The sequence below is a fragment of the Paramormyrops kingsleyae genome, chromosome 23 (assembly GCF_048594095.1).
Source record: "Paramormyrops kingsleyae isolate MSU_618 chromosome 23, PKINGS_0.4, whole genome shotgun sequence".
Classification (NCBI taxonomy): domain Eukaryota; kingdom Metazoa; phylum Chordata; class Actinopteri; order Osteoglossiformes; family Mormyridae; genus Paramormyrops; species Paramormyrops kingsleyae.
Window position 1 is genome coordinate 6,670,063 of NC_132819.1, and position 567,049 is coordinate 7,237,111.

General features: G+C 44.8%; 1 protein-coding gene and 3 long non-coding RNA genes across 7 annotated transcripts; 3 read left to right on the forward strand and 1 right to left on the reverse strand.

Annotated features, from left to right (window-relative positions):
* The first annotated feature begins 149,550 nt into the window (after positions 1-149,550).
* Positions 149,551-411,537, forward strand: csmd2 (CUB and Sushi multiple domains 2). Of its 3 annotated transcripts, XM_072705512.1 has the most exons (72): positions 149,551-149,704; positions 150,010-150,333; positions 175,475-175,691; positions 201,058-201,170; positions 236,309-236,503; positions 242,773-242,980; positions 279,176-279,288; positions 285,627-285,704; positions 287,380-287,467; positions 288,893-289,017; positions 296,267-296,388; positions 299,866-299,969; positions 300,455-300,567; positions 305,559-305,741; positions 309,843-310,169; positions 311,619-311,813; positions 315,203-315,341; positions 316,136-316,323; positions 319,065-319,253; positions 319,564-319,680; positions 320,204-320,419; positions 321,898-322,086; positions 323,424-323,593; positions 323,829-323,985; positions 325,327-325,518; positions 327,201-327,327; positions 334,048-334,250; positions 336,019-336,210; positions 337,481-337,619; positions 337,989-338,176; positions 340,013-340,207; positions 340,601-340,717; positions 341,322-341,435; positions 343,984-344,079; positions 344,559-344,762; positions 344,977-345,101; positions 348,276-348,372; positions 349,955-350,059; positions 350,819-350,937; positions 352,329-352,398; positions 353,610-353,726; positions 354,770-354,979; positions 355,190-355,378; positions 360,264-360,441; positions 361,690-361,835; positions 362,429-362,509; positions 364,098-364,211; positions 371,631-371,819; positions 373,285-373,431; positions 376,694-376,882; positions 377,888-378,073; positions 378,635-378,829; positions 379,062-379,235; positions 379,528-379,701; positions 380,008-380,181; positions 383,551-383,739; positions 384,167-384,340; positions 386,478-386,660; positions 388,626-388,802; positions 390,997-391,176; positions 392,056-392,229; positions 393,694-393,867; positions 394,617-394,690; positions 394,875-394,986; positions 396,543-396,722; positions 398,155-398,220; positions 398,810-398,971; positions 399,101-399,204; positions 399,953-400,040; positions 404,148-404,286; positions 404,931-405,148; positions 406,328-411,537. In XM_072705512.1, exons 2-71 carry the CDS (start codon positions 150,156-150,158, stop codon positions 405,115-405,117), a joined length of 10,833 nt encoding a protein of 3,610 aa, XP_072561613.1. In that variant the 5' UTR covers positions 149,551-149,704; positions 150,010-150,155; the 3' UTR covers positions 405,118-405,148; positions 406,328-411,537. The 3 variants fall into 3 exon arrangements, with proteins under 3 accessions (XP_072561613.1, XP_023687916.2, XP_023687917.2); XM_023832148.2 differs by having other exon boundaries at positions 149,551-150,333; XM_023832149.2 differs by having other exon boundaries at positions 149,551-150,333; positions 404,958-405,148.
* Positions 411,538-509,616: 98,079 nt separating this feature from the next.
* LOC140582003 (uncharacterized) lies at positions 509,617-512,493 on the forward strand. The gene is made up of 2 exons (XR_011985046.1): positions 509,617-510,647; positions 510,743-512,493. It is a non-coding gene; the product is annotated as an uncharacterized lncRNA (long non-coding RNA).
* A 7,214-nt stretch (positions 512,494-519,707) lies between these two features.
* On the reverse strand, positions 519,708-521,664 carry LOC140582000 (uncharacterized). The gene is made up of 2 exons (XR_011985043.1): positions 521,554-521,664; positions 519,708-521,458 (listed from the first exon to the last, which is right to left on the reverse strand). It is a non-coding gene; the product is annotated as an uncharacterized lncRNA (long non-coding RNA).
* Positions 521,665-527,160: 5,496 nt separating this feature from the next.
* On the forward strand, positions 527,161-529,950 carry LOC140581998 (uncharacterized). 2 transcript variants are annotated; one of them, XR_011985040.1, is made up of 4 exons: positions 527,161-527,257; positions 528,027-528,092; positions 528,596-528,731; positions 529,028-529,950. It is a non-coding gene; the product is annotated as an uncharacterized lncRNA (long non-coding RNA). The 2 variants fall into 2 exon arrangements; XR_011985041.1 differs by having other exon boundaries at positions 528,596-528,692.
* Positions 529,951-567,049: the final 37,099 nt, after the last annotated feature.

Genomic DNA, 567,049 nt, shown 5'->3' on the forward strand with positions numbered 1-567,049 from the left:
GTCCCAGAGGAGCAAATGAACCTTCACCCTGACTTTCGTGTGAATCCAGCAGAAGGAGCACGGAGTGCATCTGAACAAAGGTAGTGGGGGGTAAAGTCATTTACACTGGTCTGCTAGCTTTTTAAAAACTCAGGTATAATTTGGACTTTTATTATCAAAGTTCCATCAGTGTGCATTAAATTATTTGCAGGTCATTTTCTTGTGATTGTTCATCACTTCATTCTTAATGATGCTCCAAAGGTTACTTAGGGATGGGCACTGGTAGTCACTCTAGTTCCACAGTCCACGCACTGGGCCAATGTGCAGCTCCAGATGAGCTAAGGGGGGGAAGACATGGTGGTTAGGGGCAGCACACAGCCCAAACGGCAGCAGGTGGGTGCCACACTGCATCCTGAGTTTCCCTGAGAGGACAGGGCCTGACAAATCGCTTGTTTTTCATAGAAACTGCAGCAGGGAGCAGCTGGGCTGATTGAGTTCAGTGCGACAGAGCAACACACTTTCCACTACAGAGCAAAGGGATCAAGTGCTCACATTAGGTGCGGTACTTAGGAGAGGGGAATCAAAACATTCATAGAAAATAAATCCAATAATACCTAAATAGATTCTGGGATTCAATGTGTGGATGTGCTGCAGTGTTTACACATATTTTTTTTTTAGAAAACCCTTCTTTATGGTACCTTTCCGTCCATCCATCCCTCTTGTACCTGTCTGTCCCAGGCAGCACAGGGCATGGAGCTGTGGATCACTCTGGATTGGGTTCCAGTCCACCAAGGGGCACGGGGCTGGGGAACACCCTGGATTTGGTTCCAGTCCACCACGGGGCACGGGGCTGGGGAACACCCTGGATTGGGTTCCAGCCCACCACGGGGCACGGGGCTGGGGAACACCCTGGATTTGGTTCCAGTCCACCACGGGGCACGGGGCTGGGGAACACCCTGGATTGGGTTCCAGCCCACCACGGGGCACGGGGCTGGGGAACACCCTGGATTTGGTTCCAGTCCACCACGGGGCACGGGGCTGGGGAACACCCTGGATTGGGTTCCAGTCCATCACGGGGCACGGGGCTGGGGAACACCCTGGATTGGGTTCCAGTCCATCACGGGGCACGGAGCTGGGGTACACCCTGGATTGGGTTCCAATCAGCTACATAAACCCTGCATCACCATCTCAGTCTTATCAAGACTCCAGTGTGGCACAGACCCCAAAATGGTGCATGTTCTCTAACAGAAATGGAGGAAGGAGGTTTTGCATATGACCAGAACTTCCCAAACCATTTATCTGCTGGCATGAAAAAAAATACAAAACACTTCTGCTCCATTTTAATAGTTCAGAGCATCCTTACTTTATCTCATCTCCGCCTCTCTTCTGTTTTGATGTCCCAATCAGAGGGTCACCAACCCTGTCCATGCAGAGTGATACCTCCATCAGTCTTGGGGCCAAAGATAAATGTAGTCATGTTTGCAGCCATCCACAATATTCCCCAAGAAACCCTTTTGTAGTGAACACACCGCCAGACCCCATGGGTGCACCATCCCTGCCAATGACTGTAATAAATACGAGGGCTGTGGAAAAAGATATAAAGGTTAAAACGCTTTTGTGTGTCTGTCTATTTGCTCAAGTGCATGTAAGTTGTGCTGTTATGTTTTCGGTTTTCACCACAAAACTAATTTTTTCTTCACCTTTTCTGAAAAATAACTGCAGATTTATTATTTGAGTCATGATGCCCAGTTATTAATGTAATTAAAAATCATAATTTTAGGATTTTTTTTAGGGTGGCTGAGAATTACGATGAGTTATCCGAAATAATTAATGGTTTTCATTAGATTCACAGAAGGGGATAGCAGGCATTACTGCCATTGCACTGCAATACGATGAGATTAATGTGCATTTTCCTGATCAGTGCTAATAAACATGAGAATAAAAGTACTAAAAAATAAGTACAAAATATAAAAGTGCAGCGTATGCAGAAATTAAAAATATAAAAGAAACATGAAAGTTATGTAAAGGTGGGGTATTATTGTCATCAGCCTATAAGTATTTGTTAAATTAAATTATACTCTTATCGATGGTAGAAAAATACACACGGCATGTCATGTGACCTACGGAGGCGCTGTGTGGCATGCAGAGGGGAATAGTTCCGTCACCAGTACGGTTCAGCCTCTCCGTCACCTCGCAGGCTACTCTTTCTGCACCACTGAAGTCAAGTGCAGAGGTCCGAGCCCTGACTCAATTATTTATCTCTGAACGGCCCTCTCAGCTAGGGAAGCTAAAGAGTTTGACCCCGGCCTCAGCATGAAGCACGCAGGCAGTGGTGCTTCAGGTTTTAGAGATGGAAGAGGAACCGGCCAGGGCTGATGTCAGCTGTAAGTGATCGGTTGCCAAACAAGGGCAGGGAACAGCGATGCCTCACACGTGTTAATGATCTGCGTCTCCAGAGGCTCTTTAAAGATGTGACAGACAAAAGCAGGGCATGTGCTGGTGTGTGCGCTACGTTGCTAATTAGCATTCGCTAACTGACATTCGTAACCCTAATACCATATCATACTGTACGTCTCCTTAGCAGGTTTTCAGAAAGGTGCAGACCATCGATAAAGCTAATTAATAGGTATTCAGAGCTGGATGCTTCACAGAGGACATGTCAATCTGTCATGTTGAATACCGAACTCAAGCATACAGAGGAGATTTGAACATATACCATACGGTGCAAAAGTCTTAGACAGTCCAAGGAAATGTTTAAAGCTGTTTATCTGGGTAGGAAGCGTCCTGTATATGTGCTCAAAACAAAAAATACAATTTTACATTACAGTGCATGCAAATTCAGAGTAACACAATAAAAACGAACAGGAATTTCTCCTGTCCTCCAAAGTGTTACTCATATCTTGTTAGAAGGCTGGAGTAGCACCGTTTCAGTTCCCAGACGTCCCCTAAGGGCCACTCAGCCATCAATGTATTCATTACATTTCACAGCAATATCACATTGGGCCCCAACCGAGACCAATCCAATTATGTTTCAATTTTTTTAGGGCCCCCGTCACTCAGGGTCCTTTCGAATCATCCTAATCCCCCCACCCCAATAGCACCTCTGCAACCAAGTCACTAGTACCTAGTTTAAATTGTCAATGAGGTATTGATTAACCACATGAAGAGCGGATGGTTGGTGAAAATCGTGGGGTGACGTTAGGAGAGGTTTTGAGATGGCTAAGCTGGCACGCTTTGACGGACAAAACATAGTGTTACTGTACACCAACAAGAAGAGCATATAAATATCATTGCCTGTCTAAGATGTGTATGCAATATAGTTAAAACATCAATCACATTGTTCATTGTCCAAAGCCTCCTTGATAACATCTTTCTCCATGTAATTCACCTGACGGATGTCCTAGCAGCACTGTTGGAAAGACTGAAAATTACACCGCTCAGTCAGAAAGCTGTTGTCATCAATAAAGTTTTGAATGTTGCATCACAGGGAAGTTCTGATCTGATGAGTGAAACCTGAAAGCACCTCGACCTCAACTCTCTAACTTCAGCATGTAGGGATGGAATCTGCAAACTTGTAAAGGATGTCTGGCGAGTCTGGTATCAAGTGCTGTCTGTCTTTTGAAGATGAAGACAGTGCTGTCATATTTGACGGCAGTCTACAGTACAGCCAGACTGTTCATTTAAATTGTAGAAGTTGTCTTTTTCCTCAAATATGAGGAAATGTGATATACAAGAAGCAGCAGAATATTCAGGGTAATTACTGAAGCTTTGTCAATTACCGTAAGTGTACTTATTTCTTTGTACTAGTCTGCTTTTAATCATGTTAGTTAATTCAAATGAGTTTTATCTGAGGAGTGATGTAATTCTACACATACCCTATACACCAGTATATTTTTACAAACACCATTTAAGATTTGTATATCGAGAGTCTAACCTTTCTTCGACTAGTAACAGTAATCATTTAAAGTCTACTTAACACAATACTCTCTCTCTCTCTCTCTCTCTCTCACACACACACACACACACACACACACACACACACAGGCAATATAGATACCAATGATACACTCTTAATTGTAAGATGTTTTTTTTAATTCAGCCAGATTTTTCAAATTCTGTCAGATTATACTGTTGATTCTGTTCTATTATTGCCATGACGTGCATTAGGAATAACTGGATTAATAACATAGTTCAGTCGATTTCATTTCCTTCAGAATCCACTTTCGTATGCGATACGTGGCAAAACAATGATGCGGTAATAGCGTCTGCGGTATTAAATACAAATAAAGCCTAGATTATTTAAATTTGTACATCGCTGCTGGGAAATTAAAGAGACAACGCTGCTTTGCTGCCACAATTAATCGCATTTACTCGGTCGCCAACTCTCACGCATCTGGCGTGACACTCACAGGAAATCTTCCAGCAAATCTATATTATTACATTATAAATACCACAGACAATTTACAAGGTAAAAAAAACTATGACATGCGTGTAAATGCGTGTGCAGGTGAACTGAAAATCTTATTCGAGCAAACTGACCCAAGCTGGCAACCCTGTATCTAAAACACACTGGAAAGATGATTTTTTATGGGTTTTTTTTTTCTTTATTGGGCACAAACCACAGAAAGAAAAGAGGGCTCAGTCTTATGTTTTTCTTTTTAACCCTGAAACCTGGATCTGACGCATTGCCAATGCTCTTATCAGATAATGCGGGTTAATTAGAAACTCTGCGGCGTATTAAATCAGGCGGATTATAAATGCCGGCGCGTGCCGCACACCGCTTCCCTCTCCGCTTTCCCAGCCAGGACTCCGCGTTCACGATCCACGCCGAAACGCAAACGGGCTCCAACTGTTCATATTAACCGAGCATTGTTCCCGCATTATTTGCGTAGCAGCAGGGAAACTCTGGGTTCAGCGTCTGTAAAGAGCCGCAGACAGATTCTGTGCGGCGAAACAAACGGCCGCCTTAGTAAAGCGGAGTTAGTGCTGGGAGCTGCACTGGAGAATTCAATCGATTAAGTTACAAAAATACTTTTTGGGTGTATAATATTGTTTGATTATTATATAACTTTATGGGATGTAAGTCATACGGTATTGTTGTATATTTTACAGACTACAATTCACTTCATGCTGCATTCAGAGTATCCGAACAACCGTAGTTCCTTTTACCAGTAGGCCTAATAGTGCCTAATGACAGTACAGTGTAATTACCGGAAAGCACTGTTAATAGTTGTTATAATAAGGTAGTCTTTTAAAGGGAAAGAAAACATGGCAAATACATAAGCCTGATGTTAATGGAATAGGTGGTGAACTCAGTGGTTGCAATCCGCTAAAATCATTTGTGTGCATATTCTGTATATCCCACCCATCTACTATATAGCCAGGTATCCTGATCAGGGTTGCGGGGTTTCCTTCTATCATTTTCCGGGCAGTTGTACACCCTGGGCGGGGTCCCAGACCACAGCAGGACACCAACACACTCCTGGGGGTGTGATGTGAGCGTGCATGTGAGCCACTCTGCCTCACTAAAGACTTTTCACTAGTATTATTATTATCCTTAATTTCATCACATTTTGCATAATTTGATTAAATCTAACATGAATTTAGTAGTCGGTTATTTCTATAGTTGGAAGTTGTCTCCTGCTTATCATAATGATCAGACTTCACTGAATGGTACTTTGAAAGCCCTGATAACAGCCTCCTTTGCTGTATGAGAACTTTACTTTGAAATGTAGGATAGGTGGGGTGCTGGGGGTGGTGGCAAATACCTACAGAAAGAGTCATTGTAAGCCCCCCCACAAAAGAGCGTAAGTGTGTCAAACGACTGACTCGTGAGTTTCAGGTTTGTCTCGTTAAGCGGGTAATTCCTTCAGTACATCTCCGGTGGTGATGGTAACGCCGTTTTGATAGCTCACCAAGTGCCCGGTGGCAAGATCTTGATATCCCTTCGGAATGTGCCACCCCAGGGCATGGGAAGATTCATCGGAAATGAGCGCCCGTTATCTTTTCTGGAAATCATATCACCTCCGTCTTGTACTCTCCCTCCCTCCCACTCTTCCTTCTGCTCCTGATTTGCTCCTTTGTTCTGGAGACTGTCTCCCGGTCCAAATATCAGAAGAAATGGGCAGATTGGGTTTCATCTGTGGGCACTTGGGTTTAATTGGTGAAGGCGTGGCCTTGGCAAGTGGCTATGATCACTTCTACCCGCTGACCCAGCTATAAACAGCAGGACCAGGGCCTCGATAAGCATTGATAAGCAGTGGTGGCACTTAAACGGGCAACACTGACGTCCTCATGCCCTCGGATTTACTGTCCGCTTCTGTTCCCTCTACTTTAAAGGACGGCCTTCGAGAAGGGCGACTTTTCCTTAACGGCAGTCAGGAACTGCGGATATTCTAGTCTTGCCAACATGTTCATTGATACACACCTCAAGTACATTCTTAAAATTGCCTTACCTATCCATCTAGAAGAAACAACTAAAGTAATCCAAATTTATGGTGAACCTGGAGCCTGTTCTAGAAAACATAGGTTACAAAGCAGAGGGCACCCTGGATGGGATGCCAGTCCATCACAGGGCACATACTGTGCAATTCAGGGACCACTGATTGCAGGAGGGAGCTGCAATACACAGAGGAAGCCCACACAAAACAGACGATGTGAAAACAAAGATCTGAACCCTGACCCCAGTGGCGTGTGGCTGTAGGGATACCCACTGTGCCAGTGTGCTACCCATGTTGCTGAATATATTCCATGTATATGTTGTACACATTGAAGTTCCTTTGCCGAGGATTGTGACCATAATGTAATGTTTTGGCTTGTTGCTTCAATGATGCACAGACCAGTCTTCCTTAGGGAACAGGTCTGTGGTGGAAGGCCGTGGAAGACTCTCCTAAAGGGTAGCAAGAAAAATCAGAGTCTCTGGATGTGAAAGGCCTGGCCTGATTTGGACTGTGTAAATTACGATTTTGAAATCTTTGTTCATTTGACTTCCTCTGCCGGCCCCTGGAGGATGGGCCCCCCCTTTGAGTCTGGTTCCTCCCAAGGTTTCATCTGTCTAGGGAGTTTTTTCTTGCCACTGTCCCCTCTGGCTTGCTCGTTGGGGGCTTTGGGCAGGGATAATATAAAGCGTTTTGAGACAATGTAGTGTTGTGTAAATGCGCTAGATAAATAAAATTGCTTTTCTGGTCTGAAAATCTTAGAATGCTTCCACCACAGCCCTCACCAAGAGAAGCGAATTGATGGTGATGATGATGATGATGATGACATCGATGACAATGGTGATGATGATGATAAAATTCTACAATTTGTTGTCCCTTTTCAGAACAATTTTCTTTGGTTCAAATTTGCACCAAAAGTGATGGGATTACTGGGTAATTGTCATGTCCCACTGACTGCAGACTGGGCACTGAGAAGAGGGCAGGCAGTTGATTAGGTCACAAAAGACCAACAGACCAATTGTAGTTCATGTCAAGAAAACCCAATTTCTCATGATGCTGGTTCTTGGCTTTTCATGCATGATATGGTAGCCCTGACATAGATATTAACTGAAACGTGTTTTTTCACCACAGAGATAATTATGGAGTCAGTATGGACATCTGTATCCTCCCTGTTAGGCCTTGGCAGCAAACAGCATGTCACCCAAAGGAGACCCATCCACAGGACATTGGGAGGTTTTGCGTCCAACCCATCAGAAAATTGACTAATGCATTAATAAAGGGTGGCACATCGAAGCCAAGGGTAGCTGATCGCTCTGACAGCAGCGGGCTGCAGGGTCCCGGTCTGTGTGGATTGTCTGGGGAGTGTCTGATTCACAGCTGTACATTAGCAGCTCTTTTGTGATGGTGTCGTTGAGTGCCCTTCAGTGGAAGGGCATTCTGCTTCAGGTGAGGCTCTTCTGACAGTGTGTGAGGTTCTGCTGCTGTCACCTCTGGATTATGAGGATCTTATTCCAATGAGAGAATACATTCAGAAGTCGATGCCCGAGAGAGGAAACCCCTAAAATAGTCGATTCGTTATCCTTTATGGTAAATAGTGGAATTGCACAGGTATCAACCAGTTTGCTGCACCCCCTGGTAACAGAGAACCCCCCCCTCAATCTGGGAAATGCTAATGAACTGCTTTGATTCACATTGTCGCATAAACAGACCCGGCCAGCCATTTGTTACAGCTCAATAATAATTGGTCACAGGTTCAGTACCTTAATCACTTAGAGTACACAAGTAATTGGGCTGTAATAACTATATGTCACATGTAGTGTTATAAATGAGGTCATTTCCTAGGTAACACATGGCCTTTATGGGAGCAGGTTTAAAACTCTTTTTTACTTCTTCCATTTGGCACTTAATAACAGCCACTGATATTATGGTAACACAATCCTTACTGGTTTGGTCCAATCATGGGCAGTTTATTGCTCAGGTTCTTTGGATTATTTCTTCTGACCGATCCCATCTTGCTCTTTGAGACCTACACACATGTACAGAGGATCAGGGTCTGACACACAGTTGGGCCATTTTTCCTGAACCGCTGGACCATTGTGGGAGATGATTAAGTGCCTCATTCAAGGGTCTAATGAAGAAGTGGCTGTTCTGCCAAGGCTCGAACCAATAACCTTCCGAACACAGGTACAGAGGCCTTACCTGTTGAGCCCCACACCAACCTGTTTCCTCGACTTCTATGTTTGTGTCTGTAGCAATTAGGTGTGTGTGTGCGTGAGCGGGTATACCTTACCTTATGGGCACACAATGTCCCCACAACATGATGAATACCTGTTTTTTTCCCTTATGGGGACCAAATCTTTCCTGGTCCCCATAAGGGAAAACTCAATTTAATAAAAAAAATCTGACTGCAATGAAAAAACTAAAAATGCAAAAACTCTTGTATTTTGCTTGGTTACTTATGGTTATGGTTAGGGCTGGGTAGGGGTTAAGATTGTCATAGTTAGCATTAGCATTTTTCCCATAGCAATGAATGAGTAGTCCCCATAAGGATATATTTACCCGACATGTGCATGCGTGCGTGTGTGTGTGTGTACTAGGTACTATCTAGGTTGCCTTTAGGGTTCTCCGCCCACGTCAAAACTTTGGCGAGATCTCCTTCCAATTATTCAGGGAAAATGCATCTGCAAAAAAGCTCTCACCTCCGTATTAAGAGTGGCCGTGTGGCTTCTTGGCTGTGTGCATGTGCTTATGTTTATCACGATTTTCATGATGTCAGAAAAACACTTAAAGCAGCATTGCCGAATTGGCTCATTTGACACATTGGCACATTTGTATAATTATATGATACACGTTACAGGGAATTAGTATCTTATAGCAGCTGCTACCCTGCTGACATTTGTACGCAGCATAGCTTGAAGCTAATCTTACATAAAGTGCTGAATATGGGTAATTCAGTTATTCGTGTGTTAATATACATTGTTGTCTAATAATAGTATCCTGTTTAGTTTAATTGGGTTAACATGACAGAAAAGCCACAGCAAAATCCCTCTGACTGCCGTTAGCTGTAGCTATAAGCGTAGCCGGTAACATAAATAAGATGTGTGACCCGAGGGTAATAAGGCTCTGGGTCTGCCGCAGGTCCCAGCTGTGAGAGTGACTGACAGCCTTGATGGGAAATATCACCGGGCCGCCCAATGCTGGGCACCGCACACTGGCTCTCCCGTGGATGCTGAGAGCTGCTTCTCCCTTACCACTCAGTTACCATTCTGGCCATTCTGTCCTTAAAAACCCGGCGTCACTTCCCACTAGCCGCATGTGCGGTAAGATCGTCGCTCCACTTTGCCCGCGTTATTTTTCTTTTCCGTATTCAGGTTTCTCTCTCTCTCCAGCTATGGTTAACCATCAGTATGATCAGCATGATGTTTCACTGTGCCATGCAACCAGCAGAAACCAACAAGATGAGTTCTAGAATCTATCAAGAATCTAGATTCCATGTACAATCAATCAAACCAAACCATTGTTTTTAAGCTCTGTATCAATTATAGTGAATCTTTATGTAAGACGTTGAAGTTAATGTGTATTTTTTTCTGTTTCTTTCCACGAGGAGATATTAGTTTGTGTTGTTTAATAGTCTAGGCACATCTTTCTGCTGATAGCATCTGCTGTATCCTTCAGGTGTAACCTGTAGGTCATGTCATCTGCATCAACCAAGCGCTATAGCTGGAATCTCACAGCTGCGTTGGATGTGAATAGATTGATGAGCCGTGCAGGCTGCGGACAGAATGGACATGCTGCTATACCATACCACAGCACTCCTTCATGTGGGTACAGCGCTTGGCCATCAGCACACCCAGGGTTTAGGGGCTCAGAATTCAATTATAAAAAAAAGATAATGCCAACACACATTTTTGCCTTTATATGTTTGCCACCGAAATGCAAAACAAACAAACAAAAAAAGTCTTAAAATTGTACTGAACAAAGCCATGATCAAACTCTCACACTTGCACAAATATACAAACCCACAGCAATGCATAATGGACTAAAAATAGCAATGAAACAGAAATTACATAAAATAAAATTACAGAACCTCATAGTACGAAAAGCTTCCTTAAAAAACTGCATGCATATTCCGAACCATCTTCCCTTCCAATATTTTTTTAAATGGGTGGAATTCATGCCCAGCGCATAAGACCAGGAGAAGCATATCTAACGGGCGTTCAGGTCCTCCACATACAGGCTGGGTAGGTGCCTGGATTCTTTAGGAGCTATTGGGCTGCCGCATCACAATGTCTGCTTATGCTGCCCACAAGTAAATCTACATATATAAACTCCCGCCTGTCTGTGTGACTGTGTGATACGGCAGAGAACAGGCATCTCATCCATGGTTCTTACCGTGACACTATAGATAAGCAGCTATGGAAAATGAAATGAACTAATAACTGATTATTCATTACTTTATTATTCATCTTCTTCTTGTTAATGTTTTTGTCATTATTGCCGTGTTGATAGAATGTACATTATACTCCAAATCAATCAGATTATACATCTGATGGCTGGATGATTAGAATGTTCACTGAATATTACTGGAAAGTGCCCTTTTCATTACTCATTGTTGCAAATGGGCCTTTATTACATTACCGTTCCCCTTTTACCGCTCAGCATTAAAGACAGAACACGTGTTGGTCTGTGCGGCACCTGCTCCAGTCCTTCCACCAGGCCGCTGTTCTTCTCTGTGTGCATCTTCTCCTTTTTGTACTTGAGATTTGTGGAAGTATATCTGAAAAAGGCATCCGACATATATAGTTATACATCTCGTCACGGGCATTTTATTACAACATATTATATTTGTATGTCCGTTTTGTTGGTTGTTAACCTCACAAAACTGTGATAAAACACTCCTTGGTTATCTATTGGAATCCACTGCTAAGCCACATATTGTGTCTTGAAATAAAATTCAGAAAAAAATGAATCCAGCTTTTGTTTCATTGGTTGGTTTGTTTAGTCATCTGAGTAGCTTCATGCTATAAAATATTCCTCTGTTCAAACTGGTGCACACTTTTTTTACATTTAAATACTTCTATGTCTTATCGCTGTTTCAGTCATTTTATCTTGAAATCATAGTACTTAGCATTTTAAAAAGGGAACAGGCCTTGGCTTGTGGAAATATTTTTTCTTTCTTATATCTGAGAAAAAAGCTCCATAAATCTACTACTGGCTGCTAGTTGCTGGCTACTACCCTTGCTCCTGTTGTGCCCGGCTTATAGAAACGTCCGTCAGACCATAGGTGGCACTGAGAATGGCACGACCTTTGTCTTGCTATGGGGTATACCCCTTCACGCTCTTATCATTGTGGATCATAGATGTGCGCAGCTTGTTTTCCGATGCTAATTGTTTGCTTGCAGCCTTCTGCGGGGTGCGGGGAACATGGGGGGGGGGGGGGGGGCATATAGGAACCGGAGGTGTGGTTAGGCAGCAGAAAGACAGCCCACATTGCATGAAAGACCTCATAAGCTGAGCGAGAGGGAGAGGATGATGAAGATGATGATGATGGAGCAGAAAGCAATGCGTCATGCTGGCAGAGGTCGAAAAGAGCAAAGCTTGTAATTAGCCGTTGAGTAGGCTGGTAATCAAGCAACTAATACAATGTTTCAGCAGATAATTAGTTGCTGTGCGTGTGGGGGCAAAGAGCATCTCATTCACAGGACCATGCAGATGCGAGCCGCCAGTGCAGGTTGTTCTAACAGCACGGAGCGCGAGCAGAAATTACGTTCATTACGTTCAAGAACTGATTTGTATGCGTACGTGTGTCCACCGTCTGGATGTGCACGTTCATTGTCTGTCCTTATCACTGCCATCATGCTGCCGTCAACTAACAATTCAAATACCCAGAATTCTTCACTCCAATGTCAGTGTCTCCAAGAACAGGATTAAGTAGATGCGAAGAGCTCCAGCCTAAATGTTCTCCGTGGCTGCCCCACTTTGGTGGCATGTATCCCATGAGGCAGTGGGACATTTCTGTTGATGTAGTGGTCTAAGGTATGCTTTCATCCTTTATGCATGGGAAATCTCAGGAAAGACCCAAACAGGTTGGCAAATAGCAAGCTAGGTGGGGGAAAGGGGTCATCTTTCTTGTGAGGCTCTCGATAAATACCACAACACAGTGGGACACATGCAGCATCACGGTGCCTTCCGTTTGCCATGACAGGAGATGTTCCTGTTTGTTCTCTGTCTTAATTAATTAGCTAACTCAAAGTATATATATTTTTGTCTTCAAATAATATAAGCAACTATTATAGCAATCTCTTTTGTATTCTGTCATTTATGTTTTAAGGTATAGTCCCTCATTAGAAAATACGGCAAACAGTGAGTTAGAGTTTGGGCAAAGCTCACAAAGGAGAGTTTATGTATGATTTTCCATCCATCCATTGTCAGTGTCCACTTCTCCCATTCAGGGTTGCAGTGGGTCCAGAGCCTATGGGCACAAGGTAGGGAGCAACCCAGGATAGGGTGCCAACCCATTGCTGGGCACAGTCACACACCATTCACATCTACAGGCAATGTGGAAATCCCAATTAACCTCAGCAGGTTTTTGGACTGACAGGACAACACAGGCAGAACATACACACTCCACACAGAGCCATGGTGGGGACATAAGCCCTGGTCCACAGGTGTGACGCAACAGTGCTAAGCAGTGCACCACCATGACGCCCCCTGAGCGACATTGCGCTTTGTGGAACTACTGCATGGCGAATCCTTTAACTGCTTCATTGAGGGGCCTGGATGCTGCTTGATGGACAGAAGTTGAGGAGAAAAGAGAAAAGCGGGGTCTGTCTGCGGCTTGTCACCGGGAGTTTAATGTCACAGCCAGAGTGAGGGCCGCGGGATGCTGTCCTGCTCCCTGCATCGCCAGTAACAGGCCGGATATGAATTCATTGTACGAATATATGATACATTTGGTACAAACAATTTCAATGTGAATCCTTTTTGAGTTCGAGGGCAGTACAGAGACTGTGTGCAGAGCAAATCTATCCCAGGAAGGGGTCAAATGGATGCTGTACTTGGCGGCCACTTTTCAATCTCAGCAAATCAAAATGGTTATAATTTAACAAAGCAATTCTCCCACCGCTGAGCTGCTCTCAGCTTGAATTCCCCCCCCCCAAGTTATATATTATTAGACTCTTATAAAATAACTGCATCAAGTGTTGGCCAAATGAGTCAAAGATACTGAACTAATTAGACCTTATAAATCCTATCGACGCAAAAATCGAATAATAAAATAAGATTGCTGAGTACTGCAGGACATGGCAGACCAGCATGAAATCACACGCTGCCAGGAAGAAAGCATCCACCCTCAGAAACTGAGAGTGAATGGAAGGACCAGCTGGGCACAGATTCACACTTAAGTTCCTGGAAGCAGGTACAGTAATTTATTGGCCATTAGCACAAGCACAGGTACAAAGGAATGCTTATTTTTGCATATGCGATTGTGCTTTGCTTTGAGACATGCACACTCAAATATATAACTCAGAGTGAAGCTTGGGATCCAACCACTAGGTCAACCACTTGTATGAGATTCAAACCAGCAACCTTCCGGAACCTAACCCACTGAGCCATACACTAGTGTTTAGTCTTTGTGAGACCAAAAGTATTGAAGACAAAGGATTAATCTAACGTGGTAAGAATGGAAGAACAGGATGAGAAGACTTAATTAGTGCACACAAATCAGAACAGATCCTGTTAATAGATTTCTGTTTTGTGTTGATGTTGACACGACATTTATTTATAATTGCATTAAACTGGATCCCTGGACATTCTTCTCTCTGAAAAGACCAGTGGTTACAGAACCTCATTTAATCTGAGGAAATATATGCACTTTCCTGTGCTTTTTGCTGTTATTGAGCAAAAAAATTGCATATCTTTCCTAAGAAGCACTTTTTTTAGTAAAACGTCAAAATAAAATAGGAGTCCTGTGGTGACTTTTTTAATAGCAGGAACTCAGGAGTCCACTGACCTCTGCAGCGGCAGCGTGCTGCTCTGTCGGTCTCTGCCATGTCCCCTGTCATTCACATATAGATATATTTTGTCTCCCAGCTCCTTGACGTCAACCACCTATATGGGTGATGACTTGAATGCAATTGAGGGAATTTGCCTCAGCAGCTGATCCGGGACCTCGTTGAGACGCCGTCAGATGTTTTATTCGAAGCTGATGAATCCTAAAGTGGAGGCTGTCGTCTGTCCACCCGGCATCTCGGAGCCCAAGGCGTGAGCAGTTGTTGATTAGACACCTGAGAAGACATCGCAGATGCTAATGGCAGCAAACAGTCCCTCGACCGGCCTCACTGTGCCCTGCTTTTCCTACAGCTCTGCAGAGTAAACAGAATGGATTTTCCCCCTTGGTCTGGATCAATTTTAAAAGCTAATTTAAATTGAAACAAGTAGCCAGCATATTTTCCTATTCTATTTTTACGCTCACAGTGTAAAACAATATGTATTTTTTTAGTCTTTATTCACAGAACATAAAATGTTTCTCCTGTGCGCAATCCTAACCAACAAGTTTAATGAGGCATTATTACATATAGCAAAGAGACCAGCGACTGAAGGACCAAGGGGTCAGAGGTCAACTCAGGTTCAGCTACTCATGTTTAAATAAAGCTTTGCGAAGGACTCAGCTACATGGACCTACGGCGCCAGTGAAGAGGGTAATCAGCATTCATGTCCTTCTCTTTCCCAACTGTGTAGATACTGGGCTTCCTGCCCACATAATTACACTGCTACCCGGGTAGACAGTTTGTCCATCAACTGAGCAGAGGACATTTACGTCTTTTGGAGACCATCAGCTCATCCACTGAAAAAATGGTACCTTCCCCCAAACATACATGTGCCTTACAGTTCAGGCTGCAGCGGTTGAACCAGTGCAGATAGGTTCTGACTCTGTAGTTGTTTTCAAATAATGGATCACTGATAATTTTGCCCCAATATTGACAATGTAGATACCACTCAGGTGATGATCCTTGTTATGTCTTTGAAATGGTCACGGGCTGTCACTTAGGGCCCGATCTATTGAGGGGGTGCTGGCTTAGCCTCCCCCCCCCCCCCCCCCCCAGCGCAAGGAGACAAAGAGAAATTGGGCAGTGATGTTTGCTGGGGGGGGGGGGGGCAGGCAGTCCCTTGCTGCGGTGCCACATGGCCACTGAGAATGGGATGGTTATTGTCCCTTGATCAAATGTTTTTATGCAGATCATAACCTTTATATACAGTATAATTTCAATTAACAAGTAGCTTTGTTAATGTTAATAAGACAGTATATTTAATGGGAATTTGGAAATAAATAAAGGAAAAAAATAGCTACAACAGTTCCACTTCTGACTTACATACTGGTAATTATGATGGAATGTCCTAAGTAATGATTTCTAATGTGCTTATCATATCGGGAGACTGTTTACGATCACATAAAAATCACACATAATATATACAGATTTTGTGAGCACCACTGGAGAGGTGGTTAGGAGATGGATGCATGGATATCCAGAAAAATTTCAGCGAGATGGAAGGCAGAACATTTTCAGTTTAGCTGCCACTGTACTGTATTATCAAATTTGTGACACAAATCTAATTATACCTCTACAGCAGGAACAAACACTAAAATCCTGAACCTAGCAGAAGCGCAAACAATTACATTAGAGCGTGTTGATGGTAGGCCCACAGAAAGACAGCGCCCACAGCAGAGCGGCTGTGATGAGGTCTGGCGTTTCCACCCTTTAGGACAGGAAATTCGGTTCCCCTCGTGATTATAGCATCTCCTGGCTTGCCAAGGAAGCTGCAGCTCAAAACGAGTTGATTTCACAACGAAGACACTTCAGACCCCGGGGGCAGAGACGCGTGTGTAACAACCCCAGCCCACTCTAATATTTGAGAGCAATTTTGTCTTTCTGATAACTCCTGTTTATCTCGCTCCCTGACAGAGACTCCGCAGTGATTTCACTGGAATCCACAGCCTCACTGTCAGGTTCCTCTCAAAGATGTTCATTTGCACCCTCCTCATGATACTCCCCTTTTCTCTCATTTATTTTTTTTAAGATGTCAGCAGGCTTCACTTATGGATCCTTCAAGCGTCTGCAGCCCTTTTAGTTAATTACCTCCCCCTCCTTTTCTCTTTAGAACAATGTGCTATTGCAGTTCTGGCTCCCACTGTCTGTTTGGATAAGAGGTTTGAGACTGACATCCTGTCTGATACCATGAGGTGACCCCCACCATTGAAGGAGCAGGATGAGGTCAGTTGGAAAGAAGCACTTCTGGCACGGCATCTAACAAAGGGACCGTCCAGCACCACGGACAGCAGACGGCTTCCCCTGGCATCAAGGAGCACGTCTGAGAGAACTCGACGCTACTCTCCATCTCCGCGGCAGCACCGGAGCCTCCAGAGAAGACTTGCTGGAGGCTGAGATTCTCAAGCACAGCTCAGGTGTATGAGCTCTCCAACCTTCTCCACAGAAGAAAAACAAAACAGTGTCCCCCAAAGCTTTGTGCTACGGCTAAGGTAGAAGATCAAATTCCTTGCAGTTATAGGGAGAGACATTGCAGCCAGTCCATCTCTATAAAGGAGCATCAGTCCTGATGGCATTGCCATAAAACAATGGGGCATTAAGCTCCACAGTTCCTGGGCACCTAATAATAGGTACCTTCTAATAAGACCCCACTCAATCAGCCCTTATTTTCTGCAACAAAAAAAAAACAACAAAATAACTCATCCTCCTCTGAGATGCTTCACGGACATTTACTTCCCCCTTTATACGCGGATTCAGGTGCCACTTAATGAGTCTCCACTCAGGAGTCCTGGCAGACACGCCCTCTTGAGATAAGACGACGGCATGGTTCACTCCACTCAAAAGGCATTAAGCTGCACGAACCATGAATCAAAAAACAAACAACAAAAAGCAAGCAGCACTGATAACACTTTCTGTGGGGGCCCACCGGCGACCTTCAGCCCACACTGAACTCACAGTTCTAAGAACAAAGGGTCAAGAATCATTTCAGCTGTGGTTCAGGAACTTTCTGCATCTCTCTGCTGTGCATACAAATAAATGCAGTACACCCACCATGTGAGAATGCTTAATGCTTTTGTACTTAACCGAGACATATTTACTGCATAAATGCTGTAATCAAGTTTCAGGCCGGTATGGATATGCTGATATAGGTGTAATGTCCTGTCTTGGAACCGTCTTTCCTGGTTAGATGCACAAAACAACACGCATCACATTTGGAGCAGTTGTGGACAATTTAAAGCAACAGAACGAAGTCTGGATCCCTTTGGAAGATAAAATAAGATAAGTATCTTGTAATCACCATAGCAATTATCTGTCATAGACTCAGCAATTTCAAGCAGCTGCTATCTCCATGTAGTGAGATGCGCTTCTTAAATCTACAGGATGATCCGTAAACTGCAGAAGTTTCCAGAATGCGCCGGCTTCCGAGATTCTTCTCCGTTTCTCCATTGACATCCAGGCCACTGTAAGATCCCAGTGCCTGTCATTAAGGCACAGTGTAAATATCAGCTGAATTCATCTCTCTCCCGCAAAACTTTAATAAATGGGATATAACTTCCTGTACAGTTAAGCCAGTAACTCACGCAGTCCTCTGCTTTCGTATTCTGTCTGTACTCTTTAATACTGACTGCCTTCCTCTAGTGATTCCTCATTTCCATGATTCAACATTATCCAGCATCATTATCTCTGTTATTATGGTAGCTCTTGCAGAGTCCCTGCATGTTAGTCAGCCTTTTTGTTAGCTGTTGTTTAGCTCTCGTCATTTATACGTCCTTTGTCTGTCATTCACCACAAACCCATGAACCTTAAATCCCTAAAAATTTTCAGTTCCCTGAAAATTCGATTCCCTGAGCTAAATCTTGTGATAGTGAAATTCCTTGAGAAGTGCCCTTAGGCTGAGAGGGTTAAGCAATCCAGTGTAACTTAATTTGTAAAATTTAATTATGAGCAACTAGGAGGAATTTCTTCTACATTCTGACATCATCCATGTATTTAAATCTTGCAGATACTGTATTGGCAACTTAATCCAGACATATATGTCTTTTAACCAGCTACATCCTTAAGTATGATCTTCAGGCATTTTTCAAAAAGAAAGAAATATATATGGAAATATTTGTGTGCATAAGCATCATATTTCGGTGTTGTGGGATATACATCAGCAAGTCCAAGCAATACAGGACAACAGTGGTGCGATACAAGACAACAGCAGTGCGATACAAGACAACAGCAGTGCGATACAAGACAACAGCAGTGCGATACAGGACAACAGCAGTGCGATACAGGACAACAGCAGTGCGATACAAGACAACAGCAGTGCGATACAGGACAACAGCAGTGCGATACAAGACAACAGCAGTGCGATACAAGACAACAGAGGTGCAATATAGGACAACAGCAGTGCGATACAGGACAACAGCAGTGCGATACAAGACAACAGCAGTGCGATACAGGACAACAGCAGTGCGATACAGGACAACAGCAGTGCGATACAAGACAACAGCAGTGCGATACAAGACAACAGCAGTGCGATACAAGACAACAGCAGTGTGATACAGGACAACAGCAGTGCGATACAGGACAACAGCAGTGCGATACAAGACAACAGCAGTGCGATACAGGACAACAGCAGTGCGATACAGGACAACAGCAGTGCGATACAGGACAACAGCAGTGCGATACAGGACAACAGCAGTGCGATACAAGACAACAGCAGTGCGATACAGGACAACAGCAGTGCGATACAGGACAACAGCAGTGCAATACAGGACAACAGTGGTGCAATATAGGACAACAGCAGTGCGATACAGGACAACAGCAGTGCGATACAGGACAACAGCAGTGCGATACAGGACAACTGCAGTGCGATACAGGACAACAGCAGTGCAATACAGGGCAACTGCAGTTCAATACAGAACAAGCAGCAGTGCAATGCAGGACAACAACAATGCAACATAAGACAAATTGCAGTGCAATACAGGAAACACAACAGTGCAATACAGAAGAAACAGCTGTGCGATAGAAAAATAGTAGTGCAAAACAGGACAACAGCAGTGTAATACAGGACAAAGCAGCAGTGCAATAGAGGAAAAACAATAGAGAAATACAGGATAAACAGCAGTGCAATATAAGAAAAATAGCAGTGCAATACAGGACATGACAACAAACATGCAATAAATAGGTGGTGCATTGGAGAAGGATGTGCAAATAGCATCAGATCTAGCACTGTATCAAAAAAAGTGCAGAAGTGGAATATTAACAACAGTGTGCAGTACAATTCAGTGCAGGCAGATGTAGGTCACTGGCTATTTAGCGACTTTGTAGCTTGGGGAATGAATGTGCCTCACGCTCTGTCACCTGACAAAACCACTTCCACTGGGCAAATCAGCTGGCTTTGTATCATGTTAAAAGTGTTGGTCAGCATGGGGCCAACCGCAGACGTAAGGCACTCCAGAGGGGTTCCACGTGGCTCTGCATCCTCCTGGTTTCTTGTGAGCCCTAAAGTGTCGTGTCTTCTGCTGACTAGGCCTCACCGATTGCTCCTGAGCACGCAGGAATGCTGGCTTGGCAGCGAGGTCAACGCTGGTTTAGCGAGCTTTGGGCAATAATGGAAATTATGAGTCACAGGCGTGGTTCAGAAGGAAACCTGAAGCGAAAGAGGTTACATGGAGATAAAGACGGGAATCTGAGAAACGCAGGCAGTCTTTCATCACTCCCTAACTTCACTTACTTGGCAAATAGGTATATTAAAAATCCAGCAATGCTGAAACTCAGCGAGACATAAACGGACAGGCGAATCATTGAAAATGCACTTTGGTTTTTCATAATTAATCATAAGACTTTACAAAGTCTAGGCAACAAATTAAACCCAAATACCCGCCTGTAACTGCATTCATTTCAGTTATTAAAAACTCGTAAAGGGTGCTGTGATAGTCCTCATTTCCTGAGACTGATTTCCAAGTGCTCCCAGCAAATAAATGACATTGTGTGGCCAGGAGCTTTGGCTATTCGTGAATAAAACAATAGACTTGACACAGCAGTCTGGTGACACTTTCTTCGAAGACGTCTGGATGTTGCTGGCGGTATAATTGAAATGTACATTCAATATTCAACCGCGGTGAGACAATTCCTCTGGAGTAATGCTCATAAAGCTGTCTTTTATTAGAAATGTGTCTCCGGTAAGTGAGGAGACTTGGAAAACAAGAATGCAATACAAAAAAAAAATGTTTGGTGTGGGTAAGATGGCTCTTCAGCATCCTGAAATAGCTTCGCTACATTTATTCAGCAGACGCTTTTAACCAAAGCGACCATCATTTTCTCTTTTTTTTTTTTGGAGACAGCTTGGTTTGACAGCCCTTGGAGCACTTAAGGGTTAAGGATCTCGCTTAATGGTCCAACAGCGAAATGCCAACATGGCGATATCAGTCGGCAACTCTCCCCACGGTTACCTCAGAGGTGAGCTCCACTAGGGTATTTTGCCTACTTAGACAACTTCCATCATTCTCTGCCAATAGGAGAAAGTGAACAGGGCCTGCCCCAGTACTACTCAATTTGGGACGTTGTTGTAGAAGCAGGCTTCAGGAAGGTGATGTCTGTTTCACCCTAGAGTGCTCCTTCTGTGGACAGGATTAATTTAGCTATATTATTCAAATCTTTGAGTTTGAAAACACAATAGGGAAGGAAATTGTGATTAGAGCCTGCAAAACAAAGGTGTTGAGTACGGTTTTAAAATCTGTCTCCAGCAATACAAAGGGAGCCCATGGATGCCAATAAAACTCTTATCATTGACTTTGAATAGACACAATGAGTCTCCACAAACGCATGCAGCTATGAAGCGATTCTAGCCCTCCTGCATTTTGATGCTAATTGTAATTATCCTTCCATTAAAAATATATGCAAATGTGAATTTGCAAGAGAACAAATGTACAGCGTTAAGCGTGGAAAATGACAAGTGTTCTTAAAAGAGTGGAGGGAAAAATCGTTTTCACTTCAGGTAAAAAAAAAAAATATGTAGACAACCAATGTATTTTAAGATTTTAAATGGTTTTCCACAGTGGACATGTGATTGTGAATAGAATCATGATTATGCAGTCACCTGTCTGCATTTAAAGGGTAGAAAGAATGAAATGCACTGCAGCCCCTACAGTATGAGCAATAAGGTGGGAAAGGGTTCCACATAATTCACTATTCACAAAAACAGCTAGATGTACCAACATTTATATACAGTAGATCGGTGTGTGACTTGGTGGCTTTTTCATCTGCATACGAAAATTATCCAGTAGAGTGTGAACCTTGTGAATAATTGTGTTTTGTTTTTGTGTGTTTGTTTGTTTGTTTTTTGTTTGGGATAATCTGTGAAATTTCTGTAATAGAAAGGCTTTGACTGTTAGCATGTGGTGTCTGAGCAAATCAGGCCTGACTTTGCATTAATTACAATATCGCTTAGATTGTGGGCCAAACCCACAATATAACATCCATCCATCCATCCATCCATTGTCCAAACCGCTTCTCCTACTATGTCATGGGGGGCCCAGAGCCTATCCTGGAAGCTATGGGCACAAGGCGGGGAACAACTCAGGATCGCAGGACACTACACAATATAACAAACAACATTAAATGTGACCTATTCCAGTCATTTGTACGATAAGCAGGCAGAACAGTCCGGATCAATTTCAGATATCATATCTGAAATGTTTTTTATGCTTACTGAAATAACAAAGATGATATCAGATCATATAAAATTATTTGCTGACAGTATGGACTTGAAATACAATGATCTGCTTGGTTCTGTTATGAGCTGTTATTACTGAAATATATCACTATATTCTTTGTGTAGACGATATATAAATCAAGTTACATATGATGGCTGACATTTATCAGATCTAACTATAAATTAAACATATTTTTATTAAAATTAAATGTATTTTTATCACTGGCTTTGAGAATCAAGCAAAACCCAAGTTTGCCAGTTTCACCAGAGTGATATTCGCATCAACTCCAAAATGTTACCACTCCTATAAACAATATGAACATAAAGCCTGGTGTTTTCTTATAGACAAATGACTTTGAGTTTTGTGTGATTGCCTTTTTTTCCCTGCCCCCACCACGAAACTTGGGAAACCACATTGGGCGTCCCACAGTGGAGCATTGTGTCTCAGAAATGACTCATTTGTATTCCGGCGGTTTCCAACTCTGGAATTAAGATTGTCTATATTACAGCATTCACTTTGTCATACTTTCTTTAATCAAAACACAGGTCCATCGTGACTTAGGTGGCAGGCTGGCTGATTTGCATGCTGACGCTGCCTTTATGCCCATTTGGCCCTGTAGCGCACAGCGGGATGCCAAGCTGGGTCCAAATGAGATCGCTCATTACAGAATCTCTATCATTTCCATCCCTGCCTCTTTTGTCCTCTCCTTGGGATTACCCAAATACAAGTTATGTCAAAATTAGTTTTTCTGCTTTTACTTCATTCTGGCGGCTCTCTATGCTGCTCTTGGGCCTGTAATGAACTTGTTTGGAATATAAATTGGATTTAAATTGTAGCAATATCTTTAAGGCCAGTTTTAATATCTGTATTTCGCCTGAACACTGACCGGATGCGAAGCAGGATCTCTGAGGGGTGATCAGGACTTTTTGCTCTCTAAATCCTTTAGAAAACCCTTGTGTTTATTAAAAAAATAAAGTGCATTTAAAATTAAAATATGTGTAAATACAGGATATCTAAGCAGGCCCAGTTGAGATGCCTTGTGCTTCAGTTAAAAGAGAATGAATTGAGTTAAGCAAAGGAGAAATGGCCCCATTGTTTGTTTGCTCAATCAAAGAGCAATTTCGGCATGGAGAGGCGAGAGTGTCAAACGTCGTTGTCGGCAATGACACATGATGCCCTGTTTATTAAAACTCAGCGTATGATCTGCCATCTGACTTGACTGCCCAATGATGGCTTGATAAAATGCTCCTGTGGACTTTCATCCTACTTTCTGCGGGTGAAGGCTGTTTACCTCTCATGTGTTTAATGACTCTTCCCTCTGTTCCATTAACCACAATCTCATTCTTGTCAGCGAGGAAATGAATGAATTCCTCCTCTCAAAATATCATATATCAAAAATCCCCCCTAGTGGGCTCTCCTGCTTAAATTCCAGCTTCCGACTGGGCTCAAGTTTCCTCATATGACATTGATCGGTTCATTCAGAAACTGTGAAACTGACGCATATTAATTCATATAATTTATGATCATATCTGAAAATGTATGGCTACTGATTTTGATCTCAAGAAAATATATTAAAGGACTTTGAAAAGACCTTTAATTTCACTTCAGTATGTTTTGCACATCCCTTTGTCAAAGGTCTGTACTTTTTTCTTCAAAATATTATGTTTTTTTGGACTTAAAAAACACTATCCTGGCAGAGTGTTTAAGGATTGTATAGCTTCACTTTTCAGTTGTTAATGATATCTCAGAACTGGGTATTATAATAAATACATATAGCACATAAACATCCAACTGCTATCTCTCAGGCTGGCAGCCTGAATGATTGTGTGATTTTATTTTGGGGGAATTTTTGCTCTGATTAGAAGCTAGCAGAAGTGCTGAACTGCTGCAGCCCTACAAAAAATACCAAAACACCCTCAAATGTAATGAACTCAGAGGCACTTAGACCATATCATAGTTCTGAGGGAGTTCTTTGAACTTATTCCAAACTTTGCTATCTTCCTACGTTTTGAGCTCCTTCCATCTTTTAAAAAGGAAAGTTTAAGAAACAAAAACTATATCTGTTTCAAACTTTTTGGTTGCCACTTTTTCATGTCCTTGCCATGAATTACTTTAAAGAGCCTACTCACAGCTCTTAGGCTCTTCCTCAAGGCTTCCCCCAATTGGATTAGATCATCAAGTAACCAATTAAATCAGGCAATCAAAAAGCCTCAAAGTAACCATAGAGGTTTGTTTTAAGCAGTTAAAACAAGCTGAGAATTGAGGATACAGCACATGCTCAGTCCTGTCAATCTGTCTTCTCCTGGCTGTCACCTTGTAATCTATTTCTGGCTTGGAGAGTGTGGTGAAACATGCCTGCCATTGTCGGCCACAAATGGCCCAACAGAAAATGTCCTTGTTTGTTCATTTATCCTGTTCTATTTTCTTTAGCTTTCAATAAATCCCTTATAAGACAAATCAATAATGCTTTCAGCAAAAGTTCAAGTAGTGAGTGAGAAGGCGGTAATTTCATAATGAGATACTATGGAAGACATTTGTTTTTTTCAACTCATTTTCTCATTATTTCGGTACGTTCTGGCCCCGCCCCCCCCTGTCCCCTTAATGGAGGGAGGTCACTCTAGCAGGCAGCTCCTCTTTCTTATTCACTTTTAAAGCTAATTTAAACCTGCAGTCACCATTCCTTGCCTTTGTAATTCTCAATAGCATCACTGTCATCCACCCTGTATTTAAATGGTGCCAGGTTTTCCTGAGTGTATAGAGGTGTGTGTGTGGGTGTGTGAGCATGTGTGTGTATTTGTGGGTCTGTGTGTGTTTTTGTAATTATTACATTATAGGGACCAGATAAAAACCTGTAACATTTTTTGGTCTCCACAAGGATAACCTCAATTTTTTGAAAATCTGTGACTGCAATCAAAAAACTAAAAATGCCAAAAGTCTTCTGTCTTGTTTGGTTACTTATGGTTAAAGTTAGGGCCGGGTAAGGCTTAAGGTTGTAATGTTGTTGGGATTAGGGTTTTTAAGATAGAAATGAATGGAGAGTCCCCACAAAGATAGGAATACAAATATACACTCACCTAAAGGATTATTAGGAACACCTGTTCAATTTCTCATTAATGCAATTATCTAATCAACCAATCACATGGCAGTTGCTTCAATGCATTTAGGGGTGTGGTCCTGGTCAAGACAATCTCCTGAACTCCAAACTGAATGTCAGAATGGGAAAGTAAGGTGATTTAAGCAATTTTGAGCGTGGCATGGTTGTTGGTGCCAGACGGGCCGGTCTGAGTATTTCACAATCTGCTCAGTTACTGGGATTTTCACGCACAACCATTTCTAGGGTTTACAAAGAATGGTGTGCAAAGGGAAAAACATCCAGTATGCGGCAGTCCTGTGGCCGAAAATGCCTTGTTGATGCTAGAGGTCAGAGGAGAATGGGCCGACTGATTCAAGCTGATAGAAGAGCAACTTTGACTGAAATAACCACTCGTTACAACCGAGGTATGCAGCAAAACATTTGTGAAGCCACAACACGCACAACCTTGAGGCGGATGGGCTACAACAGCAGAAGACCCCACCAGGTACCACTCATCTCCACTACAAATAGGAAAAAGAGGCTACAATTTGCACGAGCTCACCAAAATTGGACAGTTGAAGACTGGAAAAATGTTAGCTGGTCTGATGAGTCTCGATTTCTGTTGAGACATTCAAATGGTAGAGTCAGAATTTGGCGTAAACAGAATGAGAACATGGATCCATCATGCCTTATTACCACTGTGCAGGCTGGTGGTGGTGGTGTAATGGTGTGGGGGATGTTTTCTTGGCACACTTTAGGCCCCTTAGTGCCAATTGGGCATCGTTTAAATGCCACGGCCTACCTGAGCATTGTTTCTGACCATGTCCATCCCTTTATGACCACCATGTACCCATCCTCTGATGGCTACTTCCAGCAGGATAATGCACCATGTCACAAAGCTCGAATCATTTTAAATTGGTTTCTTGAACATGACAATGAGTTCACTGTACTAAAATGGCCCCCACAGTCACCAGATCTCAACCCAATAGAGCATCTTTGGGATGTGGTGGAACGGGAGCTTCGTGCCCTGGATGTGCATCCCACAAATCTCCATCAACTGCAAGATGCTATCCTATCAATATGGGCCAAGATTTCTAAAGAATGCTTTCAGCACCTTGTTGAATCAATGCCACGTAGAATTAAGGCAGTTCTGAAGGCGAAAGGGGGTCAAACACCATATTAGTATGGTGTTCCTAATAATCCTTTAGGTGAGTGTATATATATGTGTGTGTGTGTGTGTGTGTGTGAGTGGGGACACAATGTCCTGATAACGTGATAAATATCTCTTTTTTTTCCCTTATGGGGACCGGTTTTATGGTTCCAGTAAAGGAAAACTCTATTTTATAAAAATCGGTGACTGCTATGAAAAAACTAAAAACGCAAAAACTCTTGTGTTTTGATTGGTTACTTATGGTTATGGTTAGGGCATGGTGGGGGTTAAGGTTGTCATAGTTAACATTAGCATTTTTCACATAGAAGTGAATGAGTGGGCCCCATAAGGATAGGTATACCTGACATGTGTGTGTGTGTGTGTGTGTGTGTGTGTGTTTGGGTACTTTCCAGTTAATATTAGGCTTTTAATAAAATCCTTGGTTGTCCTGTAAACTCCTCTGTTGCATGGATCTTTATGTAAAGGACTTCCTCAGGCTGCCATACTAAGCTCCAGTAAAATGTGCCTGTATGTCTGATAGTGTATCATAGCAGGTACCTATGTACAGTATATACTGCAATCAATGTAATATCAGGTCCACAGTTTGGATTATGATGTATCACTTCACAAGTAAATTTTTGGGGATTTTTCAGGCCACAATAAGGAAGTTTTCCAGTTTTTGATTAATGGATTAATTAATGAGTGTATGGCAGAATGTGTAATAAGCATGCAAATGTGTGATTCATGAAGTCCTTAGTGAGTATTTATGGGAACAATGATCTATTATTTGTGTGAATTGGGAGAGAATCTCAGGCCCATCACTTGAAATATCTGTTTATGGCCACGCAGGTCAGGATTCCAGGTTTCCGTAACTTCAGGTACCACCTCTTCTGCCAGTCCGTATGGGCACTGAAAGACTACAATGTCAGTCACAGCCGACAATGTGGTTCAGATTGTATTTTCAAATGGCAATTGTACTCTATACACTGCAATACTGATCAGAATCAATGTTTCCCAATCCAGTCCTCGGGAACCCACAGACAGTACACATTTTTGCTCACTCACAGCTAGGAGGGAGCAAAAATGTGGACTGTCTGGCAGGTAGCTGGGAGAGAGCAAAAACGAGGACCATCTGTGGGTCCCCAAGGACCGGGTTGGGAAATACCAATCTAAATCAAAGCCTTAAAGGAAGTCACCATACATGATGGGTGACAGCTGTAAAACCCTGAAGATGAAGAAATAACTGTCATGTTTTATTCCCAATAGTCCAAGTGTTTTAATGTTTGACTGATGTGTTTATTTCCCCATTTTAATAACTGGCCATCAAGTCCGGGGTGTGGAGCCCGGAATCCGGACTGGGGAAGAACGGGGCATGAAGGGGGCAGAGTGTTGCCATCAATCCCCATGAAATGCATGTTCCTGGACAGCTGAAGAGCACCAGACAACGTTGAGGAGATGCATGCAAACACGAGGAAAACCTACAGCCCATGAGCAACCATGGGGGATTTTAGAGCCAACACTACTGACTGGACTTCCAGTAAACAAGGCAAGTTTCATTCATCTTACACTCAGTCAAGGTCGTCTTGATGGAGTCCTTCCGGCCTGCCCACGCTCCTGCCCAGGACATGGACGGGAATTGGACAGTGTAAATTAGAATATTGCCATCTTGATCATTTGACTTCCTCTGCCGGCCACTGGAGGATGGGCTCCCCCTTTGAGTCTGGTTCATCCCAAGGTTTCTTCCTTCTAGGGAGTTTTTCCTTTCCAGTCTCCCTTCTGGCTTGCTCACTCGGGGCTTTGGGCAGGGATAATGTAAAGCGCTTTGAGACAATGCCCTATACAAATGAAATTGAATTGAATTGAACTGAACTGAACTGAACTGAATTGAATTGAAATCAGAATACTTTTATTTGCCAAGTGCAGAGTGGAAGGACAAAGAGTATGAGGAATTTGCTTTGGCTCATGAGGTATACAACGTACAACCAAGACAGAAATATAAAAGAAAATCATTAATCGAATAAAAATCAAGTAGAAATAGAAATGTGCAAGAAATAAACACGTAAACATGTACATAAAGGTGAGAAGCCAAGATGTTGGGTGTGAACATCATTGGGGTCCATGTCCCATAAGTGTCAGTGTGTTACTCGTGGCTCCTCATTCAGGGGGCCAGTGCCAATCTCCCATTAATTGTCATATTAATAGGCATCACTTACTCGATCAGCGTAGTTTGGCAGCATCTTGCACCCTTCCTATCACAGTCAAAGACTGTCATTAGCTTAGTCTAAAAGGGACCCATTTCATGCTTCCCTGGAACATACATGCTCAGATGCGGTTTCAATGATGCATCTCGCTGCAGGATGCTACATGGCATAAGACTAAATGTCTTCTTCCTCGCATGTCACGCCAAGTGAGTAATGTTTATGCGAGCCTTGCCATAAGCATTTCAATGTATGGCTGCATCCGTTCATCACGCACATGACAAGTAAAGGACTTTGACTTTGAAGGACAATGCAGCAGTTCAGGATCTCCTGTCTGTTCCTCTCTGCATTACACTTATCCAGGGGTATGCTGACTAATGGAGGGAATGAAGGGAACGGCAAAAGTTATGGCAGGTTTAAGTAGTTGCCATGGTAGCCCACCCCAGTGCTGGCATTCTGAACACTTTATCCCCTATGGAAGCATATTTCGGGGGTTTCCAGTGTGTACATCTTGCTTGGCGCCACAATGGCGGCACAGTATTTCATCACTACCCACAATGCATCTTGGGTGTGATTGCCTCTGAAGTGGTCACACAAGGAATCCCACAAGGAAAGTATTTCCGAGCTTTAACTGGCACATTAATTAGTGTTAAACGGTGATGAGCTCGAAATGTATATATTCTTTGCCTGAGGTTCACTGTCATTCTATGGAGCTGCTCCTAGCAATCCATTGGAGGTCACTGGTAAATATAAAATAAATCCCCTGGGCTTGTTGATCTACAGTAGGATTACTTTACAACTTCCAGCTATTTGGCCCTCATGAAATGCATTGCTCTCCCAATAAAATTCCAGATAATGAAAGCTCTCGTAATTCTGTAAAAAAATAGCCTAACTTTAGCCTAGCAATGCTACTGGTGATTGCCTAAGCTTTCAGATACATCACAATCAGTCATCCTGGACAAACAATGGGATGATGTTTCTGTGCGAACAAAGCTCCACAACTCCAAAAAGTTGTTATGTGAAATTATGTGAAGATGATATTTAATGGTTTCCCTTTACTATCCATCTTCCCAACACTTACCCTGCTCAGGCACGCAGAGGAGCCTAGATCACTATCCCAGGCAGCACCAGGCAGGAGTACAGCCTGTACACACCATCTTTTTATCACAGGGCACTTACATGCGCACACTCACACATTAAAGCCAATTTACAAACACCAAGAAGCCAAACTACACGTCCATGGTATACAGCCAGGATGCAAGATTAATTGGGAGAAACTCAACTTACACAGGGGAGACATGCTCCCCACACATGCACAAAGCAAAGATGGGATTCGAACTCTCAATCGTGCCACCATGCCGCACTTTCCATGTACCCTACCAGTCAAAAGTTTGGACACACCGGCTGCTAATGCACCTGTCTCTGTTTTAGCTGTTATTCACCCTGCAGTAAAAGGCCTCCAAAAAATGAAGTAATACATATCAAGTAACACAACAACTAAGAGAAGTGCTCAACATCTTAAAATTTTAGACTCTTCAAAATAGCCCCCTTTTGCTTCATTGGCAGACTCTTGGCATTCTTCCAACCAGCTTCCAGATGTAGCCTCCTGGAATGCTTGTCCAACAATCCTGAAGGAGTTTTCACAAATTCTGGGCACCAGTTGGCTACCTTGCTCTTACTCTTCAACCCAGCTCATCCCAACCAGCTCTATAGGGTTTAGGTGGGGGGGGGGGGGGGGGGGGGATTGTGGGGGCCGGGTCATCTGTCAAAGCACTCAATCTCTCTCCTTGTTCACATGATAATCCTTAATTCATCACCCCCAGATGTGTAGGTGTAATCCTGGGTGTAATTTGGGGTGTAATCCTGATGAAAAGCAAATGTACTGTATCTTTAAATTACAAATTAGGCAAGATACCATTTACTACATCATCATTACTCAGAAGATTTTTTCCAAGGCATCGAATGAAGACCACACCAAACACCCTTCGCTGTGTTTATCGGGGCTGTTCAGCAAAACTATAAGATAGAGTTCAATGACAGCAACATGACAGTGTGACAAAGAAACCCATATTTTTCCTTGTAGGCCCTTGGGGTGCTCCCTAACCTTACACAGCACCAGAAGGCAAAACGCAAAGGCGCTTTATTCATAAACTGCTTTCCCCATTAGCCTCTGTTTATCACTGAATAATTTAACAGCGCTTTAATGCTGAGAAAGCCTTTTTCATCGTTTTGTATTTTCGCTACGCCTGAAATTTATCTACATTCAAACATATAACTGTGTCGGTGTTTAAGGCTGACAGATACCCGCTAATCTCGCTTTAGTGACAAAAATGACAGAAATGGCGATCGCAGATATGGTCGAAAGTGATGTATGGACCAGCTGCAGTAAGGAATACTGAGGCTGCGCGTGTTTATAATGTCGATGCTAATTGCGACATTAACTGGTGAGGCTATTTGCTTCTTTACCATGTCTGTGTTCCTTGGCTCCATGGCAACAGACAAATAAGTCACTGTGTTAAAAATCAAAGACAAAACCTAGCATGCTGTACCCAAGCATTTTAGCTTCATTATTGGTTTATCATGGATTTAATTCCTGCTTTATTGAGCAGCTTGTTTTTGAAGCGAATGCAATAAATAAGAAAAACATGCGAATGACTGTTTTTACCTTCTGCTAGTTCAGTCCGCTTCTTTAAGCATTATATTTGATTGATTTAGCAAACGGCTTCATCCAAGGCAATGTACACATTCTTGAGAACACAGGGTCAAATAGGCTCTGGAGTGATTTGGGGTTAAGGGATGCAACAGTGACATCACTGTGCCAGACCCAGGATTTGAACCAGCGATCTTCAAGTCACAGACTGCCCCCCCCCCTCATAAGCAATACAGTATCATATATCCATCCATCCAATTTCAAGAACAGCTCATCTGGTGGATGGTTATGATGGATCTGGAGTCAGAGCCCCAAGCCCAGACAGGCAAGTGAATACCCTGGACGTGATGCCAGTCCATCAAAGAACAAATAATATGGTGCCTTCTTACCTCATTATAATCACAATGTGCTCCCAGACTCTACCGATCCACTTTATTATAAGACATCAGTAAGATCAAAGTCCCCCAGTCCCTCCCCCTTCCTTTCAACTCTGGCCTGTCAGGGAATTAGTTTATTTACCATAATGTTTCTCTGGAGTTTCCTAAATTATGTACAAGTCAGATGGAAAACCAGTAGGACTCAAGGAATCCCCATGTTCAGGACCTGGACCAGCAACTTCTACAGCTAGCCAGATGGGCAAGAGAAGACATCAGAGGTCAGGAAGGGGTTAACAGCACGTCAATTCTTTATAATCGTCACTGTATACATCAGCATAATGAGACTGAGTTACAGAGCAGGTCTAGAAAATACAAATCCAGAGCAAGATTTTGTTTCAACCAACCAGTTGAGTACTCTGTCACTGTGATTCTTTATACTCAACTGGTTGGTTGAAACAAAATCTTGCTCTGGATTTGTACTTTCCAGACCTGAAATTTCCACCTCTGTGGAGTTATTAACTCTCTGAGCAGTGCATGCCAAAACACAAGACAGGTAATATGCAAACAAAATGCAGAAAATATGTGCAAAAGTACTAATTTGATGAAGAGTACAGTATGTGGTGAGAGTGCTTCAGTTCAACCCGGTTCCCGCACTGGTGTAAAACACTGGAACCCTGGACAGTCCGCGTTTTTGCTTCCTTTCAGCACCCAGCGCACCTGTACCAGTTATACGGTGTTCCTGATTGGTTGGGAGCTGGGAGGGAGCAAAAACGTGGACTGTCCGGGGTTCCCCGAGGACTGGGTTGGGAAACACTGGTGTAAAAACTGTTCTTAAGCCTGGTATTGTGGCTCTGACCGCCCTTACTTATGCTGGATGGCAGCAGTTCAAACAGATGGTGTCCAGGCCGAATATATATATATATTCCACCCGTGTGTGTGTGTGTGTGTGTGCTGTGTGTGAGCGGGTTTACCTATCCTTATGGGGACATAATGTCCCCATAACGTGATAAATATCCGTTTTTTTTCCCTTATGTGGACTGGTTTCCTAGTCCCCATAAGGGAAAACTCTATTTTATAAAAATCAGTGACTGCTATGAAAAAACTAAAAATGCAAAAACTGTTGTATTTTGTTAGGTTACTTATGGTTATGGTTAGGGCAGGGTAGGGGTTAAGGTTGTCACAGTTAGCGTTAGCATTTTTTCCATTGAAATGAATGAGCGGTCCCTATAAGGATATGTTTACCCTACATGGGTGTGTGTGTGTGTGTGTGTGCTGTGTGTGTGTGTGTGTGTGTGTGTGCTGTGGTTTGAGCTTTTCTATTCACACCCCATGTGTAAGATCCAGACCCAAATACATCAGTCCAGCAAGGTGCCCAGGCCTGCTTGCAGCCCCCTCCACCCTGCGTCTGATATCTGATCTCTCACCCCACAGCTCAGGGTGGGCCGTCCTTCCAGGGGTACATGTGGCTGCTCAGCGTCACCGAGGGCCCCAGGCCACTTGCTTGGTGTTGTTAGTGTTGGCCGGGCCACAAAAACACTTGTTCACTCATTAGAACTAATTTAAAAATTCATGATTGTTAGCCCTTTCTATTAACATCGGCCGTGCACTTTGAGGTAATTATGTTTCATGTGCTTAGGGGCATTCAAAAAAAAGAGTGAAATGAAAGTGAAATGAAAGGTTGGAGCCCACCCTGTTGCAATGTATAAATCACTTTTTTTAAATGTAATATCTCAAACTAGCCAATAAGAGGGCTTTGATTCTTGGTGGGCCACACCGCCTTTGGAAAGGGTCACCATTTTTGTGAGGGTCTGAAAAATGAATTTAAATTACAGTAGAACCCCGGGCAATGGCGGCTTGGGGTGTGCAGTGATCTCTCTCTCTCTCTCATCCTGGTAGTTGTCGCATTAAAAGGAAGGACCAGTCTCCTCTGAGTCTGATAACTGCCAAACTGTGGCAGAGGGACGCTGGGCCCTCATCCAGATTTTATTAAGGTTGTATACCAAAGTCAGTTTATTACACAGACAGTATCATCACAGTATTTCTCCCTCCCCCTATTCAGCTACAGCATTCTGGTTTGAGATACAGTACTAATCTTTAAATTACTCGACATAGCTAATAACGCCTATCTGTTCCAGATGCAGCAATTGTTCCAAGATGGGAAGTGATGCATTATGGGTACAGCTTTATGGGCTGGTTTTATAGGAGGGCTGGGTCAACCAAAGGAGTCATAAAACTAATGTCCTGAACTCATGAGTCCGCCCAGTGGCTGGGAGGACCAGAAACTCCTGCTGAAGCTTTGATCGTCACAGTAGCTTTTGTACAACAGAAAAGCGTGTCGAAAAATTACCTTTGGGATTTCTGTGGGCTATTTTATCAACAGCAATGTCCAAGTTCTTTCAGCTGCTCCCTTTTGAGATGTGATAAAACTGAAAGGTAACTGAAAGTAAATCACAGCTTTCTAAACTCTTCAGTCGATTCTTTGGCTACTTTCCTGTCTGTATACATCTTCAGGGAAAGCAGGGCCAATGAAGAGGACGGCGGCTGAACAATGCAGGGCTTACCCACAATTTCAACAGATATCACAAATTGTCTGAGTCATTAGCAGGAAATTGTCTGCCTTACAGTGATGTTCGTGGCACAGAGCTGTTGTTCCTGATGCCAAATTTGACGCAAATCGGTGCTCAATGGCACATGTATTCAGACAATATTAGAACTATTAGCAGGCCTTTGACTGAGACCTTTTATACATTTTTAAAGCATGCTGATAAATCGCAGCTGTTATCAGATCTTCTAATTCCTGTGTGGATTAAGTGGCGTTTGCATATGTCATTGGCGCTATGTCACTATATTCCTTACAAAATGTTTGTAATTTGTGTAATTGGGTAAACAGTATGCAGTGTGCTTTCTTCACTAGTAGTGGCTGTTTGTTCCAGGTGCATTATATAATTAAAATGATTCATTTACCCGGCGAATCTGTCTGACCAAAAGTGTCCGATTGCACACACTTGCTATGGTGTAAACAGCTCAATGTTTACTAACGCAGCTACAGTTGAGCATGACCCACATTTCGGCTGCTTAGCTGTCTTTTAGCTAAAAGCCAGAGCCATTATGCAACCTGTTGTCTGCTTCATAGATGAAGGATCATCTCATTCCAATGAACGATATCGGAATCCAGCGCTGCAGAGCAAGCAGACCTATTGCATTGTTTTTTACAGTGGCTCTCATGTGATTCATTGGCATGGATGGAAAATGTGAAGAGTACAAAAGCATTCTAGATAGATAGATAGATAGATAGATAGATAGATAGATAGATAGTACTTTCAGAGTACTATTTTACGACAGGCTTGATTTATGTATTGGCATCACAGAGAGTCGGGTCTTGTAGGGTGTTGTAGGACTTGTGTGATAGGGTTAAGATTTAGTCTCAACTTTTCTGGGGATTCTTTGAATGAAATCAGGTGGAGCAACCTGCAACATTCATTAATTCATTCATGACTTCATATGAAAACTAACAAACATACAAAACAAACAAATAATTATAATGAAATCATTGTACTGTACGCGTGATCAGAAGGTCACTAGATCCAGTACTTGGGCAACCTGAGTGGCCTGATTGCCCTTAAGCGATTCCCCAGCCCATAGTCACTCCAGGGACGGACTGACCTGTTTTCTCAAAAATGGACGATGCTTTGATTAAAGTCTCTGCTAAATAAAACATGAAAACAACAGCAGTTATTGAGTAAGACTGTGGGTCCCAGAGCTGGGTGAATACCAGTGACCAGCCCATCGCCCACCTACACACACTCCCATTTTCACATTAAACAGTCTGATGTTTTCTCTCTCGGCCCAGACCGACCAGACCACACATTCCAGGCTTATGTCTGGACTTGTACACCTGACTCCTGCGTTTTATTTGCCTGTCTGTCCGAAATCATACAGGTATGTCTGTCCTGTGTTCTCTTCTCTCCTGAACCTCACCTTCATCCCCACGCCATGTGGCTCTTTTTCCCATCCCAGAAAAAGCAAATCTCACTATATATTTTATTTTCTGTCTTTGCTATTCTTAGCTATTATTTATCCGTTATTCTCCTCCAGTCATTTATTAAGCTGCTTTCGCATTTACCCAGGAAGAGCAGTTATAAGTACAGTTGGGGAGTCACACTGGGGGTTGCAGACTGGCAATACTAATAATCGACTGTGATTTATGCGCTATCTGCAAATTGTAACATGCTGGAGGTGATTTAGCAGTGGTATGCAGTACTATCCAATTAGTATCTCATGTTCTAGTGGAATTTATTGGCAATGTAATTGTGCTGATTCTTGTCTAGGGCTGACAAATGGCAGATCGTATGCGGGGCCGCGTTGCCCAGTGAAGGCTGGTTTACGCCAAAGGTTATGTTTGTAAAAAGCATTGTAAAAAGTAATGAGCCCAGAGGTCCTTTTCGATACAGTAACGACGCTCGTGTTACCGTGACTTCCCCTAACGCAGCAGTTATCGCCAAAGCACCTGCTGTTTCTTTTGCACAATCCTAACCCTGGCTTTGCAGCTTTATCCATTACCGGAAATATAGTTTTATGATCATTTAATTTTAATGTAACGGCATATCTGGAAGTACTGTTTCTCTATTGACTATAAAGCAGTTCTATAGAAAGTATAACATCTTTGCAATTGTTAGCGTGACCAATTAGTTAATCAGTTGTAGTGTAAACATATCCAGCTCTGCGTCTTATCGGCTGGCTGGAGGAATCCGACATTGGTGGGCCGTTAAGCCGCAGAGAACTTCAGGTGGATCCGCTCTTTGTCCCCTGTAACATTCATCAAAAATGACACCCTGCCCTGTAAGTTTCAGAAACCCTGGTTGCTTTGAGTACGCCGCATTTACACCGTGAATAAAGACAGATGGGAATCAGCAAAGACCCCTGACATGTAAAGGACAGCCTGACAAAGGATTTGTGGGTATATGAAAGAGAGCGAGCGGCGTTGCGGTACGGCTGAGGGGATATAATAACAGTAAGCCCAAGGAGTCCACCTGGTAAGCTTAGTGGGACCACTGGGAACAATGGGGATAAATATATCAGTCACTGATACTGGTGCTGCTCTGCGACAGCCCTGCAAGGTACAGACTGGTTCTTGAGGTGTCACGTACGCTGTTTGTTCATTTGGGTCAGCGGCGGAATTGAATTCCATCTCACGCCGTGAAGCCGCGGCGATTTGCATAAGGATGGTGAAGCGGGTCCACGTCTGCCGTAATGTGTACCGGAACTTTCTTTTAGACGATTGGAAAGTAAATGGTTTGGGAAGCTGATGAACAAAAATGGAAATTACAGATGCCAGGCCAAAGCCGTGTCCTCCTGTGTCCTCCACTACATCTCCAGAGTCTTAATGGAGCCACCATTTTGCATCGACGCAATTCCATCTCAGTCTTCATTACGGAGCAGACAAAGCAAGTCCTGGCAGGAGGGATGAGGCATGCTATTTAAAATATTAAAATTGTGTAATTATGGTCTTTGAGGAAGAAGAGAGCTTCCATTGCGATGTTGATTTGGATCGACAAAGTATCCCAGTGCATTAACTGCAAGATATGAGGAAAAATTAAGTGAGAGATCAGCCACTTGGATGGGAGGGTCTCTGATTCCGGGTCTCTGTGATTTTTAATGGGTTCAAATAATAGAGAGGAAGTGATTGAACAAAAAATGACCCGTCAATTGAATCTAATTAGCCTGCAGAATTTCACTTCAGAAAAGAATGACATGCTAATTTATCAGCACAAATGAATTTCTGGGGATGTATCAGTGATGAAACTCTCTATTTGAAAGCATGATCCAATATCTCTTTCTTACCTCCTGTCCAGAAACAGACCTTCCTTCATAATGAGTTCAGTATTTTTTTTTTTTGTTAAACATAATAGACACGACCATTAACATGTTTGATTATTTTTTTAGGCCACTTATGAATTGTCGACTTTAAGCTTATAAGTCATTCAATGTGGGTGACATTTAAGATAGATTTACACCGCACCCCCATAACCAACAGGGAGCCTTAACAAATCGATGCGCGGCTGCATGTTCTCGCCACGGAATGCACATTTCCTCAGGGTGTCCCAGAATCCTCCTGCTATGCAGAGGCACATAGCTAATTGGCGTCACTTAATTGCCCAGAGCGTATGATTATGCGTGTGCCCTGTGACCGACTGCCTGGGATTGGCTAAAGGCCTTTATGACCCTGACCAGGATCAGGAACAGCTGGGAGATGGATGGATAGTAATATTTAGAACTAAAACCCAGGTATGAGCTTTGATTTATGTTACTTAGCTTCAGTTTTCTCTACATACAATATATGGACTTTAGTGTTGAGTTAATGCACAAAATATTATTAAATGCCTCATAAAACACCGTTCAGATTCATTGGTGTTTTAATTGCTTAATAAGCTGTTTGTATGAGATATATCCTAGTTTATATAAATCTGTGGAAATCTCTGTGTACACTGAACAAATATCTTAAATTTTTACATCCATTTACAGTAAGATACTTAAGAATTAGTTACAGTGCAAAACTAATCACGTTTCTTTTCTCTTAATTTTTTTTCCATAAAAGATGAAAGTTTCATATTACTTTAACCATGCATTAAAATTTTATTGCTCAGAAAATGTTCAGATGATGTAAAGCTTGGTAAATCAGGTCCCTTTGTGGGAATATTATGATTACATTTCAGCTGCTAGTGGAACAGAAACAACAGGCGGCGATGTTTGAAATGGGGGCGCGTGCATCTCAGAGATCAAGATAAGTTTGAATTTCAAGGACGGCCTTTTTTCTTCAATTACGTTTGTGTCATCAGCGCATCGTAAGCATGGCTCGCCGTTCTGGAAGACTCAGCCTCTGCTGTGTCTGTGGGAGAAATTAGTCAAAACGTATTTTGAAATGTACGCTTGAGAGCTGATCAGCTCAGACTCTCGCGTTTGGTTGCAGTCAGAGCAAATGAAAACTTCCACTGTATGTATTTCTGTACACTTTCATCATGTCTGTTGTGTGATATAGAGATTCTTTCCACTCTGAAACGGCTACACATGTGCAAACCTGCCCCTCCTTCCCGGGAAAACACTTTACACTCTTTTGAACTTTGTTTAAAGTTTTGTTCTCCTCCAGTTCTTTAAACTTCCTTTACAAGGGTCAGAGAATTTGCGGTAAATCCGAGAAGGTGACCTCGGGGTAAAATTAGCAAAGAAATAAGTCATGTCAGTGGTACCGCGGAGCGATTAGATCCCCCGGTGTAATTTAGCAGGTACGTTGTTACTGTTGTTAGGGTCTAAGAAAGCAGGAAGCTGACTGCTTAACCTATAGCTGTCAAATGTAAGTGTACGTGCTGACAGCAGGTGCCGGGGGAAAGCCTTTTGCAATGGTAAGTGTGAGAAACAAGGAATGGACTTCTGTCCTCAGGACCGACTCCGATAGTGATGGGAGTCAGACAGGCAGTGTGTGATAGAGACCAGGGCTCTGTGCAAAGTGACGCCTACACCCAGATCATATTCCTGGGAAGTGCAACGGGGATTGAGCGGGTTGATATTCACCGATGTCTTTCCGGCTTCAGAAAATCCCACAGGAAATCCCAGACGACCGAGGAAGGGATGAAAGTAGGATCTGATCATACAGTGATGAAGAAAGGATATTTCCAGGGAATTTTCCAGAGGCACAGTACATATCCCTGTGGCTGCGATGACTTACTGGGATGTCTCCGGTCTCATTAAATGCCCCCGATGAGCGATGGCTTCCGCGGGCTTGTAAGTGAGTTCACTCATAAGATTATGAGTTTGATCAAAGCACCCGTGGATGAACACAACACGGTAATGGAATATAGGGGAAAAATCATTCGAAACAAATCGCCCAATATATCATACGGGCCAGGGTAATTAGATGCTATTATGTAAACTGGCCATGTGGAAAGGAAACCATTACACTTTCATCAGGCAGAACCCTTTATCTGGATTTCTTGGGTGCTCCCTGAGTTTTGCACGGCTGTCAGCAGATCCATCAGAGATTCCCCAGCAAACTTCTCCAGGACGTCTTGAAGTTCGCTCGCTGACTTGTGGGGATTGGTCTGCCGCTGCTGTGAGACGTCCTGCCCTGCATTCTCCTCCCCTGCTTTGCTTTAAAGCCTCGCTGTTTGTTTACAATTACATTTAAAGATGCGCAGGTTCCACGAGGACCATCGCGAGAGGAAATATTTTACCTTGCAAATCAGAGCGGTGTTTGTTTCTAAGAAAGTTTGAAAAACAGAGCAAGCAAGAAACAAACAAAAAAAAAAACTTCAAGAACGGGGATGTTTATTTTTCTACAAAAATACTGAACTCAAATAAAGGACCCAATTAGCTTTATAGTGGCAAATTATGAGAAGTAAATAGTTTAAATAAATAAAATATTGAGCAAGAATTTTCTGCGCTCATAGATGAGTACATTTATGGTCTATTAAATGTCTTTCAGATGATTAAATTACTGATATTATGAGTCATGTAATTATTCACAAGGTATAAATCATGATAAAATCATTAATCGATATGCAGGAAAGAGCTACAATGTATTGTAACAAAAAATCGCAATAATCTCAGTCTAGTATCACATAGTGTAGGATCTATTATAGAACCTTATAAATATTAAATTTTTTCATTTTATGTCCGGTACCTAAAAATGTAATTGCTTTATATTTTATTGATGAAAGTATATTGATGTGTAGTTTACATTTAATTTGAAATATCATACTAAGCAGTTGACTATCTTCACCAATATAACTCGACACGATTTAAATTGCGTAACTAAAACAATGCATGCATGCATTCTTAGGAGTGTATTCTAATTAAAATAATAAAAATCCAACTGTATGATCAATTGCAACGACATAAAAAGTGGGGAATACAATGAAAACCATGAAAAAAATATTAGGAAATAAACTGAATTGTAGGAATTGTGTAAATCTGGGATATTATAATGATTGATCAAATAGAGGCTTTTTTCTCACTTACGTAAGAGACACTGGTAAAGCTGATTAATACATTGTTACCCTGTGCAGTGCGTTTGCATTCATTGCTGTTCCATTTACCAAATGAAATGTCTCTCTTTTGCATTTATTAACAATGTGTGTAATGTCATATAAGGATTATATTGTTATTAGAGGAAGGGAGATTGAATGTTATTATCTTAAGGCAGTCTAAGGGAACAATGCTAAGCCTAATTATATCTCCCAGATGTCATCTCACTGTTAAAGTCGGTTTGCTTTGCTCACATTCCCTGTTCTGTGCTATGAAGCTCAAAAGAAAAGGACACAAGGACACACTGCGAAGTACATTTACGAGAGAATCATCATCATCATCGTCATCACCACCATCGTCATCGTCATTGTTCTTGTTTTGTCTATAACTTCCTCCGATCTGAGTTTTGTTAACGTGACATCGTTTTATCTCACTGCAGTGTCCCAGCCTTTTATACGCACCTTAATCTGCACCTGATGACGGATTGTACTGTTTCATAATGCAGTCACCAGGTCCAGCTCTTGCTGTGTGTCTGGACAAACTGATCTGGGATCTGAAAGACCTCGGTGGGCTGATCATGGCCCAGCAGAGGCTGGTCTGTCTGCAGGGACATCTCTCTTTATCCAGTTTGCTAAACCGATTTAAGACAATATAATAATAATAATAATAATAATAATAATAATAATAATAATAATAATAATAATTCTGTTTTCACCTCCATGACACACAGATACGTACACTATATGGACAAAAGTCTTAGGACACCTGGTCATTATGCCTACAGGAACTTTTATGACATTCCATTGTAAATCCACAGACAACAATATGGAGTTCATTCCCTCTCTGCAGCAATAACAACTGCCAGTCTTCTGGGAAGGCTTTCCACAAGATTTTGGAGTGTGTTTGTAGGAATTTTGGTCAGGCACTGATGTTGGACATGAAGGTCTGGCTCACAATCTCCATTCTACTTCATCCCAAAGGTGTTCGATGGGATTGAGGTCAGGGATCTGTGTGGGTCAGTCAAGTTCTTCCACATCAAACTCACCCAACCATGCCTTTATGGACCTTGCTTTATGCACTGGGGCACAGTCATGCTGGATCAGAGAAAGACCTTCCCCTAACTGTTCCCACAACATTGGAAGCATAGAATTATCCAAAACTTCTTGGTATGCTGAAGCATTAAGAGCTCCCTTCACTGGAAGTAAGGGGCCCAACCCCTGAAAAACAACCCCATACCATTATCTAAACTTTACAGTTGGCACAATGCAGTCAGGCAGGTAGCGTTCTCCTGGCATCCACCAAACCCTGGCTCATCCATTAGACTGAGTTCTGTGGTGCCGTGCTTTACCCAACTCTATCCAATGCTTGGCATTGCGCTTGGTGGTGTGAGGCTTGCATGCAGCTGCTCAGACATGGAAGCCCATTGCATGAAGCTCCCGGCACACGATCTTTGTACTGGGGTTACTGCCAGAGGAAGCTTGGAATCTTGCAGTTACTGAGTCAGCTGGTCATTGGCGACTTTTACACAATATGTGCCTCAGGACTCAGCGACCCCACTCTGTTACTTTATGTGGCCTGTCATATTGTGGCTTTGGAGTTTCTGTTGGTCCTAAACAGTTCCACTTTTGCAATAATACCACTTGACCACAGTTGACCGTGGAATACCTAGCAGGGAAGAAATTTCATGAACTGACTTATTGCACAAGCAGTGCCACGCTTGAATTCACTGAGCTCTTCAGAATGACCCATTCTTTCACAAATGTTTGTAAACTTCACTGCATGGCTAGGTGCTTGATTTTATACGCCTGCAATGAATGATTTAGAGGTGTATCCCAGTACTGTTGTCCACATAGTATACGTAGGTAACAACAAGCTTGGTGGCCACCTACAGTAGTGCCAGTGGAGCTGACCAATAGGAGTCTCGCTGAAGAGCCCACAGACGTGACTCTTCTACTGAAGGCAGGCTTGAAGCAGCAACCTTCTGATCAAAGGCATGGCAGCTTGGACCCCTGAGACACCCCTCAAATTATATCAAAATATACAATTAAAATATGTAACATGAGTATGGCGTGACTACTCATTATTTATTTTAATGAGTTTCTTATACCAAAAATTATTATTTATTTATTTATTTGAAGCGATACAGGTTAAGCGGCACCTTTAGGGGAATGAATGGAGCACGGAGGTGGGTTTGTATGCTCCCTCGCACCAGCAAAGCACTTGATCATTAAGCACGCAGACACCTTACCTGACCTGGCTGCGTGTATAAGCCTGTGGAGGTCGGCGGGACTCGGCGGAGGGGCTCGCGGGAGCTGTGGAGAAGGCGGGGTGTGCTCTTGCCGTGATTAACCTGCTGGAAAGGTTAATGTTGTTTTCTTTGGGTTTTTCTGTGGTTTCATATTAGGGTTTTTTTGGATCTTTCGGCTTTTGTTAGTTAAAGGAACCTCAACCACAATGTCAGAACATGTATTAATCTGGAACGATACAAAGAAGATTAGCATGGCCAAGATGCAAGGATGACGAAATTTCTGTGTTCTATATTTTGCAGGGTGGAAGGCAGCTCTGCAGGTTTGGCTTCTGTGCTTGTGCTTACAAGGTTGCCGGTTTGAATCCCATCCTTGGCAAAAAATTACTGCATCTGCAGTGGGACCTTGAGCAAGGCCTTAACTCACTTGCCTACATAAACGCTTGATCCTGCACTCGCGCCTCAAGATTAACTCTCCTCTGTTTGTCTCAAAGGAAGGCAAGATGTGGTATTGTGCATTCCAATGTATTTGTGCAACTGGAAAATAAAGCCCCATTCCATATCACATACCAAGGCAAACCTTCTGAACCCTGATCCTTAACCCGTTGCCCAGCGTGAAAACCAGCTGCCATGAGAATATTGGGATGCATGGAACGGTGACACCCCCGCATGTCGGCATTAACCCCGGAGCAAACAGAACGCCGGTGACGCCCCCCAACGTCGGCATTAACCCCGTAGCAAACGGAATGCCTGTGACGCCCCCGCACGTCGGCATTAACCCTGGAGCAAACGGAACGCCGGTGACGCCCCCGCATGTGGGCATTAATCCCAGAGAAAACAGAACGCTGGTGACGTCCCCAAATGTCAGCATTAACCCAGTAGCAAATGGAACGCCTGTGACGCCCCCGCGCGTCGGCATTATCTCTGAAGCAAACACAACGCCGGTGATGCCCCTGCACGTCGGCATTAACCCCGTAGCAAACGGAACGCCTGTGACGCCCCAGCACGTCGGCATTAACCCTGGAGAAAACGGGATGCCGGTGACGCCCCCGCATGTCGGCATTAATCCCAGAGAAAACGGAACGCCGGTGACATCGCCATTACCCCGGAGCAAACGGAACGCCTGTGACGCCCCCGCGCGTCGGCATTATCTCTGAAGCAAACACAACGCCGGTGATGCCCCTGCACGTCGGCATTAACCCCGTAGCAAACGGAACGCCTGTGACGCCCCAGCACGTCGGCATTAACCCTGGAGAAAACGGGATGCCGGTGACGCCCCCGCATGTCGGCATTAATCCCAGAGAAAACGGAACGCCGGTGACATCGCCATTACCCCGGAGCAAACGGAACGCCTGTGACGCCCCCGCGCGTCGGCATTATCTCTGAAGCAAACACAACGCCGGTGATGCCCCTGCACGTCGGCATTAACCCCGGAGCAAACAGAACGCCGGTGACACCCCCGCACGTCGGCATTAACCCTGGAGCAAACGGAACGTCGGTGACGCCCCCGCATGTCGGCATTAATCCCAGAGAAAACAGAACGCTGGTGACGTCCCCAAATGTCAGCATTAACCCAGTAGCAAATGGAACGCCTGTGACGCCCCAGCACGTCGGCATTAACCCTGGAGCAAACGGAACGCCGGTGACGCCCCCGCATGTCGGCATTAATCCCAGAGAAAACGGAACGCCGGTGACATCGCCATTACCCCGGAGCAAACGGAACGCCGGTGATGCCCCAGCACGTCAGCATTACCTCTGGAGCAAACACAACGCCGGTGACGCCCCCGCACGTCGGCATTAACCCCGGAGCAAACGGAACGCCGGTGACGCCCCCGCACGTCGGCATTAACCCCGGAGCAAACGGAACGCCGGTGACGCCCTCGCACGTCGGCATTATCTCTGGAGCAAACGGAACGCCGGTGACGCCCCCGCACGTCGGCATTATCTCTGGAGCAAACGGAACGCCGGTGACGCCCCCGCACGTCGGCATTATCTCTGGAGCAAACGGAACGCCGGTGACGCCCCCGCACGTCGGCATTATCTCTGGAGCAAACGGAACGCCGGTGACGCCCCCGCACGTCGGCATTAAGCCCGGAGCAAACGGAACGCCTGTGACGCCCCCGCACGTCGGCATTATCTCTGGAGCAAACGGAACGCCGGTGACGCCCCCGCACGTCGGCATTATCTCTGGAGCAAACGGAACGCCGGTGACGCCCCCGCACGTCGGCATTAACCCAGGAGCAAACGGAACGGCGGTGATGCCCCCGCACGTCGGCATTATCTCTGGAGCAAACGGAACGCCGGTGACGCCCCCGCACGTCGGCATTATCTCTGGAGCAAACAGAATCATGTTTTCAGCAGTTTTATTCCCCCCAGCTTAATTGACTCCCATCCCTGTAATTACACTTCACTGCACAGCCCTATTCATTTTTTTCATGTTACCTGTTTATCTCACATTTTTTACTGAGGACATTCTCCCTGATGACACCTCAAACTAGGGCCTGGTTTTATCAAACCTATAAAATTCCTGTACAAACTCACTCATGTGCAGCGTCAATTAATATAACCTAAAGTTAACATGAGTGACAGGCAAGGGCAGCATGACATCAACATCACTATTCCACTGCCGACCCTCCCCATCATAAGCTGCTCAGATCTCCATATTCCTACCTTAAAACTGAAATTTCGACTGACACACAGAAAGATATACAGACAGATGATTAGATAGATAGATAGATAGATAGATAGATAGGCAGGCAGATAGATAGATAGGTATTTACATAGATAGACAGACAGACCGACAGACAGACAAGCCCCCCCCCCCCTCCAGTTGTCAGGTTTTACCGAGTTGGACCAAAATTGCCAGTGACTCAAAATTGAAGCACCTTCACATTAAAAAGCAATAACCGCTGAGATGGCGGATTGCAAACATCCAATGAAGTGTTGGAAAAGGGATCATTGAATTTTATACCGTCTGCGGTGCTGTTTTCATCACTTTGAAAATAAGTACGGAGGGGTGAACTGCTAAAATCATTCCTTTTCTCCTTTTAGCTCCTCTATTTGGCTGATTTCTTTTTACTGTTAACTATCACCTCTGCCACAGCTGGTCAATTGAAATATATCTCACTGTTTCTGGCCTTTACTGCTGAGAAGAAAGGAGAATTAGTTTCTCTGCGTCACCACCTAGGAGGGGTTGGACCTCTACACACGCAAAAATAAACAAAAAGAGCAGCCGCACAGCAGTTATGCACAAAAGCCAATATGTGTTTTGATTTGTGTTTGTGTTTATGCAGTGATTTCCCAGAAAACATCAGGACAGATGAATCACTTTGAAAGTCAAGCAGGCAGAGGGGGGGGGGGGGGCGGGGGCAACAACAGCAGCGTGGCTCCAGGAACAAAGTTGCGTGTGAGGGAGATAAAAGTCTTGTTAGTCTTCCTTTCTGTGCCCTCAGACTGAGCTTCTTGTCTCTCATCTTTTCACCCTCCACATCAGAGGAACTGAGTCCATGCCCTGGGACGATAGCAGCAGATGCAGGTGTCTGCAAGGCCGTAGCCGCGAGCCACGTTGTGAGAAAACACCTTTGAACCCCCCACCCCCCCCAAAAAAAAATTAAAAACTTGCTCCCACCCCCCAACCTGCTGACCCCCCCCCCCCCCACCACCTCTCTCCAAAGGAGGATCTATCCAAAATTCATTCCTGGCTGCAGCCCTGAGTATGTGTCATAGCTTATAAATTACCAGAACAAATCCTTTAATTAAATGGTGGAAGGACTTTTCTTGCTTGAGTTGTCCCAACACAGTGTGTGATGTACTGGAGGCAGAGTGGGCCTCTCTCACACATGGGGGGCCTCTCTCACACATGCTGTACACCCCCACACACTCTTACCCAGATGACTGACTCATTTTATCTTGTATCTTAAATGACGGACAAGTGCAATGTTAATGTCTGGCGAAATCTCTAGACGTTCGGCCTACCTGGGTTTGACTTATCATGCCTTATTAATATCGCTGTCACTTTGCAGAGATTATAAGGGCAATTAACCTTTGCAGAAGGATGTTTGCTATGACATTAACTATTTACAGTCTCCCTCCAGCCACATCAACTAGCCCTCAGTCTCCCCCTTGTAAATAAAGGCATCCTGAACACAGCATGGTGCACCAACATAAGCACTACAGACTAGCTTCAAAGCTCTGGGGTACGAGTGAGACGTATGACTGGAGGATATATGGCCAAGATGTTCCTGTACATTCCTTCTGGGGATTTGAACCAGCAATCATTGACTACTTCAACACCGCAAACCTGTAAGTACACAGAATTATGTCCACAGCATAAACCTCCATGTAGATATGAACATAATCCCACACCACATCCTGTTAGCATTAGCACTCAGGCTCCATTCCCTTGGTTCCCGCATGTCAAGTCAAACTCTACTGTCATTTCAAAACACGCAGGCAATACCCTCAAACAACTTTAAAAACAGCTTTACACATAACATAAAACACACAAGACGATAATGAAAAATAAATATGCTTACAAAAAGTAGAATTTTGAATTAGGGTTTGACTAAAAACAACTTACAGTGGAAGAAGAGTAGTTTTTAAAAATGATACGGTGCAGAGTGAGGCAGCTCTACTACCGCTTATGTAGAACTAATGCATAAAGTTACCTGAGCATATGGTTGGTAAACAGTTTGATGAAACAACCCACGTTACATTCATATAGTGCTTTTACAAGAAACCCAAAGCACTTTACAGAACCAATGGGGAGCCACTTCAGCCTCCACTGCTGTGTAGCCCCCACCTGGATGATGCGACGGCAGCCATTCTGCACCAGTACGCTCACCACACAGTAGCTAAGGTGGTGAATGGGCAGGAGGGAATTCACCACTTGGGGAGTAGGGGGATATAGGGGATGATTAGGAGGCCACATTTGATAGGGCCACAGTGGGCAATTTTAGCCAGGACATTGGGGTATCACCCCTACTCTTTCAAAGGATGCTCAGGGATCTTTTATTACCCCAGAGAGTCAGGACCTCGGTTTTATGTATCATCCAAAGGACGGCAGCATTTTCACAGCTTAGTGTCCCCTTCTCTGCACTGGAGCATTGGGACCCACACAGACCTCAGGATGGGCTAACCTGTTGGCCACAGTGTCCCCATCACTTCACTGGGGCACTGGGATCCACACAGACCACAAGATGCGCTAACCTGTTGGCTACACCAACACCTTTTCTAGCAGCAGCCCAGCTTTCCTAGATGGTCTCCCAGCCAAGTCCTGGCCAGGCCCAAACCTGCTTAGCTTCAGGTGGATTACTGGGTCTGACCTGCTGGTGGTTTGGCTGCTGGAATCCCAGACTGGGGTACTGAGGCGATGTGGTAAGGGTTTGCGTATATGTTATGGATTTTTGTCTATAGTTACATCTTTTTATTATGTTATTTTTATTATTTATTATTGGCTGCTGTACTTACAGTATAGTATTTAATGTACTTTTTTGACAGTATGATTCGCAAGAAGCATGCAAGTAGGAATGTTATTGTATTATGTGAGTCTGACAATAAAAATCCTTACAACTTGAAATATATCAAAGCCACCTTGATTACTGTCTCTTTTTCCTTTGCAGGACTCATTATTCTAGCATGACACTGAGGACACCAGTAACGTAGAGCCGGAAATCCAGGATAACTACATTTCTAATTATTGTTCTGTAAATGCATTTGGTTTTTTGGGAAGGCTGGGTCAGACAGCCCCTGGAGCAGCTGGGGCTTAGGAACCCTGCTCTAGGGCCCAACAGTGACATCATCCTGCCCACTATGGGATTTGAAACGGTGACTTTCTCATCACAGACACAGCATCCCAACCTGCTGAGGCAGAAAGTGAGAAGGGATCCAGGCTCGAACCCACAGCATACTGCAGGATAATGGAGCTCTTCAGGTTAAGTCACCGCTCTTACAGTACAACAGCAGTAGCTCTTCCAGGAAGTGATCCATCATCTTCCCAGTCGGGGATCGAGTTTCCCATCCAGGCAGACCGTGAGGGATAGTTTCAGGAAATATGGTGACATGCTCTGCTTGCCAGCACATCCCCTCCCCTCTAAGCCTGCCAGTGGGGTATGATCACTGGGATGAAGCCCTCTATCATTTCCTGGAGAGTTAATGGCAAAGATAGAGGCTTCCCAACATGACTTGATGAATTGGTTCTTCATTGGGAATGTGCTGTGCTCCTGGGGTCTGTGTAGGATCTCCTGGGAGCTGTAGTATCATCTGGGTGCTGTAGTATCTCCTGGGGACTGAGGAGACTCCTGGGGGCTGTAGTATCTCCTGGGGACTGAGGAGACTCCTGGGGACTGTGGAGGGTCCTGAGGGCTGTGGAGGCTATTGGGGGCTGTAGCATCTGAGGTTACAGTTATGACTGTAGTGGTTCCTGGATCTCGCCATAAAGACATGTGGTCACGGTTCTCACCAAGAAAATATATAGAGCTCTGAAAAAAAAAATTTATAAACCGCTCTATATTTTTAAATAAATCTGCATTTTAAATCCTAGTTTAATCCTGGTTCTGCTGGCAGAAGGCTACGCTAAGCAGCAAGTTGCTTCCAGGTTCAAAATTTCTAAGACAGCAGTACACAAGAATAAGGTGAAGCAGGAGACACTGGGAACGACCAGAAACCAGCCAGGTAGAGAGTGGAAGCGACTTTCTAATGGTAGAGATGACCGTCAACTTATCTGACAGTTTCTCATGATTTGGAGGATGACATCAAGTGAATTCAAAAGGAATGGGACACATTAAGTGCAGGTGTGAAGTGCACTGCTAGGACAGTGTGTATCAAGCTCTTGGAAGCAGGACTGAAGTCCTATATAGCAAGGAAGAAGCCCTTCATTAATGAGAAGCAGGGAAGAACCAGGCTGCAGTTTGCAAAAAAACAGAAGCACATGCATGAATTAAGAAATGAGTGAAACAAAAAAATTGTGCTGTGGTATCTTCATTTTTTCCAGTGCTGTGTGTGTGTGCGAGCGAGTGTGTGTGTGTGTGTGTGTGTGTGTGTGTATTCAGCCCCCCGCCCAGCCATGAAAGTGGTCCTTCCTTCATCTGGAGCATAAAAAAAACACCCTTGACCTATGCCTCAGTACAGATCTCCTGAAGTGTGACCTTTAGCCCTGGACCTATTAATTACACGCCCACTTAGCCATCCCGATCCATTGCACTTCACGTCAGACATTATTCCTTAATTACAATGATAAGTTAATTAACGTCAACACTGGTAAGGTCGCGACCTGCTGGACGCAGGATGGGCAGTTAACAAGAGTGAGGCGATATAAAAAGTCAGTCAGAAATAATGTGTGTCTGATCTCCCCCCCCACCACCACCCTGCCTGAATGTCGGTACGTCCTTGTTGGGTAATTATATAAGGTTGGGTGATGTGGAGATGGAGCTGGGGGTGGTGTCATAAAACACGGAGTAGTATAATACCTGGGAAATGACTTTCGTTGCGCCCACCCCCCCCCCCCCCCGCCCTGTCCAGCAGGGCCCTACGGGGGCTCCCCATCCGAGTGCCTCGTAAATATCACCATCATGCAAAACAAAATAGAAGCGCAAAGCAAATGACCCTAAATCACAGCCCTTAGCGGCAGAAGTGAAAGAATTGCCAGCCCATTTACTGTGGCTGCAGGCCGGTGTGGTCGCGCTTGATAATAAGCCCCCCAACACCAATGGCTGCATAGAAACCCCCCCCCCCGTCAATCTGAACGGAATCAATAGCCACCTGAATCGACCCTCAAATCTAACCGGCTCACCGCTCCTCGGGATCGATATGCCTTCTCGTCCGGCCGCTGCCCGTATCGTGGTGCATGAATAATTAATGAGCGAATAAATACACAATTTTTCCTCATAATCGCAGTGCTCATCGCCCATTGCGCGTCGGGGGCCTTTTCATCAAGTTTCGCATTCAAAGGTGAAATCCATAAAGGTTAAAATCTATTAAAATAACATCTCCTTAACGACGGTCTTGTGGCATTATTAATACGAGACGAGCTTCCACCAAATACCTCTGCCATCGATGTTTTTGTATTGGGATGTTAAGGTCAGCGCCAGTGTAACCTCCATTTAAAAAGAAAATTAATAAAGATGTATTATATTTTCAAACCGTAATATTCATTTGACTTCACATACATGATATATGATTGTTGCTATTTTTATGATTTTTCCATTTATCCAGTAGAACAGTGCAAGTCTGCAGCTGATCCAGCAAGTCTAGGGTACAAGGGTACATTGCAATTTGAGTTTTGTTAATGTAACATTGTTTTACCTCACTGCAGTGTCCCAGCCTTTTATACGCACCTTAATAAGCACCTGAAGACGGACTATACCATTCCATAATGCAGTCACCATGTCCAGCAGGAGGACAAACTGATCTGGGATCTGAAAGACCTCAGTTGACTGATCATGGCCCAGCAGGGGCTGGTCTTTCTGCAGGAACATCTCTCTTCCTCCAGTTTGCTAAACCGATATAGGGCATGGAATGGCCAGCTGGGGGGCAGCATTGCCCATAGATGTGCATGTGTGAGTGACTGGTGTGTGAGTGACTGTTGTGTGAGTGACTGGTGTGTGAGTGTGCCCTGTGACGGGTCAGCACCCCATCCTGGGCTGTTCCCTGCCTTGCACCTGTAGCCTCTGGGATAAGCTTCAGACCCCCCTAGGACCCTGAATAGGACAACAAGTTACAGATAATGGATGGATGGATGGATGGAGTGCCTACCCATTATCCAATTTAATTAGTTTGATATAGAAAAAATAGGAACTTGCATCAATCCATTTTTTGTTCCCTTATCAAGCACTAGGTCCTGGAAGTTGTGCTATGCCCAAAAATTCCCATGCCCTGTAGCTTCCTATAGTACTGCCAGGTGAGTCTGTGCCATGCCTATAAATTCCTGTGCCCTGTAGCTTCCTACAGTACTTCCAGGCAAGTCTGTGCCATATCCAAAACTTCCTGTGCCCTGTAGCTTCTGATAGCTCTGCTAGATAAGTCTGTGCCATATCCAAAACTTCCTGTGCCCTGTAGCTTCTGATAGCTCTGCTAGATAAGTCTGTGCCATATGCAGGGCTGGACTCGCCATCTGGCATACTGATCGTTTCCAGGTGGGCCAAAGGTTATGTGGGCCGGGAAAATTTATCGTGGGGCTGCAGGGGACCCCAAAGTCCGGGGCTGAATTTAAATCCATGTCCAGCCCTGGTTATGCGGAAAAAAAAATCCTGTATCCTATAGCGTGATGCGGCTGTCAGGTGAGCCTTCACCATGGCCAAAAATTCAAGTATCCTCTTGCTCAGCAGAGCTGTGCCAGGTGAGTTCTGTGTAACCAGTGGAGATTTGAATCCTCAGCTCATGGCTCCTTCACACTGCTTCAGACCCTCACGCTCCACAAGTCGACACCCCCGGGAATTGCTGTAATCTCACCTGGCCCTTGGCCGGTTTTTGCTGGCATGCGTCGCCAGTCCCCCGCGGCCTTGCCTCTCTGCCGCCCCGCAGGAATGTCTCTGCCACTTTCCCGTTTGCCATCAACTGCATTCCGGTGCCGACGGCCCTGTGGAATTGCGGGGTCTGCAAGGCAAAGGAGCCGCATGGCTCAGAACCCAGTGGAACAGGTGCGCTGTGATACGCATTATGGTGGGTGAACCACAGTGCAGGAATAGAATAGAATAGAATAGAATAGAATAGAATAGAATAGAATAGATACTTTATTCATCCTCATGGGGAAATTAGACAGTTTGCCACCTCCCATGTTGCTCTCCATGATATCCCCACAGATACTCAGGTATAGCCAGGTGTTTGGTAAAGGGGGACAATTCCAAAGGCCCCGTGCAAAAGGGGCCCTAAAAAATATCATAACATAATTCTGTTAGTCTGGATCTGGGGCAGACTATGATGTGCTTTCATTGGGCCTAAAATCTCTAGCGGTTCTCCTGGGTTTAAGCATCCAAGTAGGGACTGTTGTTGAACCAGTGATATACAGTATTATGCTTATCCTGTGGATAAGATCCATAAAATGAAATAAATAATTTAAAACTAACAACATTAAATTATGGCTTTAAACATTCATAAAAGAATAAAGTTGTCAAAGTGATTAGGAGCTGCAGGCTTGTATTGATTCTACAAATATTTTATTCGATATTTGCTTTGTTAAATGATGGCACAATGGCTCAGTGGTAGGGCTGTAGCCTCATGCTGCCGTGGTTGTGGGTTTGAGTCCCATCTGTTGTCCTGAGATTTTATGTGGTTTATGAAGGTTTGCTATAGATACATCTGTTTCTTCCCGAAATGTGATTCAATAAGTTTTAATGATCCTGAATTGTTTGAGCGTCCAATGGACCAACACAGTGATAGACTGGCATCCTGCCCTGGGTGTCTCCTGCCCTGTGTCCTGTGATGGACTGGCATCCTGCCCTAAGTGTCCCCTGCCCGGTGTCCTGTAATAGTCTGGCATCCTGTCCTGGGTTTCCCCTGCCCTGTGTCCTGTGAGGGACTGGCATCCTGCCCTGAGTGTCCCATGCCCGGTGTCCTGTGATGGTCTGGCATCCTGCCCTGGGTGTCCCCTGCCCTGTGTCCTGTGATGGTCTGGCATCCTGCCCTGGGTGTCCCCTGCCCTGTATCCTGTGATGGACTGGCATCCTGCCCTGGGTGTCCCCTGCCCGGTGTCCTGTAATGGACTGGCATCCTGCCCTGAGTGTCCCCTGCCCTGTGTCCTGTGATGGACTGGCATCCTGCCCTGGGTGTCTCCTGGCCTGTGTCCTGTGACGGTCTGGCATCCTGTCCTGAGTGTCCCCTGCCCTGTGTCCTGTGATGGACTGGCATCCTGCCCTCGGTGTCCCCTGCCCTGTGTCCTGTGATGGTCTGTTATGTTGCCCTGGGTGTCCCCTGCCCGGTGTCCTGTGAGGGTCTGGCATCCTGCCCTGAGTGTCCCATGCCCGGTGTCCTGTGATGGTCTGGCATCCTGCCCTGGGTGACCCCTGCCCTGTGTCCTGTGATGGTCTTGCATCCTGCCCTGGGTGACCCCTGCCCTGTGTCCTGTGATGGTCTTGCATCCTGCCCTGGGTGTCCCCTGCCCTGTGTCCTGTGATGGTCTGGCATCCTGCCCTGGGTGTCCCCTGCCCTGTGTCCGGTGATGGACTGGCATCCTGCTAGTGTTAATTTCGTCAGACGAGACGAGACGAAATATGTTCGTCAACGACCTTTTTTTTCATGACTAAGACGAGACGATGACAAGACTGCACCACTGTCCAAAAACGCTGACTAAGACTAAATTAACATGGATTATTGTTGACGAAAAAAGACGAGACGAAAATGTTTTGCATAAAATAAAAACTAAGATAAAATCTCTCCATTTTCGTCTACAATCGTCTCTGCTTTTTCATCAGCTGTTACGGCTTTAAAATATTCAGAACGATTTCGCGGCTTCGCGCTGTTGCTCAAGTTACAGGTCTCATACTCCTGCTGAACACACAACACACAAAGCGAACACGAGTGACGAGCGACGACGACATGCTAGGTCGAAGGAAGAGGCTCGATATTTGGTCGCATTTTAAGTACAATGATACTGACAAAAAGTCAGAATGTGTCATCATAACTGACGGGAAACACTGCGGACAAAGAATTTCGGGGAAAAACACCACCAACCTTAAACGACATCTTTGTAACTTAAGTTGTCAGTCGGAGTCTGTTGGGACCCAGCTTTTGAATTGTGTTGGTTAAAATAAAATGCTCTTCAGAACAGGTTAATCATTTGTGAATGTGTCTCCTAAATCATAAATTGAAAACCAGACACGTTTAACATTTGCATTCAACAAAAATCATTCAACAAGTGTATTTTGTCAGGTAATTATGACATTTAACCAATGTTTGAGATATGTGAAACACTTTTTTTTACTGAAATGTGTATCAGTAATAATCTCAGTAATAATGTGTTATTTTAAAAAAGACTACAATTTTTTGACTAAAGCTAGACTAAAATATATTGAGTTCTTTTTTGACTAAAACTAGACTAAAATTAAAAGACTTTTAGTCGACTAAAACTTGACCAAGATACCTTGAGTTTTCTTTTGACTAAAACTAGACTAAAATGACGAGACTTTTAGTCGACTAAAACTTGACTAACAAAAAAAGACATGTGAATGACTAAATATGACTAAAACTAACAAGGACATTTGGCACAAGACTAAGACAAAGACTAAATTAAAAATAGGTGACGAAATTAACACTACATCCTGCCCTGGCTGTCCCCTGCCCTGTGTCCTGTGATGGACTGGCATCCTGCCCTGGGTGTCCCCTGCCCGGTGTCCTGTGATGGACTGGCATCCTGCCCTGGGTGTCCCCTGCCCTGTATCCTGTGATGGCCTGGCATCCTGCCCTGGGTGTCCCCTGCCCGGTGTCCTGTGATGGACTGGCATCCAGCCCTGGATGTCCCCTGCCCAGTGTCCTGTGATGGACTGGCATCCTGCGCTGGGTGTCTCCTGCCCTGTGTCCTGTGACGGTCTGGCATCCTGTCCTGAGTGTCCCCTGCCCTGTGTCCTGTGATGGACTGGCATCCTGCCCTCGGTGTCCCCTGCCCGGTGTCCTGTGATGGTCTGTTATGTTGCCCTGGGTGTCCCCTGCCCGGTGTCCTGTGATGGACTGGCATCCTGCCCTAAGTGTCCCATGCCTGGTGTCCTGTGATAGTCTGGCATCCTGCCCTGGGTTTCCCCTGCCCTGTGTCCTGTGAGGGTCTGGCATCCTGCCCTGAGTGTCCCATGCCCGGTGTCCTGTGATGGTCTGGCATCATGCCCTGGGTGTCCCCTGCCCTGTGTCCTGTGATGGTCTGGCATCCTGCCCTGGGTGTCCCCTGCCCTGTATCCTGTGATGGACTGGCATCCTGTCCTCAGTGTCCCCTGCCCGGTGTCCAGTGATGGACTGGCATCCTGCCCTGAGTGTCCACAGCCCTGTATCCTGTGATGGACTGGCATCCTGTCCTGAGTGTCCCCCGCCCTGTGTCCGGTGATGGTCTGGCATCCTGCCCTGAGTGTCCCCTGCCCGGTGTCTTGTGATGGTCTGGCATCCTGACCTGAGTGTCCCCTGCCTTGTATCCTGTGATGGACTGGCATCCTGTCCTGAGTGTCCCCTGCCCTGTGACGGTCTGGCATCCTGCCCTGTGTGTCCCCTGCACTGTGAGCTGTGACGGTCTGGCATCCTGTCCTGAGTGTCCCCAGCCCTGTGTCCTGTGATGGACTTGCATCCTGCCCTGGGCGTCCACTTCCCTGTATCCTGTGATGGACTGGCATCCTGTCCTTAGTGTCCCCTGCCCGGTGTCCTGCGATGGTCTGGCATCCTGCCCTGGGTGTCCCCTGCCCAGTGTCCTGTGATGGACTGGCATCCTGCCCTGAGTGTCCCCTGCCCTGAATTCTGTGATGGACTGGCATCCTGCCCTGGGTGTCCCCTGCCCTGTGCCTGTGATGGACTGGCATCCTGCCCTGGGTGTCCCCTGCCCTGTGTCCAGTGATGGTCAGGCATCCTGCCCTGGGTGTCCCCTGCCCTGTGTCCTGTGATGGACTGGCATCCTGTCCTGAGTGTCCACTGCCCTGTATCCTGTGATAGAATGGCATCCTGCCCTGGGTGTCCCCTGCCCTGTGTCATGTGATGGTCTGGCATCCTGTCCTGAGTGTCCCCTGCCCTGTGTCCTGTGAGGGTCTGGCATCCTGCCCTGTGTGTCCCCTGCCCGGTGTCCTGTGACGGTCTGGCATCCTGTCCTGAGTGTCCCCTGCCCTGTGTCCTGTGACGGTCTGGCATCCTGTCCTGAGTGTCCCCTGCCCGGTGTCCTGTGATGGACTGGCATCTGTCTTGAGTGTCCCCTGCCCGGTGTCCTGTGATGGACTGGCATCCTGCCCTGAGTGTCCCCTGCCCGGTGTCCTGTGATGGACTGGCATCCTGCCCTGGGTGTCCCCTGCCCGGTGTCCTGTGATGGACTGGCATCCTGCCTTGAGTGTCCCCTGCCCGGTGTCCTGTGATGGACTGGCATCCTGCCCTGGGTGTCCCCTGCCCGGTATCCTGTGATGGACTGGCATCCTGCCCTGGGTGTCCCCTGCCCGGTGTCCTGTGATGGACTAGCATCCTGTCCTGAGTGTCCCCTGCCCGGTGTCCTGTGATGGACTGGCATCCTGTCCTGGTTGTTCCCTGCCCGGTGTCCTGTGATGGACTGGCATGCTGTCCTGGGTGTCCCCTGCCCGGTGTCCTGTGATGGACTGGCATGCTGTCCTGGGTGTCCCCTGCCCGGTGTCCTGTGATGGACTGGCATGCTGTCCTGGGTGTCCCCTGCCCGGTGTCCTGTGATGGACTGGCATGCTGTCCTGGGTGTCCCCTGCCCGGTGTCCTGTGATGGACTGGCATCCTGTCCTGGTTGTTCCCTGCCCGGTGTCCTGTGATGGACTGGCATCCTGTCCTGGGTGTTCCCTGCCCGGTGTCCTGTGATGGACTGGCATCCTGTCCTGGTTGTTCCCTGCCCTGTGTCCTGTGATGGACTGGCACGCTGTCCTGGGTGTGCCCTACAGGGCTTCAGTATCACTAACAAAATGTGCTGGCTAAGCATTTATGGACGGCCAAAATCATAAAAGCCACTAAAGATGTCCCATTACCTCTCTCAAAGTCCCAAATTCCTGACATGCCACAGGAAACATAGAGATAAACATTATTAATTCCCACAGGGAAATTAAGGTGCATCCAGTAGCAACATCAAACATCCCTTAGTGCTGTTACTAGACAAACAGTGATATTACCATAACAAAGGCAAGCATCACCGGGTCATAAGAGAGCTCAGTTTGGTTTAGAACTTTTCAGAAGCGCATAACAGTGTGTGATCACACTTTAATGCATTCGGCGTGTGCAGTGAGCTGCTCAGACGAGCAGGAGTGGTCTTCTGAAGAACGGGCTCCGTGCTCACGCAAACTTCTACACGGCGAGATGCCGCACTTTCAATAATTTTACCCCCAATGAATCTGAACAAGAATAATGAAATAATTACAGCGAACACAGCAGGGTTCGGTTAACGAAACCACACAAAAGGCCAGAACAAAACAAAGCTGGCCCTGTCCTCCAGCTTCACGGGAATGGACACATAAATCTCCCATGCTTGGGTGCTGGCCCACCACCAACACAACTGGCTGCGGCATTCTGTACATCCAATAATGCTTAATTTCATTCCTGAACTTTCATAGCTTGAGAGCCCAAGACATATTATTCGTCTTCAACAAAAACGGACACGTTTGGGGGCATTCATTTAGCGCTTGTGTCCCTGAGTATCTCGACCACGCGAGGAGCACAACTTTGTCATGATGCAGATGGGCGACTTTCAGGTGTGGAAGGTCGCCAGAGGATGCATGAGAAACGGAGACGAGGCTGCGATCTGTCTCATGACGGGGAATCATTTGACAACAGCTGTTGGGGTCAGTCCTTCTTACAGGTGCATGTATTATTTCAGTATTCTCTCTATTTTGTCTTCAGTACTGAAACCAGGGTACACAGGTAGGCACCTTTTACTGCAGTTTTTCTTTATCAATAGAAAATAGGCTTTAGTGTGTTTTCCTCAGTGAACCAGTGACTCCATTTAAAGTCCCAGCCCTGCCCTACTCCCGTCAATATCTAAAAGAGAAAATGGCCAGATCCCCATGTCATGCCGTCAGGGGTGGATTAACTTTTCTGGCGAGGGGGTCCTAGACTAACATGGCTCCGGGGGGGGGGGGGGGGGGGGGGGGGGAAGGGGGGGGATGGTGGGCACCTGATGCCGAAGGATGAATGAGCGAGAATTAAAAATAATATGACACCAAGGCCAGCGGGGGTGGTTTCGGTCAGTAATATTTGCTGATATAGCTGAATGGGGGTGGGGTTAGCAGGTGGATTGGTCATATTCTATAAACCTGTTTTGCTGGTGACCTCCTCAATTATACTCTGCAACAGGCCTCAATCCATCTCTCTCTCTCAAACACTATACCGCGATCCTCCTTAGCAAAGACCCTGTGTTGAGTATGGCCCATTTAAAGCCTTAGGAACCTGGACTTCAGAGAGGCAGGTGAGACCGTGCGCTCTTCTCACACTGCTCTTTGACCTTTAGATGCACAAACCACTGACAGCTCAATACTTTGCCTCATTTGCTGCATCCTATTCAGATTCACAATCTGGGCCTCCTGATGTATATCTGTAGACTAAACAGAGTCTGTTGTGGTTAAAACCATCACTGAACTGCCTGCTACAATCTCCTTGCTGCCTGACATTACAGAAAATAGGCAGATCTGTATAAAGACATTTGAAGGATATGAGAGTCTGACTTTATCTCGCGGCCAAGAAATGGATGTCCTGTAGTTTATCTTTCATAGTAAAATGTTTAATAATTAATCCTGACAGCTTCCATCAGTTACCATCTCAGTTCTGCATCGGGGGTTGATGTCATAGTATTTAACTCACACAGGGTATGGAAAAGCTTTCCGGACCACCTTTGACGTCTTTACAACGTCCCGAGATATGTCCATATGTGCCTTTAAAATTTTATGTGGAATTTTACAGCCGAGAGTTTTAGCTGAGATCTTTCAAAGCTCCCTGTGACCCACCAGTCCTCCTTCCCTGCCTCTTCCAAGGCTGCTGGACCCCTGCCAATCAGAAAACAGTCCTCTGATCGGTCCAACCAGAAAACAGTCCTCTGATCAGTCCAATCAGAAAACAGTCCTCCGATCGGTCCAATCAGAAAACAGTCCTTCGATCGGTCCAATCAGAAAACAGTCCTCCGATCGGTCCAATCAGAAAACAGTCCTTCGATCGGTCCAATCAGAAAACAGTCCTCTGCATCTTTCCGGATCAAACGGTTCACCTTGGGAGCCTCCATAACAAAACCGAAAAAAAAAAAAATGCAATTAGAATGTTTCATTTTCACGCACTCAGGTTATTAAAATAATGATCTTTTTTTATACTTGCCAATTTTTCCTGCGGTCAAATACAGAAAAAAGGCACCAGCTCTGTGATATTTCTGCATAATCTTCACAGTCATTTTAATACCTACCAGCAGGTTACTTCTGCTTGAAATTCAGTGATAATACATTTCTCAACTCTAGGGACAATGGCCATCACAGAATTGTTAACTATTCTAATATTTCTTTCATTTTTCATGGCAGTTGTGCAGGTTGTATTTTTGGCTCCGTGCCTAAAACTATGTGTATTTCCTGGTCCGTTAATGGCCACTCTACCCTCTCCTGAGCGGACGTAGAGTCTCACTAATGGCATCAGAAGCCGCCTGTTCTCTGCTTGCATGGAAACATCAGCGGTGGTTGTTGCGCCAAGCAGCAGAAGCCTGCGTCTCCCCTCCCGCTACAGCTAATATGTGACGGAAAGATTAACTTTTTTCCGGGTTACACACGCACCCTGGCCCCCTTTTCCCTGACTGTTACTCGGGGGGGATTAATGAACCGCACACAAGTATATTCAAAGCACAGAAGAGGTTAAAGGACACGCATATCAATTTCTCGGTTTCCATAAGTAATTATGCTGGTGACTTTGCTGACTGAACCAGGCAGGCAGGCGGCAATTTGACACCCGTCCAAGGGGACCGTGGAACATTCTAGAACGCCAGCTCCGGCCACACGTTAAGGATTAATTTTACCGTTTATAATGGCCCGGGGGACAAAAGGTAGTAAAGGATATTTGACGGGGACGGAGAACGCGGCGAGGAAAACGATTTCTGCCTAACAGCACGGCCTGGATACAGTGTTACAAGGTTAAACTCACCTTAATAAAAGTTTTAAGAGGCAGCAGTGTTTAAATATGAGTTTTATGGGGCTGGCTTTTTGTAATCGAAGGTAAGCATTACAGCATAAACAGTGATTTGTCAGACTGGGAATGCAGGTACACTGGACAATGAGCGATGCTGCTTACGAGGCAGTATGTGTGGTTTAATCACGAGGTTGTAACCTCCGCCGCATTTTGTTTATTTTAGTTTTCTTTTGACTGATTGATACTATAAAAACTGGATGCTTCATGTCAAGGTGAGAAAGCAAGAATCTCTATTGGCATCTGCCGTTGCAATCTGCTGGCAGTGCAAAGCAAAGCAACAGAGCCACAGAGCATGTAGTGCAGAGGTCGTGGGGTCAGGGGTCAATGTTTTATTGCTGCGAAAAATGGTGCGCATTGTGAAGTATTACCCAGAAATGTTCCATTCAAATATTCTCAACTAAACTGTCAAATGTGAAAAGTATTTTAGTGTGGCTTTGGAGAGAGAGGCACAGAAGGATATGGGTTCTAATTTACACTTCGCTTTAGCACTTTTATCTCAGTAAACTCTTCTCACCCTGTGCTATAATATACTGTGATATGACTGGATATATTTAGAACATTTTTATACCTAGCTAGGAAATTACCACTGGTTTCATCCTACAATATAACGAGTAAATATCTGTAAAAACAGACTGATATGGGAATCAACAGATAAAAGCTTGTGCACACCACACGGACACAAGTGCTAGTATATTTACAGAAGTAAAATATTTATTTGTCATAATCTAAAGATTCTTGATAAATTTATTATCCATGCAAAGTGATGAAATATTTATCTTCTCTGCTCACGGACAGCTTTGAATCAATCTTTCCCTGTCACGTGTCCACTTGATCAAGGCCCTCTCGTAACTGTGGACATTATTATTGATGATAAACTGCTCCTTTAGAGCTGTTTACACCCATTAAAATGAGACACTTATAAATGATTGCCTGGCTACTCTTGGGGCAAGGACGGTGACAATGTTTTGGGGTATGGAGCCCACTCAGGGACTTGCACCCTCGACTTTCTGTCTCAGGGTGAATCCATCCCCACTGCATGACGGACACCTGATCTGATAACCTTTCCAGACCTTCCCAGTCTCATGCTCATTTCCAGTTCTTCACTTATACTGACATGCCTCATACTAGAAGGTTGCTGGTTCAAATCCCAGGGTCAGCAGAGTGATCCCACCACGGGGCCCATGAGCAAGGTCATTAGTGCTAATTGCTCCAGAGACTGGCTGACCCTACTGTCTCCTCTACGCCAGGTTCATGAGGGGCCTCCTGGGATGCTTTCCCAGCCGTCCCGAAGGAGGTCCCACATACGTATTGCTGAGTGCTCATTGGCTGGGTTTCCTTCACTCTCTGGTCAAACCGTTTCTACTGTATTTAGGTCAGGCGGTTACATCATGTGATGTGACACCCCATCACTGTCCTTTGTAAGTGGTGTGGCGTGGCCAATCTTTTGACTGGTACTGTATACTAAAATGTGTCATCTCTCTCTGCTCTAAATAAATAAATAATAAATTAAAATCTAATGACTGCGATGTTTTCTTCAATGCGACAACATGAGAGACACAAGTTAATAATTTAATTAACAAATTAACAAAGGTCTATTTATTTCAGAGGATAGGGTGACAGTCCTTCACAGGGCACATTAGGCAGGGGACACCCTGGATGGGGTGACAGTCCTTCACAGGGCACATTAGGCAGGGGACACCCTGGATGGGGTGACAGTCCTTCACAGGGCACATTAGTCAGGGGACACCCTGGATGGGCTGACAGTCCTTCACAGGGCACATTAGTCAGGGGACACCCTGGATGGGCTGACAGTCCTTCACAGGGCACATTAGGCAGGGGACACCCTGGATGGGGTGACAGTCCTTCACAGGGCACATTAGTCAGGGGACACCCTGCATGGGGTGACAGTCCTTCACAGGGCACATTAGGCAGGGGACACCCTGGATGGGGTGACAGTCCTTCACAGGGCACATTAGTCAGGGGACACCCTGGATGGGGTGACAGTCCTTCACAGGGCACATTAGGCAGGGGACACCCTGGATGGGGTGACAGTCCTTCACAGGGCACATTAGGCAGGGGACACCCTGGATGGGGTGACAGTCCTTCACAGGGCACATTAGTCAGGGGACACCCTGCATGGGGTGACAGTCCTTCACAGGGCACATTAGGCAGGGGACACCCTGCATGGGGTGGCAGTCCTTCACAGGGCACATTAGGCAGGGGACACCCTGCATGGGGTGGCAGTCCTTCACAGGGCACATTGGGCAGAGGATACCCTGGGTGGGATGCCAGTCCTTCACAGGGCAAATTAGGCAGGGGACCCCCTGCATGGTGTGACAGTCCTTCACAGGGCACATTAGTCAGGGGACACCCTGGATGGGCTGACAGTCCTTCACAGGGCACATTAGTCACGGGACACCCTGGATGGGGTGACAGTCCATCACAGGGCACATTAGGCAGGGGACACCCTGGATGGGGTGACAGTCCTTCACAGGGCACATTGGGCAGGGGACACCCTGGGTGGGATGCCAGTCCTTCACAGGGCACATTAGGCAGGGGACACCCTGGGCGGGATGCCAGTCCATCGCAGGGCACATTAGGCAGGGGACACTTTGGACTGGATGCCAGTCCTTCACAGGGCACATTAGGCAGGGGACACCCTGGGCGGGATGCCAGTCTTTCACAGGGCACATTAGGCAGGGGACACCCTGGGCGGGATGCCAGTCCTTCACAGGGCACATTAGGCAGGGGACACCCTGGGCGGGATGCCAGTCCTTCACAGGGCACATTAGTCAGGGGACACCCTGGGTGGGATGCCAGTCCTTCATAGGGCACATTAGGCAGGGGACACCCTGGGCGGGATGCCAGTCCTTCACAGGGCACATTAGGCAGGGGACACCCTGGGCGGGATGCCAGTCCTTCACAGGGCACACACTCACTATACACCACAGGTAATTTAGTGATGCAAACTGGCATAAATGCATGGTGTTGGATAGCAGGTGAAGCATTTGAATCTCCAGCCTCGGAGATGCGAGGCCACGCTGCTACCCATTGTGTTACTCTGCCCCCCCTCAAGCAGGCATCAGGCTTCAGGGGAGGGTCCGGATCCTAAACCCCCCCTCCCAGGCGCCAAGCGCTGGCATGGGTGAGGCAGCCTGAGTCCCTAGTAGGACACCCCCAGAGTGAGAATGAATGGCCTGAGTGAAGCTAGTCAGCGGAGCAAGAAGCACACCTCACCACAGCGTGCGAGGGAAACGAGCTGGGGGCCATCACCATGGAGATGCACGAGCAGGGGGGTGAATGAAGTCGCACGGTAAATGCCACCTGTTGCACACACCATCATGTGTGAAAATACACAACACGTCACTACTGCCGTTACAATAATTGCGATAATTACAACATGAGAGTCTTTGTGTATATTGTTGCCAGTATTATTATTAAACGGGGACTTGATTGCAAATGTCTTAATAAGTGACAGTAGAATAATTCTGCTTTCAGAGTCTTGAAAATGGGGGGAAATGCGCTGTTTCAGATGCAACAAAGCCACTGAAGGGAGGGGGGGCGTCTCTTTTTTATTCCTTTTTGGCTCGGGACTGCCAGCTGAGGACACCCAGATGGTGCGTGATAAATAATGACTCGTTACTGTACACTCTGTTCCTCAGGGTAGTGGGGGAGTGGTGGGGGGGTTGGGGCTAACCGCTAAGCCGCTCTTTACTCTCCCCGCTCTTCCTCTTAGTGCTGATGGGGCAGGCTGCACAGCCGCATCCCCTGCGATCACAGGGCGGCCGTGTGCCGAGCATATGCGGGATTGTGTTCCTGTGCCCGCGCTTAACCAGCCCGCGGGGCAACTAAATGCGACGGGCTCGTTCTGCTGGGGGGGGGACTGTAAACCAGCTCTCTGCTTCCAGGTGGCTTCTTCAGGTCTGTGAGCAAGAAGCACAAGTAGTTCTGTTCAATTGCAGGTCCTCAGGACCCAAATGAGCTGGTGAGAATTAGCGTCCTGTCGTGTTACATAAAGGAGACGCGGGACCGGAGGTGTAGTGTGCACGAACTGCGACTAGTTATTCCCCTGCAACATATTAGTCACATGACCAACGGCAGCCAATCGTTAAACAAAGACTCTTTTCACTGCGGCGTTTCATTAACGACGTGTCCGGACTGAGGTGTCCGTGCTCTACAAACGCATTGAGTGAAACATCTGCCATCTGCCATCCTTTCTGGTTTAAAAAGACCACCAAAATCATTTTCTTTCTAAATATTTACATTTAAATTTTTAAATTGATGAATTAACAAGCGTCGGATTGGACTTTTCTCCTCTATTTGTTTACTCTCTGAAATTGAAATCAGAATTGGGCCTGTTCTACTCGTTCATATTCTATTATTAATTGGCGCAGTTGGTAGAGAACAACATTATTGCCAATGTCACCATTTCTGCATATTGAGTGCTGCCTCCTCACTCACTAATATTGCTATTAACAATAAATTTCAGGGGTTCTCTTATCAAGACTGACTAATAATGTGGTTTTAATTATTAACTTTGAAATAAATTATGCATTAAAAGAGGATGCATATTTATGATCCTCTGTTTCAATAAATCATAAATACTTCAGAGAGTGTGAAGATTCTTTATTATCACTAATGGGAAGTCAGTGTCTTTATCAGGCCTTAATAATGTTCCTCCTGTGATCCAGAAGTTAAGTGACTTTCTTTGCCTAATGAAACCATGTCACCACAGACACAGAGTTTATTTTGAGGATGAAACAGTGTTTATTTTGTTGGTTTGTCCACATCAAATGGTGTTATATCAAATGTTGTTTGTATATGCTTGTCAGGTTATAAATTTGCGATATGCATGCCACCACTTATTACATAACAGTAATACTGAAGCTCTGGACGTCTCCGGAAATCCATGTAAATAGCTCTTCTCTTTTGCGAAACATTCAACTCAAGGTTGTTAGATTTTAAAAAGCGTTTTTTTGCTATAAAAAAAAATAGATATAACAGACAACAATATTGTTATTCCTGTCTGATCATTTAACATATAGTTACCCCACCCTTCAAATAATTGTACCACGAAGACAATTTGCACTCCAATAGTTTTCATGGATACAATTCAGTAAGAGGCTCATAAGAGGTCAGACGTGTCGTTACAGTGCTTTCGTATTTCTTACATCCGGATTCTTTTCAACAGAAGCACATTATTCTAGTCAGAGGTCCCAGTGCTATTTGCACTGGTGGAAGGGGTGGCTACTATTTGCTTACTATGATGGTGTTGTGGGGTGGGGTGGGAGGCGACAATAAAAAGTTGCTGACAAGGGTTTAAAGCATTGTTAATTATGGGATTCCATGTTCCATGTTCCATGAGGCCCTTGCATTTTAGCCCAAGTGAACCTGTGCAAGAAAGCGTCCCTGATTTTCACACAAGGAGAGTTTCATGAAAGCTGAGTCACAGCGGGCTGAACAGGGGGCCTTCAGATGTCATCGGGGGGGCGGGGGGGTGGAGACAGAAAGGCCTCTCCTGCATAGCCTTCAGATGAAGGTATTTCTAAGGCCAGAGCCACAAAAGCTGAAATCTCATTGGCCCCGGCGTGTCCCTTCCCCTCTAAATTGCCAATTCAAAACAAATTGGCTAATAATAAGGTTGACCCCTTTTATGCCCCCCCACCTAAAAAAAAAATCCTAGAATTGCCCCTACTTGGTTGTTGCTCTGGGCGTGTGTCCTCAGACCCTGCGTGGCCTTGGCGCTCATTGGCCTCCAGGGGTCAGCGGCGCGCCTGCATCTCTGGGCCGCCTGAGGGCTGCGGGAGATACGCGGCTGGTGGCCTGGGTGGACAGGTGACGGCTCGGAGAGTGCAATTTCACACTCGGAAGTTAACCATGTGACCTGCACACGATCCGGTCTCCGCTTATCGGAAGGTCTAGGAGTAAGTGGTCTGTTGGACTGGAAAATAAGGAAAACTGTCAGCTACATAACGGCCTGGCCAGGCATTAACCCCCTGGCCAGGATCCACTTTTTGTCCCTGAAATGCAGCCTCTTGTCTTCCAGCCAGATGTCAGCTGTCCCTGAGACGGTTAGGAAGTGGCTTCGTTCACGACGCCTAAAGATACAGTATTTATTAATTTCATGAGCTCTCCAGACATAAATATGACAAAACACCAACATAAGAGTCATAGAAACTCACATACATACATACATTCATTTCTGTCTATCTATAGATACACACTCATATACATACATACATTCATATATACATACATATATACAATTTATTTCTTTTAATTGTCCTGAGGGTCCTTATTTCTACTCGGTGATGTGCAGATTGCTCATATCTAAGCCGACTTGCCTACCTGACATTACATACGCAGCTATAAATAAAACACAGAATGAGTACACATCACACAATAATGCACGTACCTTGGAAGCAATTCATTTAAGCACCTCGTTAAAAGCTACACAAGCAGGCTTTTTTTTTTTTCCAGAGGTTAACATATCAAATCAAAGTCAACTTTATTGTCATTGTGCATGCGACAACGAAACGAGATTGTTGGCCCTCCTAGTGCAGGTATCATATGAAGTATATATATATACACAAACAGATGCATTTTTTTATATATTAAATATGGTTTATTCTCCAGGACGCCAGTGTAGGGTCTTTATCCATAGTGTCACCTTGCTCTGAAATGATCTAAGGCCCCCCAGTGGTGATGTTTGTGTATGGGGGTATGTGCCGGGGGGTGTGAAACATCTGCTGGTGCTTTGTGGCACTCTGCTGAGTCTGCAGGTCTCAGGGGGTGCTGCTGTTTACGGCCACGCTTGTGCACCCATGCATGCTGCAGGTCGCCGGGGTGCCAGGATTGCGACATCGCGGGTCTATAAATGCGACGGGGGGTGGGGGGGATGAGGTGATTTTCCATACAGCGTAATGAAATCCTGTGAGAGGAAATGACCTTGAACAGAACCCCTACCCAGGGAGCCGCGGGAGGTATAACCTTATTTAGTCTGTCTCCATTTAATTAATAAAACAAAAATACGACACAGGCAACATTGCTCTGCAAAAACACTGCAGAAATCTGGGTTACATCTATGACACGTAAGCAGAATTAAGAGAATTCACTGAAACTACAAATGAGAAAAAAGGAGAATAAAAGTGGGGGCGTATACAAAGGTGGGGCCACAGGGCTATTGGCCCCAGCTGAAAGATGATTGGCCCCCAGAGTGCCCCCTCCCTGTCACTTGCCAATTCACAACATTTCATTGGCTAATGATAAGGTTGACCCCTCTGGGTGAATTGTGCCCCCTCTTATGCCCCCCTCATGAAAAAATCCTAGAATTGCCCCTGCATGAAAGACAGACTCTAAAAAAAGACAGACATATAACAAAAACAAATATAGGGTGCATTTGAGAGACCTAATACTCTTAATGAACGAATAGAGTGTCAGAAAAAAAGTGGATCAAAAAACCATGAAAGCCTCTTTTTCTATAGATGAGTCAGACGCTGGTAATTAACCCCGGAAGACTCTAACGGGAGTGAGAAGGCAGCAGTTCCTGCATCTGCCCGTGGGTCAGACGTGGTCCACCTGTTACAGGTGCCACATGGCTGTGACAAACAGCAGTCATCGAGGGCTGTCACCCATCTTTTCACCTCATCATTTATATAGGACGCCAACATCCTCCGTGAGACAGACTCCGGGAACTGAATAATGCAAAATAAAACCGTTCAAAATTGTTTGTGCTACAGCAGTATTTCCCAGATGCAGAGCAGATCATGCACTGCATGCTTGAATACTACACTAGGGTAAATGCCAGCGGCAACTGATATACAGCGAGGCATTTTGCGAAATACAAACAGCATCAAAACCATGGTATCTTCTGCTGATAGGAAAGATGCTATAAAAATATAGGCTCCTTGAATCCAAAAAATATAAATCATATTGGTAGATATACTTTCCACCTATTATTTTATATATGAGAACCATAACTATTACCACTGCATTGCTTCTGAAAGCCACTGTACAGAGTGAGATCTTGCCGAGTTCATCAGTTATACGTAACTGTTTAATTCCACTTCTTTCGGAGATCAGACACATCGAAGTGAAGCCGATTTCGCCGCATACGACACATGAGGTATATGAGTTCCCATAGACCTCCAGCTTGCCGAGATATTTGTCTGCTTTGAACGGCATCTGAGAACACGCTGCTCATCAAATGAGGTGAAGTTTCCAACCTGAGAAAGAGTCATTCTGATTTACCCTGCATGCATTTAGTTCAGCGAGAGGGATTTCACCTGCAGAAAATTTCTGTATTGTGCCAATGCAGTTTCCAAACCTTTTCACCCTCCATAAAACCTTAAATACATCCCCTACAGCAGTTCGCAAAACCATTCAAGATGCAAGATTTGAGATCTTTATTGTCCACGTGTAAAAGGTGAATTGGAATTCGGACTCGTTCAGCCACACTTGGTTACCAAAAGATTAAAGACAGCACAAGACAGGGTAAAAAAGTACAGATAGTCCAAATTGCTGCAAAACTAGACAATATTCTTAGAATGTGACTGTAAAGGTTCAACAGCAGTGCCATGGAGATGTTGGAAATGCAAATGGCTCAGGAAAGACGCTGTACTGGAATCACCTCGATCCTGACTCATCATTTGCATGCCTCCATCTTTAATAACAATTTGAGCTTGTGGGATTTTTCTCTTGAGGCCGGGTGTGTTCATTAACAAGCATGCCTCTGCGAGTCCTAATGAACCACGGCCCTCACACTCCCCCTTCTGCCATCTCCTGCTTTGAGCATTAATCCACATTACTTAGAGTCAAGCGTCTTATTGGCTGGAAGATGTGCACATGTGCAAAAGAGCGCCCCCTGTGGCCATTTAAAAAAAAAAGAAAAGAACACACACGCACACACACACACTGAAACCCCAAAATCCTGCTGGGCCCAAACCTGCCACACTTTCAGAATCCCACTTTGGTAATTGCCTCTGGAAGGACATGCACTTCAAAGAGCGGTTTTTTATCAGGAACCTGAAGTATTAGAGAACTCAGGTATTTATTCACTAAGATCACCTCACCGACACACTCAGTTTGTTCTGCCAGCACTTACATTACGGTTTGGTTTTGCGATCATTTTTTTCTCTTCAGTAAAAGTTTCCCCAACCTGAGAATTTTTAGCATAGCGGTATGGTAAATGGAAAATCGAGAGGAAAAAAAAAGTATGTCGTCTTCTATTCATGTTTCTGTCTGTCTGGGCAGTAGGTGGGTTTAAAATTCCAGCTGTAATAACAGATAAAACTGTAAGCTATGTAACTTGTTTAGGATAAAGGAAATTTCCGGGAAATAAATGGGAAATGAATGGAGTGTGTTTAGGGATACGTGTTCAAAGGAATTGTGAACAGGTTAACAAGGGCACTGGTTATTACAAAGGTTTTTATTTCCCCGAAGGGAATACCAGTGTTCAGTGTACAGTCATAAGTTGAGACGTAGACCAGCAGTGAGACGTAGACCAGCAGTTTGCTTATGGTGTTTGTAGCCATGGACAAGCTGTCATTCAATCCACCTTACCAAGAGTCAATAAAGAAATCAGAATGATGCTCATTCATCACTGCACAGGGATCATCAAGATACAAATCATCTCTCATCACCATTATCCATCAATCCATCCATCCATCCATCCTTCCATCAAACTTCTCACCGCTTTTCCTGGTCAGCGTCACGGTGTGGCCTGCAGTCTCACCTCCAGTAGAGACCATAAGATTGTGTGTTTTGATCATCAATAGCTGCCTCAGCAATAGATGCTAACAGATGCCAGCAGAAACTTTCAAAAAGTCATGTTTGTATACACCAAGGATTTAACAGCAAGAAAACGCCGCATAGCAGTAACCTGTCAAAGACACAGGATTTTATAACCCTGACAATGTACCACATTTCAGCTGTGAAATTCACAGGCTCTGATTAAAACGTCTGACATGAGGCTTCTTGTGTTATTGATGATTTTATATAGCTCATTTTCGTTATTTGCTGGAAGTGGAAGGAAAATTCATAAGGCTTCAACTTTAGAGCATTTATGTAAATTACATCTGCAATATAGGTTTTTTTTCTGTTTGTGTCCTATTTTTCCTTATGCTACATTAATCTGTTAAACTCATAGCAGAGACTTTTTACCCAAAGTGACTTCTGTATTAAATCAAATTTACTGTTTAACCTATTTATGAAGCTAGATATTTATTAAAGGAGATCAGGTTAAACATCTGGCCAAAGGGCGAAACTGCAGGTGCCTGGCTTGGATTTAATGCAGGATGTAGGTCTGTAGGGGTCTTAACCCCAAACCACCAGCATGGCCATCGGTCTTACCCAGCAGAGAGAGCCACCACACAAGAGTCACCTGGGCACACATCAGCCTCAAGGAAGCTATTAGCCTTTTAAAGTTTTACTACCTTTCGTACGTCTAATGAAGCCCTGCTTACATTCAGCACAAGTGCACTTTGCAACCACGTCCAGTTCCGCTGTTCCTTCCTCCTTTGATTCTCTCCCTCATCTAGCTTTCTCTGTCTACTCTGTTGTTCCTTCTCGTCTTCTTCTCCTCTTCCCTCCATTAAGCCTCTTTGCTATCCCATTATAACGATGAAGCGTCGCCTCTGTTGCTGGATCAGGACACAGCAGATCCCCGATTCTTTATTGCCACCTCGCTACAGAGGGTACATGTGCGCGAGCATCTCAGTACCGGGCCCACATGGCCGCTGTGGAATGTCGTTCCCTGGGGCCTCCGTGCAATTTCTGATGAGGCGAAGACAAGCTAACAATATATATAAAGCTAACATCCACTCAACATTCACACCTATGACAAATGGCCATATATCCGACATATAAACAATACATATTTAGAATGAACAAACAACAGAATAAATAAACAAACAGTAACTTGAGATAACGGGTCAGGTCAGACCCTGCTCTCCCAGAGGGCTATTTTATGCATTTCTGCATGATACGGCTACAACGAAGTCAAACAGAATAGGAAAATAGGAACACATTTGTCCTCTCAGTTATCTTCATGGGCATCCATCTGTCATCCATAACCACATACCCAGTACAGCAGTGTTTCCCATCCCGATTCTTGGGACCCATGAATGGTCCAAGTTTTTGCTCCCTCCGAGCTCCCTGCCAGACAGTCCACCTTTTTGCTCCCTCCCAGCTCTCTGTCATTTCTGCAGACAGTCATGGGAGGGAGCAATAATGTTGACCCTCTATGGGTCCCCGAGGACAGAGTTGGGAGAAACTGTATACAGAATCTAGGGGAGCCTGGAGTTTACTCCGGGAAGCACAGGGCACACAGGCGAACACAACCTGGATGGGATTCCAGTCTATCACAGGGCACACAGGCGAACACAACCTGGATGGGATTCCAGTCTATCACAGGGCACACAGGCGAACACAACCTGGATGGGATTCCAGTCTATCTCAGGGCACACAGGCAAACACAACCTGGATGGGATTCCAGTCTATCACAGGGCACACAGGCGAACACAACCTGGATGGGATTCCAGTCTATCAAAGGGCACACAGGCGAACACAACCTGGATGGAATTCCAATCTATCACAGGGCACACAGGCGAACACAACCTGGATGGGATTCCAGTCTATCACAGGGCACACAGGCGAACACAACCTGGATGGGATTCCAGTCTATCACAGGGCACACAGGCGAACACAACCTGGATGGGATTCCAGTCTATCACAGGGCACACAGGGGAACACAACCTGGATGGGATTCCAGTCTATCACAGGGCACACAGGCGAACACAACCTGGATGGGATTCCAGTCTATCACAGGGCACACAGGGGAACACAACCTGGATGGGATTCCAGTCTATCACAGGGCACACAGGCGAACACAACCTGGATGGGATTCCAGTCTATCACAGGGCACACAGGCGAACACAACCTGGATGGGATACCAGTCTATCACAGGGCACACACTCACACTAAGTGCAATTCAGAAGCCCCAATTTAGCGAGAATCATGTCTTTGGACTGCAAGGGGAGACACAGGGGAGAAAACGGAGACGGAGGCAACATGGTGACGCCATTCAAACAGTGGCCTAGCCAGAATGCTATCCTGAGGCGAGCATTTCAACACGTTGACTGTGCACCAGTCTCTGAATTGTGTCAGAGGACTTGGGGGGTCCCCTGCTGAGCAGCTGTCAACTGGGGAGGGGGACTGAGGTAAGGACAACACCCCCTGCCAACCTACAGCTATGCCCCTCAATGTATCAGGTTTGTGACTTCGAAATATCTGTTCTCCTTTTTGACTTTATCTCCTTTCTCCCTCCTGGATGGGGGCGTCCCAGAATGTGCTGACAGGGATGGCTGACAGACGCCAGAGTACCATCAGGACCCCCCGCCAGACCCCCCCTGCTAAACCGGTCCTAAGAAGGCCAAGGCAGAAGCAGCGTCACAGCACACTGACAAAGAGCAGCCAAGGAGAGCGATGCCATGTCATCTCCACGCTCCCGGCGATTTTAATGCAGCTTTTATTTACCCTATTAGATACACAGTTGCATCTATTTTACAGCGCAAGTGGATGCATGAATTTTAATAACAGTCGTGAAATAAATTCCCTCGTGAGAAAGACAGTACAACCGCTTCCTCGATCCGTCACAACTGACGCACCGTGCAACAGTCTGTGTCGTCTGGCAAATGGGTCTTTTCCATCTCTCTCATCTAAGCCCACCCTCCCCGCTGCCGGCTTCCCCTCCCCTCGTTTGCCCGCCGTTTGGCATGCGGCATCGAGGTCGGTCTTTGGCCCACCTGTCACCAGGGGGCATTGCAGCTAATCCATCTTAAAAAGCAGCCTAGCGTTGAATGCGTCTTCACGACAGAGCGGCCCCGGGTTCCAGGGACAGGCGGTTAATGAAAAAGGCCTGCCTGGATCTTGCCTGAAAGATTGATAGGGAATTGTTGGTAAGAAATTATAGGGTTGGGAGACATGAAAAGTCTCATTTGTTTAACGAGGAAAACTGCAGCGGGTGTCTTAATTAACTCAGCTAATGTCTGTACGATAAGGCCTCCAATGTCTTTTTCTTAAACACTGCTCCACCCCCCAGGCTTCATCATTAAGCAGAGGGCATCATATTTCGGGGGTTTTTTGGTATCTTATTAGGTGAGGGTCCAGTCCCTCACCAATAGGCCTGGTCCGCCCACTGATCGCCACGGCGACGGCTCACCACATCTTCGCTTCGCGAGCTTTCCTGAAGGCGTCTTCCCCTCACATCTGGAGCGGCGTGTGCAGTACAGAAGCAACATCTGCCTCCTCCGCAGGTGCCCCTACCTCAAACAAACTCGATGTGCCTGCAAGCAAAACCTAAATGCTGCAACAAGCTGTCAGGAGAGGGGCGCCCGCCTGACGGCCGCTATGTCAGGCGAACGTGCTGGCGAGAGACCTCGCGTGCCTCGGACCACTGCGCCTCCTTTGTAATAAAACTCCCTCACTAAACAGAGAGAGTATCTCTGCCCAGAAAGTATATCATAGCATAGATCAAGTAGCTACATCACCAGGGGAACGCATCGCTATCTGAATTGTGATCTTCACTGAAGTAACACTCTAATCCATCCAGCTTTCATAATCACTTATCCAGTACAGGGCTGTAGGCAGTCTGGAGTGAATGCCGGGGAGAAGATGGCGGGAAACACCCTGGGTAGGATATACGCTCCTGCCTGTTTCTGTAGGCGGGATTCGAAAGCCCAATCCCTGGAGCTGTTAGCCTACGCCGCTAATCAATTTCCCCCGTTCCATAAACACTGAAAACTCCTCCCTTCGGGGTAAAAGTATGGACCAGATTACCATGACATCCACGAACCTTCTGAGATGCCGGGACCAGGGTCAACGGTCAAAGCTTAGAAGACACGGAAACCATTTTGGACCTTCTGGCACCATCCAGAGATCAGCAGGGCTCTCCGTCCGCAAGAAACCCAGCCTCTGCCAGCCGGTGAGATGAAAGGCTGTGATCTGAGGTGTATCGCATGCATATCTGCGTATACGGAATTATTTATTATTTATAAAAGGCGAGGTCCCAGCGAGCTTCATGGCTGCTTAAACTAATCCTTACGGGCCCAATCATAGCAGAAACACTGCTTTTGACAAGGCAGTCCTGAGATGCTGCCAGACTGTTTTAATGTGGCTCCCAAAGGCAGCAGTGACTGGAGGGGATCAGCATCAGGGATCAATCGCGACGATGAGATACAGACCTTAAAGGCAGCACTTCTTAAAAAAAACCTATTGGAGGAATTGTTTGTGCATTTTAATGGCTTATAAAACACATGCACACACAAAATCATGGAGTTACTCCACTGCATTCCCATACAGGCTCTAGATCCTTTCATTATGCTTTATTGCCCCTTGAAATAGGGAAATACACACAACACAGAAGTGTGAGACTGTAAATACTGCAAAAAAAAAAGTAATCGGATGAGAAGCTTAACTGAAAATAGAAAAGCTCAATAACCAGTGTTGATAACATTTACATAAAACGTGAAAGTGTTCAAAGTGTTTGCACACTGCGACACCGTGATGAATGTGTTTGATTTTAATAGCAATACATGAATAAATCAGTCCACTGATTTAAATGAATAAATCAGTCCACAGTCCAATGCAGAACTCTAACCTCAAACTCTGCAGGTCGTCACCTGTTTGAAACAGCCCCAGTCTATTAAAGACTCTCCCCATTCAGCCCTGTTTGCTACACTGCAGACCTTTGCCGGAATCTCTCTGATGATTTTCTGTGTCTTCCTCACTTGCGTTTTGCTTCCATCGTGGCTCTCTGGTCACATTAACGTCACTGTCTCCCACAACGCCGGAACATGGCCTCCTGAACGAGGGGGCTAATCGCCAGATTTGGGTGCCGAACCCCCTCCGCACGACCGCTCTCCAGAAGATGGAGAAGCAAAACTGCAGTCTTCCCCTCTTCGTATTGTACCCTTATGTCCGTCGGAGGAGATTAAAGGCACGTTGCTTTTGCGCTCACTGTTCCCTCCGCCCACTTCCTCCCTCCCTCTCTCGCTCTCTCTCCTCCACGTTCTCTCTCTCGCCCTCTTCCTTTGCTCTCCACTTCCTGTCTCCGCTGCATCCGGGAGACGCCGCGCGTTTGTGAATAATGTATGGGCTTCCAGACGGAACCAGACAAAAGCACTCAGATGCCGCCGCCAGTGTGAGCCATGTTCTCTACCCCCCAACGTGGATAGATTCCCAGCCCCCCCCCACATCCCCCGAACGTGCTGCCGTTCCCAATTCGACTTCTTCCTGCTTGTTCACAGTCGGTGTCCACGTTGATGCAAATGACGTACTACTATTTCGTCTCCATTTATATTTCTTCATTTGGCATCTTATTAATGCTGACATTCTTCTACCAAGCTACATACAGGTCAGAGCATGCGATAAGTGTATCGGCAGCGTGGTTTTGTCAGCCAGCACGACTACCTGTGTGAAATACTAAAATATAAATCAAAGCGTACAGCACAGTATAAAACACAGAAAATATAAAGTCAAATACAGAAAATTTCCATACGTGATACATAAATAATAACGTTACAATAAAGTCAACACCAATAGCTAATGACGTGCATGAAGGCAAAGGCTTCAGGTGTTGGTGTGGTGAAGGTGAGAGGATTATGTCTACAGATATAAATGCATGCAGAGGGGAACAAGCTCCTTAGAGAATAACTGATCTACAATCAGTATCCTGCTGGCTGAAATCCCAGAAGGGCCTCGCTCTTGTACCCTTGAACATCATATGCCACATGTCAAATAAGCATCTGGTAGGAAAATAATGAGTCGCATAAATTTCTTCCATCCAACCATCCATAGATCCATCCGTCTTCCAGATATTTACCCGGTAGAGGCTTGAGACTGGAGATGATGCCAGGAAGAATGGGGCACAGAGCAGAGGACATCCTAAATGGGATGCCTGTCCATCACGAGGAACATGATGTATCACTGAAATTCTTAATCGTTGAAGCGTAGCACATAATTATCGTAGCGACTTAAAACAGCCCTCCAGTTACTAAGCAGTCCATAATGCCCAGCCTGTTCATAGTGAACAGACCACAAAAATATGGGGTCGAGAAGGTTCTGCCCATCATGGCATGGTAACTGGGGCGTGTATATAAGGGCGGGGCTACAGGGACACTCAGCCCAGCTGAAATGTAATTGGCCCCTGGAGTGCCTCTACTCCTGTCAATCACCAGTTCCAAACATGTCATTGGTGAATCCTAGAATCACCCTTAAGTGATGAATGAAAAACTGGAAGCTGAAGATAATGACGCGTCCCTGGACTTGGCCTTGAAGGTTCCTGCCGATCTCTGCTCCGCGACAAAGAAAGTTTCCTGAGACTTTTTGGCCGCGTCCCTGCAGAGTGAGATAGATGCTCCCCTTGCCTGTGTTTAATGGGAAAAGGTCAATATGTGAATCGCTTTCTCTGGAATTAGTGGGGGTCAGAAATGTCCCCTCCGCAGCATCACTGGGGTCTCCGGCTTGCAGGTATCATCCATTTCATTTTATTGCTCATGAACAAAATGGAAAATGGATTTTTTCATTAGCTTTCACTCCTTGCTTGCTGTCCTATCAGTGCCCCTTTCTCTTTTTTTATAAGGGGGGGGGGGGGGGGGGGCGGGGGTCATCAAAGACCAGCTTGTTGAGACAGGATTACCTCAAGTCTCTCCCAGAACCCCCCCCTCCGCCGACCCCGATTTCCCAGCCTCTTGAATCCTGGACAGAAATCAATGCCATTTGCTCTCCTTTGCATACCGAGTTCCTTGCATGCCATCATTCTTTACAGGAGGGGGCCGACCTGCCCACCCCCAACCCGATTTCCGTCCTTATATCACCTGCCATAAACAAAATTCTTCCAGCCAGCTGCACCCCCCCCCCCCCCCCCCCAACCACAATACTGCTGTTGCTGTTCCCTGCCACCAATCTCCTTCATCTCTTCTGAATGCTGCTGAACTATTAGTATTAAATATGAAGGATTTAGATGCTGCCGGGCCTGATTCTGTCTTGGCTTTTCTCTTCTGCAGCCTGCATTCAAAGGAATATCTGTCTATAAGGAGGAGGGACATCACCTGGGGGGGGGGCACTTTAGTTATATTTCTATTTATAAGGATACTTATACTAATATGACTAAAGCTCAGCACCTTGCTCTAAGGTACAACATAAGTGCCAGTCCAAATCCACCTCCTTACCGTTACCTGCCCCCCCATTGTTCTTCAGTGGTTTCATGGGTAGAAATGAGGCCAGGATGGGACCGGAGAGCCTTAAAACAGATCAGGTGTGACACCGCAGGAACTAAAGAGCGCCGCCTCCGTGATCCCATACCGATGTGTGTGGTTGAAAAGAGGTCAGCCAGGGGTGCAGCCTCCTGCTCTCCCTTTTCCATCTCGTTCTCCTTTTCCTCTCACTGCCAGTGCCCTCTCTCTGCTGCAGGGGATACACCATAAACTTTGCTGCAGAACTTTTTTAGCGTACTCTCATTTCCAGCGGAAAAAAAAAAGTAATTAGTTAGAAATGCGCTGGCTGGGTCACTCCGGTATAAGTCTGCAATTGGTAATGGGTGCATTACTCACCTTTTCCGCTATCGCTTGCGTCCTTGAAGATGGCAAGGGTTTCGATGTGAAGTATGAAGAGACGCGGTGTGTTCTTATTCGACATCTTTAAACCAGCTAAGAATTCAGACTCGTGGCCGTCCATGATAACCACCCCCCCACACACACATACACACACACTCTCTCTTTTGAGATTTGTGGTTAATGAGAACGACTTTCACCTTGAAAGGGGATGACTGTGTTTAATTATATAAATTAAATTTTTTTATATCGTGGCACAGAAGGGTAGCAGAGGCACAGAAATGGCACAAAAAGCCGTCAACGTGAAGGATTTCAGGGGGAAGCTCATACCAGCTGCCATCTGCACGGTGCCGCGGCACCACCGGTCGCGCCGATTGTCTCCCCCCCCCCGTCCTTCAAGGACGTGAACGGAGCACCTTTCAGCATCGACGAGCGCCCGTCTCCAGTGGGAGTGTGTCAAAAAAAAGCTGCGGTATTCCGTCAGGGGGGCCCGTCGCTGTTGGCTTGGCAGACTCGCGACACCTTACCGGTTAAGCGCGGGCGAGACACCATTACGGATTCAGCGGCTCGGAGAGAGAGCGTGTTCCTCTTTGACATGCTCACGTAGTACGCTGGAGGTAGGACGGAAATGAGGTCCTTGGAGAGAGCAGGCAGGGGGCTGGCGTGGGCGATCTTGAATGGGCTTCCACACTAGCAGGAAACAGCTCAGCTATCCTGGTTTAAAGATTTAGAAGACGTTGTCAAGCTAATCCCGATAACAGCCATCTGAACTTTACCCAACTTCAGACAGGAAGTCTTGGCAAACTGGTACAAGAAAGCGACCACTGAAGTTCAAAGGATGTAGATTAATAATCTCGCATGTCTTCAACCTGGAGGAATTAAGGCCGAAAATGAACAGGACGGGAAATGTCTCCCCAAGACGCCTACAGATCGAACACGGCCTCGGCTCTCGCTGCAAATGCCGCTTGATTTCCCCCCCAGGTGCTTATTTGCATTGGTGATTTTTTTTTCTCTTGCGTTCATTTTTCTTCCTGTCAGCGGAGTCACATTAGACGTGGAGAGTGCATTCCGGGCGACAGATTTTCAGACAGTTGGCCGCTGAAGGTTAGGCTAATACATTAACTCGGCCCTAATGGAGGGACCGTGCACCGCGCTGAGAAGATAGAGGCTGTACGAGGGCTGGAGGCCGAGGCGGCGAGGCCGAGGCGGCCACAAGGGTCGTCTAAAATCGCCTCTGGATTACGCAATAAAACAAGAACAAAAAAACAAAGCAAAGTACAACAACTATTCCTCAACTTCCTACCCAAACTGCAAGGCATCACTGTTTACTGCAGCGGTAAACAAGCCCAGGTTAGCTCTGCTTATTAAGAATCACTCCACTGCGCTCGCTGAAGTTCATCCTGCTCCTTCAGCCCCCTGTGACCAGGTCCAACATCCTATCCCCCCCACCCCTCACCGTGATGTATATCTGACCTTTGCTGCTTCTATTAGGCATTCTGTTGCTCAAGACCTCATTAAAATTAACAGCCCCTGCTGCCCCCCCCCCCCAAACACTCTAAATGTATACATATTCGTGCTTTTACTTACCAGCGCGTTCCAGGTTCTATCCTTGGTATAGAACCTGCCGCTGCAGATTTTTTCAGGAAAACAGCTCCGTAACCATGTCTTTTCTTTTTTTAAGTTTACCTTTGTAGTTTCATCCCTCTGGGTTCCTTTGAGGCCTTTTGCGTTGACGTCAGCCCTGCGGACAGGATTACACATTAGCCACCAATCATCGCGCAACCCCGGTGCCCAGCGCTTTAAGAAACAATGCTTGCTTTGTTTCCTAATTGCTCGCTTTATTCATGATCCCCCCCCCCCCCCCAAGTCCTGGAATTGTCTTTGTTCATTATCCCACAGAACTGCAGGTCTGCTAAATGCTCACGTGCAATGGGCCGTGTCTCCACTAGAGGGAGTCTGCAGGTCTCAGAAAACACCACGTTGCTCAAAGATCGACGTTAAAAGAGCGGTGACCTCAAAAGAACGGAAACATCCTCAGTCGCGAATGATAATCGTTACCAAAGGATTAGCTCTAGTTACATAGCAAATCAAAATGCATTTCAAAGAAGAGCGAGTTCAAAAATGGCAACAGTGTCTTTTTGATATGTTGAATTTCTCTTCTAAAGACTATCTAAACCAAAACACACTCTGAATGAAAATAAGCTTCAGCTTATATGTGACTGAGTGTAATTTAAGAAAATGCAGAAAAATCTGTGAAGGCATGAAATAAGAATAAAAATTTTCAAAATCCCGCTGACGTAATAGTGACGCATATAATTCCGCGAGGGTTTTAATGTTCTGTATTTTTCTTACCTGCAAGTTTCTTTCACATTCCTCGGCCTGTTCTACAGCACCACACAGTCGCAGTTTACTTACGAAAGGATCTGACCTTTTGGACACATGGCACAGAAGCGATGAGAAAGACCTTTTCCCTGCACATCCATCTTTGGAAAGCTTTGTGGAAATGGTGCAGACGTACAAATTGACTGCTTACATTTTGGGCTGCGGCAAAAGGGATTTCAAAATAAACTCTTTAAAGGCGTGAAAGCAATAAGTTTTACTGTGGCATCTTTGGGGGATGTTGACGTGTTCACTTTTCCAGCTGTTCAGAGGCGAGGGAGTGCTAATTGTCACATGTGGGGATGCTACGTAATGGGTTTCTGAGGACACACCTGCAGAGGGCGCCGATTAGCACAGGGCGTCAGCATGGTGTGCTGCTGTAGGGTGTAAGAACGCAGGGAGCGTGATCATCACTCAAGCTTTCATGTTTCTTTGGATATTTAACAGCTGATGTTGGCTGAACTTTGTTCTGAGGTCAGTGTCTCTTGCTATGTACACAGTGATGGTTAAGATCTGGGGGGTCATGGCGGTTATTGTGGGGGGTTTCGGGGGGGGGCACTCCCCGTTCTCTGTGACAGGTCATCATATATCTCGCTGCGGCGCCCCCACTCCGCATGGTAGACAGCGGGATGTGTGCTGCAGTGATTTATGGCATCGCTCGTTGGGGGTGGCATTCGGGAGCTGTGACAATCTGCTCCTCTGGGAACGCGTCGCCCACGAAGACCCGGACCTGCTCAGGGAGGGCGCTGGGCCAAGCCCGCTGGCATGGCGCCCTGGCTGCTCCGCCTCCCGTCCGCCCGTCCTGGATCGGGGCAGGAAAAGAGGCCTTCGCTTCGGAGCTGAGCCACATCTCTGGTGGCCTGGACTGCATGGTATTCATCGTGGAAGATCTCCGAAGCTTCAGTACAGCCACAACTCTACCCTGCTTCATCTGTGCTGCGGTGACTGGGGGGCAGGTGGGGGTGGGGGGGGCGCAGTTGGGGGGGCTGAATCTCAATGCATAGGCATGGAAGCCAATGTCAGATCAGACAAAGGTGTCTTCAGTGCAATTAGCGGAACTGAACGCTTGGGAGAACTTCCACCACTGAAAGTCAGATTCCTCCATCTGGAGCTCCAAAAGCCTCTAAGCCCCCCCCCCCCACACACACACACACACAAGTATGCGTGACCACGCTCCCATGTTCCTCGCTCTCTAACCCCTGCCAGCAGATAGTCTCGAACCCTTCATTCATATTCCGAGGCAGCTATCAGGGGACAGTGCAGGACCTGCCTCGCCGGACAGCCAAGGCAGTGCCTCGTCGAGATCCAGTTGGCATTCGTCGTATCAGAACACCAGAACCACTTACTGCCATTTGCAATGCAGATGGGATAAGATGGATTAATCGAAGAGCATCGAAACTCACAGATAAACGGTATGTGTATGTTGCGCTGGGGGCAGTATAATCTCCTAAAGAGGAGGTGGACGTCATTTACTAATAAAGCAGAATTAGACTGGAAAGAGCAGGAAGTTAAACTGTGGTGACATTGAGCGGCAGGTAAAGTCGCGGTGGCACAGTCAACGGAACGGCCCCCGTTTCACTTTGTCGAATGGGTTAGGTTACGACTTTGCTGAGGAAAGCAGGCGACGTGAGCACTTAGCCAATACACCGGACCTTTTTACAATCACTTAATATGCATCTTCATTTGCCGTGGACATAAACACTCACTCTCCTCTACCGGTCTTAATGTAATGCACAATTTTCCGCCTTGATTTATATATTACAGTACAGCTTGGCCCACGCATTAAAGGTAGGATTCTGTTAAGCATTCTTTCATTGCGTTTGCCTTTGATTAAAAGAAAAATTGAGGCTTGACATATTTATGGCCTGATTAGGCTAATCTGTGCTGAAGCGCTATCTGCCAGCCGTCACTGAAATTTAGGGTGTGGGGATTTTAAAGAAGGAACCAGCAATCTAATGAAAGTTGCGCTTTTTTTCCATCAGTCGAGTATCAAACATAAGGAGCAGCTAGAAACTACCTCGCTATTGACAGATCACTTTTCTGTTCCTGTCAGAAGTCAATAGATCTGAACAATAACCATGATATTACATATTTATGATTCTGACATTATGAGCAGTAGGCCAACTTAAAAGCATCTCGTAACTTCAGTTGTATTAAAATGAATGGATCCACGATATTCATTTTTTTAGACGACCATCAATCGCTTGACAAAGATGACACTCACCACTCATCAACGCAGGCCAAGGTTACGGATATTATCCTCCATTATAACGCACGAGCATAAAGCAAAGACATCGCTAACGAGACGTTACATCCTGCATGGGCCGCTTGACGACTTCCTTCCACTTTCTGAGGATCAATTATTTAAGCAAAGTGAAAAAATAACATATCCACTCATTATTTCATCACACGGACTCCCTGAAAGGTTACGCTTTACGTTTGTAATAGGAAATCACAGCATCGCAGATAACGGGATATGCGGGTGATCTTTGTTTTGGGTTCAGTGCCCCCCACTGCGCCGCTCATTCTCTAGTTGGCGTGTGGTGTCGGCTCGTCATGGCCAGCATTCGGTGCCGGGAGGGCGTTGGGTCGAGACACGTGTCAGTAGCCAACACGCGTAACATCTACACTTAAGACAAGCGGCTGCAGCGGGCCTCGGCACCACCGTGCCGCTTTTAAGTGGGCGTCGCCATCTCCGAGAGAGTCGGCGCGGTCAAAGCCATTCATTCTGGGGCCGCTCCCCAGGCTCCGGCGGCGCCGTGAGGTTCACTGGTGTCACCGAAAGCCAAATGGAGACGCTTCACAGCCGATAAACCAGAGGAGGCTTTTATTTAGCGAAATGGACTTTCTGCAGTAATACGCCCACCCAGGGGCGTAGCTAGACATTCTGGCCTCCCTGACAAAATGTCACCTCGTGCCCCTCGCTCCAACCACCCCTCCCCCCACCCCGCCACCCCACCACCTCCCTTGTACAATAATTTTACGTATTCAAGGCTCCCTACAAAGTGCTAGCCTCCCTGAATCATGCCCCTACCGCGCCCCTCTGCCTACGGATTTGCCCATGCCATACATATGAAAACCAACACGCCAACAGATCGCCAGACACACGAAACCGCAGACAACGCACTCTCGCCTGCTCACACTCGATGGTCACACCTGCGCATGTGTGAATTTGCATCTAAATCTGTGTGTTCATTTCATGCCGTTTAACGAAAAAGGACACTCGATGTAACATACTGTTCATAATTACTTGAAGGTCATTGATTGCCTTATTTGTCTTTGAAGTATCATAATGTAACATCAAAGGTACTTGCGTGCTTCCCGTTTCAAAGCAGATCTGGGGTGATTTTAAGTGGAAAATGAAGAAAACCTAAACCAAAAAACCTTCGGATAGGAGAATGACAGTGAAAGGAATATTTGATTAGCTGCTGGACAACAAGGTCCAATTTACAGTTGTGGGGGGGGGGGGGGGGGTGGTTATAATGATTCCAAGACAGGGGCCCTAAAAAATTTGGAACACAGTTAGCTTGGTCTGGGTTGGGGGTCCCCATATGACAGGCCTTTATGGGTGTCCAAATCAGGTTTGGTGGGTCCAATTAAATATTTCAGCGTCTGGCTAGGAGATTTTTCTGGACTTCTGTTGATGTGCAAAACTGGACCTTTTAGAAGACGTCATAAAGCCTTTCATTCTGGCTCCTCAGGACACGTCATGAAACAAAAGAAGTTTAAATTATGTCTGAAGGAAAAAAAATAGATGCATATTGAAGCTGAATTTGTGAATGACAAAAAGGTTAGCTGTAAAAGAACACGACACAGGTACAAATCAGGGCTTTGACAAAACTTCAAAGGAGCTGAACTGTACCTTGTCCACCCCCACGACATCCATGCTGCATCTACAGTAACAGCTAAGGAAGAACGAGACAGCCAGCAAAATGAATACAGTCATTTGGATCTATAAAAACTACAGTTGACTGACACTGTTACTCAAAGAACAAGTAGCGCAGTATCTTGTGAAAACGGTGTAATAACTAGCGAACACAACAAGGACACCCAGTGATCATGAGACACCTGTTAATTATGTCTATATTGTGCCGGTCAGTTCAGGACCATATCATGTCTGCACAATGTGCAAATCAAGTACAGTAGGTCCAGTTAAATATGCAAACGTCTAGCTAGAAGATTTTTTTTGTTCTCTGTGGATGTGCAAGACAGGTGCAGGCGGTCATATCATATTAGCCCCCCAGTCCAGACCAATACAGTTATGTTCCACATTTTGTAGGACCCCTGAGAGAAGCCCCATTTTACAGGACGCCTGGGTGCAGGACCCAATACTGGACGTTCATGATACATCATGAAAAGAAGTTATGAAAACTCACATTCTCTTCTTCTCAGGGGATGTCTTTGTCTGACACGATGTTCGATAGACGTGTTTTGGGCCTATACCTTTGCTCAATGGGCCCCGTATTGGACACAGTAAAATAAAAGAGTTTAATAACTACATAAAAATAATTCAAGTCTTATTCAGTTATGAAACAGTCCATTTGGAGATATTTAGGAATTCGTGTTTTCCTTGTCGTCCACCAAATATAGTGAAACAACTTGCCAAAATAAAACTAAACCCGAGTCAGAACTGCTGCTTACAGTATGAAGTAAACCTTGTTGGATGTTATGCTGAATTGTCAGCTGCGAACACTGCAAGGACTCGGCGAAAATGTAATCCCGCGTACAGAGGCCCGGGTATTAGGGATCCATTCATTCATCATGAATGGCTGGCAGCTGCGGATTCTGACGTGAAGGTTGTGAGGTCGGCGCTTCTGCCCGCAGGCACTTTGAACAACCTGGCTACGTCTTTTAGAACTTGGAACGCTCTGAATGGATTAAAAAATAATAATACAAATAATAATAAATCATATTTTTGAACCAAATATTATCCAATTTAGATAAAACCACCAAAATAAAAAAAAAAAAGTAATAAAAGTAATAGCATAGCAGCTCGATTAAGCAAATACTTATTGAATTTATGCAACTACATATTGACTACGAAGGTTAAATATCTGTATGGTACGACATAATTCTCCCAAAAGACTCGAGCATCCTTCTACCTATTTTCTCTAGTTTCTTTATCACTAAATGCGAATACGTTCATTTCCATGGGACAAATTTATTTATTTATTTTTATTATATGGTTTAATACCTTAAGGCTCAAAATCACTGCATGTCTGTTTATATTTTTGCTACTTTAATGAATGTTAATTCCATCCATCAAGTTCTGGAAAGAATGGATTAAATAATTAGGGCCCTTAAAAGAAGTTCACTTCAGTTCAGTTCGCATTAGCTCATGTGCAGCTTGTCATTAACGTTAAAGTCAGACGCTGTTATTCCATTTGTTTGCTTCCATATCCCCAAGAATCCTACTGTTGGTTTTCAATTTCATATGCAAATTTTAAAGGTACGTCTGGAGTCAGCAATGTCTCCGTGTGGTTATATAATTGTTCTTTGTTTAAAGCGCATTAATTTCTATTTGGCTGGAGGCAGCACCGTCCACAGCAATAAGCGTTTTGTCGGAGGCACTCGGGCGTCAGCGCACTGATTCAAACTCATTAATCCTTAATTAATACATATCTAGGTTTAAGGAAACTCTGTCCAATTTCTTAGCTGTTTTGTACTGTTAGCACATGAGTTGCACTGTGGCTTAAGCCTATATATATATATATATATATATATACTGTATATATAGTCTAACCCTATATTTCGGTCACATTTCTTTCAGCTATAACAGGAAGAATCTACCTGCACTGCTGCAAATGTGTTTCTTTTTTATAGAAAAACATTTTGGATTTTATTTGTTTATTTGTTTGCCTCCTTCCGTAGTGCCGCGGCAGTGCTCCTTTTCTGGGGGGGGGGGTTTATGTGGGTATGGATTGCCCTCCCCTACATCTCTCTGTCTTTGTGCATGCGCGTCGCGTTTTTTCTCTCTGCCTCTCTCATGTTCCCTGGAAGCGTCCTGGCCAGCATCCCCGCGATTTGTCTGTGACTAAAACAACCAAACGCTCCGAGTTTTTTTTTTTTGATGTTATTTTTATTATGTAAACTACAGAGATGTTGTTATTGTTACTACCGGTCCCCTTAGGATGTTGAATTATTATTACATCTGCTGAGGATGAATTCAGTCAGGGCAAGTGATCAGTACAGGGGTGGGATCTGAACCTGCTTCCGGCCGGCGCGCCTCAGAGCTTTTAAAACTTTAGCTTAGGGCTGCCTCGCGCGTCAGGTACATTTTGAGGCGCTGGTAGCCCCATCTGGGCCCAACAAAGTACATGAATCGGGACGACTTCAAAGCTCACGCTAGTGTTTGCCTACTGACGTGCCATGTGGGGTCACGACAAACAGCAGACTGCTGTAGGGTATAAAGCAGGATGGGAAACTACACCCACATCAGCGCGTAACAGAAAACGCGCACAGTGCCGTTTTAGTGCCCCCAGAAGCTGCGATTTTAATGGTTTTTAATTTACCGGAATGATTTTGTTTAGCACATCAAACATGGAAACGGGCTTAAGCAATCAGCATAAAATTGAGATGTTTCTTCATACAGTAGAAATACTAAATTCTGTTTCATATCATGAAACCAGCTTAATTCTAAACTTAATCTCCGACTTGGCCGTGGGGTTAGTTTGTAGCGTCATTCAGTATGAGTGCAGTGCCGCTCTCCTTACATACTTTGTGAATTAGTTTGATGTTGCAAATAACGGTATAAAACGCTTCATTTATAGATGCCTATGTGACATTACCAAACAAAATCAGGCATTTAATTCGCAAAAAAGTTTTCTTTGAGTAATGCTCGTGGCTGCAATGATTGAAAACTTTCAAATGATTGTAAGAAGTAGTATTAGTTGAAATCGTCTCAGAAAATTAATTATAAGCAGGTTATGTTACTTTAAAAAACGTGTTTAGGTAAACCCCTACCGTCAATACTCCTAAACCTTATGACTGTTATACAGATCATCTTTCTCCATCTGGTGACACTCAGGGTCCTTAAGATCCACCAGGATATAGCTGCAGAAGACGGCAACCTTGGAAGGAAAGCAAGGATTGTGTGGCAGCGTGGAGACTTGGACGGTCTAACAAGCACATCGGGGCAAAGGTTCTGAAGGTGTGGGTGAGGGGGCAGGCGGGCAGGCGAGGGATTCAGACGCAGCGGTGAGGGGCAAGCAGACACGAGCAGCAAATAAAAACCCAGGCAGGCTGTAGGCGGTGGAGCGGCGGGCCGGGAGCAGGCCAAGAATTAAAATCAGGTGACCGGTAAACTGGTAAGCACTGGGAACCATTTACAATCCACTGGAGACAGAAATGCTCCGTGTTGAGAGGGTAGAAATCAAGACTGACCACAGTGATGTGATTCCAGTGCCTTTGGAAGCCGCGAGGAGCTTTTGGCGATCCCAGGAAACAAGAGTCAGCCTGCGACAGGCTCATCTGCTGACCAAACACCTCGGAAACACTTCTGACATCATCTTGTTTTGCGAGGCATATTAAGAGGTTTTTGATGTCTAAGAATATCTTCACATCCAGAAATCAGGCCCTTGTCTGTCATCAGGTATAGCTTCATCTGTAGTGTAAAGATATCAGTGATTGCGAAATAACACACATTTGTATTTTTTATTTATATGGCATATTTTAACAATCTTTAATGTTTCATATTTATTTTTTGGCTTACTCATCTATCTTTAAGTGAGGGACGGTCATTTAGAAACCAGGTATTGATGTCATTCGTCATAATTTTATATTTAGTACAATGATCACATAATGAGGGTCATAAAAAGGATATTTTATTGGTGTTTTTTCTATCACACAAACAAAATATCCATCTCCTAAACGATAGATTTTTCAGTGAAAATGTCCGGTCTTAACAAACATGAAATGGGATCTGTCAGCACTTTGGATTATCAGATTATTGTTATTTACTACCTCGGCCTGTCAATAGGCCCAAGGTGCCTCATTCCTCTTTAGCGCTTTGCACATGCATGCAGACCATGTTGTAGAAGCTATTCAGCTCGAATACCCAAGGTTACACTATCACTGCAGAGCATGGCCTGGTTTATATTTGAGCTACAAAAATGAGCTACAGGCAAAAATTCTGCTTTTGTACCTTGAAGCAAATTAGCATCAATTTCTCCAGTAAGAAAGCACAGATGCTATGAGTAAAACTGCAGCACAGTGCTTTTGCTGACCAGGTATGTGATGAAAGGCTACATTTGTTGTGAATACCAGTTGCAGTGGCCTAAATTTAGTTGGTATGGTGTCCTTTGCTAACTCGCCAAAGATACTGCCTGTCATTCTTAAAACAAGCAACCATGAAAAAGTTCATATAGCTGGTTGCTTTCTATACCTGATTGGAAAAGTGATTTGCTTTTCCGTGTTTAACGATACTCTCCGGGTGCAGCCTGCAAGGCCGGGTCTGGAAAATGGTGCGCTGAACCTCAAGGAACAATCTCAATGAAGCACATTCTGTGTCTTTAAATGCTATTCTGCGGGGAATAGGATGCAAACCTCTCTGTGTCAGAAGACGATAAAGAGGCATCGTCTGCCCAAACAATACACATGTAGCTGACAGATGAAGGAAACATGGATCTGCCTGACTCACACACGCATGAGTAAACACATAGAATTGGGTGTTTAAATGATGAAGAGGTTCTTTTAGCTAATACTTTTAAAGGTCAAAGGTTGCAATTTCAGCAGGATATGTGTCGCCGTATTCTTTAGATGTAGAGGTTGCTTATGCTGAATCACACTGAAGAACATCTCACCTCAAATAACAGAACATAGAAAGTCTATGACTTTGGATAAAAGTGTGTACTAAGATTGAGAACAATATAAAGCATCGCCTAACGCTTCCACAAATGGTAATTAGCCAACCTCGTCTCACGCACCACCTTCTCAGGCTAAAATTAAAACTGTTGCAAATGAGAACTTCTCTTTTGCCAGAGGCCTCATGCATCTTCTAAGTGGTCACTGCGTATTCCCAGTACGCTTCAGCACGACGCTGTGTGGTGCCATTATAACTCTGATGTCTAAATTATCCTCGGCAGCCGTAGAGATGCATGCTGCCGTGATACTGGGCGTTCCGTTTGTCCGGGGGTCAGGAATAGGTGGGGGATGTCATTGGACTCAGCTCAGTAGACTAGTGCTGGTAATTACAACTGAAATACCTCCAATTACAGAACCGATCCCAATAATTACAACTGAAAAACCTCTAACCAGACTATCCCTCAGCGGCTTCACTTCATTACGACGACAGTCCCTCGCCACGCTGTTGAGTTTGAAATAGACGCTGTTTTGCGGTTAATAGTGTTTCGCTCTGCTTTTCGATCTTATTTAAGACAAAATTAAACAGGCACACAAAAGTTCCTCATTAAAAAACAGAACCGAGTGATAGTTACAAGATATGGCAACCCTCTGGAGTGTAAAATGAATATTCAGAAATGAAAGCAGTTTATTATGATAATAAACATCGCTATTACATATACATAATTCAGATGCTTTTGTCAAACTTAAGTTAGCATGTCTATAATCTTGTAAAAATATTTGTAAATATAAACAACTCATATATCCCTCTTCATAATTATGAGCAATAATTAAATATTGCACTTGAGTCATAATTGGAAATGGTGGAAAAGAAACCAGAATAATATTTTAAAAAATCACTGGAACATTCTTCCCTTCATGATTCTGAAACATGTTAAATAAAACTTACTGTAAGCTTTTTGGAATATTTAAACGTATTGGAAAGAAGCGATGAATCGGAACAGATTTTAGCTCATCTGCCTGGAGAGAGACAAAAAGAATGTGTGTAAGTTTGACTTCGTTTTACAGTCAGACACAAATGTTATTACAAAATGTGAAGTACCAGGTATGACAAGGAGGGCTGGCTGGTCAAAGGAGCTGTGATTTTGAGGTCTCAGCTGAATACCTATGATGATTCAAGTGTCTTTAAAGGCATTACCGATACATTACACGATTTATGGTCATTCTGGGAGGCAGTGTCACACGGCATGAACTTCAGAAACATTAAGAGGATATAAAATAAGTCGCTGAGGAATTATAAGAAGGACGGTGACAAATGTGCAGCAAATATGTATCTTGGGCACAAACTATTAGTCGGTCTGGATATGGAGGTTCATTTGTTGCGCGGCGTAGGTGGTACTGAAGGTCATACCGACTGACTGCTCTAAAACCGTAGCCTTGGTCACGGAGAGATAAGCAGCTCAAATATGACTTATTTGGTTTTAGCACATGACACAGTAATTACAAGGCTGGCAGGCTTTATTTTTTAAGAATCCCAGCTCAATGTAGGGTGCAGATATTACGCTCTCCTACTGAAATAGATCCTTATCAATGTTGCCTCTCTTTTTAGCGGAGACATTAATCCTCCTTGAGTCTTGGCCTGATCACTTGCCCCGTGTCGCTCCCAGCGGCTGAGTCAAGTTTTGTAAATATCTGATTAAGGGAACTTGACTTTTGCAGTGACCTGTCAACTCCAACCAAGAAGGGTATTGTGCCCTTGTCCATTGATGGAACTTCTGGAAGAACACTTTCGAAGTGGAAGACATTACACAAATTTCTGGAACATCAATAAAGGAAAATGTCTACAGAACAGTGATACTTTATTCATCTCCATGGGGGAAATTGTCTTTTCACCTCCCCCACCTTGCTCTCTATGAGACACAAAGGCTGGTGGGCGTAAGCTTGGGAGCCTCAGTGCAGGGTCAGCCGGTGTGTCAAGCCTGGAACATTAAGGGCCTTGCTTAGGGCCCCAGTGATGGCATCTGTGTGCCAACCTTGGGATTTGAGCCAGCGACCTTCCGGTCACTGCCACAGAATCCAAACGGAGAGGGCCACGCACCAGCCCCCCACAACTGTCACCCGATTTGAGGAGAGGTGAAACCACCAGTGAGAATAAGAGGTGCAGACCAAAACAAGATGGTGTCAGCTGAGACGTGGGGGGGGGGGCAGCCTCAGCATCCCTACAGCATCTCAAGGGAGCAGCCAGAGCCCAGAGCTGTTACCGGAGAGACAGGAGTTCAAGATGTGCAAATATTAATAGCTGAAATTGAGTGGCCAAAACTGTCTAGGCAAGGTCACCTCCTGCGTGGAAAAATAATATAGTATAATATTTTAGTTTTTTGTTATAACAAAGACTTTTTCTAGGTCATTTTGGGCACATTTCATCAAATCCTTCTTAATTGCTTTAAAGCATATCGACCTTCATTTAAGTTTAAGGCTTAAGTGAGGCTTGACTGATTTTATCTGATCTGTGTTTTAGTTTTATTGTTTTTTTTTTTGCCCGGCTGAAAAGCACCCTGGAAGATTGAGGAGAAACATTCACCGGTTAATGTTTCATGAACCATGACAGGGAAGGGAATTTAGTCAGTGCAGAAAAAGGAGAATGTGGAAAAAGTATTTTTGAAAAAAAAAAATGGAACCGTACCCACCAATTGAAGTGATAGGTGATGAAGAGAAGCATGCAGTCACTATTTTATATAACTTTAGACACCCTCTCCTTTTGATTCGCAATCATTTTTCTGCCATTCTTCCGCATGCATTTAAAAAAATGAGGCCAGGCAGAAATGACTCACAGTCTTCCCTATATGATGTGGAATTTACAAAGTCTTTAAAGGGAATTACTGATGCTAGGACTCCATGTAACTGCTGAACAATGCATGTTTCTACCAGCCAGTCCCCGGCTGAATTTGACAGCCTCAGATTGTGATATTAAATATATTCTGTATTATACAATAATTATTATTGAAACAACATATTCAAAGATTATTTTCTGGTATTAGATCAAAGATGACAGTGGCAAAATATTCTTGTGAAACCCTGTAACTTAGGAACTAGCTCATGAAAACATGCTTCTCCACTTCTCCAATCTTCAAACTCTGTCCTGATGGGGGTGTTCGGGGGCCTGGAGAGAATCCCAGGCAGCATTGGGCACAGGCAGGAGGCCAGTCCATTACAAGGCATGCACATTCACACATTGGGAAACCTTGCAATACCAGTAGACCCAACTGTGTGCCTATGGACTTTTAGATGGGTGATGCTACTGATTTTCCTTGTGATGCTTTTGCGATTCGAGCCAATGCTGGTATCGTTGATACTGATTCTGATGCCGATGTTTCCAATCTTCATTGCTGGCCCAACCCTGTCAACCTTGTTGAGCAGGGGCTGCTGTGGGGGTGGGGTGCCAATTGCTCTCATTACCTAGTGTCTGGGCCCCTCTCCCATTCTTCCTCCATGGGCGGTCCAACAACAACAGGACGACGCAAAGTATTGTTGACATTTCTTAATGAAACATACCGAGTGCTTGATCCTTCCCCTGTCTCTCCGTTATCTTCCTTCCAGTCATCACCCTGCTTGTACTTACCCTGCCTGTTCCTGTTCCCTCCTCAGTCCAACTCCTCTTCCTGAGACCTCGACCCGAAGACTTCCCGCCGCCCACCTCCTTCGAACCTTCTGCCTCCTGTCCCAGCGTCGTCCCCTCGGATTGACTACCCCGACTTACCGCTACGGATCCCGACCTCGTCTTCTGCTTGTCGATTCCAGTTCAGGTCGCCAGCCTCCCCCTGGGATCGTATCCCATTTGGGATCGGGTTTCGCGGCGACCCGGCTCCCGCACCTGTCATCCCTGTTCTCCCTGTATCTAATAAAGACCACTTCACCCCGCACTACTGGATCCTCGCCTCTTACCTGGTCTCAGCATTACAGAATACTTCGCCTGTATGGATCCAGCGGGAAACCTGGAGACACGAGTCAAGGCCATGGAACAACTGTTGCAATCTCATGCATCACAGGTACCCCTACCTGATTTGCCACCTCGGTCCACCACCACTCTGCCGAACGCTATGCCAGAGAGGTACGATGGGAACCCTGATAAATGTAAAGGATTTATGATGCAATATGGGCTTTATGTTGAGGAGCACCCAGAGCAGTTCCGTCATCCTGGAGCGGAGGTACGATTCACCATCTCCCTACTAACGGGACAAGCTCGAGAATGGGCAACTGCCCTGTGGGTCGAAAACAGCCCCCTGCTATCTTCGGCACGGGATTTCCATCGTGCTCTACGGGAAGTCTTCGACCACCCAGCAGTGGGTCGAAGACCAGGTTTTCACCTTCTAGACTGTCGTCAAGGCAATCGGAGCGTCGCCGCATTTTCACTGGAGTTTCGGACCATCGCTGCAAATCTCCAGTGCCCAGATGATTGCTTACAGGTACTCTTCCTGCGTGCTCTCCACCCCGAGGTGCAGAATGAATTGGCTCATCACGGAGAGACTCCCACCTTTGATGAGTTGGTGCGGCAAGCGGTCTGACGGGACAACACCTTTAGTGATCGACGCAAGCAACGCGAATCAACCTTCATGCCTCGGTCGCAGTACCAGCCCTCCAGAGAGAGTTCCGAACCCATGCAACTCGGGCGGTCGCCTCTCACCCCTGCCGAACGCCGGAGAAGACTGCAAGGGGGACTCTGTCTTTACTGCGGAGAGGCTGGGCACACGCTAAGCTCCTGCCCCAACCGAACCCGAAGCTCAGGAAACTCGCTCCCGGTAGGTGTATCGTCCATACCCTTGGCCACGGCCACACAATTGATGATGCCGGTGTGTTTGGAGTGGGGTGGGGTACGATTCCAAGTACAGGCTTTAGTTGACAGCGGTGCTGCCGGGAACTTTATGGACATTCACTTGGCCACCCGGATGAAGTTACCACTACATGAACTAACACGTCCCCTTTCAGTACTTGGAGTAACCGGAGAGCGCATGGAGAAAAGCCGGGTCTCCCATCGTACCGATCCCTTTCGAATGCAGGTGGGGGCCTTACACCACGAAACACTGGAGGTGTTGGTGCTGACCCAATCTAAAGACCCCCTCATCCTCGGACTCCCCTGGTTACAACGACATAACCCGTATTTCGATTGGACAACAGGTTACGTGCGCGCGTGGTCGAAAAGGTGTAAGACAGATTGCTTACATCTTGCCTGTAAAGCCACTTCCATAGAAAGTCCAACTCCGGGTAAGCTAAACAACCTTCCAGGGGAATACACTGAATACAAGGACGTGTTTAGCGAAAAGAAAGCATTTGGTTTACCCCCACACCGTGATTGTGACTGTGTGATTGACTTACTCGAAGGAGCCCCGTTGCCCCACGGTCGGCTATACCCTCTCTCTCTCCAGGAGGAAGAAGCCATCGAAAACAATATACGGGAAGGCCTGACTCAGGGAATCATCCAACCATCCACATAACCCTCTACTGCAGGATTCTTCTTCATAAAAAAGAAAGACGGAGGACTGCGGCCGGTAGTGGATTACCAGGCATTAAACGCCATCACCATAAAGCGGAGAGAACCCTTACCTCTAATCCCTTCAGCTCTGGAAAATTTGTGAGAGGCGGTGGTCTTCACTAAGCTGGACCTTCACAGTGCCTACAACCTGGTAAGGGTGAGGAAGGGAGATGAATGGAAAACCTGTTTTATCACCAGTAGGGGGCAGTATGAATATTGCGTGATGCCGTACGGGCTAGCAAATAGTCCTTCAATATTCCAATCCTTCATGAACCGTGTCTTCTACGACATGTTGTATAAGTTTGTGATCATGTATATCGACGATATTCTGATCTATTCCCCCATGAAGCAGGTGCATAGAGAGCATGTGCGACAAGTATTACAGCGATTGAGGGAACACCGACTCTACGCCAAACTGGAGAAGTGCGAGTTTCACCAGGAGGTGATTCGTCCCGGGGCGGTAGCCATGGACGAGGATAAGGTCACGGCAGTACAGGAGTGGCCACGCCCCAAGACGTTAAAGGAGCTACAACGGTTCCTGGGCTTTGCAAATTTCTACCGTCGCTTTATTCGTAATTTCAGTCAGGTAGCCGGGCCTCTCACCTCCTTAACCAGGGACAAGCCCGTTCGCATCTCTTGGACTTCCGATGCCGAGCAAGCCTTCCAGAAGTTGAAGGAGGCGTTCTGTTCCGCTCCAATCTTGAAACAACCCTGTCCAGCCCTACCTTTCGAGGTGGAAATAGACACATTGGAGGCAGGCGTGGGGGCGGTCCTGATACAACGTCAGCGAAACACAGGTAAACAACACCCTTGTGCCTATTTCTCCAAGAAGTTATCCGCAGCAGAGAGGAACTACGGAGTAGGAGAACGAGAACTGTTAGCTATCAAGCTCGCCCTGGAAGAATGCCGCCATTGGCTTGAAGGAGCCCAGCACCCCTTTCTTGTATTAACCGACCACTGCAACTTGGAACACCTGCAGACGGCCAGGCGTCTCTCCTCTCGACAAGCACGATGGGCGGAATGGTTCGCTCGCTTTTCTTTTCGGGTGAGTTACCTACCGGGCAGTAAGAATGTGAAGGCTGATGCTCTCTCTAGGCAATTCGCATCATCTGAAAGAGAAGGACAGAATGAGCCAGTGCTGGACCCAGGGTGTTTCGTCTCATCAATTATCTGGGACCTGGATGGGAAGATCCAAGCAGAAAATGAGGGGCACTCCATACCCTCGGGTTGTCCTCCCGGTCTGACATAAGTGGCCAAGAAGTATCGACAAGAACTGCTGCACTGGGTACATTCCCAGCCTGGTACCGGTCATCCTGGGGTAACCGGTACACAGTGCCGCACACACACGTCGATACTGGTGGCCGAAGTGGATAGAGCAGGTTAACTCGTATGTCGACAGCTGTTCTGAGTGTGCCAGGTGCAAGTCCTCATCTCAAGGTCCAGCAGGACTACTCCAACCCCTACCTACACCCGCCAGACCCTGGTCTCACATCGTAATGGACTTCATCACGGACCTGCACCGTTCGTCCGGTAAGACCGTCATACTCACCATAGTGGACCGATTCTCTAAAATGTGTAGGCTCGTTGCTCTCCCAAAGCTTCCGTCAGCAATGGAACTAGCTGAAAAACTAGTGCAGGTCCTGTTCCGATACACTGGGATGCCCAAAGATATAGTGTCAGACCGAGGACCCCAATTCACATCCCAAGTGTTCAGGGCATTCTGTAATAAGCTAAAGATCTCCCTCAGTCCAACCACCGCCTACCATCCGCAAGCTAATGGGTTAGCGGAGTGCACTAATCATGAAATCTCCAAAGCGCTTCGCCTATTGTGTCGTAGAGACCCTACTAGTTGGGCAAGTCATCTCGTATGGGTGGAATATGCGATCAACTCCAGGGTAAGTCCGATAACCAAACTATCCCCCTTCCAGTGTGTGTTAGGTTTCCAACCACCGCTGTTCCCGTGGGACTCCCCACAAGGTGAGGTGCCCCATGTAAAAACATGGTATCGCGACTGCCAACAGGCTTGGCGCAGCACGCAATCTGCCCTGCGCGCCCAGTCGGAACGGCAGAAGGCTCAGGCGGATCGGCACCGCCGACCCGGATTCCCCTATCGGGCAGGACAGTTGGTCTGGCTATCGACCAAAAATCTCCGCATTCCAGGGTGTTGTAAGTTGACAGCCCGGTACATCGGGCCGTTTCGCATCGTGCGCAGGGTGGGGCCTGTGACAGAGCGTCTCCAATTGCCCCGGATTTACCGAATCTGCCCCACCTTTCATGTGTCCTTATTGAAACCCGTGAAGCACTGTCATCTACGTTCAGAGCCGCACGAGGACGAGCTACCTCTGCCGGTCACAGATGACGACCCTCCCGCTCGTGTGAGAGCATCGCTGGACTCCCGGAGACGAGGCGGTAAACTCCAATACCTGGTTGACTGGATCGACAGCGCTCCTGAAGAACGTCGTTGGGTCTCGTCCTCCCCGGCTCTGGATCCCCGACTAGTGCGGGAATACCACCAGACCTATCCCGACAAACCGGCGCCCCGACCCCAAGGTAGACCCCGGAAACATCGTCGGCCTCCCGGTGGCGGCCGTCAGGGGGGGGTAATGTCACGCCCACTAGGGCAGATTCCCCCAGCTGCGATGAATGACACGGAAATCGAGATCGCTAAAAAACCAGATCAACAACAACAGGACAACGCAAAGTATTGTTGACATTTCTTAATGAAACATACCGAGCGCTTGATCCTTCCCCTGTCTCTCCGTTATCTTCCGGTCATCACCCTGCTTGTACTCACCCTGCCTGTTCCTGTTCCCTCCTCAGTTCAGCTTCTTTTCCTGAGACCTCGACCCAAAGACTTCCCGCCGCCCACTTCCTTCGAACCTTCTGTCTCCTGTCCCAGCATCGTCCCTTCGGATTGACTACCCCGACTTCGACTTACTGCTACGGATCCCGACCTCGTCTTCTGCTTGTCGATTCCAGTTCAGGTCACCAGCCTCCCCCTGGGAGCGTATCCCATTTGGGATCGGGTTTCGCAGCGACCCGGCTCCCGCACCTGTCATCCCTGTTCTCCCTGTATCTAATAAAGACCACTTCACCCCGCACTACTGGATCCTCGCCTCTTACCTGGTCTCAGTGTTACAGTCTCCATATTCAGCCCCAGTTACCATGTTTCCCCCCACCAAAAAAATAAAACAGATCAGATGCACAAGCACAGTGCTTCCCAATCCAGGGACCTGAAGACAGCCCATGTTTTTGCTCCCTTCCATCTCCCAGTAGAGCGAAAATGTGGACTGTGGGTCCCCGAGGACTGAACTGGGAAACACTGCATTAGTGGGTCTGAATCTCCCTCAGCATGTGACAGCGTGTGTGATCCACCCGGCTTTACACTCCCAGTTACCCGCACTGCATCCTGAACTGCATCTACACATTAGAAAAGGATTTATAACTCTGTACATAAATTTTCATATATACATATTACAACAAGGGGAAACTAGTGTCACTGTTACTGATATCCTTTTGACAGAGAAGTTCAGATATATCAAAAAGTAGGCTATGACAATTAGAATTTTAATTTATGTCACTGGATATTTGGGTAAAATTATCATAAACATGAGGGTCTGTGAAGTGACAGAAACCCTGGACAGCAGAGTTCAACAAAATAAAGCTTTTTTTAAAGGAACCTGCAGTTCTTTATAGGGCAAACAAGTACTGGCAAAAAAAATACCTTACGCTAGAGAAAATGCAGTGTGAGTTATTTATTTTTGTTTTATTTTAGACCCTCCTAATCCATGAGCATATCCCACTAAACCTGTGACCAGGTCACTCAGCTGACCTTGTTTAACTAAACTAGGTAATTAGCCTAATCAGGGTCAGTTTTGTTTTACCTGAGAAGTCGACTCAGCTGGTGATTAATCACCATGGTAATAAAAGGGGTCACAAGAGATCACCTCTGCTACCCTTTGTAGTTGTTTTACCTTATTTTTTTCACTTGCATTACACTGCATCCTGATTGACTCAAAGCAGAAATGCTGTTGGACAAAATTTCTTAAAAAAAATAAATAAATCAATCCTGGAAGTTGCTGTGTCAGAGCAGTGATGGATCTTGGGTGCCTCTGCTGCAACATGTGTTGCATTTATGGATAAATAAAGTTCCCTGCAGCTCCTCCAGTGGTTTGCTCGTTCATGGAGATAAATGGGAGGATGGTGCTATTAGTGTGACTTACCGTTTGCCTTTTCCCATGACAAAATCAGTGACCGCGTGACCCCTGGCTAAGGAGCCTCGTGACATTTACCGTGGGCATTGTAAGACCAAGGACTCTGCGATATTTTCTTGCAATTTGCAATACCTTTTGAAGAAGTACATTTTTCATTGAAAGAATCATATGTGGAGAACAGTCTTCATTAAGAAAAGCAATTTTGGCTTCCTCTTTTCTTTTCTTTTATTTTTGTATCTAAGGAAACACTTTTCCAGTGCTAAATCAGAGCTTACATTTTTGTCACATAAATTTGACCGAGCCAAGATGGTGTATTTAAAAATCAAGAATGTTTTCACAATGATGACACTGTAAATTATATCCTAATGTTTGCATTTAACTGCAAATTTCAAATAAGAAGAGTTTTGGTTCCTACAAGCACACACACATTTTCAGCCTGATGTAAAATTTGGGACAGCAATTCATTTGAACTCCCTGCTGAATTTGTACATAATTCTCAACAGAGGTGTATTGGAAATTAAAGTCACTTAATGTACATGGTGCAGTTAAAGTCTTTATTTTTATATAGACACATACATATATTACAGCTGTTTTCTCAGGTGAAAGTAATGGCTGGTGAATTAAAGGCACACAAAGACAAAACTATTGCACTTTGATCAGAGCTGAATCACATTTCTGTTATTTGCACGCGATTGACTGATCTGATATGGCTAATTTTGTTTAGACCTTGTGGAGTAGTATCACATGATGCACCCGCCACAGAAACATCGAATGTCATTTTCTTAAATGGCCAAAACACGTATTTTGGAACTGTCATGCTCAGCTCCTGGTGAGTCACACAGCTATGGATTTTACAGTCCATTCTTCCCATAATTAACTAATTAGCTGTATCATTTTGATGACATTGTTGGCTCATTGGGCTGTATTGTTGGCTTGCACCCCCATAACATGTTCCCAGCCCAACTCTGTGGAGTTTGCGTGTGTCAGACATGGGGGGTGGGGGAGAACGGAGAGGACTTTCAGGGCTCCAGACACTAGGGGGCGCTGCTTGGGGCCCTTGCAAAATCAGGGGCCCCACCTTGGGAAAATGGAATGATCGATCCCCTGTCAACTTGGACAGATTTGGCAGATTTGATCCTCAGGACCAATCAGATTTGATCCTCAGGGCTTCTGGGGCCCAGCTATGTCTACTGTGTGATCTTGCACCAGACAAACACAAAGACACAAAGACATCTGATTGGTGACTAATTTGCATGTATGTGTGCATGTGTGTGTGTGTGTGTGTGTGTGTGTGCCCTGCAATAGACTGGCATCCAGGCTTGTGCCCGGTGCTTCCTGGGATAGGCTCCAGCTGCCCCCCAACCTGAGACATAGAAGATGGATGGTTGAAACACAACTTACTTCAATTTTCTCTTCCACTTATCAGAAAAACAACATGAGAACAGTATGAAGAATGCGACTTATTTTCCACCAAATGGGCCAGCTACAGATGCAGTCGCTTGAAATTTCCCCTGTTTCCTTGATGGGGCCATGGCTGGTCCCTGACAGGTCCCTGCTGGGATCTGGGTGGGACCTTGACTGTAATGAGATCCCCCTTGGTGATGTCATGAACAAGGGGGCCGGCATGATCCGCCCCTAAACCTTTTCTGTGTATAACACTTGCAGTGATTTACCTATCCACCAGGAGGAGCAGTGATAAATTAAGCTGCAGTGAGTTTCCCTGTTATCAGGTAACTGTAACTGATTAGTATATTTAATTTTAGAGTTTTTTAAATTTAATTCACTTCTTTTTTTTGGTGAGACTGACCCAGGATGTGTGCAACACACTAATTACAGGCCTAAATAAAGTAATAAGATGGACAGGATGTTGAACAAAGAGGGACAGAATGTATATTTGAATAGAATATAATCTATTTTGTACTGGTTTTGTATTTTCATATTGCACTGTTTAATATAAATATAACAGTAGATGTTGTCTCTGTTAACACTAAAATTACTGAGCTTTTTATATTCTGGTGAAAAATACCTAGAACTACTAAGCCTGAGCAGATTTGAGCAGGCCTTCAGCTCCATTGCCCTTCTGCTTTCGTTGTGCAAACGCACTACTTACCTGTGGACCCTGGCACATTTGCATTTATTTACTCAGACTGCTAACTCAAATCTAAGGCAGCCCAAACCTATGTGTGTGACAGATGCTTGCCATATCTATACGAAAATAGCGTTTATAGAATAAAAAGTTGCTAATAGAATGAAATTAATAGAATGAAAACCCGCTAACACATCAGTCCCCAACGTATGTTTGTTCATATATGTCATAAACTGAGTGAAGTCATGGTCCATGGTCTGCAAACCTACTCATTGCTACTCATTTCATTCTATTGGCAACTTTTTATTCTATATTCACTCTTTTCTATAAATAAAACAGGCTTGTCTCTCCATATATTCTGTGAGTCTGTGTCTTCGTATTTGCAGGTCAGTCAGTGTGTGTGATATTTTGTATAGATATCACACACATAGGTTTGGGCTGCCTTGGAATTGAGCTAGCAGTCTGAGTAAATAAATGCAAATATGCCAGGCCTCACAGGTAATGGGTGTGTTTACACAGCAAAAGCAGGACAATGGAGCTAAAGGCCTGCGAAAATCTGTGCAGCATTGATCTTTGTTCACGGCTAATGGGCCACCAACATTTTTTATCACAAATACAACAAATTCTCTGTAGTAGTCTTATCATTATATCTTGATACGAGATCAATAGGAGATGCATTTTTATTGCAAATACTGCACTGTATAGTACAGTACTCAATAGTGGCAAAAACAAAAGGTAACGAGGCTCAATTTTATTGCTTTCATGTGTTTTGTTTATTCAGGCATGTGTCATTAACATTCAGTGGGGGGAGAAACCAAGGCGAGGCGTCTCTGGATCAATCTTTCGGGGGCTCCTCAGTCTCTCATTGATTCTGTTTCTTATTCTATGCCACTGCTCCCCTGTCAGCTCTGGGAACCTCTTGACCAGATAACATTGTATTTTTTCCTTTAAGTTATGAGGCAACTCCCTCTTGCCATTTGTGCCGCACCAGTTCGCATGCTTCACCCAGCCCGTATAGGTCTCAAAAGGTGTAAGAGCCATAAATAAATTGGCTGCATACACCTCTGGCCTATACTGGCCTCGCACAAAGCAGTCCCAGTAGAAGACTTCCTCCCGTTCAATAGATACAGTCCTGGTGGAGATCTCTGGCAAAGGACCTGGCAGTGGCGTGCAGGGGGTGCAGGAAGGGGTGGCACTGGCTGGCTGAGCGGCGGGGGTGGTGGATCCAAATGTCTGTTGATCATCTTCATCATTTGGAGTTTGAAAAAGTTGCCTCCTCACAACTGGACTGCAACCCGGTTGGTGTCCTGTATTCTCTGGTCTGTCCTGTTCCAGCAGGATGAGTCTCTGTGTCACAGCCTCCAGTGCAGACCTTGTGCTTGTGAGCTGGGACTCTGTGGCGCTCAGTGCTTCCGTCAGGGCTGCAACCTTTGTTTCCGTGGCACTCAGACGCTTCTTCAGTTCAGCAAAAATTTTCACAGGTCTTCAGCTCCATTGTCCTCCTGCTTTTGTTGTGCAGACACACCCATTACCTGTGAGGCCCGGCATTTGCTTACTCAGAGTGGCTCAAATCCAAGGCAGGCCAAACCTCTGTGTGTGACATGCAAACTTGTGTGTCCATATATTTTGTGAATGTGTGTCTTTCATATTTGCAGGTCAGTCAGTGTGTGGGATAATTTGCATAGATACGGCAGGCTTTTCTGAAGGTTTCCATGTCACACAGAGGTTTGGCCTGACTTGGATCTGAGCTACTCTGAGTAAACAAATGCAAATGTACCAGGCCTCACAGGGTGGTTTGCACAACAAAAGCAGGAGGAGAATCGAGCTGAAGACCTGTGAAAATCTCAGCAGGGGTGAAGAACACCTCGGGACTTGCACCAGAAAATAAAAACTCAGTGATTCTAGTGTTAAAAATATTTCACCCTTGACCTAAAACACATTTATCCCAAAGTGAATCAAATGCTTTTATTCAGCACAAACTTAGCATCAATTATCTGAGACCATTTGGAGTGTGATTATTCTATTTTTGTTCAAATCAAACATACACTTTTCAAAAATCTATTTGGTGCTGAGAAAATGTAAAAATCACATCATGAATTTTTTTGCCAAGACTTTTGAGCTTTTCTATATTACAGGAATAGTACAAAACAATAAATAAATAAATAAATATTGGAATAATAAATTTTCACTCCTGATAAGTATGCCAAGCTTCAGAACTGTTCCTGCTTTATGGAACAGTTCACCTATATGTTCTCAAACATATTGAAAATTTGTAGGTTATTCTTTAAAGCCATACTAGGAAACCAACTACCAATTCTGCCAAGAACAGTGGTCAAATATCCAGTCAGAATTAAGCCAGAAGCTTGCTGATGGCTACCAAAAGCTTCAGGTTGATACCTGTTGGACTTCTGACCACAGCTGAAATTTGTTTTTGTTAAGGAAGCGCCATCTAATGGTAACACCCTGCAAGTGGATAAATGGGCGGGTTTAGAGGATTACTGAGGCACACCTCCAGAAGAAGGGGGGTCAACTCCTTCGGCTGGTTTTTGGCTGGGAACTGGCTGGCTTTCGGCTGTCAGCCGAATGGCCTCCGGCAGGGCTGGGAAAATTGAAGCGACTTCATCTGTAAAGCAGAGCAAGAGACTAGAATGAATAAAACTGTACTGTACGCAGCAGGCTTGCCTCCTGTGTTTTACTAATTTTCCTCTGTGTAACTAAATAAATTGCAATATTAACAGCGAGTTAAGAGTGTGTGATTGCACCGTTTCTCCAAAAAGAATCCAATATAAAGCTTATATTCAGGAAAATGTCCATTACACCAGACACATTTTCAGTGGTGCACTGCAAGGCATGGACGTCCCACTGATAGGAACGATAGGTGGGGGGTTATCTTGCCTAAACAACAACAGTGACCAATTTGCCAAATGAGAAATCTGCAGGGAAGAGAGTTTATCATTCTCATTTTAATCAAATGACGTGTGATGCCGGTAAAAAAAACAACAGAAGATTTAGACAACCGAGGTCCGTCTAAATCTTGAAGCCCGGAACAGTGCAGGAAATGGTTTCCCCCTGAGAATCACAATTTGGTTTAGTCCAGTCCCCCCCCCCCCGATAGCTGTTGCATGCGTGTGTTTATGTGCATGCCGGGGTGAAGTGTGTTTGCACAAAAAACGGCTGATGCATCATGTGCTGTGATTTTCAGCATCAGCTTCTACTCGCGGCGATGAAAAGTCAGTGTTAGAGATTCCCAGAGCAAACGGAAAATGAAACAGCAATCTTAAATCGGGAAAGGAGAATCACTAATTATATGTTCATCTGGGTAATACATCATTAATCAGGCTTGACAAATTAGCGACTGATGCCAACAAGCTGTTATATAATTCAGCACGTATCGAACAATAGTATGAAAGGGCCTGTTCTGCTATGTCTTGTCCAGTCTTTAGCTGCAATGCTTCTCTGGAAATGTTCCACGTTGTTGCATGAGGAGCAGCAGAGTCCAGACTGAGGTTTTACAGCCTCCAGTCCTTGGTGTGTTGTGTCGTATTTGGTGAAGAGAGTCAGAAATGCATGTGGGATTGGGGGTTTGCAGGTGGGTATTTGTTTTATTGGGTCTGTGGAAAGGTGGTGACAGAAGGGATACCTTAGAACCCCACCTCCCCCACCACCAGCTCACCACCACCAAAAAAAAGACAAATAAGAAACACAGATATACAGTATACAGTTTCTCAGTGGTTTTGAAGTATGTATTGGATTTATTATAACCTTGGCACTTTTTTTAAGGACTAAGGGAAGTACTGTGCAAAGGCAGCTGCATTATTGTACGCAGCAAGTCCTCCGCAGAGTGCAATGGCCATGATCAGGCCGCGGATGCGGGAACTATAGAGACTCACAAGTCACTGGCTGAGCAGCGAGCGAATCAGCGAAAGGAGCCCAGCCTTTAAAAGGCTCCGTGGAACAAAAAGCCAGGCGCGGAGAACAGGGAGGTGAAGGTGATGATGCCAAATGGCGGGAGCCGTGTGGAGGGGTCGCTCTGTGAGTCAAACTCCTCTTTTGTGCTCCCCTCTGTCTGAGCTTCTGTTATTGTTTTTGCGTGCCACGCTCTGACTGGGTGATTAGCGGGGTGCCGTGAATGCCGAAGGAGCAGCGGGAGAAAACGAGCTGCATCGGCAGATATAAAAGCCATTATCCAAACGCTGACCTTGTCCAAATCGAGGAATAAATTGCTGCTTTGAAGGCACAGCCATTAACATCTGGGGTCACGTGAAGGGAGGATCCCACCGTTTACTGGTCCTAAGGGCCTGGGCCATTCTCCAAGCTGCTCCTCTGCTCCTCTGTTCTTTGTTCTACCTTATGATGTTCAGAAATGGCATCTGTCGCCTGGATAGTGTCGCATCGTGGACTATTCACCTCTCTGCCGATGTGTGTCTCTCTCTCTCCAGCACAGTCGGAATTGCAGTGGAGTGCATCATGGGAAGCGTGTCAGACGTACGGCGAAAGGGGGGGAGGGCATTCCACCGCGGGGCCTCGCCGCACGTGCATGTTCATGCACGTTTCACCATCATGTCTTACGAGGCGTCCCGTGGCTGCCCTTGGAATGTCGGAGGGAAAACGAGAAAAAGCAGTGGAATGTGTAGAAACAGGTGAGCCAAGGACCACGGGGTAACTTCTGGAGCATCATTTAGAATGCAGTGATGAACAATCATGAAAACAATTACCGACCCTTTTTTAAAACAAAAGATTATGCCTGAGTTTTTAAAAAGCAAAACAGATAAGTGGATATGACCTAACCACCCCCCCCCCCCAGTTCAGATGCATTCCGCAGCCCATGACATTAGTGACGATTAGAACGTGACACACTGTAGTGTACTCACACATCGCACACATGTCGTCGTCAGACAGGAAATCCGCTCTGGATCAGGGCTCCTGAGTACCCGGACCCCAGCGCTGGCACGGCAAACCGTTGTGTTGTTATTGTAATGAGAAAAACAGAGATGGCAGGACTCCAGGCCATTCTACAAACTTGTATCAAAGTCATCGCATTAATTAGACCAACCCTGTCAAACCCCCACCCACTCCACCCCCCCGCCACCAGCTTGAGAACTTTGATTCCTGATCGGGTCTCAAAGGGGCTCTCTTCCTCTCCTCGAGGCTGTGTGCTAACTACTTTAACTCTACAAACACACCAGAAGTGGGGGCTCAATGGCAGTGAGCTTAGACTGGGGTCGGGGGACTAGGGCAGTCTCTGCTACAAACACAAAAAAGGAACAAATATTGTTTTTTAAATCCTGGGTCACGATGATTCAGTTCTTGATCTCCGTAACAGAGAGAGGTAATACTTGAAAACGCAATACTTTCATTGTTGGACAGGGGGCAATAGAGAGCTCCCTGAAGACAAACGTGCTGCAATGTTTTGCGCTGAGATGTCTGCCACTGTTTCACCAGACTTCGATACACTCGTTTTCTCCATTGCAGAGAGGCTTGTCACAGATGATTCATGTCTGAGCCTTTTTTGATGGCCTTCCACTCATACCAACACTTATCCATTAACTATCATAGCAGTTTCTAAATGCCCAAATTCTGCATCAATTTACAGAGTAAATAGAAGCGCAATAACCTGGATTATCTAAGATCTGTTTCTTTATTATAACCGATCATATCAGAAACACTTGAATCACATACTAAAAGTAGTGTGTTAGTATTATGTCAAGACAAAAAGAGAACTAAAAATGCCACTTTAAAATGAGATTTACCACTTTCCTTCCTGCTGTGTCAGCCAACCTCCCTGCAATAACTAATAACTCCACATGGAAATTCTGTTGGAGGCAGTAATACAGCTACCATGACAGTGTCTGTCTCATCGTTCCCAAAGACAAATAGACATTGTCTAAATGATAAATGGAAAGATGAACCAAAAAATCGCAACTCACATTGCTTCTGTGTGTGTCTCCTTTTCTTCTGTGCGTTTAGGTTTTCATTCTCCCGTGAACTCTCCACTACAAATGTGCCATTTGCGAGGGAGAGCAGAGCTGAGCTCAGGCAGGCTGCCGTCAGTCTCCAGATCATTTGGGGAGCTCAGTTGAGCTGAGCAGACAGGCTGCTGGCTGAGCCGACCAATCAGAACTCACAGAGGTGTGGAATTGATTCAACACCCCCGCCATTAGTAATAGTATGAGCTATGTTTCTGGATGAGGAACCAGGCCCATCTTGGTGACACTGCCTCCAGAGATGTAAAGATGGTATACAGTCTTGAAGATCATCTGAGCCATCGTCGACATACCGAAGTGTGGTGTAACTTCTCTTTCTCAGAAAACCTTCTTCAATACAGACAGTCTTTACAACAAGACGCCATAATGGGAGGCCACTTGTTAAAGGCAAGTCGACGGCACTTCAGCATTAAATAGTTGAAGCAGTTCCAACTTTTATTAAAGTCAACAGTCATGAAATTCGAGTCGAAATCAACTAACGGCTGATGCCGTCTTTGATGAAACCACAGGAGAAGGGAATGCTTTGTGACAAGCGACAATCTATATTCGCAAACTTTTACGCATATGCTGACAACAGACGGCTCATACACTTGTCTTTTAACAGAAACCAGTAGAAACGACAACAGGTTGAAACTCGGCATCAACAATTTATGCGACAATGACACTTGTGTCTTGCGACTTCCATTTAAGTGCAGTAGAACAAAGACTGAAATGTTGGCATAACACTTGGGGAGGAAAACAAAACTCCTGCAGGATCCGGCCTGTAAACCTGCTCACCATCGAGCCTTTGCGGTTCCTGGGCGGCTGGGAACTTTTGTAAGTCTTGGCCATTTTAAGCTTGGGAGATGCAAAACACTCATAGGTAAATCTTCACAGGAGTAATTTCATACGAAACTACACTGCCATCCCAAAACAATGGAGGATGAACAAGTTAAATTATTTGTTAGTTATGCAGGGGATCGATCATGATGAAAACAGGACACAGCCTTTTATTTATATTTTGTTTATACGATCTACACATATTTATAATTCATTATTAAGTTTGGCCAGCAGATTGATCTTTCGTTATTCCACTAATAAGCCCCGACAAGTTTCGGCTCCAGCGATATTAGGCAAAAGTATGCTAGTTATCGATCGAATTTTCCAGGGCAGAAATACGCTGATGCGAGTCAGAAGGTATTCATTAATCACAGGTAACTGAGGTACAAAAATAATTCCATCTGCTCAATTTTTGCTCTTTTCCCTGCACTTCTGTACAACTGCTTTTCTTTGAGGCATTCATGTTGTTAGTGTCATAATCACGTGATCAGCGACTAATCGACGTCAAGCTTAAAGCGTTATGGTAAAGGCGACTAATCGACGTCAAGCTTAAAGCGTTATGGTAAAGGCGACTAATCGACGTCAAGCTTAAAGCGTTATGGTAAAGGCGACTAGTCGACGTCAAGCTTAAAGCATTATGGTAAAGGCGACTAGTCGACGTCAAGCTTAAAGCGTTATGGTAAAGGCGACTAGTCGACGTCAAGCTTAAAGCGTTATGGTAAAGGCGACTAGTCGACGTCAAGCTTAAAGCGTTATGGTAAAGGCGACTAATCGACGTCAAGCTTAAAGCGTTATGGTAAAGGCGACTAGTCGACGTCAAGCTTAAAGCGTTATGGTAAAGGCGACTAGTCGACGTCAAGCTTAAAGCGTTATGGTAAAGGCGACTAGTCGACGACAAGCTTAAAGAGTTATGGTAAAGGCGACTAGTCGACGTCAAGCTTAAAGCATTATGGTAAAGGCGACTAGTCGACGTCAAGCTTAAAGCGTTATGGTAAAGGCGACTAGTCGACGTCAAGCTTAAAGCGTTATGGTAAAGGCGACTAGTCGACGTCAAGCTTAAAGCGTTATGGTAAAGGCGACTAGTCGACGACAAGCTTAAAGAGTTATGGTAAAGGCGACTAGTCGACGTCAAGCTTAAAGCATTATGGTAAAGGCGACTAGTCGACGTCAAGCTTAAAGCGTTATGGTAAAGGCGACTAGTCGACTAGTCTGCGTAAGCAAGCGGCAACATTTTTAGCCATTACCATTATGTTCATCATACACCTAGGAAGAGCCACCAGTCTTCTAATGGCACCAGTGTCAGCTGCGTCATGTGATCGCCGATAATCCAGCGTGATCCAGCAGAGCCCTTTACAGTCCCTTCCTCAAACAGCAGGAAAACTTGACCTCACTCCCTTTCACATGCTCTGAATCACAGTTAATGTCAGAACAAAAAAGCGAAGTGAAAATTCCATTTATTGCTTTTTTCCCTCACAGTTTCACCTTCAGTTTCCTGGGCACATGGGTCCTTCATTTCACTGGGAGACGGAGAAAAGGGATCAAACGGCTTTAGCCGGACGGGGTGACAAAGCGCGTGCTGTGAATCGGGACTGATGTTTCAGAGTCACGCCGTGCCTTCAGCGCACGACTGTCAGTGATTCGCTCATTTCCGGAGACGGTGTTCAGGAGCGGAGGTGAAGTTGTGCGGGAGAAGAGGAAGGCCTCGCGCAGGGAGGAAGAGGAAGGTGGAGAGTGAATAACAGAAGAACATGATGGAGGGAGAGGGTCGGTATGAGGAAAATGCAGCGGCCAGAGGGCACACTGTCTTCCTCCGTGCCTGAAAAGGAAGTGAGTGGCACCAGAGGGGCACCATAGCCCCCACCAGGACTGGACACGGGTGGTGGATCTCAGAGATTGATGGGCTCAGCCTGTGCTTATGTCATCAGGAGCTGGATCCTCTGAGTGCTAGACTATATGTTAGATTGTGTGTCGGTTCATACTAGGCTGAGTGCTGAACCGTACTCCGTAGCATGTTCTCCTGCCTTTCAGGCTCTCCAGTGCAACAGACTGTAACTCATAAGTCTGTGGACCTGTGATGGACATATAGAGGTTCCTGTATTTCTTATTGGTCTCTGTGGTGAATACAATAGGCTGTGTTAGGTTTTGTATTAAACTGTGTTCTAGATTTTTTTTGGCAGACTGTGTGCTGTGCTGTGCTGTGCTGTGCTCATGGGCATCGCCGCCATTAAATCTGAGGGGGACGTGTCCCCCTCATATTTTATAATTATTCATTTGGACCCCCCCACATTTAACATAAAGTATCAGTTCACCCAGCGCTGTTTCTATTGCTTCGCGAAATAATCCATTCCACTTGATGGATATGAGAATACACATAACACTGAAAGACCACTCCAGGTTTTGCAGGAAATGGCATCTAATTCATTAAAAAAATTCTGGGGGATGGTCCCCAGACCCCCCGCCAGTGTGTCCCCCCCACATTAAAAATGCTTCTGCGACCCCTGGCTGTGCTGGACTATTTTCATTTGTAATAGTCCTTGTTTAGTCGGTTTTACGATTCTTAAGGTCTTAACTTCTTTTTGAGTGTAGGACATATTTTATGTAGGTGTGTTAAACAAGTAGCTATTATTACTGGGTAAATTTGAATAAAAATATATATGCACAGCATTTACTGTGGCCAGAACATAAATATTAATAAGCAGATCGACTTTTGAACATACTGCAATGGGTACCAGCTCTGAATCTGATCTAATCTAGCGTGAAACTTTGTAGTGTTATGGAATTTCACAAGCTTTGCCCATTAAATAATACAGCATATTAATCATTTTAGGAATCAGTGAGCGAGGGGAGAAAAGGGTAGGATGATGTTGAGGGAATTTCTGCTCTCGCATGGGCTTTTCCATTTAAATTAGGCCCTGGGACACAACTGAGGGGCACCTGGAAGCCATGACACACTCTTTTCTATAGGGAGCAGGAGTGCATATTGGGGCGTGGCCACAGGGGAACTGGGTCCAACTGCAATCTGATTGGCCCCAGGAGTGCCCTCTCCCTTGTCACTCACCGATTCAAAACATATCATTGGCAAATGATAAGGTTGGTTCCTCAGCATGAATTATGGCCCCTCTTATGTCCCCATCTTAAAAAATCCTATAATTGCCCATATAACAGAATGATTATAATTTAAGAAAAAAAAAGAAAATAATGAAACCCCAGGCAAGCAAGTAAACTGCGCATCATTCATTCGTCCATGAAATTCATCCTAGTTTCGACTCTAATCAATTCTTTACAAAAGGGGTATTTCATGTAGTCACCAATGATCATTTCATTGCATGGCGTGACACTGGTTCCAGAAAGGACTAGGAGGCGCTGGGCACTGGGACAGGTGGTGGCAGGCAGCCCGTTAATTCTCTTCAGCGAAACCTGGGAAGCAGATGGATGATAGCAGTAATGAAATTCACAGCTCCATCAGCAAACCCTCTCCCACCAACACACAGACTGGCGGTCAGGACTCTGTTTTTGAGGTCAAATTGCACTAATTGGGTGTTTATGGCTCAGATAGCTTTGCACGCATCTCCTCATATAAACCATGAGTTGACAGGGCAATCTGCCACAACTGGTTGGTGGCTTCAAACCAAGAACAGGTGTTTTGGGCTTCCTGTTAGCAAGTGCAGCTCTGTAGGAAGACCCTGCCCCCACCCCACCCCCTGCATTATGGGGGCGGCGTGTGTCTCAGGGATCAGAAGGTGGCTGGTTCAAATCCCAGAGTCAGCAGAGTGATTTCACCATTGGGCCACTGTGAGAAGCACATAACCCCAATCGGCCTGAGGACTGAGTGACCCTTCGCTCAGCTTTTGGATAAAAGCAGCTGCTATATAAAGAAACTGCAACTGCTTAAGTTGGCCGCTGCTGCTCACGGTGCCACGGATGGCAAAGCTTAACAGCACGTGGGCTCCACAATAATGTTTATTAACTGGCCTATAAGCTTGTTACATTAAGCATAGTTCCTAATGAAAATGGGAAATTTCTGTTGTTTTCATTTTATCAGGGGGCTCTGAACAGATCCAGCTCTACAGCACTCTGCTGCAAAAAAACGAAACTAAATAATGCATGAGAGCATAATTGCAAGAGGGCTAATTTATGAAAAAAAAATAAGTACATAATAACCAATATAGTATTCATATGATTATGAATACAGGAAAGAGTGCTGATGCAATACTAATATTGCATATCTATAAATGTCCCTAGTTGTCCCCTAATTGTTACCTTGGTACTTAAAATTATTTGAAGCAATTAGCCTGATTCACAATTTTGGTGAAAATTCCGTTTAGGATCGAGGTTGTTTATTGTTATGCTATTAATACCTTGGAAAATAACAGCAAACCCACACATGCTTAAACCCAGGATCATGTGACAGATGATGAGGATAAAATTTGCTGTTCCCGAAGCGTTGCGTTTTTGACAATGCCTACAGGAAGGCATTTGGTAATGGCAGAGGAAGGCCATTAAATGCCAATTTATTACAGCTTAGTGTTTCCACCAAAAGTGAGTCAGCGAAGCCCATTGAGAAGTGTGTCAGAGATTAACAGAGCTTCCTGTCAAACCGCACACCTCTGAAGCGGGGATGGTCCTCCAGTGAAGAGAAGGAATTCAAGGAAAAAAAATCTCTCCAGGAAACAGCAGAGAATCAGTTCTGGCTTCCTGAGAAGATTCTTTCACAGGGGCATATACAAGGAGACTGGGCCCAACTGAAAGCTAATTGGCCCTCTTCCCTGTCACTCATCATTTTAAAACATATTATTGGCTAATGATAAGATTGGCCCCTCTTATGCCCCTCCTCCACCCATCTTATACAATCCTAGGATCCTTCCCATCCTTTTGCCATAAGGTTTAAGGTTTTCCTTGGTAAAGACTGGAAGGACCTTATTTGGGATGATGGACACAGAGGGAGGCAGCAACCCATGGGGAACACAGGGCTGACTTTGGGCTTTCGGGCGTAAGGAAGGGCGATGAGATCCGAGCCGGCAGGACACAAATCCCGAGTTCGGCACCCCCAATGGTGAGAAGACACACCAGTGTTTTATAAAATGTAAAATGTAGCAGTGATTACAAAGTGAAATTGAGCTTGTCACATTAACGCCCCCCTCCCCCAACTCCATCCTTGCCAGGAATTCACACCACCCTCATTTTACAGAGGATATTGCGCTTTTCCATACAAGCAAACCTATCCTGCAGGTAACACACGTTCATATAAACACAGAAAAGCACTCATCACAAAAGACGACACAACAAGAACATCCACAGGCAGAATCAGGAATCTCCTTACACTCAGAGACGAAAAACGACCTCAAAATGAACACACATTACAATTAATTAGCAGATACTTTTGTTCATAGTACAAGCTGAGTCAGCGTTCCTGGAGCAGCTGGGTTTTAAGGGCCTTGCTCGAGGGCCCAGTTGTGACATCACTCTGCTCTCCATGAGTTTGAACCACCAACCTTGTTGTCACAGGCAGAGGTAATAACTCACTGACATGCGATACCATCAACAAACGCTGCTATGCTTGTGCACTTCCGCTCGATTTGCTGAAATGTACTCGAGGTGATGGTGACTCGCATGAACTCCTCTGCGCCACTTAAGCTGGTGAAGTGAGTTTGTGGGTCATTAGCTAATTGACCTTTACTTTCACTGAGAGAAATTTTGAACATTAAGAACAAACAGAGACGGAGGAAAAACGCCTTCACATACAAAGCAGTGTTCTGCATATGTTGGAGGTCACATGGATTCACCTAATAATGTCGTTTCGGATTCATAATTCATAATAATAAAAAATACTAATATCATTAAACATTCCTCATGATTCATGAACTGCACAGTTTTAAGCACATTACGGGCCGGAAATTAAATATAAATGACAATAAAATAACCTTGTTAATTTTCCGCTAGTGTCAGGTGTGGGGGGCGGCATGGTTGGGCCCTGTGATGGGTTGGCGCCCCGTCCTATTGTACCCTGCCTCGTGCCCATAGCCTCTGTGCCTCCCCCCTACCCCAATCCTGAATAGGAGAAGCGGTTTCAGAAAATGGATGGAAGTGTCAAGTGAATATATACAAAGGAAATAATCCATCCATTTCCATGCCCTTTGCAGGACATGCGGATTTGGAGCCTGTCCTAAAAGCAATGGGTGCAAGGTGGGACTAACCCAGAATGGGACACCAACCCACCGCAGGGCACACTCACCTATATTTTTGGGCTGTGGGGTGGGACTAGAAAACCCTGGGAAAACCCCATCATGACATGGGGTGAACATGCACACTCACAGATCCAGGGTCCCAGAGACAAGATGCAACAGCAGCAACCGATGCACCACCGCCACACCCAGAACAACCACTGAAAATGGCAAAACAAGAAACAAACATAGACATAATACACAAAACGTAGGCTTAATGGAAACCGGAAAGTGTTCCTCTGTCACGTGTCCTTCACATGGAAAAATGGTTTTTGAGACGGCAAAGACATCCATAAGAAATGGGGGCCAAAAGACAGACAGAGGTGATTCCCGTCTGCAGCCTTGGGTTGTGGGCAGGGAGGTGAGCCGTGCAAACATGCAAATAGGAAAAATGAAGAAAGGAATCCCTGGAGCTGGACCGTAGCTCTCAGTATCTCTCACAAAGAAAACGAATTCTATATCTGTACCGACTGATTACCTGCGAGTATTGGGGCAGGTCTTCTGGCCTCCCCCCTCCCCTGAAACGTCCACACACTCCCTGCATCTCATAGGGAGCTAGATAATACTTAGGCACAAATTAGGTCTACAAATCATTTGTTTAACTTATACCGTTTGTGTAAGTCGTGAGTTGACCTAAAAGGTGAATGGAGCGTTTTCTAAATAATCCACAATGGATGGAGGTATATTCCAGTCTTGAACATATAACTCAGAATCCACATGCGTTTTTCAAAACATACCAACCAAGAACACCAATCATATCACTGCAGAGATTGAACTGCAGAGAACTGCAGAGATCATCCTGGCATCTTCTGCGCAATGATATGATTGGTGTGTAGAGTTCACTAGAAGGAAATACAGACGCTCCTCTACTCATGAACGAGATACATTCCGAACGGCCGTTCGAAACTTCAAATGTTCGTAAGTCGTTATCCAACATCATTTTAAGGGTTTACGCAAGTACAAAGAACTAGAATGCTGGTAGTACGCACGCTGCGCTGCTGCGCGGCGGGAGTAGTGGCCTGAATTCGTACTAGCTGGAATTGGCGCACAGAAAAAAAAATTGATGTTGCGGACAGGAAACGGGAGCCTAATGAACACAATTTGGACTTACAGTCCTCTTCGTTCATATGTCTGAAAGTTCATAAGTTGAACGTTCATAAGTGGAGGAGCATCTGTAGTTTCTACATTAAACTACTCACTACAAAGTCTATGGATTGAGTAAGAGATGTTGGTGTTGAAATGCTTTTTTTTGGCTCTTTAATCACCAGAGAAAGAACAACATTCAGTCCCATTATGTACAGTATGAGGGATCTCCTAAACTAGGCATCTCCCAGCCGAACAGCCCAGATTTGTAGATAGCAATACAACCCCTCTAAAACACATCCTTTTCAGTTTTGGGGCAAACTACCCCTTTAATATTTCAGTAAAAAGATATGAGTAATAAATTGAATAATGTCTAGGAAAAATAATTTACATTTGTTTATTTTACTTTGAAAGGTGTTATGCATCACAGCACCTTTTCTCTATAGGAAAATCTTGCATGATCTTACAGATAAGATGGAAACATTTTGGAAGCTGTGACTAAGATGGGCCATTAAAAGGGGAGATAACCTCTCCCAAAAAGCCACAGCAGTATCCTCCCAAAAATAGCCCACCACCACATTTGTCTACCATAAGTCCCCATTCCTGTACAATTGGATTTTGTTCCTTTCAGCCCTTTTTAAGACAAAGTAACAGAACATAAACACTTATGTCCATCAGTGCTAGTCTAAGTAAAATTCCTCAGCGACCCATATATTAACAAGACATAATAATTTATGCTACAGCAGTTAAAATTGAAATGAGAGCCGCATTCTGCATATATAGCTCGAAATCTATAATTGAAATCTGTAATTTGATGTGCTTCGTAAAATAATAAAACCTATATATAACCTATGATGTCAGAACTGTCATCATGAATCCCGGTAGCGCTGGCAATAATTATTTGCAAAGCGCAATAATTATTTATAATTATTATAGAAATCCTTAAGAAAAACACATTGATATCTAATACACATGTTGCCCGGCTGCAAAGCCATAGAGGGAATAACATTTTCAGAATTCCATCTTGTGAGTGACATTTCAGGCAAACGTTTGCTTTCTGTTTTGTTATTCCACACCTCCCCTGTTTATCACACTGCAGAATACTAACAAGCATGGCGTCACCCGCCCCGGGTAGGTTGACTACACAAGAACCTTGGTCTTTTCTCAGCTTCCACGGCCGACAGATGATGGTCTCCGGTGATAGAGCTTGGCGGCATCAGGACGACGTCGACGAGCCAATCAGACACGGAGCCCCGGGTCCTGACTGAGTCTGAGTCCTATTATTTATACCCTGAACGCCCCCTGTGCACGACCCACCATAGACATCGCTCTAAATTGGCAGGCAGATCTCTCTTGAATGACTTCTCGATGTCTGCAGGATCCTCTCGCACTTCTGAGGCGTGCTTAATGCTCTTTCCTGTACAGTTGGCATTTGGCTTGTCTGCTTTGGCAGGACTGGCATCACAGAGGCTTTCAGAGGACTCAGATTTCAGAGACAGGGAGACGTGAAGCACAAAAGTACGTTTAGTCATTATCCGAAAGCCACTTCCCGCAATCGACGTGACAGGCATGTTTGTTGGAATGCTATTCTATCACATGGGAACTAATTGGCAGCTGGTGAATATACAAAGGCAAGGAGAAAATTCCAGCAATGTAAACTGCAGTCCCTGAGCAGCATTGCTATTAAGATGTGATGCAATTTTGGATGTCAAAAGTAGTTTACCTGCCTGAGTGAAAAATGCCTGGATTGTCTGGTCCAGCCCTGAGCTCGCTCTGATGCGAGGCGCCGCGAGGCCCTGTAAGATTCTTCTGTGCCCCTGTGTGTTCATGCAGCTTTGCTCTGTGCTGCCACACCTGAGGCCCTCGACACGATGGGCGTCAAAGGGTCCGAAACCAGAGGAACACTAGAATTTCGTGAAGCGTGCAAAAATCACTGTGCTTTGGAGCCCCTTAGGTGTCATGGTAGGGAAAAATATTATTTTGTAATAATTGTCTAAAAGTTAGCAATTTGTATGCTCAAATTATTGATTTGTGCTCTTGAGTTAGTATTTTGGGCTAGTATTTTAGTGAGTCATACATTTGAGTAATTTGTGCTCACGAATTAATAATTTGTGCATTGGAGTTAATTCATGGCAGGCCATTGGCACATTTGAAATGTCTTAACGTGAGGTTATTAATTCAAGAGCACGAATTTCAAACTCGAGAGCAGGAATTACTAACTCGGTAGCATGAATTACTAACTCGAGAGCACGAATTACAAACTCGAGAGCACGAATTACAAACTCGAGAGCACTAATTATTAATTGGAGAGCATAAAATACTAACTCGAGAGCACAAACTATTAATTCAAGAGCATGCATTTCTAACTTGAATGCATAAATGACTAACTTGAGAGCACAAACTATTAATTCAAGAGCACGCATTACTAACTTGAATATATAAATTAATAACTTGAGTGCATAGATTATTCATTCTAGAGCAGGTATTACTAACTCAAGTGCACAAATCACTAACTTGAGAGCATGACATTAATTTGAGAGCATGAATTACTACAAGGTAATATTTTTCTCTACCATGACACCTAAGGCGCTCCATACTGTCCCATTATGGACAGAGATGTTTTGAGTGATGGGTTTGCCCATTAGCTCATAGAAACCCATTGAAATCTTACTGCTAATGTATGTGTTAGTGTTAGTGTTAGTGTAAGTCTTAGTGTTAGTGTAAGTTGGGAGTGATGCAACTCTCTCTGACCTTATTAGGGTTAGGCCCTCTAAAACTCTGCTTAAAGGGGATGACATATGCTCTTATAATTGAAGTATTTAGTAGTATGTCAAGAGAAAATAGAGGCTTGGAAGTGAGAGCAGAGCCCATTGACTTAGCAACAAAAATAGCAGGATGTTGCAGCGTGTGAAACGGAGAGACTTACACATCAGCTGATTCCTTCCCAGCATAACAACCTGAAGTCTGCCTTCAGGTAAGGTGACTTGGCAGCATGTCTGCTTAAAATGAGGAATTTCAAAGTGAAATAGCTGCAAGTAGGCTTACAAGAGAATGAGCCGGTGGAAAATCAGCCGGAAATATACCTTTAACTGAAACGTGTACCTCTTATCTCCGAGATACATGCACAACACAAAATGAGCAAACTTAGTAGAAGTTTGAAGTGCATACAGCCCTCCACAGCGGTCTCACCGATGCTGGAAATAATGCTACAACGAACAAAATATCACTAAATGCTTTTGTTTCCTGGGGGGCTCTCAGACTCTCAGACGCACCCAGCCTTCAGACTGACAGTAAAGCACGCTGATTTCCAGTTAACCACCTATCCAACTAGTTTAGGATTCAACTGGTCCTCAAGAACACTTAACTAATGAAATGAAAGTATTGCTAGTTCAGGGTCATTGGTTGCTATTCTAGTTGACAAAGTTTGCCTCATTATTACTGGAAAATGAGGATCCCTAAAACAAAGAAAACCGAGTTCAAGGTTATAAATCACTTAACGATTTTAAAAAAAGGATTTTTGTTTTGTAAAAAGCCCCCTGGACCCACAGCGCTATGTATCTATACCACACTCTGATGGTTATGGGGAAAAAAGTCTGAGCCATTTCAGCCCATTACAAATTTTTCATAGATTTCACATCATTTTCTTGACAAAGCGTGGTAATGCATCTCTATTCTAACAGCTTTTCCTGGTCAGGGTCACACAGACATACAAACTCACCACATGCAAGTCTGGAATTCAAGAAATGTCATGGAAAAAAACAGATATTTATCAAGACAAATGGCGATCGAAAAATTGCACCTGCCTCAGATTCAGATAACAGCCTTTAGGAATGAAGGCAACGTATAGTGTCTTGGTGTAACTCTGTTGGCGCTATATGAAAATAAACTGAACTGAATATACAGTGAAACCTCCAAACATTCCTGTTAACAAGCTGGTTAAATGTCCGCCATTTGCCACAGTTCCCTTTCAGCTGCCGCAGATAGTTTCCTGTTGGTTTACTTCTACATGCCTACTCAACACGCATGAAAGTGAGACAGGAAGTGACAGATACAGTCCCAGGCCCACCTTCCATATCCATTCAGGCTGCTTTCAGTAGATACTGGACTAGTCGCCCAAAGGTGACACTAAAACCGCCGGAGATTCCCTAAGAGCGTTAACTCAGCTGCCGCTGCAAAAAACATCCAGCTGTATTAATCTCTAATCAGCGTAAAATTGTTAGCAATGCTGCTATAGGCTGGTATAAATAAATGTCTTCTGTGCAACCCAGTAAACATTGTTATTAATATTTCAGGATTCAAAAACTCCGAAAAGGCTTGCGTCCTCTTTCCCAAATCCCCAAACCACGGGGTTCTATCTTCGGTTTTTCCACCCACAATGATGAGGAAAATCCTTTGCCTTCAGCCATGGTCTCACAACAGGGGGTATAGCGTAGCTTGCATTGATCTATGGGGAATACATTGCCGATTTAGGGGGGCTAACTCTCTATGAACGATAGCTGGCCTGTTGTAGCTGCTGCCACTGCATTTCTTAGAGTTTTATTCCCCAGGATATTCTCGTCTACAGCATTTGAAACGCACCTGGATGAGTTCTACGACAAACAGTTTAATCTAGTTCGATCACGCCAGCATTCTCTGGTACAGCGGTCAACGTGAAAAGCAAACGCTTGCCTGTGGCAGAGTGTCAACGAGAACAGACAAAGTCGAACGCACAAAAGCACCGGAGACGCGGCCGATTGCCTCTCGCCACTCCAAGCTACAACGCCAAGGCACGTAGAGGAGAGTGCCAAGAATCAGCTCCAGCTAGCAAGATGAATCGCAGTGAGAACCTCGACGCGGCGCTCTGGGGCAGATCATGACGTGGAAGTTCTCGCTCGGTGTGCCGTTCTCACGCCTGCCTGTGAAGAAACCCTCGATTAGATTAGCGATGTGAGGATGGCTCACTCGGGCCTGGCAACGAGGACGTGTATATTTACACATCGCATCAGCATTTGCGTTAAGGGAAACATCACTATGACGATTGCTGCGCTAATATATTATCCCCCATTTAGATTTTGAGCACCCGGCGCTTCTCTGATGAAAGAAAGACATTTGGGATTAAAGAAAGGAGGGGAAAACAAGTGAGTTCCTATTTTCCTAATTATTCCTACAGCACTCAAAGGGCCAGTGCTTATAACAAACAGCACTTAACTCACCGCCTAGGGAGGCTTTTAAGAGACCCCCCCCCCCAGCCCCCTGGGGCCTATCAGCGTGAACGTTTTCACAGCAGAACATGCTGTCACATTTCCCCGGCCGATTTCTCCCAGTCTCTTTATTACCTAAATGCCATGGAATAGGCGCTCCATCGCCCACCTCTCCTCTCCTCTCCTCTCCTCTTCTCCTCGCCGTGTCGGTAACCTCACCCACTCACCCCGCTCAGCTCCATAAACACGTCTTGCCATGTGACATCGACCGGGACTCTTACAGTGACGGTGAGGGGGATCAAGATTTTTGTGTTTTTTTTTTTGTTTTTTTTTTGTCGTTATTTTTTTTCCATGGCTGTAGCAAAAGAAAAAATACTGGGTGCTTCTTGGCCAATCAGGAAGGCCCAGGGCAGCTATAAACTATTAAGAAGCACCTGTGTCACCGCGGTCTGCCGTTTCCGGGGAGACCTGTACTCACACACTTGAGGCTCCTTCAAACTGCAGATCCACCATCTCTGGCCTATCTGGCTGCTTGTCACACACACACAATGTCCAACCATATCCTGTTTCTTTTTTTTCCACATTTTCCATTCATTATCGCTGCTGTCCTGCCTCTTCCCAGGGCAGGTAGGAGAGCTCTTCCGCTTAAGGAAGCATGTTTGGGGGAGGATGGGGGCAGGGGGAGCCAAGCTAGAGTGACTGGATGTTCAGAGTGTGGCTGCAGCCCCCACTGGATCTTGGGGAGGGCTCTGAGCGGCAGGATCCGGAGGCCGCGTTGGCAGGACCGCTGTGTGGCGGCGACAGTAACTCAGCCCATGCTTTTCCACAGGCTGATCGGGACGGATTAACGCAATGACACGCATCCTTTACTAAGATGCGGAAACGGCTACACTTACAGAGGGTGGACCATGAAACTGGAACACCACGATAATGTATTAGTGTGGCGTAGGGTCTCCTTTTGTGGCCAAGACAGCATCAGTTCGTCTTGGGAATGACAGATACAAGTCCTGCACGGTGGCCAGAGGGTTTTTGAGCCGTTCCTCTTGAACAGTTGCCAGGTCACTACGTGATGCTGGTGGAGGAAAACATTTCCTGATTCATTCCTCTAAAACACCCCAAAGTGGCTCAATAATATTCAGATCTGGTGGCTGTGCAGGCCTAAGGAGATGTTCAACTTTACTTTCATGTTCGTCAAACCACTCTGTCACCAGTCTTGCTCTGTGTATTGGTGCATTATCTTCTTGGTTGGTAAACTGCTTTGGGGCATCTCCACACAGTAAGTCTCCCGGATGTGGGAAAGACAGTGAAGGTGGACTCAACAGAGAACAAAATATGTTTCACAAGATTTGCACTGCTTGCACCATTGAAATCGATGTTTGGCATGGGCACAGATGACCAAAAGTTTGGCTAGAGCAGCCTGACCATGAATTCTGACCATGTGGAGCTTCCAACGAGCAGTTTTGGTGGAAACAGAAGAGTCGAGGTGGACAGCCGTGGTTTTATGTTTTTTTGGATACAATCCAGGTTAACATCCCTGTCAGACAGCTTCCTCTTGCATCCACAGTTACTCCTGTTGCATGTGGTCCATTGTTCATGGTGGTATGCAGACATTACCCTGGATACCGTGGCTCTCGACACCACAAAGACTTGCTGTCCTGGTCACAGATGTGCCAGTGAGACACACCAACAATTTGTCCTATTTTGAATTTTTTTTTTTTTTTTTTTTTTTTTTTTTATTATTTTGAACTCTGATATGTCTCCCATTATGTTGTGTGGATTGTAATATTTTATGTACAGCTGCGCTATTGCTCTGCTAATTCAACCTTCACTCCCTGCTCTTATGATGGAATGCATGGGCAATGAAGATTGGCCACTAAACCGCACGTATGTAGGTATCAAACCTCAAACACTATTGGTCAGTGTTTCAGTTTCATTGTCCAACCCCTGTACATCAACTGAGCCCAGATGGGAGACCATCCATCATTAAATCCCTCATATACTGCTTAAAAAAAAATAATAATTTAATCATGCTGGCCTGTTGCAATTCTCACTTAAAAACTGACAGCTTAAAATGCGATGATCCGGCCGTCTGTCTGCTTTTATGTGTCTAAATGAGCTGAAAGTCATTCTTTCAGAGGAAAACCAACCAGCCATAAGGGATCAAAATCGCCACGAAGATAGAGGAGTTGTTATGGCATAGAAAAAGATAATCCTTGCAACGCATGTAATCGAGCAATAACGTGGCATAATTGAATCTACAGAGTGACTGCGCCTGTTGCCATTTATGCATTTATCTGTAATTGAATATTTTGAGTAGATGTGGCAGACATAGTGCTTGGCAGATGTTGTATAAATTAGCGCTGTCTCGTAGAGGGCATGGTGTTCAGCGAGCACTAGCATGACACAAGCGCTGACCATGATGACCTGTAGCGTGTTAGCATTTCACCGGCTTGGAGACTTCTGTCTAACTGCTGTTAGATAGCACCTCCGTGGGCCGGTATTTCATAAAGCATTTTGGGACATGATTGGATAGATCTGAGCTTTGGCCGGATTTGGGTTATTTGGGTTACTTGTAGTTTTATCTCATTTTCATTTACAGTCACAGCAGAATGTGAAGTTTCTGCACTTGTTTCTGTTTTTCACAATTTCCTCAGGCTGTGTCCACTTGACTTGTTTATTTGTATCTGCCTTGTGATTTTCATAGTTGCCATGCTTATTTTTCTCATTTTAAGGCTCTGTACCATTTCAGCATATTTTTCTGCATCTGAAGGCATTATGTAACCATTTCTGACTTCCTGTAAGTGGGTTTAATTCTGCATGTGACTGTGCCTTTTTAAGTTCACCCGCATTCCGTGTGCGTTCACTAAGTGAGCTTTCGCTCCTGCAAAACTACAGATTTTTGCCTGGGGTAAAATTTAATTCCCAGTGACGAAATAACCGCAGGAACAGGAATAGCAGTAACCTCATTTAATTGGCTCCCCTTGATTAAAAAAGAACATGCGCAGTAGTTGAATTACGTGAATGAAAGAACAATATATTAATATGGAATCTGACTTTAGACAGTTATTTGAGATGCGTAAATGTCCCTAACGAGACCTGAATGAGGGAAAGTTAGTAAGAAATAAAGAAAGGAAACAAGAGCAGTTGCCAGCTCCCAGCATGGCTGTACCGTGAATTTTCATTTTACAGGGTGGTTTGGGAAAACCCATTAATTTTCATGAAATAAGCACCTGATTGGCCAGAGAACATGCTCCCACCGGTATGTGTTACCTGATTGGCTGGCGAAGGTGCTCCCATTAGCATGTGCTATCTGATTGGCTGGTGTACAGTATGTGCTCCCATTGGCATATGCTACCTGTATTCATGAATTAAAGTGTGGAAACATTATTCAAAAAGGAATCCATCTTATGTAAGATGCTTATCCAAAGTATGACTGTAAGTTTTAAGCATTTGAACCCAGTCGCAGTAAAATCTGTTTTCCTTAACATAGGGTAGCAGTATTTTGACTTATGGATTCCGGCAGTTAGTGATTAGCATGGATTCTTAAGTATTCTGTCAAAGGCATTCACTGGCCAATCAGGTAGCACTTCTCTCATTCATATTAATGAGTTTTCCCGAGCCACCCTGTAAAACAAAAATATGCAGATATACCAACATTCTCGGTTGCTTGATTGTTTGATTCTGGTGTGCTGGAAATTGGGAGGGAGCAAAAACATGGCCGGTCTGCTGGTCCCCTAGGACTGGGCTGAGAAACACAGCCCTAACCATTTCAGTCAATGAGTGGTGCTTTATGCAGAAAATAAACAGCTTGTAATATTCGCCGAGCCATCTGTGAGCTACCTCGCTGGATGCGGTAAACCCAGGAAACAGGAGAGCTGGGCTGCCTTTAATTTGATTCTTGTCAGGCTGCTTGGCATTTGTGTATTTTATTGCATTAAGATTGTCACTTTTTATCAGGAGATATTTGCATGTCGTACCATAGGATTAATGCTATAGCAGCTAAACATTTCAGATACATAAACCCCGTGACCTTCACCTTCTATAACCACCAACCTGGTTGAGGTTCCTGACCGTGATGAAAAAACAAACTAATTCAGCCTGGTGTGACCTCATTTAGTCTCAGTTTTAATTGGCAAATGTGCTGGAGAAAGGACATTTGTGGATTCACCTGGATAGCTGATAATCAGCCCTCGTGTGAACTTGGGCGTTATCTCGCTTAACACCTGAGTCTTGCCGATGGTGCTTTATTGAGCTGGCAACCTGAATTAAAAATGCCTTTAATCAGGATGAGATATGGTGGGGGCATCAGTCCATGCATTAACACATGGGGGGTTGTCAGAATTATGCATTTAGGAGTCAACGAAATGTCAAAAGGATCTTGGGTTTAACTCCTTAGACTTGATTTTCCCATGAGCCTTTGCAGACCTTGTTCTTCATGCTTACAAAATGACACAAATGTACATTGACTCGCATTACTGTTGCCCAACATTGGTTTCATAAACAGGCCCTTCTTAGGAGCTCTTTTTGAATCACAAACACCCTCACAGTCACCAAAATAAAACATGCCAGACTCATCCAACTGGGAAGGTGAAATTCCTGAAATCCTCCAAAAGGAGGTTGGACAAAATAATGGAAATGCCACATGAAAAAGGACTTTAAGTTTGAAGGAGCAATTATAAAACGCAGCTGCAAAGGGGAGTCACTTATGGCTGAATGCCAATTAGCAGTGTCAGCTGAAAAAAAAAGAAGCTTGACAATCTACACTTTGATATACGAGCTTTCAAAGCAACGCAAGTTCCAAAGAGGGAAGAAAGGTCGGTGCCTGAATAACAGGTACATCACAGAAATGGCGAAATAATTTATAATGACTGCATATGCCAAACATGGACAAAGTGCATTGGCGAAGAGGAAGAGAGGCTGCGGATTTAAACTCACCAACAGGAATGGATGGACACTTAACAAGACAGCTGCTCAGTACAGTACAGCCTGAAAAATTACTGCAGAACTGAATCAGCACCTCTGTGACCAAGGCTCCACTAAAGCTGTACGATGTGAGCTTCGCAAACCTGGGATCGGTGTCAGGGCTGCTGATCAGGAATTTCTTGTGTCCAAGCATAGGCTGGTGCGAGGAGCAGAAGACCTAGACGCCTGAGCATTGGGGAAAAAAAGTCAGATGGTCAGATGAGTCACCTTTTGTCCTACAGCCAGGCGGATGGGACTCATTAGGTCCAATGATTGTCTGCATGGTCATATAAACTCCGAGGTCCGAGTTGCCATTTTACACGACCGGCTGAAATCGATTTCCTTATGATGTTCACCTATTCCAAAATAATAATGTTTCCCCAAACTGATCCCACAAAGTTGGAAGCATAGAATTGTCTCGGTATGCTGAAGCATTAAGAGTTCCCTTCACTGGAAGTAAGGGGCCCAACCCCTGAAAAACAACCCCATACCATTATCTAAACTTTACAGTTGGCACAATGCAGTCAGGCAGGTAGCGTTCTCCTGGCATCCCCCAAACCCAGACTCACCCATCAGACTGCCAGACAGAGAAGCGTGGTTCATCACTCCGCAGAACACGTTTCCACTGCTCCAGAGTCCAGTGGCTGCGAGCTTTACACCACTCCCCCTGGAACTTGGCATTGCGCTTGGTGGTGTAACGCTTGCATGCAGCTGTTCAGCCGTGGAGGCCCGTTTCATGAAGCTCCCCATGCACAGATTTTGTGCCGTGGTTCATGCCAGAGGAAGTTTGGAACTCTGCAGTTTTTGATTCAACAGAGCTCTACCAACTTTTATGCACTAGTCGCCTCAGCACTCGGTGACCCTACTCTGTTATTTTACATGGTCTGAACATAAGAACATAAGAAATTTACAAACCATAGGAGGCCATTTGGCCCATGAAGTTTGTTTGGGGAGAACTTACCTAATAGCTCAGAGTTGTTAAAATATTATCTAGCTCTGATTTAAAGGAACCCAGGGTTTTAGCTTGCACTACACTAACAGGAAGACTATTCCATACTCTAATGAAGTCTGTCACTTCATGGCTGAGTTTCTGTTGTTCGTGAACACTTCCACTTTGCAATAATACCACTTATTGGTGACCATGGAATATCTAGTGGGGAAGAAATTTAGATAATGGACTTATTGCTGAGGTGGCATCCTATGACAGTACCCTGCCTCTATTTACTGAGCTCTTCAGAACGACCCATTCTGTCACAAATGTCTGTACACCTGAATGCAAGGTTAAGTGCTTCATTTTATACCCCTGTGGCAATGGCTCTGAATGATACACCTGAATTCAGTGATTGAGAGGTGTGTCCCAATGCTTTTGCCCATATATTGCAGCTCTTCCAATGGACTCTTAGCTAGGGCCAAAAACTTCCTTTTACTGGCCAGCAGGGGTGCCAATGGGCATGGATACCCTGGCAGATTCAAGGGGTCAGCACATTATAGGGGCCCTTGAACACCCAAAACTATTAATAATACAGTCAGGGAAAGATTCTTAAATACGTAATTTAAGTACAAAACTTTTGTGGGCATTTTTTCACTGTAGAGCACAAGAATATGTATCATTTTATTTTTTATATTGCAGTTTTCTGTATTTCCCTAATAATTGGGTATTAGTGTAATTGTGCATACGTCGTTATATTTTGCAGATTTGCATAGTATTTTCTGCAGGAGCCACACGGCCTGCATTGCTCTATGTCCAGTGGAGTGTGTCCTATTTAGAAAAATCTAACACTTCAGAGCCACGCAGGCCAGTGGGCTGAATGAATGATTTTAACCATACAGTTATGTGTAGTTGATTGGGTCATTTTTCTGTTTGGAATGAACCCCCTCCAACCTCCTTCAACCTCCCCCCCCCCCAACCACGCTGAGCCATGATTATTTCTACATTTTCAGCATTTTCTGCAGGAGGATTCGGATCGATTCGCTGTGAATGTGTGTGAAACACTGAATAAGCACAGAAACGACCCATGGACATTGCCGGCATGTAACACAGATTACTTATCAAGCAATTCCCATTCTAATACACCTTCATGACATTTTTAAGTGTATGAATAATTAATTTTCATTATTTTTGTGTCATATTGCTAATTGTAAATGTAGCAGGCTCACTTCCTGTTTCTAAAATGTAAAGGTTTGCTGTAGGGAAGATGGTGGACAATTTCATAACCAAGAGAAGAAAATACCAACCAGCATCTCGATCGCAGACTAATCATTTAAATGGGTCAATGAGCAGGTCGAAAATCAATACGATGGCTCTTCAGTGTTGGAATTTTAACTGCAGACTGATGAGTACAATGAATAGAAACTGATTTAAATAATGTGAAACTATAGCAACAAGGATACAGTTACTTTGGATGCCTTGGTGAGGCACCTGTATGACCAGCCAGTGTATAAATACGAACTACTGCTATTTATACCCACCTGTCACGGTGATTCCTGCTTTTTTATTTAGTAACAGAGAATTGAGACTTCAGAGAACAAGTTCAACCCCTGAAGAAAGATTGACTATTGTTATTGACTTGTAGAAGAGTGAGTTACACATAATTGTGACCATCTTCCATTTATGATGTGACAGTGTCATGTAATTGGGGAAAACAGTAGACAGTAGACTGAGGAAGCAAATATTACAGTGGCTGTAAGATTAATCCTCAAACATGTTTCTCCAATAAAGAATGCCATCTCATCAGCAAAATATGCCACATTTTCTCTCAGACTACAAGAGATTGTCTACTGTACACTTTCTGTGTGACGCGTCCTAATTTTGCCTGGGTCCCTGGGTTAACAAGGGAGGGGTTTGCGTATAACTACTTCAACCAATCACAGTCTTCAACGTATGACATCACTGCATTAATTAAAGCCATTGTTTTCTGTTAAGCAGCAAGGAACACAGATTTCTCAAGTACCTGTTTTATTGCATATGCCTTTTGGACATGTCATAGATAAACAGGCAAAACAGGAATAAGCAGGCAAAAGAGCAAAGGCTGTTTGGAACCATCTAAGGATGTGTCTTTATTTCGTGATGATGATGATGATGATGATGATGATGATGATAATGATGACAACAATAATAATAATAGCAAGGCTTCAACCAACTGATGACTTGAAGCCTTGAGTTTGAAAATGAGAAAAAACAGACCAATGTGATGATGTCATGCAATGAAAACTGTGATTGGTTAAAGAAGCAAAATGCAAGCCCCTCCCTTGTTGACACAGGCACACATTAAACTCAGCAAAATCAGGATGTCCTTTCTGTGCGGCCTCAGTGCTGTCACCCCCCCCCCCCCCCCACCGGACCTGTAGGTGTCTCTGCACGATCTGCATTTATGCGATCTTGCCGTGATTCTCCCAGAGCGCGTGCCGCTTTACAGCGTGTGAAGGGCACGGCTTTGAGTGAAATTTGATTGAGGGCCCGATCGAGTGAGAAGCCCGATATAGTACAGAGACAGTCCCAATAGCTCTTGTGTTTTTTTGGTATAAACTTACAGAGGCACTGAAGGGTACTTGCCGAGTCAGGAATCAGTGTCTCGGTCAGAAAGGCACATCATGAAAATTTACTGGCATCACGTGAAGGAAACTGCAGAGCTACTTCAACATATTTCATTTACATCTTGCAAAAAGCCCACAGCAACACGGTGGAGCTAAACCAAAATATTTTTTGTTAACAATGAAAGTATCAACAAAATGATGCTTTATTCACCGTTTGCACCAGTATATCGGAATGCTTCTATTCACATATGCCAACATATAAACCAAAACATATAGTTAAGAGCAAAGGTTAGGGTCCGAGCTAATTACCCAGCAACACTGGAGCATTTCTGGGAGTTAAGGGCCTAATGAAGATGTGACTGTTCTGCCAAAGACGAGGCTTGAACTGGCAACCTTCCGATCGCAGGCACAGCTGAGCCTGTTTCTAGTTGATGTCCGGGGCGTGAATTTACATGTGTTTTCCTCGAGCTGTATCCATTGGCAGGAATCCAAAAACGCCTGGATAAAGGGACAGAGTCTTTTAGAACAACGAACAGCCAATCACAGAGCTCTCATACTGTGCTAATGAACAAACTCAACAAACAAATTATGATCGATTCAACTCATTAGCAAGGCAGGTAGGACAGCCCACAGCATCCGGATGCAGTTTATATAACATGGTTGGATTTAATCCTTTTCTTTATTCCTCTCTGCCTTTAGGGTGTGTGAAGGACTCAGCTCTGAGTAAAATTTGACTGATGACCTGATGCAGTTTTTTTTTTTTTTACATTCCCCCACGCACTGTAATTGTAAAATCAATAAACAAAGCATTAACAACCAAAATAGACCTTCTTTGCAAACTATCTGCTTCATTGATATTCTCAGGGGAGCAAAATGTTTGACGAGTGAAGGGGATCGAGGGCGACAGCGTGCATTCCCTGCTGTAAACAAATGCATATTTTAGCGTGAGCCTTTCCAGACACTCCGACCCTGTGACTTTAAATGGAGCTCATACTCGAAGAGAACATCTCGACGCTCCCCGATGTTCGTCACGCTCGTCCTGAACTGATCTTTGTGGCTGAAGAGACCGATGTCCCAGGCAGGGTGACATCACCTCTTTGGCGGATCTCCAGGTTGCCGTCATGCTTTCAGTCTGTGTCACTCTAGCATCAAGATGTTTTCAGAGATGTGGGTGTGATTCAGCAGTTAAATATTTATACATTGGGCTCATGCTCAGCTGACTAAATATTTTAGCCCCTCCAAGGGGGTGCTGGGGATGGGGGCTCATTTGAATGACAATTGAATCGTGGTGCTTCATTGAGTATGTCGGCGCTGGGCTTTTCACTGCTGTGAATTTCTGCGTGCCAACCTTGGTTATCCACCCCCAGGGATCTGTGTGTGCATCAAAGCAGACTTCATGTGGATATTATAGGGAATGGGGGGGGGGGGGCATTTGCACTCTGCCCTCTGACTGCCTCACATGCACTCTCTGGGGTGATTTTGTGTGTCGTTCTATGTGTATGTGTCCCAATTCACCCTTAAACACTCTTTAAATGCTGCCTGCTCCTCCTGTCCCCGTACGCACCGGCATGAAATCACACTTCCACGCACAGGTAACCCCCCCCCCAAGCTGCTCATGTGCACCTGTGAGCATTTTCCATTATCTCCAGTTTTGCCGTAATAAGCTGTAAGTCAGAAGCAAATGAAAAGCTAGTGAAAACAAAAGAAGGGTATTTATCTTGTGAACGTGTGGCTGCAATATCTATTATTTATTTGGGGTTTTGTGGGGAAACGTGCGAGTCTTACGCCTCACGCAGATGCAGTCCGTAACTGGCGTGGGGGCCCACTGCAGACATTATCTTTCTTACCCTCCCTGTGCAGTCGTGGAATGCTCTCTGCCAGGGAGGGGGGGGGGTCTCATGCTGCTCGGGGAATCATCCCTGGGGAGATTAATAAAAGAGGGAAAGGGAAAATAATAATATAAGGGCCCCAGAAAATGTGATTAGGACCTTGTGAATGGGGAGAATGGAGGGGGGTGCGGGTGACAGTAAGAGTGGGAGGAGGCGGGAGGAGCCTGAGTGTGTGGGGGAGTCCCACGGCATCACGCTGTCGTACTGGAACGGGAGTCGAGGCTTGGGGCGGACCATCCTCTCCCTCCAGCGTGGCCGTGCCACAGGGTGACTTGCGTGGCACTATGCATTGTACGGGAAGCGGGGGCATAGCCAAAAGCTCTGCCCCCCCCCCCCCCCCCGAAAACCTCACCTTGACCTCCCACTTGGGTTGACACTTTCAATCTGAAGAAGTAAGTATATAAATACATAAACATATAAGACAAGTATATAATTACATAAATGTATAATTTGCACAGTGGGTGTAAGGGTTCCCCCTCAGTAGGGTTTGGGGTGTCAAGGCTGCTGGCCCCCCAGCCTGCCCCACCCCACCCCGACATCTCTGACAGGAAGGTATCTAAGCCAGATTTCCACATTTCGGAATCTATTCAGCAGGTAGTCCCATTAATTCTCATTAAAAAGAAAAGAATTTATTTTTTTTTAATCATTACCAATCTGATAGCTAATTATGGACATTTCCAGACAAAAAGTTTGTGAATCACTGTTGTCCCAAGTGTGTGGGCTGGGTCGGGTCAATCCTCAGGGCCCAGGGGGCGTCCCCCTGGACGTGCAAGCAAGCTGTACAGAAGGAGACGTGGGCCCTTGGATACAAGCCATTGCATTCTTGTTTTAGCATTTACTTACCCACGCTCTGAGCTTGGCCAGCTTTTCTTGCATTGTTTGTTATCTTTTAAGACTTTACAGTGCTGTGACATCTGGTTTTAGCAGAATTTTGGTGGTGGTGGGGGTGGGTGGGCATGGTGGAGGTTTGTGGGAAGATGGTGGCTCTGCTGAATGATTATACATTTGGAAGAAAAGATCTGCATGCATAACTCAGGCAGCACTAAATAAAACATCAGGAAATCTCGTATGATAGGCATGTGAAGAGACGGAGATAATGAATATATAATAGTTTTAACTGTGAGCTCCGGGAAATCGGGCGGGGGGGCAATAAAGAGAGTCACATGACATGATTTTGTTTCTGAGACAAGACAGTGACATGGAAGAAAAAACTTCCAGCGGCGTCCACACAGGGGGCGCTGCGGGCATTACAAATTATATAGCAATACTGCAGTATAATATTAACATAATTAATATTTATTCTATTTTCCACATTTTAATACTGGTTTTAGAAATTAAAAAATAAAATAAGAGCAGGAGCTAGACAGTAAGCAAGGAGAACCATAAATGTAGGTCTTATTTAATTATGCAAGCTGCAGTTTATGTTTTTAAGTGCATACTTGTTCTACAGCTGCATATATAAGAAATTGTTCAGATGAAACATTTGATGACCCATACGACTACCAAGCTACAGAGTGTGAGGAACGTCAGGTAGACACCTTACCATATTAAGGAGAATCAAAATTTACATTTTCACAGTTAAGCTTGCTTTCGTATTAAGGGTCCCACTCTGACATTTGTTACCATACTTTTGGGGTCGAAATATTTTGCTTTTTACTTTTTAACTGTCACTCTAAAATGGGGTCACATGTTAGTATTCAGAATAATTGAAATATTATCTGAAATGACAGAGAAAAAAACTAGGAAAGCTGAGAGGCGCTTTGGTAATTCCAATGCATATAAAGACAACCGCAAAGCAAAATGATATACGGACTCCAAACAAATCCATCCCATCCTAGTGTTATTCTGATTGTCACACCATCCCTATGATCGCCACGACATTGACTCCCTTCATTGTAATAAATGATAATAATCACAGAGAGGGAACTTGCCCCGCGCCTCACCCTTATGTGGGTGATAATCTGGCGCTGTACCCGCTTCTTACCCAGATGCATGGACACAAAGCACTGCGGGTAGAGCGCTCTGCACAGGAGCGCCACCCCAGAGCCCTTGCTGGGACATTAGGCCCAACAGCCCATAATAATCATTTACCACAGTTTGCCAGCACAGCCGCTCTGCTGGTGTCTGTCAGGCCTCCAGAGGCGTGCTTTTGCCCGGAATCGTCAGGCCGGATAATGAAATGTACGCGAGAATGCTAAGAACACCCAAAGTGGATTTTCCACCCCACAGTATTCAATGTTTTATAGTTTTATACAGATGCATATTTTAACAGGAACGCCTGTGGTTACGTGTCTCGCTTGGGGGAAGACAACACCAGGACACCTCTGTGGGGGGGGGTGTGTGGCTCAGTGGGTTAGGATGCTGGGCTTATGACTGGGGGGGGTCACCAGTTCAAATCCTATGCTTGGCAGAATGACTTCATCGCTGGGACCTTGAACAAGGCCCTTAACGTCCAAATGGGTCTTTCTGACCCCTGCTTCATCAAATGTACATTGCTTTGGATAAAAGCTTCTGACACATAAATAAAATATACACCTCCGGAGAAAAGAACACACAAACCATTTAGCTTGCTTCCATGCATCAAATCCAGCTTCTTAAGGAGGGTGTTACTGGGTGTTTGTCAACTAGTTTCTGCAGTTTGGACTCCAGTAGGGCAGCAATGGGCGGGCTGTCTGCATGTCACACGGGGGGGGTCCCCTTATTCTCTGTGTAGTGAAGCGGTTCCCATGGTGAGCCATCGCCATGTGACTCAGCAGATAAGACCACTGGAGTCGCAGAGTGGAGGCATCCCAAAGCAGGGAGCTCGCTATTCATCTTTAATGAATGTCTGATGTATCATCAAGTAACACACATACACATCAAAGGTGTGACTCACCACATCACGTCATTACACATTCACTCCCAGTGTTTTTACCATATCAGCATTTTAGTTAATGCCAAACAAACAATTTTACCTGGCAAAGAGGTAAACTATAAATTTAAACAATCAAATAAACGATAGCAGATTGTACTTTAGATTGGGACGGGCAGAGCTTTTTTTGTTTGTCAAATGTAACATTGGTTTAGCACATTTATTATGTTTGCTTGCTCTACATTCAGCTGGAAATCAAGCTGAAAGTGGCTTTTATGCTGTTCCACCCTGGAAGCCCATAGAGCACCCGCCACGTCCTGGTGTTAAATAACACGGCGCTGGGAAAAAATGGATCACGGAATTGCTGATGCAGACATAGTCTTAGAGTCCAAATATGCAATCTCAGAAACGGTCCAGGCTGGCCAAGAGAGGAACTCACTCAAATATACACCAGCAAGCACTTCAGCCCTCCTGGACACTCACAGTCCAGAAGGCGCCATGTTGTCAAAAAATAAAGTCACTGCATAAATGTGCAGCAGGTGTACTGTATAAGCTACTGGCTCTTAAAGTCAACAATCAACAGATGGATAAGATCATTTTCATGCAGGCGCAGTTCCTTCAGTGCTCCTGGTAATCGGAGTTTCAGCCAGTTTTTCCCTCTCACTCAGTGTGTTTCCCCGTTGCCCCCCCCCCAAATCACTCCTTATATGGTCCACCTACAGTATGTAGCTCCCAATTCAAGTTAGAACCTTCCCTTAGCCTTTATTTTGCCTTTGGTTTCCTTTGATAGACCCCGTCACTCCTCACTCCCATCCGTTGCCTCCTTACTCCTGTACGTCACTTCGTCATGTGTCCGTCATCTCCACTCTCTTGTTCAATGCCTCCTCCCTCTTGCCCATCACCTCCTCCCCCTTGCCCATCGCCTCCTCACTCATGTCCATCGCCTCCTATCTCTTGCCCATTGCCTCCTCCCTCTTGCCCATCACCTCCTCCCCCTTGCCCATCGCCTCCTCACTCATGTCCATCGCCTCCTATCTCTTGCCCATCGCCTCCTATCTCTTGCCCATTGCCTCCTCCCTCTTGCCTATCACCTCCTCCCTCTTGCCCATCGCCTCCATACTTATGTCCGTCGCCTCCTTGCTCATGTCCATCAGATCCTCCCTTATGCACGTTGCCTCCTTACTTACCCTTTGGGTTCTGTGTGTTTGTGCTGAGTTCTCCGTTCCGTGCAGTTCCCTCAGGGCTGGTTTGTTTCTGGTGTTATTTCATCAAACTGCACATTCACACTTGCATCCTGTCACCTGTGAAGATTCCTACTTGCTGCACCCGTGCATATTGTGACTATAATACATCGACTGCCAGTGAAAGTCAGAAATTTCCCAGCAACACTTGATCAATCGGGGGTCCTGGCAAGGTCAACATTCTTTATTTAATTATTATTATTATTATTTACACCAAGAATTGAAGAATGGGCGGAGACGGACCAGAGGAATGAGCGACGAATGAAAAATGACTGGAAAGCGAGGTGCTGTTATGAAGGCTATCCATCAGAAGGGGCTCATATCAGAGACGCCTCACGCATTCGATTAGGCCTCCAGCGGGACGCGTCCACATGCGTCACACACAGACACTGAGAGAAGGAGCCGACCATCGATTCGGCCCATGTTCATCTCTGCCTCTGGCTCCTATCTATCTCCTTTGTTGTGGATTGATCTAGAATTAAATGAGGGACAGCTCCATTTCTCTTTGTGGGAAATCATATTTTTAGTATGGTAGCTGGCATGAATTTAAATATTCCGTAAATATATAATGAGGGCAGAGGCAGGACACAGGACTATCGCAGCCTGTCATCGTGGCAAGTCAATTGTATATTAATGCTTATTAAACTCTTAATAGCTTATTCTATCCCCCTTAATCTTCCTCTTAAAGCTGAGAAAATGACCTTTTTAAGGCTTAATGGTCTTCATTCAGTTTCGCATGCATAGTTTCAGAGGATGCACGCATTTGCTTGATGTTGTTTGATAACTCTAAAAAGTTTTATTTTTTTCCTGAAAACATTTCTGCAGGAGGCCTAGAAAATGACTTATCGGTTACGCATAATCACCTCCGACCGCAAAACGGAATGGGCAGATTTTTGAGCAACACAGCCATCACCCTTAACCACATCTGTTCCACAGTGAAACACAATGGTAGCTCATAGCCTGTACACTGGTACACAATGTCTGCTGCTCCACACTGGCACACCAACTGACCACAGACACAAACAGCCAGTAAGAGTCGAAGCGCACGTGGTGCCCTAGGCAAGCTCACCACAGGTACCCCCCACCTGAGACAAAATGAAATTGGTTTGCTAAGTCACCACCCCTCCACAAGAGGGCGCTCTAGGAGCCCACCTATGTTGCCTAATGGGTTGACGGGCACCGCATACAGCCCAGTGATACACACTGACACACCCTGATAATATTCACCAACAATTGAATGACCCTGACTTTTGATAGGTATTGTCCACTGATACACGTCGATGACTGATACACACTGATGACTGATACAGTGAAACACTGACCATCAATACACGATAACTGCACTACACACTGCTCTCTTTGGCTACACTGCTTGACACTGACCTGTCATGCCAGGGCTTCCCCAGTACACAAGCAGGTAAATGGTTCCCCCAGGATGCTTTAACGATGGTGACACAGCACTAAAGGGTAACTTACAAGCTGAGACATGGAGATGTTCATAAGTTTCTACTCGTCATGTTTTTTTTAAAAAGGGAGAAAATCAATGTTTTACAACCAGAGCCAAAGAAATGGCAATAAAATACAGAATTGAGATATTCACAAGTCAACAAGATGGCATTTCTCCTAGAGGCCTGCTGGCTCGGCAACATAAATAAAAAAAAAAGTTAACAATGAATCATAGAGGTGGGCTGTTAATTAGCCATTCGCCAAAGCAGACTTTCTGCAGAAGTAGCCAATGAACACAGAGGTACAAATCACAGAGCCCTGATTGGCGTGGCTGTCTGCCAGGCAGCCCCAGTTCATCCGGCTGCATCTGGGGAGCAGAGCCGCCCCAGTCCAGTCTGAGAAGCCGGCTGGTCACCCTGCTTTTTCTTACAGCTTAACTCCTTTTTACTCCTTACTCTACTGCAGCAGTTGCCTGGTGCTTTGGGTGTAAATCCATCCAGCCATCATTTTCCATGTCTGTTTATTGTATTTGGGGTCGTGGGGGATCCAGACCCAATGCTGGAGACCAGGCAGGGAACATCGCAGGATGGGGCACCGACAGCCATGGATCAGCCACCATTCACTCACACATGGCACACTCACCCACCATTCACTCACACGTGCACACTCACCCACCATTCACTCACAAGTGCACACTCACCCACCATTCACTCACACATGGCACACTCAGCCACCATTCACTCACACGTGCACACTCAGCCACCATTCACTCACACATGGCACACTCAGCCACCATTCACTCACACATGGCACACTCACCCACCATTCACTCACACGTGCACACTCACCCACCATTCACTCACACGTGCACACTCACCCACCATTCACTCGCACGTGCACACTCACCCACCATTCACTCGCACGTGCACACTCACCTACCGTTCACTCACACGTGCACACTCACCCACCTTTCACTCACACGTGCACACTCACCCCCCATTCACTCACACGTGCACACCAGTGGGCAATTTGGCAACTCTAATTAACCTCAGCATGTTCATGGGCAGTAAAGGGGAAACCGGTGTCCCCAGAGGAAACCTCACGACAATATGGGTAGAACATGCAAACTCGGTTTTCATTTGTTTCTTCCATTCAATTCACTCTTTTGTTTCTCCCCTGCTTCAGCGTGCTTCCGGTACAAAGCGCCGTGCGCCGAGTGGCAGGGGATTTAGTGATCCAGTTGTTTACACAACTTCTCCTTGGCCCCCGACAAAAAGCAGAAGCCCGGTCAATACCAAGCTGCCCTACCTGTGGTTCGCTACCTGCCCCCTGTCACCACTCATGCATAATTAACCACAACAGTCTCAGAGACGGAAGTATCGGTGCCCCGAGACACTTCGCTTGCCTTTCAGCCTTTGCCATCTATTTTTCTCAGCACACGTTTGTTTATTTTAGCACGACCTGTTTAGATAAATTTGACATAAAGTACAAAATATATGAGGACTGTGCTCCATTAGCAAATAGGTATCCATTTAAATGTAACATCACACCCTTTGTAATCCTGTTACAGTCTGATTGTTCGCTCTCTTGTAATCAATGCGTAATGTGTCGTGAGCAGGATCAAATATTGGCTTCTGCCGGATGATTTCTCGCAGAGCGACGTGGCACCAGCCTGGATCAGGTTTTCTGGGACAGAGTTGATGGGACCCAGGTGCTCAGACAACCTCTATACCCCCCCTCCCCCAACCACCACCAGAAAATAATATCAAATTGATATAATTAATCAACAGCTGTCACACTGCAAGCCACATAGCCACTGACAAGCCTGTCCTCTCTTTCACTACCTACTGACACACACACACATACACACAGATTTGTAAGTATATCTTTGTGAGGACTCTCCGTTCATTTCTATAGGGAAAACTATAATCCCAATATGATGACCTTAACCCCTACCCAGCCCTAACCTTAACCATAAGTAACCAAACTAAATATGAATCTTTTGACATTCTTAGTATTTTGATTGCAGTCACAGATCTGTGAGGGGATCTAAAACACTTTAGCCCTTACAATGTAATATAAACCTAATCCACACACACACACACACACACATACCCACACACACACACACACACAGAAAACGGCTCACAGAAAATACCTTCACAGGAGACTTTCTGTAATGATTTAAATGGCTCAACTTGCTGTAAAATGGTATGATGTTTCTCCTCCTGTTGATCATCGCTCTTGATTGTAGTATAAACATAGCCGGTTAATGGCAAATAAACCCAAAGTTAACGAACGGGAAATTAATAGTAAAAGAGGACAGGGCAAGAGAACCCTATTATGAAGGGCAAACAAATTGATTTGCCCATAAAGCGGCAAATGCACGCCTACATCCAAACTGATATATGGATCATGCGTCCGGATCGTTATGTGTTTTTAGCTCGTGCTGTTCAGCTGCCAGAAACCGTGAAGTCAGTTTGATTTTCCAGAATCCTCTGAGGTCTGAAGTATCCCCCCCCCCCCCGCCCCCCCCTCAAAGCATAGACAGCAACCCTTTGTTGCTTAGTTACAGAATTTCAGCCCTGGCCTCACACTTTACGGTTATCCCGTTATTTCTGCCTTTGGAATGCTCCTCCTCCCATAAAGCGCCGGACGGCAGATCCCTCGCATCCCGAGTTCCTAATTGTACCCCGACCAGGTGGCCGCCGAGGCGGACAGTGCTTCTGACAATAACCTCCTCGAGTAAAACTGTGTAAACCGCCAAGGGCACTTCGTAAATCTGTCCAGCCGGTCTGTGTCTTCCGGTTTTAATAATAAACTTGGGACTCTCATTTTATTTTCTCACCCTCCTACCACTATGAGCATACCCCCCACCCTTACAGATACACACACACACACACACACACACACACACCAAATATTCCTGTAGTAAACGCTGATGAGAAAATAGACTTTGGCTCAGACCCCATTTTTACATTTCATGAAGTGCCAGAAAAGCATTTGTCACCCTTTCAGATACATAAGCACACATGTCTGTGTGTGTGTGCGTGAGTGTGTGTGCACGCTTCACATGCACACTAATATTACGAAGCAAAAGGGTTCCCTGATAGCCACTAATGAAAAAGCTAATTGCTTCGGAACCAAGGACCCATGTTGCCTAGCAACAGCACACAGCCAGGCTTATTGGCTGACCGTCCATGCAAATGCGTTCGGGGGGCCGATCACGAGAGGGAAGTTTGATCAAAGGTGTCACTGTCATTCCCCCCACTGTGCTGAGAACGACCAATCAATCATCCCCGCTAAACGGAGCGCTCCGCGCCACACACCCCTCTCCGGTCCCCTCCTGGACTGCCAGCCTTTTAATTGCATACTTATTTCATTTTGCATATTTATTCATTTATTTATTTATTTCATCCCCTTTTTAAAATCCTGGGCGATGGCATCGGAATAGAACGTCAAGCTAGCACTGCTAACAATTAAAGTGCTTCGTCTAATTGCTCTCCACGTAGGGGGGTGAAATTGCTCTGCCGCGATTAGATGCTAAAGACATTAAACTGACGCGCGTCAGATGATGCCAGAACGGAGGCGTCCTCCCCGGCCGAGGGGATGGGGGGCGGGGGAGGGGGGGGGGGGTGTCCTGGCTGCATCTGATTCTGAATGCCACCGCCACTGGGCTAACGAGCGGGTCCCACGTGAGGGTTGCCAGACAGTGGAGGCAGATTTACTGGGATGTTTCAGGGGGATGCCTCTACAAAGCGGCTCAATCAATGCGACACTAAAATTTCCCAGTGCGAATAACGGGTGCGACCTTCAGCGGATCTCACCCTTTGTACTTTTCCCTACACTTAGCATCAGCTCCTCACACCAAAAAAAAAAAAATCGGTTTTATATGAAATATTTAAAGGGCCGTCATACTTGAGAAAGAACTTCAAAGGGGTCTTCGCATCTATTGGAAAACAGAGTGCAGCTCCTGGTGATGCTTGCAGACTCCCTACAAGCACTGAAAGTGTCCGATTCCCACAGCCCAGCCGATGTTCTTCACTCACCTGGAGGTTCAAGGTGCTGCAAGGGCCCAGTTCTGAAAAACCTCCATCCATCTGGTGATAAAAACCGGAAGTGTGTGATGCTGAATGTTCCCGGCACTCTGTGTTCACTTTGACGAGTTCCAACCACTCTGGATATCCCGCTCATCTTCCTGTCCGCTTATAACTGGGAGTTTGGTTAAGCACCTTCATTAAATTATCAACTCACAGTCCCTGGCTAATACCTTTAGGATCAAATGAGTTAATGATGCATTTTCTTCCAGAGTATCACTTTAACCCGGCAGCTCAGATGTGAATTCCTGGAGGACCATCAGTAAGATGCCTTTTGATCCAGCCTCCTTCAGTAATTTATGAATTAGATTAATCATTTAAATTAATCTTTAATTTCATGCATTTTTCAATGATACAATTGAAATGAACAGGTCAACTAGTTTGCCCTGTTTTTAATAAATGCTGAATATTACAGTAGTATTAAAAAAAAGAAAAACTACATGGGTAAATGGAGTACAGATAATTAATTGCTAATTGCACTACTTAGGTATAAGGCAATGGGTTGGAATAAAGAGCGATGAAGAGGCGTGTCTACAGGAAGTGCTGTAAGTCTTTCAGAGTCATCATCATTATCATAATCATAATCTCAGACAGATAGGCTGCGCAGGAACTGTCTGACTAAGAAAGCCCAATTGCCTCACAGTCTGGGAGTAACAAATCTTCTATTTTTTGCTACTCATTGTGTCGCCTTGTAGCAGAGGGCAGATGGACAGATGGAGCAGACGCTCCAAGATATTGCCTCAGAATGTTTACCATTAGCAAAGCGTTTCGTCAGACCCCTCTCAACCACATATTAAACTTTGATAAGTGCTTCTCCTCATCTTCCTCGCCCACTCCTTCCCAGTATGGAAGAATGACTGTTTTCACCCGCACAGTCTGTCCCAGCAAAGGCATTTTTTTTGGCACTTAATGTTTAGCTCTTCACTGCCTTAAAGGCAGAAGAATGACTGAATGGGATAAACTAGTCAGGCCTGGAGAAAAAACGCAGTGGCGGAAAAACCGATTCAGCAAGATAATCCCATGCGAAGAAACACGCCATCCTTGAACTGCCATGTAAGACACACGTGTACGTTATGTATGACAAAATGTTGATGAAGACATATATTAAACTGGCGGAACCCATAAATTACGTCAAAAACGTGCATCATCACATATATCAAGACAGCCATTACCATTATCTTAATAAATAAATAATGTTGCAAAATGCTCACAAGAAATATGATTGTTATAGATCTTTTCTGTATGGGATTATATATATATTAAGAGAAAGATTCTAGAAACCTTAATAGAGATGACAACCGTGTCGTATTAAATGTGCAACACTTGTCAAGTAGGTGAAATAGCATGTACCTTCCATTGAATATCTCTGCCAAATAGATGAATCTGCAAGTCACCATATTTTTCATCGTCCATCCATCCATCTAGTAGAAGGCTGGTGTGAACCTGGAACCCATCCCAGGAAATGCGGGGCATGAAGCAGGGAGCACCCTGGAGTGGACACCCACGTGGGACAGGAAAAATTTGCCACATGTGACTCTAGGAGAGAACCAGAGAAACCAGAAGCAACCAACACTGACACATTGATCATGTGCCAATTCCACACACTGAGACAGGGATGGGATTCAAACCCAAACCCGGGAGGTGTGAGACAACAGAGAGACCCACTGTGCTTGCATGCTGCTTATCTCACAACATCTCATGTGGTTCTTTAGTACCCTTTGCGGTGACGAGTTAAGGCTGGTTTTAGGTGGAAGACAACCTGCAGGTGCACTGTCATCAGCTGAACTGGGGCAGAGCGACATCTCGCCGTCCTGAGAACGCCATAAATGTTACTCGGGAAAATTCACAAACGTATACTGTAAATGAGCATTCCTTGTTGCTCAGTATTTGATCAGACCACAATGCTTCAGGGACAGTGGGCGGAGGGGTCTGCTTTTTATTTTTAGACTGATGACTAACGAGAGCAGAGCAGCCTAACATCCTGAACCCATGAGATGCCCATGAACACCACCTTGAATCACGCAGCCACCCTTTAAATCTGCTGAATGCCAGCAAACCGATCACTGATTGCTGCACAGGCTTTTACTCTCTACTTTCAAACTTTTGCAAACTTATTTTCCTGGAGCTCTAATTGACCACTTCCAGTTGCATGGTTTCTCCCTTTTTTGTGCCAGGCTTTTTATGTTTCATTTTTATTTCATTGTCAGTTTCATTGTTTACGATCTTGAGCTGTGACCAGCCGCCTGGAAGCCTGCAGCCCGCGGTTTGATTTATTTTGATTTTGACTGATGAGTCCTGGACCGGCGCTGTAAGGCAAGTTCTACTAAGGCGTCTCAATGACCCAAAGGGCAAAAATATTGACGTTGTTAATGTTTTTTAAGCCGAACGCAGAAAAGCTGTAGACATATTCAATATGATAAAAACCTTGGAATATTCCGACTGAACAAATGCATTCAGGAACATTGCTAGCCATCCACTCTACAGAGGGTCCAGAGCCTATCCCAGAAGCTATGGGTGCAAGGCTGGGAATAATCAAGGACGGGGAGCCTCCCCATTGGAGACTGCAAGCACCATTCACATAGACACCAAAAGACTTGAAGCATGGTCTCCAGAGGTGAAAGACAGGAGCAATAAGCTGCACCACTCTCAGAATGCTACTCTATTCGTGCAATATTCGAATGACAACAACCACGCAGTATTTGAGATGGTTGCCATTTAAGGAGTCTTGAGCAAGACTTGATTTTCTCCATAATCTTATGTAGTGCGGATCACAACCTCCCAAGAACAATCAGGAGGGTTAATGATGCCAGAATAATCAACGTCAGCCATGATCCTTTACCTGGCGGGAAGCTTCCAGTCGCACCTCCCAGGTTGAGCGCCCTCTTGTGGCTGATATCTGCTAAAGACTTCAGTCCTATATTCCTCAGAAGTTTTTGTTGAGACAAACAGATGGATAGTGAATAGACGGTATCCTGAATAGCAGAACATGCTTTATTAAGGGAAAAGAGGACATCCATTTTTTATAAGGCAAGTGGGTTAGTGTCTACCATAGTCCATAATGCTGACATCCTACATTTGGGGCAATGGCGTTGACGCCATAGTCATTCATTTAAAAAAGTAGGAAAACAACCCCGGTCTGGATGCCATTCTCCATCTCTCAACCCCCCCCCCCCCCCCCCCCATCATTCCATCAGTGAAAGACCCTGCCAAGAGCAGGACAGCCCTCCTCACCATTACAGTTGGGCGAGCTTGTCGTCTTCCTCTCTGGCGTGGCACTGCCCTCCTGCAAAGGGCAAGGCTGGAGTGGTTGTGGGGACCGGCTGCGCCCCGCACGCCACTGCCCGCCTTGCCAGTGGGGACTGGGGCCACACTTGGGCCATCTGCGTCCTGTCCTGTGCACGTTGGATTCCCCCTTGGAAAAATAAATAACTAAGAGTACAGATGCCAACAAAGCAGAGTTGGGGAAAATCAGAATGCTAACCGCTCGCTATCTTCACCGGGGACGACCAATCTTCGGGCTTCTTTTAACACTGTCGCTCTTCTGGCCAGCTGAATTACTCCTGACTTGGAAGCTCTTTACGGAGCATGGGGGCAGAAGGGAGGGAGAAACTCAGAACACGGAGAGGGAGACAACCAAGGATTGAAGATGCTGTTGCCACGACGATGACCAGCTCCCACGGTGTCGTCTGTCCCCGCTTTTGTGCTTCCTATTGGTCAGCATCCTGAGCTGCTGGAGCGGCCTGTGCCCTGGGACTCCGGCCACTGGTCGCACTAAGCAGTGAGATGTAATAAACCCAGATCGGCAATCGATCGTGCGCTCGGAGATGGTGTCATTGTGAATAATCCCCTAGTATTTATGAAGGGAAAAAACACTATTTTTTCATCATGCTTTGTTGTCGATTAAATAATTATAGAGACGGCCAGTAAAAGAGGGCTCATTTATATCCAGAAGTAGATGCCAAATGGATTTGCGTGGCCAGACTAAAAGGCGACGTGAGATGGCTAATCCCCACTTACTCCACCTACACTGCCGTCCCATGCCATCACATCTCATAGGCCTGTTGTCTCGGAGACATGGCGCCACGGTTGATTCAAGCGAACATGAGCAAAAAACGCTTGGCTGAGCATAGCTGGTAACCCATTCTGTAATGTTTGGCATCCACTCTGCCAAAGCAGGCAGTGCGATTCATTTTTTTAAAGGAAGCTGAGGCTGAATTTGCCCCTACAGGAATGGAGAAGCAGGTGCACCTTCTGAGTCATCAGTGACTGGCTTCCAGCTCTTTCTCTTGTGTTTCACTTTCAGATTACACTCATAATTTGGCTCATGACATTTATTGGTATTGGGATAAAAAGTGGCTTGACAGTGACCAAATGATTACCTTTCCCAGAAGTGCCATCGTGCTCATCCAGAACTGGTCTGCTTACATCCAGTATAAAGTTGCATAGATAGATATGTGAAAAATAAAAGTGAATTGCATATCAATCAATAATATTAAACCTGCTTTAGTGCCATATAATTCATGTCCAGGAAATTTTGAACTTCATTACATAAATTCCAGACATCATTGATTTTTGTGGGGTTTTTTTTCGAGTGACAATCACGTGATGCTAGTTTTCCCTTCCTTTTGTGGCATCCTCCATCCCAATCACTATGGCCAAGAAGCCAAGCCTGCAAACAGATTCAGATTCAGCACTGATCCATTGTGTGGGCCGCTCTGGATGGTGAGGGAGTAATTAGGAAGATGAGTGAGTGCACTGCTGTGCTCCCGGCTTGCCACGGGGGCCGTGTCGGGGACCCTCTGGTTCTAATCACCTGCGTGCTGCAGCGTTATTAATAACCATCATTGAACTAGAGGGGGTGACAGAAGACCTTCACCCAGGGGTGTCACTGAGTCACACTGTCTGCCTGGGGGTGTTAGCCCCCTGCTACGACCCCAAGACCTGCCGATCACTGGACTGGAGAGACGGTCACTCTAAGTGAGGCTAACTATCAGCGGCTAAAAAAAAATCATGCATCCTGAAGCACTCAGTTACGAACACATTGGTAAGAGGCATGAAATAATAAAATATATATATAATAGTACAGCGGGGAAACCTGGCTGTCAATCAAAGCCATCAATTGTGAACTAATGAACAGTTGCTCAAACATGATGATTTCTCAATGACACCCTGCTTCTACCAGTTCCTTGGTCCCATTTTGGTGGGATTAATCATCAGTAGCCTCCTGGTTCTTGCGACTAATGGGCAAACATGAGTATGTTTGACAGGAGAAGGATTTAAAGGGGTCAACAGCACATCACCCATGTGACCTACCCAATATGTCGTTATAAAAATATAAATGACATTTTACCCATGTTTACACAGCCAATACCGTGTTTTCAATCTTAGGATGAGACTTTTTGTCTAACTGTTCAGTTCAGAGGCTCAAATCATGTATGGTGGCTATGGCATGATGGAGAGTACAGCCCCAAGGTCCACGATGTGAGATGGGGGTACCTGTATTTCAGAGGTGGGGGGCATATGGTGCTGTGGACCCAGGTAAACACTGGCAGTGTAGCATGTGTGGCTTTTTCTTAGTCCTCCTCTGCTTGCTGCTGTTGCCACAACTCTGCACCATGAGTTGTTGCCAACTCTGGAGACCAGCAGCCTTGATGATCAGTGGGAGTTTAGATGGCTGGTGACCATGGAGCAGCCAGTGCTGTGGAGTATTGGGCTGATATCTCGGCAGGAAAGAGTGGGGTCTACATTTCTGATCTCCCCGTTTGCTACTAGTCCCTTCAAGACCTGTTTGACGCTCCTCTAGTTCTCCTCCCTTTCACTGACACCCTCCTACTCAAGCCGATCACCACAGGATCTGCACCAGTGCTGGGAGATGGGATTATGTGAGCGGGTCTGCTCCTCCTGATGTACTTCTTGGAATTCTTTCTGGTCCACAAGGGTCATCTCACATTGTTCCTCAGCTCTGCATCAAAAACAAACACGTCGAACATTCTCGTGCAAAATCCATTATTGACATTGCGATTAATGTCTTTTTCATCAAGACCATCATCATTATCAACATGAAAACACTGCTGCAGTGCTTAACTGACAAATAAGCCCACTGCAATAATTAAACATGAGTGTTTAGTTGAATCAGGTCTGTTTGCCCTGTTTTATTTCCCAAGCGTGGGGCAGATGCTATCCCCTGGTATGAATATTTAACAAGGTACTTGTTAGGCACCAACTCTGCGGAGAAGCTCCGATGGGGAACAGACGGCACACCTGAATGAGGTGGCACTTCCTCAGACGTAGGCGGACAGATGGCTGCCCATTTGTGTGGGCAATGTGGGGGACTCTCCAGCTCCGGCCACACATAAGGCAACGTGTGGATGCCGCAAGATGGCGACGGGTGGACAAGGCCCACCCATGCGAAAACACAAACACTTTTTTCATCACAGCTCTAATAATACCTACATGATGAAAATGTAATTACAACAAAAATAAACCATGCGTTAAAAAATGCAACTTCTACTTCAACGTGAACTGACCAGTCTTGCAGGTCAGGGACTCAACGTTGTCATTCACCATTCAGAACATAAGAACATACTACAAATTTGTAGCTGAAACGGATTGTTTATGCCAAAGGACCATACAGCTCTTTTAAAGCTCTCAATTATCTACTGCAGCTCTTGCATTGCCTGTTTTCAGCAGCTAGAGCTGTGCTCAGGATGACCTCACTCTTGCAGGGTTGCCAACTCTCGCACATCTGGCATGACACTCACGTTTTCAGACTCTCACACTCATGCAAGAAATCTTATGTCAAATCTATATCATTCCATTATAAACCTAAAATTACCTACATCAAAAACGTAGGGGCAGACTATTTACAAAGTAATAAACCTGTTACATACATGTAAATGTGTGTGCGTGTGTGTGCAGACTTGTCTTAAATTGAAAATCTCACTCTAACCAAAGTTGACAACCCAGCTCATTCCATCCTCTGATGCACTGTGTGATTGTGTAATAACTGGAAGATCCGCAGCCATATTCGTTCATTCCAATGAGTCCAAACACAGGCTACTTTTGGTCCAATGAACCCTCTAACATATATAAAAGAAAACTCTTTCACACCTGCTTTAGGGTCGGTCCAACCAGATCGGAGTAGAGTTTCAGAACAGCAGGAGCGTCAAAGGGGCTTGGAAACTCTAGTATATTCCGGGGCCTTGCATTACACAAGTCCCCCGGAATAGGAAAACACAAATGTATACGTTTGGGAAGCATTATACATCCCCTCAGTAAATTCCACCATTGGGGACACGCCCCCAACCTCTGACCCAAGGTGACATTTTGTGAAGGGGCCCAGAATTTCCAGCTATGCCCCTCCAGAACATTCCCAGCTCCAGTAAGCATACAGTGATTTATTTCTGCTAATACGATCGGTTTTGTTTCGCTTTCATTGCATAATCAATAATACCATTTATCCAAATGTTTGATTCTGTTGGTTTATATGGTAACTAAGACAAAGACAACCACATGAACCTCATATAGATCTTTCAGCACATATGAGCTGGCTTAAAGTAAAATAATGAACTATGGATATCTTGGTTAAATGTATACTTTAATCAACATGCCTTGTATGTATCCATTCATAAGGGCTGAGCAGTCAGCACAGTAGGGTGTGGGTTCTAATCCCACTGCAGCCCTGTCAATGTGAAGTTTTCATGTTCACCCTGCAGGTTTTCGCTGCCTCATGTAGTTTCTTCCTGCAGTCCAAAAGCATGTGGTTAGATGAACTGGTTCTCCTAAATTGCCCATAGCCTGTGATTCTGCGTCTGTGCCCTGCGATGGATGCATGTCCAGGAAGCTCCCCGCCTCTTTCCTTGTGCTTACTGGGACAGGCTCCAATTGCACTATGATCCAGTATTCGATAAGCAGTCTGGAAGATAGATTTTTTTTTTTAATTTCTCAGATAATTTAAAAAAATGTACATAGTGCAAAATACATTATAGATCCGAAAGGGAATCCAGAGACCATGTGACTTTCAATGAAAATTCAATCACAAATCCAACACATTAAACAAAGTAGGGTAGAATCATAAACTTATACACAGTAATGTGAAGTGTCACACATAGAATCAAGAAGATAATACACCAAGCATTGAGTTCTTAGATGCCGGACTAATTTGGCTGCATGGAAAATCGCGTACTTGGCAGTTATTTGACTTTATATTGTATTGATTGCACGATGGGTGGTTATCGCCAACCCACATGGCATTCGTTCTCATAAATCGCTTTGCAACAGATGATCCAGAAAAACGAAACACCGCGGGACGCAGATAATTTCATTTGGGAGTGTGGGTGAATCGATGGCTGTTTTGTTTACAAGGATTTGTATATGACTTTTGAAGAGTGTTTCGTTTCATTACGCAGTTGTTTTTTCATCAGGGGTATGAGGACCTAATAACGAGTTACTCGTGAAGCACAAGAAAATAGCATTAGGATTTTGTCGACATGGCGTTAGGGATAAAATAAACATGTAGTTGGAGACAAAATTACTTTATGTGAGAACGCGAATTTCTACTGTATTTCTTTTTTATATGACACGCACTTTCCCTCGACGACCAATTCGATTTTTTCAGTTTTGCTTTTTAAATAAACAAATAAATAATAATAATAATAATAATAATCAAAATAATCATCATCGTCATCATCATTTTAACTAGTACTGACTTTAATTAATACGAAAATGAAAATATGACATACACATACATGAGTTCATTGCTCGGAAATGTATTTAATTTAGAATCCCTTTGGTTGACCATACTTAACGCACCACAACGTTGGAGACGCCGCGAGAGTGAGCGCGCGCGAGAAAGAGAGAGAGAGAGAGAGAGAGAGAGAGAGAGAGAGAGAGCGTGAGTGAGAGAGAGAGAGAGAGAGAGACGGCCGGAGAGATACCGAGAGGCTGTCCGCGCTCTGCAGTCTGACTGCTCGCGGGGCTGAGACAAGAAATACTGTAGCGTATGATTTTTGGAAAAAAAAATATCCATTAAAACTCACAAAACAAGCCCAACTGTCAAGAAGACAGTGAACTTGAACAGGTAACTGACGCAGAACGCTTCCAATCTGAGGCGATAGCTGCTTTTTGACAGCCCTGCCATTCGTTTATTGTAGGGACGGCTAAATTTATGGATTAACAATAACGATAAAGCAATTACTGGAAACAATTATAAATAAAAACTCAAGTGAAAAAGAAGAAGAGGTTTTTCTCCGGGTCCTAGTCAAATTGTAATTACCGAAATGAGAGGGATTTATGTCAACAACGGTTGAGGGCAGATAAGTAACCGCTATCCTCCTTTCCCCTCTTTCTTTTTTTTCGGTATGAAATCTTTCCCCCGAAATTTAGCGAACCCCGCGGTCTACATGAGATGGTTCAGTCCGGCTGCAGAAGCGGAGTCTCAATGCATTGGGATTTTTCTCAGCTCCGGCACAAAGTGAATCTTCCTTTTAAAACCATCTGATAACGTGCCTGCCACAAAAAAAGAGGCTGCCATGAGCCCCGCTCTGAATCCGGACGGAGTGGAAAGGACAACATGCAGATGCGCATATAACGGCACCAGAAAAGTGGTCGGACTAAGGATTTTTGCGCTAATGAAGGTGGGAATACAAGCGCACTATTGGAGCCGGGTTCTCATCCTCTATATGGGCTTGCTGACTGCATCTGTTAAGGGTAAGTTTCCGCTTTCCTTGTCGTCCCCCTTAAGCGAAAAGCGCAGTGCTTGTTGACACCTTATTTTCCCTCGTTTGCTTTGCCTAAAGTTCGTCCGAGATGTACGGTTTGCATTTCCAGTTGCTAGAAATCTTGCGGTAACCCCCCTTTTTTCCCACCCGTCTTTGAGGCAACACTGTTTTCTGACTAAATGGGTGTTCTCACTTAACGGTGCGAAAAACTCCATCTATATGGCGGTTTTGTAATTTTATTTTCTATCGCCGCTTGTTCACAGTGCGGTAGCTCTTCGTGTTACAATGGGGATGTGTCAGCCATGAAAGTTGGATATGCTGTTTGCATGTATCCGTATGTATTTACCGGTGATGCCCGTTCTTGAGTCGTTTCGCCCCCTCCCCTTTCGCTCTTATTTTAAACATCGTGCTTTGGTTACGTTCAGCACCGTATTTCCCCGGTTTGTTTTCTGATGCGTCCCTGTTGTGCCGACACGTTGATATTGCATTCCCACATCCCTCATCTTGCTTTTACTTACGTGTTGTGTTGTACCGATCGTCGGCAATATATAAATTATTTATGCGGTGACTTACAAGCTTAGGAAAGTGACCGATTTATTTGGATTCGACAGAAACACGTAACTTGACATTTCAGCCGTAAAACGAAGTTGAAAATTTACAGAACATCATGTCAAAAAGTCACCAGTTCCCGATGTGAAAAACTAGCTCTATGTACCTGGTGTATGTTTTTTCTGTTAAAATAATATGATAGCTTTTAAATACCTAATCATGATGCAGAAGAAAAAAATTAAACATCTTTTAAAAAAAAAAAAAAAAACAAAAAAAAACAAAAAAACGTGGATATGTTGGGGTATATTTGGGTGAACACATCTTTAGTTCTTAAGGTGAATACATTCCTTTATAAACTGTGGCGTTACCGTGATTTACCTGGGGGGCTATTGAGACACGATAGAGGGTTTGAGAGCGAATTGAATTAGAAGAAAAAAACTTTTTTGCTTGTATGTTATGCAATACAAAGTTTGAGTAGCTTAAATGTTTTTCTGTCAATATTAAATATAAATTCTCTCACCCCGCCGACAACCTGTAACCTTCTTTCTGTAAAACGGGTTCACTTTAAAGGATGTTTCAATGTTTTTTATTTTTAATGCCTCAAACTATGCGCACATCGACATATATAGATATCATTTCCAGCATCGTATGCAGTTTGTAGGGTACTTATTTGAATTAAGTTCGAATGACAATGGTGAAGCGTTTGATCAAACAGCACTACATTTTCTGACACCTTATTCGTATTTATATAGCGTCTGCTTTCTTTCCACCGAAATTAAAAGGAGCTGGGGAAGCTTAACCTTGAAAGAAATCAGTTACATGCTGGGATTTCTTAATAAGAATATTTTTAGACACATGAAAAACCTGCCCGGATAGAATATGGGATACATAAAAGCCTTTTTGGACATCGCAACAGTGCCGGTATTGTGTGAGTGTATTAATGAGATTTTGGATTGGAAACCGAGTACGTACACTGGTATAACTGTTTGAATATTGTACAGATTTGACAAAATTCACGATGTGAAATATGCGCGAGGTTTCCTCGCGTTTCCATTTGCAAGAACAGTACTGTGAACCTTTTAATATGCTGCGCCCGTTGCTTCTGCCGTTCCCAAGCAGTTGCCGTATCCTCCCATTGAGCGGCACCAAAGCTTCACCGTAGGTCTGCGAGGAAAGCCGAGGTTTTCTGCGTGGGTTTTACCTAAAATCTTCGGCGTTGGCGGCACCGCGAAGCACATCTCGCCAATCTTCGGCGTCTTCTGAGACGGACGAAGCCCAGTAATTCCCATAAATTCTGCAAGCACACGACGTAGAAGAAACGCCGGCAACAGCTTGGCGCGATTACGTTTGTTTTGCCGCTTCAGTAGTACACCGAATTAAATCTGACGATTTTTGTGCCCACAAATGTATCAAAGACTCTCGTTGTAGAAGATACCTTATATCAAATAGGTTTCTTTGACAACGAGATTATAGTAACCCGTGTACTCAGTTCTAAGACCTTTCTTGCATTACTGAGAAGACATCTTTCAGATTATATATTTCAGATGAATGAACGTGTTTCGTTAGATAGAACTAGGCATTATTATAGCAACCGCTATTATTATTATTATTACTTGTTTTGTTCTGTTTGTTGATCATGATATTGTTAACAACAACAACAACAATAATAATAATAATAATAATAATAATAATAACCTCTACTACTATTACTCCTTAAAGTGCTCCATAAATAATGTCTAGTGAGTAAACAAGATCAGTATTGCTATAACACTCAATTAAGTTTACAGAAAAGGTTTGGGTGAATCATGGTCAAACCACTCCACATGTAATTAGCTGCTTTGTCACCTGTGCTGAAGAGTGGCATCTAGAGTGATACTGGATGCTCATTGACTGCCATACCATCTGGTAGCTTATGCTTATTTTTGTTGTTTTGTTCCCTCAGTAAGGCAGCATATCCCCTGCATATATCTGTTGAGTCAATTCTTTGGCTCATAGCTCAGGATACATATCTGCTTAATGTTAGAAAATTACAGATGCTTCGTCTGAGTATTTATGATGCAACACGGTGAAACATCTTTAGGAACATCCAAACTGACAGAAAGGCAGTCGCAGTTCCTTTAAACCAGACATGGGGAGCGTCTGTTGACATATTCAAATTGGTCCCTGCTCCCAAGTGGTCTGCATCAGTACGTCGTCCTTTCAGACTGTATTTGAGAGCATTATTATGCCGACTTTGATGGCACCATGAGATCTGTGAAGACCTTATGCTTAGCAAGGTCCTCTTGTACTTTATGTTCATGTATGTTCAGTTAACTTTAGGGTTAGGAGCCATACCACAACACATACCAATGTGCATGTGCTGTAGTAGGAGGTGTATAATATTACAATGTTTCATGACTGTTATCTAGTTGTGTCCCTAAAATCTTTGATCATTCTAAAGACATGCTTCGGTTCTTTTTTTATGGCTCTTTCAGTGAGGTTGCGTCCCTTCACCTTATTGATTTGCGGCCTTCCCCCTTGATTAAATTGAAGCTTTAAAAGTTTTTGAGGCCAAACAAGAGAAATGCTTTCACTCAAGTCTAGGCGATTTGGCACATCTTTACTTTGTTTGACAAATTATGAAATGCCAGGGCTTTTGTTTGAAGATGTGTTTGATTTTTTGCTGTCTGTATTACTCTTAAATGCAAAAGAGAGATTTAACTTGTTAAATCACAGGTTGGAGGGATTACACTGTTGTTGTGCGGTATTAGCTACAGTTAATCCCAGAGGAGCCCATTTATGACCTTGCTCATGCTCATGGTGTCGTGCTTAATCCAGCTGGGTATTTTATATATAAGTTTGCAATTTTTTATGGAGGAGGTGGCTAATTGCCAGTAACTAAGCTCATTCCCTTCTTTATTGCCAATAATAGGAAATAAGCTCTCCATATTCCCAAAGGATGTAAGTCAACCCAATGGTTAGCGCCTTTCACATAAAACCAGTTAAGAGCTAACAGGGCCAACATAAGACAGCATTAGTGTAAATGATGCTCCTAGATTAAATGTCGCACAACACAGTGCTGTACTTAAATAGCTGCTCTCAGTGACTCACACACTGCAGAATAATTGAATAGTTGACTTTGCATTAAAATTAATAAAACTATGGAATAACAGCGTAATGAATGGGTGAGTGAAACAATTAGCCAGGGTAAATCCTTTATAAGCCTCATTGTAATTAGCATTATGTGAACAGTTCCATGTAGACAGGCATCTTTTTTTGAAAATAAACTGAATAACATTTCTAAGGAGTAATGGTGCAATGCACAAGCGGAGTGTGGGTTTTTCAGCGCAGCGGGAATGTCAGAATCCGCGTAAGTGTGGCACATTTCATTGGTCACCAAAAACGTGAACTTTCTGGGGGTCCCCGAGTACTGGGTTATGAAACACTGCTGTATGGTGAGTGACATTGGAGGAGTCAAATGCTTTCAGAACCTTGGACAGCGGCAGGCTAGCCGCAACTAGATTCAGGACTATGGACAACTCCGTGATCGGATGACCCCTTGAACAGGGCCTTTTCTGGAGTGTTTAATAAAGAGAGCTTTGGGGCAATGTCCTGTAGCATCACAGGCAGTGAGGGTGCATCATGGCATACCCCAGGCACAGTTTACCATTTCAGTTACCCTATAGTTTTTTGTGTTAGTCCAGTTGGCCCATGAATCCTGCCACTACCTGCTGCCCAAACACAAACCACGCTAACCATTAAGAGGGCCTAAGACTTTTTCTGGAGCACCAGCATGGGTCTCAGTCTGGTGGATGCCTCCCCCTTCCCCGAAGGCACCCCAATACTATGTAGTACTTCCTGGCGTATTTGTTCATTCTTGTCCCAGTGGTAGGAATGCTAACGAGGAACATACTGCAGATGGGGGGGGGGGGGGGGGGGGGTTCCATGCTGTGTCTGCTCCACCTGTATCTCCCTGTGGCATATTAGAGGCCACTAGCAGTGGGAGAGCAGCAAAGGCACAATTGCACGTGTGTATAATTTACCGGTATAGGTCACCAATACCAGTGCTGGTGTGTTGTTCACACAGCCAAAGACTGAAACTGGCTGGCATTCCTGACAGCAGGACTGCTCAAAGTCCATCCTGAACATGTGGGCGGCTTATTTTATTTCTGCTGTCACATTACCCAAGCAGACTGTCAGAAGGGCGAGAAACCTGGTGTCTGGGCTGACGTCCCGGGTGTTTTAGAGTGTTGACAATCCGGTTATCGTCGACTCTCCCAGCGGCAGGAAGAGCAGAACATGCTGGGGACCGTGGAAAATGGGGATGCAAGTGGCATTCGGCTGCTCCCAGTGGCGTTACTCCTCACAGGGTTTTCCCAGTAGCCCCCTCATCACTCCAGGGGTTCTTTCCTGGTTTGTGCCAGGCTTCGCATCATCTTACTGTCAATGGACTGGAGGTCCCAGGGGGCCTTGGCTAATGCTCATGTTTGCAGCTAATGCTAATTGTTAGTGCTAATACTAAAGGTTAGCACTAGAACCATTACACCAGTGACGGTGCAAAGCTGCCAATATGGAAATGGAGGTAAATTCTGCACCCTGCATGTGGGGGACCTTTTTCCTTTCCTAATGCTGGAAACATAGGCATCGACATCAGTGCTACAAAATCATGTATCTGAATGTCAGCCATTTATTATCTAATTGATTCATGGTCCCCTTGTGAGTATTCTGATGAAAATTCCCAGAAGGAGGAATCCTGGCTGGCGGAGGTAAGCATGAGGCTGTGTGAATCTCTGAACAATTCCTTACCTGCCTGCGTGACAGGGAACTGTAATTCAGTTCAATTCTGTCAGCAAAGATTAAAAATGGTGTTTTCTGCGAATGGCTACAGTGTCTCTCTTTCAGGGGTGCTATCTCTTCAAGATCAGTGGGAGAGCAACCCCCCCCCCCCCAAAAAAAAAAACCTTGTCAGTTCTCTGTCTGCTTAAGACTTTGATTTAGTGTTCTCTTATCTCAGATCCCCTGTGATTAGATTATGGAGTTAATCCATTTACGATTCCCTCTGACTCAGATGTGTTTCTCACTGCTCTCTCACTGATCTCACTTCTTCACGCTTGTGACCCCTGTGCACACCCTTTCCTCATAAATACAGACGCATACCAAAGCAGACAGGCTGTCTCATCTCCTTGCCTTCTCTGGCTAACGATACTTAGCTTACCCAGGACAGAGGTAACTTGGCAAGTTCAATGACCTATTGTAGCCTGCTCAGACATGTTGAGAAAATTTAAATCTGTGTCATTTTAGACAGTGTAAATTTGCAGAAGGACCATATGTGTTTCCACTATGGTGGCAGTTAAATGAATGAGTCTGTTTATGGGGTGCGGTGGTCTGTGTCTTTTTTAAGCACCAGCCTACTTGAGAATAGGGATCCATGGGGTTTGGATCAGTTTTTTTTTTTCGTTTTGAAGGATTAAGTTTTTGTTTAGGGAGTGATACATTTTTTTTCTGCTTTTGTTTTATTTTTAGAAGAGTGAGTTTTCATGGGGAGGAGGGTGTATGGGGTTAATGCTTTGGGGAGGTTTGTATGTGCCTTTGTTTGGTGTATGTGCCCTTATTTGGTGTTCTCCTTTAATTAGGAGTGAACTTGGTTTCCATATAAAAGGTGAAAAAGTTGGTGAGGCAGCAAAAGAGGTTGAGGTGTGGAGGATGGCTTCCAGGCCCTTATCCCTTGTAATCCCCCTCAGTGCCAGGCAGCTGTCACAGCAGCCAGATCTGTCAGGCTTTGGGAGGCTGGCTGATGGGAAGATGGGTAGGGAGTGCAGCTGGGTGCCTCTCAGAGTTATGCAACCTGTGGAAGTAGTGGAGGGATCTGAGGGGGGCACTCCCTTCAGAAATCTACCTGCTGGAGCAGTTGAGAGAGGCGTGTGGAGCCCCGCAGTAGGCAGGCTTGGATAGTCTAGGAGAAAATTCTTCAGAAAAGGATGCTAATACCAGACTTTTTTTTTTTTTTTTTTTGCTTTTTTCTTGCAACAGATCTATAGGATGAGTCACCCTGATCAATAAGTTGCTTGTGGACAATTATTTCAGATGCCTACCTGTTCAATTATTCCATTACTGGAGGAAAATCGACTTTTGTAAAGCAAGCGACCAAAGGTATCTGATAGCTAATTATCATTCCTTAAGACAAAGGTCTAAGCGGTTGTAGCGCCTGAAGAGGGCTTGCACTGATAAGGACAGTTTAAGTATCAACAGGGGTTAATTTGCTGCTCCGATTGGTTACACAATCCACATCAGGACCCAACTGTGCATGCACTGAGGAAATGCAGACGTTTGATTAATGTAACGTGATTGTCAGTGTTGGCACGCTTGCAACACTAAGCAGATGGCAGAAAAACGCTGTCGTTACGCAGGGCGTCTGTTTGGAGTTGGAAGTCCAAGGAAAGCGTCTTTCCAGTTTTGGGCAGCCTTGGGTGGGTGGGGTGGTTTTGGAGTCTCTTCCTCTCCTGCCTCATCCTTCCCTTCTCTGTGAATGCTGCATTGTCATGGCAACGGCACGCAGGCTAGAAGCCCCAGTGTTGAACAATGAACAAATAGGGCCTGCTCTCTCCCCCTCCAGCCCCCAATGTATCTTATCCCTCAACCCTCCCTCTTCTTTCCTCCATCCCAAATGCAGGGATGATTGCTTTCAGCAAACAGGGCAAATTCAAGAAGCAGAGTTAAAAAAAGAAAAGCGAAAGCCATAAAAGTATCATGACTGCACAGCAAATGCTATCAGCTGCTTTGAATTTAAATGTGTTGTTTTTATTGATTGCTCCTGTACTTCTATGTCTGTGAATTCAGCTAGATATTATCAGATAACAAAATTTCAGCTGGAGTATCCAAGATCGAAAGAGGCTGGCAGTAAATGGCTTATTTCCAGCAAAAAACAGGCAGTTTTTCTGGAACACAGTATCCCATTGTTATGGCTTAGTGCGGCTGACAGTTTGCTAATCCTGTCAGAGATGGGATTTCAGTCTGTGTCCAGTTGTGGTTCCATCTTTCCATTTCTGTCTTCAGCAGTTAACAAAGGATGTTTGTGTTTATGATCTCAGACATTGAAATAAAATGTATTTAGGCCTTGCCATCTTTTACAGCCTGCTTAAGATAATGCTGAACATCAGGCAGTAGAAGGGTAATAATCTCTTTTTCATGTATGAATCACTCTGTAATCTATACTCTATACTATAATATCTACATCATTAGCATAGTATATCCAGTAATCTATTCGTCCATCTATCCATGCATCCATCTTACATAGCTTACTAAGTATAGGGTCATTGTGAGCTTGGAGCCTATCCCAGGAAGCACAGGGCACAAGGCAAGGAGATTCTGGATGGGACTCCAGTCTATTGTAGGGCATATACTTGCACAGTATAGGCAGTTTAGAGGAACCATTTCACCAAACTAAATGAGCAGTATTTTACCCCCCCCCCCTCCTTTGCAGTTTGACATATAACCACTTGCCCCCCCACCACCACCATGATATGATGAATATAAATTAACTTTTAACTAGCTTTTGCTATTTGATACATAAACATTTAGCATACATTGAGGGTTTTTGTAGCCATGCTAATGTTTGCTCAGGTGTAATGGTAAGCTGTAGGCTTTCTTTAAAGTTAGAGTGGCGTCGGTGCACAGCCGTCAGACTTGGCTGTGGGTGAGATCCGTGCACAAACAACAGGTCAGATGGGAGGCAGACTATTTTAGGGTGAGTGATTAATTGCTCAGAAATCAGAAGATAGAGAGCATGCAGAAGGGGTGGGGGGGGGGGGGGGATGAGACCAGAGGGAAAAAGCAGAGCACAAGCAAATAGACTAACAAAGTATAAACCAGGCATGGATAGACAGTCTTGCTGGTACCATTTAGGATGAAATAGTCATGAAAATTGCAAGAAGGGGATTATTGTTTAAAATGTGTTTCATCCAGCTCCTTTTGATATTTTATACCTCAATTGGGAACAGACATATCCACAGACATATCCACTGTGATATAACCCCAGCCACATTACAAGAAGAAATCTGCAGAGCTAAAGAGTCCTTTGTACGAAATATGAAGCACCACACAGACACTCAACCTATATCGACACATCCTGACAGTGAAGACCAACTTGGCATCCTTGTTGCGCTGACACTTAAGGGGGGGCGCTCCCAAACACTATAGTCCTCTTCTCAGCATGCATTAAAACGTGTAGTGTTCTTCCGGAGAAAAACAGTGGCCTCCATCGATCGGAAGAGACTGGCGGTACTCCTGGGAAAGCAGCTAAACAGGCCAAGCAGTAAGATTTTTACCACACTGTTTACTGTGCCAACATACACAAGCCTCTTATTATTTGTTGGCTTAGTAGTTTTTTGACTCCAAATAGCCTTATCAGTTAAACATTAGCCCATTTTGCAGCTGAATATTTTACCTAAACACAGTTTTTAAAGGCGCTACATCAGGGTAACTGCTGCAGTACACTGCAGTAAGTTGTATATGTTTGGCAGAGGTTGGAGCCTTGTCCGAATACGGAACCTGGCTAATTTTAGTTTGCCGGCTGTAGTGAAAGCGATGGGGGAAGTGCTGGTTTAGCTCTCTGCTGCCGCACCCCTCCTTTCTGCCGGCACAGCTTCTCATCTCAGTAATGGCAGCGGCCTGCAGGAGAGGGCCAGCTGTGCTGTTTACACGCGAGCAACGAAGGGGAAGGAGGAGAGCCGCTCTGGGACCAGCTATGGCCTTTTTTTGTCTAATTTGCAGCCGCGCTTCGCTGAGGGGACACAGATTAATTCTAGCACCACACTTGCGACACACAGCCTTTCTTTCCATTTTTATAGTAATATGCTTATTCTTACACATTAACATCTCTTGAAAAAACATTCAATGAAATGCATGGTGCCAATAAAGGCTTGGGCTTGAATTTGTATTCTGTGTTTAATGGAATGAAGTCCCAAGTCCTCAAATTTTCTAAGATCTCACTGCCCCCAATCATCTGCTCCATTTGTTTGCTTTACCATGAAATGTGCTCTACTGAGGTATTTTTGCTGCTTGTTTAAAGACGGCTGGTTTTTCGTAATTGTGTTTACCAAGTTTATTTTGGCATTCTGCACCCACAATGCCCTGGGGTTGCCGGGCCCGTGCCGTGATCCGTGGCTGTGCGTCAGTCTGTCTACAGGCATACGAGGGATGATCCTTGAGCCCAGTGGTTTGTTGTTTTGATCTCTTGTTGCTCTATTACCTGCTAAATTCAGCGGAAACAATATAGATATCTGCTCCAAGAAAAGAGGGCTGCCCTCACACTGTTTGTTTTGATATTAATGCATGCTTGCTCTGCAATTGTGCGTGTGGAAATTTGCTTGGCAGATGCATTTACTTGGCAAAAGCATGTCCGATGACTTCCACTTTAATGGCACCTCTGCTCAAGTTTATTGCTACGTAGCTTGGATGGGCAAGTAGTCTATATACATTTAATATGAAAAAAAGGTTTTACAATGTGAATGGGTAGCAGTTTTTTTTGTTCTGGGCCATAATTATTTGTGTGCTTTTCACCCATTTTTGCTGTTAGGTTTTCACCTTAAGTGTGAAATCAACCGCACCGTCTGTAAAACATATAAGAGCAGATCAAGTTCAAGTTTCTGTTCAGCCAGAAAGCAGGTGGGTATTTTGAGGTTTTGAAATGCTGTAATTTTATTTATCTGGAGCACTTGCAGCAGTTTGACCAATCAGGATTGCTCTAACTCTTTCATAACTATTAAGGGAAATCCACCTGTGCTCGGTGGTTGCCGTGGACAGGCACCAAGATCGGCCCAGTGCTGAGTGCTGCCTTGAGCCGGGCTTTCCCCAACCAATCCAAATGCCTGCCTCATACTGGGTTTTTTCAGCAGATGGGTCAATATCTGATGCTGTGACAGCCAACGCTTGGGAAAGAAATAATAAAATGATAAACATAGGCAAAAAAGTTTTTTTTTTGCTTAAATTACAACTGTTTCAGTGATGGAACTATTAAAAAGATTAGCGGTGTCAGTTCTGGAGCCATGGGCCGTATTTCTAAGGCACCGCTTCCCCCAGGTGATCTACAGTCTGATGACACTTTGCTTAGCAAAAAAATCATTTTTGCTAAGCAATGCATTCAGAAGTGCACATTCCAAGTCATCCATAAATGTACAAACAGGAGTATGTATATGCCAGTCAGGAGTATTGGTGTAGCTCCAAAAGCATATCTTTCTCTTGCAATTCTAGAAATAGTGTGACTATTATGGGAAGCAATGGACACAGGTGGTCAGTTGAACTATGCCTAGGTGTCTGACATTTATTGGGCTACAGGTGGCCTAGAGTCAGGGTTCCCAACCTTTTGATTTCAGTACGGCATAAAAACATTTCACAGACTAGTAATGTCCAGGGGCCTCATGTATAAACGGTGCATACGCACGAAAATGGGACGGCATAATCCGCTTGTCATCCAGATATATAAAATTTCCTTCCACTGTGGTTGAACAGGCAAAGATTAAAGCGCAATTTGCAGCGATGTCCGGTTTTCCCAATGTAATCGGAGCTATCGTCTGCACGCATATTGCTATAAAGGCACCTTCAGAGAACGAATTTGCTTATGTAAATAGAAAGCACTTTCACTCTATTAATGTACAAATTATGTGCGATTCGAACATGCATCTCATTAATGCATGGGTGTCGCCGCCATTAAATCTGAGGGGGACGTGTCCCCCTCACATTTCATAAGTATACGTTTGGATCCCCCCACATATAACATAAAACATTAGTTTTATGCCAGTGTGTCCCCCCCCATTCAAAATGCTTCTGACGCCCCTGCATTAATGTTGTGGCTAGATGGCCTGGCTCAGCCCATGATTCGTTCATTCTCAGAAACAGTAGTGTTGGAAACAAACTTGAAAATGGGGTGGTACGTGATGGCTGGCTGCTCGGTAAGAAGATTTTTCCAATACTGTAAGCTTTGTTTGATTTAACCATTTGACAACTCTTTAGGCGACATTGGATACCCACTGAAGTCGTGGCTTCTCATAGTGCTCGCAAACCCACAGAATGAACAGGAGCAGCGTTATAATGCTGCCCCCCATTCTCGGGATCGGGCAGTGGTAGTGCGCACTGTAGGGCAGCTTAAAGGCTGTTGGCGCTGCCTGGACAAGACCGGTGGGGTGCTGCTATACATGCAGTCCGCAAAAAGTGTGTTGCATTGTACACGCATGTAGCGCGTTGCATAATCTGGCACAAAATCGTGGCTTGCCGGTATCTGAAGAGCTTGAGCCACCAAATTTTCGCCAAATGGAACAGCGTTACAACTTCAGTATCACACAGCGTATCATTTAAATGTTTGAATTCATTGGCAACATCTTACAGCGTTCACAATTTCTTTTTGTGACTTCAGCACAGCTTCAGTCAGCACACGGCCGGATGGTCGTCTCCCGGTTTCTGAGGCATGGGAATGTGTGCAGCTCGGCGCAGCAGCACCATCATCGCCTGTGTCCTCGGCACTGGGGGCACCTCTTGTACTATTGTCTATAAGAATAAACGAAAGTAACACCGCATCTGCGCCCTACGTGTTATTCATAAACATGCAAGTAATTCAAACAAGTATGGTACGAGAAAAACTCACCCGCGCTGACATCGGCGTCCCCCTCCCCCGATAAAAGTGTCCCCTATCATTGCAGCCACTCGTTGCTCATAGGGTGTGAGACTGGGAATTCCGCTACCTGTTAAGACTCTTACAGTGAGCGGCCGCTCGTTTTTTCACGTCGATTTTAATGTCCGACCACTTCTTTTTAATTTTGTCCACCATACGAATTTCTGAACCAACACTTTTAACTGACTCCGCCAGGCTGTGCCACTCCGTCAACTTTTGTGTATGGCTGATGCCACTACTTAAACCACCAAATAATATCACTTTTCTTTTCTCGATTTCTGTTAACATGACCTCCACTTCACACTCACTGAAATACTTCTTTTTCCCACGTGGTTTATCCATTGTTGTTTAAGAAAAACATAAAACAAAGTGGGTGTTTATTCAGATTTACATATGCAAATATACATAATTATGGGCGGGTCGGGGGGTGGCTGTGGGCTTGTTCACGTACGTAAAATTTCACGCTCGTTGGAATTTATAAAGGGAATGTGCGTAGATCTGTGCTTACGCACAGTTTTATGCATCTGGATTTTTTCTTGCTTTCCTAGTTTTGTCCGTACGCCATGTTTTAGTGTGAATTCTACGCACGTCGTTATACATGAGGCCCCAGGTATTCATATCTTTATGGGCACTCTATATTAATTTCTATGGGCATGACCCTAATCCCAACTATGACAACCATAACCACTACCTAGCTCTAACCTTGTAATTGTATCAATTAGGACAGAACAGTCTTCTCAGTAACTTTATAATATTGGAGGCATGTGGCCATTTGTTCTGAAGTAAAAGAGGAGACTCAGCGAATAAATTCATTTGGAGAAACTGAAGTGGCCTGAGAGGATGGGAGCTGATATGGGAATTGACTTCAAAGGATGTACTTTTTCTGTCTCATGTCTGTTATTAGCATCTGTTGTAGGACCTTCTTGTGGTGTGCGCGGAGCTGGCATGTCATCTTGTTTGCGACTGGGGTTGAAAAGGATTTCAGTGCAGGTAGAAAGTCTGGTTTTGAATTTATTTCTAGCATTAATGGAAAAAAACAGAAGAGCTCCACACTATGCTGTTTTATGCATTTTTTGTGCTGGTTGTTAACAGTGTGAGACACTGAGTGACTGGCTGCTCAGTTATACCAAGAGACACCGAGAGACTGGCTGCTCAGTAATACCAAGAGACACCGAGAGACTGGCTGCTCAGTAATACCAAGAGACACCGAGAGACTGGCTGCTCAGTAATACCAAGAGACACCGAGAGACTGGCTGCTCAGTAATACCAAGAGACACCGAGAGACTGGCTGCTCAGTAATACCAAGAGACACCGAGAGACTGGCTGCTCAGTAGTACCGATAGACACAGAGAGACTGGCTGCTCAGTTATACCAAGAGACACCGAGAGACTGGCTGCTCAGTAATACCAAGAGACACCGAGAGACTGGCTGCTCAGTAATACCAAGAGACACCGAGAGACTGGCTGCTCAGTAATACCAAGAGACACCGAGAGACTGGCTGCTCAGTAATACCAAGAGACACCGAGAGACTGGCTGCTCAGTAATACCAAGAGACACCGAGAGACTGGCTGCTCAGTAATACCAAGAGACACCGAGAGACTGGCTGCTCAGTAATACCATAAGACACCGAGAGACTGGCTGCTCAGTTATACCAAGAGACACCGAGAGACTGGCTGCTCAGTAATACCAAGAGACACTGAGAGACTGGCTGCTCAGTAATACCAAGAGACACCGAGAGACTGGCTGCTCAGTTATACCAAGAGACACCGAGAGACTGGCTGCTCAGTTATACCAAGAGACAACGAGAGACTGGCTGCTCAGTCAGCGGTAACACCTAGAGACACTGAGAGACACAAAGAGATAATGGGAGACACTTCAGCGCCTGGCTGATCGGTAACACTAAGAAAACCTGAGAGACACAAAGAGGTACTGAGAGACACAAAGAAACACTGAGAGACACAGAAACACTGAGAGAGACAAAGAGACACTGAGAGACACTGAGTGACTGGTAACACTAAGACACAGTGAGAGACACTGAAAGACTCAGGGAGACACCAAGAGACAGTGTGTCATGGATAGCACTGAGGAAACCCCATCGTCATCTCAGCCACGCCCCTCCGGGGGTTCCGATCGATAGGGCTTCCCCCGAGGTTTTCGCATCCTGTCAACCAGTTGTTCTGTTCGTACCGGTTGCTCCCGTTCCAGACACTCATCTCCCAGCTGTGTCTTGTTTACCCCGGTTTCGGTGTCACTATATCAGGCAACTCGGTTCTCTGATCAGTGCGAGATCTTCATGGTTTGGCCTGAGTTCGAGCGTTTTTTCCGGTGTGTGTTTCCCTGTGTTCTGACCACCGCTACGTTTTCTAGACTCCGAGTTTCTGCCTGCCCCCTTTCTGGACCGACGCCGATCGCCCGACCTTAGCCTGGACCCTTGACTGTGTTTTTTGCCTCTGCCTCTTTCTGGACCGACGCCGATCGCCCGACCCCTGCCTGGATTCCCGACCTTGTTTTTCGCCTCTTCCTCATCTGTACCGAAGCCGATCTTCCTGTCTCCCCGCCTGAGTGTCAGCCACGCTCTCGGGCTCTGCCCTGGGTACTTCTGACCTTCCCAAGGAAAGAAGTAAATAAACAATCAGGAATTACAGCTTGCCGCGTCAGTGTCCATCTTCTTGCCTTCACAACACAGTGATAGATGCTGAAAGACACTGAGCGATTGGCTACTCAGTAGAGGTGCAATGATGAATCAAATACGTCAACTAAAATCTACGACCAAATTAGGTGCTAACTAATAAATCTTCAATTAGCTGGTGACGTCATCCTATGTGTTTCTTGTGCTAACTCAGAATGTTTTGGTATTACTGCTCAACAGAGAGAAGTTAGCCATTGTGCGATGTCAGCTTCAAAAATTAAAACCTCCAAAGTGTGGGAGCATTTCACATTAAACACCAAAAAAAAAGTTGTCAGTTTTGAAATCAATATTCTCTTGGATTGTTAATGGAGTTGGATGATGCCTGCCTTACACCTAATGACTTTTCAAGTGATGTCACTGTCACAGAAAAATTTCCATTGTCGGACTAAAATCATGAGAGTTTTGCTGGAGTTGTAGCACGCTCCCATCATTGCTATCGTTAGGTGTAAGGTGGTCAAAATAGCTGTCATAAGTCTTTCTATGGTCTTTCTATAGTCTTGATTTGATAAAATTAAATGTGTTTAATATTATCGTACATTTTAGGTTTTGGTTCCTTCAAATAGTGACATGGAAACTGTCAACAAGACATTGTACCTCTCCTGGAAGTTCCAGGAGTCTCCCACATATTGATAACAACTCCTTGAGTCCCACAAATGCTCTACAATATCCTGGAAATTTGATGAGCACAAATGAGAGAGAGGGAGAGGGAGAGGGAGAGGGAGAGAGAGACTGCCTGCTCGGTAACACTGAGACACCCGGAGAAAGACCGAGGGACACAATGAGACACAGGGAGACACATCGAAACTCTGGGAAACACGGAGCTACTGGCTGCTCATTAACACCAAGAGGCACTGAGAGATGTTGAGAGACACTGTGCGACTGGCTGCTCAGTAGGGCTGGGTATTGGCACAGATGCCCTAATTTTTGAAAGCAATGTAATTGTTGAAGCTACCATTACATGACGAAAATAAGATAACAAAAAACAATATACAGCGGTACCTCAGTTCTGGAACTCATTAGAACTCAAATTTCTTAAAAGTCGAACCAACCAGTTCGAAACAAAAATTACCTACAGCTCGATCTGAATCTCAGAAGTCAAAATGTGAACGCCGACCGAAGATGACTTGTATGCGTGGGGAAATGAGTCACGCGGCACGTCTCTCAGCGGAAACAAAGGGTAAAACTTCAGTCTCAGCTTCGCATTTGCTGTGATAGCATCGTGTATGTTTACACTAGCTGAATACATATATTTAGACAGTAAAAATACATTTAGACAATGATAGACAGTAATAGTAATTATTATTATATAATAAAATACATTTAAAAATAAAGATTTCTTATTAATTATTTTAATATTAATAATAAACCATTAATATGTTTAATTATAATAATATTGTTGTGCCGAGCAGGGACGGAACAGAGACAAAGGCGCAGACATCAGGGTATCGGGGAATACGGGGTTTAATTACAGGTGAGGCAGGCAAAAAGCAGACGGACAATACAATGACTGGACTGGGGAAACAAACTGATACGCGGACTGAATACAGAGGACTAATGACAACAACCAGAAACAGCTGATCACACGGGGATTCCACACGGGGTTAATGAGGGGGCGTGTCACACGGAAGGAGCGGACGATCGGGGCAGGACACATTGTTTGGATATATTTTAGGGCTGTCGAAATTAACGGGTTAATGCAGATTAATCCATCATCATGATTAATCTGATAAAAATTTTTAACGCAATTAACCCATCTGCAGCACAGAATGACTCAAAATCCCTGAAATGTCTCTGCCAACCCATTTCGGGCAGTTTTGGTGCGTTCCATTTCCCTGGGAACTCGTATTCCGAGTCGGATTCCAAGTTTTGAAGCCGGAAATGACGGCATGCGCGCTCCCGTTTCTCGGAGATCCAAGAAATATCTCGGAGTAGCTCAGAGGATCCCGAGTTCAGAATCCAAGATGGCTGCACCTTTTATCAACAGAAGGGAAAGTTGTAGTTTTATACTCTTTAAGCACTACTTGTTGCTACGGAGAATTTATACGTAAAGCACCGCGCGTAATGTGTTATCAACTGATATTGCTAACAATGGCAATTAACCGGGCTAGAATTGGATTTCATGATTAGTCGGATTATTTGTCGGATTTACGGTAGTTCGGGCTAATTGTAAGTGAACAAAGATAGAGATCATTTAAACTGAGGTACCTTAAATCCGACAAGATGTCCGGCTAAGCAAAACAACTTTTGTTATGCGTCCATGGTATTGTACTTATTTGGCAGATGGAATGCATCCGACTCGTGTTCAAGATGTTCAATAAACATGTTAAGTGCATATATATTTCCTTTTTTCTTGAGTCTGTTTGCTCATGCAAAATGAAATGTGATTAATATAGATTAAAAATGTATGATATTTAATCATGATTAATCTAAATTTATCCACAGCAACCCTGTGATTAATCTGATTTAAAAAAATTATCGTTTGACAGCACTAATATACACTCACCTAAAGGATTATTAGGAACACCTGTTCAATTTCTCATTAATGCAATTATCTAATCAACCAATCACATGGCAGTTGCTTCAATGCATTTAGAGGTGTGGTCCTGGTCAAGACAATCTCCTGAACTCCAAACTGAATGTCAGAATGGGAAAGAAAAGTGATTTAAGCAATTTTGACCGTGGCATGGTTGTTGGTGCCAGACGGGCCAGTCTGAGTATTTCACAATCTGCTCAGTTACTGGGATTTTCACGCACGACCATTTCTAGGGTTTACAAAGAATGGTGTGCAAAGGGAAAAACATCCAGTCCTGTGGGCGAAAATGCCTTGTTGATGCTAGAGGTCAGAGGAGAATGGGCCGACTGATTCAAGCTGATAGAAGAGCAACTTTGACTGAAATAACCACTCGTTACAACCGAGGTATGCAGCAAAGCATTTGTGAAGCCACAACACGCACAACCTTGAGGCGGATGGGCTACAACAGCAGAAGACCCCACCGGGTACCACTCATCTCCACTACAAATAGGAAAAAGAGGCTACAATTTGCACAAGCTCACCAAAATTGGACAGTTGAAGACTGGAAAAATGTTGCCTGGTCTGATGAGTCTCGATTTCTGTTGAGACATTCAAATGGTAGAGTCAGAATTTGGCGTAAACAGAATGAGAACATGGATCCATCATGCCTTGTTACCACTGTGCAGGCTGGTGGTGGTGGTGTAATGGTGTGGGGGATGTTTTCTTGGCACACTTTAGGCCCCTTAGTGCCAATTGGGCATCGTTTAAATGCCACGGCCTACCTGAGCATTGTTTCTGACCATGTCCATCCCTTTATGACCACCATGTACCCATCCTCTGATGGCTACTTCCAGCAGGATAATGCACCATGTCACAAAACTTGAATCATTTCAAATTGGTTTCTTGAACATGACAATGAGTTCACTGTACTACAATGGCCCCCACAGTCACCAGATCTCAACCCAATAGAGCATCTTTGGGATGTGGTGGAACAGGAGCTTCGTGCCCTGGATGTGCATCCCACAAATCTCCATCAACTGCAAGATGCTATCCTATCAATATGGGCCAACATTTCCAAAGAATGCTTTCAGCACCTTGTTGAATCAATGCCACGTAGAATTAAGGCAGTTCTGAAGGCGAAAGGGGGTCAAACATTGTATTAGTATGGTGTTCCTAATAATCCTTTAGGTGAGTGTATTTATTTTCTTACTTTACAAATTACTCTTTTGATAAATGTGCTTAGATGTGTTTAGTACAGTATATGCTCTTCTTGTTTTATCCGGTTCATTTTCTGTTTAAATGTTAAAAAAAACCCAACATATTTAGGTGTAATTTTTGGGGACCGGGAACCAATTAATTGGTTTTCCATTATTTCTAATGGGGAAAATTCGATCACAACTAGAAACTTTTTAGGATTCGATCCGAAGTTCTGAACAGATTAAATTCGAGTTCTGAGGTACCACTGTATAGGCCTAATAATAAGCATGCAATTTATTCTTGTACTTACCCGTGAATACACTGAAATATTTTGTCCACACATTTCTTTCTGAATTCTTGTACCCAGCCATAAATAAATAAATAATACCTGTTGACTTTTAGTCGCTGCCATTTGCTTCAGTGTTACAACTTTTGGAAAAAAAAAACCAAAACAGATAATTAACAATATTCTCATAACTCACAGCAGGTCACGTCCATCCAGTCTATTGTGTGTGCAGGTGGTGGCTGTGGTGTTCTTGTGGACAATGTTTTCAGCACTTCAGAAGCGGTTTGAGAAGCCTCATGCTGGTTGGTACATCGGTGTCACGGAATCGGGGCTGTGATGGAAGGAAGCCGCTTCAGACAATGTGATTGCAAATGGGTTTTATGTCCACTCTAAAGGCCAAACCCCAATGACAACACTGCCCCACGCACCTACAACCATTCTTTCCCTCACACACTCATTAATAACCATAGGAACCCACACTAGACATCAACATGTACCGAGCCATACATACCCCCACAGCCATTCACCCACGCAGACAGACACATACTGTTAACACATGCATGCCCCAGCACCAGATCTCAGATCTCAGGCACTCTGAAGGATTGTCCTGTTGCTGTGCTTGCAGAGTCGAGATCGATTCATCAAAGTGTCACACCGAGTGATGCAGCCCTCTATCAGTGCAACAGCAAATCTGGCAAAACAAACACACTGAAAATGCTCCCGCCAGAGGCTAAACTGCCCCCATTTCTAGCCGGAGAATAATAATAATCTGTGGCAAAACAATAACCCTCCAGTGTAACATCAGACTGTCTAATCGCAGGCTTTGCCGCTCTCCCACTCTTTCAGGTGTTGGAGTGCTTTGGTATTGTGCTGTGACCAGCACGTTTGAAAGCTTGTGCAATTGGCGAATCTCACAGATACTTGTCCTGTTGGCTTGTGGAGTTTATTGACAAAACCATGGTGAGCAACTCCCACTTGCCAGCGTGGCCCCTTGCTGTGCTGCTGGTGCGTTTACATAAAATTCTCTGGCATTCCACGGTTCACTTAATAATGGAGCAGTGAGTAATGAGTGTTTATAGGAAGGTATTGGAACACAGTTGGATGAAAAAAGAAAACTCATTAGCAATGGCAACTAGATAAATTAACTTAAATCTTAAATAAACTCCAGAAGGACGAGAAGTAGCCTCTCAATGTTATTTGCGGGGACTAGTGTAGGAATGGGCAGACTAGTTAGTCATGTAAGAAATAACTGTCAGCTACGTCTTCCTGCTTTGGAATGAAAGCTAAATGGGTGGCCATTGCAGCGTGTTGTCCTACTTCTGGAAGCCAGATGACTGGCTGTTGTTTCCTGCGCAATCCTAATGAACCGTGGGACTTCAGTTTTTTTTATGCAGCTGTGCATGGATGTGAAAAGTAGATCGCTTAAAAACGACAAATCTTAATTAGGCCAGAAAGACGACAGGGGATTTAGCACTTCCTTAGCTGCCACTGTAAGTGCTACAGGTGACAGCACTTGGTAGGTAAGGAACACCCCCCATCTCAGGTTCTTAGAATGCTGTGGAACATGATTATCGCCGCTGCCCTTAACATATCATGTGGTGCAAAATTTGAACAGCCAATGAGCCATTGAGGTGTCCTATGGAGATTAGCCCAGCAGCTAATCACACCCAGCACGCAATGCATGCCCTGCTTTTGCATCCCATGGTCCTCCAACTTGCCCTGGTCTTCAGTCTGCTGCAGCTTTCTGTCATCATGATGCATAAATTAATGCAGCACCTTCATCCCAGTACTTCAAGGCCAGAAGGATTAAGGCATTAAGGGAATTTTGCCACCTTATCCCAACTCACATCTGGAAGAAATGATCTGTCCATTGTGATGAATTGCTCTTAGTCTGGGAAGATCTTCAGTAGTAATGGTCCAGGCATGTTGAGGACCTTCACTACTAGGGGCTTCTCTCCCAGCCCTCATGAATATGATTAATATTGACCTTTCTCCTGCAGTATGGGATTTATTCTGTGCTGTAAGACACCAGTGCCAAAGGATAAGTAACATGAAGGTCTAATGCAGTCTAATGGCTCTCTAGGATTGTCGTCAGACTCTATTGATTCTCTACAAGTGTCAGTTTTCCCATCCTAATATCTTGCCACTTTGTCTGCTTGAGCCCTCCTTTCTGACTGGGTGTTAGCATGGCAAGGTTTTGTAGTTTAGCTGCTGAATACAGATGGTCTTCTACGTACGAAAGAGATGCGTTCCGAATGGTCGTTCGAAACTTGAAATGTTCGTAAGTCGTTATTCAACATCATTTTAAGGGTATACGCAAGTACAAAGAACTAGGATGCTACATGCAGTACATTCCACATCAATATTAATGTCACTGAACAGAGCTTCTACTCTCTTTTTGAGGAATGAAGGTATTGCCGGTCTTTGTGAACCTTTTTAGAAAGTTTTGAAAATGATTATGGAGACAGATTCATCTCACTCCTAGCTAGTGTCAACCGTTCACAAATTAATTTCGCCTCCCAGGGGGTAGGGTGTCTGAAGGAATTGTATGTTAGTTTTGTTGTTTGTTGCTGAGTTCAATCTCAGTTGATTACTGAATTCCCAATGGGTGGCTGATGTTTAAACCCTTGGGAGCTGTAATTTCGGGAAAGTGAAGAGTTCTTACCGTCCGGAGTACTGTACCTGACAGAGGCTGAGCTTTAAACATAAAGGAGCCTAAAGCAACTTTGTAGACCCCGTACAGGCCTGATTGGATTGCTTTCAGGAAACCAGTCTCAGATCATGTGACGCTGGCCGGGGTGCCCTGAAAGATCTAGGGCAGCTGTAAAAAAAAAAAGAAAAATAAACGTAATGTTACTTGACTGAAAAGTCTGCATCTAGCAGCTTTAAATTCTCTAGTTTTGTATTTACCCTGGAAAAGTGTCTCAGGATCTGTTTCTCCCAAGTGCATACGCATTTCAGAACGACTTATGCTGTGACGCTCCACAGATGATTTCAACATTTCAGTTTGATGAGGTGCTAGAGGAGGAATCGTCAAGGGAAACTGGCTTCTTGAACTTCTCCCGACCCCTCTGAACTGTTTTCACATTTTACTTTGCAGCTTGTTTAGCTGCAAATTACAACTTGATTTATTGTCTGTGAACTCGGTAGTCTTCATAACATCAGGAAAATATCATTTTATTATTATTTATAGGACTTCATGAAACAGGTACGACATTACATTTGTGATTTTGCACTTTTCTGTGCAAAACCTTGGAAAGTGAATGGGTTTGCATCGTGCTTTGTCAGTCCTATGAAAAAGTGTCACCTAAAAATGCATATTCATCAAAGCACAAGATGTCTGTGTGTGTCTTTATGTGCTGCGCCGTAATAGAGTGCAAACAACCTCCTGCTGCTAATTCAATTACAGTATTGCATGAGGAAATATTTATTCATAATATTCACAATGCAAGAATGACAAAATGCAATTTTCCTGCTTGTTTGTTTTTTTTGTGAGTGTTTTTTATATGGGTTATGCTGATAGCAGATGTCCTCCAATTATGTATCCCTAATTATATTTTAATCACCCAGCATTGAAATTCAGGAAGACAACAGAGCCTTACAAAGAGGCTGTCATTGTGTAGGAGGGCACTTAATGTTCTGGCAGGTTCTCCACCAGGGACCCATGTGCCGCAGCCCATTACCAGAACAGAGCAGCAAACACGGCCCAGGGAGGCCAGGGGGGTCCCACTCGAGGAACTGTGGTGCTGCTGGACACAAAGTTCTCCACTATGTTCCAGCTAAACCACAAAACCTCCCAACCCTGCTTTTGAAGATCAAAGATCTATTGTTTTTGATGAACTGGTGTCCTGCATCTTCCGGAAGCACTTATCACCTGTTTCAGATCTACATCTGAAGAAGGCTTGCCACCCTACCTGGGTGTGGCCTATCTGTAGGTTACCGACTGTCATCCATGACCAGCTGTAAATCGCTGTTTCCAGTAGAATAGGGATTCCTGTGTTGGAGGACCTCACCTGACTGTGCCGTGTGTGCCTTTCTATGGTTGTCCTTCCACACTTGCGTGTGTGAGCTCAGTGATGGTGCGCTCTGCATTAAACTTGGCGTTAGCCTGTCTGGGCTTTAGAGCCCATCGATTGGGGGAGATCTGCAGAATTGTCTTGATGCCTCCAGCGACAATGACTCGACGGATTGATCTGCCATTTAGGGGCTGCTTGTTCGCAATTAAACGGCTACAAGGCACAGCCACAGCTGAGAAGAAAAAAATCCATACTTTATAAATAAAAATATGTAAACATATATTGTTAATGCAGTACTGGGGATGACAATTAGCTGAAGCCTTAAATGGCAAACACCACGGCATACAGCTCCAAAGTTATGCATTTATAGATGTAGAATAGGATGTTTTACAGAAGCAATTCAACTTAATTGCCTCCGGTGCAGCTATTTTGGGTCAGAACCAGGAAACCTCTGGCTGTCAGACCTTTAACTGCTGCACTACATGCTGTAATCTATAAATTACGTCTAAATTTTGGCTGCATGTTGCATATTGAAGTCGGAACAATTAAGCTTGATAAATAACTTAAAATAACACTACCCACCATGTGACTCATGAAATTATGATTTTTAAATTTTACCGTGAGTGATCATAGCACTGAAATTGCATCTTGCAGTTCTAGAAGGTTTTCAGAAGGAGTTGATTAGCTATTTTCAGCAGCTCTGTGCGGGCTGATTTTCTGCTGTATGGGTTCAGAGAGGAGCTGTTGTCAGTCGGATGTTATAACGACAGCCGGCAGGCCCACGCCTGAACAGGTATAGCGTGTCCTCTCTGCTTGCTCCCCAGGAAGATTCTTGCTGCAGCGGTTTGCGCCAGTTGGAGTGCAAACACCATGAAGCAGTGTTTAATTTGTTGTCACTGGCGTATAATTAAGGCTTTACTTCATTAACATTTGCACATCTCCTTTGTTTATGCATTAAGATTATTATCGAGCTTCCCCCTTGAACAAGGCCGTGTGCAGAGCCCACCTCTGCCAGTGGGGTTCACACATTTGTCTAGGCCCAGGGCTAAACTGTGTAACCTGCCTTGTTTTCTGATTTAATGTGGGAGTAAAAGAAGACTGGAGTGATGTGGAGAGGTGAGGGGAGAGGGCGGGGGGTGGGGGGGCAGAAGGACTAGAATTAGAGCTGTTATTATTTAACCGTAAACAGTCTGGGCTGTAAGTCTGCTCAGGTTTCCTGTGCCAGAGAGAGAGGGAAATATATTGCAGTGGCGCGGTATCTGGGGTGGGGGTGGGCGAGAAAACGAGCAATTAATTAAAAGTCCTCGCGGAAATCCAGCCAGATAAGTAATTTAACTTCCTTCTGATGGATTGTGCCACGCAGTTATTAAAATTTCAGATTGAATGCAGTGTTTTATGAGTGGCCACCGACAAGTATGCGAAAGAGAAGTGCAATTAAGGTGGCAAGGAACGGGGCTGTGGGGACGCAGGAACCGCGGCCGTTAATAACCGCGGCAACTCCCCCCAGGGGCCGTGCCGCAGAGCACAATGTGGATTTAAAGTAACCTAGTGGCAAAAGGACAAAGTGTGTTTCTGATTTTTAAACCAACTGCGTTGTAACTGTTAAAATTCCCTACTACCTGTAGAAGTGACACCCCTAGGATACATGTAAGGTAACGCTCATCAGGATCAAGGCGGGAAAATCTAATAAATTAATTGCTAATGGTTTGCTGATATGTAAATTTTGAGAGATATTTTTGTTTAATATTGCCGTTAGCCAGCTATTCTCTGAGCCACTTGCTGAGGGGGGGATGCCGGCAGTGAAGCTTTTCTGTGGAAAACTAAAGATCGATCTGCTGGCCTGATTTAATAATCCCGGCGCAGGCCATATAAAACCATCTCATGGGCCGGCACTTAGGGACCTCTTCTAAGTAGAGTTGCTACTGGTCCCATATGTTTCAGGATCGTCCCGTATTGTAAAATAATAATCCCATTTTGAACCAATACGAGACTCGATTTATCCTGTATGTTCAGACCGCATCAACAATCCTTCAATTCCCCCTCCCCCACTCAGCAAACTTTATTGTTGTGGATGGGAGGGAGGATGGTTAGGAGGGGTTTCCCATGTTTCTTCAGATTGAAGGTGACATCCCTACTTCTAAATGGTGAATATGCTAAGGGCCATGCGACCTTAATCCCTGTGCACGATCGGTATCTGGTACCTTCTGACCCCCGCAAACCCTGTTCTTTCTCTCTTCCAGCTCAGAACTGCAGCTACACGTTACACAGTCCGAACGGGACGATAGAGAGCCCCGGTTACCCGTACGGCTACCCCAACTATGCCAACTGCACGTGGGTGGTTCTGGCACAAGACCACAATCGGATACAGCTGGTGTTCCAGGGCTTCGCTCTGGAGGAGGACTTCGACATCCTCTCCGTCTACGATGGGCAGCCCAGCCCCAGCAACCTCAGAACACGGTAATACCCCCTCTGACTGTCTTTTCACTTGTGTCGTCTTCCTGTTACTGTATTGCACTGCTGACCATGTCACATTTAGGAACTCTGCATGAATTTATTGTTATAGGATTTACTTGCATAGACCAGCTCAGGTCTATAAATTTTCTGCAGTGTAATCTTGTGGCCTTTGATGGACTGGTGTCCTGTCTGTCGTGTTCCCCTGCCATGTATCTCGCAATGTCTGGAATAGGCTACACCTTTTCTGAATACGCGGTTGCAGGCTTATTCGGATGGGTTTGCACTGCTTACTTAATGTTGTAGCATTCCAGGAAAGAATTCTGGCTAATCCAGCAGGCATTAAGGTGCTGTAGTTGTCTATTCCCTGCACAGTGTATGTAAATGCATTGGACAAACACATTTGAGATGTTGTGGTCTATCCTGGGGGTTCTGGTGCTGCTGGTAGGTTTGGCTCCTTATTTGGTGCCTCGAAGGCGATTCCCATCTCAGGAGCTGGTCTCACTGGAGGACCCAGGGGCCTTTTCTGCTGAAGATGCTTTGGGAAATAAACTGGTGTAGAAGAGCATGGGTCCTCTGCAGCACGCATGATGCAGTCCCGGGTGTCCCTCTGAGGTTTGCCGGCATTTACTTTCCTCCCCTTTAGAGGGAGACCCAGATCTTACTGGTTTAAAGTTTTATCTACTCTCTTGCATTCTGGGTCTGTGATGGGGGGCCTTAATAGACATGTTCAAGCATGAATGTTTAATATCAGAGTGGCTGCATTCTGCTGAAGGCAGTAAATGATGATCTTTGTGTAGAAAAATGATGGGAGAGGTTGACATCCACTCACATGTTTAGGGCCACATGTCATATGTCATTTGCAGAAATCTTACAGATAGGAGACCTCTGCGGCATTTTAAAATCTTTGTGGCTGTTTTAAATATTTTGTTTTTCCTCACACGTGGTTTTTGTGATGTTACCCATCACCGGCACAGTCCCAGCTTTGCCCCTGCTGCTCTGTTTAGACCGATGTCTCCTGGATGACCTCACGGAAACGAGTTGCCACCTCGGAGTAGCCAGTTGTTAACTTGAAATCACAGCAGGCCGCCAGCGAGCGTTTTCACTCGGCTGGGGTGTCCGTCGAGGGCCTGCATAGTTTGTCCGGCTTTATTCATCTTCAAAGTGACAGCTAAACAATTAAATTGCTTTATAAAACATCACATCAGCAAAGTTGTTACTTTCAGGGAGAGTTTTTCTTTTTTTATCTCCCTGCTCCACACGCTAGGTGACGTCCCAAATGATATATGGGGAAGCGGGTGTGACGCAGGCTGCAGACTCAGGCCTTGGGGCCTTTTCATAGCTGCCGTTTTGCTGGCTATCTGTGTCTTATCACCTTGCAGAAAGCTGCACTGGTGTATATGGGCTTGTGTCAGCTCTGCTCTGCGCTGCAGGGCCGCGTTGTTGAGATATGTCTTTACACTTGTGTTAACTGCTACACATCTGCAAGATGGAGGACAGGAAAACTTGAAGATTCTGTTTCTTTGGCTTCCCAGTTCCCTTCTAACTCCAAGGGGACTGAGATTTACTTGACTTTTGCCCTACCAGGGTAGCTCTAGCCTAGACCCAGACAGAGAGTCAGTCCCACTGGTAGCCTCCCTTGTGTGTGCCTTCTGTCCTGCCCCGCACACAGCCACTATACTAAATTGCTTGTGAGTGACTGTTAGCAGAAGGAGCGACTTATGAAAAAAACAGAAATAGAACTCAGTCCAAACCATTGTCTCCCCCAGAAGTCAAAAGTGCTGCTGGTTTTTGGCTTTTGAAGCCAGATCACAGTGAGTATGCCGTGGCCCAGTCCAGGTGGTGTGGGGGTGTCCAGACTGGCAAGGGGCTTTGAAAATAGCTTTCCTTCATAAGTCCTTTCTAATGATCTTCTCAGTGGCTGCAGGCCCCATTCTGTGCTTCCAGGACAGTGAGGCCTGATTTGTATATCTGATTTGGTTGTATTGGTTGGATGGGAGAAGGAATGGGATGATCCAGGCCTTATTCATAAAGGGAGATGTGCTCCTGTGGTTGGTGGTGATCTCACGCTTAATAATGAGGGCAGAAAGGAAAGGCAGATTAGATCCTTAGCATAAAAGAACCTGAACCAGTGTATGTGTGTGTGTATGTGTGGTGGGTGGGGTTGAAGAAGATAGCTAAGCTATGTTTCTGAGTCATGTGCATCTTTCTGAGCTCTCCTGACCTGGTTGTGACTGTGAGCTCTCTTGACCTGACTGTGACTGTCTCTGAGCTCTCCTGACCTGACAGTGTCTGTCTCTGAGCACTCCTCACCTGACTGTCTGTCTCTGAGCACTTCTCACCTGACTGTCTGTCTCTGGGCACTTCTCACCTGACTGTCTGTCTTTGAGCACTCCTCACCTGACTGTCTGTCTCTGGGCACTTCTCACCTGACTGTCTGTCTTTGAGCACTCCTCACCTGACTGTGACTGTCTCTGAGCACTCCTCACCTGACTGTGACTGTCTCTGAGCACTCCTCACCTGACTGTCTGTCTCTGGGCACTCCTCATCTGACTGTGACTGTCTCTGAGCTCTCCTGACCTGACAGTGTCTGTCTCTGAGCATGCCTCACCTGACTGTGACTGTCTCTGAGCACTCCTCACCTGACTGTCTGTCTCTGAGCACTCCTCATCTGACTGTGACTGTCTCTGAGCTCTCCTCATCTGACTGTGACTGTCTCTAAGCACTTCTCACCTGACTGTCTGTCTCTGAGCACTCCTCATCTGACTGTAACTGTCTCTGAGCACTCCTCACCTGACTGTCTGTCTCTGAGTACTCCTCACCTGACTGTCAGTCTCTAAGCACTCCTCATCTGACTGTGACTGTCTCTAAGCACTCCTCACCTGACTGTCTGTCTCTGGGCACTCCTCATCTGACTGTGACTGTCTCTGAGCTCTCCTGTCCTGACAGTGTCTGTCTCTGAGCATGCCTCACCTGACTGTGACTGTCTCTGAGCACTCCTCATCTGACTGTGACTGTCTCTGAGCTCTCCTCATCTGACTGTGACTGTCTCTAAGCACTTCTCACCTGACTGTCTGTCTCTGAGCACTCCTCATCTGACTGTGACTGTCTCTGAGCTCTCCTGACATGACAGTGTCTGTCTCTGAGTACTCCTCACCTGACTGTCTGTCTCTAAGCACTCCTCATCTGACTGTGACTGTCTCTAAGCACTTCTCACCTGACTGTCTGTCTCTGAGCACTCCTCATCTGACTGTAACTGTCTCTGAGCACTCCTCATCTGACTGTAACTGTCTCTGAGCACTCCTCACCTGACTGTAACTGTCTCTGAGCACTCCTCACCTGACTGTGACTGTTCCCCATAGAAATGAATGGAGAGTCACGACAAAGATATAATTACAAACCTGTGTTTGTGTGTGTGTGTGTGTGTGTGTATGTGGGTCAGATACACATTACAATGTAGGGAACAAATGTGAACCTGGTATTTTGACATTATGGGGACCATTTTTGGTTACCCCCCAAAGAACATTTTTATAAAAATCTGCGATCATACAACTAAAATGCCTTGTATTTTGTTTGGTTACTTGTGGTTAAGGTTAGGGCTGGGTAGAGGTTAAGGTCATTATATCGTGATTAGAGTTTTACCCATAGAATTGAATGGACAGTACCCACAAAGATATAAGTACAGGTCTGTGTGTGTGTGTGTGTGTGTGTGTGTGTGTGCGAGCGGGTTTACCTATCCTTATGGGGATACAATGTCCCCATAATGTGATAAATATCAGTTTTTTTCCCTTATGGGGACCGGTTTCCTGGTCCCCATAAAGGAAAACTCTGTTTTATAAAAATCGGTGACTGCTATGAAAAAACTAAAATAGCAAAAAAACTCTTGTATTTTGTTAGGTTAGCGTTAGCATTTTTCCCATTGAAATGAATGAGCGGTCCCCGTAAGGATATGTTTACCCTACATGTGCGAGTGTGTGTGTGTGTGTGTGTGTGAGTGAGTGTATGTTTGTATGCATATGCGTGCATGAGCGAGCGCACTATCAGTGCCGGACAGTGCATAGTTATCCCATCCTTTTGTACATCTGACTGCCACGCAGCATATGGTCCAGCTACCGCTGAGTGCAGCGCCCAGATGCGCGTGAGCGTCTGTGGCCCAAACGTGCGCGCAGGGAGGGGCCTCATCTGCTCCTTCATCCTCAGAGAAGCACCGAGGTCCCTCCAGGATGGCACTAAAAGCCGCTGGTGTTTTTATGGGTTGCGGAATAGTGGAAAAACTCAGAGGTAAAACGTGATGCCTGTCCGTGTTCCTCTACCTCCGGTCTGCACATACATACAGTAATTACCAGCTGAGGGTGACACAGTGGCTGTGTGGGTGGCACTGTGGCCTCGCACCTCCAGGGTTACAGGCTCCATTCCCACCCTGTGGCTATGTGTTTGTGGAGCTGAAAATGCTGTGTCCATGTTTGCCCGGTTACTGCTGTTCCCTCTCTAAATTTTCATTAGTGCATATCTGCCTGTGTGTTTGATCAAAAGCCGATAGTTTTGGATAAGGCCAATAGATAAGCAGATAATACTTAGATAAGCCAGAACCAAGTACAATTAGAGAGACAGTGAAACGAAAGACATCAAGGACTGCGGCAGTTGATAAGGGCAGGGAGACTTTATAGTCTGCATAGTGAAGCACTGGAGATGAAAAGCTGGAGATAAAATGCAGGACAAATAAAGGAACTAGTAGGGGCCCACCCCGCCCAACGAGATGAAGAAACATTAACATATCCGCATCTGTTTATTCCATATTTGGACTATTTTTAGATCAGTTCTATTCCATAGCTTTTGCAAGTTCATGTGGCATGAAGGAGTCCAGTGACAACATTATGGATATATATTACTAACAGGAATAATAAGCTGGCCTATTTTGTCAGGTTTGTGGTGATAATGTGTTTGCTGAAGTAGTTTAGGATAAATATGTTATTCTGTGGTATAGCATCTATCTCTCGACCATCTTCCCAGGTTTACAGGATGGGGGGTGGAACCTGTCCTAGGCAGCTTGTGGCACACAGCTAGCATATATAGTGGCTGGGATGCTGGTCCATTGCAGATACATTAACGCGCACATGCTCACACACACAGTCATACTCCCCTGGCAGGTTAGGGATGCAATTAGCCTGACTGCGTGGAGAAAACCAGAATACCCAAAGGAAACGGGTGAGAGAAAATAGGGGGAGAACATGCAAACTCCACACTCTCAGAGAGGTGGTGTGGTACAGCAGCAAGGTCTAATTTAAAGCATAAATCACATGCTAAGGTTGTAACTCGCCGAACTGCTGCTTGCTACGTGTTCCTGTTTTCCGGTTTTCCCTTATCATTGCTTATGCTTGCTTATTTGATCTGGGGGAACAGGATGTGTGAAACTGGGGCTGTGTTTCATCGATCTGTTTCCCCGCATTGCTCCAGAGCAGACGGCTTTGTTGATACAGACGAGATGGATGGCTTGGAACGGTGGTGCAAGCCTAAACGCAGCTTCACTTTCACCATGTGTCTGTGAGGTGGGGCTTGCCAAAACACCCTGTGTGTTTTATTGTCCCTTGGCGGCCCCTCAATTGCCCCAGTTTTCTCTTTAGGAGGAGATGCTGTAACTTGTTAAGCTCTTTGGTGCTGGGATGTAACACCATATTGCCATGCATTGATCAGCATGGCCGTTACGGACCGGCTCATAAATTAAACCAGCTACAGTGCCTAATTTGGTAAGGAAAGGACATTTTTTTCTTAAGCTTTTGGAATAAGATCCCTTGGCTGAAGCCCCAGAGGCTGTGAGTGCCTTGGTGGGCTGATCGGCTGTCTCCGACTCGGCCGAGTGTGGTCTGTGATGGGGCGGGATCATTAATCTGGGCTGTTCTGCTCATTCCACACACTGTTCCGTTCGCCTTGGTGGGCCTGTGCCCTGCTGTTCAAGCCCGACAGCTTGGAAAAGAGAGGGCGGAAAAAAATACCCCCAACTGCAGATCTCTGATGGGGGGAGACTGTGCTTTGGGCCCGAACGTGCTTCTGAGGGGTCAGAAAGATGTGGGAGAGAGAGGTAGGAGGCAACGGCTGTCTTTGCCGAGGTGACGGCTGCGCGGTCGGTGGCAGTATGGGAAGGCCTCCCGTGTGCACGGATATTGGCATGCTGTGACATTATGGATCTAATAGCCAGCGGATGCCTCTATTCCAGGGCTGGCCGACAGCGCATGCCGAAATCATGGTGTGCCCGTGAAAACCGGAATGATGATGAGGACGCTCCGAATCCCTCCACACGCGTGGTGTTACCTTGGGTAGGGGGGAGAGCCAGCAGAATAGCATGGCGAGTCGTTAGTGGCTCCGCTCCTGCCTGCCCAGTGGTCCATCCCTCCCGGCGCAGTCATCTGTGTCTCTGGATGGCTGGAAGATGAACTGTGGTACCTGGCTCTCTGTTTAATTGCTCTTATTTATTTGTTTAACCCGCAGCAGGAACCCACAGAGATATATGGGCTCTCAGCTGGGCCAGGGTTGAATGTGCCTGTTTTTGGGCTGCTTGCCGGGGCCCCTCCTCCGGCACGGAGCTGACCAGGTTCCCTTAAATCAGCTGCCGTCATCCTAAAGCTCTGCATTTGGGCTGCAGCTCTGCAGGCTCCTGGGCTGTACATATGCATAAACATGAGTGTACAGCTATTATGTTGCCTAGCAAACACGTATTGTTTAGCATACATTTTTAGTTTCATATTAAAGCAGAATTTCAGCATTTCAGGTTAGCCACCGAGCTCAGCGGTACAGCCGAAATGTCTTGTTTCTAAGTCACTAGCCTACCTCTTTCTCCTCAAAGATAGCATTATCACTTAATTAGAGATGTCGGCAGCTTCTGGGGGCTTATAATGATGTCATTTCGACGTCCTTGTGACTGACCCCAGGATTGGTGCTCATTTCCCTGTTTTCAAACAATCTTGAAAAACTGAAGCAAAAGTGCCAATAGGTGTGGGCTGGCACGGTGAATAACGGGTCCGTTCCGCCGCTTCCCTAGCCTCCTGCCCCCCCCACCAGTAGTAACAGATCGGCGTCACACTTATAAATAAACACGCTTCACGGCGAGGCCCACGCCGGTCCGACTGTGGCTTGCTCGGCGCCATACCTTGCCCGATGGTGTGGGTGCGTGTCGACAGGCCCCCGTCACCGGAGCTGCCTTTCTGAGCCCCGTCCTCAGCCCCGTCCTCAGCCCCGTTCTCAGCCCCGTCCTCAGCCCCCATCTCTGATGCCATTGGGAAAAAAACAAAAAAAAACAGAAAGCGCTACAGTTTAATTATGGCAGCATTGAAATAACCTGCCGCCTCTGTCTCATCTGAGCTGTGAATAGTAACAACTCGTACAGCCCCTGCGCTCCCCCCACACCTCCTTATTCACGTTTAGCGTCTCGCAGCATTCAGTTTCAGTCTTCCTCTCACCCCCCCCCCCCCCATTTATTTTTTTCCCTTCTCTGCTGTTGTGACTGTCATTCCTGTGTTTCTCCTAGAATAGGAATGAGGGCTTTTTTTTGTTGTTGTTGTCGGTGTGAACCATGCAAAGGAGCAGACAGAACCCACAGCTGTTGCTTAGCTCAGTTGAACCTGTGCACAGAGATGATGGCGCTCATGGAGAGAGGAGGTGGGGGGTTTTTTTGGAGCGAAGTTTTGCCCGGAGGCCGGTGCGCCTCGATGCGTGCGGGGCCGCTGTGATAATGCAGTGGGAGCGATTGGCGCCTGTTAGAGGAGGTTGTGACTTTGCTGCCGGAGTGGCGACCTCGTGCCTGAGGGGCCGATGCCTTCCCTCACCAGGCAGTGACTCAGAGCTCTCGACATTGGCATGCCCACCTTTGCTTAACCCTGTTATGCCCTGGACAGTGCTGAAGGGAAGTGAGGTAACTAAAAGGGCCACACCATTAAAGACATTTCTGCGAAGCTGGGAGGATGTGTCTGTGTGTGAGTGTATATGTGTGTGTATGTTTGTGTGTGCGCCCATGTGAGTGTGTCTGTGTGTATGATTGTGTGTGCATGTGTGTGTCTGTGTATGACTGTGTGTGTGTGAATGTATGACTGTGTGTGTGTGAATGTATGAGTGTGTGGGTGTGTGCATGTTTGTGCTCAGCTCTGTGTGTCGCTTCACTTCCTGCTTCTCCTCGGATCGCTACGGCCTTTGCTCCCCTGTCTTGTTGCGTAATGAGAGGCCATTGATATTCATGAGGGCAGATGTTCAGGAATGCAGCTCTCCCCCTGCAGCTCCCGCACCCTCACCGTTTGCATGCTCTTGGATGCTTGCAGCTCTCAGCGGGCCAGGGCATGCTCCCAAACCAAAGGATCGTAGAGGGAAGCAGGGAAGCAGAGGAGCCCCGCAGAAATGGCCACAACTGGGGGGGGAGGGGGGGGGGGTTAGGCTGCGTTCTATAGCAGAGTGCGAGCTGGTGCTGGCAGGCAGGCCTCTCTTTACACTTTCCACCTCAAAGCCAACCTTGAGAAAGCCTTTCTGCTCTTTGCCAGACTCATGAATCTCTTGCTTCTGTGTTACTTAGGATAATTGGGAGGTGGAGGGGCATTTATGGAATATGGAAGGAGGGAAAAGGAAATCCATAGGCGGAGGGGTTGTGCACGGGTCAGCAGTACATCATTTGTGTCCACCTCGGAACCAGGCCCCTGTCTGTCTCTGTGTGATTTATCAGCCCGAGTCATGTGATGGTCTGCGCCCAGCTCTTGTAAGGCAGGGGGAGGGGCATTCCGCTGGCCACCATCCCCTGGAGTGGTGGGGTGCAATCCTTCCATTTCTGGAGGTGTGGCAGCAATCGTGATTTAAACAGGTCGAACCGGAGAAGGTTATAAGTTTTAGGGGGATTATCGAGTGTCGAGGCGGATAAAGGCAATGTAAATAACTCGGGTTATAATAAAAACGCCAGCAGACAGCTCGGGAGTCCAGCTGTGTTGTATTAATGGGTATTGATGCAGTTTGTTATGTTGCTGCTGTTTTTGCTGGTAAGGCAAAATATGACACAGTGATTAGATTATACTACTTACAGTAATGACGGCGTAAACAATCCAGAAATTGAGCCTGTGAAGGCTGCCGGGAGAGCGGTCACGCACACGGGTCACTGCTGTCCAGTTCCGCGACCATTCGGATCAGGTTTTCCTTGATCAAATATGTGTATGTGCTCCCAGATGTATGTGATTGTGCTCCCCGACTTTGCTACTAGGCTGTTAATAATGTGATCTTCTGCCTTTGGCTAAAGTGATCTTTATCATGAATGACACTCACTTCCTAGGATATGTTCAAAAATGTGTACTGCATGGTTCCGGGTGAGGACGGCCGCATTTGGGGGGGAAGAGACATTTTGGTGTGTGATGGCAGCAGGCAGAAAAGAACCAGTGTTTAGCAGACCATGGTTGAATGATCTGCTAGCTAAATATAAGAGAGGGAGAGTGCCCTAAGAAGGGAATGAGCAGAATTTCAATTCAATTCAATTCAATTAAGTTCAATTCAATTAAATTTTTTTGTATATCACCTTTCACAGAGTCACTGCTCTCCTGTAAGAGTGTGTATGACCATTAAACCATGGGGAATGTCTTAGTTTTGACAACTTTATTTTTCAAAGGCACCATTTCATCCAAAACCTGACTAACCACTGTCAACATCATGTGTGACTAAATTGACATCTGTACTAGACATGAACTTCACTTACTGTATTGCATTGATAAATCATAGGGAATTTCTATGATTTAGGTGACGTGTCGTAATAATCTTTTCCTCCAAAGAGGGTGACTGAATCACAAAGCTGATTAGAAAATGCTCAGAGAAGGACTTATTCAGTGGACACACAGATATATGGTGAACATAAACTCTATCAGTGATAATCCAATCTAGTGTATGGTTATGTTTGTTCCATTACATGCTGATAACATTAAACAGAGTCCAGGAGGGACAGGAACCTTTTGCTGAAAGCATCAGTCTCTATGTCCACATGAACATTGCCATCTCCAAGAATGTTGGAGAAAGTTCCCTAAATTCAGTCAGAAACAAAGTGTACGGTCCCGATGGTCTGTATACTGTAAGAATATAGATGGGTGGGTCAGACATCATTTGAAGTAACGATCCTTCAAATGTTATAAAAATGTTTATAATTTTGGGTTCCATTTTTAACTTTGAGTTAAAAATAGCTGCCAGGCCACCTCCACGCCCAGAGCCATGTAGTTGCTGTATGACTAACTAACTAAACCCATCAGGTGAGGCTTCGACAGGAGGAATAGTGTCTGTGGGTCTGAGCCAGGTTTTTGTTAAACACAGGTATACACCAGTGTCAAGCACCATGTCGTTGACAAGAAGTGATTTGTTTTCTGAAGAGTGAACGTTCAGTAATGAGCATTTTATGATGGGTTTATGATGTGGCTCATTTAATATTTTAATTGGGAGTGATATTAAATTATCTGCACAGGAGCCCCCAGTGGAACGTTTAGGTCTAAGTCTTGGTCTAATAGTAGTTCCTATAGTCTTTCTAGGCTCACTGAACTCTATTTCTAAATAGTTGTTAGATTTAGGGGATGCCGCGTTATGGAGCACCTGGGCCATAGCCAGACATGAGCTAAAGGTAAGATAATAATCAGCCTTCGATTTAAGGTCGCGTGGCTGAGGCCTGCGTGGTGCTCTGAGTCAGGAAGGTACAATATTTGCCATGTTTTGGGATAACATAAATAATCCCCTCCAATTAGGATGGAGACCATCCTGTTTATAAAAGCCAGGTCATTCCCAAAAAAGGTTATTAATAGGCAATGTTTTGAAATGCACACCAAAGTCTCTAACCAGAGGTTTAGGGAGAGTAGTCTGCTATAGTTATCATTAGTTCCAGCATAAACAACCAAGATGGAGACTTCGCTGTTGGAGAGTAAGTCCAATTTTGCTTTGGTGCCAGAAACTCTGGCCCCGGGGAGGCATTTTACAGAAACCACTGCTTTATGATTGTTGAAAAATCTAACAAACTGTCTGTACTAGAGTCTTCAATCACAAGCACCTATTCTGCTTTGGCAGACAAAGTGCTGAGAGCAGGGAACCTGTTGCTAAGCGCAACAGCTGACTGGCGTGCAGGGGCTCTCGGCTTAGAGCTCCTAGGACCACGTCTGACCGTGACTCAGGGCTCGCGTGTGCTGACTGCTGGTGCAGGACTGGAAACAGTTACGGCAGGAGGGACAACTACCAGATCAAAACTGGCTGAGTGCTCCTATTGAGCCGTATCTAAAAATCCCTCAGTCTGTTTAATCTCCACTAAGTTAATAATGCGCTCCTGCTATGCACAAATCCTGTCCTCCAACTCCACTATTACCAAACACTTCTGGGATATGATACAATCAGGAACTTTGGAAGGACAGTCTCCGCTGTACGTGCCAAAAGAGCTACAAAACACAGGCGCATAAGATATCATCTTGACTCACCCTTTTAATTCAAAGCAGTTGTCAGAGGCTGTCGGTCCCCAGGGAAGGCGGTTCATCTGTCTGAGGTTCATCTGTCTGAGTTTGGAGATGAACTTCCAAAAGTTTATATAATATGGAGTTTTCCTTTATTCTAATTATTATCTTGACAGCATCTATAGTTTGAAAGTTTGCACGCTATTAACCAGTCTGACTGTCGCAGAAAACACCAGAACAGCAGAATTCTCCACTTTTACTGCCATCCTCCTCTCTATAACAGCCTCCAGGGGGTCTAGTGTCAGTCCTGTGATGGAGCTGGCTATCCTGATGAGTTTGTTCATGCACTTGGTATCAGTGTTATTGCTTTCCCATCAGACCAAAGAGACGTACGCTGGGTACTGTAGACTGGTAAAACATCTCCAGCAGTTTGCTGCAAACATCTGAAGACCTGACTCTCCTCAGAAAGTAGAGCTGATGTTGCAGTGAATCCCCAGGTTCTTGTAACACTGTATCACCTCCACTTCCTCTCTTGGATGGTGACTAGTCTCAGTGGCTTCTTGGCATGCCAGGAATCCACCACCAACTCCTTTATCTGGCTGGTGTTGAAATACAGATGGTTCCTTAGTCATAGATGCTGGATGGTGTTGAAGGCACCAGAGAAGTTTAAGAAAAATGAAAAGCTGTGACTACAGTGTCAGCTATATATGGTGGGGGTTAGCTCTGTGGAGCATGTAGTTCACAGCTTTGTCTCCATCTACAAACAGCAGAAGGTCTTCTTCATGTGTAGTGAGAGCAACTGGTCTGAAGTCCTTGCAGGAGCTGGAGTTTTTGGCACCAGGACCGCATAGAATGTCTTCCAGAGCAGAGGCTTTGGGAGGCTTTGGGAGAAGGAGAATAAGTACTGACGGACCCCAGAGAGTGGCTGGCACACGTCTTCAGAACCCCGGGGCTGATTCCAACCGGCCCAGCAGCCTATTCCTCTGCAGAATTTCCCCAGCTCTCTCCTTACCTGACTGGCAATAACAGGCAATGGGAAGTAATGCTGGGGTGGAGACCTTGAGTGCACTGTCTTCACTGAAAAGTTGTAGGGAGAAGGTGTGAAGGTGGTACAGAGGGCAGAGAGGAACCTGAAACCCCATCAGCCAGCATGCTGAGTTTAGTGGTGTCAGGTGGGGGCTGCAATAGTCAAGCATGCAGGCAAACGCAGGCATGCATGCCCATACTTTGCCTACAGGTGTGACTTTTTTGATTTTGCCAGTTCCTACAGTTTAACCCTTAAGGACCCACAGTGACACTGGTGTCACCGCCCCTTTACAACTTACAACCCCCGTAATTTTCATGAAAGTAGAAATAGGTCTGGGTTCTTAAGGGTTAAATACGCCCACCTTACTTCCATAAAGATATTAACCCTTAAGAACCCAGACCTATTTCTACTTTCATGAAAATTACGGGGGTTGTAAGTTGTAAAGGGGCGGTGACACCAGTGTCACTGTGGGTCCTTAAGGGTTAATGTTTCCCAGCAGGTGCTTATGTGAAATACAGTGGTACCTCAGTTCTCAAACTCATTAGAACTCGAATTTCTTAAAAGTCGAACCAACCAATTCGAAAAAAAAATTCCCTAGAACTCGATATGAATTTCAGAAGTCAAACCGTGAATGCCGACCTAAGATAACTTGTACGCGCAGGGAAATAACTCACGCGGCACGTCTCTCAGCAGAAACGAAGGGTAACGCTTCCGTCTCAGCCTCGCATTTGCTGTGATAGCGTCATGCATGTTTACACTAGCTGAGTACATATATTTAGACAGTAAAAATACATTTAGACAATGATAGACAGTAACAGTAATTATTATTATATAATAAAATAAAGATTTCTTATTAATTATTTTAATATTACTAATACACCATTTATACATTTAATTATAATAATAATGTTGTGCTGAGCGGGGATGGAACGGAGACAAAGGCGCAGACGTCAGGTTTTCGGGGAATACGGGGTTTAATTACAGGTAAGGCAGGAAAAAGGCAGACGGACAATACAATGACCGGACTGGGGAAACAAACTGAAACGCAGACTAAATACAGAGGACTAATGACAACAACCAGAAACAGCTGATCACACGGGGATTCCACACGGGGTTAATGAGGGGGCGTGTCACACGGAAGGAGAGGATGATCGGTGCAGGGCACATTGTTTGGATACATTTACTTTCTTACTTAAAAAATTACTGTTTTGATAAATGTGCTTAGATGTGTTTAGTACAGTATATGCTTCTCTTGTTTTGTCCAGTTCATTTTGCGTTTAAATGCTAAAAAAACATATTTCAGTGTAATTTTTTGGGGCTGGGAACCAATTAATTGGTTTTCCATTATTTCTAATGGGGGAAATTCGATCAGAACTTGAACTTTTTAGGATTCGGTCTGCAGTTCTGAACGGATTCATTTCGAGTTCTGAGGTACCACTGTATATGTCTTATATATGAGTTCTGAGAAATGAATTTTGAATTGCCTGAATTTCTTCAATCTAAAAGGATCCTTATCTAAATCATAATAATAAATAAAGTCTAGTTTTGCAAACTGCATGCAACATTCTGCATTGTTCTATCTTTATTGGGGGAGTACAGGAAGCTTCTTTTCCATATCATACGGCTGGTGTCATGACTGCCATGCTGTTGGCTGTCACTAAAGCATAAAGGGAAATGGAAAAAAAAGCTAAGAAGCAAACATACACACCACATACCTGTACACAGGGACACGCATAGACACATGCAGGGCGTGCCCAGCTTATGTCAATTTGCAGGCTGAGTAACCGTCCATGGGGCAGATGACCAGATGTCAAAGCCTCTGGACATAGCGGACAGACTTCCCGTGATCTGGGAGAACTTCAGCCAGCTTTGTGTAACTATGTCTCCCCTGCAGATTACAACAGGGGGTAGCAAGCAAGAACAGTGTGTGTTTGTCTTTTTGTGGATTAGGTTTATATTACATTGTGGGGACCAAATGTCCATCCATCCATCCATCCATTATCTATACCGCTTCATCCATCTGGGTCGCGGGGAAGCTGGAGCCAATCCCAGCATCATCGGGCGAGAGGCAGGGTACACCCTGGGCAGGCCGCCAGTCCACCACAGACAAACAGCCACTCACACTCGCATTCACACCTATGGGCAATTTAGAGTAGCCAGTTGACATAATCTGCATGTCTTTGGACTGTGGGAGGAGGGGCCAAATGTACACAATGTAATGAAAACCTGTTTTTTGATGTTGTGGGGACCATTTCTCAGGTCCCCACAAAGATCTGTGAATGCAATCAAAAAATAAAAATGCCAAAAATCTCGTATTTTGTTTGGTTACTTATGGCAAAGGTTAGGGCTGGGTAAGGGTCAAGGTCGTCATGTTGGGATTAGAATTTTGCCCAGCGAAATGAAAGTCCCCGCAATGATATAATTACAAACCTGTGTGTGTGTGGGTGTTTGTTTGTGCATTTTAAAAAGCAAGGGCAATGATAGTCTCATGAAACAGCCCCATGTTGGGAATACCCATACACACGGAATAGTTTTACATGTCTTGTCAACTAATGCGAATCCTTTGCAAGTCCGCCTCCCTGGCCTGAATTTCCATACCCTTACCTTCCTCTCGCCCCAGGGGACTCCCTGCAGCAAAACGCATTTCCCACTCCCACACTTTCTAGATCGAGATCTCTTCTATCTGCTTAGAAAATGAAAATATGTCTAATTGATTTGGGCTCCTTGTAATTAGAAGCTTTATGAAAGAAACGCCCGGATCTGCGGGTGTGTTTACAGCGCCGCAGATAGGGCATCTCCAATGGGGAGATGATGTAGTGCGCGTGAGTGGGAGACGGTGTGCGCTGGCATCCGGCCGCCGGTGTTTACCGCCTCTCTGGGTGTTTCGTAATAAGAGTAGCACAGTGCACACTCCCGCTGACCTTTACAGATACCTTTTCATTAATGTCATGCAGTGAGTTACAGTTCTTCTCCTTGAAAATGAGCAATGTACTCGTTAATAACGGTTGCCAGTTTTAGTCCCAGTTGGAGCCCTGCTACTGTAGACTCCAGCAAAATACATTGCCAGAATCACTTTGTTAACATATCAACTGTATCAAGTCTTCATTTGTAACACATAAGCCAATTTTGAGGAAGAATCTATTAAGCGATTAAAATAAGAATAAATGGGTTACTCCAGTGACTCATGCTGTAAGTGTGACCAGGAAAATTTTCCCTCAGCTGAATGGCATCACATTACGCCTTGAGTTCAGTCCCTCAGACCTTTGCGTGGCAGTGGTGGTGTTCTGGTTTAGTCTCTGTCCATGGTCCTGAAAGTGCACTTAAAGCCCCACCCCTCGAGTGAGCTGATTGGCTGTGATCTAGAAAAGGTAATATTCTTAACCTTGGAGTGTATCTGTGGTTTCTAAGAAGTTATGTAATTTACTCAGCAGATTTTTGAGATGCAACAGCAGAGATTATATTGAACCACATACCCAGCTGATGAACAGTTGACCTGAGTAGTAGGTTAAGAGTTCCAGTGAAGCGCACTGCAGACGATGACCCCAACGTATGGCCGTACTGTCGCAGAAATCCATTGTCAACGTCATATCTTCAGAAAAAGGATTAAAAGAAAGACAAATTGTTAAGCTTTTGCTTGGATCACGGGAAGATGGGATTTATAACGCTGTTAAAAAGGCTTAATTAGCTGCTGGGCAGGGATTCCAGGAATGGCTGGTAAGAAACAATGGGTGGACCGACAGGAGGGAATGTGGAGAGAATCCGGTTTCTGGGAAAACAGGAAACAGAAACTCTGCGAAGACCTTTGCACTACAGGAAATGGAGGAATTAATGGCAACTCTAATTGTAATAAATGACATTTGTGTAACTCAGTGTAACTTTTCCCGTTTGGTGGCGACAAGATTTTGCTGCCACAGCATTGATTATTAAATAATGACTGATGTGTCCGCAGAAAAATATTAGCCTCATCTCCCTGTCAATACTTCAGCAAAATTTGTGCGACGTCAGTGGAAATTTAGCCTATGCCAATAAAATTATCACAGAGCTGGACCGGGAGGACGAAACGGAGGCGTGCTTGAAGAGGAAGAGCGATGCGTTTTCTCCTTCGCCTCATTAGGGGCTGGGAATGCAGAGCCACCATTAACTTCTTTAATTAAACCACTTGTCATATCTGGCTGCAAGACACTGTGCTGTGGACTGGTCGCTGGCTGACTGATGAGCTTAGAGGGTAACAGCCTGATGCCCCACAGCAGAAAAAGACCCTTTTTCCTCATTGTTTCTAACTGGACCTTTCGGTATTGCATTACTGGTTCACAGTTCAAATTGTGTGTCTGTGTCATAAGGCCCATAAGGTCATAATCACGTTATGTTGGTCCTTTCTCATTAGATCACATTATTTCCTTTGGCTTCCGTACTTTTTGGTAACATTTTCACATGTATTATACTGGCTTCCTAAGTGCTTCTATAGAACAGAAAGGACCCTGGGATCAATAAAGTTTGTCCTATCTTATCTTTAAAACCATACAGATAATTGCTTTTTATTTCTTTAACAGTACATATGCTAGCTAAGTGGTGCTATGCTTTTGCTGTGTTTGCTGCGTTTTTTCCAAGCTTATACCACAATGTAAACAGCTGATTGGACAAACCTAAAGTCCATAATGGACTATCGCACAGCTGACTGGACTAGCATATAGCTCATAACAATGTGCAACACAGCTGATTGGACAAGCACAAAGCTCATAGCATAGTGGCGCACAGCTCATTGGACAGGCATTAAGTACTTACTGCTGACCTCACCATTGAGCTCCCTCTCTTTCTTGTTCTGTGGGGGAGGTCCAAAGACACACAGCCTCGGCACGCTCCATTTGCCCCCCCCTTTCTGTTCCTGGAGCTTATTGGCTGGGGGGGGGGGGCATTTGGCTGAAATGTCAGGCTGCCCATGAGCCTTAGTTCTTCACATGGGCACCATAGCTGCCTGCCGGCAGTCACATTGAGACAGTAATGGAATGGGGGTCCAACTGGAGAGGAAATGGAGGAGGAAAGAATGGGAGGAAAAAAGTAACAAACAAACCGCAGGGCTTTTGCACTCAGCTGGTCAGCGTGTCCCCTTCGCCCTCTGCATCCAATCAAATCTGTCTCCGGCCCCCTTTCGGAGTTTAATAGAGAGCCAGTGTGGGTGCCCAACACCGGATGGATAAATGAGTACGGCTGATGAAATTGGGGCCCTTTGCCTTCAGAGGCTGAGTAACTCTGAAAGACTTCCGGAAGGGTCTTAGACCGAGCACAGCTTCCGCCAGTGGAATAAAGTCAACATTTAAATAATTAATCTCCAAAAGCACTGGAAGCTTCTTGGGGGCCTGGGAAGGATGTGAGGAGCTTGTTGGGTGGGGGGGAGGGGTGTTTTTTGCCAACCACCACCTTACGGGGGTACCCAGGCAAATTACCTATCGCCGGCTCATGTGAGCAGAGGAATTGGTGCTCTCCAGCTTGGCAGAGTACCGCCCGCCTGCCGTCCTGCCTCTTCCCATCATGACCACAGGAAAAGCGTTTCCCTTCTCAGCCTGCAACTCCATCAGGCTAAGAGCAAATGTTGTACAACGCAATTCTCGTCCGGTTGGGGGCAGCGTTCCAGTCTCATAGAGGTGATTATTTTTATGAATTTCATATATGCTTTAGTCGTCACAGATCCCTTGTGACAGACTCATTTGACGTTTGGGAAAGAATTGACACTTATATGTTTGAGCAGGAGGCACTATGAGCCAATAGCCAGCAAGCTGTGGCACGTAAGGTGTTAAATACTAAGGCAGTGCCCTGTGAAGAGTTGGGGTCATTTTTACATTATTGTAAGAACTGCATCATGGTTTTCACCAAGCCACCATTTTGTGTCTTTCTCTTTCTGCGCTGGTCAAATACTGGAAAGACAGCGCAAGGTCATCTCCTTTTACCAGAGTTATGTAACAACGACGCGTAAATGGCGGCCACACCATCTGGACGGGGAGGGGACAGCTAAAGTTGGCCACTGTATGCTGGCCGCCCCAAGCATAAGCACATCCCAGGGACTTGCTGGGGGTGGGGGGCGTGGGCTGGCTTTTGGTTGTATTTACAGGTGGGCTGTTCCTCTGGTTAGCGCTGTAATGGCAAGGCAAGATGGACATGTTAAACCCACCCCCCCCCCCCACACACACACACATACACCCTCTTTGTTTTCCGGCTATTTTCTAGCAGCATCTCATGCTGATAATAAGAGGCAGACAACAGGAAACTTAAAAAAGCAAACACTAATTCTTGTTATCAGCTTGGCACCTTCACCAGCGTATAATGGCTATTTAGAGGGTTTTCGGTAAAATGACCTTTCGTAATTGAACTAGTTGGTTGGGGACCCGCAGAATGCCCAATCCTGTATTGTATTCTAGTCCTGTACCTTTTGTTGGGTCATAAATACACTGCACAGTTATTTCTGGCCAATTTGTGGATAGCAGGGAGTCTGTAGCTTAATGGTGTGAAGGCACAAGTGCTAGCAGCCTCTAGCTGGCCAAAGAAAATTCCAGGCCATTTAGGACCATTTATTTCAAAGTGATGAGTTTTGCCAGCGCGCCAGGCAAATGACAGCCAATCATTCCAGCCCCCCAACACCCGACTTTATGCGGCTCAGAAAATCACTCTGATGAGTTATGCATTCTATCACGACTTCCTGGCTCTAAATTATTTAACTGTGCGTGGCTATTCTTCATTTTTTTTCAATACTAATCATGGGACGCTAAAGTATTAATGAACCTAGCTGAGATTCTTCCTTTGGCTGTTAAAGGTTGATAATTACAATATTTGCATTCTGCTCCTCCTGCTTTGAGTTAATCTCTTTGGATTGAGGAGATCCGCTGTGATTAGTTTGTGTAAATTCTCTGTATGGTTTTAAGCAAGGGCAGATGTAAGGGGCATGACATTTGAGTCACTTGGCCATCTTTACCCACAATGCACCAGTTTTGGCAGGCCAAGCCCCCCATTAAAATTGGCCCCTGGAAGAGGATGATTTAATGCATTAAAAAAAAAAAATAAGTGGATATCATTGCTTAATTATTCGTGTGGTATATTATTGCTGTTGAATTAGACTCCTGCAAAAAGATTAAGGGCTTTCTATTTGAACAGTTTTCTCCATTTGGTCATGATTCCTAAATAAGTCCCATGCTAATTACGTGGCATCCCAAAGCTGCAGGAGCCGCTGAATGTATGGCAGGGCTGAGTGGTGCCCGTTTGTTTCCAGGTTTTTCCCCGAGCGTGTTGTGTTAGAAAGCGGTGAGGCCCCATGAGGATGAGCCGCGGTAGCCTGTCGCACTGCCAGCTCCCACGCCGCTTATCGCGCGGGACGAGGCGCTGCCCTGGCGCGGCTCTGTCTCTGCAGCTCCTCCCTTCGCGCCGTCGCTGCCTCTACTGCGTCTTTCCTGTTCTCCAAAGTCAAGTCGACTGCGGGTTTTTTGCACACTGAAGGTCATTCTACTTCTGAGCATGGATTTGTTGTACATATTGTTGCAGGACAGCAAACCCTTATTGTGAATCCTGCTGCCATAGAGCAATGTACTGAAACTTGGGTCTTGGGTCAGTTGATGATGTAGCCCATTGTGGGTTCAGTATGATTGTTACAGTATGTGATGCCATTGCAGTTTACCCAGAATAGTGCCACCAATATAGGAAGTAACAAACTGACATACAGTACAGGTAGGCTTGACTGATATTATAGTAATACACTATAGCACAGGATTTTGGGTTTACTTCATTATTTGTTACTCTGCAAATTTTATTACTTATTGTTTGTGCCCCCCCGTACCCACCCCCGCACCCACCCCTGCATTTGATTTATTTTATCACCAAGATTTCAAAATACAGGATTAGGGTTGCTTTTGAAAGTACTGTCAGAATACCGCATACTGTGGTATAATGTGTGGACTGTATGACGGTATGAAAAATGACATACTGCCCAAGCAAACACACAGTACTCTTCTGTATTGCCTTCTGCATGTTGCGGTTTCATCCACCCATTCTTAAGGCTATTATGGCCCTGGTTAAACCTCATTTTGTTCTTCTAATACCTGGTAATCTGAGAACCCCCTGGTGTTTCCATGCCTAACAGTGTTAATTTAGGCTAACCACTTTGTTACACAGCATGTGACTGAAGCCTTTTTGAAATGTTTTTTTTTCCCCCTGTGACAGTTTTCTTCAGATGGATGATTTAAATGGGAGTATGGCAACAAGGAATATAAAGCTGTTTGTTTCTTAATGTTTTTTCCTGGTCTCTTTCATTGCATTTACAGTGGGGAGATCCTCTACTCTATAGCTCTGCCAAAAATGACATAGCATAGAAATACTGAAATAAACATACAAAAAACACATAGAAATGATAGTAATTAGCAATTGGTGTGCTTTGGAATGCAGGCATTTTTAACATTCTGCCCGCATGTGCTGGGGGATCTGGGCGACACCTGGGATACACAAAGAGTATACTGGGTATCATTAGGGGTATTTTTTTTTTGGGGGGGGGGGGGGTTAGGACATGATTAGCACAACACAACAGCAAAGTCAATAACTAATCACAAGCTCATGTTTTTTTTTTATTGCCCACCACCACCCCACACCACAAGCTCATGCTGAGGGGGTTGGGCACCTGTGTAGAGCATTCAGGACCATGGATTTGAATACTGTCACTGGCATTACTAAGAGTGCAACAACAGAGGCATCGCACAGAAGCAAAAAAGAGGTTTACCCAATGAAATGAAGAATGGCTTGATCATCTGAATATTCCCTTCTGTGATCCCCCAATCTTTCCCAGAGAATCAAAAACAGAAGCAGCCTTGGAAACCAATTTCCTGTCAGCTATTAGCAGTTTGGCAAGTCTTAAAAGCTGTAGGAAAATTTTGGTGTAATAATAAAAATGAGAAGAGTAGAAACATTAGAAGAGGAAGTTGGGTTTTAGGGGGAATTTAATAGCAGAGTGCACAGTTTGACTGTTTCTGACATATTATCACACGGGATGCCTCCAGAGCAAGGCACACGCTGTACGAGACTCTAGGTGAATAATGTCAAGCCTGTGTCTGCAATTAGCAGCCGATGGAGGACTTTTGCTGGATATCTCTGAGATAAAATACGCGGTTCCCTTTGCTCTGCTGGTTCTGGTTGCCATACTCTCTTGCCCCGCTGTGACGCCTTGCTGAATGGTGAAACGTCTTCAGTTCTTCTTGTGCTTGGTATACTTTTGCTTCATTAGTGAGTGTCCATCTTGCAGCTCTCTTTGAGAAGTGGATTTATCAGCAACATGAAAAGTAGCTTTGAAAGGAAAAAAATAGTCAAAGCTCACAGTTACTTCCTTCTTCTGCTCTGCTCTGCTGTGTCATGTTGCTTTTTGGGTGGAAATGCCTTTATTTGTAACATTTATTGGTTGGTACCCTTAAAAATCTGTAGTATATGGATGAACACACTGGAACTCGGGAGCTTGTGGGAGCTCGGAAGTGGGAAGACAGCCTGTGGTTTCACCTTTGTATGATGGGTTTTGTCTTTGAAACATGGGATTAGGTCCAGGCACCGGACCCCCTCCCATCAGGATCATCAGCTGCAGATGTAGGGTTCTCCTGCCCCAGCTAATAACTAGCAGGACAGCTGTGGGGTGTGTAGTGTGTGAGCAGATGAAACCTCAAACCGCTTCAGACTGAGAATAACAGGGCAGCGGGCGGAAATAGCTGCCAGGATCACCTGGCAGAACTGAGCATGGGGTGTAAAATCAGGTACAGCACACAGCACACGTGGTGTTTTGTGTAATCGTGGAAGGCTGACTGTCAGAGTTTAAAAAATAAGCTTTTTTTTCCCGTCTGACAACTATTGATGGGAATGTACAGCACATTCACCAGCATGGCAGGGTGGTTAGGTGTGTTACACTGTTACCTCGCACTTCCAGGGCTGGGGTTTTAAATCCTGTGTGTGTGTCGTCTGCATGGTCTTCTTGTATGTGTGTAGGTTTCCTCCTTCAGTGTAAGACACACGGGTAAGTGAGTTGGCACCACTAAATTGCCCATATTGTTTGAGTGATTTGTGATGGACTGGCATCCTGTCTGGAAACTAGCATGGGGCACGCCGGTCCCTCATAAGGCAAACACTATGGGCAATTTAGACGCATTTATTGCAGTACTGTGCTAGTATGTTACTCTCACACACACACTTGGCTACACTGCCAAGATGGTTATATGTGAGTCTTGGTCAGATGATGAGATAATCCCGATAAAATGTTTATTGTGTGGATGGATGTCAGCTCTACACGTCTATGGGGTTAGTGGGGTTAGATAAGCATGGGTTGGGCACTCAGACCTTGGAAAAAACAAGTTGCAGGCAGAATCTGTCCAATGTACCAGTGCGGCTTGATGGGCAGACAAATCAAAAGCTCACTGATGTAAATTGAGAGGCAGGCAGATGAGGTCCTGGGTAGGATTGGGGTGGGGTGGTCGTGCAATCTAAAAGGTTACACTGACAGGGAGAACCTGTTGGCCAATGAATATCAAGCGCGCAGAGACGTACATATTCACTTGTGTACACTGGTAGTTGTGATTTCAGTTTCCCTGACAACTTCCCTTTTGCTCATTCACATGAAATCATGCCACATCTGCTCTGGCTTGTCCTTGTGGGAATCCGGCTGCTTCAGCAGAACCTGCAGATAACCAGGGAAAACACGACCAGCGGATCGAGAAATGCTTCTGATTTGCTTCCAAAACGTCTGGGACGTTGCGTGGAAGTTGGCCGGGCCACATTTATAGACCGGCAACATTTTTTTCTCTTCTACATCAACGACTTTTTCTTCAGTGCTGTTTTGCTCTGAAACAGGCATTGGGGAATGATTAGCATACTGAAAAACCCATTTTGCAGTTTTGTTTGGAGGAGTTCTGAATATCTAAAGCTGTCCCTGCACTTAGGATTTATTTCTTTGAATTGGACACCCAACATTCATAGTGAGGCTGTGCCTCCGAAACAAAGGTTGGAAACTGGTTATGTTTTTAAATGCAGTGTTTCCCCTACCATTATTTTAGGGGGGCACCCCGCTCCCCCCAACGGCACCTCCCGCCCCCTCTTGAAGGTCAAGTTAATTTTTTTTTCTATATAGCGCCAGATCACAACAGAAGTAATTTAAGGTTACCTTTTTTATTGAACAGGTCTATACATTGTCCTTTTATTAAACAAACTAAATATGTTATTTATCTTGTTATCTATGTTAGTTATCTATGTTAAATATCTTGTTTACACAACAGCTTGACTTTTTTGTCTCTACACGGTCGCGCATTTACAATTCTCCTCTGCTCTCTGTATGGCGCATGGCGGAGTTCCGCCCCGATGCGCGCGCACAGACACATGCACGCACACACAGGTGAGCACACTCCCACCAGGGGACAGAGAGCGCGCGTCGGAAAATATGTTGCATCAACCACCTGAATTGCAGGATAATAAATACGTGTCACAATGGGATTTTCTGCTTTAAACTACCACTATTTTAAGCTATCAGCTATCACTTTTAAAGTCTAACAGTTAATGTATTTGCCGGTCAAGACAAACATTCGCAATCGGACTTTGTCAGTTGACGTCACACTCGCTATAACCGCAGTGCATTGTGGGTCAAATTGCCACAGCTGTCATTAAAAGAAACACATGAACACCATGAATCCTGTCGGTGTCCGTCTAAAAAAGCTGTAAACCTGGGGGAAACACTGAAATGTATGTAATGCATTAACATTTGAGGTGCGAGTCTCCCACAGTGCCGTCTTCAGGAATGATGGTGAACCTGACGAGAGACATTACACATACTCTAATGTTCCATTCAATCACATTTTATTATGAAGCTTCCCTGGGGTCTAGTAAATCAAAGCTCATGTGGTGTGTATGTGGGGGGGGGGGACTTTGTGTACATAGTGCTTTAATCAGTAGATTTTCTATGCTAGTTTTGTGCTCTTCTCCCCCCCCCCCCCAATCCACTCAGCATCTCACCCCATCAACTCCATACCAATAGTGGAATGCAGGACACCCACGGAGACATAAGATTTTGATTCTTCTGAGTGTCTGTCATCGTCATGGGGATAAATTCAGGGCTGACTGCCTTGAGGGCGGGGGTCACTCTGAGGGAGGGGTTTCCATGCCAGCCTTTCCGTGAGCTCTGGGGGAGCCATGGGTAGCTGATGTGTTTGTCTGTTACTTCTGAAAGAAGATATTTCCAAATATTACTATGTACATTTTAATTGCAAAAGGATTCGAAGGGGCCATATATAAGAGTGATGATTTTTTTTGGCACTTTGAGATTTATTTTAAATGTAAAGTGCGTTATAAATTAAATCTATTATTATTATTATTATTATTATTATTATGATTTTTTAGTTGATTTTAGCCTTTGCATTGATTATTGGACAAGGTAATTAGCAAATCTCAATATTTGAATTTGTTTATTTCTTATTGTAATTATTTAATAAGGTGCAAATTCTAGAATTTTAGTTCTGTTTTCCACTTCTGGGGTGCTCTAGCATTTCATATTGTATTATGCTGGGGGGCAGTTTGGTGGCGCCGTTTCCTCTGGGTGCCCTGGTTTCCCCCCCACAGTCGAAAAACATGCTAAGGTGAATTGTAGTTGCCAGATTGTCCGTAGGTGTAAACTGTGTGTGAATTTTGTGTGTGCCCTGCCACGGGCTGGAGCCCGCTCCTGGGTTATTCCGTGCCTTGTTACTCTTCTTACTGAGACCGTATAGAATAAGCCATATGAAAGATGAATGAATGAATGTGCTGTGCTGCTTTGTGAGTAATTTGTGTTCCTGCTCTTTGTACATGATCTTCCACTGGATCAGTGTGATGTGATGTCACCCTATAGGGCAGTACTCGCGTGGCCTTCATTCACACCTCTGTTTTCCTCTCCCTGCAGGCTGACGGGCTTCCAGCTGCCTCCGCCCATTGTCAGCTCTGGGCCTCGGCTTACTCTGTGGCTGCTCTCAGACTACGCCGTCAGTGGGCAGGGATTCAAGGCCTACTATGAAGGTAAGCCCCGCCCCTCAGGGGTCAGAGTTCATCGCATTATGGAAAACGCATATGCGTGAGTCTGGCATGTCTTAGTAAGGCAGACAGACAGCCAGAATGGCAGATGACATTGTATGCTTAGACTTGACTTCATGGCTTCAGGAATAAGTGATGCATGCTTGATTATGAGTTATGCTCAATCACAGAAGTTTGAGTGCATGCTTATTTAAAAGTATCGTAAGGTCATTGTATGTGTGAGTGAGAGCCGACGACCCCACTGGCTTTATAGCGTCTTTGCAGGTGGTATTGTTCAGCTTGACACCTCTGAACCGCGAAGCTCTTTGAGGTGCCACGATGGGTTTATCAGCCTGCTTTTGATCAACGTGCTGCATGATACGTCAAATCATTAACTGGGATTTTTATCAGAACCTGCGACAAGTGAAAGTGACCTAAGTGGGGCTCCTTATGCGTTGAGAGTGCGTTTCGGCGGCAGATGGCCCTGCCCCTTCTGTGTAACTTTCTGCTCACCATCAATAGCTGCTCCACAGAACCACTGGAGTATCTGGAAATCATAGGGATTTTCTGCTTCTGTCGCCTTTCATCAGATGCCTAGTCTACCCTGACTCCCACTATAAGGCCCATTATGTTTGAATGAGCACAGGCCCTGTGAATTAAGCACAATGGCTTATTTTAATGGTGTGCTTGTCTCAACACTTCTGAGGATGTGAGCAGCATGAGTCTGGGTGCAAACGTCTCTGCTAATAACTTTGCCCTGGTCCCTGATGAAGAGTGTAAAGTAAGCAGAAAGGTAGCCACCCGTGGGGCAGCAGGGCACCTTCCAGCAGGGCAGCTTGGAGATGCCGCGGTACAGCAAAGGATCCTCTGTCAGTAGGGGGCGACCTTACGGATGCTTCCTCCATTCTGCTGCAGCAGGTGTAATCAATTAAATGCCTTCCGGATCGTCACCCCTCCCTGTAATGTGCCACTTAATCCCTCCTCCGTCGGCAGGACCGAGGAGCCCTAAATGAGGGCCGGCGACCTCCCTTTACGAATTTTCAGGCCGGCTGAAATCGGGAGGGCCTGTGGAGATAATGGGAGATCAGAAGGGCGCCTGAAGTGGGACGAATCTGAGGTCGGCATGGCTCTCTGGCAGCCTCCCCGCCCCACACCTCACAAGGCCTTTGTGCCCGCATGAGTGAAGCTGAACGGAGGTAGAGGAATGGCCCTTTGATGTCCCCACCCTCCCCCGCTGGCCTGCTTGAAGCAGCGCCGTCTGAGGCTCCCGCCGGAATCCTTGTTTTTCTGTCACTGTGCTCAGGCTCCGGCGATCTCTCCTTACTTAAATCGGAAGTGGAAGTCCGCTGGGTGAAAATGTAGCATCCAGGATGTTTGCGGCTCTGACTCCGCTGGGCAAATTGAGTATAAGCAGTTCCCAGTATTTATTATAATTTTTTTTAAGTTAATGGAATTATATTTCATATATTTTTTGCCTGAGTGGCAGTACAATTGTAGCATCAGTGTCAGGGTAGGTCATCCCCAAGCCCCCAGTGTGTCATATCCAACCTTGTACTGCGCCGAGTACAGAAATAATGGAGTCAACAGACTCCCCACCCCAGCAGTACCTCCAGCTCCTGGTCCGCTGTCTCCCCGCCGTTTGCTGGCATCATGCAGTCATATTTCACAGCAGCTGGCAAGAAATACAGTGCCGTCTGTGCGGAGGTGAGGTGCCTGGTGTAAATCAGGCAGCTTTTACTTAAGGCAGAGATCTCGTTTATGCTCCTTCGTTAGCCCAGAGCGTAGCTTCGCGTGTCATTTCCCTTTCGCTGTGTGATGGCACGCCCGCATATCAGATCGGCCAGCCTCGATCGCGTCCTTGCTTTATGAATGAATGAAGCAGTCGGCTGGGGATTGAAGCTCATGGCACGCCAAGAGTCCCACCTTTAAGATAAGAGCAACTAGCTTGGTTACCAACTTGGTATGGTGTCAGGTCCCTAACCAGTTAAAAGAGCTTGTGCTGTTAAAGCTTGGGCTGTTGGTGTGTGATCGTGTGCCTGTGATCGTAAGGTTACTGGCAGGTTCGTGCCACCGCCGGGCCCCTGAGCGAGGCCCTTAACCTCCAGCGGCCCCAGGGCCCGTCTGATCCTGCCTTCTCAAAATCTACATCACTTTAGATAAAAGTGCCTGTGAAATAGATATCATGTTGGTGTGTGCAAATGTTTCTGTGTGCACATTTACTCACCTGTTTATTTGAACTGAACAGGCCTTTATTTTTCTCACCCTGGGGGGTTGGCCGATTAATCGCCAAGCGGGGAGGGGGCCATCAGCTGTTCTTATTATATTGGTGTCCATGCGACGCTCCGTCTGCATCCCGCATACATGGGTTCCGGTGCCAGGAAGACACGGGGAACTGGGGGGGTGGGGGGTGGTCTGACTCTCCCACCCAGGCCTAGATGTAACAGAAACTTATGCGAATTCCAGCGGCTGTATAGTAGAAGACTGGCGGGGGGGGGGGGGGCACTTCAGTGTCAAGCTGCCTATTTGATTTGGAGCCGGGTTTGAATTGTTATTGATACAGCGTAATTGGGAAAGGTGAGATATCGAGCGCTCCCTTGTTCTACCAGCTAAGTGAAAATTTAATTGGAAACCTTCGTCACATCACTAAGGTCGCTGCGTGTGTGTGTGTGCACGTGTGTGTGTGTGTGCATGCATGTATGTGTGTGCATGCGTGTGTTTGAGTGTGTATGCGGGCACGCATATGTGTATGTGCACATGTATGCATGCACTGCGCGTGTGTGCGTGTCTGTGGGGTGGGGGTTTGGGAGAACAGGCTGCATTAGAAACATGCTGCCATTGCACATTGCTGCACTGCTGGCAATGCGGGTGCTGCCTTGCATCCAGGCCGTTTATACGCAGGGGTACAAGCTACTCTCAGCACAGCCATCTCGTTAACGGTACTCTGTCCCCTCTTCTGCGGCACCCCCGTCCCTTGCTGTTATCTCACGGCAACAGTAAGGGACTTTCCCCTGTGAGGAGAATGTTCTAGATTTGCCCGCTGTCCCCTGGCAGGGCACAGAAGGCCATCCTTATTCATCCATCAGGACCGACAGATACAGCCTATATATTCTCCACACGTTATGCAGATTAGTGTAACACCATCTGTGCTGTGCGTTTGGTCAGCACAATCGTGATAAATCTCTGTTGCTGCTCTTTATCACCTTGGACAACTTCGGACAATTGAGTAGCTATATTTGAAGTTCTTTTTTAAAAGCATGAAGTAGAAAAAGTAAGAATACACTGTGATCTTGTTTGTTAAACAGTACTGCGATAAATTAATCAATCGATACAGAGTGTCATAGTATTGATGAAAAATCATGACAACTGCAATATTGATGCAGCTGTAGTGTGCTTGTGTTTATTCTGTCTGTCATGGCTGAATAGTGGGATGAGCTAGCAGTCCATCCAGAGTGGCCCCAGCCGTGTGCCCTTTGCTTTCTGGGGTAGGTTCCAGGCTCATATCCACCCAGTACTGGATAAGCGCTTATAGAAGATGGATGTCGGCTGAGTAATAGAGGTGCTCTTCTGATGCAGTAATTCCTCTGACTGTTTGCAGGGCTCAGTTTATTAGTGCACCTGTGCCCTGCTTTGGTTTTCACTGCTTGATTGCGCCTTATGCTTTAACCCTACAATAGCAGAGCAGAATCTCTGTGGGTCAAACTTCCCTAATCAGATTCAAATAAGTAATTTCATTTGCGGTTTTAATGTGGCACAAATAGAATTAAGCCAATTTGATTCTGTAAATACAATCATCCTTTCCTATTTGGGTAATTTCAAATCCGTCTTATGATCGTCTGATATTGACTCTGGATCTGACTCATTCATTTCAGTCAATTACTTTTTTTTTGAATGATTCTTTGGTTCCCCCTGTGCAATCAGCTTAGCAGAGATGACGAGAGAGGTGTAATCAGTGTGAAAACGGCATGTGCGTGCCTGCATGTCTGTGCGTGATCACGCCCTCTTCAAGGGGACCTCGCCGTGCGCTGTTTGACCGCCAAGAGAGAAAAACAGGAAGATGCCGTTTGAGAACGTGGATAATGGAGGCAAATTATTGCTGCTGTTGTCCACCTGGAGGCACCGTCCTACACGAAGCAAGAGCGGGAACATGATCTGTATTCCCCCAAAGGTGTGCCATGGCATTGGTTAAGCTGGCCAGTCGGGTTTAATGGGAGTTCTGGTGCTCACTGGACATAGAGATGCCAATGCGAGAGGGAAAACTCAGTCAATGACTCGCTCCCGGCATGGAGCCAAACCCATTTCTTGCCCATCTAACTGCACTGGTCACCTTTGCTGGGTTTGTGTCCTTGTGCTATGGTTGTCCTTCGGGTGGCTCCCTGCTGCACAAATACACACCTAATGTTCCGCCCTTATAAAATCTCCTGCTTTGGCGTGATTAATCTAGCCTGGGTCACTGACACTTTCCTTGAAGGGGGTTAAGCAGAGATGTGGGTACCTCGTCCTCAGGGACCAGTCCATGCCTTTTTAGATGGGACTGGCACTGTGGAACACAGTCCACCCCTGTGGTGCCCCCTCACCCCCCACATACACACCCCATAGCCATCTCACTTCACACAAGGGGGACGCAGAACATGAAGACACACACACACACATACACACCTTGTGACACCACTGCTACATTGGTGCACTGACCATCTTGGTAGAATCTCAGCACGGGACGGATGACCAGCACAGAACGCCGTCTCCGTTCTCTCCCTTCTGGCCTCAGCGGCATGCATGATGCAGCATGGAGGGCATTCCCGCGTCACGGAACAGAGAGGAGCTGCCGGACCTAACGCACGTACTACTCACCATGGCGAGACGGCAACGGTGCACGGCGCAAAGCTGGAACTGAAACCCCAAAATGCGCTTAATCCCTTTAAACCGCAAAAAAACACGGTCAAATCAGACATGAAAGGAAGTGCTACCCAAGACTGCAGTCCCCAGGCTGTTGTGGACAGTAATCTGACCGAAGCTTGAACGCGTATATAATCCCTCGTCGACTTTTTCTCTGCTCCATCCTTACAATCCTTCACTTTTATGCAGAAAGAGGGAGGAGGGGTTGCTGCAATCCACCTCCGACTTTTAGCCCCCACCCCAAACGAGAGGGGTACTGGGTAACTCTTCAAAGGGAGCGACAAAGCCGCAGAGAGGCGCGGAGAGAGATAATGAGAGCCGGTTCGGGGATTGGGCTGGATTTGAAGACCCAGATCAAACCGGGTCTCGGAGCCTTCTGCCCAAGACGCCCACTCTGTCCCCAGGCAGGACAGGAGGATGCCCCTTCCGCAGGCTTTAAAGGCCCTCATTAAAGCACTTATAGGCAGGCGCTGGGCAGGTTCTTCCTGAGGATGGAGCCGGTCTGCAACTCGCCAAGTGACACCCTGGCTGTCGCACCAGCTCTGGTTCCACTCCGACTGACTCACGACGCCTCCTGTCTCTGCTCTTCTTACATCCCTCTGCATCCCGTGAAGTTCATTAATGTCACGTCAGCTCGAGATCCTGCTTTATGTATGTTTTTCCATTAATATTTTAATAGCATGTTCTGCATGATTTAAACTTGAGATGGCCCCAAACAAATTGTGTTATCCTTGAATAATTGCATTGTTATATTATTTAAAAAATATATTCTTATCAAATGAAATCACCTAAATCATGGCTTAAACCAGACTGTCTTATCTGCTCTACAGACCTCCTTTCACTAAGCAGACCATTTCTCCTGTTCTTTAACAATTCAGGTGTTTGGCCCCCAAGAGCCAAACGCTCATGGGAGAGACATATTTACAGCAGACAGCAAGGCAGTGCTGAGCCACTGAAGCCTTGTCTGCAAACCATAAAGTGGAAAACGGGAAACGTAATAAAGATGTTGAAGGCATTGATTGGTGGAAGGCAGATGTCTCTGAATCACTGAGCTGAAGAAGAGGCGATCGTAAACACATCTCGGGCGGTTCCCGCGTGAAAGGCGTTTGGCGTGGATGGGCGAACGTGAAGCCCACGTGCGAGTGCATTGCTGCCACGGAGCGTGACTGTACCAGATGCGTATTTTCTGTGGATTGAATTTTCCAGTTTGCACAGTGGTCTTCTGCCATATTGTTTATAGCATTTGGATGAGGGTAGTATTTTGGGCATTTATTATGATGCAGAGTTATGGCTGAGCTGCATTTATGAGTCTGCTGGACAGTTTTATCAGGGATGTAATGGATACAGGTGGAGACATTTCTTCTACAGCTTCTCATTGCAAATTAATTACAATGCATCAAGTATAAATATGGCCATCCATGCTCCAAAAATTACAAAATACCTAAGAAAAAACAACTGCTGGCCCTGGCTCAACTCAAAAATATATAGACCAAGAGGTTTGGCAAGATTGAAAACATTGACTCAAAAACATTTACCAATCCCTGGTCTGACCTGGCTAGATGGACCCAAAGGAAGTCACCTCGAGCCTCCCACTCTGGCCTAAGCGGCCCTCTCTCGTCTGTTGGGAGAAAGCCGTCATATGTCTTGGAAACACATGGCTTTGTCGTTCCAGGGAAAGGGCCATTTTCTGCTCACTTGATTCAGACTTTGAAATAAATTATAGCTTAATGACAGCTATGGCCTGTGAACAAGCAGGCCTTTCAGCGGGAACGTCAGAAAATAGCAAGCCCTCCTAGGAGCATCAGGAGCGAAGACTGTAGCAGCATAATAAGGGGTCAACCTATTTTGTGCATGTCATGCTAATCCTTTCAGATCCTTTAAAAGCAAAATACAAATTTTTAAGACGATTTTTGTGAAACAATACAAATAAGGTATTCAACCCCATTTTTGAAATCAAACAAATTATAAGAATGTATTCTGCTGTTGGTTGGCCTCATTGTCCCCCTTTTTTGGTATCTTGGCTGTGCTGATATGACATGGTATTTGCTTTGTAACTTATTGGGTTGACAGACCACGTACTTTTACTATAGAGAGAGACTGATTATTAAGGAGAGACCTCTTTCTGCAATGTCCTTATCAGACCACCTAGCTGTATTATAGAGACAGACTGAGCATTAGGGAGAGACCTCTTTCAGCAATGTCCTTATCAGACCACTTAGCTGTATTATAGAGACAGACTGAGCATTAGGGAGAGACCTCTTTCTGCAATGTCCTTATCAGACCACCTAGCTGTATTATAGAGACAGACTGAGCATTAGGGAGAGACCTCTTTCTGCAATGTCCTTATCAGACCACCTAGCTGTATTATAGAGACAGACTGAGCATTAGGGAGAGACCTCTTTCAGCAATGTCCTTATCAGACCACTTTACTGTATTATAGAGACAGACTGAGCATTAGGGAGAGACCTCTTTCTGCAATGTCCTTATCAGACCACCTAGCTGTATTATAGAGACAGACTGAGCATTAGGGAGAGACCTCTTTCAGCAATGTCCTTATCAGACCACTTAGCTGTATTATAGAGACAGACTGAGCATTAGGGAGAGACCTCTTTCTGCAATGTCCTTATCAGACCACTTTACTGTATTATAGAGACAGACTGAGCATTAGGGAGAGACCTCTTTCAGCAATGTCCTTATCAGACCACTTTACTGTATTATAGAGACAGACTGAGCATTAGGGAGAGACCTCTTTCAGCAATGTCCTTATCAGACCACTTTACTGTATTATAGAGACAGACAGCATTAGGGAGAGACCTCTTTCAGCAATGTCCTTATCAGACCACTTTACTGTATTATAGAGACAGACTGAGCATTAGGGAGAGACCTCTTTCAGCAGTGTCCTTATCAGACCACCTAGCTGTATTTTAGAGACAGACTGAGCATTAGGGAGAGACCTCTTTCAGCAGTGTCCTTATCAGACCACCTAGCTGTATTTTAGAGACAGACTGAGCATTAGGGAGAGACCTCTTTCAGCAGTGTCCTTATCAGACCACCTAGCTGTATTTTAGAGACAGACTGAGCATTAGGGAGAGACCTCTTTCAGCAGTGTCCTTATCAGACGACTTTACTGTATTATAGAGAGTTACTGAGCATTGGGGAGAGACGCCTTTCTGCATAATCCTTATTAGACCACTTTGCTGTACTATAGAGAGAGACTCATCACTGGGGAGAGACCTTTTTCTGCAATGTCCTTATCAGACCACCTAGCTCTACTATAGATGGAGACTGAGCACCTCTTTCTGCAGTGTCCTTAGCTGTACTACGGGGAGAGACCTCTTTCTGCAATGTCCTTGTCTGATCATCTGACACGCTTTCTTACTGCAGGAGAATGTGCGAGAGATTCTCCTCATGTTGAACTTTTCTTGAGGCTATAATTTTCTTAAAAGGACCCTAAAGTGCTGCCAAGGTGCCCCGCTGTGTGTACATCACCCCTGCCAATGCTAGATGGTGGCTGTATCATCATCTCCCTTGCTGATTCTGTGTTTAGCAGCCCATAGTGTTTGGCACATAAGGCCCATAATCTGACCCCTCGGGTCTCAGCTTATCACTCCTACAGTCATCCAGGGTGGTTGGGTTGCCCTGCAGTCGTTGACTGTATGCCTTTTGGATCCATCGTGAGCCTGAAGCTGAACTGAGCTCCCTGGAACTTACCTACCCCAATGTCTTTTTATTGGAACCTCCCCACCCTCTGTCTTTGCTCATCCCCACACTCTGCTTGGTAAAACCCACCCCATATCTATTCAGTATACATATATGTTCTGCCCTGAACTACTAGTTTTGCTTCCAAGTCAAGTTATTAGTATTTTCTTTTTGAGTAATATGTACTTTTACCCAGAGGTTAGCATTTTCACAGATGGGCTTTTGCTGTTGAATCAACTTTCTCAAGGAGGATGCAAACAAAGCCCTTCCTTGGTTAAAGAATAAGTGAATGTAAAACTGGACAGCCCGTTAGCTGCATTTTCAAGTTGTTTTGGTTTTTATTACTTTGCATTAACTCTTCTTGAATGGCTATTGCTCAGCTCACTGAGGTTAAACTTCATTTTTACTGAAGCTGATCAGCTTCTGGCCCAGGTGCGTGTGAGCAGGGTCCCTCCTGTGATGTTGTTTGCTGTCTCTGTTCTTGTCCCAGTCTCACTATGCCATCAGTCAGCAGGTATTGGGCATCTTTCCCCCTGTTCTTTTCCCCATAGCTATTTCGGTTGTGTTGTTTTTGCCGTGGCTCCTTCTGAAGGCCTTTACGCAAGACAAGAGAAGTCACTTCCTGTTTGCGGAGACATACTTCAGCCAGAGTTGTGCAGGCAGAGGCTAGACGGGCGGTGTGACATCCGCCCCATCGTAGTCACATGTGTGCCTCACTGCACTCTCAGGAGACCCGCTCTGCATGATCTGATGGATCTTGACTAGTCTCCAGACTTTATTTCTTTACTTGTTTAATCACCTGCTTAGTTTGCATTTTGAATGCTTGTTTTCACCCATTTTCTGACCTCTTTTGGCCTGGTTCTGCCTTCCACCTGCTAAGGATAGCTTTATAGTCCCCACTGCACTCAATTTCAGTACCGGTGACCCGGTGGGTGTGAAGACACGGCGGAATTTACAATTCTCCTGTAGTCTGCCACTAACTTAGGCTCTGTTGTAACAAGTACTGATTTGTGGATACAGCAACTTGGCACTTGTTGCAGCTGACAGGACGAAGTGGATCCGTTGTATTTTCGGAGGACCTTTACAGAGGACCAGATCATCCCACAGGCCAGCATGGGATGTGCAGCCTACCTTCCTGGAACAGCATGGAAATGCACCCACCAGTGCAAAATAAACAAGGCAACACTTTTTTATATTTTTCATTCTCTATACTTGATAAGGTCCAACAGCATATAAAATACTTCTGCAAGAGAATCATTCCAAAGAGAAATGGCTTCTTTTATAAATATAAAAATAAACATGAAATTAATTGTTTTAATAATAATTAATAATTAATAATAATAATATTAATTATTATTATTATTATTATTATTATTTTCACTGTCCTCAGAACATGTTTGTTTACGTATACCTCCCACAAGCTCAAATAAATAAAAGGTAAATAAATATTTGTATCATCCAAAAGGAGGCAGTGCTGACCATAACAGATATACATTCTTAAATATGTGCCTCATTTTACTCACAGTACATTTTTTTGTTTATTGGGTTTATAATTGTGAAATGCCGTAATACTGCAGGCCAGCTCACATACATTTAATACTTAGTCACCCTCAGTCAGCTTCAGTCAGATCTCTTGGGAAGGAGAGGATTTCGCTGTGCATGTCGAGCGTGATGCTGACGCACAGACATCTACAGTATATATGAAAGGATCAAATGTAAGACATGTGCAGATCAGTTTGTATATTACCCAGGAGTATTATCACTGTGTTCATTGTTCGCTTATATAAATCCAAGGAGTTGCCGTTCAGAAAAACATGTTGACAGGTTTCAATAGGATATGGAAATTTAAAAAAATGCAGTGTTAGCAATATGACAGCTTTATAAGCAAAGATGACTTTATGGCAGTTTATAGTCGTCCATATACGGCCCTGCCACTGTTTTGCACAGCACTACCCAGTACGCAAGTGTTATGGCCAAATGGTTATAGTAATATAAATACCTTAATAGCAGGATACTGATACTGTATGTTTATCCATCCCTGTCCACCGTCTGATGGTGTGGCATTTTTCGACGAATCGGCAACAGATGGGAGAGCTGAGTTAATATGTGAGGCAAACAGGGACTTGCTGTCTGTGGAACCACAGGTATCTGCAAGGTTATATCAGCTTACAGTGTATATGTAGATGTTTACATATAGATAATATCATAAGTTATACTTGTCCTTCCATTTTTTTGTTTTTGTTTTATCCTATGGCTCATTTAATACTGCAACCTGATCCTGAAACCTAAAGTGTAATGCTGGTCCCATTGTCACCCTAGAATTTATAACTCCTTTGTGAGGGTATCCGTGTTATTGTGTCATATTATTTATTCATCCATCAAGGATCAGTCATCCTCACTCATCAGTCCACATCCCGTCTTCCTGCCCAATCACTTGTCTCCAACCATCACCTAATGCCTTAACTACAAAATACCTCAAACTTCTGCAGAGAATCTATTTAGCAGCATGTGCTTGGCTGGGCTCTGGAAAAGAGAGGCAGTTCTGAAATGGCTATACATTTCACCAGTGGGAGGGGCGGGATGAAGAAAGAGGGCAGCCATCAGTGGGCGATAAGGCAAAACAGGTGTGAAAGCGTCCCCTTTGGGTTGAGCCGGATTTGGCAGTAGCTGCTGACTCCTGTGGTTTCCCGGCAACAGGTCTCAGTCTCCGGCTCAACCCCAGGGGCTGTCCGTCCAATAGCCGGGCCAGATTTGTCACCGCCCTAGCAACCCCCCCCTGCCACCCGACCCACCTGCCACCAGTCAGTGCCCAGTGAGGACCTTGGCTGCTTAAGCCGTTCGGCGCTGTGGAGGTTTGGGCATTAGGGGAATCATGCAAATTCACGTCACATTCACATCACGACACGCTGGTGAGCAGACGACTAGATTGCATTCACGCGGCTTGAGCTCTCACCTCAGCACCGTCAGGAAATCCACTTATTATTCATATGGTGCCCTGTTGTCGATAGTGTAAGTATTGTAATTCGGTGCAATCAATCAGTCTATCAAATGAATGAATGAATGAACGAATGAATGAATAAATGATTGAAACAAATAGTTGACACAATAATTTAGCCAGCAATAGCACAAAAAAAAAAAACAATTAATGTGGTGAGTAGAAAACATTATTGGACATGTTGTTGGAGTTTGACGTGGAGTTGGAGTTCACAGTGCTCCCACCCTGTTTAGAATTGATGTATGAGAGTAATCACCATTAGGGTCTGCTGGTTGGAGCAGAGAGCCAAACTAATGGCTTTTATTCTGCATTTGGCAGTGCTTGGTCCCTGCTCAACTGCCCATGCTTGAGGGCGGGCTTTTCCTCTAATCCGTCCTTGTCATACGTCCTTTCAAATCCGAAGCCTCTTTGGTCCTTCATGCTCCTGTCTATTTGAATAATAGCCAATGAAAACATTTGAATTTTGGAGCATGGGAAGACCTGACTGTGCTGCCTGTGTCTGCAGGGGTCACATCCTAAGAAGAGTGGCTTCATGTAAAAGGGAACACTTTACAAATTCTTTTTCCTCAGAACTAGCCTTTGTGATGCCGATTAAAAGCACCTCCTGTCATTGTCCATCGACGGTCTGTTGCCACAGTAATTTTCTCTGAATTACACACTAGAGTGAAGTGTCGGCAGCACCTGGTGATTTGTGTGTCCGTCCCCACTGTCTGTTGCAGAGGACACTGAGGCCATGCGGGCGACACAGTCTCCGCTGCCCCTGCACTTCCCCGAAACCCCATTAGACAGGTGCGAAATGAAAGGGCTTCTCTGACATCTTTGTAGAGCCAGGATGTTCTTGGTGAATAAGCTGTGTGGAAGAGTGGACACATAAAGCCATAGTGAAGGCCGCTCTTTTAGGGCTGCAATAATAATAATAATAATAATAATAATAATAATAATAATGAGGTGGGTGGCACTCTTGCCTCATACCTCTGGATTGTAGGTTTGATTCTTCACACTGGGTCCTTATGTGTGGAGTTTGCCTAGGCTTCTTGTTTTTATGGAGATGGTCAGTTTATGTTTCTCAGTTGACTCTTGTGTCCTCTGCCTACTGTGAGAGGCTCCATGCCCCCCGCAGCCCTGTACTGGATAAGCAGTTATGGAAGATGGATGGTTAATGCTAATAATTTCACCCATCGACACCTTCGAACTGCTTGTCCTGGGGGGGGGGGGGGATGCCAGTCCATTGCAGCATAATAATCTTTCATGTCTTTAATAAAGCAGCCTGGTTTCTAGTGATTTCACCATTATATTAATTTGAAGTGGGTGGGTTAGTGGCTTAGATGTTTTTTTCTTAAAATTAGACATGGAAAATAATTTCAGCAGCTTCCTGCCAGGAATTGGCTGGAAGTCATCTGTGATGCATTGGAGCACAATGAAGGCCAAAGGTAGGCCAGCACACTGTCAATTTCCTAGAATGAAGATGTTTTATTCATAGGAATATGCCTACTTCTCCCATGACTTGTCAATAGCATACAGTTTGAATGTGTGAGTGTGTGTGTCCTTTTGTAAATGCCACAGAGATCCTTAATTGCATTGAAATATGTTGTAATTTTATTCTAATTGCTATTAAGGTATTTAATCGCCTTTGCAGCTATAGCAGTTTCAAAGTGCTTGGCATTGAGTTTTTCATCAGAAGAGGATAATAAAGCAGTTGATTGTTCATAGTTTTTCTTCCAACCTTGTTTGTTTTCAAATGCTTTTGCTGTCTGAGAGAATAAAAGTTTTATTTATGAAATGCTTGTGTGCTGAGAAGCTCGGTATCCTCCCTGCTTAGTAGGTTTGTCGTCCAAACCAACTGTCTCTGACAATTCAGTTTCCATGAAACAAATTAGCTTGCAGCATCCGGGCTGCACCACATGTTTTCTGTGGCTGACTCGTGGTGCCTGGGGGTGCCCATTCGGAGATATATGTGCTGTGTTCAAATGGCAAGGCTTCTGTTGACTTTGTAAAGACTTCTGTGGATTGATCCTGGCCTCGGTTTATATCCTGGATCGAATGTGAGATTAGACATTTTGTCTATTCAATATTCTGGGACTGGTGATTTCTTTCTAACTATGTAAACGGAATTTGCATTAATTTTATAACAACAACAACAACAACAAATACTATTATTATTATTATTGTTATTAAAATTCTTAATTTATGTTGTGATGGATACCCCACAGTTCTGCGAGTACATACCTTTAATGAAATATGCAGTAAGTCAGTTGGATAAATAAACAACAAAATGTCACTGCTCATGCTAATGTCATCAATCTGCAAATGGCTGATTGTCAAAAGAAGCATTTCCATATTTGATTTTTGAACAGGTATTGCTTATGTTGACATTTCGCAGTCTGAACCGTAGTAGAAGGTCTCTGGTGTGTGTGTGTTGTCCAGTATACATTACATTGTGGGGTCCAAATGTCCCCACAATGTGATAGAAACCTGTTATTTTCATGTTGTGGGGATAATTTTTTGGTTCCCACAAGGGGAAATTCAATTTTATAAAAATCTTTGACTGCAATCAAAAAACTAAAAATGCCTTAAGACTTGTATTTTGTTTGGTTACTTATGGCTGCGTAGGGGTTAAGATATTGGGAGAGTCCCTCCCATGTGTGTGTGTGTGTATGTGTGTTTAGAGGAGCTGCATATTGTGGCTGGGTCCTTCAGAAAGCTGAGAGCTGGGTACCCACAGTTGATTTCAGCGGGAATAATGCATTTTAAAATTCTGTTTATTGAATCCTGAGTTGTGCCGCCGCCATAAGGGCTGCGGTTTGTGCTAGAGGCAGTGCACTGGTGAGCAGTGTAGACAGCAGTGTAAGCTGCACTGACTTGGTAAATACTGGCCATGGCGTTTTTTCGTGGTACATTCGATCAGAAGGCTTATACCACTCAGGGGGTTCGGGTCCAACTAGGAAACACTCTTCCTGTATGACGGCCCCTGCTGCCCCCAGTCATTCCTTTGCCGTATCCTCCTCTTTGCACCTCCCCAAAGACATTTTAGTGAAATACCATGAATGGAAAGTCTACACCTACAGTTTGCTTCTGCCACTGTAAATATACACTGATCTCAGGTATTGTGATAATAAATTAAAAGAATTCTCTTATGTACTGTTCATTTTTGCATTCCTGAAACAAATTTTGATATATATCTCACTTTTATAAGGCTGCGGTTTTTTCCGCTGTGCTTTGCACCCATAAAATATGAAATGAAAAATGCTGATTTCCCTGCTCAAATCCCATTTTCTTCACGGTGTGGGCGTTAAACCTGCAGTAGCTGCCTGGCGCCGATCCTAACAAGTCATAACTTTCATCTCCCCATTTGCAGCCGTGCTACAAATTCAACGTGCAGCGTCAATAAATACAGAAAATCTGCCCATCTAACAGGCTTGACTTCTTTTTTCTAGGCTTGTCGTGAAATGCCGCTGTTTCCCACTGCTTGTCGACATCTTTGTTAAAGCTTGCCTCTTTCCTGAAAAAAAGAAGAAAAAAAAAAACCATTTCAGACCTGAGTCATCGCTCCATTGGGTCTCAGTGGTGTTCGGTCGTACTCCACAGGACAGGGGTTAGCATTCCAGTGCTGCGGATGTAATCGAACTTCAGTGTTTGAACATCTTTTCTTTTCTCAAAATAAGAAAACCCTAAAATGGGAGTCCTCAGTCAGAGTTTGCCATATTCTGTCAAACTGGATCACAGAGTGCCAGCCCAGACCTTTCACAGACTGTTGATCCCCAGTGATTACACTCTTTCCATGTTTACTTTTTGTCGAGACCCATTATTATTATTATTATTGTTATTATTATGTTGTTGTTGTTGTTGATGATGATGATGATGATGATGAAGATGGTGATAATGTTGTTGTCGTTGTTTCCTCTGTGATGGATTGACAGATGTTTCCCTGCCTTTTGCCCTGCCCCATTCTAGGCCCCTATGTGAACCTGTATAGGATAGTGACAGTAAAGACGAATAATTTTAACAGTGTCTTTTGCTTTGTTGTAGCTTGTCAGAGCAGAAGTTTTTTTTATGCATGTAAAACAAGAAGAGTGAGCACTGCTTCTGGTATCGGGATATAGTAGCTAAATCATTGCAAAAAAGTCACATAGCCAGCTAGCTACTATGGATGTTGAGTTCCTAATCTAAATCATTGTATAGATACCGACAAGTTAGCATGTGCTAGCATACTTTTTTACAAAGGTGTAAAATAGATATCAGCTTTGTGGTTTTACTGAGGCAGGTCTTTCCAGCATCTTTTGCATCAGTTATATGCTATGGGATCACGGCTGTTCTGCCAGGCATATCTCATTTGGAGAAAAGTTGTAATTTGCTTATGATTTGTAACCTACCTATCCAATATTGAGGCGGTAGCTAGTACTATTTGTCCTTAGCATGGCATTGAAAAGGACTGAGTGTATAAGTTTTCTTTTTGGTTTGCAACGAAGTGGAATTTTATGCAATGAAAATGTATGTCTCTCTACCACAAGTGATGCGTTTATCTTAATATGAAGCTTCTGATGTAAAATGTAATTCGAGGTTGTTTGTCAATGTTTGATATACTTAACACGAAACAAGCTGCATGTTATATATACTTGTTGCTGGTGGGACAGGCAACAGGACTGTGTAACATGTAGGTAGGAGCAAAGAATTATGGACTTTTGTGCTGAAAGGTAGATGGGTTTCATGAAGATGACTGAAAAAAGCAAACTTTTTAGCTTAAGGATGAGAGCAACACACAAGAACACCGAACAAGAAGCTCAGTGTGTTCCCCTGTTTAATCACCCCTCCACGTTGTAGGATCTAATCCTGCATGTGTGGATTTCGCATGTTCTCCCACATTTCAAAAACTAGCAGAGAGGTGATCTGATGCTGCATAGTGTGTGAGGGTGTCTCCTTTGATGTTTTGACATCCCATCTAGAAAATCTCCACCCTGTGCTTCTTGGAATAGCATCCAGGCTTAGCACAACCCTGCACTAGATAAGTGGTTGTGGAAGGTGGGTGGATCAGTTTGGGAATCGTCATGGACGTGGAAGCCAGACTCTAGAGAGCTTCGGTTTGGCCTAAGAAGCAACGGCATGAACTAACAGTGGGATGAGTTCCTCCTGCCTTGAAAGACATCTGGTCCAGGCACTCATGGTGTGGGCCTCTTTAAATCAATGGGGGGCAACACCAAAGCACATTAGCTGTCATTGCTGACTGAGCTCCTACTAAGGGCTTTCATTAGGAAGTTCCATTACTGATCCATTCAGCTATCATTTAATGCGCAGAAATGTGAAAAACAAAGCATTGTAATTACAGCTTGTATTTTTTAAACTGGGGAGACTATATTTAATTAAGGCCAGTAACAACTGATCATTAAAAAACAAATTATGGAATTGTAAAAATATATACATCATACACAACACTCCCAAAAGCTGCATTAGAGATACTTAACTGAACTTTAGAATAATAATCAGCACAAAGTTTTTTTTTTTTAAATTGTACACAGGAATGGTATTTCTTAACTAATAACTCTTCATTTCTAAGAGTAATTACATCATTTTCATTGTGCATAAGGGAAAAAAAGGAGAGATGGAAGATAATACTATTCCTCCAAGTGATGAGAATAATTTCCAAACTGTATACAGTTAGTGGATTGGAATCTGGACTGTGACAAACATCTTTAAATATAAAGCATATCAGTGATAAATTTTTAATTTTGGGCAGATAGGCATGTGGATTCCATAACAGCAACCCTGCGTAGCTCAAATTTAATGTTGCCCAGATAACTAAAGATAATCCAGTCCACCACTACATGAATGTTTGAACTAAATTTAAATAAATCTCTCTTTTTTAAAATTTCTGTTGCACTGTATACTGCAAATGCATTTGTCAAAAAAGATGTAGTAAAATCACCCAGTTCCATTTAGAAATACATGTAGGTTGGTGTTGGAGGCTCTTTGATTGAGTGTGTGTTTTCTGCAGCATGTGCTTTCCCATTTCTCATACACTTTAATTGGAAAATGATCAACACAAGGGCTAAAGCTATCTGGATCTTTGTATTGATGGTAATGAGTCAAGCGCTGCCCCATCAGTGAACTTTTAAACTAGAACAAGCGTGTCCTGCTTCAGAAGATGAGTGCCAAATGTGATCTTGTTAACTTGATTTTTCTTGTCTCCTTGGGGGGTGGGGGGGTTGGCTGTTGTTGTTTACTGTGCCGCGACTGTTTGTGGGACCCATAGCCTTGCGGAACACGCCTGTCTCACAGTTAAATGTCTCTGACAGCTAATTACCATGGGGTTAGGGGGAGCTTCCTGGCTATGGTAATGGATTGGGCATGAAGAGGACTCCGCCTCAAAGTCCCTGGTAGCCCACCGGCCAGAATAATTTTATTATACTATAGTTTTTATTATGCACCTGTTAATTATATTTATGCACTGCAATTGGAAAACTGTCAACCATGTGAATCTTTCTATGGCATAATATCGTAATTACATTTTTTTTATTATGTTAAATGATAGGCATTGTTCAGGGTAACACTGGCTCAATGGGCAGCGCTCGAGAGACATTCATACAGTGTTGATGTAGAAAAGTACTAAAGAGATTTGTTGAAAATAGTAATTAATGATACTAATTGTAATAATTTTACTCTCCATGGGCACAAATAGGAACAATATGTCTTCAGGAAAACAAAGTATGAGTTCTCTGTGTATTTAGTACAAATGATTTTGCACAGGGCACTGTTAATCACCAAAAAAAAATTTAAAAATCTTGTTGTATTACTTCTGGAGAGGGGCTTTAAAATGGGTGAAGGCATGAGGTAATGGATCCCCTCGATATTGGGGTGGGGGGCTTATGCACACCATGGCACTCATATTAATTAGCCCCCAGGGCAGCTGCTTTATGTCCACAGCCCCCTGTCAGTCCCAGCCCTGCGCTGCTTATTCTGTGCATCTCCCATTAGCTGGTACACGCAATGGCACTGGCCAGATGACCTCATTAAATCAGGGCAATTGGGTCCTTTTGCGACCCTCTAGCTGGATGCATTTTTGGTCTAATGTGATCATGGTATATAAATAGTAACCCGGACTGATGTTTTGTACCTGAAAGTGCGTGTGGGTCCATATGGGGTTCTGCATGGGTGCCTGTGATTATGTTCAGTGGATAGATCTCCAGGCTGCCCCCCTCCCACGGTACAGCCTTGCCTTTGTCAGGAAACGGAAATTGACAACATAGCCGCTGCCTATGAATTTGAAAAAGGAAAACAAACATGTCCATGACTATTGAAATGTACTAGAGTCACTAATTAACCCTTAGTCTCCCAATTCTGAGAGGACTTTTATATTCCATACAGAATGTTGATTGCAGTGCATATTGAGGTGTGTGTGTGTATGTGTTTGTTTGTTTGTTTATGTGTGAGTGTGTTTCTTTTGTCCCCCTGTGTTTTTTTTTTAGTGATTTGTGCTTTTGCCTAGGGAGAAAGGTCTCCCTAATCAGCCCTAACCTCTGCTGTAGAGTAAGTCAGAATGTCACGTTGTTTGCCTTTATTTCTGTGGCGAAAGTTTGTTGATAAGTGGTACAAACTGATCTTACAGAGAAATTCTCATTAGAGGTGACCAGACATCAAAAGCCTCTCACCTTCCATGTCATGTGATGCGGATGTTTGGAAGCCATGGGCGCCGCGCTCACGCTGCCAGCACACGGCGGCTGGACCAAAGCCTGTTTCTGCCATTCTGTGGGTTGTTTCAATGACAGCAGCAAAAGCATAACAAGGTCTGTGAGTCGCTGCATGCCTTCGTCCTGAAGGACAAATCTGCGAATGGTTTGGTTCAGCTTCCAGAAGCGAATGGCCTGGTAACCTTGCAAATAGGATGGGAATACAGTTTGAGAGTGTCTTGGGAGCGGGAGGAGTAACAGAGCAGGGAGATGGAGTTTCGCAAGGCGATTCTTGTAAGTGGAAAGCAGTAGGCTCTCCAGAAGACCTACCGGGGTTAGAAGCCTGCTGTGGCTACAATTTTCAGGTCTGCACTGGGGTTCGTTCCTAAGAAGCCCTGTCTCAGAACAAATTAACTACAACTTGGCCTTGGTCTGATGCAGTTTCGTTTGAGCACAGTGAGGGGGAGACAGCTGTAATCTGGAAACTGGGTTCGAGAAGATAAGATGTGTTGGGATAAGATGGAACTTTGTCAATCCTCTAGGGTGTGGGGAGTTCTTATGCAGCAGTATTACAAAATAACTATCAGCACAATAGTCCCTCCCCCAAAATAAACAAATACACAAATGAATAAATAAATAATACATGGATGGATATATGAATTAATGAATTGTACTAAAAGTGGTTGTTCATGCAGTGAATTAGGTGATGGAATAAAGGAGCACAGTTGGCTTTAAGGGAACTGACAAACCCACCTGTCACTGTCTCACTGAAATTCTCACGTCCAGCTCAGGTGAAGTCTGACCTGGACATTCAGAGCCTGCGAAATGATGGCACTGCATCAGACAAGCAATTCACAAACTCATGTGTCGTAAGTCAGCGTAGTTGTGACAAACCCTAATGTTAGACCAGCTGTTTTATTACATTGGTACAATAATCCGCGATATTCGGCACAGCGAGACTGATGGTGTATGAGAATGTCGGAGCAGTTCAGGAAAGACAATTGTCAAATATTTAAGCTACCTTCGTGCCGCAGTGACAGACTCATAGCAGATGTGATACCAGAGACAGGAAGTGCTTTGGATTAAGGGCCACACTTCCTGGCCCCATTTAATCACAGATGTTTATTGCTTGGAGGCTTTTTATTGGTTTTGTGGACTTCTGGGATTGACAACATGCAGTCAAGGGGGCCCTAATGAACAAAGCAGATTAATTAGGAGGCTTTAATTGACTGATGTCAGTCTCTGTGCCTGTTTTAGTGCCACAGAATGTGAGAGAGAAGATTCAAGGGCAAAATATGTGGATCTCTTTTCTGACATGTTAGCTTTTTTCTTCTAATAGTTGGATTTATTTCAGTGGAGTAAACAGTGACAACAATCCAGTGAAAATCTAAAGTAAAGGATACATACTTTGACATTTGACTCTCCCTTTTCTTTGTTGTATCGATGTTATTAGATCCGGTTGTTTATCAGCGCAATGCTATATTCTGTACCCAGATTACCGCTGCCTTTTACGAGCCTCTCCATCTCTGTTTTCCTTGCATTTCTCTGCTTCTGCTATTGTGTCTTGTGTAGATTACAGGCACATTGTGTTTGGATTAGGGTGTGATTGCCTTGAGTCTGCCACAGACACGTATATGCATTGATTCCCTGAAGGACTCTTGCCTCACTGCCGTTTGCCTCTCTGCGGTCACCTATTGCCAAAAGTAGCAATTTAGATTTCAAGGTTGAGACACGGGCAACAAAATAAGCACTGTATAATGTGGTTCCTTTGAAGAATTCTAGTGCAGGCATGCCTGTTGTCCTGCCTCTGCCCCAGTCGTGCTGGGTGGGGGTGAGCTTGCAATGGTATCCCGTAGCTGTGTTCACCAGCACACTCTGTACATTTGGCTGATAATACTTGACAGGTGAATTAAGGGCTGGTGGGGGGAGTGAGAACAAACCTCCCCTTTATGCTTCTATAGCTCGGGCTCATTTGCTAGAGAACATTACAGAGAAGTGAAGGCAGTCAGCCTTTGGTGGCCTTTCAGCGGACGCATGTCACTGTCGGTGGGGCCACCGCCCCCAGAGATAAAGTGCTGGTGGTGTGAGGAGAGGGATATGGGTGTGAATGAAGCGAATGGAAAAAAATAAAAGATCAGTGGCCCATGAGGGGGGTGGGCGATGGTTCCTGGCTGAAGAACCTTGCAGCAGACACACCGAGCCGGCAGACACACCGAGCCGGCAGACACACCGAGCCGGCAGACACACTGAGCCAGTGGATACACTGAGCCGGCAGAGCCAGCAGACACACCGAGCCGGCGGACACACCGAGCCGGCGGACACACCGAGCCGGCAGAGCCAGTGGACACACTGAGCCGGCAGAGCTGGCGGGATGCTGCAGGCCCCGCTGTGAAGGCGGCCGTCCTGTCTGCAGCATCCTGTCGTCAGACTCTTGTCTCGAAGTGCTCGCTAATCAGCACTCGCTCCCCTTGTAGCACGCAGGACTTTCACTTGTAGAGCAAAGGAGCTCAGCACTGAAGAGGCACGGGAAGGCTATTCATTCTCTGCCTCAATACTTTTTAATATCTTGATACCATATTTTAAAGGAAGTAATAATTTCCTGTTTGTTTCACTGAAAAACGGCCCTCTTTTATTGGGGTTGTATTCTGTGAGGGGTCCTTTCTCAGTGCAACAGGAACGGCAAGTTATTTTTAAGTCACCTCAGGCCCAAATATCCAGGGATGATTGAGCGGCTGGTTTGCGGTGCTCACTTCCATTGTGCCGTCTAGGATCCCAACCTGATAATAAGAGTTTGCATGGATTTATGCAGCAAGGTTCCACTGTGGTGTGCTAGCATACCTGACCTATTCTAATTATCATTAATGTGACTCAGGGCTGCATTAGCAATGTGTTAAGTGTATTTACTAGGGTGTCATCTCATGCTGCTGTTGGTCACGTGCCGCCTCTGTATCTCCACCCGCCCTCGCCCCAACAAACCCATCACTCAGATTCACACCGCTCACCGCTGCAGTAAACACAGCTACGGGCAGGAAAGGTCCCTGTCGCTCCGCACCCCTGCCATCTCTGCTCGTAGAGTCTGATAGATAATGGCAGGAGGCAGCAGAGTGTTACAGGACCCCGGCTCACGACTAAAAGGTCGAAGGCGCAAGGCTGGAGGGGAGCGCCACTGCTGAATCCCTGCACAAGGTACTGAGTCAGGTGCCTGGGAAAGTAGGCAAATAAAGGAATAAAAAGTTGCCTTTGGGTGGAGTGATAAATAGCAGAAGAATAATGATAAAAAATAATAAATCTGAGTTTGAGCTGCTGTGATTCATCCACATTTTGTCGTATGCCCCCCCCCCCCCCGGCATGCTATTATAGTCTTGTCTTAGGCTCCATTTGTCCGACCAGGACAGCAGTAGCTGTTTTACTCAGCAAAAAAGCCGTGCCACAGATCAGCACTCGTCCTTCTGGTTATGCGTCCATGAATAATTTATTACGCCGCATTCAGCTACACAGCTATCACGGGTCTCTTTTTGACTTGGCCTTGACTGCTCTGTTGTACCTTGAAACATGTACTCTGGTCTTGGCTGGTCCAGGATCAGAGGGAGACTGTAAAGTAAGCAGCACTATCAGCCCTGCCCAGCAGTAATGAAGAAGGGTGGGTGAGTGCGTGTTTGTTTGTGTGTGTCGCTCAGAGTGGTCAGGGTCCTTGCAACTCATTCACACTCATTCCAGGTTGCAGAAGCAATCTGCCGTCTCAGGTGATTTAATTTCGTAATTGCATTCCCTCAAGTACAGAGAATGGTACTGAGGGAGGCGGAGCCTCGGGTCTCCCATCAAAGCAAGCCAGATTAGTCAAGGAAACCGGAGGAAAAAAGGCAGATAAATCACACACATAAATTTTGGCTCTGTTCCTTCAGCCTTTTCCTTGACAAGCGAGTGAAAAGCTTGAAAGAGAATTTTTTTTTTGCACTGTGATCTTTGCCAGAACTGATTAACTGAATCTGTATTCCGAAACACTTTGGCTTAAAATTCAATTATAATATTTTGAATTCAAGTTTTATTTACAGATTAAATCTGAAATCCACGCCAAGCAATTTAAATTGTACAATATAAGATGAAAACTCTAATTCATTCAAGCTTTTAAATTTAGTTTTATGTTTGACTCCCGGGAGTGCAGGTTCACTCTGTTCTCACAGGCTAATGTTCGGTTCTGACATTCTCGCGTTCTTTACTCCGCATCCTCACTATTGCTGTAAAATGTTGCCGTTAGCAGAAGGGGAGGAAGAACCGCCTTCCCGGGAGAGTTAGGTACCTGTGTGCACTTTCAGCTCACCTGCGCCATCTCCCTTTGTAGCTGTTCTGTTTTGTTTCACCCAGAGTAACCTGGACTAATGTTCAAAGACCTCGCATGTCCTGATTAAGATAATGATAAACTTTATTGATCCCAGGGGGTGATGCTTGTGCAAACAGCAGGGAGTATGTAGAACACAGAGGAACATACGTAAAGAGCGAAATACAGTGTAAATACAGGATGGGTAGTGCAAGTAAACCTGGTGCTAACACACTAAGAAGTACATGGTGCACAAAATAGAATGGATTATGAAATATATCACTCAAACAAACAAAGATGGCATTAATAATAATAACAATAATAATAATAGCAAATATAATTATAGATCATGGATATTAATAATCACAGTGAAATATTATTATTATTATTATTATTATTAATAATAATAATATTTGGTGGAATGAGTCGGTGGCTACATTTTTTTTTTTTACTTTTACTTGTGCTTTATGCTAGTCCCCTTTTTCCCTCCCAGAATTTAGTCTGTTGCTGAATAGGTAATTATCCTGCGGTGTCACATGGTTTCGTATTGTCTACAACATAAACATGATAGCCTTTTGACGGTTCACTTTTATGGGCCTTATTGCGAGATAAGCAGTGTAATAATAGTAGGATTGTTGTCATTGAGATGTGACTGGTTATTTTTTATTACAAAAGTTGGAGATGATAAGTCTGTTTTCAGAAACTGTTTCTGAAAGCAAAATTAAATCTATTGTGTGTAGTTAACACTTTACTTGTGAGGCATTTTAAACACCCTGTTAACTGTGTTAGCTGTCCAAAAATATCCTGCATACTGTTACCGCCATTGTAGAGATTATTATAATACATGCTGTAACCTCCTGAGACCCGACCTATTCATTTATGTCCATTGTAGTGGACATTGTATTTTTGCATTCATTTTTTCACTGATTTTGGGAAACGTATTTATTCTTGTTGTGCACTAAAGAGGACATGCTGTGAAATTAAAATAAGAGTAAATTTGAAAAAATCTAAATTGTAAGATGTCTTATTTCCTCCAAAAACAAATAACCTACAATTGAAGGACACTTTTTTCCTTGGGTCTCAGGAGGATATGCAAGCATACATAATGCCCTGCTGGATGACTGACACGTGTGGCTTGGTGGGAATATAGTAGGAAGAAGAACTGATGGACTCAACATGAACATTGGACTTGCTTTGCTTCCACTCATCAGTTCTGCAAAGATCAAAGTTCTGATGTAATTCTTGGAGCAGCCATTAAGTTTATCCATATCTGCTCATTCACCTCTCTGATGTTTATTTTTAAACTAAATTTTGATGCTTTTAAATATGGATCCATAAATTAGCATTTGATGTGCAAAACCTGAACCGCAGGTTGTGGATTTGTGTTTCCCTGTATTTTTTTTTTTAAAGAAAAAATCTATGAGAACTGACTCTTCTGCATGAAATGGAAGTAATAATAATCCCACTCTGCTGGGAATTGGGTTTCACCATGTGGGTGAAGTGCAGTGGCTGATGAAGAGGGTGATTCTGCTGTTAAGATGGATGGTGGTCCGCATGTGCAAAATTACACACAGAACAATTGCTTAGTGTTGGTGCTCCAGCAGTATTTGCTTTGGAAAATAGCTGCTCTGTCAATAGTCTCCTCCATAATTTTAATTGTAACATTTTGTGAGAAGCTTCTAAATAATTGCATGCATACTGTCAGCTATATAGATTTGGCCCCTGATGCATAAGAAGTATGCAAATCAATTTATCTCAGTTTAACATTTTTTTCAGGTAATTTACACTTCTGGAATCTACTGGATTAAAATTATTTCTGCTTTTTTAGCTCGAAGATGCAGCATATTGGTTAGGCTCACTGTAAAAATGGAAATGGATGCTGTCATTTATAGCCCATAAATCACTTCAGATGAGAAATGCATGCTGGGTTTTTAGTTGGATGAAGAGCCCGATTTGGGTTTGAATGTTTATTGCAGGTGGGAGTCCCACATGGGCAACTAAACAATATTTACCTTTGGTAAATTCAGGACAATAGGTGAGAGCATAGACCATATAGATATTGTGGTTGCTGGACACTAGAGTGACTACTCTGCAAACTAAAACAGAATTACGTGGGAGCATGTGCTGGTCTTTTTCAGCAGTGGAACCCTCTAACCTTTTAAAGGAACAGCAGAGAACAATACTGCCAGCTTTTGTCTAAAAAGACAACTCTGTAATTAAATGAAGCAGTCCCAAAGGCCAAAGGTGAGGAAATATCTTGTTAATTTCTATTCCAAACTACACATGTCCCGTGACATTTTGTGTGCTAGTGTGTGCCGTCTGCTTCACCATAAATTACCTTCAGTGAACTTTTCGGACAGATGCTTTTTTTTCCCAGCCTGCATGTTGGAGGAAGGGATGAGGAAGTGGAGATGAGTGGGGAAGCGTGTAGATCACAGAATGAGGGGGAAAGAGGGAGAGAGAGAAAGAGAGTGGAGTGCACGCGACAGATAGAGGAGAAGCAGAAGAGACGGTGAGTTATTTCCAAGGCTGGTCGCCGGAGGAAGAGGACAAATGAGGTGTCAGAGCTTGGAAGGGAGCAGAGATAGAGAGTGTGGAGGCATGGGGGTGGGGTGGGCAGCCACAGGGATCCAGAAGGAGGCCCTGGTGACATACAGAACGCCGTTCACTGGGGAGGCTGGGCCACCTGATCTGGTATGTGCTGCCCTTCACCAGACGCCCAGAAGCGTGTAAATACTGTACAATGACTGACAACAGAATGAGGACAGAGACGGCGCTTGGAAGAAATAATAAAACCGATAAATTAATAGACTAATGAATCAGTTAACGAAAAGATGAATGAAAAATAAATACATTATCAAACTAATAAATAAAGAAACTGATAAGTATAACAAAGGAAAAGAAAACAGGATGGTGCATTCATTCCCAAGCTGCCTTCCATGCTGGCATTTCTGCTCATGTGAAGTGGCCTTGGTCCCCCCCCCCACGACCACATGCTCGAGGAGGCCCACTTCATCCGTGCTGCCGTCACTTCGGCGCCATTCTGCTGTCTCCGCAGTCACAGGTGCTCCTGGCCGTTGCTGTGGCAACCTCGGCGATCGGCACAGAGCGGGCCGCAATCACAAAGCCGTTCCATAGAGAAATGAAGAGAAAGGAAGGAGCACCAAAATCAGCGACTCGCTTTTAGAGGTGGTGGCTCTCCCCCACTGCTTGTGTTGGAAGTCCAGCTGTGTGTAGGAACATGAAAAGCCATAGGTACAGTGTTTGCCACAGTAGAGGGGCAGGTCATGTCTTGGTGGGTGGAAAACAATGGGGAAATTCATGAGTGCATCCTGCCTGAGATAGTGCCTTTAGGGTGAGCCTACCTTTAGAGCAAGGGTGTGGGCAGAGACCTCAGGCTGGGCTCTCTGCTGTGCTTCTCCCTGTAGTGCACCTTCCGCCAATATTGCATTCTGGGAAGTGTTGCGTACGGCTCTGGGTGTGAGGAAGGAATTTGCACATGGGTGGCAGGCTGGGTGATCACAGCGGGGCCGCGATGAAGGACACGGAGCGGGGGGGGGGGGGGGGGGGTAACGGTGAGTGTCTGAGGAGAATACTTCAGAAGGTGTCAGGCCTTCCTTGAGAGAAGCTGTGTTACTCCCACTGAGGATGTTTGTGATATATGGAGGAGAGGAACTGCTCTCTCCCTGCCTTTGCCTTGGCCTCCGCTGCTGTTTCATCACCCCACATTTCAGATGCGCTAATGGGCAATGAATTGCACATTATTGCAATCCTGGGAGTTTGCTGATGCCCATCAATTTTATATGGAGTTTTGTTTTGCCCATTGACATCTGAAGTGTCATGGAGGCTGCTGGCACAAAATGAAGGGGACTTGATTTGTGTGTGTGTGTGTGTGTGTGTGTGTGTGTGGGCGGGCCTGTGTCTATGTGTGGTTGCATATTACACAGGACATGGCATATTATATAAGCAGTGTTTAGTGATTTCTTTTATTGCCAAAATTTGCACTTTAAAGTGAAAAATTTCATTTGAAAAAATTTGATGAAATATTTCATATGATCAAAAAAAATAAAATATGTGCATATAAAGTTATCCATATGATTATTCTTTATATATAATAATGTAAGGATATAAAGGAAGCATTTTAATATTTAATCTGATTATGCATGGCGTCAAGCCATGCTTATCAGTAATTATTTGCCCTTCATCGTCATACCAGGCTAGATTCCAGATATAGATTATAACTAGTTAAAACCTTCCTGCAGATATTTATAAAGGTATAAAAATGTATGATGCAGGAGTGAAAAGAACAGTGGTAGTAAGCAGGTTACTTAGGGAGGCTCTTACTTATGCCCAGTGAGGCAGTCCTGGTTACCAATCCCCTCGCAGTGATGGGAGATTGGAGTTAGTCCGATGGGATTTGGGGTTTCAAGCCACCAGTATGTTTTTGTTAAAGCCCACATTGCTCCTCTATCTGTTCTGTGTAACATGCAGGAAGGGGCAAGAGCAGTTAACGATGACATCTTAGGGCGAGTAAAAGGCAGTGGCAGTCTTGTGAAGGGGGTGGGGGTTATAATGAAAACTTCTTGGGAGTAAGGAGTCGTCCCTTGAAGTCACGTCTCATTGCTCCACACCTTTTGGATGAAGACGGGGTAGCAGCTGGGACGTGACAGGTCGCCCCAGCCTCACAGCCACAGAGCGATTCGGTGCAGTGTGGATTGCAGCACAGCTAATTGTGTCTCCCATGTCTAGGGGGGATTTGTGCAGACTGAGGTCCAGCTGGGGGGAGGACATAGTGGTGTGGGGTTTGGGAACTCCCTACGTGCTGAGTGCTCTGCGTCTGGCTGTTTATGCCGCGCAGAGTCAATGACTGACGCAGCTGCGATTATGAGTCGACTACTTTGGCAATTAATTGGCTGTCAGACTGCAGCTTGGCCTGAAAATTACACTTTAGCCAGACAGAATTAATTAAATAATAGATAAATGGGTAAAGGAGTGGAGTGAGAGAGGGCCGGGCAGCCTTTCAACCAATTACAGGCTCCAAATGTCACTGCTGCGCTCTGTGTAGGAATGTTCGCGGTCAAAGACAGTACTAGCAAGGGCTTCCTGGTGGCATGTTTGCTGAAATATTGCCTTGTATTGACATCTGTTCTTTGCTGACATTGAGATTTGACAAGTATGAGGACTGAATGAGACCATTTAAAAAGAACACATTGGGTTTTCAGCTTATTTTATGTATTTATTTGTTCAAATTATTCCTATAAGATTTTGTTGGTTTAGTTGGTTGCTGAGGCAATATGGCAAAATATTCTATCATGATAGCCTGTTTCATAACAAGCAATATCCATAATTATCACAATATAAATCAAGTCATTATTTCTTTTAGGCTGCCACTAACAACTATTTTTCTATAAGTTAATTTATTGACTATTTTACCGATTGGTCGGTTAATCTAAATGATTAATTTTCCTTCGTTTTCATTTCAGTCTTTAAGGTAATGCCACTGGTCCCAGTAAGCCCCATGCACATGAACACACACACGGGCACCATCAGTGAATGCAGAATAAGCCCAGATTCTACGATAAACATTTTCTCAAACCCTTATTTAATGCCATTTGAGTAACCAATATTGCCATAAGAGTCATATGAGTAGTAGAGCTGTTCAGAAAATTTAGTGCTCTAATTTTGGATCTGAAGGTATGGGATAGAGAACAGAATGCCAAGAAAATGGCAGATAGCCAAAAAAAAATAATCTCAGGCTTGAAATTCTCATCAAGACACAACAAACGGAAATCGATAGCTTTAGAGCTTACCGTTTTTAACACATTGCCCTTAGAAATGACAAGTGTAACTGGAGGCTCCATCTTATACTTTTCACTCATTAAAAAGTTGGAAGAGGCTTTTCACAGACAACAGGCTCAGGAGTTAACAGTGTATAAGGACACAGGTGTGAAGTAGGACACTGGAGAATTAAGGTCAGATCATGCACAGGTTACTGTGGCAACCATACACACACTGGACACTTCATTTAATACTGTACCTGAAGGTGAACTGCACATAGTGAGCTAGAGTCCTACAGAGGTAGGAGAACCCAGGAAATCAAGCGAGAGGTGCTGTTCCTCATAAGCGGGAGGAAACACAGACACGTGGAGACCCAGGAATCAGCGTGGAATCACATTTATACAAACACCATTAAGCAAGCCAGATTATGGATGGCACTTTAGCAGCACATTGGGTGTGCAAACAGGAGGGAACAGGAGGCCCCTTGGGGGGAGTGGCTTGCAGGGTTGGTGCAGTCTGCTGGGCCCCAAGGAGGGTGTCCTGATTGGACGGCTATTCGACAAGAAGAAACTGCCCATTAGACTAATGCAGCCATGTGCTGGGATCAATTTCACAATGTCATGCCCAGTGTGGGGACAAAGAAAGTGGCATTTATCCAGAGATCACACCCTCCTTTTGGTTCACCAACCAGTTGTAGATTCATATCCCTAAATATGTTCATCCTTCTGTAGAATCAGAATCAGGCTTATTGGTCAGATGTGTGTCTGGTTTTCGATGGCTCTCGTGTACAGTAGGTACAAACACTTTTAAGGCAGGTAAGACAATAGTCACACATAGTTTGGTTAATATACAGTACATGTGCAGGTGTGGTTGAAGGGATATATAAAAAGTGCAGGAGTACATGTCAGTGCAAGACATTTTGGAGTAAATCAAATATGTGCAAAACAGTACAATATGTACACTGCAGTAAAAGAATATAGAGTATACTGTTTGTAGAAATACAGGGGAAAAAATGTAGCGGCAGTATATAATATAATGGAAATGTCTATATAAACATGTCAATATAAACATTATTATGGTAGAATGTCTGGTTTACCTTGCAGAGCCTGATCATGTCTCAGCTGGTGATACTGGTTTGTGTGCTGGCTCCCACCACCCACTGTCACCGTCTCTTGCAGCACCTCAGATTCGGCCGCCATTCACGGCCCCCTCAAGCTGCCGTGAAGGGCCCCGCGGGGGAACGGCAGATCGCTGGCGGCCTCGTTAGGCCTCGCGTTTTACGGGGGAGGGGGGCACACCACCTGATGCTCTCCCTACATCCCCCCGCGAGATGCTTATAGAAGAGCCCGTGAAACAGCGTAGCGCGGCAGTGCGAGGCGGCAGACAGATATAAACAGCGAGGCGCAGGAAAGGAGGCAGAGCGATGCATAGGCGGTGACATTCCGCCGCTGCATCGTTACCTGGGGAAACCGGCCCGTCCGACTGCAGCTATTTTTAGGGTAGGGCGGTCGCTTGGGATGAATGTGCGTGTTCAATGTAAAGGACATACGAGGATGAACTATTAATATATACATGCAAAGGCACCAGTTTCCATTACTGCTGTGAAAATATCTGGGATTTTGGGTAGTTCTGGGCTTCGAATGAGGGTTATTGTTACAGTTTTTAGTTGTCTGGCTTCAGGCTGTTGTTCAAACAGACTTTACCCTGTTTAACCACTCGCCCTAGCACTGAAGCTTAACTCCTCTTATGTACCTCATGAAATGGTAAAGAGGGGACACAGACAGCGGTGTGGAAACATCATTTGTCTGATATCAAAGAAAATACAAATATTATGGTGCCAGGGAGGCCGTTTTGAAAGCAGTAACATTAACATGAGCTCACCTTGCCGTGGTATTTCAGTTATTTCTCTAGTGTGTCGGACAAGGCGTTTTGAAGAGGGGAAGCGGTTCTAATAGAAATCATACCCCGTTAGCTTAGCTGAAAACTGAAATTTGCAGCCCTTTTTCTTCCAGGGGCTTAGACTCGCAGCCTTACTCCCAGTGCTCTGGTTTGGGAAAAGGCAGATAAAGTTGTGACGCTGAACCACAGAGAGAATTAGAGTGATGTCAGTCCGGGGATCTCTCCGACCCGAATGGTCTTGGGGGCACCGCGGATGGACAGTGGGTCTGGCATTTCAGCAGGAAATAGCATCCCTGAAGGTATCAGAAGCAGCTAAGTTGCTTTGGCCAGCGTGACAAGCCTGAAGCTGCGTGTGAAAAGTGGATGCCGAATGAATGAAGTGTCAGGGGCATGAATGCGTGTGACGGCTCCGGACCTCCCCACAGGTGTGGATAACATTAGACTGAGGAGACAGAGATGCTTAGTCAACCGTGAGATGCAGACCAGGTGACGAATAAACCTGAAGCTCAAGTTATTCTTGGTGTGTTGTAAGCACTCTGCACCCTGATCTTAAGGAACAGTTATAGCTATAGTTTGTGCTATAGCTGTAGTTTGTGATAGAACAGCAGGGGACTTCTGCTGGGGATAGATGTTCACCCCTGCTTTCAAATATAATGGCACATCCTTCTGTAAAATCAGAGTTCAGAGTGACTGTATCAAACAGTTAATGACCCGGACACAAGCACATTAAAACGGGGACTATAATGAGTTAAAAAATACCTTGAAGTGTATAGAGTGACATATCATAGTCCTTGACATGGGTTTGTTTGAGGTTATCTACAGTGAATGTCGGTCCACTTTAAAGAGCCTTGAACGTGATTTGAGTTGAAAATGGGTAATAGATGTTGTTTTGGGGGCATTTTCACTTAGACGCTTGCTCAGTTTTTTTCTCCTTCACATACTGATGGATATGGGCATCCAGCGTGGAAAACAGTGAAATGCAGCATTGATAACAACAGTAATGTTAATGCTACTGTGGTTGTACACTGCATGCTGCATTCTAATTGAAGTAGGTAAATAAGCTACAATATATAGAGCTGTGTAATGTGCTCTAAACATTCAGTTAAATTCAGTTAGAGTGATTTTTACCTTTCAAACACTGGACAATATAGCAAAATATGTTTTTGCATGTCTGTATGTGTTATTATATTTGGCCACATATTTAAAAAAAAAAAAAAACCCTGCTGTCTTCATTCACCATGGCAGTGCCTTCTTCCAGCTTCCATTTTCTCAACGTTTCTGTCACAGATACAGATGAATCAAACTTTAAGGGTTTTTTATTTGCAGTATTTGCATCGTCAGGCTAGCTTTCAGTATCTGTTAACTATGGTAGTGAGTTTGCCTTGTGTTAAAAGAAAACAATGTTGTGCATATTGATGTGGCCAGTTGGTCAATGGCCATGTGCTCCGATATGATGACAAAATCGCACTCGTCATTGCTAACACCATGCTATAGCCTATTTATCTCAGTAAACCTCGTTCTTCAGACATGTTCTGGAAGGAGAGAGTGATGTGCCATTATTTTTGACCTGTAGCTGTGCTTCTCGCCTCACTCTTAACGTGGCAACGTGGCTTTCAGGGTTAGGACAAATGTTATGAAGGATGAAATAAACAGTGTGTGACTCTTTCTGATGTTGTGGAAAATTCCGCGGCAGATGTGCTTTGTACTGGAAAAGGAGATGGTTCTGCTGGTGCTATTCAGGCCATTGATTCCTGACCTGTGCTTCTGTCGGTTTGGGTAGGTGGGTCAGGAACACAAAAATGTCATTTTGGGTTAATTTTAAAGTAGACATGCACAAGAAGATGGGAAGCTAGGATTCTAAAACTGGCTAGACTGTTATTTGTAGATTTTAAAAATTATTGTGCTTGTCATGCCCTGCATCCCTGCCCCTCTTGTTCTCTCCCTAGTGTGGCTCCAACAAGCCACACCTGATGATCATTTTGTCAGGGTCAGCCCCTGCTGTGGTCCTTCCGTGTCCCTTCCCCGTTTGACCAGCAGGTGTTGCTGGTCATCCCGTTCTCATGTTAGTCTTTGTTCTCCCTTGTTGCCTGTCTGGTCTTGTGGCTCTATGTGTTGAGCATGTGGTTGTCTGTGTACCCTTCTGTCCTGAGTACCCTTCTGTCCTATGCTTGAATCCCACCTCCTGTTTTTGTATTTTGCTCCCTAGTGTTTCATTTGAGTTTCTTGTGTCTGATTTTGTATTTGGTTATTGGTTTTGTTCCTGGTGCCCTTGCTTGTGTCTTTACCTGTTCTGTAATTCCCCAGTGTTAGTTTGTTTCCTTGGTTAGTTCTTAGTTTCCCTGTTTTTAGTTCCTTTGAGTTATTAGTTTCACCTGTGCCCTGTTTCCCTGGTCTTTGTTAATTAGTCTCACCTGCCCTGTGTTAGTCTCGTTACCCCTTTAGTATTTTAGTTCCTGCCTGTGTTCAGTTCCCCAGTGGTTCATTGTCTTCAGTATGTCTAGAATGTGTTCTGTCTAAGATTGTCTATGAAGTGTTCTGGTGTGTTGTTGATTTTTGTTTGCGGTGTTCTTGCTTGGTTAGTTGGTCAGATCTGTCTTATGTTTTACCTGCCCAGTTTGTTTATTTGTGATCTGTAGTCTTAGTTTATTCCCTTTAGTTTTGACCCCTCGTGGTCCTTTTTTTTGGTTTAGTTCTGTTTGTAGTGTTTTCTGTTTGATTTAATAAACCCCTTTCTGTTCCTGGAGCCGCCAGTGGGTCGTCCACCCTTCTTTTCGTGCACCATGCCTCGTTCCCGTTCCCGAGCCACCCAGAAACATGACACATTTGTCTTGCCTCTCGTATCAGCCCTTGTGCGAATCACTCCAGCTGCCCCTTGTCTGCTGCCTTGTTAGTCGTGTATGAGAATGCCTTCCTGTCCTGTGCTCCCCAGTCCGGTCATTGACATCACCCTAGTGTGTGTTCCAGCGGTTTCCCATATTGTCAGTGTTGCCTTTTGTCTGACCCTATGTGGTCTATGTTTGTTCACCCTGTTCCCGTTCCTTTGATGAACCCCACATTGTTTTGCCTTCCCGCCTGCATCTGCCTCTTTTGTGTTTGGAATGTGACAGTACTTCACAGTGGTAGATGGCACTGGTCTTATTATTATCACTCCGAAGTTTAAAATGAAAGTAGTCTGACATTCTAATAAAATGGCTGTCTTTAAAAATTTGTTTCAGTTCTTCATTAAACCTGCCCTTCTGGATAACACATTTGTTATTGCTGCAGTACTGTTGCTTCTCTTTGATTGGTGGTCTGTCTGCAAGTTATCCAACAATAGCAATGCCCTTTTTAACCTGCACTTTTCTGATAATGCTGAAGTACTTGTGTGACTGTATAAATAGTTTTCCTGTTCAAGAGCATTGTCTTGACCAGTGAGGTATTTGAAGTGTCATCCTCCTTGTTCAGAAGGAGCCAGGTCTGGGGTCACAGGGTTTTGGGGACGGGTGCACACTTATCAGCATGTGTAATGGGGGCCTGTGCAAGTCGAAGGCAATTTTGCAATCCCATTACAACCTGTCAGCATCTGTTTACTGTTTTGTGCAGGGTGAAAATAGAATGACTAGCTCTGGTTTTTCACATACTCTCAACCACAGTCCTAAAAATACTTAGCAGATGGCTGAAGCCACAGTGTGTTCTTCCCGGTATCAGAATTGGATAAAGCTGAAGGGGATTGTGGAGTTCAGCGTCATCACATTACACACTGTGGTTGAGGAATGGGAGGCTCAAACGTCCAGCAGTGTGCTCCTCACTGAACGACCACCTGTTGCTCTAGAACATAGAGATGCTTATGAATCATCTGATTTACTTCTGTATGAACATATGGGAATGTTTCAATCTACCATTAAAATAGAGGTGTGTCCTTCTCTAGCCCTGCCCAGCTACACCTGTGGGAACCCAGGACAGCTTCAGAACGGCTTCCAGCAGGGATCCACCTTCAACATCGGGGACAAAATCCGCTACAGCTGCAGTGCTGGCTATGTCCTGGAGGGGCACACTGTGCTATCCTGCCTGGCCACCTCTTCTGGGACGGCCTCCTGGGATTTCCCGCTGCCTTACTGTAGAGGTGAGAGCCCGCTAGCACGAACAATTGCAGAATGGACGATTTTGTATTGCTTGTTTTAGTATGTTACTTACCCTAGTGTTCCAGTCTAATATTTGGAATCTTTAACTATGTACTAATTAAGTCTAATGAAAGTAATGAGGACTGATGTCTTTGTAAAACATACACAAGCACCGAACGGTTATTATTTTGGTGTTTCTTTATATTTTTAACTCTGCTATGTTCTGTTACTGTGCTTAATGTCACATTGGCCACTGAGCGGTCCAGTTTGCGAGGGAGCCATCTGGACCCTGGCTGCCTGTCAGGATGCCCTCCAATGAACACACATGGCAGGGTACGGGTCGCCAGGAAGGGCCCTCCCCCTACTGCCAGTGCCCACCTGAGGCTGCTCAATGAATGGACACAGTAGCGTCACTGTTCTGTCCATCCAACTGCAACCCCCACCCCCCCACAAACCCAAACTTAGCCTGAACTGCAAACTCTGCACTTCCTCCTTCCTGCTCATCAATGTTAGTAACCCCTGGTTACCACCCAGGGTTCAGTAAAACCCAGGATCTGCTTTTGTAAATATCCCTTATTTACACCTTTACTTCTGCCATGCATTGAGCTTTTTAATTGATTAATGCATATTATCACAGTAGTTTTCTGCTGATATCTGCAGGTCATTTACATTTATCCATTACTTCAATGACCCCCGCACCTCCACTTCAGCAATAGCTGTCTCTTGATTTACATCACCTCTCCAGTATAAGTTTTAAAAGCACATCTTGTCCTGAATTGCCAAAAAGTAGCATTTCCCCTGTTCCCAGTCCATTAAGCATCCCCGACATACACGTCATAGACAGACAGGAAAAGACAGAACAAGAGGGTCCATATAAATCAAGTAATGAATGCAGACAGTGGGATTAATTAGGTTATTTTTGTGTTACGTGACATTCTCCTCTCTGGTCCATGCCTTGAGAGCTATTACCTTCTATCACGGCCAGAGACGGCAAGCCTGCGTTTTGGCTGCTTAAAAGCCCACACAGATTCAGGAGGCTGCTGGCAGAGAGCGGCTCCGTCTCCACATGTGTGCGTCCGCTTGGCCAGGAGGAGCCCTCTTAGACGTGTCCCTGGAGCCACTGAGGCAGAGAATTTGACCCCGAGGGCAGCCGGCCAGCTCTGTCCCTTGTTAGCGCAATACTGTTAGCAAGATAAGTCCAAGGCTAAGCTTCTTCCATATGTGGAGGATGACAGGCGGCCCTTTGCTCCCGTCTCACTCTCTCGCTGCATTGGTTATACAAATTCAAATCATGCCATGATTCTCCATGTATGCATATATAATTTATACGCGATCAATATACAATTCATACTTTGATCTATATGAAATTCCTTATAGACACACCGTTTCTGTGCCACACGCTCAGTGTCCGTGGCTTGGTGGTTGGTTGACTCGCAAAGGCCAGGTTATAATTCGATTTCGATTTCCGTTTCACAGGAGTGCAGTCGCTGAGTGGCGGGTCCATGAATTTCGATCTGTAGATGGTGGTTGAACGGTCATCTAACCCTCTAATGTACTTGTTGCCCTGAAAAGGGGGAATGGTATGTGGTGAGCGGCATGTTGAAATGTCACAATAAGTAAAACAGAACAGCGTCTCGTCTCTGAAGCTCTCAAGCCCTGATTACAAGATATGTGGGCTAAAAATGTGTTTAACCGAAGGAAGTCAGCGGGAACAGACAGTAATGGGTTCTTACTACAAGAATTCTTCCTGCTTCTCCTGCACCACCCATAGAGCGTGCTATTTAACTGTCTTTTATACAGTGTATTTTTAAAACGCACAGATTTCTTGTGATTTTTTTCTAGGCTCTTTTGGGTCTATATTACTTTATACTTTTCTGCAAAATGCACTTTTGCTGTTTTGTTCCTAAAACCCGTGTTTTCTAAAACATGCTCCTGAATTTACAGGCTATTCCTAAGTGGTTTCTAAATGTCACGGGTAGTTTAGTGACTGCCTGACATTCTGCAAAAGCCTGGATCACTGCAATCTGTGTTTCTGTGGCAGTATTAGTATTAGTTGGATTAAATTCATTGAGTTGGCTGGATCTTTACCAAGACAATTTATTTACTGTATGCTGCTGCTGGCTTAGAGGTGGACCTCTCTCAGCCTTGTAACTATGACAACCAGAGAACTGAGCAAGAAGATTGATTAAAATAAAAGAACACAAAAATGCCTTTACTTGTGTTTTCAAAATATGTTTTATATATATATAAAAAACATATTTTGTTTAGTTACTTATGGTTAAGGTTAAGGGCTGGGTAGGGGTTCAGGTTGTCATGTGGGGAGTTTTCCCCATAGAAATAGAGAGCCCCCCACAAAGATATAATTACAAACCTGTGTGAGTGTGTGTGTGTGTCTGTGTGTGTGTAAAAACTAAGAGTGTGACATTGAACGAAAATATATGTATTCCATAAGTCATTCTTTTTAGGAACCATTAATAACAGAATTTAACACAAAGTATAATTAACATTTTTTCTTGCGAAACTTATATAATATTATAAGCTTATACCTCTGGGTGTTTTGTCTGCGATGCAGAAGAGGTCTAATATTCCAGAATTAGTTCTGTTTTATCTCATGGCTTGTTCTTTGCCTGCAATGGAAACTGTTACCTGAAATTGCAATAACATGAATAAAACCACCATTATGTCTCTTTTTGATTTTTGATGGAAGCCTGTCACAGGTCTTCCTGTTGAAGACTGTCCTAAATCAGACATCTCATCACCTCGAAAATGAGCAGGTACACGCAGGAATCGTATCAAAATCGAGAGGATGCTGGAAAATGGGCAGGTGCAAGTGAAAATCAGATCCAAATTGGGTGGAACAGAAGATGGGAGTTTCCCTTATGAAAGCTTCCTTTGATCTGAATTTACTGTGACCACCCCTATCGCCAGCAGCCCTCCCCCATCACTCCTCTGGCTTGCTTCTCAGTGGTGGCAGCTGATTGACAGGATCCATGGCATGCAGAAGATGAGCTCCTCTTCCTGGAATCAATCATCCATTTACTAAGCCGCTCTCTACGGAATTTCTCCACCTGTGACATGAAATCTGCCTCTTGGGCAACTCAGGATGAGCGCTTTCTAAAAAACCCGGCCTTGGGATAAACTGAAGCATTCAGTGGACTGGAGAGTTGCGTCGTGATGCGTACCAAGGACAGTGAGATTCTTCCTTGCATGATAACCCACAGACTCATGGTGGCAGATATGCAGAGAGCAATAAATAACACAGTGGATAGTAGACAATATGTGCGGCCGTACAAGATGAGGAGAGATAAAGTGGCAAGCTGCTGCCACACTTATATAAGACTGTATCACCCTGGCAGCCCAGCAGTATTACTGTTAAAGTGAAATACAAATCTGTGACTTTTCAGTTTTCTTATGCCCTTTGGATAAAAACTTGTCCTTGATCTCCCTTTGGAATACCTGCACTAGCAGACATCACAATAGTTACTAAAGGTCTTGAATTGCAACCAGGAGGAGAGTCTCCTGTTGGACATTTCTGTAAGTTACCTGAATGGCTCTGTAAAAATACAACAGACAGCATAAATGAATAAATGGAATGAATACAAGCGGCTATAGATAATGGACTAGCATCTAGGGTGTCCCATCCCTTGTGCCCTGTGATGGACTGGCATCCTGTCTATGGTGTGCCCTGCACTGTGATGTGTGATGGACTGGCATCCTGTCTATGGTGCGCCCTGCACTGTGATGTGTGAGGCACTGGCATCCTGTCTATGGTGTGCCCTGCACTGTGATGCGTGAGGGACTGGCATACTGTCTATGGTGTGCCCTGCACTGTGATGTGTGAGGGACTGGCATCCTGTCTATGGTGTGCCCTGCACTGTGATGCGTGAGGGACTGGCATACTGTCTATGGTGTGCCCTGCACTGTGATGTGTGAGGGACTGGCATACTGTCTATGGTGTGCCCTGCACTGTGATGTGTGAGGGACTGGCATACTGTCTATGGTGTGCCCTGCACTGTGATGTGTGAGGGACTGGCATACTGTCTATGGTGTGCCCTGCACTGTGATGTGTGAGGGACTGGCATCCTGTCTATGGTGTGCCCTGCACTGTGATGTGTGAGGGACTGGCATCCTGTCTATGGTGTGCCCTGCACTGTGATGTGTGAGGGACTGGCATCCTGTCTATGGTGTGCCCTGCACTGTGATGTGTGATGGACTGGCATCCTGTCTATGGTGCGCCCTGCACTGTGATGTGTGAGGCACTGGCATCCTGTCTATGGTGCGCCCTGCACTGAGATGTGTGATGGACTGGCATCCTGTCTATGGTGTGCCCTGCACTGTGATGTGTGAGGGACTGGCATCCTGTCTATGGTGTGCCCTGCACTGTGATGTGTGAGGCACTGGCATCCTGTCTATGGTGTGCCCTGCACTGTGATGTGTGATGGACTGGCATCCTGTCTATGGTGTGCCCTGCACAGTGATGTGTGAGGGACTGGCATACTGTCTATGGTGTGCCCTGCACTGTGATGTGTGATGGACTGGCATCCTGTCTATGGTGTGCCCTGCACTGTGATGTGTGAGGCACTGGCATCCTGTCTATGGTGTGCCCTGCACTGTGATGTGTGAGGGACTGGCATCCTGTCTACAGTGTGCCCTGCACTGTGATGTGTGATGGACTGGCATCCTGTCTATGGTGTGCCCTGCACTGTGATGTGTGATGGACTGGCATCCTGTCTATGGTGTGCCCTGCACTGTGATGTGTGAGGGACTGGCATCCTGTCTACAGTGTGCCCTGCACTGTGATGTGTGAGGCACTGGCATCCTGTCTATGGTGTGCCCTGCACTGTGATGTGTGAGGGACTGGCATCCTGTCTATGGTGTGCCCTGCACTGTGATGTGTGAGGCACTGGCATCCTGTCTATGGTGTGCCCTGCACTGTGATGTGTGAGGCACTGGCATACTGTCTATGGTGTGCCCTGCACTGTGATGTGTGAGGCACTGGCATCCTGTCTATGGTGTGCCCTGCACTGTGATGTGTGATGGACTGGCATCCTGTCTATGGTGTGCCCTGCACTGTGATGTGTGAGGCACTGGCATCCTGTCTATGGTGTGCCCTGCACTGTGATGTGTGATGGACTGGCATCCTGTCTATGGTGTGCCCTGCACTGTGATGTGTGATGGACTGGCATCCTGTCTATGGTGTGCCCTGCACTGTGATGTGTGAGGCACTGGCATCCTGTCTATGGTGTGCCCTGCACTGTGATGTGTGAGGGACTGGCATCCTGTCTATGGTGTGCCCTGCACTGTGATGTGTGAGGGACTGGCATCCTGTCTATGGTGTGCCCTGCACTGTGATGTGTGATGGACTGGCATCCTGTCTATGGTGTGCCCTGCACTGTGATGTGTGAGGGACTGGCATCCTGTCTACGGTGTGCCCTGCACTGTGATGTGTGAGGGACTGGCATCCTGTCTATGGTGTGCCCTGCACTGTGATGTGTGAGGGACTGGCATCCTGTCTATGGTGTGCCCTGCACTGTGATGTGTGAGGGACTGGCATCCTGTCTATGGTGTGCCCTGCACTGTGATGTGTGAGGGACTGGCATACTGTATATGGTGTGCCTTGCCCTGTGCCCTGTCCTGCTTAGGATAGGTTCCAAGCTCACAGCGACCATGTCCTGAAAGAGCGGTTATAGAAGATGGATTGATTGAAAGATGGATCAGTTCCGGTCAATAAACTGAACTACCTGAAATCCTCTGTTAACTTACAGGACCTTTTCCTGCTGTGTATTTCTGTCTCTAAGCTACATAGAGATTGCTATGGGAATCTCACCTACCACAGGCACTGAAACAGTAACAGGCTAATGTTTGCAATTTTTTTTTCTGCTAACCTGGCAGCACTTTGGTCTTTTTTCCTTACAGCTGTCAAGTTGCTGTGGACAGGAGCCTCCCTCTTACTGAAACAGCCAGGGGGCGCAATTATCAACACAACGCTTATTTCTAGTATTAAGTTTTATTTCAGGTCAGCACAAATGACTAGCAAAATGCTGTTTTTCGCACCTACATTACAGATCGTTACATCACCCATTGTGACAAGTCCCCCAAGCTGTTTTTGAGTTCTTTATCAGAGTTAATGATTTTTTTTTTCTTGCAAATGTCCTTATTTTTTACTTTTTAAAGAAAGGCACAGAAGTCATTAAAGGATTATTTCACAGGGTTTGCGTGTGTAAATCCTGTGACTTTTGTGTGTATCCATCTTTGTGTGTCCGTCCCACAGCGGATGATGGATGCGGAGGCACCCTGCGGGGCCAGAGCGGGGTCATTACCAGCCCCAGTTACCCCCAGGATTACAACAACAACGCCGACTGCACGTGGACGGTGCTGGCCGAGCCCGGAGACACCATCGCCCTGGTTTTCACCGACTTCCAGCTGGAGGATGACTATGACGTCTTGGAGGTCAGCGGAACTGAGGGCTCCTCACAATGGTAAGTGTCCTCCTCATCACGTTTATTATTCAAGTGAAGTAAAGCTTTACTGTCATCTCAGGCATGTTCAGTTCATAGTGAAATGAAAATGTCATTCCTCCTGAAGCCACAGCGCAACATTCATGACAGGACATACATTACAGTGCTAAAGGCACTTTTATTAAGGGTTTGCATTGAAAAAGTTCAGTGTGATTGTCGACGCCTTTTGATGTCACTCCTGTGTCGTTTGTGATTGGCCGGCTGCTGGAGGCAACCTCTTTGCTTATAAGTCTGCCTGGCTAGACTGGCAAGTGATGATTAGCGGCCTGGTAGCTGACCCCATTAGGCTGATTGATAGCTGCTACATTAGCTACCATTTGCTACGGTTATCAACATTTTTTTGGCAGTCTGGAGAAGTTTAAGGGAATTAGCATAAACTGCCTCATGTCAAAACCTATAGTACTTCATTATTATACAACACCAACGCATTTTCACATTGTTATAAGTGTAATGTGCAGAATATACTGGTAAGCTTGTGTGTCAAAAGTCATGCCATGATGGATGGATAGTAGATGGGGTAGTGTGCTCACAGGCCCTGGGACGGGGGGGACGGGGGGGGACGGGGGGGGTAGTGTGCTCACAGGCCCTGGTACGGATGTTACCTTTGTTGTTTGGATTTATCTGCATGCACATTCTTATTGTTCTGGCTGAAGGTACTTTGGAAAAGGCAGCTAAATGTCAGCTGCCGCTGATCCATTTTTTTCTCATTAACCTGCAGTGCAAGAGCTATTGTTTTGTCTTGGGAACAATTCTTGTCGCTGAAAAACACAAAGCGGCATGTGTGCATAGCACAATGTTACAATTCTGCAGTGCACAATGTGAGAAATGCCGAAGATCAATGGGAATCCACAGCATTACATTTACTGCTGCAGAGCTGAAGAGTGAGTCATTCCTAATAGTGAGTCATGTGGCTTAAGCGTCACCAAGATTTGTGATGGGAATCAGTTATTTTCATCAAATTAGAGTCTTGTGAATGTTAGTGGATTGACATCAGAAATGTCTGTTATGGCAGGACGTTAGATAATGAGGTATGCTGCGCACCATTTGGGCTGTACTGTGCAGCATTTGGGGTGTAATATTCAGCGTTTGGGGTATAATATTCAGCGTTTGGGGTGTACTGTGCAGCGTTTGGGGTATAATATTCAGTGTTTGGGGTGTACTGCGCAGCATTTGGGGTGTAATATTCAGCGTTTGGGGTGTACTGTGCAGCATTTGGGGTGTAATATTCAGCGTTTGGGGTGTACTGCGCAGCGTTTGGGGTGTACTGCGCAGCGTTTGGGGTGTAATATTCAGTGTTTGGGGTGTACTGTGCAGCGTTTGGGGTGTAATATTCAGCGTTTGGGGTGTACTGTGCAGCGTTTGGGGTGTAATATTCAGTGTTTGGGATGTACTGCGCAGCGTTTGGGGTGTAATATTCAGTGTTTGGGGTGTACTGTGCAGCGTTTGGGGTATAATATTCAGCGTTTGGGCAAATTGACAGCATAGCACAGTGCAGGGAAAAGTAGTCTTGTGTCCTTGGGTGTGCTCTGGTATGGAGTAAATAAACAGCGTAAAAGTATTCACACGCACTGTGGCCTGTTACCTTCATGGACAATTAACCTGTGACACTGAATTTGCTTACGGAGGGAGAGGAGCGTCTGTGAGCTAATCAGCGCTAACAGAGGGGAAGATGTGTCTGGAGCCATGGATTCAGGTGTGCTTGTTACAGTTCGATCACGGAAAGTAAGAACTCCTTTTTCCCATAAGTCTATTGATGCATGCATGTAGCTCTGAGATGGTCTGTGATGATAGTATTGACCAGCGGGATCAGATAATCAACCGCGGACTTCAGGGTTAACTGCCTCGGTTTTAAATGCTTGGTTTTAAATGCTTGGATTACTGCTGGGTTTTCATAGAAGTCACACAATGGTGCCTGACGGGTCCAAAATTACGACTGTGGTCAGCTTCCAGAGACTGGGGTATTTGGACCAGTCAGGTACAGGCTTCTTGGATGGCGTCCCAAGAGGGACAGCTGGGCAGATCTTCATTCCCAAAAAGAAATTTTTGAGGGGAGGAACAGTGCTTGAAGACATTTTCAGAAGTGCCATATTTGGACATGTCTAAGTACTCTTGTTTGCGACAGATGCATGTATATACAGTTGTTACATGCAATTGAAGTAAAAGGGAATTACATCACCCACCTAAGAGTAAGATGTTTGTAAAGAGAAAATAGAGAAAAAAAGAAATTCTTTAGGATCCAGTATAAGTAATGATCTCCTGACATATTGAAAAACCCCTGAGAAGCAGAATTGCCAGCAGTAGTTTGGACAAATATGACTCAAGTTAATTGTTGGAAATTGTTGCATGTAATTGCTCAATTTAGCTGACAGAAGCTTAGTTTTACTGGCAAATGTGACGTTAAAAGTGCTTTAAAGTTACATAAAGATAATTGGCTTGAGTTTGAAGACACAGGGGGGTCATACTGCTTCTTTTTTTACTTGCTAAAGTTTCTCGAGAATACAACTTATGTAGTGAAATTTCTGAGAGCTTGGCAAACGTGTCTTGCTACGCTTCTGAAATTTGATTAAACTAAAATTAAAAGTTAATTGTAATCAAGTATCGGTCATGTGACTTATCTATTGTCATATTATGAAAGATAATTATGATGATGTATTACAGTCTCATAATTGCCGCTCGCATGCACAGAAATTCCCCTGGGGATCTCATTTGAATGCGAAAAAAAAAAAAAAAACGGAAAACTGAAGCAAACATGGCGAGGTCAGAGATTAAGGGCATCCCTTCCCTGCTGGAGAGCTTCACTGAAACCAAACCACTTCTAATGTCTATGAAAGAGAATTACAAGCAGGCAGATGGATATGTGGCTGCTGAAATTGCATGGCACAGATTGGCTTTTCGTTTCTCCTCCCTCTTTCTTGGCTACAAGGATTAAGGGAAAATTACATCAAGAGCTTTCTTTAAGGTCAAGCCAGTCACACTTAAAAGATCTTCTCACATTGGGTCCATTGGAGGTTGTGAGCTGAAGCCTGTATTATATAAGGTGGCATTTGGTCAATTCAAAGTTTTGACTGAGAACAGCCTCACACACACACACACACACACACACACGCACCTGTAGGGTAAACATATCCTTATGGGGACCGCTCATTCATTTCAATGGGAAAAATGCTGACGTTAACTATGACAACCTTAACCCCTAACCATCCCTAACCATAACCATAAGTAACCAAGCAAAATACAAGAGTTTTTGCATAAGGGGGAAAAAAAACAGGTATTCATCACGTTGTGGGGACATTGTGTCACCCGCTCACTCGCACACGCACATGCACACACACACACACACACGCTTTTTATGATTAAGAAAGCGAATTAAGGTGAAGGTACACAGACATAATGTGGAGTTTTCACCCCTCTAACTACCTTCCGTCCACCATTACTAGCATTCGCTGCTTTTCATTCGCACCTCCGCTTTCGCTGAGTCTGCAGAATGCATGACCCAGTGTTTTATTAGCCTGTCAGAGCAGTGTGAATCAATAGCTGTCCTCTCCCATTATTCCACAGACTCTTTATCCAGTGTCTTTCCCTGAGTCACACTTTATTTTAGCCTGATTTTACTTAACGTCTCAATGTGCAGCGTCTGTTAAACATCAACATAAAAAAATGAATAAATAAATGCCTGGCGTATGGATGGATATATACAAAACTAATTTTATATTCCCCTCTATGCCTTACTATCAGCTTCTTTCTGTTGCTTAATTTCTCAGGAAAACTTAAATTTCTCAACAACTGATTATGCAGCATGCATACACCTTGTGGGTTTGCAGCAAATCCCCTTGATTTTGTCTTGGTGACTCATTTAATCTGAGCAGATGGGCTGGAATCGGTTTTATTATCTCTTATCTTCCTAATGGCGTCTTCCGGAGATCACCGGCGGAGGATTTTCAAACACGCTGTATAAAACGTGACTGCCATACGTGGTCTCGCTTCCGTGCAGGCTTAGGGAATTGGTAATCAATGTGAGGCTCTGACTTCCTCATATGGCTCGCCCTCGATCTGGGGACACACATGCATACTGTTCTTTATGGAGAGGTAATGAGCAGAGCGTGCCGTGGACACTTGGAGACGCAGTGCATAAACGGCTCCAGCCTCATTGTCGGCAGAGCAATTTGATCCCCTTGGATGCACTTAATTGTTGCCCAAGTCAACTGTTTTGTTTCCTGCAGTTGGCCGGGAGCAGCGACGGCAGGCGATGCGGAGACACGCTGGCGGGAGGGGGGGGGCTGGGGGGCCTGCATGACGGTCGGTGGACAGTCCCCGCCTGGCCTCACGAGGAGAGAGAGAATCGCCCACAGCAAAACCCGGCAGGCGCTGAGAAGAGCACTGTCGCCGAGCACGGCGGAGGGATATTTAAGGCACTGGGATATATTCTGCCATTATATAGATAGAAATCGAGCCCCGCTTGTTCAATGAAGCCTGGCAGTGTAAATTTCAGGCCTGGAGGATCGCCATGGCCACGATGCACTGCTGCTATGCTGTACAGCTATAGCGCTCTGCCCTGCCGCGTTCCCTAGGGAACAGTGTGCTGCCGCATAATGATTGGCCTGTCCGAGTGACTCCTGCATCGACATTGATGACTATGGCTGTATTCAAGGTCCCTAAAGGTACAATTTAGCAGCCAGATATATATGAAAAAATATATTACAGAGATTAAATGGACACAGTTAGGAACTACCAATGTGCAGGCACATTTAAAACTCAGGATTATTATAATAATAATAATAATTATTATTATTATTATTATTGTAAAACTTTACTTGACAGGGTACAAATAATATTGTATTATGTTGTTACTTATGTTAACTAATCACAAACTAAGTCTTCATTACATACTGATCTCATGTTAATTCATCATTAATGATTCGTGATGCATCTTTTATCTCAAATAGCGACTATATTTGTTCATGATTTGTACTTGAGCAGTAACTGAGTTATTACTATCTGTGCCCCATCAAGTAAAGTGTTATCGTTATTATTATGATCATCATCATCATTATTATTATTACAATTATTATTATTATTAGTAGTAGTAGTATTGTTACTTCCAATCAGAAACAAATGAGTCAAATTCTCCTATCATTATATATTCCACCTATATTCCAGGCATAAATATCATTGCACAATCTAGTTTGTTGATTTACAAGGCCTACGTAATCAAATGTAATTCGAAATTAGCTAGTAACTGAGAGATGAATTATTGTAATTCATTTTGTTCATTTATAGACATGTTAAAGGTTAAAGGAATGCACCTTATCTTTGTACAGTGGTCACTGTTATATTTCATTCGGTGAGCATTATCAGTGATCACATCCACATTTGCTTTTTAGCACTTTATGAGGCTCGGGTGTATTAGCAGTAGTGTCCTGTTTTTTTATACTGTAGCTGTCATTTCACTAATGGTAGTATAGTTGCCTGTTTGAACTAATCCCCCACTGTTGTTTTCCCTGATTAAATCCCAGTAGGCAGGCACTGGTGTCCGGGGTCACTGTTCTTAATTAGTGTGACATGCTAGGAAGTGATGTAGCCCATCTTCGTTTGTGCTTCCGTTAGTTTGTCCAGCACTGCCATATTTACCCAGGGTTGACCTGACCTTGGGCTTTTCAAGTCATTGTTTCTTTATTTTTTTGGCCATCGGTGCCGTCGACACCAAGTCCTGCCAGTTAGCGGCATAGAAGCAAGCCCTGAATCGGTAAACGGCCCAGTGACACCGTGCCCGTGTGCAAGGTCATCCTGGCCAGCATCTAGCAGCGACACGGAGGCATAGGATATTTCGGGGATGTCTCACACAGGGCCCGGCAGACTGAAAGAAGAATAAACGGGGGAAGAAGAGGGAGGACAAAAGGAGAACGAGAAAGTGGCATTCTCTGCTGCTTCCTGCTGAGGGCAGTTCCGGTTCATGCCCTGTGCCAGCGTGTCGATTAGCAGTCCAGGCTACACACTATCAGTAACAGGACTGCTAGTGGAATTTGTCATGGCCCATCCCTGGCTGTGTCGCAAGAGGGATCCTCCAGCATGCCAAGGTGAAAGAGTGAAGCCTCAGGTACTTAGAAAATAGTGCCGGTCCCGGGGACTCCCAGAACGCTTCAGCACGGCCCTGTGCCGCGTCTCCGCTGTAATTAGAGCGCCGCTGCCTGGACCTCGTCATTGGTGCCGAAACGCTGCGGATTATGCTGAGCGGATCCCGCCTAATGAATCCTCAGAAAATGCCACTGTCGCACTGTGTCACCTGCTATTAATTGCTATTTTTTAAATTCTCTACTTAATGTGCACCGCCTAGGCCTAGTGCATAGTGCCTAGTGCCTACTGCCTAGTGCCTAGTGCCTAGTGCTTAGTGCCTAGTGCTTTCTGCTGTGATCTTTGTGCCGCATCCACCTGCTCACATCACTGCATCTGCATACGTACATAGCAGGGGGATGCAAAAACAACTCTTAATGCCATCTTCTCCAGCGTTGTCAAATTAGGCCACATCTAATCTCAGTTCCTCCTACCTCAGCACCGGCCGCGTTCCAGAGAGAAGCAGCAATAAAAACACACTCTTTGCCTCCTCTGTGCGTTGCTGTCCTCTGCTGATCTTACATGCTTCCTTCCACCCACACAAAAAGAAACCCATATATGTGGACAAACAATGTAATTACTGGACGAGGAATTTAACCATCTTCGTAACGAAACCACAAACCAATGAAGAAAAGTGGCTGATCTGATCCCAGGCGGATCGACCTCGCCGACCGCAGAGAAGCTGTCCAGAAGGCACCTCGGTGTCTATTTTTAGTTTGGCCAGGCTGTCCCGTCGGAGCGAAGTGGGTGCCCGAGCCATCATTCAGCCATTCAGCCTTAGCTTCTGTGGTGAGGGGCCCAGGGCAGACTGGATTTTGACTTCTTTCAGGCGTGAACGGCGCTCTGCCGCTCTAGGGCGATGATTACTGGGTCTGTTCACGCAAGGGCACTAGGTAGCAGCTTAGGGGTGGCTGCACTGTGTGACTCCCTAGATACGGCACTCAGTTCCCGTCATAGCTTCCTGCTTTAGGTGCTTTCTGCAGCATCGCTACTGCTAGTGCTGTTTTTCTCTCTAAAAAATACCAGTTTTATTTGTACTTGCTTACCAGCCTTCTTTCAGCTTATGAAACTCACAATCTAGCTACAGGGATTGCAAAGAGATTCCAAGTAGTTGGGGGTGGTTCCATGAGTTAGGATGCTGTGTCTGTGATCAGAAGGTCATTGGTTCCAGTCCCAGGGTCAGTGAGTTTCCAGGGACTATCTGACCCCGCTTTCTGAATTGTACGTTGGTTCGAATAAAAACATCTGCTAATTAATTAATTAGTGTGTGAATGTGAGTGTGGATGGGTGAATGTGAGGCATAACTGTAAAGCGCTTTGGTACTCGTAAGAGTAGTAAAAAGCGCTATATAAATGCAGTCCATTTACCATTTACCATTTAATTTAACTTGTTTTTTTCTTTCCTTTGCTTTTCTTAATATCTCAGCAGCTTTAATTTTGCTAAGACTTAGACCACTGACATGACAGCCATACTACCTGTTCATATTAAGGGCAGCTGTTGCCACGTATGATGGGCCACAGTGATAAACACTGCTCAGAGCCACAGCGCTGGGGGCAGATTGACGGCCATGCTGCATGTATCGGAGACGGACGGGGCCTTGAACAGCCCCTGCTGACGTCGCTCCCGGGGGCAACGCTGGCTTTCACGTTACTGCCTGCACATGCTGGAACAGGAAACAGCAGCACCGCACTTTGCAGAAGAAGTCTGCACCCCAGGAAAATAGATGGATATATATATATATATATATATATATGCAAATTATAAAGTAGGGCGCCGCATTAGGGTCACGGAGCAGCTGGCAGTGTTGTGGTTAAAAGCCTGTATTTATCAAGTAGTTGCTGTCTCAAGTCCCAGAAGGGGCTCGGCTCTCGTACCCTTGAGAAAGGAAGGGGCTTGAGTTGCTTCGGTAAGTGGAAATTTGTAAGCTCCGTACAATAACTCGCTTTGGATAGAATTGGCCGCTTAAGCACTGTAAATAAACATTAAAAAGTTCCCCTTTAATTGTTTTTGTTTGTTCTCACAATCGAGTCTCCCGGCTTCAAACTTCCAGCAGCGGTGAAGTGCAGGCGCGTCAGATACGATGGCCAGTGACCTCGGCCTTGTTTTCCCCTGTTAAAAGTGGCACTGGAGTCCGACGGGTACCTGCTGCACTTGTTCCTGTAGATGTGAAGAATATTATAGCTGTGCATTAGAGTGTAACCGCCGGCGGGGGAGGATAATGCCAACGACAGCGGCTGCGTGGGCTTGCGTGCGTGTGGCTGGGGGAGGCGCGATCACCTTGGCCGGCTGCGGTTCACCCTGTCCTGCGGCTCCGGTCTTCCTCACCATCTTCTAGCTGGAGGCTTGCTTAGATAACCTTGTCAAAAGGCAGGTTAAGCACACATCTGCTCGCTGGATGGGTCATCCTGAAAAAAAAAATAGATAAAGGTCTCTCCTCGGGCACAACTGAAAAACGTAGATGCTCATATGAAGACAAATTAAATGAATTAATTTAATTAATTCGGGAGGGGGCATTTTCAAAATGGTTTCAGGAAGGTCCATCGTGTCTCCTGCTCCTTCTGTGAAGGTGGAATAAGTGCAGTAGAGCCAAATCCCCCTCCCCACTGGACAGACACTCACTGCACGATCCTCCCAGGTTCCCATGCATTTTCACCACAAGGCAACTCTACCTACTGTGATATTGTGTCTTCAAGGTCCTGGCCCAGGATGGAAGAGAAGTAGAGGTGGAATGTGGGAAAGCAGAGCCTTCGGCTATTAATATCCCCACAGGGAATTCAGGCAGATGCACCACCCTGCTCATACCCATGCATACATGCACATCTTCCTTCTGTTACACATTCTGTTTATTTACTGAAATAGATTAAGCAAGAGAGGAGAAAAGGGGATGAGAGTGTACTCCGGTGGGTTCATACAGAAACATTTAACCCAACGAACATTTAAGGTCCCCCACATGGGTACATTGTTCGTGAATCTCCATGAATTTTAATGAGCCATAAGCAGTGAAGTTACTGAACTGAGCGATGAGCCTCTATAGTTATTCGATCACTGCGGCTGAATCATTCTGTGGTCCCCTGCTTGGTGTCATGTGGCTTCAGAGCGGTCAGACCTCAGCCCTACACTCTCATAGGAATGGCACTTTGGGGATCTGGGTCTTTGGGATATTTTGGCCTATATTGTGTGAAACCCATCGCAATTTGACCATTTGCATTTATATATATTTACCTTGTGGTTTTTATAATAGCACATTTAAACATATGTACTGTCAAGGAGTCAAGTAGGTGTAAATACGGCTAGGCTGAGCTTCCAATGGATGCCAAGGTACAAGTGTAAGCAGTATTGGAGCAAGATCTACACAACATCTTCCAAACAAAGCAAAACCAACTTCCTTCTGCTATTCTGTAAAAGAAGCTTAACTGATTGTGACGATAGTCTGAGGCTGCACAGACACAAGGAGATTTTGCATGCGATATATTCCAATGGAGTTTTCTGTCGTGGGGTTGAGATGTGAAGGAGCAGACGTACCTCCGTCATAACAGGGACTACTTTGATTTTGTACCACCGAGTCCCCCTGAATATATTTGCTGCAAGACCTTGAGAAGCTGGTGAATGGAAAGGCCATGAAGCTTTGTCAGGAATAGCTCTCAGGTATTCATAAGGGAAAGCTGGACCCAAAATGGTGACAACATTGGGTAGAAACGGCGGGGAATCAGTAAATGAGCAATGGCAGAAGAAAACTCGACTGTGGATTGGTATTGTTGGCTCAACAAGTTGATGTATCATCACAAAAACCAGCTGTATGGTAAAACTCCCACATTTGTCTCTTGCATAACACGTGCCATCTCAGCCCCTGTGCTTGGTGAGCCTGCTGAAAACTAGTCAATTTTAATTTAGATGGGGTTATGAGAAGAAATGGGACCAAAAAATTATAATGAAGATTTGAAAGGATTAGTGTGGGTTTAGCGGCCTGAAGATAAACCTGAAAGACAGCTATGGTGCAGCGTCAGTTCAACACTGAGGTCGTGACTTTATTTGCTTTGCTCCCTGAATTCGGAACAGAGGAGTTTGGTCAGAGAGCTGTAAATGGATCGATTGGATCAATCGCCTTGATTAGTCCTCCCTCCTCAAAGGGGGGTGGAGATTAGCTGAACCGTTTGAAATGATGAACCAAGGTGACTGTTGTTGTAGGCAGCAGAGTCTATCTAATGCAAGCGTGGAGCAGAGCTTGCAGTGCTATTTCTCACCTAAACACTGGGGTGTCAGACCCATTGAAGAAGCAGACCTGTGGTCATCCTTTGGATGTTTAGGAGGCGCTTGCTGGGAATGCGCTTGCTGGGAATGCGCTTGCTCATGTCTGTCACAGACTGGTGTGAAGAATGGAAGGGGAGAGGAGCAGAAAATGTCACTGTATTGTTATCACTTCATTTGCACCAAAACCATCTCAGATGCACAAGTTAATATAAACTTCATCTCTCTTTCTCTGTCATTCGCTTATGATGCACTTTTGTTGGAGTTCCCAAACTAAGAAGAAAGTTCTGTCCTGCACCGTTGTGTCCTGCATTGCACTCCTGTTTGTCCTATTACCTGATGCCCCACCCTGCATCCTTAGCAAAAGAATTTCACTTTAAATCCTGGAAACAGAAGATGTGACAATACAATTTAAAACCGAAAGGTGTTCCACAGTATATCTGATTGGTTTATGGGCAGCAGTAATGGAAGTTTTGGACGTGTGTTGATTGGTCTTGGTCTGTGTCTCACTGCCTGATGCCAGGATGAGACTTTTCATGGGATTTCCCTGATTTAGAGACCTCAGGCTTTTGCGGGATAGCTTAATGAAGTTCAGATATTTTGGATGATATTTTTTACAATCATCATGACATAAATGGAGAAAGTATCGATTGGTTTCTCACTGAACACAAATAATGCAAAAACTTGGACTGAGTTGGACCGAATGCATTTAACTCAATACTTCAAACTGTATCCTGATAAATTGTGGGGTCTCATGCACTTCCAGGCATAAGAGTTGGCATGTGCTTCATCGTTATAGAAATTAAAGATGTTTTATAGGGAGAATCAGATTTTTTACTCATGTCCCTTCTGCTTTTTTTTGTCATCTCACACATGGAGATCAGCATTCAGGAATGTAGTATGAGTTATGCTAACAGATGGGAGGTACAGAGGTGACCACTGTGGACTTACCTCTTCCGGGTTGGTGGTGCGACTCTCAGCCCCAACACTGCATGTTTTGAGGTTGCCTGCTCTCCCTGTAAGCAGGGGTCCTTCCGTAGTCCAAAGGCATGTGGTTAGGTGGATTGTCATTGCTAAATTAGCCTGTTGTGTGTTACTGTGTGAGAATGTGACTCACGATGAACTGGCATACTATTGTGGTCTGTGTTTTCTGGCTTCCTAAGACTCTGTTATGGAGGATGGATGGACAGATGGGTAGATGGATCAATGGATATACTAACAGGTTCAGCCCAGAACCTACCCTTGTTTACACTCATTATAATTTTTACAGTAATTAAATGTGAGGAGATTTTGAAGATGCCAACTAAAATGATCAGCAGTACTGAATGATATTCCATTAAGACAAAAAAGGACAGAGGCTTGTGGCATACACAACAGCTCCATCATGAAGCTAATTAATCAACAGAACATACAAGTAACAATAAATTCGATGAGACATACTCATTCTGACTGTTAAGGCTGTTAAGTCTTGATCATTATGATGATACAGTAGATTCTCTGAAGGTCATATTTCAATAATCCAATTTGTAGTTGTGCTGCAGCTAATCGCATCACCAACCAATCGTCCTCCAGTTCATTTTGATGCTTTGACTCAGCTCATCCAAATTGGCAAAACGTCATTGCCAATATGGCACCCTTACGGAGTTTGTGTTTCCCTCTTTAATGTAGAGAATGGATTTTAACAACACAAACAAGCGGTGGCTTGTGGATCGATGTGCCTTCTCAGACTCTACCTTTCCGTCTGTGCCCCTGTTCAGATTTATTCATTTTATTAATTATGCCCTTGTTAGTGCCAGTGATCCATGAGCGTATTCGATATGTTTGAGCCTTCTGCAGGCCAGGATAGGAGATGGGCCTTTCCCTAGCTTTGCTAAAAATAAATTGAGGAGGGGGATAATAAATCGAGAAGATCGCAGAGGGATTATTCTGGCTCCATATCAAGGATTGGCTAAATTCACTCTATGGCCAGAAGAATGCAGTGATCCACGCCAAGCTAGATCCCTCCCTCCAGACCTCTCCCTTACCCCTCACTTTGTCTTCTCCCTTCACAAGTTGACTTTTTTCCATGTCCTTTGCCTCTCTTCTTAACTCTTACAAATTCAAGTCTGGTGACAAAAGTGTTGTTATTTGTTTGTTTACTGCTATAAGATTCTGCTTAGCAATTGGAGAGAGGAACTCATAACGATACAAATAATCCAGCGCATCTATTTATGGAAGAGATCAAATACTCAGGGTTTTTTTTCTTGTTCTTTGCATCTATATATGTGAACTGACAGTTTCCCTTGAGGACGTATTGCGGTCGTTAACCGTTAGTGTGCAGTAACGAGTACTGGTTTATGTTGCTGGATTCAGTGCTGTTGTAGGCCTCACCCACACACCAAACATGTGCAAAACTTCAGCCCTGAAGACATCGATGACCCATAAAGCTTGTGACAGTTCACCTGGAGCAATACACTGAAATCAAAGGTAAGGGGGTGTGGCGTTTGCACGGCACCCACCTGTGGTACTTCTGACAGGCCTGAAGAAGCACATGGTAGCTTTCAAGCTGGGAACCTGTGTCTTCGTGCCTCAGTGATTGGGCTAGATTTGGTATAGCCTGCCACGACCCGGAACGTTCACACAGAAATCCTGCTGACAATTAGCCACACAGCTCTCTAATCATTAAATCCAGCTTCTGGTACTGACAGCTCCTTCGACTCGACTACAGGATCGGCTCTGAGGAGGGGAAGAGGCTAGAGGAGGAATAGGAAGGAAGTCCTTGTTAAGGCATTGAAGTCTCACCAGTTGTTTAACATGAGCTAATTGAGTCCGATGGGACGCGGTGATTGATTCCCTGTTTCAGGCGGGAAGCGGGAGGCTGTGCCGCCCAGGCCTCTAATCCCCTGTGAGTGGCACGGTGGCGACGTGCCCTCATCCTTGGGTTGGCAATGGAATGAAAGGAGTCGCTCGGAGCTGGTTTCACAGAGCGTTTGGTAGGCAACGCCCACACAGAAGATGGAGGCCGCTGTACGTGTACAGGCCGCACATAATGAGGCACAAAGGCTGCTTTCTGAGTAAGGTGACCACGTGTCATGTCCTTTTATAGGGATACGTGAGGAAATCGAAGAAAAAGACACAATAAAAAATCAAGGTTGTGGAGTTGGTGGAGAAAATGGAGTGTTGGTGGTGGCCATGGGCAAATGGGTGTGCTGATATGAGTGTCTGCACTTCGCTTGACCCCGATAAGCAGCCCAGCGATGCCGCAGCAGGTCTCGATTTGAAGAAGCAAAGACTGGCCTTTAGGGAGACCCAAAACATTCATTTTGAGTTTCTCACATGGCCCTCCCCTGAAAACGTGGTCAAAAGTTTTGCACTCGCAGCCAGTTTTCGGCGCAGAAGGTGCAAGAGGCCAGGAGATGCAGGCAGGCAGATGGGTGAAGAGAGAGCTAACCCACTCATCTGGGCTCTCTATTGACAGCAGCTTACCGCCAACGCGCAGATGCACACACACACACACACACACACACACACAGCCCCAATGACATGCGTGCACACGCATGCACACACCCACACATCCCTGAGCTGAGAGGTCGCTGTGGTTCACTGGGGGGGTGGCGTGGGAGACCGGAGTGACAGCTGGTGATGGCCTGCTTATTTAATTGTTGGTGCACCTCGTGGTGACTTTTATCAGCCGTCCTCCCGGGGGGGGGGGGGTGGTGGTGGGTAAGCGGGGATTACTTTGAGTGACAGGTGGCATCAAATCTCCATCAGACCTGTGCCTGTGACACCCTCTCTCTGGAGTATCTGATTCTCAGCTGCGTTGATGGCGCTCGCTGCAATTCATCTCCGTCCACAGAATCGACACAGGGCTGTATTTCAAAGGGGCTTTCAGCCCGCGTAATGCTCCTTTGACTCGCTCCATTCTGTTCTGTTCAGCTTAATCCAGGTTTTGAGTAATGCACTGCCAGCACCTTAATGTACAGGCATTTAATCAATCAGTAAATAAGCAATTCCGCGCGTGAAGTTTAATTCCAGGTGATTCGATCAATGTGCAAAGTCCAGGGGCAAAAAGTAAATAAATAAGCGTGCAGCGTTAACCCGAGATGGTGCCGTAGTGTGTCACTGTCTAATGAAGGCAGCCGCGCCTGCCATTGTTTTCAGCTCGTTAAGCAAAGCAATGCTTCCTAAGAAAATGCCCATTTAAATAACATAACACATGTAGCATTTCCATAAGCATGAATTATTTAAAAAGGGTGCAAGAATATATCAGGATGTCCAAGGAAAAAAGTAAAGTCAGGATGTTTTAGTAAAGCTGTGAATGACAGACACTCTGAGAAGGCCTGGGCAAGTCTGTGAAGCAAACGGGCATCTTGGACGTGGAGATTTACCTTGGAATGAGGGCACGGTGCTCCCAGACGGCCGCGCTCCCGGACGACCGCGCTCCCGGACAGCGGCAGCACCGAGCTGCCAGGATCCCGCCACCGACGGCTCGTAAAGCCCGAGTCGAGGTCTCCGCTTGCTCCCCTGTCACCGTGGTGCCATGACTGTTGTCAGTCTGCCGTGGCCAACAGGTGTCAGCAGGTGCCAGTGAGGCCCCAAAGGATTTTGGGAAAAGAGGGAAGGAAGCTTTCTTTGGCTGTTACATTTAGAAGGGCAACTGAAGCAGAATCAACAGGAAAATGAAAAAAAAAAATTATAATATTCAGCTTTCAGATGAATTTATTCTTTTTTTGGGAGGGGGGGTATTTATTCCTGAAACCTTTAATTAACAGCCCTGATGTAGGGCTTCAGAGATCAGCGATTTGTCAGTGTGCCAAGCATGCACTTCCACAGGGCTGCCCCGGGCACTGAAGCGAGCTGTTCGGTCCGGCGATGGCCATTTCTCACCCCCACCACCCTGCCGTTAATGTTCCCGCTTTCACCTTCTCCTGGTGTTATGCTGGACAAGTAGCGGCACTCGTGAAGACAGAGTCAGACTCAGAGACAGGGTATGCTTTGAGTGGGATTTACATTGTTATGAGAGCTGCCGTGTTCTTTGTTTGCTTTTGTCCTCTTGGTTTTTAATGCAGTATATATATTTTTTGATGGAACAGATAATGTTTACCTGACGAGCTATAGATATGGTGTCCTACAGGTCTGTATTATTGGTTGACCACTGGTGTTCAATCCAGGTCTTAGAGTCTTTACCAGACAGTTGTCAAAGGTATTAAAAAAGTTTTTTTTTCTTCCCCAGGAAATAGTAAATTTAAAGGCTCACAGTGGAGAGCCTCCCGTGATTGGATGCAGACTGACATGCGGCCGCGTTTCCCGCCTCTTTTAAAGGCACAAAAGGAGCCGTCTCTGCGATAAGCTTAACGCCTGAGCCGCGTCGTACCCAATGCAGCAGGGGTGTTTGTGGATGACAAAGCTGTCAGTGAGTTTTAATGGGGCAGTGCCTTCGGGGAAATCTCAATGGCGCACGCTAAAGGGCCTGAGCGATCGCTTTTGGCAAACTCATTTTGCTCAGGCATCATCCAGCTGCCATGCTGAGCTCGTAATATATGTATGTATTTTATTTGCGGTAATAACACTTTGTGATCTATAACAACGGTCAACAGTACCCACCTGGAATGATTTGGTGATGCCCCGTGCCAGAGTCTGAGTTTAACTGGAAATCATTGATAATGAAGCGGATGAGCCAACCATCGGCTCACTATATATTAGATTGCTGTCACCCCACATTAAACAGGCTGCATGTACACTGTATGCTGTAGTAATTTATAATATAGTCCTTCCTGTCCATGTTGCACTCATTATACTGGTGTTACTCACAATCACTCTCCTGAGTTAGATGTATAACATTATTTATGTTGTCATTAATTCCTTTTTACATTTTTACATCTGTTCATAGGTTCACACAGATGATTTATCTTCTCAAGATCCATTGCAGCTACGAGATTCCTTAAAACAACACTGCCCACACTTACTATAGGTTTTAACACAAAGCAGAGAGTTAAAGGAACTCAACTCAACGAGAATTGTAGGCTTTAGTCCGGAGGGCAGGGTTCCTCTTGGCAAAAAGCTGTAGCTCTCTTCAGCAATGCTAGCCAGGAAAATCAAGAAAATTGGATTTTTTTTGTCTTTTTTTCCCTGCTAAATGTTCCAGCTTGGAGGAGCAGCGGTATGATTAACCTGAGAATTTGAGATTAATAAAAGTCATTTTAGAGTTTATTTGCAATGGTGAGAGCTGCTTTTGGAGCAATAAATGTGGAGGGCTCTAAGTTATTAGGTGAACATCTCACAGAGCTGTTATACAATGAGAAATCTGTCTAGGAATGAGGGTAAAATTCTTGTTGCTGTTGTACCTGGCACTTTACACGGAGTTACTTTCTAAAAAGAATGTCACATTGTAGCCTGAACAGTCAGGATGATGATAACGGCACAGTAGGACAGCTATCAAGGAAGTGCAGTGAGACAGATGGGGATTTGGGTTTGTTAAACAAACAAGCAAGCACACAAAAAGGTGATGGTCAAGAAAATTACCTGTGGCGAAAAGTCTCAGGTGGATCCTTGTTGATTTACCCTTAAGAAAGGCACTTAACCTGAATTACTCAGTGAAAAATCACCAGACTATTCAGATTAGGAATAAATAAACAGACAGACACACCCCGCCCCCAGCCACCTTCTGGCGCTTCATTGGCGCTCAAAACCCTGACAGTAAACAGGCCATTATTTCGCTCCACCAGTTGCTTGGGCCTGGGCGTTGGTGGCTCGGTTAACTCTCAGTATAGGCAGAGCACGAGGTAGATGGTCCTCAATACAAAATGAACGGAAGCTAGCCTGCTTTTTACACAAAGAAGCTTTTCCAGAAATAGAACAGCCTTCAATATTAACATTTTACCCTTTTTAATGTTTCAAATATTGCACGTCACTAAATCTTTCATTGATTGTGGCCAAAGCAATCCATCAACAAAACGTTTCTAGTGAGACATTGAGATTCTGTGACTGCACAGCTTGCTTCTTTTAGCTTTTCACTGGCTCACACCTCTCTGCAGTGTAAAGCACTGGGCTCCTTCTGCTGGATCCCAGCGGCAGAGATTCTGTGAAACCTGTTCTGTGGCTCTGGCCTTTCCGGAGTGACAAAGATGTAAGCAAGGATCCCTTAGGTTTAGTGGATTTTCCGTGTTGCTGTGTCCTCCTCAGACAGGCTTCCATGTGGATTCCAGAGCACATGCCCACTGCTTGTGGAAGCCAAACTGTGTCGAGAGGAAGCCCGCTCGTGTTCGCAGATACATCCGCGTCATCATGGCTTCTCCCATCTCTACGAAGGTAGCATAGGGTGATAAAGAGAGTTGTGGAGATGATGGTCACAGACATGTTGGGTATTGATCCCATGTTCAACCCATGAGGCTTGGGTGACATAGGCAGCCTCCTGGGGCAACTTCTGCTGATGGTGCGCCACCTTAGCAAACTGCTGGCAGTCCCCCCACTCTCCTGCACACCAGGAACGTGCAGAGCACCATGTCTGGCCCTGATGTTCGCCAGGGTGCCGAAGTCGACGACCACCGCATGGGCTTTAACCAGCACCGGTACTGAGAGACTCATTTTTTGTGTTAGGGAGGGGTTTGTAAAGGATTTTGGGATAGTTTTTTTTCCATAAAATGTAAACAGGTGTTTTTGGTGCCCTCTCTGTTCACAAATGTGTATTGCAAAACCCCGCTCACTGTCCCTTCCTTCACTCCATCGCTCTGCCACGCCTCCTCCCTCGTTCTCTCATCTCATCATGCTCATCTTCAACAGCGGCCCCCTGGAAGCGCTGCATGATTGATCGCTTTAATATTTACCATCGTTTATGCTCATTCTGTGCAGGAAGCCAGCGGATGTGTGCTTGTGTGTGTCTGTGCGCGCGCGCGTGTGTGTGTGTGTGTGTGCGCGCACACTAAATTGTTGAATATATGAAAAAAAGTGTTCGGAATATTGGGTGCAGGGAGTTGGGAGAGCAGCCTGCACTGGGGGAAATTCAGAAACGCACCAAAATATAGACAAAAGCGCAAATTGTAATGGATTGACACCCCCCCCCCCCCCCACCCTGGTTTATAAATGTATTTTGTCCCTCAAGATATTATAAAATAGCCACTGAAAGCACCACAGAATATATTGGTTTGTATATTGTGCTAACGGCACATGAGAATGACTCTGACTTTGCAAGACTTTTCAGACTTTCTGAGTCTTAGATTTCAAATTGTGTAATATTCTTCTTATAAGGGTATTTATATATGGGAACCGGGTTCGAAGCACCTGCCTAAGCATAAATAATTAGGAAGTGCTGGCGAGGCCAGCCTAGCTGGCTGATAACCTGTGACGTGTGATATTCATCATGTAATGGGGGAGTGCTGCTGTTCTTTTTGCTGGAACGTGCACTTGACAGAGATGATAAATGCAGTAAGCTCAATGTGCATATTTAGCTATGGCGAGGCGGAGTTCCTCTGGACAGGGTGGACCAATGGCTGGGGGCCTACTGTGGGAGCAGTGGGAATCAGGATTGACCCAGACATTATGTGAGGGCCCCGGGCAGGCTGTTGCCCTTAGCAAGCCACGTTGCCGTAGGACTGCTTTCTCTCCCGCCCTGATTATCCAACAGATTTTGCATGGAAGAATGAATCGTCTTTCACGTTCGATCGAGCGTGTCAAGCCTGTTAGCATTGTGTTAATATGTCATATTTGGGGGGGGGGGGGGGAGGTAAACAAAGCCTCCAGGTGGTTCTAGCTTAGATTGTGGGCGTGGTGTGTTTGTAAACATCTGCCGTGTGCATGTCATGCCTGACGGTGATGGGAGCCAGCTCCGTGCCCGTCTCAGTGAGCGGTAACGATCATCCGGCATCCACCGCTGACATTAACCACCCATCTGCACTCGCGTTTCTAGGATAATGATGCCATTAAACCTGCAGGGGTCAGTGTGGCGTTCTAGGGACTCTGCCCTTCCAGTGTATTCAAAATAACACTGTGCAGAAGTTCAGAAGAAAAGAAAAAGGAAGAGGATCCAAGAAGCAAATTGGTGAGCAGGATTGATGGCTCTCTAATGTGCCTTGGGTTGGGGGCAGTGAATGGGCCGGCGATACAGAAATAGAATGACTAAGAGATTACTTACTTTCTTCAGCCATTTTTATCTAGGAAACGTTATGAATGGTGGCACAATGGAACTGCCCTGTCAGCAGGCGGCTGGTTAATGAGCAGAATATATCGCACAGCGACTCCTTAAAAAGGCGACGTGAGCGCACTGTGAGGGTCCGATAAGTGGCCTGGCCCAGCCCCCCGCATGGCCCCAAACTGTCGTCCCCTGTTGTTCACGGCCCATGGAGGAAAGGGGCCACACTGACTTTGATGCACCTTCTTGGTTAAACTGGAAACCGTCTCTTTTTCTTTTTCTTAATCAGTTCAGTTTAGTTGTTCCTAAGAAAAAAAGAAGAAAAAAAAAACTGAAAACAAACACATTTTTCAAATTCATCAGTACAACAGCATCTCTAATTTATTGCAAGCATAAGCTAAGTGGTACTTCAGTCTGGTTTTTAAAAATAAAAATAATAGTGCAAGCCTTGTGGATTAAGATAAAAAGCACAGATGTGTGCGTGCGTGCCAGTTAAAGCTCAGTGGTGGGGAAGCTTCTGCAGGCCACACGCTTCGGTCACATCGATGTGGAGAATTAAAACATGGACTCCTGATGTAACGACTTCATTTCTCCTGGGGACCTGACTGTAGTGTCCTTACAATGACGTGAAATTGCCAAGACATCAGAATGTATGAATGGGTGAAGGTGCAAGGAGACTGAATAGCGAACCGTCAATGGGGCTATAAAATGATGGTAATATGCATGAGACACGGCTGGCACCTGGTGAATCACGGTCAGGGCCTTGATGGTGTCTCTCAGCATGTTGGCTGTAGAACAAGGTCCTCGTGAGGCTCCATGTCCTGGTAGGCATTCCATCTAATGTTTGTGTGTGTGTGTGTGTGTGTTACATTGTGGGGACCAAATGTTCCCACAATGTGATAAAAACCTATTATTCTGACTTTGTGGGAACCATTTTTTCAATTCCATTTCATAAAAATCATTGCACGCAATCAAAAAAGTAAAAGTGCCAAAGACTTGCATTTTGTTTGGTTACTTATGGTTAAGGTTCGGGCTGGGTGGGGGATCGCCATGTTGGGATTAGAGTTTAATGTCCCCACCAAGATACTGGCTTCTGATTGCAGTCAAGGAACCACATTTTATTCAAAAGAAAATATGTGCAGCAATTCTGATGATAACAGTGTTCCAAAAATGTGTGTGTGACTTTCCTTGAGAAAGTTCAGATGCTATGAAGCAAAAGGTGTCTGGATGTATTTATTCATGTGTTGGTGTATATGACTGACTGGGTGAGATTTTGTTTAAAAAGCTCCTTGGAGGCACTGAGGTTATATGCAGAATGGTGTGGGGGTTAGGCCAAAAATGAAGATTTCATTAAAAAGATTGATTAAAGTAGAGGGAGTAAGAGATGGGTTTGCCCTTAAGAATGAAAAGAGCATAAATTTGTTCTGCCTTTTAACTCTGTTCTTGTGTTCAGGAAGAAAAGTGGTCGATGGTAAACAAGGAAATGTACAGGGATTGGTGGGGCTTTTTGGGTCCTGTGGTCCTCATGGATCGTCTCATCTTTTCTGGGTTTGCCGAAAAGGCACCGCAGGTGAAATGGCTTTAGCATCACTTAAATCTCTTTATTATCAGATTCATAATTGGAAGTAATGTAGGAATATAATTAAAATAACCATGACTGAGAGGATCCATTTTGAAAGAGGGTTATTAAGCTTTAATATAAAGTCTTAAATTGCTGTAAATTGTATGTTACGCAGAGGCCCGTCTAGCTGCACACCCATCACGCTTGTGACGTTTTGACAGGTGGGAGATGCGGTCAGGGGCTATGATGAGAGATGTTACATTTTTCTATATTTGCTTCTTTACGGGAGTTAGAAATTCCATGCTTGTCACTTGTCTCGGGGGTGGGGGGGGGGACCTGTCACAACTAGCTTGTGCAAGGCAAAGGGGTCTTTATGGTTCCCCCCCCCCCCCCATTAAATCAAGTTGTACTTAATATTGTTTAATTTGTCACAGCCAGTGGATAAATACAGATCGACCATGGCCTGTGATTTCATGTCATGGCTGTCTGTAACAGAAAGTGCCTAATATCATGGCTATGAATTGCCAGAAATACAAAAGAAAAAAAACTCATTGGAGATTAATAAAAGCAGGTGCATGTTTACTTAGATCAGATCGCCACGCACACACATCACGCACACACATCACTCACACGCATCATGCACACACATCACTCACACGCATCACGCACACACATCACGCACACACATCACTCACACACATCACTCACACGCATCACGCACACACATCACTCACACGCATCACACACACACATCACTCACACACATCACTCACACGCATCACACACACACATCACTCACACGCATAACGCACACACATCACTCACACGCATCACGCACACACATCACTCACACGCATCACGCATCACTCACACGCATCACACACACGCATCACACACGCACATCACTCACACGCATCACTCACACATCACTCACACGCATATAACGCACACACATCACTCACACGCATCACGCACACACATCACTCACACGCATCACGCACACACATCACGCACACACATGAGTATTCGCGCATGTATCCTCACAGGTGTGAATCAGAATAATCCACCACAGCTCTGTTACTTTGTAAACATTCTGGCACCCTTGTGGTCACATCCATGTTTGTTTGAGATTCCTGAACCCCCTCACTGGTGGACTGGTGGACCTTCTCTGAACAAGCAACATGGATGCAGTGAAACTCTGTGGATTTTTGGGATGAAATACAGGAGCAGAGGTTTGTTTTTCCTGTCTTGTCCCCCCCTCCATGCCCCCCACCCCATCTTCTCCAGATAAAATCATGACTGCCAACATGGCTGTTTGTTCAGCACCAGCAGGAGGCCTGCTGGATTTGTATAGCCTCTCCTTTCCAGCTCAGTCCCTGTTTGTTCTTGTCTGTGCAGTGGTTGAACGGGGAGGAACCTGACAGGCTAACGGGGTTTGGTACCGGGCTGCCTGTCAGCTTTCACGGTGTCGCCTGTCATGTCGACAGCCCCCCCGAAAATCTGCAATTAGCCGACAGGTGCCGGGACGTGTCAAAATGCGGGATCAGCAAAACGGTCTTGTCGGTGGGCGAAAAGAGAGTTAAAAAAGTGAAGGCTGAAAAGCAAACACAGGAGTGGCCCAGACATAAATCTCAGAGCTAGATACTTAAAAAGTTAAAAAGTACAACACAGACACACACACGTGTGTGTGTGTACGCGTGGGTGTGTGCTTGTGTGTGTGCGTGTGCGTGTGTACACAAACACACAGATATACAGACTAATACAAAAAAAAATCAGATGCAAGTCACAATATGGCTGCAATGGTAGTATACATCATAGTGTTTCCGCAAACATCGTCAGAACCGAGTAGCATTCATTAAAATTAATTAACGACGACAACAAAATGATAATAATAACGGAAAAACAGTGCTCTGAATGACTAAACACAATACAAAACAATGCAATGCTCATTCTGAAATCAACTTTTTGCCTTGCAGAATAAATTTATTTGGCAAATCCATCATGCTGCCACTCCTGAAAACATTTGAAACATTTTCTCCACAAATGGCAAATGCTAATGCTAATGGTTTTGTCGCGCTACGGGGCTCGGGGCGTTTGGTGCAACTCATTTTATTTACTTCCACAATTGACGAAATACAAAGAACGGCCAGAAATAGACCACGCCACCTGCAGTGCCAGCTTTTCTGCTTGACAGTCCCTGAATCCACTGGGCACCTTGTTGCCAGGAACGCCAAAATCAGTAGGCCGCTGACGGGATGGGCTGCCTTAGGGCGAAGAGGCCTAAAACACAGACTTAGATGCGGAGAACTCTAGTAACCAGGATATCATAGGAGATCACAGACTGGGGCTGAAATGGATGAACAAGTCAACCAAACATCACTAGTAACCTATTTACGAATCCCGTACGGCAGCTGCAGACTAGGCGAAACCTCGATTCCAGAAACATAGAGAGGGCAAACACCACGGACTTTACTGAAGCAGAGCTGCCATGCTAACTTGCTACCTGGGACCTATGCAAACCCAGACTGAGTCGACTCAAAGCAACGCTCACTGATCATTCTAAAAGGATTCCTTCCAGCTCAGTCCCGTAATCAAGATAGTGGTTCAGCTTTGATGGCTTGCTTTGTTGTGTGACTCTCAGCTGAGTCCATATGCCGAGCTGTGAACTTCACCAGGTCAGCCTGGTCAATCCTAATGTTGGTGACTGAGGTCCTGTCATTAGTTATTTGGTTTCATGGCTGCCAGTTATTTGAACGAGATTTCCGTGATATTACAAAGTCTGTTTTTCAATGTAAGTGAATCGCCAGGTTTTCATTCATGTTCATTGCCAGTGTACCTTACAGTATGTGTGGCTCCAGCAAACGATATCTGATGTGAGGGCATAGCGATTTTCAACGTCTCACAGTTATTCCTACTCATTTATAACACAAGGGCTTTATATGCTTCAGATAGACTTAGCGGACAATTCGTAATAGCTTTAGTCTTGTAGTGGATTCCAGATGTATTGTTAACAGGCCAAGTAGGATTTAATTATCTGTTTTATCAGTCGGTCCCTCTTCTAGTGCTCGGCCTCTTCTCACTGAATTATCAGGAACCCAATTTTCCGTGCTGTTCTTGGGTCAAGGATGAGTGGCTCCCTCTCAGTGAGAACTAAAAGCTCGTCTTGTTCTAATAGACCGTTGTGGATTATTATTTGATTCTTTCTCCAGCCACCTCTCTTAGACACACCATGACGGCTTGTTCGCGGGGAAACACACTAATTTGCTCTGCCCTTGGTCAACATCCATAACGACGGCAAAGTTGATTGACGTGGGCTTGTTAGGTGTGCATGCGCCTGTTTATTTGACCTGTTCCTTTTGCTGCGAGTGCCATGATAACAAATATGCACTGACTAAATCCTGACTGGGGTGGAAGGAAAGCCCGGTGGTCACTGGTTCAATCTCTCTGCTCTGTTAGGAATTGACTTCTCTAGAGTTATTCTGAATATCCTCGAGTTATTCAAAAGGTCCAGACGTAATATTTTATAATATTGTGAATTTTCCATCATATATTATCTTTTGTTATTCTCTGTTTTATGTTTACTGCCATTGTTAACATTACAATTGTGCTGTAGTGTGGTACGTTTGCCTGTAATACCTAAAGAGTTAGCTCCGGAGACATCCTGACGGCTTCATAAAGCTAAGTACTGGGGGGGGTAGGGGCAAGCTTTTCGCTTTGGACGGTTTCATTAAATGGCTCATTTGGAATCAGACTCTTATGGAATGCACATGTGAATTTTGAACATTGTTCTTTATCTATTCATCATTTATATATTATTGCCCCAGCTAACTGTGTGTCTCTGTGTAAAATTAAATTAAACACCTAGCTTCAAAAGCAGTTAGTGATTGATTGTTTGCAGGCAGTGTATGAAAGACGGTAGCTGGAAAGACAACATTGAGAGGATAAGGATGAAATGACAGATGGGAAGAAACAGCTGATCTTTTTTCTCATTGGGTTGTTTATTTATATTATTTATTTATTATTTGTTCACCTGTTTTTTATGCCAATAGCAGCATCCTTGGTGTGTGTTATTTGTCTCCATTGTGCAGAGTGGAAGTTGTTGGAGAAGGAACCATAAGATTACTGTGACCTACTATTTACAGGCAATCGCAGGGCATGGGAAGTCGTTCTCCATCACTTCCCCGTGCGTTTGCGTCGGCGTGTGCATGTGCAGACGTGCAGAAGGCAAGCAAAATAGAGACATATTATACAGAAAAAAAGTCAGCAGGAAAATATGAAGGGCCTCCACCCTCATTGTAAAAGGCAGCTCATTTCAATCAGAATCTTTGGTGTATTTTTTTAAAAGAAAATGAAAACATGGAAAAAAAAATAATGCAAGATCTTGCAATCCGCTATTGTGCAGCCAAAGGGTGCTTCATGAAATATGCATGATGGCACAGTAGAAAACAGTCACTTTAAGATGTGAACAGAAACGGATGCCACAGTGATTCTTTATGCAGAAAAAAAGGTGCTTATATGTAGAGCCTTATTTCAAATGACTTTAAGAAATGTTTAATTAGTTGGTTTGGCGCTGAATTTGTGATGATGGGAAGCATGGCTGCTTTTCCTTGGACACACTTGTGCTCCTCTGAGCATGCTAGGAGGTGGACATACACATGCCCATAAATAACCACCCGTACGCAAAAGAATGCCCTTTTCCACTGCTGTAAGCCTCTGCCACGCTGATATTTGAGAGAGCAATCGATGAGGGAATAGCCAGACTGCAGATTCGAACCTGCAAAAAAAAAAAAATGCATGCGCTGGCAGATTCACCAGAGACAAATGTTCCGTATCTTTCCTTCCAAGCCTGCAGTGGACATATTCCATCTCTGCCATCACTCTTTACTGGACCCTGAGAGCATCGACCGAGGAGCCCAGTGACATGTACCCAGCTTGGGAGAAGCTCGAAACTACTCAAACTGTTCAGTTAGGTGTCACCTATGTCTAACTGGACATGCCAGCCTAATAATAATAATAATAATAATAATAATAATAATAATAATAATAATGTTAATATCCTGAACAAACTCACGATTGTCATCTGGCATCTGGGCCCGGATTCTAATTCAGCAAATTTATTTTTTTAATAAATAAGGGACTTTTCATCACTTTTTTTCTATTTTGTCATTTAGAAGTAAGTAATCAAAGCCTGAAGTGAGAGCAGGTGGGACTGGAGAAATGGCACCGGCTAATACTGTTTCTGGGAGGCCATTAGCAGGGCTTTGGTCATTATGAGGGAACTAACCCCAATCAATTCTGGGAACAGAGAGTTCCGGAGCTATTAAAATCCACAAGCTGAACGTGGAGAAGGCCATTGGCATTGAGACTCATTTCCAAGAGCCCTGAACAAACTGATATTAGTTTTAGTGCAGGCTGAAAAATATTAAATAAAACGAACATTTCAGTTTAAGGCTCGCAAGGGAATGGTTTGGTCCAAAATGGCTTGGTACTGCTGTTTTTCAAATGAGGACAATGGAGGGCTGTTAACTGTAGAAGGGATTTTGCCAGTGATGAACTACAATATGACTGAGCATCTTATTTTGATGGGGGGGAGGGGGTCTTGAAATCTCCTGGTATCATCACTTTTATCACCAAGACAAGGAATAATAATAAATAATGAAATACATAGCTAGAAGCCTGGTGAAGGCATTTTAAAAATGCTGAGCGATTGATTGGTTGAATGAAACTGGTTGCATAACCGAATGTTTTCAGGAAAAATCGTGACTGTACATTTGAAATCACTTGGATATTTCTCATTGCTTATTCAGCTGTAGGAGTACCAGCAACTGTAGATATTTGCAGGAGATTTGCCACTTCAAAGAGACTCCCTGCTTTCAGTACTCCGCATGTGTGTGAATGTGCACAAGTCGCAGAGTCATTAAGATGGTCTGGTGCTTTAAAGTTACCTGACCCTTGGTCCGCTGTAGGTGGCAGGCGGACATACAAAGCGGGCACGTGACTGACCTGTCTAAGGAGAGGTGAAATGCTGCCCTTGTGAATCACAACTGGTTCAGTCCACTGCCACCCTAGTCACACATCTCCCTGCTTAGCAGAATATAAATCAATAAACCAAAAAATAAATAAATAAATAAATCTAAAGGGAATCTGTGAAATCCACTTATTGGTCAGCCTGTACCTGCCGGTTTATATTTGAGAAGATCTAGATGCAACTCCAATTTCTAGGCGGTAAGAGGGTTAATCTCATAAAGCTCAGCTTGTACAGTTATGCAGTTACTGCAGTGTAATGGTCATTTGGAAGTGAGATGTCCTTGAAACTGGATGATAGCACTGCCAGCAGTGATATTATGGCTGACTATGAAGAAGCTGACAGAAGTGCTGAGCAGGAAGGCCAGGTGCTGTTCCTGGTATGCTTACTTTTGCTCACTTTGGCTTGGTCCTGCACTTGCCTGTATTTTAGTGTTTTGGCCTGTCTGTGTCACTTAAGAGGGCCACCGATAATGGACTTCCTGTTGCTTATAGTGCTAACTGAGTTTGCTGTAAGTCACTCCGTCCCTCAGTGCTAAACTCCACATGCCGAGAGTTTGTGGGCTTTGTGCTGAGTTTCCTTTAGCTTACAGTAGCCCATGTAAAATGCTGCTATATATGTGTCAGTCTGTAGTAACTAAAGGGTGTGGCTTAAAAAAAGTAAAAGAAAAAATAAAAAAAAATAAAAATTATGAGAAAGCTATTATCCCCCAAGACACATGATATTTCAAGGGAGCTTAAAATTTGGATTTCATTTGGGATTTGTTTAATTTACTTTGTAATTTGAATCTAATTATGAAAAACAGGTAAACAAAATACCAGATCCAAGACTCGGCTGTTACACCAAACATTTGCACAACCGTGGGCAATTAACCACTGAGGTGCAATCTTCCATGATTCTAAATGTGCTCTTTATTTCAGACCTCTGGCTAAAATATGCAACTTTGAGGCAGCAGTGAGGTACCAGGCTCTAATTCACGTCGGTTGTTTTGAGAGTAGCTGCGTTAGATAGAATGAGTTGTGGTGCGGGTTGGAGACTATGGTCACATTGAGTACTGTCCTGAACCCCATGGGAGGAAAGAGGAAGGAAAGAGATTCTGCCTTAAGCCTGTCTCTCCTCTATGAAAGTGAGAGATGTGGATGGAAACAGGATCCATTTCCTTGTGCCTCTTTATTTAGCAATCGCTTCAAAATGAATGGAAAACAGTGATTTGGGGGGTTTCCGACAGATCTTTATGGCACCTCTAATGACATTTATGATAGGCACAATCTATAAAGACATTCTTTAAACTTCCTCTTCTCCATGGCTTATCAGAGGCACAGAGCGTCTCTTCGAATAATTGCCATACATTAATAGAAGCTTACTGCAGCTCAAATTGCATTATAATTTAAATGGGCATTTCATTTGTCCCTTATTAAGAGCAGTTGTGTGAGACTGATAAGTCCAAAATCGTTAGACTATTTATATACAAACTGTAAAAGAAAAAAATCTGTCTTCTCTCACTCACTTGTTTATCTTCCTTTTACCCAGCTTTCTGGCAACAGCAGCAATCCCTGTAATCCCGTTGTGGACAGTGAAAGGTGCCTTATGAACCTGGACTGGAAGCAAAGTGTTTCACTGCTTTTTTCTTGTATTCTGGCCCACAGACAGCAAAGAAACTGAAAAACTGACTGATCTTTCGCCCACTGGCTTGCAGCTTAAAGTTCTAAAGGCAGACATGCTGCTGTTGGGTGCTGTTGTTGTACCCTTGAGTATTGTACTTGCCTTCAAAAAACTATATCATAAATGAGATATTTTGAACATCATGTCCTAGATAGATGGCAGACAGATAAACAGACAGATGGATAGATAGATGCACCAAAACCCTAGGAATTTGTGTAATTGACTGTACAGTACTTGTGTTCCTGAGTACTTGTTTTTCATCATCTTCTATTGCCGAAGACCTTTTTCCAATATCAAGAATAGAAGTATAGAGGATGGTAAAAATCCCCAGAAGTCATCCTTGCCCTGCCCCAGATATCAAAGATGCACCGGTTGTATCCTTGCCAAATGAGAACTATCCCATGATTCAATGCGTCCCGAGTTCATTTTGGGGAAACGAGTTAGCAAGACCGCTCTTGCCAAGAGCACAAGTACAATCTTTGCGTTCTTGGTATTGAGAACCGGCCAATGTTACCCATTGTTCTAACTATTAAACATCAGTTTTTGGACAGCATTACTGAATTTCCCAGAGGAACCTTCCCGAGGGATTAATGAAGTTTTCTTTCTTTCTTTCTTTCTTTCTTTCTATCTTTCTTTCATCTATCTATCTATCTATCTATCTATCTGAGGCCTCTCCCAGACCCAGTGTTGGTCTTTATTCTTCTCTTCATCTGCTTTACTTAGTCTAAGACTTAATGATGTATGAACGCTCTGGTGATGTCATAAATACAGCTTCACCATCTTACACTGTGCTGCTCATTTGCTTTTTCTGTACTCCTTTCATCATTCTCTCATTTAGAAGTTTGCCTTTTGTGTGTCTTTACAGGTGTCTGCTCTTCTTCCCAGAAACCGTTTTTAATCTGACCACTAAGTACAAAGAAAGAAATAAAGAGAAAAAAAAAAAAACACCAGTCATATTCGTAATTCATCATTCATTTAGTTTTCTGCCAAATGCAGAGAAATTAAATTTAAATAAATTAAAACGTTTCAAAGTTGAGTTAGATCGTCAAAAAAGAACATGAAATTGTACAAAGAGAATGTAAAATATTTGTTCTTTCAAAGAGATCTGCCAAAGATGTCCTTAATGCCCTGTATATCTGAAGAGACAGTGTCACAGCTCTTTTAAATTTATTCAACACAGTTCATCTCCAAGTACCTGCATTAATCTCATCTAATTGATCCCTGTCGTCTTAAATTTCTGTATTTCCCCAAAAGAGATCATGGCTTTAACAATTGTTGTTTAAGGTGGTCTGAGGACCTCATCTTGAATTTCTGGTGCTGATTTGGTAACCTGGGACTTGTGAACTAAGTAAATATATTTTTAATAGATGTGGGTACCATAACTTTAATTCATTCACAAGTGAGGGAAGCAAAGGAAGGTTGAGAGCAGATCCTGGAGCACGGTAGAGCCAGTACAGGGACAGAGCACTTTACAGGAGCTTAATCAGACAGTGTGCCAGAGAAGGAGGTGATACCCCTGAATTCCCTGCAGGAGGCCTGCTGTTGTACCTTTAAGATGGAGACTGAATCCAAAAATGTCAGGAGTCTGCATTCTTTTCTGATGTTTGCCGTTCGGTACTCTGATTTCCTTCCATTATATTTCTGGGCTAAATTGCTGACTCAAAACTGCCCTCAGCAACTGCATGGCTAAGAGCCTTGTAATAGACAGGTGCTGTGGTCTGGGAGCTTCTCTCAACTGGCTCCATGCCATCGACATTGAGTAAGCGCTTACTAAAGTAGATGAATATGGAGGAATGTGTTAACCGCAAAAATGTCACCTGCCCAAGTTATTTCGGGCGAGAGGACTTAGCAGTCGAATAATGTGACACTGTAATGAAATCATCACTGATCAGATTGAAAGTTACTCTCTGTACTGGCCAGCAGAATATGCCTAACATTTCACTGTGATCACTTACAGTGTGACTTGGATCACACGGATAAGCATGCGATTGGCTTTAGTGTGCACTTTCTAGCCCAGGGATGGGCAATCATATCCGCAAAGGGCCGGTATGTATGCAGGTTTTCGCTGCAACTCCCTAATTAGATTGCTAATTAGAGGACTGATTGGCTGAAGAGTCCTCACACCTTGGTATGAACAGCTGACCTACAGGTTATCCCAAAAACCTGCATACACACCGGCCCTTTGCGGATAAGATTGCCCACCCCTGGTCTAGCCCCTGCCATCCTCAAACAGATTTAATTCCGAGTTTAGCCCTGCTCCACGAGCACTGTGACATTTACATTTAGTATTAAAACATGCCTGAAAACAAACCTCAGAAGAGTATAGAATGGCACCTCGCCATCGCACGATAGGTGGGTCACATGTTCCTTCAGGCAGTGAGGTAGGAGACAGTGGGAATAGGGTGGTCTAGGGAGCTGCGAAATGCCAGGCTTGGTCTGTGCCAGCCTGCTTCAGATGCCTTTTTAAAGGCCCCTTTCTTCTTGCCCATCTCTGAATGTGACGGAGAGCTTGGCAAACGTGAATGTTTCATTTTACATGCCGTTCTGATGTTTGAATGTGATGCGTCGCATGTGGGAGATAAAGACCATGGAAGGGCCGTGGAAACCACAGTCTGCCGAGAAACGGTGCCAGTTTGCAAAGCAGCGCAGTCGTTAACGTGCACTTCCAGATTTCAGTGCCAGGCGGAGTACCGCTGAGTTACCTTGGGCCAGACCGCTTAACCCTTCTCACATCACTGAAACATCTGGCTGGGTAATTGTACAAAACTAGAACCTGCGCCGGTTTGGCCAGACAAAAGCGTCAGTTCAGCAAGTAAATAATAATAATAGTAACACCTCTGTAGTTTTAACACGGCACAGAGTGAGTCCTTAGCTGTACAGGAGGAAAAACTTACATGGTAAATGTGAAGAAGAGAAAACTAATTTCAGTGAAGGCAGGTCTGAGGATGATTGATCTTCTCGAAAACATTAATCTTGCTCCCAGCACCTCTGCATCCGTTTTTTTTTTTTTTTCCCTGCTGTATTTCAGGAGACAGTTAACCCTTAATTTAACCAACCGAATAACATTGGCAGACTGTGTTTCTGTGAAAGCCCTTTTCGCCTTGCTGCCCTGTCAATCTGCCCCCTTCAGGGGCAATTCTATTCTTTTTTTTTTTTTTAGGTTTGAAGCTTAAGAAAGGCAATGATTCACACGGGGGGGGGGGGCAATCATATAATTAGCCAGTTATATGATTTGAATTGTTGAGTTACGGGGAAGGGGACACTCAGGGAGCCAATCAGATTTCAGCTGGGTGCAGTGCCCTTGTGGCACACCCCTACCCCTGCCCCTGCATATGCCCCTACCCACGCTCCTGCTTTTCTGTTCATCATTTGTAGCTCAGGTGTTCAGCCATTTGAATTTGCTAATTCATAATTTTATCAGTGATCCGTCATTATTGCGTGTTTGCCGAGGTACATCCAGATACAATCTCACACGGAGATGTTTCTCGCTACTTAAGAAACAATCTTTTTCTTGGCATTTCTTCCCATTTCCTCTGTACCAGTGCAGTTGTCTTTAATGACACGCATCACACCGTGGCTGACAGGAGGCTTGGGGCGAGGGAGGTGGCTTCAGGGAGGAGCAGTATATCTCACTGTCAGCTGGTGGCTATTTCTGTCACATGGTGGGGCCACTTGAAACAGCAGTGCATCTCACCGAGGGCGAGCATGAATTTGCCGGCACCAAAGATGACCTGGGGTGGCAGCAAGGCAGGCAGCAGAGATCCCCCGACGTCCTCCATCCTCATCGAGCCAGACAGGGACCTGTCTATGGAGTGCCGTAGTGTTGCATCACCAGCGTGAAATCCAGGCTTTAAACGGAATCCCTCTTATGTTAAGAAGTCTTTTGCTTAGAGGAGGTGAGCGGTCCAAGCTGGCTTTGCCTCCTCCTGGGTGGTTTTTCCTGGCCATGTAACCTTTGCTACGCTGCCCAGAGAAGATGCCCAGGTAGTGCTGTGTGGCTACAGCTGCTGAGTTACGGCCCAGTGCTTCAGGAGGGAGAATGAGCCCTATATGGAGGATCATGCATTTTGGCTGCACTTTCGTTTTTGGAGAGGTGTGCACTTCTGTACTTTTTAATTAAAATATATATATATTTTTTTCACATAGTGGGTGGTCCCTTGACTATCTGTTTGGGGAGTCTGTATTTTCTCCTTTCATTTGTGTTCAATTATCTCCGGCTACATCAGTCTCCTCCCATGACCTAAATGCTTCTGGTCGAGATGGATTGACATCTGTAATTGAAGAGCACTTTCTGAAACTCACTCAGTCCATTTTTCCATGTGTTTGAGATGAGACTGACCATGACCTAAAGTCAGGCATCCTCATCGCTCAGTCCGCATGTAATGCAAAGAAGAACATGTGTTATGTTTCCAAAACTCACTATGTCCTCAGATATTTTCTCAACTTTTTTTCCAATAGACTGAGTGTGTTTTGTAAATGTGCTCTTCATGTGCTTGTGTAAATGCTACCATGGACTGGCATCCACGTGCCCCCTGCCACATTGGTCAGGCCACAAATGAATGCGCGGATGCATTTCATGCTGATTTATTTGCTACCCTTTAGCCATTAACTAAATGGTACATCAGTAGTTCTCCTCCTGGGACTTTAAACAGAAACATCTTAGTTGCAAGTTCATTTTCTTAACTATCCAACCATTGTGACAGATGGGTCTGTCTTGGGGGCGGGATTTGAGTACACACAGACCACACCCCCTCCCTTATCCTTGTCCCTTATTTTTTCACTCGTGCCTGAGCTGAATCCTGATTAAAATTGCCCAGCATCCCTCTAAGGGTAAGATATGTAGAGGATGGATTCACCAGAAGAAGGTTGGGGGTGGCGAAACAGAATACTAACTGTCCAATAACTACAAACCCCATCCACCACCCTCAAACACACACACACACACACACACAGGCCGCAGAATTAAAAGGGAGATCCATTCCTCACTGGGGGCTACTGAGCGTACCCAAGCACCCATCTCTTGCATAACAGGGTGGTGATGGAAGGTTCAGCTCGGCGAATGGTGGAGGTCTCGCACCACATCTGTCAGTTTAGGCCTGCCCGAGTTGGCGACGGTTGCCATGACGCTCCGGGGCGGAGGGCGGCACGTACGACGGGAGCAGCCTCTCTCACCCCACGTCCCGCCCGTTTACTTTCGGCACACCCCTTCAATGTCAGAGGGCCTCCCTGCATGTGCCATCTGCTTCCTCACCGCGTTGTGTAATTAATAGCGCCGTATAAATGTTTATGTTTAAATTTATTTATTTTCCAGATGGTTACGGGAGTTTTGTTCAAGGAGAGCTCAGAAGACTGGGCATGTGAGCGGTGGAATAAGTGCCTTAAACATTAGGCGCAGGTCATCGTCACAAGCGCATGAGTAGCTGCGGTAAATTTCCTGTGACATGGGGACTCACTCGGTAGCCCTGTCACCTTACACCTGTAGTGTGTGAGTTTGATTCCCACCCCTAAATCTCCATGTGCGGAGTTTATATGCTCTACATGTGTCTGTGTGGGTTGCTCCAGGAGGACGGGTGTCTCTGCACTGCCCGCAGTGTGTGACTGTGTGTGTGTGGCACCCCATCTAAGGTTCCTCGTACACTGTGCATTGTTCCAGGTTCACTGTGATCCCATACTGGATCGGCACTAATGGAAAATGGATTAGTGTAGGAAGCACTGAACCTCCAACAGAGTATATTACAGCAGTATCATACCAAAGATTTGTCAAGGTAGCCTTTTCTGTACCTTGTTGACATTTTGAATCCTGTACCCAGTGTATCATCACCTTTTAAAGCCATTGTCAAAGCAATCACGGTCTACATAATGGAGCTTTTATAATCAGCCACTAACGAGTGTGCTTATGATGCACTTATTGTAGCACCGTCGAAAGTCACAGGGTGACACAGGGTGCTTTTACCGTTTACGTTCCAGCCTGTTTGGGTCATTTTTTGGAATATCCCCTTGTGCTTTTCTCATTCGCCATCAGAGTTTTGAACCTCCATCAGAGGTATCCCAGAAAGCCGGTCGTCGGTGGGCAGGCCGGAGGCGGGTACCACTCCCACCACAGCTGGAGTGTAAACCCGATTAGGCCTCCCTCGCTGCCCTGTGTCCCTTTCCCTTTTTCCAAAGCCGGAATACCGGCCGACCGCCAAAGGAAGGCAGAGCATAAAAGCCGGGTATAGCGGAGCTGTCGCGGGAGCGTGGCACATGACGCGAGCGGGGGGGCTTCCTGCACTGGCCCACAACGCGCTCCGTCTTCAGCGTTTCCTCAAAGCTTTGTTTTTTATTTTTTCAGACCACCCTTGGTCGACTTATTACCACACTGCATTCTGTAATGCATCTATAATTAGCCCATGCCAGATTTCCCCGGCCGAAGGGCCGAGGTGCGTTGGGCACCTGCAGCTGGCCGCAGACCGGGCGGGGAGCGGCTGCTGGGTGATTAGCAGGGCCATCTGCCCTCCGCCTGCTGACCTCCATCGTCCGGAGGCTGCCACACCAGCGGGAGGCAGGCCGCTTAAGCATGCCAACGTTAAACCGATAGGTTCCTGGTACCCGTCGCCGCAGGGAGCTGCTCTTGTACCTTTAATGGATGCATTTGACCTGAATTACTTCTGTGAAATCTCAGTGGAGAAGATGGGTAATCAGTAAGCTCTGTGTGCTGCTGTGGATGAACGTCTATGAAAAATAAACCAAATACTCCTATTTTTTATGACTATAGTTTTTTTTAGTCACTAGAATTTTGTGCAGTTCTTGAGAATGAGAATGTTTTTCTTGAACTGTTTAAAGTTATTTTGATGCTTTATTCTGGTTATAAGAACACCAGGTCAGATAATCCCAGAGTGGAAGCCATATAAATTACTTTTGTTGACAACTGTTGATCCAAGGATTAAAGCGTGGAATTCTAATCAGGTTCTGGGATTAAAATATTCTTAAAATAGCTCTGAAAGTCACACCTGAATGGCAGTAATGGGATTGGGATCTGCTTTTTTATGATGTCATGATGTCTCTGGGGGCCACCATTGCTTTAAACTCTTATTTTTTCCCCAGTCAATCAGTGTACTTCGGACCAATTGGCCTCTGATCTGCTCTTAACAGTCAGTTCAACACAGGAAGCCTCAGAATTTCATTTCATGTGCATATGTTGAAAAGTGATTGGTTCTGAATGATGGAGGCCCATAGCCGTTCCAAATGCTCCATGGTGACTCTTTTTACTTGGAGAATATAAATGCAATTACCACGGTGTTTTCCACGGGTCTGATCAATAAAAGCATTTGATTATTCTATCCCTGATCCTGACCAGGGGCATGCCCCCGTGTTAATGAATGGATTTTTCTGACACCCCAGTGTAGATTAGCTCAGGGACACGCGCCTCTCTTCAGGCTGATATCCTCACGCCTCTCCTGCCCTCTGTTCCAGGTTCTCGGGTCCCAATCTGCCTTCCCCCATCATCAGCAGTAAGAACTGGCTGCGGCTTCACTTCACCTCTGATGGCAACCACAGACTGCGGGGCTTCAGTGCCCAGTACCAAGGTGAGGTGCTGCTCAGATCGTCCACCTCTCCTCATTCTCTCGCACAAGCTCTGCTTCTCATTCACTTGCCCGAGCACAGCCAGGCTGCCACTCCTCATTCACCCGCACAAGCTCAGCCGGAACGCCGCTTCTCATTCACCCACACAAGCTCAGTTGGAGCACCACTCCTCATTCACCCGCACAAGCTCAGCTGGGCCGTCGCTTCTCATTCACCCACACAAGCTCAGCTGGAGCACCGCTCCTCATTCACCCGCACAAGCTCAGCTGGAGCACCACTCCTCATTCACCCGCACAAGCTCAGCCGGGCCGCCGCTCCTCATTCACCCACACAAGCTCAGCTGGAGCACCGCTCCTTATTAACCCACATGAGCTCAGTCGGAACGCCGCTTCTCATTCACCCACACAAGCTCAGCCAGACCACTGCTTCTCATTCACCTACACTTTAATGCAAAAGGAAAAACAGTGACTGCGGTATAACCAACATCGGGTCTCTTATGGTGCGTTCGATTATTTCTCTCCAAGTCGGAACTCGGATGAAAACGTCACGATACGTCACGAAAAACATCACTTCCCGTCGGAAACACGCCCCTTTTATGACGTTGAAGTCGGATAAGATTTTGTTGCCCGAGTTGCCCTTGTGACGTAATTTCAACATGGCGACTTGGTTTGTTTGTAGTTTATTTACTGTTCGAAAAAAGAATATCGCTATGAATGTACTAAAATATTTTATAAAGCTTTTAATGTGGTTTGACTAGTTCGTGTTTCTTGTTTGTCTCTCGGAAAAATCTAAATTTCTCCATTTTCTTCATTTGTAAAACTCCAAATCTGCTAAAATATAAAGCAACAATACACAGCAACGTGTTCATGGAGGCAGCCATGTTTGTTCCGAGATGTGGGTAGCTCGAACGGGAGATTGTCGGACGTGATGTCACTCAACTCGGAATTTCCGAGTTCCGAGAGAAAAACGAACGCACCATTAGACTCTGTTTTACCTCATGACAGGATATCTTACTTTATCTATGCTTGGTTTTGAATAAGTACACTATCATTAACCCACCTACTACACACACAGGTGGACAGTTAAAAAAAACAAAAAAAACTCTGAAGCTCTTTTTCTCAGTGTCAGTGTAGTTACTGCACTTTGCCTTTGTGGGGCAATATTGGCTACATGCAACAGGTACATTGTAATGGTTGATCACAGTCTCACTCAGAGGAGAGTCTAAAGATAATGCAGAACTCCCCCCCCCCTCCCCAAGCTTGTCACGTCTTGCTATGAGTCTGTGTTGTCAGTCATCACAGGGCAATGGGTATCTGTATGCATAAATAACATGTGGCCAGGGTGGTGGCTTCATGCAGGCCTGCCTGATCACTTACCCCCTTGACCCCCAAACCGATCTAGTTTGTTTGACTACACTGTTTGTCTGTTTGTGTAGTTTGTCTGTTAACTGCTGCCGTATTTGTCAGGATCCTCTACTTGTGTTTAATGGAATATATTTCTTGCTGAAAATTGGAGAATGATCATATTTCTCCTTATGATTGTTGTAATGCATGCATGCAAATCTGTTTACATTAATACAGCATGTGCAGTTAACAGTCCCAGTGAACATGCATGGATGGATGGGTCTAACACTTTATATATATCTATAATCTGTTTTCCCAGTTGGAGTATGCATCTCTTTCAGGCGCATCTGTGTTACATCAGAGACAGAATGTGATATGCATAATTACGGAGAAAAACAGGGGAGTCGGGATCAAAGTGGAGAAGCTTAACGTGAAATTGTATGCATTTTAAGCACAAGTGGCATTGCTACCAATTTGTTTAGCTGCATATTAATTTCATACCGAGCACTTTAGAGGAAAGTCTTTGTTGGAAACCACCCAAACTCAGCAGTGTAATGGTGGGGGAATATGAAGGAAGGATACAAGAGAGAGACTAGCCTAACTGGATAAATCTAATCCCAATCCACATTAATCTCGGCACCTGCATGAGGACGATTATTATGAAAATTGGATTTCAGATGCTTGTGTTAGATAAATAAATGACGCATTAACTGCGTCGGGAAAAGGGTGAAATGAATAAGCTCATAATGAGATTTTCAGGTGGCCCTTCCTGCAGAGGGACTTCTTGACTCTTAAATGTACAGTGGTACCTCATTTCTCGAATTCATTAGAACTCGAATTTCTTAAAAGTCGAACCAGCCAATTACCTTGAGCTCGATCTGAATCTCAGAAGTCAAACCATGAACGCCGACCGAAGATAACTTGTACAGGTGGGGAAATGAGTCACGCGGCACATCTCTCAGCGTAAACAAAGGGTAACGCTTCAGTCTCAGCCTCGCATTCACTGTGATAGCGTCATGCATGTTTACACTAGCTGAATACATATACTTAGACAGTAAAAATACATTTAGACAATGATAGACAGTAACAGTAATTATTATTATATAATAAAATGCATATAAAAAATAAAGATTTCTTATTCATTATTTTAATATTAATAATAAACCATTAAAACATTTAATTATAATAATAATGTCGTGCCCCCACGGGGACGGAACAGAGACAAAGGCGCAGACGTCAGAGTATCGAGGAATACGGGGTTTAATTACAGGTAAGGCAGGCAAAACGCAGACGGACAATACAATGACCGGACTGGGGAAACAAACTGAAACGCGGAGGAAATACAGAGGACTAATGACAACAACCAGAAACAGCTGATCACACGGGGATTCCACACGGGGTTAACGAGGAGGCGTGGCACACGGAAGGAGCGGATGATCGAGGCAGGACACATTGTTTGGATACATTTGTTTTCTTACTTTACAAATTACTGTTTTGATAAATGTGGTTAGATGTGTTTAGTACAGTATATGCTCTTCTTGTTTTATCCAGTTCATTTTGTGTTTAAATGCTAAAGAGAAACATATTTAGGTGTAATTTTTTTGGGGCCGGGAACCAAATAATTAGTTTTCCATTATTTCTTATGGGGAAAATTCGATCATAACTCGGACGTTTTAGGATTCGATCCGGAGTTCTGAACGAATTAAGTTCGAGTTCCGAGGTACCACTGTATCTGGCTCTAGTTTTCCACTCCTCTGTCCCGATGCCTTCTGTGTGGCCCTGTGGTAGCGTATGTAGTGGGACAGATCATTACAAACGGGAATATTCAGAATATGGACTTCTGTAGTGGACTTGGATTGGCTGGTTCTGATTTAACTTGCCTCATTTGTTGCCCATCTGTGGTGTGTATCTACCTAAAGTATAATAAAAAAATAATAATTACAACACAGCTCTCGCCGTGTTTAAATTGATGTTTCCTCAAAGCACTCCAGTTCAGAAACATGTGGTTAGGCAAATTGGTGTTTCTAAATTACTCTTGGAGTGCAAGCGTGTGCCCTGTGATAACCCAGCATGCCATCCGAGGTGCCTCGTGCCCTGTGCTTCCTGAGATAGGCTCCGGCCTCAGAGTGAACCCACGCCGGATAAGCAGACGGACAGGTGGATATATATTTAGCTAGCACACCTCAGCCAGTCCAGCTGTGTTGGCACACACATCCAGCTAAGAGAATGAGAGTAAAGATGCTGCTTTTCTCATGTGTGAATCTCTAAAAGCAGCATCGTACACAGGTTTACCTTAATCGGATTATCTCCTAACACACACACGCACACTAAGGCATCATCAGGCTCTACGGTTGAGGCGTCAAACCGTACACTGGGCATACATTTCCCATTTCACAGACAACCGGAATATGACACACGCAAATTGGTGTCTGCCGCCGTAATTGATGCGAGAAGGTGCTAAACAGCCCCGTGGAGCACATAGGACCGGTGTGGGTGGATTTATCTACATAAACGTCTTCTGCTGGCGCTAACGATCGCTAATGACAGCGAGCGCTAACGGCCGTGTTAAACCACTCAGATGCCCAGCAGCTGGCTGTTTGTCGTTACATTGCACGGATTGCCGTTTACCAAGCCGGACACTGCAGAGTGGACTCAGGTCAAACAGCTCACTGCACAGCACAGCATTTATTTCCGTCCTCTTACTTGAACCAACTTTATGCAGCCTAATCGAATTGAAATTTGGAATGGAGACCCATTCTCCATAGAATTAATGATGTCTAATTTTGCACATTTGATTCATGATACGTCTGTCCCTAATGGCTTTGATTTGCTTCAGGCCCTCGGATGAGATTTAAATTTCACAGGTTCATTCAGTTCTTTCATCCAATGTATACACCCCTTCCAATAAAAAGTGTACATGACATACTAGGTCATTTAATGACTCCTTTACAATGAGGATCCTTCTCATTTAATGATTCCTTCACAATGAGAATCTCAAGACTCTGACTAGTCTGCTTTATTACCATATCACCACACGGAGGACCTTGGTCTTATAGAGAGAACACAGACTGCATTAATCCAGTCAAAGGAGAGACTGTCCAGGGGACAAAACAAAAAAAAAACAAAAACAGTCCCTACGAGTTGTGTTTGGTGTTGTTTGCTGTTTAATACTCTCTCAGTTGAAGACAGGCACATAAAATGTGACTTTTATTACATACTTAATCATACATAGCAGAATACTTACATATAGATGTCGAAGATGGATGTGGTTCACGGTAGATTAATGTAGATATTATTCACGTCAATGATATATTCATCGAAGTTGAGAGTGAACTCATTTTTAAACAAATAACCAGAATTTTGTTTAAACACAGTATAGTTGTTCTACGGATCACGCAAGAGGACTTGACGGAGTGTCAGTGCAACATTACATGATTCATGTGTATAATTTAATGTGACAGCCTTTCTTTCCATGGCTTATTGCATTGTGACATAGTGGCAAGGTATGTCAGTCCAAATAAGAATATCATGTAAATGTAAGGCAATGAAATGCGATGTAATCTGCGCGCGCTTTGATGACATGTGCGACAGAGGCTGCCTCGATGCGCTCATGTGCTAATGATGAGGAGACAGGATCCGGGAACGGTGCGAGGGAACTTTAATGATACGATCTGCAGTCGTAGTCAAAATCTAGAAAACCAGGCGGGCCAATAGGAATCCAAAGATGGCATTGATGAAGAGAAAGTGGGCAGAAAAGAGGCAGGCGAAAAGGGCACTAAACGAAAATCAAAACCAGGATCAGTACATGGGAACAGGCCAGTGAACATGCAGTCAGCCAATGCAGAGAAGGTTCAAAGGTGCAGACACAGCATATACATGTGTCTGACCAAGTGGGGACAGGTGAGATAGGTGTTCAGGTGAAGCGGAGCGTCAGAGAGCTAGGCTGGACCTAGAGGAAGTCCTGAGCTGGATGTCGGATCTGACATGGCGCTATAAGAAATGGTTTTGCAGATATTGACCCAAACTGGGTAACCCATTTTTTCGAGATTATTTTTCATCCAAGGAGTGTGGAAAAACAGGAATTTGTATTATTCAAAAGTCTTACGCAGTAAAAGAAAATGATGTTTACATGATCTTCATGTTGGTATTAAACCATGATATGTCTGTAAAAGTGTGTCAACATATCCATTTCAAAACCTCTCCTAACGTCACCCCAGCATTTGTGGCAAGTGTCCAACACAACCATCTTTTTCTGACTTAACCACTAGCACACCTTGTATGGCTAATCAATACCTCATTAAAGATTTAAACTATTAAATAATTAAGTGAGTTGTTTGTGAAATGTAAGGGATACATGGACAGGGCCGGAGAGGTTTGGGAACTGAAGTGGTGCTCAGCCATTCAACAGGGATATGAGTAACTTTTTAGACAAAAGCATAAATTTTTGTTTTGTTCGTTTTTCTTGTTATTCTTAATTTGTGTTTAGTTCTAATGCTAACTTGTGGTTTTATTCCAAGTACATGTACACTTACTATCCAGAATTTAACATCTCGTTTGACTGCCTAAGACTTTTGTGCAGTATTGTACACACACACACACACACACGTACAGGTAACATCTATCCAGCCATCCATCCATCCATTTATTTACTCTTGTCCTGCCAGATATAGCATTATAGAATTTTATTGAGTCACTAAAGGTACTAATTCATCACTTAAGCTAATCATCACAACACTGTCAACTGAATTAGCTTTATTTATTTAAGCTTGTTTGTCTGTTCATGCATTTATTTGTTTGTTTATTAATCTTTATGTTTCTTTTTTTCATTTCTTACATTTATATTTATTTTACAGATATTTTTCTTTCAAAAACGATGTACGCATGAGAAAGCAGAGTCATCCTGTCCCCGGGGTTAAGGACCTTGCTCAAGGGACCAATGACTTACACATTTTTATTATTAATACTATTATTAATATTATTATTAATGTTATTTACAGTGAAGAAGATGACAGAGCTGAAGTCCCGAGGTGTGAAGATGCTGCCAAGCAAAGACAACCACCAAAAAATATCCGTGTGTAAGTCACTGGGGTGGAGGGGGGGCGAGGTGACTGGGGTGGAGGGGGGGCGAGGTGACTGAGGTGGAGGGGGCGCGAGGTGAAAGGGGCATCAACATTTCGGCCACTGCTGAGAGCAGAGGCACCCACCAGAAGATGTCCGTGAGTAAGTCATCGGGCGGAGCAGGGTGAGGCGGGCGTTGGCTTTTCCGCCACTGTGTTGAGAGCAGAGACACCCACCAGAAGATGTCCGTGTGTAACTTGCTGGCACACACCAGGCCGGAGCGAGGCGGGATGCACGTTAGCATTCCCGGCGACTGTGCTGAGATTTACTCTGTATCGATCCCATTTCCTTTGTGCCGGCTTACTTAAAGCGTGTCCTCGGAGCATGAATCAAAGTGTTAAACATGTGGCACCTTGAGACGGCACCGTAAACAGAATGTTAATCGGGCTCCTTTTCGGCATCAGCTAAAAACGAGGGCCCTGCACCCCCGCAGTTTGGCGGCCGTAGAGCGCATGCGCTGCAGACAAGGCGCTAGGATGTTATTGCGGGGAAACGTGCGGCGAGGCGATCGGAGTGGAGCGTTAATTGCATTCCAGGCTCCTTCTGCGGTGGCGCACGGAATCATATTCGCGGAAAGTTCCATTATTCATCTAAAGCAGCTTCGTTATTTACATTTCTATTACCCTCACATCATTGTAAGAAAATGTCAGCAGCTCACAGTGAGTATCCGGTGAGGCCGTTAGAAATTAAGCTATGTAAGCCTCCCTACCCCCCAGCCCCAGCATCCGCTGACAGAAATGCCCTTTCCCGGCTTGTTAATATTCATGAGCAGATATATGCAAGTAGCCCCTGAGAATCAACATGTGTCAGATCGGGTTTCTAGGCAACTTTGAGTCTTTGGCACCACTGCAGCCTTACCCAGGCGCCGGTTCTGCTGACCATCTAGGCCTCTGCCGGGGTAGTTGAGTGGAGTGGGAAACAGTTTCTTGTCTCTCCCCGCATGGAAACTCTTGCCGAGGATTTGGTAAATCAGCATGGGGTCACGGCCCTGGATCTGAGCATCATGATCCATTTAATGGACTATTTACTATGCAGACTGATCTGTTTACTGTAATTGCTTTGCATCCGTTACTGTGCCTGACATTATTATTTATTATTTTTTTTACTTCCTTGTTTTTTATTGCCAGCTTCTGGATTGTGTTTTTTCTAATCGTGTTGTTATGGACCACAGAAACGTGCAGAGGACGGGGGCTGGGGGTGCCCACTTTTGAAGTTCTAAATGCCCTTTTTCAATAACCGAGGGGGATACCCCAACGCCTGAGGGGGACACCCCCGACTCCTGTTCAAGCATCGAGCACATGCCCCGTGTAAAGTCTGTACATGACACTCATGGGCAAAGTAGAAGTGGCAAAATTCTCTTTTTGCGTACCCCATCTTGCTTTCCATGAGACACTTTTGGGAGGAGACTCGGGAGGGGGGGGGGGGTTCACAGCACTAGGTGAGCCAGTGTGCAGCGCCCCAGAAGCTGCGGGGTAAGGGTAAGTCTGCTGGCCCAGGTATTTGAACCAGTAACCTTCTGATCATGGGTACAGAGTCCCAACCAACTGAGCCGCATGCCACCCCCCAAGGGAACCCAGCTGCTGCCGTGTCCCTCATTGTCTCCCTCTAACTGGCTGTTCCTATTCCTTTAAGTGTCCCAGATGGGTGTCGCTCAGGGACACAACATGTGCCCAGACCCAGGGATCCCAGAGCGAGGGAAGAGGAAAGGCTCCGATTTCAGGTGAGGACTTCATTTCCGTTCCCCCCCACCTCATGCTCTCATTAATTCCATGGCCTCCAGGGGGATATGGGGATCAAGAGTAAATTCTGACTCTGTGTTGTTAAAGGTCAGCCCAGGGGGCAGGGGTCTGGATAAATAGGATGTGTGTTTGCCTGGCTGCGGTGTCTAATTGGGTACGTGGAGCTTCAGGCTTAGGGTAGTGAGAGTAAACATGTGTGTTGGGGGGGGGTTACCTAATAGTCTCTGCATCGTCCCGATCAGGGTCACAGACATGCTCTCTGCATCGTCCCGAACAGGGTCACAGACATGCATCGTCCCGATCAGAGTCACAGACATGCTCTCTGCATCATCCCGATCAGGGTCACAGACATGCTCTCTGCATCGTCCCGAACAGGGTCACAGACATGCATCGTCCCGATCAGGGTCACAGACATGCTCTCTGCATCGTCCCGATCAGGGTCACAGACATGCTCTCTGCATCGTCCCGATCAGGGTCACAGACATGCATCGTCCCGATCAGGGTCACAGACATGCTCTCTGCATCGTCCCGATCAGGGTCACAGACATGCATCGTCCCAAGCAGGGTCACAGACATGCTCTCTGCATCGTCCTGATCAGGGTCACAGACATGCTCTCTGCATCGTCCCGATCAGGGTCACAGACATGCATCGTCCCGAGCAGGGTCACAGACATGTTTTCTGCATCATCCCGATCAGGGTCACAGACATGCATCGTCCCGAGCAGGGTCACAGACATGCTCTCTGCATCGTCCCGATCAGGGTCACAGACATGCATCGTCCCGATCAGGGTCACAGACATGCTCTCTGCATCGTCCCGATCAGGGTCACAGACATGCATCGTCCCGATCAGGGTAACAGACAACAGCTCTGCTGCCCAAACAAGGACAAGCTCTCTGCATTTTTTTCTTCGCTCTCTTTCTTTCCAGCACTGCCCTCAGTCATGCAGATGGCATCAGCAGGTCAGCAGCAGGGTCACAGGGGCACTGTCCCTACCTCAAAGCTGATTGGCCCCAGAGTGCCTCCTTCCCTGTCACTCATGAATCAAAAACATATCATTGGCTAATAATAGGGTTGGCCCCTCTGTATTAATTAATGTTTAATACAATTAATTCTTAGAATCAGCCCTGTTGTTGATTTTCATGCACCAAAGCCCCCTCGCTAGCTGTAAATGCATTCTTCTGCTAAAGTTGGAATTTACTCTTAGGCTGAGATGTAGTCTTTCGCTACAGTTATGTGCATATTGGTGCGTGTGTGTGGGTGTGTGTAGCTATTATAGACACACCTACACAGCCACATACCGATGCCTGTCACTGGCTGGGTGAATCTGCTGCATTTATTGCCACCACAAAAAGACTGCATTGAATGAGAATGAGAAGTGTGTGATCCTGCCTGTCTCCCTCTACAGGAGGGGTTCGACGGTGCACTTCTCCTGTGATGAAGGTTATGAGCTGCAGGGTTCCAAGAGCATCACCTGCCTGCGAGTGACAGACAGCTACGTGGGCTGGAGTGACGATCGACCCATCTGCAGAGGTACATGCTCACGGCCAGTCCCCCCTTCTCCTGTGTGCTTCTCCTTCCTCATCTTCCCAGTGCTTTTCGCTCAGCTGTCCTCCTCTGGCCCCGCCCTTATGTGCTGTCATCCTCTGGCCCCGCCCTTATGTGCTGTCCTCCTCCACTGGCCCCACCCTTATGTGCTGTCGTTCTTTGGCCCCGCCCTTATGTGCTGTCCTCTTCATCTGGCCCCGCCCTTATATGCTGTCCTCCTTCTCTGGCCCCGCCGTTATATACTGTCCTCCTTCTCTGGCCCCACCCTTATATGCTGTCCTCCTTCTCTGGCCCCACCCTTATGTGCTGTCCTCCTCTGGCCCCGCCCTTATGTGCTGTCCTCCTCCTCTGGCCCCGCCCTTATGTGCTGTCCTCCTCCTCTGGCCCCACCCTTATGTGCTGTCCTCCTTCTCTGGCCCCACCCTTATATGCTGTCCTCCTTCTCTGGCCCCGCCGTTATATGCTGTCCTCCTTCTCTGGCCCCACCCTTATGTGCTGTCCTCCTTCTCTGGCCCCGCCATTATATGCTGTCCTCCTTCTCTGGCCCCGCCATTATATGCTGTCCTCCTTCTCTGGCCCCGCCGTTATATGCTGTCCTCCTTCTCTGGCCCCACCCTTATATGCTGTCCTCCTTCTCTGGCCCCGCCGTTATATGCTGTCCTCCTTCTCTGGCCCCACCCTTATATGCTGTCCTCCTTCTCTGGCCCCACCCTTATATGCTGTCCTCCTTCTCTGGCCCCACCCTTATATGCTGTCCTCCTTCTCTGGCCCCACCCTTATATGCTGTCCTCCTTCTCTGGCCCCACCCTTATATGCTGTCCTCCTTCTCTGGCCCCACCCTTATATGCTGTCCTCCTTCTCTGGCCCCACCCTTATATGCTGTCCTCCTTCTCTGGCCCCACCCTTATATGCTGTCCTCCTTCTCTGGCCCCACCCTTATATGCTGTCCTCCTTCTCTGGCCCCACCCTTATATGCTGTCCTCCTTCTCTGGCCCCGCCCTTATATGCTGTCCTCCTTCTCTGGCCCCGCCCTTATATGCTGTCCTCCTTCTCTGGCCCCACCCTTATATGCTGTCCTCCTTCTCTGGCCCCGCCCTTATATGCTGTCCTCCTTCTCTGGCCCCACCCTTATATGCTGTCCTCCTTCTCTGGCCCCGCCGTTATATACTGTCCTCCTTCTCTGGCCCTACCCTTATATGCTGTCCTCCTTCTCTGGCCCCACCCTTATATGCTGTCCTCCTCCAATGGCCCCGTCACTATATGCTGTCCTCCTCCTCTGGCCCCACCCTTATATGCTGTCCTCCTCCACTGGCCCCACCCTTATATGCTGTCCTCCTCCAATGGCCCCGTCACTATATGCTGTCCTCCTTCTCTGGCCCCGCCCTTATGTGCTGTCCTCCTTCTCTGGCCCCGCCGTTATATGCTGTCCTCCTCCTCTGGCCCCACCCTTATATGCTGTCCTCCTTCTCTGGCCCCGCCCTTATGTGCTGTCCTCCTCTGGCCCCGCCCTTATATGCTGTCCTCCTCCTCTGGCCCCACCCTTATATGCTGTCCTCCTTCTCTGGCCCCGCCCTTATGTGCTGTCCTCCTCTGGCCCCGCCCTTATATGCTGTCCTCCTCCTCTGGCCCCACCCTTATATGCTGTCCTCCTTCTCTGGCCCCACCCTTATATGCTGTCCTCCTTCTCTGGCCCCGCCATTATATGCTGTCCTCCTTCTCTGGCCCCGCCATTATATGCTGTCCTCCTTCTCTGGCCCCACCCTTATATGCTGTCCTCCTTCTCTGGCCCCACCCTTATGTGCTGTCCTCCTTCTCTGGCCCCACCCTTATATGCTGTCCTCCTTCTCTGGCCCCACCCTTATATGCTGTCCTCCTTCTCTGGCCCCACCCTTATATGCTGTCCTCCTCCACTGGCCCCACCCTTATGTGCTGTCCTCCTTCTCTGGCCCCACCCTTATATGCTGTCCTCCTCTGGCCCCACCCTTATGTGCTGTCCTCCTCTGGCCCCACCCTTATATGCTGTCCTCCTTCTCTGGCCCCACCCTTATGTGCTGTCCTCCTTCTCTGGCCCCACCCTTATATGCTGTCCTCCTTCTCTGGCCCCACCCTTATGTGCTGTCCTCCTTCTCTGGCCCCACCCTTATGTGCTGTCCTCCTTCTCTGGCCCCACCCTTATGTGCTGTCCTCCTTCTCTGGCCCCACCCTTATATGCTGTCCTCCTTCTCTGGCCCCACCCTTATATGCTGTCCTCCTTCTCTGGCCCCGCCCTTATATGCTGTCCTCCTCTGGCCCCACCCTTATATGCTGTCCTCCTTCTCTGGCCCCGCCATTATATGCTGTCCTCCTTCTCTGGCCCCGCCATTATATGCTGTCCTCCTTCTCTGGCCCCGCCGTTATATGCTGTCCTCCTTCTCTGGCCCCGCCATTATATGCTGTCCTCCTTCTCTGGCCCCGCCGTTATATGCTGTCCTCTTTCTCTGGCCCCACCCTTATATGCTGTCCTCCTTCTCTGGCCCCGCCATTATATGCTGTCCTCCTTCTCTGGCCCCACCCTTATATGCTGTCCTCCTTCTCTGGCCCCGCCGTTATATGCTGTCCTCCTTCTCTGGCCCCACCCTTATATGCTGTCCTCCTTCTCTGGCCCCGTCATTATATGCTGTCCTCCTCCTCTGGCCCCACCCTTATATGCTGTCCTCCTCTGGCCCCACCCTTATATGCTGTCCTCCTCTGGCCCCGTCACTATATGCTGTCCTCCTTCTCTGGCCCCGCCCTTATGTGCTGTCCTCCTCTGGCCCCGCCCTTATGTGCTGTCCTCCTCTGGCCCCACCCTTATATGCTGTCCTCCTTCTCTGGCCCCACCCTTATATGCTGTCCTCCTCTGGCCCCACCCTTATATGCTGTCCTCCTTCTCTGGCCCCGCCCTTATGTGCTGTCCTCCTCTGGCCCCACCCTTATATGCTGTCCTCCTTCTCTGGCCCCGCCCTTATGTGCTGTCCTCCTCTGGCCCCACCCTTATATGCTGTCCTCCTCTGGCCCCACCCTCGTGTGTTTCTGGACTTTGTAAAACTGTAAGAGCAAAACACATGCCACCTCATGAGAAAATGTTGAGTGAAGAAGAAAGAATAACTGGTACCATGCTCTGGGATGTAGACCAGGTGATCTAGCACCCCAGTGCCGGGGTTAGGGAGTGGTGAGGGGCCACACAACACACTGTCTATGGGTGCCTTTTTTTTCCTTGGATCCATAAAATCTATTGATAGCCAGTGGTGGCTGTTTTAATCCCCCATGGGACAATGGACACATACGGCTCAGATGATAGCTCCGTGAATGGCGCACCTTGAAAATGTCCATTTTGTCTTCATTGTTCATTTATTTAGCTCACTGCTTTTCAACAGGCTTCCATGATGATTATGCAAATTGGGCAATTTGTGACCTGGTATTAGGCGGTGGAAAGCTGCAGCTCACTGCAAATAATAGTGAAGAGTTAGGGGGAGGGTCTGCCTGATTTCCACCGGGGGTAATGGCTAACCCTCATCAGTAATCAGCTTTGTTTATTGGGCCGGCCTCCCTGACCATGCTTGGTGGGATATGGGGGTTGGGGGGGGGCTCTGTGGGAGGATCATCTGTGTTGCGTGGCTGGTGCCCCTTCACTTCATGAACTAAACCTTCAAGACACTCAATGACTCAATGCCAAGTTGAGATATAAAGCATTTCTCAGGCTGGCTGCAGTCACTGGTTCTCTGCAGCTTGGTGAATTAGCAAGACTTGGCAGCTGTTTGGGCGCATTGGGAGGGAGACTTCTGAAGATCTGCAGGAGCCCTCATCTGGATTTAAGTCACACATTTCCCACCCTGACCAACTCTTAGCCTGTATTGTACCCTGTACAATAATACTAATTTATTTGAGGATTGTTGACTTTTGACATGGGGTCTTTTTTAAATCCTCCTCAGTCACCTTCCTCTGGCAAGAGAGGCAGGGCCAGATTATTTTTCATGCTTTATTGATCTAACAAAACGAAAAGCTCATAAACGAACGAGGCGAGGCCCCTTGAAAAATGCACAAACCTGATCGTAGCCAGAACAACAGCCACATACCCTCCCTGTGCACTTCTCCTGCGCTGGAATGGAACTGTCTATTAATGAGTATTATTATGAGCATTATTACTCAGCAAAAATCAGAAACAAAAAGGAAGCAATCGCGGGCCAGAGTTAAAGCAGCAGAGTGTTCCTGCAGAGAAACCAGGGCTGCTTTTACCAGGAACAGAATTGTCTATTAATGAGTATCCATCAGCGAAAAGCAGGAATGAAAGGGAAGTAGTCGCAGGCCGGAGTCTGCTGCCATCACTCATTGTTATGGAATGTCAGCGATGGCATGCAACAGCTCATCAATAACGTCTTTAACAATCAGTAATGAAAATAGCTGACGTTGAATTTTGTCATTGATTGGTTGCATTTTGTTTGCTGCACAAATTGCATATAATGACATCACCATTTAGCAATGTTTACATTGGTGTGTTATGTAAAATATTTAGCAAGCTAAATATGGCAGACGGGTTTGTCTGTGGAAGCTCGACATAAGACCAAAACATCAGAGAAATCTCTCAGCAAGGAAGAAAATCCCTGACATTGGTGGAAGTCAAGGCTAGGTAGCCCATTTTGACTAGGCTATCAGTGTCCTACTTAAACATACCGGCCACCATCTGAGTGGCTTTTCTCTGCATCTGGCAACAGAGCTTTTAAGAGGAGAGCCAATCTGAGCCCAGACTATGTAGACACGTTTACATTTTTTGCATAGCAATGATATGCTTATGTAAAATCACTCCACTTGCTTTAGTGTCGTTTGCTGTTCAAGGTGAAGCTGAATTTATTTGGCCCAACTAATCAATTAGCTGATAGCCTGATCACATGCTTATTCAGTTTTCAAAATGATAATTTTTTGCAGCCCTACGCTGAAGTAAATAAGACAACTGGGCTTATCAGATATCTATGGCAGTCCAAGCATGAATTTGTAAATGTTTGCAAACAACTTAAGTGTCGGCATCTAGTGTTGATTTTAATTACTGTAAATACCGTGTCAGAAGAAGACTTAATACATCTACTCAGATGAATGAACCATCCGTCCATAGATAACGCAGTGCAATAAAAATCATGAAGTTTGGTTCAGAACTCCGATGGTTTGCTTGCTTTTTACTTCAGCTCCACCATGGGTTCAGCACAAACTTTCAACACCAGTCCTTCATCACACTGATGTTGCACCTTTTTTCTTGCTTGAATTTGTCCTTGGCTATGACTGGGCACATTGGCAACTCATACAAATTATTTAGCTCTGGTCAGACAGTGTAAATGATTGATTTAGCCACAATGTGAAAATCATATTGAATCTATGCTGAGAAATATGGGCAGGACTGCGCAAAGGATTGTGGAGTGTGAGGTCCCACAGGCCCTTGCGTGCCCCCAAACCCATCCAGTCTAGCTGCCATTTTCAAATCTCTGTTTGCTATAATGTGCTTAAAAAAAAAAATCAGTTTTCAGAGGCGCATCCAAGAATTAGGTCTCAGACTGATCCAATTGAGTCTACAGGAGATTAACCCTGGACCTGGCATCTCCCCGGAATGGAGATGGGTGATTTGATTACTCTGGACCACAGTGTTGAAGGAATGCGCCTCTCGCTGTTTTCATTTCGCCAGACATTTGTGGACTTATTCTGATTCCGTCTTGCAGCGGCTGTGTTCACTGGGATAAGTTTGACATTTGTTGAGTTGTGTCGATCGGATGTATTTAAACAGGTTAAATTTTCATCAAATACCTTTTCTCAGGTGAAACGTTACTTCCTTGGTATATAAGAGCGGAAAGGAGTTAGCAGGTCACTCCGGTCACTTTCTGCCGTCTGTATTAATTACTGGATAACCGGTTTTCAGAGACCTGTTTTATAGACCGGTTTTTAAAGGAGCTGCTGTTTCATTTAAGTGCTTATAATTATTCTGTAAATTAGGAATTTGAAGCATTAATACGAATGGTAAATATTTCACTAATATGCTTTTCGGTCAGAACCTGTAAGGTTGAACTTAGTTCACTTTTTTTGCCTGTATGTGCACCACCTTTGCATGGCGGAGAGGGGGATGGATTTCTCACAACCTCCCAGGAATAGATTAGATGTAACTCATTAAATGCTGGACCCTGGGTCCCGACCTTCAGATACTCTCATTTACTCTACACGTCAACGCCGTTCGTTAAACAGCTCATTACCGAGCGGCTGCTCTAATATCAGGCGACATTTTCTGTGATCCTAGAAGCTGCCGAAAGAGATGAAAAGAAACGTCTGCCCTTGAAAAGTCATGCAGTCGACTATTTCTACAAAGTCAAGGGAAGAAAAAGGAACCATTTTGTGCTTTTACATTTTGTTTGTTTTAACATGCACTTTTATCCAAAATGACCTGCATATTTGAGAAAGCAGGGTCACACAGTCCCTGGAGCAGTCAGGGCACCAACAGTGACATCTCTCTGGCAACCCAAGGAGTTGAACCAGCTGCCTTCCGACTACAGACATCGTATTCTAACCCCCTGTGCCACAGACCATGCCAAAGCATGGATTAGCCTTCACATAAGTGCCAAGGTTCTCCAGTAAGACATGGCTTCTACAGGTTGTGGCAAATGGACAGACACCTATTGACTGGATAAATGTTTGAGTCCTAGTCACAGTTCTTACATGCTTATTCCTAAAAGTGCTCTGATGTGCCAACAATTTCTTACTGGTTGCACAAACCTTCATTACAGTCTCGTTAACTTCTGCATTTAAAAATAAAAAAAAAAACCTACTTTAAGTTTAAAACATGAAATGTTTTAACCTTAGTCTGAACCTGGGAAAAAAAATCTTTATTTGCAATCTGCTCAATGCCACCTTTCTCTCATTTGAGAAATGCACACATACATACAGGTCTGAGTGTAGGATCAGCTACTTTTCTGGTGCCCCGGGAGCATTCTGGCCAGTTAATTGTTTGAGCAAAGGGCTCAACAGAGACAGGGCTGTTTTGCTGAGGACGGGAATGGAAAGAGCGACCTTCTGATCATAGACACATGTTCGGTGTATGACAACAAAAAGAAATCAGTCACGGAAAAGCATCCTTCTGATGGTGTCGCCCGATATCCTGATATCAGTTATGTATTGGGTTACACATTATGTTTTTTTGAACTGAATCACCTATGAAGTGAACTTGCTTCCCTGTCTTGTTTTCCAGCACCCATGTGTGGTGGGCAGCTCCGTGGGCCAAGCGGCCTCATCACCTCCCCCAACTTTCCCGTCCAATATGACAACAATGCCAACTGTACCTGGGTGATCACTGCCGCTGACCCCAACAAGGTGACCGCTGGGCGGGGGGGGGGGGGGGGGGGGGGTTCCTTGGTCTCACAGCCTTCAGAAATGTACATGACATGGTGACAATTCCCTGCCATGTGAACCGCTGCTTGATCGTCTGTCCATAAAACTGAACAGTCTGCAGGTAGCACTTGAATAGAGTTATGCATAGATTAGCATTAATGGGCTAAAGTCATTGTTTCAGCACCAGGGCGGTGCACCTAGAAAATAAAAAAACATAATGGAAGATCAACTGTACTGATGTTTCGCATCAGAGAAGGAGTGTGTGTGTGTGTGTGTGTTTGTTTGTCTGTGTATTTGTCTGCCTGTCTGAGTGATCAGTGTGACTCTGAAGAGGACTGAAAGGATATCATGGTATCATGGAAGTGACACGGCCTCTCCCAGCAAAAAGTAATGACTTTGCAGGCCGGTTCAAGGCCGCCATGGGCCTCGCTTGCCAAATTTCAATCTCCATGCTTGAACAAATGATGTTACAAATCTGTACCCTTATCACAGAGGCCCAGCATCGGGTGGGCAGGGGCAGAGAGGGCAGGGAGGGGACACCTTCGTCAACGACCTGCTCTGAGTCACGGGTGAAATGGATGGTCTGGTTGGCAGGCGACGCTAAACTAATTAGGATGGAGCATCACTGGGCTACTCAGACCCTTCTGGAAAGATGCAACACCGTGATGTGTTCTCCTTACGGCCTTCGCATAAGCGCGGTGGCAGTCCCTGGGATGAGAGGCTGTGGTCAGAGGAAGGGAGGCCGAGATTAAAGAGACCCCAGCTGGGACAGGCCCTTAATTCATTCAAAAAGACATTATAATCCATGAGGAGTACAGCTGATCTAAATGAATTGTATTTAATTAACTGTAACTGCAATTCATTGCAATTACAATTATAATTGCAATATAGATCTCAGAATAATAAGATTCACTGAAATTCCAGGTATGAGCAAGTCTCCATCAGCCTCTTTTATAGTGTTCTGTAACAACTATTATTACTGTAAGATAAGGCTCATTAAATTGCCTGAAAGTCCACATCTGATATAGCATGTCTCCCTAAAATCCCGTGTTCTTTACTTGCATTGATGAAGGGTCTACATTCTACAAATACCTTTTGGCATACTAACTCCAATTGCTGTTTGTTGTGCTGTCCTGTTTCATCTTTGGTCCCAAATGAAAGCCGTTCTTGCTGCTTCTGCATTTTTTTTTTTTTATTATTATTATTATACATTCACTCTGATCCCAAGTGCGGTTCATTCGCTTTTATTTACTTTACTGTTTCCTACCCACCCCTCCCATAGGTGCTGTCCATTACTTGTGCCATGATTGGTGGACAGAAATTCATTTCCTGTGCCTTTCTTGAATAATTTTATCCATCTGTGTCTTTCATGAATGAATGTAATGCGATAATGACTGATCAGAATAGAATTAATTTATCATCACAAAGAGATGAGTCTGGAACATCTGACTGATCATGAGGAGGACTGTTATATATATTTCTGAAAGAGTAGCTGGTTTCATTCAAAGGCAAAGCGAACTTCTTGTGGACCCCAGTAGAGTTGTAACTCAGTTCTCAGCAAAACATCTCTACTTTAAGCTGGCTAATTCAGTGCTGTGTAACCTCATGCAAAGATGTGATGAACCAGGGCCTTCAGGGTACAGGTGGCCTTTCAATGAAATCAGCACAGATGGAACATACCGCAATGACCTGTGTAACAATGGGAGCTTCAGAACAAACTGCACATCCCACGGCCAGACCAGCCAGGGGCTTCAGCTATCTGTACAGTCTGGTAAGATTCCTTCATAAGCTCCTGATTAGCTGGAGTGGCCCAAGCTGCAGCTCTCATGCTGAAGGCTCTGAGTATGAAAGGCGGGTGTGGGAAGTTCTCTGCACCTTGATGATAGTAACTTTTAGTCACGGTTCTTTATAGTCTATATGGATTATTTGGAGTACCAAACGAAGGAGTTTATTGTTTCAAGCGCAAGCATGGAAGATGAAGGGAATCCCTTGCTTATTGGATGAATACCATACAGTTTGGCACATTGTTTTGTTGTCAAATGTATAAATGCACATTTCTGATGCCATCAAGGAATTATGCATTATGTATGATAATGGCTTTTTTATGAAGGGCCGTGTGAGTAAACTGTAATGCACCACGGCTTGTGGGAAGACCCACAGCGAAAGTGAGCGATAGCAGCCTGCGCTTGTAACATGGTTTGACGTGGTTTGAAATGACCTTCTACTCCAAGGTAGAGGTATTGCTTTCTCCGGTACATTTCACATGGCATAATTTAGAGGTGCAGAATCTAGCACCCAGCTAGGTTATTCTTAAGGAATCCAAAGTGAAACACTTAAATCATTTGTAATAACCAGGGTAACATCAGAAGGTCCCTCACGACGGGAACTCGCAACTCTTTCAAAGGTTGAGAACCTTAGCAGATGACATTGTATTATCATACCATCCACATGTATGGAATATCTTGGCTGCTTCAGTGACCTAATGGGAATGTAAAGGTCATTTGGGTCCTGAATTTTAAGAAAGAGGGGCATTAAGTTTATATCTATTCATATAATATTTCTTGTATTGCAATACGATTATTTCGCATCCCTCTCGCGGGGGGGAGGATAGGTGGAGAGAACCTGTAATTTTGATTTTGCATTTCACTCAGTCCTTTTCCCCTCCACTGAACCTGCCCATCTCAAACCTGCAGACCTTACCAAACGAGGACAAACGCGACTGATGCCTGTGAGCAAAAGCAGCCGAGCCTAAAAGATCGTCGCTCGTACCTCACGGAAGGGACGCGGCGTTTAACTCGCGATCCGACCTGGAATGGCGTTTCCCCCATCCCTGGCAATTTTCATTACAGAGTTTGTTTACCATAGGACAAAATGCAATTTGCATTTATATAAGCTTTTTCATTAGGCTGAAGTCTCAAAGCACTCTGAAAACATCAAGAACTGAGCAGAAATGTGGCAGGCAATTTGAAATGGGAGACTAGACAGCTCGTCTTTTTTTGTTCCTCATGCTTTATAAACTTGTATGCTATTTCATTGAACAAAACGTTTATTGGATTATTTATTTATTCAGACCTGAATAAAGCAAATTTATGCTGTATATGAAACCTTAAGCATTGGAATAAAGATGAATTAGTCTAAATACCAAACTCATAATATCATTTTCTCTATGGATTGAGAGGGAAAGCACCTACCTTCCAAGTTATGGCATAACGTAGATCAGCTTAATTGTATATGATTATCTTTGTTCTTCACTAAATCTGCCAGATTCTAGATGGGATTACCTCAGATTTAAATACAGGTCTAGCTTGCATATTTAACGATTAAGACTATTGTGTAGATTTGGTATATTTCTTTGTCTCTGTTCTTAATTTGGGTGACATGGTGGAGATGGATACACACAGGTGTCACCAGCAGCAACTTTCATTACTGGTGTCACACAAACTGCCCACTCATGTGCAGGTGATCAAGCTGACATTCGAGGATTTTGACCTGGAGCGAGGCTACGACACGCTGACAGTGGGGGACGGCGCGTCCGTCGGAGACCAGAAGACAGTCTTCCACGTGTGAGTGTCATCTGGTGCCCTCCTCTCTTCCTCTCTTTCCCTCTGTCTCCCATTCTCTTGCTTTTTTTCCCCTTCTATGACCTCCCTGTGCAGTGGTGCATGGAATAAATACCCAGGACCAAATTTTTAATTTCCGTGCATTTCAATGTTAAAACAAGATCACTTGACTGTGATGTGTTGAATATTGATGCCTGTAATGGTGTTGGAGACACCAGATGCTCGGAAATGTGTTTTCTTTTCTTTTCTTTTTTTTCCTTCTTCCAGACTGCAGTTAATAATTGTTTGAAAATTTATCGTGTTCATAAAGTTTAAAAGATCAATTTTTATGCATGTGCCTTCCGTGGATGATTGGTCCTCATCCTGTCTTTGTCATGCTGTCATCAAAAGCTTTAGTCACGTATTCTGTCCTGAAAGGCTTCACTGGCCAAAGTTAAGAGAAAATGGTTCTGACCCTAAACCAGCGCACCGGGTTGGCTCTGTTACAGGCTGTCTGGGACCACCACGCCGGACCTGGTCGTCAGCACCAGTCACCAGATGTGGCTCAACTTCAAGACCGATGACTCCAGCGGTTCACTTGGCTTTAAGGTGTCCTACGAAGGTACAGGACTGGACTTAAAGAACAGCTTTTCTGTGTGACCCATTCATGAAAGACATTGTAAAGATACAAGAGAAGTAACAGGCAATGGAGGCCTGTGAGAAAATATTCAAGATAGATCACAGTAAAAACACTTTAAGTAAAACTAACCATATAAATATTTTATTATGTTATCTTGTGCTGCAGTTTCTGTGTACTTTGCGAGACAAAGTAGCATCAATGACCAATAATGCAGGGCTATTAAAGTCACTTACTGTATGAACAGCTAATTCGATCTAATTGGTCATTCTGTTTGCTATTGATAGTTGTGTCTTTAATGTTTCTGGTCAGCCGTAAAAAACAAGAGTCCAGCGGCAGCATTTCCTCAGCATCTTTTAAAGGTTGCTCAATAAATATAGCGGGCAGACTGGGTCACGCGTGAGAGTTGCTCGTCAGCGCGATATATCCAGACTAGATTTTTCTTCCCAGTCTTTTCTTTCATGGTGATTTATACGTCATTTTCCACCCACTGAAGTGGAAGCGAAGGGGATGGAGTTATTGACGGTGACTCTTTATAGCTGTATATCATTAAAATTCTGCTTCCCGGACGGCTTGTTTATAGGTGGGCGCTGTGTATCTAGCTTAAGAGAATAATATAAAAATTAAACAATATAAAATTGACTAAGGGGAAATATGCCACAGTCATTTTGTTAACCGCAACAGGAAGATCCAGGCTGAGGTCATATAAATGAGGCCAAAATTTTTTGGGATATATGAGTAATGAAACTGTAAGATTACCTTGTCGTTCTTCGTGTCCAAATGGGCTTCTCTCATTTGTAAATTTCTCTTAACTCGGTCATAATGCGATGGCACAGGAACTCGGTGTATAATCAGCCTGGAACGGCCAGTGTGCATTGGCTAATCTACAGATGTCATTCCAGACAGTGCAGGACCAAGGTCCTCTTCCCAATGGCTTGGCGGCAGGTAAAAGCCGCAGGTGTATTTTGCTCCACTAATGACTGAAGGCTGAAACCCGCCTTCGCCATCGGTTCAAGTCTGTTGCCCCATTAATGAACCAATTATCAGGAATTGGCAGGCTTTGAACAGCCTAGCCCTGAGCCCACCTTTGCTTCTAGCGATGACGCAACTTAATATTGCAGGGTTGCATTTTATCCTGATTGTAATGCATTGACGTGTCAGTTTTCATCTTGGCCAGAAGACCACGTCCCTGTTGCCCTTAATCGTATTCTCTGCGTACCTCGCAACCAGGCTTCAGACGGATAGCTACTAATGGCCACTTTCAAAGGGTTCTCAGTCTTTTGCTCTTATGTTGTTATCCAAGGTTTTTTTTTTCAGGAAGAGCCCTGTCTCTCCGCACGCGAGAACCTGCAGCATACGGGATCTGACCCATTCATCCCTCTCTGATTTCTCTCATATTGGAAGTGAAATTAAAATGCACAGAAACTTAATTACATTGTGGATTGGCTTTGCCTATGAGTGAGATTAAGCTTTTGTATAGTTTTGTAGCAGTAAAATGCAGTATAATCTAAAATATTCATATTCATAATTATTTGTTTTAGTAGCAGCAGTAGTAGCAGAATTCATGGCTATATAACAATAAAATAAGTAACATGTTCATTAAATTATCAGCAGTCAGGCCAGTGTATCAGTAAAATAATTATTTATTTAAATGATAATTGTACTTTAATAGTGTTACATTTAAGTTAAGCTACTGAACTGATCTTGCACTAATATTCTCCATAAAAGTAGCTGAAGCATATTTTTCTCGATTTATTCCTTAAAATTCAGCACAGATGCCATAGTTTAGCTACTCAGTGAAAACTTCCTAAGAGATTGACAGCATGATGCCACAGGAACACAAGTATCTGATGGATAAATAAGTCATGTGAATATTTAGTGGGGGGATGATGGATATGAGGGAGAACATAGCGACATGTGTGCCTGTATGTGACGCTTCCCTGCTAGGCCGTGTTTGTAGTGGAACATCTGCCCACATTGGCTTCTCGAGCTGATGGCCCCCTCTACAGGGAGTGCAATTTAAAAGAAATAATGTATTAAACAGTTCTGGGGAGAGGCATTTGTATAGTCACACGTGTTCAGGGGCCTTGCCGGTCTCGTTGCTATGTCGACGGGCCCCTTTTCGAATTATAGCAGCTTGTCAGTCAGTTTGGGTGGCAGCTTAGTACAGACTGTCATGGACCTGCAGAATACACCTTGAGATGAAACCCATAGAGGCCGAGGACACCTTACAGCTTCCGGAGAGGGTAGCCTGAAATGCAAAGCAGAGTGACTGTCACGGGGTAGGTTAAGAAACATCACGCTAACAGGTATATCAGGGGAAGGAGGTTGAGTGGGTTACAGAAAGGAGAAAAGCTAAGGAGACAATAAGCGGACAAACATTCACTATGATTAGTCCCATGGGGATAGTTCCATTGTCTGTTGGGCATTGCAAGTCATGTGCAGCTTGACCCAATTAGTGATACGTGCCATTTTTATTCTGCTGGCAATGACCCACTGAGATCAGAAAATGGGCCCCGCTTCTCGTTAAACTTGAAAACCATGACTCGCGGACTAGTCTTGGCACAGAATCGCCACGCCGACCATTGCGGGTTTTACGCATTTTCTCCTGCCTTTCCAGCTGATTAGCTGAGTTGATTTTACCCACAGCAAGGGGGCAAACAAGACCTGACATGCTTAGGGTTTTGGATGCTGTAAATGAAAGATCCGAACAAAAACAAATTAATTTGGAGAGAAAAAATCTGGAAATCAATTCGTATTTGTTGAAGCATATCAGTGGGGCGGTGACGCCGAACGAAAGTCTAAACGAAACGATGATTGTTGCTGTTTCTTAAGGTTAGAGGCAAGCGTGACGATGACAACAGTTGCCAACATGGTAATACTCAATGATTTACTTTGACTCATTCCATGGTAACATTATACGACGAATAACAATGAATAAATAATGATTCCCTGTGGGACTTAAATAGCAGGTTAATGTGGCATTTTTTAAATGCATTTGTAAAGTTTTCCCAAGAATCCTAAGGCAATTGTTGTTGCTAAACACAACGGCGTTGCACGCAATAAGGAAACGAGAATGCAATTTCAAATGCCTGTTGTACTTGTATTTTATCTACAAATATTCTTATGATCTAGTACATTTTTGGTATATTGCTGAAAATGTCTGTCAACTTGAAATAGCGGTTGCTGTCTCCATCATTATATAGACACGGCATGCTGACGTTTGGTTGCTAATTGGCATTGTTATCAATTGTGCATGTTACATATAACTTCACACCATACCGTAAAGCCTTCATAAGAGGCCAAAGCTCTTCCTTCATGCAATTAAAGCGGAATCAGGGTGTGAATCTGATTTATGATGTGTGATATGATGTGCCTACTGGCCTTGGTTATATTAGATTGTCTAGCTGCAGGCCACACTGACGGCAAAGACTCGCATGGTCTATACTCTGAATTTAATTTCATGAGCTTCCAAGCTTAAGCACCATTAAGGAGCTGCACTTCGAAAATAAAAGCCTGACTAGCTAAATCGGATAGCAAACGGCTGCACCCGCCCCCCGGAGTTTCCGATACTTACGCCTCCTTCACCATGGCTTCTCGAGCACTTTTCTTTCCAGTGTTCACAATATTCTTCTCCCTGTGTTGGAGCTGCAACCTCTGCGCCATGATCTCTGCGCTCTTCCTGTTCGCAGTGTACGACCCCCCTAACCCTCCGATCCCTCATGCTATGACACCACGCTGTCACGATTGCTTTTAAATGCATTCGCTTTGAAGAATGTTCCAGAAATCAAATAAATAAAAAGGCAAGATTTCATCATGCGTTTATGGCCACAGATCTTGAGACATGGACTGATGGAAGGATAGATCACAGGAACAAAATTGAGGCGATATTAATAAACTGGTCATTCTTTCTGATTTTCCCCCCCATTCTGCATAGCTGCTTATATAAGTTGCATTCACTTTTTGCATTTCAGAACGTCCCTTGTATACATTTAGCATATACATATATACAAAACACCAGATATGCATTTTTTTTAACTTTATTTGAAAATAAGTTTTCTTCTTTATATTTTATACTTATGTCAGTGGCAGTTTTTGTAGTGTAACTCGTCTTAGGGGTTCCACAGTTAATTGACCTGCTCTGGTGCAAAACGGTGGCAAAGCTGCACTCTGCAATTATCTGCCTCGCCTTAATGGTTCATTTTAGCAGCAGTAATTACACCACCCGTTACGGTGGCAGTAGCTTTGATGTGCGTCGCCGCTTTGATCCGAAAGCGCCCACACGGCCACTTTATGCATGCGCTCGCAACTGTTAAACCGTTATGCCATAAACAAGACACAAGACTAGTCAGTGGGTCGATTTGTGCTTTAGCATATGCAAGGGTGCAGCAAAGGCAAGTCTGCCCACGTCCAGCAAGAATTAAGCAGCCTTAGAAGGTTAGCAGAAGTGGGACAAGCCGCTCCAGTTCTTCCGCGTGTGTTACTGTAGCTCATTGTCTTCGCATTTTCGTTTAGGCTTCAGGATGTGTTTTTTTTTTTTTTTTTTTTGTCCGAACCCCCTAACTGATGGCTCCTCAAGCACTTTTCACGTCCCAGCTTCAGTCTGCAGAGGGCTGGACATCGTGGTCTTTGTAGATTTCTGGTTTTGTAGAACATGTTATGCAGTTTGATCGTTTTATTTTGACTCGCTTGCCATGTTTAATGCATGCGCCCTCTCTTGTTCTGCCACATATATAACATATATCATGTCTATATGATTATTGGGTCTCTGTGTTTTCATTACCCTTTAATGACATCACCAGACTTGGTCCATGCCTATAGCCCTCTCCGTACCCATCTCTCTCCATCCAAAACCAACACTATACATCCATATTCATCCCTGGCAATTTCTATCAATCCATGACGATTCACATCTATTGCATGCCTTTGCCATCCAGTCTCATCCTTCACCGTGCATCCTTTCCTCTTCCCTGCAGAAATTGACCAGGGTAGCTGCGGAGACCCAGGTATCCCTCCCTACGGTAAGAGGGACGGCTCGGGTTTCCGGCACGGGGACCACCTGCACTTCGAGTGTCTCCCCGCCTTCGAGCTCGTCGGGAAGAAAAACATCACCTGCCAGAAGAACAACCAGTGGTCGGCCAAGAAGCCCAGCTGCGTGTGTGAGTGGGTCCTCTCTGCTCTTCCCTAACCCCTTCATTAGGCCATCAAGCAAAGGAGCAGAAGTATAGTTTTTATATACACTGTGTGCTTCTCTGTATAATCCTACTTTTTCCATGCAAACTGGTTCAATAATTTCTCTGTGCTGCAGTTTTGGGGCCTTTTTGGTTTGTTGTCTGTATGTCTTCCCCTTGGTTGCCGTTTCATTCACTCAGGCTTGCATGGCACATCCTGAGTTTGCCGAATTTGATGTGCCCCTAGCTCAAAAAGGGAGAGGCTTGCGTTTCACTTCTTTAACCAATCACAGTTTTCATGGTATGACATCACCGCATTAATTAGAACCAGTGTTCTCTGCTAAGCGGCAAGGTGCACAGATTTTTAAAGTACCTATTTTTTTGTGTATGTCTTTGGTTAAAGGACATGTCATGGATTAACAAAACATGAGTAAATTTACCTGCAAAGGCTGTGTGAAACAATGTAAGGGTGCATCTGTGGCAATGGTGGCACAGGAGGTAGTGGTACCGTTTGGCAGCCGGAGGGTTGCCGGTTCAAGCCTCGGCTCCTTCTGACCCCATCGAAGTGTCCTTGGGCAAGATGCTGAACCCCAAATTGCTTACGGCGAGCTGGTTGGGGCCTTGCGTGGCAGTCTCTGCCACTGGTGTGTGAATGTGAGGCAAATTGTGAAGTGCTTTGAGTTCTTGAAGGAGTGGAAAAATGTTCTATATAAATGCATTCCATTTATTACCTGTATTTCATAATAACAAAAACAATAAGGTTCCATAGCACTATGTGCTTTGGACCCTTAATAATAAGCCTTGAACCAGCAACCCTGTGAGCACAAGTACAGAGGTATGAGCAACACACAACCCCTGGACAGAAGATGGTAGATGACAAGCAAAAGCCCCAATGCTGTGATGTTATAGGGTGAAGACTGTGATTGGTTAAATCTTGTCGAACCAGCGACACATCGAGCTCAGCAATATCAGGACGTCCTGCTTACACAGTGGTCTCCTGTCATCATTCTCCAACTTCTGAGGTGCTTCTCTTTTCTATTTCTCGTCACCACATTTATTCTTGCTTCATATATGCTTATCTTCGAATGTGGATCAATGTTTCTGGCAGTGTTCTAAACTTCAAAACTGCACATGTAATATTTAACAGTTATTTCTCTGGTTATAGCTTGAGTCACGGAGAACGCATAACAAAGCAGCATGAGGCGAGTTTTCGGCGTTAAAATAGTTGCCGAGGGTCGGGTTATTTAACACGTCTCCCCAGTCTAAAATTAGACAGAGGCATATTGATTCCCCCTGGGTGTCGGGAGCCTGTCAGCAAGCACAATTCTTAAACACTTGTATTGATTGGTGAAGAAGCGGCTTGTCATGCTGATCAGAATAGTGCCGGCCACCGGGCTCTGACCCCACGCACACCCATCAATGTTACTCCCCTCCTGCATCTGTGCCTGGATTCTGTTACATCCTGTTCCTCCCTCTGAAGCCAAATATGTTCTGTAACACAGGAATCACTGTGATCTGTGACTCTTTTTTTTGTTTGTTTGTTTGTTTTTTTTGGTCAGCATTTGTTTATTTCCTTGACAACTGAACAAAATAGATCAAAATCCTGCCGCCGAAGACTGGTTGAGCCCTATTACTTTAGCGAGCCGCCCCTCGATTTTATCGTGTTTGTGATGACAACTGTGGCCTTTTTCATTTTACAGTGACGTGTTAGCCCTGGTCAGTGCTTTGCTGCTTTATTCTCCGTCTTTTATCTGTAATGAGATAAAGGGACCGGAGGTTTCAGTCCAAGGCAAGTGAGAGTCCATACCTTCTGGCAACGTGAGCATCTAATAACCTCAGGTCTATAGCAGGGTCCATATTGTCAGTTTTATTAACCGGCACTAGCCAGGATCGGATGAGGAGGTCTTTAACTAAAGACTGCTTAATTAAAAAAAAAAAAAAAAAAAAAAAACTAATTAAGGCTCGAGTCAATACTGCAGCTGATAGGGCTGAGGACACAGTTGCTTTGTGGCTTGGATGAATTACAGCAAAGGTCAGCCTTCAGACACATCAAGAAAAATGCACAGCATTGCAGTGATCTCTGGTTAACTAGGCCAGTTAACTAGCTAGCCCTTTTCAGTGACCATATTTCAAAATGCCGATGTGATATTTTACCTGCTGGGTTATCAGGACGTCAGCGCTACCCACAGTTAGCTGAGCTACGCTTGTACAATTAAGAGTAAAAAATGCACTGGCGATGCAGCAGAACACACTGTACAGGACCCGGGTGCGAGCAGCACCGCGCAGTATTTACAGAGTGAGCCGCAGTATTTGCAGAGTGAGCCTCAGTATTTGCAGAGTGAGCCGCAGTATTTACAGAGTGAGCCGCAGTATTTGCAGAGTGAGCCTCAGTATTTGCAGAGTGAGCCTCAGTATTTGCAGAGTGAGCCTCAGTATTTGCAGAGTGAGCCTCAGTATTTGCAGAGTGAGCCTCAGTATTTACAGAGTGAGCCGCAGTATTTGCAGAGTGAGCCGCAGTATTTGCAGAGTGAGCCTCAGTATTTACAGAGTGAGCCGCAGTATTTGCAGAGTGAGCCGCAGTATTTACAGAGTGAGCCGCAGTATTTGCAGAGTGAGCCGCAGTATTTACAGAGTGAGCCGCAGTATTTACAGAGTGAGCCGCAGTATTTGCAGAGTGAGCCGCAGTATTTGCAGAGTGAGCCGCAGTATTTACAGAGTGAGGCTCGCCGCCAGACGGCTGAGCTTGACAGGCACAGATACTCAGAGGCACAGCCACGCACTTGCCTGCCGCCCCCTACACGCACGCAGCCATGCACTCGCCTCTCTCCCCACAGACGCACAGACATACGCTCGCACACACTAACCGAGGCTAATAAAGTCATGAGATGCAACGCTTTAGACACGGGGGGCCGCAGTTTGGGCCGAGCGCCGCTCAACGCCCAGACTTGTATGAACATAGTATCACCCCCCTCCCTGAACGCCGCCCGCTGCCTCACCAGCTGTCGCTGGCACCGCTCTGTGTCCTTCTCGTCTATCCGCGCGTTTCCTCAGTGCCGTCAACGTGGCCCGACGTCTCGGACCCGGCCGCATCGCCAGGGCGGTGGGGGGAAGGTGATCCGCAGCATTCCTGGTGTTCCCGGGTCTCTCTTCATGTTCGATCGGTGATGAATGTGAAAAGCCACTGCAGGAGTCGAGGGCAATGTACAGAAAATAAGGAGAGACAAAAAAAGAATGAAAAATAAAAGCGAACTTGTGATTTATGGATAGCCTCAGGTGCAAGATGGAAAATCGAGATGGCAGAAAGGGAAAAAAAATTAGCAAAACAAAGCAAAGAAAAATAAACAGTGAAACATGACTGCTCGATGTGATGAGGTGCAAAATCGCACTCTTCCAGTCGGGTGGCATATGTAGATAGGCAGAGACGGCCGTATACACGGAGTTAGAGTTGTAGCCTCTGTCTTTCTCCCTCCCCTTACTGTGTTAATAGGTGTCTCTGCAATATGTATCTAAATGTTTAGATTGGACAACACTCATCAGGATGTACTGTAGCTGTAGAATTGAAAGCACCGGTGCTAATAATTGTCTGAAAACATTTCTCAGAGCATCAATTCTTCCTCTGATTGCCATTCAGACCTTTTCTGTCTCCGGCAGAACACGAAGGGAACAATTTGTGAACACATTTCAAGTAATCTTCCTATATCCTTTACTCACAGTATCCTCTTTTTTTTAGCCTCAGACAGTCTGAGTGTTCTCTCCTTACCTGGTAATCATACAGTATAGGGATTCCCTTTGCTTTGCGGTACGGAAACATTATACAGTACTAGGCGCTATGCCCTAATCTTCTCTGTATTGTCCAGCGTTACTCTGCTATGCTGCCTCCCTGCTGGGCATCCTGACGTGTTACGTACCCTTGTCTGTGTTCTGTGCTTAGGTTCCGCTTTCTGTGTTACTCTTTGCTAATTACGTGTTAAATCTCCAGAGAGCTTTGTGTAATGGCTACTTCACAGCCTCCCTTGACTCGCGGTGCTCACCGCGCTGCCGGTAACTGTGATGTGTGCTAACTCGCCTTCTCTGTGTCTCCCTGCTCAGTCTCCTGCTTCTTCAACTTTACCACCCCATCTGGCGTGCTCCTGTCGCCCAACTACCCCCAGGAGTACGGGAACAGCATGCACTGCGTCTGGCTGATCATCGCCAAACCCGAGAGCCGCATCAACCTGGCCTTCAACGACCTCAGCTTGGAGAAGCAGTTCGACTTCCTGTCCATCAAAGACGGTGGCAAGGCCGAGTCGCCTATCCTGGGCACCTTCTCCGGGGATGCGCTGCCGTCTCCCATCACCACTAGTGCCCACGTGGCCCGACTGGAGTTCCTCACGGACCACACCAACACGGACCGGGGCTTCAACATCACCTTCACAAGTACGTAAGCCATTGGTGTCTTTTGGTGCCGTGACACTGATGTTCTTTAGCCCATGTTGTTACCAAACGGGTTGTTATGTGCCCAAACCAAACGAAAACAAAATGATGCAGAGTGAACGTGACAGAGAATTAATCAGGAAGTTAATGGTGACTGATTTCACCAAGCTGAACAACGTTTTGGTTTGTTGGCACCCATCTACAGTTAGGTTGACATGTATGGCAACAACGCAGCCAAGCAACATTCCCTTTTGAATAGATACCAGCTTGAATGCCCTTGTTCACTGAGTTGAGTTTCATGCTCTTGACACAGTTTGGAATCCATTGCAGATTCATTTCAGTGTCTGGCACATTGCATCAGTGTCTGTAGTGTCAAATTGTACAAACAAAACTGACCATACAGATCACGATGACCATGATATAAAATATAAAGAGAGTAAATATCATATCGTATGCTAAACACATAAAATTAATGTTGACAGAGCACCTACAGAGCTGTTTAACTCCCCTAGAACTTTCTGTTGCACAGTGGCGGTCTTGGCCCTTCTGTGTCCTCGTCTAGCAGGTTATTTTTTATGTCTTTCTTGTTTATATTTAGCTTTATTAGTCTAGCTCACACCATTCTGAAATGGTCGTTAATAAAACTTTTATAATTTGAAAGGAAAATATGTGGATGAGGTCAGACTTTGTTCAACGTGCAGATGCCCAAACCCATAATATGTCATTAAACTTTCAGGACCAGATAGTGAGTCCAGATTCTCCAGGGATTCTCTCAAGGGCAAGAAGAAGGTGCTGGGAATTATGGCATTAATTGTCAAATAAACAGGCAAACAGACAAAGAAATAATGAAAGACAGGCATGGTTAATCGGAGCTGACGTCGTTACAGACGTCTCCCACCACGTGATCCGCTGATGGGCTCTCCTGGGTGGTCTAGTCCTATCATCCATGTTAATTACGAAGATGACAAACTCCATTGAGAAGATGGTTGCTGGTTTAATAAATAGAACGATGGTGATGGATGAGCTTTGGGGTGGCTTTGGGTGCGACGGACTGGCGGGGGAATTAATCATCGCGAGTGTGTCACTGCTGTGTCGAACCACGGAGGCTAAGATGGCCCCCCCATGCGGTGCTGACGTTTATGGAGGAGCTGGGCTCTATCCCCAGGTGATGCATCGCCCCCACATCCGCTGTCGACGGCCGTGCAAGCCTGCCCAAACCTGGGAATCAAGCTCCGAAGTTTCTGAGCCGTATAAATCAATCTGGTCTTCCTAAGTGAAACAAATTAGATCCAAAAATAATAAACAGCTGCAGAAAAGTTTGCTCAAGGAGCCGTAGTTTTGGGGGTCGGGTTGCTACCATATGCGTGATGTTCAGTAATAGTCCCATGCAGTGTATGAGGAAGTGTCTCCTCACTGATCCACCCTCCCTTAAACTCCACCTCCAACCCACAGCCTTCCGCCACAACGAGTGCCCAGACCCCGGTGTGCCAGTGAACGGGAAGCGCTTCGGGGACAGCCTACAGCTGGGCAGCTCCATGTCCTTCACCTGCGAAGAGGGCTTCATCAAGACCCACGGCTCGCAGACCATCTCCTGCATCCTGAAGGATGGCAACGTCGTGTGGGACAACGCCATGCCCCGCTGTGAAGGTGACTAGCCCTTCCTTTCGTGGGTGGATAGGAGTAATAATATACAAACTCCTCATTTAGCAACCATTCGACGGTGAGATATACAGTGGTACCTCGGTTCTCGAACTCACTAGAACTCAAATTTCTTGAAAGTCGAACAAACCAGTTTGACCTAGAACTCGATCTGAATATCAGAAGTCGAACCGTGAACGCTGACCTAATATAAATTGTATGCGCCAGGAAATTAGTCATACTACAATGCAATTCTTACTTGAATGCCTTCTTCCTAGACTGGACTATTAACCAAATAAAGCAGCGCAACATTACAGTAACTAACAATAAATAAACCACTAGCTTACGTGTGCTGTTAGAGCATTTATGTCATTTATTTAAACTTAATTTTACCAGGTAAATTAACTGCTATACGTGATATTTGGGAGAAATAGCAGATTACCCATCGTAACTGCCTGGGATACAAACGTCATGCACGTAACTAAATTCTTCAACCAATAAGGGCAAAGGTGTGTCGTCACGGAAGCGGTTCCAGTTTGTGCAGCCGGGTGAGAGGTCGCAATGCATCTAACCGTAATGCATTGCGTCAGGATCAGAATGTGTTGCTTTAAGCCAGCGCTGTAAGCAAGTCAAACGCACCCAATGACCGGACTGGGGAAACAAACTGAAACGTGGACTTAATACAGAGGACTAATGACAACAATCAGAAACAGCTGATCACATGGGGATCCCACACGAGGTTAACGAGGGGGTGTGGCACACGGAAGGAGCGGACGATTGGGGCAGGACAGGGGTAATGTTGGGATTAGATCTTTATCGTTTTGGAAGCCATTAAGAGAAAAAATGCTCTTCTTGTTTTATCATGTTTATTTTGTGTTTAAATGCTAAAAAAATATACATATATTTAGGTGTAATTTTGGGGGGCCGGGAACCAATTAATTGGTTTTCCATTATTTCTTATGGGAAAAATTCGATCAGAACTTGAACTTTTTAGGATTCGATCCGGAGTCCAGAACGTATTAAGTTCGAGAACCGAGGTACCACTGTATATATATTTTTTTCTTTTTCCAATCCATGCATGCATTTATGACCAAGTTGCGTACATCTGCCAACAAGGCACACCGGAGTGGGAGTAATGCTGGCTTAGCTGTACAAGAACTTTATCTGAATGAGACAGTGGCAACCAGTAATCTTTTCAGTGCAAAGCACAGTTGCACTGACACCAAGGACACCATGATTTTCACTCACTAACTGTTTTACTAAACGACCTGGTTGTTGAAACAGAACTCGGTCACTAAACGAGGAGTTTATGCAATAATAATAATAATAATAATAATAATAATAATAATAATAATAATAATAATATCAGGCACTCCTGCTGGTACATTTACAGCATAGATCACACATGAGTATGGATTTCTCATGCCTGTTTTCCCAGTTTGCATGCAGATGTGGCCAGTTGTTTACACCAGATGGCTATAATCTCAGGCAGTCTTCAGCATTTTTATTCATTATATAAATGTAGTCAAGCATACAAAAAAGATTATTCCCTCCCAAGAAACAAAAAAGAAATTAAATAAAGTAACGTACATCCTGAAAATCGTAACGGCAAAATAATTTTGAGCAAAACTCATTAGTAAATGCAGCTGGAAGGCTGTGGTTCCAGATGTGCGCACCTGTGATTTGTAGCGATTTGTTGCGTGATTCGTAGCGTGATTCGAAGGGTAGCTCCATTCAGGAGTGCTTGAGGTTTAAGCAAAACTGCTGAAATACATCTGCATCCACACTATCCCAGGCCCGGACCCCACATTCCATGCGAGGGCTAATGCGGATGCATGCGCAGCTCCCTTCACTGCTGTGGTAACTGAGCCATATCCCAAACTCCCTGTGACAGCTGACCGACGGTAATAGTGTAGAACAGCACGGCTCAGGCAGTGCACCTGAGAGCGCCCCTTTGAATCCCCGGGAGTTGTGCTGCTACTAGAGGCGTTACTGGGTCAGCAGGCTGCGTGGCGGGTGAAGGAAGTGAACTTACGACCGTGAGACTGGCGGTTTACCTCCTGGGGCTCGCTGTTGTACCTTTGAGCCTGCAGCTTCACATGTGTCAGAAAAAACCCGGCTGCGCGCCCCAGCAAAAGTGCAAGGCATGCAAGTTCTTTCTCCTAAACGCACACAGCAAGCTGTTGCTTGTCCGTCTCCCGGGTAACATGAGGTGGGGGGGAATACTGTGGGTGCAACGCCAGCCCATCATCATAGGACCTTGCACGCACACCAGTACACCCAGTTGTATGTTTTTGGGCTGTTGTGAAGACAGGCATGTTCCTCACAGGAATCTGCCCCCCAGGTGAATGTGCTACCCTATACTACGTAGCTACATGACATTACGCATGAAAGCAGAGAGGTTACACTCAGAAAGTGCAGTGAGGCCCATCCTGCAGTTATTATGAACCAAGCAGGCTCTATATTTGGGTGGACCGGCTGGTGCGTGACAGGAGCATCTGTGGTTTCTTCTCCCTGACGTAGCCACAGAGCTTGTGTCCAGTAGAACCCTGCTTTTAGTCAAAGTGGTCACACCCAAGCCTGGTAGCAGAAGTGAAAATGGGCTGTACCACCTGCTTTGCTGGGGGGGGGGGGGGCAGTCAGTGGGTGGGAAGGAAGTGCTGAAACCGAAACCAATAATTTTTGAAAATTGTTCCAGCCGGTAGTATCACTGTCACTCTTATATGTTGCTAAGCTGCTTACCATCTGTGGACATTTTCACAGGAGGAATCAGAGGGTTCAGCAGGTGCAACAGCACAAACCTTCGGGGGGCATGAACTGACAACCTTGTGGGAGCACATCATTATACTTAAACCACCATTCCTCCCGCTGCTCTCGGTTGGCTCAGACCTTAGACTGACAGCACTGGCAGCACTGCCTGTGTAGCTGAAGCCTTCCGGAAACATAACAGTCATCCGTCTTCAAATCCCACGGTGTCCCCGGGAGCTTTACGCAGAGACAGGAAGTCAGATTTCACTCAAGCGTCATCATCCTTCTAGACAAACTTGCCGCCGCCGAAAGGCCTCCGGGAACTTATCTGCATTTGAGCAGGCTTGTAGACATGATGGGTAAGCGGAGCTGCCCTCCAGCTCCGACATGACAGCACCTGAGAGCTTCCACAGATACTCGGATCCTGTCCAGATAGCGTGCTTCCCTTCCGGTTCTGATGCTCTTTTCCAGTTGTTTTACGTTAAAATCTGCATAAACTGTCGTCATTCTTAAAGATGAGTATGCTTCTTCTGGAGTTTACAAAAAGTTCAGTTGTTCTCGAGGGGATCTCTTCAGCCGTGCCACAGTATCTGACAGGGTCTCTGCTGTATTTTTGTACACCCCCCCCCCGAACCTAAACACCCCTACAGCTCCTTGTGGCGGGGAACTTAAAGCCCTAAGTGGCATCATCCTGTCCCCGGGCTGGCCTGAGCTCTACAAGGAGGCCCTGAACTGCGAGTGGATCATCGAGGCCCCTCCTGGCCACCCTATCAAAATCATCTTTGACAAGTGAGTGCTGTTCCTGCCTCGGCCCCTCAGCCAACCCTGCCAGACTCCCTGCAGCTCACTTTCCTGCCGTAATTCTGCATTTACCATTGCTGGGTTGTAGCCCTAATATGACAATGATGACATTTATTTATATCTGCCCGAGGATCGTTCCATTTCGGTAATCTGCGTCTAATTTGTGTGATAACATTTAGTTCTACGTGTGAATGACAGGCACACGCACTCCAATTCCTTATGTCGTACACGATAATTATTACGCAGCTTTGAGACACGTGATCATATCCGCACAGTCACATGGCTCTCTGGAGAGCCACAGTCCCGTGTGGCGAGACATGTGCTACATTTAGTTGTGGTTGTGCCCCAGACACATGCACACGTATGACAAAGACATGAACAGCTAAAAACAAATGTTCTTTTGCATGCATGTACATAAATTGAAGATCACTTGCAACAATAACGCTAATGCAATCAACAATAATGCAGTGTCTCACCCAGTCCTTGTGGACCCTTAGGTCCATTTTCTTCTACTTCCCCCCAGCTCCCGACACACCTACACCAGGTAGTCAATATTCTTGTTTGGCTGGAAGCTGGGAGGGAAGAAATATGTGCACTTTCTAGGGTTCCGGGACAGGAGAAACAGTGCATTACTGAATTTGCATTATTGTTGTGTGCTTATTAGTGTGTATAGGTGTACAAGCAAGTGAGCTTTTCTCAATGTACGAGACTGGGTTGGGAAACATTGGAATGACACAATGATCAGCACCGGTTCTAAATGACCCAGCTGTTGGTTCCTGCAGGTTCCGGACGGAGGTGAACTATGACGTGTTGGAGATTAGAGACGGACGGTACCCATCGTCCCCCCTCATCGGCAGCTACCAGGGCACGCAGGTGCCGCAGTTCCTCATCAGTACCTCCAACTTCCTGTACCTGCTGTTCACCACGGACAAGAGCCACTCGGACATCGGCTTTCGGATCCGCTACGAGAGTACGCCCCCCGCTACGGTGCTACCTTGTGACGCAGCTCCCGGTGTTATTTTTGGACTGACGTCACCGTAGGGGTGGTGAAGTACCTCCCCTGGCATGCCGAGCATGGCTCAGTCGCTGTTTGACAGGCACCTCAAAGTCCTGCAGGATCTGCCGCGCTGACAGCTGGCATAGGCCGCGTCGCGTAGAGAACCGCTGCCGGCATACCCACGTCCTACACGCGTGCGCACCACAACCTCTTTAGAACGAGACTGTGTTCCCGTCGAACATCTGGTGTTTACACCAGTGCATTCTGCCATAATTAAAGGCTGTCATATTCTGATTGTACATGTAAAGGTTCCAGTGGCACATCTGAAAAGAAGCTGCACTTTAGATGTTGTGCTTGAGTTTGAATTAGCGGGGAAACAGATTTTAAATTCAGAAATTTTCCGCTCAGTGTGTTTTTGTACATAATTCAGTTTGGACAACTGTAAATTACATGACTAACTTCCTTGTTTACCTTGTGGTCTAATCCAGAGTGACTTAAATAGCAATTTTGATGCTTTGCCCATAATCTGAGCTTCTTGTTCAAGAAAGGTATGTACATTTCCGAATGGTACAGTGTCCTGTCCCTATTTAGATCCTGAGCCTATTCATTATTGGCTTCCGTGAAATCTACAGGACAATACTCTGACTAGTTTCTGATCAGAAAGCTTACAAAAAATTATCTAATTATCCGGTTACATGGCCTGTTCTCCTGCCACTGGAGTCTGCAGTTGGGATACAAGCAGCCACTTTGACTCAAATTAAATAGACTAAAATTGAGCTGTCAGTTTTAACAAGATGGAAATAAGAAATTAACCACTCAGTTCGTCTGGACATCTGAGCTTGTGTTCACATCGAGCCATGCCCCCCTGCTTTAATTACAAGAGACACTGAAATACTTAACAGCTGAGACACCCTAAAGTAAATAGACAAAAAAGGATGTGCTGCTATCGTAACGATCTGCTTTAAGTGCACTGAGGTCTAAGTCACAGCATCTGTAATTACATAATAACAGAGGGCTGATTTTGCAGTGAGATAAGCAGATTGGCAGGCGGGGCTTTGCGTAGCTTTGTGACAGAGCAGAGAGGGCAGCCTGTGGCCGCGGCTTCGTGTGACTCACGTGCCACAGTCCCAGTCACCATCGCGCCATAAAGCTCAGCCTTCTCCCCGTTCCAAAAAAAGTACACTGGCACGATACAGCAAACGCTTGTTTCTGCAGAGGCACATAACCTTTAGAAAAGCGTATCATACTTATATAAAATAACAGCCGCATTTCCTGTGAGCACTGCCACTAGAATTACCCTGGATGTATTCACTGCATTAACTAAGTGCTCAGCAAATATCCATACGAGGTATAACTGTCCCATATATACATTACTCCACATAAGTCTCTTTGTAGTACGTTTAATTACGCTTAAATCTAACTCAGCAGTGTTTAATTCCTCAGGAAATAGCTATTTAAAGATTAGAATTTGTACAAATGAACAGTAGTACGATAAAAAATAATAATGTCTTTTGTTCTCCACAAAGTTACTGATAATTTGCCAGATGGCTAGAAGAACATGGTTTGGTTCCAAAACCTCTCCTTAGACATTCCATGTAAATTTTGCCACCATCTCATAAATATTTAATTCACTTCCTGAGATATTGAGCTAGTGGTCCAGTTCACAAACACGTGGGTATATTGGAATGTTTTGCTTTCGCTAAAAATGTATAATGAAAAAGTCAAAGTAATTTTATTGAACAGATTTTCACGTGTTGCTCAAACATTAATCAGTTAAAAACAGAAAAATACCAAATGTAGAAAAAATATATCTATATAAGAACTATTCCTTTTTTGTAAACTAGCGATACAGGTGGTGACAGTTTGCTTAAAGAGGTGCATCATGAGTGGCACAGTAACTTACTGGGCACAGTGATTCGGCAGGTGGTACAGTGACTCTGTAGACAGCGTAGCGACAGTGGATGGCATAGTGACTCAGTGGGCAGCGCAGTCACTTTAGCAAGCGGCTCAGTGATTCAGTGGATGGCACAGTGACTTAACAAGCAGCACAGTTATTCATTGGGTTGCACAGTGACTTAGCAAGCAGCACAGTTATTCATTGGGTGGCACAGTGACTTAAGCAGCACAGTTATTCATTGGGTGGCACAGTGACTTAGCAAGCAGCACAGTTATTCATTGGGTGGCACAGTGACTTAACAAGCAGCACAGTTATTCATTGGGTGGCACAGTGACCTAACAAGCAGCATAGTTATTCATTGGGTTGCACAGTGACTTAGCAAGCAGCATAGTTATTCATTGGGTTGCACAGTGACTCAGCAAGCAGCATAGTTATTCATTGGGTGGCACAGTGACTTAGCAAGTGGCACAGTTAGTCTGTAGATGGCACCGTGTCTCAGTGGGCAGCACAGTGACTTAACAAGTGGCTCAGTGATTCAGTGGGTGGCACCGTGACTCAATGGGCAAGATGGTGGCCTCATACTTCGAGGGTCCTGCACCTTTGTTTGTGTGGAGTTTGTTCCTCCCATGTTCATATATGTTTGCTTCAGGAATTCTGCCTTTATACCACAGTCCCCACATATATTCATTCAGGGGGTTGGGTGTCTCTAAATATCTGAATACGTGATGGTGTGTCTGTATGTCCAGCAATGGCCTGAATTTTCCTCGGGGGCGGAGATAAACAGCCTCGTCTCCGTGTCTCCACCCCCTCACTGCAGTTGTGCAGCTGCAGTCAGACCACTGCGTGGACCCGGGCATCCCGGTGAACGGACAGCGGCACGGGCACGACTTCTACGTGGGCGCGCTGGTGACGTTCAGCTGCGACGCCGGCTACTCGCTGAGCGACAGCGAGCCTCTCGAGTGTGAGCCCAACTTCCAGTGGAGTCGTGGCCTCCCCAGCTGTGACGGTACGTGCTCCCCCCCCCCTCCCCCAGCCAGAGAAATCACTCAGTTGGAAGCAGAGACATAATGGGGGTTTTCATAGAACTGAGCCAGACCTGATCGCGTTGTCTTATGTTTTCCCTGCTTTCTCTCTGCCTCCCTGTTTCCCTGCCCCTGCTTACACCGTTACATCCCTTTCTTCACCATTTTTATATCATTGGCAATAATCTTGTAAACTCCATTTTAGTGCATCGTCAAAGCTGGGGACAAAGTAACGATAGCTGTGTTTATATGTCGTTTACGGGATTCCCCGCTCCATTCTCGCCCACACTAAAGCTCTCTGCGGAGGTTACATCCATGGGAATAGCGGCACCATCCTGTCACCCGGGTTCCCAGACTTCTACCCCCACAACCTCAACTGCACCTGGGTGATTGAAACGTCCCACGGCAAAGGTCAGCGCGCAGCTACCTCCAGCTTCTGTGACATAAGCATGGACACTTTTATTGGACAGACCACCAATGAATCTTGATGTCAACATTTAGAATTTATGCTGCATGTTTCTGGGATCGTTACCCATATTTTTCTTTAATGGCATTGCATTTTTGATTCCCTCTATATGGTGTTTTCTGTCAAGTGCTTTACGACAAAGCACTTATAAAAATACTGTAACAAGTGAAACCTGATTGACTGACATGCTCTGTTGACCTGGAGTCACGCGGTAGAATGTCAGTCCAGCAGGAGATTGATCCAACTTTATTGTTAGTTGCTAGCTGTTTATGTTCCCTTGTCACAGCAGCAGATGTCATCGAATCGATAAAAGTGCTGCGATGATGATGTCACCTGTAGAGTCGAAGCCAGCATAGTGTTCGATTGGTCCTTTTACTGAGGACTCTCGTCTTTAGCTCTAATTGTATAGGTTGTGGTGGTAATAGCGTCTGCCTGATGATCGCTCTGCCCTTCTTTTCCTCCGTACAGGCGTGCAGCTCACTTTTCACACCTTCCACCTGGAGAGCCCCCACGACTACCTGCTGGTGACGGAGAACGGCAGTTTCTCAGAACCCCTCTGGCGTCTCACGGGTTCCACGCTGCCTCCCCCCCTCAGCGCCGGCCTCTTCGGCAACTTCACCGCCCAGATCCGCTTCCTCTCCGACTTCTCGGTCTCCTACGAGGGTTTCAACATCACCTTCTCTGGTAGGCGAGCACCCCGTCCAATTCCCCTCAGTATTTTACACTAGAACCATAATTTCCCAGACCAAACATCAAGCTTCTTTAACCGCCAAGCAAGACATACTTCGGCTTATGCAGCCCTTTTGTTCGCGCTAATGTGCCATGAGTGTTAATAACAGCAGCCAATTGAACACCCTCAACCAAAAAGCCATAATGTTCTTAATAGACTGGCTGCTCTGTTGCAGCAGTGAATCTGACAGCCTTAGCCAAAAAAGCCATAATGTTCCTAAGAGAGTGGCTGTTCTATCCTGAAATCATAAAGCTGAAAAAAATTAAGTGCAATATGTATTATATAAAATGCTAGATAAATAGACATAGTTTATTGGTGATTTCGTGTTTATCGAAGTTTCTGCTTTTTAACAAATGTATTAAGTAATGGTATTTTTTTTAACAAATCAACTCAGGTGAAACAATTAAAAAATGTGTGTTTTCAGGGTCGCCAACTCTCACGCATCTGGTGTGACGCTCATGCTTTCAGATTCTCTCACTCACACCGGAAATCTTGCGGCAAATTTATATTATTCCATTATAAACTTAAAATTAGCTGCATCAAAAGCATTGGGGTAGTTTGAAAACCCTACAGACTATTTAAAAGGTAATTCAACTCTTTCATACATGTAAATGCATATTCATGTGAAAAATCTCACTCCGGCCAGCTGGCTGAAGTTGGCAACCCCATGTTTTATTTGAACTGAAAAGTAGAATGCACTGTTTTCAGCTGAAGCGGCTTGTCATTCCGATTGCGTTGTTACTCCGACAAATATAAAACGAATATGAGAAAAACATTGCGTGTCACATTTTATATCTTTTCAAAATAATAATAAGACCACCCATACCCTACTGTAATGGCTATTAAAGTGATCAATTCTTTTGGTATTTGTATTAAAACAAGCCTTATTACTGGTGTGGGACTGTCGAAACCAATGCATAAATGAGCACTAAAATATATGGCATAAACACAACTGTACTATGGGCTTTATGGCTTTTTTTGGGGTGACAGTGTAACTCTGTTGCTGTGAGTATTACTTACTGTCCCATTGTTTTCTTGATGAGTGAGCAGCATGCTAATATGATGGCCCATCAAGAAAAACACAAGGCGTGATACTCAGAAGTATGTGCTGCTGGCGGTTAAAGGGGTGTTAAGGGGTTTCAAGACATATAAGGTCAATAGGGCCATTGAACTAAGTCCATTCACCTCCAGACACTCGTCCTGACATTCATACAGGGGCGGTTATAGGATTTCTTAAGGTGGGGGCCAATCAGCTTTCAGCTGGTGCCAGCACCTGTATGGCCCCACCTCTATTTATACCTGTCACTTACAGAATATGCAAATGACATGCAAAGTGCATGCAAATTAAATATATACCGACAAATGATATTTGAGAGATGACTGTGACTCTTTAATCTGTGCCTCTCGCCCCCCGCTGTCTTATTCCCCGCAGAGTACGACTTGGAGCCCTGCGAAGACCCCGGTGTGCCCCCCGACAGCAGCCGCAAGGGTCTGCAGTTCGGAGTGGGAGACTCCCTCATCTTCTCCTGCTTCCCGGGGTACCGGCTGGAGGGGCCGTCCCAGGTGACCTGCCTGGGGGGGCGGCGGCGGGTGTGGAGCTCCCCTCTGCCCAGGTGTGTTGGTAGGTGGTCACGTGCTTTCATTTTGCTTGGTTAACATTATAACCCCCCCCCCCTTCAAATACTTTGTCCAGCCCTGCCTGCAGATAGAGAAAGCCTGACTTTGACGGTGCATTCTATTTGCTTAGCAGACGCTTTTCTCCGAAGTGACATACATTGATGAGAAAGCAGGGTCACCCCTGCAGCAACTGGGCTTTAACAGCCCTGCTCAAGGGCCCGATGCTGAGATCTCTCTTCTGACGGTGGGATCTGAACCAGCGCCCCTACGGTGACAGACAGCATCCTAACTCACTGATCCACCCCCAGTATGAGAGATACTGTTTTCAGTGGGGCCCTACACAACATGGGACAGCAGAGAGATAAAGACCTGTGCTCCTCGCTGTCGCTCATATTTTTGTCTTTCATTTGTTGACTGTTTAAAGGGTTGTAGTTTGAAGCAGTGGAACCAGAGTTTCACCAAACTCTAATTTAAAGTTTGCAGTATTTTATTACGGAATACCTTGCAGGCCAGATTTCTCAAAATCACCAAGCAGCGGAATTGCTCGAGGTGCTAGACTTAGAAAGTAATTTGTTAATGTTATGACAGTTGAAGCAATAATTAAGTTTAATGTATTTATTTTTTTCCCAGCACTGACTTCCTTATGGTGCCTGCAAATATTGTTTACGCTTCTCCAGGAACTCGGTCAGGCTGTTTCTATATAAGTAAATATTTGAAATAGCTTGTTGAGTGTGTCTGTTATGAGTTTCTCTGTTACACCCTCGTAATATTTGAGTATCAGTTTTAAACACGTTAAGAGAAATGCAATTTGTAATAATAATATGTCCAGGAGAGGGTGATAATGGAAGTAGGCAGCGTTCACAGAGATAGGTTCAGCTAAGCAATTTAGAGGAAGTCTTTTATCGCAGCTGAAAGAAACAATCGCCCCGGCAACACGAGCAGCGTCTACATGTCGGCTGCAGGTGTAGATCAGGGCCACAGAATCCGGCAGCTGGCTCTGAACTGCCCGAATAGTGCAATGAATTTAGTAATTCACCTGAATTAGGAGTAATTATGCCCCAACCATGCAATCGAGGTTCTAAGCGTGACATACCTGCAGTCGTATCTGCAAGTGCTAAGCTGTAAATCTGCTGAGTTAGAGCTGTGTCTGTACTTTTTTCCAGCATTTATTACTCTGCTATGTAATTTCTAGGCGGGCTGTGGCTCCAAAGTAATGTACCCCTGCATGCAAGGCCAGGTGCATGTATGAGTGTGTCTGGATGTGTGTAAACCTTCCCCCCCCCCCCCCCACCACGCCCCGCACCAGGACCTGACATGGCTCCTCTCTCCCCATCCCTACAGCGGAATGCGGATCCTCCGTGACTGGCACCCAGGGGGTGCTTCTCTCCCCCAACTACCCGGCCTACTACGGCAACAACCACGAGTGCATATACTCCATCCAGACACAGCCGGGCAAGGGCATCCAGCTGCGCGCCAGGGATTTCCGTCTTCAGGACGACGATGTTCTCAAGGTGATGAGTGGGGCAAGGGGCTGTGTGGCAGCTTGGGGGGGTCTTTAAGGGAGTCTCATTTTCAGCAAGGTTTGCAAGTGAGGCATCTGAACTTGCTTTGCTGAATGAGATCGTAAAGTGCATTGTTGCCAGATCGGAGTGCCTGGTTTGAAGAGAGGCTGATAAATTCCCTCGCGTCCGCTGCGTCGCGATGGCGGCCACGCGCAGGTTTACTCACGCCCTATCTGTGTGCCAGGTGTACGACGGCAGCAGTAACAGGGCCCGTTTGCTGGGCACCTTCACGGGCACGGAGCTGCTGGACACGGCCCTGAACAGCACCTCCAGCTTCATGTGGCTGGAGTTCATCAGCAACTCCGAGAACACCAGCAAAGGCTTCGAGCTGCACTACAATAGTGAGTGCCGTCCCACCTCCGCAGACTCGACAGGATGTCGCCTCGATCTGTAGCCCCCCCAGCATTAGAGATCTGGCAGGAAGTAACTTTGTATTGGTACCAACTGAAACAGGAAGTGATCTCTAGCCATCTATCAGGTTCCATCTGGCCGGAACTAACCTGTACACATAGCTCTGTATCCATAACGATCAAGACAGGAAGTGACCTCTATCTGCAACTTTCCATCTGCATTACCTTGGCAGGAAGTGACCTCTTACTTTCAGCACCGAGCACTCAGGAGCTGACCTGTATCTGTAACTCGGTATCAGTACCAGCCGTGGCGGGAGGTGACCTCTATCTGTAAATCTCCATCTGTACTACCTTGGCAGGCTGGGAGCTCTTTCTGAATTGATGCACTCCCCCTCCCTGCCCAAGCCATACAGAACTGATGTCATTCTGTAGGTGTCTGTGGCCGTGGGCCGCGGCGGCCCAGTCCGGGTAACTTCCGGAGAATGGTTACGAGGGCAGTGATGAAGAATCATGAAAAAACAACCTATGGATAATTGAATGCTAACTGGTAGCTCTATATAAATAAAAGCCCAAGTTATATCTGGGGTTGTTTAAAACTAAAGGTTATATCAAAGGCAAACAGACCAGAGGCACATTTAAATGAACAGAGGCCCCCAGGCTGTTAGAGTTGTCAGATCCCCCACCCACTATTTTGTACGATGGTGTAGTTGACTACTGGTGTGGGGGGGTTAAAATGTTACTGAACAGAGTTAGTTGAGGTGCCTTTTTAGGCCAAGGCTCCTGACCCATGGCAGAATCACTGGCGGCTTCTGTGACACACAACTATTGAGATTCGGACGATTGCATGTGAATCTCGGACATGCAGATCCGTAAGGCCAAGAGACGGATATGGCCACATGTGCCCACAAGGAGAGGATGGTAACACAGGACGAGCACAGCATGCAGAAGGTCAAAGCACACATTTTATACTGCATCTCTGCTCCTAATTCATTAATTGAATGAGCTGGCAATGAAATGTGAATACATGGAACAGCGGAGGTGCTCTTGAGGAGGAATTTGGGAACTGAACAGGGGTTCAACTAGCCATCCAACTGGGAATCAGTAACTTTTTGAAGAACAGAAGGTTTTTTTTTTTTATTTGTGTTCCTGTTAATGTTAAATTAGGTTGTTTTTCTGTGCAAACATACACTTACTACCCAGATAAATAGCTTTAAACATCATTTCCTTTGGAATGCCTAAGTCACAGTGTACTGCACACTCCTCGGCCAGGAGAACCCGAGGTTGTTGAGGAAGCGAGGCAGTGACACTCTCCCCCTGTGCCCCCCGCGGCAGGTTTTGAGTTGGTGAAGTGCGAGGACCCCGGCGTGCCCCAGTTCGGCTACAAGCAGGATGACCGGGGCCACTTCGCGGGCAGCACCGTGTCCTACGGCTGTAGCCCAGGCTACACGCTGAAGGGCAAGGAGGTGTTGACGTGCCAGAGGGGGGAGCGGCGGGCCTGGGACAGCCCCCTCCCCCTCTGTGTGGGTAAGCCCCGCCCCCTTCGACGCTCCACAGCACCCTTTAAACCCTAATCCATAACCATGAAACATAGCTTTTTTCCCTCAACTCTACCTCATTATACTTCATTGACACGCCATCAGAAGATTCTTCTGAGGCAAAAAGGGCAAGACCCCATCTGGGGTCTCTGGTGGCAAGTTCCGACCTTGAGCAAGGCGAATTACTTGGGGAACAGGTGCTGTAATGCTCTGCTGGAGTGGCTATGTCCTGGCAGTGAGACGCGGGGCTTAAGCTGGCCACGCCTGGTGAAAAGGCGCTCTTTTAGTGGAAGGCCAGGCCGAGGATCTGTAATGTGTTTCCGTGACTCCTGGAGGAGGTCATCACTGGAGCTGAAGGAGATGGGTCTGTTTCATATTGATTTATAACCCTGCTGTCCACAGTCCGACATTTGTCTGATAGGATCCCGGCAAAGGGAAAAAAGAAAGAAAGAAAGAAAAATAAACCTGAAAAAAAGATCAATTTGATCAAAGCTCTACAGGACATTTGATTTATGCTTTCTTGTTGAGTTTTCTTTTTTCTCTCTCTCTTCTTCTTGCCTGTGTTTTTTAGGCTTTTAAAGTTGGAAAAGGCCTTGTGCACTTTTGGTTCCTGAGGATGCCTGGATTATTGCAAAGGGCTTTTTATATTCATTTTTTTTTCATTTTATTTTTCCAGTTTGACAGCAGATGTAATTTAGAAGATTCACTGGAATTCCTACTTATACCATACCTAGGAAGTGTCTGTACTGAGAACTGGAGTAGATCCAGAGTGCAGTGCTCTGGGTGGGAACTTGTTCTGCTTTGTTTAAATGGAAGTCGGTGGAATGGTGTACCTCGGAGTGAAAATACGAGAGTGTGATGTGGTGATGTGCTTCCTGGCATACCTTGGAGTGAAATTGCACAGGGGTGATGTGGCAGCATGCTTCCTGGTGTACCTTGGAGTGAAAATGTATGAGGGCGTTAAGTGGCGGTGTTCTCGCTCCCTCTCGCTGCTTGCCAGTGACTCACTCCCGACTCATTTGGTGAGACACAGAGAGGTGATGAATCTCCGCACCTCCGGCATTTCGCTGAGACAAGGTCAGCGGCAAGTCAGGTCTGTGTCTCCCATGTAACATTCCCTCTAGGCCATGCCGGGGTGGGGGTGAGCGGGGCGGCGCGGCCACCCACCCATATCACCAGTATTCAGTGGCGGCATCTTTCTTCTCAAGCTGTGTTTAGTTCCTGCGTGATTTCTGTAGGTGTTAAGCCTTAAAGTACCATCCGTGTGAAGGCAGGAAGGCACCATATGCTGTTTCCGGTGGGGTGCTGCACACTGATCGCTGATCAAAGTCAGTATCAGAATCAGCTTCATTCCCCATGGACGGCCCCAGTACGAGGGATTTGTTTGGGTCACATTCAAGTAAAATTACAAAAATAACATAACATACAGTGATAACCATCCAGCAATGTAGAGCACAAAAAAGTAAGCAAAACAAAACATTTGGTTTAGGTACAATGGGACAAACCAGCCAGAACAGCCCAGTGCAGAAATTATAATATTTAAGAAAAATATATATAATGAATGAGTAATGAGGAAGATGGGACAATAGTGTGATTTTGTATGACATATGACCTGACAGCTTGATCCGTCCTGTCTGACTCCTCACTGACTGTCTCTGTCCCCCCCCCCAGCTGAGTGCGGAGGTTTCATCAAGGACGAGCCCACTGGACGGATACTCTCTCCCGGCTACCCGGCCCCCTACGACCACAACCTGAACTGCATGTGGACCATCGAGGCCGCGCCAGGGAGCACCATTGGGTCAGTATCCCCAGTGACCAGCTCTCCCAGTCTTCATCACTTCAGATATGGAGGAAGATCTGATTGTGGGAACCTCCGCGAGAGAGGAGGGGAATTTGAGTCGGTTTTAGTGCTACCTCTGAAGACACATTCCTATAAATTGTTTTCATGTTAAAAGCGCAGGGAAATTAGCAGTTATCCTCTTTATTGTAATTCTGTACTTCGCGACGATAATCATGACTTCCAGAGTAATTGTCCTCCTGGAATCTGTAGCAGAGCTTGGCAGCTTGGGTGAATCTCCCATGTGTCATTTCAGCCTGTAGTCATCTGGTCTCCACAACGTGCCCGTTCAGTGTCCGGACCTAATTCATACAAAGGGGATAACTTTTTCATTAGCAAATGATATGTTTTGAATCAGTGAGTGACAGGGAAAAGGGCCAGTCAGCTTTCACCTCTGGACCCACCCCTGTATATGCCCCCACACCTGTTACATAGATTGAGTACAGATAATCTGCAGTAGTCGTAATTAGCATGTTCCTGAAGCACAGGGTACAGTTATCCATGTCTGCTTCACTGAAACTGCTGGTTCAGTTTATTTCATGCTCAGCTGTGTACTCCCAGGTAATTTACTGCTACCTGAGTGCAGAGAGGCTGCCATTTTTTGGTGTCTCTATTGTCACTTCCTGTAACCAACCGAGGGGTGTGTTCTGGGCTCTGAAATCCGGCGCCGCTTGAAGTGCCATCAGATGCTTAGGTGCTGTCAGCTGCAATCTTTGTAAGAGAAAACAAAAATACAGAGACAGAAAGAGAAATGCCCCCCCCAACGGTTCTTTAATGGGAAGGGATGACAAGGCAGGGAGTGGGCCTTTGTTTTCCTTGGAGTTTTGCTGGACACAAATGTGTCACTGCAGGAATGACAGAGCAGACCAGCAATGAGTAGGGACAGGAAAATGTCTGTGTGTGTGTGTGTGTGAGAGAGAGAGAGAGAGAGAGAGAATGCTACAGTACACCAATGTAAAATAAGGATTCCTTCTGAATCTGAAGACTGGGGAAACCAAGTCCATACTCTAATTCTGCAGACAGCTATTGTTTTTAGAAGTTTTTCTTTTCCATGATTATTTTTATTACTCTATAATCACAGTGTCCTACAAGGACAGAGTCTTATAAATGGAAAATTGCAGCATTTGTGAGACAAACTGGTAAGACAGCCAGATGGTCTCTTAATGTTTTACAATCGCCCGTTTCATTCGGTGAATGACTAGAAGCTGATCTGTCCATATGAGCTGCATCTGAGTCAGGCAGACGGTGCGGAAGATGGCTGACATTCTAGAACTTTCTTGCCCATGATGCGGGGGGATAAAGTGAAGAGTAAACAGCAGGTCAGCCCGGGGGAGGATGACCACACAGGCCCAGCGGAGAGCAGAAGCTGGAGAGCCGGGTCCGAAAGGCAGCCGAGTTCACAGAGGATGAGCTGGAAGTCGAGGGCGGGACTTGGGAGGGGGGAGTGTGCTGCTGGTGTCCTTGGGGGGGGGGGGCATTGGCCGTTCTCTCGGGGCGGGGAGGGGCGACGGTGCGCCTGCATTATGGATGCAGGTTAACCAAAAAATATATCCCGCAGTCTGCTTTCCGTAGCGAGGGTCGTGGGGGTTAACTCGAAAATTTTCTCCCACTCCTCTTGCCCCCTGTGTACATAAGCCCAGAGTGAGACGTGCCTATGTACCCCTTTGATCACATCTTGTGTAATCAATTATTAATGATCATCTGCAATGCATAAGTCCGAGGTGGCCAGGCCGTGGTGCGTGGGAGGGAGGGGGGCCTTTGGCGTCATCGTGGCATCCTGGGGTACCCCGCCGCAGGACTGCGTGTGCTGACATCTCCACCACCCCCACAAGCAGTGGCGATAATTACCCCATACGCTCGTCAGCCGCTCTGCAGGTAGGAGGCTTTATTTCCGGGCTCCATGGATTAGATGTTCCATAAGCTCCAACCCTCCCCCCCCCCTTCCCCAGTCTTGCTGGATTGGCTCATTGGTAGAGCAGTGGAGAAAGCTCCAGAATTAACACATCTCTGCCCCCCCCGAACCTCAGCCCCCCCCCCCCCCCCCCGTTCATGTGTTTATTTTGAGCTTCTAAAAACAGAGCCAGCTCTCTGTGTGCCGAGCACAGGCCGCTGTTGTTATTTAGCCGAATGACAGAGGATGGGAAGTGTGTCTCGGAGTGAGCAGTGAGAGCACTCAAGGGTCATTGATCCACCCAAAAAAAAAATGCAGCAAGGCCAAGGAGGGCAGACTTGTTCATGTGACTCCAGGTGGACCATGTGACTCCAGGCGGACCATGTGACACCAGGAGGGTGAGCGGAACCTGGGTCTATTACAGCTCTCCACTCTCAATCATGATTTAATGCACAGTGTGTGTTTTTATTCAAAACTGCATGTATTTTATCTGATAGTAAAATACATTTTTTGGCCCTTGTAGGGCCTTTAAAAAAGTAATTTTGCAGCACCTACTTGTCTGGTAGGTACAATTTATAGGAATGTGTCTTCAGAGGTAGCACTAAAACCATCTGAAATGCTCCTCCTCTCTTGCGTGGGCCCCACGATCAGAGGTGTCTCTGTTTCTCCTTGCGTGCTGTCCAAACCCGCTCCCCCTTCCTCCCAAGGGACCACTTTGCGTGGTGTAGGAATTGATGGGTCCTGCAGATCGGGCCTGTATGGATTTACTGAGGAGGGAGCGTGGATCTGCTGAATCAGGCCATGGAGAGCTCTTTATAAAAAGCCATTCTGAAACAAAGTGTATTTAGATGACTATCAATAATGGAGCCACTGTGGGTCAGTGACTGTAAAGCCCCCTCCTTCCTGCTTTATCTGAGAAATGCTGTTCATTTAAAACTTCTCTTCATTTAGTTCATGGGTGGATCCGCTCGCTGGTGTTCCTTGTTGGATGCTTGGGTTCAAACTTGGACGTCTTAATCAGAATGAGGCTGTGTAGGTAGGAGGAGCCTGAGGAATGTGCTTCACGCTTTTCTCGTCGTTCCTGTTGTAGCTGCACGGTTCCCAAGGGCAGGATCCACTGTCGCTCGTGTGTATTCCCTGTTTGTCACTTACAGCCTTTGCCACTATATCCCTGCATTTTCTCATCTATGTATCACTCCTTGCTAGTGCTGGTGCCTTAGCCCCCCAACCCCCCAGTCCCCCCCCCCCCCCAAAAAAAAAATTAAATAAAATCACGTAAAGATGGTAAAAATGAACGATTACCACATATTGTGTGAGCACAGCTGAGGTGTTTTTGGCTTTCTGTGCTCTGCTGCTGCTTGATAACTGTCACCCCCCCCATCCCCGGTCAACGACTTACTGTTGCTGCTCTCTCTCTCCCCCCGATGGCATCTCAGTAATGTCACTGCTGTCCCCCAACCCTCCCAAGTTGAAATCTTGGGCCCGGCTGTCAGATTTTGGCTCCGACACTGGTCTCCGAACCCCCCCCCACATACACACACACACAAGCAGTACTCTAGCATCTGTCTGGCCTTGCTGATTTTTTCTGGTGCATGGGGGGCCAGAGTGCGCCTCAGAATGCCGGAAGGTGGCACGCGGGGCTGGCTGGTGCCGGATACAGGAGAACTGGCCATTCCCCATTGCAGCCGCACAGCGAGGCTGCATCGCATTTTGAGCGTGTTGCATCACCCTTCACTCTGCTCCGCTCGCTTTTTTGTTCTATTTTTCATGGCCGCGTTTGCACCGCACAGTCCGCTGCAGGGCACAGCGGGGCTCCGTGTGATACAGGCAGCGTGATGTCCCTCTCTATTTGTCGGCCGTTGCCGGCGGCGTGGTCCGGTGGGCGGGGCTTATTCCGGGCGTGCACGACTCACCTCCCGTTTAAAATGCAAATCTGAGAGTCGCTCCACTTCCACCGCCGCCGTCACCCAGGTCCGCCCCCGTCCGCGGCCGGGGGAATATCGCGATCCGTTTGAAGCTGTGAGAAGGGGCTGAGAGTATAGGAGGGGATGAAAGGAAAGCGGGTGGGGGTGGGCGTGGGGGCGGGGGGATTAATTTAGTGAGCCTGGAGCCTGCATGATGAAAAGGGGCCCATGTGCCTTCCCCAGGTCTGAGAGGCTGCCTGCTCGCCAGCATGTCTAAGTGGCGCCTTGGTTACCATAGATATAAGCCAGTATCCCTTTAAACCATCCTTTTAAAAATATCCATTATCCAACAGCTTGTCCTGGACACGATCCTGAGGCGTGCGGATGAAATATCAGGTGTTTAGGAAACAGACATATATTTGAGGAGACAAAAGTTACTACCACTTACCTCAAAGATGGGCGGAAAAAGGATCATAAATATTCCAGAAACTTTTAAGGAAAGATGCTAAATATAAGCGTCGGTGTGTGGTTCAGAAGATTAGGCGTCTTTGCCTGTGATCAGAAGGTTGTTGGTTTGAATACCATCTTGAATACTCTAATGTTCTTTGGGCCCTTGAGCAAGGCCCTTAACCTTCCCCCTAAAATGCTTCCGGGGAGTGGCGGGGGAGGGGCAGATAAATAGCTGACCTAGAGTTGGGCGATATGGCCTAAAAATAAAATCTCCGATTTTTTTCACAATAAATCCGATTTTCTATTTTAATCGATTTCCCCCTCCCCTACTCAAATTGAAACTACAGATGACAAATAATTGGTTAAAAACAAGTTTTAACTTTATTTATTTTACTTTAGAGTTGAGGTGCAATCTGACAAGCCAAAAAAGATGTTTGTGAGATGGCAGACCACGCCATTGTAAACACTTTTAGAAACTTGTAAAAACTTTTAGCATGTTAATGAATCCCGGCGTTTCCACAGTATGTATGGGCACCATGTCTTTTGCAATATACTTTGCGACAGCTTTTGTTATCGCCTTCCACCGTGCCCCATTCTTGTCACATGGCACACAGTTCGAAAACGTGTCAGGGACGGTTGCTTGCTTAACTTTGGATGTTGTGCTGGTGCTGCGGCTATTTTCATTTCGCTGGGAGCTGCACTTCTCCCACTCCGCTGTGTGCCTCTGCTTTAGGTGCTGGAATAAATTTCTCGTGCTGCTTCCTTTGGTTGCAACAGTTTTTGAACAGACTTTGCAATGAGGACTTGTTTGGTCTGTGTCCGACGGCGCAAAACCGAACCATTGCCATGTTGTTTGTGAATCCGCTACAGTGTTTGGGTGCGCCGCGCTAAATTATCCCGTGAAGAACTGTGCGTCACATTAGTTCCGCTTTTGGCGCTCGCGTATAAAATAAGTAATAAAATCTATTTTCATAAAAACACATCGTTCTGAACTGTAAATTCGAAATAATCAATAAAATCGATTAATCACCCACCTCTAAGCTGACCCTGTGCTTGGATCGCATATCTTATCTATATGTATGTGTGTTTGTCTTACAAAGGACAGGAAGATGGGTTATGTGAGATAATGCCTCTCAATGTACCTGTACACATTTCATATTTTGATTCACTATTTAAATTTTTTTTTTTTGTGACAAAATCAGTAATCGATAATTGGTCACGTCAATGTGGGGAATCTCAGCTAATCACTTGTCAGTTGTTTAATTTGGGATGCTGTGGTCAAGTCCTCTGCATGTCGACTCTGCATGTTATTAGTGAGACCCGTGTTCTGTCTGTCGTCACAATGATTGGTGACAGGTGTTTCACCTGCACTTCTCTGTAATGGTGCGACAAATGTCGCTTTGAAACCCATAACGAGTCTGAGGCTCTATGTGAAGTCACTTGCTGCCAATTTTAACATAATTGCAACCAATGAAGTAAAGAAATAACTTGATATGATAATTCTACCATCTGCAGGTTCCAAAGCGTCATTTTTTTCTCACTGCTATCATTAAGGTCTCAGCGAATGGGAGAGTAAATGAGACAGCAAGCCGGCGAGTCTGTGGCCATTCTGCACGAGAGCCGCTGGCTTTCAGGTCACCATAGAGATACACCATTTGCTGTCTCGAAAAAGATGTTTGGACACTAGCTATTACTGATGTGCCGTACTTACGGACCAATTCTGAAAACGACTCTGAGCGTGAGTGAACCCATGTGTGCGGAGTAGCCAGTCTCATAAAAAGTCAGGTATGATGGAGGATCCAGAGCTTGTGGAGTGTAGACAGCCCGTTGTTGCTGAGAATACAGCATGGTGCAGCCTCTCGGCGTGACGGATAATAACTGTGGAAAGTGATCTCATGGACCATCCGTGGTTATCAGTCTGGCGGTGTACAGTCCTGTCTAGTGGAGAATGTATTATCACATATGGACAGTCCATAGCCATAGGTAACCTGCCCCATGCAGACTCCTTTGCTCATCTGGCTTTCCTTCTTTCTTTCTTTCTTTCTCTGTTCTCTCTCTCTCTCTCTCTCTCTCTCTCACACTCTCTCTCTCAGTTCTCCAGTTTACCCCTGCAGTCTAAAAAATATGTTGAGGATAATTGGTGTTACCAAATTGTGTGTGTGTGTGTGTGTGTGTGTATACGCGTGCCTTGTGATGGGTTGGTGCCCCATCCAGGGTCGTTCCCTGCCTTGCACCCATAGCCTCCAGGATAGACTCTGCCCCCCCTACGACCCTGAAGGGGACATGCGGTTACAGAAAGTGAATGGACTGCTGGATGTATGATCATTGCAGTATCCAGCACATCTCAGGCTGTCACTCCTGTCTGTCTCTCCTTGCCTGCCCATGGCCGTGTCTGCTGCTCCCTTGACCCTCCCTCCTGTTCACCTTGCTCCTCAGTCTCCACTTCCTGGTGTTCCACACGGAGGAGGTGCATGACGTGCTGCGCATTTGGGACGGCGCCCAGGAGGGCGGGATCCTGATGAGGGAGCTGAGTGGCTCCGCCCTGCCGGTCGATGCCCACAGCACCTTCAACTCGGTGACCTTGCAGTTCACCACCGACTTCTTCACCAGCAAGCAGGGCTTCGCTTTGCAGTTCTCCGGTACGGAGGCATGTCACCACATCTCCATTCGTGCATCTGTATGTGCGAGTCGACGGCTGTATAGCTATAGAGAGATGCACGCATGCTCATTTCCATTTCAGCTGCACAAATGTCAGACTCAATAGGAAGTCTCTGCAAAACTAGAGCTTAAAATGTGTGTCACTGTTTGTCTGTGTTTGTGTTTGTATGTGTGTGTGTTTCGGAGATGGATGGGTAAGTGTGGGACTGCCTAAGCACACATCTGCATAGGGGCATTTGTGCATGTTCGGTGTAACGCGACAATGTAAACAAGTCGCAGGATAATGAGCAGAAGATAATGCAATACAGACAGTCACATTAGTAGTAAATCTTCACTGATATCCTTTCATATTAATGAAAGAAAGCTGCTAAAATGGAATCTGGGAGCTTTCAAAAATACAAGGTAGAACAAATTCCCAGCAATGGCTTCTGAGCAATTAAGTCAGATAGAATTAAGCTACTCTTGTGCATAACCAAAGGAAAGAAAAAGAAGAATTTCTTGGTTGAACTAAGAAAAGTCTTTTCTTGATCTTGAGCGCTCTCCCTCTGTGGGGAAGGGTTACCCAGCTCGGCCAGGGTTGGCGCACTGCCCCTGTATTCAGGGGTGAATTCGCGAGCACCCAGCCCAGTCTCACCAGATGATACCTGCCTCACACCATGCAGATCTCAGACTGTCCCCAAACCCAGCCCTTCCTGAGCCACACCGCCCCACAAGCCATTTCTAAGCTTTGTTCCAGACAGGGATTTGTTTGTTTTCTTACATACGCTGATGAATATTAAAGTAAGTTTCATCTGCTTCTGCATCTATTATACAGGAACCGACAAGCTGAATTTGATTTCACTTGCTCAAACACCAGAATTTATCTCTGACAGTGTGGATGGTTGTCATTTTTAATGTATTTGTCCATATTTTAGTCAGCATATAAAATGTCTGTAAATGACAACCATCAAATTTAATTATTCCATTTTTAATTCAGGCAATTATGACAACGTTGAGTAAGATTACAGTAGGTGGAGGTTACCTGTGCGTCAGTAACTTGAATGTCACCTGCCAGGTAGTGACGGTCTGTTACCCCCCCCCCATTCCCCACTGACGGATCTGTTTATGGCATGTGCTCTAAATTAAAGTGCTCTCCTCTGCGTTTCAGCAGATCTCGGATTGCTAAGCTGCTCTGTATACTGACAATTATATCCATTTATTTTACTCTCCACTGCATGGGGCTGCTCTGTCGCAGTCCTCCAAGTCTCATCTCCGTGGGGTGTAAGCTCTCAGTCTGGTGGGACGTCATCTGCTCACCATAAGCGTGCTTTCAGCTATGGATCCGAGTCAGACGAGCACCTTCAATAAAAATAAAATAATAAATAAAATACCTTAAATTAAAGTCACTGCATTATACATAGGATGATATTTTTTTATAATTAATATAAGTATCAGAATCAACATATACCTAAAATATGTTTCCCAGGAACAAAAGGATATTGAGAGCTGGTGAATAGCCATTCTCTCCATGTTCTATATGTGATACATTGTTACATCTGTTGCTTTTATCCAAAGTGACTTACAGTAGGGAGAAGGGTTACATTTTAGGTGCGGCCTGGGATTTAACCTTGATGGGGGTCGCAGAATGTGCCGTTTGTTGAGCTACAGGAGCTGAGCAGTATGTTCTGGAGGTGTGTTTCAGTGTTACACAGCAGGTAGGTGTGGCTGTGTGTGGCTCCTTTATAAAGACTAGCCACTTTGTCTCTCCAGTCTCTACCGCTACTTCGTGTAATGACCCGGGCACACCGACTAACGGAACACGCAGCGGGGACAGCCGGGAACCAGGGGACCACGTGCTGTTCCAGTGTGATCCCGGATACGTCCTGCAGGGGGCGAACAAGATCACCTGCACGGAAATCAACAGCCGCTTCTTCTGGCAGCCCGACCCTCCGACTTGCTCAGGTGACATTCTGCTTGTCTCCGTGTCACCGTCTGCCCCAGCTTGAGACCGTATTTCACTGGCACATCTCCTCGTGAGGTCGTCATCCGGTTAAAAGTCACATTCATTCACAGAAATGTCAATAACTAATATATTTGCACAGCTCTGGATTAACTTGGATCTTAAGTGCTGCCTTATAGTACATTTGGTGTCTGATTTGCACCCATAAAATCAGTCTGGATTAATTGACTCCTTGATAATTATTGCAATAATGCTTGGAGAGCACACCCCAAGGACAAGGAGGTCAGAGGACTAAGAAAAAGTGGGGCAGCCCTTTTTTAAGAAAAAAATTCTATAGTATTACTGGTCATACTTTTAGTGTAGTGTAGTCTAGAGTCTTATTTTTAGTAGACATGTTAAAGAAACATTCTTAGTTATACAGTATTAATTAAATGTCACTATAATGTTGGTATTTCTCTGCATTTTAAACAAAAGATTATAATTTATCAAGCCTGGATTTAATTAAAAAAGTATTTGATAAACTGAACTCAACTCGGTGTGAAAGCGGTCTGCATTTTTGAAATTCTCGTGAAGAACAATTATTCTAAAATCGCAATTAGCCCACTCGTTTTGTTAGGGGTTCAGCTAATTTATTTAAAGGCTTAGCTGTACGATAAAAGCAAAAATTCTCCGGGCTGTGGCGGAGAGGTGAAAAGGCAGCGGTGGGTGCAGATCAGGCTCTGAGCGCGTGAGCATGCAGGAATAGCACTTTCTGCACTACAGCATTTAACCTTCACTAGCTGCAGTGCTAACGATGAATGAATGACTGGATGAATGAATGAAAGGGTACTTTAACGCTGCCGGCACTTTGTTCTAGAAACAGGGACTTACGCTGCAGGAACTCCGCCTGACTGTAGTTCCTATTAAAAGTCTCTCATGCTTATTTACCATAAAGCACGTTGGGATCCGTACAGACCACCGGATGGGCTAACCTGTTGGCCACACCAACACCTCTTCACCAAATAATCTGCAACATCTCTTAATTTGGCTTTAAATTCTATATAAAATAAAGATTGAGAATGTTTAATTATTAGGATAGAACATCAGTAGGCTTCCTGGAGCTTCAGCAAGAGATCTTCGAGGTCCATGTCCTTCAGCACCACGACCCTCGGCTCTCACAGCTAGAGCTGTTGCCTGATGGTCCTTTGTCTCCCGTTCGTCTGTTGCTGGCACTTGGAGAAACTCCTTGCAAGTCCCTGCTTGTGTGGTGCTGACGTCTCCGTGTCGCTGCAGCGCCCTGTGGCGGGAACCTGACAGGCCCAGGGGGCATGATCCTCTCCCCGGAGTACCCCGAGCCATACCCACACGGACGCGAGTGTGACTGGACGGTGACAGTCACTTCGGATTACGTCATCGCTCTCACCTTCACCCAGTAAGCTTCGCATTACACACGGCTGTTTTCCTGTCAGTCATGTACCTTCAGGTCTAAATAATTCTATTATAAGTTGTGTCTATCAAAGGACAAAAGGCCCTGATATATACTGGAATCCAGTTCAACATGTCCCCTGCATCATCACCTCTGTATTTAGGGATAGACTTCAGGCCATTTGTAAGCATGTATTGCTTTGGTAGTTATGGAAATAGGATTGCACTGGTGTTCGATTTGTTTGGCTTTGTATGTTCAGACATTTTGTTCCCTATATTATGTCTAAAGTTACATGAAAGTAATAAATGAATTTCCACACGGTCGGACATTGCTCTGCAGGCATGCTAAGGCCTGGATATGCTGCTCGTTTGCCAGGTTCAGTCTGGAGCCAAGTTACGACTTCCTGCACATCTACGACGGGCCGGACTCGCTGAGCCCCCTGCTGGGCAGCTTTTACGGCACCGACGTGCCGGACCGCATCGAGAGCAGCTCCAACACCCTCTTCCTGGCCTTCCGCAGCGACGCGTCTCTCAGCAGCAACGGCTTCGTGCTGCAGTACACAGGTGGGGCGGCACCGCTGAGGCGGGGGGGGGGGGTCTCGCGTCAGGCTGAGTGAGGTGCTTAGAGGGCCTGTCTCTGCCCTCGAGATTTATCACACCGCTTCTGTTCTGGGAGGGATGGTGGGGGGAGGGGGGGTATTTTCTCTATTTTAGGATGCATTGCTGATGCACACAATAGTACGCAGATAAGGAAAAGTGAGAGTGAAAATCCGGTTTTTGCACACTGTGCTGTTTTGTTAATTGTTAGTCTTGTTATTTGAATCTATTTATATTGTGCCTGTAATAGCCTGGGTGTATGTATGTGCTGCTGTAATTTCTGCAGTCTATCTATCTATCTATCTGTCTGTCTATCTATCTATCTGTCTGTCTGTCTGTCATCATACAGGTATACAGATGTGTGTACGCATACTTACCATTGAAATAATATTACAAATGCATATGAAAATCTTCAAAGCTATAATTGTTTCTTCTTCATATCCGTGGCTATTAAACGAGGCCATTACTTACCAAAGAGCATAAAAAGGTATCACAGCGCAAGGCTGCACCCCGTCTCTCAAAGCAGCGTGTTCCATTTAGCTACGGGTCAGCCTGGACGACTTCAGGCGCAGCCGCCTTCTCATCAGCAGCTCGGCGAATGGGAACCGCAGCGAAAGGTCGGCTGTTAGCCAATGAACAATGAAACAGGCAATTTGGCCAAGCTAATTGCAAAGCATGAGAATTGGGAAGGTTGCCAGATATTTCTCTTTAAGGATCAATTGTATGCATTAAGTCCCATCAATGTTTCCTCCCCTATTAATTGTGTGTCCAGTCAATGTGATTTTTAAGATGGTCAATTACCGAGAATCAAAATGAGGAGTGTAACTCATAGTCTGTCTGAACTGGTCCCAGTTTGTCCGACTATGGCGTCACTCTTGTGCTTTTCCTATGTGACATGCCCCCTAACACTGCTAGAACAATGTGGTTTATAAAGCATGGAGCTGCCACAGAGCTTGGATGGACTCGGGGGAGGAGTCTGCTTACCAAGGCCCAAGCAAAGGTCTCGTTTATCTGCCGCCATTCCTTCCTGCTAAAACACCATCTATCTTTGCACCACCTCTTGTGCAAATGTAAACGTTGCTAAGTGGAGGTCCGCTGTCGTGTCCGTCTTGCACTGGATCGAGCAGACGGACTCACCTTTGCCAGAATGTTCCTCGGGTCTGGGAGGAGGAGAAGTCGAAAAGGAGGGGTGATGTCACTCCTAAGGGGCTCCAGGCTGTTTTCAGAGACACCATCTGCTGTGCGCTTTATAGGGGGGAAACGGGGCTTTCACAGTGCACCCATCCTGGCTCTCAAACCTGGAGCCAGCCCCAGTCAACCGTAGAAGGCCAGCATATCTCATGGTCATTAGTGTAATCGGCAAGGCGCGTGCTCTCTGCCCTGCCCGGGGCCCGGCCCTACAGCTTCTCACCTGGCATCTGTTTAAATTGTCCTGTTTACCCCACAATTAGCTAAAAAACTGGCCCAAAAAGTGAGATTGCTTCCTTTTTCGAGATAGGGCCATATTTTCTACAGGTTCTTTTACAGGCTTTTGAAGTGGGTGGTAAAATAGTTTGAAAGGGCGTTGAGTGCTTTTTATCCATCTTCCAAAGTGCTTATCCAGGTGTTCCTTGCTTTTTAATAATCTATTTATGCATGATCACCTTGGTCTCGGGATTTATTGATATATTGATTTTTAAAATAAGTATTAATATTTGTTTCACTTAGATTTCCCTTGATTTATGGAAGGATTTTTCTCTTAAGCCTTGAAAAAATGTAAGTAGAAACATATTTTCTGTAAGTAGTAAGATATTTCCTACACAGAAAACCCACGGGAATCCTGTTTCGAGCCCGGCCCGATCCGGAACGGGACGCGCGTCGGCACCGAGCTGAAGTTGGGCTCCACCATCACCTTCCACTGTGACAGTGGCTACACCATCAACGGAGATACCACTCTGACCTGTATCATGGGGGGTGACAGCAAGCCCACCTGGAACAAACCACGTCCAACTTGCACAGGTAAGGGTCCAGGGTACCAAATGGTGAGGGACTGCAGCACAAACAGCATTGTGGTGCAATTTACTTTTCTGAAGTGGATTAGAGACTTGCACCGGAGTCTTTACAAGACTCCTGTGTTCACATTTCTTGGGAGGTGAAGTATATTTATGTTGATGGTCGCCACAATGCAGCTCTTGGGTTGAACCTTATCTGCTCAGTTTTACTCTGCTGGCTGTTAAAAACACTGCAGTTTCTCTGACCACTGAACCGTATGTCTCTAAGAGCACTAAATCAAACAATAGATGTTGTTCAAGATCATCCAAGCAATGAAATGGATCTACTCTGGTGAAGAGGAAGAGGGGAAAAAACACTGAAGCCTTTGTCTTCTTCGCTGTTTGTGTGGCCCTGTTTCAGCTCCGTGTGGTGGGCAGTACACTGGACTGGAGGGGGTGGTTCTGTCCCCGGGCTACCCTGGTAACTACAGCAGTGGGAGGACCTGCCTATATTCCGTAGTCGTGCCAAAGGACTATGGTGAGCCAAACAAATGGGGGCGTCGGCCATTTAAGGTCTCCTAGGGGCGGGGTTGCCAGCGATGGACTCCTCGCCCATTTCTAATAATGCAGCACATACATTTATGAGCATGCTATGATTTTTCATTGAAGGTTATCATATGAATCAGTGATTGTAGGTGCCTCTTGTCTTGGCACAGTCTGGAGCTGAGCACACAGAGAATGTGGTAACGAGGAAGACTTTAAACTCATGTGCTTGGGCGTCCACATCGCTGTTTCGTCCAGGATCTCATCCAGGAATCACTTTAAACTGTCCGATGGCTCCACTGAGTCTAGAAATGAAGGGATTTGTCTGGAGCCTGTAATGCTGAGTCACTCCATTCCTGGAATTTAAATCGAATAACAGAGACAAAAAAAAATGATGACTGTTCTTATGATGGCCTTTGCAATCTTCAAAGAATCTGGTCAAAAAATATTTTGTTTCTCCCGGTGTGCCTGTGAAAGTGGCAGAGGCGCTGGACCTGCAACGTCTTCTGAGAGCGATTACAGCCGATGACCTGGCAGAAAAACTGCAGGACTGTGACTGTGAAGAGCTGTGGGCACTGACCCCGTCTCTCTGTCCCCAGTGGTGTTTGGCCAGTTCGCATTCTTCCAGACGGCCCTGAATGATGTCGTGGAGGTGTACGACGGGGCCACCCAGCACGCCCGCATCCTGAGCTCCCTCTCAGGAGCGCACACAGGTGAGGGAGACCACCGGGCCAAGCCGCAGTCAAGGCACGTCGCACTCAGGAGTCCAGGTCCGGGGCCACCTGCCTAGATGCGTTACCTGTGTCTCCGGAGCCCGCGCGGTCAGATAAGCGTGCATATCCGGACACACCTGTGCAGCACTGTCTTGTTCTCTCTGCAGGTGCACTAATCCCTTTTCAACCAGGACTTATGTCTTCCTCGTTTCAGAAGATAAAAAAAAACAAGAATAAGCATCATAAGACATTCCTGACCAAACTTTTTCCTTCTCTGTGTGTTTATAGTCAAAGGCCTGAAAAGCTACAAATTTCATATAATTTTCCAGCAAGCCACCACAAGCACATTAGGTGTTAGTCTGGGGAGATATCAAATTGTGATTTATCTGGGTGCCTTTCTAGTGACTAGCCAAGGAAAGGCTAAATGGCAAGCAGAGGTGAAGAGAGACACGATGTAAGGCAAAATCATCTCTGGGAATCTGAAATGGGGAACGGCAGAAGCATTAACCATCATTCAGGAAAAGGTCCGATCTGATACACTTCTCTTTCACGGTAGTTATTGTAGTCCTGACAGGTAAAGAAGTAAATTAATCTGTCTGTCGCCTTGTTGAATCACTGTACAGAAATTCTTCTCAGTTGGCTAGAAATCTTGTTACATGGTTTACTTACCCACAGTTCACCTTGTCCTAATCATAGCTGCAAGGAGAATTCTTTATCTTCATTTACTAAATGAAATCCATAAATAATTCCAGCAGCTGTTTGTTTGGGGCGTTGTGTTAAAACCAAATGTAATAATCAATCGATCTGGTCCTGCATCAGCATGCGGTAGAAAATTGTAAAGCCGTCATGCTATAAAGGCTACTTTATGAAAGCAGTGAGCCACATGCTGCCCCATCGCTCCACAAGCACTCACAAGCCAGTGGACGGCTCCATTACATTTGCTGCCTTTTGAAGGTGAGACGATACGATTTACTGCCGTTTCATTAAGCGATGTGATCATTCCCTCGTTCTGCCGAGATACCGACATCACGCAGAAGTGATATACATGCATGTGATGATATTTATGTGGCTTCCATGTACTCCGTTCGGTTAACCGTAAACCCAGTGATCTAGGATTCAGGTTCATAGAGATGTCTGTTATTTTCTCCCTGTGTTTTATGGCGAGAGTCTTCTCATAAGAAAACCTGCAGAGCACAATCTAGGGTTGACGTCTAGGTCTGAAAAGCCTTTTTATTACCACGGGGGTCAAAGTTTGGATTTAATTTCACTCGAGGATTGGATGTTGTCAGATGCTAATAAATTGGCGACGGGCGTGCAAGCACCAGAGGGATTATTGTCTATCATGATCCCGGCTCGATGCGCGCTCTCTAATGATGGCTGGCGGGGCCCCCGCTCCCATGGCAACAACAGCATTGCTCCTTGCGATCAGGAATGCGCCCACATCCATGGCATAGTTCTCCCGCCTGGCAGGCACCTTGTCAGCATTGAATCAAACCCACCCCCTCACCCCATCAGTAACCCCCCTCCACCAACACCACCACCTCTATCTGGGCCTCAGAAAACCCTCTGCAGATCGATGACATGCACTTCTGCATGACAGCCCATGTCGCTTTCTGAAATGCGGCATCCAGTTCTGCAGGTCAAAGGCTTGTTTTCTCGCCGAAATGCAGTGATGCCATTTGTGTCATGCACGGGGGCATGGAAATGCTGACTTTCAGACGGTGACTGCATTCCATCGCATTTTGATCCCCAGCTTGTTAACATCGCTCGGAAGTGTGGCTCCTCTCGGTTCGTCGTAACTGAAATGGAAATCAGTGGCTTATCCTCATTTGTTTTGTGGGGGATGTGTCCAAGATTATAGCATAGAGAAGGGAAAAAAGGATTAGCACACTTTTAAAAGATAAAAATAAGAATCTTGGCATTGTGAGAAAGCAGTCGGCAAAGCCTGTAGGGTCTGTGTTTTCAGAAGGATGCTGAAGGAGCTGACACTGAGGGTAATCACATATCCAAAAGATGGAGATAGAATCTGCATTGAACTCAAGGACCTAGAAGCTAGCCAAATGCAAATGTTGACTTAAAAAGCTGTAATTGACAGCGGTAAATACTTAGAATGTTGTTGAGTTGCCCCTTGAAGGAGACCAGTCCAATCTCATTACGTGACATTTTGGAAGCACTTGTCTAAGGTCGCTGTAAGTGCTACAGGCTGACATTTCCATGCATGTGTTTGAGGCCCATTTCAGTTTTTTCAGACACCATTACTGGTCATTTCTTGCATTTATGCTTTATTTTATTTTCATACTAAGTATGCGCTGCCATTAGTTTGACAACATTTTGACAAATTCCGATCACTAATCCACAAATGTGTGACTATCCAAAGCGCTGCCTACTTTATTCCATGTATGTGTTGGCTTTGAGCACAATGCTAGAGTTTTCCATAAATACTACCGCAGGGCAGAAGTTACAGAGAAGCTGTTCAGTGTCAGCTTAGACCTTTGCTCGCAAAATCTGCATTGTTTGCCTCTTCCTCCTCTTTATTGTAACCTCACAGGCGAATCCCTGCCGTTGGCCACTTCCAACCAGATACTCATCCGATTTAATGCGAAGGGCCAAGCCACATCCAAAGGATTCCATCTGGTGTACCAAGGTAAACGTCGAAAGTGTAAATAAAGTACTGTAGGTGGTTGTTCTGTGGCTGGTTTACGGCACTTCATCATTTTTGGCTTCTAGAAAGAGGACATGTGGTCTATAAGGCATGGTTTTGGAGTATAATGCACAAATTGAATAAACAGGTTTTATATTGTCTGGCTATCAATTGTACATCTAATTTAGCTGCAGGCCGCTGCCTCTTTGTGTCCTTCCGCTCTGGTGGAAGCAGATGATTCATTTAGCCATGCTGATTGTGCCTGCCCCCATTAATAAATGAATCAAACTGCCATTCAGTTTGTCCCCTGCACCAGACCAGTCCTACTCCCCTATCGCTCCGTAATAGATGACCGGCGGTTTAAGAGTGAGAGATAATTTCACCACTTCATTCATGGAGCCGTCCGCTTCCTAATTGAGAAAGATTGCACAGGCCTTGGTTAGGGTGCAGTCAGTGAGCTTCCTTCTCCCTTCTTTCGGCAGCCGTCCCCAGGACCAGCGCCACCCAGTGCAGCTCGGTGCCAGAGCCCCGGCACGGGAGGCGAGTGGGGAACAGTTTCTCGGTGGGTGCGGTGGTTCGCTTTGAGTGTGGCCCGGGCTACGCCTTAGAGGGAGCCAGTGCCATCGAGTGCCTGACGGTGCCCAACGCTTTAGCGCAGTGGAACAGCACGGTCCCCGGCTGCATCGGTACAGTATCCCAAGTGTATATGTCATGTGTGTTCCGAGGGAATTCTTATTGTACTGTTGCAGGGTTGCCACTGGCCACCTGTGTAAGTCAGCATAGTCATCAGAAGTTGGAGTAGAATGGAGAATCCTAGGAAGTGCGATTTTTCTGTATTTCTGTCCTGTGCCCCGTCGTTCATTCCTTATCGCCGCCTTGCTATTTCTGCTCTCGTCACAGTCCCCTGTGGTGGAAATTTGACCGAGCGGACTGGGACCATCCTCTCTCCCGGATTCCCCGAGCCGTACCTCAACAGCCTGAACTGTGTGTGGAAGATCACCGTCCCAGAGGGGTCGGGGATTCAGGTAGGGCTCGGTCCGCTCGCAGCGAGTGCCGCACACTGCCACCTCGGTTCCGGTCTCGCAGCATTTCCACTGGCACCTCCCCGTGTTCGTCCAGATGCCAGCTCGATTCAAAGCCTTGCATAGGTGGCATCCGCTTAGCGGGTGATCGCCTGGCTTCATTTGGAGGCCCGCGTGCCTGTGGAGCTCGGGACCCTGTGGCGGATGGATGATCGCTCACGCGGCCTGCGAATCCCCGCCAGCTCAGCCAGCGAGCGATGAGGCCAGCTGGTATTGGCTTTGGGGTCAGCCTGTAAACCTTTGGCCTGACGCTGGTACTCAGACACAACATCATACTGTAAAATATCAACAGCTCTTGCAGTTGCAGTGGATTTTAAAATATGATATTTCATTTGATAAAATGTAGTATGATAAGCGAGAGAGGTGTCAGCTGGTCTGCTTTAGCCAGTGCATTACCTAACTCACAGTGCATTACCTAACTCACAGTGCATTACCTAACTCACAGAAGCCTTATTATTCCATTACCATTCTGGTCCCTGCAAGTAAAATGCACAGCTGTGGATGTTATATCAGTTGTATATGTTGGTGTATAACTTAATTTCTGGTTCAAGGTATTTCATTTCTGTAGGCAGCGATTACAGTGTCAAAGAGAGAATCACAATGTTGCGGTGCTTGTTTTATTGGAATTTTCCTCGTCTTTATTTTAAAGCCAGAATATTCCCATGCAGTTGAGCTGAGAGGAAATCAGGAAATTGTCATCAGAACTTTGCTTTTATTGTCCCAGAGTAGCCATGATACCTGGTCTGAAAACAAAAACTATGCTACTGAAACCTGAGGAATTGAAATGTATTGTCTCAAACTAATGATGCAGCAAGATTCTTTTTTTTACATGCATCCTGGGAAATAATACAAATCAGTTTTAACACCCTTATTACCAGCCTTACTCTTGGCCATAATAGGGAAAATTATCACCACTGTCTGTCCTTGAGATAACAACATACATATTTATACTGCAGAGAAAGCAGTCGGTATGTTAAATAAGGGAGGTGGTTTATAGCAGAATAAGCTTGTATGGGGAAATATCCTTTGGGAAACATGTAAGTTTCAGTGGAATTCTGTCCTTGAAAACATCTGAAGCATTTCAGGACAGTAGAATTGTTCGGAGTCAGTTTGGCTGGTATATCGTTTTTCATACCATACAGTGTACAGTATTTTGACGGAGTCTTCCAAAGCAGTGCTATTCTGTTATCCACAGAGTGACATATTTTATGGTGGGAGACCACCCAAGATTGCCACCAAGATTTCAATATACCGCAGTGTACCCAAAATACCGCAGTGTACCCGAAATACTGCAGTGTACCCGAAATACTGCAGTGTACCCAAAATATCACAGTGTACCCGAAATACTGCAGTGTACCCAAAATATCGCAGGGTACCCGAAATACTGCAGTGTACCCGAAATATCGCAGGGTACCGGAATACTGCCCAAGCCTCGCTGAGAGGCAGATAGCAATCGATGACGGTAATCAGATCGGATGTTGCTTGGCACCTGAACCTCTTTCCAAAGTCCTCACTTCCGCTTCAGCTTGTTTTGCTGGACTGTGTTAAACGGTGAGGGTTTTGCACTCTGCCGTGTGTGTTTCGTGATCGCGGACAGCTTGGAGCATCGCTTCGCAAAGTCTCCCATCTGCTAAGGGACACACTACAAAGTTGTAGATGAAAGAGAGGGATTAATTCCCCCTTTTTTTAAGTTGTGAGCATGCATACAAGCGTACTGGATAGTTTTTGATCTGGAAGAGGGTGGCTGTCTTGCTCTATTGTACTAAGTCAGATCTTTGGAATTCCAGACCTAATTCCAAAGAGCACCGTATCTTGTAGATTGCCACGAACCCTTAATTAAAGATTAATCTCATCTGTCTCCTCTGTGGGTCTTTTGATGACTGAAGCTGCCCGCATAATTGCCTCACATCTGATCTATAACCGTTTTGGGAGCCGGCTGCAGGATGCGCTACTTTAAGTGAAGCACAGGCAAGTGGATCTGCCTGATGAGGATGGATGATAAATAACAGCCTGTGCAGAACCTGAATCGCCGGTGCACGAGTGATAAGGTGGATGGCAAAGTAATACCTCTCACTCTTTCTCTGACATTAATTACGTATACCTGTATTTGTCGGTTGAAAGTTTTATATATTGTTATTACCGATTGATAGTTTCAGACCTGGTAGGACCAAGCAATGCACTTTTGGTTTCTGTCACCTTCTTGGCATGAGATTTTTATGGATCTGCTCTGTGTTTTTGCCATGTGTCTTTACGCTAAACAAGTAACACCATTAAAACTTGGATGAAGACTAAATTCTTCAGCACATATGTTGTATGAGTCACTTTTAATGATTGACTGCTACAGGAATCAAACTTAAGCAATCTTGACCCGAAGAAGCCATATAAATCGAATGGAATGGTTGAGGAATTTGTTCTTGGGGTAGGAAATGAGCACCATTCAAAAACAGTCATCTGCTTTTCTGTTGTTTTGCATCTAGACGTATCTAAGATGTGATAGAAATATTTTAAGAAGTGCCAGAGTAGTAAATCATTGTCTGATATTGCAGTTTAACGTGAAAAAGGATTTCAGCAGCAGAGTGATGGAGGATGAAGGAGGATAAAAGGAGCAATTTGTATGCAATCAGACGGGCGAATGGGTTTAAGTGGAGCGTCTACATTTTCATTCAGACGGACCGCTCCCCTGGCATTTCCGAAATGGACATCAGGGTCTTCAGGCTTGGCGCATTGCTGTTTATAAAAATAGAGCTCCCTTTTAGGAACCTGTGTGCAGTAATAACACAAAAATTGGGTTACTCCATGGTGAGACGGCATCGCATTGTGCTCAAGGCGAAGAAAAATCAATAAAAAGAAAATACCATTTTTATGCACGCCATTTGCTCCATCCCTTCCTGGCCTTGTCGCGGGAAAGACATGCTAAAGCCTTCATTTTTATTCACTTTCTTTATTTGTGCACCTGTTGATAGGAAGATGTATGGGATTTCCCTGGGCAGCCCAGATAAGACCGTCAAGGCAGATAGACACGCAGGCCTGGGTCCCCAGACCCCACACTTCCGTCTTCTGCCCTCTTCCTGTCAGTCTGCCACTGACTCTCTTCTCCTGGTCGCTCCTCGGCTGCAGATCCAGGTCATCAGCTTCGTGACGGAGCACAACTGGGACTCCCTGGAGGTGTTTGATGGAGGCGATAACACGGACACTATGCTGGGCAGTTTCTCAGGTGAGGGGGGAGCCAGGGCGGGATGGGGGCGGTGCAGCCGAGCTCCACTGAGCTCCAGGCCCCAGCGTGGCTTGCTGGCTCACTGGTTCCAGGAATAAATAAAAAAAAAACTTTTCAAGCGCTCATTCTTTGACTTTGAAAAGTTACTGCTTCTGCAGATGTAAAAATGTTCTACAAACATTAACAGAGATTGGCCTGTGGCTGCTTCATGTAACTAGATCATTGATGGCTCAGCCTAAGTGACTCTAGTTCTTTCCGTTCTTGCAAAAAAAGTTTCATTGGAGACCAGACAACAAATGAAAACTTTCTTTCCTTTTTAAGGTTCCAATCTCATTCCTGTCTGTCAGACTCCCTTAATGATTAGGCCAGGAGTTTCTGAGATGTTTTTTGTGACCCAAATTCTGACAGCTTCACAAATGAATATGTTCCACTCCAAGAATGTTCTCAGAACTGAAACTTGATAGATGGGTCATTGCTTGGTGGGACTAGTGTTTGTTTGTCTTTACATGTCCTGGAGGGTTCATTATTAATTATTATAATTTTTTTTTACTAAACTTATTTATTTATATTAACCTGCAGAATAAAACAAACCCTTTTGTGTGTTTAGTGTAATAGCCCCAAAGGAAATCTTTTGGACATGAGGAGGACATGTAAACACATACACACACACACACACGAAGCAGAATTTGAATTCCCAGCCACAGAGGTGTGAGGTAACAGTGCTTCTGCTGAAGCCTGCAGGATATAGAAAAAGTGTATTTCTAGACGTTCAGCTTGTGTCTATTTCTGTAACATCTCTACATATTGTAGTTTTGCAGTATTCTAATATATGGAATGTATGATACATTATTATGTAAAAATATGCCTAACTAGCTTTTAATTATTAAAATCTAAGGATTTCTGTCCTCTAAGCATGAGAAGAACACTTGTTTTCCCTGGTATACAGAGCAGCAGTTTGCCTGGGCTGGCCGTGGAGCTGTTATTGCTGCCGTGGTTGTGGTTTCTGTCAGAAAATAGTCTCCTAGTTAAATGAAAGAACAGCACTGGCAGAGTAAATCGGAGTCTCTCTCGTGTGTGCCATCAACCTTAAACAAAAGCCATCGGGATGATGTATTTTTGCTCTGTACTTTAATCCAGAGCACACAGTAGAGTGGCAGAAAACACAGGTATTAGCAGATTTGTATTTCTCACCAAAATAGAACTATTGGTACATCCCAAGTGCACCCTTGGGATGATTCCCATGAGCCTTGGAGAAAAAAACAGACCAGATCCAGCAGATTAAAAGGAGAGGGGTGGGTACCTTCGACACCCAGGGCATTGTGGGTATCCAAAATGCAGCTTCTGCCTCTTCTGGGATTTCGGTGACCCCTTGCATTTCCTCCCAGTTGTGGTTCTATCATTATCTCTCTTAGTTGTGAGATTGAAATTGAAAGGCGTTAATGGCTAATGCTGATGGCAATGCATGCCCTGCGTTAAATGCCCCCCTGGAGCCACTGCTGTGTCCCCATTCTTAAAGTGTGGGTAGACTCAGGCTCAGACTGTCCTCCAGCAATAACTGCCTTCTGCTGGATTCACTGCGCAGGCACCACTGTTCCAGCTCTCCTGAACAGCACCTCCAACCAGCTGTACCTGCATTTTTTCTCCGACATCAGTGTCTCCGCTGCCGGATTCCACCTGGAGTACAAAAGTAAGTTCTGGGTGGGAGGGGCTCGCCAGTAACCCCACGCTGAAGGCCCGTTTGTCTGCTGGAAGCTTCCAGCTGCTCGCTGGCCGTCCTGCTAAGAAAGCTCCCCAGCTTGCTTTTCTTAGCCTCTGATCTGTTGATAATGCTTGTGGACTCAGTGAGACTTCCACTAGGGAAACGCAAGCAGTCATTATAGCCCTCTAGGACGATAGTGCCAGGGGGGCTGTTGGACTTGTCTAAATGTCCAAAATAATGGCATCCCCTCTTTTTTACTTCCCTTATTCTAGTATCTTTAACATGGCGAAGATGTGGCTGCATTTTTTGATATTTCAGCTTCCCATCCATTTTTGTATTTTTGTATGAAAGCAGATTGTATGAAAGCAGAGTGTTTGGTACAAACTCAATGGTATAAGGTAGTGTTTCTCAACCCAGTCCACGGGAACCCCCAGACAGTCCATATTCTTACTCCCTCCCAGCTCCCAGCGCACCTGAACCAAACAATAAAGGACACCAAATACCCGGTGCAGGTGTGTTGTGAGCTGGCAGGAAGCAAAAACATGGACTGTCTGGAGGTCCCTGAGACTGGGTTGAGAAACACTGTCATAAGGAGATTCCTTTTTCAGAGACAGCAGGAGAAGGGGGGGGGGGGGGGGGTACGGAAAGGAAAATAAAACCTTGTTAATAAACAAACATGAAATTGGCAGATTCTCTTTTGGCCTTCTGGAGCAATACTCTAACCAGCGTGTCTCTGCTTCCTGTTAGCCGTGTCCCTGACCAGCTGCCCCGAGCCACAGGTGCCCATGAATGGGATGAAAGTGGGAGACCGCTTCCAGATGAACAGCGTGGTGTCCTTCCAGTGTGAGCCGGGGTACACCCTGCAGGTGTGTTCAGGCTTTTTGCTGCTTGAACAGTCACTTATGGTCACTTGTCACCGGGCCTTTTGAATGAAAATTCCTTTGCCTGTTATTTATGTATATATGTGGTACTTTGATATGTAGCAGGTGCGATCTGGCTTTCCACTCTATCTCCTGTCTTCAGCCTTTTGTTCACCAGCAAAACAGCTGTGACAGGGCTGTAACAGAGGTGTAACAGGGCTATGAAAGGACTGTAACGGAGGTGTAACAGGGCTGTTAAAGGACTGTAACAGAGGTGTAACAGGGCTGTAAAAGGACAGTAACGGAGGTGTAACAGGGCTGTAAAAGGACTGTAACGGAGGTGTAACAGGGCTGTAAAAGGACTGTAACGGAGGTGTAACAGGGCTGTTAAAGGACTGTAACGGAGGTGTAACAGGGCTGTAAAAGGACAGTAACGGAGGTGTAACAGGGCTGTAAAAGGACAGTAATGGAGGTGTAACAGGTCTGTAAAAGAACTGTAACGGAGGTGTAACAGGGCTGTAAAAGGGCAGTAACGGAGGTGTAACAGGGCTGTAAAAGGACTGTAACGGAGGTGTAACAGGGCTGTAAAAGGACTGTAACGGAGGTGTAACAGGGCTGTTTAAGGACTGTAACGGAGGTGTAACAGGGCTGTAAAAGGACAGTAACGGAGGTGTAACAGGTCTGTAAAAGGACTGTAACGGAGGTGTAACAGGGCTGTTAAAGGACTGTAACGGAGGTGTAACAGGGCTGTAAAAGGACTGTAACGGAGGTGTAACAGGGCTGTTAAAGGACTGTAACGGAGGTGTAACAGGGCTGTAAAAGGGCAGTAACGGAGGTGTAACAGGGCTATAAAAGGACTGTAACGGAGGTGTAACAGGGTTGTAAAAGGACTGTAACGGAGGTGTAACAGGGCTGTTTAAGGACTGTAACGGAGGTGTAACAGGGCTGTAAAAGGACAGTAACGGAGGTGTAACAGGTCTGTAAAAGGACTGTAACGGAGGTGTAACAGGGCTGTTAAAGGACTGTAACGGAGGTGTAACAGGGCTGTAAAAGGACAGTAACGGAGGTGTAACAGGGCTGTTAAAGGACTGTAACGGAGGTGTAACAGGGCTGTTAAAGGACTGTAACGGAGGTGTAACAGGGCTGTAAAAGGACAGTAACGGAGGTGTAACAGGGCTGTTAAAGGACTGTAACGGAGGTGTAACAGGGCTGTTAAAGGACTGTAACGGAGGTGTAACAGGGCTGTAAAAGGACAGTAACGGAGGTGTAACAGGGCTGTGCAATAGGTAGCAGCTTTCATCAGCACATGCAGTATTTGCAATGCAGTTCATAAACAGAGCTCAGAGGTGAGCTTGATGGGTTAATTGATGGCTTAATCCTGATCTCTGTGGTCGCAGGGCAACTCCCACATCTCCTGCATGCCCGGCACTGTGAGGCGCTGGAACTTCCCGCCTCCTCTATGCATTGGTAAGGCTGGCCTGCCACATGCATGCAAATGCTCTACACACACACACACACACACTTGCTCAGTGCAACATGGCAACTGCACAGAAGAGCACAAGATCGGTGCCTCTTTGCCATTCAGTTTACACTGGAATAGGACATGTATTATTATTATTATTATTATTATTATGTTTGTTGGTGTTGTTTTGTTGTTTCTGCTGCTACTACTACTACTACTACGAATAATAGTAATAATAATAATAAAATCGCTAATCTCTTCTAGCACCTTATGACTTATTTTTAACACTGTTCAGTAATAAGAACTGTAGGTAAAAATGTGATTTTTACATCGTCTCCACCGTAGCCCACATTTCTGTCATATCTTTATTTATCGTGCCATTACGGTGCCTCTTTCATGGTTTTTATGAATTTATTTCTTTATTCTTAGTCTCATTAAAAATATTTACTGAGATATTCCTCGATTGTTCCTTCAGTGCTGTTAGGGGACAGGGCACTGCCACTTCTGTGCCAATGGCTGTCTCTCTTTCTCTCTGACACACATACACACACACCTCTGTGCCCCCCTCGAAGGGGGCGATGCAGCTCCTCCCTGCTCAGATGCTGCCCGGTGGGTTTAACCCTCTGGTAGGCAGTGCTGCAGATCCCCCTCCCTGTGCTGCAGATCCCCCTCCCTGGGCTGCAGATCCCCCTCCCTGTGCTGCAGATCCCCCTCCCTGTGCTGCAGATCCCCCTCCCTGGGCTGCAGATCCCCCTCCCTGGGTGGAGCCCAGGGTTTGATGCTCTTCAGTCACGCCGCTTCTGTGAAGTGACTCTCAAATCAATCAGCAATTTAGGCTGAAAAGCTAAGGAAGCAGGCTGAGTCACATCTGAGCATTTTCTCCAGAATGAAGTGCGAGTGGATCGAGGGCCTTGCACTGATTTTAGAGCCCTTTTTGATGGCTTTCTAATTGAATTGCCAGGTTTTTAAATGAAATAATTGCTCATTTTCAGATCTCAGTAGAGAGGACCTGATTACAGCTGTTATAGTAAAAGGCTTTCGGAGTCTCTGCTATGATATCCAGTCGTGATCTTGTCAAACTTGCTTGAAATCTGCCTCGGCCACTTGCCAGAATCAGTCTCACACTGATTCTGTGTGACACCTCTGACTTGTATCTTCTACCATGATTTTTCCTCAACTTGCTCATCAACCCCTGACCTTGGCCCCGCCCTCTTAGCCCAGTGTGGAGGGATTCGAGAGGAGATGGAGGGGATGATCTTGAGTCCGGGTTTCCCAGGGAACTATCCTAGCAACAGTGATTGCACCTGGAAGATCTACCTGCCTGTAGGATACGGTGAGACTCCATTCTTCTTCTTAGGCTGCTCGGGAGGGGGGGGGGGGGGGGTATGTGGCTCACTGGGTTAGGCCTCTGTGCCTGCGATCGGCACTTCAAATCTCTTCAAATCCCATCTTCAGCAAAATAATCACGTCTTCATTTGGCCCTCGAGCAAGGCCCTTAACCCCCCCAACATGCCCCAAGGGTGCTGGATAAATGGCCTGACCCTGCAGTCAGACCCCAAGCTTCACTCTCAAATGGATATATGAGGGTGAAGATGGGATATGTGAAAAGAAGCATTCTAATGTGCTTGTGCAAATGGCAAATAAAGCGTCATTTCATTTCCCTGGGCCGTTAGCTCACAGAGAATGTGGTCATATGGAAGGGTCTGTGCTGTGCACAGTGCATATTCCTCACAGGAGGGTCATGATCCTCTGCAGTTCATTTCAGCTTTTTTATGCCTAAGTAAAATAAAGATTCATAACACCTTAAATCACTTACGGTTAAGTAAATGTCTGCCCATTGACTTTCGGTGGCTGTTTTACAGGGATGTGACATACCTCGGCCTGTAATATCGGTGAGACCTGCCAAATGCAGAAGCCCGCTACAGACAGCTTAAACGCTGCCCTTTGTTTCTTATAGCGGTTGTTGAACAAGAATTTCTGACATGCATGCCTTCAGGCTTTGGAAGTTTGCTGAAATGATGCCAACTTATAAATTTTCTCTTAATTAATTCTTGGCCAGTTGCACTGTAAGCTCATCGTCCCTTGTTTGATTAGCAAAAAGATGCATTACGAATGAGATTGTATTCAAACAGCCAATGAAGACATCTAGACAATTGATTATAACATTATTCTGACATCAGTTCTCAGCTGTGGCACAGTGGTATTCAGATGAAATTGCCAAGTAATCCTTATCTCTGTGTTGCTATTGGCCGGTGACCCTTATCTCTGTATTGCTATTGGCTGGTGACCCTTTTTGCTGTATTACTATTGGCTGGTGACACTTATCGCTCTATTGCTATTGGCCGGTGACCCTTATCTCTGTATTGCTATTGGCAGGTGCGCATGTGCAATTCCTCAACTTCTCCACTGAGGCTAACCATGACTTCCTGGAGATCCGCAATGGCCCCTTTGAAACCAGCTCTGTAATTGGCCGCTTCAGCGGACAGGAAATCCCTCCCTCCCTGTTGACTACTTCCCATGAGACCACGGTGTACTTTCACAGTGACCACTCTCAGAACAAACCTGGCTTCAGGTTTGAATATCAAGGTGAAGATAAAACTAACCTGTTGTTTCTTTTTTTTACCCTTAAGTGTCAGTTTTGAAGGATTGGTACTTTAGTGTGTCATAACTTACTTTTGATGTTCACCCTCAAGGAGAAATTTGTCTGTGTAGTTCTTTCGTATATTTAATAAGCATAGAGTAAGTGTTTGTCTTTATAATAATTTTTTTAATTGCTAAATCTCTCTGTCTTTTCAGCCTATGAGTTACAGGAATGCCCTGACCCAGAGCCATTCCGCCATGGCGTGGTGGTGGGCGCTGGTTACAATGTGGGCCAGTCCATCTCCTTCGAGTGCCAGCCGGGGTACCAACTGGTGGGCCACTCCATCCTCACCTGCGAGCATGGCACCGTCCGCAACTGGGACCATCCCTTCCCGCGCTGTGAAGGTAGGGCTTGCCAAAACCCATAGGAACTGAGGAGTGGGAGCAGAAGTCATACTCTGTGAGTAGCAGGTGTGGTGTGAGAGGAGTGGGAGCAGTAGTCATTCTCTGTGAGCAGCAGGTGTGTTGTAAGAGGAGTGGGAGCAGCAGTCATACTCTGAGTATCAGGTGTGGTGTGAGAGGAATGGGAGCAGCAGTTATACTCTGTGAGTAGCAGGTGTGGTGTGAGAGGAGTGGGAGCAGCAGTCATTCTCTGTGAGTGGCAGGTGTGTTGTAAGAGGAGTGGGAGCAGCAGTCATACTCTGAGTATCAGGTGTGGTGTGAGAGGAATGGGAGCAGCAGTTATACTCTGTGAGTAGCAGGTGTGGTGTAAGAGGAGTAGGAGCAGCAGTCATTCTCTGTAAGTGGCAGGTGTGGTGTGAGAGGAGTGGGAGCAGCAGTCATTCTCTGTGAGTGGCAGGTGTGTTGTAAGAGGAGTGGGAGCAGCAGTCATACTCTGCGAGTATCAGGTGTGGTGTGAGAGGAATGGGAGCAGCAGTCATACTCTGAGTAGCAGGCGTGGTGTGAGAGGAATGGGAGCAGCAGTCACTCTGTGAGTAGCAGGCATGGTGTAAGAGGGGAGCAGTAGTGGTGGTTTCTAGTATTAATGACATTTGGGAAACAGCAATGTTTTGATCTGTGGTAATGAGATAATTATAGCTTTGGTGATAGCATTTGCAGCAGCAGTCATGGCACAACATTACAGATTATACCTAGAAAACATTTTCCTTTTAAGGAAATCTAAAGAGTTTGCATCCCATGAAACTGCTCCCAACCTAGACCCCCCAGCCCAAGGACTGGCTATTGATGGCCCAAGTCTCAGTGTTATAACCCCCATGATTACAAGGTCCATTTCATTTGCATACTGCTGTGGTTTTATCAAGTTTTCAGACGCCACACACATATTTTAATATTCTCAGTAGTCTGCGCTCCAGTGCACCTAAGAATACTGCAAAATATAGACGCCATACGTAACATAGTCGCTGAGAACTTAAACCTAGGCTCTGTAGTAAGTGATGTTCTGGCATATTGTTGACCCATATTGTCTGTGTGTGTCTGCGTCGTGTTACGTGATAAAAAGTAATGCTCGCTGTATTTCAGGCTCTGTGAGGAACACTTACTGGGATTTTGGTGAAGTGGGCCAGTTTGCCTGAACGTAATTTGCTTTAAAGTTGGGATTAATTCAGAGAAGGGATCCTTTTGAACGTGATTCTTCCTTTGATTAGCTAAACTGCCAAGGCCTCCTCCATTACATGCAAACAAAAGCAGCGCTGACAGACTGTCTTAGTGATACTGCAATTACATCAAATTACATGAAATATTTTGTCATGATGTGGGTGGATCATTCTAAGGAATCTGAAGTCTCTCTCTTTTGTGGTTCTCTTGTCCCTACACATTTAAGCCCTTTTTTCAGAGTTTTTTTTTCCATAACTAATTTGAAATTGTGGCAATTCATGCAGCTTCTCATATTGTATATGCTGTACTACAGTATATGTACAATTGAGCCAGATGTCAATTGGCCACATTTCTTCTGGTCATTTATAAATTTGTTAAAATCTGACACCAGCATTTTGTAATTTAAAATTTGATATAATTTATAAACTTCAAGTCTTAAAAACAAAATCTGGCATTCCATGTTCTGCTCTCCTTACCCATTAGGACAGTGTTGATTTGTAGAACCAAATACAGCTAGAATATTCCACTATGTATCTTTATTTTCTCCCCAATGTGAGCTAATTAAGAATTAAATCGTTATCAATCAGCTCCGAATGCAGAACTTTCAATCTTACGTGCTTTTGTTCCTGAATTCCGCATTTGTCTGTCCCGATGAAGATGGCTGCCCCTTGACCTATCAGGAAATGAAGCCTAATTAGGTGATTGAGAGTAAAGCGGGCTGGGAGACAGAGCGGGCGAAAGCAGGGGTGGCGTGCCTGATGCTGCGTGTCACTCAGGTGGCGGCTGCGCTACTGCCTTCAGAGGTTTCCAGCAAAGTGGGACTTTTATAGATCTGGGGGCCTTGGGTGCTGACCCGTCACCTCTTCCCTTTGCATCAACGTTAGGTTGTTTAACGTTCATGGCATTTAATCAGGAATTCTAGGATTTTTAAGGTAGAAAGGGCCATAATTCATACAGAGGGACCAACCTTAACATTAGCCAGTGATGTGTTTTGAATTAGTGAGTGATAGGGGAGTGGGCAGTCTGGAGGCCAATCAGCTTTCATCTAGGACGAGCGCCACCATGGCTCCGCCCCTGTATGTAATCCCAGCGGTCTGAAAGCGATGTTTGCCTGCAGTTCCTGGTGGTTTGTGGCTAGCTTGGTTGCGTCGTTCAGTTTGCTTCAATGGTCCTGACATCAACAAGGGCCTGAAGTGGACCATCTCATTGGTAACTGAAGTATATTACGCCTGTGCCGAGAGCCCAATCAGTCAGCTCATGCAGGTCATTACAAATGTTTGGGAAAATTGGATTACTTCTGTATTTGTCACAGCGTTCAAAGCGAGACACCCTCTCCTCCTACCTAATATGGTACCTGAATGAATGTTATTATGGCTGAATGTCAGAGGGGTGGGCACAATAGTCTGAGCCACACTCATCAATGACCTTAGCTCTGAGAAATCTGCATATTCAGAATGCAGCCAATCAGAATTCACTCTCTTTGACCCATCTTGCCAATGAATTGCTTTTTTAGGCTAGAGTATATGATTTAAGCATCATTCATATTTGACCTGCTCTAACATAATTCATTATATTTTATGTGGAACAATGTTTTTTTTTTTTATCTTTTTCAATCTGTTTTCCATTCTTTCAGAGCATTAAAGCCATTATACACTCTAGATTTCATACGTTTACATGTTCTAAGTTTATATATATGTATAAATATACAAACACACACACACACACACAAAATTTGCGTTCAGATTTATATTTTTGCAGGGCATTGAACAAAAGTATGCTATTAAGAGATAGGGTACAAATAATTGTAGTAGTGATTAATTTATATAACTTTGCCTAGAAAACATAATGGTCATTTTGAAAACATGTCTCCCACAAGTTTCTGCCTTAAAACGGTGATAGATCCACATGGCTCTAGTGATCCATATCACTGGGGATCCATTCATTGAAATATTTTACTGCTTGTAATTATAGTGTGTGGAATGACTCTTAGAATTGTGGGGTCTTGGGCACATTAGTCTCCAGACTTATTTAGCCAACAACATCTCATATGTGAAGGAAATGGTTCAGAGAAAGTCATCAAAGCAAAGTTGTTAGCGGTTAGTAGTTCTGGATCTTAGTTGTCTGCACCATACTTGCCAAATACTTAATCTTGCCATTTTGAAAATATTAACACTTGGCAACACTATACTACAGATGCCAGTTGTTTTTTTTTTTTCCTAAGCCCTCCTCCCCTTCACTGTTTATTCTCAGGTGCTGTTTGTTTGTTTTCTATAAGACGGTTTTGAGATTAGAAACTTTAATTGTAATTATTGTCAACTGTTTACTACACCACCCACTTTGACTTGCGTTGTTTTCCACATGCACCTGCATGTAGAATGCAGGTTCTTCTGATGATACGACCACTGCATCTACGCCAGTCTGAAAAACAAAAGTCACTGTTATAATACACATGGCGCTCACTCAGCCAAGGTCAGGAGACGGCTTTATGGGGCAGACACCGAAACCATGACATCAAATGACGGCAGTATATAGAAACAACCTGATTAAATGCAAATTGAATAAGAAAAAGAGAGCAGAATGGAGAGGGGGAAAAATGTGTTTGGTTATCGGCTGATAGCCCTGACGTGAAAGGGCACAGTCAAGCCCAACATCTCGACATTCTCATCTTCTTTGTCCTGAGAAAGGGTTTTACTGGGCGACGGAGTCCACTGGTTCCTCCCCACCCACCTGTCCGAAGAATAAGGCTGCCTTGCCCTCTATGCACCTTTCTCCTCAGCGCTATTTAAGTTCCTGTGGGCAGCCACCTTAGAGCCAGCCATCGACCAATCGATAACACTCAGCTTGGCGGCGTCCAATAGCAGGACACCTTTTTGATCGATGCCCCAAGTCGATATTTCATTTGACAGGTGAGGCAACTGGGGCACCCTGCTAAAGATTCAGACAGATAAGGGGTCGTCCGAGGCTTCAGGGTGGCCTGCAGTCATTGGAAAAAGAGCCGACTGCAGCGAGAACGAGGGACCAAGGCTGGCTCTTATGCCGGCGCCGTCGAGGGTTTCGCACTGAGCACTGGCCCACAGCTTAGTAAGCGGCAGCTGAGTCTGTCGCCATCGAGGATCCCACTTTGTCAGTTTTAAGCTAGTCTGTTGCACTTCTACGGGGGGATCAGTAAATGGGGATTTTTTTATTTATTTAATTTAATTATTTTATTCACTTCACTTAGAATCTTGGAATATTCTTTAGCACAAGCAAACAGACCCCAAAATTTCCATGTGGTTATCTGGGATGGGGCAAGGGAGACGAATCAGAGTCAGGGACCTTGGGGAAATATTTTGGGTTCTGTCTCGTTGTCCGGCGAGTTGGGATTTAAAGCCAGCGGCTGCCCACGATGGCACTCATCTCCTCTAAAGTGCGGTGGCGTGCGCAGCCCCAGCTCCCGCTTAGAGTGACTCCTCACGGGAGAAGGTTGTGCCCTTATCTTCCCGGAACATTCCGAGCAACTACTCGCTTGCTAAAAGGCTTTTTCGGTTAATCTTTGGTCCTAGCGAGCGAGTGGATGAGAGAGGGTGAGCGAGAGAGAGAAAGGCAGCGACCCCCGCTCCCCAACTCCTCACGAATCCGGCTTTGTGTGCCGTGTGTCTAAGCACCCCACCCCTTTTGTGTATCCCTTTCTTCACAGCACTCTGTGGGGGCAACATAACATCAGACAATGGCACCATTTTCTCCCCCGGCTACCCGGAGGAGTACCCCACCTTGTCTGACTGCACCTGGCTAATCACCATCGCCCCCGGCATGGGTGTCAGCCTTAACTTCACCCTACTCCAGGTCCACGGCCCCCATGACTTCATCACCGTCTGGTAAGGATTCCTCCCGCTGCCACACGTTGGATAATCTTCCTTCCCTTGAGGCCAAGGATCGCCCCCTCCCTTGTCCTCCTCTTCGATTTTCTTTTTTTATTCCTTTTTATTTCTGTTCTCACAGAGGCAGAACAAACAGGGAAGTCAGGGTCCAGCACTCTGGATAATCCCCTCTCCCGTTCTGTGTCTCCGCGCTGACGTCACTTTGCGCCCCGTTACGGTTTTGATGTAGGGAACGTTCCTCGCCTCGGGACACCCACAGGCTGGCGCTCCCTCCCCTTCTTATCCCCGTAATGCTTTGGTTCCGCAAGGTTGCCATTGGTGCTGCCAGAGCCTGTCGTTTGTTTAATTAATGAGATGCGGCCTTCGGGCCAATGGGGCGTGCCCAGCCCGCTCCTCGCTGATATGCATGGGAAGGACCATATGCATATTCACGACGGGGCTTTGACACGCCCGACTGGCCCCGCCTCAGCGTGAAGGTTCAGGACTCCACCCTGACTAGGAGCCAAGGCTGACGACCTGGAAAATAGCCGGTTCTGCCCCTTGGTGCCAGCCCTAGATGACAGTGTTACTTTTTAATTTGCAAATGATAGCTCATGGCTTTGGAGCTCAAGTTTGTGTTTGAGGCCTGATGGGGACACCTGGGTAGTTTTAGAACAAAGCCAGAGTAGGACCGGGGCTTCGCTAATGCACACTGATTGTCAGAAGTTGCTGTCTAATTCCATGGCACCTCCAAAGCAGCTTTGCAAAGATGCAGGTGTTTCTTTGTTGTTTTCCTGCTGCACACTGTGATGATTTGAGGCAGATAGTTGCCCCTGGAGGCTTTTTCGAATCCACAACCATCGCAGGGGGTGGCAGCCCAGAATTCTGGCCCAAACCTGAACAGACCACATGGGAGGGGGGTAGTTGTCTGTCCCATTTACTCCTGTGTCTTCAAGCTAATGTCGATCCAGGCACCCCCCCCCCCCCCCAAGCCCCATTCTGAGAGATGCAGAATTTTCCAGTTTCTGTTTTTAACCATGGACCCGAGAAGGAAGATTTTCCCCCTGTGTACTTGCACTTGTACTTGTATGTTTACTTCCTTTGTGTGGCGTTGTTTGTGTATATTTGGTGGTATGGAGGCAGATGTGAAGATGTTGATACGAAAGGGGATGATTGACCTGGTTATGACCACAGTTTGGTGAAAATTAGAGCAGCTGCCGCAAAGGATTGTGGGTGAGTCTGTGCCACCAACGTTTCACTCCTCAGGGACGGGCCACAGGAGACGGCACGGAAATTGGGCGTGTTCACCGACACCGAGCCAATCAACCCTCCCAGCAGCACGTCCAATCAGGTCCTTGTTCGTTTCCGTAGCAACTCTGAAAAAGGTGGCCTTTTCAGAATCACTTACCAAGGTAGGCTACAGACACTCTGCAGAATACTTCACTCTTTTAATTCAGTCACAATTTGTTACAACTGATCTGTGATTTTCTGTACACATCAGTGCTATTTTTAAATTTTGCAATACAATTTCATGCTTTGTTATTACAGTATGTTCTTGTTCTCTCAAATATTGCATGGTATTATGTAGTTTTGTCTTGCATTCCTGCTTTAAAGGATTATCCGCCTTTTTGGTTACGTCTCAGATAGCTCGTTCTTTCATAAGTACTTCTTTTTCAGTGCAAATGGGTGAATACAATTCTTGGCATGACCACTGCTGTATATTAAGGTGTAATTTTATGAATAGCCTCCCCCACCTCCCACTAACATGGCCGTGGTGGTAAAGACATTGGCGGCAGCATCAGTCAGCTGGCTGCCACCCTCGCTGCATTCGCAGGCTCACACCTACATAAACACTTTCTCTTTTAGACACACTTAAACACCCTCGCACCGTGTCTCCCTCCCACTCTCTGCCTCCCTCCATGAATACCTTATACACACACACACACGCAGACACCCAGAGAAAGTGTGTGGTTTCACCCCCTTCGTCTGTCTCATGTCGTTCCAGCCTACCGCCTCCAGTTCTGCCTCCCTCCTCCTGTCATCCCCAACGCTGAGATCCTGACAGCCAGCAAAGAGTTTAAAATCGGTGAGCCTCTGCATAGAGCCTCAAGGCCGGCCGAACTTTACAGAAAGCAGCGTCAACTGCGAGACTCCGGGGCAACAGGGTGCAAGCAGCTGGTGGCAGTAAAGGCTGCTTTCCATAGACAGGACAGTTCCGCTTCTAAGGATAGATCTTCCCAGGATGCCTAGTGGTCAGTTATGATACTTCTGGATCACAGTTAGAATCAATGTCATTCGCTAAGTGTAACTCGAACACAAGGAATTTGTTTTTGCTGTAACTGCTCACATTAAAATAAATAAAAGATAATTTAGAGTATTAGCATAGAGCAATAATCAACCAGTAACAGAAAGTCTATACAAGTAAGCAAACCAAAATTGGATGTTTGATGAGTCCTACCTACACACAGATGCATGTTTTTAAAATTTCTCTTTGAGTTCCTGTAGCCAGCTGTCACACTACACCTACATGACACGGGATTCATTTTTTAACCTCTGTATTTTAAATTGGGGAAATTCTGAAATAGAGTAAGACCCCCACCTCCCCAGCCAATACGAAAGCTTGTTTCGATTAAAAATGGATTCACTGAGGAACAGATAATCCATTTTGAGGCCGTCCATAGAACTGAAACAATCAGCGATGATTTCATGCCCTTGTACTTTTCCATTTCCTGCCGAATGGTCCTGTTTTCAGGCATCCGTTCCATCGGTGATAGATTAGGACAGCCTCCAGGACCTTCTCGGGTGACAACGGGTAAACATTCCAAGAATTGTTCAAACACGGCCAACTGCAGTGCAGTATGGCTGAGCTTCATTTCTCAGCCAGAGAGCCCACGGACCGCGGCTGAGGGTCCGTGAGAGACGCGGAGGACGGCGGCGCAACTGAGGGTCCACGAGAGGCGCGGAGGAAGGCGCCGCGACTGAGGGTCCACGAGAGGCGCGGAGGATGGCGGGGTGGCCGAGGGTCCGCGAGAGGCGCGGAGGACGCCAGGGTGGCTGAGGGTCCGCGAGAGGCGCGGAGGACGGCGGGGTGGCTGAGGGTCCGCGAGAGGCGCGGAGGACGCCGGGGTGGCTGAGGGTCCGCGAGAGGCGTGGAGGACGGCGGGGCCTGCTGGCAGCCACCTTCTCCGCTCGCTTTGCCATCATTAATTATGCGTCACATTAAGTTAATTTGCTGATTCAGTGAAGGTGCTGATGGAAGGGCACAGGAAGGGGACACATACCCACACAACAGTTAACAAATTAAATCTGTAGTGCGGCATCTACTGCCACGGTCACTCGCCTGGATTGATCGTATCGCATACAGCAGGTGTCGGCTGTAATCTTTCCAGGATTTTGCCTAGAGCACTTTCTACACTGTGAAAACTTTAGTAGTGTGAATTAATGCTTCATGTGACATCACGTGTATATAAAGCCTCTTATATGCAATACATGGCAGCATAACCCAAAGTGTAAGGTTCCTAAAATTTCCCTACGGGTACAAATAATGTAACCTGAACCTGAAGCTAAAGCTCTCTGCTGTATCCGTTCCTGTCCCACTCTCTGCCTGTGACTCGGGTTGGGAATGTGCAGTAAATCTCGGCCCAGCAAAAGCTCACCCGCCCGTTTCCGTTCAGGGGACATCGTCCGCTACCGGTGCCTCCCGGGATACCAGCTGAGCGGGAGCAGCATCCTGACCTGCCGGCTCGGCACACATCTGGAGTTTGAGGGCCCCCCGCCGTCCTGTGAGGGTGAGCTGCCCCAACTCCCCCCCGTTACTGCCCACATCTCATTCTTCTCTCCTCCCATTGATCCCTACCCCTTTAGCGTTTTTATTAACACATGACTAACAGATTTTTAATTATTCCAGTGTAACCAGTGGGCATTTGATCCTTGCAGTCTTCTGCATCGCTTTATAAATGAGATGACGCTTTATTTGCTGTTCGCACATGTACATCGCAATGCTTCTCTTCACATATCCCATCATGCTCTCCTTTGAGAAACACATTCACATATATACAGTTGAAAGTGAAGCTTGTGGTCCAAACTCAGGGAGAGGCCATTTATGTGGTGTCTCTGGAACATACAGGGGAGTTAAGATCCTCTCTCAAGGGCCCCCGGAAATGTGACTGTTCTGCTGAGGATCGGATTCAAAGCGGTCTAAACCACCGAGCCACACACTGCCCCCCGATGGACATGTGAGCCACGTGTCTGCTTGATGATGTCTCCAAACTGCTTGTGGATAGAAACGAGGGCCGTTTTGAGTGAGCTGAGCCCCCCCCCCCCCAGGTCACATCAGCATGTCTGTGCCACAAGGGGGAGGTTCCCAATGTCCATTGTCAAGGATACGCCAAGCGTCGGACGCAGGGTGAATAACAAAGTGGTCATTACTCGCGGTGACGTGAGCGTTCAGCCCGGACTTGCGGACATGCCGCAGGAGCCCGAGCGGGACCCCGTCCGCTCCTTCACGCCGTAGTGCCCACGTGAGGCCACCGTAATTGGTCTTGCCATTAATTATGTGATCCTCGTTAATCTGCTTCTTCATGAAGGAGACCTCTATGTGGTGGGCCAGCTCACACAGCTGGGCATTCACTCACTGCGGACACTGACGGCAGGAGCGAGAGAGAGAAGAGGAAGAGTGAGCTGAGCAGAGGAGTGGGTCTCACGCGTGTGTCTCACTTTATCTCTGTATTCCTGTGTTTTTTTTTTTTTCTTCAACTGGGTGAAGTATCGGAGATCTGTGAGGGTGCAGGGATCCCTGGGTGAGTTATCAGAGGAGAGAGAGGGTGCAGGGGTCCCTTGGTGAGTTATCAGAGGAGACAGAGAGTGCAGGGATCCCTTGGTGAGTTATCAGAGGAGAGAGAGGGTGCAGGGGTCCCTTGGTGAGTTATCAGAGGAGACAGAGAGTGCAGGGATCCCTTGGTGAGTTATCAGAGGAGAGAGAGGGTGCAGGGATCCCTTGGTGAGGTATTAGAGGAGACAGAGAGTGCAGGGATCCCTGGGTGATGTATCAGAGGAGAGAGAGAGTGCAGGGTTCCCTTGGTGAGGTATTAGAGGAGACAGAGAGTGCAGGGATCCCTTGGTGAGTTATCAGAGGAGAGAGAGGGTGCAGGGATCCCTTGGTGAGGTATTAGAGGAGACAGAGAGTGCAGGGATCCCTGGGTGATGTATCAGAGGAGAGAGAGAGTGCAGGGATCCCTTGGTGAGTTATCAGAGGAGACAGAGAGTGCAGGGATCCCTTGGTGAGTTATCAGAGGAGAGAGAGGGTGCAGGGATCCCTGGGTGAGTTATCAGAGGAGACAGAGAGTGCAGGGATCACTTGGTGAGGTATCAGAGGAGAGAGTGGGTAAGAAAGTGGGCAGAAGGGGAGAGAGAGTGAGGGAGGATGAGAGGATAAGCGAGCGAGAACGACAGAGGGCAAGGGAAGCAGCGGAATACCGCCGCAGCTCATTGGGATGCAGGTGATATCCATGCTGCAGCTGCACCTATCGAATCACGGGCTTTCACTGCCTCCCAGCCCTTCCTCTGCTCCCACACACACACACACACACACACACACACACACACACGCAGCCCTTGATCAGGCACAGATCACTGTGCAGCAGCACACTGACTCACATGCGTGTATCACGCCCGCTCCTTGCGTTCACACACACCCCGCTGTGCATGGTCCTCTCGCCATTAACAGCGATCCAAAGCCTGCCCCACCCTGCCCACTTGGCCAGGTCGAGGCACTCAGCGCGCACGGTGTATCACGAGGAAGGTGATATCGTTACGGCCCGACAGCAAACCGCTCCATGAATGAATCACAAGTGTGTGCATTTCCAGTGATTGTTGGACATTATGGTGAGTCCTACCTAAATCGCACTGCCCCCCGTAGGTGATCTGCGTCTAGAAAGTTATGAGTAATCCTACGGCAGATGCCCTCAGCCTGTTCTCTGCTGTGCTTCATGTGCACACTCCTAAGCACACTCTAATCAGCTCCGCCATACATGCTCCCTCTTTGTGATGCATACACACTTCCCTGCACTCTGATTTTATAATGCAAGCCCCTTTCCTTCTGTCTCCATGGCGATGGGAGTAACCCAAGACCCCCCTGTCTTCTGAAAGGTTTTTTTTCCTGCTCTACTTAGCTATTTTCTTTCATTTTACGATTTATTTATTCACATATGTTTTTTCTCTTGCCGACCCTGGCCAAGGTGAGCATTTGATGATGGATGGATGGATAGATGAATGGATGGATATGTATTTCTGTATTTTTTTTTATGGTGACTTGTTGCATTGAGTGAAGAGAATATTTTTTTTCCCTGCTTGCCTTCATTCCTGAGACTGAGATTTTAGGATAATATGGGAAATGTTTTTTAACAGTTTTAGCTGAAATTGCATATATTGTCCTAATTATGCAGCAAACAAATGTAGCAAAATTAGGACCTGGTACCTCCTGTAACCTCCGGCCCGCGGTGTGTTTTTGGGTTGCGGACTATTGCCAGATTTGTTGTCTGCTCAGATGTGAGGGATGCCCTCGCTTCCCATTTATATTTACCACATGTGATGACAGACAGGCGGGGGCCATTAAAGCACTTGTCTATGCACCCACACAATCCCTAATTTGTTTTTAAATCGGCAGCTGCTCACACTGTCTAACGTTAATGTCACTCGGAGGCCTCGCAGATCTGGCCCTTATCATCGGTAAGCTTATGTTAATTAAATGCTAACACGGGAGAGGAATGTGCTGTTTTCCGTCTCTCCCCGATGTAATGTGCTTTCATGCATTTCATGCGTCTGCATGTGTGTGTGTGTGTCCATTCTGGGACCCACTGCACCTCGCTCTCCAGTCTGCGTGGGTCTTCCGAATCCGGTCGAGTAATGAGCATGCCCTACGCTGCTCTCCGCTGACGGGAAGACCGGCCCTACCTCCCGCTTCCCAGACAGAAGGCCGCGTTCCTGTATCGTGAGAGCGGTCGATTTCTGCTGGTGGAAATTAGAGGAGACGCGATATCCGATGCCTATCTGTTGAGGACTGTCAAGGAGAAGCAGGAGCGCTGTCCTAGGTTGGCATGACAGGATAGCCTCCTTCCTGTGACGCAAGTGGGCCACCTACTTCAAGGGAAATGACAAATCTATTTTTATTTATCTCTAAATCATTATATCTGCTCCTCATTCCAATTCCTCCCCCGTTTTCTTATTATTATTATTAATAATGATCTTTTTTAGCACTGCTACTGTTATCTTCTAGAACATTCTCCTGGTCAGGTCTGGTGACACGCTCACCGTTCTGGCCCTGCCCGTGCATTTGGTGCACGATTTCAGTACTCGGCCAGCACACACACCGGGCCACGGTGAAGCAGTCCTTCATGGGACTTCATAAACGGCATTTCATTGCTAATTAGCTCACCCCGATCATTCACCAGACCCAGCAGTTCTGTAAATACCCTGTGTCGGCCTGTTAAAAGACCACGTTAGCAGCTTGTTTGCCTGCAGTAATTGAGCCCCAAAGCAGTGTTTTATAATTCCCATTTCATATTCTGATTATCCAGAGTGATTCCGGGATTGCGGTCTTTGACATGTGGCACTTTAGCATATAAAGTGGGCATTGTCTCTCTAAAAAACTCAGTGTAATGGTTACCTAGGTACCAGTATCAAATATAATGTCACCAAGGCACCAACCCTATAGTCAGTGCCTCTAAAATATGGTTTTAGAGGTTCAAGTGACTAAGTAAGTGTGCGTGTTGTGTCCTTATTCAAGGAAGGAAGCAACCAAATAAAATGATCATATTATAGTTCGGCAAAAACTGGGTTCGGTTAATTGTGCCGTTAATGAGAATAAGTGACGGTACTTTCTTAGCAAACATTCATGGATAACTCGGCTACTCATTGATTTTTTAATATATTTTTTTTGCTTGTATCATTTGCGGTTGCCCTATTATCAGCTTAAATTCACTTAGGAGCCAAACTAGTGTGGTGATTAACGGTTATTGCTAAGCTTAACATTAGCATTTTATCGCAGTGCTCATATTCGGCCAAAGGCCCGAAGACCACAACTGCTTCTTAATCATTGCCAGGAGTTCAGCTAAAGCTACCTATCTCAGCTGATTTGTTACCTATTTTATTATGTCTATGAATTGTAAAGTAAGCCTCAGGCTTTTCGCTGAATTATTAAATAGCTGGTTGGATGCTGATATCCTCTGATAAAAACGGTGATTATATTGATAAAACAGCACAGCACATCTCCCATTATTCACAGTGTGCTTAAAGAATCCTAAGAACAATCGGGCTGTTTAAAGTCGAGGTTTAAAGAAACAAGGAAGCAGCAGAGGGTCAGTTTGAATGTGTGTGGAGTTTTGTTTTAATGTTCTCCCACTGTTGCTGTGGGGTTGTCCCCCACAGTTCAATAACATGCTATGGTGCTTTGGTGTTGCTGAATTTTCCATGTGTTCCATGTCATGCGCTGGCTTGGTGCCCCATCCCGGGTTATTTGCTGCCATGCCCCCATCGTTCTTGGGAGAGGCTCTGTGACCCTGCATAGAACAGGTGCTATGGAAGATGGATGAATAATCAGTTTGGATCATGTAAGGCATTCAGTCCAGAAACTCATTTCCTGAAATCTAAAAGAGGTCAGTAGTGTAGGGTCTTGTTTATGATGGATGGACACCACTTTGTAACAAGAGGAGGAAGAGCTTGAGGAGAAGGTGCTAAGGTCAAAGAGCGGCAGCCGCTGTACGGGCAGCAGCATCCCAGGCTGCCATGTTTTTTTACCACCAGTAAGGCAGGCAGCTGCTATCTAGGACAAGGCTCAGTCCAGGACAAGGCTCAGTCCAGGACAAGGCTCAGTCCAGAATACACCTCAGTCCCTAATAAACCTCAGTCCAGGACAAGGCTCAGTCCAGAATAAACCTCAGTCCCTAATAAACCTCAGTCCAGGACAAGGCTCAGTCCAGAATACACCTCAGTCCCTAATAAACCTCAGTCCAGGACAAGGCTCAGTCCCTAATAAACCTCAGTCCCTAATAAACCTCAGTTCAGGACAAACCTCAGTCCAAGACAAGCCTCAGTCCAGAATAAACCTCAGTCCCTAATAAACCTCAGTTCAGGACAAACCTCAGTCCCTAATAAACCTCAGTCCAGGACAAGGCTCAGTCCAGAATAAACCTCAGTCCCTAATAAACCTCAGTCCCTAATAAACCTCAGTTCAGGACAAACCTCAGTCCCTAATAAACCTCAGTCCAGGACAAGGCTCAGTCCAGAATAAACCTCAGTCCCTAATAAGCCTCAGTCCCTAATAAACCTCAGTCCATGACAAGCCTCAGTCCCTAATAAACCTCAGTCCCTAATAAACCTCAGTCCAGGACAAACCTCAGTCCCTAATAAACCTCAGTCCAGGACAAGCCTCAGTCCAGGAAAAGCCTCAATCTGCAAAGACTTTTCTCACTAGACATCTGGAGGTCCAGCAAAGTGGTTCATGGGCATCAAGGGATTTGTTGTCTTTGGGTGGGATTAGAACCCACAGCCCTCTGGCGCTAGTCCATTTGCCTGGCCTATCAAACTGTCACGTTATGTTAAGAGCCCCGAGCCTGTCTCCTGCTCAGAGTATCGATTACCAAAAGGCGTTACACTGATGCAACCGAGATCAAAGCAGCAGTGTAGAAACCGGATTTGAGCCCCCAAGCAAATAAGCTGGAAGAGGTTTTGTGTGTGGGTGTCACTTTGACCACTTAATGACATACTATTTATCGATTTAACCCAATAGCTGAATGTAATGGTTTGACATAACAATCAAACATAACAGTCAACATGATAATTAAACAGTTGACTATTGACGATGATGACGATGATGGTGATTATTATTATGATTATTATTATTATTATTACTGCACAGTATTTAATTTAAAGGTATGGTAGAATGGCATGTCCTTTGATACACCAGTAGCTTGATATTTTCTCATGGGTACTTGTGAGACCGGCTGTCCTGGATTTTAAATTTGTGATAAATGGTTGCCAAGTTTCTTCAAACATTGCAGTATGGTTTCCAATTAAGGCCCTTCAACCAGAATTTCCATTAATATGGATTCAGTGAGAAGTGCTTAGTGCATTGTGTATCTTCTAGTTTAAAAGGTTGGTGATGTATAGTGCAGCTACTAAAGGCCTAATGTTTTGGGATGGAAGATGAACAGCTATAAGGTCACCCAGTACCCAGAGTGGCCAGTGACTGCTGTCCAGGGTGGAGTGGGTGGACACAGCCAGCTGGCATGCAGACACTGTGCTGCTGTCTGTGCTGTACGGTCAGCATACCTGCATATGCAGTCCCTGTGAATTAGGTGTATGTCAGAATTGTTAGTCATTGAAAAGTTGGTTATACGGGATTGAGTCTTTATTTTTGAATAATACAGCAAGATGGCGACCACATCGTCTCAGAAAAAAGCCAGCTTTTATTTTATTATTACAATTTTATTTATTTTTTTCCCATTATACTTGGATGGTCCTTTTGAATTCAGGCAGCCCCCTCTGAAATAAGAGACAGGCTTCACAGGTTTGAACAAAATGCCTTTGACAGGAACACCGCAGAAAGCCTGATAATTCAAGTTAAATCTAGTGGGAAATGTCACCACGCACCCGGAAGGAATACAAATGACAGAAAGTGAGGATCAGAGCCCTTTTCGCTGCAGGCGTGTGGCTCGGCAGCAACATTACAGCAGCACCCGGGAAACCTAAATGTGTGGTTAGGGCAGGCTGCCGCATCACCACATCGCTTCCTGACAGCCCGCCAGCTGCCCGTACCCATGGCAGAGAGCCTGGCATCATGTTACTCATCCTGTGGAGTAAGCAGATAAAGTTCCTCTGAATCATACAGCGGATTTTACACGGGCCACAAACTAACAACCACCTGGCTCATATCGTAGGTTGTATGTAACGCCAGGTAGCATTGCCAGGATGGGTTGCTCAGTTTCAGAGCAACTGCAGTAATCTTGGTTTCAGTTAAGATCTTTGGCTTTAACTAATCAATATGGTTCCCATATTGATTAGTTCAAGTTGATTAATCTCATCTCCTGTCTCCGCCCACCAACAGTCATCTGTCCAATGAACAAGTGACACTCATCTCCTGTCTCCGCCCACCAACAGTCACATATCCAATGAACAAGTGACATTCATCTCCTGTCTCCGCCCACCAACAGTCACCTGTCCAATGAATGAGATCCTGACAGACTCCACGGGCGTGATCCTGAGCCAGATGCAGGGCAGTGGCTTCCCACACTTTGAGACATGCTCCTGGGTAGTGAAGGTGGAGCCGGGCTACAACATCTCCCTGACCATCGAGCACTTCCAGACCAGCCGACAGTTTGATGAGCTGGAGATTTTTGATGGTAAGTATCTCCACATGAGAGCTGACCTGCATCCATGAATCTTCCATGACAGGGACGAGTATAAGTGTCCTTTTTATGGTCGTAAATGCATTAGTGGATGATTTCCAACTTTTTGTGTAAGATTATTGTTAAAGATTTGCATTTAGTTGACGCTTTTATGAAAAGTGACTTATAATTTTGCATAACGGGATATTTTACTGGAGCTATTCAGATTAAGTGCCTTGCTGAGTGGTACTCCACTCTGTGTCCTTAACTAATGCCCTTAAACTCATATGGGGTGACATCAGCCTACACTGTACATCGGCTGGTTTAATGCATTTCCTAGTAGTTCCATCTGTTTTGGCTAAACCAGGAAGTGACTGACAATAGAGGAAGTCCCGCTCACTCGTACCTCCCACAACTGGCTGCTAATTATTTCATTGTAATTGGCATGATTTATTTGAAATGAATGAAATGAAACATAGTCTTTCCTCTTTTGCTTTTTATAAACAAGATTTTAAAAAATAGCTAAAGTAAAATGACAAAGTATTAAAAACCTGTATGCATTCACTCCCCTATTCAGTGTATTCTGCAGCATTTTAACCCAAGTCCAGTCTGAGTTCTGCAAATGCATATATTACATTCAGTTCCACCCTGGTCTGCGGCTTCCCCAGCAGTGTCTCCCTGAGCACAATGATTTCTGATCACCCAATTGGTCTCCAAGGTGCAAAAGAAGAGATTTCTGCTCTTTATTTACTTCTAACACCTTGTGCATCCTGATTGGATGAGCTAACATCTGACCTGAGCAGCAGGCTAAAAACCAAGCGATTTAAATACATTTCCTAGTAACTGGGTGGAATTCATGTCCATTCCTTCAAACAGGCGTCTGCCACGCAAGGTTTGCTAATGTTTTCCCGTCAAAGCCCTGTCAAGCTCACGGTGCGTCATGTGCTCTGTAAATGCTGTCCGATGTTTGACTTTCCCTGATCAAATGAACGAAAAACCAAAACAAGTTTGTTTGGTTATTTAGTCCCAATGTTTATATATATTCAGATATATAACTGTTAAAAATGACCAATAATGTACAGTATAAGCTACAGTAAATAGTGTAGGTTGTATGTAAATGTAGTGTAGATCATTTTCACACTTAATTATGACTCTTGGTCAGAATAGTCTCTCGGCTCCTGGCTTAATAGCTTATTTGGGGATGTGCTGCAAGTTATTTTATGTATGAAAAAGTTATATGTTCATTAAAATGAAGATTAAGTTTATTGATTGCTGGGGAATTTCTGGTGCATGCAGCAGCAGGTGCATAGTGCACAGACAAACATATGTATAGAGCAAAGCAGACAAAGTGCAAAGACAAGACAAACAGTGCAAACAAGTAAATGTGGTGCAAACAGATTAAGTACACAGTACACAAATAAAACACCCTAAAAAGCAGGATACTCGCATACTACGCTGAGCTCACTATTCTTTTCCCCAGGTCCTTCAAGGCAAAGTCCCCCGCTCCTCACCTTGAGCGGTAACTACTCCTCCCCCCTGACCGTCACGAGCACCTCCAACAAGGTCTACCTGCACTGGTCCTCGGACCACGCCTCCAGTCACAAGGGCTTCCGGATCCACTATGCAGGTGCGCCGCCGCACTGGGCCACAGCGGGGAAATCGCCCTCCCCCCAGTGCACCGCTTGTCCTGTCACGCTGCACCAATCCCTCGTTATCCGCTTGCTTTCCGGGTCCGCGTTCCTGACATTCGCAGGGTGCCTGTTTCCCCTCCCCAGCTGTTCAGGTAATTTTAAGTTTGGGGGATGATTTTTTAGATTTTGGGAATGCGACAGCCTGGATTGTTCTCGCAGTATGAGCTCCGCTCAGTACAAATACCTCGGTGGGAGAGGAACAGATGGCAGGACAGATTCAAAGCTTTTTGTTTGCTTAATCAATCTATTTTTCATCTACCCAAGTTTTTTTTTTTATTTTTTTTCTTCTGTTTCCAGCTGTAACGAGCACTTTCTATTCCATCTCTCATTTTAGACGTTTCATTTTGTTCTGTGACCCTCTACCTCTGCAAAGAAGGTCCAGAGTTCTCCACATTGGAAGTTTCTAACTGTATACCGTGAAGCAAATTTCCACTGTTCAGCCGACATAGATAAACAGCCACATCTCCCGTAATTATAGACGAACCCCCCCACTAGATTACCTAATGCAATAACATGTGGTTGTGTGTTTGATAAATGAGAAAGCAGAAAGGAGACTGGAAAAGTGTTCTGGGAAAATCTTCTGTCCCGTGTTTGACAAGTTCAGATGCAGTAGCTTAAAGTATCACAACATGCTCTATATGGAGTTACAGATTTCACACTATCAGTCAGCTTGTGTATAAAAACATTATATAAACATGAATTTATAAATAATGTACTGGGCTTTTCATCATTTTCTCTGTTCCATATTTTACTTGCTCATTTGGCTGCAGCAACATATACAGTTTTGTTCATTCATGCAGTAGAATATCTAATTGGTGTAACTGGCTTTTCTCAGGTGGAAGGAGACTTGAACTCTGAACCTTTAGCTCAAGGGTCTTTACAGATACTTAGAAACAGATGTATCCTTATAAGCATTCCTCAATTATTTTGAGCGAATGTTAGACTTTTTCCCCTCCTTTATGACCTTGAGTAGCAGGATCTATAATCCCTGCAAAGTTCCTCCAGGGCACGATGGTGCCATGGCCTGCAGCCGCTTGCACACGCGGCGGTCAGAGGTGACCTCACACGCGGCGGTCAGAGGTGACCTCACACGCGGCGGTCAGAGGTGACCTCACACGCGCCGGTCAGAGGTGACCTCACACGCGCCGGTCAGAGGTGACCTCACACGCGGCGGTCAGAGGTGACCTCAGAGTCTCTCATTTCTGATCCATAAATGACCATCCCCTTGGGCTACTACCTCAGGCTTTTTGAAGTCTGAGAAAGTGGATGGAAAGAAAAAGTCATCGCTGAAGGACACTCTCTTTTTTGTGCGGAAACAAAAGGGACTGTGCAGGTGCAGATGACCCAGGACTGAATTTGCCTGCTATTTCAAGGCCCTTCATTCCATTGTTCGGTGTTTTAATTTAACACAAAGCACAGTTCCACGGTTGTTCACATATTTAATGTTTCTCAAGCTGCCTTTGATGGATGAAAAGCTCATATATATATTTTTTTCCTTTAAATTTTCTGCCTCAATGGTGCAATTTGTTTGAGAGCCCAACGACTCATAAAAGCAGACATATATCAGACCGTTATACAACCGTAACTTTTTATTGCCACAGTCTTATCCGATTGTCTGTAGGGTGCTAAAGACTTTGGCGGCAGTGGAGAATTGCCGGTGGTTGCTGATGCTGTCAGACTGGGAATTAGCATTTTTATTGAGATGTTATACATTAGTTCTTATCAAACGTAGTGGTTGAGATGCAGTTCTTTCCACATCCTGCACTGGTCTTATCTCCTTTCGGCTCAATTACACACTGTGCCATAAAATTTGGCGCCATGGTCGTGTTTAAACAAAATCCAAGTCACGCGGATACCTGCCCATCTCATGATCACATGAACAAATTCTGACTTACTTTCCACATCAAATGCATGAAGAGGCTGGAAATTGTAGTTGCAACTGCATGTGTGACATTATAGCTCAATAAAAACAGCTTAGCGGGAGACAGAGTGGCTCAGTGTCCCACTGTGGGTGTTTGTGTGTGTGTGTGTGTGTGTGTGAGCAAGTATACCTTACCTTACAACATTATACTGTACCTTGTACATTTTTGTGTATACCTTACAACATTATACCTTATACATTTTTGGGTATACCTTACAACATTATACCTTATACATTTTTGTGTATACCTTACAACATTATACCTTATACATTTTTGGGTATACCTTACAACATTATACCTTATACATTTTTGGGTATACCTTACAACATTATACCTTATACATTTTTGGGTATACCTTACAACATTATACCTTATACATTTTTGGGTATACCTTACAACATTATACCTTATACATTTTTGGGTATACCTTACAACATTATACCTTATACATTTTTGGGTATACCTTACAACATTATACCTTATACATTTTTGGGTATACCTTACAACATTATACCTTATACATTTTTGGGTATACCTTACAACATTATACCTTATACATTTTTGGGTATACCTTACAACGTGATGAATACCCGTTTTTTTTTTCCTTTATGGGGAAACTTTGTTTTCTGGTCCCCATAAGGGAAAACTCAGTTTAATAAAAATCTGTGACTGCGATGAAAAAACAAAAAATGCAAAAACACTTGTATTTTGTTTGGTTACTTATGGTTATGGTTAGGGCAGGGTGGGGGTTAAGGTTGTCATAGTTAGCGTTAGCATTTTTCCCATAGAAATGAATGAGCGGTCCCCATGCAGATATGTTTGTGTGTGTGTGCACAAATGAATGTGCGTGTTTGTGTGTGTGTGTGTGTGTGTGTGTAGGGGGGCAGGGGGGGGGGGGGGGGTGGATTCCATTTCCTTCTCATGTTTCCCCCTGCAGTCCAAAGACGTGTTTAGGTTAAAGGGCTTCTCTAATTTGCTAGTGCTAAGAATAATGTGCATTGCGGTGGACTGCCATCAGATTCTGGGTGCACCGCCGCCTTATGCTCTGTGTTCCCTGGGATAGTCTCCAGGTCTCCCTGCAGCCATGTCTAGGATAAGCAGCCCTCAGGTGGATGGGAAAACAGCTTCATTATTTGCAGTTCTCAATAAAAAAAAAGTTTCTGGTTTAGTTTATTTTAATCCAAGGCATTTTTAAAAACATAATGTGATATGAAACCTGTCTCCATGATGAGAAATGGGGACACCTCTCTCACTTTGCCATGTTTCATTCTTTCAGCCTCATACTGCAGCCCCCCAGACCCCCCCGCCAATGGTTCAGTCCACAGCCTGACCGGCACCAAGCTGGGAAGCACCCTGCGCTTCAACTGCGACCAGGGCTTTCGCCTCATTGGCCAGAACAGTGCCACCTGCTCCCGCACCCCCCAGGGCCTCTACCAGTGGAATGCCCCAACACCCCTCTGCCAAGGTACATATGGGCTCGCCCGCCTGCTGAGGACTGGGGAGTGCAGGTGGGGTGATTCTGTCAGGTGAATCATGGGATAAGGGTGTGAGGTCAGAGTGTGGACAAAGTTTCCATGGAGGACGAAGGGTTGTGGAGGTAAGAGGGACAGGCCCTCACTAACCTCTGCAAAGCCAGTTCAGGAAGTTTCTGCAGTTAAAGCGTGCATTTCCCCAGACAGCTCTAACGTTTTGCTGTTGTACCTTTTTTGGCTGCGCTTGTGTGACTCCTTCATCCTTCCTGCCTCTTCACTTCACTTTAAGCTTCTCTGAAGATGGGAAAACAGCCTCACCTGTGGGAGCAATTTAATGGGCTAGCGGATGGAAACTCCCCTTAAAGTTTAGACGTTGGGTTTGCAATTCTGGTCCGCCTGGGTGTCGCTCTTTTTGGAATGAGGGGAGCTTGTCTCCTTTACGCTGATGCCGTTTTTAATCCTTTTATCGACAGTTATGACTGTTCACAGCCGTGCCGCAGTTTTCTGTTTCTCTTTTATCTGTCTCAGCTACTCTTTTTTTATTAGTTTCTTTTGCCTTATCTTTAAGCATACCAGAGGGTTGTCCTTATTTTGGAATTTCTCATTAATATCTTTATTTGCAGAGTTCTTCAATTGCAGCAGTGTTTTTTTAAAAGGTGCTTTGAAAAATCACCTACAAGCACATACACTGTAGATAATTTTTTTTTGCATATCTTATCATGCTCTACTATGGGACACACTCACTAAACAGAGTGCAGTATGAGCCATTTTTCTATCATGTCAAAGTGGTTTTTGGGTTCACAAACTTCTCCAACAACGATACAGTTATTGCCAGGGGATTCGAACCAGCGACCTACTGGACAAAGGCAAAAACTGCTAAATTTTTTGTATAGCTGGATATTTGCCAAACCTTGAGTTAAACGTCACACCACTTTCTGGAAAGTCAGTTCATGGCGTTATTTTGTCCATCACGGCCTTCACTCTCTGTCACCCCATAGTGGTGTCTTGTGGCATGCCAGCATCCCCAATCAACGGCAGCGTGACCGGTCGTGATTATACTGTGGGCACCAAGGCCACCTACCACTGCAATCCCGGCTACCAGCTAACCAGCCCTTACACAGTGTCCATCGTCTGCCAGGACTCTGGGAGGTGGAGCCCAGCTGATGCCCCGCCCCACTGTGAACGTGAGTCCCACCCACATTGGTCAGTAACTTATGTCGTCACTTCAGTCACAGCCTTGATGTCTGGGTGGCTGTCAGCCGCAAAATAAATCTCTTGAAAAGAATGTTGAGAAATTAACTACAGCAAGTGTCAGTAAAGATTCTCAGAGCAAACAGAGGTGAAATTTCATATTATTGGTTTATTTTAAAATGTGGGGCTATATGAAATATTATGCTTAATTAAATGCCTTATTTTTAATAATATTCTGTTGAAATGGAAAGTAGCAGTGGCAGATTCCTGTTATTGTACCTGTCACACATTTTTAAGATTCACCGATGGAAGGTGCTATCTACTGTATATGGGATCAGGTGCTGGAGTATTTTACAGTGTATTACAAGATGAACGGCGGGTGCCATCATACATTCTAGTTCTATACAGTATTCAGTTCTTTTCGGTTGTTCTGTTACATAGTTTTGGACAGAAGTTTCAGTTTTCAAACAAGTGAAAGAATGGCCTCTGGATTTTCTTGGCTAAAAGAGCCACTCTATATTAATGTCTCTGACCTCTGACCCCTTGCATTTCAGCGGTTATGTGTCCTGACATTGGCCACACAGCAGTGGACTATGGCAGGTGGAGGCTGATTTACGGGACCCTGAATCAGTACGACTCCATGATGATGCTCATTTGTGACCCTGGCTACTACTACCGCGGTCAGCGAGTCATCCGCTGCCAGGCCAATGGAACCTGGGACTATCCAGAACCCCGGCCCGTGTGCAACAGTGAGGACTCGCCTCCTCACGGAAAGCTTCACATTTGCTATTTTATATATATTGTACTTTTACCCTTGATATCAATATTGTTTTAATAAAATGTGGCAAACTGCCAAAAAGAAAAAGAGCAAAAGACAAATAGATAGAAGAACCTGAAGTGTCACGCTGTTTAACCTGGGGTAATTTAAGTTTCCAAATGAAATCCCATTGGCTAACATCCACCCCCTTTGCTGTCACTTAGTCATCTCCTGTATGGAACTGGGCAGCCCTCCCAATGGGAACAAAATCGGCACCCTAACCGTGTACGGAGCAACAGCCATTTTCTCCTGCAACACGGGCTACACGCTGGTGGGCTCCCGAGTCCGGGAGTGCATGTCCAACGGGCTGTGGAGTGGAACACAGGTCCAGTGTCTCGGTGGGTCTGCTTTCCGGGTCAAAATGCCCTGATCAACACATTTCCTTTTTGTTCATCCTCTTTTTTTGCCATCATTCTACTGTGGTTCCCTGTTCACAGCTTACCTCGCACACCAAAGTGTGATCACCCCCGTGAGCGGCTGAATTGATCTTTATTTTCTGCTGTGTGCGTGTGAATGTGTGTTACTGTTTGTGTGTGTGTGTGTGTGTGTGTGTGTGTGTGTGTGCGTGCACGTGTATGTTTGTGTGTGTGTGTGTGTGTGTGTGTGTGTGTGTGTGTGTGTGTCCCACAGCTGGCCACTGCGGTGCCCCCGAACCCATGGTGAACGGGCAGATCATTGGTGAGAACTACAGCTACCGCGGCAGTGTGGTGTACCAGTGCAACCCGGGCTTCCGGCTCATCGGTGTCTCCGTGCGCATCTGCGAGCAGGACCACCACTGGTCCGGCCGGACCCCCGTCTGTGTCCGTGAGTGTGCCGGCGGCCTGGCAGTGCAGACGGGCTTCGGCCTGGAGTCTCATCATCAGTCTTCTGGCTGAACTTACAGATCCACTTCTTTCCACTTTCCAACACCTTTTGATAGCAGTTTAATGTACTTAAACCTGAAAAATCACAAATTCAGTTTCAGCTGCCTGCTTGTGTTTTCTATTATTTATTAAAAAGCATTTTTTATTAAGTGTTAGTAATTAAAAATATAACTATGCACGTATAGTAGTGAGATGTATGCTTTTGTTAGCATACCCATCCTCACTCCGATTTTTGTTTCCGCTGCAGCCATAACCTGCGGTCACCCTGGCAACCCGGCCAACGGCGTGACCCAAGGCACACAGTTCAACCTGAATGACGTCGTGCGCTTCACGTGCAACACGGGCTACGTGCTGCAGGGGGCGGTGGAGGCGCAGTGCCAGGCCAACAGCCAGTGGAGCAACGGCCTGCCCCACTGCAAAAGTACGTCCCCTGTGTGTCTGAGCTTGCGTGTGCAGGCGTGCGACTCAGATAAGGAGGCGTGAAGCTGTCATTCACGTGGCAGAATGTGGCAGGCGAGGGGATAAGGACTGATGTCATGTGCCTGAAGTTGGAGGGCTTGTCTCGGAACGTGACATTTGTGCGTGTCACACTTTTGTCCTCGGTACATCAGCCTCTCTCTCGAGAAACAATGGCTTCATCAGGCTGAAATTAACTCAACCATTAGCATGCTGAGCTGAATCACTCAGTCCTTGGCTTTCCAATCTCAGTCTGGCTGTGTGGCAAATTTCACCTTTCAGCAAGGAAACTTCATTTTGAATTTGGTTTGAAAGGTACGGCATGCTGGATGCGTAGGTTGCTGTGCAGCCACGCTCTGGGATCGTCTCGCCGCCCTGGCTCAGTGTGTGTGCGGCCTCGCTCTGGGATCGTCTCGCCGCCCTGGCTCGGTGTGTGTGTGGCCTCGCTCTGGGATCGTCTCGCCGCCCTGGCTCGGTGTGTGTGCGGAGTTCGCACGTCGCTCTATTCTATGGCTCCTCTCCAGATTCGCCGGCTTCCTCCCTTCAGTCCAAAAGCGAGCAGTAATGTGGGTCGTTGTCTCTTAATTAAGCATTGTGTGTGTGAGTGTGATGGGTTGGCACCTCATCCAGGGTGTCCTGGGCTCGAAATTCACATGGCCACGTGCTGGATAGACAGAGCAATGGAAATTGTATGCAGAATTATTATTTTTATTTTTTTTCATGCTTGACAAAGGGAACAAGGTCAGGGATGCCATTTTGTTACAGTTTTCTTAGTTAAATTTCATGATACCCATTCATATTTTAACCATTTATCCTGGTTAGGGTTGCAGGGGGGTCCTGGAGCCTATTGCAGATGGCACAGGGCAAATGGCTGCCCCCCCCCCCAAATGGAATGCACACACCCTCACATACTGCAGAGAATCTTAATGGCATGTCTTTGGAGTGTTCAAATCTGGATATCCAGAGGAAATGAGTGTGAGACAGGGAGAGCATGCCAAAGCCACACACGGAGGTGGGATTCAAACCCACAACCACGGGGTTTAGCCACTGTGCCACTTCCTTTTCTCTTACTATGAATAAAAGAAGAGCTGGATGAACATGTTTTGGCAGAAATTCACAATGGTGCTTATATACCTACCTACCACTGTGTGTCTTGAATCTCTACATTCATTCTGGGCCATCGTTCTATCGTTCCGCTTTGCTAAATTTGCCTTTTTGCTATGCAAATGAAGTCGTGAGAACAGACGGGCAGAGAATACAAGAACATAAGCAGCAAGAGCCCTCCCTGGTTGGATTCTTAATGTTAATCACAATATAGGAATCGCTTCAAATTACATGTATGTTTACCCTCTTTCTGGAGTCTTAATACCTTCATAATTTCCAAATAGCTCTGCCTCCCACCCCTCTCACTAGATCATTAAATCCTATTTACGGAAATCAGGGGAACAACATGGAGACAGCTAATAACCTCCAAAAATGAGATCTCAAACATTAAGATTAGGGCTGCGTCAACAATTCAGCCGGCCTCTGTACATACATCCCTCCTAATCAGAAACAATTTGTCAGGACACTGCATTGCTCTCCATAAAACGTTCCCCAATTGCACCAATAAGACGATCTGCTGCTCTCACCCAAAAAACAGTAAAAAAAATTCCCATAAAAGAAAGAGCAATTATTTTCCAGGGTTGCCACCCTCAGAGTCTGGGCTGTGTTTAGGTATCTCTCAGTAAGGCCTCCTGTCCACAAATCAACATGGTTCCATTACACGTTCCTGCACCGACAAGCCGTCCTGAAGGTTAGTGGCACCTCCGGTGCCCACAACACCCCCTACCTCCCACCCACGCCCACCGCCTCCGCTCCATGCATGCCAGCCTTCCACTTGGAGCAATGGTGACCCTCCTGGAAGGTGCAACCATCTGGCCTCCCTGTTCAAGTCTCCATCATCTTGACACCAAAATACAGATCGCCGGAGTCCCTCATTGCAAATGGATGCAGAGGACGCTTTATTCATAACAGCTGTCGCAAATTTTTAACAGCCGCCTCTTCACTGGGACTCACCCAGAACCCTCCAGCTGCTTTGCAGTTTTGCTGCATTTTTGTCCCAGATCGATTGGGAGTGTGGCACTGATCCTACCAGACACCCCACTCAGACCCAAAGCAAGCAGTCACTTCCTGCCACAGTCCTCCGTTTCCTTTGTGAGGCTTTAAACCGACACCCCGATCTCTCTCCATGGCAATTTCCGTTTAGTTTAAGATCCAGGTCATTTCAAACTCCAGACGCATCTTGGCGTGATTGGCTGGGGAAGCCTAAGCTGTTTCCTTCAAAGTATTCTGCAAACTTTTTTTTTTCCCCTCTCCTATTGTTGTGCTTGACAATTTAGCTGTCAGGTCAGTTTGGTTTTGCGTTTTTTAAACTTTAAGTGTAGACCTAGAGCCTTTGACAGCCAGCCTGACACAGCCGAGAGGAGACAAGCATCTTAAGTGGGGGGAAGTCAAGCGGTGTCAGAAGAGGGAAATATATGTCCCATTTTTTTCTTTTTTTTTTTCTTGTAACACAACCCATTTCTGGATATATGTAAACAAAAAAAATGAATCCTTCAAATAAGTATGTTCAGAGAGTGTCTGGTAATGGATTCCCCCAAGTTCCTGTTTAACCTACTTCTTTACAGGGGGAAATGTGTTGGTGGTAAGGCAGCTTGAACAGGCATAATAGGGTAAATGCGTGTTGAGTGTCACTGACTAAAAACTGAAAATGTTGTGCTTTTTTTAAATTATAATAGCTTACATTTTTAAACCCTTTTTCTCACACTGTGCAGTGTAATATTGTACCAGAGTAATTTGTGTTAAGTACCCTACCTAAAGAATAGAGTGCCCCAATCTCCGCTGGTATTTTAGGCATCCTCCACGCAACCAGCACCTGCGCATTCTATCGCGTCACGATATACTAGGCCAAAGTGACCTTTTAAGCTCCCGTGTGACATGCCTGCAGGAAATACACGCAGATCAGTGTCACGAGTATTATTTACCATGACTGCGTCTCCATCTCGCAGCCAGCACGTGACATGTAGCCGTTTAAATCACATATCCCAGAATGCTTTGCAGCAGATAATTATTGTATTAAATGCGATTCTTATTGGTTTCTCTCATTTTTTGAGGGAAACCATGTTCAAAAACCATGAAAGGGCCTAGAACATATTCATCACCTGAGTAAAAACGTTATGGTCATGAGCGGCTGGTGCAGATGTGCTCACACAGCGATGCTGCGCCGGACATTCAGCCGCCTTCATTTGCAGTCTCATGGTGAACGCGTCCTCTCTGCTCTTGTGTTCTCCAGTTGTGAACTGCACAGACCCCGGACACGTGGAGAACAGCGTGCGGCAGGTCCTGCCCAGCGGGCCTCACCGCTTCAGCTTCCAGACCGCCGTGTCCTTCACCTGCAGCCCCGGCTACTACCTGCTGGGCAGCAGCACACTGGCCTGCCAGGGTGACGGCACCTGGGACCGCGCACTCCCCAAGTGCCTCTGTGAGTCACTGACACCCCCCACCCCCAGCTGCTCCGTCTTTTAGCTTTTAGCCTCCTTTTAGCCTGCGGGCGGTGAGAGCGAGAATAGATATTTTTGTCTCTCCCAGATAAATTACCCTTGTTCGTCACATGGCCTTTTTTGTATTATTCTTCAAAACCATCGCATAAAAACAATAGAATTTTGCGATTGTTTAAAAAGCCATTAGCAGGCAGGGAGGAGGCTGGGGCCCAGTGCCATCTCTCTGGCCGCTTCGTCTTTCTTTCACTGCCTTACTTTGTTTGCAGTAATTAAGCTGGTAAGCGCTGGAGTCTTTAACCCTGAAACCTCAGTGTGGGGGACGGGGGGGGGGCTGGAAGCCCCCTCTCCCTGGCCCCTGTGCCCCCTGCTGTCTGCTCACGGCCTCGTGCCCCTTTTCCCCCGTCGCAGTGGTGCTGTGTGACCGGCCCAGCGTGCCGCCCTACGCCCAGATTTCGGGGGACCGCCGCACCGTGGGCTCGGTGATCCGCTACAGCTGTGCGGGCCGGCGCCAGGTCGTGGGCAACACCACCCGCATGTGCCAGCTGGATGGGCACTGGAGCGGATCGCTGCCACACTGCTCCGGTAATGCCGCCCTGCACCCCCCAGCATGCGTCCTGTCCGGAACGTACTGGCAGGACCACACATCGACATGCCAGGGCCCCGGATAGATTCTCCCAAATCCAATTGCCCCCCCCCTTTCCAAACTAAAGCTACCAATATCCACAGTAGGGGCATGGATACCCTGGGGCCCAGCATTTTAAAGGGGCCCCTGAATACATTATTATCATAATCGGTAACGCTTTACATTAACTACACCTTCATAATGCTTTTATATTGCATTCATAAAACGTTCAGTACACCTTCATAATTTATTCATAAAGTATTCATAAAACATTCACAAGCATCATGTATGTATACCTTAACATCCTAACCATCCCTGAAATATAAATTAACAACAAATATTATATAATAATAACAAACATTATAATCGCATAATCATGTAATGTTTGTTATTAATATATATTAAAGCTGTTAAGGGATGTTATGATGTTAAGGTGTACTTGCATGCTGCTTATGAATGTTCTATGAATGCATTATGAAGGTGCACTTAATGTAAAGTGTTACCTAATAATTATATAATGTCAGTGTCTGGGCCGCAGAAAGCGTGCCCCTCTCCCCCCGCCATGAGCGGCTCTGTGTGCTGGGGCTACATACTACACACTATTCAGGCCCTCAGGAGGTTCACTGGGGTGGCTGAGCGGCCGACGATCGACTGTAAACACCAGGGGAGTTATAATCCCTACACTGCTCTCCTGCCGGCAGGTTATCCTCTAAAACCTGTGGATCAATAAAAAAAAAAAGAGAACTAACTAACACACTTTAGGAAGCCCACTTGTAAACACTCCCAAGATTTGAGACCTCTGTCTGCTGGTTACCCGCCAGGCAGCGATCCTGCACCCCCCGCCCCCGAGCTCACACAGGTGTGCATTTAGTGCGTGGAAAACAGTGTGGCATGTTCCTCTAAGGCTCCCCGCCTGCCTTAAATCACCCCCCCCAATCATCCCCCCGTTTGTGTCTCAGCAGAAGCCTGTCGCACAAAGCCGGATGGGTTAATATCGCAATTGATAGTGTTGATGTTGTCAGGAGTGACCGTCTCCCACGCCAGGTCTGACGGGCAGAGGACCGTAAAAATCCCCCTTATTGCGCTGCTTTTCCGATAAAGGCGGTAAACACCATTAAAGTAATGTCTCCCTGCTCACTGAGGTGCCTTAGTGCACACACATATTAAATACATCACCGGTGAGATTCTAAAAGCGTTTAGAGAGGGGCCTGACTGGAGAGAGAGGGGCGCTAAAAACAGACAAGAGGGTGTACAGATTATCTGAGAATTTGCGCACAAAGGAGCTGAAATGGAAGGAGACCTTCCCTTTCAAGAGTAAGCCCCGGTAACTAATGGAAATCTTTAATCCTCCCTAGTTTCCTGCCGTGTGTCAATCTTTCTCCTACTTGACTCTTACCACCTGCCGTTCCTCCACATTTACACTTTCTGCTTTTCATCTTTTTTCATTCATTTCCTCTCGACATTAGAATACAAACTAATAAACAGTGTCGACGCGCGGCTCTGTGGGTTCGGGCGCCATGCCTGCGATCAGACAGTCATGACTGTAAGTCCTGTAGTCAGCAGCATTTCACCGTCGGGCCCATGGGCGAGTTAGTTACCACACCCCCGCCCGCTCCAGGCGCTAGCCACCCCTGCTAAATAAATAAATGCAAAAAAAAAGTTACCGATATCTTGCTGGATGGTTAGAAGTTCTCAAACCTCTTCTCGGGCATCCAAGTCATTACATTAATTCATTAAATTTTGCCACCAGTTCATTTAATTAATTAACTTAATCAGGTAATAAACTGTATTAGGTATGGATTAGCCAAACAAGTGGTAAGTTTAGTAAATATCTCAATATAGTGGATGGTGACAGTGGATACTGTAGTGATTTGAGGGGACAAACACTTTGAGATTCACAAACGCAGTTTGATACTAACACTAATGTCATTTCTGGTGACAGCCTAAGACTTTTGCGCAGTACTATGTATGTTTTAAACTAGCATGTATGGTCCATTCCTCTTGGAGAGAAGCTGCTTCCCTCTCTGGGTCGGCAGGGAAGCTGTACTTCACTGTACTTCACCGCTGCTTCCTGATCCCACTCCTCTTGCATCACAGGGGATTCCCCAGGCCTATGCGGAGACCCCGGTGTGCCGGTTCACGGCATCCGGCTGGGGGAGCAGTTCTCCACGGGCAGCGTGGTGCGTTTTAGCTGCGAGCCAGGCTATGCACTCAAGGGCGCCCCCGAGAGGACCTGCCTGGCCAACGGGACGTGGACAGGCATCCAGCCCGAATGCCACGGTATGGTGCCTACTGTTGGGGATGGTATGGTCTGCATAGAATGACATGCGGGTGTGTTTTATGGTCTGGGTGGCTTTGTTTGTGATCCTGCTACACTGAGTGCAGTTTTGTCTGTGTGTGTGTGTGTGTGTGTGTGTGTAAGGACTACCTGGCTTTTTTCGCCGCCCTTTCTGTCGGCCCCTGCCAGTCGTCTTACACATGTCAGCCATTCCGATTTTCTCCTTCATTTCCTCTCTCCCACAGGCAGCACCTTTCCCGCATCCCTCTGTTTGTCGTCTGTTGTATTTGCCATCGATCCTTCGGGCCCAGGTCCCCGTTTCCTGACGGGGGCGGGGATGACAGAGTTGTCCCTTTCTGTCACTGAGCTGTCACCTGGGGCATACACGGTATTTTGGTGTGTGTTGTTTCCGGTGGAGGCGATGTTTTCTTCTCCCAGGTGCGCTCGCTTATACACCAAGCCTGACGAGCTGTCACCAATTCGGGGGGGGGGTCCAAACAACAGGTTAATATCTAACGGGGAGGGGCTGCTTTTCAGAAATATCACCCTGACTCACGCTGGCAGTGTTTAGCCAGAGTAGATTTAGGTGGTGGAATGGAATTGCTCCTACATTGCTATGAGGTGTCCTTAAGTATCATAAGCAGCCATTTGGAATACAGGAAAGGATGTTGTTAGGAAGCAATCAGAGGTATTGTAAGTAAGGTGAGCCAGGGACGTTCCTCAGACCACAAGACATCAGGGGCGTAGCCCGGAGACCTGACAAGTCCGAGGGTCATCATACTGCCCCTGTCTGACGATGTGATGATCGCAGCACTATGGAGGTTCTTACGGGATTTTCAAACTGGCTGTTATAACACCCAAGTTGCACAAATTATCTGGGGCTTGTCCATATTCATTCTGGGGGCGTCAGCCCCCGGCGCCCCAGGCTTGTGATGCGTCTGAAGTGAGCCCTGTCAACCTGTCATATTACAGTCACCCCACGCACGGCATCCATCATGGCTAAATCTGGCCATCCTGCCGGCCCACGTCCTTCTGGCTCCTCACCTGCAGTCCAGGTGGTCAAGAAAATTGCGGGGGAACTCCGTGTAGAAGAATCGGATTCTCCCCCGACTCTGCCATCCCATAAATTAGCATGTTAAAATGCGCCCTGGAGGAAAGCGTGGTGGATGGTGAGGATGTCTCCACGGTGATGGGCCAGCCACTGTTTCTTCCTGATAGCTGGGAAGTGGGACACAGCAAAACGTGAAGATTAAGATAAAGATAAAGGAAGACTACTGAGCCATCATCTTCTGCTATATTCTAGAGAGTGTTTATTTAAGCGGGGGGGGGGGGGGGGGGGGGTGATAAATTCACGGTCGGTGGAGACGTAGTTTCCCTTAAATGCTGTGTGGGAGGAATGTTGCGGCGGGCAGGTATTTACATTTTATCAAAGCCGTTACCAGCGGATCCAATTGGGGAAGAACAGCAGAGAGACGCTGGCGGGGGGGGGGGGGGCTAACTCAGGCTGGTAAATAATGCAGAGGGTGCTCAAAATTCTGCCGGTCACTGTCACAGTGGTGGTAGTGACAAACGTGACCCTTTTTTCCCCCTCACCCCACCCCTATCGTATTGCATGCATTCCTCCACCCCGACAGGAATGCCGATGCTTTGGATCACATCGCAAGCCAGAATCAGGGCCTGTGTTTCTCACAAAGGCCTCCCTGACTCTCAGACCCCCATCCTGGGCGGTTTTATTGTTTTTCGGCATGTATTTAAGGCCCCCGCAGGTCCAATTTAATTGGTCCAGGAAGAGATGCGGTGGATTTTTATCACCTGTCTTCCTCGGAAGTATCGCTCAGGAGATTTGTTTGATGGCCAACATCAGTCCACACAGGTGGACCGGCGATATATCTGTTCGGGAGCGATTTACGATCTCTTCGTGTCTCTCCTTCTCACTCTCCCATCTTCTCACTCTTTGCCCCCCTTAGTGGTGTCATGCGGCAACCCCGGAACCCCCCGGAACGCCCAGGTGGTATTCCACGACGGCCTGGTCTTCTCACGCTCCATCACCTACGCCTGCCGTGAAGGCTACTACTCCACCGGGCTGCTGACCCGGCACTGCACGGTCAATGGCACCTGGACAGGGACCATGCCAGAGTGCACAGGTAACCCCCCTCCCCCGAGCCTGGACACCCCACCTGCCCTAATTGCCTAAACATGGCTTTGCATATTACCTATACACAACCGGCAGACACAGAATGGATGGGTAGGGGAGCATTTATCGAACCATGATTTCATCCTTTATCCCCTGACAAGGAACACAGCGAAGGTCATCCAGAAAACCAGCGTTGATGGTTTCGTGCTCTAATGTTACAATTAATCATCATCCTTTTTTATCTGCCGTGGTCTCAGTCGTCCTCCTGTGCCACTGCAGCCTCCGAGATGCATCGCCATTCTCCGCCGCCTCCCCACATTAGCTTCCAGTTCAGGCCTTATCCGTCTCAGCCAGCTCCATAATGAGGCAGCTCTGTTTCTATGGCAACGTATCCCAGCTTGCTGAGCCAGATCCCAGAGCAGATTAAGTCAGGTAATCCTGACTTCTCTCCATACAAGGTTTTCGGGAGTGCAAGCAGAGGTCTGCATTGTCAAATGTGTGTACCGTTGTGTCTTTGGTCATGTCAGCACGGCATGGTGGTTCGTGTTAATGGCCAGTCCGCCTTAATTGCAAAGTTAGTCTTACATACGTTCCGGCTTCCATCGGAGTAGCCCGGGAGACAGGAGGTGGTCTTGCATAATTTTTCGGTTCTCGTGGGTCGTGTGTCACATGATTCATGGCAGCTTTGCTCTAAATCTGGTCCAGGAGAGAGAGCAGAGAAGAGCAGAGAAAGGGTGTATGAGCTGGATCTCTGAAGCAGTCGACATAATCCACCACCATTCCATGATTTCCAGGAGAAAGTCTTCTATTATCAGAAAAATAAAATATTAAAAATCTCCTTCACAACACTGTTTATCAAAGCAATTGGTCTGGGAAGTTTTCGGGCATTCTTGATCCCTGCTTGTGTATAACTGTAGTACTTCACATTGTGTAAGATGTTATTTTCTGTCTTCTTCTTCTTGTGGGCCTGTTGTCGGGTTGTTCATCGCATCTAAACGAACTGGTTCTGCGAGTGCTGCGGGAAGTCCGTGTTCCCTGGTGTCTGACTGCCGGAGCAAAGCCTTCGTACACATTAAGACCTCGAATAAAACTGCTTCTGATTGTGATTGCAGTTCCCTGGAATAGCCAGACATTTAGTTATGTATTTGTTTGGGCTTTAGCAGTCCCCTCTTTACTCTGCGCTGGGATTTAACATGTCATTGGTGGGGGCACAAAATCCACGTCAGTCACGGGGAAGAAAGGTCGGCAGTTTGCTGAATAAAAGTGGTCTGAGTGAACAAGATCATATCGGTCCCTAAAATAGGCCCTTACAAAACCAAATTAGCTTCCTGTCATGGAGCCGACCAACTTGAACCAGATTACTTGGGCTAATTCTTGTAAGCTCCCTTTGTGGAGGGATTGCCGGGCTGTCGGAGGGGTTTGATTAATCTACCCGGTGAAGGCTGACATTGTCCCACGCGCCAAACACGTTTGAATGAGAACTCGCTGTATAAGTGTGCAGTCCTGTGAGGTCAGTCCTGTGAGGTCAGTCCTGTGAGGTCAGTCCTGTGAGGTCAGTCCTGTGAGCTCAGTCCTGTGAGGTCAGTCCTGTGAGGTCAGTCCTGTGAGCTCAGTCCTGTGAGGTCAGTCCTGTGAGCTCAGTCCTGTGAGCTCAGTCCTGTGAGGTCAGTCCTGTGAGGTCAGTCCTGTGAGGTGCACAGGAAGTCAGCAGGGCATCGTTTGTCCAAAGTCAGTCTACTTCCTCTCAATCAAAGTCCCCCCCCCCCAGTTTCCCTGCTATTTAGAGAGGGGGGTGTGTGGGAGGTGTACTGTATGACACTGAGTGTTAGGACTTGGAGGGGAAGGTTGCCGGTTTGATTCCCGTGGCTGGCAGAGTTATGTCAACATTGACACCTTGAGCACGGCCTTTAACCTGAATTTCTCCTGGGACATTGGGTGCATTGGGGATCTCTGATTATATGCGTAACTTTAGACAAAAGTTTCTGCTATGTAAATAAATGACATCACTCCTTTCTGGGGAGTATTTAATGAAACTCATAGTGGGTTTTAGTGCTGCTGGGGCCTTTTACAGAAACTGAAAGGTATGTTGTCCATCACCTTGTTGATTCTGCCGGTGGTTCTGAGGTACGGTTCTCAGTGGCACCCATCTCTCTCTCTCCCTCACTCTCTTCCTCTCACTCATCATTCACGCCTCTGTCCCGCAGTGATAAACTGCGGGGACCCGGGGATGCCAGCCAATGGCATCCGCCTGGGCAGCGACTTCACCTACCAGCGCAGCGTGACCTTCCAGTGCTCGCCGGGCTTCACCATGGACGCCGACCGCTCCTCCGTGCTGGTCTGCACCAAGGACCGTACCTGGAACGGGTCCAAGCCCATCTGCAAAGGTGTGCTCAGCTCTTCCCTCCTCCTAATCATCATTATCTGTCACTTAGCTTGCAGTGTTTGCGTCCACATGCATGATACGTCAGGCCTCCGTCGCCGAGCCCTATTCAGAGTTACCTCTCTACAAAGTATTTTTTGTAATACTCCACTTGTCTTCTGGCATCAAATGTCTAATTAGTGCCATCTTAGGTGACAACCTCAGCTTGGCCTGTGTCAGCCCTCTCAGCTTGGCCTGTGTCAGCCCTCTCAGCTTGGCCTGTGTCAGCCCTCTCAGCTTGGCCTGTGTCAGCCCTCCCAGTTTGGCCTATGTCAGCCCTCCCAGATTGGCCTGTGTCAGCCCTCTCAGCTTGACCTGTGTCAGCCCTCTCAGTTTGGCCTGTGTCAGCCCTCTCAGCTTGACCTGTGTCAGCCCTCTCAGTTTGGCCTGTGTCAGCCCTCTCAGTTTGGCCTGTGTCAGACCTCTCAGCTTGGCCTGTGTCAGCCCTCTCAGCTTGGCCTGTGTCAGGCTACTGCTTCTTGTTGCTATAGCTGAGCAGGAGCGTTTCTAGGATTTTATATGTTGGGGGCCGTACAACAGGGGCCGTAATTCATACAGAGGGGCCACCCTTATCATTAGCAAATGATATGTTCTGAAATGGCGAGTGACTGGGGAAGTGCAGTGCGGGGCCAATCAGCCTTCAGCCAGGGTTAATGGCCCCACCCATCCCCCCCGCCATAGAGAGAAAACTGCACTAAGCCCCTCAATGGAAAGCAGCACTTCCTGGGCCTCCTCAGCCCAGATGACTGAAACTCCAGTCGTCCCATTGCACTGTTTCGCGTTCTGCCGCCTTATTCTCTGATGCTGCCCATGATTAAAGCCCCGCCCCCGGATTGTTCTGCAGCCATCGTGTGCGGCCTGCCTTCCGCCATCCCGAACGGGCAGGTGGTGGGGACAGACTTCCAGTGGGGCTCCAGTGTCAGCTACGCCTGCGTCGAGGGCTACCAGCTCTCCCTGCCGGCCACTCTCACCTGCCAGGGGAACGGCAACTGGAGTGGGGAAAGACCCCAGTGTTTCCGTAGGTCTCCTCTCTCTGCATCCCACTATTATCAAACATCCTGCACTTCAGCATCACAGTTTGTTCATGCCCCATCGAGAGTTTGCCCTGCCGGTGTAGAGCTCAGATCACTGCCACAGTGTACAGCCTTTAAAGCTGTCCCAGAAAAAAAGTTTGCATTTTTTATTTCATTTGTTTATTCAAAGCAGATGACACAGCTTACAGCCTAATGCTGCTGGATACGCTCAGTACTGTGTCCTCTTGTCATCGTCTCTGATGCCCACCTCCCCCACCCCCGGTCCATCACACCCCTCTTCCAACCTGAAAAGCCCCCATTTTTACTCTCTCGCCTCTGTCTTTTATTCCTTCCAGCTTCCAGCATCTCTAGCTCTGCTCCTTTTCATCCATCCTTACGATGTGTCCAGTTTTACCGCTGCGATGCAGCTGTGGGTCCCCATTGGGACGTTCCGCCACCTCTGCCAACCCACCTGCCATTCTCTCCCAGTCCTCTCTCCCGTCCTCCATCCCAGTCCTCTCTCCCAGTCCTCTCTCCCGTCCTCCATCCCGTCCTCTCTCCCGTCCTCCATCCCGTCCTCTCTCCCAGTCCTCTCTCCCAGTCCTCTCTCCCGTCCTCCATCCCGTCCTCTCTCCCAGTCCTCTCTCCCATCCTCTTTTCCAGTCCTCTCTCCTGTCCTCTCTCCCAGTCCTCTCTCCCATCCTCTCTCCAGTCCTCTCTCCCAGTCCTCTCTCCCATCCTCTCTCCCAGTCCTCTCTCCCATCCTCTCTCCAGTCCTCTCTCCCAGTCCTCTCTCCCATCCTCTTTTCCAGTCCTCTCTCCCGTCCTCCATCCCGTCCTCTCTCCCGTTCTCTCTTCCAGTCCTCTCTCCCAACCTCTCTTCCAGTCCTCTCTCCCAACCTCTCTTCCAGTCCTCTCTCCCATCCTCTCTCCCAGTCCTCTCTCCCAGTCCTCTCTTCCAGTCCTCTCTCCCATCCTCTCTCCTGTCCTCTCTCCCAGTCCTCTCTCCTGTCCTCTCTCCCAGTCCTTTATCCCATCCTCTCTCCCAGTCCTCTCTCCCATCCTCTCTTCCAGTCCTCTCTCCCAGTCCTTTATCCCATCCTCTCTCCCAGTCCTCTCTCCCAGTCCTCTTTCCCATCCTCTCTCCTGTCCTCTCTCCCAGTCCTCTCTCCCATCCTCTCTCCTGTCCTCTCTCCCAGTCCTCTCTCCCATCCTCTCTCCTGTCCTCTCTCCCAGTCCTCTCTCCCATCCTCTCTCCTGTCCTCTCTCCCAGTCCTCTTTCCCATCCTCTCTCCTGTCCTCTCTCCCAGTCCTCTCTCCCAGTCCTCTCTCCCATCCTCTCTCCTGTCCTCTCTCCCAGTCCTCTCTCCCATCCTCTCTCCCATCCTCCCTCCTGTTCCTTTGTTATCTTCATTGAACCTAATCCCGCCTGCCTGCCCTCTGGTCTCTCTCCCCGCTTCCCTGCACAGCGGTGTTCTGTGGAGATCCAGGGGTGCCCGCCCAGGGCAGGCGAGAGGACCGCGGTTTCACCTACCTCTCCTCCGTGGTATTCACCTGCCTCCCCCCGCTGGTGCTAGTGGGCTCGGCCCGTCGCTACTGCCAGGCGGACGGCAGCTGGAGTGGGACACAGCCTTCCTGCATAGGTGAGAACCCCCCCCCCCCCCCACACCCCGCTAGCCTTTGGATCACTGGGAACTAAGACCCCCCTGCAAGCTTCGATGCTGGCAATTCTACCCATGTATCATTACTTCATAGTATTTTGTATTTTAACCTGTTTCATTTATTTCATTATTTTGTCTCACAAAAATAAAGCTACCCAAGTACATGGTGCTGCTCATAAAGGTGTACCTGACTATAAAAATTCAGAATATGGCTGCCTGATGTCTGTAAACTGCCGTTGGTGTCTATACACATGTGTACTCTGTGACGGACTGCCATATTGCCTGGGGAGTGTATTTTTTGTTGCCACAGTGGGGAGCCCATTGGGTTTTTAACCAACAATCCTTTGACTACAGAATGAAAGCTTCAGACCCTTTGAAACCTGAGCCTGCTGCCCTCTCTGTAATGTCTACTTATTATGGGCAAGATTCAGCATAATGGTTTAATGGTTTAATTTTGTTAAAAGCATGTATGTGTCTGTAGCTGTAATGGATATAGGCCAGCTGCACTGTTATTTATATAGCTGGGCATAGTGTAGTTGATCCCGGACTGTAAATGCCCCCCCCCCCCCCGGCTTGCTGTGGATGTGCCGAACAAAGCACATAGGTACAGGTGTACGGTGGGTAAAAGTGACGACTACACACCGTGGCCGAGGCCTCAGCAGAGTGGAAGCTGAAGCTAGTGTGGCCTCCGTCAGGCACTCAGCAAGACCCCGTCGGCTTGTCTGTTCCAGATCCCAGTCACACGAGCTGCAGTGACCCCAGGGTACCGCTGTTTGGACACCAGAACAACACTCAGGGCTACCAGGTATGGGGAACGTTAAAAAAACAAAAAAGTTGCAAATGGGCTTTATTGTGTGGAGCTGTATGGACAGGAATGTGCAGTGGCAGATGTTGGTTAGCGCAGTGTGCGCTTAGCAACAGACGCGTGCAGTGTCTGTGTGCACGCATGTGCCAGGTTACCACTGTGACACTGCGCTTCCTCTCCATAGATCGGCAGCACGCTGTTCTTCAGCTGCAGGAAGGGATACCTGCTACAGGGGTCCATCAGCCGCACCTGCCTGCCCAACCTGACCTGGAGCGGTGTGCAGCCCGAGTGCATTGGTAAGGGGGCCGCCCCTCGGGGGCCTCTCCCGCTCCCCGCTCAGTCTGCGCACGTGTGTGTGTCTGTCTGTCTGTCTGTCTGTCTGTCTGTGTGTGTGTGTCTCCCATCCTCTCTGCGGTAGGAAGAGGTAGACAGAGGCTGCTGTGTTGAGCTTGAGAAGGTGTTGGGTAGCATGTGGACTGTCTGACTGCTGAGCGCTGGAATGTAGCCAGCGATGGAGCCAAATGAGAGCTTTCGCTGTGCCCTGTTTTCCTGCCATAGCATTGAGGCTCACCTGATATTATCCTGCTTATTTACGTCATGCGATCACCTTGCTGTCATTTTGTGAGGCGTTGCTAGAAATGAACTGTGTTTGCCAGGACTTAGGAGACTCCGACCCAAGGGTCACGTCCTGACCAAAAGAAACAATATTAATATTAATGTATTATGTTTTACCCTTTCTTAAAATGCAATTATATTATCAATTACCAAACAACCATACCCTATACAATGCCATACTAGGGTATGAAGCACCATGGGAATCTTTTTAACGCTATGTAAAGTAAACAGGCATAAAAGACTTCTTGATATAAACACAGCATCCACAATGCATTGCTGGCATTGTGTTCGGCCTGCAGTTCAGCATTAAACGTTCTTCTCTGCCTCCGTTTAAATAGCTAAAGAGTTCCTCAGAGAGACAGAATGCCTTCGCCTTAATTGTGAAAGACTCACTTCCCATACAAACCCCGATAGCGACTTCGGAGGAAAAGGGAAATGGCCTGGTGCCTAATTAATGTTTGCTACCACCTGCTGTTTTGGGGACTGAAGGGTGCAGCATTGTGGATGTGCAGAATTCAAATAAGTATAAATAACCCACGTAGCTGCCTGTGACGCAGTCCGACGTGCATGATCTTACAGTCAGCGTTAAATAAGAAATAGAAGGCAAGCAGAAGATTTTTTATGTTAATGCTGTTCAAGCAATAAAACAAGGAGCTCCTGACCCCAATGTGATGCTGTAATGGAGAAGTGGAAAGAATAATCTGCATGTTACTGAGGCCAATTCTCAGCGCATGCAGAGTGTGATAACGAAATATATACCTTACAAAGATCGTAGTCCTGTATCAGAGAAAATCATTTTATCATAAGGATGAGTTATGTTTCGTAATGAAACTGCACCCTAAACAGTGTTAGCCTTATAAAAAAAATAAATAAATCAGTCCTTCCCTTCTTCTGATACTACTGGATGGATGGATGGATGGATGGATGAATGGATATCCAAATGTTATCTGTATTCCCTTGAGTGACTGAGGACCTGAATACTGCACAGTAGCCCCGCCCCCAGATCTGACTGAGGACCTGAATACTGCACAGTAGCCCCGCCCCCAGATCTGACTGAGGACCTGAATACTGCACAGTAGCCCCGCCCCCAGGACTGACTGAGGACCTGAATACTGCACAGTAGCCCCGCCCCCAGGACTGACTGAGGACCTGAATACTGCACAGTAGCCCCGCCCCCAGATCTGACTGAGGACCCTGATACCCAACCCTCTTCAGTGTTGCCTCTCCTCTCCACTAGCTCATCACTGCAGCCAACCCGAGCTCCCCGCCCAGGCCGACGTCAGCGCCATCGAGCTGCCCTCACTGGGATACACCCTCATTTACTCCTGCCAGCCCGGCTTCTACCTGGCCGGGGGCTCTGAGCACCGCACCTGCAGGGCTGACGGGAGCTGGACGGGGAAGCCCCCTCTGTGCTCAGGTATGTGTCACCGCTGAGGCGTACGCAGGGCTGACATCTCATTGGCCTGCTCCTCTGTCACTCACTGATTCTAAAAATACTATTGCCTAATGATAAGGTTGACTCTTTATTAATTATAGCCCCTCTTATTTCCCCAGCATGAATGTTAAACTTTCATGTTTTAAAAAATAATAAAGGTATGAACATTGAAGTGTACCGAACCAGAACCTGGTTTTTGAAAGCCAGCAACGAATATAAAAATGCAAAAACTTTTATATGCCATAACATTGTATAATGTAATATTGAAAGCGGGTTTAATAAAATATGCTTTTGTGACTTTGATAAATATGAGCGTAGTGAGGCGAATTCGGTCCTCTGTATGCATGTATACAAAGCGCTGTGCTGCATCACGTGCTGAACAGCTCTCCGGCACAAACGCTGAGGACTCTGCAATTGCTATTTGCACTGTAACAGCAGTAATTGTCCTAATAATAGTCAATTATGGCTTTGAACACTTCCTTTCCTAATTGGGCCCCCTATATTCATAACAGATTTCTCAGAAATCAGGCTCTCAGATCTTTGTTCTCGCCTTTCTCTGCATTACCTGCCCTTCATGCACTGCAGTCTATACCCAGTGTCTGTGGGGGGGGCACCTTTTTAACTGCGATTTACGGTGACTTTTACAGTGTGGGGCTTCTGCCCACCTGAAAGCACTGATATCCTTCAACAATACTGTCACAGTACTACAAGCATTCATTTTATTTTTTTTAATTTGAATAGAATTTTTGATTATTTTCTCTAAAAGAGCTAGTTATTTTTAGAAGACACTAAAAAAATTGCACTGTGTAAAGTTAGGTTTGTGTATTTATAAATGCATATGTATGCAGGATTCTGTGATTATGCCCATATGCATTTATCTCTGTGTTGGTATGTCTTTGTGTTACTGGGTGCTTGTGTGTTGATGTTTGTTCATTCATCTGTCAGTACCGTATGTGCTTATGAGTCATATTAGTATGTGTTTCTTTCACTGCATGTGTGTGTACATGCTTCTGTGTCACTGCTGCGTGTGTGTTAGTTACTGCCTACATGTGACTGGGTCTCGGCGTGTTCGTACGCGCGCGTGTGCTCCTCCCCGGCGAAGGCGGCTGTCCCGCGGCCTGCCCTGGGCCCCCCGAGGAGTGCACACTCTCGTCAGTGCCACGCACTTCCTGTCCTTCCCGGCTGGCTATGAGATAAGACCCCGATCATTTAGATTAGATTAGATTAGATTAGATTAGATAGTACTTTATTAATCCCTCAGGAAGGTTCCTCCGGGAAATTTAGTTCCAGCAGCAGTACACCGACACATTACAGTTACAAGAATTAAAATTTGGGGGCTGGGGAAAAAAAAATAAATAAAAAATTTGCACACAAGGAGGCGGTAACACTTATTTCTTTTCTTTTGTTATTCCAGCTGACACCCGGCCGAGCGGGACGACGATCGGAACCGTGCAGGAACCGCCGAACGCCAAGCTCCCAGGTGAACGCCGCTGTCGCTTTGCCTACCGTCTGTGGTGAGCTGGCAGGGCGCTCTGCAAAGGATTTATGCCAGGGGCCGTTTCTTTAGAACTCAGCGATTGATGTGATTTCTAATGTAATCTGGTTATTTCACTCTGCCTGTCCACAAAGGTAAAAAAAAGTCACTTTGAAAGTGCATAAATCAACTGAAATAGAGCCAAATGTCGATTTTTTTCGGCCCTCAATACTTGTTGCTGATAGCATGTTGGTCTATTCACAGTAGATTTTGACTGAGTTTGACGGTGTCCCTGGTGAAGTTTGCTAAATGGCAGATAATGAGCTGTAGCTGTAGCTGGCGGCCATTTGTGGAGCAGTACAGGCATGTTTTTGTTGTGCCCTTGACAGCAAAACCTGAGGCTGATAAATGGTCGTATCTAAGCCAGTCACTTTCGGTGAGAACATATCTACTTAAACAGTCAACAAATAAACTTTAATCTGCAAGTTCAGATATGGCTGCAGTACTTCGGCTAGTCTCCCGACACCTGTGCTAGCTACTCCCCCTATTGCAGGAAGATGGTAATAACATGTGATATATTAATGCCCCACTCCAGTCCCCGGTGGTGTCTTTGCCAAGAATTCTCTGTGGAGGGGCTCATACGAGTACCTGGGCAAGAAGCAGCCTGCCATGCTGAGCATCACCGCCTTTGAACCCTTCGGAAACCGCGTCAACGGGACGCTCATCCACCACAGTGGCGTGGAGCTGAAGCTGGCTGGTAAGGGGGGGGGCCCTGGGCTTAGATGCGCTTCTGGGCAGTACTGCTGTGCCTTCAAGAGGGCTTTGACAAAAGGGGGCGTGGACAGTGTGTGACCCCCCCACCCCGCTCCTCCTGCTTCCCTCCTAGGGATCTACAAAAAAGAGGAGTCTCACCTGCTGCTTCAGGTGTACCAGATTCGGGGTCCCGTCGAGATCTTCGTGAACAAGTTGAATTGGGCGCTGGACGGCCATGTAAGCGATCCCCAAACCCACATGCAGGGCTGTAGCTACTACACACACACACACACACACACACAAGATTTAGCATCTTATTTTACACATTCATGGGCCCCTGTACAGTTCTGGGTCCCCTGAATCTACCGGCGTATCCATGCCCTGCCTACATGACATATTTTTAAATCCTTGAAAAATCCAGATTTGTTCAGGATACCAGCCCATTATCCCAGAAGCGATGAACGCTTCTTATGTGGAGATTTTAGGGATATATAAGGAAACTATTAAGCGTGGTATAACGTAATTAATAGTGGAGTGGAAAGCTCGGGTGATGGTGCGGATCAAAGTGTCCTGATGTTAGCCCACGGGTAGCTTTGTCGTGACCCAGGAAGTTAGCACAGCTTAATCACTCTTGTGGGGCGACGGCATGAGGCAGGGGGGAGGGGGGATCTCTCGTGTGGATGGAGATCCGGGGAAAAGCACCGCGAGGCCTTTCGTCCCAGGCCACGTTAGCATTGATTGGCTGGCAGTCTCTCGCCAAGTGCCAGCTTCTGATAGGGATGCCCAGTGAAATTTCCTTTTAATTAAAATGTCAGCGGAATCAATGTCTGGCAATCAGCAGCGGGCACCTCGTCCTGAATACATCGAGGAAAAGAAACGGCAAGGTTGTAATTAAAATTCATGCGGGTCTGGAGACACGGGGGACTTGCCTGGTGTGTGACGGAAAGGGTGCCTTCAGTGAGAGACCGGCGTTTGTGCCCCACAGGTGTCATACATGGCCTCCACCAACTCCTTTGTGTATCAAGGGTTCGTAAGAGGAAAAGGATTCGGCCAGTTTGGACTTCAGAGACTTGGCAAGTATATCATGTAGTGCACCGACTGCGCTCAGTCACTCGTTAGCCGTCTGTAATACAGCTTGTTTTGTTAGCAATTAAACTGTAAAATGCATTGATTTCTTTCGGCCTACTTCTTGTATATTGCACTCACAGGGTTCCGTTACAGATCTAGTGTATAAATGTGTGTTCATGCTCAATTCTCTGTGCTTTGTCAGTGAGGGTCAGTGATTTCTCCCAAGACATCTTGCCATGCATCAAAGATTGCTGCATTTGTCACACACAGAGGGCAGACTCTTTTGGCCAAAGGCCTGATGGTTTTGCCTTTTTGTGGCTGTAGATGAATGTATTTTTCCTTTGTTCCGGGATGGACTCTACCAAAGACTTACAGCACTTCAAATAAAAACTGAAATGCTAGTTTTTGGTGCAGTACGTTAAACACTATACAATGCATTCAAAGTTAACAATCATCATTAAATATTCAGATTTAACAATTACTATGATATGTGTCCCGTGACGCAGGGTGTCCCCCGTCCTCTGCCCTGTGATACAGGGTGTCCCCGCCCTCTGCCCTGTGACGCAGGGTGTCCCCGCCCTCTGCCCTGTGATGCAGGGTGTCTCCCGCCCGGTGCCCTGTGATGCAGGGTGTCTCCCGCCCGGTGCCCTGTGATGCAGGGTGTCCCCGCCCTATGCCCTGTGATGCAGGGTGTCCCCGCCCTATGCCCTGTGACGCAGGGTGTCCCCGCCCTCTGCCCTTTGACGCAGGGTGTCCCCCGCCCTGTGCCCTGTGACGCAGGGTGTCCCCGCCCTATGACCTGTGACGCAGGGTGTCCCCTGCCCTGTGCACTGTGACGCAGGGTGTCCCCTGCCCTACGCCCTGTGACGCAGGGTGTCCCTGCCCTCTGCCCTGTGATGCAGGGTGTCCCCTGCCCTGTGCCCTGTGATGCAGGGTGTCCCCGCTCTGTGCCCTATGATGCAGGGTGTCCCCGCCCTCTACCCTGTGATGCAGGGTGTCCCCTGCCCTGTGCCCAATGATGCAGGGTGTCCCCTGCCCTGTGCCCTTTGATGCAGGGTGTCCCCGCCCTCTGCCCTGTGATGCAGGGTGTCCCCCGCCCTGTGCCCTATGATGCAGGGTGTCCCCTGCCCTGTGCCCTGTGATGCAGGGTGTCCCCGCCCTCTACCCTGTGATGCAGGGTGTCCCCTGCCCTGTGCCCAATGATGCAGGGTGTCCCCTGCCCTGTGCCCTTTGATGCAGGGTGTCCCCGCCCTCTGCCCTGTGATGCAGGGTGTCCCCTGCCCTGTGCCCAATGATGCAGGGTGTACCCTGCCCTGTAACCTGTGATGCAGGGTGTCCCCCGCCCGGTGCCCTGTGACGCAGGGTGTCCCCGCCCTATGCCCTGTGACGCAGGGTGTCCCCGCCCTCTGCCCTGTGACGCAGGGTGTCCCCCGCCATATGCCCTGTGACGCAGGGTGTCCCCGCCCTCTGCCCTGTGACGCAGGGTGTCCCCGCCCTATGCCCTGTGACGCAGGGTGTCCCCCGCCATATGCCCTGTGACGCAGGGTGTCCCCGCCCTCTGCCCTGTGATGCAGGGTGTCCCTGCCCTGTGCCCTTTGATGCAGGGTGTCCCCCGCCCTGTGCCCTGTGACGCAGGGTGTCCCCGCCCTGTGCCCTATGATGCAGGGTGTCCCCTGCCCTGTGCCCAATGATGCAGGGTGTCCCCTGCCCTGTGCCCTATGATGCAGGGTGTCCCCTGCCCTGTGCCCAGTGATGCAGGGTGTCCCCTGCCCCTGCCCTGTGCCCTGTGATGCAGGGTGTCCCCTGCCCTGTGCCCTGTGACGCAGGGTGTCCCCGCCCTCTGCCCTGTGACGCAGGGTGTCCCCGCCCTATGCCCTGTGACGCAGGGTGTCCCCCGCCATATGCCCTGTGACGCAGGGTGTCCCCGCCCTCTGCCCTGTGATGCAGGGTGTCCCTGCCCTGTGCCCTTTGATGCAGGGTGTCCCCCGCCCTGTGCCCTGTGACGCAGGGTGTCCCCGCCCTGTGCCCTATGATGCAGGGTGTCCCCTGCCCTGTGCCCAATGATGCAGGGTGTCCCCTGCCCTGTGCCCTTTGATGCAGGGTGTCCTCGCCCTCTGCCCTGTGATGCAGGGTGTCCCCGCCCTCTGCCCTGTGATGCAGGGTGTCCCCCGCCCTGTGCCCTATGATGCAGGGTGTCCCCCGCCCTGTGCCCTGTGATACAGGGTGTCCCCGCCCTCTACCCTGTGATGCAGGGTGTCCCCTGCCCTGTGCCCAATGATGCAGGGTGTCCCCTACCCTTTGCCCTTTGATGCAGGGTGTCCCCGCCCTCTGCCCTGTGATGCAGGGTGTCCCCACCCTGTGCCCTGTGATGCAGGGTGTCCCCCGCCCTGTGCCCTATGATGCAGGGTGTCCCCTGCCCTGTGCCCAGTGATGCAGGGTGTCCCCTGCCCCTGCCCTGTGCCCTGTGATGCAGGGTGTCCCCTGCCCTGTGCCCTGTGATGCAGGGTGTCCCCTGCCCTGTGCCCTGTGATGCAGGGTGTCCCCTGCCCTGTGTCCTGTGAAAGATGGTCGGATAGATGATTCTAATCGCCAACAAACCGATAAATTAGAATAAAAACATGTGCTTTGATTTTCGGTGACGTGGAAAAATGGGGTGGATCAGTCACCATGCCAATTAGGGCAGCAGAGGAATGTCAGTCAGAGACATCTGCTTGCAGGTTATGCCCCGAGAACAGACATCTGCTTGCTAGTTAGGCCCCAAGGACAGGCATCTGCTTGCTGGTTAGGCCCCTAGGACAGGCATCTGCTTGCTGGTTAGGCCCCAAGGACAGGCATCTGCTTGCTGATTAGGCTCCTTGGACAGGCATCTGCTTGCTGGTTAGGCCCCAAGAACAGACATCTGCTTGCTGGTTAGGCCCCAAGAACAGGCATCTGCTTGCTGGTTTGGCCTGTAGGACAGGCATCTGCTTGCTGGTTAGGCCCCTAGGACAGGCATCTGCTTGCTGGTTAGGCCCCTAGGACAGGCATCTGCTTGCTAGTTAGGCCCCAAGGACAGGCATCTGCTTGCTGGTTAGGCCCCTAGGACAGGCATCTGCTTGCTGGTTAGGCCCCTAGGACAGGCATCTGCTTGGTGGTTAGGCTTCTAGGACAGGCATAATTACTGAGCATAATTGCTTCAGTAAAATGACTAAAAGCATGCCTTTAGATTAAAACGTCAGATGAGAAAGTAATAAAAAAAGGACAATACTAACAAAGTATGGACCAAAAAATGATTTAGCTGTAAGATTTTTTGTGAGGGTAGAGGATGCCAAGCAGGGAAGAATTTTGCCAATTCCCCTGTTGTGAAGCAGGGCCCTCCTTCCACAAAATAGCAGATGCCTGGCCAGTCCTCTTCCAAACCTGGGACAGATTGTTCAAACACCGGATTTATTAATAAAGGAGGGGGCCACAGCCCGACCATGCCTCCATCCCCTGCCATAATGATGGCGGATAATTGGATTTGCTCTGGTTTAGCTTTGACTTCATTTCAGTTTGTTGCCGTCATGTGCAAAGTAACTGCAGCTTCTCGTGTTGTATTTTGGGTTGCACAGCACAACACAAGCAAAATTGTTTAATTTCAGTCTTAATGTCAATATTTTGAAATCATTCCTGGGGTTTGGTATTGGAAAAAAGCTCCCCTCCCAAATACAGTAGGTGATGTATGACTCCTACAGCTCCTTGCATTGCTCCTACACTCAGTTGTGTAGGCCTTATAAGTTTGTTTTTCTAAAACAAAATGCAAGCTTCATAGGGAAATGTGAGATCATCGTATCTGACCAGCTCTCTTTAGATTGGCTAATGATGCTTGTTTCTCAGTTTTTAAATGCTTGGAAGTCATCTTCAGTGCCGGTGGGAAGGCTGTCTAACCGTGGTCTTTGAGAGCTGTTGGGTGCCCTAATTTTCATCCTGCTTCAGCTCATTTTATGGCGATGTTTTTATTTGTTTATCATTATGGGATGGTGTGTCACCTTACCCGCTGTTTCAGCTGTGAATCGTGCGATAATTAAAGCGAACGTTCCCTCTCAGCAGCCCAAGGTGGTGTTTCCATGTTCTGATGGTTCTTTCTCCCACAGATACGGAGAAACTGGACCCAAACCCAGACAGTCCTGGCTACAACTTCGCCTCCAACAGCAGCTCTGTGGCCGCAGCTATATTAGTGCCTTTCATAGCCATGATCATTGCAGGATTCGCTCTGTACCTCTACAAACACAGGTGTGTTTGCCGGCCTTGGAGTCACACACACCACAGCTCTTATACACAGTTGACCGTCTCTTACTCAGAGGAACAAGCTGAGGAATTTTGCTGGTCATACATCAGCTAAGTAAATAAAGTTCTGTTTGTAGTAAATAAATTGTGTGTATCATGACTGGTGGTTTGCCCATGTCAGCTGTTTGGTAGATTAATTCTTTATTGGCCTGCAAAAAGCCCTTGTCTGTTAATAACCTCCATCGTTCAAGCAGTCGGGTTTAGGGTCGGCCTTATTACATGGCAAACAAGCCCTTATTCAGGCTGCAAGCTGAGTAGCCAAAAAATGGCTATTCCCTGAACTGACAAATCGGGGAAAAAAACGTCAAGCGCAGGACAAAATGCTGCAAGGCTTGCAATCCGACAATTCATCGTAACGTCTGTGAATGCTGTACATCAGGCTTGAAAACGTACAAAAAAAAATGTTTTCTTTGCTTTGCCTTCCTGGTGAGGTTCTTGCTTAATACCATCATATTAAACAAAACAAATGTGTAATTATATATTATGTTTGAAGTAACATAAAAGCCTTGCGTGCAGTGTGACGGCTTATGAGTGTGCTGAGGATATTTCAAATGCAGTAATTAGTGTTTGTTTTTACATTCCATTAAAAGCCTTCTGCTCTGTTTACCGACGCCCAGGAGAAGACCTAAGGTCCCTTTCAACGGCTACGCAGGCCACGAGAACACCAATGGGAGAGCCACCTTCGAGAACCCAATGTACGACCGCAACATACAGCCCACGGACATCATGGCCAATGAGACAGAGTTTACCGTCAGCACTGTGTGCACTGCGGTATAGCGGCCGGCCTCCCCCCTTACCCCCTGCCCAGGTGAGTAGCAGCCAGCGGTGTTCAGAGACCTCCGAGGCGATTCTAGTATTTTTTTATGAGGCATAAAAACGACCATAATTCATACAGAGGGTCCAACCTTACCATTAGCCAATCATTTGGTTTGAATCTTTGAGTGAGCACTCTGGTGGCCAATCAGCTTTCAGCTATATGTACCCTGATGAACAGAGCAGACTGTTTTTCTTTATTCCAATGAAGAGCATCATTTCTTATTTTGCCCTTTGCTCCTCAGAGCCCCAAGCATCCATCCTTCACAGTTACGAGATTAAGTTACACGCAAAGTGGGCAGGAGGCACCCCAGTGTTTCATTTTTTTGTTGGTTTTTTATTGGCTGAGTCCTTTGTCTGCCTGATCTCCTCGACGGCTGTCCTCAGAGCCCAAGCCTTCCTCGCTGCTTAGCAGGCCGGTGACTGAGAGCCTGATACTGGCTGCCTTGCTCCCCCCTTTACCACGAAGTGCTGATTCAGGCCAGAGGAGTTTGCTTCAATCCAGTTCTTTAACAAAATATTTTATGGCATTTCCTGTGGATTTACCAAAGGGTGCCGAATATTAAGCCGTAGGCTGTGAACTTCCCAGAAAGTTGGGAGTAATTGGATTTTGCTGTATTCCATGCACCTCTCTGGTTAAGATCTAATCACCACCCCATCTCATGTGCTAAAACAGACACAAAATCACAATGTCTTTGATGGCCCTCGATACAAATGTTGAGGGATGTTGCACTGGTTTGTGCTATTGGTCATTTTTTAAGTGAACATTTTTTGACTCCTTCACAGAACACATATGCATACAGGAGGCAGGTGGCCACATTTCATGGAATCTCATCTTCGTAGTATTTAGACTTTAATGGCCACCGTGGGACGCAGTGGGATAGGCCTCCCACTCTGTGATCGGAAGATTGCCGGTTCGAACCTCCACAGGCGAGATAGTCACGTCTCCGTTGAGCCCTTGAGCAAGGCCCGTAACCCTCTAAGATGCCGCAGAGGTGCTGGATAAATGGCCTGACCCTGCATTCAGACCCAAAGCTTCTCTCTCAAATTTATGTGCGTGTTTGTCTCCAAGCGGAGCTAGGCAGAATTTGCAAAAAGTAGCATGTAATTGTACTTGCAAATGCCTAACATTCGAAACTGATTTGTCCCCGACATTGTCCCCTTTCCTCGTCAGGCTCCTGTCTGTTGCCACACTGTACCCAGAAGCGAAGGCTGTCCCGTCACATCACACGTCGTCATCGTAAAACCTAAAATGCTCTCAGAGTTCTGCGTGGCACTGCGCCATCCCCCTCGCTGGAGTACCAGCCTCTCAACCTGCATCTCTAACCAGAGGAAGACCAACGAGATCGGACTGCAGTCAGAGAACCTGGTGACTTGTAAAAAGACAAAAAAAAAAAACAAGAATAGAAAAAAACTAAAACATTCTGAATCAGTATCATCGCAAAATGGAAACAAACTCGCCAAAAACAGAGAGTTTCTGTGTTCTGTTGTTTTCAGTTCTTGGAGAAAAGGTCTTGCAGTAGATGGCACGGTGGAAAACGTGGTGAAGCACTTCACTGTCAGGCAATGAAAGCGAGCGATGCTTTATGTGGGACAGTACCTACCTGCTCATGCACTCTCACGGCCACAGGAAGCGGCCATTGGCTCTGCACCGCAGACGGCTTGGAGCTGGTGGACGTGCCTCCGGACGGTGCATCCTCTGCTTTTTTTTGTTCTGCAGTGGAGCAGATGTGTGGCTCATTACTCTTGTAGCAACTCAGAGCGCCAGACCCCCCCACAGCGCTCTGCTGAGGATCTCACTGGATATCCCACGTCACACGGAACAGTCCCGTGTATATTCCGCTGCGGATCTGCAGCTCCGCACCCCGATATATTCTGAACGATGGACTTCTAGACGAGGCTCCACAGGTGTGCAGCTGGTATAGCGAGTGGAAATGTCATGGCCTGCAGTTTGTCACCAAGGAAGCTGTATTAAAGACTCGCTTTTTGTATGTCTGAATGTGTGTGAGAGAGTGTGTATATTTGTTTGCAAGTGTTTGTGTATTTAAAGTAAATCCCAGAACCAAATGCCCATCAGATTTGTGTTTCCTGTGCACATAACGGGGATTGTATATTCAGGAATCCCCAGGGAGGTGCTGAAAAATTGCTCGACATAAAATTCGCATGTAAACACAAAGGGCAGGAGGGATACCGCCCCTCTCTGATGGGAAAAGGTGCTCTTTCTCATGACGATCATGGATGAAATGATGGAATTCACATAGGTTTTGTCTTGTGGGATAAGAAAGCAACTGAAGGCTACACACAAGTACTCAGAGGTTTGAAAAAAGATAAATACTCACCCAGTTATGACAAAGGCAGAATGTAATTGTTTCGCTGTGACCCTGTGCTGCATTTGCTCAGCCCCTTGTGTTCGGGCACTGCAGTTTTCATCACGGCCAGAAGAGGTTGTGGTATTGAATGTTCACTCTGCAATCAAAGGGCCTTTCTGAGTGTTAAAACTGGCATCTTTTATTGGCTGACAAGGAAGGGCAGGCTGCTTTCCGATTCAAGATGCCTTCTCTCTCTGTAATAGTCCCTTTGCTCGAAACCGTGGGCAGATGCTGTCAGGATAGTTAAGCTGAGTTTTTATAGTGCGTAATGTTGTTTCGCACCCTGAAATGACCGTGAGCGGTCATGTTGTGCGTGTTGTCACAGGGGTTGTGCCCTCACCATAGTATTAAGAGTATGGACAAGGGTGACTCCTACGCAAAGCAGGCAGGAAGTGATGTCGCATTAGAGGAAGTCCAGGATGAGGGATGTGAGGTGTTTTCTTTGCTTGGATAATTTGCCTGGAAACCAGACAGTAAGGTCACTTTGGTGCCCATTAGTGTTTTATCTCAGTCTCTCCAGAAGTGAATTGTGAACCCTGACAGGAAGTAATATCACAAATTTCATAGGCCTCAGGCCTCACTGGCCACTTACTGGTAGACACACTACACTGCATAAATTTTTTTGTACCTTGGTATTAAAAGAGAGGGTTAACAAAATACTGTACGTCCATGCTTGGTCAGGGCTGTTTAATTTTGCTCAGCACAATAGCAGACTTAGGTTCAGAAGTTGAAATATGTTAAAACTGAGTACAAAGTAGATCACAGTGGGCTAATTCTGTTTACTTCATGAATTCAGAAAAGTCTTTGGAACTACTTTTTTGCAAATTCTGTACAAGGTGATGAGCAGTCGTTCACGGCCACATTTTTCATGGTTTATTTTGTGAAAAGGATATTTTTAAGTTAAAAACTGCAGCTGCAAGTTTTCCCTAGTTTTATTCAGCTTTATATATGAGGATGGGCATAATGCATACGCAGTAGGTGTGCTATCGTACCATTTATAGTGCATTTATAGTGTTATAGTGTTCACACATACGGTCTAGTAGACGATTCTCCATCTAAACAAAGTTGGCTAAAACAAAACATAAATTAATATGTAAATGATCACTGTTTTGTTTGGTTTTGGTTGTGCGCGATGCCGCTAACAGCTACCCAGCGACACACTACAATCTGATGCCTTCTTTATTGGAAGCATTCAGCTATCTCTGCGAACGGCTCAAACAAAGGGACTTTCTGAAACGGATTATTGTACAGAACGTTAGCCGTTTCACACAGCCGTGGTAATTCCTTTTACTATTTCATTGCTTTTAAATGCCTTATCTCCGCTGTGTGAATTGATTGTCACCTGCTACTTATTAGAATATTGGAATGGAAAGAGTGTGAGGAAAGCAAAGGCTGCGTTTCCCAAATGATATATAAGGCAAAGTGGTTGGAAGGTGCAATATAACCACCAATCACCAGTCACTTTGAAATACATATGAAATACAGTGTTTGAAAATCAGGGGTTGGCCAATGTGACTTAGTGGACAGCATTATAGAGTCTGGGGGGGGGGTGTCCTGCCCCCAGGTCCGTGTGTGTGGAGTTTGCATGGTTAACATATATATTTATAAACATAGACGCAACACACACAAGCACACATGTGGATTCTTAGCAGCAAGTGAGCAGGGAGCGCTGATTTATAGTGAGAGCCACATGAGGGACAGCTGGGGTGCAGCCCTGTGGCATGACTCTCCCCCACCCCCACCAGTTTCCTGTGGTGCACCGATTCCTTTCCTCGGTTAATCTGTTATGACAAGCCCCAGCACGCTTTTCCCCATACATGTCTCAGATAAAACAGGCCATTACAATATTCAAAGAAACATTAAAAGATAAAATACATTTCACAAGACTGAGACCTAGACACAGTTGCCTGAAAAAAAAAGTAGAGATTTTATATATATATATATATATATATATATATATATATATATATATATATATATATATATATATATATATATATATAGTCTAATAATTATATATCATATATAGTAACACATCACCGCCCATGTCTCCTGGGGGGGAGGGGGGGGGTCATGGTTATTATCACATATACACCAAAAATCTATGAAGGAGGGTTAATATTAGAAAGAGTGTCGCAACCCAAGCTGAGTAGGAGCCCAGCTTTTACATGTGTTCACATTCTCCTCAGGAAAACACGTTAATTGGATCATGCCTTCAAACAGGAAACCATGAACCCTATTGTCCCTATTTTGCCAAAGATAAAATGCAAACCCGAGGAATGAAGACGAGGTTAGACTAGATATGTAATACGGTGAAGCAGAGCAGATTGTATTATTTTAAATAACCCCAGAAAGGGCCTGATTTAATGGAGGTGCTGTGTTGTTTACACCCTGTGTTTCCTGCGTCTCTCTGCTCTCCGCGGTTCCTGCAGCGGCAGAGATCCGACGAGCCTTCCCTGTCCACATGTGCATCTTTATAAATTTATGTGTTAGCAGAGAGCCTGGCTCTTTCAGGAAGGATCTTCGCAAATTATTAAGTCATCCTTATTGCTTGCTCTGTCATGACTCTGTCAGAACAAGTATGGTTATGTGTGGAGCTGTTTTTCCCTGTTTTTCGCCCTTTGTTTGTGGTCGCGGTTATTTTGCATTACAGTCCAATTTAAATGTGCCTGCACCCCAGCAGTCGTTGCACATTTCTTCGATGTTGCGCATGGAATTTACATTTAAAATGCATTTCTTGTCAAAGGTCGCATTCCGTCGCCGGCAACGCAGACCGGCCCTGCAGCTCTCGGATAATCCGAGCTCACTGATGCGCCATTCCGAGAGGGAACATCGTTTGTTTTGTCCCCGCCTTTGTATCCCAGGCTTTAATTGGACATCTCACCGCCGCGTCGGTTTTATTTCAGTCGTCACAGCTACGTGCTGAAGACTAGGCCCACAGGATGTCTCCGGGCGAAGCCCTCACAAGAGACCCTATTTGGCCCTATTTTCTTTTCCTTTAAACCTCCTTAAATGCTCCCCCAGCAGAACCCTATGCAGTGGATTCAGATACATGAAAACCATATACATTTAATTGTATCAATATATTTTCATTGTATATAACAAAATTTGAATATATATATATATATATATATAAAGGTAAATATATAAAATATATATTTCATATAATTGCAATCATATATATATACATGGTATACTAAAAAGGTCAGAAAGACAGCTGGTATTCTGATACGTTCATCCTTTTATTTACACGAGGGTAATACCCGTTTCGAGAGATGCACTGTGACAACTTACAGATTTTCAGAAAACGTGTAATGCACGAAATGGTATAATGTGAAGGTAATAGTGCTTAGGTCAGGGCTAGGGCCAGTCATCATTCTGCTGTCATCGTCATGCAGAAGCCTGATAGGACAAACGTAATTTGATATATGTCATTTCTGTCTCCGTCGTGGTGCATCGTGCTGCTCGCCCAAATGGGGTCGTGGAAAATGAGCGTCCGGGACGTGGTCTAAACACATGAGGGAAGGGGGAGCAAGGGAGGGCAGTGGAGATGGGAGAATCGGATGAAAGGCAGACCTACAGAGACACCTAATGGGAGAACAAACAAACAAACAAAACCCTTTTTGTACAGAGATATATTTTTATGAAAATAAATTTGTATTATAAAAAAGAGAAAAAAAAGACTGAGCGATCTGTACATTGTTTTTCATTATTGTAGTACAAAATACTAGTGGAAAATAAAAACATAATTATATATATATCTGAGCGATATATATGTAATTCAAATAAAAACCACAATTTTTTTTGTAAATGTAATAAAGATTGTAAATAGAAGTTTACATACTTAGTGTACATATGTAATACCAACATGGCTTGTCTGCAATATATAAAATGTATTTTATCCGTCTGTATATGATGCTATGCATTGTGTTTAAGCTTATTTTACTTTCTTGAACTTGAAACCTATTTTAACGTTTTGTTTTCTTTTTTTTGGAATAAAATGTTTTAAAAAGCATTTTGGTTTTGTGTTCCGTTATTTTATTTTTAAATATTTTTGGGTTGGTGTGCTTGACTGTCAGGAGATGCAGGATGAAGGACTCAAAGACGGGCGTTTGGCGAACAAGGGGGTTTTATTTAACTTAACAGGAGCAGGGAAACAAACGAGACTGCGAGTAGTGAAAACAAGAAGGTGAGTAGGGGAAGGACAGGGGCAGACAGGAGGCACGACGGCAATGAGCGGCCTGGGGCTGGTGAGACAAACAGGTACTCAAATACAAAGGGTAACGAGGGGCAACAAGCAACAGGCGTGGATCATCAGACAGGAGGGTCAGGCAGACATGATGGGAAGGATGCAACATTGACCATGAATCAGTGTCTGTGCATGTTCTATGTGAAATTATAACTATATCAAATGTAATATACTAGTGTGAAAATGTGTAAGTACATTTGTTGTTTTTACCAATTAACCCAGTCATGTGGTTGGATGATGATCTGGTTACCAGTTTGCATAAGAGGTAAGACTGGTATAGTACAGTCCCTTTTGTTTTTCTGAGATGTTTTATTTGTTTGATGTGGCTCAAACAAGGGGTACCAGCCCCTCACCCGTCTCTATGAAATCTTTATCAGGGGGAAAACTTGGGGAAATTAAACACGACTGACTGCATGTGGCTGGACCTGTATGCAAACTCTCCAGAGTGCATGAAGCTGGCAATTAAATGCCCAGTTTTAATATGCTGTTGTACCAACCTTTAAAGATGTGCTAACTCCTTTCGAGGGTGATTCGTCCATCTTGGGTTTCTGTCAGTCCTGTTTTGCAGGAAAACAGGCCTGAGAGAGTATCAATTACCAATAAAAATAATAAAAGGCAGCACTTTGTCAGTGAGGAGCCTCTTTCACCTGCGAGTGATCACTAGCAATTAATCACAGTCATTAGACCCAAGCAGCAAGTTAAACATCAGCATCTGGCAACCTGAAGATAAACAAACATGCAGACAGAGCATGACAGAGCTGCTAAATTCAAGCAAAAATAATGGGTGTGATGCTGCCCAAATTGCCCATATGTGTGCTTATGTGTGTGAATGGTGTGTGAGTGTGAGTGTGCCCTGCGGTGGGTTGGTGCCCTATTCCTGCCTTGCGTCTGTACCTTCTGGAAAAGGCTCAGGACCCCTGTGACCCTGTATAAGACAAACGGGTACGGAAGATGGATGGATGGATGGATATTCTGCCTGATCTATGAGCAGCGACTGCACTAATGCATAGGGAGAGGGCCTTGACTATTTGCAGTCTTACATGTATTTAAGTATAATGTACATTATGTAGGATGCCAAAGGTGACTATGGGAAGCATGTGACACGAGTCTTTGTGCAGCAAGAACGCTAAATATAGAGGACTGGTGAATGTCAAATAACATGGGGGGTGGTAGGTGCCATCTGCAATGAGCTTGTGGGAAAATGATTGCACAGAGCTGTTATTCTGAGCCTCCTTAGCACTAAAATCATATTCACTGCTCAATTCATTCATGTGCAAATCACCCCAGATATAGATTAAGAATGAGGGCTTTGGATGATAACCAGGCTGATGTCACTGATGCATTGTTCCAGGTCTTTCGCAGATTCGTTTAGTTGCTGTGTAAATCACCCAGAAACTGCACTGGGTGCCAGGCTTTGCGGTGATGTCAGACCGAGCGGGTCATTTTTGGAGGCTCTCTCAAGCACTGATCGTTCCCAGCAGCACCTGACAATCTGGCGAAGGTACTGGTGGGTTTGTGTTATGTCTCGCTGGTAAAAATCACATTATGACCTAATCATACCCAAATAATGCCAATTAATATATGTGTACAGAATTTATTTGCAGTATCTAATGCTGCAATATCCATCCATCCAGCATGCATAACCACTTGTCCTATGCAGTGTCACGGAGCCCATCCCAGAGGCAGGGAATGATCCAGGATGAGCTGCACTCACCATTTACACCTTCAGAGAATCCGGTGGCTCTAGTTCACTTTAAAGTTAGATTCGGTGGGCAGAAAACCTGCGGGTCTGTATCACAAAGCCTGGTTTCTTGCTTAGTTGAATAACTTGTCAGATTTAAGGTAACCTAGTTTAAATCAACCATATCTTTGTTTACTTACATTTAGTCCAGACTACCTTAAATCTGACAATTTACTCAAGCTAATAAAGAAATCCTGCTTTGCGATACAGGCCCCTAGAGGGACCCCAGAATGACCCAGGGAGAGCATGCAAACTCTACTTACATGAACTCGAACCCTGGAATCCACAGGTGCGAGATAACATCAGTGCCAATCAGCGCACCGCTGTAGCAGAGCCCTGGGGTAAGCCGCTCTGTAGGAGTCTAAGCCATCGTCCAGAGTGCCATTTGACTAGGGGGTGTAAAAAGTGACTGAAATACCTCTGCTTGCATTCCATGACGTTAGTTATTTACACTAGTTTTAATATTACACGATTTTTCTTGTGAAACAGATGTGAACTTGGTAGTTAGCAGCCAGATAACCTGTGTTACTGATAGGATTTCAATATAAAAATTGGGGGTCCTGGAAGAATCTCACAGAGGGCACCAGAACACCCAGGATCGGCGTTGGCAGAACCAACACATGATTATTCGTAGTGTCTTTTTTTGAATGATTAATGTCTCTGTGTTCTGCTTTGCCATGGGTCTGCATTGTACAGAGTAAGTGCAGCGATATCATTGGTGGTTTGCGGTAAAAAAATGTCACCTTGAAATTTGTGTAAAGAGAAAAGAGCAGGGTTAATGGTGGCAAATGGCAGGAGTGTTTGGTGTGACTGATCGGCCAGATGACTGATCTGCAATGAGACACTTAACGGCATCAGCATTACTCTGCTTCACTCGGAGAAGCAGAATATGACGACGAAGATTAACATGTCTGATTAGCTCTGCCTGCCATTTACTGAGCGCAAATTAAACGTTTCAGTGTCATTAAGTGGCTCTTTAACAGTTTTTTTTTTTAATCATCTGTTTTGGATCAAAGTAGCTAAAGAAGTGAATTTGGTCTATTTCCTGGTGTTGTTGTTGTACTCTTCAGTACAATGTGAAAATCCAGCAGTACAAATGGACAAAATAGCATTAATATATAATATGCAATATGTATAGAATTACATAAAATGACCTGTAATTTTGGCTGTTTTCATTACTTGTTAAAGGAAATGGTTCAGATGTGCAGTTGCACTACTGGTCCTGTCATGGCTAGCTTACTGGGTTAATGCTCATCCCTGTGAGGACAGCGTGGAGCACACTGACACCACGGGAGAGGTGACATTAGCAAAACAAGCTGAAAAATGGTGGGGGGGGGGGGGGCATGCAAGCTGATTGGTCTATGTGAGTCTGCATTGCTGCCCTTTAACTTGCAATTTTCAGCCCTGGGATGATTAGAATCTTTGGCCTCGGATGCCTCATCAAATCCGATGTCTCGCTTACATTTTTGTCAGGTGAATTAACAGCAGCTGGAAGTTAGGCAGGCCTGTCTGGGTAATCAGTCCTGATTCTACGCACACCAGACCCCCCCCATCCAAACCTCTCACCAGCCAAATGTTTATGCCGTTCTGACCCAGATTCCTGCTCCAGCTACACTCTGTATTTCTCTTGTTCTATTTTTCTCGCGTTGCACTGTTACACTGGTCCTTTTTTTTCTAATCTTTTTTCTGTGTTCCCAGATTGTCATGTGACTCCCTCGGAAACCTTGGGATCCTTCCTGAAGTATGCAGGCTTCCCATTTATATCTTGGAAAAAGGATGTCCTTCCAAATATTTAATTCAGTTACATCACAATTTTATTTTTAATTCTTACCACATCTCGAAATTGTGCACAGTATGGCCTATTTTTCTGTCTGTAGACCACCTGTACAATACAATAATACAGTTCTGAAAAATTCGACTAAAGTTTAACCTAAAATTACCTTCTATCATTGAAATTTGGCCAAAAAGTGGAGGAGCTACAGGGTAAAATGTTTAACTGGACTTTGAGGACCGGCCATTGAAAGTTTTAATCTAAGCATCCATTTAAAGACTAACCGACTCTGCTGCATTCTTACTGCCGCATGGACTGAGGTGACAATTTAAAAATCCACAGAAAGGACAGATTGTCCCTTCTGAAGATGTTTGAAAGGGTCTTTGTCATGTTAGAGCGGCAAGCTCTCCAAAATGCACCAACACGCTGTCCTCCTTAATGACTCAACTCACCGATAAATTAGGTCAAAACTTTAAAAGGAGGATTTCCAAAGTAACGGATAACCTTTGCAATGTCACACAAAGTACCAGGAGCATCTTGACCTCTCGAGTGGTCTGTCTGCCTCAGGAGAGAACACAATGTGAAACATCTTAGAAGAAGACTTTCTTCGTTCACGTTTCTCTACTTTCTCACTACCTCGCACTCTCCTTGCTATCTGGTAACTAAACTTCAAATTCAATTCCACCCCATATGGTTGATGCTGCCTCATTCAAAATGGTATAATGGCTGACTGGTTGCGAAACAAAATTTTGTAGTTTCAAGAGATGAGACAAGAGCGAGATTATTATTGCAAATTACTGCTCTGCTGCCCAGTGGTTGATAGGAGACGTGGTGACCTAGTATTGGCTGAGGTTAAAACCTTTCCAGGTTGATTCATTGACCACTTTCGCAGGGGGCTGACAGATGCTTTGCAGGTTCACTTGGTCCCAATGTCAATTAATCAAAGAACATTGAGTGGCTTGATCTGAATCAAGTCACCAGAGCACAAACTCCATTGGCCTCCATTTAGCAGACCGTCTCCGTCTGGAGTCAAGGTCATTCGCTGAATCACCTGAGGATGCTGCTCATTGTTAGGCTGCATATAATTGCCAGTGTTAATGGTGTTTTCCAGCACTTTATACTGTAGGTTTGCTGCTGTTTCCCTGGTTTGCTGTGACTCAGGTGTTGCACTTTGGGATCTCTGGAGTATGTAGGTGCTCTTGGCAGTAACCTCAGATGCTACAAGGCTGCTTCTTCACTTCATTCCAAACTGTTCTGCTGGCTTAATTGATCAAATTAGCACTTAAATTGTGAGCATTATTTAGGCACATATAAGCATAACATAGAAAATCTGTAATCTGTGCAATTTAAGCGAAGCCAATGAAATGCGGCAGTGTGATATTGAGGATTTTCCCAAAGGTATTCCAGTTCCCTCCCACAGTGGAAAGACATACTGTACAGTTAGCTGAGCTGGTGAACTTCCTGGGACAGACCCTTGTGAGGGGTAAGAAGCTTGGGGATCGGAGGGATAGTGAGATATCTGGTTGAAAAACAAATGACCATAATGACCCAAAGCACCTCAGGATTATATAAGTGCTGTATGATCTTGTGAATAAGGACAGAGATAGTGCTGTGACAGATGACCTGGCCCCCACAATCCCCCCCCCCCCCCCACCTAATCCCTACAGAGCTGGTCTGGGATGAGTTGGATGAAAGAGTAAGAGCAAGGTAGCCAACATGTGCCCAGAACTTGTGGAAACTCCTTCTGGACTGTTGAAGAAGATTTCCAGGTGGCTACATCTGGGAGATGATTGGAAGAATGCCAAGAGTCTGCAATGCTCTCCTCGAAATAAATGGGGCTATTTTGCAGAGTAAATTTTAAGATGTTAAACACGTCTCTTATTTGTTGTGATGCTTAATATGTATTATGTCATCGCTGTGAGGCCTTTTACTGTATGGTGAATAACACCTAAAACACAGACAAGTGCATTAAATGCAGGTGTGTCCAAACTTTTGACTGGTATTGTCTAGAATATTTTACTAACCACTCCCATTAATGCCGTGAATTTCACATTTTTCCCATGTTTAAGGTTCATGCCAAGTCATCAGCTGCAGAGCGCCCCCTGTCACATGACCCCTGCCACATGACCCCTGCGAGGTTTCATCGGTAAGGTAATACCATTCCTACCTGTTAGGCCACCGATATATTTCTTTATTATTTCAGTTTTGAAGTGAAGCTGAAGCTGTCAGTGTGGAAGGGGAGGGGGCAGGCAAAGGGCCCAGGCAGATGTGCAAGCAGTTTGTGTCTCACTGACAGCAGAGCCCAGTGAGTACAGATAGACCCCCAGTCAGTGATAATTAAACCCCCCCCCCCCCCCCCCCCGTTATATAATAAAACAATTACTGCGCAGTTCATGTAGGTGTCTGTGAAACAGAGGGTGTCAGACAAGTGCAGAAGTTCCATCATGGAAAAAGTATCCAGAAGAGATGAGCCATTATCTGCCAGTATGGGTACACTGGAATGCTCCCTGTCAAACAAACAGGTAAGAGTGAAGCTTCAGGTTCACAGGGCTAAGGGCCTCACTCAAAGGCCCAGTGGAGGTGTGACTATTCGGCCAAGGCTCAAACCAGCAACCTTCTGACCAGAGGCCGAACCCACTAAGCCGTACACTCCCCCAGCGAAGCCAATACAGGCTCTTATCCGCAGCTGTGGTGACTGACCCCCCCACGGCAGAGTGGTCAGTCTTTGTTACACCTTTCCCGTGCTCTCAGGTGTGCATGTTTCCGTTCTGCTTCGATTCCCCTGGGCCCCATGGTTTGCCTTGTAACTTGTTCATTTGATTCCCAGTTCAGCCATGAAGCTTTGGAACTGAGTTTGTCTGGTTGGTTGGTTGTTTGTTTGTTGCCAGTCTAGTGTCCTGATGAGGTTTTTATTGTTTTTTACCAATTCTCCACATCTTCCCTCTATTTCTGTTTGGGGAAAAAAAAAAAATATATTTGTCATAAAACAATAAAATAAAATTTCTCAGTTTCAACATTTGATATGTTGCCTTTGTACGATTTTCAATTAAATATGGCTTTAAATGATTTGCAAATCATTGCATTCTGTTTTTATTCACATTTTATAGAGTGTCCCAACTTCTTTGGAAACTGGCTTGTAAATATTTAAATGGTTTGTCTGATACCACAGGCTGAATCCTTAAAAATCAGCCGCAAATCTCTTGCATAATATTAAAGAAGTGGATGAATCACATCCTTAACTCTGTGTGTGGCGAGTTCGCTGTTTTTTTTTTTTCGTTTTGTGTAACTTTCCTCCAGATACTCTGGATTTCAGCGGCTGTCCAAAGATGTAAAGTTAGGCTAGTTGATGTTTGTAAATGACCCTGAAGTGTATGAGTGTGTGTGGGTGCGTGTACTGTATGTGCTCTGCAATGGACTGGCATCCTGTCCAGCATGTACCCCACACTGGAGTCGTCTGGAGGCTTCAAGCCACCACTCCACAGTCCTGACCTGGAAAAGTGCTGAGAAGATGGATGGATGGATGGATGGATAGATGATGATAATTTAAAAGGATTTATATATTGAAATTATTAGCCGTGGCCTGTAAAGAAAAACACTAATTGAACACATTTCACTCAGATTATTTTGAAAGGATGGAAAGTCCAGAATCTGATACCAGCACTGATAATTTCAAAGAGGAACAAAAAGGTGTTGTACTCCTTTGTGCTGTTCTCTGTGCTGTTCTCTGTGCTGTTCTCTGTGCTGTACTCTGTGCTGTTCTCTGTGCTGTACTCTGCTGTTCTCTGTGCTGTACTCTTCTGTTCTCTGTGCTGTACTCTGTGCTGTATTCTCTGCTGTGCTCTACTGTTCTCTGTGCTGTTCTCTGTGCTGTACGCTGCTGTTCTCTGTGCTGTACTCTGCTGTTCTCTGTGCTGTACTCTGCTGTTCTCTGTGCTGTACTCTGCTGTTCTCTGTGCTGTACTCTGTGCTGTATTCTGTGCTGTGCTCTACAGTTCTCTGTGCTGTACTCTGCTGTTCTCTGTGCTGTACTCTGTGCTGTCCTTTACCACATGTGCACTTCCTTCAGCGTTTTGGTCTGTTTTTGTGGCTCCTTAGCCTGTGGATTATAAAGCAGTTCCTCACTCTGAAAATGTTCCTAGCTTTTTCACCCCATTTGTTTAGTTTTTTTAGTGTTTTTTTGTGATTCTGTAGTGACAACGAGGACTTGGTCAGAACTCACCTTGTGCCCATTTTATATGATCACCACTATTATTTTAACGCCGTCCCCGTGTCACCCTGCTTAGTCTCTAACTATTGTTAGGTGGTGCACAAAGATTACACTGACCTGTGAAATATCTGCTGCTTCCCAGGAAAAACGGCCTCAAGGCTGGTACGCCACTTTTAAAAAAGGATCATTTTCTCTCTTTAGACCAGTTATTGTTTTTTTGGATATAATTAGACAAAGGTGGACTTAGTCTCACCCAGAATGGATAGAAGTTCCCTTATCAACAGCCAACATGTCATTTACAGAGTAGAATTTTTTTTCCATTCTTTATAAATAGTAATTATCCTAACCTGAATCATAAAAATAATTAGAAAATAACTTCATGGTTCATGGTCAGGTTCCGTCTCATTCCAGCCCTGTTCCATTTCCAGATCTCTGATATTATTTAGTAAAAATGCCAGTATTAGTCCCTGATCCAAGTTTGGCCACCTATTGTGTAGGCCACCTACCCATATCAATTAAATTCAACTTTTCTCCAGTCCAGCTCCTTGACATGTGCATGGATTCATGTGAATATGTTTTACTTATTATGCATTCTGTTATCTAAATGAGCTGAAAGAGGACCAGCGTATTGTTTTTCTAAAAGTAATAAAATTCAATCTCAAACTGCTCACATAATCCACACACTAACTTCTTTAACTTTTAATATCTTCCTTTTCAGCCATCTACATTCCCATTAAAATGCTCTATGCTATTTAGCTGTTTGCGTACCCGGCCTGGCATCTTAAACTGCATTTTTCCCGTTCGTTTTATCTGCCTGTGTCTGTAAAAGGAGGAAAGTGTATCTTTAGAGGGACGGGGGAAAGCTGGACGGTGCACTGAATTCGCTTTATCACCACCGAGAGCAAAAGTATGTCGGCTGGATTCTGAAGAGCTACGCGACACACTGGGACAAATGCACACATTCAGTGTCCAGAGAGAGGCGTTAGGAACGAGGGCTTAATAAGGGCCTCCAGGGTCGTGTTTGTCCGGAGAGAGGTGGGCCTTTCTGAACAGCTGTCCGATTGGCCAAGAAATGAAATGGCACGAGGCTACAGCTGAAATAGCATGAATGCTGCCAGAACTGCATTATTGTTAAAAGACTGAAATACTTTGTCTCTAGGAATGTATAATATATGCGACTGAAACAGCACTAAGCAGGAACGCTGACATTTAGATGCTGTGCGTCACATAATGTTTGGTAATGTGGTTATATGTTGACACACACATTATATACGTAGCTAGAGTATAGAATAGTCTCCCTGTTAGTGTAGTGCAAGCTAAAACCTTGGGTTCCTTTAAATCAGAGATAGATAAGATTTTAACAGCTCTGAGCTATTAGTTAAGTTCTCCCCAAACGAGCTTGATGGGCTGAATGGCCTCTCGTTTGTAAATTTCCTATGTTCTCATGTGGAGATCTTCTTATAGACCGATTACCCCATACAGGACCCCGTGAGCGTGTCTGCTTGCAGGCCAGGTGGTTGTCTTAGGAAAGAAAAAAAACTAACTCTTCTCCTACATGACAACCGCAATGAATATTTCAGGATTTCAAAATCAATAAAATCTAACTTTAAAGAAGTATAAAGCAATCTCTCCAAATTGTGCCTCATGCATTATCATTTGAAGGTGTGTTTATCATTCAAGTATTAAAAAGTGTTCTTTCCTGTCTTCACTTTCTTTGCTTATAACTACAGCATAATCTATATACTTTATTTATGTGGATTTTCAGTTTATGTGCCAACTACACGAGAATATCAAACAATAAAACAATGTTTACTGGCACATCAGAATCGTATAATAAGTCTACCTATACAGTATATTCCATACAATAGTAATAACCGAGGCGCTTTCTCTATAAGGCGAAGTACATATTCCATGTGATGTCAGTATCTCACTCACTGGCATCGTCACACATGAAGGACAAGACAGAGTCACCAGTCTGCTTGTATTTTGCACTGTAGAAGGGGCATCGCAACATAATTAATTTTCCAAGCGGCTATGCTAAGGCTAAGCCAGAACACAGCTAGAAAGCTGAAACAGTAACAAACTAGCAATTTCCTTGGTTTTCTAACTTTAAAAGCCAGAGTCACTCAAACAGCATTTTCGCACATTATTCAGGCAAGCAAACTGTGACAGGCAGTAATGCATTCATAATCTATGCGATAAGACCTGTCTTTTAGTTTTGAGATTTAATTTTTTGAATGACACCTTTTGAAAGAGTGAGGGAAAGAAATATATTTCCAATATTTTTGGAATTTGCTGTTTTATTTCAGCAGATAGAGGTATGGATATTACATTATATCAATATATACTAGCTTAGAATTAATTCTGCCTTCTTCCCAAATCTGTGCTGAACCAGTAATGGTCGAGTATCACGAATGATCCACGCAGCCTGGTCAGTCAGTTGTACTCCCTTTATTTACATGAGTTTATGTTCACTGCATGTCTGACATCACCATGCTAAATTAGATTTTTTTTTGATATTTAGCTTTCAAAGCACAGAGAAAATATTTTGTTTGATAATTACCCAGGAAAATGTATCCAGTACAGCTTAGTATTGCCTTTGATCAATTAAAAATAATTCCATACTGATTGTTATGAGTGTTACTAAAATCTTTTGTTTCTTTTCCATTCATCCTGCATAAGCATCACTAATCGTGCCACAAAATGTCTTTGTGATTTACTGACTGAATTATGCCGTAATGAGTCCATCATTTGCTGTTTTAGACAATTTTGCTGTCCTTGGAATTGAGCCTTGCTGGTGAAAATTATGCTCTAGTTAAAGGACTCTCTCCGGAGTAGGGTGGAAAAAATCAAGGTAACGATCTCTTTTTTTTTTTCCTTTTGGTTAGCAGAAAAAATACATTTATTATGTTCTAGCATGTGTTAAACTCCCACCCATCTGCCATGCAATAAAACTGAGCTGTTAATGAATACCACTGGGTCATGGACAAGAATAAAAGGGATGAAATGAAAGCTTTGGACACTGAATGTTCACGTCAAGCGCAAGAAAGTGATGCTGTGGTCAGCCAGCAGGGGGTGTGCTTCCTCCCAGACCAATGATCAGCGAAGGGCTGGACACATGCTGCAAAGCATTTTAATGTAACCATGTTTAAGATCTTAGCATGAGGCATTAAAGCTCGTTGCTCAATGTATTATTAGTAAGTATTACAGCAAATGTAGCAGAATAACAGTGATTTGCACACCATTTTGCAAAGTTGGCTGTTTTGCAGTTGCACACTAAGCTCAAGGGGACATCATTGCCGCTCCCATGAAATCTTTGACCTTTAACTATTGGGCTTCTATACTTGTTCCCTTGGCTAATGCTTTAAAATGTGCTACTAGTCCCAAAGGCTGGACATTTTTACTAATAATCCCCCCGTTTAATTACCCAGAGAAGCCTTTTTACGCTGCAAAAGAGGTGAGATTTTGAGTGCTGAGAAAGCTTGCCAGCCTTAGCCAGTGCATAGAGGCTCACTGAGGATCGATAAAGTTCCTTTTATTAAAAAGCTCTCTGGATTTCTATATTGAAAAAACTGTGAAACAAGGAAGTAATTTATTAAAGGTAATTATATTTCAATAAATGTTGGAAAATAAATCACACATGGCCAAAACCATGCATATCAGCACCTACGTGAAAACACATCTTACAGTTATATAGGATGGTGAGAGACTTAGAAGGCAATATGATGAGTACCCCAGTAAAAGATGGACGATAGCATGCAGAAGCCATGTGTATATTCAACAGGACCATGTGGCTCCAAACCCAACAGCTGGACGTCTGCAAAGATGTACGTCATTACAACCACAGAATAGCCTTTTAATTGCCGCTGCCTATTTAGCCCACAACCAGGCAATTCCCGAGGTGGGAGCAGCACTGCGTCACGGCGCTCTGGGACAGTGCTGTTGAGGATGCGTTCTCACGGACAGGGGGCTGGATCTTCGCCCTCCCTGCTGACATTTCTGGCACATGTCCCAGCATGCAACAGTAGAAAAGTGTTAATGAGCCTCGGCTGTCTCGTGTGTTCATTTTCATTGCATTTATTAAATATTTCTTACCTCCACAGCCTAACCCTCTTAAATATGGAAGTTAGAGAAATCCAGTGGTGCAGAAAGACAGCAAGATTACCTAAATCCAGGTTAGACCAGCCCTTCTTGCATTTTAGTATATATAATTTCAGAGTTCACAAGAATGGAAGAACTCTGTCAGCATATTACTTAGAGTTGACCAAGCACTTAATGTCACACTGCAATATGTGCTATGACAGTAATTAAGCCATTCTGATTTCTGTACATGAGAGTAATATATAATTTCCCTCAGTGTTTTTGCTTTACATTTCAGCCTGTCTGTCTACCTAAGGACGAGATCGCAGATGCACTGGCTTAAAAGCCCCCCCAGCGCTTTTGCCTTGTTTCTTGAAGGAACATCGTGAGCATGTCACTCAATCGTGGTTGAAAGGTGAACGAGAAAATCACCCATCCTCAGGCACTGGGAGATTCGACCAGAGGGCTGCATCTCCTTAGACAACAGGAGCATTTGTATGCAAGTCACATAGCGTGTGGGAGTTGTGCTTGCTCTGTCTGTCTCTCTTGGCGGGCTGGACTCCAAGCCTTGGCACAAAAGCATCACTTCTGCTGCATTATTAACCTTCTCTCTTTCTAAGGCCTGCAAGACTTACCTGTTTAGATTGAAAGGCCTCAGTCACTCTCTGCTTTAATGGAGGCTTCTCAGGGTGTTCCTTTTCTGCGATAGTGAAGCACCTGTTTTCATGCTTGTGGATGCGTGAATCGCTGCTTCGACAACAGCCTTCATTATTAGTACAGGTTTCTGTTTTCTGCCTGTTTATATTGACTGCCAGGTTCTACCGTGGTTCCCGATGTGTCTCCTTCAAAGTGGGGGGGGGGTCCTGGTTTATCCCAGGAGTTGCCGGAGGCTCGTGTCCTGCTGGTGAAGGTTGATCTCAGTCCTCGTGGGCTTCTTATGTTTTCCCACTTCTCTCACAGCTATGGCGGTTTCTCCATGCCTGCCTGTTCCTCTAAGTGACAGCTGGTTGAGCCCGACTGTGCTTGTCTGAAGGAAAAGATGGGTGGGGGTGTCTGCCTTATATCAGGTGTGCTCATGGCGCTGAGTCCGCTATGACTGAGTGTAGGGCTCAGTTGGGTATAAAAGCGGTGGATTAAAAGGAAAGTGGCCCCTCATTTTCAGATTGAGTTTTCATTAATTTGGGGGTGGGGGGCAACTTCAGCAATTACACAGATATTATTATAAGGATATGCAAGTACAGTAAAAGGTGTTTGTGTCCTTCAGGATTGGCACTCCAGCCACTGGGAAAAACTCACACTGGTCCATTTGGACTGACGTGGTGCTGAGGTATCACCTGCGGCATGACTGCACTCAGGTTCTCATCCCTGAGGTGGTTGGTCGTGTGGTGGCTGTGGCAACGCGCTGTAATCGGGGTGCACCCCCCTTCTCCGGACACAAAATAGTAGGTTCAGCAAATGTAGCCCCTATCCAGTGTTAGACAAAATACCTTAAAAAACAGACAAAAAAATAATTACTGCTTTGCAAGAAAACCCAAACTGGACACACTTGTCATATGTATATCATATGTATGTACGGTGTGTCTTTATGTGCCCTAGACTGAATCCCAACCCGCTGATGGTCTGCGAAGCCACCGGCCCTCAGCCTAATGGGTCGGCAGGTGTTGCATCTGGGATAGAGAGGCAGCCTGACTTGGGATGGAATCTGAATGCACATAGCTGTGTACGAGTTCCCTTAACTGCCTTCCCTGTAAGCCCAGGTGTATCTGAGTATTATTACAATTCCTGTCTATTTATATAGCTGCTTTTTTACTGGAACATTTCAGGCTATGTGTCTTGCTCAAAGGTACAACATCAGAACATCTCCTGTGATTTGAATATATCTGGTGTCTCAATTATCCATATTGGGCTGGCCTGCCTTGGGGTACTGTTTGGTTGGTTTATAACGTAATTACCTGTATCCCATATGACAGGATTTAGGTCACTTTTCCTTTCAGTCTGATCGCTGTGAGCCAGTGAGAAGCAGAGCAGTGCAGGGCTGGGCCTTGGTAAGCCTTTGCGTTTCCATGGTGATTGATCACCAGCACCATGCTCAGTAACACCTCACTTAATTAAACCCAGCTGGCCTTGATTGGACTAATTGCCTTGTAAGGCTTTTATGTGAGGTCAGTTGGGTGGGTGTTGTGGGCCGCAGTTGTTTAAAGTGTGAACTAAGGATGCATTAGCTTTTTTTTGTTGGTAGCTATTGTTTAGCTAGTTCTCTTTTCTATCAGCTGCTTGTGCATTTTTAATATCTGGTTGGCTTTATGGAGATGGGCTATAATAACATCTGGTCCCAAAATGGAGACAGGAGCTAAAATTAGGTTGCCCTTTTCTTAATGATTCTACATGCTAGGCTTAAACCACAGGTGTGTAATTAAGGCATGTACAGTACCTGTTTCGGAAATCTGCGACAGGCACACGCCTATATTGTGACAGAGTTACTCAGAGTTATGATTCATATGAGTGTTGAATAGTTTAGGCGGTATGGCATATTAATTTCTTATGCTAAACGTGTTAAGAGCCACAGAATGGTACGCACCATATTTCATCTCATTGCTGTGGTAGATAACATCTTTCCCACACTGCCAACATATCCATTAGTAGGTGTGAAGGGGATATAGTTAGCTCCTGAAAAATGAGTGGGGTACATATGGTGAGATCCTGTAAATGTTTAATACTCTTACATAAAGGATTCCTCTCTGATGACTGTGTGTGTGTGTGTGTAAGGAAAGGAATTTCATAAAAATGCATTAATTAGCAGAGGTGGTATCGCCACCTACAGCCTAACACTCTGTGCCCATGACCAAAGGGCCTGGTGTAAATCCCTTGGCTGGTAGCGTGATGTCACCATTGACCTGTTGAACAAGATCCTGAACCCCAGTTACCCTGGGGGGCTGGGCACTGGCTGACCCAAACTTGCTCTCTCCTGTATATCTGTCTGTGTATCTTATACAGAGCAAAATGAAATATGTGAAAACTACACAATTTCCCCACAGGGATGAATAAAACATCACCATTATTAATTCCTTATTTTCTCTACCAATGGTACTATTATGTGGTGTGAAATCCTAAAATTGCATGCTAAGGGTCACGCTTCCAGAGAATACGTCGCAGAGTACCCATGTGAAGGTGTTCACCTTGCGGTGCTCAAGATACAGCGAGCAACCGCTATGAGTTTATTTGCATTATTTGACCGGCTGCCATGGCATTAAAGGGGGCATCACTGAAGTACCAGTGCCATTTGCGTGTGGCACTATTGTGGCGTGTGTCCTTTCTGTGAAGAGTGATAGCGTGTTCTTGACTGGCACTCGATTCTGCCAGCATTTCAGAGGTTTGCAGTGCAGTCCACAGCTGCAAGACTGCAACAAATGCTACCAAGAAGACGCATTCCTCCAGGGGAGCCACTGCAAGAAGGATACTTGCCAGCCTTAAGAGAAACTGTAGATTGCCTGCAGTTATGTGACTCAAGATGTTTGGTTGGCCCAGCTACTAGGTGAGCTCTTCAGCTCCCCGTTATTCCCCAATCCCCGTGCAGCAGCTGAAACTTGTCTTTTTTGCTGTTGCTTTGCTTTCGTGTTGTCTCGCAGAAAGCATACTTACGAGGGCTGTTCAGTGTGACATTTCGTTTGAGTGCAGGACGAGCACGTCCCCAGCGCCGCAGCGTGTGACAGAGCAGGTGGAGATAAATCTGCTACGCAGAGAAAACAACCTTATCTGTGTACTGCTGTGGCCAACAAGGCATTTATTTTTTATTTTGTTTGCTTCCAAAAAAATTACAATAAATCAAAAAATTTATATATCACTTTCTAATACCAAATTTCTGCTTAGGCATAATTAACAATAGCAAAGATATATTTATATATATGCAGAATCCACTCTTCTGGGTTGATGATCCTTGTTTTTCTCCTTATTCCTTATATCTTGAGCTTGAAGCGAATGATCAGTCCTCAATCTGCCCTTCATTTAAATCATGTATATATAAGATGTCGTGAGGTACTGAGAACCATATATGGGAACAGGAACCCCTGGAGGGTCACACTTGACCTGCTCTCTATCACCGAAATGGTAACGAGATGCAGAGTGATTTGCAGTTTGGGGAACAACATATTCAGTATTTAACCCAGATAAGCTGTTATTTCATAACATTACAGGCATGCAGTTAATTTACTTGAATATGCATTTATATAAAATGAGCAAACACAAAACCAATGTAGAAAATGGTGTATTTATAAAGAAACCTATAATATATTTTATTATTTTATATAATATATTCATAATGCAGTCTGAGCAGATTTCTGTGCTATATTCCTTTTTTATTCCGAGGGAGCATTTATAGTTCCTGCGAGTTTTTAAGTTGCTTTATCTTTAAAAGTAATTGAAATCAATACACCTTCCTCACAACGCCATGACATTTACTTCCAGCCTCTGTGAACAAGAAATAAAAAGAGTGCTTTCTTACTTAGGACTCAGAAGAATCATTTATTCACTATCCAGAGGGGTGGTGAAGATGATGATGATGATGATGATGATGAAGAAGATTCTGTTTTTTATCACAAATTTAAGGTCAAGGTAACCATACTATGATACGCATGGGATGTTACTCTGGGACAGAAATCATGGTCATTCAAGCTCCCCTGACCTTTGCACTGGCAGCGTACATGAGCACAAGGCGAGTGATTACACTGAACACAAAGAGACGGGCCTGTATTCAGTCACTGAGCGCGTGAGGCAAGAATGTGACCTGCTCTGCAGATGCTATTTATTATCCTGCTTTTTCTTGTTTCATGGCATCTGTAAGCTGATGTCTGTATGATACACAGCACTGCTCACAACCTGGTCTAAGTGTCTTACACTCAGTGGAACTTCTGTAAACTGACAATCCCAGAAATGTCCCTATTGGGATAAATAAAATACAATAACAATTTCCTTCTACGAAGTAAATTTTAGCAAGAGCAGAATAATAAACATCTCCCCTTTGTAATTTATTAGAACCCATTCATGATGAAGAAAACATCATGTTAAAACTAAAAAGTAATTTCCAGTAATATCATAATTAAAAGTACGGAGACACTGTGAGTTTTGGAACTGCAGAAGCCTGAAGAGCTCCTGCTGGAGCTGTGTAGAGTTCATGTAAGGCGAGCGTCAAAAAGCTCCTCTTTGTGAGTCATCACTCACATTTCTCCTTCGTTTTCCTGCTGAATTTATCCTACACCCCCTCATTATTTTATTGTCCTATATGATATTGCACCAACTGACGAATTTTTCAGCAAGATACTTTTGTTGTTGTTATTTTTGTTTTTATTGTTGGTGATGGTCCTATGTGGTTGTGATGGTGGTGCTGATGGTGGTGCTGATGGTGATGGTGCTGGTGGTGTTGTTGATAGTGGTGCTGATGGTGATGATGGTGGTGGTGTTGTTGATAGTGGTGCTGATGGTGATGATGGTGATGGTGGTGGTGGTGATGGTGCTGATGGTGATGGTGGTGGTGGTGATGGTGGTGTTGTTGATAGTGGTGCTGATGGTGATGATGGTGGTGCTGATGGTGATGATGGTGGTGGTGTTGTTGATAGTGGTGCTGATGGTGATGATGGTGGTGGTGTTGTTGATAGTGGTGCTGATGGTGATGATGGTGGTGGTGTTGTTGATAGTGGTGCTGATGGTGGTGGTGGTGGTGGTGTTGTTGATAGTGGTGCTGATGGTGATGATGGTGGTGGTGTTGTTGATAGTGGTGCTGATGGTGATGATGGTGGTGGTGTTGTTGATAGTGGTGCTGATGGTGATGATGGTGGTGGTGTTGTTGATAGTGGTGCTGATGGTGATGATGGTGGTGGTGTTGTTGATAGTGGTGCTGATGGTGATGATGGTGGTGGTGGTGGTGGTGTTGTTGATAGTGGTGCTGATGGTGATGATGGTGGTGGTGTTGTTGATAGTGGTGCTGATGGTGATGATGGTGGTGGTGTTGTTGATAGTGGTGCTGATGGTGGTGGTGGTGGTGGTGTTGTTGATAGTGGTGCTGATGGTGATGATGGTGGTGGTGTTGTTGATAGTGGTGCTGATGGTGATGATGGTGGTGGTGTTGTTGATAGTGGTGCTGATGGTGATGATGGTGATGGTGGTGGTGGTGATGGTGCTGATGGTGATGGTGGTGGTGGTGATGGTGGTGTTGTTGATAGTGGTGCTGATGGTGATGATGGTGGTGGTGTTGTTGATAGTGGTGCTGATGGTGATGATGGTGGTGGTGTTGTTGATAGTGGTGCTGATGGTGGTGGACACGGACCAGAACCTTGTCTATGGTTCACCTGCCCTGTACTCCCTGTGATAAGCTCACCATGACATAGCATCCGGTAAGTGACTGTGGAAAATGTATAGTTCATGTTACATTCAGAACAGTAATAGGTTTTTTAATTGATAAAATAAACACTTCAATATGTTTTGAGAAAATTATTATATGGAAATGATAAGTGGTCCTCCCTAAATACTGTACAACAAAGCAAAATCAGGCCTCAATACTCACCTTAACCCCCCATATACAGTACATTCGTTTGACGGGATAGACTCTGGCTGCAGGATGGCCGCATGCAGGGATCAATGCAGGACATTCACAGGGCCCAGCTTATCCTGTCACCCCTTCATGTCACATTAAATGCAGAACACACTTGGTTTTCATGGTCGTGGGTGACTCAGTGGGAAACAACGTGTATTAATGTTTGGGCTGCCTGTTAGTCATATTGTTTCAGACAGTTGAGGCAATTACATTACAGACAATGTGATTTTTTTGTCCGCATTTATTTAATTTACTTTTACAAAGAGCTCATGTAGAGTATAAAACTAAAAAAACACGTTCTACTGAGGCACAAAAGGACTTTTAAAATGGGGTTAAATGGTCTTTACACACAAACACACACACAGGATAGGTGGCCCAGACTGGATAAGAGGCTGGGAGCTGGAGGCTTGCTATGTCCATATAGTATGTAATAAGAGGCTGGGAGCTGGAGGCTTGCCATGTCCATATAGTATGTAATAAGAGGCTGGGAGCTGGAGGCTTGCTATGTCCATATAGTATGTAATAAGAGGCTGGGAGCTGGAGGCTTGCCATGTCCATATAGTATGTAATAAGAGGCTGGGAGCTGGAGGCTTGCTATGTCCATATAGTATGTAATAAGAGGCTGGGAGCTGGAGGCTTGCTATGTCCATATAGTATGTAATAAGAGGCTGGGAGCTGGAGGCTTGCTATGTCCATATAGTATGTAATATGAGGCTGGGAGCTGGAGGCTTGCTATGTCCATATAGTATGTAATATGAGGCTGGGAGCTGGAGGCTTGCTATGTCCATATAGTATGTAATATGAGGCTGGGAGCTGGAGGCTTGCTATGTCCATATAGTATGTAATAAGAGGCTGGGAGCTGGAGGCTTGCTATGTCCATATAGTATGTAATAAGAGGCTGGGAGCTGGAGGCTTGCTATGTCCATATAGTATGTAATAAGAGGCTGGGAGCTGGAGGCTTGCTATGTCCATATAGTATGTAATAAGAGGCTGGGAGCTGGAGGCTTGCTATGTCCATATAGTATGTAATAAGAGGCTGGGAGCTGGAGGCTTGCTATGTCCATATAGTATGTAATAAGAGGCTGGGAGCTGGAAGCTTGCTATGTCCATATAGTATGTAATAAGAGGCTGGGAGCTGGAGGCTTGCTATGTCCATATAGTATGTAATAAGAGGCTGGGAGCTGGAGGCTTGCCATGTCCATATAGTATGTAATAAGAGGCTGGGAGCTGGAGGCTTGCCATGTCCATATAGTATGTAATATGAGGCTGGGAGCTGGAGGCTTGCTATGTCCATATACTGTAGTATGTAATAAGAGGCTGGGAGCTGGAGGCTTGCTATGTCCATATAGTATGTAATAAGAGGCTGGGAGCTGGAGGCTTGCTATGTCCATATAGTATGTAATAAGAGGCTGGGAGCTGGAGGCTTGCTATGTCCATATAGTATGTAATAAGAGGCTGGGAGCTGGAGGCTTGCTATGTCCATATAGTATGTAATAAGAGGCTGGGAGCTGGAAGCTTGCTATGTCCATATAGTATGTAATAAGAGGCTGGGAGCTGGAGGCTTGCTATGTCCATATAGTATGTAATAAGATGGTTATATGACTAAAATGTTTGGTTTTATCTGCCTTCTTTCCAATGTTGTCCTTTATATATACACTCACCTAAAGGATTATTAGGAACACCATACTAATATGGTGTTTGACCCCCTTTCGCCTTCAGAACTGCCTTAATTCTACGTGGCATTGATTCAACAAGGTGCTGAAAGCATTCTTTAGAAATGTTGGCCCATATTGATAGGATAGCATCTTGCAGTTGATGGAGATTTGTGGGATGCACATCCAGGGCACGAAGCTCCCGTTCCACCACATCCCAAAGATGCTCTATTGGGTTGAGATCTGGTGACTGTGGGGGCCATTTTAGTACAGTGAACTCATTGTCATGTTCAAGAAACCAATTTGAAATGATTCGAGCTTTGTGACATGGTGCATCAGAGGATGGGTACATGGTGGTCATAAAGGGATGGACATGGTCAGAAACAATGCTCAGGTAGGCCGTGGCATTTAAACGATGCCCAATTGGCACTAAGGGGCCTAAAGTGTGCCAAGAAAACATCCCCCACACCATTACACCACCACCACCAGCCTGCACAGTGGTAACAAGGCATGATGGATCCATGTTCTCATTCTGTTTACGCCAAATTCTGACTCTACCATTTGAATGTCTCAACAGAAATCGAGACTCATCAGACCAGGCAACATTTTTCCAGTCTTCAACTGTCCAATTTTGGTGAGCTCGTGCAAATTGTAGCCTCTTTTTCCTATTTGTAGTGGAGATGAGTGGTACCCGGTGGGGTCTTCTGCTGTTGTAGCCCATCCGCCTCAAGTTTGTGCGTGTTGTGGCTTCACAAATGCTTTGCTGCATACCTCGGTTGTAACGAGTGGTTATTTCAGTCAAAGTTGCTCTTCTATCAGCTTGAATCAGTCGGCCCATTCTCCTCTGACCTCTAGCATCAACAAGGCATTTTCGCCCACAGGACTGCCGCATACTGGATGTTTTTCCCTTTGCACACCATTCTTTGTAAACCCTAGAAATGGTTGTGCGTGAAAATCCCAGTAACTGAGCAGATTGTGAAATACTCAGACCGGCCCGTCTGGCACCAACAACCATGCCACGCTCAAAATTGCTTAAATCACCTTTCTTTCCCATTCTGACATTCAGTTTGGAGTTCAGGAGATTGTCTTGACCAGGACCACACACCTAAATGCATTGAAGCAACTGCCATGTGATTGGTTGATTAGATAATTGCATTAATGAGAAATTGAACAGGTGTTCCTAATAATCCTTTAGGTGAGTGTATGTACTGTCCTAAACAGTAAATGCATTTATTTAGCAGTGACTTTTATCTAACGCAACAGACAGTTCGGTCATACATTCCTGCAAACAAGTGAGGTTAAGGGTCTTGCTCTGGGGCCAACCGGTGACATCACTCTGGGAATTGAACCAGTAACCTTCCAATTATGAGTATAACATCCTAATCCACTGAGCCACACACCCCCATGAGCACAGAAAATTCAGTCATCTATGCTGGGGATGCCTGCTCTTAAACTCAAGAAGAAATCCTCTACTGGCCCCCAGCACATGGGCTCATCCATAAAATCCATGAACAGCCTCTAGGAAACACTTTCGGTGCTTGGTATTGAACATGCAGCAGACAGGTGTCTTCTCAGTTGAGCAGCCCTAAATGGAGGCTGCAGATTGTGCTCACAGTGCGTCCAGATGGAGGGCCCGCTTAAAGCATTTTTAAAAGGGGGGTTTAATTGACAAGCTGCCTGCCAGCTGGCTTCTAATAGGTCGCTGCATGAATCCCCCAAACTCTGAAAATAAGCTGTGTCAGAGAAAACCACACTAACTTTGGTTTAAATAATGCTTTCGATCAAACCAGTTAAATAGCTTGTCGTTTGTGTTGCCCCAAAGTCAGTTGACAAACACCCACCCCTCCGAAACCCAATGGTTTCTGAAATCCTTCATCAACTTACTGCGGCTGCCGAGGTAGTCATGGCTACCACAGTCGTCATGGCTACCACAATAGTGATAGGCTGACGTGGCGACAGTCCTGCCATTCCGATGGTCATTCAGGAGTCATGTGTGCTCAGGGACTTTCGATGACAGATCAGGGTCACGTGCCAAGCTCTGTCACACCACCAGGCACATAGTTACAATTTAGGCCGGCATTGTCACGGCAGAACTTTTCAGTGAGATGAAATGATTGACCTGGGATGCTGATGCCATTTTATTCATAGGAGACCTTCAAAGTCAATAGGAGACATGGATCGCCTGGAGTCACAGCGCCTAGTGAGCTCCCGGGAGGCTCATCCATCTTCACCGACACATATATGAATATTTCTTGACAGAATTCTGATAAGATGACTCCAGCGATATCCTGCTGGAACTGCCGTCTTCATCTTATGGATGCTGGAGAGAATTTAATCCACGTTCCAGTGCCTAGCCGAGGGGCTGAGATTAGAAGACATGCGACCCCCCCGGCATCCTCCCATCCCCCCACTCAGATACGCAGATACACTTGAACTTCTTGTTTGAATCCAGAGCAGATGACCTGGGATGCTTACACACTCCATCCCTCTCCTTTATCCAAAGTGACTTATAAAGCTCTTGTGATGCTGTCCAGTATGATGGATGGATGGATGGAATTATAAGGCTCAGTGTTTGCTAAAGTAATTCAGGAAGAGTGCTTGTGTGTACAGCAGCTTAACTTAACAAACCCTGGGTTTTCATCTTCTCTCATACCCAGACTCATAACTGCTCCAGTACTTTATAACCTGCTTGTTTAATTTAAATCACTTCTATGCTTTCTAGCCATAAAGACTTTAATTAATTAACTACTATGTACCATAATCCTTCTTTGGAAGTTAAACATTTGTATTGTGATGATGATCTTGGAGTAAAATTTGATGTTTATATTCACAATTAACTTTGAAAGTTGTTAAAATGGTTTATGAATGGTAATAAATAGCGGTAAATGCTATCGCATTTATGGTGTTTACATCTTATATAAAACCAAGTGTGAGTGCAAACAGGTGTTACAATATAATCATAATACTGACTAATGTAGTTCACCTTGTGTAAAGTAGATTGCACAGCAAAAAATGGGGAAAAAGTAATTAAAAGTAATCAAATTTATGGGTGGTGCTGGTGATTCCTGCAGGAATCCAGTCATAGTTCATCTATCAAAATGTTGTCCTACCTTCCAAGTGAATTATAGATCTTTTCCTTACAGATGCCCTTTTATGAGAGTAGGGCAAAATAATCTCAGTCTTGTGTTTTCCCATGTGACTTGTGGGTGATTTTAGAAACATTGTCAGCATGCATGGATTTTATGTCAGCACTGATTGAAGACAGAGTTTAAGGTTGATTAATACTAATATCTGCCGGGGCATAGCGATTGCTTTCTAGATTAACCTCTTTATCTGGGTCTGTGACAGATGACTCAATTTTAGCCATATTTGTGTAAAATGAGAGTCATCCGGGGACCTGTGCAGTGAGTAGTGTTTAAGGAACTACTGAAAAAGTCATCCATTGTCACATCGCAAATATAACGCACATATGTGTGTTTGCTATCAGAATATACTTGTGTATGTCAAGGCATTTATTGTATCATAGTCCAAAGCACAGGTGGTAAATCAGAAAACCAATAATTGCACATGAAAAATCCAAATCACTCACAGGGCTGATAAGTGCAAAGTAGATGCTAAACCCGAAAACGCATTAGACAGAACACCAGTAGGTCAGGCAGAAGTGGTACACAGGACTGGGATCATGTTCGCCATCTTTTGGGGGGGGGGCATGAGAGGACCCAGGTGCGAGGAGGGGTCATAGAGGCCCAGTCAAAGGTGGGTCTGATCAGGATAGCGACAAAACAAAAACTGAGCATAGTGCAAATGCTCAACATCTCACAAAGAAGTAACTGGAAACAAGGTCACAGGTGTGCCAGCAGTTTGCTGAGGTAGCGAGTGGCCGGACTGGGTGTGGCCCTTTTTTGAACAGAGAGCACCATCTAGTGGGGTCAAAAAATACAGCAAGTGGTTCATAAAGCTTCATTTGGCCGTCACTAGATGCAGATGTGATTGATTGTTAACACTACTTGATGTGGCACAAATACTAGTAATAATAGTAACTCAGTTATTACTGAAGCACAAATCATGAACAAATCATGAGCAAATATAGGCATCACGATTCATTAATAATGAACAAACATGGGATCAGTATTTCACGTGTTATTCATAACTTGTTCCTTCAGTAGTTCACAAAGGTTTACAGAATTAACAGATAGAGTAACAAATAGAGTAACCGCTTGAGATAAAACATACATCACAATTCCTTAATGCTGAATTAACACGAGATCAGTATGTAGCTAACATTTAGTTTGTGCTTAATTAATACATAAGTAATAACAAAATACTATATTATTTGTGCCCCTTCAAGTAAAGTGTTACCAACTGATTTCCTACAGATATGTGTGGTCTTCAGTCTTTGGTACACTGCGATAACCACATCTCTTTGGGTGAAGATGATGTTGAGGCTGTCATTGATGTGGTTTGAGGCCAAACTCTTTCTTCTGTAATGGTACTCTCACTTCGGATGTCTGTCAGCAGGATGAAAGATTGTCAGAGCTCACTCTGACTTTGTGAGCCCAGTACAATAATTATGTCTCTGTCAAGAGAGCTCGGTGATCCTACTCACTTGCGGTTCTTCGTTTATAGTATTAGTTCAGCAGATGCAGGATCCATCTCTGGATGAGAAAAGCCTCTTTCCTTTCTGTGTAATTTGCCTTCCAGGGAAAGAACTTTCTGTCTTGTCTGTAGTTGCCGAATGCTTTTGGTCTGCAGTTTCTAATCTCTCTCCCCCGTGGTTCAGTGTTATTTTTCTCTTTTCTACATGGCACCTTCCTGTGTTAAGTCACAATACAACAGAACACCTGGTCCACCATGGAGTCCCTCGGCAGATTCCCCTGGTGCCAGCATTCTTTGGAAAATAGAGTGGTGCACTCATGCCTGAAAGCGGACCTGAAAGAAACCCACACATAGAAACAGTGAGGGGCATTGAGATTACTGACAATTCTGCTAAATAGATTCACTAAGCTGAGAATAACATCACTCTGTTCCTCTATACTTTGCTAACAAGCAGAATGTTTTAAAATCCAACCAGAAAATAATTTCTTTGGAAGAAGACATCTGTAACGGAGAATTATTAAAAAGTATTCTTACTATCGCACATAGTCTGCTGACCATAATGTTTCTGGCTAGATTTAATTATCACATTGGCCACAGTTTATACCTTGCCCTTGTTCGTGACCTGCTTGACATGTTAAATTCATTCACTTTGAGTGGGTATAGAATGCACTCATGCTCTTGCGTTTCAAGGGGTGTGAGGAAGTGAGGTCATTCTGTGACATTATCCAAGTATCTCTGTTATTTCACAGTTATTCTCTACCTGTTAAACTACAATGCCTCTATCTCTTTTGCAGTAATAATCTACTTTGCATTGGGGTCATTCCAAGGTCAACTTGTCTGCTTCACATTCTCGAAAGAGAAAAGTCATGACACATTTGCATGTGGTTTTTCTACAAAGAAACGTGCAGGCTACCATAAGTGGTTATATACCTCATATAACATCTAATAATGTTCTAAAATAATGTACAAGAAATCTTTACAGTGTAATTTCCTTTAATTCTCCAAATACACTTCTTATTTGCATGAAAAAATATAAAAATATGCATTCTTAATCTACCTTGATGATTGGTTTTCAATGATTTATAATAAAGTACTTAATCTTCACTCAAGGGCTCCTGTTTCCTTCACTTTTTAAACCACCTCTCTCTCTGGCTGTTTCAGAACAGATTTTTCATCATTTGACATGCTTGCCCAGTCCGCAAGGTTTCCAAACCTTTGCCAGTATGATTAAAAGTTTCAACTTGTTCTTTCCCCCCCAGTATTAAACTGAAAGTTGTCCCTTGGTTAACAACGTATGACTTAAGGATAACTCATGCTTATGAAAGGACTGCCAGAAAGCCTATTATATAAAAACAATCAGGTTAAATACAATAGTACATTCTACTCATAAAAACATTGCGCAGTTCCAGCAGTTCTTTGACTCGAGGTACAGTACAGTATTGTATGTAGCTACCTTTGTAATTCTGTATATTATTATTATTATTATTATTATTAATGATAATAATATGTGAGGTAAACAATGTTGGAAGAAGCAGAATGTTTTTTTTTAGTTAGTTCGACCTAATAGAATACTGTTATTACTATGAATTTTAAGTTTTTTTGAGCATGCTAGTTACTTCAATGCTGGATACAAGAGGATTTTCTATAAAATGCTCGGACCTTGTGGTGGAGTATAAGATGACACTCTGCTATTGACATGCCGTTACTGTAACAGGCGACGTAGAGCTCTGAAGGTTACAGGTAGCACGAGCAGACAGAACTGCGTCTTCTGCAGGCTGTTTGATCATAGGCACGTCAAAGTCACGCCTGTTAAATGAAATACAAACGTAAAGGATTCTCCATTTTTATTATTCACAGGGTGAGACAGAGAATTCAGTCACAAGGCCTCATGATGAAGGATCTGCGTGCAAAGTAAAGTGTATGTGCACAGACATATTTTCTCTTGTGTTTCAGTGCGGCTGTATCACCACACTGGACCTAAGAGAGGTACTGTAGCTCATTTCACACCTGGAAATACAAAAGCTGTGTGGTTTCGTGCAAATGACATATTTGCAGAAGGCCAGGGGATCAGAAAAGTCAATGCAAAGGAAGTCTAGGGTCAGTCTAGGAAAAAGCGAATTGGAAATTGAGCCAAATCCTTTTCACGTTTGTCATTTAAAGGCTAAAATCAGCCCGAGTCAAACACACCAGAATGGGCACTCAATACCGAAAGCGGGAGCGATGCCCTGCCCTGTACTCCCAGTCTGAGTGCACACCCAGTGTAAATCTCCCAAAGCCATATGGAAGACAGTGGCATTTGTCATTGTAATTAGACTGCTCTATACAGGCATGTTTGGGTGGGGGGTACCTTGATTTCCAGGTCAGCACACAGGAACCAAGGACAAGGGCAAATGGTGAGGTAGAGTGCATGGGGGGGGTGAGGGGGAGTGAAGGGTCACTAGCCTGACTGGTGCGGTAGATTGCTTTCTCACATTACGGGACAAGGAAGGATGTAAGGGAATTATTGTGTCATCCATTTCCTTACAGGAACAGTTAGAGGCTCTATTGTGGAAGTGAATTTTCAGAATTAATTCTGCAGCCTTTGTATGTGCACATGCATCAGACACGAAGCAGTAAAATACGGCATCGAAACTTGACAGGAGATTACGCCAACGATGTCGCTCCGGAGCAGACTTCTTCTCAGAAATCATAGCCCAATGGGTGTTGCATGGCTTCCTTTTTTCCCACACCTGTATTAAATCACGTTGACAGATTAAACATTCACCAATCGTTTCAACTATTTCCACCACCTGTGAGAACTGCCGCTGCTTCACAATTATCCTTCAATCTAGTGAGTGCGAGGCTTTGGGTCCACATCATTAGTTACCCGGTTCACTTGACACTGCCTTGACTGTCAAAGAAAGACGGTAAACAAAGCTGAAGTAAAGAAAATCTAAGGACAAAATACTTTAAGACAACTGTAAAAAGACCCAATTAAGAATAAACATTGGCCCGAGGCCAATTATTGGCGTTTGTCAGGTAATGAGAGTCCTACTTTTTGACAGAATGCAAAAAAAACAAGCTCTTTGTAGATTTATGTTTTTATACGGGATTTGTCTCATAACTTTCCTGTAAATGTCACAGAAATTGTCCTTACTTTGGCTTATATCCTTAATTGCTCATTTTGTATATATTTTAAAATACATGTTACTGTTCCAGTTGGTTTGAGCTTGTTGGCCTGGTTTAAGGAACAGCAGGGAGTGGATTAATGCCGTCAGTGACAGACTGTGATGACTTTTAGAGTTGATGAAGTGTCTGACCTTTCCCTCCTCTTGTGTACAGCAGAGACATCATCTGAGTGAGAATCCCTGACTGCTGTTTCTGAAAGTAGGTGGTCCTTATTGTTGCCCCTGCCAGAAGAGTGAAAATTCCCGTGACAATACTATTTTCAAAAGGCTCCTTTGGACAGTAATTCTGGCTGACTTATCTTGTCCCACTCTATTTCAATACAACCAGTCCTCAAGAAACACTGTTGCACATTCACGTGGGAGGAATTTACAAATGCATTATCTGTTAACATAAGTAATTCCAGCATTACTATTTGTCCAAGGCAAATGAGTATGAATGTTTGAGGTTTATTGTAAATGGCTGCCAGAATAATCAAGAATGACAAAAGGAAAACCACCAAACTCCTGCAGAATTAGCACTGAACTGGTGCCCTGTGTTCTTCTATGTATTTAGGTGCAGGATTGCCATGGAAAGTTCAAGTGTTGATTATGTTCCTCCTATCTCCCTTTGTTTGCTACTGGCAAGCCAGCAGGAGCCAAATTTCTGCAGTAAATTGAGAAAAATCTTTATCTCTTGTTTTTTTCAGTGCAACTCATTCCTACGGCATGGCGTTGCAGACTAACTGCGACGAAATGGGACTGAAACTATTTGGAGGTGAGCTGCAAACTGGTCTTTCTGCTACTTAAAGCCTCATATGAAAATCCCTAGCCAGACTGGCGGAGCAACCATTCAGTCTGTCCCTTATTCCCTAGCCTCATTCTAGAACAGTCTGTTTCCAATTAAACTCTGATTAGACCTCTGTAAGATAAAACCTGAAGGTTAAAATGTCATTTTCCACTGTTATAAAGGTAGCAGTAACCTGTGGAAGTCATTGCTCCTGCAATTATGGACAAATTCCCTATCATGCATGTACCACAGAATCAGGGGAGACATGTGAAGGGTGGGGGGGGCGTGTAACTTTTGGAGCATTATTAGGAATGTGGGGATGGACAGTCATGAAAAATCACCTTCAAGTCACTTCAAGGGGCCTATCATGCTTCTTTGTTTTTTCCCGTTCCTTTAGTGTGTTATATAGCTTTATGTGCAAAGTCTTAAGGCCCAAGGTATATACCAAAGGGAGCAATGAAATGCTTGGTTGGAATTCTAGCCCTTACTTCTGTGACATGGTGAGGTCCCCTTCTAACGCAATTCTTATTGGCTGCCTATCTGCAAGAATCTGTCTGCAGACTGAAAGACAGGGGAGGAACATGTAGGACAAGCTGATCAATCAGGCAGATTGACCAATCAGAGAATACCGGGCTCATCGGGGGTGGGGCTTAAACCTCTTACAGAGCATTTCAGAGTTACAGAGTGAATACATATGTATAGTATGAGAAAAATGTGGTTTAGGAACACTGGAGCATGACACTCAGTTCTAGTAGACAAGAAAATCAGCATTTTAGGGCCAGTTTTATGCAAATTGATAAAACTTAATTTAAAAAAACCCTTAATTTTACCCCTATTTTAAAAAAAAAAGAATAAAAAATTAAAAAGTGGATTTTAGGCAAGGCAAATGACCCTGGTTACTCACTGGGTGTTGTGTTTTGATATCAACCAATCAGCTGTATTTTAAGACATTTAATGTTTCGTCACCGGCAGTATTAGCTGAATCTCAGCATCACAAAGTGTAAAGTGAGCAGGTCTCCACAATTTAGAACGCAAATGAAGAGGCACAGGGCCAATAACAAACAGAGAACTGGTTGTGATGTGACTGTATGAACCCCCCCACACACCCCCCCCTCCCCAGCCACCATCAGATGCCCTCGAAAGCTGCTGCTTTTTTTTTTTTTTTTTTTTACCTGTGTGTCTTTCTAGTTGTGAAAAATGAGAAGGTCTCGCTGGGGGGGGCAGAGCTGCGGTTCTCAGAGTGATGAGTGATGGGCTGAAATTAATGTGAGAACGTGGAAGTCAAACTTGGGGCTCGGCGTAGAGGCAGTGTGCGAAATCCTAATCTGTTACATGTTATGGCTACACAGTCACACAAGCTTACAGTCAAGGCAAACATCTGCATTTCTGTGTGACAGTGAGGACTGCCACAGGAGCATCAGGCGTGACCATAGTGGAAATGCATTCGGTTATAGCTCTGCAAATATGGTCTGTCGAATGGCCCACAGGTTTATTAAAAAGAAAAAAAGGTACAGGTCAATAAATGAGGAGGAAAGTACTTAAGCACTCAGCATGTCTGACGTCAAGCATTGATTCTGTGACAGGAAGGCTAAACGAGAAGCATGGCGAGATCCAGTGTTTATATACTAAACAGTGTTGAAAAGAGCTGTTTCAGTGCAGCCACCCATTGCACTATAGACATGTAGACATTGAAAATGACTTTAAACCTGTCTTAACGTGCTGCCCACGCTCATTTACAATGGATTTACGCCTGTTTTATGCAAATGTAAGATGCTGGTAAAGATCTGAAGATGATCTTTGCTCCCAAGATGAGCTAGGTCAATACCACCAAAGAAATCCAGTTTGGCTTAGAAAAATATCGAAAAAATCTGAATCTGTTATTTAATCATCCCTGTATGAAGCAATTCAGTTGGCTATATTAGTGTTCTACTTTTAATATTTTAATCTTAAATTACAGAAAATGAAATTTTCACATTTTAAAATGAAATTGAGTTTCAGATTATGCAACTGACTTTGAAGCAACCCCAGAGTCTTATCATTCCAAACTCCTAAATACAAATTCAAGTTATTTGGCACTAATCTCACCCCATACACATGCCTTGGAATGCAAATGCAAGGGAACGAGAACTGAAGCAATTGAGCTGATGTAAATATGGTTCAGATTTTATCAGCGGGCAAAGATGTTCTAAAGATGCAGATTACAATATGAAAAGCGAGTGGTCTGCTTGCGTTTGAAGCGTTTGAGAAGCTAATGTATGCATTCGTTCATGTCTAGTTTATGAGGTGCCTACATTCACCTTTCAAGAATTTCTCATACACCTACGCATCACTTGTTCCTATTGGCACTTATGCCTGACGTGAAATTACTAAACATCTCCATAATGTTTTGTCAGGAAGGCATACGGCTTTAAACCCCTGCTTTAAGCATGCTTACATTTAGAATGATTAATTCAATAAAAGTACACTTTAAATAGTTAAGCGTTTAGGGGATTACAGCTATCTGATTTGACTGCATAAACATTAATGCGTACAGGCCAAAATGACACATTTTTACTGAGACTCTCATATTGGGTTTATGTTTAAGGTCCATTTAACTTTCCGACATAAGTGTGACCATTGGTAAGTCCTCGGGCATCAGGGTCCCCGCAAAGCGGACAGGGTTGGGGCCCTCAATCCCTTTGCCAGGCAGCTACCCCCCCCCCCCCCCCGGCTGATCTGTGTGGCCTTGGCTGGAAATAGCCACACTGACACAGGATCAAATCACAGCAGGAAAATCTTGAGATATGCAACATTGCTTTGTTTGCCATTTGCACAAGTACATTGGAATGCATCTTATCATATTTCCCATCATGCTCTCCTTTGCGACACACATGTATATACAACACAGTTGAGGAGAAGGGTCCAGCTGCAGACGCCTGTAGAGTGTAGCTCCACCGGAAATATGTCACCTCCACAGGAAATACGTGATTTTAAGGGGCGTAAAGTGGAGCTCCACAGGAAACACGTGACCAAACTGTGTGTTACAGCGGAATTTCAGTTGTAAAATGTAAAAAAAGTATGTTTTTGTTCATTTATACGCTAGAGAAATTATTATATATATATATACAAATTGTGGTAGTTATGGGTGATTTTAATCTACCGGGGATACAGTGGGACATTGTTGCTGGCTCTTCTGAAAATGAACTTGAGATGGTGGAATTAGTACAGGATTGTTTTTTTACTCAGTTTGTTAACACCCCTACCAGGGGAGATGCCATTCTTGATCTTGTTTTGTCTAATAACCAGGACAGGATTGGTAAATTAGATGTTTTAGAACCACTTGACAGTAGCGATCATAACATGGTTAAATTTGAGGTTAAGTTTAGTGCCCGAAGAGCAAAGTCCAAATCAAAAATATATAATGTTAGGAAGGCTAACTTCAATTGTATGAGATTAAAACTAGAAACCGTGAACTGGATGGAGTTAAATAACAAAACTGTTGAAGAGGCATGGGAATTTTTTAAAAGCACATTATTGCAAGTACAAGAGGACTTCATACCTGTTTCTAGCAAGAATAAATCTAGGAAATTGCAACCTAGGTGGTTTAATAGGGACATAAAGTATAAAGTAAGGAGGAAAAGGGCTTTGTTCCAGAGATGGAAAATAACTGATGATGACATAATAAAGCAAGAGTATCTAAATCTACAGGCTGAATTAAAAAATGACATTAGACGAGCTAAAAGGAATGTCGAAAGGAAGATCGCATTGGAGGCTAAGGATGACGTTAAAAGTTTCTTCCAGTATTTTAACTCTAAAAGAGCTCTAAAAGCTGAAATTACTAATCTGCAGGATAGTAAGGGTCTTATAATTGAAAACGACATTGACATAGTAAATGAGTTCAATGATAGTTTTGCACGGGTATTCACTGTCGAGGACACTAGTAACTTACCAGTTCTTATTACTAATTCAACATCGTCTATAACTAATATATATATAACTGAAGCTGATGTTTTGCAAAGCCTAGCTAAGCTCAAAATAAATAAATCACAGGGCCCTGATGGCATCTTACCTATAGTGTTAAAAGAGATGAGGGATATTATTTGCCGACCCTTAACATTACTGTTTCAAAAATCCTTATCTGAAGGTGTGGTACCTTCTGATTGGAAGCATGCCAACATAACGCCCATTTTCAAAAAAGGGGATAGAAGTAATTTGTCAAACTATAGGCCAATCAGTCTAACTTGTATAACTGGTAAAGTTATGGAGGCTATAATCAAAGAGAAAATGGTAGATTACCTGGACTCAAATAACATTTTGAGGGATAGCCAGCATGGATTTAGGAGAGGTAGATCCTGTTTAACAAATCTGTTGGAGTTTTTTGAGGAAGCTACTCAGGAAGTTGATGATAAGAAGGCCTATGATGTCATCTATTTAGATTTCCAAAAGGCTTTTGATGTTGTTCCCCACAAGAGGCTCTCACTTAAACTCAAAGCGACAGGTATTTTAGGAACTGTAGCGACTTGGATTGATAACTGGTTAACGGATAGGAAGCAGCGAGTAGTTATAAGAGGCTCGATGTCACAGTGGGCCTGCGTTCATAGTGGGGTACCGCAGGGTTCAATTTTAGGACCACTTTTGTTCCTAATTTACATAAATGATATAGACACCAATATATACAGTAAACTGGTGAAATTTGCAGATGATACCAAGGTGGGTGGTGTAGCAGATACTGAACTAGCGGCTCAGCAGCTACAGCGGGATCTTAATTTAATTAGTGACTGGGCTGACACCTGGCAGATGAAATTTAACATAGACAAATGTAAGGTACTCCATGTAGGGAGCAGAAATATAAAGTACAGGTATTTTATGGGACCTACTGAAATAAAGGTAGCTGATTATGAGAAAGACCTTGGTGTGTATGTTGATGCTTCCATGTCTCATTCTCGCCAGTGTGGGGAAGCAATAAAAAAGGCCAATAGGATGTTGGGGTACATCTCCAGGTGTGTGGAGTTTAAGTCAAGGGAGGTAATGCTAAGATTATACAATTCCTTGGTGAGACCTCACCTAGAATATTGTGTACAGGTTTGGTCACCATATCTTAAAAAGGACATAGCGGCCTTAGAAAAGGTGCAGCGTAGGGCCACAAGAATGATTCCTGGTCTTAGAGGAATGTCATACGAGGAAAGGTTATTTGAGCTAAATCTGTTCAGCCTCAAGCAAAGGAGACTGAGGGGGGACATGATCCAGGTCTATAAGATTCTAACAGGTTTGGATGCTGTTCAACCGAATAGTTACTTCAGCATTAGTTCAAATACAAGAACTCGTGGCCATAGGTGGAAATTAGCGGGAGAACATTTCAAACTGGATTTAAGGAAGCACTTCTTTACACAGCGTGTAGTCAGAGTATGGAATAGTCTTCCTGATAACGTAGTGCAAGCTGAATCCTTGGGTTCCTTTAAATCAGAGCTAGATAAGATTTTAACAACTCTGAGCTATTAGTTAAGTTCTCCCCAAGCGAGCTCGATGGGCCGAATGGCCTCCTCTCGTTTGTATAGTTCTTATGTTCTTATGTTCTTATGTTCTTATATATCTGGTCTGATCTAGTTTGTGGAATATATATATTGGTCATAAGATGAGCAGTTATAAACATGCCATACATACGCAATTGCTATTATGTTACTTTCCATACACATTACTAATATATATATTGGTCTTGCCTTAACTGTTATAAACATATACTATATACGATTGCTGGAACAGCGCAAATGCGTACGTATTTTATGTGCATTTGCGCTGATATGACAAGAAATTATTGTGCATTTTAACCTGTATATGCTAATTCGTACTTCATTTGCGGTATATAGGTTGAAATGCACGGTATTTTCTTGTCATATCAGCGCAAATGCACATAAAATACGTACGCATTTACACTGTCACAGCAATCGATTGCCGCACGTATCGCTTTTAAAGGTGAATGCGTACTTGCGTACCAGTTATATGCAGCACTGTATGTGTTGTATAAATGATGATCAACATGTAAGAATTATATTCAATCAACTGCTAAATTCATTTAGACAGCAACAACAAACAGAATTAAATTTAAAAAAAAAATCAATCAACACACTCATGTGCCAGTAATTTAATCTTTCTCATAACAGACAGCATTAACCCGGAGACCCCGCTGGTCAACACAGGCATGTAAAAATAATTCCATGTCACGTGTTTCCTGTGGAGCTCCACTTTACGCCCCTTAAAATCACGTATTTCCTGTGGAGGTGACGTATTTCCGGTGGAGCTCCACTCGACAGGCGTCTGCAGCTGGACACTCTTGCAGTTGAGAGTGAAGCTTGGGACCTCAATGCAGGATTTGAACCAGCAACCTTCCGATCACAGGCACAGTCATACAGCAACACACTGAAATATGTCCTGACTAGAATGTCATACAAGAGAAACTGGCAGATATGAACAATAAAAAGGGAATAAGTTGCTTTCTTTGGAAAAAAAGCTAACATTTCATTTTGTGTTATATATGCATCACCACTACAATTTATGTTTGGGCTTCGGTAAACAAGTAAGTCATTAAATGATGACATAATGCATGATAGTTTTATCAGTGCTAAGAATAATCATCAGTCAGCTTATGTCACATAAGACAGTAAAAAATAAACTAGATCCATCTCTCAGAGAGGAATATGAATCCACACAGGACAGTGAGACTCACAAAACTGAGATATTACATAATACAAGATCTCAGCATGGTATTTAAATCTGCATAGATAATACAAAATATTAATTAAACAGAAACCATAAGTTTTATATGTCACTAATAATTTTTTCTAGGGAGTTGGTATTCATCTGCATTATTGTTCTGTTTAGTAAAGTTTTATCCGTGTAAGCTATGAATATAATATAAGATAGGAGTCTTTTGTAGTAAAATTACCAATTCAGGCTGAAATTGCATTGCATTTCATAAATGTTTCATGAATAATCTTTTATTCATTTATGGCATGCAGTGACACATCAGTCTGCCTCTATTATTACGTTTCTTAAAACAGACATGAATCCAGTTCTTTGCTAAAGTGAGGATATCATTTCAGTAAGTTTTGTGTGCACTGTGCTATCAGGCAGGGTCATTTAACCGGGACGTGACATTTTGCTATAAAAAAACGGGACGTACGTTCAGCTAGGCTGTTATAATTGGTCTTGCCTGTGATAAAAATAAAAGCACGGAGTCATTCCACATGCGGGGTAGCTGGGACACAGACCCGCCTATGTGTGCAAGGTAAGATGAGCTCTCCCCTTCTGCTTCATGCAATCTAGGCTGGGTGATAGAGACCTTTGGGGTGACAGTGTGTGGCTCAGCGCATTAGGCCCCAGAAGGTCGCTGGTTTGAGTTCCGGCCTTGGCAGAACAGTCACATCTCCAGGGGTGCTGGATAAAATGCTTGGTCCTGCGCTTGGTCCCAGAGTTTCACTCTCACCTGTACATATGTCAGTATGTCTCGAAGGAGAGCATGATGGGATATGTGTAAAGAAGCCTTCCAATGTGCTCATGCTTATATAAACAGCAAATAAAGCGTCATTTCAATTAAACCTTCCTTTGTATGACTTTTTTGAACTTTTCTGCTTGTGCCATATATATCAAACAACAAGGCTCCACTGGTATATGTGTGACATTAGCACACAGATCTTGGCTTTGGCAGCCTCTAGGTCTTATGGATAAAGCGCCTTGTTAGAATACAAATATTCGTACACCGAAAGCAATATGTCACACGCGAGTGCTTTTCATTCAGGGATGCCAGCCCCAAAGCGGCACGGTTGCTGTAATAACGGCACCGTAGCCTAGCTAACGAAAACCATTCAGAGTTACGCACTGCAGTCTGATAGAGCTTCAGCTGAAAAATAAGATGGTTTGAGCAGGACAAAATATGTCGCCTTACTGAATATTTTAGTTCCATGTTTGTAATTTTGCTATGAACTGATTCCCTTCTGTTTTATGTCATTACAGTACATATGGAATTATTATTATTATTATTATTGTTGTTGTTATATATTTATATAGTTTGCAAATGCCCCTCTGTATATATTTTATACTGCTGACCACAACTGCTGTTTTGCTGCAATTTATTTTTGACTACTACTTGGGCAGGAATTTCTAGATTGGGACCATTGCAAATTCTGCATAGTTAGAAAGCAAATGAATTGTCATAACTGTAATTTAGATTTCCAAGTTGCCTGTAGGTGTGAATTTGCGTGTGAGTGCTGAGTTTACTCTGTGACGGGTTGCTGCCCCGTCTTGGGTTATTCCCTGCCTGATGCCCATAGCTTCCGGAACTGGTTACAAACTCCTGTGACCCCACATTGAACAAGTGGAAATAGAATATGGATGGATAGATGGATGATGGATGGGCGGAAGGATGAATAGATGGATAATGGACGGAGGCTTTTTTGTCCATCATCTGCAAACTCTACAAACTTTAGCATGTAAAAATCCAAGGAGGGCAGTTGCCTCCGGAACCACCCCAGAGGTGATCACCAGTTACCTGGGTAACTTTTGGAGCATCATTAAGAATGCAGTAATGTTCAATCCTCTAAAAAATACATACAGATACAGGGATTTAATTCCAGCCGTCTGTACCTGGTGCCTCTGCAAACAGGCACGTAAACCTCGGGGCTGCCTGAGCGTGATGATGCGTCTGGTCCAGGTAAGTGTGCTCACATTTAGATACAAACAGCTGGACTTGGGCTCTGCATTCTATACGCAACTCAGAATTAAGTATCTTCATGAATTTATGCAACATATCTTTCTTTCTCTAATTTATCCACCTTCACCATCCAAATGTGCTGCATTTAGTTGTTTAAGCTCCCTTTTTAACTTTATTAGCAAAAGCCATAATTGTTCTCTGGTACATCAGTAATATGTCTGTTTTAGTGAATATGTTCCACACTCCTGCCTTGAAATTATGCCCCCCCCCCCCATTCAGATGCTTTCTGTAGTCCATGAGCCACCCAGTTCAATAAAAGAATATGAAGAAAAATCCTGAAATGTTTGGGCCGCAATTCTCAGTACCGATAACAAATGCCTACACACCAAATGCCTGCAGGGCTGGTTAAATCGAGGAGACCCTGTATAATTGCTACAGAAAGAACGATAGTACACGGAAATGGTAGCTTCTGGCAAGCATGAGAGTGCATGTGCTAATCTCGCCAGATCCCTTTTGAGCGGCTGCGGCCGCGGGCTGCTATGCACCATTTCCCCGTGAATAATGGTGTGTCTCATGTCCGGCCAGCTTCTGTCCTTCCCGTTTACACAGGGCGCAGGATTAAAATGCACCAGAGAGCAGCTAACAATCCGGCCGCCTTTCAAAGTCAGCCCAACAAAACACACGTGAGACGCGCTGAAATATTAAAGTCAGTCTCTCTGTTTGGCTTTCATTTTATTTTTGTGTTTAATTTGCAAACAGTAGGACTCGTTGATGTTTGTTCAAATGAGATTACGGTGTGGATGCTGAAAATTATTCCCCACTTAAGAGCCGTATCTCGATATTAAAGTCCATCTTTTTTTCACAGAGACTCAACAAATCAAATAACAGAACAGATGATTATTTTGATGATTACCCGCATAATGAAATCCTGAAAAGGAAACTCAGGTTAATTCCTCAAGTGCATGACCACACACACGCACATACACACACACAAAATTACACATTTCGCAAGCTTTAAAATGTCTTATGGAAAACAGAGAGAATTAAACTTTTAATTTATCATTGTCCCTGAGATTCCCTCCATTGCAGCCTACCCAAAGTTATGTCCGGCTAATGATTTAATATACGTTTAACTGCCAATTGGTGCTAACATGTTTCTTTACCTCCTGAACTATTTTCCAAGAAATGTTACCTCTGCCAAAGAGATAATCTCCATTTTCCGCATTGCATCTTTTATATCCTGCAAGCTAGATCACGCCATCGGGCTGAAGACGTCTTGGCCCTCGTCAAACGACTCGAAGACTCCTGACAGCTTCAGGCTGCACTGCCATGTGGTCACGTGGTTTGGCTCCGCCAGAGTCGCCTTGGGACCTGGCAGCACGTCAGAAGCATCCTTGTGTCCCCCGGAACATCCTCATCCATTGGTAGGCTGCTAGCAGGGTTTTCTTGTAGCCAATAATCCATGTGCTTTCAACGATACATAAGTGGAACAAGGAATTTCGGTACATAAGAAGATGGGGCTTTCTCAGGCATATGCTCTCTGCCCTTGACTCCTAGGAGGGTACATCATTGTCCTGGTGCCTTGCCTTCGTCTGAGCTTGTCCACTCCCCGGTTTTGGCCAGGTAGGTAGGTGCATGCAGGTATGGGAGCATGGATGCTAGTCCAAGCAGCCTAAGTGCTCAGCTTGACATGGGTGTGGAGGACGGGCAAACAGGAGTACGCGGCAAACCCCCAGGCTTAGACAAAACAGAAGCCTGCCGTGCAGGCCTGGCATTGTCCAACGCCGCCATCCTGTCCATCTGTCCCTGACTGGTGCTTGGACGTCCGAGCCCAACATGGCATTTGAATACGGCAAAGGTTAGTGACACGGCCGTGACTTTCAGCGAATAACAGCCCTCAACCGACATGGAACAGGATGAAGAAGGTGAGCAGAATCATACTGATGCTTCAAGGAAAGGCCTTTCACTGCCTTTCACTGCCCTCTTCCAGGGTGAAAGAAAGGAGACAAAACACATTTCACATATTTAAAAATTCCTGGTGCAACCCGTCTGCCATTGAAGGAATGAACCATACTATACAGTATATGGTGTTACACAGCGCGTGTTTACTCAGTTCCCTTATTTTCCCAGCAGGAGCAGCTACAAAATTAAATACTGAATTGTATAAGACAACGCAACGATTATAACTCTTTCTAAATTACAACTGGGAAAACCACACCAATCACGTAGCCAGTAGGTGTTATATTACCAAACATGTCTGGTGTTTCAGTTGCCGTATTCAGCTTCTCTGGCATCCCGTTTTTCTTAACTTGCCTCCTGTCATTTCCACGCCCCTCGTGGGATGGCAGGTGAAATTTAGCTGACTAGGCCTCCGTAGAGTAGCGGTGGCTCGACAAGCTCCGTAATCGGTATTTACATCCTTCTGGCAGATTAATTATATTTCACAATGGCTGAAGTCAGTGGGGTTTTTTGTGGTGGAAACATACAGAACATGGAGGAGGAAAAATTCAGCAGAACGCTCAGCCTTTTTATGGATCGTGGTGTTGGAAGCCATTGGGAGGGACCGCCAGGTGAACGACCGCACAAGAACCCCCCCCCCCACACACACACACCTGGTGTTGTATTATACTTCTGTCATTGGCACTCCATCTGCCGGCTTCCACAATGTGGGTTCAGGCAACACCCAGGCAGAAGTGCCACCTTGATTTATTTAACTCTAAGGGGGGGGGGGGGCATGAGATCATCTGAAACTTGGCACATAATTATAACAGAATTCAAATCTCTGGCTCGACAAATGTATTGCAAAAGTATATCTCTGGCTTCAAGATGGTGGAAGAAGAGAGGTATTGCAGAGTAACTCTGCAGTGCCGGACGGGGGGTCTGTACCTGGTGCCTCTGCAAACAGGCACGTAAACATCAGGGCTGCCTGAGCGTGATGATGCTGCCGTCTGGTCCAGGTAAGTGTGCTCACATTTAGATACAAACAGCTGGGCTTGGGCTCTGCACTATAGACGCAACTCAGAATTAAATATCTTCATGAATTTATGCAACATATCTTTCTTTTTTTTATTTATCAACCTTCACCATCCAAATGTGCTGCATTTAGTGGTTTAATCTCCCAGCTTATTCGCCCCCTTTAAGACGGCATAGGACACCATCCCCAGTAATGTAAAGGACACCATCCCCAGTAATGTGAAGGACACCATCCCCAGTAATGTAAAGGACACCCTCCCCGGTAATGTAAAGGACACCATCCCCAGTAATGTAAAGGACACCATCCCCAGTAATGTAAAGGACACCATCCCCAGTAATGTAAAGGACACCATCCCCAGTAATGTAAAGGACACCATCCCCAGTAATGTAAAGGACACCATCCCCAGTAATGTAAAGGACACCATCCCCAGTAATGTAAAGGACACCATCCCCTGTAATGTAAAGGACATCCTGCCCGGTAATGTAGAGGACACCCTCCCCGGTAATGTAAAGGACATCCTGCCCAGTAATGTAAAGGACATCCTTCCCAGTAATGTAAAGGACACCATCCCCAGTAATGTAAAGGACACCATCCCCAGTAATGTAAAGGACACCCTTCCCAGTAATGTAAAGGACACCATCCCCAGTAATGTAAAGGACACCCTTCCCAGTAATGTAAAGGACACCCTTCCCAGTAATGTAAAGGACACCATCCCCAGTAATGTAAAGGACACCCTTCCCAGTAATGTAAAGGACACCCTTCCCAGTAATGTAAAGGACACCCTCCCCAGTAATGTAAAGGACACCATCCCCAGTAATGTAAAGGACATCCTTCCCAGTAATGTAAAGGACACCATCCCCAGTAATGTAAAGGACACCATCCCCAGTAATGTAAAGGACACCCTCCCCAGTAATGTAAAGGACACCCTTCCCAGTAATGTAAAGGACACCATCCCCAGTAATGTAAAGGACACCCTTCCCAGTAATGTAAAGGACACCCTTCCCAGTAATGTAAAGGACACCCTCCCCGGTAATGTAAAGGACACCCTCCCCGGTAATGTGTAGGACACCCTCCCCGGTAATGTGAAGGACACCCTCCCCGGTAATGTGAAGGACACCCTCCCCGGTAATGTGAAGGACACCCTCCCCGGTAATATAAAGGACACCCTCCCCGGTAATGTAAAGGACACCCTCCCCGGTAATGTAAAGGACACCCTCCCCGGTAATGTAAAGGACACCCTCCCCTGTAATGTAAAGGACACCATCCCCGGTAATGTAAAGGACACCCTCCCCGGTAATGTGAAGGACACCCTCCCCGGTAATGTGAAGGACACCCTCCCCGGTAATGTAGAGGACACCCTCCCCGGTAATGTAAAGGACACCCTCCCCGGTAATGTAGAGGACACCCTCCCCTGTAATGTAAAGGACACCCTCCCCGGTAATGTAAAGGACACCCTCCCCGGTAATGTAAAGGACACCCTCCCCAGTAATGTGAAGGACACCCTGCCCGGTAATGTAGAGGACACCCTCCCCGGTAATGTAAAGGACACCCTCCCCGGTAATGTAAAGGACACCATCCCCGGTAATGTAAAGGACACCCTCCCCAGTAATGTGAAGGACACCCTGCCCGGTAATGTAGAGGACACCCTCCCCGGTAATGTAAAGGACACCCTCCCCGGTAATGTGAAGGACACCCTCCCCGGTAATGTGTAGGACACCCTCCCCGGTAATGTGAAGGACACCCTCCCCGGTAATGTGAAGGACACCCTCCCCGGTAATGTGAAGGACACCCTCCCCGGTAATATAAAGGACACCCTCCCCGGTAATGTAAAGGACACCCTCCCCGGTAATGTAAAGGACACCCTCCCCGGTAATATAAAGGACACCCTCCCCTGTAATGTAAAGGACACCATCCCCGGTAATGTAAAGGACACCCTCCCCAGTAATGTGAAGGACACCCTCCCCGGTAATGTAAAGGACACCCTCCCCGGTAATGTAGAGGACACCCTCCCCGGTAATGTAAAGGACACCCTCCCCGGTAATGTAGAGGACACCCTCCCCTGTAATGTAAAGGACACCCTCCCCGGTAATGTAAAGGACACCCTCCCCGGTAATGTAAAGGACACCCTCCCCGGTAATGTGAAGGACACCCTGCCCGGTAATGTAGAGGACACCCTCCCCGGTAATGTAAAGGACACCCTCCCCGGTAATGTAAAGGACACCATCCCCGGTAATGTAAAGGACACCCTCCCCAGTAATGTGAAGGACACCCTGCCCGGTAATGTAGAGGACACCCTCCCCGGTAATGTAAAGGACACCCTCCCCAGTAATGTGAAGGACACCCTGCCCGGTAATGTAGAGGACACCCTCCCCGGTAATGTAAAGGACACCCTCCCCAGTAATGTAAAGGACACCCTCCCCAGTAATGTGAAGGACACCCTGCCCGGTAATGTAGAGGACACCATCCCCGGTAATGTGAAGGATACCCTGCCCGGTAATTTAAAGGACATCCTGCCCGGTAATGTGAAGGACATCCTGCCCGGTAATTTGAAGGACACCCTCCCCGGTAATGTGAAGGACATCCTGCCCGGTAATTTAAAGGACATCCTGCCCGGTAATGTGAAGGACATCCTCCCCGGTAATGTGAAGGACACCCTCCCCGGTAATGTAAAGGACATCCTCCCCAGTAATGTGAAGGACACCCTCCCCTGTAATGTAAAGGACATCCTGCCCGGTAATGTGAAGGACACCCTCCCCGGTAATGTGAAGGACACCCTGCCCGGTAATGTAGAGGACACCCTCCCCGGTAATGTAAAGGACACCCTCCCCGGTAATGTAAAGGACACCCTCCCCGGTAATGTAAAGGACATCCTCCCCAGTAATGTGAAGGACACCCTCCCCGGTAATGTAAAAGACACCCTGTCCGGTAATGTAAAGGACACCCTCCCCGGTAATGTAAAGGACATCCTCCCCAGTAATGTAAAGGACACCCTCCCCGGTAATGTAAAGGACACCCTCCCCGGTAATGTAAAGGACACCCTCCCCGGTAATGTAAAGGACATCCTCCCCAGTAATGTGAAGGACACCCTCCCCGGTAATGTAAAGGACACCCTCCCCGGTAATGTAAAGGACACCCTCCCCGGTAATGTAAAGGACATCCTCCCCAGTAATGTGAAGGACACCCTCCCCGGTAATGTAAAGGACATCCTGCCCGGTAATGTAGAGGACACCCTCCCCGGTAATGTAAAGGACACCCTGCCCAGTAATGTGAAGGACACCCTCCCCGGTAATGTAAAAGACATCCTGTCCGGTAATGTAAAGGACATCCTGCCCGGTAATTTAAAGGACATCCTGCCCGGTAATTTAAAGGACATCCTGCCCGGTAATGTGAAGGACATCCTGCCCGGTAATTTGAAGGACACCCTCCCCGGTAATGTGAAGGACATCCTGCCCGGTAATTTGAAGGACACCCTCCCCGGTAATGTGAAGGACATCCTGTCCGGTAATGTAAAGGACATCCTGCCCGGTAATTTAAAGGACATCCTGCCCGGTAATTTAAAGGACATCCTGCCCGGTAATGTGAAGGACATCCTGCCCGGTAATTTGAAGGACACCCTCCCCGGTAATGTGAAGGACATCCTGCCCGGTAATTTAAAGGACATCCTGCCCGGTAATGTGAAGGACATCCTCCCCGGTAATGTGAAGGACATCCTGCCCGGTAAACCGCAGCGTGCAGAGGACTTGGTGTCGGCTGCGATGAAGAAAGTGACATAACACAACCTCATGGTGGCAAAAATGATAAATCAACAAATAAGCAATACATTTGCATGCATTTTCATAATGGCAGCATGTGTGCTCTATTTGGTCCATCACAGTCACTTTCAGTTTATGCATGGCCTAGAAATGGAAAGGTTTACTCCTAAATGCAACTTAAACCACCGACACCAAAGCATCAGTAGCATTTACATTACTTTTTAATGTTACTTATTTAGCAGACACTTGTTAAGGTGACCAAAGGTGACATCACTCTGCTGACCCTGGGATTTGAACTGACAGCCTTCTGCTTGGGCGGCACGGTCATAGAGTGTTCAGCACTGTTACCTCACACCCCAGGGTTCCAGTCTTTGAACCCTCTAAACCCCTCTGAACCCTGAATATTTGCAGTTTGGCTGTTTTCCCCGTGTCATAGTGGAATTTGTCCCTGATTTCTCCAATTTCTCCCCACAGTCCAAAAATATGTTAGGGTGAACTGGAGTTGCCAAATTACCTGTAAGTGTGAGTGTGCCCTGCAATGGCTTGGTGCCCCATCCTGGGTTGTTCCCTGCCTTGTGCCCATAGCCTCTGGGATAGGCTCGGAAACCCTGACAACGCAGGACAAGTGGTTAAAGAAAATGGATGGTTTGGCGCTCCATTCGGTGGCCCTTCAGCTGTGGTTCACATCCCCACCTGTTGCGTTCGGCTTGCGGGCGAGCAGAAAATCAGGCAAGTCGAGCCGTGATCGCAGGTAAACGAGGGTTTACTCGACAAGCAAGGCAGACAGGGGAGCTCACAGCAACAACGGTACACTATGACAATGACTGATCTGGGGAACACTGACTCAGACACGGACGAAATACACTGGATACGCTGAACAGAACAGGCAACAGGTAAATACAATCGGGGAGTAACACGAGGTAACGAGGCGGGCGTGGCACACATGAGGATCGGACGGAGCTGGGCGTGACAGAACCCCCCCCCAATGGCGCGCACACTGGGCGCGCCCGAGGGGAGGCGTCGAACGGGACGAGACCGGGGAACAGGACCTGGAAGACAAAAGCAAAAAACATCAACGAGGGACCGGCAACAGAACAGAAACACAAAATAAGCAGAGAGGCAAAAACCAAGACAAAAGCCGACAAAAGACGGGGAACGCGGACAGACAGACCAGGAAGGGAGACACAGGGGAAACACCGACAGGCGGAACAAAAGGGCCAGGAGTGAACAAAGGAACCAAAGGGGGACAAGGAGCAGAGACAGGAGGGACAAAGGGACGAAGAGGGAATGGAGGAGACACAGAGGGAGGAGGAGCAGAGACAGGAGGCAGAAAGAGAAAGGGAGGAGGAACCAGGGGAGCCCGAGGGAACCCCAGGGGGCGAAAGGCAGCAGCAGGAGGAGCCGTGGGCGACCGAGTGGCTGAAGCCGGAGGGCCCCCAGGCGACCGCGAGGCAGGAGCCGGAGGGGACAACGACGGGGCAGAGGAGGAAGCCGGAGGGACCAACGGAGGGGAAGAGAAGGAAGCTGGAGGGGGCACCAGTGAAGGCGAGGAGGGAGCAGAAGGCGAACACGGCAAAGGCAAGGAGGGAGGGGAAGCCGCAGCAGGCGACGGCGCAGCCACGGCAGGCAGAGGCGCCGTCCACCGACGAGCCAGAGCGGGGAGACCCACAGGCGAGCGACAAGTCGGGGCGGGGGAACCCGCAGGTGGCCGCCAAGGCGACGACGGGGGACCCGCAGGCGACCGCCGCGCTGGAGCCCGGGGGACCGCAGGCAAGCTGGGGGGCAGGGCAGGTGGGACCTGACCCCTGCGCCTATATCCTCTCCCTTTCCGGGACACCGACAGGTGGGGTTCCGGTCGGGCTTGACTGCGCCGTGGCGAGGGAAGAGGAATCATTAGGGAGGTCCCCGAGGGGTCCCATTCGAGCTCCTCCTCTTCCAAGGAGGAAGGAGCGGTGGTTGGACTGTCTGGGACCTCCTCGGGCACTGGAACCAGGGCTGGGGGGACTGGAGTGGGGACTGGGACAGGTAGAGACTGGGTAGGGATTTCAGGCGAGGGCGGAGCCGGGACAGCCGGTGTAGCTGCGGGCGGATGCCACCGACACGTGTCCAGCAGGGGGTGCCTCAGTGGGCGCCTCCAGCACGCGGCCAGCAGGAGGCGCCGCAGCAGCAACTGCTCCAGCAGGAGCCTCATGCGCAGCAGCAGGAGGCACGGCAGCAGAAGGTGCAGCAGCCAGCACAGGCAGGTCAGGAACGACGGGCAGGTCAGAAATAGGCGCCAGGGTTGGCGCTGGGTGTGAAGGCGCTGCCCCTTTAAGGTCCTTGGGGATCCGGGGAATTGCATCCCAGACGGCCCTGGCCCCTTTAAGGGCTAGACGCATTCCCTGGAAGGGGGAAGCTGCCTGCGTAGGTACCTTCACGGTGGCGGTGATGTCCGGTGTGGTCGGGGATTGCCCCCCCTCACTGGCAAGGAGAGGAGCAAGAGAGAGAGAGGTGGCTCCTATGACGAGCGTTGGCTGTTCCGCCTCCTTCTGTTTTCTTCTCCTCTTCTTCTTTCTCCGGCTGGGGCAGGTTGGTTGAGGCGGGGTTGCCTCTGAGAGGGCGAGCGGCTGGAGCCGCTTCTCTGTCACCCCGTCGACGAGCTGCCGGAGGTTTTTCGCGCACTTCCGCCATTACGTGCGCTGCCGTGAGCGGGGTTACCTCCTGAAGGCGGGTCCCGCTCCGGCTGGCTAAATCCAGTAATCCGGGGTCCTCCCAGACCTCCGGCTGGTGAAGCCAGTAGAGCACCTCGTGGAGCAGATCGATGCGTTGCTCATCGATCCGCGGAGGTGCGTTGGGGAGATCAGTCATTATGTTGCGTTCGGTTTGCGGGCGAGCGGAAAAGCAGGCAAGTCGAGCCGTGATCGCAGGTAAACGAGGGTTTACTCGACAAGCAAGGCAGACAGGGGAGCTCACAGCAACAACGGTACACTACGACAATGACTGATCTGGGGAACACTGACTCAGACACGGACTAAATACACTGGATACGCTGAACAGAACAGGCAACAGGTGAATATAATCGGGGAGTAACACAAGGTAACGAGGCGGGCGTGGCACACATGAGGATCGGATGGAGCTGGGTGTGACACCACCTGGGTCCTCTGAGGAGGGACACTGAATTGGAGAAGGGAAAATTAACAGAATCAGTTCACTGGTGTCCTGCGCAGTGGCCCAGTGTGCTGCAGCGCTCTGTAAAGTTTATTGCTAACTGTCCCAGTGAATTTCACTTTATTTCATCACTCTCTGAGAGAAATGCGGGCCGGTGTGTGGCTCAGTGGGTCAGGCCTGCGTTCGAAAAGTCGCGTGTTTGAATCCCATGCTTGGCACAGTAGCTACATCTCTGCTGGACCCTTGACTTAGGTCCTTAATCCCCCAAAAAATGCTCCAAAGAAACCAGGTGATTGGCTGACTCTGTGCTTAGACCCCGAGCATCCGTCTCTCCCCTACATATGTGTGTGTCTCTACGGAAAGGAGAACATGATGGGATATGCAAGGAATACACCCTTGGTACCTGGTCTCATACTTATACAAATGGAAAATAAAGGTTTGTATCATTACGAAACATGTTTATTAAACTAACATTGGGATATATGTCACAGATTTTTAAACTGACAACCCATATATTAAATGCATTTAATGTCTAGATTCCAAAGTGGCAGGGGGATGTTATACCAACATAGGGTTAATTTCTGAGTATTTGTTTGACTTTGGTAGATGATGTCTTCATTTGGAAGCAGGCATGTTAAGAATATTTTATAACTGAATCACAATGAGTCACAGGAGCGAAAGTGCAATTTTCAGTGGACATTTGGTACAACGCTAAAATGAGTAAAGTGATGTTTCCATCCTTAGGGGTGCTGCAACAAAAAGGCTTACATCTGTGCAGCTCCTGCTCTGAGATTCAGAGCCCAGACTCCCTAAACGCAAGCTGCACATGTACATTTTTAGTAGTCTTTCGCACTTCAGTGGGACCATCCCCAAAACGAGCGCAACAGACTATTAGACATTTCCTTGTGCATGTTGGCTGGGAGGCGACATCATACAGACAGTGAGAGAGTAGGGGTGAAAAATGAGAGCCAGGACAATGCAAAACTCCCAGAAGCCCTATGGATATGTGCTGCACTGCAGATTGCACTTCCATTGGTTCGGATCCATCGATAAATGAGGCCGTTGCCTCTGATTGGTGTAGCTAAACATAGTAAAGGTCCCTTAGCCTAAAAAACAAGTTTCTTATTCTTGCCATGTCAGTACACAGTCTTGTCAAACTGTACTTCCTGTGGGAGCAGGCTTGGCCGTTAAGGCCAGTAGGAAGTATGGCAGTGATGGCTGTTTCAAGCAGTGAAACGAGGCTTCAAACCACCCTGCGGCTGACATCATGGTTCATTGGCGATTTCTACCTGAACAGCCCACTGGAAATCAGTAATCAGTTACTGGTAGGATGTCGGACGACCTTGTCAGTGTCTTAACCTGCCTCTACTGGCTTAATTTCTCTTATCAATAACATCAGATTATTTATTTATAACAATTGTATATATATATATATGTATAACTGAGGCTGATGTGGTACTAAGCCTAGCTAAACTCAAAATAAATAAATCGCAGGGCCCTGATGGCATCTTACCTATAGTTTTAAAAGAGATGAGGGATATTATTAGCCAACCTTTAACTTTAATATTCCAGAAATCGTTATCTGCGGGTGCGGTACCTTCAGATTGGAAGCATGCTAATATAATACCCATATTCAAAAAAGGGGATAGAAGTAATCCAGCAAACTATAGTCCAATCTGTTTAACTAGCATTACTGGAAAAATAATGGAAGCTATAATCCAAGTGAAAATGGTAGATTACCTGGATGCAAATAACATTCTGAGGGATAGCCAACATGGATTTAGGAGAGGTAGATCTTGATTAATGAATCTTCTTGAGTTCTTTGAGGAAGCTACAAGTGAAATTGATCACAAAAAGGCCTATGATGTGATCTACTTAGATTTCCAGAAGGCCTTTGATGTTGTCCCCCACAAACGGCTCTTGCTAAAGCTCAAAGCTGGAAGGACTTTAGGAACTGTGGCAGATTGGATCGAAAACTGGTTAACTGCCAGGAAGCAGCGAGTAGTTATTAAAGGCACAATGTCACAGTGGGCCTGCATTCATAGTGGGGTACCGCAGGGTTAAATTTTAGGACCACTATTGTTCCTAATTTACATTAATGATATTGACACCAATACATACAGTAAACTGGTTAAATTTGCAGACGACACCAAGGTAGGTGGTGTAGCAGATACTGATCTAGCAGCAGAGAGGCTACAACGGGATCTGGATTTAATTAGCCCGAGTTTAAGTCAAGGGAGGTGATGTTACATTTATATAATTCCTTGGTAAGACCCCACCTAGAATATTGTGTGCAGGTTTGGTCACCATACCTTAAGAAGGAAATTGCTGCCTTAGAAAAGGTGCAATGGAGGGCTACGAGAATGATTCCTGATCTTAGAGGAATGTCTTATGAGGAGAGGATAGCTGAGCTGAATCTGTTTAGCCTTGAGCAAAGGAGACTAAGGGGGGACATGATCCAGGTCTATAAGACTCTAACAGGTCTGGATGCTGTTCAGTCAAATGGCTATTTCAATATTAGTTTAAATACTAGAACTCATGGCGATAAGTGGAAATTAGCGGGAGAACATTTTAAAACAAATTTGAGGAAGCACTTCTTTACACAGCGTGTAGTTAGAGTATGGAATAGTCTTCCTGCTAGTGTAGCGGAAGCTAAAACCCTGGATTCCTTTAAATCAGAGCTAGATAAGATTTTAACAACTCTAAGCTATTAGTTAAGTTCTCCCCAAACGAGATGGGCCGAATGGCCTCCTCTCGTTTGTAAATTTCTTATGTTCTTATGCGCAAACTAGAGGTGGGCGATAAATCGATTTTATCGATTAATTCGAATTTACAGTTCAGGACGATGTGTTTTTATGAAAATCGATTTTATTACTTATTTTACACGCGAGCACCAAAAGCGGAACTAATACGACGCACCGTTCTTCACGGGTACATTAGCGCGGCGCACCCAAACACTGTAGCGGATTCACAAACATGGCAATGGTTCGGTTTTGCGCCGTCGGACACACACCAAACAAGTCCTCTTTGTAAAGTCTGTTTTAAAAGCTGTTGCAACCAAATGAAGCAGCACGACAAATTTATTCCAGCACTTAAAGCAGAGGCACGCAGTGAAGTACAGCTCCCAGCGAAATGAAAATACCCGCAGCACCAGCACAACATTAACGGTTAAGCAAGGAACCATCCCTGACACGTTTTCGAACTGTGTGCCATATGATAAGAATGGGGCACGGTGGAAGGCGATAACAGACGCTGTCGCGATGTATATTGCAAAAGACATGGTGCCCATACATACTGTGGAAAAGCCGGGATTCATTAACATGCTAAAAGTTTTTACACGTTTCTAAAAGTATTTACAATGGCGTGGTTTGCCATCTCACTTATAAGCATCTTTTTTGGCTTGTCAGATTGCACTTTAACTCTAAAGTAAAAAAAAAAACAAAATAAAATTGAAACTTTATTTGTCATCTGTAGTTTGATTTTGAGTAGGGGAGGGGAAAAAAGATTCAAATCGAAAATCAGATTTATTGTGAAAAAAAATCGGAGATTTTATCTTTAGGCCATATCGCCCAGCTCTAGCGCAAACGTATATAAAATGTAAATATGACTAGTCAAATAAAAAATGGAGACCTCAGACAGCATAGGTCTATCTCCCAGCAAAGCCAGGCTGCTCTATTGATTTTTCTGTGATCATTCCTTTCCCCTTTTCCTGTTCTTTTAATGATGGCAGGCTTATGTTTTGCCCAGGCAAATGTACTGTAATTAAGAGAGGTGAACTCACTGTATGCACGGGCCATTGGGTAGTCTATTGACTCTGACTGCCACCACAAGCAATTAAACTTGAGCTGATCGCCTTCTCCGATCTCCAGCCCTTGGAGGTACTGTATGTGGCGTAGACGTACAGATCTCCTCTCACTCCAGATCTCACTGTGATTGGTTAAAGAAGTGAAATGCTGTTTGTGACACGGCACAATGCAGCACGAGTACAGGAAGTGAAACCTTACGTGAGGAGAAGCGGCATGATGAGGCACGATGGCTGCCTTACAGAGCTTGACTCCAGCTGCATTGCTCAGCATCGCTTCTGTTACAGGACACTAATGAAAAATACTAATCAAACAACAGTGTACAATAATATAAATGGGCCAGAGTCAAAGGAGAGCTATTTCCATGTAGTTCTGCTAAGTGTATGTACTGTATTATTATGGCTAATAAGATTGTTCCCTCCTTGTTGTAGATTGAACCCCTTTTGAAAGGCAGTAAAAATTGCTTGATTAGTCATCATTAGCATGCACTTGTGTGGTGTTACTCTTGGCATTCAGAGCAGACCTGCTTTATGGGTGACATAAATCAGACTACAGATTGATGGTCAGCATACCCAAAGTCGGTGAGGACCTTCTTTTTCTGCTCTTGCGTGATAGGAGATCCAGTGACAGGACTGAGCATACAGTGACGGGACTGAGCATACAGTGACCCAAGATTAGGCTTCAGAGGGTTTTGCCGAAATGAGCCGCTGGCAGAGAGCACCACGGCAGATGTCATCCACACATCAACAGAGGAATTACTGAGCCCCCCCCCCCCCCCCGTAGATCTGCAGTGAACGTTCACATTCTGATTCCAGAGAGATATGCTTTGCTCCTATTTTCCTTTATTGAGAACTTATGGAATGTCGAGTTCTAAGAATGTATCCTGCTGATGATGAGGCCTCCTGCATGAACCTATCAAAGGAAAAGCGCAAGACATCCTATATTATAAACTTTCCCCTGTATAAATGTGCACACACTATATGGACAGAAGTATTGGGACACCTGGTCGTCACACCTACAGGCAGAAATTTTTATGACATCCCATTCTAAATCTGTAGGCATCAATATGGAGTCAGTCCCCCCTTCGCAGCTATAAGAGTTGCCAGTCTTCTGGGAAGACTTTCCACAAGATTTTGGAGAGATCAGATGAGAATGGCCAGATTCATTACAGCTAGTAAGAAAGTAACAAGTGTAAAACTAACAGCTCAGCACAACAAAGAAATGCCGAAGCCAAACAGAAATAGTTCTGGAGGTTAGAATTTGTCCTACCTGTATAAATATAACGTAATATAATACAATATACAGTAAGTATTGCAATATGTAAGCCAACTATCATTTTCCCATAATGTCTTATCCAATTACATGTCAGAAAACACAAAACATCACGCAAGGACTCTCTGAAGAGGATTCAGAATTGTCGTGGTGTTTTCCACCCATCTAATGTTCGACTTTGGTAGTTAAGAACTTTTAACTGTTTACCAGTGAATCATTTCAGTACCATGCCCTGAGCTTTTAAGGCTGGCTTTAGAGGAACCGTTTCATTGGGTAATTAAAATGTAAATGAAGTTCAGTACTTCTCTGGTTTGGCTGACCTATTTAGCCATTTATTGCGGTGTCCGATGTTGAAATTAGTGGCAAATGATTGGTGGCATTCCCCCCCCTCCCTCCCCCGTGATCCCGAGGGGTTTCCATAATTTGATGGTGAGAAACAAGGACAGGCAGCCACAAGATTGCACATCAGAGGCAATTTTGATAAGCCCCTCTGGACGGGCCTTGACAGCTTAAATGTCCCGTGCCTTTTAGGGCCTAACTTCCCCTGACAGTCGATTAAAACATGTGTTGATGGCTCCTTGTCAATTTCCACCAAGTCCAGGAGAAAGTGCAGTCTGGTCACCTGGCATCTCATGGTGCAATGCCCGAGGTAGATTTCGGGGCTGTCCCTTCAGCGATTAGCTTCAGTTTCTCTTTGGTAAGTCTTGTCGTAAAGGACGCCATCTCAGTGCACCTTCCCTATCGCAGGGGGTGTAGTGAGAGCTTCCAGCAAGGTGGACGGATCTTGCGGGAGCTTCATCACACACAAATGATGAGCAGGTATCCGTCCCCAAGGCTCAAGCACGTCCAAATTACAGACACCATGATGTCTGTGTTTAGCTTTATTATTGTTTTTTGTTTTTTTTTACATATAAATACCTGCTTAAATTAAGAAAAAAAGAGCTTTAAACATGTTTGTGATGCTGTGCATCACTACACAGTGGAACACGTAGAATAAACTTGTATTGTAGTGGTGAGCTGCACCACTTTCGTGATAAAGAAGAGTTTTAACAAATCTGACCCGCATAACTGGTTGGAAGATGGATGGATCGATGGATGACGGATGGAAGGATGATGAAATGAATAATTTTAGAAAATAATTACGTATAAAAATCTTAATACCGTATATATTTAAAAAAATGATATTTATGTATTGGTTAAAGTTTACTGCACTGCACATTATTTTGAAGCGTGCCCGCCATGTTTTTTCACGAGACACGTTTCTTTGATTTCTAGGTGTTCATTAGCTGAGAGCGCCTCTGCCGCGCCGCTCTGCAGGGTGCTGCATCCATCACACTGTTCTCAGTCCTCGGAAAAAGGTACGAGCTGACCCTGGGAGACGGCAGGAATAATTACAATGCAGCCCTTAATCAGACCTCGCAATTGATTTCTAAGATTTTTCAGTGTAAAAGGCTAAATGTTGAGCCAAAAATGATCCACATTAGCTGCAGGCCCTGTTTTCATTTGTTTCCCCTTTTCTCATTATCCAGCTGAAATGGTACTGATTAAGCTTACACCAGACACACAAGCCAGTTCTCTTTCTTTGTCACTGTCTGTCTATCACTCCCTTTCTCTCTTTCAAAGGTGCTGGGTCTCTAATAAGTAATCACAAGGTGATCTCTTGACCTACGGCGAACATAGTTTGTATTTTAGAGGCTAAATCTGAGATCATGTTGCGGTCCATTAGATGAAAGGAGAGGTTCTGTGTTACAGTCCAGACATTGGGGATATTTGTGTCATGTCTGCTGTGCTTATCTTTCTAAACTGTTCGCATCTATCCTCCTGGATTTACAGGGAACTGACCAGGGAAGCATACAGTCATGCAGAAGCTGGAGGAAGTGCTTTTCATTATTATCTTTGTTTTCTTTCATTCTGCTCCCTGAACTATTTAAGAGAAATGTTTAATTAATGTGTTTATTCAGTTATGAGAATTTGAGCTATATATTGAGGGCATGTAGGAATACATTTGAGATACCCTCTTCTGAACCAGTTGTCTGTGGATTTTATGTTTTCCCAGTCTCCACTGAACTGCTAAACAGGCAAAGTTAAACGGAGGAAGTACAAATAAAAAATAGATGCAACCCCCTCCCCCCCCCAAAAAAAAAAACTCAGAATAAGGATTATAATATTTTGTGTTAGAGATTAAAATCAGTTATTAAAATAGAAGATTGTGAGGTACGCCGTTCCAGCAGGCTGGACGAACGCTTACAAAGACTCTGGTGCCTGTGGGACCTGCTTGGGACTGGAGATGGAGAGGAGATGAACATTCATGGTTGTCAAAATAGGAACATACAGCAAACTGTAAACAAGAAGGATTCCTGGGCTGCCGGAATCAGTGATATGTGCCCTTAAGATACATATTTCAGATTACAGGTAAGCTGGGTAATGCCTATTGAGATCAGACTCCCAGCTGGTCATGCAGGCCAGGTAATTTTGCATGCCCTTACATCATAAATGTGTCATTTACCTCAATAAATCCCCCAGCGGGTGCATACAGGGGGAAAAAAAAAAAAAAACATGTATCTGAATGTCCAACAGCCACAGAGTTTATCAATTTGCACTTATTTTCCCTCTGTTACTTTCATTGCAAAAAGCCCATTCATCATAATAAACAGAGCTGAATGTGGCTTTACCAAGCTGTGGAGAACACTGCTACAAAGACCATTTGCATTGCAACGGAGTCGCCCCCTACTGGCAGTATAGCAAAATACCATTCCCATATGCCCCAGACTAACTATTGCTGATAATTGTACACCAACTTTGTGACTAGTTCATTACTACTGATTAGTATGCCTCTTAAAATTGTTTTCCCACTGGTGTGCATGTGACCAGCATCACCATAAACCTAACTGGTTATTTATATGTGTATAAAAAACCTGTCCCGTCTGAAGAGTGATTGCTTCCGTAATACGGGAATGGAGCTCGGGACTGTAAATTCTCTTTCTTATTTTTTTTCTTTGAGTTTCTGACCTTGTCTTCTTGCCCAGCAGTACACATACTTTTTTTTAACAGACTGCAGCAGTGAATTAATCAGATAAGTGTGCAATGTGGCTTGGAGCGAAACAGTGAAACTAATCCTTAATGCGGTTGTCTTTGAGACTAATGTAGATCTGCACCTATTTCTCCGAAGATGATTTATCTCGGGTCGTCCCTCTGAATTGAATATGCTGAGAAATTGATAAATCAGGTGTGATTGGCTCTGGAGAGACGTCACATGACTCCGGGAGATTGGTGGAGCCTATCGGCGCAAATCTATTCAAACTATCGTCTACTCTGCCGGAGGAACAGATGTTGTCAGGACACATCGACATCCACCTTCATTTAGTGGAATGGGGATGTAAATGTTTGGAACAATTGCTGGAGGCAGGGATGTACTTGGGGGAGAAAGGGTGTTTCGTGATGGTTAGACTGGTTGGTGATTGACTGTCCTGAATCAGAAAGCTTGATAATTGTGGACATCGCAGTGGCGAGTGCATGTTAAGCCCGGTCAAGGTCAGGCTACACAACATTAAGGTTATTAGGCATTTTAATTAGCTCTGCCTCACTCCCACATTGATATTTCAGGAAAAGAGTCTTTCCGACCTTTGAAGCTGAAACTGTACAAAAGCAAGATTTAAGAAATCTGTGTCCTGTCTATTCTGACAGCAGTGCTGTCTCAGACCGAGTCTGGGTTTATTTTAGCCTCCGTTATGAGCAGATGGGTTTGGCGAACCAAGCAAATGGAAAGCTCAGTTAGGGGCACTGCAGGGCAAACATACTTTGGCTGCCTTCGTCTCGTCTTGTTTAGCTGGTCCGTGCTTAAAATCTTCAGTGCTCTCATTTCTGTTCTGTTCTGACTCCAGACATCCCTGCACTGAACATCAGCTGGGGGAGAAGCTCCAAAGATGCCTCAGTGCAGCAAATGAACTCCCAGGAATGAATATAATTTCATGCTTGTTAGAGGTGCAACCTGTCTGACTCTCAACCTATCCTATGGCCATGATTAGTGAGGGAGGAAAAGATTTCAGACCAGAAGCAGTCAGCAGTTGAAATGAAAGCGGTGTGGTTCACTGCTACTGGTTCAGTGCCAGAAAATGCCTTCGCTTCATCCTGTTTGTACACCTAGGGGAGAGACATCAAAATGTTACGGATCTTTGCAGAAGTAGGAATGCTTAGTTCCCTGATTAGCATTATAATCTGCAATTCTTCAGATTTCATCACTGCATCTAGAGTTCAATACACCCCGACCAACAGATTGCAATGGAATAAATTAACTTCATTTCTCCATACTCCTGGAGTGGGAAGATTGGATTGTAAGTGAACCTGTTCTCTTAAAAATCTTCCTAGGCTTTTCACAGCAACCTCCCTCTCCTGGAGTTGGAGAAGCGGAGGATTATAGCCTCAGAATCTCATTACTCTTCCCCACCATCCTAAAGATGTCAGCTGTAGATGCACCTTGGAGTCCAAAGGAAGCAGGAGCTCCAAACAGCAGAGGTAGTTGAATTGTTTAAAATTTCTTTTCTTAATACACATCTGCTGTGATTTGTGATGAGTGCACTTAAGCCGTCCCTTCTGCCTTTGGCATTATAAAGAAATGTGTTTTTTTTGTATTGTTTTCTAAGCTCTGAAAGGCCATTTTGTCCAGCTGTGTTTGCAGGTAGGATATTAAAAGTCTGTCCTGGGAATAAGTGAAGTTGGCAATGTGCAAACATGCAAACAGGATGCAGACACCTTTCCAGGTGTTTAATGAGTTACCTGCCAAAACTGGTCCTCATTTTCTTCCAGCTTGAATGTAAAGTTGATTCTGTCCATCTTAAAGAAGCTATTACATGTAACTTGAAGGCTTTTATACACACACACACATACACACACACACATACATATTGCGGGTAGAAGCTTCAGGTACACAGTGAGATTATACATACTTATTGTTTCTCTCAAGCATTCATTATATACTTCAAAGATGAACTTTTATCATAAAACAGTTACGAATTGCTTCTAGGAAAATAAAAGAGGTCAATGTAATATTGTGTCTCTAGATGTGATATATAATATGCAAGATATAATTCAAAAATGATTAAATGGTGGGAATCAAGATGTTATAAAGGAAGAATTTTTATAATGATAAGTAAAAAGTCAATTATCTAATAATAATAAGAGCAACGACAACAACAACAGCAACAATAATAATAATAAAATTAACGATGCATGAGATTTCTTTGTCCAGATGCTTCTCTTCTATAAGTGCTCGATTCTCAGATGCATGTTTGCTGCTCATAAGAGAAGCTACCTACTTGAATCCTGCCTTGGTGATTTATATACTGTACAGTCATGCAGAAATTAACAGCAGCTTTATGGCAATGACAAATTAAATGGCCTTTTGCATTCTCCAGACTTTAAATTGCCAGATGCCACTGATGTTACTATCAGATCAGGCGCACATTAATATTTATTACTGAAGAGTTTTCAATGCTTCATCCCGTCAAACGTGGCCAAGTTATTTTAGCATGACTACAATGGTGATTCATTCCAGTTGGATGTAGCTGTTTTGACAAAAGACTCTGTACATAGTCCTTGCGGACAACAAGAAACCACAAGAAGAGCCAATTACTGTTTTGATTCATATTGTAAAATGGTTCTCTGTAGCTCCTATGATTCATACTTTTATCCTTTGTGTCCGATTTTGTGAAGACTGGCCAGTTTTAGATGAGCTGTCACTTTGGGATTAAGGGTGGAGAGATGAACAGTTACAAAATGGTAGATGGTTTTGCATCACTTCTTGTGTCTAGCTGATCACAGAATAAGAGCGACAGAGAGCATGAAGTTAAGACAGATTCAAAGAATAAGGAATCAATGAGTACAAAAGCTTGGATATATTCCACCCCTGGTCTCTCTCAGTTTTGACAAATAAATTTAGATACAGGTAATATACAGATACAGATAATAACCTCAGTAACATATAAGAAATCCAGGATATTTAGTTTTGCTTCGTTTGAGATTGCAGGCTATATTTAACAAGTGAAATAAAATGGAATAAAATGAAAATGTGTGTTCTGTCATCATCAGGCTGCTTTGCTGATGAAACAGTTCATTCAAATCTGTAAAACTTGTGCGTCCAGCTTCTCTAAGCTCCTCCCTCAGCCTGACAAACACGGAGGCATTTTTACAATCTCAATAATTCTCCGTGAGCAATGTGCTCTAATCTCACGTCGACATGTTTGTACTCAGTAAAAACTGTTCCTCGGCAAGGCGGCCGCTTCTCCGCACAATTCATGGAGCCGGATGTCCTGTAAACAAACGTAAAAGGTCCCGCGGAAAATAAATATACCTGCTGCGTCTGTAAGAGGCCCACCTGTAGTCATTCGTATGGCACTTCCAGGGTGTATATCCACTGTCACCTGGACGTGTGTGGGACTGGCTTGGGTTTCTCCCATGTTTGGATATATCTCCTCCTGCAGTTTAGGTGTATTGCTGACTTGAAATCACCCGTATCTGACTGTGTGAAGGATGCGTTTGTGTCTGAATGCCCTGCAATGCGCTGGCATCCTGTCTACGCTTTACCCCTGTTGTAAAGTGGGATAAATGGTTATTGAAAATGGGTGCATAAATATGAAAATATGCTTATATGTACAAGATCTCAATTCGAAATAGGGCACCTGGGCATATTTACATCGCCAGCTGGGGAGGACGCTGAAACGAGGAGCAATGTCTTTTTGTTAATATGTATTTTTCTCCTGGATCCCGTGGCCATTAAAAGCCCAGAGTAATATCATTGATAATCCCATTTAAAATGGTGCTCTGTCTAATGATGGATACGCCAGTTTGAGAGGAACCATTACCTGCACTCGTTGCTCTGATGCTCATATGTTTAATGACCATTTTCAGCTCCATCAGCTAGGAGCCCTACTGGGTTTCTGCTTCCTGAGAGAAAAAACAATAAAACAAGATGAGGCCATTTTTTTCTAACCGTTCTCAACATGTTGCCATCTTGCCATGTTTTTCTGTATGCTGTCGCGATGTTTATTTTTCCATCAACCTTTTAGTTTGGTGTCAAATGCTACTTGCAACCTAGGAATCATTCACATTACGGAGTACTTTACGTGGTTATATAGTTAGTGCCTGAGGTTCTTTTGTTTTGGAAAGTCAAACAGCTAAAAAAAAAAAGAATCAGGCCCAGCTTTGAGCTGAGATATAAAAATATTAAATGTTTTTGTTTTTTAGGGCAGAGAATATCCTGGTCCGAATCCGCTTTCTGGATCTGAAACAGGTAAGGGCCACATATGGCCCAGGTTTACATTAAATGTTACCAAATCTGGCCTGTATTGGTACCAGGGTCAGAAGGTAAGTGCAGAGGGTGAGTGGCTCAGTGGGCTGATCTGCAGCAATCTCTGATCATTTGGCCTGGATCCTGTTCAGGCTCATTTAGCTATATGGATCTTTATCTATCCGGGCGCTAGGAATATGTTTAAAATTTAATTTCTTTATAAAACTGGAATGTTGTCGTATAATTTCTTTGAAAATTATATGCTGCAATCCCCCCCCCCCCCCCCCCAACCACTGCTGCCAGTTGTATCCAGCAATTTACCAACCCTACATTCAGCCCTGTGGTCTCTTGGAATGTTGAGGCATTTTTTCTCATTATTCAACATTATTACATTATTATACATTATTCAAGGCCTCAGAACGGGTGAAAGCGGCCTTATGATGCTTTGCAAACAGAGTCTCTATTTGTCCACATTTTTTCATTCAGACGTCCTTTTGCAAAGAGGGCCAACAGCATCTGGTTGTACTGTGTTGTGTTTTTAACAGTTTGGGGTGTGCAACAGACACTTAAAATCCAATGTGTTACACTTGCTATTGGATATGTTATACCTGTAATGATTTGTACTTTCAAACATATAAAAGAGCATGCAGCACAAGATTATTCAATGTTTAGGTTTCATAGATTCATATGAAAGACATTGCAATTGTTACAGTCAGAGTAATATTCAGGGAGATACAAAATGAGCAGAGCAATCATTTGCCCTCATCGTTAATGTCAGCAGTTCTCACCTCATGAGGACATCAGCGTTTACTCCTGGTCGGCGCTATGCATCTTCACATGCAGCACTAACAATGCACACAGACACCTTTGACCCACAGCTATTTGCTGTTGTGCAGAGTGTTCTGTTTATGCAAACCCACATGACGAGTCTCCCTGCAAATGAGACTAATTACATCTGACTTCGTGGAGAAGCAGAGAAGATTTTACCTCTGCCCTGACATGTGTAATTAACCCAAAGCGGTGTTTCCCTTGATAAACACGAGGAAGTGACCCTATAATTAACCTTTGGGTGCTGAGTTCGTGGTTGAACCAGTGGATGAGAAAGGGAATAAGGATTAAGGGTTTGGATGAAGGACAGGGGCGATTCTGGGATTTTTAAGGTGGAAGGCATAAGAGAGACTGTAATTCATACAGAGGGGCCAGCCTTAACATTAACCAATGATGTGTTTAGAATCAGTCAGTGACCGGGGAGGGGGCACTATGGGGGCCAGTCAGCTTTCAGCCTAGGCCAGTGCCCCTGTTGCCCCGCCCCTGTGCATGCCCCTGAACGAGGATGAGTTTTGGATCCTGGGGAACTCTGGCATTATGCATGTGTTTAGTGGGTTCCAAAGAGTCGTCCATAGTGCCTTTCCAGAAGCAGATGAGAAGGTTCTCACCTTGGCGTAACTTCGCCTTCTCCCTACCCTGGAAATGATCATCCCAACTGGTTAATCAAGCCGAGGAGCCCCCCCCACAACACTGAGCCCAGCTTGGTTGCGAGTCTCTATAGGAAATCAATGCTGTTTTCATTCGGCTGAAGTGGGGACTGACTAACCGTACTCCAGCAGTGATAAACATCCAAAGGATAGCAGATGTGAAACAATCTCAGACGGATAGCTTTTGGATTCCTCCATAATAGGATCCGAGGAAAGCTGTGCTGAATGGGCTTCAGCATGTTTAATACATTTTGGAATGACAAGGTCAGGCAAAGGTGGTGCAGAAGTGGCAAGACCACTAGGCGCTTTTCCCGCTCACGGCGCTCTCTGCTGCTCAGGAGGGACACTGCATCTTTTACTCAGCAAATTATCTTGTTGACTGAATTATTTCCCATAAGATTGCCTTAGGAGCAATAAATGATATAAAAAGCGTTTCAAAATCAGTAAGTCACATTATAAGTGAAAAATACCGAATATATGATTAGTAGTGCAGAAATAGAGAGCTTTGCCTCTGTAGAGCTTGATATAAGACAATGCTTGCATTATATATAATATTAAATGCTGCTGAACTGTCTGTGGTTCACAAAAATAATTTCCCACTATAAGATTTCAAGGCTAAAGGTGTAAGGCTCATCTTTCGGTGGTGGTGACATCATTTTAATGTCCCAAATAAATAGAAAGATGAATCGACTATAGTCTTAAAAAAACAATACATAACACAAGGGACAAAACCCTGCAATAATAAATATACCTTTCCCTACCCAACGTAAGCATAAAGACTTTTGGATCGATTCTAATGTTCACCATATTCTGGTAAGTAGTGATTGTAAAACTAACTCAGGAAGTCCCTGGGCTACCAATGTCTGTCTTACGGAAAACTCGTACTTGTGAACGGACTGCCATAGCAGCTATTATTTTAAAGATTTGATGTAAATACAATGGTTGATACTAACAAAATCATTGCGCAGCTTCAGCGATTCGTTGACTCCAGGTACAGAACTGTATGTTGCTACTTTTATTACTACTGTATAATAACAGAGCCAATTCAGAACCTGGGGGGCCTGTATTGTATAATGTATAGGTATAAAAACAAAGGTAATATGTTGGTGGTTGAAGTTCTACTGCAGTTGTAGGATTTCGGGGCTGGTGTGCGGCTCAGAGGCTTTGGCTGCTGTGTCTGCTGTGTCTGTGGCTGGAAGGTTCCAGAGTGGGAAGTGTGATTTTGATGTCGGAGCCCCTGAGCGAGGTCCTTAACCCCAATAGGATAAAAATTTGATAAGAGCGTCTGCTAAATAAATAAAATGTGATGATGTAATTTGCAGGCTGTTATGACACTTTCCTGAGTAACCCCCCCCCCCCCCCACCCATCTTTGTGTCAGGTCTTCTCTTTGTAGAAATCCATACTGCTATAAATGAATAAAGAAATTCTAGTGCCTAAGAGGTTTTCCCCATTCCAGAGCCGACAAGCGTCCATCGCTGGACGCTGTTGGACCCCCCACCCCCCACAGCCAGGCCACGCGGCTGAGAACCTGGCAGACTAAGCCGTCCGTATGTCTGCCTGCGAATGAGGGTGGCTGGATGGTGTCGTCATAACTGCCTGGACATGTGACCATTCAAATCCCCACAGCAGGTCGCTGCTGTTGTACCGAGCAAAAAAGACTTTAATCTGATCATTTTCAGTGAGCTTTCTTACTGGGAAATTTATGAACAGTTTTGCGGACGTCTCCAGCATCAGATAAGTGAAAATGAAATGTTTTGCCCTAGCCACAAGGATCCAGATTTTATTATTAAATCAAATCAAGTACTGCTTTGATTTTTCTTTCGCCTGTAACAGTTGTTTAAGAGTTCTGGCAAAGGCCGTAGTATTAAAAAATGCAATATGAAGGATAGGATTCAAAGTATGTTGCCATTGTGGTATGAGGAAGCAAGACAGGCAAATCTCAGAAGATTATGGGATGTGAGGAATGGCCTCCATACCCTTGTAAGAATAATAAAATCAGATCTTTCCCCCTTAGACACGTATGTAAATGAGGTCATTGGGGTCCTCACTAGGCTTTTATAGAGCAGCTCTAGAGGGTGCTGGGGGGCAGAAGATGAAGGGGCTGGGGAGGTACGGTGCCATTCCGTTACAACGGCAGGTTTCTGTGTGGCGAGCTGGCGTGCATCATGCTGCAAGGGGTGCCGTCAGCACTCTCCCGAGGGAGATCCACTCAGGTGGCAAACGGAATTACAGCCGGCTTGCTTTATTTGCCTTCTATCAATCAGGACTTAGCACAACTGGGCAGCAGATCTCATAGGTGTCAGAAACACAGGCTGGCAGACATTGAGTCAGACCCTCGAGAAGGGTACTTAGCCTAAATTGTTTCAATAAAACATCAAGCATTAGAGATGGATAAAAAATAAACAACTATGATATTTATGTAATAAGTCACATGCACATCTGTGATCCATGAATGTTTTAAGATCTGAAGAATAGAATTTATGGACATCGCGGCTTATCTTTCCATGCAGATGTGCTTGATGGACTTGCACATATAACGGCACGAATCCTGTCATGTCTTGCGAAACACTCACATCCATCCGCAGTGAATATTACTGTACGGCGGAGAACCATAAATAATGACGACAGAAGCGATCAGCCACACGCTGCCCTGGGACCCCCCCAGATGGATTCCTCATGCCTCCCTTTCCGTCTCCGCACGAAAGCTGCGCGCGTCGCCACGATCCACGACACACGCGAGCCCTCTAGTGTCACCGCGGCTCAGTCTGCCTGACTTGGGAAGTGTCATTTACCGGGAAACTTTTCCACAAAATGCAGCGTTACCGGAGGCTACGTGTACGTGGTGAGCGTGTTTATGAAGGGCACGCCGAAGTAGGAACGGAGCACGCGGGGCAGGAGCGGAAAGAAGGAGGCCTGAGCCGGGAGACTGACATTTCCGCAGATGATTATGTGGGAGCGGGAGAAGAGAGCGATCGATGTCAGCTCGGGCGAAGCTGTCACGGCCCGGATCCATTATAAGCGGCAGGCTCTGACAGCGCACTTTTAAACAAATGTTGTCAAGGGCTCTGCCTGTGAGAATACAGCTAATCCCACGTCATACTGCTTGCTGCTGTCGCGTGGCCTGGGGGGCAAGCGCGCGACATAATAAGCCGGAGCTCATTTGCCAGTCAGACCCGGCATTACGCGCTGCTTCCATTCGCATGCAGTTTACCATATATGGGGGTGAACAGCATGTTTGTGAATAAATGAGAATAGTTCATGAATATTTAAATAATTATGTATTAAACGTTATAGCCAAGAGAAAAATGACTTTAACTTACTGGATAATAATGAGAACATATGATTAACGTTATAAATCAATGAGTGGAGGATCCTCTTCCAGAGGACCGGGAATGGGACTCACTGGATGGGGGGGGGGGGGGTCCTGAATGAGCTTCTCTGTATATTAGTTTATCACCTATCATACGTATTTTTGATCACAATCTTACAAATGCAGTATGTTCATTAGTCGGCATATTGAACTATCATTTAAAAAAATACAGAATAAACTGAAAAAAGTTTTTTAAAAAGATATTTATATTTGACATTATATAGGATGATTATTGCACTTATCACATGGTTAAACAGTATTTGATTTTTTTTTAAACAACATGTAAGTGAAAATTAATAATATATGAAAATGGCTTATTACTATTATTCTTGCTTATTCATTTGTAATGTCCCTGTGAAAATCCATTAATATCAAGTTATTCACTGATTGCTTCTTATACACATCGTACCTCTAGCAGAGTCTAGCTAGTAAGTGAAGTTTTGGTTGGAGTACGGTAAGTGAAATAAGTCAAAACACAAAAACACAGAACAGAAATCAAGGTGTCATGTAGGAATATCTCATTCACTAGAGAAATGTCTGGTCAGAGCAACTAATAACAATTTGGGACATTAAGAAAAAAGTTTAACAGAGCTGTGGCCTGGTGAGGTGTGATTTGGACAGAAGCAGGTGGTGCTGGGCTTCGTCTGTATTTAAATTCTGCTCATGCCAGTACTGGATGTTTGATTATAGATGGATGGATGGAATTCAGTAAAGCACTAAACATATAAGCAGAGTGACTGCTTTTTTCCCTCTATTGTGATCTTAATAAATAAAATGGGCTTCTCTTGCATCTGACCTGTTCAACTGAGATTTTCTGTTGAAACACAAGTAAACCTCACTAGATGCAGTAAACAAGCACAAATACAGAAGTGAGACTTGGCAGCGAAAAAACGCGGGGCTTGAAGCAGCGGTGGGTTTTATAGGACCTGCAAAATATTTAAAAGGTACCAAGGTGCTGACCAGCAGAAATATGATAACACTGGCCGACATCTTCGGATAGCAGATCACTTTGGTGATTCGTTCTCATTTGTGATTCCATTTGAACATAACCCAGGACCAAACAGCAGTGTGCTAAATGTAAGCTTATGGTACCACTCTGCACCTTACAATAAATCATTAGCTAATTAGAATTTCTTTGTAGAGGTTCTCCAGATTCAGGTTGGAGGACTGGCAGTGTTGGGGAAGGTACTCAGAAAAGTAATCCATTATAGATCAGGGTGGAAAATTCAGCTCCAGAAAGTAAAAATCCAGACCAAGACTTTGTTTCAACCAACCAGTTGAGTACTCTGTGACTGTGATTCTTTATACTCAACTGGTTGGCTGAAACAAAACCTTGGTCTGAATTTGTTCTTTATGGACCCGAACTTTCCACCTCCGTCTGTAATGGATCACTTTTGTGAGCAACTTCCCCACCACTGAGTGCTGGATCTAGGTACTGATACTGGACTTCTGTGGTGCTGCTGTTGCTCCAGTTCGACTTGTTTTCATTCTAGAATCCCACAGAGACACTGAAAGTCTGATTTTTTAAAGGTTTTGTGTGATAAGTTCTGTGCCCGACTGCAGCTCAGGGGCCTCTTCCTGAGATAAGTGTTCGCAGGTCTGCGCCTCGTCGATATCCTTCATCTTCTCCCCCCCGGCCGCCGTGTCACTTCCCCCAAACCCCATTGAGTCACGGTGTCAGAGGCTTGGCAACATGCACTAGTACACAATGGCCACATAAGCTATTTTGCAGAATGGGGCATCAGTGCCAGGGGCATTGGTCTGGTAATTATGTGGCACGCATGACACTAGGGGCGCCTTGGATGGTCCACAATGATTGTGGCCCAAACTGGGTGAATCAGTGTGGGAGAATTAACAGAAAACAATTGGAACTGTTTATAAAAAAACTTTTGTCTGGTCATTGCCTGGCCACTGTACTGAAATTGATTATCAAAAACGGACACAAGCACTTTATCTGTTCAGCCCACACACTGTTCCATATACGTGGGGTATAATTGTATCCATGATAAACTGACATGTTCCATTGTTTAGTCAGATCGCCTTGGTGCATCCCCTCCCCAGCCCGCATCGCTGTCTCTCGTTGGCTGTGCCAGAGACGGCTGTTGCCCCCAGCAGCATCTGTGCAGGGACGGCTGCAGAGTGCGTTATTAACTCAGCGGTGGCGTGAGCTGCACCGTACTCACGTGGAGCGGGAGTGACACTGGTGATACTGCGTGCTGTGACGCGGCATGAATGTGTCCGGCAGCTCGAGGCCGCACACGCATGCACGCACATGGCCAGGTTTGTAATTATATCTTTGTGGGGACTCTCCATTCATTTCTGTGGGGAAAACTCTAATCCCAACATGATGACCTTAAGCCCTACCCAGCTCTAACCTTAACCACTAGTTTTTTGGTATTTTAACTTTTTTGATTGCATTCACAGATCTTTGTTGGGGACCTGAAAAATGGTCCAGACGATGTCAAAATAAAAGGTTTTTATCACATTGTGGGGGACATTTGGTCCCCCACAATATAATATAAAATTAATACACACACACACACACACAAATGTAGCAGCTAGTAGCTAATGAAAATTGAGGAGGTATGAAGATAACACGTTTTACAATATATACAATTAATATGAGTGTATTTGTTCTTCAGTAGTTACTGAGTAACTCCTAAGTATTTGTGTTCCCTCAAGTAAAGCGTTACCCCTCTATGGATTTACATCCATCCATTTTCTGTAACTCCTATTCAGGATTGCAGGAGTCCGGAACCTATGGTTACAAGGCAAGGACCAGCCCAGGACAGGGCACCAACCCATCACAGGGCACACTCACACACCATTAACTGACATGGGCACTGTGGAGGAAACCCCATGACAACATGGGAAGAACATGCAAACTCCATACACATGGAGCCATGATGGAGATTCGAACCCAGGTCCCAAAGGAGTGAGGCAGCAGTGCTATCCACGGCATCACCATACCACCCCCGCTATGGATCTTGTTGTTGTTATTGATGATGATGATGATGATGATGATGATGACGACGATGACAATGTCTAAGCTCATAGTTCATAGTTACAATGTCTACTCCTGTGACCACTAAAGTTCGGCAAACGCTGCATGAAGACACTTGGATAATACTGAATAATCCGGAATTAAGCAATTATGCGGTATTTTTTTCACATTTTAAAACCACGGATGATTAGCAAAGCCGGGATCTCCTAATTCCTCATAAAATTTCATATTTTCTATGAATTATGCATTGTATTTATGCCAATGGTGTGGAGGTTTTGCTAATTAAAAATGTGAGATCCTGTACGTTCATTAATAATGTTGCGGGAGCAATTGGTCTGAATTCTCTTCAGAAAATTACAATTCACAATACCAATATAACATATTCAGTAATTACTTAGTTCTTTTCTGAAGCATATTTTAGGATTATCACCATGCTAATGTCCCTAGATAAGCAGCTAAAATATGGGTGGATGGATTGATGAATGGAGGCATAATGCTAATATGCTAATATCTTTTATAATGATGAGGATGCATACGAAATACTGCCACACTGAAAAAGCAGTGTTCCATGTTTAATTGTTCAATGATTTTTGTCAAATTAAGACAAATATCTGCTACTTGATTTTCGTTATTGAAAAAAATACACATTAGGTCTTATACGAGACGTTGTATCTTCAAATTTCTTCTAGATCCATCCATGCCTGCTAACCACTGCGCCGCCGGGCCAATATCTGCTGGATGTGTGTGGATGTTAACGTACTGCAGTGAGAATCTGGTTGTCTTCTACCTTTGAAGTCGCTGACTCCTATATGTGATGGTCCATGAACACAGAGGCTGAATGGTTTGGAGAAAAAGCCTCATCTGGTGTACAAATCCATCTGCTGAAGCGAGTACCAGGTCAGACCTAGATAGTACTGTAAAGACACAGTACAGGCGGGTTATTATTGAGCGATTTCTAGCTGTGCAGCATGAGTATTGGGCTAATACCACTGAGTTCTGAAGAACGATAGTAAAATGAATCAAGTTCTGGTAACAATCGCAATAAGCATGGCTGTGATTCGAGCAATCCACTACCGCCCACTGACTTTACTGTTATGTAAAGTCGCATTCATAATTAATTCATTTTCGAAAAAAGGTGATAAATAAAACTTAAAAAGACTGTGTCTCTCTGTGATGACTAACATGCCAGTGATCATTTCCAAGAACTCACTTGTGCAGGATAATCATGTGGCATTTGTTCTGGGCAGGCTACAAAAGTGCAGAAAGTGCACAGGAAAGTTTTGAATGCATGGTAATAACTGAGAGTTCTGACCCAGCTTGTCTTTGCAGTGCTGTCCGAATGTGGCACATTGCCCTCTAATGGCATGATTTAAGTACTGTCAGTTCTTTATTTTTTTTTTTTGGGGGGGGGGGTGCTGTTGTATTTCATGCATAAATATGCAGTGCAAGTTAAAAGGCCTAAAATTTATGCTGACACAGTGCGTCTTTTTATTAACAAACAGCACTTAGGCATTAGATACAAGGAGAATTTAGTAATGCACAGATGACAACTTAACCCTAATCCAAAACATATGCTTTAAAAATGGACTAAGCCTTTTTAATATACTTAATATCTTCATTTGGGATTCTTAAGGTTTCTAAGCAATGGTTCTTGTATACCAATCTAAATGATAACCCTTAAGCCTCTGAATATTTGTGTAATTACGTATAAAGCCATTCAGTGTTTTAGTGATTGTCTGAAACTGTCTGCAATGGAGATAATTACTCCATGTGTCGTATTTGTTTAAGACGTGTTTAGAAATCAAAGCAGGTAATATCTGATAGTTCCCTGGATTACACATATTATCCACCATCTTGAGCCCAGTGAGAGATAGGCAGCTTGTATGAGGGCTAAAGCTGTATTATAATTCGTATGCATATGCCTACGGGGATGGTGTGTGGCTTCGTGGGTTAGGCCTCTGTGTCTGTCATCAGAAGGTTGCCAGTTTGAATCCCATCCTTCTCAGAATAGTTACATCTCCATAGAACCTTAAGCAAGGCCCTCCACCCCCCTGAAATCCTCTGGGGGTGCTGGATAAATGACTGTCCTGCGCTCAGGGCACAAGCTTTGCTCTCTCTCTGTCACTCACATACACACATATAATATGAACAGTAACACTTCACTTTAGGCGGCACGAATAATGTAGTATTGCAAATATATGCCATTACTTATGTATTAATTGATTTCGTGTTTGTTCATCCTTAATTAATAGTGACACATATTTATGTCAAGCAGTTACTATATCTGTTAATTTTGTGAACCTTTGCGAACTAGTGAAGGAACTACTGAAGTAACTAGTGATGAATAATTCAAGTGTAATACTGATCTCTGTCAACATTAACGAATCATGATGCATGCTTTATCTCATGTAGCAACTATATTTGTTCATGATTTGCACTTCAGTAGTAACTGAGCAACTACTGCGTATTTGTGCCCCCTCAAGTAAAGTGTTACATATATAACATATTATATTACATTATTTGTGTGTGTGTGTGTGTGTGTGTGTGCCTCAACAAGCGAACATGATGGGATATGTGAATAGAAGCATTCCAATGTACTGGTGCAAACGGTGAATAAAGCATCATTTCATGGATTTTCTCGGCAACACAAAATTCACATGACTTCCTCTAGGATCCTCTAGCCGGGCCCTTGCAAAGTGCCACAGAGATAATGGCCACAGCGCCTTGGTTCAGATCTCGTTACCGTTGTCTGCGTTGCGACAACATGAATCACGTTGGAGATCAAAGCCCGGGCTGGCGACAGGCAGATTGTGGAGGCAACCGGCGAGAACAAAGGTATAATGAGCGAAGGCGTCGCTTAAAGGGCCGAAGCGGCTGTCTGCCACAGCCTCAGGGCAAGCCAGCCGTCCACAGAACTGCCCCATAGCTTCCAAAATAGGAACCACTTTGGCTGTTTTTGACTGCACCAAAAGCAGTGAACGAAAAAAAAAACCAAAATAATACCAAAAAAAATATCTTCTTTTTGATCAATTCTTCCGCAATGAATGTGAACGGTGGAGATGAAAGCTTTTGTGCTGCCTCTACCGCCCCCCATCTCGGCCGCCGCTCGGATCCAAATGCTAACAGGCTCATTAGCACAGCCTGCTCCCACTGCGGGCACCAACCTTGGCCCCCCAAACCCCAGACCGCTTCTAAATACCGGAACAGAGGAAGGAGAGCAGACTGGCGGAGAGCTCCTGTCCCAGTGCTGCACACATCCCAAGGTGGGGGGGGGGCACCTGACACTACGACCTTGTCGCCCCTTGATAATCCTGATAACAAAGACCTTCATTTCCCAAGTAGGCCTGACCACCTAGGGGGGCTGGCATCGGCACCAGAACATATCTGATGGGGAGGGGCCATGGGGCAGTGGTGTTACCAGGATGCCAGTGGGGGGGGGGGGGGGGGGGGGGGTGACAGTAACAGTTGTCAAGGATCAGCAGACCCCAGAAAACAAAAGGCACATCTGCTATGCTCACACAATATGTTATAATTGTTCTTTTTCAGCATTTTTGGGTGACTTATGGGGGGGAAGGGGGCATGGCAGTCACTTGGGGGAGTTAGCCCCACCCCATGAGGCAGACACTGGGGAGGGCAGTCAGTATATCCCATGCCGCAAGCGTTTGGAGTCAGGCGACTCTTAACAGGTGGAGAATCTGACTCCGTGGATCTGCTGCAAGCCTCTCCTTTGCCTTTCCGCGTTTTCATTCTGCCTGTCGTGCAGCTGCCAGTCTAGACGTGGTGAAGTGCACGTCTGAGCACCGTATTGACAAGCAGAAACCGCGTCAGACGTGTCACGGTGACTAATATCCGCCCTGCTCTGCTCTCACCGCTAATGCTCGTCTCTCCGGTTATACATACAGTAGCTGCTCAGACGGTGCTTTTACTTCACTCACAGTCACAATTAGCTAGAGGCTTAATGTTCCACACTGCTGTCATCCACAGAGCTGGAAGAGTCTCCAGAAGGTGTTCCGGCTAAATGCTTCACTCAAGGACAATGGCGAGACACTCCTGGTGGCAGGCCCAGTTTCGGGTGCACTGCACACCCTGCTGCTTTCCACTATGGTTCATAATTAGATTTGTTTACATTTTCCAGCCTGTCATCTCCTTAGATTGCACTGGCACCCCAGCCCACAGCTGAACATATGGTGCTGAGGTCACAGGGTCAGCCCGTCGGAGGTTATACCGTTACAGGTGGAGCAGACTCACAGCTCCACACTGTGGCCACATCCGTCTTGGCTGTCAGGTCATCTGACAAATTCCTCAGACTATTATGGACGTGCACTGGAAGATCCAGCCTCACTGCATTAACTGGCCTCCCGCAGATGCCAACACCATTGCCAGCATAACAAACATGGCTAATTCCAGCACTGCACCCGTCCAAAAAATACAAGCGGTAAATGGGAACATCGCTGGCCACCAGTGACATTTACGGTGATTGGTGTTTGTTTATGTGATGAATATATTTTTCTCCACTGCAGTACGGGATGCAAAGATTAGTGACATTTAGTTTGCCCTTTGATTTCCCCCATTCAGCTCAACGTACTCAATCTCTGGCTGTCGGTTTGAGATACAGTACGGCAAAACGTAGCAATTCCAGGCAAAAACTACAGAATTTTCACTTCCCCTTATGAATTTATTCTGTTGTTTTGTAATTTCCTTTCTGGCCAACTGAGCCAAACTTATGATTATGCGTCGTTGGTGCTGTGAAGATAATGAAGCATATTGGTGGAAGAACAGCTCCGAATGCCAGCTACATTAAATAAACCAAAGCAGCAAGAATGAACTCAGCTTCCACAGTCTTATCTGAATATCAGGGATCCTTTGCCCTAATTGACATCACAGAATGGTTGAAATATAGTCAGTCACTCTGGGTTAAAACGTAGAACTTATGATAAAGCCATCTCTTTGACTCAATCCCACACCTCATCACGGTGGATATGACTCCCAGCACCCCTCCATTGCTGAGATAATGGGCTGTTCCAGCGGTTCATTTTCCAGAGCAGAACTGCAGATCGGGTCCATTAGCGAACGCTTAATGCCCAGTCTGGCGACCCAAACTTCAAGACCTACCTCTGTGGGAAAGTGAAACATTATTTTGTGCCGAACAAAAATCTAATAAAGACAGCTGGTGTGTGGATGTGCCACAGCAACACAGGATCTTTTTTTTCCCCCAGTAATGAGGTGAACTTGTGCCACTCTAAATTGTTTCACACAAGACTCAACGAAACAGCAATGAAAGGCATTTTTAATGGTTCCCAGTCCACTGAATTAAAATGGAACTTTCTGGAAGGTTGTTTCCTAATATGGCCCTGATCCCTGATAGGACAGGACAAATTAATACTTGTGCCTGAGAGAAGCTGCCGCTTATGAAAAATCCAACAGCACTGTGTCACCCAGATGGCCTGTGACTGGGGTCAGAAGCAAGGTTGGATTGTTGAATTCCATGTATGTTTTGACGAAGGCACCTCAGAGCTGAATCTCAGACCATGCAGATTTGCAGGCAGATCAACGGGAGACCCAACAGGCAAAAAAAGGGCACTGCAGACAGCTGGTGGTTAGCTTGGAACACACCAGCCTTTTTGGATTCAGAAGCTGGGCTGAGAACAGACAGATTGCAGCAATCGCTTGGCCTTACTGAAGTCTGGGCCATGAACGTGGCATAGCCATAACCGTCGTGTCTGTCTGTAGGAACTACTCATCTTCCATCATTCTTGTTTAAGCAAACTTCAGATGTGTTTCACTTTATTTTTGACTTATTTGGCAAAGGATACTGACAGAGCATGGTATTCAAGCAAATGCCATCTTAATAGATAGGGCGTGTCAATTAGCAGAGAATAAGCCCAACTTTCCGATTGTTGTAGATCATCGTCTTTCCGCTATGGATGCTTGGGCGTTTAAGGTCACTGTCCCCAAGCTGTGGAATTCCCTCCTCCAAAGCCTCCGTGTAACTGCTTCTCCCCCCCTATTCAAATCTCAGCTCAAGTCCCCCTCTTCTCTCTCTCTGCCACCTGTCTTTTCCTGATCATTGACTGTCATTGTGTCCATTCCCTACTACTACGGTTTGAGTTATAATCTGGGGTCTCTGTGATTATGTTTTATCTCTTCCATCTTTTATTTGTAATTATTACTTTTTGCTAGTTATTTCCTCTGTGAAGTGCCCGTGGGTTGATTAAAGGTGCTATATAAATTAGAATTATTGTTGTCATTGTTTTAAATTAGCAGATCAAGTAATTACCATTGTTCAATAAACTTTAAAAAATACTTATAGCAATATGTGGTAAATACGTATCATTGCTCTACACAAATACATCACCAACTAATGCGGCTATTTCACGTCTTTTACAGCATATGGTTTAATATAATTCTAGTTATTAACTGATTTGTTAAATATTCATGAGTGGAGCAGTTCAGGGAAGTTTCTTGCATGAATGTTGGTAATTCACTGTACCTGTAGTAGCAGAACAACTAGCAACTATGCTAACAACTAGAAGTAGGGACTTGAGTCACTGACCAATGACTTGACTCAGATTCAAGTCACAAATTTGATGACTTGTGACTCAACTCTGCTTAACTGAAGACTCGGACTTGACTTGAACTTGGCAAATGACTCGAGACTTGGACCCGACATGGACCCTTTGACTCGAGAAGACTTGAGGTTATAGTTCCGCTCTGGATACCATACCGTTAACTTTGCAATTTTAGTGTGTATTAATTCTATGTCGTCTGTAATTTCAGTGGGCTGAATGCAGGGTCTCCTGAGATAGTTTGTTGGAAAGATGCATCACTCCATGCATATACAAGGGCATAAAACTGTGTTAGGACAACCATGACAGAGGAAAGACTCTCTTTTTAACCTATCTCTGCCTATAAAGAATGTATCCTATGATGTACAGTACTGTGGTAGAGTTTTGCTACAGCCAGTTTTAATCACCAAAGGTAAAAAAGGACATAGGTGCGCACTCCATTCGCACGACTAGCAACTCGACTTAGACTCGAGTCACAACTTTCATTACTTATACAGTAAATATGATGGAAAGACTTGGACTTGACTTGGACTTGAGGGCAAATTACTCAAAACTTCACTGCAATGTTTTGATTCAAGACTTGACTCAGACTCACCAAGGAATGCTCCCATCCTTGCTAACAACTATAAAATGGAGGAATTTTTTAGTTAAAGAGTTTACCTGCTATTAAAAAGGGGGACTATCACCTTGCATCATTCAGTTGTGTGAATCATTGGGGAAGCCTGGATTACTTTCTTTGCTTATTATTCCTTGCTTTTACTTGTTTATTGGCATCACCAAAATTATTGAGCCTTGTCATCAGGATTATCAGCAACACAACCTATTTACACGACCACACTTTAAGGACCCAGATTCTAACTCATCACTGAAAGTACACCCTTTGAGGACTGAAATCTGAATTATAGTCTGAGTAAGTTACACACACCTATCTAAGAATCCAACACACCAAGAAACATTCATTTGGGAAGCCTAAAGACATAAAATAACTATTAATTTAAAGAAATGACAAAGATTTACCTGCTAATAACCTGCAGAATTTGAAAGATGCTTGTTTCAAAGATTGAAATTTCTTCAGTCATTTTCTATAAATTTCCATAATTCCCTTTTAAATAGTCAAATATGCAAACATCAGTGGGATAAGAGAATAATCAGGAGAGCTCAGAAACAGATGCAGGGATATTAGATAGTTGACACTGAATTTTAATCTTAAGCATCTACATCTGTCCAGATGTAGACAGTGATGTTCTGCACTGGCATGACATCAGCGCTGTTGGTCATTGGGCCTCTAGGTGGCGCTGCACACCCCATCGTCTTTACAGAATCCCTCAGCTCCCACATGTTGAGTCGCTTGACTGGAGGTCCAAATGTAGGTACCACTGCCAGCTTATGCCGAATCCACTGCATCACCACAGGGACCTGAAATCTGGGCTTGGCAGCATCCGTCACGCGTCGTGCCCAGCAGCAATCCGCAGGCTGCGCGGAACGGAGCCACATCAGCTAAATCCAGCCATAATTAGAATCCACAAAGAACGGCTTTATGGCTACCACCATCCATCGTGAAACGTTTTCACAGGGAAAGCAGTTACGCTGAAAATATCAAAAAATCTCCAAATGCCCAATAAAGATGAAAGTAAAATTATATTATTTCCATGTAAACATAAATAAATAGCTATATAAAAGAGTTTAAACAACAATATGGCAGCAATTTCATTCTACTCAACTTAATTAATCCATGTTTAGTCTATTAGCTAGGTATTTTGGGTCCCAGGGATAGGCAGCCCTGATCCTTTATGCCGGTATCCAGCAGGTTTTCCATCCTACCTGGTCTTTGATGAGCCCCACCTGATCTCAAGCAGATAGTAACTCATCAGGTAGGATGGAAAACCTGCTGGATACCAGCACTCCAGGATCAGGACTCCCTACCCCTGCTTTGGACTTCTGACTGAATTCATGACTCAGTGCTAGCAGGTCAGGGAACTGTTTGCTATAAGAAATATGTGAAAACTGGAAACTATATACACATTTTGCTGTAGGTGGTTAAACACAAATTTACATTTACATTACAATACATTGAGCAGAAACTTTTGCTAAAGAAAATAAATAGCACATAACAAACTCTCAAAAAACTGTCAAAAACTCATCTAGGCATAAGTACAGCTAGGCTGAGTGTCCCATGAATGTCCAGTTACAAGAGGAAGTAGTATCCCAGTGAGAGCTATACCAGAGTAACCCAGTGAGAGCTATACCAGAGTAACCCAGTGAGAGCTATACCAGAGTAACCCAGGGAGAGCTATACCAGAGTAACCCAGTGAGAGCTATACCAGAGTAACCCAGGGAGAGCTATACCAGAGTAACCCAGGGAGAGCTATACCAGAATAACCCAGTGAGAGCTATACCAGAGTAACCAAGGGAGAGCTATACCAGAGTAACCCAGTGAGAGCTATACCAGAGTAACCCAGGGAGAGCTATACCAGAGTATCTCAATGAGAGCTATACCAGAGTATCCCAACGAGAGCTATACCAGAGTAACCCAGCAAGAGCTATACCAGAGTATCCCAGCAAGAGTTATACCACAATATCCCAGCAAGAGCTATACCGGAGTATCCCAGCGAGAGCTGAACCACAGTATTCTAGCGAGAGCTAAACCAGAGTATCCCAGCGAGAGCTTTACCATAGTATCCAAGTGAGCGCTAAACCACAGTATTCCAGCGAGAGCTGTACCACAGTATTCCAGCAAGAGCTATATCAGAGTATCCCAACGAGAGCTATACTGGAGTATCCCAGCGAGAGCTATACGACAATATCCCAGCGAGAGCTATACGACAATATCCCAGCAAGAGTTATACTAGAGTATCCCAGCAAGAGCTAAACCACAGTATCTCAGCAAGAACTATACCACAGTGTCCCAGCAAGAGCTATAGTACAACATACCCGCAAAAGCAATACCAGAGTATCCCAGTGAGAGCTATACCACAGTATCCCAGCAAGAACTATACCAGAATATCCCAGCAAGAACTATACCAAAGTATCCCAGCAAGAGCTATATCACACCTCTCTAACGCAGTAAGAGCCTAAGAAGACAACTCTTTGAATCAACAAGTAAAGTGCAACTCTAAGAACATTCAGGGAACGTAGAGAGGTGCAGGCTGGTAAAGACGTGTCAGATATGGATGTATTCTCTGAGTGACATACAGGGTAAACAACAGACATATTCAAAAACAAATTAGTAGAATACAAAAAAAATAAATAAATATGAAAATACAGACTTCCCTGCCTGGCATTCCTGTCCCAGAAATTTACGTAATCCTTCGTGCTGCCGCATGAATAATGACTCCCTTGACTGACTAATACAATTCAAGTTTTGGGTTTTGGAGAACCGAGATAAATCAAGTAGCAAAGGAGTGTGTGTGTGTGATTTAGAAGGTGGTAATTAAGTCTGTTTGCTAGCTTTCCCATGCTTAACCATTAAATATTTCAACTGATGGATCTGTTTTCATCAGTCATACAGAGATGCAATGTTCACCTCAGTGGGGGCTTTGAGTCGGATCCCATTTTTCAAACAATCCTTTCAAAGGAGATCATTATAAAACACAGAAATCATATAATCTTCCTTGTTTTAATCTTGGTGATATTACCATTAAGAGCTGGAGTATGTAAGATATGGAAAAATATAACTAAACGGTACTGACAAAAGCCAGGAATTTTGGTGTTGTGCAACAATTAATTTAAGTACCTTTCGCATTTCATATTTCGCACCATACCATTTAACTCCATATGGTAAAGGAAGCTTTATAGTATTGATCGGGGAGAGAATTTTATTAAGTGTAATTAGCATTTTGGGGATTAAGGGAGGTGCATTGTCTGAAGAGCAAAGCCATGTTTGCACCTCCAGCCATGTTTCAGGGATCCCCAGTGGAAATGGATCCTGCTGCTCTGTAACACTTTTTCAATACAATGTTCAACCCTTTGGATTCAACAAAGCTAATACTGAACTAACTGTAATCCTGAGTCCATAATTCTAAATTAGAATATTCCTCACAGCTCCATTTTGTACTATGTTACTGTTGAATTAATATTGCTGCCGGAAATCACTGGCCAAAGGAACCCAGGTTTAACCTTGACATCACTCTTGACCTCTTGGATGAGATCTGGTGGTGTTAGACAAAAGAACAAGGTATGGCCAGTTATTTGGGTTCTTGTTGCAGAACCTCTCTAAATATCCAGTTTCTAGCCTAGATTGCTTTCTTAATTGCTTTCTTCCATTATGATGAAAGCCACCATTATTGTCTTATTATCTTATTGTATGTGACTGTGTCAGATAATAGAGGGAACTGACAATCATAAAATCTTTTTGTAACGAAACGGGCTGGACATTGCTGGAGGGGAGGGATGTAGTCATGATGTTTCATTACTACTTAGTGAAATTGACTGGGGCACACATACAGTACGGGTGACCCTACATGCCTGCTCCATTTCGTATGTGAAGTGTCCATTGTGGGCTGTCTTATTCGTGGTTATAACTTAAAGTGGAATGTATTTTTTCGTAATATGATAGCCAAAAAAACAGTTAATCGTAGGTCTGTTACTGGAAAAAAAAAGCAGAAATATTTAGGTTCTGAAGTAATTTTTAGTTTTTATATGGAAAATCAGTTGATAATGCAGCATCCAAGCTGGATGTAATGTCGTGAGACTGTTGTCTTTACAGTGCTTTTACACTTATACAATACAACATCTAAACACTATATATTTTTGATGAAACACAATAATAAAAATGATCATTCAGTTGTTACAGTTCATCTGCTATATAATGTGATGTTTGATTTAAATTCTAAATGATTTAAATTCTGCATCTCCATAATATCCTTTAGAAATTGTTTTGACTGGAGTTTGATAGAGGGCTTCACAAAACTCGACAAATGCTGGCAGGGTTAAGATCAAAAGCAAAACATTTAAACCAAAGTACATCTCTAAATATCTTTCTATATAAAACTTGTAACAATGATCACTTTAAGCTATGTAAATGGAGAGATTACATTTCAATCATTATGTATCCAAAGGGGAATACCAAGCGTGATGGCTGTAGTGCAGCTCGCACTCTGGAAAATTCCAGAACATTTGGTAATTCTTCAGAGAGACTACATTTTTCTTACAATAGTATTTCCTCAATAAAACATTAATGACACATTTATTGTTTAATACGAGCCTGTAACATAAACAGGATTCTTTATCAGTTACCAAAAGCTACCCACTTAGTTCCAAGGTGCCCAGATATTTGTTCTAATGACACATGCATACCTCACACTGTATAATAAATCTTGTCCACAAATTAATAAAGGGAGGAAGGGTATCAGTGCGATTTACCTTATATTTTGTTACACAGGGATGTAAGTGGAAGCAGATCTTTTTATGGGAATCTGCTCGTTCACTGTGTGAAATGCTGTTTGTTTGCAGGAATGCTAGATGCTGTCAGAAGCCAGTGCTTTGTGGGAGATGGGCCTTCAAGGCATCTCAGAAAAGCAACAATAGCTATGCAAAGGAAAATGTATAAACATTTGGTCTCTTTTAATTAAAGCTGCACTAAAATTAGACCTTTGTCGAAGTTACAGAAATGCTGGGGTGTTGTTTAACTGTACTGAGAAACAAAACAAAAAAACACAACAGTACAACTGAGTAGATCGGAATAACATACACTGGGGGAGTCGTTAAATAACGCAGCAAAGATGAAAGCTGAATTTATAAGGCTGTTGATTAAAATAAGAAAGAAGAGCAATGTGCTGATTCAGGCTGAGATACTGTGAGGCAGTCTGAGGTGTTGATTAAAATGACGCAAAACTGAATACCGTTAGGTTTGCAGGACGTGAGTTTAAATTGCTTTGATACAATGGCCTACATACCAACTTATGGTAAGAAAAATACATTTAAAAATACTAAATACCATGCTTCTCTTCTCCCTTGTTTCTCTCGTCGTCTGTCTTGCCACAGTGCAATAAATCGAACTTAATCTATGTGAACACATTTTTTTTTTGGGGGTGGAGGGAGCAATTATTCTGTCAAAGCTGTCAAAAGTAATAGGAAGTTGGCTGGCAGAGTGATTTGTCCTGCATTAGTCTGGGGCTTTTTTTCCTTCCGACTCATGTTGCCGATGCCTGGAAATGCTTTGTAATGAATTTTGTCCATTTCCTGGCTGATATTTACAACATCTAACGGAATGGATTACTTCATTTCGGGCTAGACCCTGAAGGGACACATGACATGGACCCAGTGCAGCCCTGGTACCCACGTTTGGAGATGGGGGGTACGTAGCAGGGACCTGCGGGTATGCAGGTCCTCCAGAGGCCTGCGCTGGACTCCATCTCATCGCAAAAGACCTGCCAGAATGCTTGGGGCTCTGTGGTTAACACCCATAATCTAAACCTATAGCTGCTGGTTCGGAGGGTGTTCTGTGGCTCATTGTGTTGGGACCCTGTGTCTGTCATCAGAAGGTCACCAGTTCAAGTCCCAGGGTGAGTGCAGTCACTTCACTGTCGGGCCCCTCAGAATGGCCCCTAGCTCCCGGTTACTGCAGGGACTGGCTGACTCTGCTTTCACTCATAAATGCATGTTGCTTTAGGTAAGCACATATGCTAAAAAATAAAATGTAAGACATAACCGTCAGACTGTATATGTACTTCAAAGTTCTCTGGATCATGTGTGTGTATATATCAGCAGACACTATGCTCTCTATATTTACTGATAGAGTACACACTGTGTTGCATGAAATCCTGAGGCCGCTAAGTACCAGTTACTCAACAGACTGCTCAATATATATATTGCAGCATGCAGTGACAAATATGTGTGTATACATAATAAATATGATACCAGACTCTTAGCTAGATGAGGTCATTACTCAGAACCATAAATAAGAATGAAACACAAAGATCAAAATGATAACAGTATTATCTTTATTAAAATATCCCCCCACATGACTACTGCAAACGGTGGGTGGAGGACGCACCCTTTTAAACAAGGGGAAGGCAATTATAACCTAATGAGAAGAAGGCACACGGGTGCCTGGGTCAGGTCTGTGCTGAAATGGTGTTTTAAATAAGTCTCCTGACTGACTCTGTTGCACATCTAAGAGCAAAACAAGACCAGCAGAGAGAAATAAGAACATTTTAACCGCACAGCCTGACAGGGCTTTCAGTGAAATAAAAGACTGCACATATATTAGTAATATAACTAATAATGAAGAGCACAGTACAGAGCTAAAGACACCTACTTCAAAACCTGCACACTTTTTTGTCTGATAGGGAACATCTATCAATCTTCTGATCCCACATCATGATACACCCATATCAGTATGCAGACACAAATCATCCATGAATAACCTGACTTTATTATATTGTATTGTTTTGATGATAATGTTTTTATTTATTTTTTTTTGGAGGGGGGTCTATATTGCTTAGCTGTGTTTATGAGTGTGTGCCTAAAGATACATTGCCATCCCATTCAGGTGGTCCCCTGTCTTGTGCCCTGTACTCCACCAGAAGTAAATGAATGAACGAACGAACGAACGAGCGAGCGAGTAAACAAACGGACAAACGAGCAAACGAATGACGCTTTCATTGATTATGAGTCTGTTTGGTAAAATATATGAAAATGTTATTCTTAGCAATTAAAGTAAGTAAAAGGGTGTGCTTGTGATTGCATGATTATCTTCGTTTGTTAAGTGCTGGTTGCCGTGGCCGTTTTTTTCACCTTTCATTTTTCATCCTTTTGCAGCCTTTTCATCCCTCATTCTTTCTCTGGACCAGCTCTGCTAAAGGCCACCACTCCAGCTGAGATTTCGCGGCTTCCTCGAACAATGCTGCTCTTATACTCATCATCCATCTTTACTCAAAAATATGAAGAGCACCATTATTTAATTATGTCTCCCAGAACTTAGAAAAAAATAAATGCAAAAGATATGCAAGTACAATTAAGGAAAAAAGCACTCTGTTCCGTACTTTCTTTCTCAGGCACGACTTGCGATCGCTTGTATTTTCCACCCACATAGTCATATTGAGGAGTATATTAAAAAATCTCACAACTTCAGCTTGTTTGCTGCAAAACCTCAGGCATGCGGCATGCCGAGGGCAGCCTGAGTCAGAGTCGGGCCGGACAGGGGTCTGTGCGGGTCTCCTTTACATGTCTGCACGTGTGTGTGGTGGCGGCTACCTTGGAGATGAGGCCTTTAGGATGCATTTGCTGGGAACTGACCAGATTTTACACTGCATAATGAAAGCCCTTGGTTTATAAACAGGAACTATGATCTATAATTAATAATAGTAATCCTTTATTCATTCCTGCAGGGAAACTTGGAGGATTTCATGCTTGTGAGATACACAAACATATATACAGGTGACAGCAAGTATTGAGGTCAGAGTACAGTGTCAACAAGCATCCGGTGCCCCTGGAGCAAGTGGGACTTCAAATGATAGTACATGGGGTAATTTTATGAGCAATATTGCCAGCAACAGGCAGCCAGGTGAAACACAAGGCAACTAATGAAAACGAAGGACAGCTGGCAACAACCAATCAGAGAAGAGCAAATCTATTGCCAGGGAAATGGACACCAGAAGGATGGACGCTGAAGCTCTAAGTTGGTCACATGATCGGCTGCTAGCATTCTGATTGGAAGAGATTGCACCAAGACCAAAACTGTCCAGATAGATATTTGTTGCCCATTCTCAATGAGAAAGTGCCCACGCAATGTTACTCAGCAACACTGCCAGGGAACATTGCTCAAAAAGTCCCCTGTATAACCTTAAGGTTTTTGGTCAAGGGCACAACATGCTCTGCCAGTCACAGGACTTCAACCTTCCAGTTCTGGGCACTGAGCCCCAAAAGAAGATCCGAATCTCTCATTCCAGCCTGTTGTTCTCGATGGGAACAGAGGCCAGGAGTGGTGAGGCACTTGTTTCAGTGGCAGCTGCCCTACACCAGGAGTGCTTTTCTCACAGTTAGCTTAATGAGCTGATAATTTGCATCTTTGCCCTGGGCGAAGATCGCAGGCAGGTAGGGTGGGTGAGCCCCGTTGGCAGACTGCAGATGGGCTGCTCTAGGGTTCTGCCGAGTTACACTAAACCTTTTACTTTGTTTACCACATCTGAGCATAATCCCATCCAGCACTCAGCTGTTTTTCATCTAACTGATATCTCTGAACTGTCATTCCTTTTTTTTAAAAAAAAAAAGAAAAAGCACAATACCTAAAAGAAAATGCTCTTTAAACATAAAATGCATAGTTGTACATAGATGAGTTTTGAGTTCGCTTCAAAATAATAGAAGATTCTTCCCAGGCGTCTTAATTTACTAGTTTTTTAAAGTGCATGTCAATGAACTTGTGGGACTACCACAGGTCAATTAAAGTTAAGCAGTTCTGTGTTTGTGATGCCGAGGTTGGACTTACACACTGAACCACAGGGCCTTACCCTGGCTTCCGTAGACAAACACCGAGAGGCTTACAGGTGTCTAGTGGAAGCCCAGATAGGTAGACTCTCATTTAAATGCAACACATCCAATGGGCGAGAGTGAAAACCATTTGTTTTTTAAACCTACAAGTCCCTAAACAGACTTTTAAAAGTCACAACATTCTATCAGTGCAGAAAACTAAAGCCCCCCCCCCCCCGCTCATGTAACTGTTGGGGGTTTGGTTGGCTTTTTACCAACAAAGAAAAAGTAAAACGTTGATTCATCTAATCCTGCCTTTCTGAAACCCTTCCAAACTTACAAGCACATTTTAGTCAATAATGTGAATATTGCATTTCCTTTTGGGAAATTATTCCCTGAAAGGATCAAGGACTTCACGAAGAAAGACAATTTAGAGGACATCAGCTACAACCAGAAAAACTGTGTATGTTCAGAAAGACTAAATCGAAAACTGGATTTTTCAGGGAGTGAGATGTGACATGCATATTGGATCAGGAACAAAATAAGATTTAAGAAATTAAAATGAATTTTTATTTGTTTTTAATTTCAGTTCATTTAGGCAACTCTAAGTTAATTTGCTAACGTATTTATTAAGGAAGTGATGGAAGTACAATATAATGCAATTTTAGCGATTAATTGCTTAATTTGTAAAACATAATTCTATGAGAAGAATTCAGTGAGGCCTTTAAAACGATCAGGATCCATGAGATATTTTGACTTCAAATATGGCCCGAAGTAGTAATAATGGAGCACAAATGACCTCATACACAGCTAACAGTGCTGTTCTCCTCTTCAGTCTTTAAAGTGACCTCGACTGATCGAAGTGTAAAGTAACGAAGCAAAATATTTTGTTACTGTACCTTTGTAGTGTTTTTTTCTGGAATTGTTCAAATTTAAGGGGTAGGTTGCTTAGATCAATACATTTGTATATGTATAGTACTTTTTACTTTTAATAGTTAAATACTTATAAAGCCAGGTATTTTTTAACTTTTACTTATGGCTAGTTTTATTTGAGTAACATTTTGAGGTAGTACCTGTATTTTTATTTCAGTATCACCACTGATAGCTAATGGAAGTACTTCAGGAACAAGTTGCAGCTGTTTATAGGTATTCAGTTAGCGAAAGTTAGCTATCAATTAGTGAAGCATTAATTGCATAAGGTGTATATATATATATATATATATATATATATATATATATATACACATACATCGTTATGCAATCCCCTCTGTTACGTATATTTTATACAATCCAACCAGAAGCCCCCCCTCCCAAGATCTGTCATTTCTGATTAGGCAAGTAGCTGGCCTTATGAAATTGGTCTTGCAAAAAACACTCCCTGGGACCGTACTGTTGACTCAGTCGTTCTGAGTGACGGCCAAACTGTCACACACTCATATTAAATCAAGATTTAGAGCCGTGCGCTAATCATGAAATAACAAAGCTGGTGTGAATGCAAACCCGGCCAGACAGTTTCTGAGCGGTGTGAAGCCACCATCTGCTGTGAGTTTGTTGTTGTGATTAATGAGAGAGGCCTGAGCCCAGGCAAAATCAAAAATGTCACCTGTTCCAGGACAAATAGCATATCTGTTTTGTCACCGCACGGTGGACAGCTAGCACATTCATTCCAGTGTTTATCCTCATAAATTTTGACTTAATCCCCCATATTTTTCGCACTTTAAGCACAATCCAATGTGAACATGTGTTTAGTAAAAACACTGTGTTTGATGTCAAATACTCACATGTCATTACTGCCATTAAGAAGCCTGCATCTCAGGTACAGATACTTAGTGGCCTTGTTCCTTTCACTGAACTGGACTCAGTTATTTCCTACAGGTGTTTAGTAGTGGTGACACTTCTGATGACATCTCTATAATAACAACCGAATGTTTATGCATACTGGCATGGTATCTTGTCACATTACTGTTAATAGAGCTGATGTGAGCTCCGATACTCCTCTGAATTAAGACAGTGACCTAAGGGTGACAGCCATTAATTCTTCTGATTGTGTTTTCTTTCATGAACACCACCGTTTATAAAATCAGTGTGTTGCGCCGCAGTTAGGAGACAGTGCTTTTGATCAGATGGTTGCTGCATCAAATCCCAATGTCAGAATAGTGATTTTACCGTGGGGCCGCTGAGCGAGGCCCCTCACCCCCCCACTGCTGCAGGGACTGTCTGACTCTGCTCTCTCAATATCATGTCACTTTGGATGAAAGCATCAGTTGAAAAAAAGAGTGGAAATTAAATAGCTGTTGAAATATCATTAAATTCCTGCATGGCTGGCAGAAACAAATGATACCCAAGTGACAGTGAGTAAGTGCTGATGGCACTCTGGCCGGGTCAGTGAGTCTGGGCCTTCCCTTCCCCCTGGGGCTCTCGCTCTGAAATGATAACCCCAGACAGGGGCTCACCGGCCTCTTCAATCCCTCCTTGCCGTTTCTCCGAATCCTGATGTTTAAATCTGATCAAAGTTAATTTTATTTGGCATTGCACATTTTCACGAGGAAGATTGCTCCACCATGCATAACATTATTTTCATCGACGGTGAATGGGGGAAAAAAATGAAAACAATCGGAAACCCATTATCTCCGGACCAGGAGAAGGAGGTGATTCTGTAATATACCTGCCCGTCAAATTACACTAGAAAATCTCTCGATATGGTGATGCTACATGAAACAGTATTACTGGTAGCCAAACAGCACTTTAATGCTTTTAGGTGATTTAATAACACCCATCCATCTTCTGTACCTCTTTTGCCAATTCAGGGTCACAGAACTTATCCTAGAAGCTATGGGCACAAGGCAGGGAACAACTCAGGATGTGGTACCAGCCCATCGCAGGGGGGGGGGGGACCTGCGTACCCCAAGGAAACCCCACGATAGAGCTTTGGTAGAGACTCAAACCCTGGTCGCAGAGATGTGAGGTGAAAGGGCTTAACCATCGTGCCACCAGATTTAATAATGTATCAAATCCAAATTACAAACATTAACGCAAAAGCACTTGCTAAGGTGATGGTGTACCTCAGTGGGTTCAGATGCTGGACCTGTCAGGGTCGGCATTGTGATTTTAAATTTCAGCAGCTGAGCAAGGCCCCTAAGGCCCCTAGGATTGTTTGGCATTAATTGCCTTCCCAACTGTGCATCGCTTTGGATAAGAATGTCTCCTAAATCCATCCATCCATCCATCCAATTTCTGTAACTGCTTGTCCTATTTAGGGTTGTGGGGGTCTCTGCTAAATACATAAAATATAATTTGAGGATTAAATATGAATCATTCTCTATAATGCATTATGACAAATTTGATGGTACCAAAATGCACGATTCCAAATTTGAAATATTACCTCCGTATTTGGAAAGCACTAGGGAAGTCTTGATGAAGTGTCGTGCAATTGATTAATTTCGTTGCATATTTATGATATTTAATTATCGCTTGCAGAGACGGCCAAGTGCAGCTAGCATTGTTAGATTTTCAAAGCAACAGGGTTTTGCACTTCATGAATGAAAGTGTGCGCTGTTCACTTTAAATGAACACCAGGAAAAATGGCAGCTGGCAGCCGTCATTCTGCCTGCATAGAGTTTGAAATTCTTCTCTTTTCTGGACCATCTGCTAGCGAGTTGCCGGGGGCAACCACCAGTGAAGAGAGAAACGCTTAACTGGAGGTGTATTTGTTCTTTTCAGTTAATTATCTGTGTTTTTGAACTCGGGTATTTAATTAGGCTCCTTTTGTTTTGTCGTTAAGCGATTGATTGACTGGTCAGTTCACAACACTCTGGGAATTGTCATATCCACGAAGGAGGCAAACAAGATGCTTGCAAGAACTTCATACTTTAAGCTTAGACTTTCAGGCTTGTGATTTTACATTTGTGTTGGAACTTTCTTCAGTATATCTGTATTATAAAAAAAAAAACAAGGCCCCTTGGTTCCAGAAAGGGATGCCAAATTATACTTAATTTGCTTTTGTTTTTTAAACAATGTATTGCCATTCAAACACCAAAGGCCTGTTTTCTGCCATGAAATAACAATATGGGAACAGAGTCGTTTTCAAGGCAGGTCATGTGACATCCTCGAATTGGAAAAAAAAGACAGTGAAGTACTGTTAAAAAAAAGCTCTCACTCTGAAAGACGTCAATCTTCAGTCTTTTGTGCAACTTGACACATTGACTGTAATTCATGCTTCCAGGGCTCCTGAAAGGGTTTCTCTCCCACTCTCCATCCTTCTCTCTCTTTTTTCACTTTTTCTAATCCTGCAATTGTGCCAAATAATTTCAGGTTTCGATAATCTTTAGTGCTCACTCTTTTGAATATGCTTCTGTTATCTCCCAGCAATGAACTGTCCCTTGGTTGGATTGTGCAAGATATTTCATGACTTTAAAGGCTTGTCATTCTCCTGACGCCACTAAAAGAGAACATTACCATTGCTTTCGCGACCTTGGGGATCGTATGAGAGTCAGTCATAGCTAACGGGACGTTACTGACTTTGCCCATCTGAAAGCATTTATAAAATAATTATAAGGTTCATAATGCATTGTGACTCAGTAGCTAGCACTGCAGCCTCACACCTCCATCGGGGGGGGGGGGGGGCTTTTCTCCCCACGATGCACAGGATTCCACATAAGTCCAAAGACATTTGATTAACTGGCAGCTAAACTGTCTGCCGTGCACATATTCCCATGCATGTTTGATAGTGTAACAGACTGGAATATGGTTTCGTTCCAGCTTCATCCTTTCTTTGTAAAGGAATTCATATACTGTATTTGTATCATTCTTATTTCATTTTAAAAATTATATGGAAGATGAAACACCCGTCCCTTATAGATCATTCTCGACAAACCAGTAAATGAAAAGCTTGTCATTAAATTATATTTAGTTATTTTGTCTCAGTTATATCGTATCTTGCTGACCACCCAAATAATGACTTGAACTTAATTCCTACAGTGAAGATCTGATGTTAACCCAAACCCAGCATAGCCAGTTCAGTGCACATTTTGGTTTTGAGTATGGAAAGTCTATTGACGGATGTGTTTACATGCGGAGCCGATTGCAGCACTGAGCAGGTGGACAGATTAATTTGGTGTGATGGACCCAGTCATGCACCACAGCGTGGGTGGAGGGTATGGATTGATCTAATGCCATGCATTTGGGGTGGGGGGGGGGGTGGGGGTGGGGGATGTAACCTGCAGTCTTGACATGATATGGATCCTCCACTCCCCCAGTCCCCAGCATCCTGCTTGATGGGGGAGGGGCTGTGCGGGCAGCGAGCAAAATTACCCTCCAGAAATCATTTATGGCAAGTAATGAAACCATTTATTCCATGTGGTGTAGCATCCTCCTTCTGACTGAAGAACAGGACAGGCAAAATATTCACACAGTCGGCTCAATGGGAAGGAATGTCTTACAAATTTAACTGAACTGGAAGCCCAGGTGTATATATCTGTACAGAGAAAGTCTTCCTGTTCTGCCATTCGGCCGGCTCTTTGACCCCTATCGCTCGATTGTCTCAGCAGTAGGTATTAGCCATGTAAAATGAAGTCTCTGTTTGAAAATTAGCGCAGCATGCCGCAGTAGCTAAGCTGGAGGTCAGACAAGCAATGAGGAGCTGAAGCTGCGGTAATGGGAGGTGAGAGACTGGCTAACGGTACCTGGAACTGATGACTGTTTATGTGGGAGCCTGACAGAATCAAAAGATTTAAAGGGGCAACTGGGCCAAAAATGAAAGTGATGCCCGAAAGGAAGGGCATGTTGTAGGACTAGGGGGGCACCGAGACCCCAGATGATAGACAGATGGTGGAGCAGGGGCCTCTGTAGGAGCCACGCTGAGATCTTAGCGTTAAAGTGGTGACCAGCGCCCCCCAGGGGGCAATTCATGTACCTCACACCGCAGCCTTTGATCAAGCTAAATGGAACAGATCACATGCCAATTCATCAAAAGTGAGAGGGGGGGGGGGGGGGTCACAGGACCGTACGAGTCTCAGAATAATGAGCCCCCCACAAGGTTACTAATAAAGCCACTGGAGGACATAAATATTAGGAAATACATTATATATTCTCCATGTCTCCATGTGACCCAACTGATATTTCATATATATAGATGATGATGAAGGTATTTTACTCTTGCATATTGCACATTTCCACTACATATCTTATATTAACTCTGTGTGGGGGTTCGCATGTCAGAGTGCCAGGAAACACATATTCTCTCGCAGTTTAATGCTGGAGATGATAATGATTGTAAGGAAGATGAGATACAGGGAACCTCAGTCCCTCCTCATTATAATGATGATATGCATTAATTTTTGCTTTTAATGGCAATTTCTCAATAATGCAAGGCGATAACCCTCCCAAATCTCGATATGGGATCTGCTTATCAATACGACTGTCATTATTATTGAACTGTTACTATTTTTGCATACCTTGGGATACTGAATGCTAAATGACTGGTTGGTGTATGGATAGATGGATGACTTTTTTAAATAAAGGAGAGAGACAGTCACTCGGTGGGTTATGGGTTCAAGTCCCACCCCCAAACTTATGTAGTTAGGAATAAAATAAACCGGTATACCAATATGACCCATGGTGAATGACGGGGAAATGGCTGTATTGAGGGACATATGAATTTTTAAATATATTTGTCAGGCTGACTTATTCAAAGGGAAATTCATCATGTTCTCGAGCAAGCGTATTATTCAGGCAAATGAGGTCTAAATACTACAGAAAGATGCTTAGCACGGAATCCTGACCTCAAGGCAAGCAAACGAATTTGGGATCATTTGTAGCATAAATTACGGCCAAGATACACCAGAAGGGTCCTAATACCTGCAAAGGAGCAGCGCATCACAACAGCGCCACCTTTCCCCCCATAAACGAGCAGATCTTTCACAGCACATTGATGCGGTCACAAAGGTCAGGGAGCACCAAACACACTATTAATGTCCATTGATAAGTGAGTGCTGTTGCATTTTGCATTGATCAATCTCCTGCTTTATAGGTTAACGTTCTCCCTAGCTATCCTTAACACCATATATATTCTTACCACATAAGATCGTCAATTTGGGGGTGGGGGGTCAATAACCATATTTGGGTTTTCATAATAGTGCTTTAGGTCACACAGTGTTTGAAATAGCTTTCACATATATCAATATATATATATCAATTAATAAGTATTTCAACCTTGCCGAAAGGAAAGGTCACAGTCCACCATGTGTACTTACCTGTACACTCTATCCCCTTTTTAAGCAGGCAATGGACACTGGTGATAACGAATCATGTGGCTACAGCGCTATGAGCAGCATGCAGAGCAGGTCAGGAGGTTCCGTTACTGTGCAGCCAGGCAGCAGAATGACTAAGATGTGTGATCTAAGTGAGCTGGAAAGTGGTGTGACTGCATGCGGCAGACGGGATGCTTCCGGTACCTCAGAAACAGCCACCGTCCTGAGATTTTTAGTGTTTCTATAAGGTGGGGTGGTGAACAAAACGCATCAAATCTCTAACATTTCTAATCAGCTTCAAATGTGGTGCGATTCCTGCTGGTTTTAGTGTCTCAGAAGCAGCCACCTACAGTCTCAGGCACCAGTGATTGGAGCTTACAGACAATCACATGATTTAAAAAAAAATAGCAGCTCAGTTGCTGAAGACACCTTGTTAATACAAGAGTCCAGATGAGAATGGCCAGGCTCGTTAAAGCTAACAGGGAGGCCACAACTGCAAAAATAACAGCTCAGTACCACAGCGGAGAGCAGAATGGCTTCTCCAAACTTCACAAGCCTTCAAGTGCTTCCAGAGACAAAATCTACCTGGTTATACGTAAGGGGTGCCTTATAAATTGCCCGTGGAGTGTAAACTGTGCTACACTCCATTTCTGATCTTCCAGTAAATTTGCGGTAATTCAGCACAAGGAATAAAAGGTTATATAAACAAGTTCATTGTTTGAGTAAAACTTTCTTAATGCTCTAATAAAAATAAAACTCCACAAATAAAAACATGTAGGTCTGCAACTTAAGTAGAATTTACGCCCACTGACACCCAACCTCATAAAGTCACATACAATACAAGTTATTTCTTGTTTTTAGCCTTAAAGTTGTGGGCTGTTCATGACTCAGTTTGCAAAAAAAAAAGTACATTAAAAAGTTTTGAAATGTAAACCAACATTTACATTCTAGCATAACATCTTTAAAATGTAGGCTGGTGGGGGGCTTTTAATTGCATGTTTTGCTGTGTGGGTGTTACAGGGTGCCAGATTCTCGGGTTGCACACGGAATGAATTTGAGGAAGCACTTCTTTACACAGCGTGTAGTCAGAGTATGGAATAGTCTTCCTGCTAGTGTATCGCAAGCTAAAACCCTGGGTCCTTCAAATCAGAGCTAGATAAGATTTTAACAACTCTGAGCTATTAGTTAAGTTCTCCCCAAGCGAGCTTGATGGGCCGTATGGACTCCTCTGGTTTGTGAATTTCTTATGTTCTTATAGATTTACAGGGTGTGAGATTCTCACGTTGCACACGGATAGATTCTGTGACAGAGGTAAGCAGGGTCCTGCATAACCTGAAATACATATCCGTTAAATAAAAAGAACTGTAAAGAAGCTCTTTTAATTTTGTTTAAATTTCAGAATGTCTTTTTTTCATAACATACTGTACTTAACATCAACAAAAGCTGTAAAAGTATTTTAAAAAATTGTCCTGGACTGCTCAAATGTTTTACAAGCAATTGATGTGCTGCAGTAAATATGCCATGAAATTCTGCAGTATGCACTGTAAATATAAGACCATCCTTCATCCATATAAGCCATCTTTCTTCCATAACCACTTTTTTGTTGGAGGGTCAGTGTGAACTGGAGTTCTATCCCAGCAGACACTGGGGTGATTCTAGGATTTCTAAGGTGGGCAGAATTGGAGGTGCCATAATTCATGCAGAGGGGTGGATCTTATCATTAGCCAATGGTATGTTTTGAATTGGTGAATGAATGGGGAGGTAGCACTGTGGGGACCAATCTGGTTCCAGTTGAGACCACTGCCTGTGTGGCCCCACCACTGTTTGCATCACTGCACAGGAGACAAGACAGGGGACGCCCTGGTTAGATTGCCAGTCCATTTCAGGGCAAACAGACACACATGATTGCAAAGTCACGGGAAATTCAGGGATAGCAGAGGTCCCCTAACCACATATTTTTGGACTACAGGAGAAAAGTGGAAACAGCAGAAACTTGGAGAAAGCGTGCAATTTCCACATTCAGAGCCAGAGGCACAAAAAAGAACCCACCCCCCCACCCCCCCAGCCCTGGAGGCATGATGCTTCAGTGATATCTGTGAGCCACCATATAAAAAGCTGTCTACTGTGATTATTCTCATTCGCTCGCTATGGTTTGTGCTGCTCTTGGCCGAGACTCCCTCTCATACGTAGCAGACCTCTGGAAGAGCTTTCTGTTGTGCCTGCATTTAGCTGGTTACGGGTCAGTGTCCTTAACTGCTTTGCTCTCTGCTGCCCCTAGGGATGGAGCCCGAGAAAGACGTGCAGATGACAGTCCTGTGTGGGACGTGACTGAGAACACAGATCGCGACAATCCTGGCATAATGACTCTTCCTCTCCCAAGCAAAGCTCCTTCCTCCACGTTCCCCGGTATGAAGTGAGGCTGACGGACCTGAGAAGGATAATTGGCTTGTGGAAGGAGGCTTATATCTGTGGCTTGCCAGGGGCATGTACTGAGCTTCTGAACAGGATGGCGGTCAGAGGATCGCGGCTCATGGCAATGATGACAAGCTGAGGTCACCAGGGAGACCACTCTCATCAGCACCTTAAAGCTCTGCGTTTGAAGAGCTGTGCACGCATTTATTTACATTAGTAAGCGCTTTTACCCACGGTCAGTTCATGTTCATCTTAATTAGCCTGGCAATTATTCTACAAGAAGCTCCGGTCAAAAGAATCTGGATCGCATCCCTTTGGTAAAGCAAATCCTCTGTTTCTCTCTCTCTTTTTTTGAAAACTTCATAGATGTATCGCAATCATTTCTGTTATGTGCAGCAAACGGAGAGAGGTGAAAAAGTTTGCGATGCAAATGAAGGGGTATGATCTTCCAGAGCGTGGTTATAAGCTTTTGAAAGTGTTAAAAATAAATAAAGACCCGGAGAGATAAAAAATGGAGAGCAGCTGGACTGCTGTGGGTAGGCTGGGTGAGGAGAAAAAGGTTAAATATGATAGATAATGGGGGAAAATCGCATACACGTGTACGGGTTATTAAACTGGATCTGCTGAGAACCAGTGGGCTGGCTGTAAATTAAAAGCACATTACCGTACTATAAACTGAGCGTGTGATGAAGTGAAATAATGGTGAAATAAATGACATACTGCAGCCTGTGTTATTTATTTATTTTTTTCCTGAAGCTTCTGGTGTAAACAGGAGGTCACTAAACGCACCGCCACAGCGGGAGTCTACTAGACCTAATTCACTCGTACACTCTTGCGGGTAATAAAACACCTGCTCTGTAAAAATCGTGAGGTTTGTTAATCTGTGTGATTAGCGGAGGGCAGAGCGAGGAGAGATGGGCATGTAGTTGCTCTTCACGGGACTGCTGGGAGACACGCATGCATTTACTCTTCAAAGAATGCTCGTCGCTCACAATCAGACACGTGCGCGTGCACGGCGTCGAATGGCGGCGGGTGAATATTCATGCTCACGTTGGCGCAGGTGTAAATGCGCACGGCACTCGGTTAAAATGCTAGGCCGCGAGAAAATGCTTGGGCCAATTCGCGACGGATTGACGAATTGCACCCTCCGCCCCTCTTGTAAGTTTTTCAAACGCACATAAATATGCAGCTCAGTCAGTTTAGATTCTGAGTCGAGTGATTTAGCTGGCTGGAGTTTACACAGCCTGCCTTATAACTCTTCCTTAAGAGCCAGAGAAGCGGAAAAACCTTACCTACCGAACCCATTGGTCCACAAGCTGACAGATGGAGGGAACGTGATAAACTGTTTTGCAGGCCATACAATCAGATAAAGCAGCTGTGGCTTCTGCCCTCGTCAGGCCATAAATCGAGACTTTAATATGAAATCCAAGAAACCTGCATTTACACGGTAGCTAAATTGCGCCTAGTGCTGCTCGCGGTATAAGAAAAAGTCCGCAGGATATCTTTAAAAATTGTGCAAACAGTTGTGCAGTGGGAAGGTTTCTTACATAATAAGTCATTCATGTTCTTGTGATATCCATAGATAAAGGGTAGTGTGAGGAATGCCTTAACTCGTTTAACATCAGAGCACAGTACGTGTTGACAAAGTTGTCTTGTAAACATACTGTCTTGTTGTGGGAGAAACATTGTGTGTTTTTAAAACTATCCTCTCATCAAAAACATAAAATGTGGCGTGAATACGGTGTTAAGATAAGGCTATTCGTTTTATCTCTGCACCTCAAAAGCAGGCTGTTTTTCTAAAGATGAAATGCAACCTCTGTCGCCCCGATCTTTGTAATTGGTTGTAATGAAAAAACAAAGGCCACTGAATGTCTTCCAGATGGGCTTTAGTGAGACCTGTCGGTCTGGGGATTCGTTATAGTTTGTAAGTGAGTGGATGGCATGAAGGAGTCAGAGGCTGCCTGACTCCACTGCATGAATGAGTCAGAGGCTGCCTGACTCCATAGTATGAAGGAGTCAGAGGCCGCCTGACTCCACGGCATAACAGAATCAGAGGCTGCCTGACTCCACGGCATGAAGGAGTCAGAGGCCGCCTGACTCCACCCGCATGACAGAATCAGAGGCCGCCTGACTCCACGGCATGAAGGAGTCAGAGGCCGCCTGACTCCACGGCATGGAGTCAGAGGCCGCCTGACTCCACGGTATGAAAGTGTCAGAGGCTGCCTGACTCCACGGCATGACAGAGTCAGAGGCCGCCTGACTCCATGGTATGACACAATCGGAGGCTGCCTGACTCCACGGCACGAAGCAGTCAGAGGCCACCTGACTCCACGGTATGACAGAATCAGAGGCCGCCTGACTCCATAGTATGAAGGAATCAGAGGCCGCCTGACTCCACGGCATGAAGGAGTCAGAGGCCACCTGACTCCACGGCATGAAGGAGTCAGAGGCCGCCTGACTCCATGGTATGACAGAATCGGAGTCTGCCTGACTCCACGGTATGACAGAATCAGAGGCCGCCTGACTCCACGGCATGAAGGAGTCAGAGGCTGCCTGACTCCATGGCTGTGAGAAAACTGCAATTCCCTGTTCAGGCTTAGACATAATTCATAGTTTCAAAAATAATGGTCTAAACAGTGATTTTTTAAAATAAACGGCTCTGACTAACTTACCCTCAGAGCAGGTTTTCTTTTTTCCTTACTCTTAAGGTACTTTCAGTGTGTTATATATATTTTATCTCTGAATCATCCATTTTTTTTTGAAAATCTCTTTTCTGGCTCTAATGCACATATCTATTTTCATTCAGTGTGGTAAATGCTATGCTTAAGTGACAAGCGATAGATCCAGATTTCAGAGCTCAGCTATGGAAAAGGGGAGGGAGGAATGGTACTTTTTCATGTTTAATTTGAATGCAGATAGTCTATCCATCCAATATGTGTAACAAACCAGTTTCATCAATTTGGTACAACGCAGGGCACAACTTCGAAGTCCATCTATGGATATATAAACATTATAAGCATTCTACACAGTCAAATACACGGGTACCTCCCTGTCCGCACTGCATGCAGGGTTTACTGTAGCTTTTTGGGTTGAGGGAGGTATCCGGGGTACCTGGAGGAAACTGACATTACCTCAGGGCTACACGAAGGCTGCACTGAAATAAACTGAAGCTTAATTCAAATGAACAGACTGGGAGACAATGCCCATACATTTTTTTTTTTTTAATAATAATAAATTATATCTGGAGGGGAAGGGATGGCGTGTTTCTAACACAGAGAATAATATACAATGGCAAGAGTGGATATATATTTTCGTGCACCAGTGGGAGGTAGAGCCGGGCACAGGGCTGGACTGGATCCTTTCTTGCATGGCATTTGATTTTCAACCCCAGGCCCGCAGATGCCTCAGTCAGCAAGTCAGGCGGATTTTGGGCACTGGTGGTACCAGGGTGAAGACACTGGACATGTTCCGGTAAGGTTTTTTTGGCAGCCATTTTTTTTTTCTTTTTAGTTGATTTTTATTTTTTTGTTCCTTTTCGTCACAGTTCAAGTCTCCTTCTTTAAACTGCACCATAACTCCATTTTTATGTTGGGGCTTTTAGGCAAATGTGGCCCTTTTGTTAGCTAGAGGCTTGCTCTTGCACTCCTTTGTATTTTATACATTTGCATTTGTTTAGCAGATACTTCTGTTCCGAGAGCCTTAGATGTAAGGATCAGAGAGCAGGGTCAGCCAATCCCTGGGCCAATTGGGGTTAGGTGGGGTGCATGGCCCAATAGTGACATCACTCTGCAGGTCACGTGATCAGAACCAATTTTGGATTGCACATTGGGGAGGGTTAGGGTCTGCACCCATTTAGGTTCAGGCTCAGGTTAGTTTATTTGTACCCATAGGTAAATTTAGTTTACAGGAGATGAGTCAGCATCCACAGCCAGCAAACAAACATGCACACACACCCACACAAACAAACAAATAAAGAAAAATACACAAGACATAATAAGTATTGTATTGGGAGAGGAGTCCACAGGGATTGTGTTAGATGGTTTAGTTATTGATTATTAGGGGTTCCAACCACCACCCCCCCATAATTTGTGCTTGAGACACTGTCCTCGTGAATCATCTTGTATAGTGCAACAGACTGGCAGTGATGGAAATACAATAATACGTTTTAAAAATGAAATATCGGGTGTGGAAATGGTGGGTAGACTGAGTACAATTTATATGCTGTGCGTCTGATCATACAGTTAGTCATGTGAGCTATTTTATCTAACTGCATGCCATGCGTGATGAGATGGGTTTTGGGTATAATTAATTCTGAATCACAAGAATGATAACTTTATCTGTGAGGTGCAGATCAAAAGGCCCGGCTCAGCAAATACTCTGCTGCCTCATTCTGGAACCAAGCTGAATGTTCCAGATTTCTACCTTTTTTTCTGAGGGAGATGTTTGCACAAATAACACAGCAGAGACTGATAAAGTCAAACTGCTCTCCTGTCGCTGCTGGGTTTCCTGTGGGACGCGGTGGCACCTTGATGGCACCTTGATTTGGCGCTGTTCTCTTGCACTTGAATCAGACCTGGTGTCAGTCAGCACGAGAGAGAGATAGAATACCGCTTATGTCAAAGTGACAGGTTGGGTCAAAGGTCACAAAGGTCAAATAAATCAAAAAGTGACAGGCGGGGGCTGCAAGCCGGGTGACGTCATGAGGTAGTGGGAGGGGGTGTTTTTTTTTTTGGCTGTGAGCGAGTTGAGCGTTGGGATAGGGGTTTATTTGTATATAGTTTATTTATTTATTATAATTTAATTATGTATTATTATTTAATTATTTATTATAATGTAATTATTATTATTTTAATTTTTAGGAGAGTGCTTATGAGTGTGGTGTTTTGTCTGCATCCACCGGGGTGCCGAGCAGGGGGGACTGAGCAGGGGGGTTGTTGCGTTAAGGTCTCAAACACTGGGTCTGAGTGGGGGTGGGTTACCTGATGGAGTGTGAGCGTACGCTGTACCACCGTGGTAAGGTCCGTGGCTTTGGAGAATCTGTAGAAAAGGGCTCTGAGAGAGCGATGCTGTGTCTGTTGCGGTACCGTGGTAAGGTCCCATGGCTTTGGATAATCCGCAAAGGACTCGGAGAGAGCGATGCCGGAGAGCTGAGAGTTGTGCTGCGCGAGACTGAAAGAAATCCTGTGAGAATGACCAAGTTGGAGCTAAGAATGAGAGGAGGAGCTGGGTCTGACGTCCAGTAAAAAAACGCTTAGCAGTAGTTTGACCGTCTGTGTGTGTATGTGTGTGTGTGTGTGAAAGCCGACACCCCCCTGCAGCAGTAGCAGTTTGGCCTTGTGTTTTTCCTCATGCAACCTATGTACATCCCGATAGGTCAAATCCCGGTCAAACTGTAATTTGGGGCACAGATCAAGTTTGACACTTTGTATTTCAGTAAATTTTGTTAAAGTTTTGTCTTTTCCCCCCCCCGACTCCCCGCCACACATCAAGTTTGACATTTTGTATTTCAGTAAATTTTGTCTTTTCCACCGACTCCCCCCATACCGTCTGCGCAGTTAAAACGTACATCGAAATAGACAACAGATAAAACTTGACAGGACGTATATTTCTCCTTAAAGAATCCTAAAAAGTAACCAACCACAGAAATTTTTAGTATGCCGAGAAGGGTTTCACTCCTTTGGTAAAGAGACACAAGTACCCCACACCCAGTATCATCATCAAGGCCTTGCCCTACTGGAAAGAGAAAACTACTCGGGACCTGCATAGAGTGAGTATATTATTTCTTTTATGCGTGTTTTATGATAAACACAATACAATAAAATAACTTAAAATAATTATTTTATTTTTAGAGATTCAGCTATTTTGGGTTTGTTTTTTTTTCTCTACGGGAGACACTGCGGATAGAAAACTCCATATAGTGAGTATATTATTTCTTTTATACATATGATAAACGCTATACATTAAAAATAACTTATTCTAATAATAGGTATTCTCTATTATTTTATGTACAAGAGAGACGGCACGGACCGGTCAAGAGAAAATCTACGCAAGACCTGAATCAGCAGGTATGGATGGAGCAACACCCCCCCTCCTATACCTGAAGCGCTATTAAATGAAATAGACAACATCAACAACGCTAATAATGATGAAAATGATGCGGTTTACTTTGCTCAACACGACTCGCCACCCGCAGCGTCTGGTGAAGCGACGGCCCAAGAGCCCTGTTTGCTACCATCCTTAGAGACATTATTAATAACCTTCCGGTGCTGATAGGGTCGGCACCGACCCATTTTTAAGTTTAACATGCATAAAAGCACCACATATATTTGTGCATACTCTTAAAACAAAAGGCTCCATATTGAACCTTTTAGCTTGGTACATATATGACACTCCTTGGACATTCTCAATTAAAAGAAATGGCACCTTTTTGAAGGCAATGGTTATATTTCCTCTGGTTAGAACCCCTATAGTTCTATATAGCACACCCAAGAACCTTTTTTTTCGAAATATATACTGCATCAAAGTTTTTTGACTTTGTCAGGAATCTCTATTTAAACTAAATAAATTAAAACAAAATCAAGGTAAGGCATCCCCACACATGTAAGGTAAGATAAGACCAGTTCAGTTTATTTATATAATTCTCTAGAGGTTTATTTTATCATTATTTTTTATTGAAAACGAGAGGAATGCTGTCAAAAGAAAGGTCCAGAAAGCCACACCAAAAATATTAAAACCAATCTTTTCATGGATAAGGAAGCCTAACAAGGTAACCAAGAAGTAAGAAACAAATTGGATGATAAATAATTGTTTTGAGGGTATCTTATGGCTGATGTACTGTAAGACACGTGCTGCTTGACACCGACCCGTCTAACATAAGAGACAGGAACAGAAAGCTAACATAGGCCGAAGGTTAAGCGTGTTAAATGAAAGGCAGCGGGATAATTCCCCATAATGCCGCACTATAACAAAATCAAACGCGACGTGAAAACGTTTAATAGACCTCAATAAAAATGTCAGGGACGTCTACGACAAACGCAGATTGTTGCCTAGTGGGGAAACTGCCTTTTGGATACCGAAATGTAAAACTAGCAGCATCGCAAAAAGGGTGTTGTAAGTCTTTAAAAATATTTCATCGAATGAATTTGTTAGTGTAACATGAAAGTGTTTCAAAGATGTACAGATGTTTTAAAATGTAATATGAAAGTTTTTCAAAGTAAGATGTACAGATGTTTTAAAATGTAACATGAAAGTTTTTCAAAGTAAGATGTACAGATGTTTTAAAATGTAACATGAAAGTTTTTCAAAGTAAGATGTACAGATGTTTTAAAAAATGTAACATGAAAGTTTTTCAAAGTAAGATGTACAGATGCTTTAAAAATGTTCGGGTGTTTTATTTTCTAGACGCGTTGTACAAAAACGGTTTGTTATGTGTACGCAGCGCAAGCATGTTTGTACAAAGTTTTATGCATTCATTTTGCGAATCAGTTTTGAAATCTAATATGAACGTGGCTTTTATTTTACAAAAACAAAGTTGCAAAAAATTTGTAGGCTCTTTATCAAAGCAGATTTTGTTAATATAACATGAAGTTTTTTTTTATTATTTTCAAAGTTGCACAAGGGTTTTAAAATGTAACATGTACACGTGTGTTTTATTTTTCAAACTTGTACAAAAACGTGTGTGTACATTTATCAAATGAGTTTTAAAATGCAACATGTACAGGTATTTTATTATTCAAAATAAAAGTTGTACATACATTTTGTTATATGTATGCAGCACGGTCATGTTTTTAAAATGTGCTAATATTTGCGGGATGGTGGGAATAAAGCGTATTTAAAAGGGGTACCTCTCGTGGAATCTACCAATCTTTAGCAGCTTTTGAACCCTGAGCCACACGGGGACTGGGGTTTTTAACCGTGAGACTCGACACCTAGCTACGCATTAGATCCTTACTTCAGCAATGGTCCCCATGTACCCAGTGTAGGGTCAGGTCCATCGCAAGAGAATGTCTCCGCCGTGAAAGAACGATCCACCAGCATTTTGTGTATCAACGAATCTGTAATCATTCTTTCCATTCATTATATGCTGAGTTTTCCAAAATTGTTTTTTAGCTGAAGCATCAAAAGCTGTAACTTCGAGTGCACCTGGTTTAATAGCATTTTATTTATAACAGTAGGAGCTTGTAAACTGCATTTAGCGGTCGCATGAAAACACATTAAAAACTTTGAAGAATAAAGCTTTAGTTATTTTTAATAAAGACGGCTTTCTAGTAAATGGTTTTCCTACAAGGTGACCCCGCGGCCTATACTTAAGACATCCGGGCGCCTGATTTGAGATGTTTACTGAGGACGGTATGTTAAGTTAACAGTGGTGACTGAGCTGCACCGTGTTTGACTCTTAATGAAACTTAGACCTAATTCAACAGAACCAGTCGTCATCCACTTTGCAGTGAGATTTCTGTGCGAAATGTGAACAAAGATTCATTTTCTTACTTTACCACTTATCGGATAACAAGGGAAATGGCAGCGGCAATAACCTACACAGTTATTTGTTCCTTCCATATGTATATATATAGCACCGCAGAACGTTTTGCACTTTTTTGCACTATTTGTTTATTGTTTGTTGTGTGTTCTACATGCATGTTTGCACTGGAGGATCTGCTTTTTATTCTCATTGTACATGAGTATAGTGACAATAAAAAGGCATTTCATTCATTCATAATATGTCGGACACAATGGCTCTGAGCACCAGGGAGTCCGCCGTGAGGCGCACGAGCTGCTAGCTGATGTAATGCTGCGAACGGTCGGGGCTCTGACATTCTTAAGGTGCGGCTATCTATCCCCGAGACACTTTAGCCAGGAGCGTGTATATTTGCGCTTATTAATGCTGCAGTGTCAGGGTTTTGCTGACTCTTATAGGAAGCTGGCTAGCAATAACATTTTTAGCTGGTCTTTTTCATTTAGTACATACACGGTTTAGAAGAAAACCTAATCACCATTAAAAAAAATAAATAAATAAACGTACAAAACTATTGAAATCCCCCAGAAGCATGTGCATATTTTTCTGGTTTGCATGTTGTGTGTGTGTGTGTGTGTGTGTGTGTGTGTGTGTGTGTGGTTACCTAAGCACAGTCGGCCTAGTGTTTGATAGGTGATGGAGAAGCGTACGGTCGTGGGGACAATAAACTACATGCGCCTATGCCAACATGTGTTTAAGTATAGCGACAAACATGGACGCTTTCTTTAACGTAAAACAGTTAAAGGCTCATACGGTTTTGTTTACATTTTTATTTTTTTAATTTCAAGTAGCCTCTAATCACCTTACATTAGTTCTGATTTACTGTAGTCACCAATCAGAGTATTTTAAAACAATGGCACTGAAATGTCACCACATGTTAAAGCTAACAAAGTAACATGATTATATCAGCGGAACAAACCAGTCGCCGGTACGTATAGACAGATCATGTGTTGCTCAACAATCGACAGCATTTTGAAATCTATTTGTATTTAGACAAATATATTGGGAATAAAGCGTTGTGTTTTAAAAGGCAGACATTGAGGTCGAATTTAAATTGGTCACAATTGTATTGTTTTCCGCAGCTAGAAGTGTCGGCTGAGGTTGATTTTAATTGGCATGTCAGTTTAGGATTCTTGCAGTAGAAGTTATGTAGTGAATTGCGGTACTCTGAAATTAAGTGATATGTGTATTAGAATCGTGAAGCGTCATCTTCCTTTGTTTTAGGTTCACCCCGGGCATTTTATGAATTGTAATGTAATATCAGACAGTGTGTGATGAATTTCTGAAGGCCTGTTATAGGCCTATATGACAATTTCGTGGAAACGTCTCATGGAAAAATGTAGTTGCAGTTTGTCAGGACTAAAGACTGGCTAATGTGACATGGTGAACAAGTCCTGTGGTTAAAGAATGCCGGCCTGTTGCTTAAAACATTGTGTTGTATGCCGAATGTTTCTTGCCCATAGACTACATGTTGCTATACTGTTCCTTTATAATATTCAACTATTATTTTTTAAATCATTTAATGAAATAGGTAAATACCTCATCATTGATGACTATGGTCCACCTGAGTGACAAGTAACCCGTCCTGGACAGAGGTTTCTTCAAGGCCTGTTGTGGGAACCCCATGGTGTAGGATTAAGAGAAAGAATACAGGGAGTGGTACAAATGAGCAGTTGTCCTGCCCCCTTTTACTCATTTTGGATGCTTAAATTACTAAATTGTGATTTTAATGCTCATCTGTATGATTCTATGGTCTGAGCGAGTCTCCAGTACTACATGAATGGTAAACTTAAAAACTCTACTTCTCTTAGCTTAATGATATTTTCTTTTACTGTGTACGATTGGTAGAAATGAAAATCGTGATTTGTCTCTCAGCTTGTGTGTGTGTGTGTGTGTGTGTCTGTGTGTGTGCGTGCGGTGTGTCAACAATGGCAATTATTCACTAAATTCTAAACAAACCCACATATAAAACCCCCTCCCCACCCACCCCAGACACCTATAAAACACAGCATTCTTGCTCTCACCCCCCACTCATTTTGTGAAAAAGCATGTCTGTTGCCAAGACTACAGCTCGTGTCTTGAGTCGTACATACTATGACCCCAGCCACCCGGGGTCATACGGAGGGGCCTCCAGACTGCAGAGAGCCGTGCAGGAAGATACGGGGGAAAAAAGTGGCTACTGATGACATCAGAGAGTGGCTGTCTATGCAAGACAGTTATACTTTACATAAGCCGGCTAAAAAGAATTTCCCCAGGAGCAGAGTGTTTAATACCGAGAGCCATGTATCAGCGGCAGGCCGGTTTATGCGACATGCAAGGGCTGGCGATGTACAACGACGGGTTAAAGTATCTCCTTACGGCAAACCCACATATAAAACCCCCTCCCCAACCTCCCCAGACACCAGCCCTTTTCCTGGAGGACATGTCTGAATTTACTTTTGGGTCGATACAGCACAACAAGTCTTCTCCTCAACTTAACCCCCAGCGATCCCCATCCATGACCCTCTATACTTTTGGACAGCGAATGGATACAACGCCACCAGAGCTTCCTCAATACACTCCGCGGCAGGCCGCATCATGGTGCCCGTATGGGGTTCTGTTCCAGTCACAACCTCCGCGTGCGGACTCTGCCCTAATGGATACATCGCGGGTTACTGCATCGATGTTGGATGATTTCCGCGATCGTTTTGCGGCTCCATCATTATCTGGAGATTCTGGGTGTGGCGGCATCACCGTAGCTGCCATGAAGATAATCAAAGGGTCACTTGCCTTTATTCTGGATCGGCTAATCGAAGATGACTTGAAGGCGACCTGTATCGGCTGTACTGTGAAACACCCTAGCCTGCTTCAGCACACGTGTCGCTATGAACCTGTACCGTTTTATTTCTTTAACAATTTTGAAAAGCTGTTCAAAAAGCTGTATAGGCCACGGCTTAAACATATTATCACAAAGGCGGTGGCCATGTTTCACCCTCATACCGCTCCTGTAAAAATACATGCATCAATCGATGTGTTAGTTTCTGAACTTAAAGGCCAAATTAATGTACGGGCCAAATTGCGCGAGCTGAAACGCTTCGCTGAAGACGGTGATTGTGAGTATGCTGTAGATGAGGCGTTTAATGATTTCTGCAATTTGTACACATGCGAGCACCCTATGGCTGGTGTGTAAACGTCTGTCAAAATGTGATTGGCTGCTCATTTTTATATGCTTTCTAAATAAAATGAGTTGAGTCATGAAAACATTGTGTCGTTATTGCTAACAAGTACTTGACCGTGTTTATTTTACGCCATCAAAACCCTGGGTCATTTGGTGGCGTAGATAGATTATACAGGGTGGTACACATGTTGCCTGCTTAAGGGTGACATAATGGGGTAGTTGTACATCGCCAGCCCTTGCATGTCGCATAAACCGGCCTGCCGCTGATACATGGCTCTCGGTATTAAACACTCTGCTCCTGGGGAAATTCTTTTTAGCCGGCTTATGTAAAGTATAACTGTCTTGCATAGACAGCCACTCTCTGATGTCATCAGTAGCCACTTTTTTCCCCCGTATCTTCCTGCACGGCTCTCTGCAGTCTGGAGGCCCCTCCGTATGACCCCGGGTGGCTGGGGTCATAGTATGTACGACTCAAGACACGAGCTGTAGTCTTGGCAACAGACATGCTTTTTCACAAAATGAGTGGGGGGTGAGAGCAAGAATGCTGTGTTTTATAGGTGTCTGGGGTGGGTGGGGAGGGGGTTTTATATGTGGGTTTGTTTAGAATTTAGTGAATAATTGCCATTGTTGACACACCGCACGCACACACACAGACACACACACACACACACACACAAGCTGAGAGACAAATCACGATTTTCATTTCTACCAATCGTACACAGTAAAAGAAAATATCATTAAGCTAAGAGAAGTAGAGTTTTTAAGTTTACCATTCATGTAGTACTGGAGACTCGCTCAGACCATAGAATCATACAGATGAGCATTAAAATCACAATTTAGTAATTTAAGCATCCAAAATGAGTAAAAGGGGGCAGGACAACTGCTCATTTGTACCACTCCCTGTATTCTTTCTCTTAATCCTACACCATGGGGTTCCCACAACAGGCCTTGAAGAAACCTCTGTCCAGGACGGGTTACTTGTCACTCAGGTGGACCATAGTCATCAATGATGAGGTATTTACCTATTTCATTAAATGATTTAAAAAATAATAGTTGAATATTATAAAGGAACAGTATAGCAACATGTAGTCTATGGGCAAGAAACATTCGGCATACAACACAATGTTTTAAGCAACAGGCCGGCATTCTTTAACCACAGGACTTGTTCACCATGTCACATTAGCCAGTCTTTAGTCCTGACAAACTGCAACTACATTTTTCCATGAGACGTTTCCACGAAATTGTCATATAGGCCTATAACAGGCCTTCAGAAATTCATCACACACTGTCTGATATTACATTACAATTCATAAAATGCCCGGGGTGAACCTAAAACAAAGGAAGATGACGCTTCACGATTCTAATACACATATCACTTAATTTCAGAGTACCGCAATTCACTACATAACTTCTACTGCAAGAATCCTAAACTGACATGCCAATTAAAATCAACCTCAGCCGACACTTCTAGCTGCGGAAAACAATACAATTGTGACCAATTTAAATTCGACCTCAATGTCTGCCTTTTAAAACACAACGCTTTATTCCCAATATATTTGTCTAAATACAAATAGATTTCAAAATGCTGTCGATTGTTGAGCAACACATGATCTGTCTATACGTACCGGCGACTGGTTTGTTCCGCTGATATAATCATGTTACTTTGTTAGCTTTAACATGTGGTGACATTTCAGTGCCATTGTTTTAAAATACTCTGATTGGTGACTACAGTAAATCAGAACTAATGTAAGGTGATTAGAGGCTACTTGAAATTAAAAAAATAAAAATGTAAACAAAACCGTATGAGCCTTTAACTGTTTTACGTTAAAGAAAGCGTCCATGTTTGTCGCTATACTTAAACACATGTTGGCATAGGCGCATGTAGTTTATTGTCCCCACGACCGTACGCTTCTCCATCACCTATCAAACACTAGGCCGACTGTGCTTAGGTAACCACACACACACACACACACACACACACACACACACACACAACATGCAAACCAGAAAAATATGCACATGCTTCTGGGGGATTTCAATAGTTTTGTACGTTTATTTATTTATTTTTTTTAATGGTGATTAGGTTTTCTTCTAAACCGTGTATGTACTAAATGAAAAAGACCAGCTAAAAATGTTATTGCTAGCCAGCTTCCTATAAGAGTCAGCAAAACCCTGACACTGCAGCATTAATAAGCGCAAATATACACGCTCCTGGCTAAAGTGTCTCGGGGATAGATAGCCGCACCTTAAGAATGTCAGAGCCCCGACCGTTCGCAGCATTACATCAGCTAGCAGCTCGTGCGCCTCACGGCGGACTCCCTGGTGCTCAGAGCCATTGTGTCCGACATATTATGAATGAATGAAATGCCTTTTTATTGTCACTATACTCATGTACAATGAGAATAAAAAGCAGATCCTCCAGTGCAAACATGCATGTAGAACACACAACAAACAATAAACAAATAGTGCAAAAAAGTGCAAAACGTTCTGCGGTGCTATATATATACATATGGAAGGAACAAATAACTGTGTAGGTTATTGCCGCTGCCATTTCCCTTGTTATCCGATAAGTGGTAAAGTAAGAAAATGAATCTTTGTTCACATTTCGCACAGAAATCTCACTGCAAAGTGGATGACGACTGGTTCTGTTGAATTAGGTCTAAGTTTCATTAAGAGTCAAACACGGTGCAGCTCAGTCACCACTGTTAACTTAACATACCGTCCTCAGTAAACATCTCAAATCAGGCGCCCGGATGTCTTAAGTATAGGCCGCGGGGTCACCTTGTAGGAAAACCATTTACTAGAAAGCCGTCTTTATTAAAAATAACTAAAGCTTTATTCTTTAAAGTTTTTAATGTGTTTTCATGCGACCGCTAAATGCAGTTTACAAGCTCCTACTGTTATAAATAAAATGCTATTAAACCAGGTGCACTCGAAGTTACAGCTTTTGATGCTTCAGCTAAAAAACAATTTTGGAAAACTCAGCATATAATGAATGGAAAGAATGATTACAGATTCGTTGATACACAAAATGCTGGTGGATCGTTCTTTCACGGCGGAGACATTCTCTTGCGATGGACCTGACCCTACACTGGGTACATGGGGACCATTGCTGAAGTAAGGATCTAATGCGTAGCTAGGTGTCGAGTCTCACGGTTAAAAACCCCAGTCCCCGTGTGGCTCAGGGTTCAAAAGCTGCTAAAGATTGGTAGATTCCACGAGAGGTACCCCTTTTAAATACGCTTTATTCCCACCATCCCGCAAATATTAGCACATTTTAAAAACATGACCGTGCTGCATACATATAACAAAATGTATGTACAACTTTTATTTTGAATAATAAAATACCTGTACATGTTGCATTTTAAAACTCATTTGATAAATGTACACACACGTTTTTGTACAAGTTTGAAAAATAAAACACACGTGTACATGTTACATTTTAAAACCCTTGTGCAACTTTGAAAATAATAAAAAAAAACTTCATGTTATATTAACAAAATCTGCTTTGATAAAGAGCCTACAAATTTTTTGCAACTTTGTTTTTGTAAAATAAAAGCCACGTTCATATTAGATTTCAAAACTGATTCGCAAAATGAATGCATAAAACTTTGTACAAACATGCTTGCGCTGCGTACACATAACAAACCGTTTTTGTACAACGCGTCTAGAAAATAAAACACCCGAACATTTTTAAAGCATCTGTACATCTTACTTTGAAAAACTTTCATGTTACATTTTTTAAAACATCTGTACATCTTACTTTGAAAAACTTTCATGTTACATTTTAAAACATCTGTACATCTTACTTTGAAAAACTTTCATGTTACATTTTAAAACATCTGTACATCTTACTTTGAAAAACTTTCATATTACATTTTAAAACATCTGTACATCTTTGAAACACTTTCATGTTACACTAACAAATTCATTCGATGAAATATTTTTAAAGACTTACAACACCCTTTTTGCGATGCTGCTAGTTTTACATTTCGGTATCCAAAAGGCAGTTTCCCCACTAGGCAACAATCTGCGTTTGTCGTAGACGTCCCTGACATTTTTATTGAGGTCTATTAAACGTTTTCACGTCGCGTTTGATTTTGTTATAGTGCGGCATTATGGGGAATTATCCCGCTGCCTTTCATTTAACACGCTTAACCTTCGGCCTATGTTAGCTTTCTGTTCCTGTCTCTTATGTTAGACGGGTCGGTGTCAAGCAGCACGTGTCTTACAGTACATCAGCCATAAGATACCCTCAAAACAATTATTTATCATCCAATTTGTTTCTTACTTCTTGGTTACCTTGTTAGGCTTCCTTATCCATGAAAAGATTGGTTTTAATATTTTTGGTGTGGCTTTCTGGACCTTTCTTTTGACAGCATTCCTCTCGTTTTCAATAAAAAATAATGATAAAATAAACCTCTAGAGAATTATATAAATAAACTGAACTGGTCTTATCTTACCTTACATGTGTGGGGATGCCTTACCTTGATTTTGTTTTAATTTATTTAGTTTAAATAGAGATTCCTGACAAAGTCAAAAAACTTTGATGCAGTATATATTTCGAAAAAAAAGGTTCTTGGGTGTGCTATATAGAACTATAGGGGTTCTAACCAGAGGAAATATAACCATTGCCTTCAAAAAGGTGCCATTTCTTTTAATTGAGAATGTCCAAGGAGTGTCATATATGTACCAAGCTAAAAGGTTCAATATGGAGCCTTTTGTTTTAAGAGTATGCACAAATATATGTGGTGCTTTTATGCATGTTAAACTTAAAAATGGGTCGGTGCCGACCCTATCAGCACCGGAAGGTTATTAATAATGTCTCTAAGGATGGTAGCAAACAGGGCTCTTGGGCCGTCGCTTCACCAGACGCTGCGGGTGGCGAGTCGTGTTGAGCAAAGTAAACCGCATCATTTTCATCATTATTAGCGTTGTTGATGTTGTCTATTTCATTTAATAGCGCTTCAGGTATAGGAGGGGGGGTGTTGCTCCATCCATACCTGCTGATTCAGGTCTTGCGTAGATTTTCTCTTGACCGGTCCGTGCCGTCTCTCTTGTACATAAAATAATAGAGAATACCTATTATTAGAATAAGTTATTTTTAATGTATAGCGTTTATCATATGTATAAAAGAAATAATATACTCACTATATGGAGTTTTCTATCCGCAGTGTCTCCCGTAGAGAAAAAAAAACAAACCCAAAATAGCTGAATCTCTAAAAATAAAATAATTATTTTAAGTTATTTTATTGTATTGTGTTTATCATAAAACACGCGTAAAATATCATAAAACACGCGTAAAAGAAATAATATACTCACTCTATGCAGGTCCCGAGTAGTTTTCTCTTTCCAGTAGGGCAAGGCCTTGATGATGATACTGGGTGTGGGGTACTTGTGTCTCTTTACCAAAGGAGTGAAACCCTTCTCGGCATACTAAAAATTTCTGTGGTTGGTTACTTTTTAGGATTCTTTAAGGAGAAATATACGTCCTGTCAAGTTTTATCTGTTGTCTATTTCGATGTACGTTTTAACTGCGCAGACGGTATGGGGGGGAGTCGGGGGGAAAAGACAAAATTTACTGAAATACAAAATGTCAAACTTGATGTGTGGCGGGGAGTCGGGGGGGAAAAGACAAAACTTTAACAAAATTTACTGAAATACAAAGTGTCAAACTTGATCTGTGCCCCAAATTACAGTTTGACCGGGATTTGACCTATCGGGATGTACATAGGTTGCATGAGGAAAAACACAAGGCCAAACTGCTACTGCTGCAGGGGGGTGTCGGCTTTCACACACACACACACACACACACACACAGACGGTCAAACTACTGCTAAGCGTTTTTTTACTGGACGTCAGACCCAGCTCCTCCTCTCATTCTTAGCTCCAACTTGGTCATTCTCACAGGATTTCTTTCAGTCTCGCGCAGCACAACTCTCAGCTCTCCGGCATCGCTCTCTCCGAGTCCTTTGCGGATTATCCAAAGCCATGGGACCTTACCACGGTACCGCAACAGACACAGCATCGCTCTCTCAGAGCCCTTTTCTACAGATTCTCCAAAGCCACGGACCTTACCACGGTGGTACAGCGTACGCTCACACTCCATCAGGTAACCCACCCCCACTCAGACCCAGTGTTTGAGACCTTAACGCAACAACCCCCCTGCTCAGTCCCCCCTGCTCGGCACCCGCTGGATGCAGACAAAACAACACACACAGACGGTCAAACTACTGCTAAGCGTTTTTTTACTGGACGTCAGACCCAGCTCCTCCTCTCATTCTTAGCTCCAACTTGGTCATTCTCACAGGATTTCTTTCAGTCTCGCGCAGCACAACTCTCAGCTCTCCGGCATCGCTCTCTCCGAGTCCTTTGCGGATTATCCAAAGCCATGGGACCTTACCACGGTACCGCAACAGACACAGCATCGCTCTCTCAGAGCCCTTTTCTACAGATTCTCCAAAGCCACGGACCTTACCACGGTGGTACAGCGTACGCTCACACTCCATCAGGTAACCCACCCCCACTCAGACCCAGTGTTTGAGACCTTAACGCAACAACCCCCCTGCTCAGTCCCCCCTGCTCGGCACCCCGGTGGATGCAGACAAAACACCACACTCATAAGCACTCTCCTAAAAATTAAAATAATAATAATTACATTATAATAAATAATTAAATAATAATACATAATTAAATTATAATAAATAAATAAACTATATACAAATAAACCCCTATCCCAACGCTCAACTCGCTCACAGCCAAAAAAAAAAACACCCCCTCCCACTACCTCATGACGTCACCCGGCTTGCAGCCCCCGCCTGTCACTTTTTGATTTATTTGACCTTTGTGACCTTTGACCCAACCTGTCACTTTGACATAAGCGGTATTCTATCTCTCTCTAGCACGTCATTCGGTGCACAGGCCCACAGAGCTTATATCTGGAGACTGACATAAGCTGCTCTCTACTTTTCTACTGAATGGCACCTGGTTCTCCCAAAGGCTGTAATAAATACAGTGGCGTAATAAGTGTAATGACAATAATCAGAGCAGAAAACAAACTAAAACCCAACCAACAAATTTGCTTTGGGGCTTCTGGTAGCGAGTGTCATGAAGAGAAACTCGGGAAGCCAGAATGCTGAAGGAGGGGCTTTATTTTGGGGCATCGACAAGCAGGATCGGAGTTGGGGTGGCGGTGCAGGAGAAGTCGGGAGCCGGGGAAGGCAGACCGACACAGAAAACACAAGTCAGGAGGCAGCCACACAGGGAAGGTGTGAGGGGAAGGGGATGGGGAGCGGACCGGACATACTGTAGGAAGGGAGGCAGGAGGGATCAGGGATAAACAGAGGACAAAGACAGGAACAGAGGACAAAGACAGGAACAGATGACAAAGACAGGAACAGAGGACAAAGACAGGAACAGAGGACAAAGACAGGAACAGATGACAAAGAAAAACTTTTGGCAGCAAGTTTCTTTGTTAATGAAGTTGTATCAAGTTATACGTAATAATGAAGTTACATGAAATGTTGTGAACAAATGTATTTATGTCCAGATGTCTCCGTGGTAGAAATGCCTACACACCTAATGTTTTTCTTAAATAACCGTGCCTCTCGTGGCCACACACTGTTTCATATGTCATCTCCTTCCTCCGAGTCCTTCCTCCAAATTTCTCCAGAGGTCAGTGAAAAAACACCAGTGGTGGGCCTACTTAATTAAAAACTTGCTACTTTGTTATTTTGTTTCGAAGCTGCATATTTTGCAATGGCTGTCTTCAGCTCACTCTATAAATGAGGATATACAGTGTATATGCTAATATTAAACACTGTGTGAAGAGACACCAAATATGTGAACTAGAAACAGACAACCAAAATGAGGAAGAATTAGCTTGTCTTTTTTTCAAATTCATGATCGTTGCTTCTTTATGTTGTTGTTTCATCTTTTTTTTTTTGCAATCTTTCAAGATTCACTATGCTGTCTTTATTTTATATCTGTCCCTCCCACTCTTTTCATGTGTTTTTCATCTCTGTAAACTCAAAGCAATAGATATGAAAATATCTTCAGAAAAAAACTCCCATATACTGTAAACTCAAACAATCAGCAGTATTATAATAGGCCTATATTTGCAGTACAAATGCCAGTCTAAATTTCCTTTTGCTTATGCAATACATTTGCTTGGGCGGGATCCAACATTAAACAGCAGTCAAGTAATATTACCAAATTCAGCTAATCCTGATACTGCATTGTCCACAAGCAAAGAAACTCATACAAGAGGGGAAAAAAAACAGAAAAATGAATGGGAAATTCAATGCAGATGGACAAATGACTTAATGTCCGTATTTCTTGACAATACGCTGACGTGTTTTGGTTAAAGGGGCATCGCATGGTAATGAGAGATAAACTGGTCTTGCAGCATACTCTACTTCTGTAATGGATGTACTGGGAGCAAGGTCATGGGATTTACCCCGGAGCAGTACATCATCACCACTGCAGAGAGAGACACAAGAAGCAGACGAAATGAATAAAGAAGGAATAAAAATTCTGGTGCATGGAAAGAGGAGGGATGGGGGCAGGGGTAGACTGGCAGCACAAGGCAGCTCAGGAATTTAATGCTGACTGGGGGGTCCCTTGGTATGTTCTGCTGTTGACTAGGGTGGGGGGCATTCCCGGTGTTGTATTTTGCCATTGACTGGGGAGGGGGGAGGTCCTTCTGGTGTATTTTTGATCAAGCATTATCCATATCATCCCCTGTGATCGAGCTGCAAACGCGACAAGACTGTTAACTCTGGGAGCAGAACTGTAAGACTGTATGCAGGCTGTATGATGCTAGGGGTGGGGGGGAAAGTGTGGCCTCCACAAGGCAAATTTCCCAAACTTCCTGAGGGTCAGTCCGTGCCTGATGGGGGCATAGTGCAACGTAATGATTTGGAAGGAGCTGGAGAAAAAAACAAAAACAAATTAGCTTACATAAATTTTATTGATCCCAGGGGGAAATGCTTCTGCATACACCAGCAAGGTTCATAGAGCACAGATGAACATACATTTACTGCAAAACCAATGTAGGTGCACAGACGAGTACACAGAACACTATTTGGCTTTTGAAAAACTGAATATTAGAGAATATTACTGAAATTTCACAGACTAAACATAGAGATAAATATGGAAGAACCAACCTGCCAATGGTGTTGGCCCAGTTTGCTGGAGGACTGGCTAAATTTTGGTGGAGAATTGGCTTTTTGGGGGTGGGAATGACCATGCTGGCATTTCCTTTATCTGACAATTTTTCTTTCAAATTCAGCCTATCTTTTAAAATTTAACCAGTAGATGACTCTACCTGTGCCATGTACTGTAGCTCTGATAGAGTATGCTATGCTAACGGCTCCAGAAGCTGCGGTCAATAGAGCACCATCTATAGGGAAAGCAGAGTGGTGTTGTGCTATGCTAACAGGTCCAGAGGCTGCAGCCGATAGAGCATCACCTCCTTCAGCGGCCACCCCCTCATCCATCTTCCTCACCCGAGTGCTCCCACCACTTAGCGCGTCCTTTGCGGCGCCCTGGGGCTGACACGGCCGGGACAGAAGCTGGCCCCAAACCGCCACATTAGCTGTGAGGCCTCTTTAAACATTTGTGGCAGTCTGTGTATAAGCTGAGGAGCTGCACAGCCGCTCACCCTACGCTTCTTTATTTGAGCCTTCATCATTGTTAACCAGACCTCCACTCCCATGGTCCCGGAGCAAACGGTCAACCATACTTCACTCTTCATATTTCAGCTGTGCCTCATTTACTTAATTGTGTGGCACATATTTTCATTATAGCATTTGTTTATTATGTGGCCTGTTACTTAGTCTAAGTGCTGTCTTCTTTCTGAACGATTTTCCATTTAAATGTTACGGAGCCACCGTGTGAGTTAAATTTAATTCGTGCAATAAAATTATTCATCGTCTAGGTATTTTATTGCAGTTTAATGTAAAAAACTGTCACAACAATAAGTGATTATGACATTTCAGCAGCATTTTGATAAGGCAGGTAAAGCGCAGGTAAAACTTCATTTCCCTCATTCCTGGAAGCAGATGTATCGCGTCTGGTAACTGCGTTTATGATGCTTACGGTCTCCTACTAGCCGGAGATTCGCGGTAAATATCCGTTTTATAGCGTAAGCGAACGGCCTGGTGTTTATGACATCGTTCCGGTTTTATTTTCAAACCTGGAGGACAGTAATGTCGACTCGCTTAGAAAGTCACGCAGGAAAATACATATGAATGAGCTGAAGTCGCACATGTGCGGTATCGTTAAATGTATTATCGCGCATCCCATCATGATGGTCCGTTAACTGAGAATTTACTGTAATATACACCGCGGCTGTTTACTAAATAGCCGCACAAATGCGAACTTGCAAACGGCTGAATGTGCACAGTGAATAAAAAAAAAATTATATATATATATATATATATATATATATATATTAATTATTATTAAGCAACGACTGAACTAAAATCATGTCCTGAAATATGATCCACTATTACAAGGAAACCGGTGTTTAATCTTAGACGCTCAGCGAAATCATCCATTTGCAATTACGTTGTCCACTTTAACATTCCGGATTGCCGGAATGGATGATCACCAAGGCATATTAGCAGCCGCATTTCCATGTTTATGAGCTTTCGGTACATTAAGGTGTAATTAGTTTCACACGCGTCTGGTAGCCCGAAACGGAGGTGTGAAAATCAGGAAACCCGCCCAGAAGACGGCGATCATACGCCGAGACCAAACGATACGGAAAGTCAAGCATTTACTTGCTTTTTAAGGGCAACTATAACTGGCATGTATAAACTCCGCAAATATGCCTGATTTACGATACCAGGTTGTTTTTATAAATTACTCTTAACCTTGAACGTGCAGCACTGTGCTTGTAAATAAGTATTTATAGCTTAGGCGTTTAAGTGAGGTGACCATGACGCCTGTGCAAATTCTGTTAGTAAAAAATAATGATTTCTCTGTTGGATTACTTGTAAATTTTACTTTAATATTCACTTTCTAAACCATAAGAGGGAATTACTTTTAATTGTGTTCAAAGGGGCGGAAATGTTTACCCGTTAATCTTCATTAAGCTTATTTTGACAATGGACGGTACGAAACACTGGAAAATCATTCTGGTATTTATTGTTACTTTGGTTACCTACTTTCCACCTTCCTACTGGTGTAAAGTATGAACGACCAATCACGTTATTTACATCCATATGATTTGTACTAATCTGTTCCTTCAATAGGCCTAATTTTTTTTTATATAATTTTGAAGTGACTTCAATTAAAATAACAGAAAATACGAACCACGTTTGAAAAATTGCTGTGTTCATAGTATAAAATATAGCAGTATACGTAAACTTTGGCTCATGTAAATAGACATTACCATTCAACTATGAAATAATTAAGACGTTTTAATAATCGCTTTTAGATTTTCTAAAGGCACAATTTTTTGATACTTATTGGGTTCTTAAATTATTGAAACACGATGCTGAGAGCCGCAGTAGTGCTCGGAGTAACAAGGGCAGTAATATATTGAAGGTTACTGCGGCGACACGGCAGGTCAAAGCCGGGGCAGGCTGATTGTGTCTTCATCTATTCCCCTCCAGGGTCTGACAAAAGGAAAAGACTCTTCAGCGCTGATCATCATCGCTCAGTTCCGACATTCAAACGTCGTGAGAGAATTTACGTTCCTTGTCAGCTCTGATCACGTCTGTTGTCATTTTTTTTTTTTTTCCTGCATGGGAACATTTTCATTTCACAGTTTGAGCTGCACCTCACCTTGTTATAACCGGGGTGTTGGGGGTGTGTTATTTTGTAATAAGGGTGGTGGGGGCGTAAGCGGCAATGATGGAGAAACAATTTGTTCTTGGGGGGGAAGGTGGACGGGGAGCAAGGTGATGGAGAGCATGGTGGGTGATGAAGAGGAGGTCTCTGGGAGTTCAGGTCAGAATCTGAACTCACTTGATCATTGGGTGTCAAGGGGTGGAAATATTTATTAAATAATAAAAAAAAAGCAAGAAAGGCTGCATACGCTTTGCTTCTACGGCTGTCCCTGGGTAGACTGCTTAGTTTGTGTGTGTGTGTGTGTGTGTGTGTGTGTGTGTGTGTGTGTGTGTAGGCGGGCGGAGGGAGGGGCAGCTTCCTGAAGATGTCAGTGCTATCTCTGCCCTATCAGATGCTGTGTCAGGGAGCACTATTGATCCTGAGCTCGAGTTTGAGCAGAGATGCGCGATGGTGCCAGGCGCCCAATCTGACCGAAGACGAGGGCCGAGGTGATGCCACGGCCATCCATCTCCCTGCATTACATCTCGGTATTGTGTCTGTCCGTGGTATTTAGAATAAAACCTTAACACTACCATAGCTAAATAGAATTTGACGTAGAGAACACTATGCCAAAACTTCAGACTAGATTCCTTGTTGAACAGACCTCCCTTGGCAATATAAACATTGCACCTATGTCAAAGCCATACATTCTGTATACACTGCGAAAACTTATTGGCTACAATATATATTAATATATATTAATATATTGATAACACATAGTATCTTGTCCTGCTGATTAACAGCTGTTACCTTGATGTGATTTTTCTTTTCTTTTAAATATCAGAATCTGAATATCTGCCCAAGTAGTGGGAGTGATGAAAACTTGTCAGACGCTCGGTGGAAATGCCAGGAATAACAGCACGTATCCGGAGGCTGGCACTAAGCTTTCTGCTGGGGGGATGATAAGGTTCGTGCATCTTCTTGCTTAGGACAGGAATCTGGAGCTCAGTGGTACAGAAACCTTTGTCATCCATCTATGTCCCCGAGGAAATATATAAAGTACTTTCCACCACTTGAGATAACTGTTTTGAGATAAATCTTAACTTTTTTTTATTATTATTATTTTAATGTCCTAATGCAAAATACACATTTATAACCTTCTGCTCCCAGAGTGTACTGCAGTTAAACAGTAAATTTAGTTCAATTCATAGTCGTCGTATATACTGCTCCCAAAACGTCTGTATGGTTTTCCCAGAGAATGTCTGGTGACTTCAGACAGCATAAGCGCAAGTTAAAGAACTCAAATTAATTATGAAATTACACGTGAAACAAATTAGCATTACATAAGCTGTACATGTATTGCGGTATGAGATAAGTGTTCCAGTGTGATTCAGAAAGTTTAAAAAACAAATTAATACTGATGTCTAAATTTGAATATAAATACATACTATGTCATGTTTCCTACCGCAGAGACTGTTCTAAATTTATTAGTAATAGATTATTGTCTGCAGCCTTATCCTTAAATGTATGGGTCTGGGTTTCTGAGTAACTGGCTGAACCATGTGCAATAAACCTGCAAACCTACTATATGTCTCAGTACGAGCCCGGTTGCATGTATCAGTACTCTGATTACTCCCGGTTCAGCTCACGGGGAAAACAACGTTTGGATAATCGACAACTCCGGTTTTACAATAAGCCAGCTGTCAGGGTTTGAGGTGGTCGATCCACAAGGTGACACTTTACCCCTGTTCTCAGATGTAGATCAATCTCCGGAGAGAGACGGGCGTGGGGGTGGGCAGGGTAGGAGGTGGCGTGATTCAGTTCACTTTTACTGCTGAAGTGTGGCAGCTAAATCCAATCCCTTTTTATGCCATAAACTACACGCTTATCCTGCTCTATAGGGCTACTGCTTAGGACGCTGTAAAACCAGCATATGGCTGAGGAATTCCAATAACCAAGGAGGATTTTAAAATATCCTTTTGTTTCAAGATTATGCCATGCGAGATAACAGGAAGGGCCCTGCTCAGCTGGCCATCCTGGGAGATCGCATGGCATGTGAGCTAAGCCAGGGCCACGGAGATCAATACACAGCTGAATTATGGGATCGCTCCGCTCAATCTTGTTCAACTGAATGGCAAAAAAAAAACAAAAAAAAAACTGTTAAACTCTTTAAGACTGACAAAGGAAGAAAATGCAAAGGGAATGAGTTCGTTTAACCGAACATGGATCTGTCTGTGGAATTGCTGTACCTAGAGAACACTCTCATCACTCTGGTAATCTTCTGGACTGTTTAAAGAATTTTATTTTCTTTTGAAATGCATGGGGCACAAAAGTTGTTTTCATTCAGTTACATCACAATCTCCCCCTTTGTGAATTGCGCCTCTTCATCTTTCCTATTTAGAATAGCTAATATCAGTTATTTATTTATGTATTAGGCTAATCTGTGCTGCTTTGTGTCTGTGTGTGTGGAATTAGCACATTCTTTCTTTGCAGGAGTTCGTTCTTGGGATCCCAGTTTCCCACCACAGTCCAAAAACATGATTTTGTGTGTATGTGCCATGCGGTTGACTAGCCTCCCTTCGGGGGTGATGCTTGGCTCATTTTCTGTATTTCCTGGGGTGGATGAAAGGATGGATGTAAGGATGGATAGATGGATGGAGGGAGGGACAGGCAGTCTACTTTCACTGAATAGCATTGTCATCATACATTTGTAAATTAGCCTTTTTTTTTGTTTTTATTGCATGTAGTATTTCTGCCCAAAACTTTGTTTTGTCTTCTTTATATTTATTTTGATATACAAAATTCAAAAACAACTTAATGCCTGTTCAGATGGGCAGGGATAAAACTTCTGGCCCAACATTTAAAAAATTTCAGACATTTGAAAGCATCGGAGAACATGTCTGTGTTGTGCTTTGGCCAGAAGACTAAAAGAGAAAAGATGGCGGGGGGATGGGGGTTGGGGGGGGGGCTGTGATTCTTGTGTGCAATCTGGTGTTCTTCAGCAGCTTAAAATTATTTGAACACAACTGAGAAAATGTGCATTTTTCAGTCTTGCTGCCCAATAAAAGCTTATGAATTTCCTCCATCATCAGAGAGTTTGTTTTTGTTGCGTATCCATTTCCGAATGGACAGTGACGTTTTGTTAAGCTGGCCTTTTTTATGAACAATTTATTGGGCTCAGTTTCGTTTTATTTGCGAATCTTAAATTGAGTTTTGGCAGTTTTCTTTGAGATTCTATGTAGTTTCACTAAAACACACCATTAAGTCCATAAATACACAGTTTGCACTCCTTGTATAGAATGTATAGATATGGTTGCCGGGCCTTATAGAGCAGAACACAGCAGGATCTACATGAGCTGCAAAGGAACAAAAATAAAACCATGGAAACTCCAGAAGAGTTGCCTTTGGTTTTGCTTGTCCTTGTGTGCATGACCTCACGTACAAACAAAGGCATCCATCGTCTCTGGTGCATCAAGGACCCAGAAGGACACCTTAAACACAAGGAGATAAAGCGATGTTGACAGAGTAAGGATGGACTGGTTAAAAGGGTGTTGATTAATTTTCTGTAACCATACATGCAGTGCGTGTCAGACCAATCAAAGTAGAATTATCTTGAATTATACCTTGCAAGAAGTATCCTGAATTATAACTATCATTACTTGAAATTCCAGGCGTAGAACACAATTTAAAATTAACGGAAACGTTTTCGGCTCGTAAACATGAAAATAATGTCATTTAAAGTTGTATTTAGGTGCAAATGCGAAAGTCAAAGGTGCCAGCTGTGGTATAAGCAGGTTAATGCACTGCAAGACCTGCAACCAACTCTCCACTGTGGCTTGTTGTGCTTTAACCTTTACTTACAGTATCATCAGGTGTTTTAATTACGCGGTGCAAACTTACCCACTCACACATGCGTGGTCGTATTCGGGACAGGTGGCAGTTTTGTGCAGAGAAATAGAAGAATGCGGGTTTTTTTAGGGAAATATTACTACTTTATGAAATATTGCCCCGCAAGCTTAAAACTGGCTGTTTAGCTTTAATTTGGAGGCGGTGGCGTTAGTGGGATGATGCGGTCGTAAGCGTGGCCCAAAGCCCAGCTACTTTCTGAGGGCACTTTTCTACGCAGCAAATGTTGCTGATTCAAACTCCGCAGTGCCATGGCAGGGCAGGATCCCCGGAAGGCAATACGGGGCCCATCAATAAAGGAATAAATTGCATCAATGGATGTTAACATTTTAAGAAGCTAACTTTGGAGTTACGAGCCACAGTTACTATGATTTAAGCATTCGCTGCTTCCTTGGCTGTGCTGCGGCCCTCTGGAAATTGATTCTCTGTGGTAGTTTTGCCATAAAAGTGAACAAATAAAAATGGAGTGCGAATGCAGTATTTCTAATCATTATTCCAGACTCGCCTGGAGCTCAGGAGTATAGAGTCGTTTAAAATTGACGTGTCCTTGCAAAGTTAATCTATGCTGAGTTCCAAATTGCCAATTTACACTCTTTACAGCAAAATGTTGCATTGTTACACAATTTAAACCTGTCGATTTACATATGAATTATTTCTTTTCGCATGTATTTATTATAAATTCAAAGGGCTGTAAATACATTTTTCTGTTTTTTCATGTACCACAGCTACTGAGATGGTATAGAAATGAAAAGTAATGAATGATGATTTTAATGACTGCATAATTGTGTTTAACCAGCAGTTTGTTCCTGTCTCCAGTGAAAAGACCCAGATTGAGACCCGCTGTCTAATTCCAGGTTGTTTTCAGTTTTAATTCACAAGATTTTCAAGGAGAAGTGCAAATAAAAATAAAACAGGAACGAATAAACAGAAAAATAATGCAAGCATGTGGTGTGTTATTGTCTGCTAGCACGTAGATCCAATGGTAAATTTAGCCATAATGCCCCAGATACCTCAGAACAGAGGCAAAGTGTCATAATGCCCCAATTACAGTAAGTGTTCTCCCTTCACTAATGTGAACAATATTGATTTTCTATAGCATATTAGGAAAGCAGATGTACAGATTCTCAGGGATGATAACTAGCGGAATGCTAATCACAGCACTGAGAGCATTTAAGAAGCAAAAGGTGAAGATCAGAGAGAATGGTAGCTAGGGAAGATGGAGCGAAATCGTCAGAAGCTTCTTTTATTCCAAGCGTTAGGGATGAATGCAGAGAATGCAGAGAGTACGCGGTGTGACTGAGCTGCCTTCATTTGTGTATCCTTTTATTACGCCAAGTGCGTCCATTACCATAATCACCCATCTGTCACTCGGGCTCAATTTGTGCTTGACTTTATTTATTTAGTTATTCTAAACTTAAATTATTGGATTTGATTGAGAGTTTGGAAGTAAATTGCAGAGAGAAAGGAGAGCTAACACTGTGTCTGGACGGCGTCCATTTTGTAGCTCATTGTATTGTGTACGTACACATGGAGGAGCTGATGCCAAGGAATTGCAAAAAATAAATAAAGTACATGGCAGTGTGGCTAGGATTGATTTATGAGGTTTGATTTTCAGTTGTCAGGTGGGGGTTGTGCCTGTTTCTTCAGATTTGTTTCAGATTTCTTTTTTTAAGCAATGTCTGTTTTGTACCAAAAGACCCAAGAAACTATATGATCCTATTATCACTCATTAAACATCTTAGTTGTTTGCTCACTAATTTGGATGAACTTACAGAAATAATGTCCAGAGTGGTGACCATCCTGAGGTGTCTCTATGCATGCTGGGATTGATTCTGCCGCCATTGTTTGATGCTGCAGATTACATGGCTGTGTGCTTAATTATACACCTGTATGTCAGCAGTGTGCGTGGCTTATGTGGCCAGTTCCTGTAATCACTACGTGGTGCCCCAATACTTCTGTCTATATAGTGTATAGTGTATATAGTGTTTTTTCAATGAACAGGACTGTATTTTTTATCTTACCGATCTTGATTTACTGATTTTTTTCCTGATAGAAATAAAAGATGTGATACCACGCTTGCATTCTCACCTACTTGTCAGCCCTCGTAAAATTTTAATCACGGGCCGGTTCATTTATCAGGCCTGGTGCGTGAGAGATTTCGATCCTTCTGATGGCGACAACCGAACAGCGTTCCCCCGTTATTACTAGTGGACCAAAGGACACCTGCAGTCAACCCAAACGGTGGCGGAGACGGAGGACCTCTTCAGCTGTGTAACGAGCCCAGAAGATGAGAGCTGCAGATAGGGAGTAAGGAAAGAGTATGCTACAGCGCTGTCAGCCTCTTGGGCACTTTTGTGTGACTGGAGACTAATAATGCTGTCCTTCAAAGGGACGCGTGCTTTTTTTTTGGCTGAACATCTGTCTTTGACCTCCTTGAGCTTTACAGGGGTGTGTACAAGGTGGCTAGACAGTGCCCCCTACAGTTTTTAAGAGTATGACATGCACAAAGTGATTTCTCCAGTGCTGATCATTAAAAAGAATGCAGGCAAACTTTGGTCTCTAAGAAGTCTTTACTTTTGAATTATTTCTGTAATAACAGTGAAGGGGAGGGGTGTAATGTATGAGACGGCTAATTACAGCTTTTTCTCTGTGTCTGCAGAAACACGTTGTTTTCTTGGTTTTTAATATAGTAAATTCACCCTGTATATCACCTCAGATGATGTGCAGTAGCGCTTTGCAGGCCTCTGAGAGCATCGGCGTTTGACGCACCGTTGAATGCCTTCAGTCAAACTCGACACTGTTTCTCGAAACCCTATGGAACAATTTTGCATTTTTTTTTCTCGGTTATGTGAGAGGCACACCCCATGCATGAATCTGCACCGGGGAGACGCATAATAAAAACAATGGAATGAGCAGTAGCCATGTTTGTAAGCTGTGTGGACAAAGTCCCTGCCTAAGAGAGCCCCACGGTCGGATGTGTGTCTCTGAGAGTAGAAGGCAGCATTCCTGGCTCGGCTCGGTTCAGCACCACAGACAGCGACATCTCTCGTTTTGGCCTCTGCACTCGTGACAGGTTATGTAACCCTGCTGTCTCTCCCCCATCCACCCCGAGCCCCTAAGAGCTGATGAAACTGGCTGGGCTGCAGCTCATCAAGCCAGGCCGTGATGCTCCTGTCCGTCCTGCTTCCAGACATACAGCTGGCTTGGATCCAAGTGAAACTGGCCACTCTTTCCTTCTCTTTCTCTCCCAGGAATTGGATTTTATGCCCCCTTGTTTTGCAACTCTGGCATTTATCCGTCCATCTTTCCCTTTGGAAAATAAGCAAAAAGTCGACAGAATAATGGTAGACACTCGTGCATAAAAGTGAAAATTCCAGGAACCCAATGGAGGAACTTTACAGTCAGCCTGCTAAGGCCCTGGACTGGATTCATTTCAGCATCGCAGTGATGTAAGGATCTAGCCCCGGCAATGACACAGGGGACAGGGAATGTGATGCCGGAACCAAGGCGTTCCACGGGGCATCGATATATTGCCCGCTCCCCGCTGGGGCGAGGGGATGTTTGCGGCACTGTCTGCCAGGGGGAGACACAAAACCACCCCAGACATAATTTAAAATCCCGATGTTCCCTATTACACAGTCTGCTATCTTTGAGAAGTGTTCCTGAGAAGTGTGTGTTGTCGCTCACTGTTTGATTTGGTAGTCCGGTGCAGATACGATACTGACGAAGCTCCCAGAAATGGACCGATGGAACTTAGGGATCGTGCCAAAGATTAAAAGATGGATGAGACGGGATACAATGCTCCATAAGCTATGAATAAATAAATCCTGAATAATTATATTGCTCTATGGGCTGGGCGTGTCAGCATGAATATACTTTGCATACTTATATTCAGGATGCCACAGTAGGCTGGTACACGTTACATCAAAGGAGTTTTTGCTTATCTGGTTGTCACCATGACAACATGGCATCATTGTGATGACTATTACCAACATCACCACAGCAGCATATTAGTCAGGTAAAGAATCGATTATTGTCTACAGTTATTATCATGCATTAATATATATAAATGCACATTTAACATACTTGCCTCGACCTTGAAAGGAAATCTAAAATAGATATTCCACACTAAGGTGAAGAGGGATGGCATATTCTTCATCTCTCCGTCTGCTCATTCATAAATCCATTACTGATATTTGAAACTGTCAGTTGTGTTGATGCTTCGTCTTGAGTCTGATGTGTACTGTTGGGTCTGATGTTTGGGATTCAGATTGGTTTGAGTTGAACTGCCCTGCCCCTCCCCCCCCCAAGTGAAAAACCAAGGTGGGGAAGGAGGGAGACACACCAGCAAGGGCAAGTCTATGATTTATTTTAAGGTGGGGGCATAAGAGGGGCCATAATTCGTAGAGAGGGGCAGCCTTAGCATTAGCCAATCATATGTTTTGAATTGGCGAGTGACAGGGGAGGTGGCACTCTGGGAGCCAATCATCTCTCCAGCAGGCAGTATCCCTGTGGCCCCGCCCCTGTTTACCCCTGCAGAGCAGCCAGATGCAAGGGATCAAATTATAGAGCCCGTCAGCCTCTTGTGCCTCAGGCACAGACTGGTAAAACAAGAAAATAAAAGTATGATATTCCTGCTTGAACAGCTTCTCCCCGCTTTTTGAAAGACAGAGGCAGGGAGAGCCCCTCAGGAGAAGGCCCCCATCCTCTCTGAGCGAGTCCACATCTCCCTGGTCTGAGGGGTGATATTCACTGGCTTGCTTACTTATTCATGTGTGTATTCATTTTTCAAGCGCTTGCATTTAAAAATTCCCTGGTTAAAGGCTGATACTGCTTCTTCTTTGTTGCATGCAGGGTTAGGATCTTTATCCCAGAAGCTACAGGTGCAAGGAATGGAAAAGCCCCAAACAGGGCACCCACCCATGACACACAACATTCACACACAACAGGGAGAACATGCAACAGGGAGTCACAGCAGAGACTCAAACCCTGCTCTCCAAGGTTACAGGACAACAGTGCTGAGTACCCCACCCCCTACAGCTGATACCCTAGGTGGAAATTGTAATAGCATTGCAATGGAATTAGACATCGTTACGCTGGGGCTCAGCGTGGAAGCAGACTTCTAACACTGACATGTGTGTGTACTTGGGAAGGGGGAACTTTTCAGTTTCAGTGTCCTGTGTCTCTTTTTTTCAATGAATGTAGGGTTGAGTGGCTCTCCGATAATCCAGGTGGAAGTGTTTGCAGTTTGTCGCGATATTCGGCCTGCGTTCCAAAAAACGATGCGTAATAGACACACTCTGGCCTAATGCCGTTTTTCCCAGCCTAAAGCCTCCCTTGTCTATCTTAGGAAACCACTATAAAGGGCAAAACAGACACTGAAACTGATGGGGGGAAGGAGAAGAGCTGAGGAAGCTGCCCATTAAGCAGGCTCTCCAGCCAGAGCGCCGGAACTCACACTTTGAAATTACACATTATCACCATTATATTTTATACACACGCACGGTCCCCTTCTCCTTCACTTTGGTGAGAGGAAGATCCATAATACTAATAATAATAATACTTGGAGCCATTATTCAAAATGCAAAGTTAAGGCAACTGAAAAGTTTAAAAGTTACTGCAAGAAGCGCGAGATTTCACGGTCTCCGAGAGAGCTCCGTGGGCGGGGCTGGCTGCTGGGATAAAGATGCACAGCGTACCCAAGTCAAGATGCATAGATCCCGGAGTTCTTTTTTTTTTTTACCAAAAATAACTTTTAATATTAAAGATGTAGTATGCATATATGCTAAACAATATTAAATAACACTATTATTTATATACTCTGTGATTCTATGTGATTCAAATCAATTTCACTATTGTTTTTAGCTCATGCGAGTTTCTGCAGTTTTTCTGCAGTCTTTAAAAATACTCTCATTTATCCGTTCATGGCTAACTCACAAATAACCAAAGCTGTGAGTGTCAAATCACAGCATACAGCCGCAAATCTGGAGGGGTGACTATACAACAAAAATGGGTACACTGCTCCAAAAAGTAATATATTTAAAGTAAACATCAAAGGTAATATAAAATAAAAATAAAGTAGAATATAAACTATATTAAAGTATACGTGAATGTATACATATAGAGTGCATTAAAAATAGATATCAAGATATGCATAACTATGAAAGGTACGGAACCAAAAACCTGCAGAGCTGCCTGCCAGATGTTTCCCTGCTAGGCTAGCCTTGAGCAAGGTACTCACCTTGAGTGGCTGCGAATGCATCTAAGCAGGATTATGGCAACTAGAGTCTAAATCATTTTATGTATAATAATCAAAAAGCATTACTCATGGCAATGGCCTTTAATGAAGTAATTAATAAGAACATAGTTTACACTAATGAACAGGCAGTGTGAGTGGTTTATCCATAAAATGTGGGGGTGTGTCTCCCAGGAATGACCCTGACCTGCCAGGAAGGCGAGCCGAATGGGCCTGCAGTGATTTATTTACAACGCAGATGAGATGAAAAAATCGGGCAAGAGAGGCATGGATAACCCAAAAATTAAATATGAAACACCCCCCAGCCCTGATACTGGCCCAGCTCCGTCACCATGGAACTCGGTGGTGGTGGGGGGGGGGATGGGGGGGCAAGGGGGGGAGGTGGATCAGAATATTGAATATGCAACAGACCGGAATCTCACCGTCGCTGTGTCTGAATGTGCTTCTCAGATCAGGGCTGATGAATTACGAAGCGGTTCTAAATCACATTGCTTGTGCCGCCTAAATATATATTTGTATCGCATTCATTTCCAAAGCAGTCTCATCTATTATTCTTTTTACTTTGCACAGTAAAAAATAGACTTGATTTGAATAGAATAATCATGGCTGTATCTTGTCATGGCCTCCAAAGCCCCCCTCCTCCCAGAACAACCACAGATATCCATTCCCCCACCATGCGCTCAGCAGCACAGCTACGTCATCTGAACAACCAGAGGTGTAGCCAAGGTAAACAAACAGAGGGGTGAGGGAGGAGGCTGCCTCTGAGACCGCCTCGCATGTGCCTCGTTAGAGAGCGAGGCCCAGTCCCTGTCTCCCACTGCTTTTCTTTCCATGGTGGCCATCTCTCTGCACCACAACATAAGTAAACAAACAAGCAGCCACATAGCTCCATCGAGCCGCACGTGTCGTGACTCTAGTTAGGCCCATTGCAGGCCTCGGACAGCTCCCCTTGTAGAAGAGATCCCCCAGGAATACACCAAGGGGGATTTTCCTACTGTGTCAGGTCTACTCTTCGAACACAGGGTCCTAGGGGCTGCGCAGCCGAATGCGGGGTGCGTAGATAATGAGCGCAGCCTCTGTGATGGCGTGCAAATCACAGCCGTTTCTGCTGTCTCACTCATATATGTCGATGCAGCTAGAAATTAAGTGCCAAACAGTATCCTGTTCCTCTTCTCTTCTCTGTTCCTGGAGTTTGCATGTTCTCCCCATGTGTAGCCTTCTGCTCATGGTCCAAAAGCATGAGGCCAGGTGAACTGGCATCAGTAAATTGCATATGTGTGGTGCAATACTGTATGTGTACAGTATATGTGTCCTATGATGGAACAGTGTCCCATTAAATGCACCCCCTACAGTACCATCTCCCTGTGGGATCAGCTCCAGTCTTACAGCAGCCCTGTACTAGATAAGCAGGTGGGACGACTGAAATCATCTTTTATAAAAAAACACTTTGGATAGGCAAAATCTGTCAAAACAAAAACCAATGGCTGCATATTCTGTGGTTACAGAGGGACCTAGATATTACACAAATGGATGTTTTTTTAGTTATCTTTTAAATCAAGACAGAGATTGTCATGGCATTTACTCCATTCAAAGTCTGAAAAGCATAGTGCACAAATTGTCATTTGCTATCATTGTAAAAAATCTCTCCAAACCCTTGATGTATCTGAAAGTGTGTCTCACAAAGAAAGCTGCATAGCTTATAAAAATCACTTAAAATCAAAACTTTATGCTATTGAATTTTTTTAACCGAAAGTTCTGACTCTGTGTGTGTGAGCACAGCAGTCCCTGGCAGAGAATGGTGACAGAATTGCACTGAGTAACAATTGTCTTCACACTCCGGACTGAAATTAACCCTAGATCTTTTTAATTGACAAATTTCCTTTTCAAATTAGTATTAGAAGAGATATGGTATGAATCATCCACTTTGTAGTGGACCCAAATGAATGAATGAAACCACTCATCATGTTCTAGTGTAATCTGTGAGTAACAGTTTCCTTTGGCTATCTCCCAGCATGGTTCCAAATTTATATACAAATTCCCCGAGTTTATGAAATAAGCCATTGGATTTACTGACCTGATGGAATATATCTTTGAGCAAAGAGGAAATTCGTTGGGGAGCTACAAATGGATTAATGAGCTGATCTGTTGATTTGACTTAATTCATTCAGCAAAGATTCACTAATACCATTGAGTTTCGGATTGATGTGTAGAATTATTGTGAATGCAGTGTCTATTGAGAATCCACTCTCTGATAAGTCCACAATATTTTGTTATATAAAGTGATTTTTATTTTAATTTAATTTTATTTCATTTTATCATTTGTAATTGTAATATTATTTGCTGTATTATTAATGACATTACCATAAGTGGCTTAGCCACCATTTTTTATGCAGATAAAACATTTTACTGAAGCTGTGAAGTTAAATGCTGGGCCAAAGGAACAAAAGCAACTGCTTTCAGATCGTGACTTAATTGTGAAATGACCTGATCTTTCCACCCACACCTGTACCATCACATGGGAAACATACCAGTCAGCCACAGCATCCACTGTGAACCAAAACTTTCTCCGGTGATCTCAGGAATGTAAAAGCAAAATTCATGATTCACATCACAGAATGCCCTGATGATTCATCCCACAACAAAAAAAAAATAGGGTGGGGGGGGGGCTGCTGGCATCCCAGAGGGCTACGACACGAACATGAATGCTCACAGATGTGGGACAGTCAGCATGAAATGTCAAACACTGAAATGTCATATACTGAAATGTCATACACTGAAATGTTGAAATGGGGGTAAACCAGAAGAAAATCAACCTGCAGTTTAACATGAGGATAACAGATTCAAGCTCTTTGGTGTGAAATCATTTATTTTCTCCTTTTATCTCTTAGAAATGCCAGCTCACAAGAAGGCCAAAGCTACAAAGGCAGCATACAGTATATTTAAATGCGCAAAGAGGATTATCGATAAATGCGCAGCCCTTTGTTCTAGTGGGTTTTTGCTTGTGTTTGTGCTTTTGTTCTGGAGAATTCTCTCTATTTCAGCCATGGCATTGTGACAGTAAAAAAGTTCAAAGAAAGGGATAAAGGTCACCAATTAACCTCTGGGATGTGCATCCCACACATAAGGGCTCACAGCCCTGTCACTTGCTGGTGGCACTTTACCTTATTTATGATCAAATGTCTGGCTTCCTTCCGACCATTTACAGTCATTTTTGTTTTCAAACAAAATAATAACTTTTAAAGCAGCGGTTCAAAAGCATTTTATCACTTACAAAGTCTCTTTGTGCCAATTGCTTGTGGCCCTCTTTAAAACATGAAGGCAGCGGTGCTTTATAATTTTTTGCTTGCTTGTTTATTTGTGTATTAACAACTACAAAATAGATAACTTTTAGGTAACACGTACTCCCAATGGATTTCTTTGTGTGCGTATTTAAGATAGGTGTCCTAATCTTCCTGTTTACTGCTGAATTATAGTCACACTGGGTACTAATAATGTGTTATTAAAGATAATATATCTTATGTGCTATTAAAAAGTCCTCTGGTCTTTGTTTCTGTCTCATATGCTGTTACAGTCACTTTTCTATCCGCAGGATAAGTTTTGGGGAGCAGATTGCATAGCATTTGACTGACAATAAACGAAAGAGTTTGTTTGCTTGACAGAACCACACGTCATGCTAAAAGTAGATGATACTTTTCAGAATTTGAAATGAGCAGGATATAATTAGCTCTTCTTGTTAAAGCTATAATTGCTTCCATTGAGCTGCACTGAAATCTCCCTTCAGGGGGCTGAGGATGTCAGAGAAGAGCTCCTGCCCTTTAGCTATTTGTGCATCCCTTGTTATCATTGTGTTTTTCACATTTTTATAGCTTAACGTGTGACTGAAGTTTGTTTAACATGCTTCTCATGGATATCTGACCCCCCCCCCCCCCCCTTTTTTTGCATCCATCCATTTCCTGTAGCAGCTTGTCCTATAGACTATTTCAGAGGCTACAGGAGCAAAGCAGGGAACAACCCAGGATGGGGCGCCAACCCATCGCAGGGCACAGTCACACACCATTAATACTTACAAGCAATTTAGCAACGGCAATTAACCTCAGCATGTTTTTGAACCAGAGAACTCAGATGAAATCCCATGACAACAGAGGAAGAACATGCAAACTCCACACACATGGAGCCAAGGCAGAGACCTGATCCCTGGTCCCAGAGGTGAGAGGTGACAATGCTAACCACTGCACAGCACTGCACTGCACAGATTCAGAGCTGCACTGCACAGATTCAGAGCTGCACTGCACAGATTCAGAGCAGGCGTGTGATCCCCAGAGGCTTCCTTAAACATCTGACATCCACGGGGAGTGTGTGAGTGAACGCAATTATTCACACATCCTGAGGAGACCTTAAACGAGCCAAGGATTTAAGAGATCCTTGCCCCAGCTCAAACCTGGGGGCCATTGGCCAGCAAAGTCGTACCTATTTTCATATGGGCTTCTACAATTTCGTTCACATATTACAGCGGCCGTCCTTTGAAACACCGACTTCACAATTGTCTTGACTCTAGCGCCAGTGCTCAGTGACTCACCTAGAAGCCCATGCAGCCCAACTGGCTGTTCTGTGCACTGAGCCATTTTACTCCATGATGACTGGGAGCCCCGAGATGGGTGAGGGGTCCAGGCATTTGGAACTTTTGTGGATGGACATGACCTGAGGAAGCCATTCAGAGGTGGATTGTGTTTTTACTACCCATCCAGTACAGGGCCCCAGATGATATTATTATTATTTTCATTATTATTATTATTATTAGTAGTAGTAGTAGTAGTAGTAGTAGTAGTTGTATTGCTGATGTTCTTGTTGTTGTTCTTCCTGTTGTTCTTCCTGTTGTTCTTGTTGTTCCTGAGCCATCTGCCACTCTTCCCGATGTAAGATAGGAGAGATACTCCAGTAAATTGTCAAGACATTAAGTGGCTAGAATTGAAAGTTACTTTGCATTAAAATGAGGATAAAACAGTTGAATTCAAGACAAACTATTTAAAGATAATTAGAATATTCATTCCATGTATCCATTGCAGGACAATAACATGTATGTTGCATGAATGAAGCAACCTGGACACAGAGGTGCCTGATTTACTCACACTCAGACAGGATGGCAAGAACTCTTACATTCATGGCAGATTTACGTACTAAACATCTGAAAATGTATTTTTTATTTCTTGAATACAAAAAAACCCCAGACCCAGGTTCTGGAACAGCAAACAAAACCAAGCAAAAAACAGAGACAGCTGCAAAAGAACAGACTGAATATCGGAACAAAGACACCAAAAGATCTACTAATTACTCACTATGCTTTGTGACTGAGATACCAGCTCAGGTATTTTAAGACTGGGATGGACCAGACCCACTGGGTTTGGGTCAAGAGCTGCCCCTCACTTTCAAATGGGAACAATGCTATTTAAATGTTACAGCCTTGCATATTTCTAAAAACTGATCAAAATATGGCTTTATCTACAGATATCAAACAGCATTCATCCGAACTATTTTACATGTAGGCTGTATGTGTGGGCATTTACTATCCAGGTCGGGGGATTACAGTCAAAAGCAAAGAGAGTTGAGCTCTTCATGGTGCTCTCTCATAACTGTTGGATAAAAGACCTGGATCAGAGGAGCCAGCAGTTCCTCTCTCATTTGTCCAGCAAGAGATAGTGATGAAGGAGAGAATGATGGAGCACTATCTGTGAAAGGGCTAAGGCTGTGTCAGGCTTAAGCTGTCCCACGGGAGTTTTACTTACACAAAAATGTTCTGAGAGCAGGAAGAAAAATGATTGCTTCAGAGATATAATCAATCAGATTGTAAAGGAAGTGTGTCCAAGCAACTAGAGGAGTCGGGATCAACCAATCAGATGTCTTGGTCCCGCCTCCTCTACAGTCTGATTAGTTCTTTCTCTGAACCAATCATTTTTCGTTCGGCCCTCAGAATATTTTTGTGTAAGTAAAACTGCCACGAGCATCCCAGAGGACCTTGAAGGAACAGGGCGAGCAGGACCGCCTAGTCAAATGGGAGTACGTGGCCAAGGTCTACTGACTCTACTGCAGGCATGTACTGTAAGAGCATGGGGGGATGTGCATTGCTAAACAGTGTATCGAAACTCACACTAGTTACAGCAAATTTATTTTCAAATTTATTTCCATTCATTATTGTCTTGCGTGTAACTTGTCACGATATGTCTAAAGCCATTTTTAAATATTTCGTTTCACTGTATGCCTGCATATTTTGAAATGACAAAGTTTGACTTGACTTGATGTTTTACGTCAGCTGTGAATAATTTTACAACCAAGGGAAACCATGTTACTCTCCTTCTGATTCCACAGAAGCAGTGACCATGGCTGATATTAACTTAATTGCCGGTAGCTTGTGATAAATATGTTCCGAGTCTGACAGCACTGGAAGTTTTTGAAAGCAGACGTCTGCTGTTGATGCTTTAAAATCAGCCATGTGTGGCACTATGTGGTTTAACATGGTGGTGAATGTGATGGCGGCCGCTCTGAATTCCTTTTTGACAAACAGATGCACAGCATATGAGAAGCGTTAAACAGAGAGCCCCCCGATCCCACTCGTCACCCACCCCTGGCCCCTGAGGACGGATATGAAATTCGTGAGAAGCCCAGCAGACCTTGACACAAGCGACCGACAGACTTCAAACGGTGTCTCTGCTCTAAACGGACAGGAGGTGCTGTGCGTCACGGGTGGAGAGGCATCTGTGCCCGACATGACTCAGGAGATGCACCACAAACACGCTTTTACCTCATTAAAGTCAAAATTACCCACAATCCCCTGCATAATGACGCAAAGACATGAGCTACAGACAGCTCAGTACAATGTCATACGATGTTCTCACAAATTCAGCTAGTTGATTTCATTCTTTTGTTCTTATACTATAGTTACCTTTCTCATTTACAGGAACTGAATTTTATTACATTGTAATCTTTAATTTAGGGGCCTTATCCCATTACAGTATACTCATTTTTTCGGGTGTCAGACCTCAGTAGCCAAATAAACAGGATTACAGAGTAACACGAATATGCAACCTTCCAGCTGAAGTCACACCGCCATAACTACTTCCAAAACCTTTAAAGATTTATTGCATGACCCCCCAGTTTCACTCTAGATAAACTTTACATTTCAAGTCTGAAAACCCATGTTTCAATATTATGACTGACTGGACCTAGTGGAAAAATGAAAAGTTTGATAGCTGGACTTTGAGCTGATGTGATACAAATGCTTCCAAAATACAAGCATTAATTTTAAATAGCCACTTATGGAACGCAACAGCGGGCTGGGACTCCATATCCCAGGAATCATGGGGGCGATGACAGGGGACACTCAGGATTGGGTGACCTTCTGCCTTTCTGTTTTCATTCATTCATTTTCCATACTCACGTGTCCAAAGCAGGGTTATGGGGGTCCAGAGCCTGTCCCGGACACAACGAGAGCAAAGCAGGGAATAAGCCGAGATGGGGTCCCAACCCATCGTACTTATGTTTTCAATTCCGACAGTAGATTTTAATATCTCATATTTAATAGCATAAAACCTTAACTAGTGAAATACCTGCAGCAGAAACTGGAATGACTAATAATTTAGTACCATGCCATGGCATCAAAGCTATTGGTATTACGGCACTGGCTCTCATAGGAATTAAAAAACAAAAACACGCAGTGCAATAATTGACATCAGCTAAACAACATTGATGGTAATTACATTAATAACATTACTAATTTGTGCAGCGGCTGTCCAATAAATATATCAAGTGCTTTGTATTTAATTTTATTGTGGAGGCTGTGGTTCGGGCTAAAGAGGTGAATCTTTAATCTATGATGGAGACTCTGCTAATTCACATGGGAGTTCTAAATGAATTAGGTGTCACAAACATCTACGCTTCATTGAGTGATATTTTCTCTCCTCCTGGACCAGAGGATCAACAAAGAGAGGGGCTTCAATAGCAACAGTGGAAAAACTCCACTTTGTACACACGTTTTTACAAACGAGATCTTTACATTTTACATGCATTAGTCATTGCCAGTACAGTGCTTATCAAAACAGAATGATGACCAAGGTGTGCAAGCGGGATGAATGTAAGCCTGTCAGCCTGCAGAATTCAGGCTTCTTCACTCCCCGGACCTCTATTCAGCACCTCTTTCGTCTTAACCTGAGACTTTTTATTGCTGTCTTCTTTCAATAGTTTTATCTGCTTTACTATGTTATTCATCTTCTGTTAGGCAACCTTATGTGTCTTCATAGGCGCCGTTGAATTAAACGTATTATTATTATTAACATGCGAGTATGGGATTAAAACGATTAGTTGAGCAACTTAACAAATTAAGTTTGAGCTCTTCTGCACACAGCCAGGTTCCCACGCACTTTTAGATTGGATTAGTCTTTTTAAAACATTACATTACTTCGCCAGTAACAATTTGTCTTATTAGGGACATTTACCGTTACAATTAAGGTATGTAAATGTTCAAAGTGTCCAGTGTTCCTGATGGTCCCAGAACGTTATTCCACTAATACAACTATGACTACAACTAATATTGCAGTAACAGCTGAAGAGTGTGGTGATAACACTGCTGCTCTACACCACAAAGGTCATGGGGTTAAGACTGCACAGTATATTTGCAGTATACAAATAAAGAGCACTGTTATAAAATGATACTTTATTACACAACACTATTTTTCAGACTTAATGAACAAATACAATGTCCTGGTAATAATGTTATCATGCCGACATTGAGAGAACCTTTGCTAAAATTTGAAATGTTCTATTAATGTTACAGTAAGGATATTTTCTGCCAACTTTGAGAAGACCTTCACATAACATTGGCTAAAGTTCTAGGTATGTTCCCTGTTAGCTGGGTCAGCCAATGTTTTTGTCTAAAAAGCAACATACAAACAGGAATGAGAGAAGAGTGTCGATCAGTATCTTTAAAGCAATCGGGCTTAAGGGGCTTGCTCATTGGTCATGACATCACTGTACCAGCAATGGGACTTGAACCAACAACCTTCCAGTTGCACACTTAGAGTCCTACCCCTCAGAGGCACACACTGTGCCTCTCTTGAACATGGTATTCCTGGGTAGGATGAGAGAATCATTATGCATATATGACAACATCAGTCACCCATGAGACAGAGAAATGGAGGATGGATGAAATTGTAACTGACCTTCTCAAGCTCCCCACCTCTTAGGTGGTCTTTAGTAAGGTGGGGGTGAAGATGAATATGCCAGCCACACTGGTTTCCCCATAGACAGGTAGCCTGTTCAGTTCAAAATATCAGTGGTGTCCAGCTAGAACAGAGGAGGCTTCGTATTCTAACAGCAATTCTGAAAGTGGAGTTTGAAGGAAGGGAGTGCACTCCACAGAACAACTCAAACTCTCCACTTTTTATCAAATGTGAGCTACAATTTTGTGAGCTGATATAACAGCAATGTATTTTATTCCACGTCTTATCTGGATTTATACCTTAGAAATAATACTTTTGAAATCCTCTAAGATGGGCAGAATTGGGAAATTATCTGACCGATTTTCATTTTTTGAGGTTCTGTAGTATTAGAATTCAGCTGCAAGCCCTAACCTGGGACTGATCAGCACCCATTGTGAATCTAAAGGAGAGCAATTTGCTTTTTCCCTCTTTTTTATGTCTTGGCTACATTCAATTTCTGAACATATCTGAAGGCAAAGTTTGGCGCCGAGACACAGGTGTGATTTGTTAACCAAGGACATTCCGCACCTTTTACGTCGGCTGAGAACAATGAAATTCTCCCGATGTGAGACTTGCATCCACATCCACCAATGGCGTCGCTTCATTCTGTTGCCAGATAAACCCCATCAGGGATATGCTGTGTTCATTCACAGAGCTCCCTGTTCTCTTTACTTTTCTGACACAGGACTCCTTGTCGAGTGCTGTTTCTGTCGGAGTGAGTCTGTGGCGATTATTCTGCTTCTTCTTAATCCACAGAGTAATACTGAATACAGGTCTGCCAGGTTCGTTTCAGAAAGACTAGAGTAAAAGTTTCTCAGAATTACATTTACAATTAACTATTTTGGTTGCAGACCTTGAATACCTAAGATAAATCCAGTCCAGAAAATCTTTTGGCGCTTTTCCACTGGCATACAGGAACCAAACCGTACCCGAGCAGTGCCGCAAAGAGAGGCTAGTTACAGCACGTTTCCAGCTCACATCGGTTTTCCACTGTGGAAGGGTCGGCACAGTAATGGCGTTACCGAGTTTGTAGAGTGACAGTGATGTAAAACTGAAGACACGCTTATTAACTGTCCACACGGTGTACATCATGATTTACTATAGGTAATTTCCTAATTTTGTAGCACATATATAAAAATCAGCATGTTATGTTAGCATCAAACGCTAGCAGGATTAGCATTTGCTTGTGTAACTTTGCATTACGAATCCTTGCTGTTCATCTGTTCTATAGCACTTTTTTAAGTAGAAGGTTGGAATTTTCAAGTTCCAAGTGATCGGGAATGAAATACAATATATCATGATGCGCGATACTGTTAATAGTGAATAATATATAGAATATGCCCTGTTTTCTTTGGGTGTGAATTGGGTACAACACAGGTTTGGCTCGGGTAAGGCTTGCGTACAGCTCGGATAAGGCTCGGGTACAACATGGGTACGGCTCAGGTACGTCTCGGGTACACCTCTGGTAAGGCTCGGGTACGTCTCGGGTAAGACTTGGGTATGGCACATAACATGATCAACATGGCGAGTGATGTATGAATTCATTAATTATGAAGCATTTGCATTGAAGTGTTTGATAGCAAAACCAACGTCACGTCATAATGTCTCATTCTTGTGGACAACATGGACAGCATATATAATAAAAATACATTAGTGATGGACAGCATATATAATAGGACAGCCAATGATCCACAGCACAGAGGCTTCAATGACCAGGGAAATGACTGCCAATGACCTTACAGCCCTGAGATTTACAGATGGCTGTTTCCTTGGACTTTGCATATGCACTTCTTCTATGGCTACGTCTACAGTCTAGATCTTTCACATTCAAGGTTTCGGATTACAAATGAAGGCAAACTTTTCTTTCATAGTCATTACAAATCAGTGCGAAACTTTCAATGACAGGTGGTAAGCCGTTCAAAGTTCAAAATCCAGGAGCGACAGCAGGTCGTCTTAAAGGGGAAACATAAATCATTGTGCTTCCCGTCTACTTAGCTATGCATAAAGGCCGACAACAAGACAATGACTCAGCCTCCTTCATTTTAGCATAAGCTTATTTGGTGTATCTAATCCCGTACATCGGTGTACGACAGTTTCCTGTGTTAATGGCCAAGTCTTCACATTCCGACAGCCTCGAAGAACATTTTGCCATGAGTTACACTAACGGGAGAACATTATCTCAGCCAGAACCTAGAAAGGCAGAGCTGGGAGTTTCTGTACGATTATCACAAAGATGTTAATGGTCACATAAAAATACATGAGTGATGAAAAGAGTTTTTGAGGTACAAAAACCTGCGCGATGTGGGTGTGGGGGCTAGACAAATGGTGAAAACACTTTTTGGTACAATTAACTCAATGAGAGCTAGATGAAGTCTTCCGAATATCTGCCATAATTTAGCTTTAATTTCCTGAATATGGAGGATGAAAATGGAATTTTAAATTCATGGTTTCAGGCTTTTCCATCCAGGGAAGAGGTTTGCTTAATCCATTTTAATTTCTCCTGGTGGGGGACATGGTGGGGTTGCATTCTCTTGCCAGTTCCTCCCAGTGTCGTTTCACATGACAGGGTCCTCAGAATTGAGCTTTTTGATGCTCTGGCCTGCAGATTCCCATTCCAGTTGTTGGGTAGCATGTGTGGCATTCTGGAGCATACTGGTTTTGAAAGTGATTCGATTATAACCCCACCTGCAAGCCGAACATCCAAATATTGGGTATGGAAGGCTGGTCTGCACCCCTGATGCAGATTGACGAGTCAGCAGTTCCGCTGGAAGTTCCTTTTTTACCGGCTCAGATGAACACTTTATGCAAAGTGTGACCGTAAACCACTCAGAGTCCAGAGTTCATTAGCTGCCAGATGCGCCAACCCCATGGCCATGGCCATTAATGGGGCAGAGGGAAACGTAAAATCCTCTGTTGTTAAGTAGTGCCTGCTTTTAAAAAAATACTGCCCAAACTGGCTGCAAAGAGCAGTAAAACAATAATTTAAGAAAGGGAAACATGGCAAATGATGCCTACTGGCGTTGTGTTCTCCATTAAAGGCTCCGTTCAAAGAGGCAGAGTTTGATAAATGTTGTACCCTTTTTCCTGCCTCTAGGTCATTAGCCCTTAATAAATAATCCTTAGAAAAATCCGAGTGGGAGATCATATAAATGGGATGTGAACGGAACAGCCCCATTCCGTTTGTGTGCCGCAGGTTATCGCGTCATTAGTTACCAGAAGTTCTCAATGCGTTGACTTAGAGGAAGGACAAGAGATGCCTGTCATAGTTAGCTTTTTATTAAAACGAAGGGCTTTCTATACTGCAGCTAGCTAATTGCAATGACCTCCACATTTCACCATAATCCATTTAGCTGCAGGATCTGACTTTGGCTGACCTGTCAGTTTATTTAATTGTAAATATTCCCTCTGCGTGGTATCAGCTTGGCCTCTTTGACTTTGCTTTGGACTGAATTAGAAATGAATAGAAGAAGAATTATAAACAAAATGCTCCCCCAACATCTCTGCCACATGAATGATAGGCCTGCACCTGACAGGGGGTCAGACTCCAGTAGCCGCTGATGTAGGTCATTCCTTCCTCCCCCTTGGACTGTTTGATGGCTGAGCAAAGCCGCAGTGTTAGCAGTTAGCTTGGAAGCTAAGCTAGAAACGTCAGCCATCATTTATTCACACTTCTTGTAGAAGTACCTTCTCATAGGTTTGTGTCACACATGACCTTGTGGCCTTTGCTTCCCAGCTTAGCAGGGGCAATTCTAGGATTTTTTAAGGAGGGGGGGCACAAGAGGGGTCATAAGTCATACACTCATGTTAGCCATTGTTAGCCAATGATATATTTTTAATCAGTGAGTCTCTGGGGAGGGGCCACTTCCGGGGCCAATCAGCTTTTAGCTGGGCCGGGTGTCCCTGTGAGCCCAACCTTGTATATCCCCCTATAGCACTGTGTCCTCCATTTGATCCATCAGCAGGGACCGTGCAGATTAAGTAAGAAGCTTTTTTATTATTATTTTTGAAGAAAGAAAGAATTCTACAAACTGATGGTGGCCATTTTCAGAATGTCTCAGTTCCTCACCCTGTCTCTGACAGGTTCATTTATCCCTTTAATTTTTCATGGGCAACCTATTGAAAGTGTATGATGCCTTGAATAAAATATCACAGCAGGCCTGGTGCTTCCCAGGATGGATAGACGGAGAGACACAAGGCCATCTTACTGGGGTGTGGGTCAAATGTTCCCTGACCTCACCAGGACCCCCACCTATCCCATAGCAGTGATATACAATATAGAGCAACCCCCTGGGGATAAATTGTCTTTTTTGCTTACTCCATCTTGCTCTCCATGACACACACAGACGCATACGCAGGATAGAGCAGCCCCAGTCCATGGCATACACCACAACATTAAAATGCATTTTGTGGCCCAGAGGCTTACCATTGCCTTATCACACCCCCAGGCTTGGGGATTGACCCCACCTCACCGATCGGTGCGTACGCACCATTCACGGTTTCCATGTGTCACACAGGTTTTTTGCAACTACTGGATTTTTTCCCCACAATCCAAATACAGGCAGATGAGCATCGAACTGTGTATGACGGCGTGTGAGTGTGGGTGCATACACTGTATGTACAAGTATCTGGACACCCCTATTAATAAGCGGAATTGGCTAATTTGCTGACACGTGTTTATAAAGAAACGTACAGTCATGTAACTAACACTGGCAGCAGAATGGGTGAGTTTATTGACTCATCAATTGTAACGTGTCAGTTTGCCATACAGACAAGTGTGCACCCCCCCGCTAGATAAAAAGTACCACCCGCCACCCGCAGCACAATTTGGAGACTGGTGCCCCCTCTGTATACCCAAATACCCACCCTAGGGTGCCATCTTAGTATTTCCACTTACAGTATACCCCCCCCCAGCCCCCACCCCATGACAATCTTGGGTCTGACTGATGTGTTTTGACTCTGACACTACAATCCTCCAAATCTCAGCCCTGCTAGTGCTACCTGGGTCAGCCACTAGTGAAGTGATTGTGGTGTTCAGCTGTGATGTGCTGGACCACACAAGCTCACAGACAGGGCCTGAGCAGCCAGCATCAATACCCAACCTGAATGGCAGCGAGTCCCACCAGCAATGTTCCAACAGTGGTGAGCCTGTTTCAGCCGAAAAGGGCTGACCAACTTCCTGGTAATTCCCTTAGTTTCAGAATAAGATGTTGCCTGATGTCCAGTGACTCTTTATATGAGTCCTGTTTAGGCTCCTTTCCCACCACCTGAAGTAGACTCCATGCCCCCCAAAGACCTTAACCAGGATAAGGAGTTGGAATAATGCAAGTGTTATTTCCAATGGGCTTGACACAAATCCATATTAAATATTATATTAAATTCTTTATTGTATCCCATTCTTTTTCCGTTACTTTTAAATACCCACTTGCTGGCAGGCATTTAAATTGGCTTTCTTAGATTCCACGTTCACATTTTATCCATCTGAATATTTTAACTGAAGCAATTCGGTTTAAGTGCTTTGCTCAAGGGGAAGAGTTTGCAGGATCCCCTTTGAGATGTGAACCGACAACCTTTTGGTTACAAATCCGTGTTGCATAACTGTTGGGCTACCTGCTGCTTTGCTAAAATGGTTTCCTTTCAATTTTCCCAGAATGCACATGATGCTCCAGATTGTTTATGACCACGTTTTTTTGTTTTTTTTACCCTTCTCCATATCGAGAGCAGAATTTTGCTCCGCACCAGCTAACCAGGCAATAATTTATTTTACAAGATGGTCTTGGCTTTGCGTCAAAATAAGCACAATGTGGCTCCCCACCGCGTTGGCAGATGTGAGAGTAATCAAGCTAGGATCCTAATTAAGCCACAAAGTAAACAGCTTTTACTTAATACTCTTCAGAAGAACGTGTGACCTCTATTGTTGCTCGTGTCTTCAAACTGAAATCCACTTTCTATTGGGTGGAAGGGTCCTTGAAATCTCATCCTCTTTATCAAACCCACATGGCATCATCCTTCCCAGAATAGAAATAATTAGCTCACAGAACTGAAGAACAGAAACCCCCGCATAAGGAACAGCACGGGTTTCCTCACTTCCTGTCTCTCAGGGGTAACGTTATTGTCTGCAGTTTTACCGCAATCAGCAAGGTCAGCTATAAGGCAACCGGACAACTATTAGTCTCCATTGCCTGTGTGTCTGCGCTGACACAGAGGCTTACCTGCCTTTTAAGGGAGTAATCATTATCTATAAAGAAAACAGGTTAATTAGTTGTTAGGAAGCTAAGCTCAAGTTAAAAATTCTCCCAGAGGGGAAGTTTGTATTCTTGTTAGACCCTGAATCTGAATTTCTCCAGTAAAAATAAAATTGTGCCTAAAGGGATAAAAGAACCATTAAATGAATTGAACAGAGAGATAGATAGATAGATAGATAGATAGATATATTGATTGATTGATTGATTGATTGATTCCAGGTGGTTCTGGGGCTAGTTTTAAATATAAAAACTCATAATAAACACTTGGAATCACAAGAAGGTACGTTGTTTACAGGAAAAGGTTACTGCCTGGAGGCAGGAACACGTCTCCATGCCATAATGAGAGAGGAGCAGTTGGGGTGGAGATGCACACGGCATCGCTAACTTCGCTCAGGGCATTTCCGTGTTCTTCTCCATCTATAGACGATGGGGAGAGAAGGTGGCTTGGCTGGATAATCATATCCGTATGTGGAGGGTGGTGATGGCTGGTGGTGATGACTGGTAATGGTGGGTGGTGGTGGTGATCGTGGAAATCTCTCAAGCCTGCTGGGTTGAAGAAATGCCTCAGCAGGATCACTGATAATGTGGTTCATCCATTGTCTGACGGACAGTGTGAAGACGGGATGAATGGGGAAGCCATTTTTAATTTTAATCTGCACACAAGTTCTCAAGGTAACTGGAAATGAAGGCCAGGCCAGGGATGCTTCCAGGCAGCTGTCTCTCTTGTTGTGAGAAACATTATTAGCATTTGAAGTAAGGCATTATCCAATCAAATTAAGATGGGCCTTTTCAAAACTTTCCACTTTATGGATTAATGCTCTGCCATCTTCCGTTCTACTTCCAGGCTACAGTACTGCTGTTTTTTCCAGTCAATACTAGATTTCCCGTACCCACCTCAACCTTTTAGTGGGAAACTGGCGGCTCTGAAGATGCTGGACACCTGCCCAGGAGACGCAGATGCTGTGAAGTGCCTCGCTGGTCATTTTTAAAAGTGGAAAGTCTTTTACTCATCCCACATTAATTATTCACAAGGCGATATCTGGAATGCAAGTGGCAGGTCCGTTGTCCTTTCTTTACAAAGTCAGGGTGCTAGGATTTTGTGCATAGAGTGATAGGATGGATACCTGCATTCTGACTCTCCCGAATGGGTGGTTGCAAATAAGAGGCAGAGAAACTCATTGACTCATTGATTCATTGATTATGAATGATTTTAATCTCAAAGCTCACAGATCATTGACGTGGGATTTTAGCATTCAGTGGACTCTGCTCCATGCGGACTGAGAAGCCAGAAATCTTTGGAAGATGCCGTGTTACATGGGATGCTATTGTCACACAAGTGTAAGAACATGACAATGACAAAAGCGCAAACCTTTCAGATTTTTGGTTTGACTCAGCAAGGGTCACTAAGCACATCCATTTAGACATACATTATTTATCTAGCAGCTTTTGGAGACGGCTTCTTTGGAAAAGTTAAAAGACATGTTCATGTCAAGGTTTACAGAGAAATTATGTTAATAGTAACCAAGATACAGTTGTACGTATGCATGCATGACTTACGACATCTAGGCTAAGGATAGATCTGTCTTCCATCTGTAGTTTTTGATTAATGTAACACTTTTTTCATTTATTAAAAATTGATTTTTATCCCCATAATCCAATCATGGCAATAGTCTTATATTAATGTTTCATCCTGTGATCAGTTGTAAATTATTTCTATTAGAACATTTAAATCATTAGTTAATCATAAACAGAATTAATTTGTAGGTAATGTTTCAATTCAGGTCAAAGTGAATAATTTATTGGCAATACCAGTGAGGTCACATTCTCCCCACAATGCAATGTGTAACTAGTTTCAGAGGACATACAAATGAATTGTCCCAATTTGTGAAGGTTTAATCCACATTTATGATGATATTATAGATTTAGGTTTTAGCACTCTGTCTGATTTTGGGGTTGTTTGTGGATCACTGCTTCTATCTAAGTTATGGCTGTAGATGAGGGTGCACTTTTCTGGTCTGCTCTGAGATATGAAAGGCATTTTTTAGCATAAAAACATCTATGCTAATGCAAATGCTTAGACGTGGATAGTTCAGGTCCTGAAAGTAAAGGCCCAGACCAATATTTTCTCTTTCAACCAACCAGATGAGTATATAGAGTCATCACCACACAGTTCTCAACTGCAAGTCATCTCGTTGTGCAATCCTACCACCTGACCACTGGATCCAATCCCTTCCACAATGCTTCAGACAATCTCTCAAGACCTCCTTCCCTTCATCACCACTATCATTAATAGCTCCATAACATCTGATCATGTACTAATGGCACTCAAAAAAGGCAGGGTTATTCCCATCCTGAAGAAACCAACTCTGAATCTTTCAGACATCAGCAACTAGTGACTGGTATCACTTCTCTCTTTTCTTTCAAAACTCCTTGAATATGCAGTTTACAGTCAGCTGCCTCTCTGTTTCTCTCAGAACAACCTTCACTACCCTAACCAATTTGGCTTCAAAATGGCACATTCCACAGAGACTGCCATCTTGACTGTCACTGAGAAGCTGCATGCTGCCAGAGTGGCCAAACTGTCATCAGGTACATCCCTTGTCATCTCGAGACTAGGCTACTGTAACTCACTGCAAGCAGGTCTGCCTCTGAGCACTATGCATCCTCTGCAACTCATCCAGAATGAGCCTTCCTAGGTTCTCCCACACCACACCATTGGTACGCTCCCTCCACTGGCTCCCTGTAGCTACCTGCATCAGATTCAAAACACTGATGCTCGTCTACAAATCCAGAAAAGGTGCAGCACCCACCTACCTAAAAGAACTTATCTCACTCTGCACTGCACCGTGTTCTCTCCGATCTTCCAGCACTGCTTGAGTGGTCCCACCATCTCTCATAGTGCAAGGAAGACATGCATCTAGACTCTTCTGTGTTTTGGCACCTAAGTGGTGGAATGAACTTCCCCTAGATGTCCGAACAGCTGAGACATTGGGTGCCTTCAGACAGCGACTAAAAACCTACCTCTTTCAGAAGTACTTGTATTGGCACTTCGAGGATTTCACTCTTATTATTAAAAAAAATGTATTACTTGCCAACAAGGTTTTAGAGTGATAATATTCTTAGCTGGGTTCTATTGAACCCGTATCAGAATGTATTCACTGATGAGACTTCTAAGCATTTATGTAAGTCGCTCTGGATAAGGGTGCCTGCCAAAAGCTCTACATATAAATGTAAATGTAAATGGATAGTTGAAACAAAATCTTGGTCTGGACTTTTACTCTCTGGACCTGAACTACCCATCTCTGCAAATGCACACCTTTCATTTCACGAAGGAATGGGAACACTGAAAATAGGGGTGATGAATTGTATATTCCCATTGGATCTTTGTCAAATATACAATTTCGGAGTTTCATATCCATGCTTCAAAGATCTCCATGGAAATGCATATTGATGCAGCCATAATTAGCCATGAGATCCATTTACTTAATGTTGCAGTGAACGGCTTTTAATGGAATGCAAAGAATCTACACCAACAGCAGGCACCCAGTCTCTCTTTTGCAGCCAGCTCAACAGATCAATAAATTCCCTGTATGGTCAATGTGCTCAATAACTAGCTTAAGCAATTAAGTTTAAATGGCGATCCATAAAACATTAATAAAGTCTTGGTTGATGCAGTTTATTGAGCTTGTGCGGTCATGATGTGCAACAATGGTGATGAGATGTGTAATCTATCAACTACCTTCTGCTTATCCTGGTCAGCATTGTGGGATGAGATTCATAATACAAAATGACAAAATGCAAACTATTTTATTTCATGCTGACATTATCTGACCCACTTCAAGGATTAATGAAAATATTATGACGGTAGTCATGTTTTATTATAAATTAATACTTCAGACTTTAAAGGACTAGGTGGATACTGGGCTGGCAGGAGTAACAGAGAGAAATTTGACAGTGCCATCTCCACAACAGGACCTTTGCTCTGTGTGACTTCCGAGTTAACACCCTAGTGGGTGGCACAAAAGGCTGCAATTCCCATCTCACTGTGGGGGATGAGTGAACTCAGTAGCCCTACTTGACCTTCTGCCCTTCTGTCTCAGTGGGAAACAAGATAAAATCAAAGCGAAAACAAGGAAACAGGGCATAACAAAACGATGCCTGCAGGCAAACTCCGCCCCCATTCCAAAATGTGGGGGGAGCAAAATAAAGGCAATTCATTGCCAAGATCAACAGGTGTCGCAGTTACAACGACCCAGTACCAAAAGATGTCCCAGTCAGTGACTGACGTCCACCAGTATCGCTCAAAAAACCCATGCTGCCTGACACCAACAGGAACTGGTAATTAAGCACCCGAAGTAAGCAATTAATTAGTTCTTAACAATGGGACTGCCCCATTAATAGCTGCTAAAAGTGAGCTCTCTGGTGTTTAGTTTTATCGTCATAAAACGTTTATGGCTTCTCAGACACGAGTCAATTACATGTGACTGAAAGAGCATGCTGTGCCGCTGGGGGCCGGAAAGGTTGGCCGGGGGTAGTAAACTCCCCCGAGCATAAAAGAATGGCTCCATGAGTAAATACCAGTGTGATAATTAAGAGCAAGCAGCCCAGGCTGGGTTATTTACCACCTACGACAGTCCTGGCTCTAATCTGTATTTTATATATACATACATACACACACACACACACACACATATATATATATACACTCACCTAAAGGATTATTAGGAACACCTGTTCAATTTCTCATTAATGCAATTATCTAATCAACCAATCACATGGCAGTTGCTTCAATGCATTTAGGGGTGTGGTCCTGGTCAAGACAATCTCCTGAACTCCAAACTGAATGTCAGAATGGGAAAGAAAGGTGATTTAAGCAATTTTGAGCGTGGCATGGTTGTTGGTGCCAGACGGGCCGGTCTGAGTATTTCACAATCTGCTCAGTTACTGGGATTTTCACGCACAACCATTTCTAGGGTTTACAAAGAATGGTGTGCAAAGGGAAAAACATTCAGTATGCGGCAGTCCTGTGGGCAAAAATGCCTTGTTGATGCTAGAGGTCAGAGGAGAATGGGCCAACTGATTCAAGCTGATAGAAGAGCAACTTTGACTGCAATAACCACTCGTTACAACTGAGGTATGCAGCAAAGCATTTGTGAAGCCACAACACGCACAACCTTGAGGCGGATGGGCTACAACAGTAGAAGACCCCACTGTACCACTTATCTCCACTACAAATAGGAAAAAGAGGCTACAATTTGCACGAGCTCACCAAAATTGGACAGTTGAAGACTGGAAAAATGTTGCCTGGTCTGATGAGTCTCGATTTCTGTTGAGACATTCAAATGGTAGAGTCAGAATTTGGTGTAAACAGAATGAGAACATGGATCCATCATGCCTTGTTACAACTGTGCAGGCTGGTGGTGGTGGTGTAATGGTGTGGGGGATGTTTTCTTGGCACACTTTAGGCCCCTTAGTGCCAATTGGGCATCGTTTAAATGCCACGGCCTACCTGAGCATTTTTTCTGACCATGTCCATCCCTTTATGACCACCATGTACCCATCCTCTGATGGCTACTTCCAGCAGGATAATGCACCATGTCACAAAGCTCGAATCATTTCAAATTGGTTTCTTGAACATGACAATGAGTTCACTGTACTAAAATGGCCCCCACGGTCACCAGATCTCAACCCAATAGAGCATCTTTGGGATGTGGTGGAACGGGAGCTTTGTGCCCTGGATGTGCATCCCACAAATCTCCATCAACTGCAAGATACTATCCTATCAATATGGGCCAACATTTCTAAAGAATGCTTTCAGCACCTTGTTGAATCAATGCCACGTAGAATTAAGGCAGTTCTGAAGGTGAAAGGGGGTCAAACACCGTATTAGTATGGTGTTCCTAATAATCCTTTAGGTGAGTGTATATATATCGGCTTCCATTCAATATATTCCGAGTTTCATTGTATATATATCAGCTTTAATTCCATATATTCCGGGCTTCATTGTACTTATATCGACATTCATTCCATATATATCAAAGATGATTAAATATTTCCTGTTTGGCATGTCATAATGTGTGTGTGTGTATATATATATATATATATATATATATATATATTACTACAGTATAGTGCTCTTCTGCATCCGGTCCAGGGTGTCCCCTGCTGTGTCACCTGTGATTCGCAATCTTGTACTGTGCTAACAGAATGAGGATGAATGGCCAGCTGGATGCAGGATCGTCTGTTAGAGGTCGTCCTCTGCAGTGGGTCAGCATTGGATTTCACCACCAGGTCAGGTCTCTGCCATCATTTATTTAATACACTGTATACTGTATAGTGCTTCCCTTGGATTCCTTACCAGTAGGGTGACCAGATAATCCAATTCTTTAAGCTAGGACAGGATTTGTAAACTACCATTTCAATTAACAGGACCAGAATTTCACTTAAGCACTGAGCTCTTGCAGTGTTCTGATTGGTCAGCCTCCTATAATCATGTATGTGTCAATAATGTTAATGGGAAGCACAGTTGTACAGTAGTGTTTAAAGCCTGAAATAGCTTAAAGTGTCCTCACTGACACTTTTGACACCTCTGGTTCCATTGTCCATATAATTCCTCATTTGAACCGGGCATTCCTTTTGTAGCTTTAACATCTCTTTCATCACGTAAAATCATATATATCATATAGGCCAAGTCAACTGAACACACGCTGATAATTTAACAACTGGAATTCATTCATTCATTCATTCATTCATTCGTTTGCTTAATGCATTCAGAAAACTTTGTTTTTCAGATATGGTTTATCTTTAATTAACTGGTAAACATTTGTGTTTCCCTTGGAGAAGACCATTGATGGTTTTGTGTTTTGGTCGTGTAATAAGTCCAGCAAGCGGGACAGTGAGCATGTCACTCTTATGTGGGTGTGTGGGGGGGGGTTGCTCTTTCTTCTGAGCCCCACCTACATGCAGAAGGGAAGTGATCCATTCCTGCCCCCACCCCCACCAAATGATATTTACACAGCTGAAGAACCTGGACTCAGGACCAGAAGCGTGTCGGTTTAATTCTGGGGAAGGGGCCTGTTATAGTACCCATGAGCTTCAGATAAAATCCTCTGCTAAACAAGTGAGTAATTGTTTGGTTAATGAACTAATGCACAAACATGATTAACGGAGAATAATGCTGTTTCTGGCACCTCCAGTGCTGCGTACTGCCACATCAGCCATGCAGGTCACCCCGCTGGTGGGAGTGTTTCGCTCTAGCCAGTCCCTGTAAGTGCATCTCGTTTTCAGGCTCCCTGTGACTACTGAGGCGTCTTGCATTCATTTTACCTCTGCTGGTTTGAATGTTTACTTGCCATCATAAGCTGAGTAATTCCTGATCAATTTGTGTGTGTTTTTTTCTGTCGATGCTGGGGTATTTTTTGTGTCTATTGTTAGTCGTGTCTTTATTCTTGCGAAAACATTTTTCTTTCTGCACATGGCATGTTTTAACGGTGTGCCTGTCTCCATCCTACCACCCTCATTTTTGGCAGCACCATGGAGGGGCATATTGCTGCATCCAGGAGCAAATGTCGAGTAGGAGGGGCAATGTCGAGTAGGAGGGGCAATGTCGAGTATGGGAGCAATGTTGAATAGGAGGGGCAATGTCGAATAGGAGGGGCAATGTCGAATAGGAGGGGCAATGTTGAATAGGACGCGCAATGTCGAGTAGGAGGGGAAATGTTGAATAGGAAGGGCAATGTTGAATAACAGAGACAATGTGGGAGGGTTTTATAACTGTTATCATCTGATACCCTAACCCTAACCATAAATCTCTCCTTTCCCTTGTGATAAATCCCGCCTACTCGACATTGCCCCTCTCACTTGACACTTGGCTCCTGGCTGCAACGATATATATACGTGGCACCATGGGCTTCTTCAGTCACTTTATATTATCTCAGGCATCACCAATCAGAGCTTGGCACTAATTTGCTGATGCTTCATTTGTTTTGATGCATCCCTGAGACAACAGGCAGGCCGGTATAAGGATGGGTGTCTGAGACTCTCAATGACGAGATTAGCGACCATGCAGGACTGCTGTGCCTCTTGCCCATTTCAAGCGTGACAACATGGATGTTCGTCCAGGGCTGCCAGCAGCATAATCAGGTGCAACAGCTTTCACTCCTGCTCAGGAAAGGGCTTAATGATGACAAAGACAATAGAAAACATGGCTGACTTTTGCCCCTTATGATAAAAGAACACACATGAGTACACACTGCTGGATGACTCAGTTGTAATATTTCGGATTGGTTAACATTTGATCTGGATATTCATCTATTTTTGTCTTTCTGGAAAAACTTTGCAACCTAGGAAAGCTGTGATCCACCCCTTATATCCTCACCCACAAACGCACTGTGCATCCCCATTGTGTGTATACAAACAATCCTAGACAAGACTCCATAAATATTGCCATATTCAGTTCTTAATTTAAAGGACTTTTGTAGGACTTCAGTGGCAAGGTGGGTATAACAGGATATCTTCTATATTTTAATGAAATTGTTAAGAATGAAACATTTTCAGGTTTTCAAGTTTAAAAAAATAACTGCCGTAACGAACAATAGTTGACAAAAAGAAGCAAGAGAAAAAATATTTCGAGTAACAGGCTCAAATGCTAACAGTTTACATTTTGGTGGTTCTCCAGGTTATGAATCATTTGCAGGTTCCCTCCTTCGTTATTTTGAATCCTAAGTCATGTGCACTGCCAGTCATGCCCCTTATGATAAAAGAACACACATGAGTACACACTGCTGGATGACTCAGTTGTAATATTTCGGATTGGTTAACATTTGATCTGGATATTCATCTATTTTTGTCTTTCTGGAAAAACTTTGCAACCTAGGAAAGCTGTGATCCACCCCTTATATCCTCACCCACAAACGCACTGTGCATCCCCATTGTGTGTATACAAACAATCCTAGACAAGACTCCATAAATATTGCCATATTCAGTTCTTAATTTAAAGGACTTTTGTAGGACTTCAGTGGCAAGGTGGGTATAACAGGATATCTTCTATATTTTAATGAAATTGTTAAGAATGAAACATTTTCAGGTTTTCAAGTTTAAAAAAATAACTGCCGTAACGAACAATAGTTGACAAAAAGAAGCAAGAGAAAAAATATTTCGAGTAACAGGCTCAAATGCTAACAGTTTACATTTTGGTGGTTCTCCAGGTTATGAATCATTTGCAGGTTCCCTCCTTCGTTATTTTGAATCCTAAGTCATGTGCACTGCCAGTCAAGCACAAGATACTGTAGACATCCTGTTTGCGTTTTGTGTTAATATTGGCATGCAGTATAAGACAGAGCCAGAGCAAGTGCCGTATCTCAAGGCCAAACCATTCAATGGACCTACAGCACCACCCCGTGGCCACCATCAGCATTGACCAGATCGAAAATTGGCTGCCTCTAGAATCCTTGACCTACTTAATGCTTCGCGGTGTGTGTTTCTCGTTAATCTCAGTGAATCAATGAGCTATGTGCAGAGCTAATGCAAATGGATCACAACAGCATTGAGTAACATTTTAAAAATGGGGAGGAGATATGTATGGGGCATTCTGTTGGATTGGCACAGAAGATGTGGGAATATAACTGTATAAAATTTTCAGTGGGATTTCATGTTTTCGTTATATACATATCTCTGCAACGATTTATTGTTCGCCAAGCACTTCTGACAGGCCAATTTACCTTAGGAAAAGGCTCTTAGCTGGAGATCCTCGACAGTCCCATGGACATTTTCAAAGAGGCCAAAGTGATTTCATTGTTCTGATTCTCAGTCAGTTCCAGGCATATAGATTCTGTCTCTTTAAGTCTCTCTATTTAACCTGGAAGTAGGTAAATCAGCTTTTGCTGAAAGCTCTGTCAGGAACAGGGACGCTCCAGGGCAGAAGCCAACATTTCCTGACACGACAGAACTTGACAGTCAAACAATCAAGTGCAAATTCAAGTGAGATTCCTTAAAGAATGGCTAGGCGAAGGTCTTTCCCGGATTCTATCCTTGCCGCTATCCGCCCAGTTACAGAACTTTCCTTATTTTTGTGCTGTTTCAATCGAAGACACCAATACAAATATCCATGATAGTATAGAGTTGACAATATAAAATTAAAAATCTGTCCTTTATATCTCTGCTTTCTATATGATGCTTTTTATTGCATAAATATATAGTGCAGCTGGGCCAGCCTGCTAAACCTTGTTCACTGTTACCTTTAACTATTTAAGGTAACACATGGTCCCAGACTCTGCAAACCTTGGACGGGACGCTCACCGGGGGGTGTTGTTAGGGCTTCTTTAGGGGGGACTTAGCCCCTAAAAAAAAATTCATTTACACTAATTAGTTTAAATGGTGTGTTCCCATTCATTTTCATTAAAATCAGACCCCCTTAGGAAAGGTTTAGCCACCCTCATAAATCTGAAGTGATGCTCCTTAGTCTTCCATACCAGGACACACACACACACACAGACACACAAAGAGCATCTGTGTGCTCAGTCTAGCTTTGCTGTAGCCTGAGCCCCATTCAAGAAAGGAGTGAATATTCTCCATTTCTAAAGTCCTTTTTGGGATGTGTTCGTTTGTAATCATATCTTCGTGGGGAACGTCCATTCAATTCTATTGACAAAACCCTAATCCCAGCATGATGACCTTAACCCCTACCCAGCCCTAACCTTAATCATAGGTAACCAAACAAAATACAAGTCTTTGAGCATTATTAGTTTTTTGACTGCAGTTACAAATTTTTATAAAATTGAAATTCCCCTTGTGGGGACTGAAAAAATGGTCCCCACAACGTCAAAAAAACAGGTCCCCACAATGTAATATATACAATGTATTGTCTACTGATTTTTAGTATAACCTATAGCTAGGGCCGAGTTACTAATTGTAATGGAAAAAAAATCCAGTCTGTCATTTTTATTCTTGCTCAGCACAATAATAAAAAGCTGTGTTACAGAGTCAGTGGACATTGAGGAGGGCCCAGTTTTAATTAGGGTGGTAGTGTGTGTGTGGGGCGTGGGGGGGGGGGGGGTGGCTTACCTGGCCTTTACAGAAAGTAGAATGTAGACAACCCCCCTCCCCCCTAGAAAAAGCTGTCTCTTTGAGAAGAAAGGGACTATTCTCCTTAGCGCCTGCTGCAGTCGTCTGTCTTCAGCAGGGAACTGGTGCTTACAAAGAAGGCCAGATTCCTCTGAGGCCCCAGACCTAGTTGAGGAAGCTCTCATTGTGGGAGAATACAGCACAGGAGCAGAAGCTCGGTTCCATCAAAGTGACTAATCACCTCGCTAAAGTCAGCACTCGTCTGCATTCGCTTCAGCCGCGTCGCCTTGTCCACTGTGCTATGTGAAGTGGCTGAAATCCGCTGGTATCTGTATTAATACAGCTCTTCGAATATTTCTTTGGTCCTTCGCCCAAGACGGATTTAAGTAATAGCTTTAGGCAGCATCTTGTCTCACCTAGGTACATGCAGATGAAGGCCAGATGCATTTGCGTGCATGTGAGTGTGCTTATATGCATTTGCCCTTAGGCCTTTACTTGTACTTGAGATTTGCGTTGTTTACTAATTGCAGAGAAACAGTCTGCAATATGCCTCAGTGAATGACTTCAGTAACACGATGGCCGACCTCTCATCTGTCTACCTTTAGACTGAATAAAGCTGACCTCCTCAGACCAATCCTAAAACCTCGTCTGGTTTAATCAAAACTCTGGATTGTACTGATTGTCCTGATTGTCCGCATGCATTTATCAAAAGGCACTCTGTGTGCTGCTGAAATTAGCCAAGGTCACTGTACGTGCAGTTTTATAGCATGGAATATAGTGACTTTTTTAATTTAAGGGATGGTTTGACTGTGTGGCATGTATTTCCTGTACATCAATCTTTTTGCTTTATGTCTGATAATCATTTTGGAACGAAAACAGGCACATGCATGCAAAGACATGCACACTGTCTGGCTCTTTTGCTAAACCTCTGTAAGGCGTAGTAGTTTGGAAAAGTATCATCGATGTTGATGTGTAAGACTCCTAAGAGTCAGCGTGAGGCAGATGCAGCAGATGTTAGACGGAAAACTCACAAAAGGTCAGAATCTGCTCTGGATGTAAGAAGAAGTGAGGTTTGAACCTAACGGAAGTGGAGAATCTCCCTGGAGGCAGAGAATGACACAATGATTGAAAGTAAAGTGCTTGCCCAGGTTGGCCTGAAAGGGCCCTGAGCAGCTCAGGATGGATCCTCTTATCTTCTCCACCATCCTTAGCATGATCTGCAGTTTTAGTTTCACCAAAAATAGGACTCTGAGCTTCCTCTCCCTGTTCATGCAGCTCCTCCATTTCATTTAATTTTAATTTGTCTCGATCATCGTCCTGATAGCGATGCAGAAGATTGCTTTCCCTCCTCCATTCTCGCTAATTTGCCGCGGTGCAGGAGAACGGGGGAATGGCGTGTTCCACAGCGGAAGGCATGAATGGAGAGACATCGATCGTGACAGAGGCAGACATGGGAGGCCAGTCTCGAGAGATTCATCTAGATAACCTCTGCTCCTGACCCTACATGATTCTTCATGTCAGAGGAAAAAGGGAGGGGGGGCAGGAATCCAGTCTAGCCATTCCAGTCTGACATTGATAAAGTTCTTCTCAAACTTTTGAAGGGTCACATCTAAATGGCAATACTGTTGATAAAGGGGCCCAGGCTCTTTGACAACTTATTTGCCCTAGTACATCCGTCACTGAACTTGATTCCATTAGCTGTTACTGATAGATAAGCTCTGCATAAGGGGATGTATCCGTCTTGATCCCTGCTTCACAGGACCTCTGAGTCCAACTCCCCTACCATGGTGATTAAAGCGAGGAGCTTGTCACCATAAGATTCTAGGGCCAGGTGCAGGTATACACATCTGTCACCATCTGCTTGAGCAAGTTCTTGGAGTGACTCTGGTCCAAGTTTGGCCAACGGGCAAAAGTAAGTCACTTTGGGTAAGAATGTCTGCTAAGCAACTCCAACCTGCGCGAAAGTAATCATAATATTTTGGAGAAATAGAAGAACGCAAAGAACAGTGCTTATTTTCACACGGTGGTTGGTGTTTTTGGAATCAATAATGCAAGAATAAGTCTTTTGAATAAAGCAATAAGAAAACCAAGACAAGTCAGGTCAGAGATAGTTCAGCACAGCACAATAATCTACTGCTAAGGAGGATTGTGTTCTT

What these genes read in the sequence shown, in the direction of transcription:
- csmd2 (XM_023832148.2), top strand. Translation starts at nt 150,156, where the DNA reads ATGAGCCCCGCTCTGAATCCGGACGGAGTGGAAAGGACAACATGCAGA. An exon ending in AGGACGACGATGTTCTCAAG is followed by an intron (nt 323,594 to 323,828) that starts GTGATGAGTGGG and finishes TCTGTGTGCCAG; the next exon opens with GTGTACGACGGCAGCAGTAA. An exon ending in GAAGCCCCCTCTGTGCTCAG is followed by an intron (nt 396,723 to 398,154) that starts GTATGTGTCACC and finishes TTGTTATTCCAG; the next exon opens with CTGACACCCGGCCGAGCGGG.